We start from the raw sequence: 441,930 nt of genomic DNA on the forward strand, positions 1-441,930 counted from the left end.
TCTTTGAAGCAGACTCCCCACTGAGTGTGGAGCCCCACCCGGGGCTTCATCCCATGACCCTGAGATCATGACCTGAGCCAAAATCAAGAGTTGGACACTTAACCGACGGAGCTACCCATGCGCCCCTTGAATTACTTTAAAAATCTCTGTTACCTCTATTTCTTCCTTTTCGTGTGTTTTATTGCTCCATTCTCTCTTTTTTCTTTTATCACTGCTGACAGGTTTATCCATTTTATTATCAAAGTAATCAGATTTTGGTTTTTTAATCACCTCTAGTGACTTTTGCCCTCTTCTGTTCTTTCTTATTTCCTCATTTTATTATTTTTTTTTTTTTTACATTTACTCTCTAGTTCTTTGTCAAAAACTTTAGCTAAATGGTTAACTTTTTCAGTCACAGTTCTATCATGGAGATACTAAAACAGCCTTGGACCACAGACATTGAGATTGAGAATTATAGTCCTCACACTGGGGTTTTAAAGAGTATTAAAATCAGTGGATTCTCTCTAAATTAATCTGCACTTTGAATGCATTTTCACTCACTATCTCAGGATAGGTGGGAACCTTGACAAAATAATTTTATATTTTTTTTGGAAGATTATAGGTCTATGAATAGCTAAGACCCTTTTGAAAAAATAATGAAGAGGAACTTACTTTATCAGATATTATTACATATTATAATGCTACTTTAATATAGTGTTACAAATAGACCAATGCATCATAATATAGACCAACAGAGACTCCTATTAATGGGAACTTGGAATGTGATTGAGATGACATCATTAGTCAGTGGGGGAAAAGATATTTAGTATATGATTTGAGAAAATTGGCTTACTATGTGGGAGAAAATAGAGTAGAATCCCTACTTCATACCGTATACAGAAATAACTTTCAAGAACCAAATGTATATGAAAATGGATCTCAAAGGTAAAACTATACAGCTGATAGAAGAAAATGTAAGAAAAAATATTGTGCCTTATGGTCGTGGATGCCTTCTTAAAAATACTACTCCCCCAAAGCACAACCATAGGGTGAAAAAGGATGTAATTACATCAAAATTAAGGATTTCTGGTAAATGAAGGACTCTAAAATATATAACAGACTATAAGAAGACAATCACAAGATAATTAACAAAAGATTAATATCTCAAAATATAAGGAAATTCCACAAATCAGCAGTAGAAAGAAAAAAAATCAATTGGAAAAATAAGTAAGGATCTAAGAAGTCAGTACAGGAGGTGAAACCCAAATAGCTAAATATGTATATGAAGAGAGTTGGAAATACTCACAAATTGCTGGTGAGTAGGTAAAATGGTACAGCATTCCAGATTGCAACCTAGCAGTACTTGTCAAATAAGTATGCATGTTTCTTATGGCCCAGTAATTCTGTTTTTAGATTAATAGCCCAGAGAAGTTTCTTGTAGAGACATGTACAAGGGTGCTCCCTGCAATACTATGGGAGGATAGAAATGAAAGCAACATAGGTGTCCATCATTAGGGAAATGGTTGACTAAAACATGGTCCATATATATAATACATCATAACAATAACTAGATTTACATTTGCACCGGAGAGAGACCTCAATAATAATATGGTTCCATGAAGAAAGGAAAAAATAGAATAAATGAATAGCACACAATGCTTTATGTAAATTAGATTTCTACTACTGCCCATAAGACAACACTGTATTTATATATTTTTTCAGGTGAACACATAATTCTATTATTTATTTATTTATTTATTTATATTTTTTTTTTATTAACATAATGTATTTTTTTTCAGGGGTACAGGTCTGTGATTCGTCAGTCTTACACAATTCACAGCGCTCACTATAGCACATACCCTCCCCAATGTCCATCACCCAGCCACCCCATCCCTCCCACCCCCCTCCACTCCAGCAACCCTCAGTTTGTTTCCTGAGATTAAGAGTCTCTTATGGTTTGTCTCCCTCTCTGGTTTTGTCTTGTTTCATTTTTCCCTCCCTTCCCCTATGATCCTCTGTCTTGTTTCTCAAATAATTCTAAATAGAAAGATGAGAGATTAATTGAAAGAAATTGAGAAAGAGATTGAGATTGAAATGACAATATTAATAAACTTGACTTAAGAAACAGATTATATAGTACTTTGTATCCTAAAAACTTAGAATACACATTCTTTTCAAATGCTTATGGAACAATCACAAAAATAGATGATGTATTTAAGTCACAAAGAAAAATTTCAATGAATTCTAAAACTCAGAAGTCGTTCAGAACACATAGTCTGACCATCATGTAGTAACATTAAAATTACTTTTAATTTGGAAGTTAAAAGAATTTGCAATGTTACTTTTAATTTGGAAATTAAAAGAATTTGGAATGAGAATATGGAAAAATGTTGCTTTTAAGACTAAAAACAAATGGTCTTCTAAGTAATTCTTTGATTGAAGAATAAATGAAACCTGAAAGTAAGAATTTTTAGAAATGATGACATTGAAAGCCTACATATCAAAACAATGTAAAGTGTGGCCAAAACAATCTTACAGGATATTTTATAGTATTAATGCTTTTATTAGAAAACAAGAAAGACAAACCATGAGAGACTCTGGACTCCGAGAAACAAACTGAGGGTTACAGAGGGGAGGGGGTGGGGGGATGAGGCAACCAGGTGATGGGTATTAAGGAGGGCACGTGTTGTGATGAGCACTGGGTGTTATATGCAACTATTGAATCGTTGAACACTATCAGAAACTAATGATGTACTATATGCTGGCTAAATGAACATAATAAAAAAAGAGAAAAGAAACATTGAAAATAATTTTTCTTAAATGTTCAACTCATGAAGCTTACCAGCAACATAACAAAACAGCAAAAACAATCCCCCCAAAAAGTACTAGTCAGGAGCTAATAAAGTTGAAGGTAGAAGTTAGTGAAATAGAACACACACACACACAAAAGAAATTATTCATGTAACCAAAACTTTGTTCTTTCAAAAGATTAATAGAGAATGCTTTAGGAAATATGATGAAGGGGAAAAAAATAGGACATAAAAAAGATCATCATAACTTGGATACAAAGGAGATTAAAATGTATAAATGAATAATAAAACTAAGCTAATAAAGCACCAAATCATTGGCATCTTATCAACAACACTGTCATTCTTTCCAAACATTTATGAAGACAGAAAGGGCTGCTTCCTCCCCCCTCACAATAATGGCACTGTTTTCTTTGGGATCATTTTGATATTTTGTTGTTTTTGTTTAGCTTCATGAGTTGAACTAATATAGTAAAATATTTCAGTATTTCTTGGTTTTTTTTTTAAGATTTTATTTATTTATTTGAGAGAGAGCGCGTAAGAGCACACAAGCGGGGGAGCAGCAGAGGGAGAGGGAGAAGCAGGCTCCCCGCTGAGCAGGGAGCTAGATGAGGAGCAGTGTTTCTTGTTTTCTAATATAAGCATTTAAACCTATAAATTATGTGGAGCTCTCAGTTTGGAGAATATTTCAGAGAGGCAAAACCCTCAAGACTGTGTTTTCAAGAAAATGAATACATTTCACCCAAATCAAGTTGTGAAGTGCTTATCTGGATAGACTGACCAACTAAATATCTTTACGTTTTGTCACTTCTCTATATAGAAATAGAAGATGCATCTAACATTGTTAATAGTGTCTTTGATGGGAAAGTTGAAATTAAAGACCTTTTATCTCCGTTGGAGAGCCTGGAGAAACTTTTAAGTAAAGAAAAACCTGAGGCGTTACTGAACTGTGCAACAGACGGTAAGTACTTGAGTTACCTCACAGGTTTCCTGTTTAGAGTATACATGTTCACACAAGCTAATTTTTTTTTAAGAATAATAATACTGTATGCTTAGGAAGGTTGTTATAGAAATAATGTTTATATATTGGTCACTGTGAACTGTTAGAACCTTTTTGGAAAATGTATGGATATTCTTTATTTGGAGGAGACGAATAGAAGCAAGTAGTCTTGTTATCCATGTTTCAAAACCAGATACTCCTTTATTAGATTATGATGGTCACAGTAATAAATATGATAGAACCCTGCTCTTCCAGTTCCCCAACCCTGGATTCCAGAGATAGGGTAATTCTTACAAACAGAGCTCCACCAATAAATGTAGTATTTACTGCGGTATTTTCATAAATGATGTTCACCAGACTGAAGAAATAGCCTTCTATTCCTTTCTTGCTAAAGGATTGAATTTATATTTATTTGGTTTATCATGAATTTCCCAAACAATTTTTATGCATCTGTTTAGATAGCTCATAGGAGTTTTTCTTGTAATCTATGAGTGTGGTGAATTATATTGAATTTTTAAATATTAAATGAAACTTAAAATTTTGGAAAAACCCATTTTGGTCATGATATATTATCCTTTTTACATATTGCTGGGTTCATTTTTCTAATACTTTGTTTACGATTTCTACATCTCTGTGAGTAAGACTAACCTGGTATTTTCTCATACTACTATTGTCAGGCTTCAGTGTCAGATTATCCTCATAATTTGAAAAGTATTTTCTCTTTTTTTCTAAATTTGGCATAGTTTGGGTAACATTGGAATTGCATATTCTTTTCATGTCTCATGGTATTCACCAACACAGTCGTTTGAGCCTTGATATTTCTTTTTGGGTAGGTTTTTGATTACTCATTCATCTTCTTTCATGCCATAGGATTACTTAGGTTTTCTGTTTATTTTATTTTTTTTTTTTAAGATTTTATTTATTTATTTGAGAGAGAGAATGAGAGACAGAGAGCACGAGAGGGAAGAGAGTCAGAGGGAGAAGCAGACCCCCCCGCGCCCAGCAGGGAGCCCGATACGGGACTCGATCCTGGGACTCCAGGATCATAACCCGAGCTGAAGGCAGTTGCTTAACCAACTGAGCCACCCAGGTGCCCTTCTGTTTATTCTTGAGTCAAATTTTGCTAAGTTTGTTTTTTCAAAGAGGTTGTCCTTTTCATATGAAAAATTATCGCTATAGTGCTATTAAGTTTTTAATAATAAGCGCTTAGTAGTTTTGTAATATTTGCAGCATCTGTGGTAATGCTCCCATCTTATTCCTCATATTGGTTCTTTTTTCTTTTTAGATCATGTATGCTAATGGTTTGTCAATTTTAATAACTCTTAATTAATTCTCAGCTTTCTGATCCTCTCTATTTTTGTTTTTATCTTAATCATTTTCTTCTCCACGATTTGTTTAAGCTTATTTTGTGACATTTTAATATATATTTCATATATATATTATGAAATGACCACAATAATAAGTCTAGTTAATATCTGTCACCATACATAGTTACAAAAATTTTTTTCTTGTGTTAAGAAATTTTAAGATTTGCTCTCTTAGCAATCTTCAAATATGCAATACAGTATTATTAACTATATTTTTTAGATATATATGTATTTTCCATTCTTTTGATTTCACTCTTCCTGTATTCTTATTCTTCTGAAGAAAAAAAAGATAAATTTGGAACCATGTGAGGGAAACTAAAATTTGAAAGAAACAGGACTTCTAGAAATTAAAAAAGTAGCAATTAAAATTAATTAGTGGACAATAATGTCAGCAGATTAAACATAGGTGAAGAAATGTGAACTGCAAAATAGTTTGAAGAAATGATACAAAATGTAGCATAGAAAGAGAAATAGAATACAAGAAAGAGGCTTAGAGGAAGGCAGAATGAAAAGGCTACTTATTGCAGTAATTGGTTTGAAATATATATGTATATCAGATTACAATGTTATATACTTTACACTTACATTATAATTAATATAATGTTATATGTGAATTATATCTCAGTAAAGCTAAAAAAAGAAAAAATGAAAAGACATGATATATATCCATTCAGGGGAGAAGAGACAGAATGGTTGCAGAGAAAATATTTGGAGAACTATAGCTGAGAATTTTCTAGAATGAGAAAGACCTAAACCTACCAATTCAAGAAGTCCAATGAATCCCACATAGGATGAAAGGAAATCCATCCATACATAGGTTTATCATGATGAAACTGCAGCCTACCAGAAGGAAAGAAAATCTTAAAGGTAGCTAGAGAGAAAAGTCAAATTATCTATAAAGGAGGAACTTTTTCTTATTCTTGATATTTTCTCTAGGTATTGAAATCTAGAGAAACATTTTTGTAAGTCGAGGATAAACCCCCCAGTTTGGGAGAAACCTAGGCTTTGTCTGACCTTTGAAAATACAAACTAAAGTTCATCCAATGTTGCTTTGTTTTTGTTTTGTCTTTGGCAAATACTCTGGGTGAAAAACTGTTGCGGTGTTTCTGGGTTACAGCCTTCCATTATTTGTTTGGCCTGGAAGTTTCTTACTTTCTTGGCAGCAGATTGATGGATTTAAGATCATTTTAAGGCAATAATTTTACTTAGAATTTTTAGTTGTTTTTAGTAGGAGGGTTGATCCAGATATCTAGGCTGGTTCATTGCTGGCACCCTCTCCCATTCCAAGGTCATACCATAATGTAGGAGATAGAGGAAGAGCTTTTAAAACTCCCTTGCATTGTGTTTCTACTGACACCTAGTGGATGGAGCCTGTGGTGATCCTGCATCTGTGGGGAAGGGATATGGGAAAGGGGTGCTCCCACAGGGCAATTCTCATTCTTTCCCATCAGACTTCCATTCTCTCTCTCCGTCAGCCCTCCCATTCCCTCCCTCTCTTTCTTTCTCTCTCTTTGCCTCAGGAGAAATTCTTCCTCTCTATTTAGGCATTTGGTATATTTTCTTCAACAACTCTAGGTTTCTGCACAAGCAGTCTCTACAAAAACTTTTAATCTACAAAAATCTCAGGAATGAGGAAATACTTAAGGCCAAACTAACTGCTTAGAACAGGAAAGATGGGGGACGCCTGGGTGGCTCAGTCGTTAAGCGTCTGCCTTCGGCTTAGGTCATGGTCTCAGGGTCCTGGGATTGAGTCCCTCATCGGGCTTCTTGCTCATCAGGGAACCTGCTTCTCCCTCTGCCTGCTCTGCCTACTACTCTCCCTGTTTGTATTTGTGCTCTCTCTCTCTCTGACAAATAAATAAATAAAATCTTAAAAAAAAAAAAAAAGAACAGGAAAGATGAGTCAAATTATCCACCACTTCAAGAGGTACAGTGCAATAGCTCCAATTTGCTCTTTAAACAAATTACAATAAGCTTCCAGAGAAGGGTAACTTTTGAAGCAGACCGGAGTCAGCTAACTCAAATATCTGCAGTAGCCAGGCACATAATGCAAATTAATAAAATGAATTGGGTATAAGACAAAAGGAAAGGATGTGGACTGTAGGGTAACTTGAGAGCACATATCCTATATTAAGATAGTTAAATTCAAATGAAAAGAAAACCCTAACACTCCCTAAGACAATGAACATGACTGAATCTCAGCTATATTCAGTCTGTGAGCCTGTGATCCCTGAAGCAGGCTTCTGTAGGAGTGGGGAAAAAATCTTTTCCTTCTACCCTTCTAGGTTCTCAGCTAGAGCTCTGTAACAAAAGACAGATTAACAAGAGAAAAGCATACAAATTTAATATAAACTTTACATGAAAGGGGAACATACATAAGGAAACGAAGACCCAAAGAAGTGGTTAAGTAGAAAATGGTGGAAAATGTGATAGGGCAAAATGATATGAGCTAAGGGTGGTAAACTGGGGGAAACTTAACAAGGCCTGTTCATTCAGTTTCCTCTGGGTGTCCCTCCAACCCTCAGTCTTCAGAGATAAGGATGCTCCTTTCCTATGGGTATAGCAGGGAATCTCTCACGTGAGAGTCTTATGACCTGCTTCAGGGAGGATGGGGAAGTCTGAATCCTAACTGCACCTTCCATTTCTCAAATTTCTTCAGCTTAAAGTATTCAATATGCTAGGTTGCAATGTTTTGGGGGTAGTATGTCCTGAACCCTGTCCTCCAAAGAATAAGAAATATTTATGTGTGATAGTATGGATAATTCAGAAGAAATTGAAATTCAGCTATTAGGTTTTGTAAGGGTTTTTACTTACTTGGAAAGATTAATAATTTTATATATTTTCTTTTATGCATAGTTTTTGCTTGTTCACTTCAGGGTTAAATAGGGAGTAGTGACAGTAAAAACAAGTTGAATTTCTCTTTTCTCACCAAACAGAACTTTCTTCCAAAGGAATTTTTTTTTAATTCTTTCTCTTCCTTTGCTGTCCTTGTATAAATCATCTCTGCAGGGAGTGGCTCTATGCATTCTCTCATACTCGTTATAGGTGTGTATATATTTTTGTACTATATAACCTGTGTGTAATTTTTTTAAACCATGGGTCACAATACTGGGTTGTGAAATAAATTTACTAAGTCCTGAATAGCATTTTAAAATGAAATGGAATAATGTGGAATTTGTTGGAAGATATCAGCATGCATCACATAGGATAAGGGTAAGTATTGTTTTATAAAACATTTATTTCTGTGTGTGTGAGTATTTGTGTGTGAGCACGCATGTTCACAATCTAAATGTTTTTCTTACTATGCGTTATAGTCATAGAAGTTTGAAAACTGAATGAAATTATATTAAAGCAATACCAGATCCCTGCCTTAATGAGGTTGAAATCTATTTAAACCCTATTTTATTTAACTTTGCAGAAAATAAAAAGATTGTAAAAGATATAATTGGTGTTTTCACTAATTCACCGAAACCATCAACACCATTCAACAGTAAGTATAGTAAAAGAATGAAAATTAAAGATAAATTTCTAAGATCATTCTGTGATATTCTACTTTTTCTAAAGTATAGTTTGTTTTGCCCTGTGTTTTTAATTCCTTAAGTTTTCTTTGCTTTATTGCGATGTTATAATCTGCTTTCTTATTCCTTATCATATTCAATCTGTACTTTGACTATAATGAATTATTTAGAATTACATTCCTAGTATATGCTTCCTTAAAGCAAACAGTTTGTCTCAGTATATGCTTCAGTGTAAGGTATCCCATGACTCTAATACAATTTTCTCTCACCTCTAATAAATTCCACTTGCTTCTTTATCTCACCTATAGTGAAATATTGTAAGAGAAAGTACAAAGAAAACAAGATCTAGCGCATCTAAAACTACTAGGTAGGCGGTAAGTAAGAGAGACTCTAATCCTAGGATAGGGTGCGACTACGTGTTTTTCAGGCTATAGCAGATTTATATTTTCATTTTTCTTTCTCCAACTACCTGCGTTCTGTTTCTGCTAGCTGACCTCATTCTAAGAGCCATTACCTAGCTGTGCTTGAAATGCTTACAGTCTATGAAAGATTGGAGCACGTAGTAGTTTTTACCTTTGAGGGGAAATAATAAATAAAAGCAAATTTTTACAAAAATTTTGCAGAAGTTCAACTTTTAGCTGGCAAGGGGTATGTTAAATTTTGCTTGTTGTTTAAGTGGCTTCTCAAAACAAAGCCCACTGATATGTTTGAAAGCCCTTTAACTCAGAATAACTTTTGTAATACACCTACTCTCTGCAGGTCAGGGTGTTAAGTCTAAGAAAGGGCTTTGCCCCAGCTTCCTCATTTGTTCTCTATTCTTCATGTATTTACAGATTTATTTAAAGAGATTACAACTCTTGATAAGATCAGAAATGATAAGATGCCTGCAAATGAACTGAGCTTCCAACTCTTGAGTGCAGGAATTCCATTAAGCAACAAGACATTCCAGGAGATTCTGGGTCAAGCATCTATTGATGGTGAGCCCTTTTTGAAAGAACAATCTATGTTGAGCTTAATGAAGTCCTTGTTCTACTGTGAGCTTGGGAAATCTGTTTTATATATGCATAGTTTAGATAAACTAGGTCTTAGAAACATAATGAGAACATAGGCATACTGAGAACTAATTAAAAATTAATATTTTTCTCTTGGAAATTTTATTTATTTATTTATTTATTCATTCATTCATTCATTTTTAAGTAGGCTCCACACCCAGTGTGGAGCCCAGTGCAAGGCTTGAACTCACGACCCTGAGATCAAGACCTGAGCTGAGATCAAGAGTCAGATGCTTGGGGCGCCTGGGTGGCTCAGATGGTTAAGTGTCTGCCTTCAGCTCAGGTCATGATCCCAGGGTCCTGGGATCGAGTCCCGCATCGGGCTCCCCGCTCTGCGGGAAGCCTGCTTCTCCCTCTCCCACTCCCTCTGCTTGTGTTCCCTCTTTTGCTGTGTCTCTCTCTGTCAAATAAATAAATAAAATCTTTAAAAAGAAAAAAAAAAAGAGTCAGATGCTTAACTGACTGGACCACCCAGGCACCCCTTCTCTTGGAAATATTTTGAAGAGGCACCCTCTGTTTATCTGGCATCATATTTGTAAAATGTATACATCAAAACTTAATTAAGACAAATAGTATAATTAGAAATTTTTTCTCATTTTAAGGGAACAGGTTCTTGGTAAAACTATTTTAAATTGATTAGTTTTTATCCAGCTAATTTTCAAAAATTAACAAAATTTGCCCATCCCCCCATTTCCTGTCATGGTTATTTTAATGGTTATAAACATTGACACTTTGCCATTTTATAATCCTTATACTTTACTTTTTAGAAAATAGTGAAGTAAGTCTCAAACAAATTTTGGAGGCTTTGAACACAAATAAGCCAGCTCCTGAATTTGAAGGTGGGTCAATCAATATTTCATTTTAAATATTTGTCATAGTTTCCATTACCTTTTGTCGTTATTATTTTTAAACAGTGTTGTGAGGTATAAATGATATACAAAAGCTGTATATTTTTGTAATTAAAGTGAACGGTTTGGTAAGTTTTGATATATACACACACCTATAAAACTACCATCATGATCAAGGTAATGAACACATCCCTCACCCCCAAAACTTCCTCATGCTCCTTTGTAATCTCTCCTGCCATTTCCTATCCTCTTCCTCATCCTCAGGCAACCCCTGGTCTGCTTTTTGTCAGTATAGATTCATTTGCATTTACCAGAATTTTACAAAATGGATATATTCTTTTTTTGCTGGATGTTTTCATTCAGCATAATTATTTTGAGATTCATCCATGTAGCATATATCAGTAAGTCATTCTTATTTATTACTGGATAGCACTCCATTTTATTGATATACCACAGTTTATCTATTACCTGGTGATACACATTAGGCTATTTCCAGTTTGGAGCTATTACAAATAAAACTGCTGTGAACAATTGTGTACGTCATTGTATGAACATAAGCTTTCATTTCTCTTGAGTAATTACCAAAGCTTGGCTGGCTCATATGGTGGGTGTATGTTTAACTTTTTAAGAAACTGCAAACTGGTTTCCAAAGTGGCCACACTATTTTACATTTACATTTCCACCAGCAGTGAATGAGAGTTCCAATTCCTCCAAATCCTTGCCAATACTTGGTATAGTCAGTCTTTCTAATTTTAATCATTCTAGTAAGTGTGGAGTGGTATCTCGTTGTGGTTTTAATTTGCATTTCCTTAATGACTAATGATGTTGAACATCTTCTCATGTGCTTATTTGTCATCTGTATATCTTCTTTGTAAAGTGTCAGTTCAGATCTTTTGCCCATTTTTAAAGTTGGGTTGTTTGTTTTTGTATTTCTGTATGTACATGTCCTTTATCAGAAATACACTTAGCAAAATATTTTCTCTGAGTCTTATACTGAGCAAAATTTTCTGAGTCTCTTCATTTTCTTAAGTGTCTTTAAAAGAGCATTAATTTTAATTTTGATGAAGTTTAATTAATCAATTTTTTTCTTTTTTGTATTGTGCTTTTGGTTTCACATGTATGAAATCTTTGCCTCCCCCAAAGTTACAAAGGTTTTATTGTATGTTTTCTTCTAAAAGTTTTATGGGTTTTGGTTTTACATTTTAGGTGTATGATCTATTTTGCTTTAATCTTTATATATAGAATAAAGTACAGATCAAAGTTCCTTTTTGTTTCGTTTTGTTTTGTATATGGACATTCATTTGTTCCAGCACGGTTGGTTGTTGAAAAGATTATACTTTCTCTATATTTTCTATACTGAATTTCCTTTGTACTTTTGTAGAAAATCATATGTATTTGTATATATATTTCCTGGATTCTCTATTCTGTTCCATTGATCTTTGTCAGTCTTTACACTGATACCACATTGTCTGATTACTGTAGCTTGATAATAAACATTGAAAGCACTCAGGTAGTATCGGTCCTCCAACTTTGTTCTACTTTAAAAAAAGTTGTTTTGGCTATTCTAGGTCTTTTCCATTGCCATGTGAATTTTAGAATCAGTGTAATTTCTACAAAAAGTCTGCTGGAATTTATTGGAGAAATTAAAGGCCCTCATGAATTAAGATCTGTTGGAAAATTTCTTGTCTAATAATGTCTTATTAAAAAGTACACCTTTTCTCTGCAATTCCTTTGTGTACCTCTACTTTGCCTCCTTTTAAATATTCCCCCAGATAAACTAGAGATTATAATCCAAACAGTGATCTTGAGTGTATGATGATTTGTGTAACTCATTGATAAATAGAGGCATGGCTCTAATCCTAAGGACCCCATTTAGAGGGGAGAACTCCTAGAGGTTTGGATAAGACCTGGGAAGAATACAGAGTGCTTCAGCCTGAAAGAACCTCCAACATTTTTATTTTCTTTGTAGAAAAACCCTTACATCTATTACCTCTAATCTTGAAACTCTTCAATTCATATTTCATCTACAGATTTTGTAGCATTTAGTTCTTGTACCTTTTAGGTTAAAAAGTAAAGGCCACTTCTATAGAGCTACCATATGATCCAGCAATTGCACTACTGGGTATTTACCCCAAAGATACAAAAGTAGGGACCCGAAAGGCTACATGCACCCCGATGTTTATAGCAGCAATGTCCACAATAGCCAAACTGTGGAAAGAGCCAAGATGTCCATCAACAGATGAATGGATAAAGAAGATGTGGTATATATATACAATGGAATATTATGCAGCCATCAAAAGGAATAAGATCTTACCATTTGCAACGACGTGGATGGAACTGGAGGGTATTATGCTGAGCGAAATAAGTCAAACAGAGAAAGACATGTATCATATGACCTCACTGATATGAGGAATTCTTAATCTCAGGAAACAAACTGAGGGTTGCTGGAGTGGGGGGTGGGGTGGGAGGGATGGGGTGACTGGGTGATGGACACTGGGGAGGGTATGTGTTCTGGTAAGCGCTGTGAATTGTGCAAGACTGTTGAATCTCAGATCTGTACCTCTGAAACAAATAATGCAATATATGTTAAGAAAGAAAAAAAGAAGAAGAAGAATGTAGCAGGAGGGGAAGAACGAAGGGGGGGAAATCGGAGGGGGAGAAGAACCATGAGAGACGATGGACTCTGAAAAACAAACTGAGGGTTCTAGAGGGGAGGGGGGTGGGAGGATGGGTTAGCCTGGTGATGGGTATTGAGGAGGGCACGTTCTGCATGGAGCACTGGGTGTTATGCACAAACAATGAATCATGGAACACTAAATCTAAAACTAATGATGTAATGTATGGGGATTAACATAACAATAAAAAAATTAAAAAAAAAAAAAAAAAAAAAAAAAAAGTAAAGGCCACTTCCACTTTCAGGCACAATATATTCCTGAAAACCTTAATCCTCCCATACTTCTGGGGGGACTTCTAATAATAGAGTAAAAGTTATGAGGAATAAGCAAAAAATGAAAGGAGCAGCAAAATATGTAAGTAGAAGAAAATTCAGGACTAATATTTTTATACTCTGAAATTTGGGCTGTTTCATATACACAGAGATAAGCCCCAAATTCCCTCTCACTGATACAAAATTAAACATTTCCCTAGGAGATGCAATAATGGCCTATTTTAACTTTAAAAAAACTGATAGTTTTATTCAGTTAAATAAAAAAACCTCAGTCATCCTAATTTTTTTTTACATTAAGACAAAAATAACTGAACATCTCAGGGAAATATGCCTGGAATAAAGGAATATTTGGCTTATTAATTTTGGAATCATAGAGATAATATTAGTTGAGATATATAACTTACAGAATCCTCATGTGTTTTCAGATTTATCTACTGCCCTCCAGACTGTTAACCTGATGGACTGCAACAAAATTCAAATTAACAACTTGCAAGATGCTTTTGATGACCTCAATGTTTCTGTAAAGCCGGAAGAATACCAGATGTTAGAGAAAACGCTTGATGTTGATGGTACATATAATAACTATAAGTTGGCTTTCCAAATAAAGTGACAGTAAATTTTCCATTCCCCTTCCCTGTCCTCCATTCATCGCTGCCCAACAATTTTTTTCTTTATTATCCTAATGGAAAAAACACTCTAACAGAGCAGTTCTATTGAGATCATAAATTTATCTTGATAGAAAAATCTTTGAATAAGATTAATAAGATTTTAAAACCCCCATCAAGTATTCTGTGTTGATTCTGTCAGAGTGTAATTTGTATGTATGTTTTTAGCATCTACTATGTAAATCAGGGAAGATGAAATAATTCTCTGTGAAGGTTGTGCTAAAGTAAAACTGCTTTTAGCCAGGAATAGACTAAGGGAAGACTTTCTTTAGCATCTACTATGTAAATTAGGGAAGATGAAATAATTCTCTGTGAAGGTTGTGCTAAAGTAAAACTGCTTTTAGCCAGGAATAGACTAAGGGAAGACTTTCTCCCCTTGGCGTGAGATATTTATGGCAGGAGATGGATTGAACGTGAATCCTAAGAGCTTTCAGAGAAAACAATATATAATTTTCCAAATTTTGCCAATTATTATGTGGTTTTTAAAAATTAATTTAAAATCAATTCCTAAAGGTATTTTCTTTTTTACAGTATTAAATGGGGCCACTGCACAGCACAACTTCTGGGGGCATGTTGTCATCTGTGTCAACGGCACCCTTTGACGTTAGGCAATGCATGGCCTGCATCGCTATGCAACAGACCTGATCCCAAGTGCCTGTTATATGTAAGGTGTCATGTAATATGTAATGTAATCAAATAAATACAAAGTATTCATATTTAGGAAACTTTCGGTCTAGTTGATGAGGCAAGCTATAAACAACAAGAGGGTATATAACAATATAGGAGATAAAAGCTCAGTGCATTTGCAATGTTACATCGCAGTGCTTTAATAACAGCCGGGGAAACAGTGATGTGATACTGTGATTTGTAATAAGAAATATATATTTGGTCTTCGACCCCATTCCTGGCATAGAGCTCCTAAAACACTTGTAAATTCTTAAGTGATGAGACCACTAGGGGTATCTTTTGTTCTAATAGGCAATTCTGGGTGGGCATCTTGTTCCTAGGTGGGGACTGGTCACCAAAAAGATAAGCCATGCTTAGAACCTTGGAGTTTTTAGCTCTACCCCCAGTCTCCACAGAGGGGAGAGGGGCTGGAAATGGAGTGAATCATTGATCATGCCTATGTGAGGAAGCCTCCATAAAATCCCAATAGTTCAGAGAGCTTCCAGGTTGGTGAACACATCCACATACTAGGAAAGTAACTCACCTCAACTCCACAGGGACAGAGCTGCTGTTCCTGGGACCCTCCCAGATCTCCCAGACCCTATGTATCTCTTCATCTGGTTGTTCATAAATATACTTTATCATATCCTTTAATAAACTGGTAAGCATTAAATGTTTCCCTGAGTTCTGTGAACTATTCTAGCAAATAATTGAATCCATAGGGGAGAAAGTCATGGAAACCTCCGATTTGTAGCCAAGTTGGACATAAATTGTGGGTAACCTGGGGACCTACTACTTGTGATTGGCATCTGAAGTGGGAAGAAGGACAGTCTCATGGGACTGATCCCTTAACTTGTGGGACCTGATGCCATCTACAGGTAGATAGTGTCAGAATTGAGTTAAATTATAGGATGCTCAGTTGGTGTTGCAAAGAATTGCTTGGTGGGGGAAAACAACCCCCCACATCTGGTGTCAGAGTGTTGTGAGTATGGTAGTAGAATGAGAGTAATGAGAGGAGAGCAATTTCATTCATTCAATGAAAGTTTATTAAGCACCTATTGCTTGTTAGGCACTAAATATATAAAGATAAAAGAGCTTACAGTCTGTTAGAGATGACAAGCAATGAGAATACCAATTGTTAAATATCGTGACAGAGGTAAACATAGAGTGTTATGGGAATGTATACAATAGGTACCTAACCCACAGAGGGTTGGATAGGGTAGTCAGAAGAGGCTTCTTGGAGGACATACTGTTGGAGTTGAGTTTTTTTTTTAATTTTTTTTTAAGATTTTATTTATTTATTTGAAAGACGGAGAGCAAGCATGAGAGAGAGAGCACGAGCAGAAGGAGAGGGCGAAGCAGGCTCCCCACTGAGCAGGGAGCCTGATGCGGGGCTCGATCCCAGGACCCTGGGATCATGACCTGAGCTGAAGGCAGACACTTAACTGACTGAGCCACCCAGGTGCCCCTGGAGGTGGGATTTAAAATATGAGTAGGAGCTACCCAAGAATTGGGAGTGTAGGGAAGACGACTGGAAGGAGTTAGGAAGGAATGTTCAGTATGTACAAAGTATAGAAGAACAAAGCTCAAGGAGAAGTCAAGGAACTCTTAAATAGTCCAGTAGGATGTACACCAGTGGATCTCAGACTGATTCACATCTGAACTACCTGGGGAATTTGTTAAAAACACAGATGCTTACATCTCTTGCTTCAGAATATCTGCATCATGGCCAAGGTGTGTGTGTGTGTGTGCATGTGTGTGTTTAACAAGCTTTACAGTTCATGTTGATGTGAATCAAAGTTTGATCATCGACTTGGTGGTGCATAGTGGCAGAAGGAGTGGGGAAGAAAGAATTAAGCGGCCGTATAGTCAAGAGCAGATCCACTAGGGTGTTTTTTTTTCCTCTGGGCAGCAGAGTTTGAATTTTATCCTGAAGGCTCTAGAGGGTCATTGAAGAATTCAAAGTTGAAAGATGACATGACTAATTTTGCACTTTATAATAGGCATTCTGATAGCAGCATTAAGAAAGGGCAGAGGAGGGCAAGATTGGAGGCAAAGAGACATTTTAGAAGGCATGCAGTAGTTCAGGTTAAAAGTAATGTTGAAGTAAGGCATTGGCTCTAGGGATGGGAAGAAGGGAACAGATATGAGTTCTAGGAGGCAGAACTTCATCATTGTTTGGTTAAGTTAGGGAGGGGAGAGGAATCGAGGATGACTAACAGATTTTTGGCTTGGGAGGCATTTCCTAGTGATGCCTTTTAATAAGCTGGGGAATACCGGAGGAGGATCAGGCTTTAGTGCAAGGATGAGTTCAGCTTAGGATATAGTGTGTTTGATGAAGGGCATGATGGAGGGAAGAGACTGAAATGAGAATAGATAAATCTAAATTCCTTCACAAATTACACAGGGCTTTTTTTTTTTTTTTTTAAATCTAGTTCCTGTTACCTGACCTGTTTAGATTAACCTTTTCCCACAAACTTTCTTACACATTTTTTGTAAGGTTTCAAGACACTTAATAAACACAATAGAATAATTTAAATCTAAAATTAAGAAACTACTTATAGTTCCCAGAACACATCATACTCACTTATATTTCTATATCTTTTCTTCATCAGTTTTTCTGTTAACCTTCAGATATACTGCCAAGTCAGTAAAAATGTGACTTCCTTGAAGATTTCTTTAACTCATTCAGCCAGATATGGAAGCTTTTTTCTTGCATTTCAATAACATGCCATATTTGCCATCATTGAGACAATTTTGCTTTATAACTGCTTGAGAAAAGTGATTATTTTGGAGAAATTTCCATGAGAGTTATGAGGAAAGGATATATTTTGAAAATCTGCAAATATAGGCATTTGGTTACTGATGAATGCTTAAACTGTAAGCAAATTTAAAGTATTCTGTTGGGAGAACAGGTTAAATATATAAAGTCACAATACAATGTGAGGTAGGTGGAAAGATCAAACAAGAAGCCTATGTTCTTGTTGGGTTTCCACTTCTTACATTGACCAAAGTCATATTATCTCACTTATTTTTCAGGTTCTTCCAGCTAATGGGAAAAATATAGGTGTTTGCATATTTCTGAATGCACAATATATGCATCTTTGCTTTAAAAAACTTATTAGCAACTACATTTACTGGATAGGTGGTCATTTATAAAGTTTGCCACCTAGATGCAATTTCAGGTTTCTTTTTTTAATTGTTTAAAAAGTAAGATGTTGTTAGACAAATATTCATTATCTCACATTAAAACTGATATTTCAAAAAACACTCAGATATTCTTTTAATCAATTAATGTGTGATAATTAATTCCTTTCAGAAATATTATATAAAACACAGAATAACAGTTTAAACTGAGATTTAGGGGGGTTTGATTTATAATAAATTAGATTTTGTTTTAAGAAGAAGATGTAAGTTAATCTAATTATTCCTTGTCTTAATTTTGCCTTATCTTAATTTTTCATTCTTTTATTTGAATTTTATGCTTTATTATTTTGTGTTTGACTCTTCTGTCTTCAATATAAAGCAATAAATCAGTAAAGAAAATTGTGAAAATAAATAAAAGAATGTCATAATGATTTGTAAAAATATTAGTCAATACTTTTATATATCAAATGCATCCAATTAATCCTAGTTCTTGTTTTTATACACCCATTGTGCAAGCTGACACTAGACACTTCAAACTAGGTTCATACTCAGAGTCCGTGAAAACTTGGAACAGTATTCATTAGAGAATGATGTAAACACAACTGTCAAAACCATAGAAAGTTGTCCTCTCTCTTTTCTTACAACTTTTTAAGATATGAAGGTAAAAGAAAATGCAATTAAAATAATCCACTAAGAGTTTTATTTGCCACCTGCCATTCTCTGAATTCTTGCTGATAAAAGTGAGTTTTTAACTTGCAGATTTTCCTTGATAGACTGGAATTAGGAAAGGTTCCTTCTAAAGTGAGTGCTCCAGCTGCCACATGGGGATAAATACAGAACCAATCAAATCAAAGTTTGGCAATATGGAAGTAAAAAATGTATTTGATCTGTCCCAAAGATTTGTTATTTGCATAGAAATAAAATCATTAACTCATTTGTGTTTTAAATCCCCCCCAAAAGGATAAATTGTGTTTGAGAGGCTTGTGGACATAGAGTTGAAGATGTGCAGTAGATAGTGGTCTAGCCTAGAAATAGAAACTTGAGAGTCATCAACATGCAGTTTGTAGTTACAGGAGAATTCAGGAATGGTTTATATAGTGTGATGAGAAGAGGGCCAAGGATAAAGCACTGGGGCATGCTAACATTTAAGTAATGGTAGAGAAAGAATAGTTCATAAGGACATTAAAAATTAGCTAGAATGGTGTGAGGGAAACCAAAAGAAAGCTATAGCAACAAAGCAAAGAGAAAAAAAGAGCTTGAAGGAGGAAAGTATTAAATAAGACCAAAAAATTAAAATGTGTTCATTAGTTTGGCAATAAATAGTTTTTGTTTTTTTTTTAAGATTTTATTTATTTATTTGAGAGAGCGAGAATGAGAGAGAGAGCACATGAGAGGGGGGAGGGTCAGAGGGAGAAGCAGACTCCCTGCTGAGCAGGGAGCCCGATGCGGGACTCAATCCCAGGACTCGATCCCAAGACTCCAGGATCATGACCTGAGCCGAAGGCAGTTGCTTAACCAACTGAGCCACCCAGGCGCCCCAGCAATAAATAGTTAATGGGTGAACTTGGTAAAAGCAGTTTCCAGGAAGTGGAAGACAGATTAGAGCAGTTTGAAGTGTGAATGAGGATGTGATGAATAAAAACATTTCTTTCCAGAAAATAGATTGTGAAGGAAAGGAAAAGGAAAGAGTAGCATTTAGCGGGGTATCGTAGAGGCGCAAGGGAAGGCTTTTTAGAAAACTAGACTTACAAGCTGATTTTGACATGAATAGGATTTATATAGGTAGAGTGTAGATTGCATTCTGGACAAAAGTTTACATAGCTAGAAAAATCATAAGATGCTTTAAGGGGACAGTAAGTGAACCAATCTAGCTCACAGTGGAAGTGCTTTATGTTTCTTGAATTTATTAATTTTTCTTTGTACTATTTTTGTCTTTACAGAAAAGGGAGATGTTTCCCTAAAGACTGCCCTTTTAGCACTGAAGAGCAATAAGCGTTTGCAAGATTTTAGAGGTGAGAATAATTAGGAAGTTTTATCCAAATTGAGAATATCGGAAATTTTTAGCTAGTTGTTGAAAAGTGATGGACCACTTACATAAAAGTATAACTCATATGCCACAAGATTAAATGAATGGTGTACATTTAGTATTTTAAGAGTTGAAATGAAGGTGAGCTTCCTATGTTCATGAAAGTCTAGTTTGTAGTTGAAGCAAATGATATGTCTTCTAACAAGAATGCCAAAAATACGTGACCCTAAAATGTTTTAATTATTAAATTTAAGTTTTTAAATTAGGTAATACATTCACACAGATCATAAATAAAAAAGTATTTAAAGATACACAGTGAAAATCTCCCTCCTATCTGGTCTCTCTATTCAATTCCTATTCCTTAGCCCCAGTAACTAACTAATAAGTAACTAGTTTCTTATGTAGGTAGTATTTAGAGCATTCAAGAAAATATGAATATATATATATGTGTAAATATATATATTCCCCCTCCACACACTTTTTACATAGGTGGAAGCATAATGTGTATGTTGTTCTGTCTCCTTTTTTTAACAATATATTTTGGATATTTATTCATATCAGAATATAAAGAGCTTTCTCATTCCTTTTTGTAATTGCATAGAGAATATGTGAATTTTCATCCTGATGAAAATATACACGTTTAACTTACTGGGATCAGTGATCCATCCAACTTGAATCTTTGTCTTTTCGATTGTGGTACCAAGAAACATTTTGTGGCATCACGTGATGGATATCCTCTGTGAAATATCTAACTTTTGACTAGAATTTATTTATTTTATTTATTTATTTTTATTATGTTATGTTAATCACCATACATTACATCATTAGTTTTTGATGTAGTGTTCTGTGATTCATTGTTTGCGTATAACACCCAGTGCTCCATGCAGTATGTGCCCTCTTTAATACCCATCACCTGGCTAACCCATCCTCCCACCCTCCTCCCCTCTAGAATCCTCAGTTTGTTTCTCAGAGTCCATAGTCTCTCATGGTTCGTTTTGACTAGAATTTTGAAAAGCTCTAACTCTATTTAAAAATGAGTTAATAGCCTAATGTTTTATGAACTTACCAAAACTCTTCTCCAACTCTTATTTTCAGTATAAAAAGTATCTTGAGGACAAAAGTGTGCGTAGTTTTATTTCATATTCTCTAAAGACATATTTTATTTTGTTTGGTTTCAAATAATATAATAGTTGGTTGGCAATAATAATACATTTGTATAGTGTTGATGTTTTACCGAGCACTTTCACATAATTTATTTCTTATCAACTATTCTTTATGACTCTCCTGTTAACTAGGAGTCTTATAATAAAGAATGAGAAAAGTGAAGTTTGAAAAAATTGTACCTTACCTAGAACCCCACAACAAGCAAGTGTTGGACTCTATGTGAAGATATATATTTTTTTTCTGTGTTATAGCTTAGTGGTTTAGTTTAAAAATTAACTTTATGCTATAACTTACAGGTTAATAGCATCATGATCAGCACACATATATTAAACACAAAAATATGCATAAGGTAGGCCATGAGAATCTTAAAATCTAGATGAAAAGATAGGCCATTTACATAAAAACATAACTAATATGCCATAAGATCAAATTAGTGAAACATATTCATTATTTTAAGAGTTCAGATGAAGATTAGATTCCTATGAAAAAAATGGAGGGAGGCTTTGAAGGAAGGGTAACATCTTGGTAGGTAGAGGGAAAGCAAGAAAACACTGAGACCTAGAGATTAGAAGGGAAAGAATGGAGACATAAGTAGGATTTGAAAGATGAGGAATGAGAGATAGTTGATAGGTCTACACTGAAGGGAGTATTAAATGTTAGCTCAAAATAGGTCTCAATATATTCTCTGGGCAAGAGAGTCAGGTGCTAAGCTGTCTCTAAAGATTGATTAACAGTGTATTGGATTAAGGAGCCACGAGAAGCAGGAAGATCATTTATTCAATCCATTCATTCAACAAACAAGTGGCACTGTGCTGGTAAGCAAGATAGGTAAATACTGGTCTCTGACCCCAGAGAACTCACTGAAGAAAGACAGATGAACAAATAAGTAACTACAAATTTTGCTAAATATTAGGGAGAGAATGTGCAAGGAGGAGGTAGAGCATTAAGGTACAGTGGCTTAATTTAGATACGATGACCAGGAAAGCATATTCTGAGATGTGACAGGCTGAAACCTACAGGAGGAGAAGGAATCAGCTACTGAAAGAGTTGGAAGAGTCTTCCAGATGGAAGGAAGAAGGTGTGAATGGTTCTAGGGTAGGAAATAACATATATGTTATTACCTATATTAGGCCACTATTAAAGTGTTTGTTATTAAATAAAGAGGAGACTGACATATGGGGGGGCAAAAGTCTCTCTTACATTAACATTCGTTTCCAATTATTTAAAAATTAATCATTCCAGGGGCGCCTGGGTAGCTCAGTCGTTAAGCGTCTGCCTTTAGCTCAGGTCATGATCCCAGAGTCCATCGGGCTCCGTGCTCAGCAGGAGGCCTGCTTCTCCTCTCCCACCCCCCCTGCTTGTGTTCCCTCTCTCGCTGTGTTTCTCTCTGTCAAATAAATAAATAAATAAATCTTTAAAAAAATTAATCATTCTGTTAGCAGCTTTATTAGCTGTTAGCATGTATACCAAGCTTCTGAACTGTAAGTAAAAGAGAGTCAGTATAAGACAAATTAAGTTTAATAAAGGAATGGAAAAAAGGCAAATTGAGGTGACAGTGACTGGGGAGCATCAGAGAGATCACTGGACACATACAGAAAGGATGTAGGAAACATGAGAAACAGATAGATGGACAAGAAGGAGACAGATATCAAGGTTTAATTTCTACTATGAGTTTGCTTTATATAACTGATCTATTTTATACGTATGAAATGAGAGTTAGATGCATATGTACCTCAAGAGAGTATTTAAGGTGAGTACTGTATCATCTTTTTAAAAAATGCTAGGTATTGGGACACCTGGGTGGCTCAGTCGTTAAGCGTCTACCTTCAGCTCAGATCATGATCCCAGAGTCCTGGGATTGAGCCCCACATCGGGCTCCTTGCTCAGCGGGAAGCCTGCTTCTCCCTCTCCCACTCCCCCTGCTTGTGTTCCCTCTTTTGCTGTCTCTCTCTCTCTGTCAAAAAATAAATAAAATCTTTTTTAAAAAATGCTAGGTATCTATACTAATTTTTTGAATTATGATTTAAGCTAATTATTTAGAATTTGTATCTAAACTGAAAATATTTTCTCCTGATAGAGGTTAATGAACTTGCAAATGCCTTAAACAAAGTCACCAGTGAAAAAGTTGATGTTGATGAAGTAAAATCTATACTGAAAGGCCTGGGGATTTATTTCCCAGAGGAAGAATTACAGGAGGTGCTTATATCCATTCCTCTTGATAGTAAGTATTCCTTTTCTGAGTCATTTATTACATATCAAACTTGTGTTTACTTTTACTCATAAATCCACAGAGTTGATCGATTAGGAATCAAATGTAATGAGTTCAGTAACATTAGATTTTCCCTATTAGGCTTGGATGAGAGTTTGTTTTGGATTATTCTAATATTGAATTTATCCTAGAGAAGTATGATCTTCCTCTCTTCTTTCCCTTTCTTTGCCTCCTGAGGTTTGAATCATACATTCTTATTGGACAGGGGCTATAAAGCTCTCTCAAGCCCATAAAGCACAGGGACAAGCCTTACTGTGGTGATATACACTACCAGTTTGGTTTCCCCAGAGTCCTCAAAGGGCTACACTGGTATTTTTGAAATCCTGCCAGTAGGATGTTTAGCTTACGTGCAAAGCCTTATGGTATTCTTTTTTCTTAAGTTCTCAGTATATGACTAATAAAAAGCAAAAAACTGCACATTTCCTTTATTAATATAGCTTTGCTTATAAGTATGTATAGTCTTCTTTAGGTATTATGGTTGAGTTTGGTTTATGGTACTTCTAGTGAATATCTTCTTGTCTTCCCTCAAAACATAAATGGTGGGGCACCTGGGTGGCTCAGTGGGTTGGGTGTCTGCCTTCAGTTCAGGTCATGATCCCGGGATCCTGGGATCAAGCCCTGTGTTGGCCTGCAGCAGGGAGCCTGCTTCTCCCTCTCCCCTCTTGTACTCTCTCCCTTTCTCTCGCTCTGTCTCTGTCTCTCTTCAAATAAATAAATACAATTTAAAAAAACACACAAAAAATAAATGGTTATAGTAGGACTTGTAATGCTGAAAAATTAAGAGAATGTCATATCAGAGAGGAAACATACAAAAAAATGGTCCCAGTTGGAAATAAGTGTAAAATCCATAAAATGCTCATTGGCTCTACAACAAAAAAGACCACAGGCGTCATATTATTATATTCCTCTTCATAGTCTGAGATGTGTTTAGGAGGATCAGAGTTAGAAAACAGGACTAACTTGGTTCTGAAGGTTTAGTAAGCATGCATATCTTGTGACCTCATTCTTTTGTATCTTTGGATCAAAGACCATTCATTTCTTTATGTTTCATTTTCAGATGAGGGGAAAATGGACTTAAAAGATTGTCTGACTCAGTTAATGAAAATGCCATATTTTACAAAAGTTTCAAGTAAGTGAGAATTTTTTAACAATAAAAATTTTGAGTGGAATTCTTTAGTTTTGATTATATGCATTTGTCCAGTTTTCTAATGCTAAAGCACATCATGTGTATAACAAATGTACTTTGGATGACAAATCAATAAGGGATCCTAGTCCTGACCTTTTCTCGAAATTATAGTATTTTTTTCATCACTCAAAAAGGATAAAAGTACAAAATCCATCTGGGTGATTCATCTTAGTGTCCAAGTTTGTGATCCAAGATGGCTGCCATCAGTTGCCAGTGTCTTGGACATTTTGAAATTCTGTGGGAATAAGATCAGTGTTCTCTTCTAATTCGAAAAGATATATGCACCCCTGTGTTTATTGAAGCATAATTTATAATAGCCAAGACATGGAAGCAAACTAAGTGTTAATAGATGAATGAATAAGGAAGATGTGGTATATTTATACAATGGAATATTATGCAACCATAAAAAGGATGAGATCATGCCATTTGAGACAACATAGATGGCCCTAGAGGGTATTATGCTAAGTGAAATAAGTCAGACAGAGAAAGACCAATACCATATGAGTCCACTCATAAGTAGAGTCTAAAAAAAGCCAAACAGGGGTGCCTGGCTGGCTCAGTCTATAGAGCATGTGACTCTTGATCTTGGGGTTGTAAGTTTGAGCCCTGCATTGGGTGCAGAGATTACTTGAAAATAAAAATATAAATAAATAAATAAGCCAAACAACAAATAAACAAAAAACAGAATCAAACCTATAAATACAGAGAACAAATTGATGATTGCCCAAAGGGAGGAGGTTTGAGGGTTGGGCAAAATGGGTGAAGGAGTGAGGGAGATAGAGGCCTCCAGTTATGGAATGAATAAGTCACAGGAATAAAAGGCACAGCATAAGGAATGCAATGATATTGTAATAGTGATATAATGGGACAGATGGTAGCTACACTTGTGGTAAACATAGCGTAATGTATAAACTTATCAAATCCTTAAGTTGTACACCGAACTAATGTAACATTGTATGTCAGCTATACTAAATTTTTTTTTTAAAAAATCAGTGTTTTCTTTTTTATCCTATTATCATTTTATTAAAATGGGATTTTATCATGAGAAGATTAACTACTGAAACATATAGGAACATGTTGAAACATATAGGCTTCCTCCATATTATGTAATAGGTTATTCTTCCCATTACTCCACTACCTTAACCATGAGACATTGAATATAATCTGGTTCTAATGTGTTCAGTTAACTGACTTTTCCAACAGTGAGATATCTGTGATGTCTGTGGAACCTCTGGGTCTCCTTGAAGCTTAGGCTAAATGAGCCTTGGTTAGTAAATCCACAGCTGTTTTGGATCCCTGGGTCTCCTCGGAGCAGCCCATATTCTTGAGATTAATTGAAATGGCTTAATTTCCTCTAAATTTTAATTTCCAAAATTAAACCTGAACTAAATTCAGAAGGCCTAATTTGGGTAGCTATAAGGGATGAAACTATTCACCAGAGCCAAGGTATTTAGGATGTAACCAAAATGGTGTTTTTTCAGTTGACAAAATATTTTGTCCTTAATCTTTGGTTTTCTAAATGGGGCCTATAAAACTCTGCCAGGTATGTGGCTTATAAGCAAATCTCTCACAGAGTTAATGTTTATGATGGGATAGGGTTTATGATAGTATAATATTTAAAATTTCTTTCTTACTTGAACCGTTCATACGTGGTACTTTCAGAAATGAACATTACCTTTCTTTGGTGTTGATACAGCCGTGCCCGTCTTTCCATTATTTGGGGGACATTTTTGTGTGTATGTGTTGGATACATCCAAGTAGCCACTGAATGAAAAAAATTAAGAATAGTCACATCAAACTATGGATGGTTATCTAATTTTTGGCAAGAAAATTACTTGTATGATTAGTTATCATAGCTTGAATGGAATTCCCAGCCTCAGATATGCTAGAGGTGAGTATAAGCAGATGTCCTGAGATTTCTTTTTATGTAATCATTCTTCAATCTCAAATTAAATATTTGCAATGATTTGTTTGGCTTAGTGGCTAAACATTCTGCCTATGAAATCAGACCTCACACTTGGCTTCACATTTAGTAACTGTGTATGCTTAGGCAGATTAGCTTCTCTAAGGCCAGGTTTCTTTATCTGTTAAATAAGGAATTTTTGTGGTATTAAATGAAATGGTGTATATAGAGCACTTAGCATAGTGCCCAGGAAGCTCAGACAGAATACTTAGTAAGTGATAGAAGTAGCAGTAGTACTACTACTAGAAGTAATTATTATTATTATTATCATCATCATCATCATCATCATCCAGGACCCACTACTGATATTTGAGTGTTTTTTTTAAAAGTTCATACATTGTATATTTTTTTGAATATAGAAAAAGAAGGCCCCCTGAAAGCTCTGGCTGCCATTAGGAAAAATGTGGTCACTCCTGATGACCTAGGCTCCATTATGAAATATATAGGCGTTCCATTACCTGAAGATGTGCTTCAAAGATCGCTGCCGAATGTGACTCTCACAGGTGAGTCATGTTTCTAGATATCCTTTATCTTGACATGCATCTGTTTGAACTTTTCAAGAATCCTTATGGGGTTTATCTGCTGCATGGATTATCCAAGGCTCTTTCCTACCTACTACCCTGTTGGGTTCTACTTATTTTCAATAGCATCATACAAAGGAGGATCTGTAGAGAATGAGTGTGTGTGTCTGAATGATACGCATGCGTCTGTCTTTCTGACTGAATATATATGTCTATATTTCAAGGCCAAATCTATAAACTCATTTTCAGTATAGCAGTTATGCTATAGTTGCCAGTCTCTGATCACATTCCCTGTTCCCTGACATGCATTTTTTTCTTTCAGAGGATGGGAAAGTGAATTTAGAAGAGTTTGTGGGCAATTTAATCAATTCAGGATTTTCACCTCTACCTGAAAGTAAGAATTTTCAGTTGAATAGAGATAGATAATATGTGGGTTGTGGATCTCTTGGGAAGACTGCAACTAGGGTTTTGAGATGGTCTTAAAATGATTTAACACTGGCTTAATTTTCTAGTGTCTTTATTCCATACATGTCAAATGCATAGCACAACTAAAAGAGAACATGCCCTTTAGAGAGTACTAGTTACGTCTTCTGCCTAGTCTGAGACCAGAGTCTTGACTGCCGTTATCTTTTCCACTAAGGGCCTTATGAAGAAAAAATAGTATTAGTTAAAATGACTAAAATAGCACTTGGAATTAGGCTGTTTGCAAGTTACTCTACTTTAACTAAAGTGTAATTGTACAAGACGTATTAACATGATAAATAGTGGGTTCCTGATACTAATTTATAATAACTCTTCATCAAGAAACTAGTGAAAACCTCTGTTACTATTAGGGGAATTTTTGTTTAGGTTTATTATTTTTCTTCTTTTGTTATTGGAACATGGTTTTCTTTGGTTATTTCTTTGTATTGGCTACCCCCACCCTTTTTTTCCCCAGTTTCTCTTTATACACTAATTCAAAGTTTAACTTTAGCACAAGGTTTGTCAATTATAATGTTAAGGATCATTTTCTTCTTTTGGTTTGCATAATATTTCCGTAATCTTAGGCCTCTGAGTTCCCTGATCGGCTGCCCTCTCCTGCCCCTCTGGTACTGAAAAGGAAGGAACGATTTATATTTTGCACATTTAAGTGAGAAGAATATTTCTGACACCAAGCCAACATTACATGCACATTCAAATCACTTCATATTGTCCATTTTTAAGCACCCTCTATGGTTGCAGAAGCTCAAGGTTTACTTCTTTGACTATCTCAACCTACTTTTGGGGAGGCACACATGTGTAGCTTTGACAAGTGAAAAATATTTATGAAGAGATATTTCATAGAAATGCCTCTTTTGAGGCAACTTCCTAATAATATATCTCAACTGGTTTTGAGAACTGGTGTTAAAAACAGCCATACCAGAAGTGTCACTGTGTCTCCTGAAGACATTTTCCATTATGTTATTTAGTAATGAATATGAAAAATGTCTTGAAATTTAATATCAGAAAAAAACTTTCTCTCTCCCAAAGACCAGTGTGCTTACTTTGTGTAGACAATAACCTGAGCTCCCCTTTATGCCTTAGCTTCCAGAAAGTTCAGATCTAAACTTATTATTTAATCATTATAACTGACTTTGAATCTACTTTACTTTTTTCCTAGCTTCTTAAGGTGAAACGTATGGTGACTGATTTTAGCTCTCTCTCATTTTCTAATATAAGCCTGAAGACCCATACCCTTCTTATTAAACACCGCTTTGGCTGCATTCAATAAATGTTGAAATGCTTTGTTTTCATTATAATTCAGTTTGAGATATGTTCTATTTTCTTTGTGATTTCTTCTCTTATCCATAGACTGTTTAGAAGTGTGTCATTTAATTTCTAAATATTTGGGGTTTTCTTAGTTATTTCATTGTTACTTGTAATTTAATTCCATTACCGTCAGAGAACATATCCTTTATGATTTCAGTTCTTTTTCATTTATTGGTACTTGTTTTATGGCCCAGCATATGGTCTATTTTGGTAAATGTACTATGTGCACTTGAAAATGTGTATTCTGCAGTTAAAGAGTATAGTATTTTATTAATATAAATTAAGTAAAGGTGGTTGATAGCTTCCTCAGATCATCTGTACTGGCTTTTTTGGTAGCTAGTCCATCAATTGTTGAAAGAGAGGTGCTAAAATTTCCAGTTATGATTGTTGTATTTTCTATTTCTCCCTTAAATTTTGTTTGTTTTGTTATGTATTCTTAGACTTAATTTGGTTCATCTGCATTTATGATTATTATATCTTCCTGATGAATTGACTGGCAGAGAATACCAAATATATCATTTTGTAAGAAAAATCACTTTTTCCTCTGAGTATAAGTTGAAAATTGATTCCCCATTCTATGGATGCATGACACTTTATTTACCACATGTTAAATATTGACCCCTAAGTGTTTGCTCAATATCAGCAAGTAACACTTCATGTCCAATATCATATGGGCTGTACTAGGTTAAATGTTCCTGTGCTTTATAGCCATATTCTCTGTAAAATAATCAAAAGAACATGCTTCCATTTCTGATATAATATCTTAAAGTGTGCATCTGAATACATGTCAAAAGCTTCTTCTTTTCATACTGAAATGGAATATAACTGTGAAGATAATAGGAAGTATTTTTTCTTAAATTGAAAATCATTAGCATTTCCCATTCTCATAGCTTTTATCATTTCTATTTTTCTCCTAGGAAGTAGGGTTGATGACAGCAACCTAGGCACTTTTCCAGGAAACATGAGGATGGAGATGTCAGGTAAAGAATTTTATAAGATTCTGAAGGTCCTGTCGGTTGAAGGTGACATATACATACACATGGTATGCAAGGTTCTGTGTTCTGAGAAGTCTTTTTATTAATGTCAACTTCTTATATATAAAATTTATATTTAGAACCGAAGGATATGTATTTGCTATGTTAGTACTTTAGATCTAAACTTATATTTATAGAAATACTTCAGCAGTCTTTCCTCTGTATCACTGATTCAAAAAGCATTAAGATCCCACAATGTTTTATGTATTGTGCTAAACACTGAGAATATAGAATTTAATGAGACATGATTTGGCCCTTCAGAAGATTATAATCCAGTAGGAAAGCAGATTGACCCTTCCATAGCCCTGCCAAGTATCCAGAAGACAGAACAGAGACATGCCAAAGTTCAGAGCAAGTCCAAAGACCCAGAGAACTGCTCCCTCAGGGTAGGGTCCTAAACGGCCACCATTACCAAGTAGACCCAGTCCAATAGGTCAAGAAAGGCCTGGCACACAACATTCTGTAACTTAGAATTTTTTTTTCAGTTTTTCCTCCCTTCCCCTTTTAAAGTGCTAGTCTGCACTTTGAAGATAAAATCAAGACATTAACAAAAATCAGCCTCTGAAGAAAAGCATTTCTAGAACAAATGTAGCTATATTTCACTGCCTTTATATAGCTCAAAGTAGGACAAAAATTTATGAAATACAAGTTCTCTTTACAATGTTAAAAAGCTGGATTTTCAACCTTATAAATAGAAGAAGCACTTTATGCATAGGGGTATGATGCCTTATTGTTATTTAAAGAAACAATGACAAATCCTTTAACTTGCAAATCTAATCAAAATATAATCTAAATGTTGAAAATAGTAGAACAACCCAACCACTAAGCGATTTGCCTACTGTTTTTATATGATTATAAAGTGTGAAAAAAAGTCCTTATCTTGTCCCCCCTTTTGGGGATGTGATCATACATGAGACAGGCAGGCACAAGGTTAACCAAGGGGGTTGAAGAGGGAGTGATGGGAACCACAGCTAGGACCAGACAACGTTCCACAGGCCAAGGGAGCGTGGGAGAGGAGAGGCCTAATTGACACCAACAGGGGACCAGATGTGAAGGAAATGGGACTAAATGCATCTGTGACAACAGAATCAGGGGAGATGGCTGCTTGTGTCCCTGACTCCTGAGTTTGCACAGGAGTGGGAATAGAGGTGAAGTGGTCCTAACAGACTTGATAGACCAGGACAGGTAGTAAAAGCATTCCTAATGGAAATGCTAATGTACGGGGGTATGCACACAGTCTGGTAGGACACAGAAAAGAGTATGAAGGAGCGGCTTCAGCCAGGTAGGTTACTGTACTTAAGGAGTCAAAACAGAGTCAAAGGAGTCAAAACATCATTATGATATGTCTGCTCTGATCCTCATTTATTTTTAAATCTTCATGCTGGCATTTGCTGACTGACCTCCCTTTGCACTTGGCATTTTATCTTGCCATCTGTACTGGCCCCTTCTTGCTGTGCACCTCAGCTCGACTCTCAGGTGCTTGGGGCTTTTGGCTCCTCTCACTAACCCCTGTTCCTTTCACTGGGTCACAAGAAATGTTTTGCTATTTGATGCTATGCTGGGACTGTGGAAAATTTGGTGGCTGTCGCAGACTCTTCTGCTGAGATGTCAGTGCTCCCATTTCTTCTCTACTTTCCCCCTTGCTGTAGTTTCTCAGCAAGGTCTATATGTCCTGCTGCCTTCCAGGGCTCCCAACAGACTCTCAATCACAGGCCCCATTTTTCTTGGTTGTTTTGCACAACTGGAAGAGGCAGCTCACTAAAATGAATGGCTTAAAAGTTTTGTTGGGTAACAAGGAAAAAAGATGGCATACCCCTATCTCCTTACATCAGCAGAATGAATGTCTTTTTTTTTTTTTTTTGAGAGGTAAAGGATTTTTATTTATTTATTTTTATTATAAAATTCTTTTATTATGTTCAGTTAGCTAATGATGTACTATATGCTGGTCTCTCTCTTTTTTTTAAGATCTTATTTTTAAGCAATCTCTATACCCAACATGGGGCTCGAACCCCTAACCCCGAGATACAGAGTCACACACTCCACCAACCCAGCCAGCCAGGCGCCTCAAATGCGTCTTCTTTTTCTCACTGCCTAAAAGGGAACTCATTCTGAGTTCTGAAAGATACTACAAAACTTGAATTCTGATTTTTTTTGTTTATTATATATTTTTCAAAGTGCCTTATTTTGTAACTGATTCATTATCTCTCAGAAACAAGAATCTTCACTGATTCTTGATAGCTTTCTTTTTTCCTATTCCTTATATTTATTTGGAATTAAATTAGATCGTATTTAGGTCAATAAATGCAACCTCCCTAAATTGCTGTGTTTACATTAATAATTTTATAACATTCACTATAATTATAAGTATTTACCTTTATGACCTAATTTCGTATTTTACAGCTGATAACAAAGTGAACAAGAAGAATGGGATAAAAGATAGGAGGTCATCTACTGGTGAGTGAAAAATTTGTTAATTAACTAATTCATTTATTTAACAGATATTTACTGAATAGGCGATGCTATGTTAAGTGCTAGAGATTTGAATAAGTATAATAAACTTTTTAAACTTACAGTACTATCTGTGGCAAATTCTTTTTGTATATTTTGTATATTTTGCCACTTTTTGAAAAACAATGTATATTAGATTGTTTCCAGTGAATTTAGTCAAGAAAAACTAAACCCAAAATTCAATGAAGAAAGCCAATTCGCCTTTATTAGTCAAAGTCAATTATTTATCTGGCCCCAAGGAAAACTTCTTGAAGAAAATATAGGAAAATAATTTTGTGACTTTAGGGTAGAAAAAGATTTCTTAGACAGGTGGCCAAGAGTCTTAAGCATGAAATTTTAAAAATGATTAAATTGGATCTCATCAAGATAAATAACTTCTTTTTCTGAAAGACACAGTTAAGAAAATAAAAGGCAAGACAGAGACGGGGGGAATATATTTGCAAAACGTATGTGACTAAGGACTGATATCCAGAATATCAAGAACAACTCAATCATAAGAAGACAAACCAATGAAACTGGGCAAAAGATTTGAGTGGACATTTCACAAAAGAAGATATATATCTTGGCTAATTGAATTTAAATTAAAAAAAATCCTGTGGAATTTTTATGTACACAACCAGATCGTGTAAAATGATGGGAAAAAAAGATATATAAATGGCCAATGACCACATGAAAGGGGGCTGAACATTATTTATCAGAGAAATGCAATTTAAATCATTAGTAGATACTGCTATTCATCCTTAGAATAACAAAAATTAAAAAGATCGACAAGACCAAGTATTAGCAATAATATGGAGTAACTGTAACTCATACAATTGCTAGAGGGTATTCTAACTACCATGGAGATCAGTATGGCAATTTCTTAAAAAGCTGAACATAAATTTACCATAAGACCCAGCAATCCCACTAGTAGGATAGTATCTTTCCAAGGTAAATGAATATATATGTTCACAAAAATATTTGTGTGTGAATATTCATAGCAGCTTTATTCATAATAGCTAAAAATTGGAAATAATCCTAATGTCCATCAGCCAATCCATGGAGGGATAAACAAAGTGTGGTGGTTGTTCTTAAAGTTGCATTTGATTAAAGGGGGAAAAGAAATATATAGGCAAAAAATATAAGTGAAATTTTGATTTGGAGTTTAGGGGTATCATATTAGAGAAGGTGCTTTCTGAGGACTAAGTGTGCTCATGGTTAGTTTTAAGAATATTAATGCAAGTGATTGTGCTGCTTTTAAATTCTACCCCAGCAGCCTGGTTGATTTGGTGGAATGGAGCAAGTGTTGATTTAGGAATCTGATAGCTACAGTTTTCTGTCTCGTACTAACTTTGTGACTTTAGGCAAATATCTTAACTTTTCTGAGGCTCAGTTTCTTTTTTTTTTTTTTTTAAGTCATAATAACTTTACAGAAGATTGAGATATAGTATATGAAAGCACCCATCCCACTACATGGCTTGGTAGACACTCATTAATTCAGTTTTCTTTCCTTCCCTGAGTGAGAGAGAGATTAGAGAGGTTAGGAGATCAGATCAAAATGATGGGTTTGCACAATTCACAGCGCTTACCAGAGCACAGATCTGTACCTCTGAAACAAATAATGCAATATATGTTAAGAAAAAAAAAAAAAAGAAGAAGATAGCAGGAGGGGAAGAATGAAGGGGGGAAATCGGAGGGGGAGACGAACCATGAGAGACGATGGACTCTGAAAAACAAACTGAGGGTTCTAGAGGGGAGAGGGGTGGGAGGATGGGTTAGCCTGGTGATGGGTATTAAGGAGGGCACGTTCTGCATGGAGCACTGGGTGTTATGCATAAACAATGAATCATGGAACACTACTTCTAAAACTAATGATGTAATGTATGGTGATTAACATCACAAAAAATTTTTTAAAAATGATGGATTTGGAGGAGAATACTTTTAAATCTTTAAGTTTCTGTTCTAATGCTGTCAGTAGAGTTTAACATCTGAGTACTCTAAAAGAGCATTGTACCATTTGAAGAGTACTCATTTTTTCATGTTTTTATGATGTGGGGAGGGAGGATAGAAATACAACTGTAATAAAAATCATGGGAAATTGTTGATTTCCTATGCTCTGTTTCACAATTAAGAATTTCATATTGTGAAATTCAACTGTTCTTGAATCTCATTGTGATCTCTGTAATTTGTACCTCGTTTTACAGCTGACGGAAATGTTGAACCTAATAAACTAATGAATAAGCGAAAGCTGTTACAGCTGTGAGAAGTTGATGTAAAACTGAGATACTATGCTTTCGAAACATATTTTTGCAACAGATTAATTTTGTGATGATAAAACCCATGCAAAATCTCAGAAAAAACTCTAGTTCTAGAGTAGGAACGAATCCTGTCTTCCATTTTCTGAATCCATATACAGTGCAAAGCCCTTGATTAGATTGATTCCAAGACCATCTTTCACATCTGGGAATGTTCAGAAAGCACAATTACAAGATGGAAAAGGAAATGAATGAAAGTGCACTGCATATCTTTTCCACATTTCCCATTCATTCCTGTATTCTGACACAGCCCCATAATACTACTGAAACTTCTCTCACGGCACCCGTAACTTGCCATTTGCCAGTTGCATTAGACATTATTCACTTTTTATTGGAGCTTTCTACTGTCTTTTATATTCGTGATACTACTGACCTTCTTGAAATTATGCTCTTTTGGCTTTTCTGTGTTGTTCCCTCTGACCTGGATCTGCTCATTCTCTGATTTTCATTTTACATACTCTCTCTGGATAATCTCATCTCTCTCTGTGGTTCAATCTATCATCTATATGCTTGTGACTGTACGTCTGTATTTCTTATATAGTCTTCAGACTGGTATATCAAATGCCTGCTAGACATTTCCACTTGGATATTCCACGGGAGGCTTCTTTTTTCTCAACACATTTAAAACTGAATTCACTATTTTCCCACCTAGTCTCCTGGTCCTATATTCTCAATCTCATTTGTGCTGTCACTGTCCATCTAGTTACCTAAGCTAGATATATGGGATTCATTTTTGATTCCCTCATTTCCTATCACCTACTGTCTGGGTTATCACCTAATTTTGTAAGTTTTACATTTATAGAAACCTAAATTTAAAAATCACCACATACAGTTGAGTAGATGGATGGATTTGTGACAAACCAAGTATAGTAAAATGTTAAATAGTAGAATCTAGATGGTGGACATAAGGGTGTTTATTGCACAATTCTTTCAACTTTGCTGTATGTTTACAAATTTTCATAATAAAACATTGAAAAAATCCCACATATAAATCCATCAATGTCTCTCTGTCCCTGCTACCACTGCCATATTTTAGGTCAATCTCAGAACACTAAGAATTATGCAATTAAAATGAGCCCAAATAATGATATGGAATAATGGAATTTAGCTTGTTTCTGGTTTATTGTTTTATAATTTTTTAAATGAATCTACTTTGTATCTCAATTATGCCTTATCTTATAGCTAAAGGGAAGACTGATCTGAAAACACTGATGGATACAGTACAAGATATTACAGGTCAGTGAGAAGTTACTATAAATATGAGATCCCAATTCTTTACACTAAACTATATTTTTTCTATGATAAGTATTTTACTGAAGTATGAAATACATTACTACTATATCATATAATCATGTGTGTCCAGCTTAAGAATTATTGCAAAGTGAACATATCTATTTAACTATTGCCTGGTTAAGAAATAAACATTATCAATAATCCAGAAGATCCCTGTATCACTTCACAGTCACTTCCTCCATACTCTCTGGAGGTAACTGCATCCTTTATTCTAGGACCACAGATTAGTTTCACCTGTTTTTGAAATTTGTGTAAATGGAACCATATGATTTGTGTTCCATGATATCTGACTTCTTTCCTTTAACATTATAGTACATGTTATTCTCTGAGATTCATCCATATTGTTGCATGTAGCAGCAGTTTGTTAATTTTCATTGCTTCATATTATAAAATGTATGAAATTATAGTCAAGGAGATCTTTAGAGAACCTTCCATAGTGGCTGAAATGATTTCTAACTAACTCATTGTACCTGAATACATTGCTGTGCAATATTCCACTGTATAAGTATACCGCAATATACCTTTCCAATCTACCATCACAGCACATTTCCGGGTTGGAGCAGTTATGAAGAATATATTGCTATGAATATTCTGTATATGCCTTTTGGTGAACATATATGCATAATTCTAGGCCTAATACCTAGAAATGAAATTGCTTTGTTATAGGATAGGATTGTGTATACTTTGTTAGATATTGTCAATCCATTTTCTGAAGTAGTTGTACCATTTTATACATCAACCAACAGTATATCAGAGTTTCAATTGCTTTACATCCTTGCTAATACTTCTCTCTTCTCCATTTTAGCCATTTTGGTGTGCATGCTGTAGAATCCCACTGTTAGAGTTTGCATATCCCTAGTGATTAATGATGTTGAGCACCTTTTTCATGTTTATTGGTTATTTGGATACTTCTTTTGTAAAGTTCCTTTCATGTCTGTTGCCTGTTTGTCTGCTTGGATGTCTGTGTTTTACATATTGAATTTTTAAAAATATTTATTTTTTAAATTCAAGTATAATTAGCATAAGGTGTTATATTAGTTTCAGGTGTACATGATAGTGGTTCAACACCTCTATACATTACTCACTGCTCATCATGCTAAGTGTACTCTTTAATCCCCATCTCCTATTTCACCCATCCCCCACCCACCTCCACTCTGGTAACCATCAGTTTGTTCTCTATAGTTAAGAGTCTGTTTCTTGGTTTACCTATCTCTCTTTTTTCTGTTTGTTCATTTGCTTTGTTTCTTAAATTCCACATATGAGTGAAAACATATGATATTTGTCTTTCTCTGACTGACTTATTTCACTTAGAATTATAGTCTCTCTCTCCATTCATGTTGTTGCAAATGGCAAGATTTCATTCTTTTTATGGCTGAATAATATTCCAGTGTGTGTGTGTGTGTGTGTGTGTGTGTGTGTATCACATTTTCTTTATCCATTCATCAGTTGATGGACCCATGGGCTGTTTCCATAATTTGGTTATTATAAATAATGCTGCAGTAAACATAGGGATGCATATATCCTTTTGAATTAGTGCTTTTGTATTCTTTGGGTAAATACCCAGTAGTGTGGTTACCGGATCATAGGGTAGTTCTATTTTTAATTTTTTGAGGAACCTCCGTAATGTTTTCCACAGTGGCTTCACCAGCTTGTATTCCCACCAACAGTGCGTAAGGGTTCCTTTCTCTCCACATCCTCGCTAACAAATGTTGTTTCTTGTGTTTTTGATTTTAGCCATTCTGACATGTGTGAGGTGATATCTCATTGTAGTTTTGATTTGCATTTCCCTGATGATGAGTGATATTGAGCATCTTTCCATGTGTTAGCCATCTGTATGTCTTCTTTGTAGAAATGTCTGTTCATGTCTTCTACCCATTCTTTAATTGGTTTATTTGGGGTTTTTTATTGTGGAGTTGTATAAGTTCTTTATATATTTTGGATACTAACCCTTTATTTGATACGTCATTTGCAAATATCTTCTCCCAGTCCGTAGGTTGCCGACTTCAATCCTCTTGAATTTGTTGAGACTTGTTTTGTGGCCTAATATGATCTATTCTGAAGAATGTTCCATATGCACTTGAAAAGAATGTGTGTTCCACTGTTTTTGGATGGAATGTTCTAAATATATCTTTTAGATCCATCTGGTCTAATGTGTCATTCAAAGCCACCGTTTCCTTGTTGATTTTCTGTCTGGATAATCTATCCATTGACGTAAGTGGGATGTAAAAGTCCCCTACTGTTACTGTATTACTATTGATTTCTTCCTTCATATCTATTAATAGTTGCTTTAGGTATTTGGGTGCTCCCACGTTAATGCCTAAATATTTACAATTATTTTACCTTCTTGTTGGATTGTTCCTTTTATCATTATGTAATGTCCTCGTTGTCCCTTGTTACAGCCTTTGTTTTAAAGTCTATTTTGTCTGATATAAGTATTTCTACCCCAGCTTTTTTTTTTCACTTCCATTTGCATGATAAATGTTTTTCCATACCTTCACTTTAAATCTGCGTATGTCTTTAGGTCTGGAATGAGTCTCTTGTACACAGCATATAAATAGGTCTTGCTTTTGTATCCATTTCATCACCCCATGTCTTTTGATTGAAGTTTTTAGTCCGTTTACATTCAAAGTAATTATTGATAGGTATGCACTTATGACCATTTTCTTACTTGTTTTATGATTGATTTTGTAGTTCTTCTTTGTTCCTTTCTTGCTCTGTTCCTTTGTGGTTTGATGGCCTTCTTCAGTGATATGCTTGAATATCTTTCTCTTTATTTTTTGCATTTCTATTACAGGTTTTTGATTTGTAGTTACCATTAGGTTTATATATAATATCTTATGCATATAGCAGTCTATATTAGGTTGCTGGTTGCTTAAGTTTGAACCCATTCTAAAAGCACTAAATTTGGGGCAGCTGGGTGGCTCAGTCGTTAAGCGTCTGCCTTCGGCTCAGGTCATGATCTCGGAGTCCTGGGATTGAGCTCCCTGCTCAGCTGGAGTCTGCTTCTCCCTCTGCCTCTGCTACTCCCCTATGCTCGTGCGAGAGCTCGTGCTCTCTCTCTTTCTCTCTCTCTGTCTCTCAGATACATAAATAAAATCTTTTAAAAAAACCCAAAAAACCAGTCGGTACATACTCAGATGGAAATTTGTTCATTGTGTAGAATATCAGAAGACACATTTTACCAACAGCACCATCACCCACAACAATGCACTTTGATTGTCTCCACTTTAAATATTTCAAGTTTGATGGTGACCTCAGCTTCTCTGCCAGGATGCTGGCAGCACTGAGCAGGGTCTCCGGTTGTATTTTATCTTCTGATGAACAAAAGTCTCTCTTTCACATGTAGTTGAATTAGTCAGTCTTTTCTTTTATAGTTAGAGTGTTTGGGGGCTTGTTTAAGAAATCCTTGCATACACTAGGGTCATGAAAACTTTTCCTATTTTATCTTCTGGGAGTTTTGTTATTTTCCTTTCACATTTAGATCTATAATCCACTCAGAATTGATTTTTCTATATGATACGAAATAAGGGTCACTATTTTCTTTTTTTTATATTCAGTTAGCAAACATATAGTACATCATTAGTTTTTGATGTAGTGTTCAATGATTCCTTAATTGTGTATAACACCCAGTGCTCATCACAACACGTGCCCTCCCTAATACCCATCACCTGGCTACCCCCTCCCCCCACCCTCCTCCCTTCTGTAACTGTCTGTTTCTAAATGGATATTCAGCACCATTTATTGACAAGATGGTCCTTTCCCTACTTTAATGTAAGGCCAACTAAATGTGTTGCATTTATCTGGGCTTTTCATTCTTTTTATTCTTTTTCTTTGGTCTATTTGTTGGTCCATAGCTTTAATATGTCTTGGTATCTGGGGTGCCTGGGTGGCTCAGTTGTTAAGCATCTGCCTTCGGCTCAGGTCATGATCCCAGGGTCCTGGGATCGAGTCCCACATCGGGCTCTGTGCTCGGCAGGAAGCCTGCTTCTCCCTCTCCCACTCCCCCTGCTTGTGTTCCTGCTCTCGCTATCTCTCTCTCTCTGTCAAATAAATAAATAAAATTAAAAAAATATATATGTCTTGGTATCTGAAGCGTAAATCCTCCAAATTTGTTTTATTTCCTTAGGCTTCTCTTGGCTATTCTTGGTGATGTCCTTTTTGTCATTAAAAATATCTGTTATTTGTGCTTTCTCTCCTTTTTTCCTTTGTCGGTCTTAATGCAGGCATTTAGCACTTTTGTTAGTCTTCCAAAACCCAACATTGGCTGTATTCATTTTATTTAAAGTTTGTTTTTCACTTCAGTAATTTCTGCTTTTGTCCTTATTATTTTTCTTCTCCTTTTGGGGGGTTTAATTTGCTGTTCTTTTCTAACTTCTTGAGATAGAACCTTGGGTTATTGATCTTTTCATCTTTTCTACTATATGCGTTTAAGGGTGTAAATTTCCCTCTGAGTACACCTTTGCAAGTTTTAATATGTAATATTATTATTGTTACTCAATTCAAAATATATTCTAACTTCCAGTGTGGTTTTTTTTTGACACATAATTTATTTAGAGAGGGATTCTTTAATTTCCAAACTTAGAGGATTTTTCTAGTATCTCTTGCTATTGATTTCTAGCTTAATCTCATACCCTATATTAAACAGTTTCTTTGTACCAATCATCTTTATTATTCTAATAATTTTTAAATTATATGAACCTTATTCAATTGTGAAATATTATTTTATAGCCATCATTATGGGAGCATCTCTTTTACCAATGTTAAAGAAATACTGTTCATTCTCTATGTCTGCCAATTGACTGCTTGTTGTTTAGCAGGTATCATTATGCCTTATTTCTCTTTAATAATTTGAAATTATGATATTTAAAAAATGTTATCTTTTTCTACTTCTTTTGTTTTGAAGGAGGAGAAGTTGACTTCAGTGAGCTGGATAATGTCCTGCAAAAAATGGGGATAGAGCCCTCACCTAAAGAACACTTGGAGCTAAATAAGTCACTTCCAGTTAATGGTGGGCATTTCAACTATCAGAATAGTCTTCAAGAGAGTTCATATTGCCTTCAAGAGAGTTAATATAGTCATAAAGGGAGTTTTTCAGAATTGCAAGTATCGGGTAGAATCTTCAGGGAATTAGGATTATATCCCTAAATTATTTTATTATCCAATACTCTGCTTATTTCAGATCATTTATAAGTTAGAGTTTAAAAATAGCCATAATTTTAAGGGTGATTATTTTTAATATATAGGAATACATAAATTTCCATTTAAAACATGCAAATCAAGAGGCTCATCAATCATAATTCTTGCCATTTGGAATAAGGAATATTAATAGTTATTTTTCATTCCATTGAGATGCCTTTGGTTAAGACCTCTAGGAAACAGGAGGAGGAGGAGGAGAGATGTAGAGCTATAATAGGAGAGGGAAAAAAAAGGTGGACTCAGAAAAAATACAACATATGGAAGTGTTTTGCTTTGGCATGATAGGTATTAATAATTGTCTCAGGTGCTAAAGAATTGATAGATTTACCATACATATTAAGAATTTTGTTTACACTTTTTATTATTTCTAGAAGATATTCAGTAAATTTTAGGAGCAAATTATTTTATGCTCTATATTTCTGAACTTGGATATTTGGTATTATTTTAGCATGTCTAGATATTTTCTCTGTGACCTAAATTATGTGTTTCTTCCATCTACAGCTAGTAGAAATGTATGTAAAAATAGATTGCAGACTTGTCCAGAAGATATAATAGGTGAGTGAGATGCAAATTGAGAAGTCAGATTGAGACTCTTGTGTTTTGCTTTTTTTCTTATTAAATATTGCTTCCTGCCATTCTCACATATATTCCCATAATTAGTTTTAATATATATGTTCATATTGATGAAATAATTTTGTTTTATATTTAAAAGATGTTCTAAATATTTAGGTTTACCTCAATTTTGGATGTGGAAATAATAAAATGTAGGCCTAGCTATAAAAGTTTAAGATAGTATATCTTGAAATACAGTGACCAAACTCAACTTGATTTGTATAGGTATTTATATTAAAAACTGTTAGATTTGCTGTTTTGCGGCCAAAATTAACCTGAATGGTTTCTTAGCCCTATTTCAATGTATTGTCATGCAAGCTTATCTTCAATATTAGATGTATCGGATATAAATGAATAGATTAATTTTAGTCCATTAATGACTCTCTTTAAACACTTAAATGTCCTTAACCTCTTTTTACAATGAAATTAATAACTACTATACATAGGAATTAATATTATATTTTGACTTTCATTTTAATTTCCTCATGTCTTTCTTTTTTATAGGGTTGCAGGTTGATGACCATGACCTTGACTCTATTCTTAAAAACATGGCAATCAAACTTACAGCTGAGGAACTTAATGATCTTACTCCAACTCTACCAGTTGATGGTGAGTGATTTAGGTATCATTGTACCTTCATGAAAATTTGGGTTTTGAGGCTGATATTTTTTATAGGACTTATGTAGCTGAAATAAGAATGATTTTTTCTCTTAATATAATAATCTAAAGTTGGTACTTTTTCACTATTCATTTATTTAGCAAATATTTACTGAGCACTATATATCAGGTGTTATGCTAAGCGCTAGAGATACAGTGATGAATAAAAATAAACATAGTCCTTGACCTAAGGAGCTTAATGTCTAGTATATCACAATTCTTAGTATTCTCGTTGAAGCTTAGAATGTTGCTTTCACAGGAACAAGGGCTACAGGGTTTCAGCCAATAATATGACATTTTTCCTAGTTATATATAGGCCGTATCCTTGGACCAGATTTCATGATTCAAGGTCAGAATTATAGGTATTAAAGAAAATATTAATTAAGATTGAAGTGTGGTGAATCACAGAGTAATCCCCACTTTAAATAAACTGAAATAGAATATGTTTAGCTGGGCACAATCCAGTGAGATCAAGAAATATCACCTAGAAACATTTTATTGAATACTGCCTCTTACATGTAAATATGTTTTTTTCATATGATTCAAATGCTATTTAGTTATATCTTTGCCATGGGTTTCATACCCTTCTAATAGGGTGAGGTTTTTTCCAAAAGATATTTTTTATTAAATCATTCCTTAATTTTCTAGTACTATTGTGTACCAATGAAAAACATGTAGTTAGTTTTTTATTTGCTTATTTTCTTTATGCTTTTAAGTTTTATTGGGATATCAGGAAAAGGTAATTAGGTGGAGCTATCAATAATTTCCAGATAAGGTAATTTTTAGCTTCTCACCTAGTTTAGTTAGTTTAGAAACTCACCTGGGGATGTCAGATAAAAGGCAGAGTAAGAGCCACCAAAAAACTCTCTCTTCCATAAAAGCAGTGAGAAAACTGGCAAAAATTATCAAAATTAACATTTTCAGGACTGGACATTAACCAAAGGTTTGCTGCAATCTGGGGAGCATTTTTTAAGAAAAAAAGACTGAATCTCTGTAAGAATAGTAGGCTCTGTGATGTTTTAACTTGCTCTATTCCCATCCCCTGTCTTACAGCTCCATAATAGTCTTGAAAAATAACATTCTATGTTTGCAGTGAAAACTAGTAGCCTGGAAGCCACTGGAGGGAACAGTGCGGGGGCTGGAGCTCTTTCAAAGCCTTATTCCCTAAGAATTGTCATTATCTGGTCTCTTTGGTGGTTCCTTGGAGTGAGGCTTTAAATCTGTCTCCCTTCATGTATGAATTAATGAATGGGGAATTAATGAGTGTGGAAAGATGAATCAAGAGATGAACTGAAATAAGCAGCAAAGAATAAGAAAAAAATAATTATTTGGAGTAATAAAGAACTAATAGCTATTGCTGCAATGGTAGAGTAATAATTAGTCACCAGCCATTCTGAAAGGGACACTGATTAAAGAGAAGAACAGAAAGTACATTAGTAAGGGGCGCCTGGGTGGCTCAGTTGGTTAAGCAACTGCCTTCGGCTCAGGTCATGATCCTGGAGTCCTGGGATCGAGTCCCGCATCGGGCTCCCCGCTCAGCGGGGAGTCTGCTTCTCCCTCTGACCCTCCCCCCTCTCATGCTCTCTCTATCTCATTCTCTCTCTCAAATAAATAAATAAAATCTTAAAAAAAAAAAAAAAAAAGAAAGTACATTAGTAAAAGATGTGAGATGAGAATTCTGGTCTTTACTTCTTTTTTTTTTTATGTTAATCACCATACATTACATCATTGGTTTTTGATGTAGTGTTCCATGATTCATTGTTTGCATATAACACCCAGTGCTCCATGCAGAACGAGCCCTCCTTAATACCCATTACCAGGCTAACACATTCCCCCACCCCCCTCCCCTCTAGAACCCTCAGTTTGTTTTTCAGAGTCCATCGTCTCTCATGGTTCGTCTCCCCCTCTGATTTCCCCCCCTTCATTCTTCCCCTCCTGCTATCTTCTTTTTTTTTTTTTTTTTAACATATAATGTATTATTTGTTTCAGAGGTACAGGTCTGTGATTCAACAGTCTTACACAATTCACAGCACTCACCATAGCATATACCCTCCCCAATGTCTATCACCCAGGCACCCCATCTCTCCCACCCCCCACCACTCCAGCAACTCTCAATTTGTTTCCTGAGATTAAGAATTCCTCATATCAGTGAGGTCATATGATAGATGTCTTTCTCTGATTGATTTATTTCGCTCAGTATAACACCCTCCAGTTCCATCCATGTCGTTGCAAATGGCAAGATTTCATTCTTTTTGGTCTTTACTTCTTTTACTCTTGGTACCTGCATGAGTTTTGTGTCCCTGCCAGAACTGAAAGTTTCCAGAAAAAACATGGACAGCATGAATTGTCCTAAGAGTTTATGAACTAGTGTGGCATCACAAAATGTTTTTCCTATACTCCCAGAGTCCATTTTGCTAATACAGACTGAATCCTAGGAAGCCTGAAATTAAGAATTGAAAATGTACTCAAATTAAATAGTGGAAATACTGGACTCTGCCTGGAGTTTTTTCACAGCATAGGTACTGTATGTTTTTATTCTAAAGCTCTGTCTTTTTCTGGATCCCAACTTAACCTTTTTTTTTTTTTTAACAGCTAATGGGAAGTTTGGTGTCAGTATCTTAACAGATGGAATGGATGGAGTAAAAGCTATTAGAGGTAACATCTTAGAATAACACCTAAGAGTAAGATGCTACTAAAAATCTGAGAACCAAATTATTTTCTTTTTTTTTTTTTTAATTTTATTATGTTATGTTAGTCATCATACAGTACATCATTGGTTTTTGATGTGGTGATCCACGATCCATTGTTTTCATATAACACCCAGTGCTCCATGCAGTACGTGCCCTCCTTAATACCCATCACCGGGCTAACCAATCCCCCCTCCCCCCTCCCCTCTAAAACCCTGTTTGTTTCTCAGGAGAACCAAATTATTTTCACTAAGTTATAATATAATGCTCTTTCCACATCATGATTATATGGACTTTAAAAATCTCTCCCTACACTTCTTTAAAAAAATGTTTATATATAAATGCCTACAGTTAGATAATGGACTATCAGAACTTTTAGCAATAAAACTTCAGTGCTCCTGTTGTTTCCAAAGTCATTATCTAGAGTCTTTGCCAATAATTAGCATATCTTCTTTCATGATGGGAAAGCTAAATTCCAGTTCAACACAGTAAACAGTGAAGGAAAGTTTTGGTAAAGTTAAAGGTAATCTCAAAATAAAGCAATAAAAGTGCTGATAAAACTATTTAGATCAGCAATCTGTATCATTCTAATTTCCTGCAAAGTTTATACTTGTAATTGCATGTTCTGTTGCCTTGCCTATCATTTGGAGATTATATTAGACTTAACAAGACAGTTTATCTGAAGGCCCAAAGGCCCATTTGTTAGGTTGGGTCTCTTTTCATCCAGCAGTTGGCTGTAATGCTGCAAAGACAATTTTTTTAATTATATGGAATCATGACATCATTCACAATAATGCCAGAAGTCTTCATTTCTTTTGCTTTGAAGGAAAGGTTGATGTTAATGACTTGAAAAAAGTTCCAGGAAACATGGGGAGAGAACTCAAAGATAAGAAACATGGGGAGTTGGTGAACAATCTGCCAATCAATGGTGAGAATTTCTATAACAATTCTATTTCCTATCTAAGTAAAAATGAAAGAATGTCCAAAAAAATCTTTTAGAAGGCGTTACTGTTTTATCTTAAGAAGAAATACCAACTGTGTCATCGCATTTTTAGTTTGTGAATCAGTTGGCTCTTGTCAGAAATCCTATGACCATGGATGAAAAATGCTGGCTATTATTCTTGAATCCACTGTGAGTCCTAAAGTTTAAAATGAGAATTAAGAGAAAAACGGAGGCATTGAAAAGTATTCAATGGAAATAAATGAGAAATCACAAAGAATAAACAAATGGGGAGTGTTCAGCTAGAGGCCCAGCAATAGAGGCCCATAATGAAGAGTGGCCTTATATTTTCCATTTCACATATTTTTTAAAATTATTGAGAGTACAGTTGTACTTTAGGGAGATATAAAGTCTGACTCTGAAATGATGGCTTCTCTATTGCCTTAATGAATCTTCATATCATTTTGGCGAGATTTTGATTTGTATCTTTCTTAAAGCTGATAGATCTATCAGAATAGGCTCATGGATGGCACGAAGGCCTTTTTTTTAGTTTCTTTATTTTTAATTGAAGTATAGTTGACATACAATATTAGTTTCAGGTATACAACATAGTGATTCAACAATTACATACATTATGAAATACTCACTGTGATAAGTGTAGATATCATCTGTCATCACACAAAGTTATTACAATATTATTGACTATATTCCCTATGCTATGCTCTTCATCCCTGTGACTTATTTTCTTTATAACTGGAAGCTTGTACCTCTTAATCTTCTTCACCTGTTTCACCTATCCTTCACCCACCTCTACTCTGGCAACCACCAGTTCTCTATATATTTGAGTCTGTTGTTATTTGTTTTGTTTTTTAGATTCCACATGTAAGCAAAATCATATGGTATTTGTATTTCTCTGTCTCACTTATTTCACTTAGTGTAATACCCTCCAGGTCCATCCATGTTGTCATTAATGACAAGATATCATTCTTTTTTTATGGCTCAGTAGTATTCCATCATGTATATATACCCCATCTTCTTTATGCATTCATCTACCAATGGACACTTAGTTTGCTTCCATACTTGGCTATTGTACAAAATCTGCAGTAAACATAGTACACATATATCTTTTCAAATTAGTGTTTTCATTTTTTTCTCATAAATACCCAGAAGTGGAATTACTAGATCATATAGTACTTCTATTTTTAGGTTTTTTTTATTATGTTGTGTTAATCACCATACATTACATCATTAATTTTTGATGTAGTGTTCCATGATTGATTGTTTGCGTATAATACCCAGTGCTCCATGCAGTACATGCCCTCTTTAATACCCATCACCTGGCTAACCCATCCCCCCACCCCCCTCCCCTCTAGAACCCTCAGTTTGTTTCTCAGAGTCCATAGTCTCTCATGGTTCGTCTCCCCCTCCAATTTCCCCCCCCTTCATTCTTCCCTTCCTGCTATCTTCTTCTTCTTCTTCTTTTTTTAAACATATAATGTATTATTTGTTTCAGAGGTACAGGTCTGTGATTCAACAGTCTTACACAATTCACAGCGCTCACCATAGCACATACCCTCCCCAATGTCTATTACCCAGCCACCCCATCCGTCCCACCCCCCACCACTCCAGCAACCCTCAATTTGTTTCCTGAGATTAAGAATTCCTCATATCAGTGAGGTCATATGATAGATGTCTTTCTCTGATTGACTTATTTCGCTCAGCATAACACCCTCCAGTTCCATCCACGCTGTTGCAAATGGCAAGATTTCATTCCTTTTGATGGCTGCATAATATTCCATTGTATATATATACCACATCTTCTTTATTCATTCATCTGTCAATGGACATCTTGGCTCTTTCCACAGTTTGGCTATTGTGGACATTGCTGCTATAAACATCAGGGTGCACGTACCCCTTGGGATCCCTACATTTGTATCTTTGGGGTAAATACCCAGAAGTGCAATTGCTGGATTGTATGGTAGCTCTATTTTCAACTTTTTGAGGAACCTCCATACTGTTTTCCAGAGTGGCTGCATCAATTTACATTCCCACCAATAGTACACAATGGTTCCCTTTTCTCCTCATCTTCACCAACACTTATTATTTCTTATCTTTTTGATACTAGCCATTCTGATGGTGTGAAGTAATACCTCATTTTGGTTTTGATTTGCATTTCCCTGACAATGAATGATGCTGAGCATCTTTTCATGTGTCTGTTGCCCATCTGTATGTCTTTTTTGGAAAAGTGTCTATTCAGGTCCTCTGCCCATTTTTAAATTAGATTATTTGCTTTTTTGGTATTCAGTTGTATGAGTTCTTTATATATTTTGGATTTTAACCCTTTACTAGATACATCATTTACTAATGTCTTCTCCCATTCATTAGGTTGTCTTCACGTTTTGTTGATAGTTTCTTTTGCTGTGCAATAAAGGTCTTTAGGAGAAGGAAGGGAAAAATGAAGCGGGGTGGGAATCAGAGGAAGAGATGAACCATGAGAGACTATGGACTCCAAGAAACAAACTGAGGATTTTAGGGGGGGTGTGGGGGGATGGGTTAGCCTGGTGATGGGTATTAAGGAGGGCACATACTGCATGGAGCACTGGGTGTTATGTGAAAACAATGAATCGTGGATCACTACATCAAAAACTAATGAAGTATGGTGACTAGCATAACATAATAAAATTAAATTAAATTTAAAAAATAAAGATAAAAAAGACATAAGATATTAAATTTTGATACTTGCCACCTTTCAAATATTTTGATAGCACATTTATGCTTCTTTTAATCCATCTGTACTTTTGTGGACAATCTACATTATATCTTGGGAGATGGAGTTCCATAATTTATAGAATGTTTACAATTTGTGGCAAAAAAGAAAATAAGTCTAGTCTGAAGAGTGTTAATAAACAAAAAATTAGGGTGCCTAGGTGGCTAAGTTGGTTAAGCATCTGCCTTTGGCTCAGGTCATGATCTCAGGGTCCTGGGATCAAGCCCCACATTGGGCTCCCTGCTCAGCTGGGAGTCTGCTTCTCCCTCTGCCTCTGCCCCTGCCTGCTCTCGTACTCTCTCTGTCTCACTCTGTCTCTCTCAAATAAATAAATAAAATCTTTTTAAAAAATAAAAAATAAACAAAAAATTAATAATGGTTAAGGAAATTTACTCAGAAAAAGAAAAATTTCCCTGGGTATCATCAACAACAACAAAAAATCACACTTATTAGATGGAAGTATGAAATTTGTTATCTCCACAACTGAATTTCACTGAGCAGTTCATCAATTTCCTTTAACGCTTTCTGCTGTATGGATTGATCAACGGAAGAGATTTTATTCTAACTCTATTATTGAACATCTTTTAAAAATCAAAGAATTTACTTAGCTATTGTCTTTATGCTAAAACTTATAACTATATTATACAGGAATTAATAGTTTGGGTCCCATTTAAGAGCCACTTAATTTTGGTCTTCTTCCTCTCAATTTCCTAAGGAAGTGGGGATGATTAATATCAACAAATTGTACACTTTTCTGGAAAACAGATTGAACCTCATAGAAAAGGAATTTAAAAATCTGAGACTGAACATGCAAATTAACACTGAGCATTTAATATAGCATTGAGCCACTCAGGAAGTCTTGGGTTTATGAAGTGATGGAAAGAATCTCTAAAGCTACTAATTTGGCACCAAGAAGACATTTTAAAAACTCACAGAAGAACACATCTCTAAAGAGAAATAAATGCTATCCTAAAACCTTATGTTAAAATTTATTATATCAGCAACTTCTTTTACTGTGAATTATAAGCAATGCTGAGGTTTCTAAAGGCTACAAAAGGCCAGAGAAAATTCAGGGAAAAGATAAAAGCTGAGGACAGGGAGAGTGGAAATAAAATGAAAAAATCTTAAATTGAGAAATCAAATAAATATAGGTCTACACAGCAAACATTGAAGTGAAGGATTAGCAGTTGCTCAGCAGAAATGATCTGGGAATTCAGGCAAATGAGAATTACTACTTGTTCTTGTTTGGAACAATGTGATCTGTGGTCCAACAGCTCTAGGTGCTAAACTATACCTTAGGCACATTTTGCTATCTCCAGTTGTCCTAAGATAAGGTAAAAGGAAATAGGTTCTAGTTTTACCCATCCTGTTAAATTTTTCTGAATAATTTGAAAAGTCAAATGACTCTTGATAGTCCTATTTAAAATGTTAAATGATAATACAAAGATATGAGTTATAGTTTCTCTTTTTTTAAATCATTAACACAGGCTAATTAAATTAATAATACAAAGGGGAATGTATTTTTAATATTTTGGAAACATTCCATTTTTCTCATTTTCCATCCCTATTGCTTTCCTAAGGAGGGAAGGTTAATGCGAGTAATTTGGAGAGCATTCTGGGGGAAATGAGGATTAAGCTCCCAGAAAAGGAACAGGAAAAACTGACAGAAAACCTGCTACTTAATGGTGAGTATTTAAGAAAGGACTGTGCCTTTGAGGGGAGGAGGGTGGGGGGATGGGTTAGCCCGGTGATGGTATTAAGGAGGGCACATACTGCATGGAGCACTGGGTGTTATACGAAAACAATGAATCGTGGATCACTACATAAAAAACTAATGATGTATGGTGACTAACATAACATAATAAAATAAATCAAAATAAAAATAAAAAAACAGAAAAAGAAAATGAAGGGAGTTTATGCTTGTGAACATGCATATAAGAATTTCTAAAACTAGTGACATTAGCACTCAGAAGATATTTTGTAGATCTTCAGGAAGGATTAATTCCTAATGTAAAAGTAAGTCCTATTTCTTCATTTTTATAAATCCCAGAGAGCAAAATGAAGTTCTGTCTTTGTTCATTGTTTCATTTAACACTCTCTCTAGAAAAACGTCTTTTCCCCCCACCATCCCTATATTCTGAAAATGTTCAGATTTATATCCTCAGATCAGTTTTCTCACTTAAATATTGAATTGTGTATTCAAATATCTTATATTCTATGACTGTCCCTCAGACATCATAAATTTTGTCAGAAACTGAGTTCGTAGTTTTCATTGCAGTACTTGACCAAAGTAGCCACATGGGGCCTTTAGAAATATGTTGGGGGTGTATTTGATTGTCACAAATGGTTGTCACCAAGTGATTGTAAGAGTGGGCACTGTTAGCATTAAATTCCTTGAGTATCAGGGGTACTAACTGCCATGCAATTTGTAAGACTTTTCAACATGATGAATAATTGTGCCTGAAGAAGATGCCAATGACACGTCCAGTAGTTGAGAAACTCTGGCTCCTGTTTTCATACTCTTTCACAATTTTGGTACCATCATCATTACCCTAGTAATATAAGCTAAAATCCTGAGAGGCAGCCTTTACTCAACTTGCTCTGACTTAACTGGTTGTATTACAAATGAGTACCCCTCTTCCCTTCTATAAAATGCAAGCTTCTTTTGGCAGACTATGCCTGATCCTTCAGTGTGCATCTTTATCCCTCCTCCAACAAAGTATCTTTTACATATTAGGTACATAATAAATATTTAATTAATGAATGGAATAAATGAAAGGAGTTTCTACCCCAAATGAGAGGTAGACTGGCAATGCTGGGTAGTGATAGTACACTATGGACAGATAGATGCCTCAAATATTTGCTGACTTTTGTACTTAATTAAACCCTTCATAGTATATAGTAATCTTATACCAATTGATAGTACCAGAAGCTCTCATAGTTATCCCACACGCAATCGTCTTCTGACCTTACAGGAAGTGCTGTTATCTTGTTTGCATTTAGGAACCCATGTTCTGAGGCAAGCCTGTAACCCACGCAGTCTATTCAATTCTCAACGACATGGTAGGAAGACAGTTTCATATACAGGACAGAGATAGACCGAAACTTGTTTTCTTACCTCCTTCCAATTTCTTCTTTGTCCCCATTTTACCCCCATGTCCTAGTCTGAGTCACTGGATGTCCCTTTTGGGGTTATAATTTACTTTATTGGGACTAATTACAATATCACTGTAGTTAGTAGAGTTATCAAAGGACTTTGTGAGTACCCAGATCAGCCCAGAAAAAAACCCCATTACCCTATATTTCTCACCCTTTTATTCTCCCCCACCACCCCACAAGCCCTAGGAAACTACTGATCTATTTTCCGTTTCTATAGACTTGCCTATTCTGGACATTTCATATAAATGGGATAGTATGTGGTCTTTGTGACTAGCTTCTTTCATTTAGTATAATGTTTTCAGGTTTATCCATATTGTAGCATGTATCAGGATTCCATTCTTTTTTATTTTCAATTTATTGTGGTAAAATATACAAAATATAAAATTTATTATCTTAACCATTGTTAAGTGTACAGTTCACTGGTATTAAGTACATTCACATTTTTGTGCAACCGTGCAACCACTACCACCATTCATTTCCAGAATTCTTTTCATTTTGTAAAATTACAACTATATATCATTAAACAAAAACCCATTCTCCCCTACCTCCAGCCCCTGGTAACCATTCTACTTTCTGTCTGGGTGATTTTGACTACTCTAAGTACCTTATATAAGTGGAATCATGTAGTATCTATTTCTATTTCTTTGTGACTAGTTTATTTTACTTAGCATAATGTCCTCAAGTTTCATCCATGTTGTAACATATGTCAAAATTTCCTTCTTTTTTAAGGCCAAATAATATTCTACTGTATGTATATACATTCATTCATCCATCAGTGGATACTTGAGTTGCTTCCACATTTTAGTTATTATAAATAATGCTGCTATGAACATGGGTGTACAACTTCATTCCTTTTTGTTGCCAAATAATATATTCTGTTGTATGTGTATATATTTTTTTTATCCACTATCAGCTGATGGGCATTTGGTTCTTTCCACCTTTTGGCTATGATGAGCATTTCCAAACATACACAAAAGTACAAAGAGTAATATAACGAACTCACATATACCTATCACCTAGATTCAACAATTACGAAGATTTGTTACACTTGCTTTTTTTTTAAATTTTTCTGACTGAAATAGTTCAAAGCAAATCCCATTTCATTTTGTCCCTACATATTTCAGTATGCACCCCTTAAAAATATGGACCATTTTTTACATAACTGCAAAACCATTATATAGTTTAATTTTAAATTTCCCTTATTATCTCTAAAATATTTTTTATAGTGCGCTTGTTCAAATAAAAAACCAAACAAGCTTACACACTGCATCTGTTATGACACATGAATCTCACGTAATCTGCAGCTGTTCCTCTACCCTCATTTTCTCTAGGCACTGATTTTTTTGAAGAAACTCTTGCCAAATGTCTTGTAGAATTTCCCACATACTAAATTTGTCTGTTTTCTCATCTATCTTATTCCTCTATCGTCTGTATTCCTTATAAACTAGGAGTCAGCTCAAATGGCTTAATTATTTTCAGTTTCAACATTTTTTTAATTTAAAAATTTTTTTTTAGTTTCAACATTTTTTGACAATACTTTGTAAGTAATACCATGTACTTCACATTGCATTCCATCAGGAAATACAGATCTAGTTTACCTTTTTGGAAATGGCTGTACAGTTGTCCAGAATCATTTACCTAAAAGTCTGTCACCACTCCCTTCAATTTGAGACACCATTCTAACTATATACTTGATTTCTATATGCACTTGTCTATTTGGGGAATTTACATTCTGTTCTATTGGTCTCTTTATTCATGTTCTGAATTGCTTAAATATAACAGCTTTATAATCTTTTAATATTGGTAGGTCTAACCTCACTCCCTAGCACGCTCAAACACACACACACACACGCACACACACAGAGCTCCTCAGCCCCACCCTCCTACCCTGCTTCTGACTATTCTTTATGGAAACATCTTTTTTGTGTGATTTTTTAATTGTAAGATCTTTGGTTTTTCTTTTTTTTTTTTTTTCCATCTTCCATTTGCTGTGTAACATATTTCCTAGTGAGAAGATTGATTTCTTCGGGTTTAGAAACCACTTAGGTTATCAGATGACTTATTACATGTACATGTTTATTATTGTCCCAAGTTAAAAATCCCAATATAATGAAGAAATATGAAGGCATATAGCACACTATTATTTCTTGTTTCCTTTGGTACAGAAATATTGACTATCCTTTCAAATTTAAATTTAACATCAAAATCTTCCACATTATAGAGCCGCATTATTCTGAGTCAAGATTAGACCATGTGGTGATGTGTCCTCTTGGCTCTGGCTCGGGTCTCCATGGGTGCAGATGATGCCAAATATGCTCAGTAGGTGTGCACCAGTAAGAGTGCCCCAGAGACATCCTGAGCCGCCCACCAAGAAGCTCAGGACAGTGAGACAGCTCTTGCACTTGCCTGCAGCCCTAGATTCACTAGTGGGTGGAAGACGAATTCCATGTGGTTCAGGATCCCCTTCATGTTCCCATACAGGTGCTTGTTTCCTTCCTCCCTCCTTCCTCCTCTTTCCCCCTTCTTTTCATTTCTAAATTGTTTTTTTCTTTTTCAGCTATATTGGGTCACTTTTTATTGCTTCCTGTTTCCTGCAGATACTTTCTAGCTTGTTTTCCATTGCTTTAAATATAGTAAGCATAATAGTTTTATAATTTGTGCCTGATAATTTCTAAATCTGAAGTTTTTGTGAGCATGTTGCAGCTGCTTATTATTTCTGCTTATTCTCTCTCTGGTAATTTGTTTCATTCTGTGTTTGATTGTGAGCTATTTTCCCTGGACAATTATTGAAAGAACGCTTTGAGGCTAAGGATGGAAGCACATTCCTAGGGAATACTTGCTTCTGCTGGGCATTTGGACAGAATCACCCACACTCCATGAGGCCATCATTACAGTTCAAATCCAGATGGAACAAATACCATTCAAGCAGAAGCAATAACAGTGTTCTGCTCACCTCCCTAGGTTCCTGCTTTTCATTAGATTTTGCAGTAGTAATTCCTTACTCTCTTATCAGCTTTTCAGTACTTTTGAGGAGATGCTTTTTACATTTTATCCAAGATTTCAGTTTCCAGCAGGAAGGTTGGTCTGAATAACATAGGCCTCCACATAAATGGAAACAGAACTTGATTACAGATTTTTGTCAGGAAGGAGTTGAAACATCTAATCTGGGAGTTCAGAAAAAAAAAAAAACCCTCAGTGTCAACCATATTTTGATTTTACCCTTTGGTGTAAAGGATTCAAAAATTGCCCAATCACCTGGAAGATTTCTATTCTAAGTCTGACATTCTTATTGACCCCTTTGATATATATGAATGGACTTTATTGAGTCTTGGTCTTTCTCATGAGGCTGATAATCATAATGCACCATATATAATATCAATGGTCACATTTTGGAGCCAATAAGTTTTTCTCATATTCTTTTCCTTTTCACAGGAGAGATTATTGATGTCAATAAAGCAGATGCTCCTTTGCAAAATATGGGGATGAGCCTTTCAGAAAAGGAAATTAATGATCTGAAACAAGATCTACCAGTTGATGGTGAGTGTTTAAGATATATTTGAATTGGTTAGTATGGGCTTCTATAAAAGAATCTCTGAAAACTTAGTTGGCATTAAGAAGATGGAAACATTAAAGATAACTCAGACTGTAAGTACACATGTTTTGCTCCTTGACATTTTCAGCAACTTTATTTCTGCTTGGAGTATGGCCAGGGCCACTATTAGACCTGGACAGAATTAGAGAATTAGTGCTGTGAGGGAATGGGAATGCATAAAATAGAAGAAACTTTAACACAGGAAAATGTTTTAAAAATTATAGAGCATAGCCCAAAGTGGGAAATTATTTTTAAATTTTTTAAAGCAAGCTCTAGTCCCAGTGTGGGCCTTGATCTCACCACCCTGAGATCAAGAGTCACATGCTCTACCAACTGAGTCAGCCAGGCGCCACAAGTGGTAAATTATTAAAATAGCATTTCTGTCCCCACCCCACCATCTTCAAAGACATTTAAAAAGGCAGAATAAAGAAGGAATGTGAAGTGTAGGCCCTATTTCCTACACCAAATGAACAGGACCAAATCTTCTAGATACCCTGGAAGGGAAAAGGATCATTAAGCACTCAGGCCTGAATGTGTGGAATGCCTGAATGCCCAGCATTACATCCCCACATTCCTGAGCCAGACTCCATGGTCCAAAGGCTGTCCAAAAGTTCTAATATTCTGAATGGGGGCTAAAGGAATTCTCAAACTAAATAAGCAAAAGTTAAATATTAGTCTGAGAACATAACAGAAGTATCTGTCTGGAACATTACCTGACTATCTTATAATCTTAGTTGAAACAATACTTGCTCATCCTATTAAGGTGCATTTAATTCCATCATTATGTAAGGTAGACAGTATTCCCTCAAGTATATTTTTGTTAATCTATTTAATTTATTCTCTAATTTTTACCACTGTTAGTGTACCAGAAAGAATATGTAAGTGATCTTCATTGTCTTATTTCTTTGCTTGCCATGTATCCATTAAGAAAAGTGAGACTAGATGTGGAACCCCAGTTTTCATAACAGAAAATTATTTTTTATGTATCTAGGGTTGATGGAATTTTTAAAATATTGCTAAAATAAGCAGAATTATGGGGTAAATATAATTATTATTTGGGACTATCTTTTAGTATTGCCATTGATTTCTGCTCCTCATTTTAAAATAATAATTTAAAATCAACCAAGACAATGAAAAACATTGTTAGATAAAAAAGTATACATGAAATAAAATGGACATGTTGAATGATCCATCCTTTTTTCTTTAAATCAGAGTTAGAATTTTTAAATTACTGCTTATTGGCGATCTGGTCACCTGGGGAGTTATCATCAGGATTGAGCTTAAAATGAAGTTTTCTGAAAGATTAAGGCTCAAGCGTAGAGCCCTAGTTATATCATTGGGGACAGATAGACCTTGAAATTCCCATTTAGGGCAAAGCTTTTCTCAAAATGTGTCTGTCAGGATGGAGATGTGAATTTACTGGAGAGGGCAAGATTTAGTGGAAATGTGACCCAAGGAAGCATATACTCAAATAGTGAGTTTTACACCTAGTAGGTGTTATCATCTTTGTTTCTGAGAATTTCCAGTGGCCCCATAAAACTGACACATATTTTCACGCTTTCCTGACCTAGCTAGCTGGTTTTACTATAGAAATAACTTTTGGAATGTCCTGCCTCAACAGATCCAGAAGAAAAAGAAGAAAGATTCTAGTTAGTCTAGTTTTAGCAATCATGTAAATAACTTATGTATATTTTTCCTGTTCTCTGTTCTAATACTTGTTATATGTATACCTATAAGTGTTACATGGCTTCTACTATAAGTCACTACATACTTCTAATACTTCAGTAAGTATTTGTTATCTAGGACCTTCATTTGTAAATTTTTCTTGGTATAGGGGTTTTTACACACTACATACTGTAATTTATCACTTAAAATTTGACAAAAATCAGGAATTTTTCAACTTACCAACAGTGACAATTTTTCACAAAATATGTATCCCCAAAATCATCTATTTGTGAGATAATTCTGTACTTTAATATGTTTCTACATTAAGTCTCTTTATTTTTTTTAAGATTTTATTTATTTGACAGAGAGAGACAGCGAGAGAGGGAACACAAGCAGGGGGAGTGGGAGAGGGGGAAGCAGGCTTCCCACTGAGCAGGGACCTAGGACCCTGGGATCATGACCTGAGCCGAAGGCAGACACTTAACGACTGAGCCACCCACGCGCCCCTACATTAAGTCTCTTTAAATATTAATTTTTATAAAATTCAATTGAGTATCTACAACACAAATTATGCAAATCCTTAGAGTTGGGAAATTAACATCAAAATGAATATTTTACTCAAGTAAATCATAAATCATGTAAATCAAGAGTAAACTGGTCTGCCCAAGTCAGTGGACATGAAAGCAAAATAGTAATTAGGATGTCAGTAAAGAAAAAAAATACTTTCACAAATCCAATTGAAACAGTGGTGAATAATAGGTTCTGATTTAAAATTTTGTTTTCTTTGGACTGATCAGAATCATATTTGGTTCTCCAATATCTAAAGCTAAAAATAAGTACCTATTAAAACGGTGACTTTTGAATCTCACACTTTAGAATTTGTTTTGCTGTTTGACAATGGATCAAAGCAGTTGTTAAAACAGGCACTTTTATAATAAGTAGAGTGATTATTTTCCTTGTAGTTGTGCTCATTGCGGAAAGGGTAGGATAAAATTCAGTAGCCAGTGAATGCTACTGTGTTTCCAGTTTGCATTTCCAAGTGAATGTCATGTATGTATTTGATTTACATTTTCTTATAGTTCATGGGAAGGTTGAAATGAAAAAGCATATGGATGGAATAAAACTTTTTACAGGTAAATAAGAGATTACCATTTTTGTGCTTGAAAATGTTTTACTGGGGGTGCCTGGGTGGCTCAGTCTGTTAAGCGTCTGCCTTCAGCTCAGGTCATGATCCTAGGGTTCTGGGATAGAGCCCCTTGTCCGGCTGGGAGCCTGCTTCTCCCTCTCCCTCTGCTTGTGCCGTCTCTTGCTATCTCTCTCTCTCCTTCTCAAATAAATAAATAAAATCTTTAAAAAAAGAAAGAAAGAAAATGTTTTACTGAGAGGGATGTGTGATCAAAAATAGTTTGTGGAGGAGGGTTAAAATGCCACAAAGCTCTCTTACTGTAAGTTGCCTTTTTCTTGATTCAGCTTTCACTTAGTTGATGTAAACCTTTGACTATTTTCCAGAGTTCTGACAAAGTTGATTCTGACAGTTTTTTGTTTGTTTGTTTAGTGTTTCAGTGGAGGTAGAGTTCCATGGAGCAACCTGCTCAGCTACTTTTGCTGACATCATTCAATCTCTCTATAAGAGAGTACTTTTAAATAGATCTAGAGGATACAGTGCTAAGTGAAATAAGTCAGTCAGAAAAAGACAAATACCGTTTGATTTCACTTATATGTGGAATTTAAGAAACAAAACAAATGAACAAAGAAAAAAAAGACACAAACCAGAAAAACAGACTCTTACCTATAGAGAACCAACAGATGGTTGCCAAAAGGAAGCGGGGGGGCAATGGGTGAAAGAGGTGAAGGGGATTAAGAGTACACTTGTCATGATGAGCACTGAGTAATGTATGGAGCTGTTGAATCATTATATTGTACATTGTACAATTATTTACAATTATATCATAAAGCTTTGATATGATCAAATTATTATGAAGAGAAAATCATTCAAATCACAAGATAATAAATACAATAAATGATAGCTGAATATATAAATTTTCCATCTGTTAATTTGCTCGCCAATTGTAGAATAAATTTGTTCTCTGCAGGGCAGACTTGTTCCCAGAAATAAGAGACCTCCCTTTTGTAAATATTAAGGAATTATATTCTATTTTGTGATTTCCCCATAATTCTGTGTAGTTAGACATGTTTCATTTTCCCCTTACATTTCCTCAAATAGGGGGAGATGCATTATAGCAAGAATGAATTTTTTACCATTTCATGAAATGATTATTCTCAGACATTAATGTTCTTGTATTTTCAAAGGAAAAAAGGTTCATGTCAGTGACCTGGAGAAAGTTCTGGGAAGCATGCGGATCGAGCTCACAGATGAGGAACTTAAAAAACTACGGGAAACTCTGCCAATTGATGGTGAGCTACATAGAAGCCACAGAGACTTTCTAGGGAACTTGGTTTTGTGGCCTGTGCGAACAATTTAAAATTTTTACCTGTTTAGGCCCTTCTGAAAATTACTGAAAATGATTATTAGGAAAAGGTGTTGTCATTTAGGTTGAGTCTGCAATTTACCAAATGTGTCAGCCACAGCATTGCCATCAGAATATCAGGTAATTCATTAGCCTAAATCCCAAGAAAAAAATGGAAGGAAACTGCAGAAGGCTAGTAAGAGAAATAAAAGGGGTAGTCAGAGGAAAAAGGAAGTTGAGTGATGTTTCACCATAATAGGGTTTCCCTCAGCTGTCAATCTCCTAGTTACCAAAAAATATATATATTTGTCACACTGAGACAATTTTCCTTTCCGTAACTTCTTTTTAAATTTAATAATGAGATAGAATACATTCCTCACTCAATTATAAATAGTTGTCTTATTGAAGTTATTAAATGAATATTCATACCATTTCCCTTCTGACATGAATTGTTCCTTTTCCTATAGCTGCTGGAAATGTATTTCAGAGCAGAATGTTGGATAATGTGAAATCCATTAAAGGTAAGTTAAAAGCCTGACAAGAAAGGCAGAAACATGTGAAATCTTCAAGATTCACATTTATCATTTAGATTTCAAGTCCTGTCTAGCTTCCTATGTATAGATTATTTACTCTCATCATCATATTTTATACTGTAATGTCTCAATACATCTTTCTAGAGAATTCATACACATAACCCCCAAAATTAATCATACACAGCAAATTGTAAAGAAAAGGATTACCAAATTTTCAGGGAGCTGTTTAAGGAGAGCTTATTATGTAGGAAGATTGTAGTCAAACCCATAGAAACAAGAAGATTAGTGGTTGCCAGGGGCTGTGTAGAGAGGGACTACTTAGTATTTTTGGGCTTTCCTTTGGGGATGATGAAAATGTTTTGGAACTAGAAGTGATAGTTGTACAACATCATGAATATGTACTAAATGCCACTGAAGTGTTTACTTTAAAATGATTAATTTTATGTGAATTTCACCCCCAAAAAAGTGCTAAGATTCTACTTGTTTTTAAAGTTATCTTATGATCTTCACTCTGTTATGATATAATATCAATAAATTAATTAATGAGGTCCCTAGCATCAAAACTCATTCCTATTCTCTCTAATATTGGTTATAATCAAATCTTGTAGCCTATCCCTTCATAACCTACTTATAGTACAGACTTCCACTCAAGGTTTAAAGGAAAAATTACTAATTCTGATTTTTCTAATGATAATGCTCTTAGACATGTTAAATGGGAGTTCATACAGAAAAGTAATAATCACATAAGTACATTTTCTCCTTTGTCTTTATTATAGTAATGGCAAAGTATATATATATTCAGGTAATAATTCACATGCAAAAATATACTTTTAATATTTTAAACTCATTTTTTTCATGTTTCATTCCTGTATGTTTCCTAAGGAGGAAAGGTTAAGGTGAATAACCTGGACACTGTCCTGGAAAACCTGGGAATCAAGCTCACACAAAAGGAACTTGAAGGTGTAACAGAAAATCTGCCACTTACTGGTTAGTGTTTCAAGTACTACTATATCTTAGAGGAGAGTTTTTGTACTTGTACAGGAGAATATCTACCATTAGTTTTACCTGGTATCAAAATAGAATTTTTGCAGAAGCTTAGAGAAAAAATTAGTCTTAATGTGAGTGCAAATTCTTTCCTTCATTTCTATAAGCCCCACACAGAACACAGACCTGTGTTCTGTTTGTGGTTTCCCTGTAATTCTGTGTAGTTGTATGTGTCTCATTTTACCTGTTCACTACTTCCAAGTTGAAGGTGATAATTTTGTCATTATTTGTCATAATATTTGTCATTATTTGGAATCATTAGATTCCAAATTGCCAAGCACTGATGTTCCTGTCTTTTGAAAGGAAAAAAGATTGATGCCAATGATCTGCTAGAAGTTCTGGGAAACATGGGGATCGAGCTCACTGAGAAAGACTTTGTGAAGCTGAAACAAACTGTACCAATTGACGGTGAGCCTTATAAGTGCCAAGGTAGCCTTTCTGGGGAGCTGGGTTCTGGGGGTCATTGTAGGCAGGTCTACAATATTGTCTCTTGAAAATGATTTTAAGAAAGGTAAGTTCACTGACATACAGATTCAATCTAGGAGTCACCAAGCTCTTCCACTGAGAATTTTGCCATCAGAGCTAATGCAGATTGCAATAATGCTACCAGTTCCCACTCCTGAGAGGCCTAAAGGATAGTAAGGGAAAGGAAGGAAACTGAGAGGATTGAGAGACTAGGGGGAAAAAGAAAGGAAAAGGGACACAGAGAACTAGTGATTTTTTTTTTTTTTGTACAGTAGTCTTCCCATCATTCTTCTTGGTCGCTGAACACTGTATACATTTTTGTCACCAAGACCATTTCTTTTTCCCAAAATAATTTTTATTTGTTGGAGAGATGGAACAGATTTCCCAAGGAAAGAGTAAAAAACTTTCCTACTGGAATTACCCAGTTGCCCAATAACTCTGTGACTGTCCATGTTCTTTTCCTTCAGATATTAACTGTGCCTTTTCTATTTTCTAATAGCTGCTGGAAAGGTGTATCAGAACAGATTGCTAGATGGTGTGAAGTCTATAAAAGGTACTTAAGAACCATGATTAGCAGGAAAGTCTGCTAAATATCAACACAAATACCAACACAGACATCTTTACCAGCAGGTTTTGAATCATGTCTACATTCCTATGTTTAGATCTTTTCTTTCATTACATTCATCACACAGTACTTTTACATAATCACCCATGTTATAGCATTGCAAGGAATCCATTCTCTCTTGAATGGATGTGAAATCTAACTTATACAACAAATAATATAGAGAACATCATAGGCAGTTTTTCTGGGGATTTGCCCAACAACAACAGTACAAAGGATTTTGGAGTGATCTTTAATATCATTTTATTGCATGAATCAAGTTATTTTCTATAAAACGTTCTTACCCAAAGACCAGTTAGCAACAACAAATGTAGAAGAGAAGCATGGTATTGTGGCCAAGATACTTTTTTCACTTCCTCTTCCTATCAGTCCTTAGAAGAAGAGATAAGAAGGGGAAGTAGGAAGGGAAAGAGGAAAGGTTACAGGTTTTGCTGCTTACTATTTGATGAGACAGTCTCCTGCAGGTGGCTGGTCTGCCATCCCAGGCCCTTGGAATAATGGCAGTCAGCAACATTCCTTGCAGAATTTTGTGGTGAATGTGTCGTCCATGACACTCTTCCCTCTAGAGCAAATGAATCCACTTTTATAACCTTTTAATCTTTAATACACTTTTGTGTATTGCAAGAGCAGAACATTGATGATCTGAAACTTGAACTATCACTCTCAGCTGATACCTCGACTTTGTTTTGGGGACAGACATGCACAGTATTCTCTCTGAATTCCCCATGGGGACAGTTCTACCATTGGTATTCTTTTGGCCTCTCTTTTAACAGATGACTATTACCCAATACTGCAAATAATACCTTTAAACACATAATCACTCCCGCCACCCAGTAATACTTCAGTGCTTTTAAGTAAGCTCAGTGCCCAATGTGGAACTTGAACTCATGACCCTGAGACCAAAAGTCACATAGTCTATTGACTGAGCCAGCCAGGCTCCCCCCAACCTCAGAACATTTTTATCTAAGTTGTTCTTGATCTCATTTTAGGTGATTGCTGAGCTAACCTTATACACCTGTAACCACTATAAATAAGTTGTATGTTTGTTTTTATTTTTTATTAAATTAATGCATGCGAGATAAAAAATTTACATATATATTAATCTTTTTAAATCATGTAATATTTTTTCTTCATGGTTCTTTCCTGTTTGTTTCTTAAGGAGGAATGGTTAAAGTCAATAACCTAGACAATGTTCTAGAAAACCTGGGAATTGAACTCACAGAAAAGGAATGTGAAGATCTGACAGAATATTTGCCACCCGATGGTGAGGATTGTAGATGATAATGAACCTTAGAGATGAGTTTACATTTATGAGCTGGTGTCAGAGAACCCACATAACTTAGTGATATTGGGTATACAAAAGAAAATAGAAGCATTTTGCAAAGATAGGGATTAACCAGTTCTAATTTAAGAACAGAGCATGTATTATTTAAGGTAAACTAAATTTTTATTTAAAAACATACTTGAGGGCACCTGGGTGACTCAGGCGGTTAAGCATCTGCCTTCAGCTCAGGTCATGATCCCAATGGAGTCCTTCATTGGGCTCACCGCTCAGCAGGGAGTCTGCTTCTCCCTCTCCCTCTGTCTCTCCACCCTGCTCATGCTCTCTTTTTCTCTCTCTTTCTCTCTCTCTCTCACTCTCTCAAATAAATAAAATATTTTAAAAAATAAAAAATAAATTAAAAAAACCTTGAAAGCGTGTCATGGTTAAACACAATAGAAATTTAATTCTCTTCTCCATGAAAGTCCTAGGTGAGAGTATTCTTGGTGGACGGGCAGTGGCTCATCTCCATTCAGTGATACAGGGATGCAGATTCCTTGCCTCTTGGGTTCCTTCTTAGATTCTTTTCATTGTTTATATCTAATTAATGGAATGGAAAAGAGAGCGTGAAGGAGAGAGATGTAGGACACATCATTTCCATAACCATTCTTTGTTGGGAACTAGTCACATGACTACCTCTATATGCAAGGGGGAGGTGGGGTGGGCAGTGGTAGGAATATAATATCTGGCTGAGCATCCACTTCCGTCTATAATTCTACACTATGAAAGGAAATAAGAGTTTTGGTAGATAGTTAGCTGTTTTTTTGTTTTGTTTTCATTAACAATTGCCTAATATATATGTGTACCATATGCTTTGAGGCCAAGTAGCACTTTCCTAAAAAGCCTCATGTGGCTAGAACTAAAGAAGATAAAATCAAACGAAATCAAAATAAATCAATAAAGGAGGACTGTTTCCCAGTCATCTGCATTGAAGTAGCAATATGTATCTCCAGGTAACATCCGAAAACCAGATTCAGCAGATAGTTTTGCTTTGTCCCCAGCTGAGAATTGTTCATTCTTAAAGGAGCCTGGCACCAGCCACAATTTAAACAAGCCTTAAATTCCACAGTGGGGAAACTGGCTCATATCCAGATTATTCTGGTATAATCTTAGGCTTCGTTCCTCCTCTTGCATATATTCAGCTTCTCTGTCACCTCCCCATTCCAGCGTCATGCTCTTTGAGTCCTAATCACTATTTACTATATTGTGATTCATTATCTTCTCATTATATTTAAAAACATCATTCAGAAACTTTAAGACGACTTGCGAACAGGAATTATGGATTATGCAGTTAGCTCTCCTCTTGAGTCTTTTGATTGTTAAATCTGTGGCACTACAGGCCTTCCTTTGATCTTGCTTTGGGTAATAACAGTGTATAACCAGTGCAGTTAGCAGGACAGAGCCCTGAGCCAAAAAGAGTGCCATGCTTGGGGTTTAATGCTCTGCTTTTGCCGTCATTGAGAGTCTTCATAACTTTATCTTTGAATTTGTGTTTCCTACTTGAAATCTGATGGCAAACTAGAACATGGCAGGGTCTTGGCACCCCAGCTCAGACATCTATTTCTTAATTTACCTCCTTTATCTTCTTATAACATTGCCACATCCTAATTATGATATTTCTTACAGCTAATGGGAAGATTGGTCTCAAAAAACTGATGGAAGCAGTGGAAACTATTACAGGTTAGTTAGAAGTTTCTATAAATCTAATGTCTTAATTCTTTATACTAATTTATATTTTTATATAGACCCATCATTTCTCCATTTCCTTCTTTATCCTACCCATTTTTTTCTATATTGATGAATATCTGTATTCAGTTGCCTAGAATTACACTTTAGAATATCTGCATTTTAGCACTAATTTTTCAGTGCAAAGTTCTAGTAGCAAATTTCTTTGTTTCTGGAATATTTGCCAAGAATAGTCACTATTCTTGATTTTGACTGCCAAATTTAAATCAGCACAGCAAATGATAGAGCAAACTTTCACAAAGATAAAATTCTCTTATCATTAGGAAATTAGGGGAGAAATAATATCCTTACAAAATAAATGGATCTTATGCCTACAGTGTCCTAATTTACATTATGTAAACTGCATCAGTCTGTCTGTTACTTTACTAAGAGTAAGGAAGAAATTCTATTTCTACCCCAATTAAAGACAGTGGTGAACAGTTAGCATATTTTTGTGTGTTTGCTCATTCAGCTATTGTAGTTGAAGGTGAAAAGGCATCAACATGTTTTTGGAGGTATTAGACCCTTCTCTATACTAATCTTTGCCCATTTTGTAATGTTGAAGGAGGAGAGGTTGATGTCAGTGATGTCGGAAATGTCCTGGAAAACATAGGAATAACTGTCACAGATAAGGAATGTGGAGAGCTGGTAAAAAATCTGCCAGTTAATGGTAAGCATTTAAAATGTTACTATGGTCTTGAAAGAAGCATACATTTCTTATTTCGTGAGAACTTCTATAAACTTTCTAATATGATAGCATAGGAAAAATACTTCCAACAATTACTTAGAATAAATGATTTCACTAATGTAACTATCCATCTATCTATCTATAGATACATAGATAGATAGATAGATAGATAATATAAAGATATATTCTATATTCTAGATTGTTTTTTTTTTTTAAAGATTTTATTTATTTATTTATTTGACAGAGAGAGAGAACACAAGCAGGGGGAGTGGGAGAGGGAGAAGCAGGCTCCCCGTGGAGCAGGGAGCCTGATGTGGGACTCGATCCCAGGACCCTGGGATCATGACCTGAGCCGAAGGCAGTCACTTAACCGACTGAGCCACCCAGACGCCCTATATTCTAGATTGTTAATGTGAGTTGTCTGGGGGCTTGTGGCTGGACCATAGACTTACAAGGGAAAGTAGAGAAAGGCATTTACACAAAAGAAAAACAAAGACTAGACTAAAAAAGTACAGCCATTATGATATGGTTCAATTTATTCACTTATGTAAACTTATATGTCTAATAGTCTAAATTTTTAAAGACAGTGAATGATCCAGTTTCACCTTAAAAGGATTCTATCAAATGGTAGAACATCAGTAACTGTTTGAGTTGAGTATATAGGAGGATTCATTGTTTCTATTCTACCTTTGTGTATGGTTGAAATTATTCATAATGAAAATATTTTAAGAGAAGATTTTTAAGAAGGAATTCTATCCATTACAGATTTTTATTTGGAAATCAGCCACTGCTTTATTCACAACCTGCCATCAAGGTTAAGAAATACCTTTTGTAGCCACGATTCCATAGACAGGGAATTCTAAAAGGTATACTGGGTACTAACTAGATGAAAGAGCAGAAAAGGAATTTTTTTCAAAAGCATGAAAGCATTGTAGATTGCCAGCATTAACATGCTTAGGTGCCAACAATTGAGTAGAGTGGATACATTGGTGGCCATTTCATTTTTTAAAATTTGAAAGTAATTTGGAAATTTTCTAGAGAAAAGTACAAATCCTCCTTACATTAAATTATGACTTGCTGCCTTGGTGAATCTCCACGTCACTTACTTGTGTATGATCTGATTTATGTTTCCTGTAGCTAATGGGAAAGTCTACAAGAATAGGTTGCTGGATGGTTTGAAGTCTCTTAATGGTAAGTGAGAAGCATAGTCAAAAGCCAGATGAATCTAAGAGGCACATACATACTACTTCCTAGATACCCAATTGTGACTTTCACTAACCTACTTAACTACTGATGTCATTCCTACCTTCTGATATAGACCTCTCTGTGAGCAAATTATCACCACATTGAATTTTTAAATAATGTTTTGCAGAAAAGAAACTAATATCTGTGTTGGAACAGAGAAACTAAAGGGAAACTATTTGGGGAATTTGGTTAAGAGTTGAGACAACTAATAAAGTAAATAAAAATGAGTCCACTTATGAGTGAGAAGATAAAATTACTTTTTTCACTTGTTTCATTCAAGTCCATTTAAGTTATTTGAATCCAAAAACTGTACAGCATGCTGATTGACTACAATAAAATGCATTCTGGGCAATGAGATTAAGATTTCAGATTTTTTATCCCCAACAGAGGGAAGTTTCTAAGAAGTAAAGTCCCCCAAACCAAAATTTTAGAAAAAGATCCCTTGCATGCAAAAGAAAAATATTTCTGACAGAAAACACCCTTAATATATTTCCACCTATACTTCAGTCTTGTGGGCCCCTAGGTTGTTTAAATATATAAACTGTATTTTTCTTTCATTTTGTTGTTTCTTGACCATTTTTCATTTCCAAGGAGGGATTGTTAATGTCAATAAACTTGATTCGGTTTTGAAAACCATGGGATGGAAACTCACAGAAGACGAAATTAAGGATCTCAAATGCAACCTGCCCACTGATGGTGAGCATGTAAAATATTTTTAAATTCTTTGGGAAAATCCTACCATAGTGATTAGAGTCCCAGCCCATTGTTCTTTATGGATCTTGGCTATGCCATTGAGGAAATCCTACCTTTTTTCATTTTTCTTCTTCCCACATCGGAAGAAGGCACTGAAGAATATCCCCTTCTTGTGGCTGAAGCAACTTTCTTAGTCTACTTCCTGTTTGTAAAGAGCAGGAGACCCAGTTATGGTCATGAACAGAGTATCTTTTAGTTTAGGTTTTATACTAAAATAGAGTTGACCTTTTATCTGATTGACTATGACTAGCTTTGTGTGGCAGTACTTATATCTACAATTCTTTTTTTTTTTTTAAAGAATTTATTTATTTATTTGACAGAGAGAGACACAGCGAGAGAGGGAACACAAGCAGGGAGAGTGGGAGAGGGAGAAGCAGGCTTCCCGCTGAGCAGGGAGCCTGATGCGGGGCTCCATCCCAGGACCCTGGGATTATGACCTGAGCCAAAGGCAGACGTTTAACGACTGAGCCACCCAGGCGCCCCTACAATTCTTTTTGAGACATGCTTCTCATTAGACTTAATTATAGATCCCTTGAGTTTTATCAGATGTCCTTGGAGAGAAGCACAACCTAAGATGCTTATTCCTGAACTGTTTTTTCAAACTTAGAGGATTTACTAGCCAGCCCATTAATCAAATCAGACATTTTAACAAAAGCAATAATGACCACACTTTTCATTTTGTCTTTGCCAGAAGCCTTACTTTTATTTATTTATTTATTTAAATTTTATGGTGTTATGTTAGTCACCATACAGTACATCATTAGTTTTTGATGTGGTGATCCACGATCCATTCTTTTCGTATAACACCCAGTGCTCCATGCAGTACGTGCCCTCCTTAATACCCATCACCGGGCTAACCAATCCCCCCTCCCCCTCCCCTCTAAAACCTTGTTTGTTTCTCAGAGTCCATAGTCTCTCATGGTTCGTCTCTCCCTCCAATTTCCCCGCCTTCATTTTTCCCTTCCTTCTCCTAATGTCCTTCATGTTATTCCTTATGTTCCACAAATAAGTGAAGCCATATGATAATTGACTTTCTCTGCTTGACTTATTTCACTTAGCATAATCTCCTCCAGTCCCATCCATGTTGATGTAAAAGTTGGGTATTCATCCTTTTGGATGGCTGAGTAATATTCCATTGCATATATGGACCACATCTTCTTTATCCATTCATCTGTTGAAGGGCATCTCAGCTCTTTCCACAGTTTGGCTATTGCGGACATTGCTGCTATGAACATTGGGGTGCATATGGCTCTTCTTTTCACTACATCTGTGTCTTTGGGGTAAATACCCAGGAGTGCAATTGCTGGGTCATAGGGTAGCTCTATTTTTAAATTTTTGAGGAACCTCCACACTGTTTTCCAAAGTGGCTGTACCAACTTGGATTCCCACCAACAGTGTAAGAGGGTTCCCCTTTCTCCACAACCTCTCCAACATTTGTTGTTTCTTTCCCTGTCCGTTTTTGCCATTCTAACTGGCGTAAGGTGGTATCTCAATGTGGTTTTGATTTGAATTTCCCTGATGGCTAATGATGATGAACATTTTTTCATGTGTCTGTTAGCCATTTGTATGTCTTCTTCAGAGAAGTGTCTTTTCATATCTTCTGCCCATTTTTTGACTTGATTATTTGTTTTTTGGGTGTTGAGTTTGAGAAGTTCTTTATAGATCTTGGATACTAGCCTTTTATCTGTAGTGTCATTTGCAAATATCTTCTCCCATTCTGTGGGTTGCCTCTTTGTTTTGTTGACTGTTTCCTTTGCTGTAGAGAAGCTTTTTATCTTGATGAAATCCCAAAAGTTCATTTTTGCTTTTGTTTCACTAGCCTTTGGAGATGTATCTTGAAAGAAGTTGCTGTGGCCGATGTCAAAGAGGTTACTGCCTATGTTCTCCTCTAGGATTTTGATGGATTCCTGTCTCACATTGAGGTCTTTCATCCATTTTGAGTTTATCTTTGTGTATGGTGTTAGAGAATGGTCAAGTTTCATTCAGAAGCCTTACTTTTAAATGCCCTTGGTCACTGAAAGAAATCCTTGGGGTTATCTTCTATTTATAGAAGATGAGAAATAGTTCATTTTTGTTTACCATGCAGGACCCAGAATTTCCAGATCTCTCTGTTCTCTTTAGTCCCTGCTTTCCAGGCAGTCCTTTGTTTCTGAGTTCATTTCTTTTTCTAGTTCTCCATGGCCACCAATATCAACCAGATACTCTAGTAACACTGTATTTCCTCGCCTCTTCTTTTAAGGCACAAGCATCTTCAGCACATTATCTGCCTTCTCAGTTGTTGAAATTGATAGACTTGCCAACACCATTGCAAGGCAGGAGTTCATTCATTCCAGCCTCCAGGAACAACTTCCTCACCCACCACTCCCAGCACCAGAGCCAGTACCACATATTTTCATTGTTTTTGCTATTGCTGTTGTTGTTGCTAAGACAGCACCACACTTGTGTTTCTAGTTTCTGTATCAGTTAACTATGGTGCAGTAGTAACAGACAACCCCCAAATCTCAGTGGCTTATGGCAACAGATTTTTTTACATGTCACTCAAAATTAGATACTGCCCATAGGTTGGCTGTCCCTCTGCTCTCTGTTATAGGGCACAGGCTGAAGGAGCAGTCCCTGTCTGGGTGATGTCACCTTTGTGACCGGGAAAAACAGAGATGATGCCACCATGTGGTAGTTCTTAAAGTTTCTGCTCAGAAGAGACACAAATATTTCATTAGGCAAAGCACCTTACATGATATCATTAGGAACAGAAATATCATCCTTCCATAAGGACAGGCTTGATAGAAAGGGGCAGAGAATATTTGAACAAACAATATACATTCTCTTAAAACAACATATCTGAAAATACAGGGAGAAGCAATTTATATCAATTTTAGTTCATTTTAAAACTGATTCCATAATTACAGAACATCTATTCAATGAAATATATAGAGTCATCAAAAGAACCAGATAGCTCTATATTTGTATACAAATATATGCATAGAATATCTCTAAAACAGAATAAAACATCAATGTTTGTTCCTTAGAGGGAAGAGAACTCTGATAGAGGATATGTTTATGAGAGAGATTTATTTTTCACTATATACGCATTGATAACATTTGAAGTTATGTAATTTATGCTTATGTTACCTATTCAGTAAATGAATTTAAAAACATATTACATGAAAAGTATGACCCATAAGGGGAAAAAATGGTTAAGTTAAACCTCATCAAAATGAAAAACTTTTGCTCTGTGAAAGCAATGTGGAGATGGTGAAAGACAACCTACAGTCTGGGAGAAAATACTTGCAAATGACACATCTGACAAAGGACTAATAGCTCTGATTCAAAGGATCCTCAAAACTCAGCAACATAAAATATAAACAGTCCACTTAGAAAATGGGGAAATTATGTGAAAATATATTTCACCATGGAGGATCTACCAGTATCAGATAAACACATGGAAAGATGCTTGACATCATTAGGCATCAAGGAAATGCAATTTAAAATTACAATGAGATATCACTGCATACCTATCCGAATAGCTAAAATTAAAAATGGTGACAACACCAAATGTTGATGAGGATGCTAGAGAATCTGGGTCACTCACCCTTGCTGGTGGAAACAAAGTGATATAATCACTAGAGAAAAAAAGTTCCAGTTTTTAAAAAAAAACTAAGCATAAAACTACCATAGGACCCAGTACTTACACCTCTGGGCATTGATCCCAGAGAAATAAAAACTTATGTTTGCACAAAAATCTGTACGTGAACATAAGAGCAAAATCTGGAATCAGCCCAGGTACCCTTCAACAGGTAGATGGCTAAACAAACTGTGGTCCATATGTATCATGGAATACTATTCATCAGTAAAAATAAAGTAACTATTTGATTCATGCAACAACTTGGATGAATTTCCAGATAATTATGCAGAGCCAAAGAAAGCCAAGCTCAGAGGTTACACACTGTACAATTCCATTTACATAAGATTTTGCAATAATAAAATTTTAGAAATGGAGGGCAATTAGTGCTTGCAGGATTTAGGGATAGGGGATTGGTGGAGACAGAGGGAGGTGGGGTGGTTACCAAAGGGTCCTTTTGGTGCAGTCAGGATCTTGACTACAGCAGTGCATACATGAACCTTCACACAGACACACAAATGAGTACAAGGAAAACTAAGGAAATCTAAATAACGGTGAATTGTATCAATGCCAACATCCTATTTTTTATATTATACTATGGTTTTGTAAGTCTTATCATTAGGGGAAGCTGGGCAAAAATGTACAAGGCATTGCTCTATATTTTTTCTAACAATTCCATATGAATCTACAATTATCCAAATAAAAATTCCAAAAAAATATTAAGTTGAAAATAAAAATCTATTAGTTTCTCAGTATGATAACCACCCTCCCCAACTGCTGATATAAAGGAATTATCTTCAAAGTGATTAATAATTGATCTTGTAATCCAAAAAGGAGGAACTAAATCTGTCTGTGCTTACCATCAGGGAATACTGGATGAGAACACATTACATGAGAAAATCATTGCTAAAACCCCAATTTCAACATTTTTGAATAGCATATACCAACTTGAAATCCTCTTGTAGGGGTCTGATATAAATAAGAAAGTTCTTCAAAATCTTAGAGCTCAAAAGTAGACCCTAGGCAATAGGTGTCTTTTGAATCTTACCCCTTGACTGTTACAGGTTTAATTTAAGAAGAATGAAATCACAGTTATGCTATTGAAGTTATATTTTTCATATGTCACTTCTTTACACTCCTTCTCAGGAAAAGGGTAAAAGTAGAGAACATTCTTGATATGTCAATGTTGCTGGAATGTTTTCATCTCAGATTATTTCTACGTATCACAGTCTGTTTCTTTTTATTATTTGCATTTCTTCTTACAGTATATGGAAGAGTTGCAATGAAAAAGTTGTTTGATGGATTAAAAGCTTCTACAGGTCAGTGGGAAGTTATATAAAACCAAGATCGGCAAGCTTTATGTAGTAGTAGAGTTTTAAATAATATTTTCTGTCATTCTCTTACTGATTTGTAAATTTTAGCTTTCAACCTTTTCTAATAAAACATTTGCTCCTGATGTCCCATAGTTTGCCTTTTTATATAATGATTAAAATTCTCTAACTTACTAACAACTTCTGAACTTTCTGGAGTTTTTACACTAACAATATTATTCACTTCAACGTTATTAATAGATTCCCAAATTAGGATATATCAAGCAAGATAAAGCTTTTTTATTGTATTTTAAGCAAATAACATTTCAGAAAAAATATTTAAAATACATTAATACTCCCTAGTAAGATATATAAATGATATTGATATCTTCATTAACCAGATAATTATTCAGATAAAATTTACTCTCTTCTATTCTGACTCCTTGTCAGATTGGGAAATCATACTTTTTAGTATCTTTATGTAAATTAGATATATGATCCTTCTTAATTCTGTATAGATGTCTATATCTTATTATATCTTTGAACTTCCACAAATTAGGAAGAAACATGTTTCACATTATTATTATTTGAAATAATTATTCTATAAAATTCTTGAACGGTCACATTTCATATTTTCAAAGGAAAAAAGATGAATGCGCAACATGTACCAGATTTTGTGAGCAATTTGGGTGTTGAGCTAACAGATAAAGAACAAAAGAGGCTGCTGAAGAAGCTTCCAGTTGATGGTGAGCCATAAAGATACCTTGGTTGCCTTCTGGAGTACTTAGCTTTATAGTACACTGAGAGAAGTTTTTAAAAGTTCTCTTTTAGCTTGAAATATATATATATAACATTTAAAGTGATTAGAAAAGGTAGGTCTTAAGTTCTATGGATACCCTTCTGTTCATTTTAACCCAGGCCATCAGGGGCAAAACAAATGTTTTATGTCATGACCTCCAGCCAATGACAAAACTACAAGAAAGAAAAGGAAGGAATGTGATCTGGGGAGAGACTTTTAGAAGAATTACACACAAGAGATCAAAGAAGAAAGAAAATGTAGAGTGCCTGTTAACAGTTTTTGTCAGGTCTTTCAAATTGCATAATTCTCACTGAAAGTTCTCTCATAATCTCCATTTTTTTTTTTTAAAGATTTTATTTATTTGAGAGAGAGAGCATGAGAGGAGGCAGGGTCACAGGGAGAAGCAGACTCCCTGCTGAGCAGGGAGCTCGATGCGGGACTCGATCCTGAGACTCCAGGATCATCTGAGCTGAAGGCAGTCGCTTAACCAGCTGAGCCACCCAGGAGCCCCTAGTCTCCATTTTTTTTTTTTAACTGGAGGATGAAATAAGAACATATTTATTCAGTAAATGAAAACTCTCCCTGAATTTATGGAATATATGTAGCATCTTTCTCACCATCGACATAGTATTTTATCTGACAAGGAGTATGCTTTGCATTGTAGCTTCCGGGAAGATCTATCAAAATATATTGCTGGATAATCTGAAGTCTTCCAAAGGTGAGTTAATGAGCAATTTGAGAGTTAACAATTTAATTTATCTCATTAGAGTTTTAACCAAGCCACCCTTCTATGAATTGATTTTTATTTTAATTTTTTAAAGATTTTATTTATTTATTTGACAGAGAGAGCACAAGCAGAGGGAGTGGCAGGCAGAGAGATAGGGAGAAGCAGGCTTCCCGCTGAGCAGGGAGCCCGATCCGGGGCTCCATCCCAGGACCCTGGGATCATGACCTGAGCCGAAGACAGACACTTAACAGACTGAGCCACCCAGGCGCCCCTAGAAACTGATTTTTAAATGTAGTTACTTTATTTTAAATGTGGTATTTTATGACAAAATTTTTTTAAATCTTTGTAGGTCCCACATTTTCTTATATTTTCCAAAACTTAATCTTGAAAGTATAAGTTGAATTCTAGGTAGATACAGCAAAACATGAAAAGGATGATAGGTAGCTAGTCTGAGGATTAGTTAAGCAAGCAAAGAAAACAAAAATAGTTTCTATTCTCAAAAAGATTGGGCATTGTTTCCTGATAGAATCAAAATCAAAATCATAAATAAATGTTCATTATAGTTCCTCTTAAAAGAATGTGTTTTTAGTGAGATTCAGTAAAAAACAAACAAACAAACAAGCAAAAACCTGTAGGCAAAGGCTGTGCCTAGGATTTGTTTTTGTTTTTGTTTTGCTTTCCCTCTTGCCAATGCTTAATCCAAAAGAAGAGAAGAGCATAAGGAGAATGAAGGAAAGACTTAGAAGCTCTGCCACTTGATCCCTATTGAGGAGTCTCCTGCCACAAGAAGAAAGCCTCTTGGCATTCCTAGGCCCTTTAGAAGAGTGGCAGCAGGATTATTTTTTCATTTAATGTGGATTTAACCATGCTGCCCATTTGATAACATCTTGCTGTGTGTCCTTAACAACTAAATCAAGTGTCACCTTAGAAATGGGATGATGATAGCCAGAAACTTGTATTGTCAGTCTCTCTGTAGTTCTGTTCACCCATCTAGCTATTCTTCTCCAGTCTCTAGGCCTCCTGTTTTACAACTTTAATGGTAAATTTTCCTTTCCATGCACTCCCAGCCTCAGCTCCTGCTTCAATTTCAGAACATTTTTTTTTAATTTTTTTTCTTTTTCTTTTCTTTTATTATGTTAATCACCATACATTACATCATTAGTTTTTGATGTAGTGTTCCATGATTCATTGTTTGCATATAACACCCAGTGCTCCATGCAGAACATTTTTAACTACAGTCCCCTCTGAGACCGTGCCAGGGAGTTTAAAAGATAATTACATATTCTTTTATACTAATACAAATAGTTTTCTGTCTTAACAAATTCACCAAAAAATCTGTGTTCATAAACTATTTTCACAGCATGGATTCACCAGGCTTAAGGGAATTGTCAAGTTCCAGTGGAAATCAGTACAAGTTTTCTGGCAACTGAGGCTTTTTTCAAAATCCTTCTCTATTATAAATTCCATGAGTTGTCTTTATCTTCAGTTGCAAAACCCCTTCATAAATTATTTCTTGTGTATAGTTTCATCATGGTAAAGCTTAAGGTTCTTTAACACAATGTTAAAATAAAGTTTGGTACTCATGTTTCAAAGCAATATTAATAGTACTGAAAAATGTATTCTATTTTCCTTACTCCTAGTTTTTTTTCATTTTAACATTAAAACATTTTTAATACAATAGTAACAGAGCACTGATATATGTCTAGTATTTTTTCTTTATTTTTCTTTATTTATTTTTAGAGTGAGAGAGCACATGGCAGGTGGGGGAGGCATAGGGAAAATGAGAGAGAGAATCTCGAGCAGGCTCCAAGCCCAGCTCAGAGCCCGACACAGGGCTTGATTTCACAACCCTGAGAACATGACTTGAGCCAAAAAAAGAGACACTTAACCAACTTAGCCACCCAGGCACCCCAATATTTCTAGTCTTTAATGTGCTTTCATATTTTGATGGTTTTTGTCACTGTTTCTGTCTCTTTCCTAAGGAGGGAAGGTTGAAAGAAGTAAAGTCAATACTGTTCTAGAAAACATGGGAATCGAGCTCACGGGAAAGGAGCTTCAAAGTCTAACAGATAACCTATCAGTTGATGGTGAGCACTGTAGTCATTACTCTGCCTTTCTGCAGAGCTTTACCTGTGAACGTGTACATCAGAATTTTGGAAATAGGATTATTTGTTGCTAAAAAGAAATGCCAATATCTTAGAGTTGAACCCATTCATAAAGTAAAAAGAAATACTGCCTCATTTTTTAAAATTTAAAGTTAGCAACATATTTTCTTATAGATAACAGAGGAGCCAGGATGTTTGTCTAAGGAATAGTTAGAATGTAGAATAAAAATTTTATGGATTAAGTTTAAAAGTGATCATATGCTTGCTAACTGGTTACTTCATTTCGTAGCTCCTCCAATATTGAAACATTTGCTTTTTTTATTTTACATGCTCTCCTTGAGTGATTTTATGAATTCCCACTTTTAACCATTTATTTGAACCATCAAATTTTTTTAAGATTTCATTTATATATTTGAGAGAGAGCAAGAGACAGAGCACGAGAGCAGAGGGGGAGGGGCAGAGGGAGAAGCAGACTCCCCGCTGAGCAAGGAGCCCAATGTGTGACTCAATCCCAGGACCCTGGGATCATGACCTGAGCCAAAGGCAGATGCTTAACTGACTGAGCCACCCAGGTGCCCCTGAACTATCAGATTTTATATTCTTTCCAGTCTTTTCCCCAATCTTAGAGCTATTTTATTCCAAATCTTGTAAGACATTTATATTTAGTCACCCGAAACAGCTGTTCAAACATAATTTTCTTAATCTTATATATATATAATCTTATATATTATATATATATAAGATATATAATCTTATATCTTCTTAAACTGATCCTTTTTTCTACCTCATTGACCCTGCCAGAAACATATCCACTTAAGTACTTTATGCTGCCTATTTAAACCACTAAATATTTCTTTTATGTTATGTTAATCACCATACATTACATCATTAGTTTTTGATGTAGTATTCCATGATTCATTATTTGCGTATAACACCCAGTGCTCCATTCAGTACGCGCCCTCTTTAATACCCATCACCAGGCTAACCCATCCCCCCACCCCTCTCCCCTCTAGAACCCTCAGTTTGTTTCTCAGAGTCCATAGTATCTCATGGTTTGTCTCCCCCTGCAATTTCCCCCCTTCATTTTTCCCTTCCTGCTATCTTCTTCTTTTTTTAACATATAATGTATTATTTGTTTCAGAGGTACAGGTCTGAGATTCAACAGTCTTACACAATTCACTGTGCTCACCATAGCACATACCCCCCCAATGTCTATCACCCAGCCACCCCATCCCTCCCACCCCCCACCACTCCAGCAACCCTCAGTTTGTTTCCTGAGATTAAGAATTGCTTCTATCAGTGAGATCATATGATACATGTCTTTCTCTGATTGACTTATTTCGCTCAGCATAATACCCTCCAGTTCCATCCACATCGTTGCAAATGGCAAGAGTTCATTCCTTTTGATGGCTGCATAATATTCCATTCTATATATATATACCACATCTTCTTTATCCATTCATCTGTCGATGGACATCTTGGCTCTTTCCATAGTTTGGCTATTGTGGACATTGCTGCTATCGGGGTGCATGTACCCCTTCAGATCATGACATTTGTCTCTTTGGGGTAAATACCCAGTAGTGCAATTGCTGGGTCATAGGGTAGCTCTATTTCCAACTTTTTGAGGAAACCTCCATACTGTTTCCAGAGTGGCTGCACCAGCTTGCATTCCCACCAACAGTGTAGGAGGGTTCCCCTTTCTCTGCATCCCTGCCAACATCTGTCGTTTCCTGACTTGTTAATGTTAGCCATTCTGACTGGTGTGAGGTGGTATCTCATTGAGGTTTTGATTTGGATTTCCCTGATGCTGAGCGATGTTGAGCACTTTTTCATGTGTCTGTTGGCCACCTGGATGTCTTCTTTGGAAAAATATCTATTCATGTCTTCTGCCCGTTTCTTGATTGGATCATTTGTTCTTTGGGTGTTGAGTTCGATAAGTTCTTTATGGATTTTGGATACTAGCCCTGTATCTGATATGCCATTTGCAAATATCTTCTCCCATTCTGTCGGTTGTCTTTTAGTTTTGTTGACTGTTTCTTTTGCTATGCAAATGCTTCTTATCTTCGTGAAGTCCCAATAATTCATTTTTGCCCTTGCTTCCCTTGCCTTTGGCAATGTTTCTAGGAAGAAGTTGCTGCGGCTGAGGTCAAAGAAGTTGTTGCCTGTGTTCTCCTTTAGGATTTTGATGGACTCCTGTCTCACATTTAGGTCTTTCGATCATTTTGAGTCTATTTTTGTGTGTGGTGTAAGGAAATGGTCCAGTTTCATTCTTCTCCATGTGGCTGTCCAATTTTCCCAACACCATTTGTTGAAGAGACTGTCTTTTTCCCATTGGACATTCTTTCCTGCTTTGTTGAAGATGAGTTGACCATAGAGTTGAGGGTCCATTTCTGGGCTCTCTATTCTGTTCCATTGAATCTGTGTGTCTGTTTTTGGAAACACCACTGATTTCTGTATGTTGATTTTGTATCCTACATCTTTACTGAATTCATTAATTAAATCTAACAGGTTTTTTTGTTTTTTTTTTTTTTTTGGTTGAGTCTCCAAGATTTTCTGTATATAAAATAATGTCATCTGCAAATAGAGACAATTTTACTCTTCCTTTCTGGTTCTGATGATTTTATTTCTTTTTCTTACCTAATTGTTCTGGCTAAGAATTACAGTACTATGTTGAATAGAAGTGGTGAGCATGAGCACCCTTGTCTTATTCCTGATTTTAGAGAAAAGTGTTTCAACCTTTCACTATTGAGTATGATGTTAGATGTGGGTTTGTCTGCAGATGGACAGAGCCAATGGCTGGGCTCTTCACTCAGGCACTGCTGCAAGAGGGACAGTCTCTGGAATGTTCTCAATAGGCTTCCTGGTCAGGCGGGACAGAGGGCTACCTCAGCAGTAGGCAGGAGCCATGAATTTGTTTCCTCACCTGGGTGAGGTGGCAGAACAGGCACCAAGGCCAGGATGGCTTATTGTCTGGGGACCCAAATCAGGCAGAGTTCCCTGGCAAGAGGGGCCACCAGCTTGGCTGTGCAGATGGGCAAAGCCATTGTCTAGGATATCTACTCAGGCACTGCTGCTAGGAAAAACACAGTCTGCCTAAGATCCAAGTGCTGGTTGCTATAAGCCATGCTCCTTTTCCCCATCTCAGTCTGATCTCCAATGGTCAAGTCCCACGGATTCCTCCCACAATACCTATGGGACAAGACCCAAGTGGGCCTTCCAGGAAGCAACCCACAACTCTGGAGGAGCTAGATGAACGCCTTGGGCTCTCTTTCTCCCACCAGAGAAACTATAGCTCTGGGAAGCCCTCTCAGTGCAGCACTGTATCAGCCTCAGAGAGGGGGAGTACAGTTAGAGTATAGCCAATTCTCTTACCCTTTTAAAGCAGTCCTTCTCAGTCTCTGTAGTTCAAGGAGGTGCTTCAGCCTCACCACCATATTCTGGGATTTTCATAATGGTGTCTTGTCTATGGATACTGGTAAGATGATCTTTTTGTGAGGGGGACTGAAGTTGGGAACAACCTATGTCACCATCTTGATGACATCACCCTATCTTTATTTCAATACAAATGTAATTTTGTAATAATAAAAGTAACTATAAAATTAAAGAATGTCAAAATGCAAATTAGTCCATATCATTCCTGAACTTATAACCCCACTATGATTCTATTAGCCCAGTAGATAAAGGCTAAGCTTCTTAAAATAGCTTACAAATCCCTCAATAATCTGAGCCCAACCTGCCTCTCTTATATAAACTTTCCTCTTCCAAATCCATACTTCATTCTTCATGCTGAACTGACTATGGTTCTCCATACATTGCTTATCTATACATGGTATATATTGTGCCTAGGTTTTTGGTGGGTTGTTTTGTTTTGTTTTGTTTACATTTCTCAGACTCTCTTCCATGTAGAAGGCTCTTTCTATGCATTCCCCTTTCCTTTAAGTTAAAGTCTGATATTTTAACTTGCTCATGCACTACATACTCCAGGATGCAATCATTTAACACCCCAGTTTGCATTAGTGGTTCCTATATGAGCTGTGGCACTCATGGCAACACCTGAAGGATTACCAGATAGCTAACCAATACCAATGATCCAGAAACACTGGAAAATGTACCTTTTTCTTTGTGCAAACTCCAATATCCAAGACATCTTTTTGCAAATATGTAGATCAGCTTAAATCCCTGTAGATCAGCTTAAATCCCTGAAATTCAGGGATTTAATGAAAGTTTGGGTAAAATTATGATATTAATGGAACTTATCTGGAATTTTCCATCAACATAAGTCCTTTATATATGTTTTTGGAGCTCATTACATTGATTACATGTCTCAATTATCCCTTTTCATAGCTAGTGGAAAAGTTGATCTGAGTAAAGTGATGGATGGAGTGAAAGCTGTTACAGGTGAGTGAGAAGTTAATGTAAACATAGGATCCTAATTTTTATGTAACTATTTTTCTTCGTGCCTTAATTGCTATGCTAATTCTATCATTTTTACCTCCTATTTGTTTAATGTTTTCATACCCAGTAGCCCAGAATATTTTCTGATGTGTTTTCCACTAATACACTTCATTTTCCTTATTTTAAGACAGCCAAAATCTATAATAAAAGGTGAAATGATCTTTGAAAAAGACCCTGGTAATCACTTAAAGAAGAGATGATATGTTCTTCATGTCAGTAGAATTATCAGGATACACTGTTTGCAGTTTACTAATTAACAAAAAAGATATATAATACCCATTTCTTGTCATTGTCATTTTGAGTATGTTAGTCCAAGTCTTCCAAGAAGCAGGATTAAATGTGAAGGACATTATTACAGGAAATGCCTGCCTAATAGAAAATAAGGAGGGAAAGTGAAAACACTGGGAGGCTGTCAGACTGCAATGCAAATATGACACCAAGTGAAGGAAAGAGGAAGAAAAGTTTGGGTGGAAGCATCCTAGATTGCCATGTAGTCTGAGGAAGGTCTGGCAATACTGCTTTCAAGAATCCTCTGGTCAGGGGCACCTGGATGGCTCAGTCAGTTAAACATCTGCCTTCGGCTCAGGTCATGATCTCAGGGTCCTGGGATCCAGCCCTGTGTCAGGCTCCCTGCTCAGCGGGGTGTCTGCTTCTCCCCCTCCCTTTGCTCCTCCACCCTGCTCATGCTCTGTCTCTCTCCCTCTCCCTCAAATAAATAAATAAAATTTGTAAAAAAAAAAAAAAAAAAAAATCCTCTGGTTAAAGTCATCATCCCATATCCCCCAGAAAGAGGGCTCCCTTAGGAGCTGCACCCAGCCCTTGACCACTGCCAATGGTAGGTATGGACTTAGTACAAAAAAACACAGATTAATTTCAAAGCAGAAGATGGGGCCCTTGGTTAATTATGTTCTCCATAGTTGGAAATCCTGCAGGTACCTTATCATGGTTACCAGTGAGATTACCCTCTCTTATTAGCCTTTAGAAAACCAATTATGTTTCTGTGAATGACATTACCTCTGTGTATTTGGTCAGAGCTCAGTGACCCTCACTTTCCCCAGCTCATACTCATTTTGTATGGGCATCATAATTTAGTTTTATTATTTGCAATCATTTGATTGTACTTAAATTCCATGGATGTCATTATTTTAATTTTTTTATTAAGGAGAAAAGTCTGATCTCAACGGTGTGAAAACTGTTCTGGAAAACATGGGGATAGAGCTCAAAGATAAAGAATGCTTGGACATGATGAAACATCTTCTTTCTAAGGGTAAGTGTTTTAAATACTGATGTAACCAAAGAGAGACTTGAGATTTCTGCGTCTGTGAGAATCTCTAAAATTATCTCCATTTCCTCAGTTCCAGGAAATAGAAAGTCCATCTCAAAAAAAAATTTTTTTAGAATGTCCATTTATACCTGAAATGAATCCCTATCTACAGTTTTACTTTTAGATTGGGAAACAGCATTTCCATTATGATGAGTGTTATTATCAAACATGAAAAAAAAAAGGCTTAATCTGGGATTTGTGGAAAGAGGAAAAGGATTGTTTAGAAGTGAATAAAGCAGAAATGGGGAGAAGAAAAGAGGTGTGTGTGTTGTAGAATGCTTGATGTGCTAAATTTCACCCAATTTTCTCTCAAATTTTATTATAAGAGAAATTTCTAGTGAAAACTCTTGAAAAGCCGTTTATCCTAAGAGTATGCTAGTGATTTTCTGCATTTCTCTGTGACTTAAATTCTCCCTTTTCTGACAAGATCTTTCAAAACAGGTTGCTAGAAGTTGTGAAGTCTCTAAAAGGTATGTGAGCAGCATAATGAAAATGCAGACAAATATGGCATCTTTGCATTTATACTGTTTCCAAGATATTAGTGGATGCTGCTATCTCTCATATACACTGATTGTAAATTTATGTTGCCACTGAAGATCAAGCTTCACTTTAGCTGCCAACATTTTACTTCATATCTAGGAAGAAAGTCTTACACTTTCTCAAGATTTTTCCAAACTTTTCAAGAAAACAAATATCAGATTTCAAGTCTGCATAGCAAAGTGTAACAGAAAAAATTAGCACTGACTCAGGGAATTTAATCAGCTGCCGATAAATACTAAACTGGGAGTTCGGTCATCAAATTAAATATTGTTTCTACTTTACTTCTGAACAAATAACAAAATATTGTTCAGAAGTAAAACATGTTTCCCTCCAGAACTAGAATTCACTTAGCATTTATTCAGGTGCTGTTTAAAACTTTGTGTTTTATAGTCTGGTCCCCAAGACAAGTCTCAAGAGAAGTGACCTTAATTCTAATGTCATAGTTGAGTTTCTCTATAGACATAAGGTCCTTAGTCTCTTGTTCTAAAATTGATGGTTTTTTTTTTCACACTTTACAACAAGCATTATTAACCCTACTACTGGGGGGGGGGGGTCTGTGAATAGGCTTTGAAGAATACATAACCCCCCCTGAAATTATACGCAATCTTTGTGAACACAGACATTTGGTTCACGAAATTCACAACAGGATATGTCTCTCTAAAAGGTTTAAGAACCTCTTTTTTAGAGTTATATAATTTTCTTCATGGACTGTCTCTTTCCTTAGATGGGAAAGTCAATGTCAATGACTTGAATGCTATACTGGATAATATGGGAATCAAGATCTCAGATAAGGAACTTAAAGTTCTGACTAGAAATCTCCCTGCTGATGGTGAGCAAGTTTTCAGATACCATAGTCACATGCTGGGAGAGCTTAAGTATAAGAACCATAGCCAGTGGTCCAAGGGAAAGGGGCCTTAGGAATGGTAATCTACCCTGATAGTAATCAGGAAGCTATAAATATGGGCAAAGCATGTAACCAGCATAAAAGCATGCAGTTACCAAAACCAACATGAAAACATTGCACTTTGTATGTATGTCTTTTATGTTCTTTACCCATATTATGGTCACTAGAAAACAGTCTTCCACATTTTGAATAGAAAAATGCAGGCAACTTAAATGATGGTACTTCTGAATTTCTTCCCATTACTAACACATAGGGGTTTGAAATATTATAGAACTTTAAGTAAAATTTATATTATTGAAATGGTATATTTTTATATTTAAGCTTTTCTTTCTAATATTAAGGAAGACAATAAAAATTGAAAAAATCAATAGCCTAGAAAAAATATTATTCAGTAAGTATTAATTAAGTAAGCATATGTAAGGCATTTAAGATAATGCCGGGCACAAAGTAAATGAAGATTTATTATCTTTACTCCCATGTTGTCTTTCACAGTATTTTGTGAGTCTTTTTTCAGTGTGAGTTTGATTTTCTCCTACAGTTGATAGGAGGATTTCACTAAAAAGACCAATGAATGAAGTGAAAGTTAATTTTACAGGTAAATGAGAAGTTAAAGTAAATCTAGGGTTTCAGTCCTTTATATTAGTTTTTTTTTTCAGTGGCATTTCTAGTATCTTATTAAATTCTGATGTTTCATTATTAAATACATGCTTCTAAGGTCCCTTGGATTGGCATTAGGAAGGCTTCTGCAATAGAATACAAGACTATATGTCAATTTTAAATCCTAAGTTTTCTGTTGCTTATGTAAGTAATATGCTTCATGTCACAAATGTTTAACTGAACATCACCTAGAAATGTATATGGTGAACCTTAGAAGTGATGGAGATAATGTATTCACTGAAATCATCAATAATTCTCACCAAAACAATCAAATTTTTTTTGAAGAATAATTTAGATAAGAATCTGCATGATCTTAATTCACTCATCAGATATTATTCTGGAAGTTGTCTTTCCCAACTTTAGAAAAACTCTTTTTAATTTATATTAAATATGGTATTTTATAAATACCATAAGTCATGCTCAATGGTTCTACAATTGAGAATATCTTTGCCTAACTCTTCCTCTTGAAACTGGGATATCATTAAGCTGCAGAGAGCATATTTTATAACTTGAGATAATATGAGAGTACCTAAAGCTCATACATGTACCATCCCCTCTCTTCAAAGGTGAGAAGATTGATTCTAGTGATCTGAAAAATTTCCTGGAAAGCCTGGGGATTGAGCTCACAGATAAGGAAAAAGAGAAGCTGCTGAAAACACTGCCAGTTGATGGTGAGCTATCATAGAGGTGCCATGGTCTTTTGTGGGTCTGTGTAAATATCTCCAACTTCGTTTCTGTTTATTTTCCTCCAAAAGTGCAAAAGAAAAAATACTAAATTAAGTTCTAAGTTATATAGCAACCTGTCTTAGAATTTATAATGGAAGTTAAGTAACCCTTCAGACAAGAGTTTACATTAACAACTAAACATGTTGTTACCTGTCAAGCCACTAATTTGTTTATATCATGAGAAGAGAAAAAAAAGAGAGAGAGAGAGATTGGAGATCCATGAAGAAAAAAATAAAGATAGGAAGCAGAAATAAAAAGAAAGGGGAGTTCTATATGATTTCACTCATGTGGAATTTAAGAAACAAAATAGATGGACATAGGGGAAGGGAAGGAAAAATAAGATAAGATAAAAACAGAGGAAGGCAAACCATAAGACACTCTTAACTATAAGAAACAAACTGAGGGTTGCTGGAGAGGCAGTGGTGGGGGGGATCAGGTAACTGGGTGATGGGCATTAAGCATTAAGGAGGGCACATGATGTCATGAGCACTGGGTGTTATATGCAACTGATGAATCACTAAATTCTACCCCTGAAACTAATAACACTGTATGTTAACTACGTTGAATTTAAATTTTAAAAATTGAAAGAAAAAAAAGGGAAGCTATACTCATGTTTGAGCAAGTAGACTCCCTCAGGAATAGGAAGGTTTGTCACCATGAGAGAAGTTTCTACTTCCAAACTTTGCTATATAAGATGAAATAAACTAAAAATTAGAGACAAGTCTTCTTAAAATGTTATTTCTGAAATTATTTAATTCATGCCATTTTTGTGATTCCATGTTAGTTTCACCATTAAATGAATTATGGATTTTCTTACAGCTGCTGGAAAGGTATATCAAAATGGGTTGCTGAAGGGTATGAAATCTCTCAAAGGTAAGTAAGAAACCCAGTTAAAAGTCATATTGTCTGACATTCCCCAACTTCACAACATTGAATTATGAATCCTGGCTCCTCACTTTGATATCATTCCATATTTATTATTCTTTCAGTCTATCCACATTTTAACCAATAATGGCATATATTTTATCTTGTAGGAAATTCCATATACTCTTGCATTTTTTTTCAACTTTGTACACCTCTACCCACAAAAATCAATCAAACCTAGGAAGCCACAGCATAAGTGAAGTGAAGGGTTAGCTTTATTCAAGGGATCTGGTCAACTCTATGGATAGCTAATATAGAAACTCAGGCAAAAAAATGTATTTATAGCCCCTATTTATTGCATACAAGTATTAGATTTGTTGTCTGCAGTTCCAATTGCTTAAACTGCTTAATTTGTTTTGTTATATAGGCTTGTTACTAAGACAAGCTCTAATTTTAACTATTTTCTTGACTTTGTATACTTGGACAAATCTATTTGGGATTTTGGCTTTGTTGAAAGGTAATATACAAAGACACAAAATACATTTTTCTTTTTTGTTCTGTTTTATTTTAATAGAATTTATGATTATTATATCCATTAGGGCTTGATTAGGGAAGCAAAATCACTATGAGTGACATGGAATAAGAGATTTATTGTAAGGATTAGATTTTATGCAATTGTGAGAGCTGGTGACGAAATCTGTGAAAGCTGTTGCCCCCGCTTTTGGTTGTGGGCCTAAAGTCCTGCCATCACTGTAGTCAGCAAGGCCAGCACTCAGGAGGAAAAACTGGTGACAGAGTTGGGGAGAACAAGAAAAAATGAGAACCCGTGAGGACAAACTGGAATCTTATTTCCCCCACCCTTAAGAATGTAAGTGACCTGAGAAAGAAACTGGCATCTGTCTCCAAGGAGATATACATGTGCTTAGCCAAGACTAGCTTCCACCCCATGCCAACAAGGCAGTCTAGAAGATTAAGAACAATATCATGAGCTATAATGGCACCTGGAACCCAACACTGACCTTTTTTTTTGTAATTTTTTTTTTGAGAGAGTAGAGAGCGCATGTGTGAGCTGGAGCAGGGATGGAGGTGTCGGGGGAGGGGGGGAGGAGCAGAGGGAGAGGCAGGGAATGTTAGGCTCGATCTCACAACCCTGAGATCATGACCTGAGCCGAAATCAAGAAGTCAGATGCTTAACCGACTAAGCCACCCAGAGACCCCCCTGACACTGACCTTTAGAGTGTAGGTACAGCTGCTTCACTTGTGCCTTCCAAATCTAATGCAACATTTTCTGGGGCAGGCCAGAACTCTATAGGGAAGGGAAGTCCTAGAAATATAATTACAGCTTAGCCAGTTTGACACAGTTAACAGTCTACCATCATCTTCCCCTTGACATCCATATATACATCTTTTAGCCTCTCTTATATTTCTAATAAAAACAATAATAACAATTTCTCATATAACCAAAACTATGCTAACTCTCTTCTCAGAAGATGTTACAAAATCCCAGCTATCCCTCTACCCATCTCTAGGTTATGTTTATTTTCTAATTGACTCACATTCTTCCCTGACATCCTATAACTTAAACAAGGATATATAAGGCTAACTACTATTCACAAATTTTATGTAGATGCAGGGAAATGGGGGAGGAGATTAAAAGAAAAGAATTGGTTAAAATATTCACAAATATATCTATATCAAAAAATATAGAGGCGCCTAGGTGGCTCAGTCAGTTAAGCATCTGCCTTCGGCTCGGGTCATGGTCCTGGGGTCCTGGGATCGAGCCCCTCTTTGGTCTCCCTGCTCCGCGGGAAGCCTGCTTCTCCCTCTCCCACTCCCCCTGCTTGTGTTCCCTCTCTCTCTGTGTCTCTCTCTGTCAAATAAATAAATAAAATCTTTTAAAAATATATATAGAAATACTCATAACTATTACAATCTTGTGCAGTCCGTTAGCAACTGGTCATGTGGTTGTAGCTACTATTTATCTTTCTTTTCCCACTGCCATTTCATATTGCTTTTTCTCTAACCAAGTACTTCAGCTGCTCCTACCTCCTTACCTGGTAGGTGATCCTAAATTTTGTTCCTGAAGGATAAGGGCCATTATCAGACCTGTCTGTATTGGATTGGATTGTTTAATTTACAATTAACTTTAATCACAAGGCAAGGAGATATCAGCAGGTGTCCTAGATTCTAGACATATTTATCTCTATCCCCACTGTCTAGTAGTGGCAGCCTGGTTTCCCCTGATGGTCAGAATAAATCACTCCAACCAGTAAAGTCATCCCTTTCTTTACTTGTAGATTCATAGCAACAGGAAGCCAAAGTGGCTCAGATTCAGTTTTTTTTTTTTCTTTCTCAGTCAGTTGGCCATAGGATACATAATTGACATATAATATGTAGGTTTAAAGTATATAGTGTGATGATTTGGTACTCTTAAATATTGAAAATGATTACCACATTCATCACCTCACCTTAAAAAAATGCAAAATTTTGGTATAATATGCTTTTTTTCATATTATATTCATAGTCCTACATTATCTCTTTCCTAAGGGGGAAAGGTTCATGCAAATGACCTGGACAACACTCTAAAAAAACTGGGAATTGAGCTCACAGAAGAGGAACTTACAAAGCTGTCAGAAAACCTACAAATTGACGGTGAGCACTACAGATATCTTCAGGGCATCTTTTATTTTGCTTTATAACTGATATGTTTAAAAATAGATTTATTTGACAGATACATGTTAGAAAGTTTGGAGGAGAGCCCAATTTTGTTTTTTTTAATGTAAGTTTTTTAAATTTTAATTCCAGTATAGTTAACATACATGTTATATGATTTCAGGTGTACAATATAGTAATTCAACAATTCTATACATTACTCAGTGCTCATCATGATAAGTGTACTCTTCAATCCCCATCACAAATTTCACCCATTCTCCCACCCACCTTCCCTCTGGTAACCACCAGTTTGTTCTCTATAATTAAGAGTCTGTTTCCTGGTTTGTCTCTCTCCCTCCTTTTTTTTTCTTCTTTGTTCATTTGTTTTTTTCTTAAATTCCACAGATGAGTGAAATCGTATGGTATTTGTCTTTCTCTGAGTGACTTATTTCACTTAGCATTATACTCTGTAGCTCCATCCATTTGTTGCAAATGGCAAGATTTCATCCTTTTTTATGGCTAAAAAATATTCCAGTGTGTGTGTGTGTCACATCTTCTTTATCCATTCATTTATCAATGGATACTTGGAGGAGAGCCTAATTTTAAAGTCAGAATAAATCTTGGGTCTTCATTATAATTAATCTAAAATAGCATCACCTTTCCCTATGTATACCAAGAATTGCAGAGGGTACTGTCAGGATTCTAATAGGTCTAGATAATAAGAAAGCATAATAATAATAATAAAAATAAAACATAATAATAATAGGGATATGAAAATCTATTTATAGAGAAGTCAACAGGCCCATTCTTCTATCTTTCTGTCTACTGAAATCTTCACTCTAAAATGAATTCAAAGATTCTTATCATAGTATACACTATGATAAGAATACCTTCAATCTCCATCTGCCTGTCTGGATATATCTTCTCTCATTTTCCTTCTGTTCAAGCCACGTTGAACTATTTGTAGTTTCATACACACATAGCATGATGCCCCTCTACTTTTCCCTTTTCTTAACTTCTCCATGTGAATTCTTTTCCATTCTTCCATATTTCAGATCAACCACTCTGATACATTAATGTAGTTCATGCATTATCTCCTGTAGGAAGCAATCTTAGAACATACCAAGCTAGATTAAGGGTCCCTTCTTCAGCTTTTTGTTGGTACATGAAGTAAAGTTCCCAGAGTACCTGGCCAAGATTCCAGTAGTATCTTCAACTATGGCTTATAATGGCATCCAAAACACTAGGAAGAACACACTTTTCCTGACCAAGTTTCTAAGCTATAAGAGACCTTTGTATTAATGGAGATCATTTTAACTCCCTGAGATCCAGGCATTTAATAAATGGTCTCAGGTAAAATGAAAATATAGGGAATTTTTCATGGAATTGTTTCCACAAAATACGTGTCTTAAATTTGTGTTCTGCGCTTATTTGCATTGTGCCGTTTCTTGTAGCTAATGGGATGGCTGGTCTGAAAGAGGTGATGGATGGAGTAAAAGCTACTACAGGTAAGTGAGAAATTATCAATCCAAGATATTTAGTATTTATAGTAACTATATTTTATCATTATCCCTCAATTGCCATTTAGTTATGACATTTATTTCCTTATTCATTAAGTTACTAGCAATTCATTTATTTTCTGGCATATTTTTTATTTATATGTTTTGTTCTTCTTTCTTTTAGAACAGCCAAATTCTATATTAGTAAAATAATATATAAAGTAAAATTTTAGTAAAGACTACAGAAAACTTACAAAAATGAGACTAAATAAGATCTTACCTTATTTGATACAATTATTTGAATAAGTAATTTATAATATTCTAATTGAATAGATAGATACATGATGTAAATTTCACTGGGTTCAGAGTTGCCTTGCCATGGTCAATATGATTGTGACTTCTTTTATTAGTATTTAGAGATCAAATTCTTTTTCTGTGAATGTCATAGTCGGTATACATGGAGAGGTCTCATTGGCCTTTGTTCTTTATTCTGTACATATTCAAGCTACGTAGCCATAGATTGATTTTTCCCTATTTGGAATCATTAGGTGATCCTTTAAATTCATGTATGTAATGATGTCTGCCTTTTTTAAGGAGGGGAGGTTGATGCCAAAGACGTGAAAACTATTCTGAAAAACATGGGAATAGAGTTCACAGATAAGGAACGTTTGAAGCTGATGAAAAATCTGCCTTTCAATGGTAAGCATTTCAAATATTGATGTGACCTTAAAGCGTTTTATTAAGCTTTTTAAAAAAAATTTTGTTTAAATTCCAGTTAACATACAGTGTAATACTAGTTTCAGGTGTAGAATTCAGTGATTCAACACTTCCATACATCACCCTGTGCTCATCACAAGTGCCCTCCTTAATCCCCATCACCTATTTCACCCATCCCCCCACCTACCTCCCATCTGGTGACCATCAGTTTGTTCTCTATAGTTAAGTCTGTTTCTTGGTTTGGCTCTCTTTTTTTCCCCTATGTTCATCTGTTTTGTTTCCTTTTGAGCTTTTTTTAAAACTCAAACTATCCCCATTTGCTGAGATGCAAAAATAAATAAACAAATAATGCCCATCTCAAAATAATTTAAATGTTCACTTATTCCTGAGGGAAATTTCCATCTATGCAGTTTAACTTTCAGTTTTGGAACAAGCATCCTGATCATGTTGACTCATACCATTGAGGGGAATACATTTCTGAGGCTACCCTTACCCTGTAGATAGCTACAGGCAATTGTGGGAAGTAAACAAGGGAAAGAGAGGTGTTAAACTGGGAGGTGATAAAAGGTGAGAGGTGCTATTACCAAAAACGTTGTGCATATTATAGGGTGCCTTGTGTGCTAAATTTTGGATAGATTTACTGTATTATAGACTTTCCCTAATTTTCTCTCAAAATTTATTTTAATGGGGGAAATTTCTAGAGTAAATCATGAAAATCTCAGTTTTACTGAAATAATTTTAGTGAAAAGCCACATCATTTCTCTATGACCTTAATTGTGCCCTTTTTTATAGATGATAACAAGGTGTTTAAGAACAGATTGCTAGAAGGTGTGAAGTCTCTTAAAGGTGAGTGAGAAACATAATGAGAATGCAAATGAATATGAGATCTTCATTTTATACTGTTTCTGAAATATGAATTTGCTGCCATCTGTCATATATACTGATTGCAAATGTATACTTTTTTAGAACTCAATCTTTATCTTAGAAGATAATCTCATCTTCTATCTCGGAAGTAAAGCACCACACTTTCTTGTCATTTTCCAAATTTTCAGGAGGAAAAATAACAAATTTCAAGTTTGCATAGCAAAAAAAATATAGAAATGATTAGCAGTGATTCAGGGAATTTAATAAATAGCAGAAAAAACTAAGTTTTTTGTTGTTTAGAACTAAAGAATGTTTACCTCCAGTACCAGAATTCCCTGAGCATTTATTAAACACCATTTATTTTTTTTCCACTAGAATTTTTTTTATTCACTAAGAAAATTGAGGCTAGCAAGAGTGATAGTCCTCAGCTTTCTATCCCCAAATTCCTACCTTTACAGGTATCTTTAAGCACACCCATCCTAGTATCAAAGGATGAGTGAGGAGTACCTCTTCCTCTTCAAGGCTTACAAAGATACCCTCGACTCCACCCTCTCCCACATCCATAAGACCTCACCCCTTTCGCCATTTTCAACCTCTTCCTCTACGGACAAGCCTTTCTTTCTAGCCCATGCACATGCTCAACATATTCCATCCTATAAAATAAGCAAACTAAAACTCTTCACACCCCTCTTTGGCCACAACTCCATCTCTTTTTTCCCTTTCTCATTCACTTCTTGAGAGACTTGTCCATACTCTGAGCCTCTATTTCTGTACCTTGCTCTCTTTCTCAAACTAATTTCAGAATTGAATGCCCTTTAAAACTTTGTGTTTGTGTAGGCTGGTCCCCAAGACAAGTCTCAAGGGAAGTAGCCTTAATTCTAACTTTGTAGTTGAGGACTTAAAATATTTGGCCTCTGTGCTAACATTGTTGAACATTATTTAATTTACTTTTTTCACTTTAGAGCAAATATTCTTTAGGTAAATTTTAGACTTTGAGGGAATCCTTGAATAGGCCTTAGTGAGTATATAACCTGTCTGAAACTGTGTGCAAATTTTATGAGTAATGATCTACTGCTTAACAATTCACAATCAGATATGTGTATCAAAAGAGTATAAGAACTTCTCTTTTGGAGTCATTTAATATTCTTTATGGACTGTTATTTTTCTTAGGCGGGAAGGTCAATATCGACAACCTGGACACCATTCTGAACAACCTGGGGATCAAGCTTGCAGATACAGAACTTAAAGATCTGGCTGAAAACATGCATGTTGGTGGTAAGCATGTTATCAGATACACTGGTTAACCCTGGAGAAAGTTTAATTAAAAGAACCTTTGAGGGAAGAAATGTTCTTTTCCATAAGGGGAAGGGAAGGCCCAAGAGCCATGTGGTGACACACCATAACTAAAACACAAAGAATGTCATTTGAGTTGATGAGTATCCAGTTAACAAAGTCAAAATTAAAACAGTTTTTTATATGTGTGATATGTGTGACTTTTATGCTGTCTACAAGTATCATTTATATGTGGGATATGTGTGACTTTTATGCTGTCTACAAGTATCATGGTTAGTAGTCTTTCCAGTTTTGAATATAAGAATGCAGATTCTTTCAACACACTCACTTCTGAATAACTTCCTCTTACTAACACAAATAAATTTGAGATGTTATAGGCCAAATTGCATCATTGCAATTGTATGGTTTTCATGTTTAGAATTTTCTTCTTATTCATGCTTGTCTTAAAATAAAAACTGGGGAGGGGCGCCTGGTGGCTCAGTCGTTAAGCGCCTGCCTTCGGCTCAGGTCATGGTCCCAGGGTCCTGGGATCAAGACCCACATCGGGCTCCCTGCTCGGTGGGAAGCCTGCTTCTCCCTCTCCCACTCCCCCTGCTTGTGTTCCCTCTCTCGCTGTGTCTCTCTCTGTCAAATAAATAAATAAAATCTTTTAAAAAAAATATTGGTTAAATAAATATATAAAACAATTAGGATGGGGCCTGACACATAGAAGTGCAACTATTGTAGTTGTTCCTCTGTTTTTCCACAAACTTTGGTATTGTATCTCATAATATAATATATGCGCTCTATATGATATATGAGATCTATACTATATGATATTTATAATATACTGTGATTTTGATCTTCTCCTATAGTTGATGAGAAAATTCCTCTAGAAACACTGATGGAAAACATCACAGATTTTACAGGTGAGTGAAAAGTTACCATAAAATTAGGATTCCAATTATCTACATTAAATTTTGTTTTTTCCTGATATTTTCTACTACTCCATCATTGACCTATAAATTCTGGTATTTCTCTATATTTATTAATGAACTATTTGTCTCTAGTGTTTCATGTATTGATATAAAATTATCTGTTTTTGTAATGAAATTACCATACTATTTCTTGCTTTCAAATTCTGCAATCTCTGTTGTTTATGTCAATAATATAATTCACTTCACCAGTGATTAATAACCACAGTATAGAATGACACAGCAAATAGAGAGTGGAGCCTAAAATTGATTGAGGTAATGTCTTCATTGTATTTATCATATAATTCTTATTTTTTAATTAAAATACTTTTTTCAAAGAAAAATTCATGTAAGCATCTATTTTTTAAATTAATAGATCAAATTTTATTCTGAAAGTAGTCTGCCCCTGATTTTAGAAGAAACTCTCATGTTCATATTAAGGAAATAAATTTGACCTAACACCTACATTGATTTTGTAGTTGAAAATGTTTCATTTTTACTTTATTCTTCAATCTGAAAATGAGGAGATGATATTAATTATCCTAAAATAATTTTTTCATTAGAAATAATTATTGCTATGTGAAATAAAGATGTATACCAAATTTCCTATTTTCAAAGGTGAGAAGATTGAGTCAAGTGATCTAAAAAATGTTCTGAGAAATCTCGGAATTGAGGTTGCAGATAAGGAACTAGAGAAGATGCTGAAAATACTGCCAATTGATGGTGAGTCATACAAGTGTCTGTGGGAGCTTCCAGGGAACTTGGATTTTTGTGGATCTGCATGAAAATTTTAATTTCTTCTGAAACATGATAGAACTTTTTTTTAAGATTTTATTTATTTATTTGACAGAGAGAGACACAGTGAGAGAGGAAACACAAGCAGGGGGAGTGGGAGAGGGAGAAGCAGGCTTCCCGCTGAGCAGGGAGCCCGATGTGGGGCTCGATCCCAGGACCCTGGGATCATGACCTGACTCTAAGGCAGATGCTTAACGACTGAGCCACCCAGGTGCCCCTAGAACATTTTTTAAAAACTAACATGTAAGCTACATATAAAAACTGTAAGTGTCATTTAGAGTTTATTTTGGAAGCCAAGCAATTCCTCAGATGTGAGTTGCCATCAGAGCTAACAAATGTCTACTGTTGCCCTTCAGGGCTTATACGATAAGAAGGAAAAAGAAAGAGGTAAGAGAGCAGTGGAAGAAATTAAAGATAAAAGTCAGAATTAAAAAGAAAGGGAAGATATATTTATACAGTATAGTAAGCCCACTCAAGGGGACAAATTTATCATATTGAAAAAGGCTTCTCTTCCTTAATTTCATTGTTATATAAAGATGAAAATTTGGGGTAAAACATTTTTAACAGAATTCCTGAGATATCATCCACATGCCATACAATTAACCCAATAAAGTATACAACTCGGTGAATTCTAATGTATTCACAAAATTGTGCATTCATCACCACAATCAATTTTAGAACATTTTTATTATCCCAGAAAGATACCCCATACCCATTGACCATCACCTCCCAATTTCTCCATTTCCCCTCAGCCCTGAGCAACCACTAATCTATTTTCTATCTCCATCAGTTTTCCTATTCTGAACGTTGCACATAAATAGAATCATACAATATGTGGTCCTTTGTGACTAGTTTCACTTAGCACAATGTTTTCAAGGCCCATCCCTATCCTGTTATGTATTAGTACAGTTGACCCTTGAACAACACAGGGGTTAGGAGCACTGACTCCCTGTGCAGATGAAAATCCATGTATAACTTTTGACTCTCCAAAAACTTAACTAATTGCCTACTGTTGACCAGAAGCCTGATAACATAAACAGTCCATTAATATATATTTTGTATGCTATATGTATTATATACTCTTACAATAGGTAAGCTAGAAAAAAGAAAGTATTGTTAAGAAAATCGTAAGGAGGGGCGCCTGGGGGCTCAGTCATTAATCATCTACCTTCGGCTCAGGTCATGATCCCAGGGTCCTGGAATCCAGCCCCACATTGGGCTCCCTGCTCAGCGGGAAGCCTGCTTCTCCCTCTCCGCCTGCTTGTGTTCCTGCTCTCAATGTCTCTCTCTCTGTCAAATAAATAAAATCTTTAAAAAAAAAAAGAAAAAATCGTAAGGAAGATGGGTGCCTGGGTGGCTCAGTCGGTTAAGCCTCCGACTCTTGATAACAGCTCAGGTCACAATCTCACAGTCCTGGGATGGAGCCTGGTATGCGGCTCCAGGCTCAGCACAGAGTCGGCTTGAGATTCTCTCCCTCCGCCTCTGCCCTTTTCCCCTCCCCCTGCTTGCACTCTCTCTCTTTCTCTCTCTAAATCGTAAGGAAGAGAAAATACATTTACAGCACTGTAAACACTCCATATTTAAGTGGACTTGCACAGTTCAAACTCCTGTTTTTCAAAGGTCAACCAACATTTTAGCTATTATGAATAATATTCCTCTGAACGTTCAAGTTTTTATGTGGATACATATTTTCTTTTGTCTTGGGTATATACCTTAAGAGTGAAATTGTTGGGTCATATGGTAACTCTATGTTAAACCACGCTGTTTTCCAGACTGGCTGCCCTACTTTACATTTCCACCAGCAGTGTACCAGAGTTCCAGTTTCTCCACATCCTAGTCAACACTTGTTATTATCTGTCCTTTGATTATATTGTAGTGAGTGTGAGGTGGTATCTTACTCTGGTTTTGATTTCCCTGATGGCTGATGATGTTAAGCATCTTTTCATGTGTATATTGGCTAAATGTATATCTCCTTTGGAGAAAAATCTTTTCATATCCCTTGTCCATTTTTAAATTTAGTTATCTTTTTATTATTGAATCAAAGTTCTGTATATATTCTAGATACAAGTCCCTTATATTTTCTAAATACAAGTTCCTTTTCAGATATATGATTGCAAGAGTTTTCTCCTGTTCTGTGAATTATCTTTTTACTTTCTTGATAGTGTTCCTTGATGCACAAAAGTTTTTAATTTTGTTGTCCAGATTATAATTTTTTTCTTTTGTTGCTTGTGCTTTGGGTGTCATATATAAAAAACTATTGCCTAATCTAAGGTTAAGAAAATTTACAGCTGTTTTCTTTTAACATTTTTATAGTTTTAGCCCTTATAGTTAGGTCTTTGATCCATCTTGAGTTAATTTTTATTTATTTATTTATTTATTTATTTATTTATTTATTTATTTATTTTTACAGAGAGAGAGTGTGAGCAGGGGCAGAGGGGGAGGGAGAGAGAATCCCAAGCAAGCTCCACACCCAGCACAGAGCCTTATGCGAGGCTTGATCTCATGACCCTGAGATCACAATCCAAACCAAAATCAAGAGTCAGATGCTTAACTTACTGAGCCACCCAGGTGCCCCATATTGAGTTAATTTTTGTATATGGTGTGAGATAGGGATCCAAAAGAATATTCTCTTTGCACATGAATATCCAGTTGTCCCAGCACCATTTGTTGAAGAGACTATTCTTTCTTCATTAAATGGTGCTGGTACCCTTGTCAAAAATCAATTGACCATGAATTGGAAGGCTTATTTCTGGATTCTAAATTCTATTCCATTGATCTATATATCTACTTTTATGCCAGTACCCCACTGTCTTGATTACTGTAGTTTTGTAGTTTTTAAAATGAAAAGTGTGTGGGGTGCCTAGATGGCTCATTCGGTTAAGTGTCCAAGTATTGGTTTCAGCTCAGGTCATGATCTCATGGGTTGTGGGATTGAGCCCAATATGGGGCTCTGTGCTCAGCAGGGAGCCTGCCTGAGATTCTCTCCCTCTGCCCCTGCCTGTCCCCCCATGCACACTTGCAAGTGAGCGTGCTCTCTCTCTCAAATAAATAAATAAATATTTAAAAAGAAAAGTGTGAGTCCCCCACTTCTGTTTCCTTTTCAAGATTATTTTTGCTATTTGGGGCCCCAGCTTTACCATATGAATATTAGGATCAGCTCATCAATTTCTGCAAACAAACCAGCTAGAAATTTCTATAAGATTGCATTGAATCCATGGATCAATTTGGGGAGTATTGCCATATTCACAATATTAAGTCTTCCAATCCACAAACATAGGATGTCTTTTCATTTACTTAGGTCTTCTTTAATTTCTTTCTACAATGTTTTATAGTTTCCAGAGTATAAATTTTGTACTCCTTTTGTTAAATTTATTCTTAAGCATTTTATTCTTTTTGATGCTCTTGTAAATGGAATTGCTTTCTTAGTTTCCTTTTGGGTTTGCTCATTACAACAGTATAGAAATACAGTTGTGGGCTCCTGGGTGGCTCAGTTGGTTAAGCGTCTGCCTTTGGCTCAGGTCATGATCTCAGGGTCCTGGGATCGAGTCCCACATCAGACTCCCGGCTCAGCAGGGAGCCTGCTTCTCCCTCTGACCCTCTCCCCTCTCATGCTGTTTCTCTCTCTCTCTGTGTCAAATAAATAAATAAATAAATAAAATCTTAAAAAAAAACCACAGTTGATTTTTATATATTGATAAAAGACTAGATTTTCTGTTTCCAAAATTATTCTATTCATGCTGTTTTTGTGAATCTCATATTCATTTTGCCATTACATGAATTATGACTTTTCTTTCAGCTAATGGAAAGTTATATCGTAATAGATTACTGAAGGCTATGAAGTCTCTCAATGGTAAGTAAGAAACAAAATTATAAGGCATATTATCTAGGTTCTCCAGATACATCATCCAAGCAAGAATCTTGGTCCTATATAAGTTTTTACTTAGGATTCTTTCAGCATAACTACATTCCATCTGCTGTTAATATACACTTTCTCTTGGCAGGAAGTCCAGTATCTTCCTAGATTTTTTTCGACTCTTTCTCAAAAAGAAAAATCAATTCTACTGAATACAAACAAAAAACCCTGGTCATTATTGAAGAGAATGGTCAGCTACAATGATAACTAATATGTTGAGTCAGTAAACAAAAATAACCCTACTTTTTGTGCCAAGTAATTAAGTTAGTGGTCTGCAGTTCTATTTGTTCAAGCCCCTTAACCCTGTTTTATTATGTAAGCTTGTCAACAAGAATAGACTAAAGGAAATATAATTCTAATTCTGACTCTCTTGACTTTCTCCTTGGGTCTTCAAGTGGACCAGTCTATTTGGGGTTTTAGTCTTGTTGAAATGTAATGATAACAAAGGCATGAAATATATTTTATGTTTTGTCTCTTTTGTTTTAATAATATGTGGTCATTAAAGTTAACAGTTTTACTAAAAAATTTTTTTAATTTTGCTATATATAACTTTTTTTTCAAATATTGCTTCACTGTCTCTTTCCTAAGATGGGAAGATGAAAAAGAATAAACTCCATACTAATTTGGAAAATATGGGAATGAGACTCACGGAAGAGGAATTTGCTGAATTGTCAGGACAACTACAAGTTGATGGTGAGCACTAGAGATGGCACTAGGGCATCTGTTGATCTTCTGTTTAAAGGTGTATCAATTAAAATTGGGATGTAAGTCAAATTCAGCTGGACTTTATTATACTAAATGAACAATTTATATCTTTTTCTAAGCTCATGTCGTTGATTATGTGTCTCTTTTGGGCTTATGTAGCGAATGGGAATGTTGATCTGCCCAACTTGATGGAAGCAGTGAAAGCTATTACAGGTGAGTACAAAGTCACTATAAACCTAGAATTCCTATTGGAACAGAACTATATTTTACTATTAACCTTAATTGCCATGTTGATTCTGTTACTGTACTCCTTATTGTAAATACTTGTCTAGAGTTGGACTTTGTGGTATCCATGTTTTGGTAATAAAATTTTAGTCTCATGTCTTGGTAGAAAGACCCGTCTTCTCTAGAAAATTTTAAACTTAAAAATAACATTTTTAGAGTCACTAAATTTTCCTCACAGGCCTTTCTCTTTCTGTTTAAGGGAAGGTTGACATCAAGAACCTGGAAACCGTTCTAGGCAACATGGGAATCAAGCTCACTGACAAGGAACTTGAAGATCTGAAACAAAACCTGCCTGTCAGTGGTGAGCATATGAGATATCATTAGATTTTGAGCTTTAGGTTTTATGTACCTTTAGCAATGAGAGGAATGGAACAAGGGAACTTTTTATGCAGAAGATGTCAAGATTGGAGATGAGACAACTTCTTTGTCAGTTGGGAATGTAGTATTTGGACACAGGTGGCACGGTCACTAGAAGAGTCTCCTCAATTCTGAGAACGAGAAAGCCACTTTGAATCCCATCTTTTCATCATCAAATTCAAGAGTTGATATTTTATGAAATAGAAAGTCAAATTTACATTTTTGAAATAAATATATTTTTAATATTTAAAATTTTTTCTTCTACTCCAGGCTCATAACATATTCTGAGTAAATATTTATTGAATGACTGTTTAAAATGCTTAATAAGATGCCCAGGACACTTAAGTGCTGTTACAATCTGAAGGGGAGGAGAGTGTTCTTTTGCTATTTTACATCATTTTATGAGCTTCAAGTTATGGTTTTTTGTTACAGTTGATAATAAAGTTGCTCTGAAAACTTTGAAGGATGAAGTGAAAGCTTTTACAGGTAAGATATAAATGATTTGCAATAAATCATGATTTACACTAAAATTTTAATAGCGTGTTCTCAAAATTGTATTAGTGGCTTATAAATTCACATATTTTCAGTATTCATTTTGATAAATATTTGCATCTACTGATCGACAGCTTAATCTAACATTATCTGGGTTTATAAGTAAAACAAAAGGATAATTTCTTCATAATAAGTCTTATATTCTTTGATGCTTTTTTTCAATGAAAGTATCTGGCTGGTACTTATAGACCCAAAAACTAGATGGACACAGTAAAAGCAGGGCGGAGCATTAAAAATAGTAAGTCCATTGCCAATAGCTAATCACATAACTTTAAGAAAATAAAGTAAAATATGTCATAGTTTGTTAATTGTGTATTGTATTAACCATATCTTGATTTTATTTCTGGATAATTATATGACCAGATTTGCTTCTGCACAATGTGATATTATTCTCAGTATTAGGAATACATCTTATTTACTATTTTTTTAAAGATTTTATTTATTTGAGAGAGAGCGAAAGAGCACAAACGGGGGGAGGGGCAGAAGGAGAGAGAGAAGCAGACTCCCAGCTGAGCACAGAGCCCGATGTGGGGCTCGATCTCAAGACCCTGGGATCATGACCTGAGCTGAAGACAGACACTTAACTGACTGAGCCACCCAGGTGTCCCTTCCTGTTTACTATTAAGGGACAAATTCTATTTTTTATTTACCATTTGACTCTTTTTATCAGGAAATCTTTCACTCTTCCTTTCCTTTTCATCCTGGTATTAGAGAAAAGACTAGAGCAGCAAAAGTATATATTTAGATGATCTTAAATAATTAGATTATCCTATCATATTTTAACCTATTACTATTCCATCTTTTCAAAGGAGAAAAGATTGATTCCAGTGACCTACAAAATATTCTGAAAGACATGGGGATTGAGCTTACAGATATGGAGCACAAGCATCTACTGAAAACACTGCCCATTGATGGTAAATAAATGCCACATGAATGCCAACATGCCTTCCAGGGAACTTGATTTTATGGGTCAATGTGAGCCATTCTCAATCTTTTAATAGTACAGTTTTGTCTTAAAAATGCCATAAATTAATAGAAAGTCACTTCTGACTTGAAAAGAAATTCTATCATTTCCTCTTCGAACACAATTGGAGAGTCATCACTACATTGCCATACAGTTGTCCAAGCGACTAATACTACCCCCTCAGATCAGCAATAGTTTTGCAATAAGAGCAATGAAAAGTAATGAAGGAGAAATAGGACATCAGTGGAATAAAAAAAAGAAATATTTTAATGTATTTTTTAGAATTGCACCATGAGAGAGTTTAATAAATGTTTCCTATTCCAAAGAATGGGTAAGTTTGTCACGGTGCAAAACACTTATATTTATAAATGTCCATATTGTATAACTATAAAATAGATTAATTTTTAAAGCAAATCATTGAAATGTATCTTTCTACAATCATAGAATTTATGTTTTGGTGACTCTTCATATCAATTTTGTAGAGGTCTGAACTGTACCTTTTCTTACAGCTCATGAAAAGGTGTTTCAAAACAGGTTGCTGAAGGATGTGAGATATAATAAAAGTGAGTAAGAAGCACAAAAAGGAAGCATATGAAATATCCTTAAGCATTAAATTTTTTAAATTTTATTTAAATTCAAGTTAGTTAACATATAGTATAGTATTGGTTTCAGGAATAGAATTTAGTGATTCATCACTTACATATAACACCCAGTGCTCAACCCAACAAGTGCCCTCCTTAATACCCATCACCCGTCAAGCCCATTCCCCCACCCACCTCCCTCCAGCAGCCCTCAGTTTGTTCTCTATAGTTAAGAGTCTCTTATGGTTTGCCTCCTCCTCTGTTTTTTCTTATTTTATTTTTCCTTCCCTTCCCCTATGTTCATCTGTTTTGTTTCTTCATTTCACATATGAGTAAAATCTTGTCTTTCTATGACTGACTTATTTCACTTAGCATAATACACTCTAGTTCCATCCACATCGTTGCAAATGGCAAGATTTCATTCTTTTTGATGCTGAGTAATATTCCTGTGTGTGTGTGTGTGTGTGTGTGTGTGTGTGTGTGTACACATCTTTATCCATTCATCAGTTGAAGGACATTTGGGGTCTCTCCATAGTTAGCATTAAATTTATATCAATAGATTATAACACGTTATTTGGCTGCTTGTACCACATCTGTGTTTTTCCTGGTATTAACCCTTACTTTATCTTAGATGAAATTCTCTACTGGATTGGGTTTTTCAAACTTTCTCTGAAGAAACATGAACAGAAATAAAGATGGAAGGAAAGAAAGGAGGGAAGAAAGGAAGCAAGGAAGGAAGGGGGGAGGAAGGAGGAAGGGGGGAAGGAGAGAGGAAGGTTTAGCATTTATTCCAAAATGTGAGCAGGAGCAGAGAAAACAATCTGAGAGTAAGAGTTTAGGAAACAAATACAATCTCTCTTTCTTTGTGGAGATTATTGATTAGTGCTCTTCAGCTACAATTGCATAGCACTGTCCCACCTAACTTTTTCCTGGGCCCATATGTTTAACATTTGAGGAAGGATGTTCTAATTCTAACTTTTAACTCTTCAAATTGTAACTCTGCTTGTACAGAGTTGTGCAAATCTATTGTAGTTTTGTTCTTTGCTTGAAAATTTTAGCAGTTATACTAGATTATGAAGTCATTCTCTTTTAGCAGTGTATATTCATGTAGCAGTAACAACTGTCTTAAAGAGATATTTGCACCCCCATGTTCATTGCAGCATTATTTACAGTACCCAAGACACAGAAACAATGTGTCTATGGACAGATGAATGAAAAAAAAAAGATAGGAGATATATACACACACACATACACACAAACACACACATACATACATATATAATAGTATATTATTATATAATATACTATATAATATACTGTAAAAAAGAAGGAAATCCTGCCATTTACAACAACATGGATGAATCTTGAGGACATTATGCTAAGTGAAATAAGTCAGACAGAAAAAAACAATATGATATGATACTATATGATATCACTTATATGTGGAATCTAAAAAAAACCAAACTCATAGAAACAGAACTGATTGGTAGTTGCCAGAGGCAGGAGGATGGGGAAGGGAACGGTGAATGTGATCAAAGGATACAAACTTCCAGCTGTAAGAGGAGTAAGTTCTGGGGAGATATAATGTACAACATGGTGACTATAGTTGACAATACTGATGAGGGATGTGTTAACTAACCTTATTGTGGTAATCATTTTGCAGTATACATATATTAAATCATTACATTGTACACCTTAAACTTATACAATGTTATATGTCAATTATATCTCAATAAAGCTGGGGAAAAACAGTAATGCCTGTTAGTTGAAGATAATATGTTTTTATGAATTTTCCTAAATATTTTATAATCATTCCATTTTTTCCTTTTCCTTTCATGTTTTCAAGGAGGGAAGGTTGATGTAAATAACCTGGATCCTGTTTTAGAAGCCATGGAGGTCAAGCTTACAGAACAGGAACTCAATCTGATAAAGGATCTTCTGAGTGGTGAGCACTGTGGAAAACACTGTGATTTTAAACAGATGTTGAGCTTGCAGGATTAATTGCGACTGTTTCAAGGGTTTAAATTATTTGTTGCCCGAAGCCATTTGAATAGTTTTCAGAAGAACTCAGGGGATAAAAAGGCTGTTCATTTTTTGTTGCTTTAAAACCTGTAATCTGGGCGCCTGGGTGGCTCAGTTGGTTGAGTGACTGCCTTCGGCTCAGGTCATGATCCTGGAGTCCCTGGATCGAGTCCCACATCGGGCTCCCTGCTCAGCAGGGAGTCTGCTTCTCCCTCTGACCCTCCCCCCTCTCATGCTCTCTCTATCTCATTCTCTCTCTCAAATAAATAAATAAAATCTTCAAAAAAAAAAAAAAGTTAAAACCTGTAATCTATTTCTTTATGCATCTTAGGGTAGGGACAGGTGCTAGTGAGAAGGGGAGGGATTATTGTTGCCTGGTTTTACAAAAATAGGATCTGCGATGTGTTTTTTCTCACTGATCCATGTATCACTGACATCAACCCAGGGCATAAACCAATCCATTCACCCATTCCTCATTTCTCTGTTCATGGATTTTGAGATGGCTTTCTTTTGTGGTCACTATAACAAGTTAACAGAATAATATGTATAGTATTATTAATTTTTAGAAGTATATATAGTATTCCTTTACAAACGTAAGAACAGCCTGGAAGTATATACACAAACTGTTAGTAATGGTGAGGAGTAGTCATGAAGCTGAGGAGAGGTAAAAGAAGGGACATTTACCTTTTCTTCATATGCTTGTATATTTTTAAATTTGTTACACAAAGTATGTTTTAAATTCTAACTTTTTAAACTCAATTTATTTTGTTTTTAAGATGAATGCAAATGGTATGGTAAAATGATAGGATTTGGGCTGTGTTCTTATCCACCAATTAAGTTTAGGGAATCACTAAAATTGACCACTCTCGGAATTAGCTCCTCTCTAACATCTCTCACGGCTTAACACAGCAATGCCCATGGCATCAACACGTGGTAACACAAGATAATACTCCTTACGAATGTTGAGAAAAATGCATCATTTCAAGAAGTAAGTGAGGTTGAAGGACTTCCCAAATCACACAAAGCCACTAACAAATGTGGACCTGGCAGAGTTAGAACATTTGATAATTGAAGAAAAAAATTCTATATGAATAATAATGAGATAGGACATTCAAGATACAACAATATGGATTTCAAAAGATGTAAAGGAACCCTTGGGAAAAAGTCAATCATTTTTGTAAAGGTTATTTTTATACATCTTGTTTCAAAGTTCAGAAGGATGCTGCAGTGTACAATAACCTCACTTTCTCGGAAAAAAACATTTCAACACACTTGAAAAGTCAATGTTGCTTCATTGCTTCTCCTAAGAATTATTCTATATCCTATAGAATAACTATTGGAATAGTTATAATTACAACCTGAATTTTCGTAAATATTAGATAAGATAAACTTATTTTTACAATTTTCATTTTTATTATTTAATACAATCTTTTAAGATCACTTTCATTCATTATTTACTATTGAATCTTGGTCCTCATTGTAAATGAATTTATTTTCCTTGGTCATCTTCTGGAACAATAAATCTTAGATAAAAAGGACTTCTTGTCCTATGTATCTTTTTTCTGAGTCCATGTTATTGTTTTTCTCTGATTAAACTTTGTCTTACAGGCTATAAGAAAGTTGATCTGAAAAACCTGATGGATAAGGTAGAAGCTGTTACAGGTGAGGAAGAAGTTACCAAATACAGATGATTCTGATTCTTTATACATATTTTATATTCTTTCCTGTTATTCCCTTTAAATTATGCTATTTTTAATAAACTGATTGTAGTTTGATTTCCTAAAGTTTAACTTCGGTTTGTCAATGTTTCAATAATAAAACATAGTGCCACATTTTGTTAGGCCCTATGATCTCATTTTTTCCAGATTAAGATATTTACTAAAAAGATGTTAGTGTAATAAAAAGAGACTAAAGTTTTATTACCTACTAGTAATCTCCCACAACAAAAAATTATGAAATGCATTATTATGTACTCTGTTATATTGCCTCTATTATTACTAAAGTTGTGGAAATAAACACTTCACTATTCTGCCATAACTATACTCAAACAGGACTCATTTAACTTTATTATGCATTGAGTAGTTGGGGTTAATACTTAAACAGTAATAGATTTCATCATTATTTAGAATAATTAGATGGTTCTTTAAAATCACACATTACCATTTCTGTCCTTTTGAAGGGGAGGAAGTTGATATCAACGACTTAGGAACAGTTCTAAGAAACATGGGAATAGAACTCACAGATAAAGAACTCTCACAACTGGTGAAAAATCTGCCAGTTGATAGTGAGTATTTCATAAAATATATCTTACTGATATTGCTGGATTCTTACTCTCTATGAAGCTCCACATTGTAAGTTTCTGTGATCTGAACAGTGTTTTCCTTACAGATGGAAAGGTCTACCAGAGAAGGTTGCTGGATGGTATAAAGTTTCTTAAAGGTGAGGAAGAAGCTTAATAAAACACAATCAATCTGAGATCATCATGTTTGGCATTTCTACTGATTCCTTGTGATTAAATTGTGAACCCTGACACCTAACACATTATTACATACTTTTGTTTCTTTTATAGATCAATGTGTTCTTTAGATCATTTCTTATGATGTACCTTGGAAAGAACTCCCATGCTCTCTTGGGATTTCTCAAATTTGACAGAAGAAGAAATTATCAGAGCCCAGGCTGCACAGCAAAAGTAAAGGGAAAATTAACACCTCTTCAGTTAGTTTATTCAGCAGCAAGAGACTACTAATCTGACATTTAGACCAAAAGAGAGAGAGAGAAGAAGGGAGCTCTAGAAAGCCTTCAAGATATTGAAGGAACATAGGACTGAATAGACAGACAGGAAGCAGGCCAGGAGGAAGGTCATGTCTAGGCAAGGTTCCCAATACCAGCTTCATGATATCTGCCAAATCCACACAGTATTTGTACTATTATTAATATTTTCATTTAAATTGATTTACTTTTAACTTGAATTTAAAAAATTTTTAAATGGCAACGGAGAACCAGCGTCCCTTAACATAACTAGAAGTTAACTGTAAAAACAAACACAGTGAAAGTGAGACAGTAGTCATTCGAAACACAGGAATTATTATCACCCTACTAGAATTCTCTGAGCAGTCATTACATCACCTTTCAGTTTTTATACTGGATATGCTTATATGAAGATTAAAATTAAAACAATAAGCTCTAACTCTTATTATTGACTCTGTCCTCTTGTAAAGATCTCATCAGGCTTTGGTCCTTTGGATGAACATAATAACCATAATCCTCAGGAAGGTGAGGGTTTATCCCACATTTTAGGGACATTAACTTCTACTTGTATAACTCTCTCTCTTTCCATAGGAGGGAAGATTGACTCCAGTAAAGTGGATGCAGTTTTGGGAAACATGGGCATGGACCTCACTGAAAAGGAGCTTAAAGACATAACACAAAACCTGCCAGTTGATGGTGAGCATTTTAGATACCACTGAACACTACAGAAAAACTACTTTTATGAGCCTATTTATAACAGTCATTAAAAATGCTTGTTTGTCCAAATGGCCAACAGACACATGAAAAAGTGCTCAACATCACTCGGCATCAGGGAAATACAAATCAAAACCTCGATGAGATACCACCTGACACCAGTCAGAATGGCTAAAATTAACAAGTCAGGAAACGACAGATGTTGGCGAGGATGTGGAGAGAGGGGAACCCTCCTACACTGTTGGTGGGAATGCAAGCTGGTGCAGCCACTCTGGAAAACAGTATGGAAGTTCCTCAAAAAGTTGAAAATAGAGCTACCCTACAACCCAGCAATTGCACTACTGGGTATTTACCCCAAAGATACAAATGTAGGGATCCAAAGGGGTACGTGCACCCCAATGTTTATAGCAGCAATGTCCACAATAGCCAAATGGTGGAAAGAGCCAAGATGTCCATCGACAGATGAATGGATAAAGAAGATGTGGTGTATATATATATATATAGACACACATATACACAATGGAATATTATGCAGCTATCAAAAAAGCGAAATCTTGCCATTTGCAATGATGTGGATAGAACTGTAGGGTATTATGCTAAGCGAAATAAGTCAATCAGAGAAAGACAAGTATCATATGATCTCACTGATATGAGGAATTCTTAATCTCAGGAAACAAACTGAGGGTTGCTGGAGTGGTGGGGGGGTGGGAGGGGTGGGGTGGCTGGGTGATGGACATTGGGGAGGGTGTGTGCTATGGTGAATGCTGTGAATTGTGAGACTGATGAATCACAGACCTGTACCTCTGAAACAAATAATACATTATATGTTAAAAAAAAAAAAGAAAGAAAAAGAAGATAGTAGGAAGGGTAAAATGAAGGGGGGGAAATCGGAGGGGGAGACGAACCATGAGAGACTATGGACTCTGAGAAACAAACTGAGGGTTTTAGAGGGGAGGGGCGTGGGGGATGGGTTAGCCTGGTGATGGGTATTAAAGAGGGCACGTATTGAATGGAGCACTGGGTGTTATAGGCAAACAATGAATCATGGAACACTACATCAAAAACTAATGATACAATGAATGGTGACTAACATAACAAAATAAAATTTAAAAAAAATAAATTTAAATTAAATTTAAATTAAAATTAAAAAAAAAGCTTGTTTGGCATCAAGAAGGCATTCTGAAAAGCTTAGGGAAAAAACTCAGGTCCAAAGAAAGAACACATCCTGTCTCTCGCTGGTTTTATGTTCAAAGTAGAGAAGGATTTCAAGATACCTCTGTTTTTTCACTAGCCTTACCTTTTTTTCCTTATGGAGTAGGGAGAATTGATAAGTATTGTGCAAATTCCACTTAAACTCCTTGGTCACATTTGCTAATACGTGACATCAGTATTTATAAAAAGGATACTTATTATAGGTATGGTGATCTTTAATGTTCTTTCTATTTTAATGTGGCTAGAGTATACCTGCTCTATGTGGCTGACATTCAGTATTTGTCTGCCTGTCTCTCACTTTCACCTGGGTCCTATGGAGAAAAGTCTATTGCAGGCCGCCTGGGTGGCTCAGTCTGTTGAGCTGCTACCTTCAGCTCAGGTCATGATCTCAGGGTCCTGGGATCGAGTCCTGCGTCGGGCTCCCTGCTCAGCGGGAAGCCTGCTTCTCCCTCTCCCACTCCCCCTGCTTGTGTTCCCTCTCTCGCTGTGTCTCTCTCTGTCAAATAAATAAATAAATAAATCTTAAAAAAAAAAAAAAAAGGAAAGTCTATTACAGACAATTTAGAACAGTTCTTCTCTGAATCTGTAACTAGGATGAAGTCACAGAGCACCATTTCCACCAAATGCTGTTATTGAAGCAATCACAAGACCCTGCCCAGATTCAGTCTAAGCTCTTGGTGGAAGTTGTATCAGTCACATTGTAATAAGGTCATGTGGGATGGGAAATATATAGCTCAGCCATCCTTGAAAAATATGTTTATCACTTCTACTATTATTGGGCCTATGCTTTTTCTAGCTTTTCACTATCATGAATAAAACTGCTATGAACATTCTTGTACGAGACTTTTTTTGTCTGAGATATTTTTGAACATGTGTTTACTATTCTTTTGGGTAGAAATGCTGCATCCTAGGGTAAATATGTCTTTGGTTTTATAAAAATCTGTTAGATACTTTTCCAAAGTGAATGTACCATCTTATACTCCCACCAACAATGTCTGAAGGTTCTCTTAGCTCAGCTCCTCACCAATATTTGTTATTATCGTTATTTTTAATTTTAGTCCTTCTGGTTAGTGTGTGGTGCTATCTCAATATGGCCTTGATTTACATTTCCCTGATGACTAATGATATTGAGTACTTTTTCAAGTGCTTATTAGCCATTTATACTTCTTTAATAAAGTATCTGTTCAAATTGTTTGCCCACTTTTTATCTGATTGTTTGTCCAACCACTTGGAGAATGGTTGTTTCTCTTTCATACCCGTCTGCTAGGAGTACTTAGTTTCTTTTTGTCTTTCTGCTTCATTATTAAATGAAGGAATTTAAGGCCATACATTTTCTTCTGAGTGCAGCTTCACTACGTCCTTTTGGTTTCGATATGAAGAGTTTTCCTGATCATTACTTTCTACCAACTTATAATTGATACAAAGATTATCTAGTATCTATAAGTATATCTCTTACTTTCTTTTTAAGTCTTTTAAGTTTTTATTATATATAAACTTTGGAGTTCTATCAGATAATGTGGCCACTGAGATGTTAAAAAGAATCTCTATTTTGTTAAAATTTTCATTATGGCCATGTACTTTACTAATTTTTGTAAATCTGTAGGCATATAAAAATAATTTATAGTCTCTAGAGAGGGCACATAGACTTCTATATATATATATATTACAAAATCAAGTTTATCAGTAGTATTATTCAATTCCTTTGTGTCTTTACCTCTATTTTGTCTACAAAATAGATCTTCTATTAAGAGGGTTAAGATCTCCTACTTTAATTGAATTTTTATAAGATTCTTCTTGGGGCACCTGGGTGGTCCAGTCGGTTGGGTGTCTGACTCTTGATTTCAGCTCAGGTCATGTTCTCAGGGTCCTGGGATCAAGCCCCACCTCAGGCTCCGTGCTCAGCAGGGAGTCTGCTTGAGATTCTCTCTCCCTCTGCCCCTCCCCGCCACTCTCTCAAATAAATAAATAAATCTTAAAAAAATTTTCTTAAATTACTAATAGTTTTGCTTTATAGGTTTATGACTGTTACAATATTCATAAACTATACCTTTTGATGTCCCTCTTTATCTACATCTCTTTGTTGATTTGACTCTTAAGTTTTACTTTGATATTAACAATTGCCAGTACTGGTTTCTTTTTGCTTGTATATGCCTCCTATATCTTTGCCCACTCCTTTATTTTCAATCTTCTTTATCATTTGGTGGGAAATATATTTTGTGAAATCATCATATAGCTGGGTTTTTAAGGAACCCATCTGATAATCTTTCTTCTTTCAATGAGAAATTTCAGTTTGTTCAGATTTGGTGTAATACTGGACATATGCATTTATTTTATCTCATTTTATATTTATTATTCATTTTCTACTGTTGTTTTCTCTTTTTTTCTTGTGCTTATTATTACTGGTTTAAGTTGTCATTCATTATATTTGTTTTCTTCCTAGGAGGGTCACATTTCATTAATTCTTGCATTTCTTTTCTTCTCATTCACTGTCATACTTACCTATAACTTAATTATTACTGGTAACAAAATACTGCTTTATTCTCCATCAAGATACTTTTACCCATCAGATATTTCATTTCAGCTTTATCCCTTCCTCCCACTCCGCACCCCCACAATCTCAATAAGCAGAAACTTTTAGAATACTCTTATTCCTCCCACCATTTCCCCTACTCCCCACCATGAGATCTTTGGAATGTCTTTACTTCCTCAACTATACATTTTCAATTCTCACAAACAACTCCTAAAATTTCTCTTACATAATTTCCCTTCTATTTCAAGATTCTTTATTTAGCACTTAATATTACATATTCCATAACATAACAGATCGTTTTCAAGCTTACAGAAAAGAAGGTAGCATCTGTTCTGGCATCTCTGTATTTTAACCACCTCAGGAAAAAAATGTTTCTGCCCACCTGTTTTATTCCTTCTTGGTCTTTTAGGAGTGAGGGGAATTGGAATGCCCCATACTGGCCTTGATTGAGCTTCATCAGGGTCTTCAGGATTCTAAATGCCAAGCATTTCCCACGATCTACTGCTTTCCAGTTCTGTTCCTGGGCTGTGACACCTCTCTGGTGCTTCCCTCATTGAGGGCGGAAAGAACCCCATGCCCATTCTTGGGCTCCAGGACACAACCAGAGCCCAAGTGTTGACATAGCCCCAGCAGCCTAGAAAAACCATCAACGTTTGAATTTCAAAAGGGAAACAGCTTTGAGATGGTAGTAAAAGGGACTGGAGCCATGCTCCGGTCTCCATGTTCACAAAAGCCTTTCTAAATGTTTATTAAAGTAAATGCAAAAGAGTAAGAATAACATTATAAGTAAAGGAAAATGATCAACTTTGGTTTAAACAAATTTCCCTTGTCACACAGATGTCTTAATTCCTACTAATAGATTCCTCCTCAGCTGAGATGAACTTGGAATATTTTAATGAAAGAGAACTCACCCCAGTTAGATGGCCTATGGCAGAGAGCCCTTTCATCTTGGGTCAGAATGATGTGATTCATATATACAATGGAATATTGCTCAGCCATCAGAAAGGATGAATACCCACCATTTGCATCAACATGGAGCTGGAGGGGATTATACTAAGTGAAATAAGTCAAGCAGAGAAAGACAGTTACCATACATTTGGTTTCACTCATATGTGGAACATAAGGAATAGTGAGGAGGACCACAGGGGAAGGGAGGGAAAACTGAATGGGAAGAAATCAGAGAAGGAGACAAACCATGAGAGACTTTGGAATCTGGGAACCAAACTGAGGGTTACAGAAGGGAGGGGGGTGGGGGGATGGGGTAACCAGGTGATGGGTATTAAGGAGGGCACGTGTGGTGATGAGCACAGGGTGTTATACGCAACTAACGAATCACTGAACACTACATCAAAAACTATATTTTGGCCAACTGAACATAATAAAAAAAACGGAAACTACAAAAAAAAAAAAAGAATTTTCCCAGGAATAAACCAGATGGACAAAGAAGAGGATGAACAGACAACCATGGCGACCCATGTACAAAGACAGGCCTAAAAATTCTAATCCCCTCCAAGGATCCCATCTCTTTTTCATGATAGACTTGGTCAACTAAAATAGTCCAGGTAAACCAACACACATTTTCCATTTTGCCCTGACCTGTAGTTGGTATCGAAGTTATTAATGGCCAGGAATACTTTAATAGACAAAGAATAAGGAAATTCTCACCACAGAATTAGCAACATTATTGGTAATTGATACACTTTTCTGGCCATTCTGCTGGTACTCAAAAACAGGTGTGTTGAATTTATGATTAACTACATTTTATACCATGTTTCCTAGATTATAGCTAGATTTTTCTCATCAACATGGAGTATTATTTTGCTGGGGGAGAAAAAGCACTTCTGTTTTCAGAAAGTAAATGATAAGAATTAGCCACTTTTCTTCCCTGAGCACAATACATTGGAAATGCTGGAATATTAATTGTATTCAGGAAATAATTATGCTTATTATCATTCAAGCTGTCATCCTTCTTCTACCTTCTTATGAAGGATGTAGCAAAAGGTTAAGTTTTCGTGTGTGTGTGTGTGTGTGTGTGTGTATGTGTATAGTATGAAACCAGCGTCTATTTTGTATATTGAGGTATAACTTTTTATATTGAGGTTATAACTGACATGGAACATTATATTAGTTCAGGTATATAACATAAATGATTCAGTATTTATATATACTGCAATATATATATGTATATATATATGTCTCTCAAAATGATCACCACAGTTAACACCCATCACTATACACAGTTACATTGTTGTGATGAGAACTTTTAAGACCTACTCTCTTTAGCAACTTTCAAATATTATTAACTATAGTCATCATACTGTATATTACATCCCCATGACTCACTTTATAACTGAAAGTATGTACCTGCAAAAGGTTAAATTTTTTAGAGCAAATAAATACTACTAAGTTTTTCTGCTCAGTGCAACATACTTTCTTGGTCTCATTGTTATGTTTCTATCCAATTTATTCCTTGTCTTACAGTTAAAGGTAAAGTTGATCTAGAAAAGCTGATGAATGAAGTAAAATCTTTTTCAGGTGAGTAAGACATTACTAAGACATTTTGAATTAAATTCTAACCCTATGTTAAATCTTGCATAGTGTTTTCCTGATATTATATCATAAATTTATTAATGTTGATATTTTACATATTTTTAATGAAATATTTATATTCAACTTTACTTCTGCCTTTGATTTTGAATTATCTAGGATTTGGCTATAAAAATCAGTAGTGAAGGGTGCCTAGGTGGCTCAGTCAGTTGAGCATCTGCCTTTAGCTCAGGTCATGATCCCGGGGTCCTGGGATGGAGCACCACATTGGGCTCCCTGCTCGGCAGGGAGTCTGCTTCTCCCTCTCCCTCTGCCCCTCCTCCCCACTCATGTTCTCTCGCTCTCACACACACTCTCTCTCTCAAGTAAATAAGTAAAATCTTCAAAAAAAGTAAATAAGTGGTGATGCTTAAGTAATAAATTATATTTTCTGTAGTTTCTGCCAGTATTATACTGATCTTAACCAGTGTTTAAATCAGAGGTTTAACAAATTGGCCACCCATGAATTGAGTCCAACCTGCAGTCAAGTTTTGTAAAATCTGGCAACACTGGCCCTATATTCCCTCACGACAGTAACTGGTGTATTTTCTCTTTGGACAAGGCATGTGCTGTCTAGTTCACCACAGCTAGTTTCACTCATTTCTTCTACCTCCAGGCTCCTACAAGCTTGAGTTAATAACTGCTGGCTTAAATAACCAAATGTAGGTAGGCAAAGAATATAGGAAGAGGAATATTTTTAGAAAATTAAGTTGATAGGATTGCTTTAAATAATAATCACATGATTCAGTATTAAAAAGTAAAAAAGACTAGATATCCTAAATTACTGGCCAATTATATATAAACTGATTTTCTTCTATGGTATCTTGCCATTAGTCTTAGGAGACCACTCTTTATGAAGAATCAAGGAATAGGTTCTGCCTCATTATCCTTAAACATTATTGGAATATGTGAGAGTAGGAAAGTTAGGATGGCATTCTTTAAACCAGATTTTTCATTATTTTGGATCATTATAATGTCCTAAAATTGCCATGTGTCAATAATTCATTTTTCTTTCAAAGGAGGTAAAGTTGATGCTAATAAACTTGAAAGTATTTTGGAAAACTTGGGGATTGAGCTCGCACCTAATGAACGTTTGAATTTAGTGAAGACACTGCCACTTAATGGTAAGTCTCATGGGTGCTATAAGCCTAGTTCTGTGAAACTATTTCCACATGTGAAAAATTACAAAATAGTTGCATTTTAACACCCAGTGCTCATTACAACAAGTGCCCTCCTTAATACCCATCTAATGGTGAGCGCTGTGAATTGTGTAAGACTGTTGAATCACAGACCTGTACCTCTGAAACAAACAATACATTATATGTTAAAAAAAAGAAGAAGAAGAAGATAGCAGGAGGGGAAGAATGAAGGGGGGGACATCGGAGGGGGAGACGAACCATGAGAGACGATGGACTCTGAGAAACAAACTGAGGGTTCTAAGAGGGGGGGGGATGGGTTAGCCTGGTGATGGGTATTAAAGAGGGCACATTCTGCATGGAGCACTGGGTGTTATGCACAAACAATGAATCATGGAACACTACATCAAAAACTAATGATGTAATGTATGGTGATTAACATAACATAATAAAAAAAAATCTAAGATTCTAAAGGATTAAACAAAAAAATACCCGTCTAATGAATCATTGAACACTACATCAATAACTAATGATGTACTATATGCTGGCTAACTGAACATAAAAAAAAAAAAGATACAAACATCAAAAATAAATGAAAAATTACAATCTTACATAAAACAACCCTATGTAAAAAAATAATTGCCAAGACTCATGTCAAGAAGCTATGTTTTCGGGGCGCCTGGGTGGCTCAGTCAGATGCTCAACCAACAGTGCTACCCACACACCCTGAGTTCAGCATTTTTAGATTCCATATGTAAGTGATATCATACAGTATTAGTCTTTCTCTCTCCAACTTATTTCACTTAGCATAATGCCCTGGTTTTAAATAAAACCAAAAAAATTATTAAAAATTCTTTTTAATCCCATAACCCAAAGATAGCCATTATTAGTATTTTGGTATACTTCCTTCTAGTGCTCAGCAGATGATAGATTGATAGATAATATTTATGTGTATATTAATTTACTTATAATTCTCATCTCTTCACAATGTTAACATGCATATTTATCATAGAAACCTTGATAATGCAAATAAGTGAAAATAAAACTATATTCCCAACATAAAGCAATAACTACTATGAGAATTTTGATGTATATTCTTCTAGTTCTCCATGTATGAATATATATCCTTTTTTATTTGGCAACCTTGTGGATAAATCTTTGCAAATATTCTAAAATTTTTTGAGATTAAATTCCTTTAAGTAGAGTTGTAAAATGGAAGATATTTTGTTTTTCTCACATTTTCTTCCAGAATATTGTAATTTGAACTCCCACAAACAGTATGTGAGGATGTTATTTTCTCTACATTCTCAATACAGAAAAAAAAAGAGCATCTCATGATTATGATTTGCAATTCACTCCTTTACCACTGAGAGAGAACAATTTCATATATTTATCTATTTGCATTTGAAATGTTCCTGATGCAAAGATTTCTAAATTCTTTCTTTCTGAAATTAAAAGATGTGTACTACCTTTCTGACTCCATTTTAAATATCTATTTTTTATAGCTGATGGAAAAGTGTATCAAAAAAGGTTGATGAAGGGCATAAAGTCTCTCAAACGTGAGTAAGAAGCACAGTGAAAAGACTGAATCCGAAACCTTTATTTGTGTTGTTAAAATATGAATCATCCTTTCCTATGTAATTGTATTTATTTATGCTTTCTTAAGTAGATCTGCATTTTACCAAGTAAACCAAGTAGTTTCCTGTACTAAAATTTGGCAGAAAGTGTTAAACTTTCTCGGATTTTCCTAACTCAGCCCCAAAGAAACAAAATAAAAACACAAAGCAAAAGGTAAAGAATGAACATTGTCAGATAAAGGTTTCAGTCAAAAGTGGAGGCAAATAATTTGAAAGTACAGACAATAAAAACAACTCCTGTTTTATAGAATATTATGTCAGTCATCTCTAGCTCTCACCTTTCAAAATCCTAACATAAAATTGAGAGGAATTTTTATTCTCTTATTAACTGAACAAAACTGGGTTTTTGGTATTCGTCTTGAAAATCTTAATAATACTAAGAAATATGTGAGTTTTTTTATTGTAATATAATACATGCTTGATAAAGAGGAATAATAACACAGCAGAGTGAATTCATGGTCCAGTTTTAGAAACATTCAATTTTACTATATTCCTTTCCTCCTCCTTACTTAGAAGGCAATGTTGATGTCAACAAGCTGGACACTCTTTTAGAAAACATGGGAATCAGCATCAAAGAAAAAGAATTCATGGATCTGATAGAAAGACTGCCAGATGCTGGTAAGCACATAATCACCCTTGTACTTTTTTTTTTTTTAAAGATTTTATTTATTTATTTGAGAGAGAGAATGAGATAGAGAGAGCATGAGACGGGGGAGGGTCAGAGGGAGAAGCAGACTCCCTGCTGAGCAGGGAGCCCGATGCGGGACTCGATCCCGGGACTCCAGGATCATGACCTGAGCTGAAGGCAGTCGCTTAACCAACTGAGCCACCCAGGTGCCCCAACCCTTGTACTTTTTAAGGGGTACTTATTGTTTTCATCTTTACTGAGATATAATTGACATATAACATTGTGTAAGTTTAAGGCATACAACTGTTGATTTGATAAACTTGTATATTGCAAAATGATTACCGCCATAGCTAACACCTCTGTGACATCACATAATTTTTTTTTTTTTATAGTGAAAACATTTAAGATCTACTCTTAGGAACTTTCAAGTATATAATACAGTGTTGTTAACCATAATCACCATTCTGTATTATATTCTCAGAATTTATTCACATTAGAAATCGGAGTTTATACCCTTTACCTAACATCTCTCTATTTCCCCACCTCCTCCCTCAGCCCCTGATAATGACAATTCTGCTCTGTTTCTATGAGCTCAACATTTTTGTTTTTGTTCTTTTTTTAAAGTTTTATTTATTTGAGAGCAGGGAAGTGCAGAAAGGGAAAGAGAGAGAGTCTTAAGCAGACTCCACACTGAGCTCGATCCCATGACCCTAAGATCATGACCTGAGCCAAAATCAAGAATCAGATGCTCAACCAACAGTGCTACCCACACACCCTGAGTTCAGCACTTTTAGATTCCACATATAAGTGATATCATACAGTATTAGTCTTTCTCTGTCCAATTTATTTCACTTAGCATAACGCCCTCAAAGTTTATCCATGTTGTCACAAATGGCAAGATTTCCTTCTTTCTTGGGGCTGAGTAATTTTCTATTGTATATAATATACCACATCTTCTTTACCCAGTCATCCACTGACAGACATATATCTTGGCTATTGTGATTAATGTTCCAATGAACATGGGAGTGCAGATATCTTTCTGAAATCCTATTTCAAAGTGGGATTTTGAATTAGGTGCTATGATGTGGGATTAATGGATCATATAGTAGTTCTATTTTTAATTTCTTAAGGAACCTCTATTCTGTTTTCTACAATGACTGTACCAACTTATATTCCCACCAACAGTGAGCAAGGGTTTCCTCTTCTCCACATCCCCACCAGCATTTGTTATCTCTTATCTTTTTGATGATAACTATTCTAACAAGTGTGAAGTGATATCTCATTGTGGTTTTAATTTGCATTTCCCTGATGATGAGTGATATTGAACACCTTTTCATGTACCTGTTGGCCACTTGTGTATGTTCTTTGGAAAGATGGCTATTCAGTTCCTCTGCCTATGTTTTAGTTGGATGTTGGGGGGTTTTGCTATTGAGTGTATGAGGTCCTTTTATATTTTGAATATTAGTCCCTTATCAGATACATGGTTTGCAAATATTTTCTTCCATTCTGTAAGTTGCCCTTTCATTTTGTTGATTGTTTCTACTGCTTTGCAGAAGCCTTTTAGTTTGGTATAGTCCCACTTACTAATTTTTTCTTTTGTTGCTTGTGCTTTTGGTGTCATAACTAAAAAAATAATTGCCAAGACTCATGTCAAGAAGCTATGTTTTCAGGGCGCCTGGGTGGCTCAGTCGTTAAGTGTCTGCCTTTGGCTCAGGTCATGATCCCAGGGTCCTGGGATCAAGGCCCACATCGGGCTCCCTGTTCTGCAGGAAGCCTGCTTCTCCCTCTCCTGCTCCCTCTGCTTGTGTTCCCTCTCTTGCTGTGTCTCTGTCAAATAAATAAATAAAATCTTAAAAAAAAAAAAAGCTATGTTTTTTCTGGAAGTTTTATTGTTTTGGGTCCTACATTTAAGTCTTTAATTCATTTCAAGTTCATGTTTTTGAGTGGTATAAGATAGTGGTACAATTTAATTATTTTGCCTATGGTTATCCAGTTTTCCCAACACCATTTATTGAAGAGATTGTCCTTTCCCTATTGAGTATTCTTGGCTGCCTTGTTGATAGTTGACTGTATATGTGAGGTTTTATTTCTGGGCTCTTGATTCTGTTCTGTTGGTCCATGTATCTATTTTTATGCTGTGCCATACTGTTAGATTAGCTTTGTAGTACAGTTTGAGGGGGAGGAGTTAAGATGGTAGAGGATTAGGGAGGCCCTAAGCATGTCTCATCCCTCAAATACAGCTAGATAGTTATCAGATCATTCTGAACATCCAAGAAATCAATCGGAGGTCTAAGAGAACAAAAACTACAAGTCTACAAGCAGAAAAGTGACCACCTTTGGAAGATTCTTTAACAAGCAGACCAAAACACATGCAGAATCTAGTTTTGTTGCTGTTGTTGTTGTTATTGTTGGACTTTTTATTTTGTCTTTTTCTTTCTTCTTTTCTTTTCTGGACAAAATGATGAGATGGAGAAATTCACCCCACAAGAAAGAACAGGAGATAGTACAACCAGGGATTTAATCAATATAGATATAAGTAAGATGTCTGAGCCAGAATTTAAAACAATTATAAGGATATTAGCTGGGCTTGAAAAAAGCATAGAAGACACTAGATAAACCCTTACTGCAGAGATAAAAGAACTAAAATCTAGCCAGGCTGAAATTAAAAATGCTATAACCAAGATGCAATCCCAAGTGGAGGTCATAAAAATGAGGATGGACAAAGCAGCGGGGCAAATCAGTAATGTAGAAGATAAAATTATAGGGAAAAATGAAGCTGAAAAGAGGAGGGAAAAAAAAGTAATGGACCACAAAGGTAGACTTAAGGAACTCAGTGACTTATTAAATGTAATGACATTCGTATCATAAGAGTCCCAGAAAATGAAGAGAGAGAAAAAGGGACAGAAGGTTTATTTGAACAAATTATCGCTGAAAAGTTCCCTAATCTGGGGAGGGACACAGACATCAAAATCCAAGAAGCACAGAGAACTCCCATTAAATTCAACAAAAGCCAGCCATCATCAAGGCATATCATAGTCAAATTCTCAAAATACACAGATAAGGAAAGACTCCTGAAAGCAGCAAGGGAAAAATGTCTTTAACCTACAAAGGAAGACAGAACCGGTTTGCAGCAAATCTGTCCACTGAAACCTGGCAGGCTAGAAAGGAGTGGAAGGAAATGTTCAACGTGCTGAATGGGGAAAATATGCAGCCAAGAATTCTTTATCCAGCAGGACTGTCATTCAGAATAGAAAGAGAGAGAAAGAGAGTTTCCCAGACAAACAAAAACTAAAGGAGTTTGTGACCACTAAACCAGCCCTACAAGCAATTTTAAGGGAGACTCTTTGGGTGGTGGGAAAAAAAAAAAAAAGACCAAAAGCAACAAAGACTAGAAAGGACCAGAGAACATCTCCAGAAACACCAACTCTGCAGGTAACACAATGGCACTGAATTCATATCTTTCAATAATCTCTCTGTAGTATCGTTTGAAATCAAGAAGGGTAATGCCTCCAGCTTTGTTCTTTCTCAGTATTGCTTTGGCTATTCAGGGTCTTTTGTGGTTCCGTATAAATTTAAGGATTTTTTTTCTATGTCTGTGAAAAAATACCATTGGAATTTTTATAGGAACTGGATTGAATCTATAGATGACTTTTGGTAGTACAGACATTTTAACAATACTAATTTTTCTGACCCATGAATGTGAGCTATATTTCCATTTGTTTTTGTCTTTTTCAATTGCTTTCATCATGGTTTTGTAGTTTTCATTGTATAGATCTTTCACCTTCTTATTTAAATTTATTTCCAAGTATTTTGTTGTTTTTTATGCTATTGTTAGTGGTATTGTTTTCTTTATTTCTTTTTCAGATATAAAGTATATGGAAATGCAACTGATTTCTGTATGTTGAGTTTGTATACTGCAACTTTACTGAATTCATTGATTAGTTCTGACAGTTTTTTGGTGGAGTCTTTAGGATTTTCTATATATAAGGTCATATCATCTGCAAACAAAGACAATTATGCTTCTTCCTTTCCTATTTGGATGCCCTTTTTTTTTTGCCTGATTGCTCTGGCTTAGACTTCTGGTACTATGTTGAATAGAAGTGGTAAGAAGGGGCACTCTTGTCTTGTTCGTAAGGCTCATTTTCTTATAGGCTTTTCTTTTTCCCTTCAAACTGGTGGGTTAACTGAATATTTTTTAATGAAACACTAAAGCTAGATATTGTTTCATGAGACTTCATGATCAATTTCTGTGTGTGTGTGTGTGTGTGTTTAGAGTTCTTAGTGTGGCTTACAATAAAAAAGTTTTGAAAATCACTGGCTTAAATGATAGTAATATAACAGTTCTATTTTCAGTCTATTGTTCTTTCCACACTCTTCCTGGCTGATTCCACTTAACCATATATATTTAAGATTTCAAATCTTTTATCTCAAACCTATATTTTTTTCATGCATTTCAGTCTAGGACAGTGAGGTCCTTTTATGTAGCATCATGGGGGCAAGTATTTGATTAGATACTCTAAAAATCCAGTTAGAGTAAGGAATAATAAAAATGATGTATATGTACCATACATATTTTATTTCCATAAAAAAAATGGGACTACATTTTAATTTTTTTTATGTTATGTTAATCCCCATACATTACATCATTAGTTTTTTTTTTTTTAAAGATTTTATTTGTTTATTTGACAGAGAGAGACACAGCGAGAGAGGGAACACAAGCAGGGGGAGTGGGAGAGGGAGAAGCAGGCTCCCCGCTGAGCAGGGAGCCCGATGCGAGGCTCGATCCCAGGACCCTGGGATCGTGACCTGAGCTGAAGGCAGACGCTTAATGACTGAGCCATCCAGGTGCCCTTACATCATTAGTTTTTGATGTAGTGTTCATGATTCATTGTTTGCATATAACATCCAGTGCTCCATGCAGAACGTGCCCTCTTTAATACCCATCACCAGGCTAACCCATCCTCCCACCCCCCTCCCCTCTAGAACCCTCAGTTTGTTTTTCAGAGTCCATAGTCTCTCATGGTTCGTCTTCCCTTCTGATTCCCCCCCCTTCATTCTTTCCCTCCTGCTATCTTCTTCTTCTTCTTTTTTTTTTTTTTTTTAACATATAATGTATTATTTGCTTCAGAGGTACAGATCTGTGAGACTACATTTTAATTTAATGTAGCCATACTCTTTGGAGATTTTTTGTGCAAAAATACCCATTTATCATCTATACTCCCATTTTCAGTTTCTCTTAAGTGGAGCAAAGTGCTTTTTTTAAAAGTTGAGCAGAAATTTCCATCAGAATCCATCTAGATTTTAATTCCTTCCCCAATCTTTTTACAGTTATTTATCTACACCAAATTCAGCTTTACATAAACTCCCAAAACATTCAAATTTGTTTTTATGGTAATAACTCCCTTTTCCATTTATAGTTTATCAGTTTATATAATGATTAAGTTATCAATTTAATAATAAGTACAACTCTTTATAAACAAACCTGGAAACAAGCTCAACAACTCAACCCATAGGAACACAAATGTGCTGGCTTACTAAAAGTGTAGCTTACTAGATATAAAGTTTAGCATGCCATCAACATCAGTATGAATGTTTTACAGTAGGAATGATGAATATAATTCAGGCCATCAGGGTAGTTAAATGGAGGTCAGTTAAGGGATATCCTATATCAACAAATCTCTTTTGAGACGTAGATTTCCCAGTGGAAATCCAAATTCAACATATAAAAAGTAAACTATTTTCCCTGTTAAATTCAGTCCTAATTTTTTTTTTCATTTCTCTGCCACTATCGTCCACCCACAACTACCCCTGAAATAACCCATGAATTATCTTTGACTTCTCATGTTCCTTCATTTTTTCCTCTTAAAAATATCCCCAATCTCTCTCTATCTTTGCTACCTACTCTTAATTCAAATCCTCATTATCCCTTGCTTACACTACTACAGAAGGCTCCTGACTAGTATAACAGCCGCTGGTCCCATTGCCTTCAATTCATTCTACACCCACTCACCAGATGACTTAACTAGAGTGAAAATCTGACCTTGTAATTCTTCCAATTAAAACCTTTCAATGACCTTCATAGCTTATATGCATTGAGTCTTACAATATGCCAGACACAGTGCTAAACATTTTTATGACAAATTAACTTATTCATTCATGTAACAATACCTATTGAACACCTAACACCTAGCAGTTTCTGTTTTGGCCTTAGGAATACAGCCATAAATAAAACAAATTAATGTAAATTTTGTGGAGCCAGGATTTTTATCTTCTTCTTTCACTGCTCTATTCCCAACTCCAGGCAGTCCAATGTCAAAGTCTAAACCATTAGCTCCAACCAATCTCTTTCAACTCATCTTTCCAACTCCCTATATGGCATTTTTCCCTCAAGCAAAATTTAAAAGCTTTAGTTTACCAGACACTGTGCTCTTCATTGCTCTTTTTCCCAGGATTCTTTGTCTTTCTCCAATGATAGAAAATAGCATAATACCATAAACAATGGTTTTAAATGTATATCAATCATGTGTTATCAGCCATTCCTAGAGAAACATGGAGTTAGAAATAGAATGAATCCAAAAGACTTGAGAGAACATTTTTCCTAAGATAGACTTTACGGTTCAAAGAATGATAGTGCCCCTGGCAGATAATGGAGCTATCCATTAAAATCCAAGAATTATAAATTTAAAAAGGACAAGATATAGTGAATAGCTTTCATCTAGGTTCTACTTCATAATTTAAGTATTTTATGCTTTATGCTTTTTTTCTGAGTTTGGATTACCAGTGTCTAAATTTTGTCTTAAAAAAAAAAAAAAAGAAATTTTGTCTTGACTTACAGATAAAGGGAAGATCAAACTAAATACGCTGATGGAAGAATTGAGTACTGCTTTAGGTAAGTGAAAAATAACTTAATTCTTTATACAGTTTTAATGATACATTCTACCATCCCTTTAGTCCCTTGTTAATTTCACCATTTTAACTCTTCATTAATTAAACATTTTCATTAATTAACATTAATTAAACATTTCTGCCTGCTTTGATAACCTATGATTTTTTTGATAATCTGTGCTTTTGCAACAGAGGTACTAGGTCTTTGCAATAAAACAAAAAATTTCAAAATTTAGATTATAACAGATACTATATATAGACATAATTACTTGAATAAGTCATCAACAATATAATTTCTTGGGCAATTATATTAGCCTTATATTATTATATGTAGTATTTTCCTCTAACATTATGAAGACATGCCTTTTATTATAAATAAGGGACAATGTTATATTTTTAAGTCTGATATTAACTCTGTATAATATAGCAGGTGACCTTAGGTCTTTGTTGTTCATCTAGCAATAGAAGATGGTACTGTACAAACACATTTTGTTTTGTTTTTCATAATTTATATTCATTTGATAATGTTCTATTATAGCCATGGCAACAGCCTTTTCTTAATAATGTGGGAATGTTTTTATTCCTAATTCCACCTTTTGATCCTCACTCAACCAAAAGCACAGGAGAGATCATCAAGAACTATTCAGACCTTCACTATTGTAGATTTTCCTTGAGAGGAGCTGACATCTGAATGTCAAGATAATTTCATCCTGGTTTTGTCTTTGAATCATTTGTTTAATTATTTGTTCATACAGTGGCTACACAGAAGCATTTAAGACTCTGAAAAGCAGACTTCAAACAGCTGTGAGACAAACAAAACTAGCTGAAGGTATTATAAGAAGGAAAGGGAAGCACTCTAGAATCATGGTCCAATATTTCTCAGGCCTGAAAGAAAACTAGTCCCAATAATAATTATGCCTTAAGTCTACTTTACATACCCAAGTTGTCTTTTCTTTTCTTAGATAAATTAGATCTGTAGTGTGAATCCAAGTACAATATGCATTATTAACAATGGTGCATATCCCCCTATAGTTGGGCAAAAGAAAATTCAAAGCAATTCTATCATTTATCTAGGAAATTTTAACTGGTTTATTGTACTGAATGATAGGGCATGAACTATATTATATGCTAAGTCAGTCACAATTTTTTTTATTACTATGGATCGAATACATTATACTTAGGAATCTCTTCCACCAGATATTATTTATTTCCCCAGAAAAGTTTCTATCCCCTTGGACTAAGAAGACAAGATCCACTGAGACCGCTGGAAAGTCATGCACAATTCATACACATAAATTTTCAGTTAGCCCTACAATAATTTTTTAAATTGGTTTGCTAGTAAAAGGCTGAGTTACAGAGTTAGGACTGTCCTAACTCTAGCAAAGTGGTTGTCTCTAGTAAAACTTAAACCTCAAGAAGTTATTGGTAGAAGCAAGGGAGATCATGATAGGCTAAGTCAGAAGTGTATAATACTCAATAATAAAAAGAAAAGATATGACAAAAATAATGAATAAAAATATGTGAAAAATACACAAAGCACTGACAAAATCAGTGTTTTCTTATTCTCATGGTCTTGGATGGAAGCTCTGTACTTCATGCAGTTTTCCACTTGATCTGAGGACCTTGGATCTTGGGTCAGCAGGTGACTTATACGAACCACCTGCTTCTTGGATACTCTAGAGAACCTCAATTTAAGTCTCTAATATAATTTTGCAATTCTGATAACGTCTCTTCCATTTTTCCAGAAGTTTTGGTGTTCAATACACAGTGAAGTTTCTAAATAATAGGCAAAACCTCTTGTATAATCATGAATAATTACCAAAATAAAGCATATTGCCCTATAATTGAATATATAAGATGGAATGCTCTAAGTAGGTAGCAGGATATCCAGAAGTTTGCTGGCCAGTATGAGTGCTATGGATTTTTGATGAGAGAGTGTTTCAACCCATCCAGAAAATAAACATAATATTATTAGTACATATTCATAACTCAGAGAGAAGCAAATATATAAAATCCATTTGGATATGCTCAAAGAGTTCCTTAAGATGTGGTTCTAATCCAGGGCTCAAAATTACAGATTTTCCATATTTATTTTTATTTCAGATGAGGCATGAATTGGTGATATCCTCTAATATAATACAAAATATCCTAATCAGTGTTTAATAATGTGGAGAATTTGTTCTTATAGTGATGGGTTGTTTTATGTAAGATTTTGGCAAATGTCAATTTGAAATATTATCTGATGCAACTAGGTAGCAGTCCTGGCTTTGCCAAATCTTATCCTCATGGATATTATAACCTAACCATTCCAATTATTTCTTTACAAAATTGAGGTCAAATTTTGTGCTTCTATAATGGAATCTTTGAATCTGATCCTACACGTGTTTTTTGTTTGTTTTTTTGTTTGGGTTTTTTTTTTTAAGATTTTACTTATTTGTCAGAGAGAGAGAGGAAGAAAGCACAAGCAGGGAGAGTGGCAGGCAGAGGGAGAAGCAGGCTCCCCGCTGACCAAGGAGCCCGATGAGGGACTTGATCCCAGGACCCTGGGATCATGACCCAAGCCGAAGGAAGATGCTTAACCGACTGAGCCACCCAGGTGTCCCTCTACACTTGTTTTTCTTATCTATAAGAGGTCCTTCAAAAAGAACTTTAATTTTAAAAAAAATGAAAAGATGAACCACAAACTGACAGGAAATATTTGCAAAACACATATCTGATAAGGGACTTATATCCAAAATATTCAAAGAATGCTTAAAACTCAACAGTAGGGAAACAACCTAATTAAAAAGTGAGCAGAAGATCTGAATATTAATCTCACCAAGGAAGATTTACAGATGGCAAATAAGGATATGAAAAGATGCTCAACATCATATGTCATTAGGGAATTGCAAATTAAAATACACACCTATTAGAATGGCAAGAAGAATGCAAAATGGTATAGTCACTTTGGAAGACAGTTTGGCAGTTTCTTACGAAGCTAAACTTAATCTTGTCATAAGATCTAATAATCACAAATTAGGTATTTACCCAAATGAGTTGAAAACATGTGAACACAAAGACTTGCACACAAATGTTTATAGCAGCTTTATTTATAATTGCCAAAACTTGCAAGCAAATAAGATGTCCTTGAATAGAAGAATGGATAAACAAACTGTGATACACCCATATAATGAAATATTATTCAATGATAAAAAGAAATGGGCTATCAATCTATGGAAAAACATGGAAAGATCAGTGGTTGCCAGGAGTTTAGGAGGGTGGCATAGGGAGGAGAAATGAATATAAGGGCCACAACAGAACTTTAGGTCAGTGAAACTCTGTATGTTACTGTAATGGTGAATACATGACATACTGCATTTGTCAAAATCCATAGTACTGTATGATACAAAGAGTGAACACCAAGGATATAATCTGGATCAGTAAGAAAAAAAAGATATAGGAAGCTTCTAGAAGAATCCATGTGCAGGCTTCCTATGCACTCCTTCTTATGAGGGGTCATACATAACATACCTTTCTTCCAGCAGCAAAAATGTAGTTACACATGTGTGCCCAGAGAAACCCATTAGAGACTCAGTGCCCAAGGTTTTTTATTTGGGGCTACTCACTTAGGTGCCCTCTGCCTATCAACCGTCAGTATCCCAGACTCCCAGAAGAAAAACAAGTATTCACCATAAATCACATTGTTTGCACAAGTTTAGGCACAGTGAACTAGCCTTTTCAATTCGTATTGGAGGGAGCATTCTGAAATCCAAGTTCCCAGATGCCAGCCAAGTACCAATAGCAAGCAGGCTCTTCTAAAGATAACAGCCTCAGGCCTGCTATGTTAACTTTTTTCTGCACAGTCTATTTAGTAAGATCTGCTAATGCATTTTCTCTAGTCTTTATACCATCTGTTTTTACTGTGGGCTTTTCTACCTTTAAGATAGCAATTTCTTTGAGCAACATCAAAACACCAAGTAATAATTACTATAAAAGTATATCGCCTATCATTTAGTTTTACCAATTTGAAATCTCTAGAAAAGGCCAATGTTCAGTCACTTGAACCAATCTTGTATCTGTTAAGGACTTAGATCTTTCAAGAGAAACTAAACTAATTATTGCATCTTTAACCTACTATGGTCCCTTTTCACTATTAAGACAAGACCCATCAACAAATAATATTAAGTCAGAGTGTGGTACTGAAATACCTAAAAGATCTGTTTAGTACATGGACACTTACTAAACTACAGAAATACAGTTACGGAAATTATAATTACAGAAGTAGAAAACTTCTTCATGGGGTAAAGGTAATAGAGTCACTGGATTGAGAGTGTTATACCAATGGATAGTAATATGGGGAGAGAGTAGCAATATTCCATAATTAGTAACCAACTAGTCAAAAAATATTGGATATTTTCAGTTAGCAATAAAGATTATAATTGCATATAGTACCATCAGATTTAAATATGATCTTAATATGAGATCGAAGATGCTTTGACTAGCAATTTAGAAACTCCAATTGCTCTGAAGCAAGAAGGATATAGTCAAGGCTACTGAATTAAGGGATAAGCTATAATAAGCAATGGGTCTTTTAGTGTACACTATTGATGTACTGTGTTAATGCTCCTGAAGCGTGGCCTAACCTCGTGCACTGATAATCTAGAATTAATCATTCTGACTCTCGTCTTGAAGGATACTCTTCTTCTCAGAACAAAGAATTCCACATAAAGAGCAGTTCATAGTTTAAAATTATTAAATATACAAGGAAATGAGACACTATGAGTAAGATACCCATCATGAACAGCATTTAGCAGAATCAGATCAGCGAAGATTTTAGATTTTGGAATTATCAGGCCAAAAATTATTAAATAAGCATGCTTAATATAATTTAATAATGAAAAGAGAGGCTTGAGTACATTTGAGTAAAGAGCAAGCAGATTTGATAAAGAACCAAATAGACTTCTGAGAAATTAAAATAGTAAAAATCTAAAACATTTGAAGATTTTAACAGTAATTTATAAACGGCTGAAGAAACAACTAAGCAACTTAACAAATTACAAGGTATATAGCACAAAAAGACAAAGAAATGAGAAATATGAAAGAGAGGTTAAGAGACACAGAGGATAGATAAGAAAATCTAACATATATCTAATTGGAATTCCAGGAAGAAAAGATAAAGAGAACAGGACAGAGGCAATATTTGAAAAGAATTTTCCAGAACAGATAAATAGTGCCAACCTAAAGAAGCCAAGTGACTCCTAAGCAGAATAAATAAAAAGAAATATCTATATTAGACATATACATTTGAAATATGCAACATATCTAATTTACTGATTAAAAGTTTAGGATTCTAGACAGTAAGCTTTCAGAGATTCACTTTCCACTGATTTAAACCAAAAGACTTAATTAAACCAAAATTGTTTTTCCTTTCTAAAGTTACAAAGTATAAAACTATTTACAATAATCAAAAGATTATTTACCATAAGAATAGTACAAAACAAAAATTATTGGGGAAGCCTAAGGCCCTCTTTTTGAAACATACTTCCTAATAAGCATCAACTATGTGCATTTTATGTATATTGTGTTCATATAAGCATATAATCTAGAAATCCTTTCTAGATTTATGTGCCTAACATTATACTGCTCCTAACATAATTATAATTTCAAACTATCAGGAAAACTACTTACATTTCTATTTTGTGTAGGAAAGACCCAAATTATTATTTGTTTTATTTTTTACATGTTTATATAATTAGTCAAGGTGATAATAAATTTTAATTTTTTGTTTGTTATAGAATACATGATTTTTAACTACCCATGAAATTATCTTAATGACACATGAGTGAAAATATTGCTAGTTAACAGCACTTGACTGTAATAACTCACTAATTTTGTGTTCTTCCCAAATTCTTCTTTGTCACAATTTCTGTCTTTTCTAGGAGAGCAGATCGATGTCAGTGATGTATATGATGCTCTGAAAGACATGAAAGTTGAGGTCACAGACAAAGAATACTTTAATTTAGTAAAAACTCTACCACTTGATGGTAAGGATTTAAAATATATATGTATACTTCATGGAGCTTTAGAGTACTTGACTGTAGCATTTTCTTCTCTTTTTAATTTTTTTTAATTAACATTATGTATTATTTGTTTCAGGGGTACAGGTCTGTGATTCATCAGTCTTACACAATTCACAGCGCTCACCATAGCACATACCCTCCCCAATGTCCATCACCCAGCCACCCCATCCCTCCCACCCCCCTCCACTCCAGCAACCCTCAGTTTGTTTCCTGAGATTAAGAGTCTCTTATGGTTTGTCTCCCCCTCTGGTTTCGTCTTGTTTCATCTTTCCCTCCCTTCCCCTATGATCTGTAGGATTTTCTTCTAAAATGATACCAGACTGTTACCAGGTTGTTTAATCATTTTTGAAAAAATTTTTTTTTAGAATGCAACTTTCTTTTTAATTATTTGATTTTTGCCAAAGAAAATTCGGGTCATTTAGTTTTTAGTATGGTAGGCAATAGCTATTTCACTTAATCCTGCCAATAACGTGTGTGTTTTGTTGTCCTTGGTTCCATTAATATTCCTGAGAGTAAGTGGAAAGATGTAAAAATGGAAGAATAAAGAGTGTAAGGAAAGAAATCAGAGATAAAAGTAAATCAAATGAGACATATATTTTATAAGTTTTAAGCCATAATCCTTGCCTTTCATGCAAGAGTGAATAAATTTGCCTCATTAAAATCTTTCTCCAAGCAAACTTTGTTATTATTTGAGAACAAATTAGGTAAATTTCAGAAAAATCATTAAAAAGTCTATCTTTTTGAAATTATGGAATTAGGGGAAGAATTGTAGAATATTTATTGTTTAGGTGAATGTCCCTTATTATTTTTCTCTCACCCGAATTATGCCTTTTCTTACAGCTGAAGGAAAGGTGTATCAAAAAAGGTTGCTGGATGGTGTGAAGACTCTTAAAAGTGAGTGAGAAGTATAATGAGAAAGCAGATAAATCTGAGATATTCTCTTATTTTTCATATACACTAGTTTATTTTTATTACATTAAAAATTTCATATATGTATTTTCCAATATTTATGGATATGTTATATATGCCATAAATCCCTGGAAAATTACCCAGCCCTTTTAGAACTTGCATTATGTTGATAATGAACAAAAGATATAGTCAAACAATGAGACTCTATATCTAGTTTTAAAGTTGACCCTGCTTGTATACTTGACTAGGTCTTACTGGACCTGAATGTCTTCATGAGTAAAGTGAGAACCATAATATACATGAATTAATAAGGAATTTTCCACATCTTGGTTGTTTTTATGATACTTTGTCTCTCCTAAGGAGGAAAGGTTGATATGAATAACCTGGACACATTTCTGGAAAATATGGGGATTAAGCTCTCACATAAAGAACTTGAAGATTTTTCACAAAACCTACCAGTTGATGGTGAGCATTGTACATAAAAATGTATTCCCTTTAGGACAGCTTGGGTTTGAAAGTATCGATAGACCAGTGATAGTGTTTATTTAGTATCAACAGGACATTTTTGAAAGATTTTATTTATTTGAGAGAGAGCACAAGCTGGGTGGGGAGGGGCAGCAGGAAGGGAAGAAGCAGGCTCCCTGCTAAGCAGGGAGCCTGAGGCAGAGCCCGAGGCAGGGCTGGATCCCAGGACCCTGGGATCATGACCTGAGCCGAAGGCAGCCGCTTAACTGACTGAGCCACCCAGACGCCCCTCAACAGAACATTTTTTAAAAGCACGTACTGAATGGAGCACTGGGTGTTATATGCAAACAATGAATCATGGAACACTACATCAAAAACTAATGATGTATGGTGATTAACGTAACATAATAAAAATTTTTAAAAAGCATGTAGCTGAATGCAGGTCTCAAATGAAAGCACATCCTGACTCTTCATTAACAGAGTGTTCTATGAATAATAAAAATTAGTGAGAGTTCTGACAAACCATTCTTAGGTCAAAGCATGAAGAAGAAAAGGAAAATAGAATGTGAAACATTTAAAAGAAACATTAAAGAGGTAAGTAAGAGAACAGCCTATGATGAGGAATGGTTAAATTTGCCTGTTCAGATATAGTCAGAAAGACTGGAAAGGGATAGAGAGAAACATGCTAAGAATTTTAAAAGAGATATAACTGTGTATATCGAGCATAATAATACTATTACAGTAAAGTATTATGTATAACATGAGATTAAGATGTTAAATATATTAAAAAATGAACATTTTTCCAAAGTAAAAGAAATAAATTACCAATATTGATCAAAGAAGAAGTGAAAAATATAGATAGACTAATAATGATAGTTGAAAAAAACTATCAAATAATTACATCTGTCAACTTTCCACCACCACCCATCACTCTAACAAAAGGTGACAGGCCCAGAGAGTTTTAAGAGTAAGTTCTTTCAAATCTTCAAGGAACTGTTTATTTTAATGCTTACCGATCCAGAGGACTCCAGTTTAAGATGATAAACCAAAATCTGTCTAGTTTTTCTTTCCTCCAATACCTAACAAAATGAACAATAAGAACAAAAAAGTAAAAAAATCAGCAAAGGAAATTCAGCACCAATCAAATAATAAAAGGAGGCCAACCTAATGCCATAAATGTTTAACGAGGACAACCAAGGAGATAAAAGATTTTTTGAGTAGAAACAGTACAGCACAACTAGACCCCTCTTAGCCTTTCTCCTCCCTCAGAAATTAAACTGGTGAAATCCTGAGATTTCTCACTAAAATGCCCAGATCTGGAGTGAAGCAAATTGGATAGATAACTTCCCCCCCCCCACACACACTCCACTTACTAGGAAGGAATAGCTGGGGAAAAATCAATAAAACAGGAGAAATGAACAATAGGAATCACTCATTAATGAAAGTAAAAGCTTCAGAGCCAGAAATGGAGGTCTGACGTGAAGCCCGAGAACACCATCCCATGCACAGATCTGTGGTTTGTGTAAATGTCTTTACCAGGGTTCATTCTACCTAATTAGAGCAATGAACCCTGTTGGGACATTTGACCAAACCTCAGATATGAGAGCAGGGCTCAAGTATAACAAAGGCCATGTAACACCTCATCACACCCTCAGATTACAATAGAAGTGGGTAGAACAGTTTTCCTCAAATGCATCTCACTGAAGAAAGCAAACTGGTCTCAGATGCTATAGAAAGAGCAACTAAAGGTTACATTAAATCTTGAGAATAAAATGAAGATCTGAACAGAGCTGTTGAAGCATATGCAAAATGAAAAGAAAGGACACGGCGACAATTCTACATTAACACAGCAAAGAAAAATAGTAAAAGGAAAATAAGAAAGAAAGAAAGAAGATAGAATGGAAGGAAGAGAACATGCGAAAAACAAATAACCCAGTCTAATAGTAGTATAATCAGTATAACCTAAGGAACAGCCAAAAAGAAATGCTTGACAATTAATTCTTATTACAGAGCAACTTTAATGGATTCAATAAAACTAGATCTCAAAAATGAGATGGTAACATAACATGATGATATTAAAAGGGAAATTGCCTAACTAAAAAAAAAACAAAGTGAGTACCAATCATTATAGAATTATTAAATAAATTATAAACATCAAAGTAAAAAATAGATATGGCTGAAAATCTTATTGACAGAGTAAGAGAACTTAAGATACCCACAATAAACACAGGGGCACCTGAGTGGCTCAGTCAGTTAAGCATCTGCCTTTGGCTGAAGTCATAATCTCAGGGTCCTGGATCAAGCCCTGCATTGGGCTCCCTGCTCAGAGGGGAGTCTGCTTCTCCCTCACCCTCTTCCTCTGCCCCTCCCCCCCCCCGCTCATGCTCTCTCTCAAATACATAAAATCTTTTTTTAAAAAAAGATACAGTAAATGCAGAGAAAAGATTAATGCTATCTGGAATTTAAATTAAAACTTAAAAAAAGATTAATGCTATCAAATATCTAGTAGATATGGATGATTCACAAAGTAACATAAAAATATCAAATATCTTTACAGAATATAGCAAGTAAAAAATTTTAAATCAAATCTAGTTTAAGGAAAAAAAGAAAAGTTTTCTAAAATGAAGGAGTGAATGCAGTCAAAAACACCACATCAGTTCCAGAAAATGTTGATCCAGAATATTCTGCAGTGAAATACTTTCTAGTTTACTTACTGAGGAAAAATGGGAATTCTTCAGATATAGAAATGTTAGAAAGCGCATAATAGATGGGGAGGAGAAGCAATAGGTCTCCAAAGCAACATTCAGTTCCAGAAAAGAATGGAGGAATGTCTACAAAATTGAAAAAGAAAGTGTGGCAAAGAAAATTATACACAGCTAAGATGTCATTCAAATATAAAGACAAGGGGCACCTGGGTGGCTCAGTCAGTTGAGCTGCTACCTTCAGCTCAGGTCATGATCCCAGGGTCCTGGAATCGAGCCCCGCATCGGGCTCCCTGCTCTGTGGGAAGCCTGCTTCTCCCTCTCCCACTCCCCCTGCTTGTGTTCCCTCTCTCGCTGTGTCTCTCTCTGTCAAATAAATAAAATCTTTAAAAATAAAATAAAATTCAAGATGATATCAACATTTTAGTTGAGGGACAGGTGTCATAGGTAGAGAAGGCAGTAGAAACAGTCTCATTTTTGGTCTGTGACTGCTCTTTGTCTTACAGTTGATGGGAAGGTTGATCTGGAAAATGTGACACTGAAAATGAAAGATTTTACAGGTGAGTTTCTATAACACTGAAACCCCAATGCTTTATAGTAAATTATATTTGAATGTTATCCCAGTAGTCTATTGTTCATATTAATTTTGCCATCTTACCCAATTATTGTAAAATATTTCTGCCTGATAAAATCCATTTGATCTTGGATTAAGATCAAATGGAAATAAACTACATCTTGGAAATAAACTACTGGACTTGTTTTTGATAACAAGTCCTATATACTGTAGAGATGTTTTTCTCATATATGTATATATGTCTTTTCCCACATGCAAACAGCTAAATTTTAGGTAAGCATATGAATAAATAAGGTAAAGTTTTGTAAAGCTCAAGATAATGTGGATTTTGTGAACAATCAATTACATAAGTCATAAAAGATCTCCTGCCATAATTCTTTCTTTTGGCGATTCATTATCCAGTTTGGTAACTAGATTTTATTCTGCACATTATCCCCCAAATTAAGAGAGACTTTCTTATATCAATAATTTAGGAACAAGTTTGCTTTGACTTCTAATGACACACTATTTCTACATCCCATTTTACCTTTGCTCTTTAATCCCAAATTGGGAATGATGCTGTATAAGCTATTTTAAGTATATTTTAAAATACATATCATATAGGTCAATAACATATTCTTATGAACTTTTTGAACCTCCATAACATTGCGTTATTAATTTCTAAAATTTTCACCTATAAACACTCTGTATTTTCAAAGGAGAAAAGATTGATGCCGCTAATCTGAAAAACATTCTTGGAGACATGGGGATAGAAGTCAATGATAAGGAATGTCTTGATCTACAAAAATCACTACCAATTGATGGTGAGCTGCATCTGCAAACTCCAGAGAGTTCAGTTTTCTGGTTCTACTTGTGATATTTATATTTTAAAGTGACACATGTTCAGGTGTTAACTGCACCCATCCTTCAGCTCTTGATTTCGTATGAACAGTCTACTACTCTATGCCAATTCAAGTACAGAATCCAACTGTCAAAAGAATCCTTTTCCACAAAATCAGTGTTGAGGAAAGATGTTACTGATGATTTTGAAAGGGAGAGGAAAGAGGGATGTACATCTTGTCTCTCTCAGTAACATTGCAGAAGTCCTTGTAAATTCCTGTTCTCTCCCAGAGTCACTTTTCCTTACATTGCCCCTGGAGATTCCCTTTTCCTAATCCTTATCCCTTCCAGAGCTAAACCCTGAAAACTCCTCCCTCTGTTAAGCTCAATTTCTTTTTTTTTTTATTAAGTTTTTATTTTAATTCCAGTGCAGCTAACATACAGTGTTATATTAGTTTCAGGTATACAATATAGTCATTCAACAATTCCAGACATCACCCAGTGTACTTCTATTTTTTTTAAGATTTTATTTATTTGAGAGAGAGAGAGAGCATAAGCAGGGAGAGGAGCAGAGGGAAAAGGACAAGCAGACTCCCTGCTGAGTAGGGAGCCCGACACAGGGCTCAATCCCAGGACTCCAAGATCATGACCTGAGCCTAAGTCCGATGCTTAACTGACTGAACCACCCAGGTGCCCACAAGTGTACTTCTTAATCCCCATCACCTATTTCACCCATCACCCCACCTACAGCAGTTTGTTCTCTATAGTTAAGAGTCTGTTTCGGGGCACCTGGGTGGCTCAGTTAGTTAAGCGACTGCGTTCGGCTCAGGTCATGATCCTGGAGTCCCAGGATCGAGTCTGGTGTCGGGCTCCCTGCTCAGCGGGGAGTCTGCTTCTCCCTCTGACCCTCCCCCCTCTCATGCTCTCTCTCTCTCTCTCATTCTCTCTCAAATAAATAAATAAATACATACATAAAATCTTTATTAAAAAAAGAGTCTTGTTTCTTGGTTTGTCTCTCTTTTTTTTTTTTCCCTTTGCTTGTTTGTTTTGGTTCTTAAATTCCACACGAGTGAGATCATATGGTATTTGTCTTTCTCTGACTGACTTATTTCACTTAGTATAATACTCTCTAGCTCCATCCATGTCATTGCAAATGGCAACATTTCATTCTTTTTTTATGGCTGAATAATATTCTGTTATATATATAATATGGTATCTATATGTATGATATGGTATACATACATACCACATCTTTATCCATTTATCTATCAATACAAACTTGGGCTGCTTCCATAATTTGGCTATTATAAACAATGCTGCTATAAACATAGTGGTGCATTATCCCTTTGAATTAGTGTTTTTGTATTTGGTGGTGGGGGGAGGTAGATACCCAGTAGTGTGATCAGTGGATCGATTACTGAATCTAGAAAAAATAGCAGCTAACGTTTGTTGAGCCCTAATGATGTGCCAAGTTCTGTTCTCACCACACACAATGAGGACATCTTATGCCCATTTTACAGTGGAGGAAACTGTGGTACACAAAGGCCACAGTTTGTTGCTTAAGGCCACAGAGCTAGGCAGCAGCAGAACAAGAATTTGAACCCAGGCTCTTTACCTCTATACCATATATCACTCTATACCATAGTGAGAACTTTTTCATTGCTTAACTTCATCATGATTTGAAGGTGAAAGTGGATAGATTTCTAAAGTTAGTCACGCAAAGGAGACTCTGACCCTTATATTCTGTTTGTGACTCATTCTCTGTCCTGAACTGTGCCTTTCCTTCCAGATGATCAGAAAGTTTTTCGGAATAGATTGCTATCAACTTTGAAGTCTTTCAAAGGTGGGTAAGAAATATAATGAGAAAGTATATAAAACTGAGATTTTTAATCTCTGTATTTGTATTTTTTTTCCTAGTTATTAGGTCATGATTCCTCTGCCATTCCTTCTATATATTAATCTTAAAGTCTTTTTTTTTTTTTTTTTTTTTTTGGTGCTGGACAGGCTTGATCCCCAGGGTCAGACTCAAAGGAATCAGTCCTAAGAATCTCCACAATTGTTTTTCTATGTACTTTTGGATAGGTCTAATTAGACTATTAGCCTTCACAGTGCTGAAAATAAGCATCATAATGCTCAGCTGTGAATTGTTAGTTTTCTTGTATTTTTCTTTTTTTTCTTTTTTGTTTTTGTTTTGTTTTGTTTTTTTTTTAGAGAGAGAGAGAGCCAGGGGGAGGGGCAGAAGGAGAGAGAGAGACAGAGAGAATCTTAAGCAGGCTCCATGCCCAGGATGGAGCCCAATGAGGGGCTCAATCTCATCACCCTGGGATCATGACCTGAGCGGAAATCAAGAGTCAGACGCTCAACCGACTGAGCCATCCAGGTGCCCCTCTTCTATTTTTTCAATATAAAAGTTGCCATATGCCTACTAAATATAAATTAAAGAAAAAATAATCATCCATAGTCCTACTATCCAATCATTACCATTCTTAATATTTTGAAGCTTAAACTAGCAATAATCTCATCAAGTCAAAAGTGCTCTGAAATTCCATTGGAAGACTCTATAAAAGACACCAGCATACTAGTCTTGATAAATCAAACATAGTCACTTTTTCTTGCAGTGGTGGAATACATTGTTATCCCTATAGTTAAGCAATTAGATAAAGTAGTTGGCTTACCTAACAGCCATAATATTAAAACTGCCTCCAAAACTAGAATCACACTGACTTAAGACAGTTATAATATGATAGGTTTAGGGGAAATGAATCCATGTGATGGAATAATAAATTGATGTTGTCCATCTGAGATTCACTCTATTTGTGTGCTTGCTGACTGCAGAATGTCAGAGAGAATCACATGCATTATTTACATTGTTCATTTTATGTATATTTTTACTGGGCATACAATTTTAAAGTTTTTTTTTTTTAAGCTTTTATTTATTTATTTGACAGAGAGAGAGAGAGAACAAGCAGGGGCAGCAGCCAGCAGCAGAGGGAGAGGGAGAAGCAGGCTCCCCGCTGAGCAGGGAGCCCGATGCAGGGCTCGATCCCAGGACCGTGGGATACAATTTTAATTCATATATGTTAAATGACTGCATGATACAACTTCACCCTATAAAATAACATTTTTTCCCTTTGGCAATCAACAGCTGTGGCTATGTAGTTTTCTGTGGAATGAAGATATAATGGTTCACTTACCAATACCCTATCATTAGAAATTTAAATTGTGGGTTCTTTTCTCTTTCTTTCTTTCTTTTTTCTTTTCTTTTTTCTTTCTTTCTTTCTTTCTTTTCCTTCCTTCCTTCCTTCCTTCCTTCCTTCCTTCCTTCCTTCCTTCCTTCCTTCCTTCTTTATTACAAGTAAGATTATAATGAAAATTTCCCTCTCCCCTTTGGCATAGCTTTTTCTGCATTCCCAAAAGTGGAATTAGTGGGCTAAGAGTTATGGCTAATACTTACCTGGCAGGGGAGATACCATGATCACGGAGTTATGAACATTTTAAAGAATCATGATAGTTGTTGCCAAACCACTTTCCAATAAAGTAATTCCAGTTAACACTCTAACCAGCATCCAGGCCTATTGAGAGTTGAATTAACTCATCAGCACAAGAAATTTTTTTCATATTGTGTCTTTTTTGTTTTTTTTCTTACATCTCCATCCCTTTCTAAGGAGGAAAGATTGATGTCAATAACCTGAACACAGTTCTGGGGAACATGGGGATCAAGCTCAAAAATAAGGAACTTAAAAGTGTGATACAAAATCAACCTATGGATGGTGAGCATTGTAAAGAACTGTTTTGCCTTTTGGGGGAGAGCTTAGAATCTTGGGATCATATGTAAGAATTTCTAAAACTAGATGGATTTGAGGAGTTTAAGATATTTTTAAGAATCATGGAGAAGAACTTGGTCTTAAAGTAAAAAGAAATCCTGTCTTTTTTCACCTCAATTCATCTGAAATTATCACCCTAGTAACAATGATTACTGCTGAGAGGATATTCACAGCTGATATCATGCCAGAGAATGGTAGAGAGAAACAGACATGGGAGGAGTGGGGGAAATGAATGAATGCCTAACCAAGAGAGCCTGAAATAATTGAGAGAAAAATATCCATAATAGGAACTAGTAGAACATCATTAATATTTCCTCAAATATCCAATAAGCCCATGTCACCACCATTTTGAGATAGAAACAGGAATTGAAACACTTGAGAAGAGCTTATTGTGAATAGATGGAAGATGTGAAGCCCCTTGCTTAGTATCTGTGCTAGATGTAAGGTTCACCAAAAACAAACAAAACAAAATGAATTGACCTTTATGGATGATATCTTTTGCCATGCTTATAAGAAAGTACTAAAGACCTAAGAACTGGAGATAATACATTTGTCATAGTCAGACCCTGTGTTCAAGGGACATGGGCCAAATGCCACTGTCCTTCTTACTAATAAAGAATCAAGCACTCAAACCAGGAAATATAGATTTAAGGTGAACACAAATTATTTAATAGAATATATGGACTTTCATTGGGCCTTACGTCACAACTTTCCTGTCTTGTGTCATTGTCTGAATTTTTTATGTTTTGTCTTACAGCTGATGGAAATGTTTCTCTGAAAAAAGTGATGAGTGACATGACAGCAGTTACAGGCAAGTTAAAAGTTATCAATAAGATTAAAATTCTAATTCTTAAATGACATTTTCCCATCTTGTCTTTTCAGTGAACACATAAATCCATAAGCATAGTACTAATTTCCATGACTCCCCCTCAACAAAATAACTAGAATAGGGCGCCTGGGTGGCTCAGTTGGTTAAGCGACTGCCTTCGGCTCAGGTCATGATCCTGGAGTCCCGGGATCGAGTCCCGCATCGGGCTCCCTGCTGAACAGGGAGCCTGCTTCTCCCTCTGACCCTGCCCCCTCTCATGCTCTCTCTATCTCATTCTCTCTCTCAAATAAATAAATAAAATCTTTAAAAAAAAAAAAAATAACTAGAATATTTCCAATATCATTGCATCAACACATGGTTGCTTCCCTATCCCTTTACCATGCCTCCCCACTTTTTGAGATAACACTCTCCTGAATTTTATATTGCCTATTCTTCTTCTAAAAAATTGTAATTTTATTACCTGTGTAACAGCATAATCTTTCATTTTGTTTCATTTGCCTCTATAAAAATGCTTTTGTAAGTGATGTGCAGTGTTCCCTAACCCTAATAGTGTGAGAAATATATTTAAAAAAGCAAGAAATCATTGTCCAAAAAGTCAGGATCATGATAACCTTCTAGAGAAAGATTGTGGATAGGGATTGGAAAAGACTATGAGAGACCCCCAGAGTGTTATCAGTGTTCTATTTCTCACCTAGATGTTGGTTACAAGGGTGTTGTTACAAGTGCCTGTGTCTAATTATCCAGAGTCAGTCTTTGGGTTACCTATATTAAAAATTTTTTCTCATTTCTCCATAGCAAGTCCTATATCCTCTAAAATACTTATCAATAATAATGCTTCTGATCTTCACCACTGAAAAAACTGAAAATCTGTATCAAGGATAAACAAACTACTGGCCACACACCAAATCTAGTCCTCTGCCCCTTTTAAAAAATAAAATTTTATTGGAACACAGTCATATTCTTCATTTATGTATTATTAACGGCTTCTTTTGTGCTGTAATAGCAGAGTTGAGTAGCTGCAACAGAGGATCTATGTCCTGCAAATTCTAAAATATTTACTATCTGGCTCTTTACAGAAAAAGTTTGCTAATCCTTGATCTAGATTACCACAATAATAGTTGAAGTAAAAATTAGGATATTGGCCAAATAATCTAATAATTTTAGGAAAAGCAGAGAGCAATATTAGGTTAATCTTTACATTCTAACTTACAAGACAATTGCCTAAATCCACAGTTTACTGAGAATTATGCTTTCTTAGCCCCAATGTTATGAAAGTGCATCTTTCCCTAGGGTCAGGGAATAAGTTCTAATTCTCCGTCTGCCCTTTACTCCACTGGCTCTTACTGTACCTTTGTCTTGTACCTAGCAGCCAGGGATGGTGATGTATAAATGTGGACAATTTTATTTCATATTTTTCATACTTCATATTTTTGAATACTTAGATAATTAGAATACTTGAATACTTAATAATACTTAGATACTTAAATAATATTATCAACTTTACTTGCCATTTCTCTTTTTTAAAGGAGAAAAAGTTAATGTCAAAGATCTGAAAAATATTTTGGAAGACATTGGGATAGAATTCACACCTAAAGAATACCTGGAACTGGTAAAAAATCTTCAAGTTGATGGTAAGCATTTCAAATACTATTAGAGCTTTCAAGGGAGGTTGGTCCTGTGTGTTTAAGACAACTTAAAAAAAAAAAGCTGTATTTATTACATATGCTAATTTTAAAACAACAACAAAAAGAATGTCTAAGAAATTTTAGCATGGCCTTGTTCTTCCTTTGGAAAGTGTAATTTGGTTCTTTCTTTGGGAATCAGCAACTATTTTCTTGAATCCTGCCTTTGGATATAAAATTTTCAGCTATATTGTTGTTGCCTTCAAAACTAGAAGTTAAGCTGAGAGATGTAAGAAAAAAGTAAGGGTGGGAGGAGTACAAAGGAGTGGGAGAAAGAAGGAAAAGTCAAAGAAAGTGAAAGAAAGATGTGTTCATATTCCATTATGTTATTTGCCACCAATTACTGGTTTTGCACTTGGCCAGACACAGCACTCTGAGGGTTTTCTCCATTCTGTGGTTTCAGATTCACTGAAGGGTAAAAATCAAAGTTATCTCTAAGACAAATCATTTAAAAGTATCTTTATGAAACTTTACATTTGTTCTGTCTCTTTAAATATCTATATCACTTTATCTGAGCTGTCAATTTTGCCTTTTCTTACAGATTATGGAAATGTATATAAAAATAGATTGCTAGATGGTGTGAAATCTTTCAATCGTAAGTAACATGATGAAAAGAAAGATAAATAAGATTCTCCTGCCTCGTATTTGTAGTATCATTTAGCTGTTCTCTTGTGGATCTTACCACCTCTTATCTGAACTGATGTTGCTATTTTGAATATAGCTGCCTTGTTCAAAATCTTTCATTTTGCTGCTTAGTAAGTTTGGTTTTTGTCAAATTTAGTTTAAGAGCAGATTTAAATCTGGGTCTACATAGAAAATGTGAGGTAAAGAATTGGCAGTTGTTCAGGGCATTTCAGTGACTTGAAGAATTAAACTGAGCATTTATGCCCCACCTACCAGAAAGAAATTTTCAGTTTGTGTCTCTACCATTGAAATTCACTGGAGAATGAATTTGTACTTTGTAGGATTGTCCTCAAGACCAAGGAAGAGGTTACAATTCTAATTTCATTTTGTCCACCTTCGTGGACACTTGAATGTGTTGTGTCATTGATATTTTTGCTGCTAGCCATGGTGCATGGGGATTCATTGAAATTTTCTCCTTCAGGAAAGTCATTAAATTTCTCTTGTGTGCCTGATTCTTTCTTTAGGTGGGAAGGTTGATGTCAGTAACCTGGAAGACATTTTAGAAAACATGAAAATCAAGCTCCCAGATGAGAAGCTTAAAGATTTGTCACAAAACCTACCAACTGATGGTGAGCATCATAGATATTAGAGACCTTTTAAGGGAGATTTAGATTTATAAGCTTATATCTGAGAATTCCTGGAACTAGATCTGTTTGGATGCTAATATGACTTCTTAAGTCTTTTTAACTCTTTAAACATAAAAGAGTATTGTGATTCAGTGTATTTTCATTAATCTCAGGGTGCATGGTACATGTGCTAGAGTGAGTTATAGGTGATAAATATTTACTTGAAAGAAGCTGAAAGAGGGCGTATTACCCGCAGAGAACAGGTTGCTAATTTCAGATTAACTACATGATTTAAATCATTTAAAAGTCTTGTCACCCAAATACCATATGATTTTACATATATGGAATTTAAGGAACAAAACAGATGAACATAGAGGAAAAAAAGAGAGGCAAACCATAAAACAGACTCTTAACTATAGAAAACAAACTGAGGGTTGATGGAGGGAAATGAACAGGGGGATGGGTTAAATGGGTGATGGGTATGAAGGAGGGCACTTGTTGTGATGAGCACTGGATGTTGTATTAAGGTAATGAATCACTAAATTCTACACCTGAAACTAGTATTATACAGTATGTTAACTACCTGGAATTTAAATAAAAACTTGAAAAAGATTAAAAAAAAAAAAAAGTCTTGTCACCCAACTATACATTCCTGTTGGGAGGAGGTAATCAAAAGGGTGTGACTACTGGTTGACCCTAGAGCCGGACCCAGGCAACCAGAGGCTCCTCACTTCCTCCCCTGTCCCTGGAATATATGTTCTCCCCACCATTCTTACAGTGGGAGCCATGTTCAAGGATGCAGTCTTGAGGGAACAATGCATTTTGAAGCCATCTGGACAGTATACAAGACTGAATCCAGTTAAGGCCTCTATAACTTTTAAGATTCAGGAGGGTAGATGCAGAGATCTACTCTTCGGCCGGCCACCCAGGAGAAGCTTTGTATGTAAGTTCCCTTGCTTCTTAAATCTGCCATCTACCAATCTGGAGTGCTCTGCCTCATTCTTTAGTCTCTCTCTGCCCTCTGTTTATGGGGCCAGTTTTAGATTGCATCCAGGAAGCTTTCAAGGTTGTGAACCAACAGTTCCTCTATGCGTTTGTGATATTCCAACTTCCTGATCCCTTCTCCCTGTGTTTTGGCACAGGCTTACGTTATTCCTTCCTGGTCTACCTTAGGAACTTTTAAACAGCAATGTTTTACGTTCTCTTTAAAATAGCCTTCTAGGGGCACCTGGGTGGCTCAGTCGTTAAGCGTCTGCCTTCAGCTCGGGTCATGATCCCGGAGTCCTGGGATCGAGCCCCGCTTCGGGCTCCCTGCTCGGCGGGAAGCCTGCTTCTCCCTCTCCCTCTCCCCCTGCTTGTGTTCCCTCTCTCGCTGTGTCTCTCTCTGTCAAATAAATAAAATCTTTTAAAAAATAATAATAAAATAAAATAAAAATAATAAATAAAATAGCCTTCTAGGAGGGGCACCTGGGTGGCTCAGATGGTTAAGCGTCTGCCTTCTGCTCAGGTCATGATCTCCAGGTCCTGAGGTCTAGCCCCACATCTGGCTCCCTGCTCAGCGGGGAGTCTGCCTCTCCCTCTCCCTCTGCCTTTCCCCTTGCTCATGCTCGCGCTCTCTCTCTGTCTCAAATGAATAAATAAAATCTTATATAAATAAATAAATAAATAAATAAATAAATAAATAAATAAATAAAATAGCTTTCTAGGAGTACCTGGCTGGCTCAGTCAAATGAGCATGCAATTCTTGATATCAGGGTTGTGAGTTTGAGCCCCACATTGGGTGTAGAGATTACATAACATATATTAAAAAATAGCCTTCTAGGGGTGCCTGGGTGGCTCAGCCAGTTAAGCATCCGACTCTTGGTTTTGGCTCAGGTCATGATCTCAGAGTCCTGGGATGGAGCCCCACATTGGAATCTGCACTGGGCACAGAGTATGCTTGTCCCTCTCCCTCCCCCTGCTTGAACTCTCTTTCTTTCTCTCTCTCTCAAGTAAATAAATAAGAACTTTTTAAAAAATAGCAATTCTAATTTTCTTACTCTAATTACCAAGACATATACTCCTCATATTCATCAAAAATACCAGTTCCTGCATTTCTACATTTTCTTTCCATACATAACTGTCTTTTAACTTTACTTCTTTCACTGTCCAACTACTCTCTCTGCCATACCTACTCTATAAAACTCCCAACATTTGATCATCTAAGTCATTCAGATCTTCACTTCTATTGCTGAGCCTTGCTAAAGAAAATCATGTAATCTTGCAGATTAGTGCCCCTCTAAATTCATTTTCTCCTGGATCGTACAAGGACCTAAGAACATATTAACTCCAGGGGCACCTGGGTGGTTCAGTGGGTTAAGTGTCTGACTTCAGCTCAGGTCATGATCTCGGGTCCTGGGTTTGAGCCCCGTGTGGGCTCCCTGCTCAGCAGGGAGTCTGCTTGTCCCTCTCTCTCTGCCCCTCCCCAACTCGTGCACATGCGCTCTCTCTCTCAAATAAATAAAATCTTTTTTTTTAAAAAAAAGAACATTTTAACTCCATTTTCCCCTTCCCTACATTAATGTTACTTCATATCTTTTAATACTATCTTGTATTCTTTTACCTCAGCAAAATATTATTAGAGGAATGTTTTAGAAAGCCAATATTCATTCAGATTTACCCACTTTTGCCTTTTCTTTGCTATTCATTCTTTCTTCTACTTCAGACCTTTCATCTGGGATAGCTTTTCTTCTGCTTGAAGTAATTTCCTTTATTTAGGATCTGCTAGTGACAAATAATGATTTGTGAGGGGTTTTTGGCATAAAAAAATTTTTTTTTATTTTACCCTTATTTTTGAAAGATATTTTCTCTGGGTTTAAAATTCTAGGTGGAGGTGGCGCCTGGGTGGCTCAGTCATTAAGCGTCTGCCTTCAGCTCAGGTCATGACCCCAGGGTCCTGGGATCAAGCCCCGCATCGGGCTCCCTGCTCCGCGGGAGACCTGCTTCTCCCTCTGCTGCTCCCCTTGCTTGTGTTCCCTCTCTCCCTGCCTCTCTCTCTGTCAAATAAATAAATAAAATCTTTAAATAAATAAATTAATTAAATTAAATTAAATTCTAGGTGGATAGTTATTTTTGTTCAGCTCCTTAAAGTTACCATTCCACTATTTTCTTCTTTATAACGTTGCTGATGAGAAGTCAGCTGTGAATCTATTGGTCTTTGGAGAATAATCTTTCTTTTCTTTTAAAACATTTCTCTTTAGTTCTGAAGTTTCACTATAATGTGGAAAATAGGAATGGACTTCTTTCCACTTATTCTCCCTGGGGTTCTTTGGGACTCTTGAGTCTGAGAATTGGACTCTTTCATCAGATCTGGAAAATTCTCAGCTGCTGTCTCTTCCAATATTGTCTCTATCCCATAGTCTTTTTTTTCTGTAGACTTCCAATTAAATGTATATTAAACCTTTTTCCTCCATCCTCTGTGACACTTAACCCCTCTTCAATATTTTCTGTATTTTTCTTCCTGTGGGTCATTCTGGATGGTTTTGCATGACCTAATTTCCAGTAAACTCACTCTTCAGCTGTGTCTTGTCTGCCATTGCATCTAGCTATTTACCTCTTGATTTCATTTCTTGTATTCCTGTTGTTTATATTCTTTTTTGTATTTTGTCATGTATTCTTTTGTTTTGTTTTTTATTCTCAATTTCCAGAAATTCAGCTTTGTTCTCTTTCAAATCTAGTGGCTCATGTTTTTTAGTTTTCTGCAGATATTTTCAAATTTACATAGATACCTTGTAATCTTGGTCTCATGATTCCAATTAATAAATTGTGGGTTTTTCTTTTCTCTCTGTTGTTTCTTCTGATTCTCACTTACAGTGTCCTTATTTCCCTGTATGTTTGGTTATTTACTATATGCTGTTCAATGTCACTGAAAAATTACTGTGAGAATTCTTTGATACCTGAAATGAAATGCATTCCTCCAGAAAGGATTTGCTTTACTTCCTATTCACTTGAGTTTACTACCTGTCAGAGACATTTCAATTATGACATTTCATTACTAACCCCTCATAAGTTTTCATGTTATAATTTCCTTTCCTCAGCTCTGCTAAATTAGTTACCACTACCTTACTTGCTTTCTAATTTCTAAATACTTGTGAAGTTTCTTGTTCACTGGTATCTCCTCTCCTATATTGTTGTTATTTTTTTGTGTGAGTGATTATATTTTTATGACTTTCCTTTCATTTTATTGAAGCTTCCAAGAAGAAGAGGAAATAAATACTTGTGGATAGTAAAATAAAAGGTTTTGAAACATTACCCTAGCCAACAAATTGATCAAACTATTATTTTTTCTGAGAAAAGAAACTGAATAACTGAAATCCAGACTGAGGTCTCCAATTAAAAATTGAGAGGTGAGAAGCTATTGGGCTTAATCCTCAGGCTAGAGGGTATTATGTACATATGGAGCAAAGATAAGCATTTATAAACCCAGATCAAATAAATAGTACTCTGCTTCCCTCAGTGATTCCCATTATCATTATATACATGATTAGCTATTATCCCCTTGCTGTTGATCCTGTGAAATCAGCACAAATTTTCCTTGCTATCTTAGAATAAAAAATAAAAGAGAGATTTCTGAAAATGTGTCCTGATAGAGAAGCTGAAAGAAAGATCAAAAGTGTCTTCTTACTTAGGCTTAGTGAAATAAGTAATAAATAAATGAAGGAGCCATGTCTGTGTTGCTCACTGCTGTATCCCCCAGTGCCTAGCACATGTATGCAGATATTTGATACTCTATAAATATTTGTTGAATGAATGAGAAATTGAATTAATATGTTTATTTAGCCACTATTCAAGGCTTTCAATGAGGACTTTCCAGTTATGGTAATCAATAGGTGTTAACTGATAGTTCACTGATAGTTTATATAAAATGACCTTGTGCTGTCCATGTAGCATGAGCTCCCAAGGGGCAAATCTGTAAACTCAGTGTATGGAGAGGGCATACTGGAAACTACCCCAAAGGAAAAATGGGATTCCATAGTAATAAATAGCATATTTTTTGGTAAGAAAGTGCTAATAATATGCATAGTTTCTAAGTTGGGGGTGTTGTCCTAAAATATACTGCATCTGCAATCCTGGAAAAATATCCTAATGTAAGAGCTTAATTCTGTTATTCTAACATGTTCCATTTCACTGTTTAATTTTAAAGTGTTTAATATTACTGTGTGCAAAGCATTATGCTACTTATTGGGCTAGGATGTCTAGGTGAGATACAGAATACATACATTCTTTTCATTTATTTTTTTTTAAAGATTTTTTATTTATTTATTTGACAGAGAGAGACACAGCAAGAGAGGGAACACAAGCAGGGGGAGTGGGAGAGGGAGAAGCAGGCTTCCCGCTGAGCAGGGATCCCGATGTGGGGCTCGATCCCAGGACCCTGGGATCACGACCCGAACCAAAGGCAGACGCTCAACAACTGAGCCACCCAGGCGCCCCCATTCTTTTCATTTAAAGGCACTCACAATCTTTGAGTATGTAATGAACATATCTAGTAGAAAAAAATTCAAAAAACTAAGCTAACTTGGCAGTGTCAGTATTGGAGAGTGTTAAATGGGGCAATAGCTAGACTTAGAATTCCAAGTGGAAGTTTTTGCTCTTGTTCTGGGGATCTGGTATAGTAGGTGGTAAAAAGTGAAGAGAACAAGCCTGAGGAGGGAGATGTTACGTGGTGTGTAGAGGCTGAGATATTAAAAGAAAACACAGAATAAATAATGAAATTAATAGTTAACATTTTTAGAGAGTAGTTTTCTGTTTCATGCTTATCTGCATATGTGTATTCAACAACAAATCATAAAGAAAAAATTATTTTGTTCTATTTAACAATCTTTCTCAATCAGTGCACAACTGCATCTATCTGAATTGTGGCTTATTTTTTAGCTTCCGGGATGGCTGATCTGCATAAACTGCTAAAAGAAATAAAGAAATTCACAGGTGAGCAAGATGTTTTGTGAAAAGATGTAAAACTAAAATGCAAATACTTCATATTCACATACATATTTAAGATTGTGTTTTCTTATTCTGTCATTGACCTTTAACTTCTACCTTTTTAATGATTAAAGTTTGATCCTAATGACATGAAGATTACATTGGATTATTTATGTTCTGGCAAAAATGTTGTGGTGCTCTCTCTATATAACAAGTTCTATATTCTCTGAAACTTCATTTTTATTTTGTGATTCAGTCCAACGGGCAACACACCTGTTCATTCATTTAAAATATTTAACTAGGGGCACCTGGGTGGCTCAGTCGGTTAAGTGTCTGCCTTCGGCTCAGGTCATGATCCCAGGGTCCTGGGATCGAGCCCCGCATCGGGCTCCCTGCTCAGCGGGAAGCCTGCTTCTCTCTCTCCCACTCCCCCTGCTTGTGTTCCCTCTCTCGCTGTGTCTCTCTCTGTCAAATAAATAAATAAAATCTTTAAAAAATAAATAAAATAAAATATTTAACTAACATTTACTGTAGCCCAGTAAATTTTAAGGTGAAATTTTGACAGGGATACAAATAATGTGGGCAGTGAAGATAATCAATCTCACAAGTCAGGCAGAGCGAAGAGTAACAGATTTTTGTGATGATAGTATAATTTAGATTAGGTAGCTGCCTATACATAACTTAGATCACTTTGCCTCCTATGTATTCCTTGACTATGATCTGGGTTAACTCCTCTGAGGTCATTAAGACCATTAGAAATAAGTATTTTATTTAGAACTCAAGAAATAACTTCTGATAACTGTAGATAACCCTGTGCAGGCTTAGACACTTCATCATTTGGGTTCAGTAGGCAATTCTCATCTGTTACCATTCCTATCTTTTAAAGGAGGAAAAGTTGAAGCCAAGGACATACACAAAACACTGGCAAACATGTGGATAGAGCTCACAGATAGAGAGCTCTGGGGGCTGTTGAAAACGTTGCCGATTACTGGTAGGTAATTTATATACCACTGTGTATGTATGGAGTATCTCTGTGCTAGTGTAAACTTCGATGTGAAAGCGTCTAAAGAATGGACGCATCTGGTCTAAAAAGCAAAAAGATCAACCTTTAGTTGTAAAGAAATTATGACTTTGACATTTAGGTTTATAGTTTTGAGAGCGTATGATATCTTCAAACCTCTGTCCTGCCATTAGGAGTATCATTACTCTGGGGCACCTGGCTGGCTCAGTTAGTAGACATGTGACTCTTGATCTCAGGGTTGTAATTTTGAGCCCCACATTGTGTGTAGAGATTACTTAAAAAATAAAGTCTTTTAAAAAAAAGTATCAGTACTCTGAGGTTAATGAAGCTTATTCAGGGCAAAGAGAAAAAGAAGGCTAAATTTTAGTAGGTAGTAGAGGACGGAAAAGGAAAAATCAGAGTGGGGAAAAAAGTATCTCTGTTTCAATGTAGAAGAATGGTCAGACTGTCCACATTAAGAATTTTCTCTTCGGGGCACCTGGGTGGCTCAGTCATTAAGTGTCTGCCTTCGGCTCAAGTCATGATCCCAGGGTCCTGGGATCGAGCCCCACATCGGGCTCCCTGCTCAGCAGGGAAGCCTGCTTCTACCTCTCCCACTCCCCCTGCTTGTGTTCCCTCTCTTGCTGTGTCTCTCTCTGTCAAATAAATAAATAAAATCTTAAAAAAAAAAAACAAAAAAAATTTTCTCTTCATCTTATTTTTTTTCTTATTTATGAAGAGGTGTATGGGCCTGGGAAATGTGGACATAGAACTTAAGAAGAAATTTTTAAAGTATGTATTTATGAAATTATGCTCTTCCTATTCTTTTTTTGACTGTCCATATAACCTTTTTTCTTACCTTAAATGTGTCTTATTTCACAGCTGATGGAAAGGTAGAGAAAAATACATTGCTCGATTACATAAAAGCTTTTCCTGGTAAGTGAGAATCTCAATAAAAAGGCAAGTAAAACTAAGATCTGCAGACTTTAGCTTAACTTTTAAAAGGCCTTATCATTATACAATAATTAATTTATTGATTTTATTATCCCATTAGCCTGTAGATCTACTTTAGATGCAACTACATCCAATGTGATAATTTATAGTTCTCTGACACTGAAAAGGTTTCAAAATCTATTTGCTATCCAGAGCTCTAATTATTGTCTAACATAATTAATGAGGTTCACCATACATATATTATATATGTAGTTCATAATATAAAAAGGTAGCATATGGAATTAATATATAAATACAGTTACATATAATTTATATAACATATGATTTTTTTCTAAATACATCTTTCCTGCAAACTGTATAAAGGACCCCTGAGATGAGAATGGCGGAATATATTCTATTCCTGGCTTCCACAGTAAATCTCTATTGTGGAATGTGTTGAACATGTCCCACATGTAGCCCTACACAGTTTGTTTTTTTTTAATTATTGTGCTGTGGCTTTGTTCCACTGGTGTGTGAATATAGCCAGTATTTTTCTTGGATATCAGTTCCTATATTTTATCCCTATTCCTTCTTCCCTGAGGTGGAAAGTGTCGCACCTCTAAAATAGAAAGCATCCTGGAAAACTTGGGTTATGAACTGGAGGATGAGGAACTTGAGGACCTGCGGAACCATCTGCCAACTGATGGTGAGCATGTTGTTGTGCCTTTAGGGAGAGTGAGCTCCTCTAATAAAACTCCCAGTATGGGAAAAGATACGAACTCAGATCATTAGTGTTTAAATCAGAAATCAGTAATCTGTTAAAATAGTGACTCTCCCCTGCAGGACTAAATTCCTAGATGCCAACTAGAAATTGACAGACCTAAGAAGCAGGTGGAGAAATGAAACAAAGGAAAGTTAAAGAAGAAATTTTACAATCAGTCAGGGGGGAAAAAAAAGAAAAAATCCCTTAAATCACCATAAATTTGAACTAGACTAAAAGAAGGAATATATAATGGCAGAAAAGACAAGTAATCACTTCCCCAAATCTTTACTTGTCTTGAAGAGTCTCTTCAAGAGGGAGATATTTTTCACTGGTCCTGTTTATTTCTGGGACTTTCTCTTAACATTGTTATGGATACGCCTGCTTTCCACTTCTTGCTCCCTCTTCTGGCAGAATTCTTAAGCGTGTATGTCTTCTCTGCTTCTTCTAACACATCAGGCTGGCTATTGAAAGAAAACCTCTCTTGTTTTCCAAAAGGTGGAGCTACAGCTCAAGTTTGTGGTTTCTCCCTTGCCCACAGACCCTGGAGTGTTTTCTGAGGGCACTCTCTGTTTACTCTCACCACCACATTCACGAGCATGCACAGGGAGCTTGCTGCAGAGTTGAGGGCAGGTGGGGGTTTAGCACTATGGGTGTTGGAGGTGCCGATAGGCCAATAGGCCAGGTGTGGAGTTCTTCAAATGAGGTTCTTCCAGCAGTTCATGGACAAGCTTCCCTACTGAGTCCTGAAGGCCATCAGCAGAAACCACATTGTTTAATGCTCTTTAATATTATCTGCCTATTCCTGATCTCGTCCTTTTCCCCAGTCACAGAGGTCCCACCTCAACACTTTGGATGCTGCAGGAGAAAAATTGGCTTCTCAGCAGTATTATGCACAGCTGGGGTAACTAGGAAATCCCTCACAGCTCTCCCCCCCCACCCCTGATCCTGGGGAGAGGTTGCCACCAGCTAGTGTAGCCCTGCACTGTGTTGCGTTGGGGGGGGAGGGTGGGCAGCACTGGCAGGATTCCTTTTACCCTCTCCAGTACATCGAAACTCATATTGTTTTGCTCCAATGGAGTGCTGGAATCTCTCCTCAGGAAAGCTGGACCTCCACAAAGCCCTCCCATTGTGGGTGTCATCACTCTCCTAGATTTCCCAACCACAGCTGAGAGGGGCTGCAGCTGGTTCTGCAGCCCTACAGTACAGTCTGTCTCCTTGTTACCTAATACCCATGTGGGCAAATTCCTACCAGGTTCCTTGGCATATGGTGCTGGATCCCACAATGCCCACAGAGATACTTTTCTTCATGGATGGATGCTGAATTTAGTTGTTAAAAAGGTGGACAAAAAGGAGGGATGTCTCATGCTGCCATAATGCTGACATCATTCCTCAATAATTATGAAGTATTAAATGCCTACTATATACCACAAACAATATTTGGCACTCGAAATATGTTATCAGTAGTCCTCACAACAACTCTGAAAAGTAGATTGTTATCCTAGTTTCCCTGACGTGGAAATTGAGGGTCAATCACAGAAGTTAATTGACTTGCTCAAATCCACATGGCTGCGAAGTGGCAGAGTGCAGATGTCGGCCCTAAAGAAGCCTATATAGGTTTATATAATTTCAAACGTTTGCCCTTTCTACTAAATAATACTGCCTCGTATAAGAGAGGTAAGCAGGGCTTCAAAGACTATGATATGAATGATACCCTCAGGGGGCTGGGTGGTACGGCCCTAGAAATGAGGACTTTCAACCAGTAATTACACAAATTAAATGAGGGATTCAGAAAAGATTAGAAATCTTGATGGCTGTGGAATTGGAAGCATGAAGAATGTGCTGAGTAAAGGTTGCACATGAAAGTAGCCACCTGCGATATTTTAGGTAGGTGAACACATTGATATTACAGTATATATTGCTTTTAAATCCTGTGATAATAAGGTGGCCAAACATCATAATACTCCTGGATTCTAAAGTAGAACAAGCCAAATGGAAAGCAGGTCCAGCAATGCTTTTAAAACTTCCTAGCACTGCTTGGGGCGCCTGGGTGGCTCAGTCGGTTAAGCGGCTGCCTTTGGCTCGGGTCATGATCCTGGGGTCCTGGGATCGAGCCCCACGTCCGGCTCCCTGCTCAGCGGAGAGCCTGCTTCTCCCTCTCCCTCTGCCTGCCACTCTGCCTACTTGTGTTCTTTCTCTATCTGTCAAATAAATAAATAAAATCTTTAAAAAAAAAAAAAACAACTTCCTAGCACTGCTGGTATTTACCCAAAGAATACAAAAACACTCATTTGAAGGGATACATGCACTGCCATATTTATTGCAGCATCATCAACAGCCAAATTATGAAAAGAGCCCAAATGTCCATCGACTGATGAATGGATAAAGAAGATGAGGTATATAAATACAATGGAATATTACTCAGCCATAAAAAAGAATAAAATCTTGCCATTTGCAACGACATGGATGGAGCTAGAGAGAATTTTGCTAAGCGAAATAAATCAGTCAGAGAAAGACCAATACCATATGATTTCACTCATGTGCAACTGTAGAAATAAACAATCATGGGGGAAGAAAGGAGAGAGGAAAACCAAGAAACTCTTAAGTATAGAGAACAAACTGATGGTCACCAGAGGGGAGGTGGGTGGGGAGATGGATGAAATAGGTGATGAGGATGAAGGAGGGCACTTGTGATGAGTACTGGATGATGTATGAAAGTGTTGAATCAATAAATTTTATACCTGAAACTAAAAAACAAACAAACAATAACTTCCTAGCACTGTTATGTATAGAATTTGGTATTTTATACTACAGCTTCTTCTTCTGTGTTATATATTTATCATATTTAGAATTTGATTCTTCAATTCCATGCTTATCTGGGATACATTTATAGAACAAATTGGGATAAGTTTCTAAATTTCAGTGTTTCGTTCTACAATATAAAGTCTTTATGATGTTTTCTGGATCTGAGTCATTATGGCTGGGTCTCATTTGTACATTATCTTACAGATGAAAAGGTTAAACTGAATACGCTCATGAAAAATGTAGAGCCATTCAGAGGTGAGTGAAAGCTTATAGGAAAAAGTCATTATAAATAGCAATATTCTGATGCTTTTTTGTTATACTTTTAAACACTTTATTCCTATAATACTTACATTATTATTCTTCTTGGTATATTAATGGTGTCTTTTATACAATGATCCAGATTGGTTTTGGGCTATATGCTTTTTGAGCAAAACTACTGAATTTTTATGTCTTAGTAAAATATCCTGTATTCTCTGGAATTTTTTTCAGTAATGCATATCACTTTCCATTGTTTGAACAGCCAAAATATCTATGTTACCACAATAATTGGCATGATAAAACATTGGTATAAATCTTTTTTCTGAATAACTCATCACATAGGCAGAAAGTAATATAGATGCCATCTTTTAGAATTATTTATATAGTCATTTATATAAGTGGTTCTGGTCTCTTATACAGCTCCCATTTCAGAGTGTTGATTTATCCCACTTTTATTAGAGCATTCAAAAAGTATTTTTTTCCTCTCTAGAATTATGAGATTTAGTTCTGTTTTTGACATGTCCTTAGAGTCTTGACTCAGCACTTTTATCAACCCTGGTCTCAATTCTGCAATTAAAACTAGATGAAATTCATAATTTAGAATAATTCATAACTCTTAAGTTTTTCATCAGTCATAATTTCTATCTTTTCAAAGGAATCAAGATTCATTTTGATGAAGTAGGTGATGTTTTGAAAAACATAGGGATAGAACTCACACCTAAGGAACTCTGGAAGCTGCTAAAAACTCTGCCAATTACTTGTGAGCATTTCTGATACTGCTGTGGCCTTTAGGAGAATGTAGTTTGAGTGTAATATATTGTTGGGGCAGGTGGGGAATCATTAAACATTAAGTATATATTTATAGTCAATATATTTATTGAGCTCTTCTTAGGTTATGAGATTAAAGACAAAAATCCTTGCCCTCATGGAGGCTGTTATAGGGGATGGAGCTAACTCTATTAGGATTTAGCTTGAGAACTTCATAAAGAAATTAAGATTTTTAAATTGATCAATTTTAGTTTAAGATATTGACTTTGAAATGTCTGACAGTCCTAACGCATAGAGAGAAAGAAGTAGGGGGGAAAGAGGAAGTCATGTAAAAAGTGTCAAATCAAAAAGATGTTTCAGAACAGTAAAATAGATAAATATAAAACCTTACTCTATTCCTTCCCTTTATTCTTAAAACCAAGGAAGAGAAGGATGTGTGGATAAGAAATTAGATAAATTTGTAAGACCAATCATGTGACATTATTTTCTTTATGAAATAGTCTGGGAGCATCTGGGTGGTTCAGTTGGTTAAGTGTCTGACTTGGTTTCGGCTAGGGTCATGATCTTGGGGTCCTGGCATAGAGCCCAGTGTGGGGCTCCATGCTCAGGGGGGAGTCTGCTTCCTCCCCCCTCTGCCCCTACCCCCACTCATGCACTCTCTCTCTTTCTAAAATAAATAAATAAATCTTAAAAAAAAAAAGAAAGAAATAGTCTGTACTCTTGTTATGAATTTCTGTGTCGCTTTCTCCATGACATCAATTATGACTTCTCTTACAGCTGATGGAAAGGTGTATTGCAGTCGGTTGCTAGATGGTTTAAAGACTTTCCAAGGTGAGTGATAAGCATAATAAGAAGCCAAGTAAAAATGAGATCTTTAAGTTTTGTGTTTCCTTTTGGAAATCCCTTTTTTTTTTTTTTACATTTATTTTTTTAATTTAATTTAATTTTATTATGTGATGTTAGTCACCATACAATACATCTTCAGTTTTTGATGTAGGAAATCCCTTTAATTGCTTAATGATAACAATAGCTAATTTCTCTTGATTATAATGCCAGGCACTGTTCTAAATACATCTAGCAACCCATTTTAATTATCACAAAAGTCCTAAGGGGTACGTACTTATATTAGCACCACTTTACAGATGGGAGATATTGGCCCACTTGCCTAATAAGGTCACACAGTTTGAACACTGGAAGAGGATTTGAACCCATATTCCTAACCACTCTGTTATATTTAACAGTTAGGTTATTAACCTTTTTCATTCCCCTTTATAACTTACAACTCAAGTTCAATAACCAGTAAATTTGTAGAAGTAATTTACAGTTATAATGGCAGATTTCAAACTCAGAAGCCAGAATTATGGCTGTTATTTCTGACATATTCCTCCATTATGAATAATAAGTGAAGAACGAGTAATTGGCCTCACTTATTTTCTTTGCTTTAGATGTCTATAACAAGTTTTAACGGAGTGTCTTATAACATATGTAAGGGACATGTTCTTTTCTTCACATTCCCCAGCCCTGCCCCCTGCCACCTTAGTTTTGTGTTTTCCTTGAACATTTGCATTGCAACTTTGCTTTTCTCCTTCCCATTAGGGTTTGGTGCACAGACTTAACTAGAATTCTTTTAATTTTAGGCATAATTCCACATTTTTATTTCCTCTTTCTTTCTTAAGGTGGGAAAATTTTAGAGAATAAAATAGAAACCATTCTGGAAAACTTGAACTATGACCTTGAAAAGAAAGAAATCCAAGATCTACGCAATCATCTGAAAAGTGACAGTGAGTATTTCATTTACCACTTACACTTCCTGTCAGAAAAATCTTTGAAATCTTCTCATGAAATCTGAGTACTCTTATTCAGTTTCACTTAGAAAGTTAGAAGTACTTACAGAGTTTTAATCCTCGAGGATGAGAAATATGACTTCTGGTTATCATTCCCAGTATTGTCAGAGGACCAATAGGGCACTGGTAGATTTAAATTTAGCTAGGAAAAACAAAACAGCACTTCAGAGGAAAACAACAGGATTTATTGAAATAGATATCAGAAAAGGTCAGAAATGGACAAAACCAAATGAGGGGGTAGCAAAGGTTTAGAATTGTTTGATATGTAATGTACAACTAGAAGCGATCATATTCTCATTTAACAAATATGAATGTCATGTTGGGTTGAAATAGAGGCTCACCGATATCTCACTTTAGACCAATAATATGGCACCAAAAAGATATCTGTTAAGTGAAAAGGATCAAATGGAAAAGAATTAAAGAATTAAAGATCTAATTTAGTGTTTGTTAAAACACCCTCTTTAGAATTCTATAATGTGGTTGGATATAAAAGAAAATGTTTAAATCAACAAATTTCCTCTATGTAAGGAATGACGACTTAGAAAATTTCATGGAAAAAAAGAGATCCTATTCCCAATAGCAATACATATTTTGTTTACATATGATTTATGGTTTGTATTTCAGATAATGGAAAGATTTCGCTGAGCTCCTTTATGGGTACAGCAAATTTATTTTCTGGTGAGTGAGAAGTAATGATGAAAAGATGTAAAATCAAGATCCTTTGTTGTATGTACATACCATATTTTAATTGTATATCCCAGTATTCTAAAATTGTACACAAGCCTTATTTTACCAATATGCTGATGACATATTTGTTTTTAAGAATATAGATGGACTTTTTATTACCTGTGGTTTTAGAAGTATCATTTTTTTAAGAAGTGTATTTTATTATAGGCTGGTTGGCTTGTCTCTATATTTTTTAGAGCATTAAAAAAAGCATTCTTTTGACAAGGCTTAAGGGAAACATGTTATCTTTTAACCTCCTCTTGTGATGCAGTTAGATAGGCCTCATTGTGTCCTTGGTCTTCTGCAGTTACATCTCTAGCAAGTTGAGATACTGCTGTTTTATTACAATTATCTTAAAGTCGGATTGTTATATATGAAAATTCACATATCATATTTCCTATCTTTTTAAAGGTGGTAAAATTAATGCCAGTGACACACAACTTTATCTGGAAAATGTAGGAATTGAATTAACAAGGAAAGAAAGCCTGGATCTGCTGAACATATTGCCATTGGATGGTAAGCATTTCAGGCATTGCAGTGGATTTCAGAGAATATTGAGTTATTGTATAAAATTCTGGAAGTATAACTCTTTAAAGTGCTGTTAAAAATTTTAAAGGGAATGACATCAGCAACATGGCATGTAAGTTGTTCCTTTTTTAATCAATGAATTGGACACCCACACACAAACAAGAGTGCCTGTATGAGTGTTTTGGGAACTAGCACCTTACTCCAAGGGACCTGGGAGGAGCCTCGCTCACAAGTGCCAATGGTAAAAGACAGGCAACCTCTATACAGGGCTGCAGAACCAACACAGTCAGCAAAATCACCTACACCTCTCTCACTGCTGTCAGGAAAAGATCGGGTGAGTGCTGACCCAGGCATGAGAATTTGCAGAAGTCCAGCCTTCCTGGAGGGGGACTCCAGCCCACCATCAGAGAAAAAAGAAAGAAAGAAAAATAGGAGTTTGGCCACAGTGGAGGCAGTAAGAGAAACTTTCCCGGCACCACTCTCCCCCAAGGGAGGGATGCATAGACCACAGTGACCTCTCCCACAGGGGAAAGGAAAGCAGTGAGTAAGTGTTTGGCTACCCCAGCAGAGCAGGACCAGCTGGAAAAACCCATTTCTCTCCACCAGCACCCAGAGCACTAAGGTGGGAGCTCTCTGACAGGGAAAGAGGCAGAGATGAATTTCAATTGGCATTAAAGAGATTGCGCTCAGCAGGAAGCCGACCCATGAGCCTCTGGGAGTACCATACCTTGGGATCTCCCTGTACTTGTCAGGCATCCCCAATGTTCAGATGCTAAACCCACACCTCCCCCTACTCTGCGGCTAGCTCCTTGTGCAAGGGTCACAAGTGCATCCTCTAGAGCGAGCTACAGTTAGCATGCTTACAAAACAAGCTACCCAGAGTCTGGAGGGGGAAAACCATAAACTTAAGCTATAGCGCCACCTAGTGGAAAACAAAAGTTTTCAGTAGCCAACCTGGTGAATTCTAAGAACCAGAAAAAAATATAAAAGCTTGAAATTTTGCCACAAAGACATTGTGACAAGTATAAGGTAACATCTCCTTGTGGTTCTGATTTGCATTTCCCTGAGATATCACCTTACACCTGTCACAGTGGCTAGACTCAAAAAGACAAGAAATAACAAGTGTTGACAAGGATGTGGAGAAAAAGGAACCCTCGTGCGCTATTGGGAATGTAAATTGGTGCAGCCATGGTGGAAAACAGTATGGAGGTTTCTCAAAAAATTAAAGGTAGAAATACCATATGATCCAATAATTCCACCACTGGGTATTTACCCAAAGAAACAAAAACATGAATTTAAAAAGATATGTGCACCCTTATGTTTACTGCAGCATTATTTACAATAGTCAAGATATGGAAATAGCCCAAGATGGATAAAGAAGATGTGGTATATATACACAGTGGATTATTACTCAGCCATTAAAAAAAAAATGAGGTCTTTCCATTTGCAACAACATGGATGGACTTAAAGGGTATTATGCTAAGTGAAATAAGTCAGGCAGAGAAAGACAAATACCATTTGATTTCACTCATATGTGAATTTAAAAAAAAAAGATTAAACAAAAAACAGAATCAGACCTATAAATACAGAGAACTAACTGATGGTTGCCAGAAGGGGGAAGGGCAGTAATAGAAGAATGGAGAGATGTTGCTTATGCATACATACTTACTAGTAGATAAATGAGTCCTGGAGATGTGATACACAGTATGGTGATTACAGACAACAAAACCGTATTGTAAACATTAAAGTTGCTAAGTAGCCAGATCTTAATTGTTCCCAACACAAAAACAAATAATAATTATTTGACATGATAGAAGTATTAGCTAATGATACAATGGCAATCATATGACAATATAAATGTATCAAATCAATATACCTTAAACTTCACAATCTTTGTGTCAATCATAACTCAATGTTTAAAAATTAAGAGAAAAATAAATGTAGAAAGAGCCACTTCTGACATAAAATATTCTGTCCTTACCATTTAAATCTTAATTTGAGAATAGTGTTCTCTTTGGGGTATTGCTGTTATAAACATTTTTAAATGTTGGAACCAGCATCTATAATCAGTCTAAAGCCAAAGATAGGAAAAAGGTGATAAAACAGTTGTAGAAGAGACATTTTAGAAAAGAAGAAAAGAAAAAAATCTGTTTCAATGTGTTGGAGTTCCACCAATAGTACATCAGATGCCAGAGAATGAATAGTTACCTTGAGAATCTTAGTCATTTCTTTGCTTCCTTTGGATTATAACTAATAATAACTTATAAAATCTAAAAATAAGTATCACTCTCTTTCTCAATTCCACTTCTTGGTAAACTAAATTGACCCTTATGTTACAGATAATAGAAAGGTGTATAAGAATAGATTGATGGATGGAGTGAAGACATACAGAGGTGAGTGAGCAGCATGCTGGGGAAGAGAAAACATTTTCAAGCTTTTGCATTTACTTTTCTAAAATCTCTCTTATTTCTCAGTGATTAGATTGCTAATTATGTTACTCTTTTTTTTAATGAGCTGGCATTCTTAATTATATATAATCACATTTGGGGAAATTGCCTATGCTATTTTGTCATTGTTGCAAATTTGAAGTCTTACTTAATAGTAAGAAATTTGTGTATTGGTTGTCTCTTTCCTATAACTCACCTGTCTTGCCTGCTCTTCTCTTTCTTCTGGGTAAACTCACCCTAGAAATTGCTGTAGTAGTATTTTCTGGAAAACTGACAGGGAGAATTTTTCTACTTCTAATCCTTAACTAATTCTTTTGATCATTCCAAGACCTATATGGTGACATTGCTTCTTACTTCCTGTTTGTTGGTCAGTTTATATGACCAGACATTTTTTCCCTCTCTGGCACAAATACAAATTTATTTTATTCTTATCTCTTTCTTTCTTAAGGAGGAAAAGTTAATGTCAATAGACTAGATGATGCTCTTGAAAACATGGGATTCTCACTTGAGGAGGAAGAAATTGAGGAACTGTATACTCACTTGCCAATTGATGGTGAGCATTTCAAGTACACAGTGCCCTGTAAGGAAATTTTTGTTTTCCTGTGGAAACCTCTCAAACATACCTATTAATTTCATGGAAAAACCAGAAGTTTATAGAGATCCAATCCTAAAGAATGGAGATATATTGTCTCAATATTAATCTTAGATAAAATATCAGTAATTGCTCATATTGCTGCTTACAGACTTCCTATGCCAGAGAATACCAAAATGGAATGACAGTCAGTGTTGGGATCAAGTAAACATTAAAAAATAAAACAAAACAAAAAATTACATTTGAGGGATGGGAGAGAAAATTATATTTTTTGAGGAGTAAGAGAGAAAATTATAAAGGATTTCAGAGGGCAACAAAAAGAAATGGGGGGAAGAGTGCAGGAGACTTAAATGTCATTTGTACTTTTGCAAAATAAATATAATACATATCTAACAATTACACTAAATAAATTCAAAGGTATCAAGCTTTAAATTACACAGACATTACCCACCCCCTCAAGACTATGATCAAATAGGTCTTAGACAGAGCCCATGAATCTTAATTTTAAATAAGCAACCCCCACTACAGTTAATTTGTTGAAATAGCTAACCTTTGGGGTGCCTGGGTGGCTCAGTAGGTTAAGTGTCTGCCTCAGGCTCAGGTCATGATCCCAGGGTCCTGGGATTGAGCCCTGCACTGGGCTCCCTGCTCAGCAGAGAGCCTGCTTCTCCCTCTCCCTCTGCCCACCCCAACCCGCTTGTGTGCTCTCTTTCTCTCTGTGTCAAATAAATAAATAAAATCTTAAAAAAAATAGCTAACCTTTATCATACAAAGAAGAATATGTATTAGTAAATTTATGTGGGATTAGTACTTTTTTAAGATTTTTTTCTTTTTTTAAGATTGATATATTTATTTGAGAGAGAGAGAGAGCATGCACGATTGGGGGGAGGGGCAAAGGGAGAGGGAGAGGCAGACTCCCTACTGATCAGGGAGCCCCACAAGGGGTTCAATCCCAGGACCCTGAGATCATGACCTGAGCTGAAGGCAGACATTCAACCGACTGAGCTAACCAGGCGCCCCTGAATCTTTTTTTAAGTTTTATTTATTTAAGTAATCTCTACACCCAACATGGGGGCTCAAACTCACAACCCCGAGGTCAAGAATCACATGCTCTTCCGATTGAGCCAGCCAGGTGCCCCATAGACTTGAATCATAAGGTAACTTGAATCATAAGGTAACTATTTTTCCTTTAAATACTCAAAGATTTTATTTATTTGAGAGAGAGCAGGCGAGCAAGAGAGAGAGAGAGAGCATGAGAGCAGGGGAGAAGGGTAGACAGAGATGGAGAAGCAGACTCCCCACTGAGCAGGAAACCTGATGTGGGACTCGATCCCAGGACCCTGGGATCATGACCTGAGCTGAAGGCAGACACTTAACTGACGGAGCCACCCAGGCACCCCATGGGATTAGTACTTTTTGGCATGATTTTTAGCAACAGCATCTGATCAGAGCACTCTATATAACTCTTAGTATCTTAAGCATCTTAACATCTTTAGCATCTTGAAATGATTCTATAGACTGATTAATAGTTTGATAAGCATCCTAAAAGTATTGGTTTACCTAAGCTTATCTAATATGATCTGATGATGCTTGAAATCAAGACTTTCTGCTTGTCAAAAAAGTGGTCTCCTATTTATTTTCTAATTCTAACCCTTTTTTCATAACTCTGTAACACATGAGTCAAGCAAGACTATATAAAACTCCTGTTGGAATTAGAATATGGCCCCACCCTAAATTATCTAGAGGGCAATCTAGCTGAATGTCTCAAAATAAATATTATTGCCTCTGCTCAGTAAAGGTACCAAGAACTGAGTTTTAAAAATATAACCAAAGAAACCAAAGAGATCCAAGGAACAGAGAGAGATAGTAAAAGCACTTTAAATAAATTTCTGTTTTAATGCAATGCTCTATTGTTTGGCCTGAAATTATTCATAACCCAGTGGTTGCTTTGACATTAGTAATTGCTGCCACAGAAGCAGAGACTTCATGTTGTTTGCTTTGTATTGCCAGCACTGAAAATAGGGCCTGGCATATATGTAGGCATCCAGCAAATATGTGACAAGTTAAAAAATGAAAAAATCAGCCTACATCTAGGTGTTGACTGAGCTCCTCCATTTTGGAACACTGACAAGTCTTGGCACACCCTCAACTACTGGTAGCCACTGAAAACAAAGAAGGCAGTTTAGCTAATCAAAAAGGTTTGAGACAACCAGGAGCTCAGGCTAAGCTGAACAGTAAGGTTTATCTCCTACATGAGACCAGTCTAACAAGACATTGATTGATGAATGGATAAAGAAGATATATATATATATACACACACACATACACATATGTATATACACACATATATATACACACACACACATATATATATAATATATATATATGGAGCTAGAGAGTATTACGTAAGTGAAATAATTCAGAGAAAACAAATAGCACATGATTTCACTCATATATGGAATTTAAGAAACATAACAAACAGTAAAGGGAAAAAAATAAGGGAGAGAGAGAGAAAAAAAATTAAGAAACAGACTCTTATTATAGAGAACAAACTGATGGTCACCAGAGGAGAGGGGAGTGAGGGGACGGGTCAAATAGGTGATGGGGATGAAGGAGGGCACTTGTGATGAGCACAGGGTGATGTATGGAAGTACTGAATCACTATATTGTACATCTGAAACTAATATAACACTGTATGTTAACTAACTGGAATTCAAATAAAAACTTAAAATAAAAAAGCTTTTTTAAGAATAAAAGAGGTAGCTCTTTCGTGTAAGATACAGAAACCAGTAAAGAGTGTCAAGGAAAATGAAGAAGCAAAGGAATATGTTCCAAACAAAAGGACAAGAATAAATTCCAGAAACAGACCTTAATGAAGTGGAGATAAGTGATTTACCTGATAAAGAGTTCAAAATAATGATCATAAAAATGATGTTCACTGAGGTCAAGAGAACAATGCATGAACAAAGTGAGAATTTCAACAGATAGAAAACATAAGAAAGTACCAAACAGAAATCCCAGAGCTGAAGAATAAAATAACTGAACTAAAAAATTCAGTAGAGGGGTCCAACAGCAGACTAGATCAGTGGAAGAAAGAATTAGCAAACTCAAATACAGGCAGTGGAATTTATCCAAACAGAGGAGCAAAAAGAAAAAGAATGACAAAGAGTGAAGATAGCTTATGGGATTTATGGGCTACCAGGAGATGAACCAATATTCACACTTCACAATATCTCCCAGAAGGAGAAGAGAGAGAGAAAAGAACAGGAAAACTTACCTAACATGAGGAAAGAAACAGACATGAAGATCCAGGAAGTTCCAGATAAGATGAAACAAAGCTAGCCACACTAAGATACATTAAAATTAAATTGTTAAAAGTTAAAGGCAAGGAGGAAATCTTAAATGTAGAAAGAAAAAAAAGTGTTATATACAAGGAAACCCCCATAAGACTATCAGCAGATTTTTCAGGAGAAATTTTGCAAGCCAGAGAGGAGTGGCATTTTATATTCAAAGTGTGAGAAGAAAAAAACTGCCAACCAAGGATACTCTACTTGGCAAAGTTGTCCTTCAGAATTGAAAGAGAGATAAAGAGTTTTCCAGGGGTGCCTGGGCGGCTCAGTCAGTTAAGCTCCTGACTCGATTTTGGCTCAGGTCATGATCTCAGGGTTGTGAGATCGAGCCCCATGTCAGGCTTCTCAGTGTGGACTCTGTTTGTCCCTCTCCCTCTGCTCCTCCCCAGCTCACTCTCTCTCTTTCTCTCTCTCTCTCATAAAGGAATAAATAAATAAATATGGGCACCTGGGTGGCTCAGACGGTTAAGCGTCTGCCTTTGGCTCAGGTCATGATCCCAGGGTCCTGGGATTGAGTCCCGCATCGGGCTCCCTGCTCCTTGGGAGCCTGCTTCTCCCTCTGCTTCTCTCTCTGTCTCTGTCTCTCATGAATAAATAAATAAAATCTTTAAAAAATAAATAAATAAATAAATAAAATCTTTTTTTTTTTTAAAGAGTTTTCCAGACAAGCAGAAGCTGAAGGAGTCCATCACTCCTTCAGGAGTGAGGCTACTAGAGTAGCCATGCAAGAAATGTTAAAGGAGGGTGCCTGAGTGGATCAGTCGTTAAGCGTCTGCCTTCGGCTCAGGTCATGATCCCAAGGTCCTGGGATTGAGCCCCAAATCAGGCTCCCTGCTCCACGGGAAGCCTGCTTCTCCCTCTACCAGTCCCCCGCTTGTGTTCCCTCTCTCACTATGTCTCTGTCAAATAAATAAATAAAATCTTAAAAAAAAAAAAAAAAAGAAGTGTTGAACTGCTTCAAATTTGAACAAAAGGATGCTAATTAGTAACAGGAAAACATATGAAAATATAAATTCCACTACTAAAGGTAAATATACAGTTAATTTCAGAATATTCTAATGTAATAGTAGGGGATAAATCACTAATCTAGTATGAATATTAAAAGACAAAAGTATTAAAAATAACTATAACTACATTAATTTGTTAGTGGATACACAGGTAAAAGATGTTAAGTTGTGAGAACAAAAACTTTATAAAATGGGGAGAGAGTAAAAATGTATACCTTTGGTATGCATTAAGTTCTTATAAGCTTAAAGTAGACTGTTATAAATATGTTTTACATAAACCTCATAGTGACCACAAAGCAAAAACCTATAGTGGATACACAAAATATAAAGAGAATGGAATCTAAGCATACCACTAAGAAAATAATCAAATTACAAAGGAAGAGACCAAGAGAAGAAAGGATCAAAGGAATTATGAAACAGCCAGAAAACGATTATGAACAAAATGGCAATAGGACACAAACTCTCAGCTATAAGATGAGTAAGGTCAGAGGACCTAATGTAAAACATGGTTGATAACACTATATCATATAATTGAAATTTGCTAAGAGAGTAGAAAATTTAAATGTTCTCACACACACAAAAAGATAAATATGTGAGATGATAGATGTGTTAGTTAACTAGATGGGGGATTCCTTTCAGGTATACGTATATCAAATCATCATGATGTACACTTTAAATATATTACAATTTTATTGGCTAATTATACCTCAATAAAGCTGATATTTTTTTCATTTTATTTTTATTTATTTTTATTTTTATTTTTTATTATTATGTTAATCACCATACATTACATCATTAGTTTTTGATGTAGTGTTCCATGATTCATTGTTTGCGTATAACACCCAGTGCTCCATGCAGAATGTACCCTCTTTAATACCCATCACCAGGCTAACCCATCCCCCCACCCCCATCCCCTCTAGAACCCTCAGTTTGTTTCTCAGAGTCCATAGTCTCTCATGGTTCGTCTCCCCCTCCGATTTACCCCCCTTCATCCTTCCCCTCCTTGCCCCTTCCCATCCTTCCCCCCTTCATCCTTCCCCTCCCCCATCCTTCCCTTCTTGCCATTTGCAACAACGTGGATGGAACTGGAGGGTATTATGCTGAGCGAAATAAGTCAATCAGAGAAAGACATCTATCATATGACCTCACTGGTATGAGGAATTCTTAATCTCAGGAAACAAACTGAGGGTTGCTGGAGTGGTGGGGGGTGGGAGGGATGGGGTGGCTGGGTGATAGACATTGGGGAGGGTATGTGCTATGGTGAGAGCTGTGAATTGTGTAAGACTGTTGAATCACAGACCTGTACCTCTGGAACAAATAATACATTATCTGTTAAAAAAAAAGAAGAAGAAGAAGATAATAAAGATGATATTTAAAAAACAAAAAAATGAAAATAAATTCTCTTCTTCCATTCTGATGAATGAGGAACACAAAAAGAAAAAGTTGAATGAATAGAGTAGATGTATCTACCATATTTAGATTTTTTTTTCAACCTTGTGCTTATATAGTGTGAAAATAAAATAATCTAATTGGGGGGGGAACTTTGGGCAACTGGTAAATCCTTATACTTTACTCCACAGTTTAAGAATTTTATGTAATGGGGACCTGTATTAGTCCACTCAGGCTACCATAACAAAATACCGTAGTCTGTGACTTACGCAACAGAAATTTATTTTCTCACAGTTCTGGATACAGGGAAATCCAAGATCAAGGTACCAGCTGATTCAGTTTCTGATGGGGATTCTCTTCCATGCTTGCAGAGCCTGTCTTCTCACTGTGTCTTCACATAGCAGGGAATAGAAAAGATGGAGAGAGACAGGGAGAGACACAGGGGGAGATACAGAGGGACAGAGAGAAAGGGGTATCTTCCTCTTCTTTTAAGGTCACAGTCCTATCAGATTAGGGTTTCACCCTTATGACCTCACAACCTTAATTACCTCCTAAAGACCTTATCCCCAAATAGTCATATCAGAGGTTAGGGCTGGGGCACCTGGGTGGCTCAGATGGTTGGGCTTCTGCCTTCAGCTCAGGTCATGATCTCCAGGTCCTGGGATCGAGCCCCACATCAGGCTCCTGGCTGGCTCAGCGGGGAGACTGCTTCTCCCTCTGCCTCTCCCCCTCCTTGTGTGCTCTTTCTGTCTCTCTCTCAAATGAATAAATAAAATCTTCTAAAAAAAAAAAAAAAGAGGTTAGGGCTTCAAAATATGAATTTGAGGGGACACAATTCAGTCCCTAGCAGGACTACATCTAAATTTTGTCTTGCCTTGTAGAGGAGAGAAGAGTTAAACTGGATAAACTTCTGGATGAAGTGCATGAACTTCTAGGTGAGTGAGAAGAAATTATGATAAGGCATAATAAAAATAATCTCTTAAGGGGCGCCTGGGTGGCTCAGTCGTTAGGCGTCTGCCTTCGGCTCAGGTCACGATCCCAGAGTCCTGGGATCGAGTCCCGCATCGGGCTCCCTGCTCCGCGGGAAGCTTGCTTCTCCCTCTGCCGCTCCCTGCCACTCTGCCTGCTTGTGATTCCTCTCTCTCTCTCTGTGTCAAATAAATAAATAAAATCTTTAAAAAAAAAAAAAAAAAAAAAATAATCTCTTAATATGTAACAAAAGAAGTTATTTTTAAAGTATTTTCTGTTATCTATTCATGATATATTAATCCTGTCATTATATCTCTTTTAACTGGTAATGTATATATAACTAAAGAAACAACCTTATAAATTAAGTGTTAGTCAATATTATATTCAGTTGTTACCTACGTCTTATTCAAAAGGCCACAGTGTAATGCATAAATAACAACGCCTATGTTCTTTGGAGTTTTTCAGTAATATAATTTTATTTTCTACTGTTCAAATAGCAAAATGCTAAGGCAAATTACACATACAGGTAATATGACCATGTGAACAAACTCATAATTTAGGCAAAAATAAAACAATAGAGCAAATATTACATACTGGCAGAATTATTTACACCAGTTAATTTAGTGGGCTGTTAAAAAACTGAACTTTCTGCACCCTGTACCTTGTTCCCAACATTGATGAACCCCCTTTTACCAAAAAGAAGTTCTATTTCTGAATCTCCTTTCTCATTTTCTGTAATTAGACAACACTTAATGTTTCCATTGCTTTTTATCCTATATTTGAGAATGATGCTACACAAAAATAGTTGATACGATGATGATGATGATTTAAAGTTTGAAATCTGACCTTTTACCATTATTTTCTTTTTTAAGGGGAAGAAGTTACCTCTGAAGACCTGGAAAATACTCTGAAAAACATAGGGTTAAGACTCAAACTGAAGGAGAACACTGTCTTGATGAAAAGTTTGCCACTTGATGGTGAGTGTTTAATTTGCCAGTGAGGTATTCATCCACCCAGTAAGTTAATTGGTTGCCATCATACTAGACATAATACTAGGCTCTGAGTTACAAAGATGAATGAGACAAAGTCCAGGTCCTAAAAGCACTCAGTGTAGAGATGGACAGCACATACAAAACAAAAACAAATGCTATGCACTATGTATGTGCTGTAATATTAATGAATATCTATACTGCTATGAAAGTACAAAGGAGATATTGACCAACTATACCTGGATTCTCTAAGGCTTCACAGAGTGGTTATTACTTCAAACAGGCCTGGAAAGTTTGATGGTAGGAGGTGCCAAGAACTAAAAATAAAAGCACTGAAAAAGGCAAAGAGACATACCTGATCATGGCAAGTTTGGGGAACCATGTATAATTTCATGTTGATCTAATACAGATTACACATTCACATTATGTGGAGAAATACTTTATTAACTTGACTCAATCTGATCAATAATTCAGATATAATCTATCTGTGAAATAGGATAATAACAATGCCTATCTATGATGATGGTGAGGATAAACAAAATGAAGGCTATGGAAATATGAGAAATTTTTTAAATATTTAAAATATAAAATAAAGATATTAGTTATTAGATTTTCTATTTCAAAAATCCAGTAATTTTATTAAATAATTTCTATATTTAAGTCATTTTTCTAGCTTCAGGAGCTTTGAAGATATATGCCAGAATCTTACTGCTCAAAATAAAACAGTCTTTGCACTTAAAAAGTTCATAATCTAGTTGAGTAGATAAGACAGAGATACATATTTTGAGCTTCTGGATAAACACTGCACTTTTTTAATATTTGCATTTATCTTTACCACTTCCTAAAATACTAAAAAGATGTAAAAGAAATTAAAAAGCCATAATCCACAAAGACTAAGAGAAGAGTAGAGAACATTATAGCAGATAAGAGGTGTCAGTTAAATTTCAAAAACCAGAAGGTGGATGAAAGAACATAAATGGTGAAAACTGAGCCTGAAAGGGGAAGCAAACAAGAAGGCCACTTCAAGGGCACTCGGTGGCTCAGTCAGTAGAGCATTTGACTTTTGATCTCAGGTTGTGAGTTTGAACCCCATGTTGGGTGTAGAGATTACTTAAAAATAAAATCTTTAAAAAAAAAGAAGAAGAAGAAGAAGGCAGCCACTTTGTGTCACAAAACTATAAAAGGCTCAGGAAATGGAGGCACCAGTTACCTCCAAAGTCAGGAATGTGAGTACAGCTGAAAGTAGAAGAATTGGTAGAAAGTCTTTATTTTTTTTTAATTTTATTTTATTATGTTATGTCAGTCACCATATAATACATCATTAGTTTTTGATGTAGTGATCCATGATTCATTGTTTTCGTATAACACCCAGTGCTCCATGCAGTACGTGCCGTCCTTAATACCCATCACGGGGCTAACCCATCCCCCCACCCCCCTCCCTCTAAAACCCTCAGTTTGTTTCTCAGAGTCCATAGCCTCTCATGGTTCATCTCTCCCTCCAATTTCCCCCCCTTCATTTTTCCCTTCCTTCTCCTAATGTCCTCCATGCTATTCCTTATGTTCCACCAATGAGTGAAACCATATGATAATTGACTTTCTCTGCTTGACTTATTTCACTTAGCATAATCTCCTCCAGTCCCATCCATGTTGATGTAAAAGTTGGGTATTCATCCTTTCTGATGGCTGAGTAAGTAGAAAGTCTTTAAAAAGAGCAATGTGATCTACGGATCCCCTTCCTCACTGCACAGCTAGGCAAGTATTTCTTATCCATGCCACATAGAGATTTACTCTCCGGAGAGGTTAAACTAGAAAGATTCTGGGACATCAGACACAGCCAAGGTTGGGAGTGAATTTTCTACTGAAACAGGGAGATTAAGTGAAAGTCAACATAATGCATGGTGAAATCCTCCAAGTCATCTTCTCCCACTGGCCTCCCTAGATGCTGGCAGTGAATTCCAATATTCTTTATTCGGATACTGACGTCTCCAGCCTGCAATGAAAAGACATTTGTGCTACTAAAACAAAAACACCTCGGCCTTAAACATAAATAATCAAGAATCATATGACGTATAATAAAAGTCTGTTACATGAAAGACAGACAAGACAGCAAAGAAGGAACTTGGAGGAAATACAGTAATCCCCCTCTATGCTTGGGGGAAATGTTCCAAAACCCCCAGTGGATGCCTGAAACCATGGATAATACCAAACTCTATGTTTTTCCTTATACATACATACCTGTGATAAAGTTTAATGTATAAATTAGGCACAGTAGGAGATTAACAATAATAACTAATAATAAAATAAAACAATTATAATAATATACTATAATAAAAGTTACATGCATGTGACCTCTTTCTCTGTCTCTCTCAGTATCTTATTGTACTTTACTCACCCTTCTTCTTGTGATGATGTGAGATGATAAAATGCCTACGTGATGAGATGAGGTGAGATGAATTATGTAGGCATTGTGATGTAGCGTTAGGCTACTATTGACCTTCTGATGATACATCGGAAGGAAGGTCATCAGCTTCCAGAACGCAGTTGACACAGGTAACTGAAACCAGGGAAAGCAAAACTGCAGATAAGCAGGGAATACTGTAGTCAAAGGAAAAAGCAGAAAAATAATTCAAAACAATTTTAACTAATATCTTCAGAAAGATGAGAAAATCCCTAGTTATGAAACAAGAAAAGGGGGCTATGCAACAAGATAAGAGGCATTGTGGAAAAGGAGAACTTAAAAAAAAATTTTTTTTAAAGCTCTTTGGGAAAAAAGCAGTAGAAATTTAGAAATTCATTGGGTGGAAGGGCTAGAAGATGAATTTGAATATTGGAACAAAAAGACAAAAGAGATGGAAAATAGGAGAAAAAAGATGATAAAATCAATCCTAGAAATCCAACAACTGATAATAGGAAAATTCCCAAAAAGAGAAAACAAAGAAAATAGAGGAAGAAATTGTAAAATAAATCATATTTTAAGAAGTCTCCAAATCTGAAAGAATGTGACTCCAGATTGAAGGGGCTCACCAAGTACTTACCACAAGGAGTAGAAAAAGACTCACACCAGAGTATGTTGTGAAATATCAGAACACCAGAAATAAAGGGATTATAAAAGTTTCCAAAGAGAAAGAAGCAGGTCACATACAAAGTTTGGGGTATGTGAATGGTACTAGACTTCACAACTCCTGAAGATGAAAGACAATTGTATAATACCTTCAAAATTATTAGAAAATTTTTCCAACCTGGAATTCTATATCCCACTAATACATCAATCAAGTGTGAGAATAAAATTCATATTTCAAAATAAGACACTTTCTGAGAAAAGGTTCAGAAAAAAATTTTCTATGTAAATATCATTTCTTAAGAAACTACTCTGGGGGGAGAGATGTCACCAAGATGGCAGAGTAGGAGACCCTAGCCTCCTTCCCCCAACAAAGATCAACAGTTAGACAGTTATCCACAGGGGAGCCTGGGTGGCTCAGTCCGTTAAGCGTCTGCCTTCAGCTCAGGTCATGATGCCAGAGTCCTGGGATCGAGCCCCGCATCGGTCTCCCCACTCATCAGAAAGTCTGCTTCCTCTCCCTCTGCCCCTGTCTCTGCTCTGCTCTCTCTCTCACATAAATAAATAAAATATTTTTTAAAAAATGAAAATAGCTCTGGGAGAGCTCAGGAATCCACTTAAAAACCTTAAGTAAAAAAATAAAAAAATAAATGTAGGGGAGAGAGGTGATTAAAACACTATGTGCTAATTAAAAAAAAAAAAAAAACCTTAAGCAACACAGTGGAGCAAAAAAACAAACAAACAAAAACACCCTGAGAATAACCACAAAAAAAGGGTAAAAAGAACAGTTTTGTTTTACCTACATCATCCCATCCCCTTACACCAGCACTTCTCACTGCCAAGAGGGAACTCCCCAGCCCAAAAAAGTTCCCCTCACAAGAAAAGGAGAGTGAGCTGCATGACCAGCTTCCCCAACCTTTTGGGGCACTACACAAAGGACCTGCTTAGGTTTCACTTCACCCAGTGACCAGCAAAAGTGAGACATCTAGAGATGACTAAGAACAAGGAAAAAGGGAAGGGGATACCAGTATGAGCCACATAGTGAGAGCAACCATAGTTCCCAGTGGTCTCATCTGCAAATGACCCCATCTGCAAATAACCCCACCTGCAGATGACCCTATCTGCAAATGACCCCATCTGCAAATGACGTCCACAGTTTTTGCTGCTGAGAACCTCAACAGCCCTTGCAAACACTAAAAATACCCCCCAGTTTTCATCACTGAGGACCTCATTACAGACCCCAACAGACTGCTCCACAGAGGATCCCAACAGCTTTTACTGCTGAAGAAACCAACTGTCAAAACAGCCGCTGCAGACTTCCTGCAGATTTTGCCACTGAAGTTTTCACTCCACAGGTTTTTGTGTTCACAGAAGCCAGCCACCCTCGTCACTAGGAGTGTATCTGCAGCCAGCCCCTGCTGTTATAGATGCACTTGCTGCCAGCCCCCACAGCTGAGCATGTGCAAACCACTGGCTCCAGCCACCACTACCACCTTCCCTGTTCCCTAACCACTGGACCTGGGTGGGTGCTGCCAAGGACCCCAAAAGCCCTTGAAGCCACTGTGGATCTCTCACAGCTCTCACCAAGGAACATGCAGTTTTTGATGTCGTGGACCCCAGAAACATGAGCAGACAAGACACCACATACCCCCAGACCTGGAGCCACCACACATCCCCACTCTTGGCACCACACACCACTAGACCTAGAGTCACAACTCCAGTGTATCCTTATAGACAAGTGAAGGTCTTTTCTTACCAAAAATAGTCCATAAAGTCTGGAAGAGGAGACTGCTTCTTTACATGCACAGACACACACATAAACCTGCAGGGATCATGAAGAATTAGGGAAACATGACACCACAAAAGGAACACAGTAAACTTCCAGTAACTGACCCCGAAGAAATGGAGATACACAAATTGCCTAACAAAGAATTCAAAATAATTGTTCTAAAGGTTCTCAGATATAAGAGAACTCAGAAAAACAATTTAAATAATGAAAACAATACAAGAACAAAATGAGAAGTTCGACAAAGAGATGGAAAATGTAAAAATGAATTAAACAAACTTTGGAGCTGAAAAATACAATTACTGACCTGAAGAATTCAATAAAGAGCTTAAAAACCCAGCTGAACCAAGCAGAAGAAAGAATCAGTGAACCTGAAGAAAGATCATTTGAAATTATCCAATTAGAGGAGCAAAAAGGATGGAGAATGAAAAGGAATAAAGAAAGCCTATGGGACTTATAGGACACCATTAAGAGAAGTAATTTACATATAATTAGAGTACCAGAAGGAGAAAAGAGGCAGAAAGGAACAGAAAGCTTATCTTTTTAACTGGCTAATAACTCCCCAAATCTGGGGAGAGATTTGAACACCCAAGTCCATGAAGCTCATAGTTTTCAATAAAAATTCAACCCAAAGAGACCTTTGCTAAGACATAATATAATAAAGCTATCAAAAATCAAAGATGAAGAGAGAATCTTGAAAGCAATAAGAAAAGAAGCTTGTCACTTACCAAGGAACCTCCATTAGGATATCAGCAAATTTCTGAGCAGAGACCTTGCAGGCCAGGAGAGAGTGAGATAATGTATTTAAAGTGCTAAAAGAAAAACCTGTCAACCAAAAATACATTAAAGTCCAGCAAAATTGTCCGTCAGCAATGAAGAAGAGATATTTCCAGACAAGAGCTGAGGAAGTTTATTATCACTTGGCATGCCTTACAAGAAATGCCTCAAGGAGTCCTAATGAGTAACATGAAAACATACGAAAGTGTACAGCACACTGGTAAAAGTAAGTACATAGAATAGAATCCTCTAATGTGTAACATTGTCATGTGTTAACCACTTAACTCTAGTATAAAGGTTAAAGGACAAAAGTATTTAAAATAGCTATAGCTACAATACTTTGTTAATGGATACACAATATAAAAAATGCAAATTGTGCCATCAAAAACATAAAATGTGAGGAGGGATTAAACAGGTAGAATTTTTGTATGCAATTGAAGTTAAGCTGTTAGCTGCTTAAAATAGACTTAAAAAGAAGGGAGTCAAACTATATCACTAACAGAAAATCATCAGTTCACAAAGGAAGCCAGCAACAGAGGAAAAAAGGGACGAAAGAACTACAGAATAGCCACAAACTAATTAGCAAAATGACACTAGGTCCAGTGGCTAGGGAACATTATTTGAGAGAAAGAGAGTGGGAGCAGGGGGAGGGACAGATGGAGAGGGAGAGAATCTCAAGCAGACTCCCCACTCAGTGGGGAGCCCAACACAGGATTTGATTCCACAACCCTGAGATCATAAACTAAGCAGACATCAAGAGTCCAGAGGCTTAACCAACTGAGCTACCCGGGTGCCCCTGTATCATGCTTATTTTAAATTTCTGGCCCTTTTATTCCAATAATTCTTATTCAAAAAGCATATGTTATTCAGTTTATTTGTTTGTTATTTGTATTTGAAGTAGTTGTATTCCTCAGGTGACTAGTTACTTTAGTCCTATGAGCCTTTGTTCTCTTGCAGCATCATTACTGTGTTTGGAAATGTGCTTTAGGTAAAGGTGTAAAGTCAGTCTCCACTCCACACCAGCCTGTTGGGCTTAAGAAGAAGGGAGGTGATGAGCCCCAGGGCAGAGAGACCCAAATACTGTTGATCATTTTCCTGATTTGAAACTGTTCCAGGCACCACCTCTGGTCAGAGTTTCACCTTTAAACTCAGAGAGAAGTAGGGTTGGAAGAAGGCAACCTATAATATAGATTGTAATCCAACAGCTCTAAAGATTGAGAGATGGAGGATAAAATACCTGAGGCAGGGGCGCCTGGGTGGCTCAGTTGGTTAAGCATCTGCCTTCGGCTCAGGTCATGATCCCAGAGTCCTGGGATCGAGTCCCACATCAGGCTCCCAGCTCAGCGGGGAGCCTGCTTCTCCCTCTGACCCTCTCCCCTCTCATGCTGTTTCTCTCTCTCTCACTAATAAATAAATAAATAAAATCTTAAAAAAAAAAATACCTGAGGCAGCTTGTCAGTCTTCACCTGTTGACATCCAGTCCTCTCTCCAGAAGGGTTTATATGCTGCCCTGATAATCACCTTCCACTTGCACTAGTGGTCTAGGTTTTTGCTGCTACTTTCTGTAGGGAAAAAAGGGGTGGGCAATGGTAATCTCAGAGTCATAGTACAGAGAGGTGAGGGCAGAAGTTTTTTTTAATATTTCCCCAATTGGTCCTTTCACCGCACTGCTAATAAGCCCTCCACTCTAGGCTGTCAGGACATACACTCACACTGGGACAGCTTTCCATCGCCCACTGGTGTCGCTGTGGCTTTTCACTTCATTCCTGGAACCCAGGTTTCTACTCAGACTTCAGTTTCTTCAGGGTTGATTTCTGGGGAAGGAGCCAGGAATTCATGCTAGTGCATCATCTACATAGGGATAGAAATCTATATTTGAATTTTTGTAAAATATGAAGCCTGTGATGGCGACAGATGAGATCTCACTAAGGGATTACCTTGTGGAATTTATTTTCATGGGCTTGTCAATGAAAATATCTAAAACAATATCCATTTGATATCATGTGAAAAGCATGTAGAAATGTTCAGTACTAATATTCAAAGATGTCCTATTATGGTTGTGAGGCCGTTTAGCTCAAAAATCATCTATCTCTTCACTCATGAGTCCCACTATATGTACAGTTATCCTTGGGAGCATTAATATGTGTGATCTTATGCAAAAGAGTAGAAAATGAGAGTTAGATGAAAAGAGAGATATGAAAAAAGTATGGCAAGACACCATCAATAATTGTTTCAACTGTCAAATAAAAAAGTGAGTAGATTTACTATCTGGAGAGCTTTCTGCCATTGGTTTAACTCTTAAGTTGGGATATAAACAGAAAAAAAAATGAGTAAAATTTTAAGAATTGTCCTTTCTGAAATTGCTAGGTTTTGAATTATTACAACAGGTCCCCTAACCAATTACTGTATTGTGCCCTATCCTACAGCTGCTGGAAAATTGTATAAGCATAGACTGCTGGATGGCGTAAGGTCTCTCAAAGGTAAGTGAGCAATCAGGTAAAACTGAGACTCCTTATGTTTTGCATTTACATTTTAAAAGACACATTTATTTTTGGTGATGACAAATTTGTCAACCTAACCTGTTTATTTATTAAGTATTCTTGTCTCATCATGTACTACTTTTAACATAACTACCTTCAAAGGAATTATTTTTGTCTATCATTTCATTTCAAGTTCTATTTTCGGAGTAGAATTATAAAGGCAGTGTGTTACCAGAATTCACCAGACTTGCCTAATCCTTTCATTTTCTCCTTATAAATGTCTCATGAGAGCTATAGTCAAATCCTCTCGACAAAAATGAGGAGCAGGTTCTGTTCTTCATTCCCATGATAACTCTTTTCATTTAAAAAAATTTATTGTTTCTTTGATTGTACTCCCTCTAATTAATGCACAGACGTGTCTAGCATTTTTTACTTTATCATTATCGTTTGCTTTTCTCACTCCCTTCCTTTTTTTCCCTAAGGAGTGGAGCTTAATGTTAATAAGTTAGGACCTTTCATGAAAAATATGGGCTTTAACCTGGAAAAAGAAGAATACCTTGACCTGCTTAGCAACCTGGCTGCTGATGGTAAGCTGCTCCTACAGTGAAACTTTGCCGGCGTATATGAGAATTTCTGTACATATATACTTATGTACATATATTTAGAGTGTGCAGAAACATTAAAAAACAGAAAGATAACGGCCCAGTTCTCAAGAACTCATCAATTCCTGCAGTGGACTTTATTGAGTGCCTAATATACATAGCTATTAGAAATATAAAAATGAGGATGACAGGTTCTCTATCCTCTAGGAGTTCACAGTCTGGTAAGGAGGCTTATATGCTGACAGGTCATCATAACACTTTGTGGTTATGCTATAATACTAAAAATGCACTTAGTAAGATCCTAAAGGAGGGAAAAGCTAAGTTGGCCAGGTAGGGAATTGGAGAAAAACTTGTCAGAAGATACAAAGAAATTCTCCAGTAAAAAAAAAAAAAAAAAGGCATTCCATGGGGATTAAGGAGTGCACTTGTTGTGATGAGCACTGGCTAATGTATAGAATTGTTGAATCACTATATTGTACACCTGAAACTAATATAACACTGTATGTTAACTATACTGGAATTAAAATTTAAAAAAAAAAAAAAAGCTGGGACAACCCCCAGAAACTCCAGCAGGCTACATATACAGTGCACATGGAACCTATTCTTGCAAATGCTTACTTACACCCAGACACCCCAGGATGTATATATTTTTTGTTATCACATTTCCCAGGTATCTTGAAAGTTTACTGGAATGCCACAACAGTGATTTTGGTTGTGGAAGTATCAGCCATCTCCCTAAGTACTACTTTTCAGGTCAACGAGCCAACTGGAAATAGCATTAGAGACCTGTTTCAGACTATCATAAGTCTTCTATGGGACCAATTGAAATACATGAGAATGGATGAGACATTTTCCTGTGAGGCACTAACAATCTATCAGGTTGTTCCTACGAAATTCCCCCATTTAAGAGGAAAATACAAAATAAAGATCTAAAAAATACAAAATTTAAAAAAAATTATTAAAGTTCAATTAAATTGATCAAAGCTTTTTAAATATATAATGAGTGTGGGTAGTAGAAGAACACAGCTAAGTGTCACCTGTCATTCCAGTACAGGAATAGGCATTATTAATGCTCTAAGTCAGATCTTTCCTGTTGGAGCATTTGCCTCTTTTAAGATGCTTGTCAGCATCATAATAAATAAAATGGAGTTCTTCCTTATCTGAAAACAGAGAGGGCTACTTTTTAAATATCAGCCCAGCACTCTACTATGTGGAGCGTATCTTAATAGAATAAAAACTGAGGTTAGAAGTGTGAAATTAAGTATCTTTTTTTATAATCAGAGCTTTGTCTTTCCACATTTTCCATTTGATAAGAAAATAGGATAAAATTCTAGAGCAAATCATTAAAATTTGCTGAATTTTGTGTTGTACTTCAGGGTATGACTTTTGTGTCTTCTATTTCTATTATTTTTTATGCATAAAATTCTGTCTTCTCTTACAGATGAGGGGAAGATTGAAGTGAATGTGGTAATGGATGAAGGAAATCTTTTTACAGGTGGGTTAAATCTTTATTACCTCATTATTCAATATCTATAAATACCAAGTGTGAATCAACAAAAACCAACCTTCCAGGAGCTTATTTAGCTGGGTCAAGAAAAAACATATAAATACATATAAATAAAAGCAATAAAATGTTATCAGTGCTATGTCAAAAACCTATACAAAGTAAAGAAGGGGCAGAATGGTCACTTGCACCTGAGGAAGAGAAATTGGGAAATGCTTTAATAGAATGGGCAACACATGAGCTGATCCTTAAACTATAAGTCAGTTTTGGCAGAAAGAGTAGGATAGGCATTCCTGATAGAGAAAAAATAATAATAAAAGGCACCAAAATGAGAAACTGTATGATGCTTTACGGAACTAGAAAAAATCTGGGGTAGCTAAAGCATAAATGCTGTCAGGAGTTTGGCTAGGAATAAACTTAGAGAGTAAGAAGTGGGATGTGGTAGGCCGAGTAATGGCTCCCAAAGATAGCCAGGTCCTAATCCCCAGAACTTGTGAATGTTACCTGATATAGCCAAAGGGATCATGGAGATGTGATTACAGATCCTGAGATGGGGAGGTTCTCCTTGATTATCCAGTTGAGTGCTAAATATAATCACAAGTGTCCTTAGAAGAGGGAAGCAAGGTGATAGTTGATGACAGAAAGAGTAGAGGGCAATGTGACAACAGAAGCAAGATGCTACACTGCTGGCTTTGAAGATAGAAGAAGGGGAGTAAGTTAAGGAGGGTAAGTAGCCTCTAGAAATAAAATAGGCAAGGGAACAGATTCCTCCTGAGAGTCTCCTAAAGGAACCAGCCCAGCTAACACCTTGACTTTAGCTCAGTGAAACTAATTTGGGGCTTCTGACCTCCAGAACTATAAGAGAGAAAAATCTGTATTGTTTTACACCACCATGTTTTTGGTAATTTGTTACAGCAATAGGAAACTAATATAAGGGACAAATCACGGAGAGCCCTGAACACCTAGTAAAGTAGTATGAATTTCATCCTGCAGAGAATGGGGAGTCATTCCAGGATTTTAAGCAGGAGTCTGTGTGATTAGCTTTGCAAATTAGAAACCTTGCTCTAGCAGAAGTATAAAGGATGGATGGAGGTATATGTACAAGATAGAGTCAAGGAAACTAGTTAGAGAGCATATTGTAATTGTCCAGGCAAAAAACAATAAAGGGCAGAAATAAATCATTCTCCGTCAGACTTGAGAGGAAGGGACATATAGAAGAGATGTTACGGATGTAGAATCTGTAGAATTTGGTTACTGATCAGGTATAGAGACAGAGTGAAAGGATGGAATGGAGGATGACACCTCAGTTTCTGAGCTGGGTAGTTGGGTGGGTGACAGTGACATTGACCAAAGTAAGGAAATTCAGTAAAATAAATTTAGAAGTAAAGATATAGTTTCCATTTTGGTCATATCGGGTTTGAGCTTCCTGTAAGACATCTAAGGGAGACTGAACCCTAAGCAGTTAAATATGTAAGAATCTGAGACCACCTCTTTTTCTGAGACAAGCAGACTTCAAGCCAGGAAGGATACAGATATCGAGAATCTATATACATGTGGGAGTAAAATTAAGAGGATTTTACCTAAAAGCTTCAATTTTCTCTGTATAGTAGGAAACAGAATCATCTATGAAAAGAAAGGGCCCAGTGGTGGGGTAGAGGACTTTAAAGAAAGTGTTTATAATTTGGGATAACTCTGATAGAGAATAGGAACTAGAGTTGATGAGGAATATATGAAAGCCTTGCTGAGAAGTGCCAAGAGTCTAACCACAGTCAGATGTCATAAATAAATAATGGCAATACCTGGGTCGTAGGGTAGTTCTATTTTTAACTTTTTGAGGAACCTCCATACTGTTTTCCAGAGTGGCTGTACCAGCTTGCATTACCACCAGCAGTGTAAGAGGGTTCCCCTTTCTCCGCATCCTCTCAAGGGGATGGGGTAACTGGGTGATGGGCACTGAGAAGGGGACATGATATAATGAGCACTGGGTGTTATAAACAACTGATGAATCACTGAACTCTACCTCTGAAACCAATAATACACTCTATGTTAATTAACTGATTTTAATTTAATTTAATTTAAAAAATAAAAAATAAAAAAATAAGTAATGGCAATTTTCACATGATTGTGATATTCTTCAGTTGCACCAAAATCAAAGATCCTTAAGTCTGATGTGCCAAAAGAATGAAAGCATAAAGACATAGAAAGGTGTAGTCAAGAGAGTGGTCAAGTGGTCTAGAGTGGATAAGAAAAGTGAAGTTATGATGGAAATTATGAACTTGGAGAAAAGTGAGAGAGGAGGGAATGAAAGTCTCTGTAGAAATGATAATGGGTGTGGTAGGAGTAAGGAAGTAAAAGAAGTGGAAGAATATGAGGTTCTGGCCAAAAATAGTTTTGTTAGAATTTAAGATTTTAGAGGCAAAGCATTTCCAGGTGATGACAAAGTTCAGGATATCCATGATGGTTAACTAGTATAGAATTTAGGAGACAGTCATTGAGGATAAGGAGCTCAAGAAATCTGGAGGCCAGGTTGTGGAATGAACTATCCATATAAAGACTGGTATTCCGTATAGTGATGCCAGGAATTTGGGTGCAGAGGAAGACTGTGAGTTAATGGGACAAGCTCCTTAAGTGACCAAAAAAATCAGTGACAATAAAAAGAAATCCAAATACCATAATTCTCACAAGAGGAGAGGTTTGAGTATGGCCAAAAAAACAGCAATCAGGATCTAGGAGATTGCACGCCCTAAGGCAAATGGGATATAGAAAAAAGAGCAGCTTTCTCTCAAAGGAAAAAAAAAGAAATGGGAAATATCAGGAACAGGCAAAGTTCAGTTAGGAAAGAAGATAAGAGTCTGTAAAGAGACTGAAGATATAAAGAAATTCATATTTAATAAAATATGAGTCTGAGAGGGCACTATGGGAAGGTGAAAACAAAGCTAACAATGGAAAGAAAAATCAGAGCGGTAGAACACAGAATACATTAGAGAGGATATAAAATTTTGTGGGCTTACATTTTGAAGATTGGGAATGATACAGATAAAAGGTGTGGTTAGACTGATAATCTTGAGGCAGAAGGCTCATTTCTGGCAAAACGTGATCAAGGTAGCAGACTAGGAAATTGCTCTGTTGCGTCTGAAAAGTCATTCCCTTGGCTGGTTACCAGGGGCGGGGCGGGGGGGCGGGCGGTGGGAGACGGGATATCAGAAGCTCCACTAGTCCAAGGCATCACAGAAGAAGTCTGAAGCAGTTGGGTGAGAACAACCGTTGTGCAGGTTTCCTCCCAGGCACTTGTGCAGAAGACTGGCTAATTCCCCAGATATTATCCTCCCCATGGAAGCACTGCAGTATGGTTCCAGAGGACTAAAAGCAAGAGTTCTCTTTTTTCTGGAATTGGAAATGATTAGGAGGTCCAAACTGCCTACCTAAATAGCATCTTCCCCCCCCCCCAGCTTTATTGAGATATAATTGATATATAACATTGTGTAAGTTTAAGGTATACAACGTGATGATTTGATATACATATGTATTTCAGAATGTTTACCACAATAGGGTTAGTTAATACATTCTTCACCTCACATAATTACCATTTTGTTGTTTTTGTTGCTAAACCGCATCTTCAAGCTAGAGGGAAGAGGCATCGTGAAGGAAAGTTTCACACAGCCATCCCGCAAGCAGATTGGGAAATGGCAGGGGGCAAGGATAAGTGGTGATTCCCACCCTTCTAACCAGGAACTAAAACCAAGTCCATTACCAGACAAAACTTGTTAGCTTTGTGTCTTACCCATTTTGGGGATAGTCTGGTGTTCCCTTGTCTGTCTCACTGTAGCACTTTATATTATAGCCCTAAGAATAAAAATATCTGTGTGCTAGTTTTCCTGGGACACTGAAAAGAAGTGAGCTTGGAAGACTGCATCTAATTTCATAGCCACCCTTAGGGAAGCCCAAAAAGTATACTGGGTGGTAGTAGCTGCCAAGAAGAGAAGAAACTAAACCCACCAAATCCCTGAGGCAGGACAGAGAGCCAGTCTGGGTTAAGAAAGAAGCCCCTGGAGAAAAGCCCTGTATGGTTCCATGATATATAATTAAAAAGACTCTGCAAAACCAAGATTTTAGTGTTTGCACAAAATTATATTTCAACAGCATTATTTTCCTTATAGATTGTTCTCTCACTCTACCTATATACTGGTGAATGTTTGCATCTACTGACTCCCAGCTTAAATTTGATCATCACTGTTTTAGCCAAAAAGCTCTAAGGTTATGTCTTAGCTGGCATTCTTGTCAGGTTTACTTCATTATTTAATCAACAAATGCCATATGGGCATTTTTTGTAATATAGGATCATCATTCTTCAGATTTTCAACCATTACCATCTTTTACTTTTTAAAGGTGAGAAGATTGATATGAGTAACCTGGAAACTTTTCTGGGAAATATGGGGATGACGCTCACAGAAGATAAAGGCATGGAACTACAAAACAAGCTTCCAGTCGATGGTAAGCATTAAAAATCTCACAGTGGGGGGAAAAAATCACAGTGGCCTTTAAGGAAAGTTAAGTATGTGGACTTTTGTAACTAATACTCCCTATTTAAGGACTGTTTCATCCCCCCCACCCTGGCCCCCATCACCAAAATGATTTCACCAAATTGAGAGTTGTTTCCACTCTTAAGTTTTATTCTTGGAAGTGAAATAATATACATTTTTAGAATAAAACATTTAAAAGTCTATGTTTCTGAACTTATGCATGTTTCATTTAAATATCAATACTACTGCCTGAAACTTGCATTTTTCCCTTTCTTACAGACAAAGGAAAGATGTATGTGAACAGATTGATGAAAGAGTTAAGGTCTCTTGAAGGTGAGTAAGAAGCATGATGAAAAGGCAGGTAAAACAGGTCATCAAGCTTTGCTTTTATTTTAAAAAACTCATCCTATTTTACAATTTTCAGGTTATTAATCCAACTGTCCCAACTATCTGTTAAGTCAGTGTTTATTCTTTATATGTTATATATGTATTCTTATATATTCTTTATATCTATAGATATTCTATATATAGGCATACTGCAGTCACTAAAATGGTTTAAATACAGTAACCCAAAAGCAGTGGTTCCCAAATAAAGCTGTACACCAGAATCACAAGGGGGAAAAATAAAGCATTCAAATCACTAGGCCCCTTCCCAGTCATATCGATCTTGAATTTCCAGAGATAGTATCTAGAAACATATGTTCTTAAATGTTTCCCAGAGGATTATGATAAAGTAAATTCCATGGATTGGTTGTCTGTCTGGCTCAACGGATGGCTGGCTGAATGGATTGGTGGTTGGTTGGATGGATGGATGGATTTATAATTCTCCATTAATTTAGCAAGTTTTGAATTCTTCTGTGCAAACACATGTATAAAGGCTGATTTTAGTCTTTGCCATGACTTACAAATACCCTTAACTACTCACTTTCTTCTCTTAAATGTTTTCCTAAAAGTCCTAACAGAATCCCACAGATCAGGGTTTAGGAATTCCTGACTTAGATACCAAAACCACATTTGCTTGAATGGTTTAATTGTTCTTTGCTCTTCATTGTCTATGTAGTACTGATACCTAGGCATGATCTATAATGACCCACTCTTACAAATATTTTTCATATCCTATCCCTTTCTTTCCTAAGGGGTGAAGGTGTCTCCAAATAAGGTGGACACTTTCTTGAAAAACATGGGAATTGATCTCAAGGAGAAAGAAATCCAGGAACTGAAGGACTGCCTACCAGTTGATGGTGAGAGTTTTGAGTGTCAATAGATCCTTTAGCCAAACTTTGGACTTGAGGCTAGTCTCAGACCTAGAATGACTGAAGATAGGATGTATATGAAAAAAAGAAAAAGAAAGAGTGAGGCCTTTAGCATAGCTATCAAACTGGGCCCAGTGGCTATCACTGGGGAAGGATCACCAAGTATGCTGCCCCGTAGACATGGCAAGAGTCCCTCTTCACAGGAAATGCCAGGGTCTAACAGAGAATACTCGGATTTTAATCTTTGAGTCCCTACTGCTAACCCAGCATTAAATAGCAATGACCAGCACTACATGGTCCTGACACGTGCAAGGCGCTGTTTTAAGCACTTTACATATATTGTCTTATTTAATCTTGCAAACAACTCTACAAGGCAGGTTCTATTTTTACTCCCATTTTACATATAAGGAAACTAAGGCACAGAGAAGTCAAGTAGTGTGCCTGAAGTCAGAGAGCTAGTAAGTGGTGGACAGGCAATCAGGCTCCAGAAACTGTCTCTTAGCCACTCTGCTATACTGCCATCAACTACCAGAACTAATAAATTTAAGAAGATATATAGCAGTACTTAATGTAATTAATTAAACTTGGCATATATTAGACTCATGCTAGTAGAACTGAGGAAAATTCATGAGGAAATTTTAAGAGACACCTGTCCCCTTGAGGAAGTAGTAAAGATACAAGATTGATCCAAGTCAATGAATATGGGCTTTTCTAAATCAGTAGTACCTTCCATTCTTTTATACCATAAACTTTAACTGAATGCTTATGATGTGTCAGGCACTGTTCTAGACTCTCGGATCCTTTGCATTAAAAAGAAGTAAGCGGATTTTCCAGAAATGACTTTTTCTTTGTTTTTTTTAATCCCTTTCATAGCTCTTTTAATCTACCAGCAGTTCAATAAATGCAGATATTTGTCATTGCCTTGTTTTTCTAAGTATTCTGAAACATGAGAAAAGATACCAGCACAATGATTTAAAGTGTGAGACTAATTCTAATATAATTCTTGTGGACTACCTTGTATATCTGTGGAATCATTTGAGATAGAATGCAAAACTGTTTCAGGGGCCCAGTGGGCCTCAGTGGAGCTGATTAGAGACATACAAAGTAAATGACATGAGGGGATCTGTCCTTTACAGGCACAGAATATTCTCCACTAATGGTTCTTCCTTATCCTGTTTAAAATTCATAATATAATGGTATTCATATTAATAATAACAATAATAATAATAATAAATGCTATAAAATTATAATAGGATACCAATAAAAGGTTATCATAATTGAAAAGACATAAAAAAGAACAAGCAAGGAAAAATTCCATATCTGGGAACCTGGAATATGTGTACTGGTTTTAAAGCTAATTCATTCTTTATAATATATTTGCATTTTACTGGAACTTAATTATTAAGTAAACATTTATGGATCATCAATTTTGTGCAGACCCTTAAACCAATGCTGAGGTAATAGCAGGAGTACAAAGTGATTCTTGATTTCTCACCCTTTGGGGGAATTTACAATCTTAGGATTATTATTACACATAAAATAAGAGTGTGAACATGTTTGAGAAGTGATGGACTGGCACCCTTGACCAAGTTGTAAATGGAGAATGAGTATGTCCGTAGGCAGCTTAAGGTTCCAAACAGAATCTTGCCTATTAGAGCAATAGCATCTTTTAACTACTATCTTAACACTGCAATCCAGTGTTTCTCAAACTTGCAATTTTACAAACTACTAAAAATGTATCCATTGACTTCTAATAACTTCAGACTTTGAGAAATAGACTAAAGAAATTAAGTGCATCATCTATGAAAAAAGTCTCTCAATTGAGAATAGGTGCTGCAAAACAAAAGTTTTGTCATAATACCTGGGAATTTAACTGAATATATCAACATGATGATTATCATGTTGGCAACCTAAGAGCAGCCAGGCATGCGTACCAGCACTCTGTCCTTTAAAAGAATCACTTGGTGCTAAGGTGATCATAAGCCCAAAGGTAAAGTCAGCACTGACAAAATGGAAACATCATTTTTAAACAAAATTTTTAAACTCTCAAAACATTTCAGACCCATGCCTGAAAAGAGTAGCCTAATAAATAGTAGATTGTCTTGAAGGAAAGGAGAATGTTTTAAACCTTACTCATGTATTATGCTGTATGGATTTTGATAGCATAAAATGCAGGAGCTATATTAACTTAAACTTCTAGGAAAAGTGTTTTTAAATGGTTGAATTTTGGGTTTCTATTTCACAATTTTTCTAAAAACCTTTTTGGCGCTTTTTTATCTTAAAGCCAATGGGAAGATTGACTTAAATGTGTTGGTGGATGAAGTTAAAAATATCACAGGTGAGTGAGATGTTGAAATGAGTATTATATTATGTGGTCTTAAAGTTTTATATGGAACTATATTTTTAACAAATAGTGTTTCCTCCCTCCTTTATTCATTTAACAACTGTTTCCTCAGCACTTACTACATGCCAGGCATTGTTCTAGACAGGATACATCAGCAAACAGAATAAAGATCATTGCTCCCCTGGAGCTTACATGCTAGCAAGGGAAATAAGCAATAAACATAATAAATAAGTCATTATAAAGTATGTTAGAAAGTGATAGATGCTATAGAAAACAATGAAAAGTAGACTAAAGGAGATTGGGAGGGGAAAGAGGCACTTGAGGCTTTAAACAGATAATCAGGCCTCCTTGAGAAGGTGACATTTGAGCAAATACTTGAAGGAGGTGAGGGTTTTGTCCATATGGAGACTTCTAGAAAAAGAGTTGTAGGCAGAGGGGACACGGACTAAGACCCAAAGGCAGGAGCATGCCTGGACTACTCAAGGAACAGCAAGAAGGCTAATGTAGCTGAGGTTGAATAAGGAAGGAAAAAGGTAATAGGAGATCAGGAGAGAGAAGTGATGGATGCAAGATTAGTCAGGACTGTGAAAGCTCTGCCAGGACTTGGGCTTTTTTCTGACAGAAATGGAAAGCCATTGCAGGTTTTAGACCAGAGGCATGATATGATCTGACCTGTTTTCATTAGATTTTCTTGGATTCTGTGTGGAGAACAGACTCAGGGAGGGGGAGGAGTAGGGAGTAGAGCCCTAAATGGGTTTTTAAAGTAATCCATGTGAGAAATGATGGTGATTCATACCAGGGCAAAGCAATGAAGATGATAAAAAGTAGCTGGACTCTGGGTATATTTTTAAAGGAGTTATTGTGGTGATGGATTTCACTAGACTTATTGTGGTGATCATTTCATAATTTAAACCAATACCAAACCATTATGTTGTACACCTGAAACTAATGTTACATGTCAATTATATCTCAATTTAAAAAAATAATAAAAAGAGTCAACAGGGTTTCCTCATGGAAACTAGATAAAGGGAGAAGTCAGAAATGACCCTTGAGATTTTTGTCTTGAACAACTGAAAGGATGGACTTGCCATTGGAGTCTAGAGAAAGTTGCTAGAAATACAAGTTTAGATGGAAGAAAATTGGGAGTTCAGTTTGAGATATTTTAAGATATCAATAGAAATAGAGATAGAGATATCAGCTAAAAAGTTACCAGACAGTCACAACTTCAAGAAAGATATCTTAGCTAAAAATATAAAATTGAAAGCCATAGGCATATAGATGGTATTTAAAGCCGTGAGATTGAATGAATTCACCCAAGGGGTGAATATATATGGAGAAGGAAAGAGAACTAAGAAGTAATACTGGAGGACTTCAACATTAAATGTTAAAGCAAAAGAGACCAAGAAGAAGTGACCAGTAAAGTAGGTAGAAAACCAAGAGAACATGGTGTCCTGAAAGCCAAATAAGTATATTAGGTTGGTTTCCCCCAGACACAAACCCTGAGACAAGGAGCATGTATACATAGGAGGTGAGCCCAGGAAACACAGATAGGGGAGTAGAGAAGTGAGACAGGAATGAAGGCAGCAAATAAAGTATGTGTTTATCAGGCAAGTTACAAAGAAGGTAACTGAAACTTAATCCCATTGGAGAATATCTGGGAAATGATAGAGAACACAACCTCGGGGGAGTGGGAGAGCTAGGTTATTTTTACACCAACCCCTATCAGTCATTGGTTGAGAAGTGCTCAAGGGGAGGGAGGCAATATTACTCCACTGGCATTTCCAGCCATTGAGCATTAGCAGAGTGAACTCTGGCAACCGAAGAAATCCCTCAGACAAAGAGATGCCAGCAATTAAAACTTGGGCTAGCATGCATCGAACTGGTAAGGGTTGAAGAGATATGATCAGGGCATCTATAGTATCTGCTACAAGTATCAGCCAGGAGGGCAAATCAACAGTCAAACAAATCAATAGGTCAACTAAGATAAGACCTGAGAAGTGACCATTGCATATAGCCACATTAGTGATCTCAAATCACAAAATACCATTAGTGATATCAAAAAGAGAAGTTTCAGGTGATGAAGGTAGAAAGAAGCCTGACTGTAGTGAGTTTAAGAGAAAATGGGAAGGGAAATACAAACCAAAACCACAATGAGATACCACCTCACACCAGTCAGAATGGCTAAAATGAACAACTAAGGAAACAACAGATGTCGGCAAGGATGTGGAGGAAGGGGAATCCTCTTATACTCTTGGTGGGGATGTAAACTGGTGCAGCCACCCTGGAAAACAGTATTCAGGTTCCTCAAAAAGTTAAAAATAGAGCTACCCTACAACGCAGCAATTGCATTACTAGCTATTTATCCAAAGGATACAAACATAGTGATTCAGAGGGGCACCTGCACTCCAATGTTTATAGCAGCAATGTCCACAATAGCCAAAATATGGAAAATATGGAAAGAGCCCAGATGTCCATTGTATGGATAAAGAAGATCTGATGTGTACACACACACACACACACACACACACACACACACACACACACACACAATGGAATATTACTCAGCCATCAAAAAGAATGAAATCTTGCCATTTGCAACAATGTGGATGGAACCAGAGGGTATTATGCTAAGCGAAATAAGTCAGAGAAAGATAAATACCATATTGTTTCACTCATATGTGGAATTTAAGAAACAAAACAGATGAACATAGGGGAAAGAAAGGAAAAATCAAATAGGATAAAAACAGAGAGGGAGGCAAACCATAAAAGACTTTAACTCTAGGGAACAAACAGGGTTGCTGGAGGGGAGGTGGGGGATGGGGTAACTGGTTGATGGGCATTGGGAGGGAACTTGGTGTAATGAGCACTGGGTGTTATATGCAACTGATGAATCACTAAATTCTACCCCTAAAACTAATAATACAGTATATGTTAACTAAATGGAATTTAAATGAATTTTTTTTTTAAAAAAGAGAAAATGGGAAGACAGGATTTAGAAACAGTGAATATCTGAGAAATTTTGCTGCAAAGGGGATCAAAGAAGTAGAACAAAGAGGCAAGTAAACTGGTGAAAGTTGTCAAGAGAAGGCTTTGTTTTTTTTAATTAAAGAGATAAACGAATTTTTGATCAAATGGAAGAGGAGGAAGTGGTGGTTTGAAAAAAAAAAAAAGAAGAAGTGAAGTAGTCAGCAAGAAGAGCAGGAAAGTTAATACATCAGCAAAATGTAGTGTGGTTGCCCAAAAGAATCAAGGACTCACCTGAGGTTCACGATCATCCATTTAAAATGAGAACAGTCAGCACAAAACACTTCAACTCTAGTTCAGCTGCCTGGCTGCAGGCACAGAGTAAGCACAAACTTGTATTTAAACAGGAATGAGCTTTTGCCAAGTGAGTATATTGAAAGCAAGGGCAGAGCAATTTCAATCCAATCTTTCGCAAAACTTAAATACACTTACCACTCTCTGTGTTCACCATTGCTTTTTACTTTTACTCTTTTTTGGGTTCAGTTTCATTCTTCTTGAAGTACATCCTTCTTGGTCATTTCAACAAGGGTTAGTCTTTGAGAATATCTTTATTTTACACTCAGCCTTGAGTCATTCTTTGACTATGTCTGCACTTGTAGATTATCATTCTACCTTAGAACTCTGAAGGCTGCTGCTAGTATCTCTGAAGAGTGTAATGACACTGGTTCCACAAGGTTGAAAAACTGAAACTGGATTCATCTATTGCTACGGGAAGGAACTTCATCTGACAACATTTCAGTCTCTCTCTCTCCCCCCTCCCACTACCCACCCACTGGCAGAGTTTAATATGGAACCAGCTATCCAAAGAGAAATGTGGTCTAGAGTCCTGGCCTCAGCATCACAAAGCAGAGTTTACTATGGTGGAATTGGAGCTGAGAGGTAATCATTAAATCACTGAAATAGTTTACCTTCTTGGCTACTCCGCTGTGGACCCTTCTGCACATATTTGAACTTAACTTCCATGTAACAACAAAACAACTCCGTGTTCCCTTCATACAAATGAAGATGTCCTCTTTCTCTCCCCAGAATGAGGAGAAGCAAAGTTCCAACAGTCTATCTGTGGGAGACAGTCATACTATCTCTGGGCTATGTTAGTTCTCAAATTTAGTTACAGTCCCATCTGGATATTCTGTAACCTGAAGACCAACTTGTAAGGTTAACCTATAATAAACTTGTAATTAAATTTAAAAGGGGAAAAAAGGGGAAAGAAGAAAATACACACGAATATAGATAGACAGAAAGATGATAGATTCATATACGCACTGTTTTCTGGCCTCTCTTTTTGCTGTTAAAAGTCAGCTATAAGTCTTCATTGTTTATTTAGAGTTACTCTCTTTTTCTCTTGTTACTCTTAAGATTATCTCTATCTTTGAAATTCTCATTCTCATGTGGCCAAGTGTAGATTGTTTCCATTTTTCCTGCTTGGAACTTGTGATTCCTGAAACTGAACATTTATGCCTCTCACCAAGTTTTGGAAACTCTGAGACCTCATGTTTCAACTATTGCCTTTTCTCTTTTTTTCTCTTTTCTCACTTTTGGAAACTCCTAGTTCATGTATGTTGAACCTTATTCTGCTCTTCATATCTTTCTTTTCATATTTTCCCTATTTTTATGTTTTTGTCTTTTCTTAAACCTCTCTTCCAGTTCACTGTCTCTACAACTGTGTCTTGTACTATTTGTCCATTGGGATTTTAATTTCAATAACTATATTTTTATTTCTAGATACTGTTTTTAATTCTTTTCCAGATTAGCCCATTCTTTTCCCTGATTTCTTGTTCTTATGGTTTCTATACTTTCTTTTCAGCAGATTTTTAAAAATGTGATTTCAAATCTATCCCCTGATATGCCCAGCTTACAGTGTAAATCATGTAAATACTAATTTACTCAAGGTGAGAATTTTTACAGAGAGCCAGCTTTTATTATCATTTTTAAAACTAGTCCCATAATTCAGGTAAAAGAAGAAGAGGAAGGGGAAGGGGGCAGGGAGGCCCAGAGGAAGGGAATAAGAAGAGGGAAGAAGAAGAAGAGGAAAAAAAGAAAGAAAAGAATACAGATGTTATATTTGTGGTTGAATTGTTATCCATTAAACACAGCTAAATTACTAAGAAATTATATAATCCCTGCTTTACTTATTATATATGGTATCATCTTATCATTGAAGATATCCTCTTAGGTTAAAAGAAGAATTTCTGACTCCCCCCCCACCTTGATTCTGAATAGCTAAACAAGGCTTCATTATGCCTAGTTCATCCTCACAACCCTACCTGGGAAGGATGTTTCCTTATGTATATGTATTTCTTTCTAAAGGAGAGAAGATTCCTACTGAGGACCTGAAAAATGTTCTGAAAGACATGGGAATAAAGATCACAGACAAGGAACATAAAAAGCTTCTGAAAACTTTGCCAGTTTCTGGTAAGCATTGAAGTTCTACTTCACCGATATCTAAAAGCTTACTCATTTGACATTTATTAAAGATCTGTTGTGTGCATGGCACTATCCTAAATTCTGGGAGAACAGGGACCATGTCTGCAGTGACCATGTCTCCTCAAGTCCTCAAAACTACACAGAAGGTTTGTTTTCAGGTTTTGTATTAGAAATTCTAGGGCCCCTGTGTGGCTCAGTCATTAAGTGTCTGCCTTCAGCTCAGGTCATGATCTCAGGGTGCTGGGATTGAGGCCCGCATCAGGCTCCCTGCTCCACAGAAAGCCTGCTTCTCCCTCTCCCACTCCCCCTGCTTGTGTTCCCTCTCTCGCCGTGTCTCTCTCTGTCAAATAAATAAATAAAATCTTTATTAAAAAAAAGAAAGAAAGAAAAAAGAAATTCTACTGTTTAGGGCATCTGAGTGGCTCAGTCAGTTAAGCAGCCGACTCTTGGTTTCAGCTCAGGTCATGATCTTGGGGTCCTGCGATCAAGCCCCAAGTTAGGCTCCACACTCAGAGGGGAATCTGCTTGAGGATTCTCTTTCTCCCTCTCCCCCTCCCCCTACTCATGTGCTCTCTCTCTCTCTAAAATAAATAAATCTTACTTTAAAAAAAAAAGAAATTCTACTGTTTGAAACATTTTATGTCAATTTAAAATATTTTTTTAAAAGACTCAATCCTAGCATTTTTTTAAACGTTTTATTTATTTATTCATGAGAGTCAGAGAGAGAGAGAGAGAGAGGCAGAGGCAGAGGGAGAAGCAGGCTCCCCACCTAGCAGGGAGCCCGATGCGGGACTCGATCCCAGAACCCTGGGATCATGACCTGAGCCAAAGGCAGACGCTTAACCATCTGAGCCACCCTGGCGCCCCCAATCCTAGCATTTTAAAAAATCCTGTTCTTATCGTTTAAATTTTGGTCTAGGGAGCTGGGACCTCTTCAGTCAGAGGTCACATCATAGGACAATTTCTTTTGTCCCTTTCAGGGAAATCTAAGGTCTAAGCTAGAAGAAGATGAAAGGGCAGAAGGGCAGGAAAGCTGAACAAAGAAAAGATGAAGTAAAACTGGGAAGGAGAAAATGAGAAAAAAAAGAAAGAAGAAGAAGATAGCAGGAGGGGAAGAATGAAGGGGGGGAATCGGAGGGGGAGACGAAACATGAGAGATGATGGACTCTGAAAAACAAACTGAGGGTTCTAGAGGGGAGGGGGGTGGGAGGATGGGTTAGCTTGGTGATGGGTATTAAAGAGGGCACGTTCTGCATGGAGCACTGGGTGTTATACGCAAACAATGAATCATGGAACACTACATCAAAAACTAATGATGTAATGTATGGTGATTAACATAACATAATAATAAAAAAAAAGAAAAAGAAAAAGCTGTGTGTATTTCAGCAAACCAGCCACTAACAATAGCCTTTTATTCTGTCCAGGGATAGTCACTACACTGAGTTTTCTAAATACTTCGCATTTCATTGAGAATGAATTGTGATAAATTTCTAAATTTCCCCTTTCTGAAAGTAAACACTTTAATTTCTATGAATTGTCAAAAACTCAATAATGTTTTATCTTACAGTTGATAAAAAGGTGTTTGAGAAAGCATTACTGGAGGGTGTGAAATCTTTCAAAGGTGAGTGAGAAAAAGAATAAGGACAATAAAATCTGAGATTGCTGTAACTGTTTTTTCTGATTATATAAATAATCAGGAAATTACGTATGCATTTATTCAACAAATATCCAAGTCTCTACTGTGTGTTGGGTATTTGAGAAAAATCTGGAATATATAAAGTAGCATACAGAAAAAAAAAAATGCAATTACCCATAATCCCAGGTAACATTACCTTTTTTTATTATAGTTCTCTGTATTCTTTTTTTCTGTGTATATGTGTATATAGATAATTAAACTCTTACTGTATATTTTATGTATCCTATACTTAATCCTAAAATTTTAGTGTAAGAATTCCACCACGTCATTCTTTGTAAACACCATTTTTAATGACTTATCAGGTTGTATTTATAGTTTATTTAGTCATTCCTTTCTTATTGAACACTTAGCTAGTCTCCAATGTTTTGCTCTTGTGTATCTGTGATCTTTGTCCGACTTTAAGCCATTTTCTTTGGATAGATTCTTCTGGTAAATCCAGTAAATCTTAACATGTTTAAGGCTGTGATATATATATATAAGTGGATAAAAGTACTGGTTCCCATTATGCCCTGGCCACAATAAATTATTTTCACATTTTTTGATCCTTGCCAATTTGATAAATGAAAAATGGAATCTAATTAATGTTGAATTTTTTGTTATCAATGAAGTTAAAACTATTTTTATATCATTGTCTTTCAGTCTTTTATTTGTTCCTGCCTTTTGCCTATTATCCTATCAGAATCCAAGCTTTTTCCTATTAATCTGAATGACCTCTTTATAAATTAAAGATATTAACACAATTGTCATAGCTACAGAAAATATTTTCCCAGTTGGTTATTTGCATTTTTACTTTATTATGTTGTATTTTTTACAACAGTTTATTGAAATGTAATTTACATACCATGCAATTCACCCATTTAAAGTGTACTGGTTTTTAGTATATTAACAGAGTTGCATAACCATCATCACAACCAATTTAGAACATTTTCATCACCCCAAAAAGATACTGTACCCATTAGCCATCACTCCCCATTCCCATACAACTTGCTGTAAAGAACTTCTTTGTACTTTCATTTCTAGGTAGGGTTGATGGCCTGCATTTTTCATCTGTGACATCCTTATTTATTTTTTCTTGTTTTTATTAAGGAGGAAGGGTTAGTGTCAGTGACCTAAAAAATGTTCTACGGAATACTGGGTTCAGACTTGAAGAAAAGGAAATCCAGGACCTGCAGAGCCACCTACCAGTTACTGGTGAGCATTTTAAGATTCCTTTATCCTGGGACATCTGGGTGCCTTAGTCAATAGAACATGCAACTCTTGATCTCAGGGTCACGAGTTCAAGCCCCATGTTGGGTGTGGAGCCTAATAGAGATAGATAGATAGATAGATAGATAGATAGATAGATAGATAGAGATAGGTACCTTTATCCTATAGACAATGACTAGTCTACTCTGAAAGCACTGAGGAAACACATGCTGAGGAGAGAAAAACCAGGGGCAGAGATACAATTTAGAGGCTGCTGCTAAGGTCCAGATGATAAGGGTCTTTATTAAGGAACTGCACTGGTGATAAAGGGGGAGGGCTGATGGGATGTGGTTGGTGAAAGGGAGAGAGATGCTAGAAGTGTGAAGCAGAGGTTCATAGTTTGTATGATTGACACACACACACACACAGGTGAGGGTGGGGGAGAAACAAAAAGGAGCAGAATGAAAACAAAAATGTTTAGAACAGAGGCGCCTGGGTGGCTCAGTCACTTAAGCGTCTGACTCTTGGTTTCAGCTCAGGTCATGATCTCAGGGTCCTGGGATCAAGCCCCACAGCAGGCTCCCTGCTCAGCAGGAAGTCTGCTTCTCCCTCTCCCTCTGACCCTCCCACCTCTTGCTCTCTCTCTCTCTCAAATGAATAACTTTTATTTTTTAATTTTTTTCCTTTTTTTTTTTTAAAGATTTTATTTATTTAACAGAGACAAAGCGAGAGAGGGAACACAAGCAGGGGGAGTGGGAGAGGGAGAAGCAGGCTTCCCGGGGAGCAGGGAGCCCGATGCAGGGCTCGATCCCAGGACCCTGGGATCATGACCTGAGCCGAAGGCAGACACTTAACGACTGAGCCACCCAGGCGCCCCAATTTTTTTCCTTTTTTTAACTTACTTTTTTAAATATTTTTTATTTAAACTCAAATAATTAACATATAATGTATTATTGGTTTCAGAGGTAGAGGTCAGTGATTCATCAGTCTTATATAATACCCAACGCTCATTATATCACGTGCCCACCTTAATGTCTATCACCTAATTACCCTATCCCCCCATATCCCTCCACTCCAGCAAACCTCAGTATGTTTTCTGTGATTAAGAGTCTCTTATGGGGGGGCAGAGCAAGATGGCGAAGGAGTAGGAGACCTGGATTTCGTCTGGTCCCAGGAATTCAGCTGGATAGGGATCAAACCATTCTGAACACCTACAAACTCAACAAGAGATCGAAGAAAAGAATAGCAACAACTCTCTGAACAGAAAAGCAACCACTTTCTAGAAGGTAGGACGTGCAGAGAAGTGAATCCGAGGTGATATTCGGGAGGATAGATGGCGGGGGAGGGGGCCTCCATCCGCTGCTTCTGGCAAGTGATAGAGCAGCAGAGCACAAAATCGGAACTTTTACAAGTCTGCTCAGCTGAGGGACGTTGCTCCAGTGGCTAAGCGGGGGGTGGAACCCTCACTGGCACAGTGTGGTCTCAGGACCCTCGGGGTCACAGAAAGACCGGGGGCGCCTGAGTGCGGCAGAGCTCCCAGGTATCGGAGCAGGGAAGCTGGCTGCAGAGACGGAGCCGAGGCGCGGGCTCTCAGCTCAGGGTTGCCATAAACCGTGATCCGCGGCACAGTCAGACCACTGCTCCTCCAGCAGGGACCCAACAAGCGGCAGATCCAGGGAGACTCACCTTCTTCCCCCGGGAGGAGCGGCACGGGAGCGCACCGCAGGGATCTGCTGGGTTTGAAGACTCCACACGGGGTCAGGTGCCAGAGATAGAAACGCGCAGTCACAGGCCGGGTGAGCACGGAGTGCGGCCGGAGACTGGGGAGACGGGAGTGACTGACTGCTTTTCTCTGGGGGCACACTGAGGAGCAGGGCCCCAAGTTCACAGCTCCTCCGGGGCGGAGATTGGGAGGCCACCATTTTCACTCTCGTCCTCCAAAGCTGTACGGAAAGCTTGCAGGGAACAAGGGCTACAGAGAGCAAACCCGAGCAGATTACTTAGCCTGGACCGGCAAGGGCGGGGCAATTCCGCCTCCGGCAAAGACATTTGGGAACCACGGCAACAGGCCCCTCCCCCAGAAGATCAGCAAGAACCGCCAGCCAAGACCAAGTTTACCGATCAACGAGAACGGCAGAACTCCAGCGCTAGGGGAATACTGCACATAGAATTCATGGCTTTTTTTTTTTTTTTAATTTTTTATTGTTATGTTAATCCCCATACATTACATCATTAGTTTTTGATGTAGTGTTCCATGATTCATTGTTTGTGCATAACACCCAGTGCTCCATGCAGAACGTGCCCTCCTCAATACCCATCACCAGGCTAACCCATCCTCCCACCCCCCTCCCCTCTAGAACCCTCAGTTTGTTTTTCAGAGTCCATCGTCTCTCATGGTTCTTCTCCCCCTCCGATTCCCCCCCTTCATTCTTCCCCTCCTGCTACATTCTTCTTCTTCTTTTTTTCTTTCTTAACATATATTGCATTATTTGTTTCAGAGGTACAGATCTGAGATTCAACAGTCTTGCACAATTCACAGCGCTTACCAGAGCACATACCCTCCCCAGTGTCCATCACCCAGTCACCCCATCCCTCCCACCCCACCCCCCACTCCAGCAACCCTCAGTTTGTTTCCTGAGATTAAGAATTCCTCATATCAGTGAGGTCATATGGAATGCATGGCTTTTTAACCATGACTCTTTAGTCTTTCAAAGTTAATTTTTTTTTTAATGTCTTTTCCTTTTTTTTTTTTTGAATTTTTCTTTTTCCATTTTTCAACCAACATCTTATCAGTCCCTTTTTTAAAAAATATTTTTTATTTTTCATTTTTAGTGTCATATTCTGTCCCTTCATAGTAGTTACCCTTATTTTTGGTATATATATATAAGTTGTTCTCTCTTTAAAATTTTGAGATACAGTTTCTTCTAACATCAAAATATACCCTAAATCTCCAGTGTATGGCTTTGTTCTAGTCTCCTGCCTGATCACATTCTCTCCCTTTTTTTTTAATCCTCTTCTTTCTTTTTTCAACCAACTTCTTATCAATTCCCTTTTATAAAATCTTTTATAATTTTCATCTTTACAGTCATATTCCATCCGTTCATCGTATTAACCCTTATTTTTGTACATATATAAGTTTTTCTTTCTTTAAAATTTAGGGAGGCACTTTCTTCTAACAGACCAAAATACACCCAAAATCTGCTGTGTGGCACTGATCTATGCACCAGTCTGATCATATTTGATCATATTCTGTTTTTTTTGTTTTCTTTTTGTTTTTATCTTTATCTTTTTCTTTTTTTTTTTTTTCTTTCTCTTTTTTCTTTCTTTCCCTTTCTTTTCCCCTGGTTTCAGGTCTTTTCTGATTTGTTTAGTGTATATTTTCTGGGGACGTTGTTACCCTGTTAGTATTTTGTTCTCTCATTCATCTATTCTCCTCTGAACAAAATGACAAGACAGAAAAAATCAACTCAACAAAAAGAACAAGAGGCAGTACCGACTGCCAGGGACCTAATCAATACAGACATTAGTACGATGTCGGAACTAGAATTCAGAATGATGATTTTAAAGATACTGGCTGGGCTTGAAAAAAGCATGGAAGTTATTAGAGAAACACTTTCTGGAGAAATAAAAGAACTAAAATCTAACCAAGTCGAAATCAAAAAGGCTATTAATGAGGTGCAATCAAAAATGGAGGCTCTAACTGCTAGGATAAATGAGGCAGAAGAGAGAATTAGTGATATAGAAGACCAAATAATGGAAAATAAAGAAGCTGAGAAAAAGAGAGATAAACAACCACTGGATCATGAGGGCAGAATTCGAGAGATAAGCAATACCATAAGACGAAACAACATTAGAATAATTGGGATCCCAGAAGAGGAAGAAAGAGAGAGAGGGGCAGAAGGTATATTGGAGCACATTATAGCGAGAACTTCCCTAATTTGGGGAAGGAAACAGGCATCAAAATCCAGGAGGCACAGAGAACCCCCCCTCAAAATAAATAAAAATAGGTCAACACCCGACATCTAATAGTAAAACTTAAAAGTCTCAGAGACGAAGAGAAAATCCTGAAAGCAGCTTGGGAGAAGAGATCTGTAACCTACAATGGTAGAAACATTAGATTGGTGCAGACCTATCCACAGAGACCAGCAGGCCAGAAAGGACTGGCATGATATATTCAGAGCACTAAATGAGAAAATATGCAGCCAAGAATACTATATCCAGCTAGACTGTCATTGAAAATAGAAGGAGAGATAAAAAGCTTCCAGAACAAACAAAAACTAAAGGAATTTGCAAGCACGAAACCAGCCCTACAGGAAATATTGAAAGGGGTTCTCTAAGCAAAGAGAGAGCCTAAAAGCAACATAGACCAGAAAGGAACACAGACAATATACAGTAACAGTCACCTTACAGGAAATACAATGGAACTAAATTCATCTCTTTCAATAGTTACCCTGAATGTAAATGGGCTAAATGCCCCAATCAAAAGACACAGGCTATCAGATTGGATAAAAAAACAAGACCCATTGATATGCTGTCTGCAAGAGACTCATTTTAGACCCAAAGACACCCCCAGATTGAAAGTGAAGGGGTGGAAAACCATTTACCATGCTAATGGACACCAAAAGAAAGCTCGGGTGGCAATCCTTATATCAGACAAATTAGATTTTAAACCAAAGACTGTAATAAGAGATGAGGAAGGACACTATATCCTACTTAAAGGGTCTAACCAACAAGAAGATCTAACAATTGTAAATATCTATGCCCCTAACATGGGAGCAGCCAATTATATAAGGCAATTAATAACAAAAGCAAAGAAACACATCGACAACAATACAATAATAGTGGGGGACTTTAACACCCCCCTCACTGAAATGGACAGATCATCTAAGCAAAAGATCAGAAGGAAGTAAAGACTTTAAATGACACACTGGACCAAATGGACTTCACAGATATATTCAAAACATTCCATCCCAAAGCAATGGAATACACATTCTTCTCTAGTGCCCATGGAACATTCTCCAGAATAGATCACATCCTAGGTCACAAATCAGGTCTCAACCAGTACCAAAAGATTGGGATCATTCCCTGCATATGTTCAGACCACAATGCTTTGAAACTAGAACTCCATCACAAGAGGAAAGTCGGAAAGAACTCAAATACATGGAGGCTAAAGAGCATCCTACTAAAGAATGAATGGGTCAACCAGGAAATTAAAGAAGAATTTAAAAAATTCATGGAAACCAATGAAAATGAAAACACAACTGTTCAAAACCTTTGGAATGCAACAAAGGCAGTCCTAAGAGGAAAGTATATAGCAATACAAGCGTTTCTCAAGAAACAAGAAAGGTCTCAAATACACAACCTAACCCTACACCTAAAGGAGCTGGAGAAAAAAACAGCAAATAAAGCCTAAACCCAACAGAAGAGAAATAATAAAGGTCAGAGCAGAAATCAATGAAATAGAAACCAAAAGAACAGTAGTACAGATCAACGAAGCTAGGAGCTGGTTCTTTGAAAGAATTAACAAGATTGATAACCCCCTGGCCAGACTTATCAAAAAGAAAAGAGAAAGGACCCAAATCAACAAAATCATGAATGAAAGAGGAGAGATCACAACCAACACCTAAAAAATACAAACAATTATAAGAACATATTATGAGCAACTATATGCCAGCAAATTAGATAATCTGGAAGAAATGGATGCATTCCTAGAGATGTATCAACTACCAAAACTGAACCAGGAAAAAACAGAAAACCTGAACAGACCTATAACCACTAAGGAAATTGAAGCAGTCATCAAAAATCTCCCAACAAACAAAAGCCCAGGGCCAGATGGCTTCCCAGGGGAATTCTACCAAACATTTAAAGAAAAGTTAATACCTATTCTTCTGAAACTGTTCCAAAAAATAGAAATGGAAGGAAAACTTCCAAACTCGTTTTATGAGGCCACCATTACCTTGATCCCCAAACCAGACAAAGACCCCATCAAAAAGGAGAATTACAGACCAATATCCTTGATGAACATGGATGCAAAAATTCTCATGAAAATACTAGCCAATAGGATCCAACAGTACATTAAAAGGATTATTCACGACAACCAAGTGGGATTTATCCCTGGGCTGCAAGGTTGGTTCAACATCGCATATCAATCAATGTGATACAATACATGAATAAAAGAAAGAACAAGAACCATATGGTCCTCTCAATAGATGCAGAAAAAGCATTTGATAAAGTACAGCATCCTTTCTTGATCAAAACTCTTCAGGGATAGAGGGTACATATCTCAATATCATAAAAGCCATCTATGAAAAACCCACAGTGAATATCCTCCTCAATGGGGAAAAACTGAGAGCTTTCCCCCTAAGGTCAGGAACCTGGCAGGGATGTCCACTATCACCACTGCTATTCAATATAGTATTAGAAGTCCTAGCCACAGCAACCAGACAACAAAAAGAAATAAAAGGCATCCGAATCAGCAAAGAAGAAGTCAAACTGTCACTCTTTGCAGATGATATGATACTTTATGTGGAAAACCCAAAAGACTCCACCCCAAAACTGCTAGAACTCATACAGGAATTCAGTAAAGTGGCAGGATATAAAATCAATGCACAGAAATCAGTGGCATTCCTATAGACCAACAACAAGACAGAAGAAAGAGAAATTAAGGAGTCGATCCCATTTACAATTGCACCCAAAACCATAAGATACCTAGGAATAAATCCAACCAAAGAGGCAAAGAATCTGTACTCAGAAAATTATAAAATACTCATGAAAGAAATTGAGGAAGACACAAAGAAATGGAAAAACGTTCCATGTTCATGGATTGGAAGAACAAATATTGTGAAGATGTCAATGCTACCTAGAGCAATCACACATTTAATGCAGTCCCTATCAAAATACCATCCACTTTTTTCAAAGAAATGGAACAAATAATCCTAAGATTTGTATGGAACCAGAAAAGACCCCAAATAGCCAGAGGAATGTTGAAAAAGAAAAGCAAAGCTGGCAGCATCACAATTCCGGACTTCCAGCTCTATTACAAAGCTGTCATCATCAAGACAGTAGGTACTGGCACAAAAACAGACACATAGATCAATGGAACAGAATAGAGAGCCCAGAAATGGAACCTCAACTCTACAGTCAACTAATCTTCGACAAAGCAGGAAAGAATGTCCAATGGAAAAAAGACAGTCTCTTCAACAAATGCTGTTGGGAAAATTGGACAGCCACATGCAGAAGAACGAAACTGGACCATTTCCTTACACCACACACAAAAATAGACTCCAAATGGTTGAAAGACCTCAATGTGAGACAGGAGTCCATCAAAATCCTAAAGGAGAACACAGGCAGCAACCTCTTTGACCTCAGCCGCTGCAACTTCTTCCTAGAAACATCACCAAAGGCAAGGGAAGCAAGGGCAAAAATGAACAATTGGGACTTCATCAAGATAAAGAGCTTTTGCACAGCAAAAGAAACAGTCCACAAAACCAAAAGACAACCGACAGAATGGGAGAAGATATTTGCAAATGGCATATCCGATAAAAGGCTAGTATCCAAAATCTATAAAGAACTTATCAAACTCAACACCCAAAGAACAAATGATCCAATCACAAAATGGGCAGAAGACATGAACAGACATTTTTCCAAAGAAGACATCCAGGTGGCCAACAGACACATGAAAAAGTGCTCAACATCGCTTGGCATCAGGGAAATCCAAATCAAAATCTCAATGAGATATCACCTCACACCAGTCAGAATGGCTAAAATTAACAAGTCAGGAAACGACAGATGTTGGCGGGGATGCGGGGAAAGGGGAACCCTCCTACACTGTTGGTGGGAATGCAAGCTTGCAGCCACTCTGGAAAACAGTATGGATGTTCTTCAAAAAGTTGAAAATAGAGCTACCATATGATCCAGCATTTACACTACTGGGTATTTACCCCAAAGAGACAAATGTAGGGATCCGAAGGGGTACGTGCACCCCGATGTTTATAGCAGCAATGTCCACAATAGCCAAACTGTGGAAAGAGCCAAGATGTCCATCGACAGATGAATGGATAAAGAAGATGTGGTATATATATACAATGGACTATTATGCAGCCATCAAAAGGAATGAGATCTTGCCATTTGCAACGACGTGGATGGAACTGGAGGGTATTATGCTGAGCGAAATAAGTCAATCAGAGAAAGACATGTATCATAATACCTCACTGATATGAGGAATTCTTAATCTCAGGAAACAAACTGAGGGTTGCTGGAGTGGTGGGGGGTGGGAGGAATGGGGCGGCTGGGTGATAGACATTGGGGAGGGTATGTGCTATGGTGAGTGCTATGAATTGTGCAAGACTGTTGAATCACAGATCTGTACCTCTGAAACAAATAATACATTATATGTTTAAAAAAAAAAAAGAAGAAGAAGAAGAAGATAGCAGGAGGGGAAGAATGAAGGGGAGGAAATCAGAGGGGGAGATGAACCATGAAAGACAATGGACTCTGAAAAACAAACTGAGGGTTCTAGAGGGGAGGGGGGTGGGAGGATGGGTTGGCCTGGTGATGGGTATTAAGGAGGGCACGTTCTGCATGGAGTACTGGGTGTTATACGCTAATAATGAATCATGGAACACTACATCAAAAATTAATGATGTAATGTATGGTGATTAACATAACATAATAATAAAAAAAGATATTAATAAAATTAAAATATAGAGGAAAAAAAAGATTCTCTTATGGTTTGTCTCCCTCTCTGGTTTCATCTTTTATTTTTTCTTCTCTTTCCCTATGATCCTCTGTTTTGTTTCTTAAATTCCATATATCAGTGAGATCATATGATAATTGTCTTTATCTGATTGACTTACTTCTCTTAGCATAATACCCTCTAGTTCATCCACCTCATTACAAATGGTAAGATTTCATTCTTTTGATGGCTGCATAATATTCCATTGTGTATGTATACACCAGATCCCCTTTATCCATTCATCTGTCAAAGATGAATGGATCTGGGCTCTTTCCTTAGTTTGGGTATTGTGGATATTGCTGCTATAAACATTGGGGTGCACGTGCCCCTTTGGATCACAACATTTGTATCTTTGGGGTAAATAGTAGTGCAATTGCTGGGTTGTAGGGCAGCTCTATTTTCAACCTTTTGAGGAACCTCCATACTGTTTTCCAGAGTGAGAGTGGCTGCACCAGCAAGCATTCCCACCAACAGTGTGGTAGGGTTCCCCTTTCTCCACATCCCGCCAACATCTGTCGTTTCCTGACTTGTTAATTTTAGCCATTCTGACTGGTGTGAGGTGATATCTCATTGAGGTTTTGATTTGGATTTCCCAGATGCTGAGTGATGTTGAGCACTTTTTCATGTGTGTGTTGGCCATCTGGATGTCTTCTTTGGAAAAATGTCTGTTCATGTCTTCTGCCCATTTCTTGATTGGATTCTTTGTTCTTTGGGTGTTGAGTTTGATAAGTTCTTTATAGATTTTGGATACTAGCCATTTATCTGATGTGTCACTTGCAAATATCTTCTCCCATTCTGTCGGTTGTCTTTTGGTTTTGTTGACTGTTTCCTTTGCTGTGCAAAAGCTTTTTATCTTGATGAACTCCCAATAGTTCATTTGCCTTTGTTTCCCTTACCTTTGCAGACGTGTCTAGCAAGAAGTTGCTGTGGCCGAGGTCGAAGAAGTTGCTGCCTGTGTTCTCCCCTAGAACTTTGATGGATTCTTGTCTCGCATCTAGGTCTTTCATCCATTTTGAGTCTATTTTTGTGTATGGTGTAAGGAAATGGTCCAGTTTCGTTCTTCTGCATGTGGCTGTCCAATTTTCCCAACAGCATTTGTTAAAGAGACTGTCTTCTTTCCATTGGATACTCTTTACTGCTTTGTCAAAGATTAGTTGACCATAGAGTTGAGGGTCCATTTCTGGGTTCTCTATTCTAGTCCATTGTTCTATGTGTGTGTTTTTGTGCCAGTACCTATTGTCTTGATGATTACAGCTTTGTAGTAGAGCTTAAAGTCTGGAATTGTGACGTCACCAGTTCTGGTATTCTTTTTAAACATTCCTTTGGCCATTCAGGGTCTTTTATGTTTTCATACAAATTTTAGGATTATTTGTTCCATTTCTTTGAAAAAAGTAGATGGTATTTTGATAGGGATTGCATTGAATGTGTAGATTGCTCGAGGTAGCATAGACATTTTAACAATATTTGTTCTTCCGATCCATGAGCATGGAACATTTTTCCATTTCTTTGTGCCTTCCTCAATTTCTTTCATGAGTGTTCCATAGTTTTCTGACTATGGATCATTTGCCTCTTTGGTTAAATTTATTCCTGGGTATCTTATGGTTTTGGGTGCAATTGTAAATGGGATTGACTCTATTTCTCTTTCTTCTGTCTCCTTGTTAGTGTATAGGAATGCCACTGATTTCTGTGCATTGATTTTATATCCTGCCATTTTGCTGAATTCCTGTAAGAGTTCTAGCAATTTTGGGGTGGAGTCTTTTGAGTTTTCCACATAGAGTATCGTGTCATCTGCAAAGAGTGAGAGTTTGACTTCTTTACTGATTCGGATGCCTTTTATTTCTTTTTGTTGTCTGATTGCTGAGGCTAGGACATATAGTACTATGTTGAACAGCGGTGGGGATAGTGGAAATCTCTGCTGCATTCCTGACCTTTGAGGAAAAGCTCTCAGTTTTTCCCCATTGAGAATGATATTCGCTGTGGGCTTATCATATATGCTTTTGTGATATTTTGAGGTATGTTCCCTCTATCCCTACACTGTGAAGAGTTTTAATCAAGAAAAGATGCTTTACTTTCCCAAATGCTTTTTCTGCATCTACAGAGAAGATCAATCATATGGTTCTTGTCCCTTCTTTTATTTATGTAGTATATCACATTGATTTGTGGGTGTTGAGCCAATCTTGCAGCCCAGGAATAAATCCCATTTGGTCGTGGTGAATAATCCTTTTAATGTACTGTTGGATCCTATTGGCTAGTATTTTGGTGAGAATTTTTGCATCCATGTTCATCAAGGATATTGGTCTGTAATTCTCCTTTTTGATGGGGTCTTTGTCTGGATCTGGGATCAAGGTAATGCTGGCCTCATAGAAAGAGTTTGGAAGTTTTCCTTCCATTTCTATTTTTTGAAACTGCTTCAGAAGAATAGGAATTATTTCTTCTTTAAATGTTTTGTAGAATTCCCCTGGGAAACCATCCAGTCCTGGACTCTTGTTTGTTAGGAGATTTTTGATTACTGCTTCAATTTCCTTGCTGGTTATGGGTCTGTTCAGGTTTTCTATTTCTTCCTGGTTCAGTTTTGGCAGTTTATACATCTCTAGGAATGCATCCATTTCTTCCAGATTGCCTAAATGCCAAAGTGGCATTTAGTTGCTCATAATATGTTCTTATAATTGTATTTCTTTGGTGTTGGTTGTGATCTCTCCTCTTTCATTCATGATTTTATTTATTTGGGTCCTTTCTCTTTTCTTTTTGATAAGTCTGGCCAGGGGTTTATCAATCTTATTAATTCTTTCAAAGAACCAGCTCCTAGTTTCGTTGATAAGTTCTACTGTTCTTTTGGTTTCTATTTCACTGATTTCTGCTCTGATCTTTATTATTTCTCTTCTCCTGCTGGGTTTAGGCTTTATTTGCTGTTCTACCTCCAGTTCCTTTAGGTGTAAGGTTAGGTTGTGTAGTTGAGACCTTTCTTGTTTCTTGAAAAAGGCTTGTATTGCTATATAATTTCCTCTTAGGACTGCCTTTGCTGCATCCCAAAGGTTTTGAACACTTCTGTTTTCAATTTTCGTTTGTTTCCATGAATTTTTTAAAATTCTTCTTTAATTTCCTGGTTGACCCATTCATTCTTTAGTAGGATGCTCTTTAGCCTCCATGTATTTGAGTTCTTTCCAATTTTCCTCTTGTGATTGAGTTCCAGTTTCAAAGCATTGTGGTCCAAAAATATGCAAGGAATTATCCTAATCTTTTAGTACCCATTGAGACAGGATATGTGGCCCCATATGTGATCTATTCTGGAGAATGTTCCATGTGCACTAGAGAAGAACATGTGTTCTGTTGCTTTAGGATGGAATGTTCTGAATATATCTGTGAAGTCCATCTGGTCCAGTGTGTCATTCAAAACCCTTATTTCCTTGTTGATATTCTGCTTAGATGATCTGCCCATTGCAGTGAGGGGGGTGTTAAAGTACCCTACTATTATTGTATTATCATCAATGTGTTTCTTTGATTTTGTTATTAACTGGCTTATATATTTGGCTGCTTCCATGTTAGGGTCATAAATATTTACAATTGTTAGATCTTGTTGGACAAACCCTTTAATTATGATATAGTGTCCTTCCTCATCTCTTATTATAGTCTTTGGTTTAAAATCTAATTTGTCTCTGGGCGCCTGGGTGGCTCAGTTGGTTAAGCGACTGCCTTCGGCTCAGGTCATGATCCTGGAGTCCCTGGATCGAGTCCCGCATCAGGCTCCCTGCTCGGCAGGGAGTCTGCTTCTCCCTCTGACCCTCCCCCCTCTCATGTGCTCTCTCTCTCATTCTCTCTCTCTCAAATAAATAAATAAAATCTTTAAAAAAAATAAAAATAAAAAATAAAATCTAATTTGTCTGATATAAGGTTTGCTACCCTAGCTTTCTTTTGATGTCCTCTAGCATGATAAATGGTTTTCCACCCCCTCACTTTCAATCTGGAGGTATCTTTGGATCTAAAATGAGTCTCTTACAGGCAGCATATAGATGGGTCTTGCTTTTTTATCCAATCTGATACCCTCTGTCTTTTGATTGGGGCATTTAGCCCATTTACATTCAAAGTAACTATTGAAAGATATGAATTTAGTGCCATTATATTACATGTAAAGTCACTGTTTCTGTATATTGTCTCTGTTCCTTTCCAGTCTATGCTACTTTTGGGCTCTCTCTTTGCTTAAAGGATCCCTTTTAATATTTCTTGTAGGACTGGTTTGGTGGTCACAAATTCTTTTAGTTTCCATTTGTCCTGGAAGAATTCTTCCAGGATTCACTCCTTCCATTTTGAATGACATCCTAGCTGGATAAAGTATTCTTGGCTGCATATTTTTCTCATTTAGCACCCTGAATGTATCATGCCAGTCCTTTCTGGCCTGCCAGGTCCCTGTTGATCGGTCTGCTGCCAGTCTAATGTTTCTAGCCTTGTAGGTTATGTACCTCTTGTCCTGAACTACTTTCACGATTTTCTCTTTGTCTCTGAGATTTGTAACTTTCACTATTATATGTCGAGGTGTTGACCTATTTTTATTGATTTTGAGGGGGGTTCCTGTGCCATTTTGATGCCCCTTTCCTTCTCCAGATTAGGGAAGTTCTCTGTTATAATTTGCTCCAATATACCTTCTGCCCCTCTCTCTTTTTCCTCTTCTTCTAGGATCCCAATTATTCTAACATTGTTTCACTTTATGATATCACTTATCTCTCAAATTTTCCCCTCATGATCCAGTAGTTATCTCTCTTTTTCTCAGCTTCTTTATTTTCCATCATTTGGTCTTCTATATCACTGATTCTCTCTTCTGCCTCATTTATCCTAGCAGTTAGAGCCTCTATTTTTTATTGCATCTCATTAGTAGCCTTTTTGATTTCGACTTGGTTAGATTTTAGTTCTTTTATTTTTCCAGAAAGGGATTCTCTAGTGTCTTCTATACTTTTTTCAAGTCCAGCTAGTATCTTTATAATCATTAATCTGGGGGTGCCTGGGTGGCTCAGTCAGTTAAGCGTCTGCCTTTGGCTCAGGTCATGATCCCAGGGTCCTGGGATCAAGTCCCACATCAGGCTCCCTGCTCAGTGGGTAGCATGCCTCTCCCTCTGCCTGCCACGCCCCCTCCTTGTGTGCTCTCTTACTCTCTCTCTCTCTCTCTGACGAATATATAAATAAAATATTTAAAAATAATAATGATAATCATTCTGAACTCTAGTCCAACATCTTACTTATGTCCATACTGATTAGGTCCCTGGCAGTCAGTACTGCCTCTTGTTCTCTTTTTTGAGGTGAGTTTTTCCATCTTGTAATTCTGTCCAGAGAAGACTAGATGAATGAGAGAATAAAATACTAAAATGGCAACAACAACCCCAGAGAAATGTACACTAAACAAATCAGAAGAGAGTCAAAACCGAAAAAAAAAAAAAAGAATGTAATCAGAATAGAGCAATACACTGGATCCTGTGTGTATTTTGGTCTGTTTGTTAGAAAACTAGATCCCAAAATTGTAAAGAAAGAAAAACTTATATATGTACAAAAATAAAATTAAATACATTGAAAGGACAAAATATATCTGTCAAAATGAAAATTAAAAGACAAAAAACAAAGAGAAAAAAAAAGGAAGGGATTTAAACAGACAGGTGAACACAACAGAGCAATACACTATATCCTGAGTGTATTTTGGCCGGTTTGTTAGAAGAAACTATATCTCAAAATTGTAAAGAAAGAAAAACTTACAGGGAGCCTGGGTGGCTCAGTCATTAGGCATCTGCCTTCGGCTCAGGTCATGATCCCAGGGTCCTGGGATCGAACCCCACATCGGGCTCCCTGCTCGTGGGAAGCCTCCTTCTCCCTCTCCCACTCCCCCTACTTGTGTTCCCTCTCTCGCTGAGTCTCTCTCTGTCAAAATAAATAAATAAAATCTTTAAAAAAAAAGAAAAACTTAACATATATACAAAAATAAAATTAAATATATTGAAAAGATAGAATGTAACTGTAAAGATGAAAATTTAAAAAGACTTTAACCAAAAAAAAAGGAAGAAGGAAAAAAAAGAGAGAATATGATCAGATAGGTGAATAGGACAAAGCCATACGCTAGAGTTTGGGTGTACTTTGGTCTGTTAGAAGAAACTGCATCCCAAAATTGTAAAGAAAGAAAAACTTATATATATAGAAAAATAAAATTAAATACAATGAAGGGATAGAATGTAACTCTAAAAATGAAAATTTAAAAAGATTTAAAAAAAGAATTGCTAAAATAAGAAATTGGTTGAAAAAGAAAGGGGAAATTTTTTTTTTTTTTATTTAAATTGAAAGACTAAACAATCATGGGGGAAAAGCCATGGATTCTATGTGCTGTATTCCCCTAGCGCTTTAGTTTTGCAGTTCTCATTGATTAGTAAACTTGGTCTTGGCTGGATGTTTTTGCTGATCTTCTGGAGGAGGGGCTGGTTGCTTCGATTCTCAAGTGTCTTTGCCCCAGGCAGAATTGTACTGCCCTTGCCAGGGGCCAGGCTAAGTAATCTGCTCGGGTTTGTTCTCTATGGCTTTTGTTCCCTGAAGGCTTTCCACGCAGCTTTAGAGGATGAGAATGAAAATGGTGGCCTCCCAATCTCCAGCATGGCCCAGAGCTGAAAGCTTAGGGCCCCACTCCTCAGTGAGCCCTCAGAGAAAAGCAGTCAATCACTCCTGTCTCTCTGGTCTCCAGCCATACTCCATGCTCACCCAGCCTGTGACCAAGCATTTTATCACAGGCACACGACCCCGTTTGGAGTCTCCAAGCCCTGCAGACTCCTGCATCTTGCTCCCACACTGCTCCTCCCTGGGGAGGAAGGGGGGTCTCACTGGTTCTGCTGCTTGTTGGGCCCCTGCTCGGAGAGCAGTCACCCAGCTATGCTGCAGTTTGAAGTTTATGGCAACCCGGAGCTGAGAGCCCACTCCTGGGCTTGTTGATTTCAGCCGGCTTCCCCACTCTGATGCCTGAGAACTCTGCCGCACTCAGGCACCCCTGGTGTTTCTGTGACCCCAGGGATCCTGAGACCACACTGTCCCTGCTTAGCTGCCTACAGACTTTTCAGGCCAGGAAGTCCCTTACTGGAGCAGACTTCTAAAAGTTCCAATTTTGTACTTGGCTGCTGTATCACTTTCCTGTAGCTAGCTTTCAGAGGCTTTCTCCCCCTGCGGTTTATCTTCCCATATATTGCCTTGTATTCACTTCTCTGGACCTCCTACCTCACAGAAAGTGGTCGCTTTTCTATTTGTGGAGTTGCAGCTGTTCTTTTCTTAGATCTCCGTTTGAGTTTGCAGGTGTTCAGAATGATTTGATAGCTATCTAGCTGAATTCCTGGGACCAGACGAAACTAAGGTCTCCTAATCCTCTGCCATCTTGGACTTTCTTTCTCAAATAAATAAATTTTTAAAAATCATATTTGTTAATATCACCACCAATTTTATTTAAAAAATGTTTAAATATTGAGAACCTATCAAGTCATGATGTGGATATAAGTTTTTCTAAATTTAAATTTTTGTTTGAAAACTTGAACTCTACCATTAAAACATCTATTGTCAATTGTTTTCTTAAGATAACAGTCTCACGGTGGCGCCTGAGTGGCTCAGTCATTAAGCGTCTGCCTTTGGCTCAGGTCATGATCCCAGAGTCCTGGGATTGAGCCCCGCATCAGGCTCCCTGCTCCACGGGAAGCCTCCTTCTCCCTCTCCCACTCCCCCTGCTTGTGTTCCCTCTCTCACTGTGTCTCTCTCTGTCAAATAAATAAAATCTTTAAAAAAAAAAAAAATAATAGTCTCACTTTGTTCATTTTCAAGAAGATGCTTCCCAAATACCAAACTCTGAATAACTAGATTTTGTCCATTTTTGCAAGTGAAAATGGTATTCATGAAAAAGCAGCTAGTTTGCTTAACTCAAACAATCATACAAGTTCTTTTCCTCAAGAAACCATTGTATTTTCATATGCAACTGACATGCTTTATACAAACTTCTCAATTCATTATACAGAATATTAAAAAGGTGTGTTCTCAAGGGTTAAGATTTAATAAAATCAATACCTTTTGCTGCTTTTTTTTAGCAGAACACTCTTTTTTTTTTTTTAAAGATTTTATTTATTTATTTGACAGCAAGAGAGGGAACACAAGCAGGGGGAGTGGGAGAGGGAGAAGCAGGCTTCCCGCGGAGCAGGGAGCCCGATGCGGGGCTCGATCCCAGGACCCTGGGATCATGACCTGAGCCGAAGTCAGACACTTAACGACTGAGCCACCCAGGGTGCCCCTATCAAGAACATTCTTAAATGAAACTGACATTCTTTTACTACAAGTATGTACAATGAAGAACACAGTGACTGCTAGTACATTTGTTGCCATGGCCTTGATTCATGCGAAGATGCCTGCAGTTTCACCCACCCCTGCTTTTGAACCACCAGTGCAGACATCAAAAGTGTAAAAGGCAAAGGATATTGGGTGACTCCAGACGTCCCTGGACCACACTTTGAGAACTGTGGCTCTAACCCATCTCAACCTTCTACTCAGTGCAAGAGAACTAGGTCTGAAAGAAGGAAACCTGACCTCTAGGATGGAGCTGACTTCAAACAAACAAAACATTCCATTCACCATAACACTCTAAAGATTTTTAATAGCTCGGGGCACCTTTGTGGCTCAGTCGGTTAAGCGTCTGCCTTCAGCTCAGGTCATGATCTCAGGGTCCTGGGATCGAGCCCCATATCGGGTTCCCCACTCCGTGGGGAGTCTGCTTCTCCCTCTCCATTTGCCCCTCCCCCCTGTTCATGCTCACTCTCTCCCTCTCTCTCCTCAAAATAAATAAATAAAATCTTTAAAAAATATATTTTTAATAGCTTATGAAATAAAAAAGAAGTTATATCAGTTGAATGGATATATACTTAAAGCTCGGAATTTTTTGTTATATGTTCCTGTAGATTGAAAATATAATAAAAATTTTAGAATAAAACATGAAAATTATTGGGATTCCATACACCAAATCTTTGTTTAGGAATTTTATACAGGGACCCTTGGCTGGCTCAGTCAGTAGAGCATGCAACTCTTGATCTCAGGGTTATGAGTTCAAACCCCACATTGGTTGTAGAGATTACTTAAAAATTTTTTTTAAATCTTCAAAAAAATAGAATTTTATTTAACTTTTCAAGTCTCATTATCTTCATCTGAATCTAAATTCTGAATTTTCCTACAGAAGATGAAAAGATTGATTTGGATACGTTGATGGAAGCAGCTAGTGCTTTTACAGGTGAGTGAGAACTTGTATAAGACATCATAAAATTGAGATTTTTTTTTAAGATTTTATTTATTTGACTGAAAGAGACACAGTGAGAGAGGGAACACAAGTAGAGGGAGTGGGAGAGGGAGAAGCAGGCTTCCTCCTGAGCAGGGAGCCCGATGCTGGACTCGATCCCAGGACCCTGGGATCATGACCTGAGCCGAAGGCAGACGCTTAATGACTGAGCCACCCAGGTGCCCCATAAAATTGAGATCTTGATGCCTTATAGAGAAATACCTTTTTGGGGCGCCTGGGTGGCTCAGTCGTTAAGCGTCTGCCTTCGGCTCAGGTCATGGTCCCAGGGTCCTGGGATCGAGCCCCACATCGGGCTCCCCGCTCAGCGGGAAGCCTGCTTCTCTCTCTCCCACTCCCCCTGATTGTGTTCCCTCTCTCGCTGTGTCTCTATCAAATAAATAAATAAAATCTTTAAAAAAAAAAAGAAATACCTTTTTAAAGCAGTCGTTTACCCCCTCCAGCCATCATTAATAAGTTTGCTTTGCTCTTTTACCTATTTATTGATGATTTTGTCTTATTGACAATAATTTAGATCATTAGAGATTTAGAAGTGTGGGCACTCTCAAATATTTTGGCCAGTAATGTGTTCATTTCTCTAGTGTTCAAAGAATCAAAATATAGGTGAACACAGTGGATTTCAATGTGAAGTTTTTGCATCAGGAAATATGGTCACTATGAACGGTCAGTCCCATAATTCAGGTCATGAAGCAGTAACAGAGATATTACTTACCAGTACAACTATGTATATTCTATATACCAACATAAGTCATTGGGCAGTTATACTCCATGCTATATCGACCCATATACAGAATAGGAGTATTAGCTTCTTATTTTGATTAAAGAAACTTTTCAGGTACTGAATTTTACAATAACTCTGTGTAAGTGAAGTCAGCTCATGTATTTCAACTTCATCCTGCAGTTAGAAATAATGCTGTGCTGGATTATGTTTTTCATAGTTTAGAATAATTATATTTTTTAATATTGTCACCTGAAATGATTCCCATCTATTCAAAGGAGAAAAGGTTGAAGCCAATGACTTAAAAAATGTGCTGAGAAATATGGGAATTGAGACCACTGAAAAAGAACAGTTGATGCTGTTGAAAACTCTGCCAATCTCTAGTGAGTGTTTAACATGCCATCATGGTGCTCAGGGAAATGTGGTACTGTGGGCTTCCGGGTGAGAATTGTCTAATACCCTAAGAAACCCCCTAAGGAAAATGCAGTCCAGACGTAAGAAACCCCATTCTTGTCACTTGTGTTTTAGTTTGGAAGTGAGAAACTTGTAAGTGAGAAATTCCTCTCTTTTCCATTCAGTCAATGGGCCCTTTGCTAAATATTTCAAATGCTACACAGCTAAATTCTTCTGTAGCCCCCTGAATGTGCCCCACATCATCAGTGCTAGCCCTGATAGCCCTCCCATCTCCCCATAATCCAGCAACTAAAAGATAAACACCTGAGAGCAGGGGACCACCAGGACCATGTGCTTAAACTGTCAGTATTTGATTCTGATTGGTCAGTGATCCAACCAGTCCGTCCCTCAAAAATTCCACCTCCTGGGCACCTGCATATGCTCGCCCCCAGAGAACCTAGAGGCCAGCCTAGGCTTCACCTGTGCCTCCTGCCCAGTCTCAGGGACCTCCATGGAGACATCCTTCCCCACACCCTATAGAACCTGTCCCCACTTGTCCCCCGAACGAGAGCAAGCCCACACATCATGGTGGGTGCTTGTACCCCAGATGGCAGAAGCAGCAGCCCAGGGAGCAAATGCTCAATACCCACCCAAATTCCCCTCACATATACCTAAGGCTGTGGCCACTCACTATGTCTAGCATTCCCCCAGATTGCTTTCAAGGGGCCAGTTATGAGAACTGCAGCATGCTTAGGATATTGGCTCTGAGGGAACAGGGTAGAGATGCACAAAGAAGCAGATGGACTATCATGGAGACAGCCGCATCCACATGCCAGGCACTGAGGGTTCTGTCAACACTGTAGACACTCACTCCTTCCACGGGAAGGGGCCCTCTGGGACAGACAGCTCCTGTGGCGATGGATTGGGCTGGTAGATGTCCCTTGTTCTCTGCCCCTGTTGAATTTCCCCTCCATTTATGAAAACAGTTTGTTAGAGAGCAAAATTTATTTAAATATTGTTTTATACTACTGTTTGGGTTGATAACTATTTTAAATAAAATCCCTTTATAGACTACGTTCAGGCTAAGCCTATAGGAATACTTTTATGGGCCTAGAGCACAGGCAAGAAAAAGAGAAAGACAGAGGGGACGAAGTGCAGTTAAAGAAGGGAAAACTAAGAAGAAAGAAGCACATATGTGGGTGTATTTGTAGCCTGCATGAGCTACTGCCATGTGTTCCAACTAGGAAATAGATTGACCACATTGTTGGCATTCCTTTTATTATTATTTGAGGGTGTGGCCGAATAAATTTCCAGAGGAATTATATAAAATACCTTATAAAATTATAGAGTTCCTTATCCTTTTTCTTTTGACTTGAATTTTACCCTATCTCACAGGAGATGGAAAGGTGTATAAGAAGAGATTACTGAATAGTGTGAAGTCTCTCAAAGGTAAGAATCATGAGAACAGCAACTAAAATTTATTATGCTTTGCACTTGCTTTTTTAGATTTCTGATTAGAATCATGCCATGCCATTATTCTACTAGTACAGTGACACTGAACTTATGCCTAATAACCTACCACCCTTCTTTCAGTATAACTACATTTGAGGAAGTTATTCTTAGTAATATGCAGCAAGTTTGAGATTTTGATTTCATTTACGTTGGTTATCTTTATCAATTCATCGGACTTATCTAATTCTTCTTTTTCATCCATGATTAGTTCAATTAAAAGTCATAGCACAATGTTGAGGGAGAATTTTCTCCTCTCAACTCCAACATTGACTATCTGGGTTCATTTAAATGGCCAGTGTTTCACTGCACTTACGGTGGATGCGTACTCAAGGCTAGCATCTTCTACTTCCTGGACTTACTTGAATTATTTACATCCTCTTCTTTCCTAAGGGAAAAAAGTCAGTGTCAAGAACCTGAACACCCTTGCAAAGAACATGGGGATTCAGCTTGAGAAAGAGGACTTTCAGGACTTACTGAACCACCTGCCCATTGATGGTAAGTATTTCAGATACCACTGTACCTCAGGGCAAATCTTAGATTTTCTATCTGAGGCCTTCTGAAAGTAAAGCTATTTTTTAATATCTTTGAAAAACTTACGAAATATTTCAAACATCTATCAAAACAGAAAACAAACACTGTAACAAACACTTGTGTATCCACCGGCTGGAATCAATAAATGTTACCGTTTTGCCATATTTCTTTCATATATCTTCCTTCCTTCCTTCCCTTCCTTGTACACTTTTTTTTAAATAAGATAAAGTTTCATTAATGACTGAATAAGACCAATTTAGCTGGATAAAAATGTCACAGAGGCAAAGATAGTAGAATTCATTAGAAAGGATTTGCTAAGGGGTGAGCCCCAGGCTAAAAGTTCCTGAATTAGAGGGTTCATAGATTCAAATGCAGAGCCAGTGGCTTCCCATTAAAAACTTGGTGCAAGGGGCGCCTGGGTGGCTCAGTCGGTTAAGCGTCTGCTCAGGTCATGATTTCGAGGTCCTGGGTTGGAACCCCGCTTCAGGCTCCCTGCTCAGTGGGGAGTCTGCTTCTCCCTCTGCCTCTCCCCCTGCTCATGCTCTCTCTCACTCTCTCTCTCTCTCAAATAAATAAATAAAATCTTTAAAAAAAAAAACTTGACGAAAAACAACTTGTAAGAGAGCCAGACAGCACATCTTTCCGCACAGCCTGCACATGCCAAACCAAAATAAACAAATTGTCCTTCTTCCCTAATTCGGGGTATCTATTCTCAACTAATAGGAAGTGGGCAGGTGTGGCTAAGGCAGGCAGGCCACTGTGGCCCACACACGTCTGCGGCCCCTACCTGTCGCTGCTGAATTGCAACCCTTTGTATTACAACTTAAATTTTTCGTATCATTTTTCTAAGTCTAAGATTTGATCTCTTTGCCTGAATTGTCTTCTCTTACAGAGAATAAAATGGTTGATTTGAATGTGGTGATGGATGACGCAAAAGCTTTTACAGGTAAGAAGTTGTGGTAAACACGGAATTCATTATTAACTGAGACCTTAATGCTTTATAGAAAAAAAAAAAGATGTTGTTAAATAGTAGTTTTCTCTTCAGGCTATTACTGACATGCTAAGTTGTACCCCTACACATTTAATGGTTAAATGTTTGTTTTATAATCTTACTGTTTAATTTGGTATTTTTCCTGTATAGACCTATATTATGTGGAGTTTGGGCCAATAATGTTTTCTACTTCACCACTGTTTAAACAACCAAAATATAGGTGAACTCTGTTGAATCTCAAGGTGAAGCTTTTGTAGGACAGCCAGGAAATATGGTCACTGTGTCAAAAGACCCCATAATTCAGGAAATATATTGGTATTTGACTTATATCTGGGATTATATATGCTTTTCTTTTGCTTGAATTAAAAGTGTAAATTCTATTTCTGACATGATCTATACACCCAGATGTACTCAGAATCTATATAGGTTAACAAGTTTCATTGTCAATTTGCACTTCTAATTAAGCCTATTCCACTTAGGTCATCTTTTTCACCATTTGAAATCCTTCATCCGTTTCTAAAATTTTTATACGTTAACAATTTCCATCTTTCCAAAGGAGAGAAAGTTAATGTCAATAATCTGAGCAATGTGATGAGGAAAATGGGGCTAGTACTCACTGACGAGGAGAAGCAGCAGCTGCTAAAAACTCTACCCATTCATGGTGAGTATTTAGCACATCTTTGAAACCCAGATTTATGGGCTTGTGTATGAAAACTGCTGAAATTATATATGTGTATGTCCAGTAAAACCCATTTAGAAAGCACAGTTTCACAAAAGAAGAAATTCTGTCCTTGTCACTTACATTTTAATATTGAAAATTGGCAACATCTTTCACTGGTCCCCATCATCAAGGCTAAATTATCCTGTCGCCCTGGAGCATCACCTCACCTAAGTCATGACCAAGGGAAAAAGAAAAACCAGGAGAGTAAGAGTAGGAAGGAAAAGGGGAGAAATAGGGAGATAAAGAATTTTTAATTCAATGATAGGTAGGTTTATATCAGTGAAAGCTTTCTTTATCTTTGGTTTCATTCTTACTTGAGGGTAAAATAAAATAAAATCCTAAACAAATCTGAAGGGTTTTTTTCCCCCTGAAATTATGGATGTTGTATTGTCTTTTTGCTGTCTTTGTTAATCTTCCCTTCATTAACCTCTATTCTTAATTGTGCTTGTCTTACAGCTGATGGAAAAGTATATAAAAATAGATTGCTAAAAGGTGTGAAGGCCCTCAGTGGTGAGTGAGAAACACAGTGAAAGAGCAAATAAAAATAAAATCCTCATGTTTACCGTTTGCTTTGAAATGTTCCAACTTTGCTTCTTGCCAATTTTTTTTTAAGATTTTATTTATTTAGAAAGCGAGCATGTGTGTCTGCGTGAGTGGGAGGAGGGGCAGAGGGAGAGGGAAAGAGAATCTCAAGCCGACTCTGCTGAGCACAGAGCCCGATGCAGGGATCAATCTCACGATTTGGAGATCATGACCTGAGCCGAAATCAAGAGTCAGATGCTTAACCAACTGAGCCACCCAGGTGCCCCTGCTTCTTGCCAATTTTTTGATCCATTGTTATGGACTCAACTTACCATTTTTCTTTGGGTACGTTGACATTTTGTGATATAAGGAAAGTATCATCTTACTGTAAGAAGTTCTAACACTGTTTTCTAGTAAACACCCAGAACTGTACAACTGGTTGTTGTTTCAACCACAGGTAGATGTGCCAATTCTCCCTGTTCACCTCTCATGGAAAACTGAAGGGTGTCTGGGTGGCTCAACTGGTTGAGCGTTTGCCTTCAGCTCAGGTCATGATCCCAGGGTCCTGGGTTCAAGCCCTGCATCAGGCTCCCTGCTCAGCGGGGACCCTGTTCTCCCTCTCCCTCTGCTTGCAGCTCCCTTTGCTTGTGCTCTCTCTTCTTCTTTTCTCTTTCTCTGTCAAATAAATAAATAAAATCTTAAAAAAAAAAAAAACTGAAGCAAAGTCCCCTGGATGGGTATTAAGGAAAATATCCTATCTCTACTCCTTATACTAATTCTGTTGTAAACAATTATATTTTTTATTTTTAATTGGAAAAATATTTTTAAAACAGCAACTACTACAAGAAAACTATCCAATTCTACCACTTGGAAAACTGATAAAAGAAGTGTAAATCAAGTCATGGGGATCTAATGTAAAGCATGGTGACTATGGTTAATGATACCGTGTTGTATATTTGAAAGTATAAGAGAGTAGATTTTAAAAGTTCTCACCACAAGAAGAAAAAACTTGTAACTTTGTGTGGTGATGGATGTTAACAAGAATTATTGTGGTGATCACATTATAATATATACAAATACTAAATCATTAAAACTGATATGATATTTATATGTCAATTATATCTCAATTTTTTTAAAAGTGAGAGTCCCCCTACCTCCCACCAATCTCATACCTCCCCATAAAGGTAAATACTGTTTACTGTTTACCTTTTTCTCAATGGTTATCTTTCTCAATTTTTTCCTACTTTCAATAAACATATCTAAATCTGGGGGATAAATATATTAATAGTTTCTTTGTGTCCTTGTGGTTTACCCTCTAGTTGGGATTTATGATGCATGACCATGATTAGCATTTTTCACCCTTAAGCACCAATATTCATGTTCTTATTCCATGCCCTTCTTTCCTAAGGACCAAGGGTCAAACTCAGAAAAGTTAAATCTGTCATGGAAAACATGGGGATTAAACTCAAGGATGAGGAACTTGAGGAACTAATGGCCCAACTGTCAACTGATGGTGAGTGTTACGGGCATCATTTTGCTCTTCAAAGAAATAGTGAACACTTCTATCAGGACTGCTGAAAGTAGCCTGCCTTTGTAGTATTTAATGAAGTAAATGTAAATAGAAAAACTTAATCCTGACTTATTAGGAAATACTATCTCCAAAAATGCTTTTTAAAAGATCTGTTAGGGATACTACTTGCAAAACTCAGCCATGCCTGGGAATGCCACACATATAAGTCGCTGAAAGAAAAGTGACATTTTTTTTACCTCATGTATAAAGGAACTTGTTCATAAGGGAACGTTTAAGAGAAAAATTAACAAAGTCAGAAATCAAATGATGAATTAGGAGAAAATGGTTGTAAGGCAAAGAGCTCGTACCCCAAAGGTAGAAAAAGCCTTCACACATTGATAAAAAAAAAACATACTGAGAGTAGAAAAATAGGCAAATATACAAATAGATAATTCATGAAAGAGGAATGTAAATGCCCAGTAACATGTGAAAAGATGTCTAACCTCATCAATAATCATGAAAATATAAATAAAACAAAATAACAGTATTATTTTCACTCATTGGACGGGCAAAAATTAGCAAGACTGATAACGTCTACTTCTGGTGAGGGTATGAGGAAAGGGACTCCCTGACATATTTCAGGTGAGAGTTACCATTGCTATATATCTTCTTGGAAAAGTCATTTGGCATTATCAATGGGGGAAAAAATTCCCTTTTCCCTGGTGAATCCAGGCTACATGCCTCATCTATTGTATTAGCATTTCTTTGTACTGAGGCCTGGTCTTTGTTCTGCCACTAAATTGCTGGCAAATAATTTAACCCTACCAAATGTTAGTTAGTGTCTTCGTATGTTAAATGGGAAGCTGAACTAAATGATTCTCTATGGTCACTTCTTGCTCTGAAATCAATATAGATAATACATGTTAAGTACTTCAGGCAGTGTCTAGAATACTCAGTAAATGTTTGTCATGATGATGGTGGTAGTGGTGAAGATAATGGAGAAGATGGAGAAGATGTTGAAGAAGAACAAAAGGAAGAAGAAATGGAAATTCTGTGACCTATAAATTAGTTTTGGCAGTTATAAAAAATATAAGTCCTAATAGAATAAATATTTGTTTACTAATTATGACCTTTATATAAATAAATAGGTAAGATGCAACTAGAGCGTTTTACAAGAAATCACTGGGCTCACTGGCTCCCTCCTCCAATACTGCTGTTCTTATTCTTGGCAACTTCAATATCTTCCATATAAATTAGGGCTTTTGACTTTACTGTGCAATAGACCCCTTTGACGGTATGATGAATGGATCACTTCTGAGTATAATATTTTTAAATGCATAAAACAAAATACATAAGATTACAAAGGAACTAATTATATTAAAATACAATGTATCAAAACATTAAAGATATCAATTATTAACACTTATTAACACATTTAACAAGTTCTAGTAGTAGATCTAATAATTATTAGAATTTTAAAGTAGTGATGAGCCTAAACAACTTTTCAACACATTCGCAACAACTACCATATAATATGAAAGTGTCAGTGATTTGTATTACTAACAAAGTCATAGGTTTTGCTACTACTACACTAATAATAATTGAAGAAAATGCTAAATTTAAGTTAGTTATTAGTGAAAATAAAGATATACAGTTGCCCCTTGGACAATGTGGGAGTTAGGGGCACCAGCCCACTGTGCAGTTGGAAATCTGCATGTAATTATTTTTTTTAAGATTTTATTTATTTATTTGAGAGAGAGAGAGATCACGAGCAGGGGGGAGGGGTAGAGGGAGAAGCAGACTCCCTGCTGAGCAGGGAGCCCGATGTGGGGCTCAATCCCAGGACCCTGGGACCATGACCTGAGCTGAAGGCAGATGTTTGACCAACTGAGCCACCCAGGCACCCTGCATATAACTTTTGACTCCCCAAAAACTTAATTACTAATAGCCTACTGTTGACTGAATGCCTTAACAGTAGCATAAGTCAATCAACACATATGTTATATGTATTATATACTATATTCTTTTTTTTTAATTTAATTTAATTTTATTATGTTAGTCACCATACAGTATGAGGGGGAGACGAACTGTGAGAGACTATAGACTCCAAGAAACAAACTGAGGGTTTTGGGGGGGGTTGGGTTAGCCCAGTGACGGGTATTAAGGAGGACACATATTGCATGGACCACTGGCTGTTATGCGAAAACAATGAATCATGGAACACTACTATATTCTTACAATAAAGTAAGCTAGAGAAAATAAGATGTTATTAAGAAAATCATAAGGAAGAGGGGCGCCTGGGTGGCTCAGTCATTAAGCGTCTGCCTTCAGCTCAGATCATGATCCCAGGGTCCTGGGATCGAGCCCCGCTTCGGGCTCCCTGTTCCGTGGGAAGCCTGCTTCTCCCTCTCCCACTCCCCCTGCTTGTGTTCCCTCTCTCGCTGTGTCTCTCTCTGTCAAATAAATAAATAAAATCTTAAAAAAAAAAAAATCATAAGGAAGAAAAAATACATTTACAGAACTGTACTGTATTTATCAAAAAAGTCCACGTAAAAGTGGTCCCGTATAGTTCAAACCCATGTCATTCAAGGGTCAACTGTATTTTTTCCCCATTCAAACTCAAGGATTCCCTGAATTCTATCATTAGAGGGTCCATAGACCCCAGGTTAAGAAATCCTGATTAAATCCTAATTAACGCCTGATATAAGTCATTCATCCAACACCCTGGCTTCCTGTTCCTTGACCTCTCTAATTTCAATCATCTTTTACTCCCATCCCCTTAATTGCTCCTCACATGGTGAGGACCTAGACCTTATCCTCACTTAATACTTCATCACCCCCAAAATCTCTATTTCATCTACCCACTCTCTGACCTTTATCCTTCCAGTTTATTTACTATGCAAACATCTCTGCCGTAGCACAATGTAAGAATGCCTGAAAAACCTCCCTTTCTGTAAAATTAAAATTGCCCACTAAAGTGAGCTTATGGGGAAAATTGGAGAAGCCCGTTCAAAATGTATACCACTTTGTAACCAGAACACTAACAAAAACAGCAATTGATACCGTGTGAGGAAGCTTAGACAGCCCAGGTAAAAAGCTCAGAGTAGCTGGAGACTATTAAAAAAATATACACACACACCCACAAGGAAAGAGTCGAAAAGCTAGCTTGCAGCTCTGAAATAATGTAGATGGAAGTAGAACCCTGAGCCAGTGAACCTGGGTCCCCTTCCTATATTACAGGCACTTATTTTTAAAAATTTTATTAAAATAGAACTGAAAAGCCCCCTGCCATAGCCAACCCAGAATTTTTCTTTTCCTTCTGACATTCTTAATTCTAATTCTTTCACTTAAGAAAAAATGTGTGTGAATGAACACTGTCCACATTGCTCTGACATTATTCCATTCAGCGACTGAATGTGATGAATTGGTGCTACTGAGCAGGTGCTGTAGCAGAACAGAGTGCAGAATTCCAGCTCTAGCTCCTCACCAGCCACATGGCAATCTCAGCTCCCATGGTGGGCTGGCCCTTCCACTTGTGCCCTGCATCTCTTTCCCACCTGCTTTCTCAAAGACTGAACTCCTGCAGTTTCCCACCTTTCTCTCCTGTGCCAACACTTTCTCCCTCTCTACTGTATCTCTCTAGAGATGCCACTGACTTGCAGATAATGCTTTCGTCTTCCCCTCATCCCCTGCTGCTACCACTCCACCTCTTAGTCCCTCTTCCCAGCAGAACCTCTCAAAACATTGTCATTACTTAGCCACACTTGTGGTGAACACAGCATAATGTATAAACTTGTCAAATCACTATGTTGTACACCTGAAACTAATGTAACATTGTGTGTCAAGTATACTTCAGAAAAAGAAACCCTAAACTTGTGGTTACTTTTTGTCTCTACTTCTTCACTCCCATTCACTCTTTTTTTTTTATGTTATGTTAATCACCATACATCACATCATTAGTTTTTGATGTAGTGCTCCACGATCCATTGCTTGCACTCAACACCCGGTGCTCCATGCAGAACGTGCCCTCCACAATACCCATCACCAGGCTAACACATCCCCCCACCCCCTCCTCTCTAGAACCCTCAGTTTGTTTTTCAGGGTCCATAGTCTCTCATGGTTCGACTCCCCCTCCGATTTCCCCCCCTTCATTCTTCCCCTCCTGCTATCTTCTTTTTTTTTTTTTAAACATATAATGTATTATTTGTTTCAGAGGTACAGATCTGTGATTCAACAGTCTTACACAATTCACAGTGCTCACCATAGCACATACCCTCCCCAATGTCTATCATCCAGGCACCCCATCCCTCCCAACCCCCACCACTCTAGCAACCCTCAGTTTGTTTCCTGAGATTAAGAATTCCTCATATCAGTGAGGTCATATGATACATGTCTTTCTCTGTTTGACTTATTTCGCTCAGCATAATACCCTCCAGTTCCATCCACGCCGTTGCAAATGGCAAGATCTCATTCCTTTTGATGGCTGCATAATATTCCATTCTAGATATATACCACATCTTCTTTATCCATTCATCCGTCAATGGACATCTTGGCTCTTTCCACCGTTTGGCTATTGTGGACATTGCTGCTATAAACATCGGGGTGCACGTACCCCTTCAGATCCCTACGTTTGTCTCTTTGGGGTAAATACCCAGAAGTGCAATTGCTGGATCGTATGGTAGTTCTATTTTCAACTTTTGGGAGGAACCTCCATACTGTTTTCCAGAGTGGCTGCACCAGCTTGCATTCCCACCAACAGTGTAGGAGGGTTCCCCTTTCTCCGCATCCCCACTAACATCTGTCATTTCCTGACTTGTTAATTTTAGCCATTCTGACTGGTGTGAGGTGGTATCTCATTGAGGTTTTGATTTGGATTTCCCTGATGCCGAGCGATGTTGAGCACTTTTTCATGTGTCTGTTGGCCATTTGGATGTCTTCTTTGGAAAAATGTCTGTTCATGTCTTCTATCCATTTCTTGATTGGATGATTTGTTCTTTGGGTGTTGAGTTTGATAAGTTCTTTATACATTTTGGATACTAGCCCTATATCTGATATGTCATTTGCAAATATCTTCTCCCATTCTGTCGGTTGTCTTTTGGTTTTGTGGACTGTTTCTTTTGCTGTGCAAAAGCTCTTTATCTTGATGAAGTCCCAATAGTTCATTTTTGCCCTTGCTTCCCTTGCCTTTGGCGATGTTTCTAGGAAGAAGTTGCTGCGGCTGAGGTCGAAGAGGTTGCTGCCTGTGTTCTCCTTTAGGATTTTGATGGACTCCTGTCTCACATTGAGGTCTTTCAACCATTTGGAGTCTATTTTTGTGTGTGGTGTAAGGAAATGGTCCAGTTTTGTTCTTCTGCATGTGGCTGTCCAGTTTTCCCAACAGCATTTGTTGAAGAGACTGTCTTTTTTCTATTGGACAGTCTTTCCTGCTTTGTCAAAGATTAGTTGACCATAAAGTTGAGGGTCCATTTCTGGGCTCTCTATTCTGTTCCATTGATCTATGTGTCTGTTTTTGTGCCAGTACCATACTGTCTTGATGATGACAGCTTTGTAATAGAGCTTGAAGTCCGGAATTGTGATGCCGCCAGCTTTGCTTTTCTTTTCAACATTCCTCTGGCTATTTGGGGTCTTTTCTGGTTCCATACAAATCTTAGGATTATTTGTTCCATTTCTTTGAAAAAAGTGGATGGTATTTTGATGGGGATTGCATTGAATGTGTAGATTGCTCTAGGTAGCATTGACATCTTCACAATATTTATTCTTCCAGTCCATGAGCATGGAACGTTTTTCCATTTCTTTGTGTCTTCCTCAATTTCTTTCATGAGTATTTTATAGTTTTCTGAGTACAGATTCTTTGCCTCTTTGGTTAGATTTATTCCTAGGTATCTTATGGTTTTGGTTGCAATTGTAAATGGGATCGACTCCTTAATTTCTCTTTCTTCTGTCTTGTTGTTGGTGTATAGGAATGCCACTGATTTCTGTGCACTGATTTTATATCCTGCCACTTGACTGAATTCCTGTATGAGTTCTAGCAGTTTTGGGGTGGAGTCTTTTGGGTTTTCCACATAAAGTATCATATCATCTGCAAAGAGTGACAGTTTGACTTCTTCTTTGCTGATTTGGATGCCTTTTATTTCTTTTTGTTGTCTGATTGCTGTGGCTAGGACTTCTAATACTATGTTGAATAGCAGTGGTGATAGTGGACATCCCTGCCAGGTTCCTGACCTTAGGGGGAAAGCTCTCAGTTTTTCCCCATTGAGAAGGATATTTGCTGTGGGTTTTTCATAGATGGCTTTTATGATATTGAGGTATGTACCCTCTATCCCTATACTCTGAAGAGTTTTCATCAAGAGAGGATGCTGTACTTTGTCAAATGCTTTTTCTGCATCAATTGAGAGGATCATATAGTTCTTGTTCTTTCTTTTATTCATGTATTGTATCACATTGATTGATTTGCAGATGCTGAACCAACCTTGCAGCCCAGGGATAAATCCCACTTGGTTGTCGTGAATAATCCTTTTAATGTACTGTTGGATCCTATTGGCTAGTATTTTGGTGAGAATTTTTGCATCCATGTTCATCAAGGATATTGGTCTGTAATTCTCCTTTTTGATGGGGTCTTTGTCTGGTTTGGGGATCAAGGTAGTGGTGGCCTCATAAAACGAGTTTGGAAGTTTTCCTTCCATTTCTATTTTTTGGAACAGTTTCAGAAGAATAGGTATTAATTCTTCTTTAAATGTTTGGTAGGATTCCCCTGGGAAGCCATCTGGCCCTGGGCTTTTGTTTGTTGGGAGATTTTTGATGACTCCTTCAATTTCCTTAGTGGTTATAGGTCTGTTCAGGTTTTCTATTTCTTCCTGGTTCAGTTTTGGTAGTTGATACATCTCTAGGAATGCATCCATTTCTTCCAGATTATCTAATTTGCTGGCATATAGTTGCTCATAATATGTTCTTATAATTGTTTGTATTTCTTTGGTGTTGGTTGTGATCTCTCCTCTTTCATTCATGATTTTGTTGATTTGGGTCCTTTCTCTTTTCTTTTGGATAAGTCTGGCCAGGGGGTTATCAATCTTGTTAATTCTTTCAAAGAACCAGCTCCTAGTTTTGTTGATCTGTTCTACTGTTTTTTGGTTTCTGTTTCATTGATTTCTGCTCTGATCTTTATTATTTCTCTTCTCCTGCTGGGTTTAGGCTTTATTTGCTGTTTTTTTTCTCCAGCTCCTTTAGGTGTAGGGTTAGGTTGTGTATTTGAGACCTTTCTTGTTTCTTGAGAAAGGCTTGTATTGCTATATACTTTCCTCTTAGGATCGCCTTTGCTGCATCCCAAAGATTTTGAACAGTTGTGTTTTCATTTTCATTGGTTTCCATGAATTTTTTAAATTCTTCTTTAATTTCCTGGTTGACCCATTCATTCTTTAGTAGGATGCTCTTTAGCCTCCATGTATTTGAGTTCTTTCCAACTTTCCTCTTGTGATGGAGTTCTAGTTTCAAAGCATTGTGGTCTGAACATATGCAGGGAATGATCCCAATCTTTTGGTACTGGTTGAGACCTGATTTGTGACCTAGGATGTGATCTATTCTGGAGAATGTTCCATGGGCACTAGAGAAGAATGTGTATTCCATTGCTTTGGGATGGAATGTTTTGAATATATCTGTGAAGTCCATTTGGTCCAGTGTGTCATTTAAAGTCTTTACTTCCTTCTGATCTTTTGCTTAGATGATCTGTCCATTTCAGTGAGGGGGGTGTTAAAGTCCCCCACTATTATTGTATTGTTGTCGATGTGTTTCTTTGCTTTTGTTATTAATTGGCTTATATAATTGGCTGCTCCCATGTTAGAGGCATAGATATTTACAATTGTTAGATCTTCTTGTTGGTTAGACCCTTTAAGTAGGATATAGTGTCCTTCCTCATCTCTTATTACAGTCTTTGGTTTAAAATCTAATTTGTCTGATATAAGGATTGCCACCCGAGCTTTCTTTTGGTGTCCATTAGCATGGTAAATGGTTTTCCACCCCTTCACTTTCAATCTGGGGGTGTCTTTGGGTCTAAAATGAGTCTCTTGCAGACAGCATATTGATGGGTCTTGTTTTTTTATCCAATCTGATAGCCTGTGTCTTTTGATTGGAACATTTAGCCCATTTACATTCAGGGTAACTATTGAAAGAGATGAATTTAGTGCCATTGTATTGCCTGTAAGGTGACTGTTACTGTATATTGTCTGTGTTCCTTTCTGGTCTATGTTACTTTTAGGCTCTCTCTTTGCTTAGAGGACCCCTTTCAATATTTCTTGTAGGGCTGGTTTTGTGTTTGCAAATTCCTTTAGTTTTTGTTTGTTCTGGAAGCTTTTTATCTCTCCTTCTATTTTCAATGACAGTCTAGCTGGATATAGTATTCTTGGCTGCATATTTTTCTCATTTAGTGCTCTGAATATATCATGCCATTCCTTTCTGGCCTGCCAGGTCTCTGTGGATAGGTCTGTTGCCATTCTAATGTTTCTACCATTGTAGGTTACATATCTCTTCTCCCGAGCTGCTTTCAGGATTTTCTCTTTGTCTCTGAGACTCGTAAGTTTTACTATTAGATGTCGGGGTGTTGACCTATTTTTATTGATTTTGAGAGGGGTTCTCTGTGCCTCCTGGATTTTGATGCCTGTTTCCTTCCCCAAATTAGGGAAGTTCTCTGCTATAATTTGCTGCAATATACTTTCTGCCCCTCTCTCTCTTTCTTCTTCTGGGATCCCAATTATTCTAATGTTGTTTTGTCTTATGGTATCACTTAACTCTCGAATTCTGCCCTCATGATCCAGTAGTTGTTTATCTCTCTTTTTCTCAGCTTCTTTATTTTCCATCATTTGGTCTTCTATATCACTAATTTTTCTCTTCTGCCTCATTTATCCTAGCAGTGAGAGCCTCCATTTTTGATTGCACCTTCCCATTCACTCTTTAGCACTCGTTCCCTGACCTGGAACTGAACAAGCCCTCAGTCATCAGTGACCTCTATCTCTTCCCAAGATTCATGGTCAAGTCTCTGTTCTTATTTTACTTGATATCTCAGCGGCATTTGACATAGTGACTAACCCCTCTTTATTGAGACATTTTTTTTCCTCCAGACTTTTAAAGCCCCATACTCACCTGGTTTTCTTCTTTCCTCACTGAGAGCTTCTTAGTTTCCTTTTCAGTTTCTGACTTTTTCCTCTGCAAGATTTCTAGATAATGAAGTGTCCAGGACTAGACTCTTGGCTGTCTTTTTTATCTACATCTTCTTCCTAGGAGATTGCATTCAGTCTCATTGGGTCAGATACCTTCTTTAAGCTGATAAAAGCAAATATATATCTCTAGCTCAACGTCCCTAAGTCAGGAATGGTATCTCAAACTATCTATTTGATATCTCCACTTAGATGTCCAAAAGGCATCACGAATTTAATGGAATAGTAATTAATTCCCTTAAAAAGCCTTAAGCCCTCCCCATCTCAGTAATGGCATCCCTTCTACCCTGCTGAGTGAGAAGGTGGGGGGTTAAGGAAGATGAGTAGTTTTCTCCCTTGATTTCTCCTTTCCCTTATATCCCACATTTAAATCTAAGCTCTACCTGAATATGTCCTAAATCCATTTATCACTGCCTCTACTGCTGCAGCCATAGCCCAAGACACCAATATCTCTTTCCTGGGCCACTGAAACCATCTCCTATCTAGTCCCCATTCCCCCGGTTTCCCCATCCTGCACACATCAGCCAGAGTGATCTTTTGAAAGCTGAAATCAGGTTAAATTACTCCCCTTCTTCATGGCCTCCAATGACATTCTGTTGCAACCAGACCAAAATTCCAACTTTATCGTCAGGAGCCAACAGTGCCCTTCATGATCTGGCCTGTGTCACACCAGCCTTTTCTCTGCCCCTCAATCATAACGAAAAGCAGCAATTGATACTATGTGAGGAAGCTTAGACAGCCCAGGTAAATAGCTCAAATTCATCCCCATCTTAAGGCTGTCACATGTACTGTTTTTCTAGTTGGAATGTTCCTCCCCTAGTTCTTTACATGACCATCCTCTTCTCATCATTCAGGCCTCAACCCAAATAGACCCTCCTCAGAAAGGCCTTCCCTGATTTCCCTGTCTAAAGCAGCCTACCATTACTGTTTATTATATAACCCTATTTTATTTTGATAACTTCTTAACAGTACCTCAAATGATCCTTTTTGTTTTGTTTACATGTTAATTGTCTGTTTCCCTCTGCTAGATGTACACTCCTTGACAGCAAGAACTCTGCAAGCTGGTTTACTTTTGTATCCCCAAAGCCTAGCAAAGTGCCTGGCACATAGAAGCTACCCCCTAAATATTTGTTGATTAACTGACTACATAAAAAAAAAATACTCAGGGTCAGGTTCATTTGTCCTCTCTCCCTATACTTACTGTAATGAATCACTTCTTAATTTAATGTTACTCTGGTGGTCTCTAAAGCAAAGGAAAAAGGGAGATACAAGAATGATTCATTATAGATCGAAACTTTCTTCATTTCTAAGATAGCACTATTATCTCTGAGGATAAGTCTGTAAAATTCTAAGGAAATTTTGGGGAAAAATTGCTGAATTCTTCTGGTCTTCATAGTTTCAGGGTCTCAGTAATATCAGCTTATCTGATTCTGAAGTTTATTTCCCTTGCCTTACAGATGATAGAACAGTTGGTCTGAATGATTTGATGGATACTGTCAGTTGCATCAAGGGTAAGTTGCAAGCTATGATGAAATGATATTATACATAACATCTGAATATTTTGCAATTGGTGGAGAAAAATATTTCCCCTTCATATATGTTTAAATTCTTTCATATGTGTTCCGTTTTTATGGATGCTTCCGAACTTGGGTAAACAATAATTAATGTGTGTTTATATATCAATGCCCATGACATTCTCTGAAATTTTCCCCAAAAGAGTTTTTCAACATAGTACTAGGTATCAAGAGCCAAAGAACTATTCCTTTTCCCCCACGAACCCTACTCCCAGGAATTTATCCTCTGGAAATAATTAAGCTGAATAAAAGAAAAAAAATCTCTGCCTAAAGCCTTTCAGAGAAATTTGAAACAGCCTAAACATCTAACAGTATGGGAATTACTACATACACCATGGCCTGCTAGGCTAGTGGGATATCATGTGTTGAAATGTTAACTGTAAAGATTATATGGCAATTTGGAAATATGTTAATGATGTAATATTAGGTCAGAAAAGCAAAATACAGAATTGTGTGTATATTAGATTTCCACACAATGAAAGTATAGCCTTATTGTCAAAGGCCAGAAATGGAATATGAAAAACTACAATGGTTTTTGTGGTAGGATAGTAGAATTATATTTTTCCCCTTTATTAATCTTTAATGTTGTTGCATTGTTTTTATGGTAAATGAGAAAAAATTACTTCTGTGTTGAGATGAATAAAAATCTTGGAATGCATAATGATCAGAGAAGCAAACTCCAAGCAAATATTTTTAAATAAAAATAAAATCTTAAAAGCTGGTCTATAGAAAAACACTGAATTTTCAAGTAGAGTAGGAGGAAGAGTAAAAATAAAACCAAATCCCTGTATGCAGCTTGATTTGCTATGGATTTTGCAGTAAGTCACCAGTCAATTCCTAACCCATGGTGTACTTTCTTTTTTGTAGCCACCAGAATTAAAGACACAGAACTTTTTTTCTTTTTTTTTTAAATTTATTCATTCATTTTATTTATTTATTTATTTTAATTTTATTTTATTATGTTATGTTAGTCACCAAACAATACATCATTAGTTCTTGATGTGGTGATCCACGATTCATTGTTTTCGTATAACACCCAGTGCTCCATGCAGTACGTGCCGTCCTTAATACCCATCACTGGGCTAACCTATCCCCCACCCCCCTCCCCTCTAAAACCCTCAGTTTGTTTCTCAGAGTCCATAGTCTCTCATAGTTCATCTCTCCCTCCAATTGCCCCCCCTTCATTTTTCCCTTCCTTCTCCTAATGTCCTCCATGCTATTCCTTATGTTCCACAAATAAGTGAAACCATATGATAATTGACTTTCTCTGCTTGACTTATTCATTCATTTTAGAGAGAGAGAGCTCAAGCAGGAGGGGCAGGGAGAGAAGAGAGAATCTCAAGCAGGCTCCGGGTGCAGACCCTGCACTGAGCACGGAGCCTGCCTGACACAGGGCTCTATCTCAGGACCCTGAGATCAGGACCTGAGCCAAAACTGAGTTGGATGCTTAACCAACTGTGCCACCAGGCACCCCAACACAAGACTGTTTTCTGACCCTCCTGTGAATCCTGAGCATATGTGAGCAATCATATATATAAGTACAGATAACATTTTTCATCCTTTATAGATAGTTCTATAATATTTCTACAATTTATTTCTTAATTTTTCTAAGGAGAGGTGATTGATATCCAGGACTTAGACAAATTTCTAGCAAATGAGGGGATCGAGCTCACAGAAGAAGACATGAAGGAGCTGATGTCTCATTTGACTGTTAATGGTGAGGTTTTTAAAAATTCTCTTGTCTTCCCAGAAGTGTGTCTTTGTTATCCTGTATGTAAGATCCTCAGAAATGATCCTTGTCTTTTTTTTAAAGATTTTATTTATTTATTTGAGAGAGAGAAAGCATGAGAGGAGGGAGGGTCAGAGGGAGAAGCAGACTCCCCACTGAGCGGGGAGCCCAATGCAGGGCTCGATCTTGGACTCCAGGGTCATGACCTGAGCCAAGGGCAGACGCTTAACTGACTGAGCCACCCAGGCACCTGATCCTTGTCTTTTTATCACCTACAACAATGCTTCTCAGACTTGAACATGCATATGAATCACCTGGGCATTTATTAAAATGGAAATTGTTATTTGGGTCTGGGTTGGAGCCTGAAAAATTCTACATTTCTAACAAGTTCCCAATGGTGCCAATGCTACTGGTCTATGGACCACACTTTGCCTATAAAGGTCCTAAAAGATGAAGAAATGATACATTAAGATTGTGCCCAGACTTTCATTTCTTTTTTTTTTTTTAAGATTTTATTTATTTATTTGACAGAGAGAGACACAGTGAGAGAGGGAACACAAGCAGGGGGAGTGGGAGAGGAAGAAGCAGGCTTCCCACGGAGCGGGGAGCCCGATGCGGTGCTTGATCCCAGGACCCTGGGATCATGACCTGAGCCAAAAGCAGATGCCTAATGACTGAGCCACCCAGGCACCCCCTGGCCTTTCATTTCTTAAGTCACAAGTACAAGCAATATGTTAATTTGTGCCTGAGAGCAGGATTCCAGCCCAAAAATAAGAAGGGAAAATATTAGGGTAATTAAAATTAAAAAATAAAAATGAGGGAGAAATACACAAGAGGAAGCAGGGGCATTAAGGGTTAACTTATTTCATTTATGCTTGCTCTTTTGTTTGCTTGTTGAGATTTTTTTTTTTTTTTTAAAGATTTTATTTATTTATCTGACAGAGAGAGAGAGAGAGACAGGAGAGAGGGAACACAAGTAGGGGGAGTGGGAGAGGGAGAAGCAGGCTTCCCGCCGAGCAGGGAGCCCGATGCAGGGCTCGATCCCAGGACCCTGGGATCATGACCTGAGCCGAAGGCAGCCGCTTAACCGACTGAGCCACCCAGGCGCCCCGCTTGTTGAGATTTTTATTATTGTTTATTGAATCTGGCTACATGACTTATCTGCTGACTCTTCTGTTCTATAGTTACTTTAGTCTTTTTTTGTTTCTACTACTTTCTTTGTTGTTCTGATTTTTTAAAAAAGTGATCTGGGAGCATTTGGGGAGTAGCATTTCTTACCATAGTGCTTCAGTGATGTTGCTGTACTCCTCTGACCTTGAATGTTTAAGATTGTATATTGATTTATTCAACCAACAAGTATGTATTGATCACTGAATATGTGCAGGCACTATACTAGGTACGAGGAATATAAGAATGAAGCAGAGAGTACAGACTTGGTTTTCTCCGCTAAGCCTAACTGGAAGTAGGAAGTAAAGCACTGAACCAATATGTTTCTCAAATCCCAGTTTTAAAGCAATAAATTTGAACCTATTCATTGCAAACATCATCTTCTGTTCTCTCCAGTTTATTGTTTCTTCTTATTCACCTAGACTTTCTTCCTCTCCTCTCTCCAATGGAGAAAAGTCTCCTTTCAACACCTCCAATCCATTGCTCTTGACCTGATCATCTCCCACTTTGTCAAAAATTATTTTTTAAATTGAGATATAATTGACATATAACATTATATTATATTTCAGGTGTACAATATATGATTCAATATTTTTATAAAAAATCATTTCTTCCATAATTCCTTCCCAACACTTTCAATTTCATCTCTTTCTCTCTACTCTGCCTATGAAGAGGCACATAGTCCCCCACTCCTTTTAAAAACTAACCTTCAGCTGGTTCTTCTACCTCATAATTATGATCATTCATCCCTCATTCCTTTCTCAGTCTGCTTTTTTATTGTCTATAGGAGCCACTTCTGCTTCCTCGCTTCACATTCTCTTTGAATCCTTACAATTGGCTTCCCCAGTCACATAGCCTGCAACTCTACTGAAATAACCCTCAGAATCTGAAATCATGAATAATTTACTTTGCCAGCCTCACTTATTCTAGCTTCCGAACATGGGAACAAACGAGGGTTTATTTCTCAGTCTTCTCAGTTTTAATTCCTTCCCTCCCTTGATTATATCAGTCCTTGATTGTTGCTTCATTATCAACTCTCTATGGTAGCAGTTCTCAAATCAACATCTAGGGGCACCCCATCTTTTGGAAGGTCCATGAGATTGAAACTATTTTTAAAATAACACTAAGACAGTATTTACCTTTATCATTCTCATTCACTCACAAGTGTACAATAGCTTTTCTAATAAGCTACATGACATATCCACACATGATATATCTGAAAAACCTATTAAAATATTTCTTTTCTGGGTGACTGGGTGACTCAGTCAGTTGAGCATCAGACTCATGATTTCGGCTGTTTCAGGTCATGATCTCAGGATCCACTAGGTGTGGAGTCTGCTTGAGATTCTCTCTCTCTCCCTCTGCCCCTCCGCCCACCTCATACACTCTCTCTCTCTCTCTCTCAAAATAAATAAATAAATAAATAAATAAATAAATAAATAAAATAATAAAATATTTCTTTTCTGACTACATAACTCTATAAGGCCAGATTTTCTCCAACCAAGAAAACATATCACAGCAAACTAAATGCAGAAACAGACTGAGAATCCCAGCTGTCTTCTATTAAGCCAGACATTAAAGAGATTTGCAAAAATGTAAAACAATGTTATTTTAGCTTAAGCTGCTATAACAAGAATACCATACACTGTGTGGCTTATAAACAATAGAAATTTATTTCTCACAGTTCTGGGGCCAGAAGTCCTGAGATCAGGGAGCCAGCAAGGTTGAGTTCTGGTGAGAACCCTCTTCTGGGCTACAGATTGTCACCTTCTCGTGGTATCCTCACATGGCGGAGAGCACAAAGCAGCAGGCTCTCTCCTGATCCATAGGGGCACTAATCCCATTCATGAGGGTCTCATTTCAGGATCTCATCCTATCCTAATCACCTGCCCAAAACCCTGCCTTCTCATACCACCATATTGGAGACAGAATTTTAATATATGAATCTGGGGGGACACAAATGTTCAATCAGTAACACTACCTTTCCCACTAAATTTTAATGCCTTAATTTTTTCATTTTTCAATTGATACATATTTTTCACTAAAAAGTATGTTAATATGTACTGGATTTATTATTGCTATCTTAAAATATTTTTTAAATTTCTCAGTTTTAATATCTAATATGGTAATTAAACCCACATAATAGCTGTAACTCACATAAACCTCTTAGAGGTCCTCAAAAATTGTTAAGAATATAAAGAAGTCCTGAGACCAAAATGTTTGAAAGCCTTTGTTCTCTGGATTATTTTTTGTCACCACTGTGTTTACAGCTGCCTGCTGAATATTTCTTCCTTTTTGTCCCACTGGCACCTTAAGCTTTTTTTGTGGAGGAAGAGTGGACTTTTCCTTAAACACCAGATGCATACAGTTGAGCTAATCAAACTCCTCAGTTATGGCACACTATCATCATTGATCCATGCAAGGACCCCTTGTGTTTTGTTTTATTATTTTCTCCTTTACCTCCTACTTCTGTTCCTATTTCCTTCCCCCCATCATAGGTACATTCTCTATTATATCTAATGTATGCTCTTCCAATCTACCTTCCTCATGTTTATTTTAGATATGTGTGTATCCCTTTAAAAATTCAATGTGTGTGGTATTTAATTTCCTTAAATGGTATCGTGCTATAAAACTCATTCTATTTCTTTTTTTCAATCAACATTTTTAACAGCCTTATTGAGATAGAGCTCACATACCAAACAATTTAGCCATTAAAGTATATAATTGGATGGTTTTTAGTTCTCACAGATATGGGCAACTATCACCACAGTCATTCTAGAACATTTTCATCCCCTAAAAAAGGTGCTATGTATATGCAGAAGGTACTAAGGGAGCATCTAGCCAAGACCAGGGTTTTCTGGAAAAGACCCTAAGCTGAACAAGTATGGGAAGATCATTCCAGCCAGAGAAACATACTCTGTAATCTCAAGAGTGATAAATACAGCACCTCAAATGTGTTGGTTCTCAAGAAATCCTTGTTGGAAGAAAACACAGAGCAGGTCCTTCTCTACCTATTCCAACTCTAAGCAATTGGCCAACATAGTCTCTTCATATCTTTTGTTTGTTTTAATGTCATCTGAGTTTGGAAAAGATGCTGCCAGATTTGAGCCCTGGTTCTTCTTGTAATATCCCTTCTCCACGTATAACCTTTGGAGTGTCATATCTTGAAACACAGAAAAGAGGAATTGTATTGAAGAAGTAGAGAGATTTGTCTCGCTAAAGATTTATCCTTTCTTCCATCATACTCACCTGAGGGGAAAAATGAATCCAATTCCCAAGCAAACCAGTTTCTCTAATTCTTCTGTCTCATGGGAGAAGTTCCAGCCTGCCATGGCATTTTAATAATTTCACAACTTTTATCAGTTTTTATGAGTTTTTTATTTAAATTCAATTAATTAACATATAGTATATTACTAGTTTCAGAGGGAGAGTTCAGTGATTCATCAGCTCATATAACACCCAGTGCTCATTATATCACATGTCCTCCTTAATGCCCATCACCCAGTTACCCCATCCCCCCCACTCGCCTCCCCTCCAGCAACCTTCAGTTTGTTTCCTAGAGTTAAGAGTCTCTTATGGTTTGTCTTCCTCTCTGATTTCATCTTATTTCATTTTTCCCTCCCTTCCCCTATGATCCTCTGTCTTGTTTCTTAAATTCCATATATGATAACTGTCTTTGACTGACTTAATTTCGATTAGCATAATACCCTCTATCTAGTTCCATCCATGTTGGATGCAGAGAAGGGAACTCTCTTACACTGCTGGTGGGAAAGCAAGCTGGTACAGCCACTCTGGGAAACAGTATGGAGGTTCCTGAAAAAATTAAAAATAGAACTACTGTACAACACAGCAATTGCACTACTAGGTATTTACCCAAAGGATACAAACATAGTGATCCAAAGGGGAACCATCTGCACCCCAATGTTTACAGCAGCAATGCCCACAATAGCCAAAACATGGAAAGAGCCCAGATGTCCATTGACAGATGAATGGATAAAGAAGATATAGTATATATATACAATGGAATATTACTCAGTTTTTATGAGTTTTTATGTGACTTCCTCTGTGTCTGATTCAAATGTTTTACAGGAAATGGGAAGGTTAGAGTGGATTCAATAATGGAGAGCCTAAAGAAGTTTAAATGTAAGTGGAAATTCATGATTCACTTTATAAAAATGGATAATCTGGTGCTATAAGTTTATTTTTACATATGTTTTCTTGGTTATAAAAGTAATACATATTCATTATAGAAAATTTCTATATTCAAAAAATGAAAGAATGCAAAAGGAAAATTTTAATAATTCTTAATTCTATCACCCAATGATAATCTATAATTTTTCTCAGCCCTAATTTTTTCCTTATACAAACACAATTTTTGTGCATTTAGCTTTAAAGTCCCACTTTCAAACTACTTTTCCATTTTCTTATTAAAACTAAAATTTTACCTATTGATAGGTATGTCTGATGACCTAAAGTTCCTTTTTGGATGCCTGTGAAATTTAACACATAACCTCAGTACTTTCTGTTTGCAGGCCTCTTAGCATATTTATTTCTAAAATAAGTTTCCCAGTGCCAAACGCCACCATCTGTACTTACTTAAAAAGAATGAATGGGAGGTTTGAAAATGATGCTGTGATTATGGTGCTGTGAATTGTTTAAGACTGATGAATCCCAGACCTGTACCTCTAAAACAAACAATACATTATATGTTAAAAAAAAAAAATTAGTAGGAAGGGAAAAATGAAGGGGGGGAATCGGAGAGGGAGATGAACCATGAGAGACTGTGGACTCTGAGAAACAAACTGAGGGTTCTAGAGGGGAGGGGGTGGGGGATGGGTTAGCCCGGTGATGAGTATTAAAGAGGGCACGTTCTGCATGGAGCACTGGGTGTTATGCACAAACAATGAATCATGGAACACTACATCAAAAACTAATGATGTAATGTATGGTGACTAACATAACATAATAAAATAAAATTTAAAAAAAAATGATGCTGTGAAACTCGTCAGGAGAGGCAAGTTAAAACTTGTCTTCTGCCCTCCTGCCCCCCCCAAAACCTTAATCTGTACTTCATTCTCCAATAATTTTGATTTGCTTTCTGCACCAGCATTTTTCAACAAGAATGATTTTTTTTTTAATTGATGTGTCTCTGAAAGCCTGATTGTGTTTCAAAAAGAATTTAAGAATAAGTTAAGGTGCTTTATGTAAGTATCTACAAAATGAATCTTAATAAGAGAAGATAAATTTAAATTCTGGGCACCCACACTTAACATTTCCAAATGAGTCTTGTTATATTTTATTATTTGCAAAAGAAAAAAGATTTCTTTGAATAGGTCCCATTCTATCCCATATATTGCTGCTTCTGTCACTGGTGCCAGAAAACTTTCAAAAATGTCTGCTTGGTAGCTTTTAACTCCAGCATTTAAAATCGTGATGCTGAATTTAGGGATATTGAAGCAATCCTCTGTGATCATGTATAAGATCAGTGTTCATCAATAAACACTTATTGAGTACCCAAGCACTGTGAAAAAGAAAGTTCAGCAATGAAAAAGGGACAAGCAAAGTTCCTGCTCTCAGCAAGCCTGTTTTTGAGTAGATAGTATGTGCCCAATAAATGCTTGTCGATTGACTAATAGAGGTTCTAGTCTCCTGCTTTCAGATAATGGAAGATTCACTAACCCAAGCAGCTGTATCGAGGTTGTTCTCATAACAACCCTCCCAATCTGGGCCACTCAGAAGAAAGAGTTATGTAACACTATGTAAAACCCCAGGGCGTGTAAGTGAGCCACCCAAATCAGAGTCGATGGTTAAAACCCTTCTACAAAGCCGAGAGAGCACGGCCTCCCAGTCCCGTCTGCTTACTTTTCCGTCCTTCTTCTTTTTCCAGGTTTTTCTTCTCTTCTTCCTGTCTCTATTAATAGATTATTTTTCTCTCACTCCTGCTGCCACTTGTTTTCCTAGTAGTGTTGCCTTTTTCTCTTTTCTTTCCAGTCTCTGTCAAACGTATACTGTTCACATGCCTACCCTGCTCTCCCACTTGCTTTCTGCACTGTGTAAGCCCATTCCACTTGCTGCCACCAAAATATATGTTATTCTGTGAAGTCCACAGTACACTAAAGAAAATGTAGACATTGAAAAGTATGTTTCATAATTTTAGAAACTTCTAACAGCAGTGTCTACTCCTCAAATTCATCAAATACTACTCAGTGTCCACTTACTAAGTTTTCTTTATAGATACAGGTATTAAGGGAACAGATTTTATTTCTGAATACTATATACTGTATTGACTTTTTTTGTACATTCAAACACATCCTACCTATGATTTAAGTTTTCACTCTCAACTTTTGATGACTAGACATACTCATTTTTTAGACAATGGCATTTTTTATACTTATCTTTTTTTCTCCAATCCCCATTTCACCATTTCTATTTTTCTAAGGAATAAAAGTAAATTTCAGTTACCTAAGCATAATAACATGAAAATGACACTTTATATGAACAACTTCAAGCCCTGCTAATATTTCATGTCATTTGATGGTGAACATTCAAAATTCCACTCTGGCCTGCAATGTTGTAGGTTGTAGGGTTCTGTATGAGAATTTCTAAAACCATACTTATTAGGGCTATAAAGAAACTCTAAATACATCTAGAAAAAAGCCTACTGTGTAAAAATAAAGTCTGCCTCTTGTCAGAAACAGAAATCTTCCAAGTCCCATTCCCAACCAGAGTGGTGCCACATGCAGCATCCTAGAATGGCATAGGATGCCTCTAGCAAACTAATGTCTAGGCAGGGAGAAGAACCAAGCAGTAGAGAAGAAGAGAAGAATGAGAGGGAAGGGAGGGAATAAAGGTGTTTGATAGGTGCTTCTTAATCATACAAATCATGTGTTTTATGTTAGTATTAATCTCTCCCTTTGCATAAGGAAAATACACCTACTTTATGTGTACTGCCCTCTGCATGACGTATTACCCTCCACAGCCTTCACAGCCTAAAGGTACCACCAGAACTTTTCTGTGTTTCCATAACCTGCAACTGACCTTTCTTGATATCAAAATAGCATTATTGGCTTTATCTGGTCAAACTAAACCAAACTTAGGGAATTGAACTATTATACCCAGCACTTTTCTCCTGAGTTAATCTCCTTGTGCATAGAAAACCAAACTACCCAACATTTTGAGAGGAAGAAAAGAATTGAATCAGTACTATTAAAGTACTTGTTTCATTGTTGTTGTTCTGGCCACAGGGTAGAGTAGGGCAAGGCGGAGAGATTTTTAGTCAATATTATAATGAATATTGTATGTACACACTTCACAGGAGAATTCACTAGAAAGAAATATCTGTACCACTAAAAGGCATATAACTCGTCAACAGTTCATAACCAAAGCACTAATGAAAATGAAATGGATAGCAGGTTGTCCTCCTTGTTGACAGTCAACAAGTTTTCAAAGTCACTTCACTTCTTTTCATCCTAAAAGATGATAAGTGAATAGTCTTGCCTTCAATGTTGACTCTATTTTTTGTTTCAAAAACAATTTTTTGGAGCTTGACACATTAAGGCACCAAAAGAGGCAACATGAATTAAGAGGTATATCACTAACTGGGGATGAAAGAATGCACTTGTCGTGATGAGCGCCAGTGTTGTATGCAAGTGTTGAATCACTATATTGTACACCTGAAACTAATATTACAGTGAATGTTACCTAGCTGGAATTTAAATAAAAACTCTAAAAAAAAAAAAAAAGAGGTATGTCACATATAACTGACATTTTCTCTTCACTTTCCCACTCATTGGAGGAAAAAATAAAAGAAAATTATAATTTGCTCCTGTTCTACTTTTCAAAACTTCGTAAATGTATATAATTTTGACTCTTAATCTTCTCTTTAAGCAAAAGGGATGGTGCCACTACATAAGTGGATGAAAACTGGACATGATACTAAAGGTGAGTCTGTTCCTAGCAGATAGTAGGGTATCTGCTGAAGGGATGAATGGATGCATGTATGCATTCATTTAAACAGTCGGTTAGTGTCTACCATGTGCCAAGCCTTATTCGACATGTTTAGGACAAAAATCCTTACCCTCATGGCACTTACACTCTAGTGAAGAGATATATGCAACAAAAAGAATAAGATAATAGTATGACAGAGATTACAGAGATTAAAATAAAGCAAAGGTACTTTTCCAAAGAAGACATCCAGATGGCTAACAGACACATGAAAAGATGCTCAACATCACTCATCATCAGGGAAATACAAATCAAAACCACAATGAGATACCACCTTACACCTGTCAGAATGGTGTTGGCAAGGATGTGGAAAAAGGGGAACCCTCTTGCATTGCTGCTGGGAATGCAAACTGGTGCAGCCACTCTGGAGAACAGTATGGAGGTTCCTCAAAAGTTAAAATTAGAACTACCCTATGATCCAGCAATTGCCCTACTAGGTATTTATCCAAAGGATACAAACATAGTGATTTGAAGGGGTACATGCACCCCAATGTTTATAGCGCATTATCACCAATAGCCAAATTCTGGAGAGAGCCCAAATGTCTATCAACTGATGAATGGATAAAGAAGATGTGGTATATATATACAATGGAATATTACTCAGCCATCAAAAAAATGAAATCTTGCCATTTGTAACAACGTGGATGGAGCTAGAGTGTATTATGCTAAGTGAAATAAGTCAGTCAGAGAAAGACAAATACCATACGATTTCACCCATATGTGAAATTTAAGAAAGAAAACAGAAAACAGATGAACATATGGGAAGGGGGGGAAAAAAGGAGAGAGGGAAACAAGCCATAAAAGACTTTTTTTAAAAGATTTTATTTATTTATTTCGAGAGAGAGTGCAAGCAGGGGGAGGAACAAAGGGGATGGGAGAGGGAGGGGAAAGAATCTCAAGCAGACTCTGTGCTGAGCACAGAGCCTGACATGGGCTCGATTTAACACCCCCGAGACCATGACCCGAGCTGAAACCAAGAGAGTGTTGCTCAGTAGACTGAGCCACCCAAGCGCCCTGAGACTCTTGACAGTAGAGAACAACCTGAGGGTTGACGGGGGGAAGAGGTTAGGGGATGGGCTAGATGGGTGATGGGTATGAAGGAGGGCACTTGTTATAAGGAGCACTGGGTATTGTATGTAAGTGATGAATCACTGAATTCTACTCCGGAAACCAATATTGCACAGTGTGTTAACTACCTAAAATGTAAATATAAAAGGTGAATAAATAAATAAAGCAAGGAAAAGGGAGTGTAGGGAATTCTGCAAGTGAGGGAAGGTAATCAAGAAAGGCCTTGCTGATAAAGGACACTTAAGCAAAAAGATAAAGAGGTAAGGGAGTGAGCCATAAATAATCTGAGGCAAGAGCACTCCATGCAGAGGGCAGAGCAAGTGTAAATGCCTTTATACAAGAGCATGCTTGCAGTATTTGAGAAAAAGCTAATTGACCATTCTGGCTAGAACAGAGTGAACAAGGGCAATGTAGGAAGAGATAAGGTCATAGAACTAGGTGACAGGACCATCACATTCGGTCACATAGTCTATGCAATGCGCAATTCCAGGGTTGTACAATATGATGTCCCAATAAGGAGGTGATGCAGGTGCAGCCAGGAACAGATCATATAAGCCTTGAAGGCTATTATAAAGGTTGGATTTTACTATCACTCGATAAACTTTGCTTTGCTGCTCACAAAAATAAATAAATAAATAAAGGTTGGATTTTTACCCTGAGTGACAGGAAAATACCGGACGATTTGAACAGAGACATGACATGATCTGACTTAAGTTTTGAAAGGATTATCCTGGCTTCTATGTGTAGGATAGATTGGCAGGTAGTGGATAAGGCAAGAGCAGAAGCAGGGAGACCAGTTAGACCAGAACAACAGGTAGAGGTGGAGATGGTGGAAAGTAATTTGATTACATATATATTTTGAAGATGGAATCAACAATATTTCTGGCTAGATGTATTCCCTGATGTATCCCAGGGCCTAGAACAAAATAGGCACTAAAAAATATTTACGGAATGAATGGATTGGATTAGATGGGTGGCTCAGTCCGTTAAGCATCTGCATTCTGCTCAGGTCATGATCCCAGGGTCCTAGGATCGGCCCCACATCAGTCTCCCTGCTCAGCAGGGAGCCTGCTTCTCACTCTGCCTGCCGCTCCCCCTGCTTGTGATCTCTCTCTCTCTCTGACAAATAAATAACAATAAAAAAAAAAACTTAAAAAAAATACTAAACCGGGGCACCTGGGTGGCTAAGTGGTTAAGCATCTGCCTTGGGCTTGGGTCATGATCCCAGGATCCTGGGATCGAGCCCCACATCGGGCTCCCTGCTCAGCAGGAAGCCTGCTTCTCCCTCTCCCACTCCCCCTGTTTGTATTCCCTCTCTCGCTGTGTCTCCCTCTGTCAAATAAATAAATAAAATCTTTAAAAAAAGATACTAAACTGTATGCTTAAAATGGTTAAGATCATAAATTTTCTTTTTTTACCACAATTTGAAATAATAATAATTAAAATAATAATATTAATATATTTCTCAACAATCCCATCCAATAGGAACTGCCATTATTCCCATTTTAATCTTGGTAGGCCCTAACATAGTAGGCCCTTATTAAATACTTGTTTAATTAATTTGTAAATTAAACCATCCCTTTCTTTCCCTTTGTATCCCAAAGCAGAATAGGAGGCAATGTACCAAGTTCAGAAAGACTAGGGAAATGTCAAATTATGCCCACAATAAACAAACTCTGAGAGCAGGAATAGAAAGCCTCTAGAACTGCAGCTACTAAGCGAGGCCTGAAATAATTTGGGGGGCTCAAGCTAAACATTGGGTGCCAAAGGTATCTGTGCTTGGCCATGATGAAGACTAAAGACATGCCTAACTCCTGTCCTAGATGATTTACAATGCCATGAGACATGTGAGATCTTGAATATTAAGGTTTCTAATTAAAACAATCATAATCTTTTTGTAATTGTTCTTTTTAAATCACTCTTTCCAATAATACTATAGTCTACAAACCTATGAGAGTTTGGGATACTTTTGTCCTTCCTGGGCTTAAGCAATTAATGAAATGGTACTTAATCACCATTCAATCAAGGCATTTAGGTAAAATTTTTCATTTGAACAACTTCCAACTGACTAATGTTTAACATGAAACTATAGTAATACAGAATTAAAACAAAAAAACCCAAAAAACCAAAAAACTTCCCCTTCCCTGAAATCTCCACAGTGTCAAAATGTTCTCACTCTGTAATTGACACCCACACATCCCCAAGGATGCTAAACAGACCACATTGAAAACATGGTTGCTCTAAACCTGGAAGGAGCTTGTAGGTCATTCTCACCTGGGCCTGAGCCTGAGAAGTGAATGAGGTCACAGTTGTATGATGGAACAAACCCTTTATTGGATTCTTGATCTGATTGAAGCCCAGAAGTGGTAGGTAGCATGGCTTAAAAGTAGGCAAATATCTGGATTTTGTAGGAATCTATGCTGAGTCCTTTTTTTTTTTTTTAATCTCTCATCTCTATGAGAGATTGAAGGTAGTTTTTTTAAAGTAATGATTATTTTGCGCCATGAGGATGATTTCACAGCCCCTTTCAAGTGCCTAAATTATTGAGCCTCTCCGGAGTTCCCAGCTCTGTGGTAGGTTTCCAGATTTTGAACACGTGTAATTGAGTTGTTTAGAAACAACTGGCTTTCCAGGCTCTGAGGTGAAGACTTAGGAAAATGGACCAAACTGTAATTACACATTCAAAGACTTTCTTTGTGGTTTCATAGTATTTGTCTATCATTCCTAAATCAGCAACCCAGTATTCTTTAATACAGTCTACACTTTGAAAATTGCAATGGGAGAGGTAAAACCACCAATAGAAGGGGGAAGCCCTACCAACCCAGCTCCTGGTCCATAGGCCCTGATACCCAAACTGCTGAAGTGGAAAGGCAGGACCAGGGAGGCTCTAGTGGTTAAAAGTCCATTCAGGAGGGTCTAGGGTGGTGAAAGAGCATTGTATCCCACCTCTGCTCCTACATTTGGGTTCCCATACAGTGGGTTCATAAGAACTGACAGGGCAGGGATGGACCTCCCAGAAGGAAATCCTAGAAAATATTTATTACCAGGCAGGTATCCAAGATATAAACAATTAGGTAAATATTTTAGAAATGCTGTAACATTTTATTCTCTGTCAATTATAATATGAAATGTTCTGATTTAAAAAATAAATTTTGTCTTTATTTAAAGTTATTTAAATAACTTTTTGCACATATTTCCAGGATGCTTTATCTATGTCACATGGTATTACTTATTTTTATATATGATTAGAATGATACCATTGGGGGGGAGACAAGGATAAGACATTTTGCTTAGAGATCTTGGGACAGTGAAGAGATCCTTCCACATGGCCTTCCAACTTTGCACATACCTCTAACTTGAATTTGCACATATTACCATTCCTCAAGGCCCTGGACTTCAAAATCTAGGTCTTGAGCTAGGAAAGTTGCAAAAGAAAATAGAGGAATTAATCTGTGATTTGATCCTATTTGTATCTTCTGAATTCCAGACAGAGTTATTGGCCCCATGGCAGTTTCTGACATTAAATCAAAATTTAAGCTAAATCCTCTAACAAAAGTACCCAGCTCCCATGGCAAGAGGTAAGTAATGAATATATTCGGGTGATAGATTAAGGTAAAGAATTATTTTTTTTAAGATTTTACTTATTTACTTATTTAGGTGGCTCAGTCAATTAAGTATCTGCCTTCAGCTCAGGTCATGATCCCAAGGTCCTGGCATTGAGTCCCACGTTGAGCTCCTTGTTCAGCAGGGAGCCTGCTTCTCCCTCTGCCTGCCGCTCCCCCTGCTTGTGCTCACTCTCTCTCTCTCTCTAACAAATAAATAAAATCTTTTACTTATTTAGAGAGAGAGAGAGAGCACGTGCATGCATGAGCAGGGGGAGGGGCAGAGGGAGAGGAAAGAGAGAATTTCAAGCCAACTCTGCTCCAAGCACAGAGCCCGACTCAGAGCTTGATCTCATGACCCTGAGATCATGACCTGAGCCGAAATCAAGAGTTGAACACCCAACCAACTGAGCCACCCAGGCGCCCCGAATAGATTAAGGTGAAGAATTATTAAGGTGATAAATATTATAAATAACCATAAAGGTTGTGAGGAAACAAGTTAGAAGGCTCTTCAAGTACCTTGTGATAAATTTGGTTATAAAACCAAATATATGAATTGAAGAGAAAGGTTTTTTATGAAAAGAAAAAAATATATATCCTTTTAGATTGGAGAAACAAAAAGTCCTCTTTCCTGTTCCCCCAAATGAGAGGGAATTTTTGTGTGGGGGGTCAGAATACTCTAGAGGGCTTAAGAAGTTGTCAGTAATACATTAAGATATTTTGAGTGCCAGTTTAAAGGAGAATAATGTTAGAGGATCAGAAAGAAGACCTAATCCCCTAAGCAAGTCAATATAGTCTATAGCTCAAATATGGCCAGTGAAATGAAATCTGGGTAAATTAGTCGTGACTAACCTTGAGCTAAAATTGGGAAGGGAGATTTGCCTGTGACATTAACAATAGCTTTTTTTCTCAGTCTGGTAATTACAAATTCCAATAAACCTCAGCCACTAATGACTGCAAGTAAGAGCCTGATCTATATTTTATCAGAGTGTAAGAAGAAAAGCCTCTCTTCTCTCTCAAACCATCCATTTTCTGTGCCACTTTGAGAGTATTTCCCCTAGTGCCCTTGACTATACTGTGCTACAAGAATAGATTACTGACCTTTTTTAGAAGCATGTGGGTAAGACAGCCTTACAGCTGCCAAATCCCTTGATCTCATGGTTCCCTTACCCTGCATTACAAGCTGTCTCTGGAACAAGTGACATGCTTGAAAGTAGTCAAGCAAAGACTTAACAATACCACACATGGAGGGAATTCCTACATGAGATGAGAGGCCAGACTGAGCTCATTCCAAAGCTAAGGTACTTCAAACCTTTGAAACGTTATAATTTAAAAAGACTGTTTCTCATGTGTGAGCCAAGATAAGATTTGAAATTCTGCCAAGAGTATCCTTTTTTTAATGTAGCTAGTAAAGACTTCATACTGCCTGGCCTTCTACTTTCCTCTCGCTTCCTGAGAACTCCTTATTTCTCCAACTACTGCATCTTTTATGTCATGCAAAAGAAATTCGTTTATATTTAGAAATACAACAAATATAAAATAACATATCTGCGTGAGGGCCAACTTGAGTTTTCAGAAGTTCAAATAGGTGATAGAACAGAAACACCAGAAGAAGAAATCGGTGTTAGTAAAAGCAGAGAAAATAAGACTAATTAGGTAAAATTCCATGTCAAAAAAGGAAGGGTGCATTTTGAGACCTTATCACCTTTGTTTTTATTAGGTCCGTCTTTGAAAATGAGTTGAACCTACTAGATACTATAGAGGATGCTAAATTCATAAACCATCACTTTTTAAATTTAGCGTGTTTAGTATTTCTTCCCGTTTCACTTTTTTAACTGCTTCTTGTAAAAACAAAAACTAAGAGATTCCATATTAAAACTTTGTTTGGTTTCAAAGCTAAATATATTTTAAATAAAATTAACTTATAAAATCATGATTATTTAAGTCTACTTTTAAATGACCATATTATAAGCAAACCCAGTTTTGCATAATATATTTTTTATATTCCTAAACTAATAACCTCCTGCAGATCTATATAAAATATCCCCAAAGTATTAATATGTTTTCTCTTTTTCCAGATTTTATTTTTCTGAGAAAATGAAAAGTCACCCAGGGTTCCAGACTTTCCAGAAGCGCTTTCTGTCTCAGATGATTTGATAGATAGATAGATAGATAGATGATAGGTAGATAGATAGATATTGATAGATATATAGTTGATACACCTATAGATGATATATAAGTATAGATGTAGTTATATCTACCTCTATCTACTATGCTGGTAAAAATACAGTTTGGCAGTTAAAGTCGTAAGATAACTATGGTTACAAAGCTTTCAATATAAGGATATTCACCATAAGATTATTTATACCACTTAAAAATTTGAAACAACTTCTATTTCTAGCAATAAGAATAGTGTAGGGCTTATATCCTTGAGCATTGGAGTCAGATAAACCTGAATTTGTATCCCATGACTTTCACCTATTATCTGTGCAATTTGGGACAAGTTATTTAATCCCTCTGAGCCTCAGTTTCCTCTTTTGTAAAATGGAGAAAATCAGATTTTTTTAAGGGTGTAAGGGTGATGGGCAGGTATAGGCCAGATGTGGACCTCAGTGGCCAGCATTTTCTCACTGTCCATCCTGTAACTATTGGTGAGTGACAGTAACAGGTCCCTTAGGAGGTGAGACTCTGGATATATTGTGATGCTTGCAGTCGTTCCAGTCAGCAAAAACTGATGAATGGAACTAATATTTGCTGGTTTCATATATGTATTAAATCTTTTCATGTCTTTTGTCAGGGATAAAGATTTACCAGGATCTCTCCCCTGCCAAAGCAAAGCAAAGAAGCTGAATGCTTCACAAATGCAAGGTAATGACAATAAGCCCTCAAATGAAAGCACCAACTAAGGCCCCTTGATAAATCTGATCATTTTCTTCTCTAAGAGAGATCTGCAATTTCAAGAGTTGTCTGTAGTACTCTGCTTTTTGAGAGCAAAATTTCTAATTCAATGTCTAATTTGTGGGAAGGAAGAGGGATTACTTTCAAACAGACATCTTCCTAGAATTTGGACAGTCCTGGACAAATAACTTTATTCAAATAAGAACTTGTGAGTATACAGAAAACAAATGCAAAGTCAAATAGAAATCAAGTAACGGAGCAGAGTATAAATAGCTATACTGGCTATTGTTTATTAGTCCAAACAGGAAATATTCATGTAAAGCCCACAGTATACTAAGCATGGGAAACATAACAAGTAACGAGTCAGACATGGTCACTGCCCTGATAGGAAGTCCTTCAGGGAGGTCAGACCATTAAACCATGCATTTTCGACGGAAACATTTAAATCACAATATGATACAAGTTATGATGGGGAAGTATAAAGTGTTTTGGGAGCATAAAAGAAAGTCTCCTCGATGGACTCTGAAAAACAAACTGAGGGTTCTAGAGGGGAGGGGGGTGGGAGGATGGGTTAGCCTGGTGATGGGTATTAAAGAGGGCACGTTCTGCATGGAGCACTGGGTGTTATGCACAAACAATGAATCATGGAACACTACATCAAAAACTAATGATGTAATGTATGGTGATTAACATAACAATAAAAAGTCCAAAAAAAAAAAGAAAGAACGTTCTGGGAAGGCTAAGGCTCCAAGTTTGGAACCGATTGAAAACAAAACAGAAATCAAAGTTGTTAAGCGTCTGCCTTCGGCTCAGGTCATGATCCCAGAGTCCTGGGATCGAGCCCCACATCGGGCTCCCTGCTCAGCGGGAAGCCTGCTTCTCCCTCTCCCACTCCCCCTGCTTGTGTTCCTGCTCTCGCTGTCTCTGTCTCTGTCAAATAAATAAATAAAATCTTTAAAAAAAAAAAAAAATAACCGACTAGGTGGCTCAGTCGGTTAAGTGGCTGCCTTCGGCTCAGGTGATGATCTTGGGGTCCTGGGATCAAGCCCCGCATCGAGCTGCCTGCTCAGTGTGGAGTCTGCTTCTCCCTCTGCTCCCCTCCCCCACTTGTGCTCTGTGCTCGCTCTCTGTCTCTCAAATAAATAAATAAAAATCTTTTAAAAAAATAAATAATAAATAATATAAAATAAAATCTAAAACTGTAAAACATTACCACGCGCACACACACACATTACGTTTCTGACCTCTCCTGTTCTTCTGTTGCTCACTCTGCTCCAGCCACACTAGCTTCTTTGGTGTTCCCGGGATATGCCAGGCCCATTCCCCTTGGCACCCTTGCTCTAGCTCTTCCCTCTGTCTGGTCCTCTCCTCTCCCAGAGATCCACTCCCTCACCCCCGTCAAATCTTTGCTCACATCTCAGCTATTTAATACAAGCAACCTATCCCTCAATCCCTGGAACTCCGAATCCCCCCCCAACCTGCATTACTTTCTCTTTTTCCCAGAGCACTTACATCTTCTAACCTTCTAACATGCTATCCAACTTACCTATTCATTACATTTATATAAGGGCAAAGATCTCTGTTTAGGGCACTAATGTATCCTAGGCGCCTGGCAGATAGAAGGCATGCCTACTAACATGCTAGAAATACTGGGAGAAATTAGAAACAAGTCAGAGATGACTCCAGCCCTAGAGAAGCCTGCCTTCAACCAAGGGAGAAAGATGTTACCCACTCACACAATTATAAGGCAGGTACCATTATATCTCTATAGGATGAATGACTCTCATACGTGCAGATGCTAACACTTGAATGTGACTTCACATAAGTTTTATTCTGGTGCCATTTGAGATATACTTTGTTCTGGGTTTATTTCTTCATTCACTAATGTTAGAAAATACGTGTCTAATTTCAGCTCCAGTTAACACCCTGAGTATGTCTTTGAGTCTATTCAAAACATTCACATGCATATAATTTGGGTCCATTTTGGTGCATCAGGTTTCTCTTGCTGCCATAACAAATTGCCACAAACTTAGCAGCTTAAAACAACACAAATTTATTATCTCACAGTTCTGTGAACCAGAAGTCCAGATGGGCTTGGCTAGTTCCTCTTCTCCGGGTCTTTCAAGGTCAAAATGAAGGAGTTGGCCACCCTGGCTTCTAATCAAGAGCCGCTGAAGGGGGACACCTGGGTGGCTCAGGCGGTTAAGTGTCTGTCTTTGGCTCAGGTCATGATCCCAGGGTCCTGGGATCGAGTCCCGCATTGGGCTCCTTGCTCAGCGGGGAGCCTACTTCTCCCTCTGCCTCTGCCTGCCCCTGCCCCATGCTTGTGTGCACACTCTTTCTCTCTCTCTCTCTGATAAATAAATAAAATCTTTAAAAAAAAAAAAAAGAGGCTCTGAAGGAAAATCTTCTTCCAAGCTTATTCAGGTTCTTGGTGGAACCTAGTTCCTTGTGGTTCTAGGGTTAAGTCTCACTTCCTTACTGGCTGTCAGCCAGAAGCCTCTCTCAGCCCCTGACAGCGGTCTGTGTCCCACATCACATTGCCCCTTCTGTCTTTGAACCAGCAAGAGTCCTTCTCATGCTTTGAATCTCTCTGATCCCTTCTGCTACATTTCTCTTGCTTCTAGCTGCCTAGGGGACCCTGTGATTAGATTGGGCCCACTCAGTAATCCAGAGTAATTTATCTTAATTATATCTGCAAAGTCCCTTTCGTCGTATAAGTAATACATTCACAGATTCCAGAAATTAAGGTATGGACTGCTTTCAAAGGCCATTTTACCAACATATTTGGTTTTCCACAAACTAGTTTATTCCAATTCAAATCTCATGGAAGGACATTGTCCTTTATATGAAATGTCTATTAAGTACCCATTTTTCTCTCAATACTTTTTCAGAACATGATGTCCAATCAACTATATAGTCAGTCCTAGTTCCATTAGAATATGTACTTATTCTTGAATAACTGCCTGACTAACTTAATTACATTTCCTCAGCCTTTCAAGATGCCTACAACTTCTTTAACAAGGATAAAACTGGCTGTATTGATTTACATGGAATGATGTGCACTTTAGCTAAGTTGGGAATGAATCTAACCAAGCATGATGTCTATAATGAATTAAGATGTGCTGATATTGATCGTGAGTACTTTGACTTGTAATTATTTTTCTCATAAAAGGTTTTTATAAATATATATTTTTCTTTCAGTGATTATATAAACAAATATACCTCATTATCAAAAGTACATATATGTGTTTCTCTTTAAGGATATCAGTAAGGTATCTGTACAAGTTACAAAATCAAATTAATGCAAAAAAATCAAATTAATGCTACAAAATGGACTATTCTTTGAAAAATCCTGTATGGAAACTAAAAGTGACTATCACATTTCAATATTAAATTCAGATTACCTATCATGATATACATTTTGGAGGGTGCCTTGAAATAACAGATACAAAGGCATTGACAATTTCAAAAATGACACATTACCAAGAAAATCCAAGCCCTTTGTTTCCATTTGAATCATATTAGTACAAATCTTCCTTTGATCCTTAGAGCCCACCTATATTGAATTTTAAATGCCACAGCATTTTTGTTGATATTTTTAAAGCTTTTAGATAATATTTCCTTTGAATATACTGACCTAGTGAAGATAGCCCAAGCCGATATGTTGTATGGAATATATAGTTAGCAAATTACCTCCTCTCACCTCTCCCCACCCAACTGCCAGTGCCCCATTCAATTAGCATAAGCTCCACGTATGAATCAGCGTCACCAGTTAATTAAGGTGTCACTTGTTTCCACTAACTGCCCAGTTTTCCTGTTCTTGCATCAAAACACACACATATGTCTCTAATAACACTATCCTATAAGAGGAGACTGGGTACAATTTGGGGGTGTTAGAATAATAGAAATATCAGAGGTGGGTATGGAGTGGGAAAGCAGGAATGGATTCCTTGCAAAAATGGCAAGTCTCTCAGAAAGGAGTGAGTGGGTAGGACTGCAGGGACTGGGAGCCCCTGGTTTGATGTTTATACCCCACCATTGCTTCTAGCGGCTGTGGGTGATTCGCGTAACGGTGCCAAAACCACTTCAAGAAGACCAGTGCTTCCCTGAGCGCATCTCCAGCCTTAACATGCTGTCTGATTTTTTTTTAAGATTTTATTTATTTATTTGACAGAGACACAGCAAGAGAGGGAACACAAGCAGGGAGAGTGGGAGAGGGAGAAGCAGGCTTCCCGCTGAGCAGGGAGCCCGATGCGGGGCTCGATCCCAGGACCTTGGGATCATGACCTGAGCCACAGACGTTTAACAACTGAGCCACCCAGGCGCCCCCCATGCTGTCTGATTTTAAGTATTGAATAGTCCAAGGTGTTTTCATTTTATATTTAGTATGTAATCTGATGACTAAAATGCGTCTTATATCCTTGTTCTGAGCCTTAGATTTCTGTTGCAGGAGATGGGAAGGTGAATTTCTCAGACTTTATCAAGGTGCTAACAGATAAGAACCGCTTCCTTAAGGCTGTGGGTGAGTAGAGATATTGCTGAACATGGCTGTTGGGTGGCTGTGATTCGCTGCATAGTAACCATTATTCATTTAGGCCTCCGAGCAGGAGACAAGTGAGGAAGGTGTACTCTGGCATGAGATTTACTGTCGTACTACTTCTCCGAAACAATATTTGCTAAGCAAATTGATACAATTTTAGAATTTTAACTTAAATGCATCAAGTCCTTCTGCAGGAGACACTGCTTTTTGGTCTCCAGTGAGGAACACTTGGAATAGTGTAGAAAAATTCCGTCACCTCTTATAATATTCTTTACCAAGTGCATGTGCTACTTTGGAAGGTACTCCCTTTACAAATGAAAAATTCTTTAGAAAAAGACAAATGCTCTCTTTCATGCAAACTGGGGGATATCAATAATTCACTATTCCCAAAAGATTTCTTCCTCACCCTGATGAAGTCTGCCCTTGGTGGGAGGATGGGAGAGTTGGCTGGAGGCTAAAGAGCATGTTCTCACACAAGTTTGTAAGTGATGTGGAGGTGTCCTTGACATACTGTTATTTAAGTCCTCTGATGGTTTATGAGTTTTACAGTCTGCCTTGGAAAAACTAATCACAATTTGTGCCATGTTTTCTGGGATAAATACATACCAAATTCCAAATACTGTGTATAGTTTTGAAAATACATTCATTCATAGGCAGTGAACTGTCCTTAGAAGAGACAGAAGCTGCTGTTTCAAGTACTACTGTAGTAACGAGGGTTTGCCTGCAAGCCTGAGATACATTGATCAGCAATTCCTTTACCCAGAAGAACAAGACAATAGTCCTTAATACATAAATCATGTTTATGTTAAATGTATTAACTTACAAGTCAATATTTACTTAGAAGTCATGGAACTAAAAGCATTTTTTTAATGATTATTGTGTCTGTTCAATAATCAAAATGACCTTTCTACCAAACAGAACAGATTTTGAATGTTTTTCTATAATTCTCTAGTACCTGGCTCAGTATTAATATTGTAAATAGACTAAAAAGACTGTCGGCTTATTACTTTCTTTGATAGATGTTTTTTTCATAAGGCATTTTGAATTTTTTTTCCCCTTCATAGTTCCAGAAAAGGAGAAATATTTAGATTCAGCTGGCAACCCAGGGATCCTGTTGTTTGAAATCCTATCAAAGCTTGTAGAGACTTCAGCTTTACCCAGAAAGGCTATAATGGAAATAGTAAGGTAAGTGGCAAAGAAGGGTAAAATTGGCCTTCTTAGAAGCACTTATGAGGCTATTTACATCCTACTCCACAGGGTCTGCTCCAAAGGAGAAGGAGTCTGTGGCAAAGCTCACATGCCACATGGGACCTTATTCCTTCATCCCAACTGTGCTAACTCTGAAATTGCAAGACTGACCTCAGACCATCTCAGGGCCCACTGAGGGCCTAAGATAGCCAAGAAGGTTCAGACTCTTCTACCCTAAGCTAGAGAATCCCAGAAGAGTAAAACTTTTCCAGGGATGACTTCGGGTGGGCTTGGAAATCTAGTTTGGAAGACACTCCCATTCATGCTGGAACTACCAGGGGCTCTTTTGACTCTGGGATGATGTAGAGCAATTTCAGACCTCCCAAAGTAGCCTTTGGACTGGAGCTGAGCCAGAACTGAATTTGAGAATAGAGGATGAAGAAACATCCTCACACCCAAATGTGTTTTATTCCGGCAAATACCACTAAAGATAAATTTCCTCAAACTATTTATATCATTGTATTATAGATATTGAATATTGCTGTTATCAATCCTTTTAGCTCATATTCTTTCAAAGCATTCTGTTTTCCCTTTTAGACTTAAAAATACAGAATGTTTTCAGAATCCTCAATGGATAATCATCTCTCTATGCTCTCCTATATTTGTCAGATGTGGAACCAGAGGGTACACAAAATTCTACTCTTCATTCCATTTCAAAGGCATTTATTAAATGCCTGTTGTTGGTACACAAATTTGACACATTGCTTAATTTCTCAGCCTTGGTTTCCTCACCTATAAAATGGGAACAACAATAATAATACCTACCTTAAAATAATAATGATAATAATACTTACTTTCTAGGGCAGTTGTGGGGATAATATCTGATAATGCAGGTGCAGTGGTTCAATAAATATTCCTGGAGCTAGGGGTGCCTGGGTGGTTCAGTCGGTTAAGTGTCTGCCTTCGGCTCAGGTCATGATCTTCAGGGTCCTGGGATCAAGCCCCACATTGGGCTCCCTGCTCAGCTGGGAGCCTGCTTCTTCCTCTCCCACTCCCCCTGCTGGTGCTCTCTCTCTCTCTCTCTCTCTCTCTCTCTCTCTCTCAAATAAATAAAATCTTAAAAAAAAAAAAAATTCCTGGAGCTCAATATATATTATTATTATGTGGAAGTAGCTGGAATAGTCATAAAGCATATATATTATCTGTTTTAATACTCACTTTCTTTTTTTTTTAAGATTTCATTTATTTATTCATGAGAGAGAGAGAGAGAGAGGCAGAGGGAGAAGCAGGCTCCCAAGGAGCAGGGAGCCCAATGCGGGACTCGATCCCAGGACCCTGAGATCATGACCTGAGCCGAAGGTAGACGCTTAACCATCTGAGCCACCCAGGCGCCCTTAATCCTCACTTTCTTAATGGGTACTATTATCCTCATTTTACAGATGAAAAACCTGAAGTACAGGTATTAAGTAACTCACCCAAGGGGCAGTGGTGCCTAGATTTTAACACAAACAGTCTGATTCTAGAACCCATGCTCCTATCTACCCCCCTAGACTGCCTCTCAGGAAATCTTAGCTGATAGTGTTTTTATTATGATGATGATTATGGTCGTTGCTCTTCATACACCTGGTTTCTAAGGAGATCAAGTGTTTAATACGTAGCATTTGCATTTAAGGAACTTAAAATATAAATTGAGTGAAAAAGCCATAAGTATGTAGATTACTAAATATACAAAAGTGAAATGACACAAAATATATCACATAATTAACTGTCAGATGAGTGGCAAAGATCATTCATTTAGTTTCTGAGAAAGCTGGTCTCGAGCTGGATAATGGTAGAATTTGATAGGTATTCCTGTAGTTGACTATAGCATTTATTGAGCATTACGTGCAGAGTTCTGAGTGTGCACTTTACATGCATGAGCTTTTTCCTGGATCACTGGCTCCTAACTGGTCCCTGCTTGCACTTTTGACTCCCACCCCACGACTTGCCGGCTCCACAGTCTATTCTCAACACTCCCTCTGCCTAGCTGATGCCTTGACGCCTACAGCACCAAATGGTCCCTTTAGCACAGTGTCGGATCACGTCACTCCTCTGCTCCGAACCTTCAGAACCCTCCCATTTCCCTCAGAGTACAAGCCTCACACTTCACATGACTTACTGGCCCTCCAGGTGATCTGCACCCACCTCTGACCTCTTTGGCTTTGCCCCCTGTTACTCCGCTCAGTCCGTGCTGGCCTCCTTGAGGCCAGGCTGCTCCGTCACTCCCCACATCCCGCTAATCACCAAGTCCCACCCGTTTGACCTCCTAAACCTGCTTCAGAGCCGCGCACTTCTCCCTAGCCCCATGCTGGGGAGGGGGCGGGGAAAGAAGCAAAGGACTGAGGACAGAACCACAAGGAATTCCCATACTTGGGGAATGGAAAGAAACAGACGGGTCAGCAAAGGAAACATTAGTCATCAAGAAGGGAACCAGGACGGTGTGAAGTCGGAAGCCAGGGCCACAGACAAATCTAAACCAGGACAGACCTTCCCCCAATATTAAATGCTAAAGTGAGGCCAAGTGAAGTCAGGATTGAAGGGGTAGAGTTAGATTTCATGGTTAAGATGGTAGTTAAGAAATCATAAGGGGGGCACCTGGGTGGCTCAGTCATTAAGCATTTGCCTTCAGCTCAGGTCATGATCCTGGAGTCTCGGGATCGAGTCCCACGTCTGGCTCCCCGGAGTGGGGAGCCTGCTTCTCCCTCTGACCCTACCCCCTGCTCATGCTGTTTCTCTCTCTCTCTCTCTCTTCTCTCACTTTCTCAAATGAATAAATAAGATCTTTATAAAAAGAATTAATTTAATTAATGTATTCAGCATATAACTTGCAACTAGACTTTTTTTTCTTTTTGTCCAATAAGACACCTTTTCAGCAGGACTATATAGCACTTTCTATTCTTTTTTTGGATTACTTTTTTTTTTTTTTTTTAGCTATTTCCGAAGAAAATTCCAAGATACCACATCAGGAATGTCGTGGAGTCCCTACACTGTGGGTTATGGGAAAAGGAGATTTAAACCAGACATATGCACACCTCCAAGCTCAAGCACAGCTGCCTTTGCTAATGCTGCCCGAATCACAATAATGCAAGAAAAGGATTTACTTAAATTTCTTGAAGAGCTCAAGAGTAAGAACCATTTGTCCTCTCCCTCTTGTTGTAAAGGATTTATTTGTATATTACTGGTCAGAAATAAATAGTAGAGGCCAAATGCTAAAGAAGCAGGACCACAGCCTATTCTGAGTGACTGGTCTCTGTCACACAGATATCATTTGAAAGCAAATCCACATCTTCACCTGAATCCTCCTGATACAGGTGAAACCTGGAGTCTGGATGAAGCCTAGACTCTATGTATGGGCAGGGAGGTGAGGAGAGTGAAAAGGAGGGTCATGGCCATTGAGAAGACTAGAAAAAAGCAAAATAGGCACCACGTGTATGTCTTTTATGCGAATTTCTTCTTACACTGTTCATAATACCATTTTTGGTATTTTGTTTTTATCTTTTTGTTTTGTTTTGTTTTTATCTTTTAAGGGTGCAGTCCTCCTTCAGATAGCCCATATTCAAAAACACCCATCTTTCCATTGTTTCCTAATATGGATGGGGTGGTGATGGGAAAGCCATTCAAAGACATACAGAAATTAGAAATGCTAAGGAGAAGGGAGCCTCTGGATTTCTTTGAGAACTACTTTTTCCATAAAAGAGACTGGAAGACACAGGTAAGATTTTGGTTATGTCACATTAGTTAATTTAAATACTTAGGTTTTCAAGTTCTAACTTAACAGAACTGATACTTTTTTAATGACAAACATTTTCAGTCATTATATTTCAAACCAGATTCCATAGCCATGTTCCTAAATTTAAGCCCAGGTATAAATATTTCATTTAATTTCAACAAATAGTTAAACTTACTGAAAAATACAACCTTAGGCTTGGGGTTAGAGGTGGAGAGTATAAGAATAACAATAAAAAGGCCCTCAGATCCTACCTACACCTGCTCTCCCTTCAACCTAGTGACCAGAAGCTGCATTTTGGGCTCCCTCAACTAGCTCTAGATCTTGGTTGGGCCAGATATGATGGGATGAGAGGACCAGGTCCACAACTCAGTGGCGCAATCTGTGATGGAGTGGCCATCCTGCTCTTGGACTAGACCCCTAATTATAGTCCTGGCTACACCTTCTGGCCTACTTCAAGCTCTGAATGTTAAAGTCTCAGGCAGCCATGCCTTGGTTTCTGAGTATTCTCTGAGGAAGCTCTGGCCTCACTCCTGGCTTATGACAGGCCTCCCAGCCTGCAGAACATCAAGATTTCACTGGAGGGGCACCTGGGTGGCTCAGTCGGCTAAGCATCTGCCTTCAGCTCAGGTCATGATCCCAGGATCCTGGGATGGAGCCCCACATCAGGCTCCCTGCTCAGTGGGGAGCCTGCTTCTCCCTCTCCTACTCCTTCTGCTTGTCCTCTCTCTCTCTCTCTCTCTCTGTCGAATAAATAAATAAAATCTGTAAAAAAAAAAAAAAGGGGGGCGCCTGGGTGGCTCAGTCGTTAAGCGTCTGCCTTCGGCTCAGGTCATGATCCCAGGGTCCTGGGATCGAGCCCCACATCGGGCTCCCTGCTCAGTGGAGGGCCTGCTTCTCCCTCTCCCACTCCCCCTGCTTGAGTTCTCTCTCTCGCTGTGTCTCTCTCTGTCAGATAAATAAATAAAATCTTTCAAAAAAAAAAAAAAAAAAGAGGGCGCCTGGGTGGCTCAGTTGGTTAAGCAACTGCCTTCGGCTCAGGTCATGATCCCGGAGTCCCGGGATCGAGTCCCACATCGGGCTCCCTGCTCGGCGGGGAGTCTGCTTCTCCCTCTAACCCTACCCCCTCTTGCGCTCTCTCTCTCTCAAATAAATAAAATCTTTAAAAAAAAAAAAAAAAAAGATTTGATTGGAGACCAGTGAGGCATCTCTGGGTTCCAGAAATCCATGTGGTGTTCACATCACTATGAAACCTCTTAGAAGTCCCTCCAGGCATAGAGTTTAAGGGTCCCCGAGGCTGGGGGCAGGGGTTAATGGGGAGCTGCTAACCAATGGGCATACAGTCTCAATTATGCAAGATGAGTAATTCTAGAGATATGCTGTGCAACACTGTGCCTATAGTTAACAAAACATATTGTACACCAAAAATGTGTTAAGAGCATAGATCTCATGTTAAGTGTTCTTACCACAATAAAATAAAAATTGTTTTTTAAAGATTTTATTTATTTATTTGAGAGAGAGAGAGCATGGGAGTGGGGTGAGGGGCACAGGAAGAAGCAGACTCCCCAGTGAGCAGGGAGACCAATGCGGGACTCGATCCTGGGACTCCAGGATCATGACGGAGCAGAAGGCAGATGCTTAACCGACTGAGCCACCCAAATAAAAAATTTTTAAAGATTCTAGGGGAAAACAGGTGCTGGCAAGGATGTAGAGAAAGGGGAACCCTCTTGTACTGTTGGTGGGAATGCAAACTGGTGTAGCCACTCTGGAAAACAGTATGGAGGTTCCTCAAAAAGTTAAAAATAGAACTACCCTATGACCCAGCAGTTGCACTATGAGGTATTTACCCAAAGAACACAAAAATACTAATTTGAAGAAATACATGCACCCCAATGCTTATAGCAGCATTATCTACAATAGCCAAATTATGGAAACAGCCCAAATGTCCATTGATACATGAATGGATAAAGAAGAGGTGGTGTGTGTGTGTGTGTGTATAGATATATACATCTTTTTTATGACTGAGCAATATTCCATTGTGCATAAAGAATGAAATCTTGCCATTTGCAACAATGTGGATGGAACTAGAGAATATTATGCTAAAGGAAATAAGTCAGTCAGAGAAAGATAAATACTGTATGATTTCACTTACATGTGGAATTTAAGAAACAAAACAAACAAGCAAAGGGGAAACAAAGAGAAAGAGAGAGAAGCAAGAAACAGACTCTTAACTATAGAGAACAGATAGTACCCAGAAGGGGGGGTGGGTAAGGGGGTGGGTTAAATAGGTGATGGGGATTAAGGATGCACTTGTTGTGATGAGCACCAGGTGTTGTATGCAAGTGTTAAATCACTATATGAAACACCTGAAACTATTATTACACTGTATGTTAACTAACCAGAATTTGAATAAAAACTTAAAAAAAAATAGACTCTGGAGGAGTATCACAGTCACAAATGACCTTAAGTTCAGACTTTGAATTTATCTCTCCAGATGAAGTCATACCCAAAGGCAGATATCACCAACAAGTTGGAAATAAGGGGAACTTTATTCCCCTTTAAATTTATTTCCCAACACTAAGTCCTCCACCTGTGATCATTATCTGTTTACTGTCAATCTCTCCAACCAGAATATAAGGTTCATGTAGGCAAGGACTTTATTTCTTTCACTAAAGGATCCCTATCACCTAGAACAGAAACTGGTCTATAGGAGACTCAGTATCTTTTGGATGAAAGGAAATTATAATACAAAGCCTTTATTTATTGAGAGCAAGATTGTCTCTAATCATATCAGCAGAGATAGTGTCCACAGCTTCCTAAATGGTCCGCTTCTATCTTTGTCCTCTGCAGTCTATTCTCAACACAGCAACCAAAGTGGCTCTGCTAAAATCAGCTCAAAACTTGCCAATGGTTTTTCACATCACTCAAAGTGAAAGCCAAAATCCTTACTGTAACACTCAGGGTCCTACACAATCTAAACCTGAGTCTTCCAATAATGGTAGCCACAGTGGCTATTTAAATTTACATTTAAAGGTCACCTGGATGGCCCAGGAGGTTAAGCATCCAACTCTTGATTTCGGCTCAGGTCATGATCTCAGAGTCCTGGGATGGATCCCCGCATATGGCTCCCCACTCAGCAAGGAGTCTGCTCCCTTTCCATCTGCCCCTCTCCACCCTACACGCGAACTCTCTCTCTCTCAAATAAATAAATAAATCATTTTTTTAAGATTTTATTTATTTAGGGGTGCCTGGGTGGCTCAGTCATTAAGCATCTGCCTTCAGCTCAGGTCATGATCCCAGGGTCCTGGATCGAGGCCTACATAGGGCTCCCTGCTCTGCAGGGAGCCTGCTTCTCCCTCTCCCACTCTCCCTGCTTGTGCTCCCTCTCCCACTGTGTCTCTCTCTGTCAAATAAATTTAAAAAAAAATTTTTTTTAAATAAAAATAATTTAAAAAATAAAGATTTTATTTATTCATGAGAGACAGAGAGAGGCATAAGCGGGCTCCCCGTGGAGCAGGGAGCCCGATGCTGGGACCTGGGATCATGACCTGAGCCGAAGACAGACACTTAAGCGACTGAGCCACCCAGGCATCCCAATAAATTAATCTTTTATAAAAAAAGAAAAGACCTGGTGATGGGTATTAAAGAGGGCACGTATTGAATGGAGCACTGGGTGTTATAGGCAAACAATGAATCATGGAACACTACATCAAAAACTAATGATGTAATGTATGGTGATTAACATAACATAATAAAATAAAATTAAAAAAAAGAAAAGAAGAATTACTGGTTTGGGGAGTACTAATCAACAAGAACTAAAATACTATACACCACAGTGACACAGGAGATGAGGAGGCTGGTACTCAGAATTAAAGCTTCCTATATTTTGTTAAATTTATAATGAGTGTTAAAAATGTGAGGATAATCACTAAAATGAATCATGAATAATTTAATGAATAATCATTATAATGAATAACTGTTGAATAGAAGGGGGAAGGAACAAGAAAAAAGAGAAAACATGGAAAAATAGAAAGTACAAAATAAAATAGGCAGAAAAATCCAAATATATCAATAATCACAATAAAAGATTAAAACATACTAGTTTAAAAAGTATTAAAAAGAAAAAATAGACAATGGTTCATCTTTCAAGTCTAAAAAAAGGATACTGAGACTGATTTTTAATAATTTTCAGATATCTGTTCTTTAAAGGAGACACATCTGAAATACAACACAAAGTTTGAAAGTAAAAGGACAGGAAAAGATACATCAGGCAAATACAAATCAGTGAGCTGGTATCAATATATTAGTATGGGGAAAGTAAAATTTAAGGAAAACATAACTAAAGATAAAGATGCTATTTAATTATTTTTTTAAATTGTCAGGAAGATATATCTATCTTGAACCTGTATGCACCTAGCAAGTTGACAGATAAGGTGACAATTCACAGAATTGTAAGGATTAACTTTAGACGTTTTAAAAGCATGCATGCTAAAAAAGTGAATACACAAATCCATAATCACAGTGGGAGATATTTATCATGTATCTCTAGAAACTAATGAAGCAGACCAAAGGGGGGGGGAGAGGAAATCAGCTCATTTTACAAAAAAACTGTACCTGTTAAGGAAGAGAGACATGGAACATGAAGAATCAGAATCTAGAAAAAGTTGTTTCGGGACCGGGGAACTTGAGCACATTAGTAGCCAGGAGGAAGGGCCCTTAGAGCTGTGGTTCTCAATCCAGGCTGCACAACAGAACCACCAAGGAGAGCTTTTAACCACCCTGTGTCCAGGCCACAACCCTATCCAATTAAATCAGATATTGAGATGGGGCTTAGGCTTTGGTGTTTTTAAAAGTTCCAACATGCAGCCAAAGCGGACAACCCACTGGCCAAGGAAGAGAAACTGAAGGTGTAGGAGAGAGGCAGGACTGGCTATGTAATTGTGGAGCCAAGGGCAAAATGGAAATGTAGGGCCCCTTGTCCAAAAATTACTAAGAATTTAAAGACTGCAACAGCAGAGCAATAAACCAAATTCAGGGCCCTTCTGGTCCTATGGGATTGCACAAGTCTCACACCCATGAAGCCAGCCATGGAACAAGGAAAATCAAAGGGAAATGGTCCAGGAGGGGAATTAATAAAGATACAGGGGGGAGACTTTGGTCTTGGAAATCAGAAAGAAACTCTCACATAGAAGAGGCAAAGAGGAAAAATCAGGCTACACAATGGAGAGAAATCCTAAGGTGGAGAGAAGACTGAAAAGAATTCATGTTAGCTAGTCCTGGAGAGGTAATCATCAGCTGAGGGAGTGTGCAGATCTGGTTTTCCAGCAGCCACTAAGAAGACAGCTATGAGGGCGCCTGGGTGGCTCAGTTGGTTAAGCGACTGCCTTCGGCTCAGGTCATGATCCTGGAGTCCCAGGATCGAGTCCTGCATCGGGCTCCCTGCTCGGCAGGGAGTCTGCTTCTCCCTCTGACCCTCCTCCCTCTCATGCTCTCTGTCTCTCATTCTCTCTCTCTCAAATAAATAAATAAAATCTTTAAAAAAAAAAAAAGAAGACAGCTATGAGATCTGTAAGAGAATTAACAGCATCTAATGAAGGAAAGTAGGGTCAAGCAGTACTAATAGCCTGGACGAGACTGGGTACTACACATTTTCAAAGAAAGCAATCCACATATTTACGTGATTTCCATCAGCATTGTTCAGCAGCCCAGGAACAGGGAAAATAGACAGCTGGTTCCCCAGTGGAAGTTTGGAAGAAATACAGGTTGTATTCCGTGGAGGGCACCTTCTTCACTTTTCAGTGCTTGCTGATGGCTTGGAAAATTTGGTGAGGATAGAGTCGGCTCTTCTCTACCCTCCATATCCATTCCATACATAAACCATCTTCTGGTCTGAGTAGGCTTCATCATTATAAAAGAGGATTCTCTAAATGCTCAGTTGCACATGGTGCTATACCGGGTGCCCCAAAACAATGGACAAGTGGCTTAGCAATAACCTTATAAATCACATACAAACCCCTTCCTCATACGACATATTCCTGTTTATTATGTCTTTGTTGTATATTTAACCCAAAATATATCACTAACCTTCTTTGTGTGTGTGTGTGTGCAAAAAGGCAGCAAATATAAAGCCTATCAACCCAGTCTCAGGCTATCCAAGTGACATCCTAGCCATTGACCAAACACTCAAGAAGAAGCAGAACTGGACAGTGACGGATGCAGCTGCTATTAAACAGCACGTGAGTATTCACTGTTGCATGCCTTCCCAGAACGCGTTGACCAGAATATTTTCTACTTCAATACTACAACCATCCCAAAGATATTTTTTCTGCTCTATGTCTTTAAAATAAGACAAGATCATTTCTCATTTTTACCCATTGTAATGACGCTTCTTGCTCTGTGATCAAATGGATTCAAATGTTAATTGTTATAATTCATCCTGCTAATCACCCATGGAACCATACCCAGCATCATTTCTGGGACCTTCGTTTGTGTCATGCTGGAAATAGCAACTAATTAAGGCAGCAAACCAGCAGTCACAGTGAGCAGGTGTACTAAGGGAATCATAATGAGTGAAAGCATCTTGATTATAGCAGCTAAAAGAAGAAGAAGAGTTTGAGTGCACTTCCTAGATGCCAGGTACGGTACTCTAGAAGTACTCTACAAGTACTCTACAGACATTAATTAATTTACCTATCACAACAGTCCTTCCGGATAGGTGCTGTTATCATTGTCATTTTACAAATATGCAAGGGAGGTTGACTTGTCTAAAGGCAGAAGTAATAGAACCAGAATTATAAACATGAGGAGCTTGGCTCTGGAATCCACACTTTTGTGCCCTGACGTCTTAGCAACTTTTGTACTCCACAGAGACAGACTGAGGTGTATGTATTTCATGCTGCCTCCCTTCTGCATTTGACACTAGTGATCAAACTCTCCTTGGCATTTTCTCCTTCCTCGGCCTTTATAAATACTACATCTTGCAGCTCTGTGTCCCTTCCTCTCGCTTCACTTTCCTGAATGTTCACCCCTTAAGTCTTGATATTTCCTTGTTTTCTAGTCCCATCCTACTGCTCTTCCCATTATATGCACTCATCCATTCATTTTTTTAGTAAATATTTATACATTATTAATAAAGTTCTAGGATTAGGGGATGCCACGGGGGGCACATAGCTCCTGCCCTCCATGATCTTGAGCTTGGAGTGAGGGTGGAAGAGAAGGAAATACGCAGTAGTAATATATGGGAATAAATGAAACTGTAGGTCGTCAGTACTGCATGCCACAGAGGAGTGGGCTCCCAACCTCTGTCTCATCATGGCACATATTCATGCTGGAGTAAATGGAGGCTGCTTATAGCCAGAGACCTCCAGTCTACAGCAGCAGCTGCCCCAAGGGCTAAGAAGCTTGAGAAGATCAGTAAGGTGGCGTACCTGTAACCCAGCAGAACATTGGGAATCTCTGTGTTAAGTGAAGGAACAACTAGGGCAAGTACTCTTCAGATGATCTCAGTCTACCCTCCTTGTTTCAGCTGCCACCTATACCCTGATTTGTCACTCGTGTAGACTTCTCTCCAGTATTTTTGACTTATCTCACTGCCTGATGAATATTTTTACCTCACTGTCTCAGCACATCAAATTCTACATGTCCAAACCAAACTCATCATCTGCATCAAACTGGCTCTTCCCTTGGGGGATTCTTCTTGACATCAGGTGTTGATACCACTATCTACCCCGTCGATGAAACTAGAAGGCGAGGAATCATCCTAATTTATATATTGTCCTCACTCCTCACATCCACCTATGACCAACTGTGGCTACTCTTGTTCTCCTGAAGATTTTTCAAATCTATCCCCTTCATCCTACCACTACTGCCTTAACTGAGGCCCTCATTCGGTCTTGCCTGGACAACACCCTCCAACCTCCTATCCCTGCCTCACAGCTGCTCCCCTCCACCCATTCTCCACGCAGCTGCTAATGATCTATTGTGAAGGTGTAGCTATATCCCTGTCCTGCTTGCAAATGAATCTTTCCCTCTCAACAATGGCAGGATTTCTCAACTATATTTTCTGCTCCACACACTGAGATTTGTCTCACTTCCATCAGAAATAGTGGCTTACAGGGGTGCCTGAGCGGCTCAGATGGTTAAGCCTCTGCCTTTGGCTCAGGTCATGATCCCAGGGTCCTGGGATCGAGCCCTGCATTGGGCTCCTGGCTCAGTGGGGAGCCTGCTTCTCCCTCTCTCTCTGCTCTCCCCCTGCTCATTCTCTCTCTCTCTCCTTCTGTATCTCTGTGTCTCAGATGAATAAATAAAATCTTAAAAAAAATAAATAAATAAAAAAGAATGCTTTAAAAAAAAGAAAGAAAGAAAGAAAAGAAGTAGCGACTTACTACAGCTTGATTTTCACTGAGAAAAGGGCTCTCTCAGCCTCACTGAGATCGAGTCTAAGGGCCCCTACAGCAGACAACATTTTGCCTGCCTTACCTGCATCATTCCTTCCCTCTCACTTTCAAAGCTCGACATTTTAGCACTACCAACATGCTTGTGCCTCCTACCAACTCCAGAGGCTTATTACCTTTGCCTCTGTTTATGCTCTCTCCTTTTCCTGCAACACCTTCCCATTACCACTGACTCCCTCAATCCGGTTAAATCCTCAAAGAACTACTCAGCATCTTCTCCCTCCCTGCCCTAGGCTGGATTGAGTGCCATCCTTGGCACTCCTTTTATCTCCAGAGACTATCTCCATCCCACATTTCCTCCTTGGTTTAGTTTATTGTGTTTTTAATATTGTCATAAATGTCTTACCTCATTATTCCCAAATCATACATTTTGATTGTCCATCAACTCCTAACTCACATGACCTCTAGAGGTTCCACCCAATGGATAAACTCGGTGATTTTCACCTAGCCTGGGAATGTAACTCTTGGGATGTCTAGAATTGTGGTTCATAAGTCAAAGATATATTAAGCTAACTACTGCAAATGTCTGTTCTCTCACTGCAGGTGAAGAGAGCTACTGATGCCTATAACTTGGGAATTGCCCTTGAGCACCGGAAAGACATGCTAAACCTCTGGCGGAAGATCCGAGGGGATCTGATTGGAATAGACACTAAAAATGAGTCCTTTTATGACACCTTTTCTACCTATACATGGTCCTGGAATGTTTGCCAAGAATTACTTTCGCCGAAGGACTTAAGGTTATATGATGCCTACATGAATAGGAATACCTTCCACAACCCTGTATTCTCTTCTTCCTCGGATATCAGTGAGTGTGACACAGAGACAGGAAGAAAAAGAAAACGGAAAGGTTTCAAAGGGTTTCGACAATGAAATTTCTACATTTTCTAAATAGCTCATTGCAAACTACTTTTTCATAGATATCAAAATTATGGTTTCTTGCTTTTGTCTAGTACATTCTTAGCAGCTGGAAATGTTGACATCTTTTGGATTCTGACCAGTAAAAAAGTTTAAGTCATAATGTGGTTTCCCTTTCCTAATTCTGAACGAGTAACTAGAGGCCATGTGGTTATCTTCCCAGCAAATGGCTGCGCTCTGCTGCCCCCACCTGGCTCAAAAGTGCCTGGGCAGAAGGAGAAAAGCTGCACGTGGGCACTTACCTCAACACAGGGATGCCCCTCTGAGCCCCTAAGGGCTCTCTCAGCAATAAGCATCTGAGTTTATGAGTTTAAGTGACATTGGGTTTTTGATTATTTGCAAAAGAGGCCAGAGGCAGCAGATGACAATGATCTTTCAGTTCCAGGGAATAATATCACCATCTCCCAGGGAATCTTGATTAAATTTGGGTGTTCCTAAGGCTCCTTAGTCACACATCATAGGGCTGACGTCTTGAATCCCTCTTAAAAATAGTTGATCTCCCCATTACACTTGTTGCTGTTGTTCTTTAGTGTATTTAATAAAGATACGCAGGGCGCCTGGGTGGCTCAGATGGTTAAGCGTCTGCCTTTGGCTCAGGTCGTGATCCCAGGGTCCTGGAATCAAGTCCCGCATCAGGCTCCCTGCTCCTTGGGAGCCTGCTTCTCTCTCTCTCTCTCTCTCTCTCTCTCTCTTTCTGTCTCTGTCTCTCATGAATAAATACATAAAATCTTAAAAAAAAAAAAAATAAAGATGCTCATGTATAACTGTATTACAAGTTTGGGAGGTGTACTTTTTTATGGTGGGAAAATACGCATAAAATTTACTATTTTAATCCTGTTTAGGGATTATCATCCATTACATTTTTTTTTCCTGTTAGAAAAAGGAAAAGAGATGTTCCATATTGATGGAGACAGTGGCTTATAATATAAAATCGTACCATGCCAGAAAAAAGTAATGATAATAGTGAAGGCTCCTAAAACTATTTAATGAAATGGAATTGAAGTAAATTTGTGTTAACCTTGAATGTTCAAAAATGTCTAAATATATTTGCCGTTCTTTACAATATTATGATGTTGAGAAAGAGAACCTTGGGGCACCTGGGTGGCTCAGTCAGTTAAGCGTCTGCCTTCAGCTCAGGTCGTGATCCCGGGGTTCTGGCACTGAGCCCCATGTCAGGCTCCCTGATCAGCGGGGAGTCTGCTTCTCCCTCTGCCTCTGCCCCTCCCCCTGTTTGTGCTTTCTCTTGCTCACTCTCTCTTGCTCACTCTGTCTCTCTCAAATAAACAAGATCTTGGGATGCCTGGGTGGCTGAGTCGTTAAGCGTCTGCCTTTGGCTCAGGTCATGATCCCAGGGTCCTGGGATCGAGCCCCGCATTGGGCTCCTTGCTCAGCAGGGAGCCTGCTTCTCCCTCTGCCTGCAGCTCCCCCTGCTTGTGCTCTCTCTCTCCCCCTCGCCGCCCTGTCAAATAAATAACTAAAATCTTTTCCAAAATAAATAAATAAAATCTTAAAAAAAAAAAAGTATCTTATACACATGACCACTCTTCCTACCCAAAAAACAAGATTTACGGTTTGACAGATTTTTTTTGGTATGGCTATGACTGTAATAGGCAATCTAAGAAATGTAATTTGGATGCCAAAATATTAAAATTCCTGGGATATTTTCTTGGATCAATGGGATAACAAGACAGAATATTTTTAAGTATATCTGTTCTGGAAAATCTAAAATGTATAGTAATACAGTCTATCAATCTGTCCCACACTGTGGTTGACAGTAGAAACTGGCATCTTGCAGATGAAATACAGTATAGCAACAGGTATTCAGCCATTCATTCAACAATTATTTATTGAGTTGCATAATGTGTGCTGGCCCGGGTTCTAGGACTTGGATATATAACAGTGAATGAACAGTAAAATGCCCTGACCTCACAGCTGAGTAATGCAGCTAATTATAGCCACTGACTCAGTACTTCCACTTCTAGAAATTATTTCTAAAGAAGTAATCATGAATATACAAATGATTTAGTTATAAAGATGATTATCATGTTGGATTTTTAATAGTAAGAAACTTAAAGTAGCCTAAATGTCCAGAAAATCATGATACAGCTCTATAAAACAATACCAGGTTCATTAAAACAATGTTAGAAAAGAACATTCAAGCAGAAGAATGATATTCACAAACTATTATCAACTTATAAAACAGGCTACAACTGCTCAGAGCCATGAGAAAACTTTACGGAGTTGTTCTAGAACCTAATTTTGATGGTAGTTGCACAAATATAGATTTTTATGAAAATGTATCAAACTGTACACTTAAGATGGATGAATTTAATTGTATGTAAACTGAACCTCAATGAAGCTGTGAAAAATAGGGAATAACGCAGTTCTGAAACTATTTTAATGTAAAGGTTACTTCTATAAGTCAATTAGAAAAAAAGCCTGGAAAGATATAAACCAAAGTGTTTAATGGATTAAATTAAGGATGGAATGGGGTGGTTTCTTTTTTTCTTTTGTCTAAATGTTCTACAATAAACACATATTTATTTTGCAATAGGAAAAAAACCACAAAGTCTGTTTAAAGTTGTTAAACCAGCATATTCAATCCTCTAGGGCTGCTGCATGTTCCGTGAAACAAATTAGGACACCCTTCCCGCACCTTTCAGTTCCAGAGCACATGCTTACACAGACCAGAATTTCCACTGATCAGAACTGAAAGAAAGGCATGAAATAATTAACTACCCATGTCCCAGGTTGACACCCAAGGCAATAATCCAGGCTGAGAGTTAACTTTTCCAGGCTTTGAACCCATGCCACCCAGCTAGAAAAGCTCTTGAGGCTCACCAGCAGAGGGACCCTTAGGTCCCCTGAAAAGTATTGCTGAAGCTACAGCCCAGTATATAGTCTGATACTACAAAGGACTCACAGCCATGTCTTCCAAATTTCTTCAGAAAAATGATTTTAGGTGCTTCAGAAGATGAAGAAAAATGAGTTGTACAGGTCAACCAAAGATAATTGTATAGAAATTAAGTTTAGGATACTTTTATCACATTTCATCAAAAGGGACCAAGTTGTTTGACATTTTCAATGACTAATTATTGGAACTAATATAATAAGTGACTTCAGGGGAAAACAGAGAGTGAGCTCTATGCAAGGAAATATGCGGTAGGACTGCTGATTAGGAGCGTTAATAGTTTTTGGTGTGGGGAGAAAAAAGCATGTGCAAGAGAGAACAAGATGCCAAGAATAAATATAAACCAACCACTATATCAAACAACTGGCCTTGAGAAAAGATAAAAATCCTTGTACTTGTTTTTTGGAAAGGAGGTTTTGTTCAAAATGTTTCAAAAGACTGTGAGAATGGCAAACATGTTTTCGAATAAAGTACAAGTTCTTTATTATCTTATTTTTTCGATTCACTCACGTATTTTTCTTTGTGATTAGGGAAGGTTTAAGGCTTGTTCCCATTTCTTTTCTGAGGAAGATACAGAATCTCTCATAGCTCCCTTCAGTTTTGCCTATGGAAAGAATGTTCAATGAAGTAAATGATCACTAGTTACCAGTGGGCTATCTAGCACTGCACCACTTAAATAACTAATTAACCGTTACCTTAACTTCTTCCAAATGGTAGTCCTTACTCGCCTGGAACTCTTCTCAACTAAACCTTATATCAACAGGATACTTTCTTCTAGATTATTTTGAGAATCAGTTTATAGTAATTATCGAAACAGAAATGTAAGGCTGAAAATGTATTACTATAACAAACTTAATGTGTTGTATTACAGTCCTGATTGTGTGAACAAGCTCGGGTATGGATAATTCCAAAAAGTAGGTGGTTATAAATTATGTAATTATAGGGGCACCTGGGTGGCTCAGTGCCTTAAGCATCTGCCTTCCGATCAGTAGGATCAAGCGGACTAGAGCTCCCTGCTCGGTGGGGAGCCTGCTTCTCCCTCTGCTGCTCCCCCTGCTTGTCTGCTCTCTGACAAAATCTTAAAAAAAAAAAACATAGTTTAAAAATTATATAATTATATAAATTAACCTCATGTTCTCAGAATTCATTCCATATCCCCCTCCCCAGAAAAACAGTATTCTTTTATTCTTTTTCATAGCTTTTCACACTACGAAAAGCCCACTACAGAAGCTGGAAAACTGCTTATTTACTCAGCCAGCTTGCTATCTTCCTCAAATTCTTCTGCCATCAGGTCTAAATGGAACTAGGCACCCTTAATTCTCAAAGTGATTCAAGATTTTTCCTGTCTTAAAACTTGAGGGAAACTGGGAAACCTGTTAGAGGACCCCAGCATAGAAAGGAGACTCAATCGTAATGTCTCCCACTTTTTTTTTAAGATTAAAAAAATATATATTCATTTGAGACAGAGAGATACAGAAAGAGAGCATGAGCAGGGAGAGAGGCAGAAGCAGGCTCCCTGCTGAGCCAGGAGCCCGATCCCAGGACCCCAGCATCATGACCTGAGCCGAAGGCAGATGCTTAACCATCTGAGCTGCCCAGGCGCCCCTTAAGATTTTATTTACTTATTTGTGAGAAAGAGAGCACGAGCACAAGCAAGAGGGAGAGCAGCAGGCAGAAGCAGGCTCCCCCCTGAGCAGGGAGCTCCATGTGGGACTCGATCCCAGGACCCTGGGATCATGACCTGAGCCGAAGGCAGACGCTTAACTCACTGAGCCACCCAGGGATCCCTATCTCCCACTTTCCTGCGGGCCTGCACCGCCACCGACCCCTTTTCCCGGGAGAGGAAAAGCCAGCTCAGAGAAATTCTGTGGGCGAGCTCTCCTTACACCGAGAGCGCTTCCCCAACTTAGGGCCCGCCCCCATAGGGCGGAGCTCCAGCTCCAACCCAGACCGGGGCTTCAGAACTGCCCCGCCCCTTCTTGCTCTTTTCCCGCCCAGACCCCGCGACTTCCGGAAGGGGGAGTGGCCCCACAGGAAGTTTTCGCGTGTCGGAAAGGTAGGCATATCCGGCTCCGGTGTCATGGCCGGCCCGTATCCTGAGCGCGCTCCGGCTGTGGTCGGCGCGAAGAGGCAGCAGTTTGGAAGCAGGTTCCTGAACGATCCGGCGCGCGTCTTCCACCATAATGCCTGGTAACTGCCCTACCCTTCGTCCGGCCTGCGGCTTGTCCTCTGTCCCGCAGCCCCGTGCGCTCTGAGAAGCCCCTGACCGCCGGCCACGAATCGCGCTGCCCTGCTCGAGGCGCTCTCCTTCCACGGGAGAGGCGCTGCGTGGCCAGCGACGCAGCCTGCCCGCAGCTGGGACGTGAGGCCCCTAAGCTGCCCGTTTGATTTTCCCAGGGACAATGTGGAGTGGTCGGAGGAGCAGGCCGCCGCAGCGGAGAGGAAAGTCCGGGAGAACAGTACCCAGCGGGTGTGCCAGGAGAAGCAAGGTGCGCCTAGGTGGGCCCTCTGGTATCAGCAGCCAGCGTACTACTAGACGCGCTCTCCCGGAGAGGCCGGAGAACCTAGACCGCCGAGAGCCTTTGTTACTGGACTGATCCCGAACTCCGGGGTAGAACGGGAGGGGAGGGGCTGAGTTAGGATGGAAAAGGGCTTCCCCCTAAAATCTTGTTAGGGCGAAGAGGGAGTTTGGGTGTTGGCTTTATTTGAGAGGGAGTAACAGTATCTTGATATATTTCCTAGGGATTAATTTTTAGTACGTCGACTAGACCCATATTAATATGACTGGCCTATGGTAACCGTTTGGTCGCGTGATCGACTTGGATGCTGTGCCTCGTCTATATGATTACCCTAGCTGAGAAAATGTCATTGAAGCTAGATTCTAGCGATCAGATTCTAAATATTGGGGGGGGGGGGAAGCTAATGACTGGTGAATTTTGTATCTTTTCCTTGTGTGATGGCCGTGAGGATTTTAGGGCTTCTGCCAAGGAAAGCTGGGTGAAGAGGAGTGCAGGTAAGTCTGGCCAAAGAAAAAGAGACCTCTTCTGGAGAGGTGGATGATTTTACTGCAAAATATCGCTAGATACTAATACTAGGACTAGCTGAGCCTATGTGCTAGATGACAATTGAAAGTAGGACTAGAAATTGGGAGAGTAGTATCCCACAGTTCACTATAACAGTAAGAAGATTCCAGTTACAAAGTATTCACCTTACATAGTTTGACAGAGACTAGATCAAAGCAAGTTAGAGTTGAAAGGGATTTTGAAAATCATATAGTCCAATATCCTCTTTTTACAGTTAAAGAAACTTGAACCACAGGACATTAAGTGCCTTACCCAGAGGTAAGCAGTTAGTTAGTAGTAGGAATGGTGGAACTAAAATCCAATTTCTTAGATTTTTTTTTTCTTTTCTACTACACTAGTCGAGGTCCTGTATTGGCAAAGAGCAGAAAACTGTAGTCTAGTACTGCCCACTGCCTTGATCACCTTAAACTATAGTGGAAACAGTCTACCCTTCTTAAGTCTCTCCTGTCCTCTCTCATCAAAACTCTTCTCATCTGAAGACATTTTTCCCTCTTGTCAGCATTTCTCCTTTCCCGCCTTTGTCCCGTTTTTAGGATCTTTTAGTAGTATTGAATTCTTTCTTTGCTCCACATTCAATAAAAAACCACAGACAGAGGAGTATATTTAAAGAAGAGCTGTATGTGTCATTAACCATTGAGTTCACATAAGGAATGACTGAAGAACCTGGGACATTTCACCTGTAAAAGAGAAGATTTAGAGGGGAAAATAACTGCCTTTAAATACAAAAGAATTGTTCTGTATGGCCCTAAGAAATAGTAGGACTTTTTGACCAGAAGACAGATTTTTTTTACTTAATGTTAGAATTTTTTTTTTCCTTAATGTTAGAATTTTCTAATTAGGTAAGAGCCACCTGAAGATGTAGGTGGAGAATTGGTAATAAGTTCCTTGGTAGAAGTTCCTCCCTAGAAGGATAAGACACAGAGGGAATTCAGGTAGGGTAGGTGGTAGGACTGCCAGATTTCCAGCTCTACTTGAGGATACTTTTAGTATAAAGTGACATTTGGTGAAGCAGGATGACATTTGACATTAGGGACACATAAAATATTGAGAGATTGAGAGTTTTCTTCTTTTTTTTTTTTTTTTTAAAGATTTTATTTATTTATTTGAGACAGAGAGAATGAGAGAGAGAGCACATGAGAAGGGGGAGGGTCAGAGGGAGAAGCAGGCTCCCTGCCGAGCAGGGAGCCCGATGCGGGACTCGATCCAGGGACTCCAGGATCATGACCTGAGCCGAAGGCAGTCGCTTAACCAACTGAGCCACCCAGGCGCCCGAGAGATTGAGAGTTTTCTTAATTCTTTAATATTTACAGTTGATTATGAAGTCAATGCCCACAAATACTGGAATGAGTTCTACAAAATCCACGAAAACAGGTTTTTCAAGGATAGACATTGGCTTTTCACTGAATTCCCAGAGTTGGCACCTAGCCTGGACCAAAATGACTTTAATGATTGGCTCTCAGAGAACAAGAGGAGTGAAGTACCTGAAGGTAGGAGCAAGGAGGACGGACCTGGTTTAAAGATAGAAGAACAGCACATGTGTTCTTCAGATAGCCTTGGACATAAAACACAGATGCCTCCTGTGGAAGGAGATGTAACTCAGAAACTCAACCGCCTGGAAATCTGTGCTGATGAGTTCCCTGGATCCTCGGCCACCTACAGAATACTCGAGGTAACCCCCCTCTGTTGTCCTGAGAGTGGGGTTAACGGGGCTGTTTTACTATACACATGGGTGGCACCGAGAGGCTGACCGCAGAAGTGATTATGTCTGAAGAAGCTGACTAGACTTGACTCTTATGTTGGCCTAGAAAACCTCCATTTTTGAACTAATGACATGTCCTAAATTCAGACCAGATAATCTGGTGGTCGTGGCAAAGAAAGAGAGATCACCTGAGGTGCTACCTGGGGACATCCTATTGCCTCTGCACATTGTAGGATCTGCTGTACCTGCCACCTGCAAGAGTCCCAAGTCACAAGACAAATTCTTTTACTTCCCTTGTAACATTAGATGGGGGTGGGGTGGGGGGAAGTCAGTCGCCATGGTGCCTGCTTCTCAGGCATGGGAGAGTTCTTGTCTTCCTAGTTTGGGTGGTGTTGCGGAGGCAAGACTACCCCCGGAAACGTGTCTAGGTGGGTACTGTAATGCAGATTTAGAAGCGGTGACTATACACTCCACTGGAAGCTGATTAGCCTTGGGGTTGAGTCCTCCAGCCTGACCTTGTTACTAGTCCCTTCCCCTCCCCAAGCAGAGGGGGACTTCTGCCTCTCTGTCTGCCTCATGGTAGTTATGAGAATGACATATATTGAGATAACGATGTAAAATGGCTAAAAACAGTGCCTGGCATGTAGCAAGCCCTTAGTAAATGGTCACTGTCTTTTTTGGGTTTGGGGATTTTTTTTATTTTGTTTTTAAGGATTTCATTTATTATTTTAGGGAGGGCGTGCATGTGAGAGCAGGGGGAGGAGCAGAGGGATAGGGAAAGGGAGGTAAGCTCTAGCAGACTCTGCACTGAGCACAGAGCCTGACGCAGAGCTCGATCCCTTGACCCCGAGATCATGACCTGAGCCGAAACCAAGAGTCAGACGCCCAACCCCAAAGGGTCACTGTTATTAGCACACCCAGCACCATGTTTAGGACAGTGTAATCCATGGTCCCCTTTTCATGAATTTTTCTGCTTAATCTGAGAAACAGGTTTCCAATAATGATATAGTGCAGTTCAGTAAGAGAATATTTCATCTGCCCTGTCTTCTCTGCACAGGAGCAGCTCTCCTGCCACAGCCCCTCATACCCTGAAAATGTACACCTGTGCAGAGTTCGTCTCCACCCCCTTCTTGGTCAGGAGCACCTCTCAGCTGTTGAACCGATCACTGCAGCGGTGCTAAAACCACCGGAGACATGACAGATGAGAGCCTCTGCAGCTTGGCAGCCCCACGTCCCCTCACCTCACTTATTACTAGCTGCAGCTTCCAAACCAGTCCCATTTCAAGGGATATCGACACAGCCAAGTTCATTGGGGCTGGGGCTGCCGCGGTCGGTGTGGCTGGCTCTGGGGCTGGAATTGGGACTATGTTTGGGAGCCTCATCACTGGTCATGCCAGGAATCCCCCCTCTCTGAAGCAACAACTCTTCTACGCCATTCTGGGCTTTGCTCTCTCAGAGGCCATGGGGCTCTTTTGGCTGATGGTGGCCTTTCTCATCCTCTTTGTCATGGGCAGGAGCTGTCTCCACCTCCCATAGGTCTTTCTCCCATGTCTCATCTGCCCTGTATGTTCCTTTTCCTATACCTCCTCAGGCAGCCTAGGGAAAGGGGTTGGCTCAGGGTTTGACAGAGGGAAGACAAATAAGTACTGTATTAATGAGAAAAAAAATATTTCATCTATAGGACCATTTGCTAAAACTCAAAAAGTAAAAGCTATCCATGCCCTTTTTTCCACACCAGCTCCCTTCTGCTGTCGAGAGCCCATGCTCTTGTCTTTTATGGCTACCTCTTTTAGACTTCCTGAGGTCAAGGTTGGGGAATGTCGTGGCTACTATTTAGCTCTGGTCACTGCACCTTCCCTACTAATACAATTAAGCAAGATTATTGTTGATTATTTATCTAGCTCTAGGGAATTGATTCCTTGAAAGTCCTGTAACTAAAAGTTCTTTTCTGTCCGCAGGTTGGTTGTGGTGTGGGAAACACAGTCTTTCCGATTTTACAAACTAACAAGTAAGTGTGTTGTAAACTTTAACTATAGGATAGCAAAGAGGAGAAAGGGGTGTGTTGTTTCTCAAAACTTACTTCAATAAACTGGTAATAATGGTTATTGGGAACCATGGGTGACAAGATGTCGATTTCTATGTTATCTTTGTCATCAGGAAAATTGGTGAGCTTCAAAACCTGTTCCACTGCCAATATATGGGACCTTTGATATTTTAAGTTTGCTACACAGGAAAGAGAACAGACATAATTCAGTTTACAGTCTTAATTGTTCTACTGTTTTTTCTGCCCATTTCAGTGATCCGGGACTTTTTGTTTACTGTTGTGATTTTTCTTCCACAGCTGTAGAACTGGTCCAGGTAAGTGCATTGGGTCCTATCTGTAATTTTCACTGATTAAAGGGGAAAGGGTCTCCTAAAAATCAAGGTCTCTAGCAAATTTCTATTATTCTTATGTGGTCTGAAAGTAAAAGACTTGCTGGAACAGCCTGAGTAGAGGAAAGAACCGAGCATGAACGTGGAACCTGTCACTGGCCAGTTGTGGAACTTTGGGCAGGTCTCCTGACCTCTCCAAACGTAGGTTTTAAGGATTAAAATGAGAAGATTGTTTCTAGTCGGGGTTCTTTGAGTTACAAGTCACAGACACACCCAGACAAACTCATTCAGTGAAAGAAGGTCATAGAACCCAAGGGCATAAAGTGTAGCCAAGGCACTCAGCCCCGAAAAGGTGGCAGATGCCAAGGCCACTTGGCTCCTGGTGAGCCGTTTCCACTCCTTCCTCTTCCTGTCACAGTACTTCCCTCAAGCTCATGGTTTCCTATCTCGCATAGCCCAGAGCCGTTTGCCCTTTGTTTTCCTCTTTACCAGTTTTCTTTAATAGGTTTGTCACATGACACCAACGTGCTTGCCCCCTTACATGTCCACCCTGTTCAGGCATTCTCAGAACCTCACCAGAATGACTTGTCCTGATTCCAAAGTCCCCAGAAAGAGTCTGGTTGACCCGGCCCAGCTGATAATCTACTTGCTGTGTTTGAATTAGCTGTGGCCAATGAGGAACAAAGTCACATTTTTGGAAAAGAGAGATACAGAAAGAGAAATTACCCTAAAATGTGTTGGTTACAGTCATGTCTAATGCTCCTAGCATAGGAGGTCTGGAATTGGCAATTCGTGTCTTTCTGGAGTGTTACTTTTATGGATGTAGACCAGGTGAATATTGAGCTTTTCTTTAGTTAATTTTATTTATTTTTTTCTTTGGTTAATTTTATGACAATAAAATATAAAGTTAAATTTTCCACATTTAATACATTTTCCTGGAGAATTCTGTGATCGGTGTAATATGCTATAGTTGGGTTGGGAGTTGTTTTAAATCATGATTTTAAATGTCAGTATGTTTTCTCTCTCTCCTGATGAGATTTTTCTTTTTGCTTGTGGTCATTTACCTTCCTGATCACTTTCCAGTCCTCAAATCTAACTTTATGCATCAGAGTAAAGAATAAAAGTAGAAGAATCAAGAACATTCCTTTTTTTTTTTTTTTCTAAGAGAGGGCGAGTGTGAGTGTGAGAGGGGGGCTGTGGGGGGCGGGGGGGCAAAGGAAGAGAGAGAGAATCCTAAGCAGGCACCGTGCCCGGCATGCAGCCCAACGCAGGGTCGATCTCACAGTGCTGAGGTAATGACCTGAGCTGAAATCAAGAGTCAGATGTTTAACTAACTGAGCCACCCAGGCGCCCCCCAACATTCATTTTATCTTTAAAAAAATTTTTTTTAATTTTTTAATTTTTTTTTTTTAATTTAAGTAAGCTCTACCCTCAACATGGGGCTTGTACTCACGACCCTGAGATCAAGAGTCACATGCTCTACCGACTGAGCCAGCCGGCACCTTCAAAACAGTCCGTTTTAAAAGTACCAGCTGGGGGGTCGCCTAGGTGGCTCAGTGGGTTAAGCGTCTGCCTTTGGCTCAGGTCACGATCCCAGGGTCCCGGGCTTGAGCTCCACGGCAGGGTCCCTGCTCAGCGGGGAGTCTGCTTCTCCTTCTCCCTCTACCCCTCTTCCCTGCTCATGCTCTCTCTCTCGCGTGCGCTCTCTCTCTCTCTCTCAAATAAATGAATAAAATCTTTAAAAAAAAAAAAAAAAAGGTTAAAAAATAAATAAATAAAAATACCAGTTGGATTCCGCAGGCTTGTCCCTGGAATTGTTGGACGTTCTTAGGCTTTGAGTAAGAAGGCGTGCATCCTGATTAGAGCGATAGCCCTCAGCAGCCGGAGCAGCGGTTACACTTAAAGCAGGATTAGCTTTCCTCCAGGCTGTGTGAACATTTTCTAACCTATGTGTCTCAACTGTCTGCAGACAAATTCAGCATACGATCCTTGTCGGTGCTTTGCCTTTGTCCACGATCTGTGTGATGAAGATATGAGTTACCCAGTGCCCGGGGAGAGCCTCGACATCATCATCCTCATATTTGTTCTTTCGGCCGTTGTTCCAGACAAGTAAGTTTTAGGTCCCCTAGCCAGTAGTGTCACAGAACAAAGCTTGGGTCAGGGACCTTGATACCAGGGTTGGACCCTAAGTAAGCAGGATGATCTGAAAGGCCGGGAAAAGCCATTCTGTCAAAGTGATACAAGTGTCTCAACCCTTTTCCTAAACATTTTTGCCTCTAAACCTCTGTCTGTTGGCTGCAGCGGTTGGTTCTTCTTCTCGGTGCTATGGTTGAGCATCCCCAGGGGATGGGAGAGCAGCGTTACTGGGTGTGGGGGGGAACCCCTGCTGATAATCGCAGCCTGCTGTTTTAGAACCCCAGCTGTTAGTACCCGCCCCCTCATTGGGCTTTTTAGTTTACTTTAAGATGTTATTTTTAAGGGACACCTGGGTGGCTCAGTCTTTTAAGCATCTGCCTTCGGCTCAGGTCATGATCCCGGGGTCCTAGGATCGAGCCCCACATCGGGCTCCCTGCTCAGCGGGGAGTCTGCTTCTCCCTCTGCCTCCCCCCTCCCCCGCCCCACCCCTGCTTGTGCTGTCTCTCTCGCTCACACTCTCTCTCAAATAAATAAAATCTTTAAAAAATAAATAAATAAATCTCTAAGATGTTATTTTTAAGTAATCTGTACGCCCAACGTAGGGCTCAAACCCACAACCCTGAGATCAAGAGCCACACGCTCTCCCAACTGAGCCAGCGAGGCGCCCCTCATTGGGCTTTTTAAATGCTTTCGGTAAACCAGGCTTATTAACAACAGAATTTATAGTGAAGCTTAACACGGGTGTTCCTTTATGTTTAAGTTCTTTGGAAAACTGCAGTACAGGGGAATTCCATAAAATCCATAAAATTCCATAAAATCCGGTTTAGGTGTCGAACCCTGCGAGATACTGGTAAGGTTCTTAGAGTGGGCAGCCAGCTGTCCTGATGAGATACTGTCCTCAGGAAGTAGCGTCAGCTAGAGACCCAGAGGAGCGAGTGATTGTCTCTGTCCCACATTTCCTTGAAGAGAGCACTGAGTCATCTGACCTGACAGGGATATTGTGAGCGTGCAGAAAGGCAGGTGCAAGACAGCCCAAAAAGCCAGGCATGGTTCTAAACATTCATAACTGCAGAAGTCTCGGGGTACCTGGTTGGTTCAGTCAGTAGACCATGTGACTCTTGATCTCAGGGTTGTGAGTTCAAGCCCCGCGTTGGGGGTAAGAGTTTGATAGATAAAATATCAGTGGAAGTTTAAATGCTACAAACTTAAAAACTGACGTGGACTGAAATAAAACACTAAAATTAAAAACTCTCGGGGCGCCTGGGTGGCTCAGTCGTTAAACGTCTGCCTTCGGCTCAGGTCATGATCCCAGGGTCCTCGGATCAAGCCCCGCATCACGCTCCCTGCTCCGCAGGAAGCCTGCTTCTCCCTCTCCCACTCCCCCTGCTTGTGTTTCCTCTCTCGCTGTGTCTCTCTCTGTCAAATAAATAAATAAAACCTTAAAAATAAATGAATTAAATTAAATTAAATTAAAAACTATCAGTATTCAAGTAGACTTTGTAGCATTGATACTTCCAAGGTTAGTACAGGCGAAACCGGCACTAAGCCTGCGTGTGGGAAGTGCAGTCAGAAGGTAAAGCGCTCTGCCAGGGGCACCCATTTGCATTCTGACTCACCGTGTAAACTGTAAGTGCTGGAGGTTTCGTCTTCATTTAACAAATGGAAAGGTACAGTCTCTGCCTTTGGAGCTCTCAGGCCTGGGGGCAGGCGGATGAGTCAGCTAACTAGTAGTCCTCACCGCAGGTTTTCAGGGCTGTGCTCCGAGAGCCCCAGAAGCACAGGACGGTGGCTTCCCCATGAGGCCATCCCAGGAGGAGTAGGAAGTAAGCCAGACGCAGAGTATTTAAGTGGAGCCCTCCGGCAGAAGCGGATTATCCTCAGGCCTCTTCCTGGTGGAGGGAGTGGGTCAAAGCCACGGTCACGAGCAGACAGCAGAAGCACCTGAGAAGCTTGGGTATGTGCTCCCGTTCTCACTGAAGCAAGAGCAGAGGAGCTGAGATGTCGGGGTTCGTTTGTCAAGGTTAGGAAGTCCACTGGCTTTTCCAGGCATGCTACAAGGAAAAGGAATCCTGTCCTTAAGGAGACCTGATCTTCATTCTGTGTTGCCCCGCAGGATGCAGAAGGCCATCAACGGGCTGAGCAGGCTTCTGAAGCCCGGAGGGATGATGCTTCTGCGAGATTATGGCCGCTATGACATGGCTCAGCTTCGGTTTAAAAAAGGTATTTTGCTACTATTACCAAAGCAACAGTTTTGCCATCAGAATAGACCTAGAAGTCAGTGAAATCAAATAGAAACTCTAGAATTGTAGCTCCATATATAAAGCTACTTAATACATGACAAGGGTGGTATGTTTTTGAAGATTTGTATAATCTAGGTATTTGGGAGATCTTTTAACCAAGACAGCAACTTTTAGAATAGCTACCTTGGTGGGGCACCTGGGTGGCTCAGTCGTTAAGCGTCTGCCTTCGGCTCAGGTCATGATCGAGCCCCGTATCGGGCTCCCTGCTCAGCAGGAAGCCTGCTTCTCCCTCTCCCATTCCCCCTGCTTGTGTTCCCTCTCTCACTGTGTCTCTCTCTGTCAAATAAATAAATAAAATCTTTAAAAAAAAAAAAAAAAGAATAGCTACCTTTGGAAAAAGATTTGATTACATAAGTAATTTTAAATGTGGCATGGCAAAAGATGCCATTAAAAATTTGAAAGACAAATAATTTCGGTGCCTAGAACAGATAAAGACTCAATTATTATCTCTGCTCTTCAAGGGCCTGTTGGTAAATTGATAAGGAGATCAGCAACCCACCCAAAAAACAGGGAAGGAAAATTTTAGAGTTGATTCACAGAAGGGCAAATCCAAATGGCCAAAAACAAACCTCAAGGTAACAAAACTTAGAGTGAGATAACCACTTCTTAAACCTACCACTGGCCATTTCAAAGAAGGAGATACACTTCTCCATTACTGGTAGAAATAACAACTTGTTAATGGTGTTTGGGTTGTTTTGGGTTGTTTTTTTTTTTTTAAACACACTGGTGTTATCTACTCAGTCTAACAGTCCTTTGGGGAATTACTCAAGAACTAGCATGTAATGTGTATGTAGGCAAAATCTTCAAAACAAAGTGAATGCCTCTGGAGAGGGGAGCATTGTGCCTGCCGCATGAGGTGGGCCCCACACCGGCAGTCCTGGCGGGGTTTCCATTCTGCATTCCCAGATGAGAAAAGCAGTGTGCAGGTGACTGTTTTAAACTTGATCGTACATACAAGAGTGGCTGGGGAGAAATAAGCAAAGTAAAGCAAGTAAGATTATATTGACATTCCAAAGGTGCAGAATCACCTACCAGGTTAGTAAATTGACATTAGGTCAGAGGGCTTGGCAGCTGAGGGGAGAGCGTCCATGATAAAAACAGCACGCGGGTTGTATTTGTGAGTGTGTGTGGATGCGTGGAGAGACGTGGGAAGTGGTCCCAGTGGCTCAAGTTTTCTTCCCTTCAGCGTAGCTAAAGTCCCTGTCTTTTGTTTATTTATTTTTGTTTTACAAAGAGTATGTGGTATTTATTGAATGAGGGAGGAGGGAAACACTGTTTGCAACAGGAAACAGCTCTAGAACAGAAGGCTGAGGATCGCCCGTGTGATCAAACGCTGCGGTTGATGGCGCCCCCAGGGCTGCTCGCTCCAAAGCACCGTTCCTTCATAGCAGCGAAACTGCCAATTCCTGCAAGGTGCCCAGAGTAACCAAGAAAGGCTTCTGTTCTCTGCCCAAGAAATCGGTATCACAATGCACATTTGATTGGCAGTGAAATTCAAAGAAGTACTTTAAAGTTTCTCTGATTTTTATCACATCGCTCCACAGGTCAGTGTCTGTCTGAAAATTTCTACGTGAGAGGTGACGGTACTAGAGTTTACTTCTTCACACAAGGTATGAAAACGCTCATCTTTGCGTACGCCAGTAGTCCCCCAAACACCAGCTCAGACGTTGCTCCGTGTGCTCTCAGAAGTAAGACTGTTGGGCGCTCCCACCTGTGGGGGCCTTCGCCACCCTGCGCTCAGCTGCCCGGAACCCGTTCGCTGTTCTGCAGACAGGCTCCACTTACAGGAGCCTTCAGCCCTCCGCATGGCCCTCCTGCGGTCTGCTCTTCCTCCCAGTCCCTTTGTCCAAAACAGGAGACCTGCCCCATTTTGCGGGACTTCAGTGCGACTGGTGTCACCCTGAAGGCTGGGTCACCCCGTAGGGGCCCCGGAGCCAGGCCCGTGCTCCCTGGCTCCGGCTGTAACCCAGGATGGCTCTCCTCTGCGGCCGGCCCTGCCCACGTGCCCACTGCCATTCCTGGGTCCTTTATTCTGTCACATACTTTTCTGAGCCTCTGGTGAAAGTGGAGGAACCTCTCCCCTAAAAAAGTGGCTTTGACGTTACATTTATGTAGATTTTTGCATGTAATCTTAAGGTGTCCGTGAAGCCCTTCTTGAAAATTCCTCCCCGTCAGCCAACTCTTCGGCTCTCCCTCGGGATACCAAGCTGCCCTTCCCAGACGGTTCGGCTTCCCCCATTTAAATGTGAACTTGCTGTTACCAAACTGTTACCGCACTTATAAATAAACAGCACGGCTCAAGCCACTTAAAATATATAAATAAAAACAGTCTCACGGAGCCCCATTAAACGTAGGAAGTGGTAGATAATGTTTTTTCTTCAGCGGAAAATATATAAACATCTCTTTTCCAAACCAGAGGAGCTGGATACACTTTTCACTACTGCTGGACTGGAAAAGGTTCAAAACCTGGTGGATCGCCGATTGCAAGTGAACCGGGGGAAACAGCTGACAATGTACCGGGTTTGGATTCAGTGCAAATATCGCAAGCCTCTTCTGTCTGGTGCTGGCTGAGAGGCACCTGCTCCTGACATGATAGGAGTTCATTGGAGTTTTTTAAAAAAGAACATATGCAAATGGTGTCTTGATCTTGCAAAGTTCAAGGATTCAGACTTGAACCTTGAACCTAGGACAGATTGCTTTTTATCAAGATTTTAATAATTGTCCTTCATATTTGTGAAGGCCTTTAATACATACTTTCCTCAAGTTTGTTTTGTTTCTTGTTTTGTTTTGTTTGTTTTTCTTTTTTTTAAGTAGGCTCCATGCCCAGCATGCAGCCCAATGCCGGGCTTGAACTCAATGACTCTGAGATTAAGACCTCAGCTGAGTTCAAGAGTTGAATGCTTAACCACTGAACCACCTAGGCGCCCCTTCCTCTGGTTTCTTTCCTTGAGATCTCAAAGGATCTTTCTTGCCATTTTGTAATTTATCATAACTGAAATGGTCATAGGAATCATGAATTTAAAGGCATCAAGAATTTGTTATATATGAATGTAAGAAATCAAGAAAAGTATTATATATGTTAAAGTGTCATTTGAGTTGCATTAAATTATTTCAGAGTTCAAATACCTAGGCTAGGCAGTTGATACATACAAAGGTGAATACAAATTTTGTTCAGCAAGAAGCACATCAAGAAGAATCCTCTTTCTTTGGATGTTTACCTGATTCAAAAACACTGCTTTAAAGAGCATCAGAACGAGTCCTTGTTATGTATTTATTTGGTCATGGTCTCCACTTAACTTTAGTTCTGTGGAATTTTAAGCACTGTTTCCCCTCTAAGTAACCTCTTTCTAAAAAATTAAAAGGATCTTGACTTTTAGCAAAATCGTTTCATTTTCTTTTTTTATTGTACCCTTAAATGTTTGACACAAAAGAAATTGAGAGAACTTTAAGAATTGAGAGAGAGAACAGGGGTGAGGGGGCTGGGGGAGGGGCAGAGGGAGAGAGAATCTCAAGCAGACTCCCTGCTGAGCTCAGAGCCCAACGTGGGGCTGGATCTTAAAACCCTGAGATCATGATCCGAGCCGAAATCAAGAGTCAGATGCTTAACTGACTGAGCTGCCCAGGTGCCCCTAATAATTTCAAATTTAAAGGAAAGTACCAATTACCAAGAATATTGCAAGAATAGTCCATTTTTTTCTGAATACTTTTTAAGAATAGGTTGCAAGGTGATGTCCCAACACTCCTGCATATTTTAATGCATAATTCCTATAACTGAAGCTGTTCTATATCACCAAATAAATCCATCAGAAATAAAAATTAACCTGAAAACACTACCATCCACAGATAACCAAATTTTCCCAGTGACCCCAATAATAATCTTCTATCAGCAGAAAAAAGTTGCACTTAGTAGTCCTGTCTCTATCTCCTGTAGTCTGGAACAATCCAGGTTGGTTTTAATGACCTTGACATTTGAAGATTACAGGCTGTTTTGCAGACTGTCCCTCAATTTGGGTTTGTTGATGCTTTCTCATGGTTGGATTCCAGGTCACACATTTCTGGCAGGAGTGTCAAGTGATGCTGTGCTCTTCCCATCCTGTCGGGATAACGTGATTTTGAGTCACCCTGTTAGTGGTGATGTTAACCTTGATGGCTTAATGGAGGTGGTATCTGCTGGGTTTCTCCACTGAAAAGTTACTAATAAGCATCTTGTGGGGTTGTGCTTTGAAATCGGGTAAATAACCCATTCCTCATCAAACTAGTTTGGCATCTGTGTTGCAGTTTCTTGGCTGAATTACTATGATGGTAGCCTGTGAGTGTCTCCTAATCCTGCCATTCTTTCTACATTTATTGGTTGGCATTTTTTAAGGAAAGCTTGCTTTCTTTTTTTTTTTTGCCTCAAAAAGTGACATTTATTCAAGAAAAAAAAAAATGACAAGATGTCCATCCCTTGGCTCCCTTCCCTCCCCGCCCCTGCTCCTCTTCAGCCCGCCCCCAGACAACCCGGGGTAGGGCTAGGTAGCAGGACAGCCCCGCAGATGAGGTTAGCGACATCGAGGGGTGTCTCCTCAATGGGGGTGTTGTAGAAGGTCTTGATGTCTCAAAGAATCCTCTTGGCTTCTGTCATCATGTTAATAGCCACACCCTTATGGCCAAATCATCCCCCACGACCGATTCTGTGGATATAGTGTTCCCTGTTGGTGGGAAGGTCATAATTGACTAAAATAACCTGCTGCACATCAGTGTCTCTGGCCTAGGTCAGGGGAGGGGACAGAGTCTATGCAGAAGGGATTGAAGTGCGTGTAGGCAGCCAAAGGAAGACAAAGGAAAACAGACATCCCCTCTCCCCCAGCAACCTCAGGCATGCCAGATTTTATTCCAAGCTGCTACTACGAAAGCTTTCTTTTTTCTGTTCCTTTTCTTAATAGGGACTCATTTCTGTTTTATTAAATGATCATTATATATACTCTCATTCTTTTGGTACTCATGTTACCCCAGATTTGGCCAGTGGGGGCCCCTTCAGAGCTTCTGTGACCTTGTGACTCCCCGATGTTCTTTGAGCACTTCAAGCACAAGTTCCAGGCTCATCTTCCCATTTCTCTGCCCCAGTTTGAATTTCCCCCAAGGAGTTCTGGTTTCTTTTAATGCAGAAAGGTGTTTAGAAACCAAGCTAAGTGTGCTCATTGCTTTTGGGGTGTTCCTGTTCCCAACCCCCCTCAGTGGACGGAGCTCAGGGATATTTGCACATATGTACACACACGCATATTTGCATCTATATTTTTATACTTAAACATGTATATTGAAAACCATCCGTTCAGATTAATGCCTTCAGTGCATCGCACCACAAGATTTCTTCTAGTTGTTATTCTCTGTACTTGTAGATTCTTCTTCCAACGATCCCAAACTCCCATGACCCTCAATACGTTGGGCCAATGCCCTCATATATAACATTCCCCCTTTTGTCACCACTCACACATGGAGGGCCGCCTCACCTCTCAGGTTCTGACACCCCACTCCAAGTTACTATCGCCACAGCTCCCTGCCTCGCAGACACCTCCTCACCCTGCCCTGGGTCCAACACCCCCCCACACACACCACCCTCCCACCCTTGCACTAACAGCCACCTTGCTTAGCTTCATCAGTGAGTTGTAAAGGATGGGAGGGAGCTAGCTCCCCATCTCTTCCATTACACGGAATCTACCTAAGACTGTAAAAGATTGAGTCACTGGAACGGTATTTCATGTATCTTTTGGAAGGAAGAACAGATCTATTAAATGATCCACTAAAGACCTTCCTTTGGCATCTCTGAGGCATTTCAAAGTAACAGGAAGAGGTTTTACTCCATCTTCGGGCCACCTGGCTTGAGCTTTGGGCTTTAAGTGTAAGAAATGAGCGTCTTCCCTCCTGCTGCTCTCCTTGATCTTCTCTGTCATCTGCTACGCTCTCTTCCCTTGCTCTCTGACTTTTTAATCTGTCAAGCTACCTTAAATTCCGTAAGGGACTTGGCATGATTTTTTAGCCTTGGAATCACTAGTAATGGTCAGAGGACAATTAAACATGGTCAGGGTAGATGAAAGTAGGACGTTGGTGCCACTCAGAAACAGACTGTCTGGACTATGGGTCTGACTCCTAACAGTATCTCTTGGTATTCGTTTTTGGTTTTTGTTTTTTTTCTTTTTTTTTGAAATAGAGTCAACACACAACGTTACGTTAATTCCAGGTGTACAGCGTAGTGACTCAACAGCTCTACGTTACGCTGTGTTCCCTGCATGCAGAGCTACGCTGGTCGCCACACACTATTCTAGTCCCATGGACTATATTCCCAGTGCAGTGCCTTTCATCCCTGTGACTTCTTCATTCCATCGCTGGAAGGCTGTAGCTCCCAGTCCCCTTCACCCATTTTGTCCTTCCTCTCTGGCAACCACCAGTTTGTACTTTGTATTTTCAGGTCTGATCTCTTGACATTCTTGGTGCAAGAAAAGTGCTGCGTTGGCTGGGAAGGTAGCTCCACGTGTGAAGCTGCTCAGGAAGTTACGTGGTTTAGATTCAGGTCTAATGGAGAAGTTTCCGAAACCGACTGCTCTGCCTAAGTAGTCGTAATTCGGCTGAGGAGAGAAATTCGACGGTGTTTGGACCACCACCACCCGGTGGTGGGCCAGGGCACTGGAACCACTGGGGTAAAGCCATGTTGGGGAAGGTAGTGCCCAGGGTCAGGGTGTCACACGTGGAGAGTGTGGGCTCTTGCACTGCGAACCCATTCATTGTCTGAGATTCGTCTCCTGGTCTGTATGCTTCATCCTGAGCCCGGCCTCTGCTAATGCTGTCAAACCTATGCTTTGCATTGGCTCCATGACCTGCCTCCATGTCAGTTCACTCTCTTGGGCTCCGGCTGGCAAATTAGGGCCTTGAAAACTTAATAGGAAAAGGAAAACCTAATGTATTAAGAATTCTACTTTCCTCCCAATTGATTCCTATCTTTGCCTCAAGATGTTACTTCAGTAATCGTGGGGAGTTGTATCCGTGCCTTAAAAGATGAGCCCAGGACAAACAGCTTCTTTCACTCTGTTCACAAAGGTCTGTTCTCTGGTTTGTGGTTTGGGCTGCTATTTTCAGAGCCCGGCTGCATCGATGCGTTACAAGCTCTTTTATATGCTTCTTAATTTGGCGTGCAGGTTGGTTTGGAGAAGTGCTGGCAGTGAGTTTCACGGGTAAAAACACTAAAATGGTGCAGCGCCGCCACCTCACATTATTTCAGGGAATTTCTCGGTCCAAGATTGGACGCTGTCTCCCATGTAGTCAGTGGAACATAGTGTATGATCAAGTCACCGAGCAAATAGCCACAGTCAGATCCCATGCTGGGGGGGCGGGGGGAGTCTCCGAGACACGGAGGCCAGTGGCCTCGACGAAGGCGCAAACATGGCATCTTCACCCTGAGGTGAGCCCCAAATTGCATTCAGTCCTTCATTCCCCACCTCCCTTTCTCTGAGTTTGGATTTCTCCCTTAAAACTTAAAATATCCTGGGGCACCTGGGTGGCTCAGTGTGTTAAAAGTCCAGCTGGGCGTGGAGCCTGCTTAAGATTCTCTCTCTCCCTCTCCTTCTGCCCCTCCCCCACAAAATAATAATAAAAATAAAATAACTTACATTCTTAAATTTAAGTAAGCCGCTTAAATCACTGAGCCATCCAGAGGCACCAACAGAAGATATTTTTAAAAATAAATACAGTGAGGGGCACCTGGATGGCACAGTGGGTTAAGCATCCGACTCTTGGTTTTGGCTCAGGTCTTGACCTCAGGGTTGTGAGATCAAGCCCCATGTTGGGCTCCACACTTGGTGCAGAGTCTGCTTGGATTCTCTCCCCCTCTCCCTCTGCCTCTCCCCACCCCTTGCTCTCTCTATCTCTCTCTAAAAAATAAATCTTTTAAATAAATAAATACAGTGAAAACAAAAGAACCTTGTAAGTGCTAGCTGGATCCCGTTGCTGCCCAAGGCTGTGAATCCTAAGCCTAGAAGCACCACAGCAAACAGTCACAGCTCTCCTGGAGCTCACATTTGGTGGCAGAGATTCCAAAGAAGCCCATAGGACATGAATCAGGTGGGCATGTGCCAGGAAGAATTGAGCCGGGTAAACAGGGAGAGGCGGGAGTGGAGGAAAGAGCCCTCTGAGATGGGGTCTCCTGGAGGAGATGGCTTCCCTCCTGCGTGTCTGAGCGAAGAGCCTTCTAGGCAGAAGGAACAGCCACCGCACAGGCAGGAGGATTGTGGAAGACTCCCACGTTCTCCACCCCACAGCATCGGGAGCGTTGCATTGCCCACTCTTGTCATAAATGCATCTGCCTTTAAGCACATTTTAATGAGAGTGTTACTCAAGTGCACTATGTACTAAGAAAATGAGTAAGAATGATTACCTGTTCCCTACTGACCCTCAGGTCCAAGGTCTGGATTCTTCTCGGTTCATCTAGGGACAATTAAAATTACGAAGCCAGCCCAACTCACAAGAATGTGGCACATAAGCCAGGATTATTGATCTGTGATCTCAAACATAACTGAAAGGCAAGGGGATTCCCCCCCCAGGAAAGGAAGCTACTCGAGAAACTGAAGATCAGAAGTTGATTGTTAAGAATACACTAGAGCCTGGGAGTCAGGTGGCCCCAACGTTTCTGTCAAGCCGCGGCTGAAGCAAGGTCCCCCATCTGCCCCGATGAAGCTGCTGCTGAGCAGATCTGCGGGAACATTAACTGGCATTTGTTTAGACCTTAATACTCTTTAAAAAGCGTTTCATATAATTTAATCCTCACAGCACCCCTGTGAAATATAAAATGATCTCCATTTTACAGATGAGGAACTCTGATGTTCAGGGGGGATACATGGTTTACTAAGGTCAGACGACTAGTGTTAATCGTAAGGTAATTAGCCTAAGATTAAGGAGGGGTATTTTGATATAAATGGTATTTGACATAATGCATGGGCTTAAACATTCTTGGCTCCAACCAACTGGGCCTGTCTGGAAAATGCTACACCTGCTCAGAGGTCAGCCCTGCGGCCTGCCATGTGGGGGTGGAGGGAGGAGAAAGGGCACTGGCCCCGCCTCCACCCACCAGCCACCCCAGCCTTCCCAAGAAAAAAGAAAACACCGCAACTCTCAGAAGTGTCGAACAATTAGAGAGTCCCCGAAATCAGCTACATAAATTGTGTTGGTTTGGCAACATTGTACAATTTGCAACATTTTCATCCAAAGAGAACAATGTAATCCACCACCTTGACACTGTGCTCCAGTCCTGTCTGTGAGCCCCCTGCAGTGCAGGGAGGACCTGCGCCTCATCTTCCTGGGAGGGGCTCCACGCGGCCCGGGGTGGCATCAGGGGCGCGTCCTGTTCTGTGGCACCGCCAGGCACTCAGAGGGGCCTAGTGAGGCTCGATGTTCTTGCTGCTGCCATCTGGGAATTCTTGGTACGTTTTAACAAAGGGCCAGGCAAATTGTGTACCATCTTGCGGCTGCTTCCTTCTTGCTCCTTCTTCCTCCCTCTTTCTCCTTCCTTAGGAAAGAGTGGTGTTCTCTTTTTTTTTAGATTTTTTTTTAAGATTTTTTTTAAGATTTTATTGATTTATTTGACAGGGGGAGACACAGCAAGAGAGGGAACACAAGCAGGGGGAGAGGGAGAGGGAGAGGCAGGCTTCCCACTGAGCAGGGAGCCCGATGCGGGGCTCGATCCCAGGACCCTGGGATCATGACCTGAGCCGAAGGCAGAGATTAACGACTGAGCCACCCAGGCGCCCCAGGAGTGGTGTTCTCTTGACTTACTTTTCCCTTCCCACCAGTCAGCTGATCCTTGGCTGCCCTGGGTGGGGCCTTCTTGCCCAGGGCAGGACCCCTTGCCCACCCTCGGCTCTTCCTGCCTTTCCAAGCCCCTTCTCCATTCTCCTGCCAGGCGGGCTTTCCAGACAGGCCATGCCCGGACCCCGCAGGACTTGCTGCTCCTGACCTCAGTGCCCTGCATGTACCCCACCTTCCCATGACTTGTGGTTTCTCCTCATCCAGGTTTCAACTCGGATGTCCCCTGACTTATGAGAGTCTTTGCTGATGCCCTTGACCAGTGTCACCACCACCCCCTAGAGCCTTCTCCCTGCCTCCCTCCCCGTCCCCATCATACCACATCATGCGGCCTTATCTTCCTCATGACATACAGCATTGTTCTTAATGTTTTATTATCTGCCTCCTGCCTCTATACTATGATATGAGCTCTTTAGGGTCAGGGATTTTGTCTACTTCGATCACAATTGTATCCTCAGTACCTACAATGATGTCTGGTACATAGTAGGTGCTCAATAACTATTTCTCAGGTGGATGAGTACATAGAATGTCACCCAGGAACTGGGTCCCTAGAGCATTTCAGACAATGAAGTGAAGAAAGTCAAATTCTGTCATCTCATCCAGTGAGGAGTAGTGGGTCTGGAGACGGAAGCCCCGAGCCTGTGGATGGAAGGTGCCCCCTAAACTTTTCTCAGAAACCAGCCATCCCTGCAAAAGATTAGGGAGGAAGAGCCACCAAAGGAGCAAGGCTGCCCAGCTCCCAAGAGGAGGACCAGTCAGGATGGTTTAAAGGTGCAGAAACAGGGGCTCCTGGGTGGCTCAGTCAGTTAAGCATCCAGCTCTTGGTTGCTCCTCAGGTCATGATCTCAGGGTCCTGAGATGGAGCCCCGTGTCAGGCTCCCTGCTCAGCAGGGAGTCTGCCTGAGATTTCTCTCCCTTTCCCTTTCCCTCTGCTCCTCCCCCCATGCATGCGTGCTCTCTCTCTCTAAAAATAAATAAATAAATCGTAAAAAAAAAAAAAAGGTGCAGAAACAGGACTAGGGAAACTGGCTGACTGGCCCGGTGACACAGAGAAACCAACACAGTGAACAAGATGATCCACTTTGAATTGCCAAAGGCCACCAATACTTGGATAATTCCCTAATCTGTGTCATGAGTTAAGGCTCTCACTTGAGCCTTGAGCTAGTTTATCTAAATACCTCCTAGACCTCTCTCTCCAGTGGAAGGCCTTTGGGCACCTCAAACTCAAACTGTTCAGAACAACTTATAAGAGCACACACTGAGGTTGAAATCCTGGAGTCACCCTTTCGTCTGTTCTCTGTGCCATCTTGGCCCAGTTACTGGATTCCTCTAATTCTCAGTTTCCTCAACAGTAATTTGGATAGAAGTAAGAGAATACACATAATCTGGCAGCCCTAGTGGCCCCCATAACACAAGCCTAACTCACAGAGAACGGCGTTGAATGCCAACTGCAGTGGGCTGTTCTGTATTTATAAGACTCCTTTGTATAAGATACACGTCATTATATGTTGTGTATTTAGCAGTTATATCAATGGTTTATCCCTTGGCCTGGAGAGAATAAACGTGTTATTGTGTGAGTGTATATGAGATTGTAGCAGAGAGCACTAATCTACGTTTCTTCTCTAAGGTCCCAAAGAGCTGTGAAGAAGAGGAGGTAAGACCTCCGGGCTTTCAACAAATTTCAGGTATTTCCCCTTAGTCAAGGTCAGCTTCCCCATTAGGTACAGAGCACATTCTCTAGGGCACAGTGCCTCAGGCCCGTGGTACTTCAGGAGCCCTGGGAAATGTTTTCATTTTTTTTTTAAAGATTTATTTATTTATTTGAGAGAGCGGAAAGAGAGAGAGTGTGCGCGTGTGCACACACAGCGGGGTGGGGGCCAGGGGGAGAGGATATCTCAAGCAGACTCTGCGCTGAGTGCAGAGCCCATTGTGGGGCTGGATCTCACAATCCTGAGATCCTGACCTGAGCTGAACCAAGAGTTGGACACTTAACCAACTGCGCCCCTTCATTATCACTTATTTTATTTTATTTTTTTTTATTTATTTTATTTTTTTAAAGATTTTATTTATTTATTTGACAGAGAGAGAGATAGCGAGAGCAGGAACACAAGCAGGGGGAATGGGAGAGGGAGAAGCAGGCTTCTTGCCGAGCAGGGAGCCCGATGTGGGACTTGATCCCAGGACCCTTGGGATCATGACCTGAGCCGAAGGCAGATGCTTAATGACTGAGCCACCCAGGCGCCCATTATCACTTATTTTAAAACCAGAAAATAAAGAATGAATATAACACTAATGAATATATGATCATGAAGGCAGCCTTATGTTTGTTTTTGTATCAACATGTATGTGTGATACAGTTAAAAAAATATATTTTTTTTGAAGGGAGGAAAGGACCCGTGAACGCAGAAATGCTCAGGACCCATGTGAGTCCCGGTGGGATGCTGCTGGCTTCAGCCTCCCAGATGCAGGGGCCGAGTTGATAGACGTAAGTGTGGGTGAGCCTCTCCCTCCGCCTTGCCTCTCTGTCCAACTCACACTGCCTCAGGGAAACATTATCTGTGGACAGGAGCGTTGTGGGAAGTATTTAGCATTTATATATGCACATGCGGGGGGCGGGTCCTAACTGGGAGCAGGATCTGTGGATGAGGGGTTTGGTGTGGCAGCACCCAGGGCATCAAGGAACAAAATCTAGCCTTTTGCATTTATTCTTACAGAAATGATTTCTATTTATACATTTCTTGCTATAAATTCCATTTTCCCAGAGCACAGAAAAGCAGGACTTTTCTCAGGGAGGATGTCACAAGCAGGTAACCCTCAGGCAGCATTTGGAGGGTGAAGTTGTTTTTTGTTTTTTTTTTTAAGATTTATTTATTTTAGAGAGAGAGGGTGCGTGTGCGCACGTGTGAGCTGGGGGGAGGGGCACAGTGAGAGGGAGAGAGAGAATCTCAAGCAGATTCCCCACTGAGTGGGGAGCCCGACATGGGGCTCAATCCCAGGACCCTTAGATCATGACCTGAGCCAAGATCAAGAGTTGGCTGCTTAACCAACTGAGCCACCCAGGTGCCCTGGGGGTGAAATTTTTCCTGGTGGATGGGGATGAGGTGATGGTGTCTGATCAAAGGAAGGGAATTTCACATAGACCCATTTATGGGGAGGAGCCACAAGTGGACAGGGTTGTGGCGGTTCAGGAGGACAGAGCATGGCGCAGGTCTTGGAGCGTCTCCTGGGAATTACAAATGTCTTCCAGTCAGTTCCTCCCAGATTGTGGGAGCCTCAGATACCATGCTGAGGAGTTGGGGCTTAATCCTGTGGGCAGCAGAGGGCCACTGGAGACACTAAAAGGAGGACAACAGAATAATTACAGGGACATTCAAGAAAATTACCTTTGGTCACAATTCAGAGAGATAATCACGGGATGAAAGGGTGTGTGTGTGGGGTGGGGGGGGGGGTGATGCAGGGGCAGGGGAGACTAGAGCCAGGGAGGTCAGGAAGAAGATTCCACGAGTTACAGCAAGATGGGATGAACCAATGCTTGGAAGTGAGAGCAGAAAAGCAAGAACGGGGCCCACCACATTTAACCAGTACAATGGATAGGATTGGTGAAGAGTATGAGGTGAGGGAGGCAGGGAGTGAGAGAAACTGAGAATAACCTGGAAGTTTCTGGCTTTAACCATGGGAGGAATGTTGATACCATAATTAGGGTTTCAGTCAAGAGAGGAAGAGATGTGAGGATATGGAGGGAGTGTGACGAGCCTATAGTCTGAGCCACCCACAGGCATCTCATGGACTTGCCAGGTCCAACAGACAGATACAAATTTGTACCTAAGAAATAGGCAGGAGAGGATTTAATGATGGAATCACCAGCACAAAGGTGGTGGTTCGAAGCCACCACACGGGATGAGTGAGAATTAGAAAAAAATGGGGTTAAGAATCAGAACTGGGGGTGCCTGGTTGACTCAGTAGGTTAAGCATCCGACTCTTGATTTCAGCTCAGGTCATGATCTCAGAGTTGTGAGATGGAACCCTGGGCTCCAAGCTAGGCATGGAGCCAGCTTAAGATCCTCACTGCCCCTCCCCCACCCTAAAAAAAAAAAAAGAAAGGAAGAATCGGAACTAAGGGTCGTCTGAGTGGCTCAGTCCTTTAAGCCTCTGACTCCTGATCTCGGTCAGGTCTTGATCTCAGGGTCTTGAGGTCAGGCCCTGCTTGGGGGCAGAGCCTCCTTAACAAAAATAAATAAAGGGGGTGGTGCCTGGGTGGCTCAGCCAGTTAAGCCTCTGCTTTCCACTCAGGTCATGATCCCAGAGCCTGGGATCCAGCCCCACCTCAGGCTCCCTGCTCAGCGGGGAGTCAGCTTTTCCCTCTCCCTCTGCCCCTCCCCCTGCTCATGGTCTCTCTCTCTCTCTCTTTCTCTCCCTGCCCCCCATCCCCCGCCCCACTGCTCTCTCTCTCTCTCTCTCTCTCTCTTGCAAATAAATAAATAAATAAAAATCTTTAAATAAATAAATAATCAGAACTGCACTCTGAGGAAGCTGCGAGGAGAGCGGCCCTTCGGGTTCATGGCTGGCAATTGTCCAGAGGACAACAGAGCCAGAGGAGGTTAACAGTGGTTGTCATCAGCTGGTAGAAATCTGGGGTCTCTTTCCCCATTATTTTCTGTATTTTTGAACTTTTTTATCAGTAACTATATATTGCCCTTTTTTTGGTTAAAACAACCTTTCATTGGACAAATAAAAGGGGCAGTCCCCAGTAGGTTAAGCGCTGCTGACCGGCCCCGTGCACTGAAGACTGAGCAGAGGTAGAAAAGGCAAACTGCAGCTCATCACACAACCCCCTTCTCCAGGAACGTCCCCCCTCCCAGTCCTCCAACCCCAGAGGAACCAGGGCGCCATGGCAGCCATGTTTCCACCCAATGACCTCTCTGGCCACAGATGATTGGACGGGGTGTGCATGTGACACTGGCTAAGCCAATCAGAGCCCTTCCCAGGACGTTGATGTGAGAGGGCCGCTGACGCTGGTGGCCGGATCCATGCGGTGTGAGCTTGGGGGCAGTTGAAGGCCGAGAGCCCGGCAGCCATTGAGAGCCCGGGTGAGAGCACAGCAGGCAGAGGCAGACGACCATACAAACAAAAACCCCGAGGGAGGCCAGGGTTGGGTCACCAGAAACAATGGTGGAGGAGGTGGGGAAAGAGGCGGGGCTCATAAGACCACCAAGTGCCTCATAAACCCTGCTGAGTTGGAATGTTTTCTCATTACAATGAGAAGTTGTTGGAGAGGTTTAAGAGAGGGAGTGGCCCGACCTGGATTACATTTTAAAAGATTAACACAGCTGGAAAATGTCTTGTGGGGGTGGGGCAAGGGTGGAGAGCAGTTTGGAAGCTAGCCCCCAACCGCCCCCCGCCCCGGGGTGTTCCGGCCGCTAAGGGTGGACCAGACTTTTGTGGTAGTGCAGAAGATGGAGGCAGCGTGAGTTGAGACAGGATCCAGTGCGGGGGGGGGGGGGGGGGGGGGGAAGGGCAGGGAGGGGGCGTGGCTGGGGAGGAAAGGGTGGATTCGGGACCAGGTGGTAGGTGATGGTGATGCTGTTACTGCGATGGGGAAGAAGGGAAACATGGAGGCTTCCATTTGGACATTGCAGGTTGGAGGTGATGGTGGCATGTCCCAGGGGAGAGGCTGAGAAGAAGGCAGTGGGGTACATCAGTCTGGAGTTGGGGAGATGGGTTCGACCGGGTTGGCCCTGGATGCTGGAAATGTGGGTGGCATCCGTCTGCAGCCGGTGCTAAAGCCATGGGCCTAGATGAGAGCATCTGGGAGCTGGACAGGAGAGCCCAGTACAGAGGCCTGGAGAGGACAGAGGGAGGACTGGGAGAAGGGAAGGAGCAGGAAAGAGGGAGTAAAGGACTGTGTGCTGACCTGGAAGTCCAGAGGAGACTGCCCTGGCTGAGACCCCATTGAGGCCAGAGAAAAAGCCTTTAGGTTTGGTAATGAAGTTACCTGACCTTGGAAGGTCTGGGTGGAGGTTTAATCTGGCAGTTAAATTGGGGTGGGCCTCATCATTCACTGGAATCTGGATTAAAAAATCATTATGAAGGACATTTTTGGTGCAAATGGAGAAATCTGAAAACGGACTTTATGTTAAATAATATTGTACTAGCATTCAATTTCTTGTAATAATGGTCTGTGGTTAAGTAAGTAAGAGTATCCTGGCTCTTATGAGACACACATTGTAGTATTTATTGTAGTATTGAGGGGTGAAGGAGTAGGATCCCTGCAACTTTCCAGTGATTTAACAATAACAACAAAACTAAACATACCCACCTATATATACTTATATACATAATTTATATATACTCATTTATGCATCTGTTACCTATATATAAATTATGTACTATATATAGGTGTATTATCTCCTAGAGAAAAGGAAAGCAAATGTGGCAAAATGCTAATTGGGGAAAATCTAGGCCGAGGGTACTTTAATACTTTTCAACTTTGCTGTAGGCTTATGTTTTTCCTAGAAAAAAAAACTGGTGGGGGGGGGGCGCCTGGGTGGCTCAAGCATCTGTCTTCGGCTCAGGTCATGATCTCAGGGTCCTGGGATCGAGCCCCGCATTGGGCTCCCTGCTCAGCGGAGAGCCTGCCGCTCCCCCTACTTGTGCTCTCTCTCTAATAAAAAAACAAAACAAAACAAAATCTTTAAAAAAAAAAAAAAAAAGAAAAAAAAACTGGGAAAAAAGCAACTTAGAAAAAGTGAGCGGCAGGTGATGAGGAAAGGGAAACTGCAGAATTTTGAAGGAGAGAAATGGTACAGCTGGAGGAGGATGCGAGGTCAAGGCAGGATTTTATACACAATTTTTAAAAATGAAAAAAAATTTTTTTTAAATGAGAGCATGTGCGTATGTCGAGAGGAATGATCCCATGGAAAGGTAAATTGGTAAAGTAAGAACGGGGTGAGAGGTGTGGGACAAGGTCCTTGGGTAGGCAGGTGGCGGAGGGCCACCAGCACACGGAGGGCAGCCTGTGGCCCCGGGGGGACACTGTTCCGTGCTGGGCTGGGCCACGGGGTCACTGGTGGTAGATGTTCCTGTCTGATGGCTTCCATTTTCCTCAGCAAGTAGGATCTGGGGCTGGCAGCTGGCTGACAGGACCCCGAGGGCAAGTGGGAGGTTCAAGCAGATTGGGGCGCAGGGCCAAGAAAAAACTGGCAAATGTGTTGTTTTGTGTTTAAGATCTGAATGAAGGTTATTCATTGGCTTAAGGAAGGAGCCAAGAGAGGAGAGATTCAAGTCCTTACACCTCAGTTTTTCCATCTGTAACGTGAGGGGGTCATACTGGGAGATCTCAAAGGACCCTCCAAACTCCAGTATGCTCAGAGTCCCTTTGTGACAGGCACCTGCTGGGGAGCTTTTACTGAATAGCATGTGTTTGCATTGTTTAAGAATTAGAGATAGCTAGTAAAAACTGGACGCTTGCCTAAAAGATTTCTAATTGAGGGTAAAAACTAATATATACAGAGAGACACTTGAAAGGCAGACTGTGTAAGGCTTCGGGGCTCCCCTGGGGGGTGCGGGGGTGGCCCAGAGGTTTCTGGGCCTCTGAGATGCCTTGACGAGGCGCCGTTTGGGTGAACACAGCACGAAGCCCTTTGAGAGTAAATTCTGCTCTCCTGGCTCTCACTGAAGTTGGCATCACACAGCGTGAAATGAAACAGCAGATTAATGTGATTAACACTGAATAAACCTCTGCGTGCTAGCTAATATAGCATGAAGTGGGTTCGGGAATTTTAAAATATCTATTATTAAAGACAGCCCGCAGGGCTGCGGTGGCACGGATGACAAAGCCACAGGCTGTCCTGGAACTCAGTATTCCCACAGGCCCTTCCCCAGCAAGGCGCTAATGCTCTTTCCAGATCCTCTCGGGGGATCACCACCTCTGCCCCATTTTAGAGATGAAGAAACTAAGAGCAGTCACCAGTCGCTTCCAGGATCATTGAGGGCAGAGACCGGGGATGTCATCACCGGCTCCCTGTGACCGGCTGAGCCCCACCCCCTACCCCCGCCAGAGCCGGCCGGCGAGCCAAGGGCGCCGTACTGGGAAGTGCATTTCTGGCGTGCTTGCTGGGTGCCCAGCTCTGTGCCGAATGCTTTGTGCAGATGGTCTCACTTAGTCTTGATGACAACCCTTGGCGGTTGGTATTATTAACCCCAAGAGGAAACCAAGGGCAGAGAGGTTAAATAACTTGCCAAAGGCCACCTGGCAGAATTCAGGATTCAAGTTCAGATGTGTCTGCACCGAAGCTTGTGTGCTCGACGGCCTGGCCAGCGGCTGTGTTCCGGGAGAGCGCAGTGTGGACGCTGGAGCTCCTGTAGCCCTTTCCTCGAAAGCCTTCGCACAGCACTGGGCGCAGGTAACAGGGCGCTTGACAAGTACCGGCCTGTTGACAGAGGGACTGACAGTCTGAACGGATGAATGAATGAGTGGGGATGTGACTGCCTGCCTTGTGGGGTCTTTCTCTTCAAACTGAAGATTTCCCCATAGCTTATGAACGCTCAATCTAATTAAGGCAAAGAGGCATCCGAGAATTGCGGGGCCTTTCCTTTATTAACTGTCAAGTCCAATCTGCAGGCTGTTTATGTGCCAAGGTCAGAGATCAGTCTTAGCTGCTCTCCTTTGATTCATTCTGCAAAGCCCTGAACATAAAGTTTATTGATGCAAAACGGATTGGCAGGCAGAGGTAACGAGGTGGCAGGGACAGGGCCGAGCAGAAGGAGTCTCAGCCACGCTGGGGTCAGTCGTGCTCCTTTGCCATGGGGACTTCCCGTGCTCCGGCTTACTGGGTCCTCGCTGAGCACACTACAGTCCAGAGGGGCAGCAAATGTTGTCTGGACCTTGGGCGGTGTTCAGGGAGCCCATCGAGATGGGGAGGGGAAGGAGTCCTGACTCCTGGCTTTGTCTATTAATTTGGAAAGGAGAGAGTAAGGGACAGAACTTAGGTAGGGATGGTGTTGAAACTTCACAGACCAAAGAAAATCCTGTGTAAGCCTCCCTCAGACAGGCCTGGGAATCGGAAGGAGGGAGGTTATTGTCACATCTGCTGTTTGCAGCCAGCCCAGGACTAGGATTATCCCCGTTACCCCACTGTTCAGCCCTATCTCTGCGGAGCTCCTGCCAGTACGTCCTCCGCAAAGGGGGGAGGGGCAAGCGCGCTCCCTTCCACGCCTGCCTCTTGCAGAGGTCCTTGGGGTAAAAACCAGGAGGGAGGCAGTGAGTTCCAGGAGAGGGAGGTGGAGCCAGGAGTTGCTGAAACTCGAGCTACTCAAGATATGGAAAGGTCTCTAATATTATTCCTTTTTATCAAGACCAAACTTGATTCTGTCCGATCTGAGAAAAAGCCGTGGCTGCAGTTCGTTTTAAATGCCTTCTTAGTGTAACTCAGAAATAGTGGTTTTCCACAGCAAACACCCATCTGGATGTAACCCTGGCCCCCTTACAAATTAAACAGTCCATTTAGAAGCAAAATAATGATGATGATGATCATAATAACAAAATTAAGCAAACCAACCCCCACCCTCCCTTGTTTTATTTCCTTAGGAAATAGTCCAGGTTCAAGGTCTAGCCTGAGCAGGGAATGTCTCCTTTCCTGGTCTGTTTCTGGACAGGCAGCGAGACAAAGTCCCTTTTCCTCTTCTCTGTGGCAGGGCAGGGCCAGGCTGCGCAGAGCTCCAGACAGAAATGTCCACCAAGGAGCAGGGAGGGACCTGGGGCTTCAATGGCTGTGACCCTCTCTTGAATTCACTAAATGATCAGCAGCTGCTATTGTCAGGCACTAGAATAGGAAGGTGATTAAGGAAAGATCCCAGAGGAGCCCCGGGCTGGCTCAGTCGGTAATATGTTTGCTCTCCTGGTCATGAGTTCAAGCCCCACGTTGGGTGTAGAGCTTACTTAAAAATTTTAAAAAAAAGGGTGGGAGGATGGGTTAGCCTGGTGATGGGTATTGAGGAGGGCACGTTCTGCATGGAGCACTGGGTGTTATGCACAAACAATGAATCATGGAACACTATATCTAAAACTAATGATGTAATGTATGGGGATTAACATAACAATAAAAAATTTAAAAAAAAAAAGGATCCTGGAGACCCCCACACTGACCACTAACCATAATATAACATAATAAATGCTATATTCGCAGCAGGAATAAAGTGTTTTAGGTGCACAGAGAAGAAGGGGAGTGTGGGAGCGGCTATGGTGGTTCTCAGAGTGGTTCCCAGACCGGCAGCACCAGCCTCACCTGGGCAATTAGAAATGCAAATGACAGGCTCCACTGCAGACCCACTGAATCAGAAACTCTGGAGGTGGGGCCCAGGGATCAGGTTTGAAGCAGCCCCCAGGTGATTCTAAAGCAGCTTATTTTGGCAAACAGTTTAACTGGAAAAAGCCATAGTCCTTCACTTACATATCATCTGTAGCTATTTTCCTGCTAGCGCGTAGAGTTAGGTAGTTGCAACAGGGACGGTAGCCTGAAATATTTACTATATGTGACCCTTTACAGAAAAAGTTTGCTGCCTCCCAAGGAGTGGGGGTGAGGAGAGGCTGGTCCCCTGGTCCCCCTCCCCCCCCATGGCTGGTGCCACAAGGGCCTCTGGCAGGTCACACTTTAGGCAGCTAGTGCTGGGACTCAGCTCTAGTTTGGAGACTTCGTGAAAACTCTATAAACAAAGTCAATTTTATGTTATAAATACGAATTGATCAACACAATTAGGAAGGTGGTTTTTTAAAAAGTCAAATGAGCAAAAAGAAGTCCTCATTCCAGGAAGCCCCATGTTTACGCCTGCCTGTTTGGCCAAGCACTGTGCTTGATGCTTTAGGTATACCCTTCTGGATGGGTATTGTGTCCCCATTTTACAGATGAGGAAGTTGAGGCTCGGAAGCCAAAGTAACCAGAGCTCGGCAGAATAGAGCTTGGACCGGATCCTGGGTCAGCCTTGCTCCCAGGTCAGGCTCTAAGACAGCGCCCCCAGTGGACAAAGGGACACGCCAGAGGAATCTGTTAACAACACACACACTTTTCATACTTTTTCTAGTGGAAGAGACAAGTCAGCAGGTGCTGGAGAACCAAACGCAGGCCTACTTCTTGGGGGTGGGGTGTGCTCTGCGGAGCACAGGGAGGGGAGGGGAAGAGATGGAGGGCCCACGAGGGCACAGGACCAGCTCCCCACTGCACCAGCCCCATGGGGCGGCACGCAAATGCTGCATCAGTGCCAGGCGTGAGTCCGGCTTTCAGGCAATGTGAACACCCGAGACCTCCCAGCGCCCTTCCCGTTCCTAAGTACCAGTACGGCAGGCGGCAGCGCCTCTGCCCAGCTCCTGGTCGTCAGCGCGGGGATATGTATAAGGGCACCCCAGGGAAGAAGGACCTGTCGGTCAGGTGAGTCTTGTGTCTGTGTGAGAGGAGAAAAGAACCTACCAGGGTGTTTCCTGCTCTGATACAGGAGTGGAATGGATGGGCTGGTCAATGAGATGCCAGGTTTGCAATCAGAGTGGGGAACCTGTTACCATGTGATATCCCTGCAACAGTGATGCTGGACACTGAACAGCCAAACAAAAGTAAAATCCTGCTACCCCTTAAGCAGCCTGGTGGCAAAAGCAGTGACTAAGGAAGTCCCCCCTCTTTTTTTTTTTTTAAGATTTTATTTATTTATTCATGAGAGAGAGGGGCAGAGGGATCCCGAAGCGGGACTCGATCCTAGGACTCCGGGATCATGACCCGAGCTGAAGGCAGACGCTTAACCGACTGAGCCACCCAGGTGCCTGGAAATAACCCCTCCTGTACACAGTTATCTGTTTTGGCTTCCAAATATTTTGTTAGGTTAGGAAGACAACATTCTTTTTTGTGTTTTCGACAAAAAAACATTCTTAAACAAAAGAGCTTGGGATGTCAGGCAAAAGTTAAAACCTCAGAAGACAGCAAATGTTTTGAGGAGACTAATGATAAACTGCTTTCTCTCATCAAATCAGTGGCTGTGACCAGACATTTTTATTGTTAATATTTTTTTAAAATTTTGTATTATTTTTTTATTTTTTAAAGATTTTAGGGCGCCTGGGTGGCTCAGTTGGTTGGGCGACTGCCTTCGGCTCAGGTCATGATCCTGGAGTCTGGGATCGAATCCCGCATCAGGCTCCCTGCTCAACAGGGAGTCTGCTTCTCCCTCTGACCCTCCCCCCTCTCATGCTCTCTCTATCTCATTCTCTCTCTCAAATAAATAAATAAGATCTTTAAAAAAAAAGATTTTATTTATTTGACAAAGAGAGACACACAGAGAGAGGAAACACAAGCAGGGGGAGTGGGAGAGGGAGAAGCAGGCTTCCGGCCGAGCAGGGAGCCCGACTCGGGGCTCGATCCCAGGACTCTGGGATCATGACCTGAGCTGAAGGCAGACGCTTAACGACTGAGCCACCCAGGTGCCCCTATTGTTAATATTTTTAAAGATATTTTATTTATTTGAGAGAGAGAGAGGGAGTGCTCTTATGGGGTGTGGAGGGGCTCCATCCCATGACCCCAAGATCATGACTTGAGCTGAAATCAGGAGTCAGACGCTTAATTGACTAAGCCACCAAGGTGCCCCTGACATTCCTATTTTAAACAAGCTTCTTTGAAAAAAATAAATAAGCATCTTCGGGGTGTCTTCTACATGCTAGCCTTCATGCTAGTCTCTCTCAACCTAGGTTACCACATCCCAGCCTCCCAGCAACTCTGAGGGGCCCCTTAACAGATGGGTGGTCGGGGCTCAGTCAGGGGAATGACACTGGACTGGGCCTCACTGACAGGGAAGCAGAGCTGAGTTTTGAACCAGGTCTTAGGACTCTGAGTCTTATATTTCTTTCACAGCATCACATTTACTCTGCACTCTGGATTTGGGAAAGAATAATGGGAGACCAGGCAAACAATATCTCTAGTCTGTGGATGGCTTCAAATCAAGAGGGCACATGGGTGGCTCCCACAGTTAAGCATCTGACTCTTGATTTCGGCTCAGGTCATGATCTCAGGGTCCTGGGATCGAGCCCCACATTGGGTTCCACGCTCAGCAGGGAGTCTGCTTGACAATTCTCTCTCCCTCTGCCCCTCCCCCCACTCACATGTTCTCTCTCTAAAATAACTTAATCTTTTTTTTTTTTTAAGATTTTATTTATTTATTCATGAGAGACAGAGAGAGAGAGAGAGGCAGGCTCCCAAGGAGCAGGGAACCCGATGTGGGACTCGATCCCAGGACCCTGGGATCATGACCTGAGCCGAAGGCAGACGCTTAACCATCTGAGCCACCCAGGCGCCCTAAAATAACTTAATCTTAAAAAAATTATCAAGGGACGCCTGAGTGGCTCAGTCGGTTGGACGTCTGCCTTCGGCTCAGGTCATGGTCCTGGGGTCCTGGGCTTGAGCCCCGCGTCGGGCTCCCTGCTCGGCGGGAGGCCTGCTTCTCCCTCTCCCATTCCCCCTGCTTGTGTTCCTGCTCTGTGTCTCTCTCTGTCAAATAAATGAATAAAATCTTTAAAAAAAAAAAAATTATCAAGATACTGAAGGATATTTCAGGGGGATGGTTCTTGGACCAGATGGAACCACACTCCTATCAATAATGGACCGTGGGCTCCTGGGTAGACCGTATAGACTAGATTGTGTGCAGATTTCTGGGGCCAGCTGTGACGTCAGCTTCTCTTTCCCTGTTGCAACTATTGTTTCAGGGAGATCTTGCCGTGAAAAATTATTTCATTTTGCATTTACATGATCCTTTTCTTTTTTTTCCCCAAATCTCAAAAAGCTTTATTGTGTTAACAGGCTTCATCCTTAGAGCAAGCTCGGGAGGAGGACAGGTGTTAGCCGTCAGCATGATAGATGAGGAAATTGAAGTAACTTTCCTAAAGTCTTATGCTAATAAATGTTAAAGCAGAACCTAAAACCAGAGGCCTCACCAAGATACCTGCAAAACCCCGAGAACAAGACTTGGAAGACTCAACAAGTGTAGGATGAGATCAGCCACCTACAAAGAAGCAGAGTTGGCTAAAAATGGGTGATCCAAATGTCTAAGAAAACGTAAGCCTCTACATTGCTTGTGGTTTCCGAAGAGCTGTGATCTGCCCACCCAGCGTCTAAGAGAGGAGTCTAAAAGGCAGGGCTTTGGTGTTATTCCACAACAGGGACAGACCAACACCGGGGCTTTTTAGAAGATAGTGTCCTGTTTCGAGGAATTGGGAACTGCAGGTGAACTTAGCTTGCCACGGTGAGCCAGTAAGATTCGCCCACTCATCCCCCTGGCTTGCAGAGGAACCTCATGGTGTGGTTTGCCTTCCTGAGTAGCTTTTCTGTGAGGAAAGTCAGCTGGTCAAATGTCGCTGCTTGGCGGTCAAGTTCTCCTTTTAAAATGAGTGAATTGACATCATGGGTGTGTACCATTCTCTCCGTATTTTGATTACATTCTTCCTGAGTTAGATGAACTCTGAAGCAAGAGACCTGCAGAACCGAAAACCGAGTTCTGGGTGATGGTGAATTTGATAAGAGTCTTACCTAAGTAACTACCCAACCGCCCATGTGTAAACCTTCACAGGAAGTGAAAGCTAGCTGCCAGATAGGAAAGATGCGGAGCACAATAAATACGGGGTCATGAAACAAGACACCAGAACGAGGTGGAGGAAAGTTAGAGTTAATTGAACCGAAGTAAAAAAGCAGGTGGAACCTGGGACAAGCCAGGAGGGGCAGAACAGAGCACTTGGGCAGCCTGATACAGCCTAGACCTAAACCCGGCGGCGGGGGTGGGGGGTGGGGGGGGTTCTGGAGTTCTCTGGCAGAATTCCCCTTCAGCTGCCTATGAGCTGGCTGGGGACCTCATACCTCTTCGGCACTTTCTCCTCCTCATCTGTATGGTGGGCCTCCCTCAAGGTTGAAAGGATTAAATGTGATAATGAACATGCTGTCATTCTAGTGCCTGCCCTATAAATGCTCAGTAAGTGCTTCCTGTTCTAATCCCTATCCTTTGGGATTAGACGTTATACACAGGCTCAAAACTGTTGAGACGCACTACAGCATTCATTAAGTACCCCGTTAGACCAGAACCGGACCGCAGTTATGGTCCACCTGTGTTCTCTGCTCTGCGGCAGGCATCCTTCTATCACGCACAGCCCAGAAGGCCCAGAAACACACTTTGACAACATCGGCCTGCAAGTTCTGGGCCCAGGGCATTTTCATTCACTGTTCTCTCTTCCTGGAAGGCCCTTCCCTAGACAGTGACAGGGTTTGCACCTTCATTTCATTTAGGCACCTGCTAAGATGGCACATTATGGGAGAAAAGCTATGCTTGACTTACCTCCCTATAGAAAGCATCTACACTGCTCCCAGGGCCTAGGGCTCTATTCATGTTTCCTGCTCGCTTTCTCCGAACACACTCATTACCCTTGACATACAGTCACGTGTTTATTGTCTGTTTCTCTAAGTGGCATGCACAGGAGAGCAAGCATTTGATTTGGGGCTGTGCTCTTCTCCCTCCTCACTTCCTTCTACTCAGAAGCTTAGAATGGTTGTCCCTTGAAAGGTGGGAAGCTCTTCACTATCGTGGAAGGGCAGCTATTTGCCAGTTCCATGTCATTATCATATGTACACAGAAGATAGGATGCACTTCATGTGATGTAAAAACCTGCAGCCGATGCCAGTTACGTATCTGATGGAGAGCATTGCAGGTAAAGGGATAGTAAGTGCAAAGGCCCTGAGGTGGGAGCAGAGAGTGAGGCTGGAGTGGAGGAGCTGGGGGTAAAAGTAGAAGAGGATAATTCCAAGGTTTCAGGTCTAGATCATGAAAGAATGGAATTGACATTTGCTAAAATGAGTCAGCTCGGGGGAGGAGCAGGTCTGGGGTATCTGAAGTTTTGAGATGCAGGTTTGGAAGCACCTGCCACAAATCCAGAGGCTTTACATACTTTATCTCCATCACACAGGTAGGAAAATTGAGGCACCAGAACTCGCCCCTAGGTGTCAGAACACGTTAGAAGGGCTAGGATTTGAACCCTGGATGTTTCTCCAAGTGTTGGTCACTCTGAGAAGCGCTGGTCCCTGAAGGAAGAGCTGAGAGAGGGGACTTGCCTCAAATTGGAAAAATCAAGAATAATTTGGGTAAGGTGAACTCAGAAAGGTCTTTCTGGGGCCAGAATGGAAAGTTTACGGCAAATACAAGGGAGCCTCACATCCCAGAAGTGTTGGGGCTGCAATCCCTTTGGCCTCAGCAAGGTTGCCGGCAAATCCATTTCCTCAGCCATCAGGCCGTCACATGATGCAAAACAATGGGATGAAGCGTGGAAAATCTGTTTGAGGTTATTATCCTGGGTTACACTCCAAGTTTTCATATTTTCTAAGATTTGCTTACTTGGAAATCATTCACAAAAATTAACATAAGACGGACAAGCCTTTCAAGGCCTTGATACTCAGTACGGTGTGCAGACCAGCAGCAAGAGCGTCACCGCGGAGCTGCTGGAAATGCAGAGTCTCGGGCCCCATCCCAGACTTATTAAGTCCGAACCTGCATTTAGCAAGATGCCTGAGGGTTATATACGCTTATTACAATTTGAGAAGTCCTTGGCCCGCAGCCAAGGTGGACTAACTTTTTCTGTAAAGGACCAGATGGTAAATATTTCAGGTCTTCCTGGCCTGTCACAATTACTGTTTTGTTTTTGTGGTGCAAAAAGCAGCCACAGACCGCATGCAAAGGATGAGTGTGGCTGTGTTCTAATGGAACTTTATTTATGGATGCCAAAATTAGAATTTTATGTAATTTTCATGTGCCATACTATTCCTCCTCTTATTTTCTTTCAACCATTTACAAATGTAAAGCTCATTCTTAGCTCAGAGGCTGTGTAAGAAGGCGCTCATCTTCTGACTTGCCTTTTGGGGCTGGCCATCCCCAAGCCTCCTGCCCCTCACTGGGTGATCCCCTTTTTTCCTCTCTATGGGCATGGGGCTCGGGCTCCCTTTCCCTCATGACCGTGTCACTATGTCAGAAGGTTGATGACTGAAGCCTAATATAAAAAGCCAACAGAAGGGGGGCGCCTGGCGGGCTCCGTCAGTGGCACATCTGACTCTTGATCTTGGGGTCGTGAGTTTGAGCCCCACGTGGGTCGTGAGTTTGAGTAGAGATTACTAAAAAAAATTATAAATAAACTTTAAAGACACGTATTTTTTTTTAAAGCCAAAAGAAGAACCGAGACTTTAAAAATACACTTTTGCCAGTTTCCACAAATATCATGTTTGCTGTTGTTTCCTATTGAAGTTATCTTTCTGAGCACGACCAGTACGACCAGTACGTGGGATTGAGTAGCTAAGGGGAGGGGACTTGTTACATTTAAGTGCATTTACTCTCTTTTGCTCTCTTTGTCTATCTTGCATTGCAGCTGCTGGGAAGAAGGAACACACAATGCAGGGAAAAAACATTTATTAAAAAATAACTTGCGGGGAGGGAGTTGGAAGAGGATATTAGAGAAGGGAGGTACTCTCCAGGAGAATAAGATTGTTGCACCATCAGTGGGCTGTGGGGAAGAATGCGTGACTTGATAAGTAAAGCAAACGGTGTCAAGGGCACTTGCTCAAGAGGAGTTTGTGAAGCAAGCTCAGCGGTGGGAGGAGGCTACGCCAGAGATGGGAGAGTGACCGGCGGAGAGTCTGACGAAGGCTGGGATCTGAATTTTTATAAAATCTGTAGTGCAGGCAACCAACCACTTTTCCCTTTTGTTAGGAATGGGGAGAAGAAGGGAAATAACATTGACTCAACACCTACTGTAGGTCAGGCATGGTTACAAACCGGTTCCCATCACTGTTTCAATTTTAATTAAAGCAACTCCTGGAATTAGGGGTGCTGGCTGGTTTTCAGACGGAGACCCCGAGAGGTGAAGAGTCAGGACTGGAACCTCATTCTGTCCGGTCATAAATACTTTAGGATTCTACACTGTCCTGTCTAGCGCAATTTATAGTGGAAATATTGCCTTCACGAAATTCCTTATTTATTCATACGGTGAGAAACCCTCAAAACCCTCAATTCTCGGGGCTGGGGGAAGAAGAGCATAAAGAGACCAGGCAGGCGACCTGTTTTTCTCTACTCCCCACACCCCTCCCCCCCAACAAATGTAATGCTTTCATTAAGACATCAAGTCCTTTTTCTTTGTTTTTTTGGTCCCTTTTCTGTGATGAAGAAAAACACCTAAACAACTCAGACATTGGCAGCCTGACTTCCATAGGCTTCCAAAGTTAAACTGTGTGCCCTTAAACCAGTCTAATGACAAATGTACATAAACCCTTTGCAGAAATGTGGAGTTTGGGGACCACAGATTCAGGGATTACTCTATTATATATATATCTATTATGAGATATATATATATATATATATATATATATATATATATATATATATAAAATCTCGTTTAATCCTCCAACAGTCTGGGGAGATTTTAACACCATTTTGTGGATAAAGAAACTGAGGCACGGAGAACTTAAATATCTTGCTTAAGACTACACAGCCGATAAGAGGCAGGACGGATTAAAATCAAGGACACTGCCTAGTAAGTTTGTCCTCTTAAGCCACCACATTGCAGGCTCCTTTTAGAAAAGGTGCAATCACACTAAGACTCACTGTCAACCTGCTCAGTATCATATGCCAGGATCTTTTTGCTTGCAGATGGTGGATATTATGAAACATTCAAGGAGATGCTGGACAATCATTAGTGTGGTACAGGTTAAAAAGCAAAAGGTTAAACCAGTTTCCCCCAGTGTCTTTCTCAGAACACCTTTTCCATGACTACACTCAACCAACCAGCCAGTCAACCAACCAAAACCAGAGTAGTGGTTCCAAAATTAAATGGAAAAGTACTGAAAACCTCCATCTCCCGCACACCCCCCCCCCCCCCGGATTGCCATATGCCTATTACACATTTTGGGCTCCAAGTAGTACGGAAATAACTGATTCCATTTCGCTTTAACCAAGAGTTTCCCAAGGACCAATGTATGGATACTCCCTTTAAAGGGTATTAACCTACCGAGGCTTGCAGAGCACACCTTGGGGAACACCAGGACTAGTCTGAGGCATGTCCAGCCAGCTCCGTGGTCTTCCCTGTGACTATGAACATGAACCTGGTTGGATCCGTGTTTGAGCCTTCCACAGCTAATGGGAATTGAGTCTTTGCATGGGGCATGTCACCATTTGCCAGTCTATGACAAGCTGAGTCTGACCAAGTTGCCATGTGAGCAAACACACTTTAAACAAGCTGATTCATGAACCCAAGGTTCAGTCACATTGTGAGAGGAACCATCTGACAAGAGAATTTATTTTGAAATTACCCATCTTTCTCTGAGAAAGGGTAAGGTTCTTTTCCCTTGCTCTTGATATTTAATATCTTCATTTCTACAACACTTATAAATAGAAGCACCCAATCTTTGTGGTAAGCAAATTCATTAAATTCCTACAAGCAATTCTTTCTAGGATGAGTGTTAAATCTAGAGTGGGGCTGTGAAGAGACCTACGACATTGTAACTTTGACATGCTGAGAAAAAACACACTAGAAAAAGTGAAACTAAAAATATCACCTTTCCCTGTATGCCACTGATTATTCGAAATAATTACCTCCTAAAATGGAATCATAGCCTTTTGGACCTGGAAAGGACTTTGTAAATCTAGTCCAAACCGTTCCTTCACAGATGAGGTTGAAAGCTTGAAAAGGTTGGGTAACAAACAGGTCCATGCAGCTTGTCTGTGGGACAGCTGGACTGGAGCTCAGCTCTCACTCTCTGTCCAGTGCTCCTCTTAAAACTCTTTTCTCCCGACATTCCAGCGTCGCTTTAAGGAGTTGCTTTCTTGATTATTCACTATAATGCAAGAGCTTGCCTCATTTGCTGGTCTTTTGTGTTGGAGGGGAAGGCAAGTCCTATGTATACTGTCTGCCCCTTGGTTCTCCGGCTCTCTTGATAGCCCTCCACCTTGACCTTTTTTCCTACACTCTGCCCCTAACTAACTGGCTCTCCCCCTCCCCTTCAAACACTGTTACCTTTGGAAATATGTGTGTGCACTTTCCAACCTGGCTGGGATCTGGGGCAAGGTGACTCCTGGTTTAATGGATTTTTTTTTTCCCCACAGTGCCTGAACTGGTCCAAGGGTATGGAAGGTCGGACAACGAACAGTAAACTGCCATCCTCTGCCCTTTCAGCAAGTCTGTGTTCTGTTAATATAACACGAATTAAAAAATAAGCAAGAGAAAAAGGCACAAACTCCACTTGGAAGTACTCGCCTACCCCCTGGAAAAGTTCAAGGCTGTTTGTTGTTCATTGTCTGAATTTTCCCCTTGTGAATCACTTGTATTCCTTAAATCATCTTTAGACGTCTGATCAAGGAGGCGTCAGAGCAAAATACAAAGTTGAGCATTTGCATTGAAGTCTGTGTCCCGGCTCCTAGGAGTCGGTTAGAATGGGTTTTTTTTTTTTTCTCCTTTGGTGCTGCTGGGTGATCAGAGTGGGCGCCTCTTCCCATGCAGGAGGCCCTCCTTGCCGCAGGGGCTAGTGCGCACAAGAGCTCATCCCTTCCTATTTCTCATTCCTCAGCAGCCGTCCTGGGAGGGGCAGGCCTGTATTTTCCATTCCAGTACTTACCCGCAGGTCCCGCTAAGTACCTAGGAGGGCCGTGGTGTTTTTTATCAGAGATGGAAATGGAACCTCCCCCCTGGGTGCCCGGGGTGTCCCTTTGGGGTAGCGCCCCCCCTTCCGGAGGGCAGCATCCCGGCGGGGGTGGGGGCTCAGCTTTGATCCCAGGGCACCTTTTGTCCCTAGAGGCGCCCTCTGCCAGCCAGGTATGTGGAGGGAAAGTGGCTGTCCGCTTTCCAGGGCGGCCGGCGTGGGTTTGGGGAGCCGGACGGTCCCTGTGGAGAGTGGCGGGGCGTGCGAGAAGCCAACGCGGTGGGCACCGCGAACTCACTAACTGGGCGTCTCCGAGGAAGTTCGGGCGGGGTCCGCCGGCTCACGGGCTTTCTTCCTCTAAAATCCATCCCTGGGCAGAGCAAGCCCACTTCTCACCCAAACTCGTGGAGACGAGGGACTAGGCGGGCGCGGGGTTCGGCGAGGCGGATCGGGGAGCGCCCGGCCCAGGCGGCGAGGCCCCTCCAGCGCCGGTCCGCGGCCCAGGGCGCCGGCTCAACCGCCTTGGCCGGGCCGGTCCCGCGGGCGGGGGCCGCTTACACACGGACGGCGGCGGGGGCTCCGGGACTCGGGCCCGGGTCGGGCTCGGGGCGGCCCGTCGCCGGCGCCGCCCGGCGAGGCGGCGGCCTCCTCCGCCGGCGCGGGGTCCCCTGGTTAACCCCTGCCCGCCAGCCTGGCCGCTGATTGGAGGAGGCGGGGCGCCGGGGCAGCGGGGACCCCCCCACCTTCCTCGTCCCCTCCCCCTCCTCCCCCACTGTCGGCTCTTCCCCCACCCCCCCAGGACCCCCCCTGCCTCCCAGCCGTGCAAATCTCGCGAGGAAACACGCGGTTTCACTAGTGTGTTTACACCGATCACTACTAATCCGGACCGAACCGATCCGGATTAAGGGGCCGGAGGCGGGTCCTGGGCACCAGCGGTTCCGACCCCCCCCCCCGCCCTCCGCGCCGCACCCGAGTGGCCCCCAGCCGAGCGGGCCCCCACCTCCCGGCCCGGCCTGGGCCCTCCTGCGCCTCCCTTGGCCTTTGTCCGGCGCCAGGAGGCCGGTCCCGCGCCCCCCGCGGCCGCCCCGGCCCGGGCCCGCGTCAGGCGCCTGGCTCTGTACGCGAGCCCGGGGATCTGCGGCCTCCGCGGCCCCCCTCCCCCGCCCGCCCTCTCGTGGAGCCCGGCGCCGGCGGCGGCTGCCCGGGCGGGGGGTTGCGGCGCTCAGGAGAGGCCCCGGCTCCGCCCCGGGCCTGCCCAGGGGGAGAGCGGAGCGGTCCGCGACCGGGTCGGGTCGGGGCCCCTCCCGGGAGGAGCGTGGAGCGGCGGCGGCGGCGGCAGGTGAGAGGCTGAGCTCCGGGCGGGGGAGGGCGCCGGGCCTGGGGCATTAACCGTCCGGGGGACCCCCTCAGCTGAGGAGGCTGCGGCCCGGGCCCACCCGGGGACCGGCTCCGGGCCGCAGCTCCTCGGCGCTGAGGCGGGAGGGGCTCCCCGAGGGCTGCGGGTCGCCGAGGGGCCGGGCTGAAGATGGGGGAGGCCCAGGCGGCCCCGGCCTGGGAGTGGGGCCGGCGGCCGCCAGGGCGAAGGGGACGCCCCGGCAGCTGGAGGCCCCGGCAGCCTCCCGGGCGCCCCCGAGAGCCGGCCCGCCCTCCCTCCGTGACAGGTGGGCCTGGAGTTGGGGAAAGTTTGGAGCCGGCGGGAGGCGAGGGGCGCCGGGACCAGGCCCCATCGGTTCTGCTTCCCGGCTGTAGGGAGGGCTGCAGGGAGGATCCCAGCCCAAGGCCCCGCTGGAATGAGACAGAGTGGAGATTTCCTTAACATGAGTTGACATTAAATGGAATAACCGCTGGGGCGTCATTTTCCGGCCCAGGCCTGGGGATGGAGGTTTAGGAAATGGTCCGAGAGACCCTTGGGTGTGAGGGAGGCTGCAACCTCTGCCATTCCGGCCTTGATTAGGGCAGGGCGAGACGCGAGGAAGGCCACTTAGGAGAAGCACTCTCTCTCAATCGCCTTTTTCCTTTCTTTTTCTTTTTTAAGATGCCTTTCTGCTTTTTCGAGAATTTCCTTATTCCCTCGCTAACCTGCACTTGTTTGTGTGGGTGAAACTTTAATTTGTCACCCTTTCATTCCCCTTTGCCCCAGGCTCTCAATCCAGGAAGGGAAATGAAACTGGAGGACTGGTAGAGGTTGTTACAGTTAATGTGGAGTTGTTAGATTGCAGAGGAGAATGTTTAATTCATGTTCTCAGTGAACTTTTAAATCATGCCAATCGTTCCAATAGCTGTTTAATAATATGCTCAAAAGGGTTCTGTGTAATGGTGTATGCTCCTATTCCACTTTTAATATTAGAGAGGTTTCCAATGGATTCTGCAGGAGTTGATCTCTTGCAGTGGATGGACATATTTGCTGAAAGTAGCCTGTGCATTTATTGGTCGTGGAAGGAGTTTAAAAATGGTGTCCTCCTGCCCTTCCCTGCTTGAAAGGAGTGCTCAGAGCAGATGTCTAGAGAAACCTACTGCTCCAGGGAGTGGTCAGAAAAAGATTTTGTGAAGGGATGGTTATGGAGCTCTACTGATTTCCTGAGTGAATGCTGGTTGATGGTTTTACCATGGGTTCTCTATTAAATTTAAAATAATTAATTCCTTTTTTCATGAGCTACTGTGAGCTCTTCAGAGAAAGGAGCTATATAATAAGAGTTATTTGAAGTTATTTGTAGCTTCTGATTCATGCTACATTATTTTTAAGTTATTATTAACGATTCATATTTTTAGTTTAAGAACTAGTTCCCATGGGTTTGGGAAACAAATATCCAAAAGTACTTAGTTAAATTTAAAGGTTGATAGAAGGATTTTGTTGTTGTTGTTGTTTTGCAAGTTAGTCCTTGCTCAACTTTTACTGAGATTATATGAAGGGTTGGAGGTTTTTTGCTGTTAAAATCAGACCAGAACTAGACAAGGGTAAGTAGCCCTCGGAAGAGGACTTCTGAGCCATTTTTGACTTTAAGTGTGTTGCTGTTTGAGGTAGCACATTGTAGTTTATCACTTGTATGCTGTGTTTACTTGAGGTTTACCTGTGTGTGACCATTCAGTGAAATAATTACTGCATTTTGTTGTATCTAAAAATTGGTACCTCCTGTTTTAGCTTTTATGGTCTTACAACTTACTTTGTCTTTTTCAGTAGAAATGATGGAAGAATTGCATAGCCTGGACCCTCGACGGCAGGAATTATTAGAGGCCAGGTTTACAGGAGTTGGTGTTAGTAAGGTGAGTAAAATGCTGATAGTGAACACTGTTCATAGACTAATTGAAACACATTTAGAAAACAATTAAGATCAGTTTGGGTGGGCCATGCTGATAGATTGCAGGGGAGATCAGCTCATGGTTCCAGTGAACTTTTCTTAGGTCCTACCAGTCACTCCCCTAACTTAACAGTATTGAAGGGATTCTGAGTGGGAGTATATGCTTCTCTTTCCCCTCTAATGTGGGAGAGGTTTCCCATGGGTCTTGTTGCAAGGATACTGATGGGGTGTATATCTGGATTTTGTGCCATATTTTGTCAAAACTCCTCAGTTATTCAAAAAAAAAAAAAGCTGTTAACAAAAAGATATTGGCATAGACTCATTACATGGCTTTTTTTTTGGATAGTTACATGCTAGAGTTTTGAAAAATCTGCTTCTGTTAAGTTTGTCATTCTCCCAGTCTGCAGTTCAACAGATTCCTCCTGGTTGCACCCCCCAGACTGCCTTCTCTCTCCTCCTGTTTTTCCTTTTTACTCACTCTTCATTTTTGTTCTGGGAGCATAAAGTAAGATCAAGCCCCCATTAATGGTCAGGTGGTTAAGTTAAGCAACGTTATGGCTTCCTATGCGTCCTCATGTAGTTCACCCCTCTGCTTTCATAAGATGGTTTTAGTGCAATGTATTTATGATTTTAACACAACATGTAAAACATATTTGTGATGTCTTATTTAAAAGCTTCACCAATCCGAGATTGTTGCATTACTTGGGCTTGAGACTTGTGAATTTTTGATCTTTGACTTCATGCGATACATTTCTTTCTGTGCTATTTCTTACGGTGACCTAAATGTTAGTCTCAGGCTTTGGTTAGTAGCTTCTTAAAGGTGAAGGTGTTGGCAAGGTTTAGTGGGAAAAACTGGCTGCTTTGAGGGGTCTCATAGTTTTGGTGAGCTGAATAGCTTGATAGTTTTTTTGTTCATTCAACAGCTGTTAAGGGCCTGCTCTGTAGGAGGCCTTGTGCAGGGTGTCAGGAGTGACAGCTCAGTGCCTCCAAGCCTCCGTTGTGGAGAACGTGAGAGGGAGATGATACTTTGGTGAGATTTGTATTAGAACTGTGACAAGGTGCTGTGGGAACACAGGATTCGTTACATATTTTGTAGTTCTTGGTTTCTTTGGCCACTTTTATTAAATGATTGACTTGTGGCACTTTGGAGTGGCTATACCGACTGCCGATATATATTAAAGATACTATACGTATAAATATGAGTTCTCTGATCTAGGAGAAGTAGCTTCAGCTGGAAGTGAGTAGTTTATTTGAGTATTAAATTGATCTCTGATTCAGTTGATTACCTAATAATGTCCTTTGACATGTCTTTTAATTTGGGAATTCAGCAGAAGGTTCATATCCAAATCTTCTGTCTGTTCAAGTGGGCACCTAAGGAATAAAAGTAAGTTTGTATTCACATTGTATGTTGTTTAAATTCATTGGGTTTTGTTGTTAGCATGCCTTTCTTTTCTTCAGTTTTTAAGGTCATGATAGCTATATCCAAGTATACTTTTGATGGAGTAGGGCATAAGTGATGGGGATAATTGACATTGTGAATCTTGCTGCCCAGGCCCAACTTAAAATCATGTAATTAAGGTGTCAGAAAACTTAATCTGCCTGTTTAATAGGAAGTTCTTCCTTTTATATATGAAGAAGTTTATTTATATCTAAATGTTTTAATGTCACTGATTGTATGTTATTTTGATGTTTTTAGTCATAGTAAGTATACTGATTACAGTAAATGTTGTTCAAGGACCAGCAAGCGATTGATTTTTTCCCATAGCAAAGAAACGTGGCGGGGGTGGGGGGAAGCAAGTAAATTTTTCTGTAGTTTGGAGTTAGGAAGAAGAAAAAAATCTCCATTTTGTATGACTTCTTTTGCTTGCAAAATATGGTATCCCTCAGACCACTGATTTGAAATAGGACTGGGGAGGAGGAGGCCATGCTACTGGGAGGGAAGGTGCTTTGAGAAAAACTCCTCCTTCCAGCTTTGAATTCCTCATTATGGGTCATAATTTCCCAACGAGGATGTCATTGAATTGGTAGTTTTCAGTTTTGCAAAGATCAAGAGAGCTTTCAGCCCTTGCGCCAAATGGGAGAACCGAGTGCCTTTCCTGTGATAGTGCCATCTAGTGGGACTGGTGTAGCCCTCAGGGGCTGTCTCTTGAGTCTCTCCTAACTATTCATATCATTTTCAGTACTTTTTGATGTCCATAGAAGGAAGAAAGTTAGTGCCACTGTGGATTCTTTCCTAGTGGACAAGAGTGTTTTAAGTAGCTGCAGTGTTTGAACTTCTGGTTGCTAATAGATCTTCTGTCATCTTGCTTCAAGTTTTTTACACCTGCAAATTAGATAACTGCATGACAAAACTTAGGCGAAAACAAAATGGTAAAGCCACCACATTTATCATTGATGTTTCATTTGCTCTTCACTGATGTATAGGATTTTAATTCACAAGTTTTAAATTTTCTTGCATATTGCATTTATATACATTCAGTTTCTGTTAGTGTATTTAATTTATAATTGGTTAACCAAAAGTTTGTGCCTTGGGATGCACTGCATGGATTTTTTTTGAGATTGGTGTTTTCTGTCACTAGTGAGTTAATGATAGAGGAAAGTAGCCTAATGTGCACTGAGAAAATACAGCTGGTTTTCCATCTCTGTCTAGTGCCACTTTTTAGGAGGACATGTAACCATCCTCTTAGCATTTTTGAGGTGAGGAGGTTAAATTGGGTTGTGAACCTACTTTTTCATTTCTTGTTGACCTGATATGTGAGCTAGCCTACTTCTTTTTTTAAGATCTCCTCCCTTAAGTACTGGATAATCCACTTGTAGTTATGTGAAACTGACTCTGCCTTATATTCGTGTTTTCAGTGAGGACCTATTGCAGTTTCTATTCCCTACTCTGTTCTCTCTTTTTTTTAACATTTTATTTTTTTAAGTAATCTCTGTACTCAACGTGGGGCTCGAACTCACAACCCCAAGACCAAAAGTAGCATTCCCCACCGACTGAGCCAGCCAGGAACCCCATTTTGACAATTTAAGTACAGGTTGTCTCTGTGACTCCAGGGGCTGTGTAAAGTAGGTAGAATTCCACCGTTGCATGCACTATATCTGTAGCTAGTTTAGGGTTTTTTTTGTTTTTGTTTTTTAAAGATTTATTTATTTATTTAGAGAGCATGTGAGAGTCGGAAGAGGGGCGGAGGGAGAGAATCTTCAAGCAGACTCCCTGCTAAGCATAGAGCCTGATGCCGGGCTCGATATCAAGACCCTGAGATTATGACCTGAGCTGAAACCAAGAGCTGGATGCTTAACTGACAGCCATCCAGGCCCCCCTAGTTTTTTGGGGTTTTTTTTGTTTTTTTTTTAAGTTTGTGTATTTATTTATTTATTTAAATAATCTCTATACCCAGTGTGGGGCTCAAACTCATGAGATCAGGAGTCGCATGCTCTTCCTATTGAGCCAGCCAGGCACCCCTGTAGCTAGTTTAGTTTTAACGCTAATATAGTAGCAGATACTTAGATAGTACTTCCTAGGTGCCAGGTACTGTTCCCAGTACAATAGAAGCGGTAAGAAGTGATTTTAAGTCTTTTGTAACAGGGATGCTAGTCTTAATAAATTGTGTTCTCTTTTTGTAAGACATACTGTTGCCCATTGGTTGGATCACATTATGACAACTTGCACTTGTAATATAATTATATAATTTAATATAAAATTTTGTAAGCCAAAGAAAAGTAACTAAAATGTAAGAATTGTTGATTCTGTGAAAACTAAGTTAACTGCCTTGGAAAGACTATAAGGTGAGCCAATAAGGAGATACCTATAGATGTTTACAAATTTTTGTTTTTTTGTAATCTGGAAGAATTCTTCATTTAGATCCTTGGCAAGTATTTTTAAGTCTTGCTTCACTTTTAAAGAAATTGAAACTAGAAATTGTGGACGATGCATTATGGGTGTGGTTTGTGTGAGACTGGAACTATAGTCAGTGGATCTATAACTCAAAAGGCCTGCATCAGAAGACTGGCAACAGAGTATACATTTATAGGTTTGAAGTTCAAAGAAAATGTTTAAGGTGTAATTTTTTTTTTTTTAGATTCCCCTTTGCAATCTACTGTTTTGATTAATATCATTAGTTTCAGTTGTATTGAATAAAAAGGATTATGTAGTATGTGATGGTATTGAAAAGAACAACAAAATGACAAGCCATGGAAGTGGGACGGTCTGTTCTAACACAAGAACCTTCACTTTGTAGAGCCTGAAGTAAGACCAAAGATTTTTAAGTAGTATCACATAGTAGATTTTTGATGTCTTAAAGAAAAATGATCTATTTTTCTACCTTGTATAAATTTGTGTTACATGATCACCTTTTTTTTTTTAAGATTTTGCCTATTTTGAGAGAGCGTGTGCACGTGAGCAGCAGGAGGGGCAGAGGCAGAGGGAGAGAGAGAATCTCAAGCAGACTACATGCTGAGCGCAGGGCCCCCTATTGGGCTCAGTCTCATGACCCTGAGATCACAACCTGAGCCGAAATCAAGAGTCAGATGTTTAACTGACTGAGCCACCCAGGCGCCCCATGATCACCTTATTTAAAAATTTTATTTTTATTTTTTTCTGATACATGATCATTTTAAATGATCAAATTTGACTTTTTTTTTAATCAAATTTGTCTTCTGAAAAGATGTTTAACCAACTTACACTTTTTCTCCTGTCATTTAGTTAATTGCATCAATTAGAAGGTGCAGTTATGGGGGCTCCTGGGTGTCTCAGTTGGTAAAGTGCCTGATTTTTAATTTCGGCTTGGGTCATGAGATTGAGCCTGGTGTTATGCTCTGCACTGGGCGTGGAGCCTGCTTAAGATTCTCCCTCTCAGGGCGCCTGGGTGGCTCAGTCGATTAAGCATCTGCCTTCAGCTCAGGGCGTGATCCCGGGGTCCTGGGATTGAGCCCCACATCGGGCTCTCTGCTTAGTGGGGCGTCTGCTGCTCCCTCTCCGTCTGCCCTGCCCCACCCCCCCATGCTCGTGCGTGCGCCCTCTCTCTCTAAAAAAAATAAATAAAATCTAAAAAAAAAAATTCTCCCTCTGCCCCTCCCTTAAAAAAAGGTGTTAGTTATGGATATCTAGTGTTAGTTATTTTACATACCAATCCAGTAATTTAAAAAAATGTATGTTTTGGTGTTTTGCATTTATTTATTTATTTATTTATTTATTAAAGTTTTTTATTTATTTGACAGAGAGAGACACAGCGATAGAGGGAACACAAGCAGGGGGAGTAGGAGAGGGAGAAGCAGGCTTCCCGCTGAGCAGGGAGCCTGATGCGGGGCTCGATCCCAGGATCCTGAGATCATGACCTGAGCCGAAGGCAGACGCTTAACGACTGAGCCACCCAGGCGCCCCGGTGTTTTGCATTTAATTCATAGTTAGACAGTGCTCAATAAGCATAAATTCAGAGAAATAGCCTACACTTACACCATTGAATTTTAAAGCACTGTTAAATTTATTATTATGTTTGGCTTTATGTTGTCTTCTCCCTTTCATTTACTTAGTATTTGTTTAATTTTCCTCTCATTTCACATGTAGTCAAGTATCAACTCATGTCTCTTCTTTCTCTGAAATTTCTCAAGCAGTTGTCTGTCCTGACTGCTTTCTCAGTCCTTCCTCATTCATAACTATAGTAGCCAGTCTCTCCTGCCCCATTTATCTTTCCGTGAACTGTCCCCAGTTAGATTTCTAAACATAGGGGTGCCTGGGTGGCTCAGTAGGTTGGGTGTCTAACTCTTGGTTTTGGCTCAGGTCATGACCTCATGGGTGGTAGGATTGAGCCTTGCATGGAGCTCCATGCTCAACGGCAAGTGTGCTTGAGGATTCTTTCCCTCTGCCCCTCCCCCCACCCACTTGTTCTCTCTCTCTCTCAAATAAAAAAATGTATATTTCTAAAAATACCAGCATTATTGTTTTACTCCCTTGTTTAAAGGCTCCCATTGCCTGTTGGACAGAGCTAAAACTCCTATCCTAATTTTTCTACTTCATTGACAGTTGTATTCTCTCCCTCTGCTATATTCTGCTCCCTTAAACTATGACTGATCTCCTAACCTGTAATGTTAGCAAACAGACTCATACTTTCTCTTTACCTTTCCTTTTTTATTTGCCTGATGAACTTTCAGCTTGTTCTTCAAAGTGTAATCTAGATATGTCATCTTTATAGCTTTTCCAGATACCTGCACTATTCTAGTTGCATTATTTTATTAGCATTTGAAAACCTTTTATTATAACATATTATTTGTTTCCCTTATTAGTCTCCTTGGGAACATGTATGATATCTTTATCTCTGACTGTGAAATGCTCAGCATGTTGTGTACATTGAATGGAAAAGAGTATTGAGAAGATCAAAGTAGAGTTAGTTGTCATCCATATAGGCATGGTCTGCTCTAGCTTATTGTTTTACTCCACTCTCAAAATTCTTTTTTTTTTTTTTAAAGATTTTATTTATTTATTTGACACAGCGAGAGAGAGACAGAGAGACAGAGAGCAAGCACAAGCAGGGGGAGTGGCAGGCAGGGGAGAAGCAGGCTGCCCGCTGAAAAGGAGCCCGATGCGGGGCTCGATCCCAGGACCCCGGGATCATGACCTGAGCTGAAGGCAGCCGCTTAATCGACTGAGCCACCCAGGCGCCCCTCCAATCTCAAAATTCTTGTCTTTCAATTAGAAGATTTAGTTCATTTACATTTAATGCGATGACATATTTAGGCTTAAATCTTCCTGGTGTTTCTTTTTAAATCTTTCTTATGCCTTTTTTACCTTCTTTTGAAATGATTTTTTTTCATTTATTAATTTTCTACTATGAAAGTTAGAGAAATAAGCACTTCCTACTTTTTCTTTCCCCTATCTTCAAATTTTTGTCAGTTATCTTATTATTTATTTTTAACATGCCATTTTTCCATCTTCTAGTTTGAAAGTTATGCACCCTTTAATCGGTTACCACAGAAATTACAAAATGTTATCAACTGTCAAAGATTAATGTTAATCAGCACCTTTGTCCTGTTCTTTGTCAATACAAGGGGCTTGAAGATTTAACTCCATTATTCCTCTTCCAATTCACATGCTATTCCATATTTAATTATACATATATTTTTAATTAATAAACTTTATTTTTTAGAACAGTTTTAGGTTTATAGAAAATTGAGCAGATAGTGCCAAGTTTTCATATACTTCCTCCCTGCCTCTCTAGTTTCTGCCCACTTTTTTTTTTTTTTTTTTTTTTTTTTAAAGTAAGCTCCATGCCCAACCTGGGCTTGAACTCATGACCCTGAGATTAAGAGTTACATGCTCTATGGACTGAGCCAGCCAGGCACCCCTAGTTTTCCCCACTATTAATACTTTATATTAGTGTGGTAGATTTGTTACAACCTGATGAACCAATATTGTTACGTTATTATTAACCAAAGTCTATAGTTTAACATTAGGGTTTACACTTTGTGTTGCACAGTTTTTTGGATTTTGATAATTGCAAGAAATGTCATGTACCCACTATTTGTATATATATATATATTTTTTTTTTTTAAAGATTTTTTTTAAATTTATTTATTTGACAGAGAGGTAGCACAAGTAGGCAAAGCGGCAGGCAGAGGGAAAGGGAGAAGCAGGCTCTCTGCTGAGCAGGGAGCCCGATGCGGGGCTCAATCCCAGGACCCTGGGATCATGACCTGAGCCGAAGGCAGCTGCTTAACCGACTGAGCCACCCAGGCGCCCCTGTATATATATATTTTTAAGACTCACATTATTATTGAATTTGTTTATGTAGTCATTGTTATTTTAGCCTAACCTACATAGGTAAACCTGTGTTTACCACTTTGTTCTTCATTCCTTTTTGTGTCTCTGACATTTTATCTGGAACACTTTTTCTTCTAAGATATTATAAGTATTTACATATAAATATAATTTCTAAAATATGTCCTTTGGAACTAGTGTGGGTCTACCAGTGATTGTCTCCCCATTTCATCTGCTTTAAAATATCTGGGTTTTTTGCTTCATTCTTTTTTTTAATGGGGAGGGAGGGGGGAGGAAGAGAGAGGGAATCTTAAGCAGGCTCCACGCCCAGTGTGGAGTACAACGCTGGGCTCTGTCTCACAACCCTGAGATCATGACCTGAGCCGAAATCAAGAGTTGGGCGCTTAACTGACTGAGCCACCCAGTTGCCCCTTTACTTTATTCTTTAATGGTATTTTTGTTAAGTTTGAAATTCTAGGTTGGCTATTGTTTTCTTTCAGTACATTGTTCACTGTTGTCTACTGGCTTCCATTATACCCTTTTTATTTTTAGTCTCATTGCTGTCCTGTTGAAGGTAATCTATCTTTTCCTTGCCCATTTTTGAGATTTTCTCTTTGTCTTTGATTTTCTGTATTATAAAGTGGGAATGGGTGATATGTATAGGCTGGATTACTTTTTTTCCTTTATTATTTTTCCATGCTTTATTTACATTTGAATACTTTTTGGGAACCTGAGCATACACTTAAAAAAATAGATTTTACTTTTTTTTTTTTTTTAAAGATTTTATTTATTTATTTGAAAGAGTGAGAATGAGAGAGACCACATGAGAGGGCAGAGGGTCAGAGGGAGAAGCAGACTCCCCGCCGAGCAGGGAGCCCGATGCGGGACTCGATCCAGGGACTCCAGGATCATGACCTGAGCCGAAGGCAGTCGCCCAACCAACTGAGCCACCCAGGTGCCCTAGATTTTACTTTTTAGAGGAGTTTTAGGCTTAGGGCAAAATTGAGTGGAAAGTGCCTAGATTTTTCATATACTCTTTGACCCACACATGCATCGCCTCCCACAGTATCAACTTCTCCCACGAGAGTGGTACATTTGTCACAATTGATGAATCTATATTGACACATCATTATCACCCAAAGTCCATAGTTTACATTAGGGTTCAGTCTTGGTGTCATACAGTCTATGGATTTGGTCAAATGTATAAGGATCTTTCTCTATTATAGTATCATACACAGTAGTTCTACTGCCCTAAAAATCCTCTGTGTTTCCTTCCTTCCCCTAAGCCTTGGCAACCACTGATCTTTTTACTGTCGCCGTAGTTTTATCATTTATGGAATGTCATATAGTTGGAATCACACAGTATGTAGTCTTTCATACTGGCTTCTTTCACTTCGTAATATTTAAGTTTACTCCATGGCTTTTCATAACTTGTTAGCCCATTTCTTTTTAGCGCTGAATAATATTCCGTCTGGATGTACCACAGTTTATTATCCATCCAGCTACTGAAGGGTATCTTGGTTGTGTTCAAGTTTTAGCAATTATGAAGAAAGCTGCTGTAAACATCTATGTGTAGATTTTTGTGAATGGTTGAATTACTTTTATTTATTCTGTTGGGATTCATTGGGATTCTTGAATCTGTGGATTGCTGGTTTTAATCAGTTCTAGAATATTCTCAGCCATTGTCTCCTCATATATTGCCTCTGCCTTATTCTCTGTCTTCTCCTTCTTGCCCTCTGTTTAAACATATTAGACCTTCTTACTGTATTTTCTCTGCCTCCTAATCTGTTTTCTGGATTGCTGGTCTTTATTTCCCAGGGCTGTACGCTGGGTAGTTTCTTCTGACCTACCTTCCACTTCTTTATTTTTTTTAATTTGTCTAATCTGCATAAACCTATCCACTGAGTTTCCATGAAGGCTGGTTTGTTTCTGGGTCACTCTTGTCCTGTAAAGGTAGCCCTGTGGTCCTTGTTTAAAATATGGGGTGGATTTCCTAGACTCCCCTCATTGGGAATGGCCCAGGCTTTGAACTTCATTCTCTCCCCACAGCCCTGGGCATCCTAAAGTTACAGCTCAGTTCAGTTTTACTTTGGAATTAAATCAGCAAATGACCTCAAATGGAAATAAATTTTTTTTGAGTGCTGAGCTTACCTTTCTGAGTTTTTGTCTTCTCATGGATTTTGGTACAGTAATTCCTCATTTCACTTTTTTTACAGTCAGTAATACAAACCTATTTAACACTTATAAAGTGTGCATGGACTCTTTCTTGTGCCATAGCGGGTAAGAATCCATACCTAGGTTTCTCCCTTGTGAGTTTTCACTTCTCATCTGCTTCCTTACTTCCTAGGTGAGGTATTGTCATTGTCATCACTCCTGGCCATTAGAGTCATTTTGCTATTTCTTATTCTCTGTTTACTTTTAGTTAAAAATAAAGCTGAATTGAAATATTCCCTAAAACTGTTTTTAAAAAGGCAAGGTGAAGGGGAATATATATTATCAGTGATTTTGTATTTCATCCCTGAGTCTAGGGATGATTTGGCTTGGTCAGTCTTGTTCTTCTTTCTCTACCTTGTCTGGGTCTCAAATTGCTAGGTCCCTCTTGGTGGTAGGTTTCACTTGGCCCTCACTACTACTAGATGTGATGGGATTGGATTAGTGTAGAATCTGCTTCCTACTGTGTTAGCCATGTTAAGTGCTTCCTGGGCTATTCTCTTTGACTTTTTTACAGTGCAGTTGCCCAGTTTCCCTAGCCCAGAAAGAAACTTTACTTTTTCTAGTCCCAGATAATCCTTCCTTAGACTTAAGACATACTAAAAATAAAATCATTCCTGGAGTATTTGGTGACTTTGCCCTACAGAGTGGTTTGCCTTCCCATCTCTCTGTTCTCTTTGGTTCATTTGAGGGTAGTCTTTTGGCTTAGTGTGGGACCACAGAGGTTCTATTGTAGGGTTATTTGTCTTAGCACCTGCCTGCCCCCAGTCAGCTTTTTTGCCCTTACAGAGACTTTCATAGGAAATCTTGTTTCATAACTTGGACTGTTCTTTTTTTTTTTAATTTTTAATTTTAATTCCACCATAGTTAACAGTGTTACATTAGTTTCAGGTGTATAATATAGCGATTCAACAATTCTCCACATTACTCAGTGCTCATCATAAGTGTACTTTTTTTTTCTTTTTAAAGTAAATTCTGCCCCCAATGTGGGGCTCAAACTCATGACCCCAAGATCAGGAGTCGAATGCTCTACCAACTGAGCCAGCCACGCACCCCATGATAAGTGTACTCTTCATGGACTGTTCTTGCGTTCTGCCCAAGGAACACTCCTTTGCAGATTAGAGCAGTCTAGAGGATCTGGAGTACCAGTGGGAGCTCTTCTCCATTTGGCTTATGAGTTTTGCCCGTTTTCCAAGGTTCTCATGACTATATCAGCCTTTTTGCTTTCCTAAATTTCTTGGTCATTAAACTTTTTTTCTTATTGTGGTAAATGCACATAACAAAATTTACCATTCTGATCATTCTTGAACGTATAGTTAACATTAAGTATATTCACTTTTTTGTGCAGCCATCACTACCATCTCTCTCAAGAACCTTTTCATCTTACAAAAATAAAACTCTGTACTCATTGAACAATAACTCCCCATTTATCCCTCCCCTCAATCCCTGGCAGCTACTATTCTGTTTTCTGTTTCTATGAATCTGACTACTTTTTTTTTTTCTTAAGACTTTATTTGAGACAGATACAGTAAGCATGAGCAGGGAGGGGGTGGTAGGGGCAGAGGGAGAAGCGGACTCCCTGTTGAGCAGGGAGCCTGATGCAGGGCTCGATCCCAGGACCGTGAGATCATGAGCTGAAGGCAGACGCTTAACCGACTGAGCCACCCAGGCGCCCCTGAATTTGACTACTTTAGAAATCTCATCTAAGCAGATTCAAAAAGTATTTGTCTTTTTGTGATTGGCTTATTTCACTTAGTATAGTATCCTCAAGGTTCATCCATGTTGTACCATGTGTCAGAATTTCGTTCCTTTTTTAAAGTTGAATAATACTCCATTATATGTACCACATTTTATTTGTGTTTATCTGTCATTGGACACTTGGGTTGCTTCTTCCTTTTGGCTAGTGTGAATACTGCTGCTGTGAACATGGGTGCACAGATGTCTGTTTGATTCCCTGCTTTCATCTCTTTTGGGTACATATGCAGAAGTGGAATGGCTGGATCATATTAAACTTCATTATTTTGTTGGAATTTGACCCCCTCAGCCCTTATAATCGACAAAGGGCAGACAAAAATGGTGATTCTTTTTCTTTTAGTTCACATCCAGCAAAAGCCTTCAAAGTCTTAGCAATTTCATTAACATCTGTAGAAGAACTAGTAATAATACTCAAACTGCCATTTTTGCAAATCGTACTATTGGCCTGGGAAATGGAAGAACTAAGCTGTCATGTAATTTGGTGAGTTATATAGGATAGCCTTTTATTTGAACCAATTTTATTTTATTTTATTTATTTTTTAAAAGATTTTATTTTATTTATTTGTCAGAGAGCACAAGCAGGGGGAGTGGCAGGCAGTGGGAGAGGGAGAAGCAGGCTCCCTGCGGAGCAGGGAGCCCGATGCAGGTCTCAATCCCAGGATCCTGGGATCATGACCTGAGCCGAAGGCAGACGCTTAACCGACTGAGCCACCCAGGCGTCCCTATTTTAGCCAGTTATAGAAAGATAATAGCAAGCTATCCAAATTTGGCGTTCTCAGTTTTATTTTAACCAGTATTGCCTTAAGTATTAAGTCCTATGAAGACTGTTAATGTTGCCCACATAAAGATAACAAGATGTTGGCGTCTGCTGTAATGGATGCGACCTGTATGACTGATAACTGCTTCTCTGAAGAATAAATATGTGACTTATCCCATAAACTGCTGCCAGAGTTGGTGTTAATTTAGTTCCTGTTTTGCCTGACTCCAGAGGAATACTAAGGATTAATTGTGGAATTAAAATGTAATCTGAAGGGCCGCTGATCTCAGGAGATGGTGCCTCCAGTTCAGGATATCTTCTGTTAATTAACTCTAATAGACAGACTTAATGTTCAAATTTAGCAGAAGCTACTAGCATCAAGCCAAAACTAACCTATCCCGTCTGCGTTACATTACCAATTGACCAGCTAGAACCAAGACACAAAATATTCCATCAATATCTTATGAACCATTTGAACCACTTGTATGCTAATCTGGATAAGATGAAGGAAAAGAGACATAATAGCTATAGTGAAATTTTAATATTCATATTTTTCAGCGACTGAGTTCAACCAACTTTTATTGAGTCTGTACTATGTCTAGGTGTTACTGAGGATTTAAAAAAAAAAAAAAGCAAGATGCACTGTATTCTCTTGAGGCATTTATTTTTTTTGTTTGTTTTTTTTGGTTTTTTTTTTTTTAAAGATTTTATTTATTTGACAGAGAGAGTGAGAGAGCACAAGCAGGGAGAAGCAGTAGAAGGAGAGGGAGAAGCAGGCTTCCCGCAGAGCAGTGAGCCTGATGTGGGGCTCGATCCCAGGATCCTGGGATCATGACCTGAGCCGAAGGCAGACGCTTAACGACTGAGCCACCCAGGCGCCCCTCTCTTGAGGCACTTATAATCAGGCAGACATGGACCCAGACATATAGGGCACACAGCTGAGGGTGGATATAGAGATGCGAAAAGTACCGTGAGCCTAAAAGAAGGGAGTGTAATTTGCTCAGGAGTCAGATTGTGTGTGGAGAAGGTGAGACTTTTTCTGTGTTGCTCAAAAAGGTCACGTAGGATACACTATAAATAAACAACCTAAGAAACATTCTGATAAAATATCATTACAGAACAAGTCACAGAATGATGGTACAGATCAGCTTGGTTTTATTTTTATTTATTTATTTCTTTTAAAGATCTTATCTATTTATTCGACAGAGAGAGGGAACACAAGGAGGGAGAGTGGGAGAGGGAGAAGCGGGCTTCCCGCTGAACAGGGAGCCCGACGCTCGGGGCTCAATCCCAGGACCCTGGGATCATGACCCGAGCCGAAAGCAGGTGCTTAATGACTGAGCCACCCAGGCACCCCTAGATCAGCTTGGTTTTTTTTTTTTTTTTTAATATTTTTTATTTATTTATTTGACAGAGAGAGAGACAGCGAGAGGGAACACAAGCAGGGGGAGTGGGAGAGGGAGAAGCAGGCTTCCCGCTGAGCAGAGAGCCCAATGTGGGGCTCCATCCCAGGACCCTGGGATCATGACCTGAGCCGAAGGCAGACGCTTAACGACTGAGCCACCCAGGCGCCCCGATCAGCTTGGTTTTGAAGCTTAACAAAACTGCTTAGCGTCCAGGGTAGAGGTTCTTTTTTAAATAATTAATTTAGATTAAGCAATATATTCAGTTAATACAAAATTCAAAAGATTTCAGAGATGCACAGTGAAACATCTCTTTGACCCCTTTCCCATGTCCATCTGGTTTCCCTCCCTAGAGACAGCGATTAGTAGCAGTTTCTTTTATTTATATGTGTGATGATATATGTGATACAAATCATATATATTTGACGTATATGTGCGTGCGTGCACGCAAATACATTGGTATATTAGTCCCCTCCGTTTTTAAAAAACACAGTGACAAGTATATTATATACAGTATTGTATGTTTTGCTTTTTGTGCTTAAAATCTTAGAAATTGTTTTATAGTAGTATATGTAGAGCTTCCTTGTCCTTTTATCCAAAGGCTGCTTAATATTCCATTGTACAGCTGAACCATAATATAACCAATTTCCTTTTGATGGACACCTAAATGGAAAACAGGATTTTGTTGATATAAGCAGTGCTGTAGTGAATAGCCTTGTGCACGATGACATTTTACACATGTTCATATATGTTTACAGGATACATCTCTAGAAGTGGAATTGCTGGGTCAAGGGATGAGAGCATTTGTAATTTTGGTAGTTATAGGCACATTCCTCTCCATAGAGAGGAGGAATATATTTTTATTATCTGTCCATCAATCAGTCAATCCGAGTATGTATCAGTGAATGAAAACATTGGTTTCTTCATGGTCAGTTAATGGCAAGGGAGTCCATGGACAGGTGTTAAGGTTTTTGATTCTCATAAAATGGTAGGCAAGGGGTGCTTGGGAGGCTCAGCCGGTTAAGCGTCTGCCTTGAGCTCAGGTCATGGTCCCAGGGTCCTGGGATCGAGCCCTGCATTGGGCTCCCTGCTCAGCAGGAAGCCTGCTTCTCCCTCTCCCGCTCCCCCTGCTTGTATTTCCTCTCTCGCTGTACCTCTCTCTGTCAAATAAATAAATAAATAAATAACAAATCTTAAAAAAAAAAATGGCAGGTAAAATTTGTATATACTTATGGATGTATCTTAGGTAAAATTTAAATGTATTTACTGATGTATCTCTTTTGGGAGGTAAGAGTTCCATGGTTTTCATACATTCTTAAACAGTTTTGTGACTCACAATAGGGTTAAAAAATACTATCTAGCATTTAGTTACCTCAAATTAGAACACATATTTGTCTTTTACAGGAAGTATTTGAGCATGTGTAGTTATTAGAGATGTTGTATGTGGAGTTACTGTACAGGAGACCTGCCTCTAATTCCCAACCTTTTATTAGTCTTCCCTTTGCTCCCAGGGAGACCATGTTTTAAAAGGTCTTTTTTTCTTTTAAACTGTGTTTATTAAGCAATATTTTGTTTCCTTAATTTTATTAATCAGTGCTTTTGAGAAGTATGTGATGAGTTTTACTGCAAGGATTTGAAATTCATCTGTATGGAGTTGATAAAATTTTAGCTAATGTCAAGTCAATTTGGCATTTCATTTATTTATTTGTAAAAGATTTTATTTATATATTCGAGAGAAAGAGTGCACATGAGCAGGGGGGAGGAGGAGAAGTGGACTCCCCTCTGAGTGGGGGGCCCCCGATGCTGGTAGGTCCCAGGACCCTGAGATCATGACCTGAGCTGAAGTCAGATGCTCAACTGATTGAGCCACCCAGGCGCCTCTCAATTTGGCATTTTATTTTTTTATTTTTTATTTTTAAATTAAATTAAATTAATTTATTTGAGAGAGCGAGAACGCACAAGCAGGGGGAGGGGCAGGCAGAGGGAGAGGGAGAAGCAGACTCCCTGCTGAGCAGGGAGCCTGATGCAGTGCTTGATCCCAGGATCCTGGGATCATGACCTGAGCCAAAGGCAGACGCTCAACTGACTGAGCCACCCAGGCATCCCAATTTGGCCTTTTAAATAGACTGTGTAGGTAGATGGTAGTTCAGAGACCCTGTTGGGGAATCTAAGGAACAGGCCTCTACCAGATAACCTCCAAGGCTCTTAGGAGTTCTGTGTGTATATGTGTCAATAATATGTATTTTGTGATTTATTTTTATTTTTAAAGATTTTATTTGTTTATTTGATAGAGCAAAAGCAGGGGGAGCAGCAGGCAGAGGGAGAAGGAGTGGGAGAAGCAGGCTCCCTGCTCAGGGAGCCCGATGTGGGGCTCCATCCCAGGGTCCTAGGATCATGACCTGAGCCAAAGGCAGACACTCAACTGACTGAGCCACCCAGGCACCCCTATTCTGTGGTTTAGATGAGGACCCATATTAATTTCTGCTGCAAGCACTATTACAGATAAACTCTCACCATAACAAATTCTATAGTGCTTTCATGGTTTGGGATAATGGAATTAATTGGTGATATACATAGTATTGCAAGTCATAATTCTGTAAGTCCTGGAGAAAAAACAGAAGCTCCATGTAATGAATTAGAAAGTTAAGAGATTTTATTTATTTAAAGTAGGCTCCATACCCAGTTAAGTAGGGCTAGAACTCATGACCCTGAGATCAAGAGTTGGATGCTTTACTGACTGAGCCATCCAGGTGCCCTGAGATTTAATTTATTTAGACATAGTTGATGGTGTTATATAAAAGCTCTCCTTTTTAATACTGCATTGTTATTTGGTGGGTAATCTTGAAAGAGGATTTTTCTAGAGATGATTTGGAATATTTTATGTGGGGAAAAGTGAGGTGAGCATGTATGTCATGCTAGATACTGGAGCAAAATTAAAAGGTCTTAGCTGTTAATAGAACTCAGTAAGGAAAATTTTTAAAAATTGTGACGTATTCTGGAACAGAACTGATGGAACATTTGTTATACAGAATTATTTGTGGTAGATAACTTATTTTTATTTTTTAAAAAGATTTATTTGAGAGAGCGAGCGGGAGTGGGGGGAGCAGAGGAAGAGGGACAAGCAGACTTTGTGCTGAGAATGGAGCCAGAGCCCCGATGTGGGGCTTGATCCCATGACCCTGAGATCATGATCTGAGCCAAAACCAAAGAATCGGGCGCTCAACCGACTGAGCCACCCAGGTGCCATGGTAGATAAGTTGTTTTAACTAGTTCTCCAAAGTTTTATTTATTTCTGAAATATAAGCTTAGAACAAAATTCTTATTATGGGGTATCCTTGTAGAACTTTTTTTTTTTTTAAGTTTTTTATTTAAGTAATGTCTGCACCGAGCATGGGGTTCAAATGCACAACCCTGAGATCAAGAGTCACATGCTTTTCCAACTGAGCCAGCCAGGTGTCCCCTAAAACTTTTTATAGTGACATTTGCTATAATGGGATTCTGCTTTTACTACCAAACCTTTGATTACAGTGAATTCCTCCTTCCCTCCCTTCCTTCCTTTCGTTTTTTTTTGAAGATTTTATTTATTTGAGAGAGTGAGTGAGCAAGAGAGAGAGCACGAGTCGGGGCAGAGGGAGAGGGAGAAGCAGACTCCCTTGCTGAGCCGGGAGCCTGACATGGAGCTTGATCCCAGGACCTTGAGATCATGACCTGAGCTGAAGGCAGATGTTTAACCAGCTGAGCCACCTAGGGCCCCTACAGTGAATTTCTAAGATCTGGTCTATGTTATTAATTTCAGATAATATTATTTCTGGTTATTTGAACGTAAACTATGATAAGTTAAATACCACTAAAAAAGATAATGCAACAAAGAGGTAATAGCTAATAATCCCTCAGTGGAGATAAAATGGAATACTTGAAGAATACACCTCAGTCTTAAGGAAGGTAGAGAGGGAAAAGAAACAAGAAGATGTGACAAATAAGGAGAAAATTAGCAATATGGCAGATTTAAATCCAAATATATTGATATTAAATAAATTGTTAATGGTCTAGCACTGCATTTAGAAGGGAGTGTCAGGTTAGGTTACTGTTATATGACCCATCTGTATGCTGTCTACAAGAAAGTCACTTTATTATCAGACAAATTAGATTTTAAACCAAAGACTATAATAAGAGATGAGGAAGGGCACTACATTATACTTAAAGGGTCTATCCAATAAGATCTAACAGATCTAACATATGCCCCTAACATGGGAGCAGCCAATTATATAAGCCAGTTAATAACAAAATCAAAGGAACACATTGACAACAATACAATAATAGTAGGCGACTTTAACACGCCTCTCCATCAAATGGACAGATTATCTAAGCAAAAGATCAGCAAGGAAATAAAGGCTTTAAATGACACACTGGACCAGATGGACTTCACAGATATATTCAGAACATTCCATCCCAAAGCAACAGAATACACATTCTTTTTTTTAAATTTTTTTTTTAAAGATTTTTACTTATTTGACAGAGAGAGACACAGCGAGAGAGGGAACACAAGCAGGGGGAGTGGGAGAGGGAGAAGCAGGCTTCCTGCGGAGCAGAGAACCTGATGCGGGGCTCAATCCCAGGACCCTGGGATCATGACCTGAGCTGAAGGCAGACGCTTAACGACTGAGCCACCCAGGCGCCCCAGAATACACATTCTTCTCGAGTGCGCATGGAACATTCTCCAGAATAGATTACATCCTGGGTCACAAATCAGGTCTCAACCAGTACCAAAAGATTGGGATCATTCCCTGCATACTTTCGGACCACAATGCTTTGAAACTAGAACTTAATCACAAGAGGAAAGTTGGAAAGAACTCAAATACATGGAGGCTAAAAAGCATCCTACTAAAGAATGAATGGGTCAATTTATTAATTCTTAAAGAAGAATTAAAAAAATTCATGGAAACAAATGAAAATGAAAACACACCTGTTCAAAATCTTTGAGATGCAGCAAAGATGGTCCTAAGAGGAAAGTATATAGCAATACAAGCCTTTCTCAAGAAACAGGAAGGGTCTCAAATACACAACCTAACCCTATACCTAAAGGAGCTGGAGAAAGAACAGCAAATAAAGCCTAAACCCAGCAGGAGAAGAGAAATAATAAAGATCAGAGCGGAAATCAATGAAATAGAAACCAAAAGAACAGTGGTACAGATCAACGAAACTAGGAGCTGGTTCTTTGAAAGAATTAATAAGATTGATAACCCCCTGTCCAGACTTATCAGAAAGAAAAGAGAAAGAACCTAAATAAATAAAATCGTGAATGAAAGTGGAGAGATCACAACCAACACCAAAGAAATACAAAGTTATAAGAACATATTATGAGCAACTATATGCCAGCAAATTAGATAATCTGGAAGAAATGGATGCATTCCGAGAGATGTATAAACTACCAAAACGAACCAGGAAGAAATAGAAAACCTGAACAGACCTATAACCACTAAGGAAATCAAAGCAGTAATCAAAAATCTCCCAACAAACAAAAGCCCAGGGCTAGATGGCTTCCCAGGGGAATTCTACCAAACATTTAAAGAAGAATTAATACCTATTCTTCTGAAACTGTTCCAAAAAATAGAAATGGAAGGAAAACTTCCAAACTCATTTTATGAGGCCAGCATTACCTTGATCCCCAAACCAGACAAAGACCCCATCAAAAAGGAGAGCTACAGACCAATATCCCTGATGGAACATGGATGCAAAAATTCTCACCAAAATACTAGCCAATAGGATCCAACAGTACATTAAAAGGATTATTCACGACGACCAAGTGGGATTTATCCCTGGGCTGCAAGGTTGGTTCAGCATCCGCAAATCAATCAATGTGATACAATACATGAATGAAAGAAAGAACAAGAACCATATGATCCTCTCAATAGATGGAGAAAAAGCATTTGACAAAGTACAGCATCCTTTCTTGATCAAAAGTCTTCAGGGATAGAGGGTACATACCTCAATATCATAAAAGCCATCTATGAAAAACCCACAGCGAATATCCTTCTCAATGGGGAAAAACGGAGAGCTTTTCCCCTAAGGGCAGGAACACGGCAGGGATGTCCACTATCCCCATTGTTGTTCATCATAGTACTAGAAGTCCCAGCCACAACAATCAGACAACAAAAAGAAATGAAAGGCATCCAAATCGGCAAAGAAGAAGTCAAACTGTCACTCTTTGCAGATGATATGATACTTTATGTGGAAAACCCAAAAGACTCCACCCCAAAACTGCTAGAACTCATACAGGAGTTCAGTAAAGTGGCAGGATATAAAATCAATGCACAGAAATCAGTTGCATTTCTATATACCAATAACAAGACAGAAGAAAGAGAAATTAAGGAGTCGATCCCATTTACAATTGCACCCAAAACCATAAGATACCTAGGAATAAATCTAACCAAAGAGGCAAAGGATCTCCTACTCAGAAAACTATAGAATACTCCTGAAAGAAATTGAGGAAGACACAAAGAAATGGAAAAACGTTCCATGCTCATGGACTGGAAGAACAAATATTGTGAAGATGTCAATGCTACCTAGAGCAGTCTACACATTTAATGCAATCCCTATCAAAGTACCATCAACTTTTTTCAAAGAAATGGAACAAATAATCCTAAGATTTGTATGGAACCAGAAAAGACCCCGAATAGCCAGAGGAATGTTGAAAAGAAAAGCAAAGCTGGCGGCATCACAATTCTGGACTTCAAGCTCTATTACAAAGCTGTAATCATCAAGACAGTATCCTGCTGGCACAAAAACAGACACATAGATCAGTGGAACAGAGTAGAGAGCCCAGAAATGGACCCTCAACTTTATGGTCAACTAATCTTCGACAAAGCAGGAAAGAATGTCTAGTGGAAAAAAGACAGTCTCTTCAACAAATGGTGTTGCGCAAATGGACAGCCACATGCAGGAGAATGAAACTGGACCATTTCCTTACACCATACACAAAAATAGGCTGAAAATGGATGAAAGACCTAAATGTGAGACAGGAATCCATCAAAATCCTTGAGGAGAACACAGGCAGCAACCTCTTCGACCTCAGCTGCAGCAACTTCTTCTTAGAAACGTTGCCAAAGTCAAGGGAAGCAAGGGCAAAAATGAACTCTTAGGACTTCATCAAGATAAAAAGCTTTTACACAGCAAAAGAAACAGTCAACAAAACCAAAAGACAACCGACAGAACGGGAGAAGATATTTGCAAATGACATATCAGATAAAGGGCTAGTATCCAAAATCTATAAAGAACTTATGAAACTCAACACCCAAAGAACAAATAATCCAATCAAGAAGTGGGCAGAAGACATGAACAGGCATTTCTGCAAAGACGACATCCAGATGGCCAACAGACACATGAAAAAGTGCTCAACATGACTTGGCATCAGGGAAATGTAAGTCAAAACCACAATGAGATAGCACCTCACACCAGTCAGAATGGCTAAAATTAACAAGTCAGGGAATGACAGATGTTGGCGGGGATGTGGAGAAAAGGGAACCCTCCTACACTGTTGGTTGGAATGCAAGCTGGTACAGCCACTCTGGAAAACAGTATGGAGGATCCTCAAAAAGTTGAAAATAGAGCTACCCTACAACCCAGCAATTGCACTACTGGGTATTTATCCCAAAGATGTAAATGTTGTGATCCAAAGGGGCACATGCACCCCAATGTTTATAGCAGCAATGTCCACAATAGCCAAACTATGGAAAGAGTCTAGATGTCCATCAACAGATGAATGGATAAAGAAGATATGGTGTATATATACAATGGAATATTATGCAGCTCTCAAAAAAAAAATGAAATCTTGCCATTTGCAACAATGTGGTTGGAACTAGAGGATATTATGCTAAGCGAAATAAGTCAGAGAAAGACAAGTATGATATGATCTCAATGATACAAGGAATTTGAGAAACAAGACAGAGGATCATAGGGGAAGGGAGGGTAAATGAAACAAGATGAAACCGGAGAGGGAAACAAACCATAAGAGCCTCTTAAGCTCAGGACACAAACTGAGGGTTGCTGGAATGGAGGGGGGTCGGAGGGATGGGTGGCTGGGTGATGGACATTGGGGAGTGTAGGTACTATGGTGAGTGCTGGGAACTTTGTAAGACTGATGAATCACAGACCTGTACCCCTGAAACAAACAATACATTATATGTTAATGAAAAAATTTTTAAAAAAGGGGCTCCTGGGTGGCTCAGTCAGTTGAGCATCTGCCTTCGGCTCGGGTCATGATCCCGGGGTCCTGGGATCGAGCCCCGCATCGGTCTCTCCTCGGTGGGAGGCCTGCTTCTCCCTCTCCCACTCCCCTGCTGTGTTCCCTCTCTCGCTCGCTCTCTGTCAAGTAAATAAATAAAATGTTTTTTAAAACAATTAAAAAAAGAAACTCACTTTATTTTTAACCTGTATCTTTGTAATTAAAAGTATGGGAAAAGGTACTATATAAACACTGAGAAGGCTGGAGTGACTATGTATTAGATAAAGGAGACTTCAGAACAAGGAAAATATTACAAGGGATAAGAAAGTACATTTTATAATGAAAAAAGGATCAATTCATTGGGAAGACCCAGCAATCCTGAATGTGTGTTCATCCAATGCTAGAGCAAAACAAAAACTGACAGCTGAAAGGAGCAATAGACAAATCCATAATGGTAGTTGGAAATTGCAACAGTCTCTTTAAATAACTGAAAGAACAAGCAAGCAAAAAAATCAGCGGACATGACTGTCAATGGACTGTACCTAATTGACATTTATAGAATACCATGCCCATATTCCTTTCAAGTGCGCAAGTAACATTTATCAAAATGGGCTATATGCTGGGCTATAAAACGTTTCAACAAATTTAAAAGGATTTAAATTATAAGGAGTACTTTGACTAAAATGGAATTAAATAAAAAGAAAGAAATCTGGAAAATTGCTGAATATTTGAAAGTTAAATAACATACTTCTAAATAAACGTAGGTCAAAGATGAATTCATAAGGGAAAAAAAGGAATTCACAAGGGAAATTAGGAAATATTTTGAACTAAATGAAAATGAAAACACAGTATATCAAAATTTGTGGGATGCAGCTAAAGCAGTGTTTTAGAGGGAAAGCTTAAAGCTTCAAAAGAAAGCTCTAGGGCACCTGGGTGGCTCAGTTGGTTAAGCATCTGCCTTCGGCTCAGGTCATGATCCCAGGGTCTTGGGATCGAGCCCCACATCAGGCTCCCTGCTCAGTGGGGAGTCTGGTTCTCCTACCCACCATGCCCCCCCACCCCCCACTCATGTGTGCTTTCCCTCTCTTTCTGTGTCAAATAAATAAAATCTTAAAAAAAAAAAAAGGACTAAAATCAATTACCCAAAGTCTGCCTTTAGAAACTAGAAAAAGATCACACTAAGTAGAAGGAGAGAAATAAAAAGCTGGGATGAAATAGCAAATCTGAGTAACCCTGTATTTATTTTTTTAAATTGGATTTATAGTTAAAAGCCTTTCCGCAAAGAAAAGTCTAGACTCACATGGCTTTATTGGTGAATTCTATTGAACATTTAAGGAAGAAATAGTAACAAAATTTTCACAAATTTCAGAAAATTTACGAGGACAACATTATCTTGATTTCAAACCAGGCAAAGACATGAGGAAAAAAGAAAGTATAGCTCAGTATCCCTCATGAATATATACTCAGAATCATTAAAAATTATTAGCAAATTGAATCTACACACACACACACGATAATACATCATGACTAATTGGTTTAATCCCAATTGCAAGGTTGATTTAACATTAAAGTCAGTGTAATTCACCATATTAATAAAGCAGAAAAGCCAAATGACCTTGTAACAGATGCATGAAAAGCATTTAAACAAAGTTTACTAATTTGTGATAAAAGCTCTCAGTTAACTAGGAATAGAAGGAAACTTCCTCAGTCTGATAAAGGGAACTTCCTCAATCTGATAAAAGGCATCTGTGAAGAACCTATGGGTGAACCTCATGCTTAATGGTAAAGATTGGATGCTTTCAATTTAATGTCTAGAACAAGTCAAAGATATTTCACAACTTCTGTTTAACCTGTTCTGAAGATCCTAGCTGATGTATTAAGGCAAATAAAAGGGATAAGCTCACAGAAAGGAAAAGTAAAATTATGTTTATTTTTTAGATGTCTTATAAATGACATGATTGCACATGTAGAAAGTTCTACTTCTAAGCTGCATCCCGCAAATTTTGATAAAAAAAGCTACTAGAGTTTAAGTTTAGCTAGGATACAAGATCAGTTTATGAAAACCTGTTGTATTTCTGTATACTAACAATACACAGTTGGCAGTTGAAATTTGAAAAGCAATACCATTTGTAGTAGCATCAAGTAATATAAAAACATTCCCCAAGAACAGAAGAGTGAGAATATTTGTTAGAATTCCTTGTGTTTTTTCCCACTTTATTTTTTATTTTTTTAATGTTTTAAATTTAAATTCAATTAATTAACATATAATGTATTATTTGTTTCAGGGGTACAGGTCTGTGATTCATTGGTCCTACATAATACCCAGTGCTCATTACAACATATACCCTCCCCAATGTCCATCATCCAGTTACCCCATCCCTCTACCCACCCCACCCCCAGCAACCCTCAGTTTGTAAAAATATGGAACACTTCATGAATTTGCTTGTCATCCTTGTGCAGGGGCCATGCTAATCTTCTCTGTATTGTTCCAATTTTAGTATATGTCCAATTTTATTATATGTGCTGCCGAAGTGAGCACTAGAACTCTTTGTAATAGAAGTTACCTTGTATTCTCATTTCATTGATGAGGGCTTTGGAGTACAAAGGATTATAGAACATTCATTTGTTTAAGTAATCTTGATACCCAACCTGTGGCTCAAACTCACAACCCCAAGATCAAGAGTTGCATGCTCTGCTCACTGAGCCAGCCAGGGCCCCTGGTTTAGCATTTCTAAATTAAACTCTACACCCAATGTGGGGCTTGAGCTCATGACCCCGAGATCAAGAGTCATATGCTTTACCAACTGAGCCAGGCAGGCACCCTGCATTTTTAATTTAGGTGAATGGTTCAAAGTCTTTACCTTTTAGTTATATCTGAAATATTGCAACTTGCTGAATAATCTGACCTCTGTGTGAGGCAAACCATTTTATTGTAATACAGGCTTGACAGTTTAAAGGGTGATTAAAACTGGAATGCAATTGGTCATTGTGGAAAAGAGTATGAAGGTTCCTCAAAAAATTAAAACTAGAACTACCCTGTGATCCAGGAATTGCACTACTGGGTATTTACCTGAAAAATAAAAAAACATGAATTCAAAGGGATACATGCACCCCTGTGTTTATTGCAGCATTATTTACAATAGCCAGTCTATGGAAGTATCCCAAGTATCCATCAGTAGATGAATGGATAAAGAAGATATGGTGTATAGATATAATGGAATTCAGTCATAAAAAAGAATGAAATCTTGCCATTTGCAACAACATGGATGGAGCTAGAGAGTATAATGCTAAGCGAAATAAGTCAGTCAGAGAAAGACAAATACCACATGCTTTCACTCATGTGGAATTTAAGAAACAGAACAAATGAGCAAAGGAAAAAAAGAGGGAGAGAGAGATAAACCAAAAAACAGACTCTTGACTATGGAGAACAAACTGATGGTTACCAGAGGGGAGGTGGGTTAACAGGTGGGGGAAATAGAGAATAGAGATTAAAGAGTACACATATCATGATTTTAAAAAAAGGAGGGGCGCCTGGGTGGCTCAGGCATTAAGTGTCTGCCTTCGGCTCAGGTCATGATCCCAGGGTCCTGGGATCGAGCCCCACATCTGGCTCCCTGCTCCGCGGGAAGCCGGCTTCTCCCTCTCCCACTTCCCCTGCTTGTGTTCCCTCTCTAACTGTGTCTCTCTCTGCCAAATAAATAAATAAATAAATCTTAAAAAAAAAATTTTAAAAAAGGATGTACACCTTTGTCCTAGCGATGAGTCCTTTTTACAGTGCTACTGGGATAGACATTAAGTTGTGCAAAACTGATAGCAATGTGAAAAAAAAAAAACAACACAAAACTGGTTGGTTTAGTTGGCTAAAGTTTCATGTTAAAGATGTACCTTAAATATCCTCCTGAACTCCCAGAGAGGGGGAAAGCAATAACTAATCTTCATCGAGTACCACCTATATTTCAGGCATTGTTTTCCTCCCTCCCCAATATATAGTATTATTTTATTTAATCCTTGCAGTATCCCTAAGGTGGGTCTTCTTTTTTATCACAGTTGAGAAGACCAGAGCTCATATGTCATAGAGTGATTTGCCTTGTTTCATACAGTGACTCAGTGATTCAGTCCCACACCTATCTGATTTTAAACTGTTGGTATCAGCTGTTCTCAATAATTTTTCTATTGCTCACGCTCCTGGGCCATCCCATTCTTTCCCATTCAGGAAATGCAAGTAAGTGAGATTAATTTTTCCAGTGCTAACTTTGAATTCCTTATTTTAACAGTAAATCACAGTAAATCACTCAGAAAAAAAAGTCAGGGATGTAATTTGTGATACTCCTCACAGCTGATATGTCAAGACATTAGTTTGTTGGTTTTTTTTTTAAAGTTTTTATTTATTTATTTGACAGAGAGAGACCAGCGAGAGAGGGAACACAAGCAGGGGGAGTGGGAGAGGGAGAAGCAGGCTTCCCGCTGAGCAGGGAGCCCGATGCGGGGCTCGATCCCAGGACCCTGGGATCGTGACCTGAGCAGAAGGCAGACGCTTAACGACTGAGCCACCCAGGTGCCCTGTTTTTTGTTTTAAGTAAGCTCCACACCCAGTGTGGAGCCCAGTGCGGGACTTAAACTCATGACCCTGAGATTGAGACCTGAGCTGAGATCAAGAGTTGGACGCTTAACCACATGAGCCACCCAGGTACCCCAAGACACCAGTTTTATATTTTTTAATTGCTGTGCTTAACTCTGAGCTATGAGCCATCATGTGCCTTAGGAAATAATGTGCTTTAGGGGTATAAGTAACAGTGACCTAGCTAAGAGTATTTACATGGATTATACCAAATGTACCTACCATCTTGATGATAGGTTAGTAGTGTAATTTTTGGAATTGGAGGGTGAGTAAATGAGATTGCCACGCCTTAGTGGAAAATCTCTGAATTATCTTTTCCCAGACTAGATAGGTAGAAACTGGGAATGGCTAAGATGTATATGTAGGAGGTAGAGTCATGGATTATATAAACTTAAAAAATTACTGTGTTAAATTCTAGCTTTTGAAGGGGCAGAGAGGTGCATTAGGGTTATCTGCCTGGCTTTTGTTTTGTTTTGTTTTTGGTCTGCCTGGCTTTTTACAGATGAGTAAATTGAGGCTCAGAGAGAGCAGTTGACTTGCTAAAGGTTGTGCCACAATCAGTATACCAATATATTGGGCTCTGCAATGGAAATTTTGTTATAGTTTCCTCCAGGAGATGGTAGTAGGTTTGTTTCTTACAGATTAATTAATGATCTCTTCAAAACAGTAAAAGCCAGGAACTTAAACTTACTGATCATCAAACTTTCTTCAGGGTTATATACTTCTTGGATATTTGAAATCTGGATTATAGTGATCTTTATATTTTTGTTCTTATGACCATTTCTTCTGTGTTGTCTTTACTATGAATGTGCCCCCAGGATTTTCTACAGAACTTCTCCTTTCTGTCTAAATATTGAATTTGTAGTTTTTATTTCTTAATTTTTTAAAGATTTTATTTATTTGAGAGAGAGAGAGAGAGCACGAGCCGGGCAGAGGGAGAGGGACAAGCAGACTCCCCACTGAGCAGGGAGCCTGATGTGGGACTCAGTCCCGGGACCCTGGGATCATGACCAGGGCCAAAGGCAGACACTTAACCGACTGAGCCACCCAGGCGCCCCTGAACTTGTATTTTTTTTTTTTTTTAAAGATATATTTATTTCTTTGACAGAGACACAGCGAGAGAGGGAACACAAGCAGGGGGAGTGGGAGAGGGAGAAGCAGGCCTCCCGCGGAGCAGGGAGCCCGATGCGGGGCTCGATCCCAGGACCTTGGGGTCATGACCTGAGCCGAAGGCAGAGGCTTAACGACTGAGCCACCCAGGCGCCCCTGAACTTGTAGTTTTTAATGTATAAAGGATTTTCCAAGCATAAGGAGAAAGGCTGAAGCTAAATTGCAAGCTTTATAATGAAATACATAGTAGTCCATATGATTGTTGCTTCTACATATGTTGAAGTCATATTCCTTTCCCTTATATTTAGTTTTTTAATGATTAATTTTTAGTTATATAAGGAATGCATGCATACTTTTGTAATAATGAGAACTGTAATTGCTCTGAGAAGTTTGAGATGTATCTAGATTTTTTTAAATACTGTATTTATCCACTTGCATACATATTTATGCATAGAAAACATTACTGATTTTTGTGTGTAATTTTTACAGAAATTGAATCATACTGTTATTGTTCTGCAACTTGTTTATTTTTCATGCAACAGGTGATTTTGAGATCTACCATTTAGGTGTGGCTACATGTTCTTTAAACAGTCATCCTATAAACACATATGTTAGGACAGTGCTTTGTCCCTTATTTAAAGAAATATGAGGGGGCGTCTGGCTGATTCAGCCAGTGGAGCATGGGACTCTTGATCTCAGGGTCATGAGTTCAAGCCCCACACTGGGCATGGAGCCTACAAAAAAAAAAAAAAAATAGGGGCACCTGGGTGGCTCAGTGGGTTCGGTGTCTGACTCTTGGTTTCTGCTCAGGTCAGGTCATGATCTCACAGTCATTAGATTGAGTGGGGAGTCTGCTTGCAAAGAGTCTCTCTCCCTCTGCCCCTGCCCCTGCTTGCCCGTACCCTCTCTCTCTGGAATAAATAAATAAATCTTTTTAAAAAATTTAAAAATATATGAAATGAGATAAAGGATTTGAAAATTAGAGGGAGAAAACCTAATCCTTTCCATAGATGATCAGGAAGCTCTGGAGGGCAGGATTATGTTTGATGCTCTTCTCTGTCCACCATAGTCGCGGTACCTCCCATGGTTGTAAGTACTTCCTATATCTAGCAGAATTGCACTGGATCTTTTTTTTTTTTTTTTTAACATCCTTATAGAGATACGATTCACACAACATACACTTCATCAGTTAAAGTGTACAATTCAGGGCGCCTGGGTGGCTCAGTCGGTAAACGTCTGCCTTCGGCTCAGGTTGTGATCTCAGGATCCTGGGATCAAGTCCTCCCGAATCGGGCTCCCTGCTCAGCGGGGAGCCTGCTTCTCCCTCTGCTCATGTGCTCTCTTTCTCTCTCTCTCAAATAAATAAATAAAATATTAAAAAAATAAAAAATAAAAATAAAGCGTACAATTCAGTGGGTCAGTATATTTACAAAATTGTGCAACCATTACCACAATCAGTTTTAAAACATTTTATCACCTCGAAGAGAAACCTTTATGCCTTAGATGTCACCCTCAAAACCCCCATCCCTCTCAACTCTAGTCAACCACCAGTCCATTTTTTGTCTCTATTTGCATATTCTGAGCATTTCACGTAAATGGAATCATACAGTATGTGGCCCTTTGTGAGTGGCTTCTTTCATTTAGCATCATTTTCCGTTTCCAAGGTTCATTCATGTTATAGCATGTATCAGTAATTTGTCTTTTTATTGCCAAATAATACTTCACTGTATGGATATGCCATGTATTTTTTTTTTTTACCCATTCTTCAGTTTGATGGACATTTGGGTTTTTTCCCATTTTTTGGCTATTATGAATAATGATGCTGTGAATATTCATGTATGTATTTCTGGGTGCACATATGTTTTCATTTCTCTTGGCTGTATTCCTAGGGGTGGAATTGCAGGATCTTATGGTTAAGAGATACTCTGTTAAAGGCTGGAGCTAATGTAAAACTTTAAGGATCTTTTTTTTCAGTTATTAATTTAACCAATTTAAGAGCTGCCAGACTTTTCCATTGTGGCTGCACCATTTTATATCCCCACCAGCAGTGCATGAGAGAGATCCTTGCTGACACGTTATTATCTGTTTTTTTTTTCTTTTTGTTATATGCATCAGATCTGGAGTGAATTGTGCAGACTTTTATAAGGAGGTTTCCAGGAGAGAAGACTGTTAAAGGATTTTTTGTTTTTCTTCTTACTGTTGAGCTTGCTTGTTGTCTGGAAATGGATATTATTAAATTACATGATAAGGATTTGGCATGACTAAATATTACTAAAAATCATTAATATTAATTAAGGATTTTCTTGACAGTGTATTGTAATATTTTTGTTTCCTTACTAAAACATAATTATTATTTAAAATAACTTTTTTGGGGGGGGTTAAAGGCTCCCTTTGTTGTTTTGACCTGGTATATTCACTATAAATTTCAGTTAATCTGATTTTTTGTTCATTTGGGAGGAGGTTGGTTTTTTTTTTATTAAGTTTTTAATTCCACAATATAGTTAACATAGTGTTATATTAATTTCAGGTGTACAATTAGTGATTCAACAGTTCTGTATATTACTCAGTGTTCATCATAAGTGTACGCTTAATGAAGGCTTTTTTTAATGAGTTGTAATTGACATACAACATTATATTAGTTTCGGCTATACAATAAAATCACCCCACTTTGGTCATAATTAAATGGAAGTAAAAAATGAACGTCATTGTACTTATGCTACCCAAGTATGTTTGCTACAGTTATTATTAGAGTTAAGCCAGTTGATTCACTTGAACATTTTTTTCTGGTTTTCTAGATTAGATAGCTTCACTTGGAATTGAGATTGATTATTATAGTAAAGGAGCTACCTCAGTTTCCTCGGCTTATAGTTATAAAAGTTATATTGGAATAGATTGAAATGGTGCCGCCAGTTTTTAAATACATAAAATTGATTTTGTTCTTTAAAAAATTTTTCTTGAGAGTGTTGCTGAAGATAATAAGTTAAAACGGTACAGTGCTCCCTGCTAAATTGGGAACATTCTGGAAGTAATGGGATTCTGCCAGTTGCTGAGTATGTTTATTCTAATTATGCATTCTCAACCTGGGGAAATAACCATATCAGTGTTCATGACCCACTGTTAGGTGGACCTGAACTAAGATTCCACTTATCAGCTGACATCTATAAGCCCCTCTTCTGACTGGTGGACCACAGTGATGTTTTGGGTCTTCTGGAATTAGTGTCTGTTCAGAGCCAGAGCCAGTGTCTCGTAATGCTCAAAGAGTCTTTCGATTATTTCATTTTCCCCCATGCAGAATCACCTTGGTAAATGGCAGTGGTAGTCCTTTTGGGGAAAGCTTTCAGGGAGAAAGATTAAGGTGTAAAATTGTGGTGGTATAGTGGGATCCTTCCTCAAGGAGACCCCTTCATTCACTGGTTCTGGGTCTATAAAGTGACTCAAATATTGGGATTGATTTAGGGGCCCTGGCTCTGTGTTTTTAATGGATTGAAGTTATGCTTTTGTTCACTTGACTTAGACTCTCCTGCTTACACCGATCAGGTAAGAATTTAGCAGACTTCCCATCTATTTAACTGCTAGGAACACTGATCAACTAGTCAGTGCCCGAGGTCTCTGGGAGTCTGACTGTTCAGATTGCTGCCTTGACTCTGCTATGGTATGAAAAGGTGGTGCTACTAATGACTAAAAAAAGTATGGAGACCCTTAGTTTTTATTTTTTCCTTCCAAGTTTTTATTTAAATTCAGATTAGTTAATATATAGTGTAGTATTGGTTGCAGGAGTAGAATTTAGCGATTTGGCACTTACATATAACACCCAGTGCTCATTGCAACAAGTGTACTCCTTAATGCCCATCACCCATTTAGCCCATCCCCCTTCCCCCGCCCCCACCATCTTCCAATAACCCTCAGCTTGTTCCCTGTGGGTGAGAGTCTCTTATGGGGCCCCTGGGTGGCTTAGTCGGTTAAGTGTCTGACTTCAGCTCGGGTCATGATCCTGGGGTCCTGGGATCAAGCCCTATGTCTGGCTCCCTGCTCAGTGGGGAACCTGCTTCTCCAACTCCCTCCTACTCTCCCTGCTTGTGCTCTCTCTGTCAAATAAATAAATAAAATCTTTTTTTAAAAAGTCTCTTATGGTTTGCCTCCCTCTCTGTTAATTTTATTTTTCTTTCCCTTCCCCTGTGTTCATCTGTTTTGTTTCTTAAATTCCACATGAGTGAAATCATATGGTATTTGTCTTTCTCTGACTTATTTCACTTAGCATAATACATAATACACTCTAGTTCCATCCACATAGTTGCAAATGGCAAGATTTCATTCTTTTTGATGGCTGAGTAGTATTTGTGTGTGTGTGTGTGTGTGTGTGTGTGTGTACACACACACATCTTCTTTATCCATTCATCAGTTGATGGACACTTGGGTTCTTTACATAGTTTGGCTATTGTTGATAATGCTACTAAAAACATTGGGGTGCATGTACCCCTTCAAATCTGTATTTTTGTATCCTTTGGGTAAATACCTAGTAGTGCAACTGCCACGTGGTAGGGTAGTTCCATTTCTGACTTTTTGAGGAATTTCCAGAGTGGCTCACCAGTTTGCATTCCCACCAACCGTGCAAGAGGGTTCCCCTTTGGAGACCCTTAGTTTTAATTTCCATTAGGTATAGTCTTTAATGGATTATCTTTACTACCTCAGGTAGTTTGACCCTTTCGTCAGCTGTGTTCCTCTATACTTAATCAAGTTTAACTTTTGTCTGCTGTTCTCAATTCCTAATTCCTTTTAACATGCCAGTTTAGTCCAAGGAGGAAATGAGAACTTTAGAAACTCAACAAATGTTGACATTTTAAATTTTTACTGGAGTGAAAAGATTAACCTTTGGTCCCTACTTCTACAAGTTTTTCTTAGTTTACATGGGCTTTATTCATGTGCTAAAAGCTGATTGTCAATATTTGTATCTTAATCTCAATTTTCATGGTTTTATAATTTAAAAACAAATTTTTTTTTAGGTTTGTAACTAAAGTATTTTTTTTTTTTTTTTAAAGATTTTATTTATTTATTTGACAGAGAGACACACACACCGAGAGAGGGAACACAGGCAGGGGAAGTGGGAGAGGGAGAAGCAGGCTTCCCGCCGAGCAGGGAGCCCGATGCGGGGCTCGATCCCAGCACCCTGGGATCATGACCCGAGCCGAAGGCAGATGCTTAACGACTGAGCCACCCAGGTGCCCCGTAACTAAAGTATTTTTTAAGCCCCCCAAAAGTACATTTTAAGTATGTTAGAAATGAGTTTTATTTTGTTTTTGGAAACCATACTTTTTTTAAAACAAGAAAATTGTCTATTTTTTAAAACTTCCATTTGGTTTTTTACTTTGAAAAAAGGATTAGTAGCAGGGCACAGGGGTAAATAGTTTAAATGTTGGCATAGAAAATGGGGCTTTTGCTAAGGAGTCTTATTATCATACATTATTAAAAAAAATTATTTCTAGGGGCGCCTGGGTGGCTCAGTTGTTAAGCGTCTGCCTTCGGCTCAGGTCATGATCCCAGGGTCCTGGGATCGAGCCCCGCATCGGGCTCCCTGCTCAGTGGAGAGCCTGCTTCTCCCTTTCCCACTCCCCCTGCTTGTGTTCCCTCTCTCGCTGTGTCTCTCTGTGTCAAATAAATAAATTAAAAAAAAAAATTATTTCTAGCTTCTCTTTGAGCCTGAGATGACTCTTTGGACAGTTTTCCCTCCCCAGTGACTTGGATGTTAGTAAGTGTTCTTCTCAGCTATTGTATATCAAATATCAAGTGACAGACTGTTTTACTTAGAAAATAAGTGAAAAATATGATGTAGTTATTAAACTTACCTAATGTGGATGAAAACATACTTAACATACAAGAGTATGAGTTTACCTTTAGAATTTAACGTTTCAGAAAAATTTTAAAAAAGAAACAGAGAACAAAATAATAAAAATACAAGAAGAAATAAATATATTCCAAAACAGAAGACTAGGAATTAATCCAGAGTTGGAAAATTGGGGAACAGCCGGAAAAATTGAGGGTAAAATTGGGTATAACAAAAGATACCTACTAAGTGAGGACCTACAAAGTGAAAAAACTGGATATGGATACGTTATATCCTATTAATATGAAAGTCTCAGCAGAGTAAATAATTTCATTCAGAGTAGGAATTCATGTTGACAAAATAAGATGTAAAAATCAGGATAGATTCCGGGCGCCTGGGTGGCTCGGTTGGTTAAGTGGCTGCCTTCGGCTCAGGTCATGATCCTGGGGTCCTGGGATCGAGCTCCACATTGGGTTCCCTGCTCAGCAGAGAGCCTGCTCCTCCCGCTCCCTCTGCCTGCCTCTCTGCCTACTTGTGCTCTCTGTCTCTCTCTCTGTCAAATAAATAAATAAAATCTTTAAAAAAAAAATGAGGATAGATTCCTATAACCAAGGAAAAATCAAGATTATAAAATGATTTTTTCCTCCCTGTCCTATTCTTTGAAGTAGGGCAAAAATCCACTACCTAGTTATTGGTGGTCTATCCTATTCTATCCTATCCTAGCCTAGATAGTTTTCATGTTAAATAATAACATAGAAGTAATAAACTCCAGTAGCAAAATCTGACAAATATGAGGAATTAAAAGTATAGCCTAATCTCATTTATGAATATATAGATGTTTAAATTCAAATAAAACTTGGGGCGCCTGGGTGGCTCAGTTGGTTAAGCGACTGCCTTCGGCTCAGGTCATGATCCTGGAGATCCAGGATCGAGTCCCGCATCGGGCTCCCTGCTCAGCAGGGAGTCTGTTTCTCCCTCTGACCCTCCCCCCTCTCATGTGCTCTCTCTCTCTCATTCTCTCTCTCAAATAAATAAATAAAATCTTAAAAAAACAAAAACAAACAAACAAAAAAACTACTAGCACATGGCTAGGAGATAATTCCTTTTTTTTATGTTTCAGGTAGTTTATCCTAAAAATGCCGGACAGGTTCGTTATTTTAAAAATTGATTAATATGCTAGAGTTAATATAGCTCAAAGACTGGTAGTACATATTTTGAAGCCACATTGCTTAGGTCTAGATCCTGGCTCTGCTTTTTTTATTTTATTTTTTAAAGATTTTATTTACTTGATTGAGAAAGAGAGAGAGCATGAGTAAGGGGAGGGGAAGAGGGAGACGCAGATTCCCCCTGAGCACGGAGTCCGACATGGGGCTCTATCCCAGGACCCTGGGATCATGACCTGAGCCGAAGTCAGATGCTTAACCGACTGAGCCACCCAGGCGCCCCTCCTGTCTCTGCTTCTTACCAGCTGTGTGATATTGGGGAATTCACTAAGTTTTCTTACAGTTTTTTCATCTATAAATAAGAGTAATTATAGCAGCTATCTTACAAGGTTGTGCATTAGTTTGCTAGGACTGCCCTAATGGACTGGGTGGTTTAAAAAACAGAAAATTATTTTTCACTATTCTGGAGGCTAGAAGTCCAAGATCAAGGTTTTAGCTGGGCTGGGTTGTTTTTTTGTTTTGTTTTGTTTTGTTTTTTTGAGACTTTCCCTCCTTGGCTTACAGATGGCCACCTTTTCACTGTGTCCTCAATATGAGCTTTCCTCGATGTGTTTGCATGTCTGGTGTCTGTGTGTCCTATCAGTTATATTGGATTAGGGCCCCCCCTAACAATCCTATTTTAACCTAATTACTTCTTTAAAGGCCCTATTCTCCAAATACATTCTGATGTACTGGGGGTTAGGGCTTCAACAGAAATTTGAGGTGGACACAGTTGAGCCCATAACAGGTTGTTACCAGGATTAAATGTGCTACAGAATGCTTTGCCTATGTAGCAATTGTTAGCTAAGTATCGTTTATCATTATTACTTAACTATAGCAAGTAAATAATACATAAAAAATAAAAACTCATAAAAACTTTTTATTTCAAAATAATTACAGATACAAAGGGAATTGCAAAAATTGTACAGGGAGGTTTCATGTATTCTTCTTCCGCCAGTGTAACCATCTTGCATAATTATGGTACGGTACCAAAACCAGGAAATTGACATTGGTAAAATCCACACAACTCATTCAGATTTCACATTATACACCCACCATTTGTGTATGTGAATGTGCACATCTATGTACTTTTATCATTTGTGTAGCTTCTTGTAACCACAATCAAGGTGCAGAACTGTTCCATCACAAGGCTCTCTTGCTACTCCTTTGTATTCACCCCCACCTACTCTTCCTTGAAATCCTAACTCCTGACAACCACTAATCTGTTTCCATCCCTATAAATTCATTATTTCAGGAAGTACATATATGTATATGTATAATATAAAATATAAAAATGGAATCATAAAGTATATATTCTTTGGAGATCGTTTTTTTTTTTAAGATTTTATTTATTTGAGAGAGCGAGCAAGAGAGAACATGAGTGGGGGAGGGAGAGGGAGAAGCAGACTCCTCTACTGAGCAGGGAGCCCAACATGGGGCTCAATGCCAGGACCCTGGGACCGTGACCTTAGCCAAAGGCAGACGCTTAACCAACTGAGCCACCCAGGTGCCCCAGAGGGATTGGCTTTTTTTTACTTGGCATAATTTCCTTGAAGTCCATCTAAGTTGTTGCGTGTACAAATAGTTCATTCCTTTTTATTGCTGAGTAGTATTCCATGGTGTGGACATACCACAATTGTTTAACCATTTACCCATTGAAGGGCATTTGGTTTCTTTCCAGGTTTTGGTTATTACGGGTGTTGGTTTTATAAGTTCTTTGTAGATTTGGTTACTAACCCTTTATCTAATATGTCATTTGCAAATATCTTCTCTCCTCCTGCCCATTTCTTAACTGATTATTTGGTTTTTGGGTGTTGAGTTTGATGAGTTCTTTATAGATTTTGAGGTTTTAGCTATTAAGAATAAAATCATTATGAACATTTGTGTACAGGCTTTTACATCAACATTATTTCTCTGGAACAAATGTCCAGTAGTATGCAGTTCCTGGGATATGATATGTACATTTTATGTTTTAGTACCTTTTTTGTTTTAAAAGAAACTAGCAAATAATTTTCCAATTGACTGTACCTTTTTACATTTTCACCAGCAGTGTATGAGTGATTCAGTTTTTCTGTGTACTTGCCAGCATTTAGTCTTGTCACTATATTTTATTTTAGTATTCTGATAGGTGTATAAAAAATTTAATTGTGGTTTGAATTTGTATATCCCTAGTGGCTAATGATGTTGAACATCTTTCTCATGCTTATTAGCCCACCTTTATATGTTTGTTAGTGAAATGGCTGTTCATGTCTTTTGCCCGTTTTCTAATTGGATTAAAAATTTATTGAGTTTTGAGTTTTTTATATAGTCTAATTTTAAGCCCTTTGCCTGATATGTGGTCAGGAAATACTTTCTTTTAGTCTATGATTTTTCTCTTTGTCCTACAAGGTCTTTTGCTGCGTAAAAGTTTTTCATTTTGAGGAGGCTCCATATATTAACTTTTCCTTTTATAGATCGAGATTTTGGTGTCAAATCTAAGACCTTTTCACCTAGTCCTGTGTTGTGAAGGTTTTCTCCCATTTTTTCCCCTAAACATTTTATGATTTTGTTTTACATATAAGTTCTTTTTTTAAAGTTTTATTTATTTTTATTTGTTTTTAAGATTTTATTTATTTACTTGACAGAGAGAGACACAGTGAGAGAGGGAACACAAGCAGAGGGAGCGGGAGAGGGAGAAGCAGGCTCCCTGCTGAGCAGGGAGCCTGATGCGGGACTCGATCCCAGGGCCCTGGGATCATGACCTGAGCCAAAGGCAGATGCTTAACTGACTGAGCCACCCACATGGCCCTACATTTAAGTTCTTGATCCCGTTTGAGTTAATTTTTTCAATAAGTTATGAGGTTTAAGTTGAGGTTCATATTTTTGTCTGTGTATGGCTGATTGCTCCAGCACCAGTTTGTTGAAAAGTCTATCAAACTGTTTATGTGCTTTTGTCAAAAATTTGTTGGGCATATTTGTGTGGGTCTGTTTTTATCAGTCATGAGAATTAAATGTGCTAATATAGAATGCCCAGCCCCTACAAGTGCTGTGTAAGTGTTGGCTATTACTATTCTTACAATGACAAATAAGTAATAACTCTTAAAAAAGCATTTGGATAAACTCAGTAACCATCCCAACTTTCTAATTTAAAAAACAATACGGTTTTTTAAAAAGATTTATTTATTTATTAGAGAGAGAACGTGAGTCCACATGCACATGAGCTGGGGTAGGGGCAGAGGGAGAGAGAATCTCGTGCAGGCTCTGTGCTCGATCCCACGACCCTGAGATCATGAGCTGGGCTGAAACCAAGAATCAGACACTTAACCAGCTGAGCCACCCAGGCGTCCTAATGCAGTGTTTTAAAACAGTTTTAATTGTGGTAAAATACATCTAAAATTTACCATTTTACATTCTAACTAAGAGTGCACAAAGGTTCCAATTTATCCACATCCTTGCTAGCACTCATTACTTTCCTTTTTTTTGGATAGTAGCCATCCTAATGGGTGCATGGTGGTATGGTATTTCGTTGTAATTTTGATTTGCATTTCCCTAATGATTAGTGGCATCTCTTCATGTGCTTGTTGGCCCTTTTGTGTATCTTTGGAGAAATGTCTATTCAAGTCCTTTGTCCTTTTCTTTATTTTTTAAGTAAATTCTATCCCCAACATGGGGCTAGAACTCACGACCCTAAGATCAAGAGTAGCAAGCTCTACCAACTGAGCCAGCAGGTGCCCCTGCCCAGTTTTTAATCACATTGTTGTGTTCTTATTGATTGGTAGGAATTCTTTGTCTGTTCTGGGTATTAACCCCTTATCATAGGCTATATGATTTGCAAATATTTTCTCCCATTCTGTGGGTTACCTCTTTACTCTGTTGATCATGTTCTTTGATGCACAGAGGTTTTTAATTTTGGTATAGTCCAATTTGTCTGTTTTTTGGTGGTGTTGCCTGTGCTTTTGGGGTCCTCAATTTTGAGTTAATTTCTGTATGTGGTATAAGGTAAGGGTCCAGCTTCATTCTTTTGCATGTGGATATCCAGTTTTCCTAACACCATTTGTTGAGAAGATTGTCCTTTCACCGTTGAATGGTCTTGGCACCCTTGTTGAAAATCATCTTATATCAAGTCATTATGCATTACACCTTAAATTTACACATAGCTGTGTATCAATTATATCTCAGTAAAAGTGAAAAAAAAATCCGCAAAGAAAAAATTGGGCGAGGGGGAACCATTTGACCATATATGCAAGGGTTTGTTTCGGGGCTTTCAGTTTTATTCCATTTGTCTGTCTGTCTTTTTTTTTTTTTTTTTTTAAGATTTTATTTATTTATTTGACAGAGAGAGACACAGCGAGAGAGGGAACACAAGCGGAGGGAGTGGGAGAGGGAGAAGCAGGCTTCCTGCCAAGCAGGGAGCCTGATGTGGGGCTCGATCCCAGGACCCTGGGATCATGACCTGAGCCGAAGGCAGATGCTTAATGACTGAGCCACCCAGGCGCCCCTGTATGTCTGTCTTTATGCCAGTGCCATCTTGTTTTGATTATTACAGTTTTATAGTAAGTTTTGAAATCAGAAAGTGGGAGACCTCTACCTTTGTTCTTTTACAGGATTATTTTGGCTATCAGAGAGGTCTTAATACAGCTTTTAATGGTGTAAAGCACTAGCGGAGTTACGTTGAAAAAGAACAAAACAATATTCTTTATGCTTATTATTTCTGTTGTTTTATTCGGTTCAGTAAAATGTGAAACAAGATATATAAATTGTGGAAAGGAAGATACAAACTTACTATTTTTAAATGCTGTGATTTTATATCTAGACAACTAAATCAAAAGGAACAAACTTAACGGATGATTAGAAAGAATAATAATTCAGTGAAGTGACTGATTGAATGAAATACGTGAAAATTATATAATTCCTGAATGTCAGCAGTATAAGAAAAATCAGAAAAATTGAGTCCCAGTTATTATAGCTTCATATATATGACGATGTTACAGTGGTGGAATGGGAGTTAAACTTGATGGTACGTAAGCTTTTATGCCTTGGGGTTTAATTTACCCCTGGGGATGGTAATTGAGGCCAAAGGCCTGAACTGGATCTGTGTAAAAGCTGGGAATTGGGAAGGGGTAAGCTTTGCCTATGAACTAGGACTGGTAAAACTGCCCACTGGCCCAGGATGTAGGACAGAAGTGAGCCACTTATATTTGGATTGTTGTTAAAGCCACCTGCAGGAAATGGGGTGCTTGACTGGCTCACTTGGTAGAACATGTGACTCTTGATCTCAGGGTCATGAGTTCGAGTCCCATATTGGGTGTAGAGAATACTTTAAAAAGAAAGAGAAGGGGCGCCTGGGTGGCTCAGTCGTTGAGCGTCTGAATTTGACTCGGGTCATGGTCCCAGGGTCCTGGGATCGAGCCCTGCATCAGGCTCCCTGCTCGGTGGGAGGCCTGCTTCTCCCTCTCCCATTCCCCCTGCTTGTGTTCCTGTTCTCGCTCACTCTCTCTCTCTGTCAAATAAATAAATAAAATCTTAAAAAAAAAAATAAAAAAAAGAAAGAGAAAAAATTTAAAAGCCACCTGCAAGAAATGGAAAACTTCAACCTTGTGTGGAAATCTTGGGTAAGGCAACTAATGTATAAATGTTTTGGGAACTAATGAATGTTATAGGCCACTGGCAGAGGCAGACATTAAACTGCTTTTGGGACTGCTCCTTAACCCCTGAAATGTGGAAGACTCTCCCAAAGCTGAGCATGAACTCATACAAAACTTACAAAGCACCTTATTACAAAGATGCATCAAATGGGAAAATTAACAGTTGAGGAACTGATACTAATAGACCAGTTTGTAAAAGCATTTGATTAATATATAGTCCATATTCAGTTTCTGCCTTTGTCCCAGTAATGTCCTTTATAGCTGTTTGGTTTTGCCTTGTTTTGATATTCAGGGTCAAATCAAAGGTCATTCATTTTAATTTAGACATACCTTTATCCTGTTTTAACTTAGTTGAGTTTCCCCTGCCATTTTTGTTTGTTTTTTAGTGAGAGTGACATTTTTGAAAGATAACATTCAGTTTGCCTAAAACCTTTTGGTTAGCTCTCTTACTAGACAGTAAGCTGTTTTAGAACAGGGAATATTTGTCATTTATCCCTGCTAATTAAATTTAATCTAAAGATTTTATGATAATTTGGGATGCTGTGCTTCAGAAAAGGACAGTAAAAGGGAGGACTCAGTAATTCTTAATCCTTTTTTCTTTTTTTTTTTTAAAGATTTTATTTATTTATTTGAGAGAGAGAATGAGAGACAGAGAGCACGAGAGGGAAGAGAGTCAGAGGGAGAAGCAGACCCCCCCCCCCCCATAGCAGGGAGCCCGATATGGGACTTGATCCCGGGACTCCAGGATCATAACCTGAGCTGAAGGCAGTCGCTTAACCAACTGAGCCACCCAGGCGCCCCTTAATCCTTTTTTCTTTCGGTTAGACAGACATACCCAAGGAACCATAAGGATCCTTGGGCCTCTTGTGTGACATTTCAGATAATACCGTGTCCATCGCTGTTATGGGCACTTTATAGTTTTTCATTATCAGTAATTGTGAGTAAAACACTAGGTTCTTCAGTTCTGTCTTGTTTGTGGAGTTAAAATATAGTATATGGTTTTATTACTATCCAAGGGGAAAAATGGTTCATAATGGTTACAATAAAGGTAATTCATGAACAGAATATTTTTAAAATTTGGGCGTAGGAATATTCAATTTAAATTATTGTAGAATTCTTATGCAAATAAAACTTTTCTCATTCAAAACATCGTGGAACTCTGTATCATTATAGGATTAAGACTTTTGTTGAGTCATCACTGGGAATCACATGATTTCTTCTCCCTAGTTTCACTTTATTAATTTTCTTTTTTCTTTTTTTAAAAAGATTTTATTTATTTGGCAGAGAGCACAAGCAGGGGAAGTGGCAGAGGGAGAGGGAGAAGCAGGCTCCCCACTAAGCAGGGAGCCAGATGCGGGGCTTAATCCCAGGACCCTGAGATTATGACCTGAGCCGAAGGCAGATGCTTAACCAACTGAGCCACCCAGGTGCCCCTCACTTTATTATTCTTTGCAGCTTCACAAGTATCTCACTATGAAGCTCTCTGTTACTGTGTGTAAATTATACTTTAAAAGTAGCGCTTTAAGAATATGGTGAAAGGAATACTTAATACACACTAGTAGGAATGCAAACTGTTTCTGAACTAAGCCTAGTAACTTTTTTAACAGCTTTATTGAGATATAATTCGTTTACTGTGCAATTTACCCCTTTAAAAATGTGCAGTTCATTGTGCTTTTTTTTTAGTATATTCATGGATACATACAACCATCAGCACAGTTGTAGAACATTTTTTATCACCTCAAAAAAACCCCGATATTCTTTAGCTGTCACCCCCATTCCCCTCTCCCCCCCAACCAACCCTAAGCAACCACTAATTTACTTTGTCTTAGCTTTCCCTAGTCTAGATTTTCATATGAATGGAATCATTTGATATGTGCTCTGTTGTGACTTTTTTTACTTAGCAAATGTTTTCAAGCTTCATCTATACTGTAGCATGTATCAATGCTTGATTCTTTTTTATGGCCAAGTAATATTCCATTGTATGGATATACCACATTTTGTTTATCCATTTATCATTTGGATATTTGGGTTGTTTCTACCTTTTGGCTTTTGTGAATAATGCTGCTATACATTACTGTGTCCAAGTTTTTGTGTATATTCATTTTTCTACATTATATACCAAGGAGTAGTGTTCTGGGTCATATACTAATTGTGTGTAATTGTTTGAGGAACTGCTTGTTTTTGAAAGCAACTGCACCATTTTATGTTCTCACCAGCAGTATATGAGGGTTCTGATTTCTCCACTTTCTTGCCATCACTTTTTTAAAAAATCAGGTATAATTAACACAGTGTTATATTGGTTTCAGGTATATAATGATTCAGCAATTCTGAAATTTCTCAGTGCTCATTGCCAGCACGTTCTTCTGTCTTTGTTAATATAGCCATCCTAGTAGGTGTGAAGTGGTGTCTCATTTTGGTTCTGATTTGTATTTCCCCATTAGCTAATGATGTTGAACTTCTTTTCATGTGCTTATTGACCATTTGTGTATATAGTCTTTGAAGAAATGTCTGTTCAGATCTTTTGTCCATTTTTAAATTATTTTTGCTCAGAAGTCAGCTGTTAATCTTATTGGGATTCCCTTGTAAGTGATGCGTTATATTTCTGCTTTCAAGATTTTCTCCTGTCTTTTTGCCTTTGAGCAGTTTTCCTGTGATGTGTCTGTTTGTGGGTCTCTTTGTGTTTATCCTGCTTGGAATTCATTAAGCTTCCTGGATGAGTAAGTTATTGCTTTGAATAAATTTGAGGAGTTTTCAGCCATTATTTCTTTGAATATTTTTTTTTTCTGCTCCTTTCCTGCTCTCCTCTCTCTCTGGTACCCCAATTATGTGCATGGTGATGTACTTAACAGTTTCCCACATTTCTCTGAAGCTGTTTATTTTTTCTTCCATTTTCTCTCTGGTTTTCAGCTTGCATAAATTCTGTTGGTTTGTCTTCAGATTTGCTAATTATTTCTTCTGACAACTTCACTTCTACTCTTGAGCCTCTCTAGTGCATTTTTTAAAAAATTTATTTATTTATTTATTTGAGATAGAGAGAGAGAGAGAGAGAGAGAATGCCCGTATGTGCCCATGAGCGGGAGGGGCAGAGGGAAAGGGAGAGAGAATCCCAAGTAAACTCCCAAGTAAACTGGCTCGATCCCAGGATCCCAATACAGGGCTTGATCGCAGGTTCCTCAGATCACAACTTGAGCCAAAACAAAGAGGCAGACGCCCAACCGACTGCACCACCCAGGCGGCCCCATTTTTTATTTCGGTTATTGTGGTTTTCAACTCCAGAATTCCTTTTTTAAAATATATATGATTTCTGTCTTTCTATTGATATTCTCTATTTGATGCAACATTGTCATTCACACCTTTCTTACTGCTTTAATTATGGTTTCCTTTGGCTCTGTGAACATATTTATAATGGCTATTTTGAAATATTTTTCTGTTAAATTCAACCTCTGGTCACTCTCAGGCAGTTTCTTTTGCCTGCTTTTTTCTTTTTCCTGGTATGTGGGTCATACATTTCTATTTCTTTGCACGCCTCATGATTTTTTGTTGGAAACTGGTCATTTTAGATCATATATTGTACCAACTCTGGATACTGATTTTTCATCACAGTCTTGGGACTTGTTACTGCTGTTTGCTTGTTTATTTGTTTAGTGACTGACTGGATTATTTTAGTGAAGTCTGTTCTTTCTTTCCATTCCTCCAGCATCAAGCCTCTGGTGGTGGCTTTAAGGGAGACACAGCTTTAAGTCTGTAGTCACCCTGGGATGGCTGGTACTAATAGGGCTTTCTTTCCCTGACCAACCCAGCTGTTAAATTCCACTAATTGCCCAGATTGCTCTATTGTTTTCAACAATACCCTGAGGCTTAAATTCCTCCACAAACTAATCAGATCAAATTGGGGCTCCTTGGAAGGAAGAGTTTCTGAGGTCAGTGTTTGCTATTTTGTTCTGACCCCAGGAGGACTTCTCCCAAATGTCTTACTCTTGGGTTCTCTTCTGCAAACTAGCTGGCTTGCAGTATAAGCTGTATGTTCATTACCTCCACAAATCTTCTAATTGCCTTTTATCACAACTTCCACTGTTCTTGAGAATACCTTAGAGTTAAACTTATCCCTGCTCTTTTGGGAATATGAAGTCAAGTCTTTTGGGAGGAGATTTGGTAGCATGTGTTCTTGCCTTTTTCCTGAGGCAAAATATGAGTCAGGGTTCTGGAGCTGGGGATGGGGACAATGGCAATCTTTTCTGAGTGACATTCTGGATCTGGGAGCTGAGTGCTGGAGGGGGTGGGGGGATGGGAGTAGGGTGGGAATGAGGTGCATGCAGCAGCTTGCTTCTGGTGTGGAACTACCATCGTCTCATAAGCTGGGCAGAAGAGCTGTTTGGGGCCCCGCTGTTCTCAGTGTGCCACACTTGAGGTATAGCTTGTGTTCCACAAGTGGGGGTTGTACACGGGGGAGCCCCTGCTTTTGATGTACTTGCCTGGGACTTAGTACGGGGCTGGGGACAGTCCTGCTCCTTGCAGGAAGAAAGCTCTTGGACTGAGAGTTGGGGGAAGAGGGAGCCATGTGTTCTTGGCCACAGCAAGAACTGGAACCTTGCTGATATGGGAGAGGGGAGGAGTGAGAGTGGTCTTGGTTCAAATACCATAGACTTTGACCTTTCAGTCTGAATTTTCATAGATTTTTATTGAATAGTTGTTTTCTTCATTTACTGTTTCCCCTCAGGGACCATTTTCAGAGGCTTTGAATGGTTGTTTTTTAAAATAATTTTCATCAATTTCACTGAGGAGCGGGGCCAGAGAGCTCCTTGTACTGTGAGACTAGGAGTCAATCTCTTGTAATTTTGTTTTTTTGAGCTAGTGGTCATGTCTCCTTAAAGCATGACTCAGAAAAGCATTTCCTTCATTATGATCCCTGACCACTCTTCATAAGAAACCCTTAACATGCTCCTGAACATACCAACTTTCAGATGATGCCTGTATGATACAGGAGACCGAGAGAATTTATTTCCCCTGCTGTTTTCCTTAAAAAATGAATTCACTACATGTGGAAGTACTCTAGAAGGGAAAATTTGCACATGACTACAGAGTTGGTGAAGGAAAGGAAAATAGTAGTAACTAGAGAATTTTCTTTTTTAAGATTTTATTTTTTACACTTCTTTTTTTTTTTTTAAGATTTATTTATTTTTTTTGGCAGAGAGAGACAGAGAGCACATGAGCAGGAGGAGGGACAGAGGGAGAGGGAGAGGGAGAAGCAGACTCACTGCTGAGCAGGGAGCCCAACTCAGGGCTCGATCCCAGGATCCCAAGATCATGACCTGAGCTGAAGGCAGATGCTTAACCAACTGAGCCACCCAGGCGCCCATTTAGGATTTTATTCTTAAGTAATCTCTACACCCACCATGGGGCTTGAACCTACAGCCCTAAGATCAAGAGTCGCATGCTCTACCCACTGAGCCTAGAGAATTTTAACGTGAGGGCACCATAGTATAGTTGATTGAGTTCTTTTCAAGTTGACTTGCAGGTGTTACAGTTAATTCTTGATTTCTTTGACCTGACTTACACATCATAACCAGCAGGCCCTTCCTCAGTTTTGCTGTCATCTTAAATTAGTTTCTTTTCATTCCCTTTTTTTTTTTTTCCTTTCCAGGGGCCACTCAATAGTGAGTCTTCCAACCAGAGCTTGTGCAGCGTGGGGTCCTTGAGTGATAAAGAAGTAGAGGTAAGAGGCCACATCCACTGTGAGACTTTACATATTCCCACACTTCCAGTCTGGGTTGAAAGACGGCACTGCGTAACTCCAGGACACACTGATTTAGGATTTGTCTGTGCCTTATATTGCCTTTTAAGTTCAATATTTTGTACATACTCTCTAATTTTCATAATGTGAAAAATTTAACAAAATGCTAATTGTGATGTATATGGTATTTAACAGACTCCTGAGAAAAAACAGAATGACCAGCGAAACCGGAAAAGAAAAGCTGAACCATATGAAACTAGCCAAGGTAGTAATAATTTCACACCAATAAAAATATTAAATTCTTATGTACTTAGAATTTTCCGACTCACAGTAAATAATTAGTTCAGATACAGGGATTCCTAACAAAGGAGATTTGTGTACCTTAAGGGAATACCAGGCTGTTTATTATAGACTTGCCATTTGATATACACCTGACAAAAGTGTCAGTTCTCTGGGGACTCTCGTTTTCCCTGTTGTAAGTTAACGATCTTCTCACCACAGGTTTTTCTTCAGACTAAGCATGCATTATACAGAAAAGAGGTTACATTGGCATTTTAACTATATCTTGCATTAGCTCACTGATTTGTTAATAATAGGTAACCAGAAATGGTTTTATTTACATGGCTGTCTCTACCTCTTCTTCTTCTGTGGCAATTATTTAGTTGAACATTGGCACCCAGTGGGATAAATCTGTAAATATGATGGTTCTGATGCCAAATATCCATATATAATTGAGGGAATAAGTGGTTTGCTTCATCCACCCCTCTGAGGAATGGAAGTCGTAGTCTTTTTTTTTGCATTTTTCTTGTTTTTTTAATCTACAAATTATTTTTATTTTTGAGAAAAAATTCTCCCAAAGTGACATAGTCACAGAGTTTTTTGTGATACAGAGTAAACCCTCTAGTTCTGATGAGTTTGTTTTGAATTCTGTGTTCTCTTAATTGAGGGCATGGACTATAAATTAGTGTTATTTTGATTCACAGTTGTAGCATAGGTTTTGTTAGTGTATTATAAAAGAAAGATTAGCAAATCTTAAAAGAAGGCAATCTCAGAAAAAGTCTTCTTTTCACTGCTTATTAAGTCTTTTATTAGATGAGGAAACTGTCTCTGTTCTTACGATACAGGTAATTTGGCTTACTTGTTAAAAGTGAAGCCAACACTTGAATCTATGATAACGTATGCAGTTACTGAATACATAGTACATTTTAGTGAATGATGGTTTACATATGTTATTGGAAAAACTATACTTACTTTGGTTTCATTTTCAGGGAAAGGCACTCCTAGGGGACATAAAATTAGTGATTACTTTGAGGTAAGTTAAATTTTTGGAAAAAAAAAATCTATAGTGATTTTTACAAAACTAAATCCTTGCGTTCATTTAAGGCTTTAGAAAGCAATATTTTGTCTTTACTGTGCTCTCCTTCCCTTCCTCCCCATCTTCATCAATCTGATGTTGCCCCATCTCTCTATTAAGAGGAAACTGCTGCTGACTTCCTAAATTTAAATTTGTTTATGATGTGTCTTGTCTGTGATGATATAAAAATTCACAAATGAGGTGATTTTTTCTCTCGGCTAGACTAGGTTTCGGGTCTTACAAAGATTGAAATGGAGTGACTTGGACTCTTCTTTTGTCCTCTTCCCTTTAGTGCAGTGGGACACGTAGCGAGCTCACTGACCCATCGTTAGTGGTTCCTAAAGAAGACACTAACATCCACTATACCACTGTATTCCTGCTTTCGGGTATTTTGAGACAAGAAGGGAAAACATTCTTCTCTGATGTCCTTTCAAAACCATGTGTACCTTCAGCTTTCTAGCCATGTTTTCTTTTTATCTTGGTACATTTCTGCTGGAGCTCCTTCTTAAAATCTCATTGAAAAGATAGCAAAATTTGACTTACATGGCATTTTCTCTTTAGCATAAGATGTATTGACTTATTAAAGGGGCCATATAATTAAGACCTGTTTGTGTGTTAATCTTTTACTCTCCTTATCTGAAGCATAGTACTGTTTTGAATTATTCATATCCATTTCTCCCTGTTGGCCAGTTTGCTGGGGGAAGCGGGCCAGGAACCAGCCCTGGCAGAAGTGTTCCACCAGTTGCACGATCCTCACCGCAACATTCCTTATCCAATCCCTTACCGGTAAGCATTCACCTGGAGAAATTTGACACCTGTTGTAGGAGACGAGAAGCCCAGGAACACTCAAGCAGTTTCTCTTCCTAATCACCCAAGGGGAATGAGGCATTAAGGAGAAACATTCATAGTATTACCTGTGAACCACTTAGATTCAAGTCTGTATCTATAAATTTATGTTTTACAAGAGCTAACCCTGTTTCTCAGTATAATAAGTTATCTCTAAGCCTACAGCTTAGGGTCCTGTCAAGGAAATAATTGCCAGTTCAAATACTAGGTTTTTATCCTTGCCAAGCTTATATAGTCCTATAATTCTGTTTTTAAAAAAATTTGGTCAGCTCCTGGCATTTGATTGATTTTTCAAGGCTTTCTCAGTGATGTGGTAGAGAAGCTAATGTTAACACAAATATGAGATAGGTTTGTTTCCTTTTTTTTTTTTTTAAGATTTTTTATTTTTAAATAATCTCTACACCCAACGTGGGGCTTGAAGTCCCAACCCTGAGATCAAGAGTCGCAGGCCCTACCAAATGAGCCAGCCAGCCCCCTCCCCCTCCCACCCCATTTTCCTTCCATTAAGTGAGAGTTGAGTCCTAAAAAACATTTTAGCCAGGTTAGTGGTTCTCAACTGGGGGTAGTTTTGCCTCTCAGGGGACGTGGGGCAATGTTGGAGTAATTTTTGATCACAACTAGAGGATCGAAGGAGGGAGCTGTGGGCATCTAGTAGGCAGAGGCCAGAGATGCTGGTAAACATCTTAAAAGGTATACAACAGGCCTCACAATACAGTTACCTGCTCCAGATGTCACTGGTGCCAAGGTTGCGCCTCCCTGAGCTAGCTAGCGCATACGGGATTTTGTGTCTTGGGATAATTTGTTGATACCATACAAGATCTTTGTACTCAAGAGTATGTTCTGGCCACTGATGCCTCAGGTATTGCTTTGGGATCTTGGAGAAAAGGGGTCTCCCTGAGATCAGTTTCTTTTTAGGAACATTGTTGGACTCTGCTGCCTCAGCAGAGTTGGGTAATAGTGCTCTTTCCCTAAGTGAGTCTTCTGCGTTAAAGTATTGAGCATGCACTTCTTCCCCTCTTCTGTCTCATAAAGTCATGCATTCATTAGGATGACTACAATTATTAAAGCACTTAGGAAAATGTATTCAACTTGAAAATTTGGCTATTTTGTCATCCTTGTCATATTTAAACATGTTAGAAATATTTGATGTGCAGAACTGTTTGGTTAGATTGAGGTTTTTTTGGTAACTGTCAAGAAGGCTTGTGTCTTTATTTTTCTTAATATATGTTTATTTATATAATTAAAAAAAATTTTTTAAGTAATCTCTACACCCAACGTGGGGCTCAAATTTACGACCCCAGAGATCAAGAGTTCCATGCTCCACTGACTGAGCCAGCCAGGCGCCCCTATTTTTCTTAACTTTAAAACCAGTTAAAGTGTTTAAAATATTCCAACACAAAAAGGAAATGTTACCAGCTCCCCCTCCCCAAACCCCCTTATGCTCCCTGCCAGTTATTAGCCCCCTCCCTGCCATTGAGGACAGGCACTATCCTGACTTCTAATAGCATAGATGTTTTTTTTCTGTTTTTGTACTTTGTATGAAAGGAATCATACAATATGTAATCTTACCTCTGGCTGCTCTCATTCAACATTTCTTCTATGAGATGCATCCATATTGTATGTTGTTGTAGATCATTCACTGTCGTTGGTGTGTGGTACAATTTTAATATTTTTATTTAATAACAATATATTTTAATCTTTAACTATATGGTTAATCTGTTGCCCATCTTCTTCCACTAGACTGTTAATCCCTTGAGAGCAGGGACTTTGCTTTGTTGTTTATTGCTGTTTCCATCTCTCAGTATTTATTATATAAAGGTATACTTTTTTTTTTTTTCTATTTCTTCGACTTGACATGACGAGATAATATCTTGTTCAATTTTCAATCTCTGACACCCAAAAGAGTGCTTGGCACAAATGGTAGACGTTCAGAACTATTGAAAGGAAAAATTGATGGATAAAGAATTACTTTATCTTTTTTTCCCCTAAGTGGTTCTTTTGTATTTTTTGTTGAAAACACAAAAGGACCTAGACATGAGCCTTTTAATGCAGGAGTTTGGTAAACTACAGCCCACAGCTGGCAAGCTAAAAATGACTTTTAGATTTTTCAAGAGTTGTAGAGACAAAGAAGAATATATCGCAGACATGATATGTGGCCTAAAAAGCCTGAAATATTTGTCTGGCCCTTCACAAAAAAACGTTTCCAGGAAATCATTATAAAGTTAACTCCATGTAATCATTACTTAGGTCAAGAAGTAAAATATTTCCAGTACCCTGGAAACCTGTGTGCTCTTCTGATTATAACTCTCTCCCTCTACCCTGGAAACAACCAACCACTGTTCTAATTTTTGTGATTATAATTTGTTATTTCTTACCATTTGACCATGTATGCATCCCTAAACAAAATAGTTTCATTTTGTCATTAAGTCAATTTTGTTAATTGTGGCGTTTAATCACAGTGTTTAAATTTTCTATATTCTGATTTTGGGCTGTTTGTTCTAGCAATTACCAAGAGAGGTATATTCATATCTCTCATGGTTGTGGGAGTTGTTTGTTTCTTCCTGTATTTATATTTTTGCTTTGTGCTTTATTAAGTGACTCTCTTCATTTCTTGTGATACTTTTTGCTCTAAATGCATTATATCTGATATTCAGTATATCCAAATCATTGTATGGTATAGGTATTTCCATTTTTATACTATGAACTTTTCATTATTATTTCATTATGTTTCAATATACCTGAAAAAAAATAGTTGAATTTTTTGTTTTTTTCAGTCAAAATTATTTTTTTAACTTTAGCATTTATTTTATTTACTATATTGGGTTTAAATATACCATCTTTTAATGTGTTTTCTACTTAACCCTGCATGTTCTCTGTTCCTTTTTCTTTCATTTCTTGCTTTTATTTGGGTCAGGTTTTTTGGGGGGTGGTGGGAATCATTTCATATTCTCATCCTCCGCTAGTAGCTAGGTCCTATCCTGTGTTTCTCTTAGAAATTACCACATGTATCTTCAGTCTGCCTAGGTTTGATGTTAATAGTATCTTTATCCTCCTCTCAAAGAAAGAATGATGTCAGGACATTAACTCCATTTACTTGCAGCTAACTTGGTGGTGGTGGTATATGTTTGTATTTTTTGTTTTTAGCCTCATACAACATTATTTTATGCTGTCAGTGTTCATTTACCTCTTTCTTTGTACTTCTTTCCTTTTTGTATCTTAGACCTTCCACCTAGGGTCACTTTCCCTCTGCTTGAAGTACTCCTTTAGTATTCTTTTATATGTATCTGCTGGGGAGTTAACTCTCTAGGTTTTTGTTTGTTTAAATAACTTTATTTTGCTTTTATCCTTGAAAGATATTTTTTGCTGTGTATATTAGTTTGGCATTTTTATTTCTCTTAACGATTGAATGTATTATTACCATCTTCTGGCTCCCATTGTTACTATCGAGAAAACAGTTTTCATTTACTTCTTTTTTTTTTTTTTAAAGATTTTATTTATTTATTTGACAGAGAGAGAGAGAGAACAAGTAGGCAGAGAGGCAGGCAGAGGGAGGGGGAGAAGCAGGCTCCCCGCCGAGCAGGGAGCCCAACGCGGGGCTCCATCCCAGGACCCTGGGATCATGACCTGAGCCGAAGGCAGCCGCCCAACCAACCGAGCCACCCAGGCGCCCCTTTCATTTACTTCTTATTTCTATGAAAGTATCTGTTCTTTTTTTCTCCTGGCTGCTTTAAAAATCTTTATCCGTGGTGTTCTGTAGTTTCACTATGATGCGTCCTTTTATTTCTCTTGCTTGTGATTTGTTGGGCTTCTTTGTTGGGTCTTGTACCAGTTCTGGATAATTATTTAGCCATTGTCTCTTCAGATATTATTTCTGCCCTGTTCTCTTTTTCTTCTTCCTATGAAATTCCAATTAATTGTATGTTAGACCGTCTCACCTTAATCATCTTGCTTTTTAACATTTTTTTTCTATTTTCTTTTTGTCGCCATTTGCTCCATTCTGGATAGTTTCTTGCCTTCCAGTTCCAGATTCTCTGTTTTGTTGTATCTAATTTGCTGTTAACTCCACTGAATTCTTAATTTTTGTTATTTTATGTTCCCTGCTGATATTTTCAAGCTTGTCTTCTCTTATTATTTTTTTGTAACCTGGTAGACCTTGTTTTATAATGTGTATTTGATAATTCTGGCATTTGAAGTTTTTGTGAATCTGTTTGTTGTCTCTTTTATGAATCTGTTTGTTTTTCCTAGCTGTTGCTCCAGGCTTTATTTCTTTTATGCTTCGTATTATTTTTTGACTGTGTGCTGTTCATTGTTCCTGAAATATTGTTTGTGAAATTTCTTTGAGATCTAAGACAAAGATGTATTCCTCCAGGGAAAATTTTTATTTGCTTCTTCCAAGTGCCTAGAGATTTCACCCATCCAGTACTACTTTCAGCTACTGAATTTGTGGCTTTTATTTTGTTTGTTTGTTTCATCCACCCATTCAGTATTGATCTGGATTGTGTTAACATTTCTCAGGGGAGCTCCTGCCTCCTGCATTGCCAAGGCAACTTCCTTGTAGTTCCCTGAGGGTGGAGGAAATTTTTCTTCTGGTTTTCATTTTCCCTGAGAGTGTAACCTTTGGGAAGCCCTGGAAGCTTGATGTGTGAAGGGTTTCCTGTTGAACCCCTGCCCCCAGTGGACTTTGTTTGGCTAGTGATTATCTGCTTGGCACCATGTGCCCTGGAAATAGAGATTCAAGATCTGCAGGTACCCTTTGGGCAGATGTGACTTTGGTACTTCATTTATGTGTCTTGTGTTCCTATTTCCCTTAGTTTTGCCCTGGCAGATCCCTACTATCCCCTATTATCAACTCTTCAGTGCTTTTAGTATCTTTTTTTTCCTATTTTGCCCTATTTTTATGATTATCTTATCCTAGCCTGCTGTATTTCCAGAAATACTCAAAAATCTTTCGGCCGGCCCTTGGCAAATACTTATTGAGTACATAACAGAATGATTAATTTTAGTATCGCGGCTTCAGAGATACAATCTCCCAAGTAGTGCAAATATCGTTGTGACTGGGTATCATGAATGCTCTGGAGCCTGAATTTAAATAATTGCATTTGGTTGGGGTAGGAGTGTTGGTCTCAAGGAGGTGGATTCTGCTTACAGATTAAAAAACTAAATTCCTTTGTCAGGATTATTTTGGTTAGTTTATTTTACTTTTATTTTCTAAAAGGAAAATGTTAAGAAGTTTTCCTGATGAAGGGATACATGTTGACTATGAAAGTCCAACTCAGAAGTGGTAAAATAGAAAGTCTCCTCCAGAAGAACTATTATTAAAGAGTTTACTGGGCATAAACATACACATGTATGTTCTCATATAATGGATTTTCTCATTTCTGTTGTTTATTTATTTAACCAATATCATGTAAACACTTTTGTGTCCTATAAATAGTGCTGTAATGAATGTCCTTGTATATATATCTGTACTTAGGCATTTCTTTTCCTTTGGATAAATTTCCGAACTATAATTCCCGAGTCAAAGAATATGCTTACTTTAAAATGTCATCATTTAATTGCTAGCGGATTATCAGCAGTTTGTGGGTCCCAGTTTCTGCGTACCCTCCTCTAATAGTAAAGCTTAGCTTTGTAGTCTTTGTCAGTGAGAAGAATACCTTATTTTACCTGCATTTCTTCATTAGTGATATTAAACATCTTAAGTTTAATGGCCTTTTGGATTTCTCTTTTAATGCTTATTTAGGCTCTTTGCCATTTATTTATTGGAGTATTTGTTTTTTTCTTCCTGATGAGTAGGAACACATTATTTTTTAAGATTGTTAACTCATTGTCATTTATATGGTAAAAAAAAAATTTTTGCCTGTTTGAGTTTTATCTTTTAACTTTATGTTGACTTTTGCCATTTGGGTAAAAAAATTTGGAGTCAAATTTATCAGTGTTTTTCGTTTATGTCTTAGTGGTTTTGTGTTATTCTAAGATGGTCCTATATGGTTTATATTTTTAATGTCATGCCTAAAAAGTCCTTCACCACTAGAAAGTCATAAAAGTATTTGTTTATATTTTCTTGTAATTTTTATGTATAAGGAAGCAGTCTACTTTTCCCTTTTTTCTAATACCTACACAAATATCCTACCATCTTTTTAATAAGTTCCCACTAATCTGAAATACACTTTAATCGGAAATTATATATCCGTATTATAGGGGTCTGCTTCTGAGTTTTTTATTCTGTGCCACTGATTGATGGGTCTGCTCATGTACCAGTATTATACCGATATAGTTATGTTGTTTTGTAGTATGTTTTAATAACTAGTCAGGTTTCCCTGCTATTCTTTATCAAAACTTATATTGCTAATCATGACTATTTTTCCAAGTGAACCTCAATTACTGTGTGAAATTCCACAAAAACAACCCCCTAAAAGAAAGCAAGAGAACCTCTGTGATCGCTACACCACCATAACACTCTCTCCTGCAGAAATAAAAAAAGTGAACAAAAAGCCTTAAGCATTGGCTTTTAGAAAAATTTGACATTTATAAAATTTGAATGCAGGAGCATAGTATCATTATGTAGGTCATGTTTTACATCTGTCAGTGAAGCTGTGGTTTTTCTTTATAGGTAACCCCCATATTTCTTAAGTTCTAAACTTATTTCTATTTTATAGATTTTTAAAAATTTTGAATCTGCTTTTTCTTCCATTACATATTCTGATAATAATAAATTATTTGTATATAGGGTAGCTATTGATTTTTGTATGTTTACTTTATATTCAGCCATCTTACCGAACTCTTATTTGTTGTTTTTCAGTTGATTTGCTTAGTTTCCTTTGTGAATAGTTATATCATCCAAAAATGACACTTTTTAATCTTTTTAATATTTTCCAGTGTTTATACCTCATTTTCCCACCCTTATCATATTGGCTAAAACTTCTGTAATAATGTTGAGATGATTGTGATATTAATATGTTATCCCCTGTCTAGTTTTCCTAACTCTGATGAAAGTGTCTCTGGTATGGCACCATTGATTTATGTTGATTTCTGAAAAAATACTCTGTTGTATTAAAGATGGATAATTTCCAGTGTTTTTTGTTTTTGTTTTTTAAGAGTTGCCCAACAATGCGCAAATCCTTTTTGACATCTAAAGGGAAGAATCTTGATTCCCCTTCCCCCACCATTAATGTACTGAATTAATCAGTAGATTTGCTAATAATGAACTATTTTCACATGTCTGAAATAAACCATACATAATTGTGTTATATTATTTTTTTAGTGTTCTTTGGAACTTGTTTTGGTTGTATTTATTTTCAATTTTTGCATCTAAGTATAGTATGGTGAGGATAGAATTGAGAGTGAAGTAAATTCTGCCTGTAAATTTGGGGACAAATGTCTTAATCTTCATTTACCTACAGGGAAGAAATAACATTTCTTTTGTAGGTTTGAGGCTATTTTGAAGTTGATTTGTTGAACTCTACAAAGTAAACTGCAAATGCAGTTATGCAAATGTAGAACAATGAAGATACAATTTTACAGAACTCGAGTAAGATATTAACTCAGATTTATAGATAGGTTATAATCCATGATGCTGTTGTTATGCTTTCCACATTTGTTTTCAGAAAAGGTGTTTTTCAGAAATACCCTTATTTTCAATAACCGTGTTTTAATCTGTTAGACGTTTTGGCAAGTTTCAGGTTTTCCTTCTCACGTACTGTGTGTGTTTTCCAGCGGCGAGTAGAACAGCCCCTGTACGGCTTGGATGGAGCTGCAAAGGAGGTGCCAGAGGAGCAGTCCGCGCTGCCCACGCTCATGTCGGTGATGCTAGCAAAACCGCGGCTTGACACCGAGCAGTTGGCACAGAGGGGCGCCGGCCTCTGCTTCACGTTCGTTTCAGTGAGTACCGAGGCTGAGTTGCTTGCAGATCCTTGTTGCCCTGGAGCTCCTTGATGAAGTTTGAGTAATTATTTTGGTGAAGAGATGATGACGTTTCTAACTATGTGACTTCTAAAGGTAGTGTGGTTTTACTCCGTCTCCCTTGGTACGAGGGGGCTGAGAGAGACTGCTTTCCTTCAGTCTGAGCACATCAGGGGCGCCTGGGTGGCTCAGTCGGTTGGGCGTCTGACTCCGGTTTCGGCTCAGGTCATGATCTCAGGGTCGTGGGATCGAGCCCCATGTTGGGCTTCGCACTCAGGGCTCAGCCTGCTTGCCCCTCTTTCTCCTCCCTACAGGTGCTCGCTCGCTCTCTCAGATAAATAAATAAAATCTTTTTTTTTTTTCTTTTTAAAGAAGCAGATAAACCTTTAGAAAAAAAAAAGTCTGAGCACATCAAGGGAAAGAAAATATGGTTTTAGGTTGACAGAGAAGTAAAGGAAGTACAGAACAAATTCCATTACAGCCGAAGTATGTGTCTAATTAAAAAAAAAATCTCCAAACTCCAGGCATCACTTATTTGAAGCAGTATTCAGGTCAGTAAAATTTTAGCACGTAGGCAGGCATTCTGTAGCATGTTTGCCAGTCATTTCCCCTCTATGGTATTTGGGTGACCTGTATGCTTGCTTTTTCTCACCTCTTCACAGTTACTTTTTCCAGGAATATTTGGTTACCCGTTGGCTGCTTTCATCTTGCTTCTTTCTCTCTCCTTGAAGAACCAAGAATTTGAGTATTATGAAAATTTGACCCCATCTGTATTTGCCAAATTATAATGCAGTTTGACTCAAAAGTTTTTTGTTTCTTGTTTTTTTTTGGTTTCTGTGCCCAACTATGGATGGTGTAAGCCAAAAGAAAGCCCCATTGCCCTGTTCTTCCATTCAGAGCTTCCATTATGTGCCCTTGCCCATTCTTCCATTCAGAGCTGACATCACCACTGATCCAAACTCTTTCTCTTCTGCTGGTTCATTTTCTCCACTTACAACCTAAATTTCCTCTTATTTGCTTTGTGGACTCTGAGTCATTAATCCACATGCAGTTGTGTATTCAAAAAGGCCATGAGAACAGTGAGTGCCTTAAGGAAAGGAAATAAAAATTATGAAATAATTAGATAGGGAGCCATTGTGTACCATTTGGAATACTTTCCTACAGTTACTGCTTTTCCTCAAGAAAGAAATATTACAAGTTTTAAACTTACAGAATTTTTTAATTATCAAAAGAATGGAGAGACTTCTTGCGTGAAGGCAGTAAAATTTATCTGTGGGTGGCAAAAGAAACACAACATAAAATGGGAGAATTGACCAGTATAATCCTGTGGGTGGGCCTCAGCAGTATGCCATAGTTTGTATGAGAATGTCGTGCTTCTCTGTGGTATTGTTCTAGAGAATGTGTCTGTCTGTGTGTATATATAAATTACATTGTGTGTTTACTATTCACTGACTATTAAATCATCTTAGATCTAACTTTCTCAGGCAAAACTTGGATAATCAGAGGTTTATTTGTCCTTACGTTCTTTTATTGCCTTAAAAGCTACCTCCATTTCCCCTGAGGGGAGTTCCCTTTATTCATTGCACAAATACTTACTGAATGCCCACTATGTGACAGGCATATAATTAAGTACACAGGAGGGGCGCCTGGGTGGCTCAGTCAGTTAAGTGTCTGCCTTTGGCTCAGGTCATGATCTCGGGGTCCTGGGATTGAGCCCCACATTGGCCTCCCTGCTCAGCGAGGAGTCTGCTTCTCCCTCAGCCTCTGCCTTTCCCCACCGCTTGTGTTCTCTCTCTTCCTTTCTCTCACTCTCTCTTGCTCTCTCAAATAAATAAATAAAATGTTTAAGAAAAAGAAGTACGCAGGATTTTGATCAGCAAAACTCCGTCCCCTAATGTGAGCGAGCCTTCCATAAAAGGTATGGGCATGCAGGCTTGGGATGGGTGCACATGGATAACCACCTGCTCAGTCCTATCAGCTAGTACACTCAGGCTGTCAGAGGAGTTGCAGATGCTATAGCCAGATTGTTCTCATGTAGAAGAGAGATGGCAGAGAATAGTAAGAAAATGAACATGTCCGTAGAAGGAACAGGGAGATAGTATGAAAAGCAAAGGCCTAAATGGTTTGGTACAGTTCTGAATCTCTTTGCTTCTCTGTAGTTCCAGCCAGGATATAAGCTTAGTAATATAGAGAAAGAAGAAAGCAAAAGAGTTAACATTAATGTATAAGAAATGCTTTGAATCAATAAAGATAAGCAGTTTCCCAAAAAATAGGCAAAGGCTTTGAGCAGACAGTTTTACAGGGGGGATATAGGACAAATGATGAATAACATGAAAAATGCTTAACTTTAGCCATGGAGAAATGCAAAATATAACAAGGTAACACTTTTGACCTATCAAAAGTGTCAAGGATTGTTTCATTTGATAATTCTCAGTGTAGGTTATAGTTTAGACACACATGCAAGTTTCATACTGACCCTGAGTTGGTACAGTCACTTGGACAAGTTGGTAATGTAGCTGAGTGTTAAATTTACATATCCTGGAGTCCAGAAACTGTATTCCCATAAAACTATACAAAGATGTTTATTGTATTGTTTATAATTGCAGAAATCGGAAGCATTTTCCCTTCACTGGTGTTTCAAAGGAACTTGGAACGAGGGTATCTGTGACCTCCACACTGCTAACCCCAGTGATCATTCTCAGAACTTACTGTCTAGCATGATTCATAAGCCACAGTTGATGACTCCCTTCTCCAAGCACATGCTCTTCTCTTGGCTTCCATTCTTTTGGTTCTTCCTCATTTCCCAGACCACTAAACAGTGGAGTGCCCCTGAGCTCCGTCTTCAGACTTTTGTCTACCTTTATTCTCTATGTAATCTCATTTAGTTTCTTTGCTCTAATTATCACCCATGTGCAGAGCATTTCCAAGTTTGTATCTCCAGCCCAGAGCCCTGCCCTGAATTCCAAACCTATATAGTCAGTTGGCACTAGTCTTCTCTTTATGTCTTTTTTTTTTTTTTTTTTTAAGATTTCATTTATTTATTTGACAGAGAGAGCGGGCACACGAGCAGGGAGATCAGCAGAGGGAGAGGGAGAAGCAGGCTCCCCGCTGAACAGAGAGCCCAATGTGGGGCTTGATCCCAGGACCCTGGGATCATGACCTGAGCCAAAGGCAGACTCTTAACCAACTGAGCCACCCAGGCACCCCTCTTTATGTCTAATAAGCATATCAGATCTAATATGTCCAAAACTGAATTCTTCATTTTGTCCCCTTGCTCTAAACCCATTTCTTCCATAGTCTACCACATCTCAGTAACTGTCAACTCTCCTTCTAATTGTTTAAAAACCATGGAGTCATTCTTGTCTCTTCTATTTATTTTATATCTCAATTACAAATCCATCAGCAAATCTTCCTGTTGAGAATATGTCCAGAATCCTACCGCTTCTAACCCCTTCACTACTACTTGAACTAAACCATGTTCTCCCACTGAAGTTACGGTACTAGCCTCTCAGCTGGATTCTTTTCTCCAACTTTTGTTTCCTTTTAATTTGTTCTCAACAGATCAGAGTGATGCAGTCATGCCTGCTCAAAGGTGCTGAAAATGGCACATAAAGCCTTGCATGGCCTGTTTCTCCCCATTGTGCCATCTTTTACTGCCCTCTCCCTTCCCTACTGGATTCCATCTACACTGGCTACCTTGCCTCCTCAAATGCTACCTGGCATGTTCTCACCTCAGGGCCTTTGCACTTGGTGTTGCCTATGCCTTAACATTCTTCTCCCACATAGTAAGTAACCATGCCCTGTTCCCTCAGTTCTCTAGTCTCTGCTTCAGTTTACCCTGTTAGAGAGGCATACCCTAACTATACTGTAGAAAAGAGCAACTCCTCCCTGCCCACCCCACACAGTGTCTAGCTCCTGTGTCCTACTGTTTCTCCTTAGTCTTATCTCCAGCTGACCTGCTATAATTTACTTCTTTGTCTGACTCCTCCCTACCCCCCCACCCCCATGTAAACTCATCAGGTCAAGGACTTTGCTTTGTTCACTTTTGTATCTCCAACAGATCTTCTCTAACAGAAACCCGGGGCAATTCTATGTTGCATGAATTGATAAGACATCCTTCACGTATGTCTAGTGGAATGCTACACAGTTGACAGAAGAAGTGAGATAGGTATATATAGTTTTTTTTTTTTAAGGTTTTATTTATTTAAGAGAGAGTGCGTTCCCATGAGTGGGGCAGGGCACGTAGAATAAGAGAGTGAGGGAGAAGCAGACTCCCCACCGAGCAGGAAGCCTGATACAGGGCTCAATCCCAGAACCCAGAGATCATGACCTAAGCCAAAGGCAGATCCTTAACCAACTGAGCCACCCAGGCGCCCCCTAGGTATATATAGCTGACCCTTGAACGACACGGGGTTAGGGCACCAATACCCCCCATGCAGTCAAAAATCATGCAGTATAATTTTTGACTTCCTAAAACTTAACTCCCAAAACTTTACTAATAGCCTACTGTTGACCAGAAGCCTTACTGATAACATAAACAGCTGGTCAACACATATTTTGTATGTTAATTATATTATATATGGTATTCTAAAAGTAAGCTAGAGAAAAAATGTTACTGAGAAAATCATAGGAGAGGTCACTTTGGGTGGCTCAGTCGGTTAAGTGTCTGCCTTTGGCTCAGGTCATGATCCCAGGGTCCTGGGATCGAGCCCACTATCAGGATCCCTGCTCATCGGGGTGTCTGCTTCTCCCTCTCCCTCTGCCCCTACCCCCCACTTGTGCTCTCTCTCTCTCTCAAATAAATAAAAATAAAATCTTCAAAAAAAATCATAGGAGAGGGGTGCCTGGGTGGCTCAGTCAGTGAAGCGTCTGACTTCAGCTCAAGTCATGATTGCATGGTCTTCGGATTGAGCTCAGCTTCCGTCTCTGCGCTCAGCTGGGAATCTGCTTGTCCCTGTCCCTCTTGCTCTGCCCCTCCCCCTGCTCATGCTCTCTCTCTTTCAAATAAATAAAATCTTAAAAAAAAAAATCATAGGAGAAAATACATTTGCATTACTGTACTTATCAAAAAAATCCACATGTAAGTGGACCTGTGCAGTTCAAAGCCCTGTTATTCCAGGGTCAACTGTATATGCTAACAATGAAAGATGTCTCCATGTGTGTTGATAGATAAAAATAGCAGGTGGCAGAATATTGAGTTTGATTCTTTAAATGTTTAAAATTACATTGCTAACATAATTATATGTGGTTTTTTATGAGGGCGAGGAGGGGCAGAGGGAGAATCTTGAGCAGGCTCCATGCCCAGCGTGAGCCCAGTGCAGGGCTTGATCTCATGACCTGAGCTGAAATCAAGAGTTGGTCGCTTAACCAACTGAGCCACCCACGTGCCCCAGTTTTGTATGTTTTAACATAGGAAATTTGATTTCTTTTTCTTTTTTTATTGAAGTATACTTAACATACAGGAAGTTTGATTTTTTTAAATTAAAAGTTAATTTTCTAAATTGTAAAATAGTACATAGATATGGCCCACAAAAAATTAAAGTGATGGAGAAGAGTGAAAGGGAAAGTCTTTTCCTTTGCACCTGTCAGAGATGTAACCACTGTCCACAGTTTTAGATTTTCTACTGATTTACCATTTTAACTTCAAATAATGTAACTCTTATTTAATTAACTTTAAACAAGATCTCTCTGCTCCCCATTATAGGAGATGAGTTTAACATATTCAAACTATCACCCAGCTGCTTTCTCATCTTTCAGTTTTTTAGTTATTGTCACACTATATGTGTGTGATATTGGGTTTTTTCCTTTTAACTGTATATTTTATTTTAGCTAATTTTCTGTTTTATAAATTATTCTAAAACTTGAAAACACGTAAGGAACATTTATAATACTATGGTGGTTTCATTATTAGGCAAAGCAAAACCAAGTGATCTTACTGGATTCACAAAAAAAACCATCCTCGTTGTTGATTAAATTTGATCCATTGAGACAATTCTAGTTGTCAGGGGCTTTTGGATCTTCTTCTTTTTTTTTTTTTTAATGTCAGGTTTATTATTTCCTTGAAAGCTACATCTTTTAACATTATATATGTTCTTAAAAGCTTTGATTTTTAAAAATGTACTTTTGTATTGAGTATTTTAAAGTACATTTCAGAAATCCTGACCCTGCTATCTCTGAATAACTTAACAGGCATTTTCTAAGAAATATTAACATTTTCCTAGATTGTTGAATTAACGTTATCACATTTACCTTTTATTGGTGTCTGTTCTTATGTAAAATAGAACTTTCCTCTCATCATCTGGCCCTATTTGGCTACACTGACATAGAGTTCCTCTAGAAAGGCAGGTTAAATGCTTAGTTCTTACCTTTTAATTACCAATTTTAATTTTTTGAATAAAATTTTAGGTTTTTTTTTTTTTTAGATTTTATTTATTTGAGAGAGAGAGAGCATGAGAGGGGGGAGGGTCAGAGGGAGAAGCAGACTCCCCGCTGAGCAGGGAGCCCGATGGGGGACACTATCCTGGGACTCCAGGATCATGACCTGAGCCGAAGGCAGTCGCTTAACCAACTGAGCCACCCAGGCGCCCCTAAATAAAATTTTAATTTTTAAAGAAAGGAGTAGTAGCTGTATGAAATGGTGACAAATAACTTCCTCTTCTTTGATTATTATTCCGGCCTCGTGGGTTTTCATGGGTGTGTATCCAAAGGTATAATCAGTCCTCCTGGTGTTCAGTGGGTCACAGCCTTTTTTACCCTTTCATCAGTTGATGAACGTTTGTGTTGTTTCCACTTTTTGGCTATTATGAATAATACTGCTGTGAACATTCATGTCCAAGTTTTTGTATAGGCATATATTGTCATTCTTTTAGGTATATACTGAAGAGTGGGGTTGTTGGGTCATATGGTAACTATTTCTGAGGAACTGCCAAACTGTTTTTCAGAGCGGGTGTACCATTTTACACACCCAGCAGCAGTGTGTCACGTCCTTGTCAATGCTTGTTGTTGTCTGTTGTTTCGATTCTAGCCATCCTAGTCGGTGTGAAGTGACATCTCATTGTGGTTTTGATTTGCATTTCCTGAATACTAACGATATTGAGCATTTTTTTCATTTGCTTATGGCCATGTGTATATCTTCTTTGGAAAAATGTCTATATAAATCCTTTGCCCATTTTTAAATTGGGTTGTCTTTCATTGTTGAGTTGTAAGGGTTTGATTTTAATTTTGAAGAAGTCCAGTTTATCTATTTTTTCTTTTGTTACTTACGCTTTTAGTGTTGTAGCTAAGAAGGCTTTACCTAACATAAGGTCATGAAACTCTCCTCCTGTACTCTCTTCTCAATGTCCTTTTAGCCCTTATATTTAGGTCTGTGATCCATTTTGTATTACTTTTTTATGTATGGTATCAGGAGTGGGGTCCAACTTTATTCTTTTGCATGTGGATATCCAGTTGTCCCAGCACCATTGGTGTGAAAAGACTCTTCTTTCTCCATTGAATTGTCTTGGCACCCTTGTCAGAAATCAGTTGACCATAAATGTAAGGGGTTTATTTCTGGACTCTCAGTTCTCCTCTATCGATCTGTAAGCCTATGCTTATTATGTCAATATCTCGTAGCTTTGTAGTAATTAAGTTTTGAAATCAGGCAATGTAATTCCTTCAACTTTGTTCTTTTTCAGGATTGTTTTGGCTGTGGGATCTCTTGCATTTCCGTAAGAATTTTAGGATCAGCTTTTCAGTTTCTACAAACAAACCACCTGGGATTTATAGCAGTTATGCTGAATCTATTGATCAATTTCGGGAGTATTGCCCTCTTAAGTCTTTCATCCCATGAACATGAGATAACTGTCCATTTATTTAGGTCCCTTTGTTTTCTTTTAATAATGTTTGCAGTTCTCAGTGTATAGATGTTACCCTTTTGTTAAAATTATTTCTAAGTATTTATTCTTTTTGATGCTATTGCAAATACAAGTTTTCTTAAATTTATTATATTTTCAGATTGCCCATTGCTAGAGAAATAGAGTTAATTTTTATATATTGGTCTTACATCCTGCAATCTTGTTGAGCTTGTGTTTTAGTTCTAATAATTTTAATGTAGGATTTTCTGTATATAGCATGATGTCTTCTGCAAGTAGAGATAGTTTTACTTCTTCTTTTCCAATCTGGATGACTTTTATTTTCTTGCCTCATTGCCCTCTAATACAATGTTGAATAGAAGTGGTTCAAGTGGACATCCTGTCTTGTCTTGTTCTTGATCGTAGGGGGAAAGCACATGATCTTTGACAGTGTTATGTTAGCTGTATGTTTTTTCAGAGATGCCTTTTTGGGGGTTGAAAAAGTTCCCTTCTATTCTGAGTTTGTTGAGTATCTTTATCATTAAAGAGTGCTGGATCAGGGAAATACAAATCAAAACCACAATGAGATACCACCTCACACCAGTCAGAATGGCTAAAATTAACAAGTCAGGAAATGATAGATATTGGCGAGGATGTGGAGAAAGGGGAACCATCTTGCACTGTTGGTGGGAATGCAAGCTGGGACAGCCACTCTGGAAAACAGTATGGAGGTTCCTCAAAAAGTTGAAAAAAGAGCTACCCAATGACCCAGCAATTACACTACTAGGGATTTACCCCAAAGATACAAATGTAGTGATCTGAAGGGGCTCCTGCACCCCAGTGTTTATAGCAACAATGTGCACAATAGCCAAACTATGGAAAGAGCCCAGATGTCCATTGAGAGATGAATGGATTAAGAAAATGTGGTGCGTGTGTGTGTGTGTGTGTGTGTGTATAGATGTGGTATATATACATACACATACAAACATACAATGGAATATTACTCAGCCATCAAAAAAAAAAGAAATCTTGCCATTTGCAAGGACGTGGATGGAACTAGAAGGTATTATACTGAGCAAAATAAGAGAAAAACAATTATATGATTTCACTCATACGGAATTTAAGAAACAAAACAGAGGAGCATAGGGGAAGGGAGAGAAAAATAAAACAAGATGAAATCAGAGAGGGAGACAAACCATAAGAGACTCTTAATCATAGGAAATAAACTGAGGGTTGCTGGAGGGGAACGGGTTGGGGGAATGGGGTAACTGGGTGATGGACATTAAGGAGGGCACGAGATGTAATGAGCACTGGGTGTTATATAAGACTGATGAATCACTGAACTCTGCCTCTGAAACTAATAATATACTATGTGTCAATTGAATTTAAATTTAAAAAAATGAGAGTGTGCTGGGTGCTTTTTCTGTATCAGTTGAGATAATCATGTGGTATCTTTTTGTTCTTGAAGTCTCTCCACTACTTTTTTCTCCATTAATGCTGCTTGTTCTGTAGTAGGCTTTTTTACTCTTAAAACATACCTTTTTACCTCAGAAATTTTTATTTTACTGTTCCTTGATTATTTCTTTCTTTGTTCTTTTCCTCTGGAAAGTCTAATAGATTGTTTTGGAACCTCTGTGTTGTTCATGTTTCTTTTCTTTCCTGCTTTGACTTTCTGTTTTATCTTCTGAGAGATTTTCTTGACATTGTCTTCCAGATGACTGATTCTGTATTCAACTATGTTCATTTTATTATTTAGCTAATCTATTCAGTTTTCAAATTTTTGATAATCTATTTTGTTAAGTTTATTTTTCATGTTCTTTGCTGTTTTATCATTTTTATAGCTGTAGTATCCTTTGGCCCTCTTTGAACTTTTTAGTTTTAAAGTTGTTTTTATTGAATTATCTGTTTTCTCTTGGATCTTTTATCTTTTCATTGTTGGATCTTCCCTTTTGTGCTGTTGGTTTCTTGAAAATGTGTGTTTGGGGACGCCTGGGTGGCTCAGTCAGTTAAGCGTCTGCCTTCAGCTCAGGTCATGATCCCAGGGTCCTGGGATTGAGTCCTGCATTGGGCTCCTTGCTCAGCGGGGAGCCTGCTTCTTCCTCTCCCTCTGCCTGCTACTCTGCCTGCTTGTGCTTTCTCTCTCTCTCTCTGACAAATAAATAAAATCTTTTTTAAAAAAAGAAAATGTGTGTTTGGCTTTAGTTGAATGAATTAGGGTGGTTAATAGAGGTTGTTGGCATGTCTTTTCCTGTCCAAGTGGCATAGTGCTGCTTCCCAAGTAGTGGGAGGGCTGACTGTGAGCTCTGAGTGTCCGGTAAACTTTGGGCAGAAAGACCAGCTCTTCTACAAATGTCAAAATAAGGAGGGCTTTGTTTTGATGAGTAAACTCTTTTACTCTTTAAGTACATTCCATTTCTTTCTCCATTGTATCAGTTGTGGAAGGTGGGGGTACTGTACTTTCTTTGCTTTTTTCCTCAAGCCACAGTATTCATACCAGGAGTCATCCCTCCCACTTTTGTTTCATTTTTAAATATTTACTTTTTTTTTTCAGCTTTATTTAAGACATCTGTTCTTGTGCTTTGTCCTGGGGTCAGAAGTGGTAGTATCCATGCCCCTCAGTATGCAAGGGGGGATCAAGGGGACCTTTACTGGACCTTATAGGTTTTAAATTGTGTGGTAATTGTCACATATGTACTCCTGATTTTTGCAAATGTAAGTCTCAGTATAAAAGCTTTTCAGGAACTCCCTTGAAAAGGCCCAGCCTGTTTCACTGTTGATGTTTTGAGCTATGAATTTCTTTATTTCACTTTTTCTGTCAATTTGAAGCCAACTACTTTTGAATGTTTCTTAAAATTTTAAATTTTAAAATATTTCTGATCCATGACTCTGTCTTGTTTCTTAGTGCTATTATGATTTCATTTTAAAAATATCTTTGCAGGGGCACCTGGGTAGCTCAGTCGTTAAGCGTCTGCCTTCGGCTCAGGTCATAATCCCAGGGTCCTGGGATTATGAGTTGGATCATCAAGAGTTGGATGCTTGACGGACTGAGCCACCCAGGTGCCCCAGTCATGTGCTTATTGGCTCTTATTATAATTATAGTTCTAACAGTCATATTTGTTTAGAAATACACTTTAAAAGAAGAGGATTGTAAGAGCAATCTAATGATAACTGAAGGAGATAATGCTCCTATACTTCAGTATAACACTTGAGGTTCATAATGATGACCCTTATTAACTATTAAGAGAAAAAAAAAAAAAGCTTGGGGCACCTGGGTGGCTCAGTTGGTGAAGCGTCTGCCTTCGGCTCAGGTCATGATCCCAGGGTCCTGGGATCGAGCCCCTCATCAGGCTCCCTGCTCCGCGGGAAGCCTGCTTCTCCCTCTCCCACTCCCCCTGCTTGTGTTCCCTCTCTCGCTGTGTCTCTCTCTGTCAAATAAAGAAATAAAATCTTAAAAAAAAAAAAAAAGCTTTGCTGCATCATAGGAAGAGTGAAGAACATTTTCAGTTATTTGGACTTCGCTGCAGCTCTAATCACAGCTCTAGCACTTACAGGCTGTGCATGTTGCTCGACCTCTTTGAGACTGATTTCACATTTTTTACTTCTTTGACACCCACATCAGTCTTCTCCCTTCCCCTTGTGTTCACCTATGTATTCTCTCCCAGGAATGATCTGATCATCTGCTCTCCTGGACTGCTTATTTCCTTCAAATCTTAACCCTGATACCACTTTCCCAAGGAATTCATCCCTGACTCTAGATTAGATTATGTGCCCTGTTGTATACTTTTATAGCACTTATCCCAGTTGGAATTTTGTGTTTATTATATGATTATTTAACAGCTTCTTTCAATAAATATTTACTGAGTGCTTAATAAATCTTTTCCAGGGGGTGCCTGTGTGGCTCAGTTTGTTAAGCGACTGCCTTCAGCTCGGGTCATGATCCTGGAGTCCCTGGATCAAGTCCCACATTGGGCTCCCTGCTCGGCAGGGAGTCTGCTTCTCCCTCTGACCCTAACCCCTCTCATGTGCTCTCTCATTCTCTCTCAAATAAATAAATAAAATCTTAAAAAAAAAAAAATCTTTTCCAGGATTGTAAGCTTTATTAAGGCAGAATAATGACTGGGCCTGTGGGTTTTATGTCTGTTTTACTTGGTCATTGTGTCCCTAACACCCAACATAGCGCTCAGACATAGGGAGTGAGCAGTTGTTGAATGAATAAATACAGATGGAGATAATACTGCCTACCCTACTTACAAGGCTGTTGTGAGCCTTCAGAATGATTATGTGTATGAAGTGCTTATTAGCTTGCTTGTGGCCTGGTTGGGACAGTATCCCTAATTGTTAATGGGAGCTAGTCGGTCTGCTGTGGCTCGTGGGAGTGGTTCTTGTGGATACAGGTAGCCCTTAATTCATGCTCTCCCATTTACTAGCTCTCTGACCCTGCAGAGGTGCTTAATATCTCTGATTTGCATTTTCTTTATAAATGGAAATAATAATAACTTTTATAGGGTTTTGTAAGGATTGGCCTGTGACCATCACAGTGAAGCAGTTAGCGGACAGTAGTTACTCAGTAGGTAGTGGGCATAGCATTGGTCCAATGTTAATGAATAAGAGAAATAGGGCACCTGGGTGGCTCAGTTGGTTAAGCGACTGCCTTCGGTTCGGGTCGTGGTCCCGGAGTCCTGGGATCAAGTCCCACATCGGGCTCCCAGCTCAGCGGGGAGCCTGCTTCTCCCTCTGACCCTCTACCCCTCATGCTGTTTCTCACTCTCTCTCTCTCTCTCAAATAAATAAATAAATAAAATCTTTTTAAAAAAATAAGAGAAATAGTTAAGGAATATATAGAAAGTATCAGAAAATTCACATATGTGGAAACACTACATTCTCTGATAGATGGTAACAGTAGATGTATTGCCATTAGCCCATAATCCTCAGAATATCCAGTATTTCCTAATTATGTCTGTGATGGGTTGTATCATGTTAAGTTTAGTCTTGTTTTTAAGAGGACTTTGGGGGTGGTACGCCTGGGTGGAACAGTCAGTTAAGTGTCTGACGTCGGCTCAGGTCATGATCTTGGGGTCCTGGGATCAAGCCCCACATCTGGTTCTGCATTCAGCAGGGAGTCTGCTTGTCCCTCTCCCTCTCCCTCTGCCCCGTGCACCGCCCCCCCCCCCGCCATCATTCTCTCTCTCTCAAATAAAATCTTAAAAAAGTAAAAGAACTTTTGGGAGTATGATTATATATTCCTAAATAGTTGAATTCTTTTGAGACTGAAGCCTTCCAAATTTTAAGATGCCTTAGAATGCCCTATCACTTGTGTATAAAAGTTATGATCATCCAAGTGACAGTGTTGGAAATCATCCTGGATTTTTGGACGACTGTGTGTTCATGGATAATGTGTGTGGATTTAGAAGATTATTCTGAATAGTAGTTCACAGTTCTTTCTGCCCAGAGTCCCAGGCATCCCCTGGGCATTGGATGCTTCACCAGCCTTTTCTGACAAAGGCATGTTGCCATATAAGTGAAAAAGACATGTTATTACAGGAATAACTTTTAATTTTCTTTAATTTACATATTTAAAAATTCGTTTGGGCACACTTGATACTTCAGACTATTTACAGGGACATGATCCATGCTATCATGTTAAACCTTGCTTCTCATTTAAATTGTTTTACTTTCATCTTGGCTATATGGCCCTGACTTCTGACTTTCATCAGAAGGAGTTTGTTTTATATAATTGTTTGCATTCATACAAGCGTTTGTGGAGGGGGATGCTTGGCTGGCTCAGTTGGTGGAACATGTGACTCTTGATCCCAGGTTTGTGAGTTTGAGCCCCACATTGGGTATAGAGATTACTTTAAAAAAAAATAAAAAATCTAAAAAACAAAGTGAAACAGCAAATGTCTATGGAGAAAGATGCAAAACTTTCTAGTGATTGGTTGATATACCTTTATTACAGGCTCAGCAAAACAGTCCCTCCTCTACGGGATCTGGCAACACAGAGCATTCCGGCAGCTCCCAAAAACAGATCTCCATCCAGCACAGACAGACCCAGGTAGGTTGGTGACCAATATACAGAGGAAAAGATGTGCTTAGGAATAAATGCTAACCACATATAAAATCTGTGAGTCCTCTCTTTGTCTTTCCTTTATTTCTCCGACCTTACCTGATTATTTGTGTGTATTTTACTCAGAACTTGTATTTTGAGTATTAAAGTCTTTTGGAAGGTGCTTTAACTTTTTGAGGTGTTTCTTTACCATTCTGGTGTGTTGCAGAGAAATGCTTATACTGTAGCATGGTATTGAAAAAGCACTTACTTTGGAGACCTCTAGGCCTGGGTTCAAATCCTGGCTCTACAACTTACACTATCTTTTTGGGCCTCAGTTCTTGAATACAAAACATCTGTAAAATGTGGTTGATTCTAGTTCTCTCAGACAATGTATGCAAAATGCTTATTAGGGCAAGCCTTTTAATACACTTCAGTGAATGTTAATTCCCTACTTTATGAAAGTAGTTAATTTATTCCTTGTACCTGCTTATTTGACAAGACCTAACTAGACTCCTTTAACATGTGGCACACGAACATAATTTCCTCCGTAAAGAGTTTTCAGAAACTCTTTTTAATTTAGGGAATGTTGTGAACGTTCAAAGTTAGTATCTGAAAAGGATAGTGGATACATCCTCCATTCTGTAGTGTTGAGCTAGCCAAATAAGTACACTGTGTTTTCTTGAAGCCTCTTGGCAGTGTGTTACCTTCAAGACAAGATGCTTGGCAATTTAAGAGAATTTCTTAAATCTTAAGAGCTATACAGTCTTCAGGAGTAGATTTTAATTTTATTTGAATGAGCAGCTTTTGGACAGTTGAACCAGACTTTTGATTCAGAAAACTTCATTTCTCCCCTTCTGATTGTTCTTTGTTTCCACTAGGTGGCATGTTAGTTCTTTAGAGATTTAGGTCCTCTCTCCTCTGAACTCCTTTTCTATTCACAGTTAGTTTCATTTCTAGAGTAGTATGTTTCTGTATTGCTCAATGCACAATCATTTGAGAATTCATATATTTGATACCAGAGTTAACATGTGTTTGAAGTGCAGGTGTAGCAAAATATAAGGCTTAAAGAATGGGTTGAGAAAAGCAGATTTAATTTCTTTAGCCATGTGATTCCAGGCTGTGTTAGCAAGTGCTTTTTTTCCCCAGAAAAGTAATGAGAAAAGTATGATGACATGTAATATTTTGAGACTCATCTTAATTTGTTTTCTCTTTGTATAGTCTGACCTCACAATAGAAAAAATATCTGCACTAGAAAACAGTAAGAATTCTGACTTAGAAAAGAAGGAGGGAAGAATAGATGATTTGTTAAGAGTAAGTATTAAAATGTGGTAAGAGATTTTATAACAAGCACTGATTGATACTATGTATATTTGGATTATGCACATATCATAATTACTGTCAACCAAACAACAAATAATAAACATTTGGATATTTTCCTTTAATCTGAGGGAATCTTAGTAGGAACTAGGATCAAACCTATATTCTAAGCTTTATCTTTAAATTGGAAATCTTATGTTGTAGGATTTTAATATTTAAATATATACTAGAGAAATAGATACATGGAGTATGTGTTTCATCTGGAACTGTGAGAAACAACATAAAATACTGTTTCTATTCCAGAGAAGTTTTTGTAATTTAAAACTATTTCATAGGTACTTTTCAGCCCTGCTTTTGCATTTTGTGTCTTTTTTTTTTTTTTAAGATTTTATTTATTTATTTGACAGAGACAACAGCGAGAGAGAAAACACAAGCAGGGGGAGGGGGAGAGGGAGAAGCAGGCTTCCCGCTGAGCAGGGAGCCCGATGTGGGGCTTGATTCCAGGACCCTGGGATCATGACCTGAGCTGAAGGCAGCCGCTTAACGACTGAGCCACCCAGGCACCCCAGCATTTTGTGTCTTTTATATCAGTATTCGTCTAAAGGTTTTTGTGCTTACAAGAGAAACTTCAAAAATACCTAATCTGGAATTTAAAAGATACTTTTAGGAAATACACCGTGATATTTTAAAAAGATATTTTTCATATGCAATTTAGCATATTGACTGACCCCTTCTTTAAAAAACTTTGTTGGGGCGCCTGGGTGGCTCAGTTGTTAAGCGTCTTCCTTCGGCTCAGGTCACGATCCCAGGGTCCTGGGATCGAGCCCCGCATCGGGCTCCCTGCTCAGCGGGAAGCCTGCTTCTCCCTCTCCCACTCCCCCTGCTTGTGTTCCCTCTCTCGCTGTGTCTCTCTCTGTAAAATAAATAAAATCTTTAAAAAAAAAATTTAAAAATAAAAAACCTTTTTTTTATTATAAAAGCAGTATATGCTCTTTATAAATTTAGAGAATACTGAAAAATATGACACCCATAATTCCATTAACCAAGTAAAACATTTGGTACATTTCCTTCAGTAATTTTGAGCCATTTGTAGTGTGTGTATATATACACATATATAAATGCATATATAAATAAGTCTTACTGATGTATAAATAAAATTGATTAATAATTTTATCTTCTCCAGTGATTTAGAAGGTGTAGGTTTGATCATCATTTGTACGAATGCAGTAGTTTTCCAGCTGGCTCCATGGGGCCCTGAAGGTTCTGTTGGAGGAACCTCCAGGGCTCCCATGACACAGATGGGTGGGGATCTGCAGTTTTTCTTTATTATTGGGTAAGATGGTTTGAAGAAAGGGTTTTGTTTATTAACAATAATAGTAATGTTTATTAATAAAGATAATAAAAGTTACTGTGATTATCTCCCTCCAGAAGATTTTACCTCTAGTCTGTAATTATCAAAATCAAAATCAAAAAGTAGTGTATTTGACTCCCTCCTGTATAAAACCTGGAATTGAGCACATATCTAAACCATAAGCCCGGGGGTGCCTGGGTGGCTCAGTCGTTAAGTGTCTGCCATCGGCTCAGGTCATGATCCCAGGGTCCTAGGATCAAGCCCCGCTTCGGGCTCCCTGCTCAGCGGGAGGCCTACTTCTCCCTCTCCGACTCCCCCTGCTTGTGTTCCCTCTCTAGCTGTCTCTCTCTCTGTCAAATAAATAAAATCTTTAAAAAAATAAAAATAAACCATAAGCCCTATCTGAATAACATCTGATGTTTTTAGGCTATTATTACTAAATTATTTTAACATTTTATATAAGAATAATTCTTATATTATAAGCAGATTTATGACCTAATTTACAATAATTAGTTACACATGTTTGTTAAACTCATTGGCAGTATATTTTTTAAATCATAGTTTTTGTCTTCTTTTAGTTGACTGGAATACATTTTAAGTAATTAGTTTTCAAGAAGGATATTTCAGTGTTAAGTTTTTTGTTTCCTTGTAGATCTGAGAATTCTCTCTCTTGCCTTCCCATATAAAAGGTATTTTGTGTCGTAACCTGTTAGCCTTCTCCTTTCACCGCCTTATTGTAAGACACACATACATACATGTGTGTGCACCTTTTACTTTTTTTTTTTTTTTTTAGCATTTACTATTTCTGAGAAGACCGTGACCAAAGGAACAAACACTGTAATCTGTTTTTTGTGTTGATGATAGGTACTCTCTCCCCTTATTTTTGTATTTCAAAAAATTTTGCCAGGGTACATCTGTACATGGGTCTCTAAATTTTTATTCTGGAAGTGTGTGGTTATGCTTAATTTTTGCCTCTTTCTGTCTTACGTTGGCCTCTTCCTTGGTTTCTAGCTTGAACCCCTGATCTCTTCCCCTTATTTCTATCACTTCAAGTCTTATTTAATAAGATTGACCTTCTTTTCTCTATCTCATTAAACATTAATTTATCTTATATTTTCTGCTGTTTACTGTATCTTTTGTCAGTTTTGATTCTGTTATTTACATTTTTAGTTTACTTTTTCCCCTTATCTAATTCACTTTCTTAGTCTTTATGGTTTTTGGCTCTGATTTCATAGACACCATGTCTTTTTGTGTTTTATGGAATATGACAAGCTGTATTCTAAAATGTTCTTTTGATTCTTTAGGGAGATCATTTTCATCATTCTCAAGCTGATGTTCTTTTCCTTACTCAGAAATATTTTTACTTAGGTCTGTGTTTTGGTTGTTTCCTTTGCTCCATCTTTCAGCGAGGAGAGGCATATTTAGACTCAGCACCTACCTTCCGTCTTCCCTCGTTAGCACATGTGTTTGCTTGAGGTTGCTCTTATGCCTGTTTTTGTTCATATGGGTGCTGCTTGAATTGCCAGGGTTTTAATTAGGTAGACTGGGGGTTTAAAAAGCTCCTAGCCCAATTTCAGGACTGACAGGGTTTTGTCCAGAGAAGCTCTGCTGGACTGAAAAAGGATCATGGGCTCATCTCTTTTCTTCAGCCGACTTTTAAGATGGAGAAGATGGGGCGCCTGGGTGGCTCAGTTGGTTAAGCGACTGCCTTCGGCTCAGGTCATGATCCTGGAGTCCCGGGATCGAGTCCCGCATCGGGCTCCCTGCTCGGCGGGGAGTCTGCTTCGTCCTCTGACCCTAACCCCTCTCATGTGTTCTCTCTCTCTCAAATAAATAAATAAAATCTTTAAAAAAAAAAAAAAAGATGGAGAAGATGGAGTATATGAAAAACTTGAATCCTGACTTAGTACTCTTTTTGAATTTTAAAAAAATGACTGCTTTCATTTTCTAGGAAACAGTATGTTCCCTTTACTCACCATTACCCGCCTTTTTCTCCCTTGTTTTCTGAAGGTTGTAGTCTTTTCTTTGGCTGTAGAACAATACCAAAGAAATGGAGGCGTCAAAAAGGAAGACACCAAAAGCAGCTGCCACATTTTCCAAGTTGATTAGCATTTGTGTTTCTGATCTGGAGGGGCAGGGAATGAGCGCTCCTTACGTCTCCTTTCAGGCAGGCATGGTTGGTTCGTTGGGTTTTTCCATTTTGGTGAGATTTTGGATAAGGCTGCATCAGGAGGCTGTAGGCAGGGGCTGTTTTAAACCTGAATACAAAGTTGTTCGTGCTGGAAAACCACAAAAATTTAGAGTTGCTAAAATTTTATTGTATTTTGGTACATCTGGGTGGCTCAGTCAGTTAAGTGTCTGCCTTCGGCTCAGGTCTTGATCTCAGGGTTCTGGGATTGGGTCCCGCATTGGGCGCTCTACTCAGCGGGGAGTCTGCTTCTCCCCCTCACTTTCGCTCTGTGCTCTCCCTCTCCCTCCCTCTCTCTATCAAATTTATTTTATTGTATTTTATTTTGTTATTTATTTATTGAAGTCTTTATTTATTTAAGAGAGAGAGAGCTTGCACAGGAGTATGTGTGCACACAAGCAGAGGTGGGGGGGCGGGGTGGGTAGAGGGAAAGGGAGGGAGAGAGAGAATCTTAAGCAGGCTCCATGCCCAGTGCGGAGCCTGACACGGGACTTAATCTCACAACCCTGAGATCATGACGTGAGCTGAAATCAGGAGTCAGACCCTCAACCGACTGAGCCAACCAGTTGCCCCTTAAAATTTAATTTTTTTTTTTTAAAGTAAGCTCTGCACCCAACGTGGGGCTTGAATTCACGTCCCCAAGATCAAGAGTTGTCGCGTGCTCTACCGACTGAGCCAGCCAGGCTCCCCTGGAGTTCTTAAAAGTTTAAATAAGCTGCCAGAGTTTGGTTCCATACATTTGATTATAGATTTTAAGGGAATCCTCACCTTCCAAAAGGAGATTGAATTTTATGTAAACATTACATAGTCTTTGTCTTACAGATTCTTTTTTTTTTTTTTTTTTTAAAGATTTTATTTTTAAGTGATCTCTACACCCAACATGGGGCTCGAACTCACAACCCTGAGAGCAGGCATCGCAGGCTCTACCAAACTGAGCCAGCCAGGGACCCTGTAGATTCTTTATTATGAATTAGTCACATCTACCCAAATGTACTTGCACTTTGCCTTTGATAGAGTGGTCCATAGAACTCTGTAAGAACGGATAGAAATTATACATATGAGTAGAAATTGGAGCTGGAAGCTGTTGTACATGGGCCACTTTAAAAATGAGGCTGTAAAGTCTCAGAAATTGCGTGTGCTGTAATATCTTCCATTTGTGCTTTTTAGTGTTTCAGAAACACTTATATCATTTGATTGGGAAATGCCAGATCTTTTTTCACAACTCAAGCACATTATTATAAAGTAGCATTTATTTCCTGAAAGAGTAGAGATCTTTTGTTAATACAAGAATAAGTTTAAAAATTGCAAGTCAAAATTGACCTTGGGTTAGTGGTTCTTCCCTTCTCTGTTATTGTAGGAGGTTTGACTTTTTCAAAGTATTTAGCCCATTCTCCTGACCACAGCTAAATTAACTCTGTATTTACATTCTGGCATTCTTGAGAACCGGGACCTCGTATTCATCTTGTTTGTTAGTTCTGTCTTATGCGGGCATGGGTGTGCCTGGCTTCTCTGGTAAGAAACATTTATGTAAATTCATGTCTCTTTTTCTTTGGAAACAAGAATAGAAAAACAAAAACAATTGAACATAAGAACATTATGTGGTTTTTAAAAAAATTCTGTAATTTTTTTATGTTTAATTATCCTTTGTAAGTATTTTGTGAGTGCTATAAAGTGCTTAATCACCTTTTGAATGTATTTTAAACATCTCATTAATTGTAGGTTTTTTTATTTTGCGACAGTTTAGGTATATGTGATGTACTAGATTTACCTGTAACTGCCTTTTGAGAGGAGTAAAATATGATCAGTAGAAAAACGTGCCCACTTGTAGAAACAATTCATCTTTACTAAATAGATAAGTTTATGAAGAGAGACTAAAGGAATGAAGTATTTGTTTTTTAAATCTGGTTACTCTTAGCTCTTTGAACCTTAATTTTGCTTTTGATTGAGCAATAAGAAATTATGTTTGGACTCCCTAAAAGCTGCTGATGTATTAATCTGTCTTCCTTGGAGCTAATTTAAAAAATGTTTTCCCCTTGAAGGCCAACTGTGATTTGAGGCGGCAGATTGATGAGCAGCAAAAGATGCTAGAAAAGTACAAAGAACGATTAAATCGATGTGTGACAATGAGCAAGAAACTCCTTATAGAAAAGGTGAGTGTTGGGGTGGCCTGAACCCTGCGTCCCTGGACGCTCAGGGTGTGGCATTGCTGTAGCTCCCCACTCCTTACCTGAGATGAAAATATTTTAAAGTAGGGCTTTTTAGGAGAAGACTCCTTATGATTTGACAATTAGAATTCTTTCTTACATGGACACTGGCCCAAGCATCCAGAGTGATAATTTGGGGCATTGTTTTTGGTTGTGCCTTGCTTGGAATGGAATGTTGATTGGACAGGGACAGCTTGGCCTAGTTGAATTTATTTGCAGTGTCGCTCTCCCCCATTCGTACATTCATCCGATCATTTGAAGTGCATATCCTGTTACTATTGCAAACCTTTAGTAATAGTTACTCTTCCATTTTAGAGATGGTAATTGGAGTAACTTACATATATAATAATGTGATAATTTGTGCCTTAAAAAAGTTAAGTTGACATACACTTGCATGCAACTGCTTTAATTGGCTGTTGTTTCCTTTATTAGAGTAATTGATTAGCTGTGACTTGACTTTAATAGTTATTAGTAACTATTTCTTGAAAATTTTTTTTATTATATCCCTAGTATATTTATAGTCTATTGAAAGATATCAGTACTGCTAATGAAATAAATTATTACAAACTAGAGGTTTCTAACAGATTGGTGATTGCTTCTGCTGAAGTCTTTGGAATGCTGTTAAAAAGACAGGGAGCACTGACAAAAGGGAAGTAGGTTATTTTATTGATGTCAAAGATACTGAGGAGAATGTTGTTTTAGCTTTTAATTCATTAATTTTATAGAAAGGAAACCACTTTTTTCCATTAATACAGAGAATTTATTTAAAGTTTTAGGGTACTTCCTGAAGACCATGTAGAGTCAGCCAGTTACTAAACTTTGATCAGTATAGTGCGGAAAGTAAACACCATGCTATATCTGAGTTCTCATCAGAGAATAAAGTTCTTTTCTATTTGTCCTTTCCCCTAAGTCAAAACAAGAAAAGATGGCGTGTAGAGATAAGAGCATGCAAGACCGCTTGAGATTGGGCCACTTTACCACCGTTCGACATGGGGCTTCTTTTACTGAACAATGGACAGATGGTTATGCTTTCCAGAACCTTATCAAGTAAGTGAACTGCAGTGATTAAATTGCAGTTGAAAAGTTGCTTTAAGGGGCGCCTGGGTGGCTTGGTCGGTTAAGCGACTGCCTTCAGCTCAGGTCATGATCCCACGGTCCTGGGATCGAGTCCCACATCAGGCTCCTTGCTCCGCGGGGAGCCTGCTTCTCCCTCTCCCACTCCCCCTGCTTGTGTTCCCTCTCTCGCTATGTCTCTCTCTGTCAAATAAATAAATAAAATCTTTAAAAAAAAAAAAAAAGTTGCTTTAAGTTTTCTGTAATTGTAGTAATTAAAAATTCTAGCCATGGTAGTCCTCTTTTCATTCAGCTTTAGTCCCTACATGTGTAAAGAAACGTAGGGAATGAGGTGAAGTCCTAGAAAAAATGACAAAAGTAATCAGAGAAATAGTAAATGTTCTACATTAAAGTTTAAAAGAATCAGAATTTGGGGCACCTGGGTGGCTCAGTCAGTGAAAGGTCTGTCTTTGGCTCAAGTCATGACCCTGGAGTCCTGGGATCGAGCCCCGCATCAGGCTCCCTGCTCAGCGGGGAGTCTGCTTCCCTCCCTTCCTCTGTCCCTCCCTCCCTCCCTCCCTCTCTCTCAAATAAATCAATAAATTAAATCTTAAAAAAAAAAAAAATCAATTGCTGAAGTTAAGGAAGAAAAATCGAGAACTTGACTTATCTTTTTAATTATGTAATGAATTTTCACGAGGAGTCAGCATGTTGATTCTGGGTCCATAGAAAAATGAAATGGGCAAGGACCTAAGGAGGAACGTCCTGAGTTAGGTATAAAACAAAATAAAACCCTAGAAGAACCTTACAGGATATGCCCCTGAGGCCCTTTAAGGAGACGGTGTCCAGTCATTAGAGAGTGGCTCCCTTAAAGGTAGGGGCTCAGGCTGGGGGCCAGCCACAGTGTGTATCTGTCAGCAACTTGGAATCTTAAGCACTCTTTCACTTTATCATAACTTTGGTTTGAAACATTCAAGTATTTACTTCAAGGAGGAAATTAACATTTAAAATCCTAAAATTCCAACTATGTAAATAGCTAAGATTAGCTCTGGACTTAAAAAATATATATATCTTTAGGTTATAGTATCTTTTGGTATATCTTATTTCTTTGTCTTTATTTGTTAGATTATTTTCATCTGAGACTGGGGGGAAGGGCATTGTGTTTTTAACTGTGGGCTCTCAGACATTTGATCTATAGGTCACCATGAGTTGGAGGGTTCCATAGACTGCTTTTCCTTTTTTCGTTCCTGAAGTAACTTACTGAGCAGTAATTGGAGAGTGTGGGACTCCTTTAATAGTAATGAAACATAAAGAAATAACAAATTTATAACTGAAATAAAGTACAGATACTGATCTTATTAATAATACTAACCCTGGATTGCACGTTAGCAGTCACTTTTATACGTGATACATTACCTTCCATTTGGCTTAGGTATGTCTTTGCCTCACACATGTACCTTGAGTGTGTGTAATTTGGTGTGATAAGAGGTTAGCTGTTGAGTCAAAGACGCATTACCCAGGAAGACAAACAAAGCCTTTTGAGTTAGGGCAGGTGCCGAGGCTCAGAACAACATCCACTCCGAGCGCTAAGCATAGGTGGCTGGGGAGAGCAGAAGCGCACCAGGGCAGTGGACATGGCTGTACACCAAGGCCTGACACCCTGACCGGGGCCTGCAAATTGCCCTGAAAGTGGAACACCAGTTTCATTAGAATGAGGGGACCGGAAGCTATATCCCCAATACTGGCCAAAGCCACCTAGTGCTCACACTGAGTCCTAGATGTGATGGTGACTCCTGACAGTGGTTACTCTTTAGATGGCTGTCTCTAAAATGTCTAAAGACTTTGACTGAAAATAATAGTGTGTTTGTATAGAGATACAAAATGTAATTAATTTTTTTTTGAGAAGTGCTCACAGTTTTAGTTGATAGCAGTATTTTATCTTTTTACTTTGTAAACAGCCGCCCCGAGGCCCAGAAGGTTCTGGAAATCTTTCATAGAGTACAAAATGGTGACTTTGTGTAGAGCCATCAGAGCAGTTAGGACTGTCTAAATTAGATCCTTAACTAGGGATTGTTCCTCCTAGGTGGATAGCATTTTTTCATGGTTTTAGGTCATATAAATGACAGAATATCCATCTCTTTTCTTGGGCAACTGTTTCTGGCTGTTGTCTACTAATTACAGGTATTTTATTTTCTAGTTTCACTTTAATAAATTAATTCCCTTTCAGTTTTAATGCAGAAATTGAGATTCTTCATTTGTAAAGGCTATATTTGATATCCTCATAAATGATTATTCTCTGTATATAAGAAACTCCATGATACATAATTTGGTTAAAATGATGTCTAAAAATATGTGCATTTGTTTTTTAATACCTCTGTTACTGGTTATGTATAGTATGGTTGGAGTCTGGAATACAGTTTTACCGTTGAAGGTGCCTGTATTCATTTCCTAGGGCTACTGTAACAAAATGCCATAAATTAGGTGGTTTGAAACAACATAAGTTTATTCTCTCACAGTCCAGGCCAGAAATCCCAACCCAAGGTGTTAACAGACCATACTTCCTCTGAAGCCTCTAGGGAGGATCATTCTTTGGCATTCTGTGGCTTGAGGCAGCATGGCTTCAATCTCTGCCTCCATCTTCACACGGTGTTCCCCCTGTGTGTCTCTGTGTCTTCTCTCCCTTTGTAAGGGCACCAGTCATACTGAATTAAGGGCCTACCCTACTCCAGTATGACCTCATTTTAACTAATGACATCTTCGATGACCCTATCTCCAAAGGTTATAATCTGAAGTCCTGGGGGTTAGAACTTTAACATATCTTTTTAGGTGACCTACTTCAGCCTGTAATGGGGCCTAAGGCTGATTGTCTTTTGTTTTCTTTTAGAGGTAATGGCTTTTTAAATAGGGTTATTTAGATTGGAGTGAGACAGATTTATCAGATCATCAATACCTCTGTAAAAGATAGTGGAAGTACTCTCTTTCTATGGGTGATAAATGGCAATCATTCTCTAAAATTGATGCAGTGCAAGGATTTAAGGATCAACTCTAAAAGGCACTGTCATATGTGTTGGAGGTATAAGGCTTGATAAGACATGGTTCTTTTCTAAGAGAAGTTACCGTTTACTGATGTAATTCCCAACTTTACTCCCAAAATAAACCTAAATGAAGTATCACTGATGGGACTATCTTTAGATGATTTTTATTTGCAAGTATAAATAGCTAAATCATTTCAAGAATATCAAGAATTAATGTAGGAATCATTTTTATATATAATCGTGATCTCTGGTGCATCCTTTTTTATGTTCAAGCAGGTGTTCTCATTCTCAGAATATGCAGTTTAAGATTTCCCCAAGTTTTTAGCATCATTGTCCCCTGTCTTTATGCTTTATATATATGATGGTTATGGGGCCCCTTTCTTGGTGAGTCTCTGCAGATCAAATTTTTGGATTCTTACTAGAAACAATAGTAAATTAGTTTTATTTTATGCTTAATAAAGGTGATTGCTAAAAATCTATCTTCCAAAGCAACTGATCTTCAAAGACAAAACACTATGGCACTCCGCTAGCCCACTATAGTTTATAGCTTAAACTATATGTTGTATGGTTATCTCCAGAGAGCTCATTGTGCTTTGCACTCACATGGTCCGTGAAAGGATAGAAAAGGAGCCAAAGATATTTTACCAGTTTTTTGATTGGGAAACTCCTCTTGAGAGACAGTTCTGAGACATTGTTTTCCTTGAAGCATTCACTGAGTCAGAAAGAGGATTGTGATTTTACCTAAGGATTCTAGTCTCAATCCAGAATTCTTTCAAGCCATATACATGTATTTTGGTGGGGAGGCATATCTTTAATGATAGTTAAGAGGTTTTTTTCAGACAAAAACTCTTTTGAGTTATGATTCCATTCTGCTGTTAAATTGACATTAGTGACCAGCTTATCCTGATCCCAGTGGGATTGTATTATCAGATGAATGGTTTTTTATTTACAATGCTTTGATTAGGTTAATCTTGCTCACAGTATTGTCCTTACAGATACGGGAGCATAAACTATGGGCATCTACCTTGGAATTTTTTTGGTTGCCGTTCTTCCAAGAAAAATACACTGAGTGTAGGGAAGGTCAAGAGACTGACTACTGCAGTGTTCGTTCAGGAAAGAGGGTTGAATAGATCTCATTTGAAAACAGGTTAACAACTTAGATTCCATTATTCCGGGGCGCCTGGGTGGCTCAATCGTTGGGTGTCTGCCTTCGGCTCGGGTCATGATCCTAGGGTCCTGGGATCGGGCCCCACATCGGGCTCCCTGCTCGGCGGGAAGCCTGCTTCTCCCTCTCCCACTCCCCCTGCTTGTGTTCCTGCTCTCGCTATCTCTCTCTCTGTCAAATAAATAAATAAAATCTTTAAAAAAAAAAAAAACTTAGATTCCATTATTCTGCAGAAATGAAGATGGGATCAATAAAGGAGGTAGGAGAAGCATGGTAGAGAGAGAAGGAGAAGGGAGCTAGCATTTGATTCTCAACTAGGGTAGGTGATTTAAAGATTTTAATCTTTTAAATGGTTAATCCCAAATCTTGGTATATTTTTAATATGCCAGCTCTCCAAACCCTAATATCTGTTAGGCATACATGAGAGAAAGTGGTTTTCTTATATTGATATTTTTACTGACTCCTAATTTGCAAATGGGTTTATTATAGAAAGTTCAGACGTCTTATTAGGAAATCCTCTAATGGTGATGGTGTTAGATATCTGAAGAATCTTTATATAGGTTTTTTGTGAATTCATTTTATGTCCCATACCCTAAGGAGTTTTTACGAGTTGCAAGGCCTCATTGTGCTTTCTCTGAACGTACTTGTTTTTGAAAACCTTAGTTTAGGGGTGCCTGGGTGGCTCAGTTGGTTAAGGGTCCTGGGATCGAGTCCCGCATCAGGCTTCTTGCTCATTGGGGAGCCTACTTCTCCTTCTCCCTCTGTAGCTCCCCCTGCTTGTGCTCTCTTGCTCTCTCTCTCTCTGACAAATAAATCTTTAAAAGGAAGTAAGAGAGAGAGAGAGAAAAAAATTCTTCCTTGAGTCAGAAAATAAGGTCACAGTGAAAATTGGATATTGTTCCTGCCTACTTTCCTGGTCTGAGAATAATCATAACTACTGTCTTAAAGCACAGACTCATTCCAAAAAAAAATCTTTCTGTTGTCGGTTATTTGACTCTTCCAACCTGAAGTTAAAATCAAATCTTTACTTGATTTAAAGGGGCTTATTTTTTTGAAGTTTATCAAAATCTGTGGGTACCAAGATATTTGTGTGTATTCCGCAGCTGTCTTACAATTTTTTTGACCTTCTGTGCAACATCTTTTATATCTCCAGGCAGCAGGAAAGGATAAATTCACAGAGGGAAGAGATAGAAAGACAACGGAAAATGTTAGCGAAGCGGAAACCTCCTGCCATGGGACAGGCCCCTCCAGCAACCAATGAGCAGAAACAGAGGAAAAGCAAGACCAACGGAGCTGAAAATGAAACGTATGTTCTTTATTCACGTGAACTGTGAGGTACCACACTCTCCCCCAAAATACTGATATCCTGTTAAGTGCCACTGGACAAAATGATAAATTATGGGGATTTCTAGAGCATTAGCTTTCTTTTTAGTTACATTAATGGATTTACTCACAACTTATATATAAAAACCATGTAAAATTAATTCATTTTCTTAGTCCTGATCTTATTTAGGTATTTTCGAATGAGTGGGAGAAATAATTCACTTAACTTGACGTCATGGTCTTTGCCCACTCTTGTAACAAATGTAATGTCATCATGGTAGTCAAATGACATAGTTGCTTATGTGTGGTTCTGGGTTATGGTGCATTGGTACCATCTTGTGGGAATTACCTATATATTACTATATATTACTTACTTAAAATACGTCTTTTGCCTTTATGTTTTCATATCAGTTCTCAAAAACATATTAACCCATAATCCACCTCAAGTATAATGGTATTTGTACTATATCATTAAAAGCCCATGACATCCCATTCCAGTGAGAAGGATGGCTTAACTTAATGCCAGTACTCACTCCATACATACCTGATGTGTTGGGGAGCCTTTTCCTTGACATTCATTTAATAAATCTGTGTTAAATGCTTATTATACACTTGGCCCTGTTCTGGAGACTGGGGATACAGAGCTAAAGGATACAGCCCCAGCCTTAGGAGCTCACAGTTTATTTAGGGGAAATGAACAGATGAATAAACTAATAATTACATTGAGTGTAGTGATAAAAATACACACAGTGAATAAGCTTGGGAAACATCTTCATTCTTATAAATAAATATTTTAAAACTAGATTCTAAATTTGAAATACTTCCTTTCAGAAAGTCCAAGTAGGAGCCCAGATTTGAAAGAGTTTCTGGGCACATGTTGTACACATTAATCTGATCATTGTCTTCTTTTGCTATCACTCCCATATTTATTTTGTGAAGGGACTCTCCCTCCAGTATTACTTGAAAATTATCAAATGCTAGTGCTTAAGACCATTGGCTTAGGAGTAGTAGAAGGCAGAGGCTGTTTCCTAGCCAGAGAACAATAATTAGAATTCAGTCCAGGCCAGTCGTGTGTCAGTAAGCAGTTGCCATCTGGAGTCCTGTGTCACATCCAAGCTGGAAGGCTTTCAGTCCAGTTTTTAATTAGAGTATCTGTAACTTGGCTCATTCCTTTGGCCAGAAGCCAGAAACATTCCTCTGGAGCCTTAGAGTGAGTCACATTATCATTCCTGGTATTGAACCTATTTTAGGCAGGGAGAGTCCCTAGCTATGATTTTTCATTTCTCCCTTTTTTACTGGTGTGATATGGATTAATGGATGTAAGTATGTCTGCCACTGTGAAGAGACAGGTGTAACAGCCCTAGTGGATACATTTCTTCTTGTTATTCTTTTTATTTTATTTTAGTCAGACCTCAGAGACTATTTTGTAGCCCTACCTGGTTGATAGGATAGCTGTTTCTTCTTTCTCCTGCTATTTAGAGTATATCTAAATAATGACATCTGAAACTTAGAAGTATATGTGTGTACTTCTAGAGTATGAAGAGAGTGAAGTTGGAGGAGTAAGCTGTCACTTCTTAAAGGCTCATTCTTTTTTTTTTTTTTTTAAGATTTTATTTATTTATCTGAGAGAGAGATTGGGAGAGAGCATGAGAGGGGGGAAGGTCAGAGGGAGAAGCAGACTCCCCGGTGAGCTGGGAGCCCAATGTGGGACTTGATCCCGGGACTCCAGAATCATGACCTGAGCCGAAGGCAGTTGCTTAACCAACTGAGCCATCTAGGCACCCTTAAAGGCTCATTCTTACGATGTAAGGGTTCAGTTGGGGTAGGTAGAACACAGAATAAGTGATCAGCCATCAAGTCAGCCCTTTGAGAATTGTGTTTAAATACCTTTTTACAATTTATGGATTATTTCACATTCTCATTTAATAGGCACAGCAGCTTTGTTAGATGGGGATCATTGCTTGCTGCATTTTTAAGAAACTAAGACTTAAGTTAAAGTTAATTGTCCAAGGTCCCATGGCCAGTGGCCTGAGTTGCACTTTGAACCCTAGACCTCAGACTCCAAATCCTGGACTCTTCCACTATGTCATTCTTCTCCTTGTTATTATAGTATTATGCAGAGTCTAAGAGTTATCAAATAATCAAATCCATTGGCTTACTATTTTCCCTTCAAAAAAAAAAACAAACCTAGGCATATAACTTTTGGCTACCTCTCCCAATGGATTTTCATCTGAGATTGTATGGACAAAACTCATTTCATAAATAACATAAAAATATAGCTCATTTATTTTCTCATTTTTTACAAATTAGTCTTCTGGCTTTGCAGTCCTTTCTTCATGTCATATCTGATAAATCAAGTTTTCTCTTGTCAAAGGATTGCAAGCTAATCTGTCTTAGTTACTTTAACAGAGAGACTGAATATACTGTACAGCATGCTTTGGCATTTGTCTTTTCATAGGCACACTACGATTTCAAATAATTTACTGGGATTTCAACCATTATCTTCTAGGTTAACATTAGCAGAATACCATGAACAAGAAGAAATCTTCAAACTTAGATTAGGTCATCTTAAAAAGGTAAGTGTAATGAGAAAAATATGTCTGGAGAAATTAGTTTACATGTGGTATTGGAGCAGATGTCATGGTTTGACATACCTGCAGAAATCTTGAGTAGTTGTGCTCACTATCACATCTTGTATTTAATTTTTTTTGAGATTTTATTTGTTTCAGAGAGAGTGCATGCACAAGCAGGGGGGAGGAGCCGAAAGAGAGAGAATCTCAGGGAGACTCCCTGCTGAGCATAGAGCCCGACTCAGGGCTCAATCTCAGGATCCTGAGATCATGACCTGAGCTGAAATCAAGAGGCAGAGGCTCAACCGGCTAAGCCACCCAGGCACCCCGCCCCTTTTGTATTTCTAATGATGAAATGTCTTTCAATTTTTGAGTCAACTCCAGCCACCCAGTGGGAGCACTTTTTTTTTTTTTTTTTTTTTTAAAGATTTTATTTATTCATCTGAGACACAGAGATACAGAGAGAGAGCATGAGCAGGGAGAGAGGCAGGGGGAGAAGGAGAAGCAGGCTCCCCGCTGAGCCAGGAGCCCAATGTGGGGCTCGATCCCAGGACCCTGGGATCATGACCTGAGCCGAAAGCAGATGCTTAACCATCCGAGCCACCCAGGCGCCCCGGGAGCACTTTTTCAACCAATGATATACCAATAGATAATTCTGGTATATGTCATAAAGCTTCATAAGTAGTTATCCTTATAGTAAAAATTAAATACAATATGAGTAGGTGGTTCAGATTTGTCATAAAGCTTCATAAAGCTTCACAAGTAGTTATCCTTATAGTAAAAATTGTCATATATGTATATGTCATAAAGCTTCATAAGTAGTTATCCTTATAGTAAAAATTAAATACAATATGAGTAGGTGGTTCAGATTTGATATGAAAACTCTTAGGATATTTTATTTTATTTATTTATTTATTTTAAAGATTTTATTTATTTGAGAGAGTGCATGTGCGCATGCACACGCGCGCGCGCGCGCGAGAGAGAGGGAGAGAGAGCACAAGCAGGGGGAGCGGGAGAAGGAGAAGCAGACTCCCCGCTGAGCAGGGAGCCTGACACGGGACTCAATCCCAGGACCCTGGGATCATGACCTGAGCCGAAGGCAGACACTTAACCAACTGAGGCACCCAGGCGCCCAAAAACCCTTAGGATATTTTAAATCACATAGTAGCTCTTATCTCTTGCCTAAACTGGCTAAGAAGAGAAGGTCTTGTACAAGCCATATTGTAACACAAAGGCACCCACATAAAAATTGTTGACAGTGTTCACAGAGGCATCTTGGATGTAGTTGTTCATCTCCTAAATTTAACAGCCCATACATTTTTGGTAGATGCCACTTACGGTGATGATGGTCAATAAGCATTTAATAAACTGCTGTTGGTGTGTGTTTGTTTTTCCCCACTGGGTTCTCAGATCTTGTTAAATCAGTGGAACTTAAGGCACCAAGCATGATCCATACTTACAGAGCAGAACCAGATAGAGAATCTGATTTTTGTTTAAAGAAAAATGTGTGTGCCTATATGTAAAAACAGAGAACATTTCTGGAAATTTACACAAGACACTTAAAAGCAGTTACATACAGGGAATGGGCATAATAGAGAGGAGGACTTGGGAGCAGAGGGCTTTTTTCTTACTTGTGTACTCCTTTGTATGGTTTGAATTTTTTTATTATTTGCTGTGGGCTTGTTTTTTATGATTATCTTAAAAACTTTTTCAATTTGAAAGAAACATTTTCCTTTAGTTTTTCAAAAGAGAAATGTCTGCTGTTTTTGAAATGAGATTCTGAAAAGGTGGTGTCCTGTGTTCTGAGCTATTTCTTTCCTTTTCACTTTAGGAAGAAGCAGAGATCCAGGCAGAGCTGGAAAGGCTAGAAAGGGTTAGAAATCTACATATCAGGGAACTAAAAAGGATACATAATGAAGATAATTCACAGTAAGCAACTTGGGGGTATGTTGGGTTGGAGATTGCTGAACACTTTCTGACATGAATGGTCAAGAATGATGTTTCTGCATATTATAAATTGGGTAAATGATTCCACAGTGTATTTAGCTCTGTTGCAAGGTTATAATAAAGGTTTGTGAACACAACTATGATGTGCTTTAGTTTAAATATATGTAAATATATTAGATTTATATGTTAATATCTATACATGTATTATAGCACTTTTACACAAGTAGAGGTCACTAAAACAATATAGCTTTGCAGTTGTACATAGTTGGGATACACTGTATATTCAGATTCCTGCAGAACCTTGCTAAATGGAAGCATGGGTGACAGTGTGGTGTCGTGGAATGATACCGGGTTGAGATGGCACTGGTTTTGCAATGACCTTTAAGGGCCATTTGGGTGTTGAGATTTTAAACAAGACTCTCTTAAGTTCAGTGCATTAATTGTAGATGAATGCCCACCTTTGTTTATAAGTCATTTAAAGGATTGCAACTGAAAAGTAGATTAAAGTGGGAAGTAGCTTCAGTCCAGAATCTGTTCCTTCCCTTCTCTTGTTTTTCTGACTCTGAACCATCAATTTTTTGGGCATAGCTGTAGCTTGTGTATATTTGTTTGGCCAGTGTGAGCCATGGGCTTTCCTTTCTGTGAAGTGTCAGGCCCCACAGTTCCCATGACTGAGCTCTCCGTGTGTGTCCGACACAGTGCCTCGTGCCCTGTTGCTGTCAGCTCATCTTCGCAGTAGCCCAGTGAAACTCAAGTCAGCCTGACCAGGGACCCGTACCCGTGCGACTGAACAGCTCCAGAGCTGACCGCCCCACGGTCATGTCGCCTCTCTCTGCAGGCATGTCAGTGTCTCAAAATGAAAGTAATTTCAGGATTAATAGTGGGGCTATTTAAGATCTGGAATTAGGTAGAAATATTTATGAAGTTACTTTTGTCAGCATCTCTCCTTTCTTTGTCTTATTGTTAGAAAACAACACAAGGTGGAATCCTCTGTGGGGAAAACAGTTATATCATGAAACTGTCTTAAAGAGAGAACATGAATGCACATAGAACATGTGACTTCCTTAATAAATCCATTTTTAAGGCCCTGGGAAATATCTTGGAACTTTATTATATTAGTTTGGGAATGGTGGGAATACTTTGGAGGAAATGGGTAGCACAGTTTGAAAATCCCTGATCTGGTAGAGTCTGTACCCCCCTCACCTTAGAGCAGGTGGATAGTGTTGGGAGTTGCACAGCTACCTTTCAGAAGGGGAGGAAGGTCAACAAAGGTTACAGGTCCACTTGTGGCTACGCTGAGGCTGGCACCTCTGGCTTACGGTTCTCTACGGCCAGTGCTGTTCACTGTCATTAGGCGGTCTCCTTGAACCGTAGAGCTTACTGCATGTTCACAGCTGGCCGTGTCGGTGTTGTGACCAAACTAGCAGCAGCAGCTATAATCGTGTGTATAGCATGTGAGGTGTTCTGGGAATTTTGCCAGCATGGAAGATTGTGTAGTCCTTAAACTCAGGATGTTCTGTATTTTCTGTTTCCACAGATTTAAAGATCATCCAACGCTAAATGACAGATATTTGTTGTTACATCTTTTGGGTAGAGGAGGTTTCAGTGAAGTTTACAAGGTAAGTGTAAGAAACTGGGTACGAAGACTAAGCGTTGAATTCTTGGTTATTACCAACTTGGAGAACATTAAGAATAGTGATAATTGTGGGTTGATATCTATTTGTTGAAATTCAGAAACTCTAAGAACCTGTATCTTTAGAAGAACTGCTTCCAGTAAACCTAAGTGACTAAGGCAGGATACAGTAGTTTGCCGTATTTTCAAGTTTGAAAAATAAAAAAACAGGAAGGAAAAACACTTCTTTCTGGGTAGTGAAATTGCAGTGATTTTTATTCTGGTTCTATACTTTCTGCCTCACTTACATTTGTTAGAAATGAGTATGTGTTACTTTTATTTTTATAAAATTTTTTAGCAAAATAGATGTGTTAAAGTTAATTCTTACTTGAAAACTTGCTTTTTGTTTTAAAATGTTCTTGTCTTCTGAGTCTGAGTGTTTAGTAACTCTGGCGTTCCGAAGAAGCATCCTGGCTTCGGCCGGGCCAGTGAAGTTCAAGTTCAGAGCACTGTGCCTCCAGGTGGTCAGTTGTACTAAATGAGAAATTCAGCTGGTTTTCAGGATAACTGCAGATCCAATAACATGTTCACCGGTCACCACCTCCTTCAGTTTCTAGGTGTTTCTAGCACCAGGCTTTTACATGCAGAATCCGTTTATTAAATGGTCTTTACTACATGGCCCTGTGAAGTCCCTCTTCCTGAGGTGCAGCCTTCACTGTTGGGATTTACGTTATGCCCTATGAATTTATATATGGGAAATCTTTTGGACAAAATAATTAGTTTTCATTTCAGGTAAAACTGGTTCTATCCCCCATCTTTTTTTTTTTTTTTAATATATTTTTTTAAGATTTTATTTATTTATCAGAGAGAGAGAGAGACAGAGGCAGGCAGAGGGAGAAGCAGGCTCCTTGCTGAGCAAGGAACCCGATGTGGGACTCGATCCCAGGACCCTGGGATCATGACCTGAGCCGAAGGCAGAGGCTTAACCAACTGAGCCACCCAGGTGTCCCTTTTTTTTTTTTTTTTTAAGATTTTATTTATTTGAGAGAGAGAGCACAAGCAGGGGCAGAGGCAGAGGTAGAAGCAGACTCCCCGCTGAGCAGGGATTCTGATAGTCGGCTTGATCCCAGGACCCTGAGATCATGACCTGAACCAAGGTCTTAACTGACTGAGCAACCTAGGCGCCCCATCCCCCACCTTTTATTGTTATAAAAAATAACTATTTTCCAAAACCATTAGTGCCTGTGTGTGTGTGTATGTGTGTGTATTTTTTAATCGAAGTGTAGTTGGCACACGATGTTATATTAGTTTCAGGTGTACAACATAATGATTCAACAGTTTTCCTTTTTTTAATGTTAATTTTTTACTGTGGTGATATATACATAAAATTTGCCATTTTAGCCATTTTAAGTGTACAGTTCAGTTGCATTAAGTATATTCATAATGTGCAGCTACCATCACAATCCACTTCCAGAACTAGAATATTATTTTTATTTATTTTTAATTTTTATTGTTATATGTTAATCACCATACATTACATCATTAGTTTTTGATGTAGTGTTCCATGATTCATTGTTTGTGCATAACACCCAGTGCTCCGTGCAGAACATGCCCACTTTAATACACATCACCAGGCTAACCCATCCTCCCACCCCCCTCCCCTCTAGAACCCTCAGTTTGTTTTTCAGAGTCCATCATCTCTCATGGTTCGTCTCCCCCTCCGATTTCACCCCCCTTCATTCTTTTTAATGTACTGTTGGGCTTGATTTTCTAGTTTATTGTATTTTGTTACCTATGTTTGTAAGTGGGACTGGCCCATAGTTATCTTTTGTGTATAGGCAGCATTGTCTAGCTTCTGTGTCCTAGCTTATCCAGAATAAGTTGTGCCTACGTATATATTTTTCCCCCATGCCCTGGAATGCATTGTATAGGAATTGTTGGCTCCTTGAAAGTTAGAGCAGACTCAGAATCCTATGGGGGGATATCATTATACAGGAAAACTTTGTGACCACCTTTTTAAAGTTCCTTCTACAACTATTGATTTATTCACATTTTCTCTCTTCTTCTTCTCCCTCTTTTGATAATTTAATTTTTCTGGAAAATCTTCTATTTCACCTTGATTTAAAAATATCCATACCTTAGTCATTTCTCTTTTTTTTTAATGAAATGTTTATTTTTGTATCTCGACTGATAGGTCAGAGAGGTTAGTCAGTGGGGTTTTTTTTTCCCCTCTAAGAATCAACTTTTTATCTTATTGATCAAGTCTACTGTTTAATTTGGGTTTTTCTTTTCATTAACTTTTGCTTTTAGTCTTTCCTTCCTTTTACTTTCTTGGTTTTTATTTTCATTCTTGAATCATACACTTGGTTTATTTTTTATTTTTGATAAACTTTTTCAGTTGTGGTAAAAAAAAAAAAACAAAATTTACCATCATTAACCATTTTTAAATGTACAGTTCAGTAGCATTAGGTATGTTTATGTTGTTGTGAAACAGATCTCCAGAACTTTCTCATCTTAGAAAACTGAAACTTTACCCATTAATCAACAGCTCTCCCGTTGCCCTCCCACAGCCCCTGCGAACCACTGTTCTGCTTTCCGTTTCTGTGAATTAGACTGCTGTCAGATACCTGTATAAGTGCAATCACAATAGTCTCCTAGTGATGGCTCAGTCCACTTAGCATAATGTTCTCAGAGTTCATCCGTGTTGAAGCTTGTGATAGGATTTCCTTCTTTTAAGGCTGAATAACATTCCATTGTATGCACATGCTTCATTTGCTTTATCCATTTATCTGGCAGTGGACATTGGGGCTGCTTCCTCTTCTTGTCTGTTGTGAATAGCGCTGCTTTGAACATGTGTGTGCAGAGATCTCTTGGAGACCTTGCTTTTAATTCTTTTGGCTATAAACCCACAAGTGAGACAACTCCTTCTTTAAAACATCAAAATTTGTTCTTGGTGCTTCCCAGTTGCTAGTTAGTGATTTCTTCATCCTGTTTTTTTTTTCCTAGTGTGTTCCTTAAACCTTTTAACATTCCTGAAATGTAGGTACTTCCTCCAGTGTTGTGTGCATTCCATGTAGTTCTTCTTTTGCTTTTCTCCACTCCCCAGAGGCCCTTCTTAAAATCAGTGGTGGATCATAGTGTCTTGGATTCAGAAATACAGTATGGTAGGTGGAGAAAAAGACACTTGTATATCATTAGTACTCTTATAAATTAGGTGCTATTTGATCTGGCTTTTAATGGCTTGGAATGGTTCTCTGCTGTAAAGCCAAGATGGTATACAAGCTTGCAGGTAGACTTCAGAGTCTGTAAGAATTTCCATTTCTGTGAAATAAGATATTCTGTTTGAATTGTGTGGTTTCTATATTTTAAAAACTACTGGTTTAAATTTAGTATAAATTGGAAGTTTCTTTTATAAGCAGCCCTCTCTTGCATTTAGTGCTTTCCTGAGGTAGCTTACAGTTTAAAAAATCCATTGAACAGTAATCATCACTATTCATGGACTCTTCCTGTGCCTGTTACCTTCATCTGTTCATACAGTTGTGGAAACTGGCAGATGGCTGGTAATAGTGTTGGAACTCAGGTATTAAGTTTCTCATCTGAACTTTAAAGACTAAGAAAAACTATTCATTCCAAAAGAATTCCTCAGTAAATTCTTTTGTATAAGAGAAATTTCCTATTATATTAAAATACTACTCACTTTATCAAATTGTGATTTACACCCAGCATCCTCAAAAACCCACCTGTTTCCCTTCTTCCCTCTATGACACAGCACTACCTAAGCTGATGGAGGACTTGGCCAGTAGTGGTGGTCTTTGGGGAAAGTCTGTCCCTTTCTTTGGACAGTGTTAGAGGAGTGACCTGGTGTGACTAACTTTAGACATTGCTGGGATCAAAAACTGCTTTTTACCATCATATATGGATAGGACTGTTTTTTGTTTCTGTTTGTGTTTTAATAAACACAGTATAACAAATTACGAGGTTATTTTCTAACAAACATAGTGAAAAGGAATATCTGGAGGGGTTATTTCTCACGGAGCAGGTAGTCTGTGTCCCCAGCATTTCAAAAGCGGCAGGACTTGCTAGGGAAGCATATGCCAAGTCCCAGTGTCAGCAGAGGGGTGAGATACAGCCCAGGGGAGCAGGTCCCCAGAGAGGGCGGGTGGTGTCCACCGAGAAACTGCTTGGAAGGGACTGGTAAGGCACAGGCCGACTTGCTGCTTGTGGTGTGTGCTGGGTTGTTCTCTAAGCCCCTTGGTGCCAGTGCATCTGGAGACTTCTAAATTATCTGGTCACAAGTTTTAAGAAGATGGTTGTAACTCTGAAACAAGTACGTGATGTGTTGTCCTCCATGGCTGTTTGTATTTAATAATGCATTTTGGGTTTTGACTACATCCATGTGTTAAATAGAAGCTTCAAATCCGTTACTTGCCTGTAATTCTTGTTAGCTTTTATCAAGAATATAACTTATTCCTTTTCTTTGTAGGCATTTGATCTAACAGAACAAAGATATGTAGCTGTGAAAATTCACCAGTTAAATAAAAACTGGAGAGATGAGAAAAAGGAGAATTACCACAAGTAAGTGACGCCAGAGTGTGTGATTTGTCAGAATTCAGTAGTGGTGGCTGTAACGTGAGCCTGTGTTACCAGCAGTACGTGTCTTGCTGTGGGGATGTCCTTTACTCCTCCTCACTGTCCTAGCAGAGTGAGTAACTGTTCCATCTTACTGATGAGCAAACTGAAACTGAACAGAATTCAAGTCATAGTTAAAAAATGGCTGAGCTGGTATTTAAATCTAGACTTCCCTCAATCCAAAACCCATGCTCTTTAACCTCCCTTTCCATTGTGTGTCTAACATTAGCTACAATAAACGGCAAAGACTCAGAAACCATCTTGCTTGTCTGTAGAGAGCAGATGATAGTGCCCTGGGGATCCCGGGGAGCTTGGGGAGGGACTTTTTTCTGCTGTTTCAGTCATTTCATCCTGAAGGAGACGGTGGGGGTACGTGGGATGCGTCAGTGGTGCTTGTTTGACTTCTTCAGCTCCTCAGTGCTTCGCTCACCTCGCCCTCACGGTTTCCCCTCTGAGAATTCTCCGTGTTCGGTGTCCTGCTTACTGTGCTTGCCCGTCTTCTGCAAGCCGCTAGTGGCGGTCCTCCGCCGTATTTAGGGAGGGGGGTGGGAGAGTGACGACTTTAGAAGGAATGATTATTACATGTACGGGTGTGAATTTCTTAGATCCACTAATATCAGGTTTTCCTTGTTTCCCCCACCCTGAGCTTCAGAACGTGGGAATTCGTGGCTCATTTGGTTTGGAAGCCACGCATACTTAATTTGCTTTTAGGATCCCTCTGTGGGCTTAGTATTGTTTCCTTGTTATAGGTACAAGCCCTGAGTTAGAAATGCCCTAACCCTGAAGGGAGAAGACAGCCCCCCACCCTTTTTTTTTTTTTTTTTTTTTTAAGATTTTGTTTATTTGACAGAGAGTGAGTGAGAGAGCACAAGCAGGGGGAGCGGCAGGCAGAGGGAGAGGGAGAAGCAGCTCCCCACTGAGCAGGGAGCCCGAACGCGGGACTCGGTCCCAGGACCCTGGGATCATGACCTGAGCCAAAGGCAGACCTTCCCAAGACAGCCCTTTTTGATATAAACAACCCACCTCCTTTCTATAAAAGCAGTTTTGTTTTTTTTTCTTATAAATAATAGTACTTTGGAGGGGAAAAAAGCAGTGGACTTTGAAGTAACCATTTTTTAATTGGCTGCTAAATCTCATTTCTACATCATCAACTGGTTCTTGGGGCATGGACCAGGGCATCTCTTACTGTACCCCTGTTACTTACGGGGGGTCCAGGAACTCTTCCTTTCCGTGCAGATTGGCAGTGGCACTCAGCCCTGGAGAAGTGGGGGTTCCTCTGCATTAAGGGAAGTAGGGCTTAGCAGAGGTAGGCAAAGGGATGATGTGTGGTTTATGCATGGCACCCTGCGTGTGTATCCTATGTGACAGGCAGCTGCAGTCCAGATGCTTCTGAGGAGCAGTTACATTATTAGAAGTGCATTCCAGTGACTTGGCGTGCGGGGACGAATGGCATGCCACAGTGAACGCCAGGAGCACTGCAGAGAAGGAAACCACATGTTGTTCTGACCAGTTATAAATGAGAAATGTCCCCATTACATTGAGACTCTCAGTACATAAGGGTGTTAGAACTATACATGCTTCTCTTTAAAAATGCTCTTCAGCTCTCCTTGGAGGCTGTTCTCCATCTTATGTGTGCATTGACCACTCTAAACCACTTGACTTCACAAGGGGCCAGCCTTGGTCAACCTTGAGAAGATGGTTCCTGTGTTGGGACTGACGCATACTTTGCCTGGTCTCAGTGTCCAGCTTTTAGGCTGGCCCGAAAGAGAACTCTGGAAGGAACACTGTGGTAACTGTAGGAGGGGTGCTGCTTGCCTTAGCCTTTTGCAACAGTGAGGGATTGAAGCCGGGACTGTATGCCTCCGCGACACATTTGGCAAGCTGTTTCAAGTGCTAGCGGGTAGAGATTGGGGATCTGTCTCACATTTCTCTACCAGGCGGAGTCATAGCGCAAGTGAAGGGGGTTGTCTCATTTTTCTAAGCTCTCGACTGGTCCAGCTGCAGTCTCACAGTGGTGCCTTCCTACCTCTGTTTCCTCACCGGAGGTGGGAATCATGGCAACCAAGTACCTTCTATGGAGCTGTCTCTGCAGGGGCCATTTCCTGGCCAAAAAACACATGGGGGAGGGAGTGTGCAGAGTTCTTGTGACTTCCATTCACGCCTGGGGAGAAATTCATAAGCACTCCACCTTGCTTTGAAAGATTTTACTTGATATGAAATTATACTGATGAATACAGGCTATATAGATAATAGTGAATTAACAAAATGTCATTAATGCCTTTGAACTTAAAGAAGGCTTATATCAAGCTCATAACAGATTTTAGAAGGTGCTTTAAAAATTCAGTATTAAACTAAAAAGTGGTTCACTTCAGTGTTGTGGTAACATTATAAAATATGAAAATGCTGCTATTCTTCTGCATAGTAGTGTCTTTGCTTTTCCTGTCATGGGAGTGACTTCCCAGTCCCATCTGGAATCAAGACATTTATTTGGGTAAAAAGGAAGGAAGAACTCAAAATTAAAGGTGGTTGTTTTGTTTAATTTTGAGTTCTCTTCTGCACCTCCTTTCCTCTCCTTCCCCCACAAACAAAAAGCAAATTGTTTTACTTTTGCATTATTAAAGCATTAGTATCACAGGATTTCTTTAACTCCCCCAAACAACATATTAAAAACTCCACAGTAGGAAGCATTTCATATAAAGCTGTCCACAGAAATAATTGTATCTGAATTAGTTAGTATACTCTTGTGTATGATACTCTTCTAATTTTTTAGGACAGAATCATTTTGGAAGCCTAAATATACATCCATTTACAGGAGGGTAAAAAACTAACACGTTAGTGGATACATTTCTTCCAGTTTCTAATTACAGTTTCTGTATTTGTAGTGCATTAATCCCTCGGATGCTAAATTACAAGTTGAACATAGGAGGGATGTGGCAGAGCTCCTGGCTTGCCTGATGAAGCACGAGAAGCGGGCTTAGGGCCTGACATGATGTTGAGGGAGGGCTTTCAGTGTTCACAGCAAATGCCCTTGGTTGACAAGGACTTTGAATGACCCTCCCTTTGGTTTTTAATGTTTGCCTCCTTTAGTTCCCTCTATTTTCTGTACCTTGATAGAGAAATTGGTCTCTGTTCTGAAACGTACGACAAAATCAAAAAGTTTAAACAGAATGGCAGAGAACTATACATTTGTAGCGTGCTAGCGTAAGAAATGACTTGAATGGTTATCTAGTTAGTCCCTAGCTTTCTAAACTTGGTTTTTGTGAACAGCGTCACCTTAATTTTACTGAATGAAATATTACACGGAATCTTGATATTTGAAAAAGACAGGTGTGACGCTGCTTAGGTGGGATGTGGGGTTGGGCCACAGTTATATTTGCTCAGCATCTGCACAGGGGGCCCCAGAGGCCTGGATCTCCAGGAAGCGTCCTTTGAAACCTCCAGTCCTGTGCAGCCATGGGGAAGCCCCGAAAAGCGATGTCACAGAGCTGGGACTCGGGGCCAGGTTTCCAGGTCCCAGTGTAGTGGGTGTCCTAACACTGCTCTGCCTAAGTGCTGGCAAGTCTTTTCTTTTCAGAAAGACATAAAGATGATGAAATGAAGTATTAGAAGAAGCAAAAAAAACTGTAGAAAGTGGCAGCTTGAAAAAATAAGCTTAGTCAAACACAGTTTCTATCCGGGAAAAACGTGTTTAATTAATTTTAGATTCCTATTCCTCTCTCCTCCTTGTCCTGCTTGTTTCCTCAGCTTTTCTTTAGTTGAGTACTTTCTGTGTATCTTTGACATACTGGAATACACCAGTTTCAGAAAGCATCATCTTAGTTTTATTTTACCATACTCTGGAAAGTTTCTCTTTTCTGACTCTTTGCCTTATAAGAATATGCCCCAAACTAAATGGTGGTAGCTTACTTAAAATAGAAAAATTTTCTGTTGCTCTCTTCGTAAATAAGAACTAAATACTTCAAAAATTATTGGTAATTATATTGAATAAATTTGTTCTGTAATTCTTTTAAAATTCAATGAATATGTGAAATTACATAATTTGTTTTGTTCCTAATCTTATTAAATGACTTTAAATTGGAAAAGCCCTAAAAAAAAAGATGTTAATATGTATATGTAAACTCTCATTCCAAGAAAACTAGGGTTCAGTAATTTTCTTTTTTTTAAAGATTTGTTTATTTGAGAGAGAGAGAGTGCACGCACATGCACACACATGCATGCACGCACATGCCGAGAGGGAGGGGCAGAGGGAGAGAGAATCCCAAGCCGACTCCTCGCTGTGCGTGGCTTGATCTCACTACCCTGAGATCATGATCTGAGCTGAAATCAAGAGTTGGACCCTTAACGGACTGAGCCACCTAGGCCCCAGGTTCCATAATTTTTTTTATCGGTTTCATATTTTCTTAGAAGAAAGTAAAGCTGATAGCCCTTTAAATTCTTTTTGTAAGGAGAATTCTAGAACAAACAAATACAAAGCACTGCTAATTGCCTTATATAATCTGTAATCCTTTTACCCAAGCAGTTTATTGCCAAAATTGATCTCCTTGATGTAGCCCCAGGATATAAACATTTATAGATATGAAGTATCAGCTTTTGAAGGGAGAGAAAAAACTGTCTTTATAATTTTTAAAGCTTTGCTATTTGGGTGTAAATATCAAAGAGGAGAGATTGTGATAGAATGAACTTGAAAGGGATAAAAGGTTGGCATCTAGTCATTCAACAAATATTTGAGCACCTGCTATTTTCTCAACAGCTTGGTAGACACCAGTAGTAAAAATAGGATGAGGAAAGATAGGGGGGCCAGCCGACCTGAATGGAATGCATAGGCAGAAATAAGGAGCAATGAGAGAATATGTAGGCGTATCCTTGAAGAGGTCTGAAAGACCGTCCAAAATACGAAATGTTAATTTTCCACTTTGTTTACAGGCATGCATGTAGGGAATACCGGATTCACAAAGAACTGGATCATCCCAGGATAGTTAAGCTGTATGATTACTTTTCACTGGACACTGACTCGTAAGTGCTGTGCTGTTTTAGCTTAGCAGTTGATACTGGTCTCTTGCAGTGTGTTGACTACTCATGGATTAGAGTTTCAATCTGGGTCGAGGAAATAACCTCTGAGGGAACCAAGTGCATTTATTTCTGGGCAGATGATCCTGTGTGAATTCACATTTGGGCCAGCAATACATCTCTTAGCCACAGGATGTGTGTAATGGTGTGCTGGTAAATGTTTAACAACCAGCTCAGTGGGGAGGGGATAGGGCTAATTCATAGTATTCAACAGTTTCTGTGATAATGAATTTCTCAACACGTCTGGTTTCATGCTACTAACTTAAAAAAAAAAATATCCAGCTTTATTGAGGTATAATTTATATACCATATAGTTCACCCATTTAAAGTATACAATTCAAGGCTTGTAGTATATTCACAGATATGTGCAGTCATCGCCATAGTCATTTTTAGAACGTTTTCACTACCTCAGAAAGAAACCCCATATTTTTTGCTGTCACTCCCCTATTCTCCCCCTGCCCTGACCCCAGCCCTAAGCAGCCACTAATTTTTTTTTTTTTTTTTTGCCTCTATAGATTTCCTATTCTGGACTTTCATATGAATGACTCATAGTATATGGACTTTTATGACTGGCTTCTTTCATTTAACAAGATGTGTTTTCAAGGTTCATCCTTACTGTAGCATGTTACCAGTACTTCATTCCTTTTTAGGACCAAATATATTCCATTGTATGACTATACCACCTTTTGTTTGTCCATTCATCCTACCAGTGGCTTAGTGATTTAACTGTTGGCTCTTGGTAACTGTCACAAGGTGGTGCCAGCTACCTGTGACACTCACCAGTGAGTGTGGACTATACAAGAGTCTCTGCCCCAGCTGGAGATTCTGATGAACAGTGATGGATCTTTCAAGGAAGGACCAGCAATGTGATTTTATCATAGCACAAATGAAGGCGTAACCCAGTGCTGCCCATGAAATCGAGCCTCACAGGCATGTAGGAGGTTAGAGGTGGGAGGGATCTCAGTTCAGCCTTCCCACCGTAGAGATGGAAATTTGTGGACCAGGGAAGTTGAAGGACTTGCTTGAGATCTTTAGTACTCTTAGGCATTGTTGTATTTCATTACCTGGTATAAGTGAGCTCTGTCACCTTTGGGTTTATCCAGGGGTTTAGAAATATTTCAGCATTTGGAAACGTTTTCTCTGTAGGAGTCTGAGCTGAGGAGAACATACTGTAGGGTCTGGCCAGCAGGTGTTTCTCTTCGCCTTGCAGGGTGATTCTAGGCGTTTTGGCCTATTCCAGACAGCAGCTGTCTCAGAGATTGCTCTGCCGAGAACTTTCCCACATTTAGAAATGTTTCCAAAAGGGGGAGACCTTAACTCCCTTTGGAAATGTGAACAATCCCTTCTTCCACCTGCTCAGGGATGTACCCTTTCCAGAAGGGTGGTCCTCAAACCTGGCATAGTCAGTGTGTGGTTAGCATGGATGGGGTTCAGATGAATATCTAGGTACAGAACAGGTCTTCACAGGGTGGTCTTACCTTTTTGCTTTGAGTAAATTCCTTGAATACTAAGTAGACTGCCCCCCCCCGCCACCACCACCCCTCAAAATGTAAGTACAAAAAAAATCTCAAAAATAAATATGACTTGGATTATTTGCAGTTTTGAATTGTGTATACACTTTTAACTAATCTGAGGAATTGACTTGGTTGTGTGCTATTCTTGAGTTTATTTTGTTCCTCCTGTTGTGTGTATGGTGAATTTTCACCATCATTTTAGAAAATCTTCTGAGAGTTGTTTGGGTGTTAAAGTGAGATTTTATTTTAAGCTTGCACTTGGGCCAAAGAATACATCAACTAAGCACGAGAGTCTGTCTCAGATCAGAGAATCTATAAGTTTTTGATATTTATCCTCAAATAGGGTGCTAGCATGCCCTTGTATGTTTCATAAGAAACATAAGCTGTTCAGTTCAGGGATCCCACAGAACTATGTATGTGCACCTTTCATTGCGGTGCTTTTTGAAGGCCTCAAATTGCCCAGGGGCCATAGTGCTAGTCCCGAGCCTGTTTGCTCTCAGGTCTGCTCCTCACCCTTCCCCTGCTCTGCATCTTAGGTGAGTTGACCCTTGTCATCTGTTTGACCAGGCTCCTGTGTCAGTTGTTGTTCAGCTGGGGTCAGCCACTGCGGAGACAGAGATAGTGGGAGGTAGACACACACACACACACCCGCCCCCACTGTGATTCCAGTCTCTCTCGGTGACCCTCCATTCTGGTTGCACCATCTCCGTCATCTGGCCCTCTGGCCCTAGGGTGCTAATGGCTTCCTGTCTAGATGATCTCTGGGGTGCCTCACTGGCCAGTTTACCCTCTCAGCTCTTCCATCATCCATGTGATCAGTGCCCTGAATTAAAACCTCTCTGTTTTAAATACTCAGGTGGTTTTTATTTCCTGACTAGACCCTGAGTGATAACACCCACATTGTCACAGCTTAGGATAGTTTAAAAGGTCTTCATCTCTCAGGAATACTCAAACAATTCACGAAGCCTTACTTTGGTTTATAACTGCCTTGGAAGCTAGATGCATGACCCTTAATGCTACAAATGGTATGTAGTTTTAAATTTGGGTCTGTATATGTATTGATAAAAGTGGAGGAAAAAACTCATACTATGTAATAACACATTTGTTAGAACCACAGATACTGTGCTTTTATTTATTTTTTTAAAGATTTTATTCATTTATTTGACAGGGAGAGAGAGAGTACACAAGCAGGGGGAGCAGCAAGCAGAGGGAAGGGGGGAAGCAGGCTCCCCACTGAGCAGAGAGCCCAACTCGGGGCTCGATCCCAGGACCCTGGGGTCATGACCTGAGCCGAAGGCAGATGCTTAACCGACTGAGCCACCCAGGCGTCCCGATACTGTGCTTTTAGAAGTTCTTTTACACCTTATATTTAGCAAGGAGAGATTATAGTACAGTATTGTGCCAAATTGCCATGAGATATGACATGAAACCAATTCTTGGGACCTGAGCAAACCCTAGATTCTTTCTTACTGTCAGCACTCGGGGTAATATGAAATGTTTGCATTGAGAATTGTGTACTTGACCACAATATGCTTGTTTAGAACTGGAGCACGGCATGTGTGGGAGACCCTTCTGAAAAGATCCCTAGCTTAGGTACATTACAGTTCTTGTCTGTATTCGTATAGTCTGGAATGTCATGGGTACATTGTAGCACAGCAGATTCTGGTGTGGAGGGTGTGAAGGCTCTTCACCAGGGGAGAATGCAGTTTCCTTCCCGTCAACCACTCAGGTAGCTACTACTGAATAAAGAATAGAACACTACTTTAAGGAATGAAGAAGAACAGAGCAAGAAGCTAATTACCTGAAGTTTTCACTGGGGCTGGTTTAAGAAGTCTTAATCTGCTTGCTCTTTCCCACGGTCAAATGTCGTTTTATTTGTCTTTAGGTTTTGTACAGTATTAGAATACTGTGAGGGGAATGATCTGGACTTCTACCTGAAACAGCACAAATTAATGTCGGAGAAAGAGGCCCGATCCATTATCATGCAGATTGTGAATGCTTTAAAGTACTTAAATGAAATAAAACCTCCCATCATACACTATGACCTCAAACCAGGTATGTCTGACTTCTAGGTGACGGTATTGATGGCTTTTCTCTGATCTCTGGAGGGACTTGTAATTTTACAAAGTTAGAGGATGTGAGGGAGCCTGGAAGCCTGGTAGTGTCTGGCTCTGCCCGGGCAGGTGTGGGAACAGAGTCCTGGCCCCACAGTGCTGGGCTTGAGAAGGGGAGTCGGATTAAATACTCAGGAGAAACAATGCCCTTGTCTTTAGAGCCAGGGCAGTTCATGATGTCAGCCGATTTAGAAAGAACTGCTCTGGCAGGCTCAGCTTTGTTTTTTTCCCATTACTCACACTGCGTAGCCGTTCCTCTCCTCCAGGTCTCTTTGATAAGTGCCCCCAGATGAACAAGTTATTTTGTAGGTACACCTCCCGTTTGATTGAATCCCAATAGTTTTTCATCTTTTTGTATGGTTACTATGTAAACTTCAGTAGACCTTAGCGAACAGTAGAGGGCGGTTAAACTTCTTTTTTGTTGTCGTCATCGTGGGCTGGTTTTCCAGAAGTCTGTGTATGTTCTCTGTAGATAGCTGGCACCAGCTTGGCTGGGGTGTTCGGAAGATGGTTCCCACTTACCGCCTGGTGGGCGCAGTTGTTAACTCTGCTTTCCTCTCCTGGTAGCTGCATATTAAATCTCACTATTTATACTATTCTTTAATGTTCCAATGCAGTTCAAATGACTAAAAAATTCATTACAACAAAGTGATTTTTAAAACGATGGCCATTGTGTGATTGGGTTTTCCATCGCTGAATCCAGGACATTTTCCTGGTGTAGGAGCTGTAGGTGGCACTGTGGTACTAGCTTTGATTCCCTTGTATATTTTTGTGTTTTTTGTTTTTGGGGTTTTTTGGTTTTTGTTGGTTTTTTTTTGTCCTGAAACGACTGTTCTAAACAGGGTGGTTTGGAGAGCGTTACTGAAAGTTCAGATGAAACTTTCCCACCATTTTTAACCAACTGTCCAAGTGATATTTTACTTTGGCGAGTTACTATTTTTTTCCCACTGCTCATAGTGATGGTTTTGGCACATCTAGCAGGTGATTCTTGGAAAATGGAAGTTTGCAGCCAGACACTGAGGACTCTCCTCCAGCATCCAGAGTCCAGATCATTTTATTCCAGGAATTTAGATGTTTGCTATTATGTGCAAGAGTTTGAGTTCAGTTGTCCCCTTCTTGTCTGTTATTACCTTGAACTTTTCTCTTAATTAGTAAGTCTCTTTTTATTCATGAAGGTTTTCATCTTTTTAGGTAATATTCTTTTAGTAAATGGTACAGCATGTGGAGAGATAAAAATCACAGATTTTGGTCTTTCCAAGATCATGGATGATGATAGCTACAATTCAGTGGATGGCATGGAGCTAACATCACAAGGTGCTGGTACTTATTGGTAGGTATTTGGGAGATCTGCCAGGTTGGCTGGTGGAGATAAGGCTGTGCTATACGGAAATATTGGTAATTGATAATTAATATCTACATCCTGTCTTAGGCAAAAATGCTGTAAACCAAAGTAGACTCTCCTCCCCAAATATTACTGTCTTTCTGGCAGTTCGACTCTGTATTTAATTAATTTTTCTTTCCTTTTTTGGAAACCACTGAGAGAGGTTATATATGGCCAGGCGTTGGAGTTGTGTGTTTCTTCCTAGGGCTTGCCTTATGGAGTAGGAAGAGAATGAGATTGCTCATGTGTATTTAAAGAATGGCCCTAAATTATTTTCAATACAAATGCAGCTCTCTCTCTCTCTCTCTCTTTTTTCCCAAAAGAGGGGGAGAGAGGGAGAGAAAGAGAGAGAATCTTAAGCGGCTCCATACCCTGCGCGGAGCCTGATGCGCGGGCTCAGTCCCACGACCCTGAGATCACGACCTGAGCTGAAATCAAGAGTTGGACGCTTAACCGACTGAGCCATCCAGGTGCCCCATTGCAGGTCTCTTCCTATGCCTCAGTGGGATGAGGGATTAATCTCTAGAGTTGCCTGAGGATGGTGGACTGTCGAGAACTAAGGAGTTGTGAAAGATCAATATGTAAAGTAACCACAGCATCCCTTGAAATCTAAACAGGAAAAAAGTACAGTTTGCCAGGAAAATTATCCATCTCCTCAGCCATGCTCTAAACGGTTTTGGGCCACCTATCTTCCATCTGTTATCACTCATCTCCCTGCAACCACCCTACCCCAGCTAGCTCTATGACCTCTCCTACTTCTGCCTAGTATTCCTTTCGACAGCGAGAACCGTAAAAGATACTTGCAGCCCAAGCATTTAACTTCATGATTGTAAAGGCGTGTTAACAGAGCTTCCGGTGTGTTAACAGAGCTTCCTTTTCACTTCTGAGGTGGTAACACAAAGCTACATATTGGACATGTGATTCCAACATGGAGAAAGCCTCCAGCAGCACTCAGGGAGGGGTTATACATGCTGTTAAACCCCAGGGTCTGTTGGTCAGTCTCTTATCTTTGAGACTGGAGGGCCCTGGGCTTTAGCAGAATAGTGACTGCCTGGGAATGAGGGTGTGGGTTGGAAGCAGACAGAGAAGGGGGAGTTCGTTCACAACCCACAAGATGAGCTCTTTGCTCATCGGTCTGATCATATGTAAGTTATGTATGTTAGAGAAACCGTCACATCCTAAGAAAAACACCATGTGCACAAAATTTCTACTTTTCATTGCCCCTTATTTTTTGTGGCGATGGTACCTATAGTGAAAATCAGTCCCTAAATTAAAACTTTGAGATTCTAGGTTTAAAATAGAAGCTACACTTACAGTGTTTATTTACTATGGTGGTTATTGTGGGTTAGTGTTCCTGTCTCTAAATGATACAAAAATCTCTGTTGTTGGAAATTCTGGAAACAGGTCTATACCTCTGCTATATAAATTCACTAGAACTTAGATTTTAGCTTTTTTTTTTTGTTCTTTTTAAAAAGTGAAGCTAAATAACGTTTAAATTAGTTTTCTCATTGCCACCTATTGCTATATTTGCTAAGCTATTAAAAATTTAGTATTTGAAATTTAAACAAAAATTGTGTTTGGGATTTGCTTCAAAGTAATGTTTGGTGGGGGAGGGGCACATGAACAAAGATTGGCCCCATGTTGATACTTACTGAAACTGGGTGATGGTTACTTGGGTGTTAGTTTTACTGTCTACTTCAGATTATATTTGAAGATTGGTTTCATAATAAAAGGTGTGGTAGAGAGGGAGGCTACTGAGAAAATTTAATTCCATGGGTTCCTATGAAGGTTTACAGAGTCTCCGTGTTGGTAGAAGCATTGTCATAATTACCCTCCTCATATGTCATCCTCTTGTGATGTCTGCAGAGATATAAACAGGATGGGAAGACAACAAAGTCTAGGTGACTGCAGTATTTTGGTTGTTGCAGTATTTGGTAGAATTCTTCTACATTGAATACTACTTTTCAGATTTTATTTTTAAGTAATCTCTACACCCAACATGGGAATCGAATGTATGCCCCTGAGATCAAGAGTCACGTGCTCTGTGACGCCTGGGTGGCTCAGTTGATTAAGCGGCCTACTCTTGATCTCAGCTCAGGTCTTGATCTCAGGGTTGTGAGTTCAAGCCCCACATCAGGCTCCACACTTAAAAAAAAAAAACAAAGTCGCATGCTCCACCGACTGAGCCAGTCAGGCACCCTGAATACTACTAAATAAATGACCTGTAGACTAGACCTTGAGAATCTTCCCTATGACGATTTTATCATGATGGAATATGCAGCTTGTTTTTTAAACACAATTTAGTGCAATGTCATAGAACTGTCTTTTCTCTCCTGAAGTCCTCGATAGGGAATTAGAGCGCTTATTATTTTCAGTATTATTTGGATGAAGAACTAGTTTATTTCTCCATTTACACATGGGAAAACTGAGACCTAGAAAGTGATTTTCCAGATTTGTACTATCCAGTGGCAGTGTCTTTTTTTTTTTTTTTTTTTTATCAATGTCTTTTGTACTCTGAATATTTGGGTAAATTATTACTCAGCATTTGGATAAGTTCAACAATTTCTGTCCTTCCCTAACACCTCCACAAAAGAGTTGTAAATACTAAATGATCATTTTGGAATCAAGTTTCTATTTTTATTTATCCAACATCATATTTAAATTATGTATGTTGAAGAATCAAGAACTATGAAAAGTCGGGTTCAGGGAGGTTTTAGTGGCATTTGGGAGAGCTGTTCTTTTTATTCTTTTTCCTTTATTTTTATTTCTTTGCTTTTTTTTCCCTCTTCATAAGTTCAGTGTGTGTTTTGGCTAACAGTTTTCATTGTGAAACAATAATGTAGGTCAGTGGTCTTAATCATCCCAAAATGTCTGTTAAAAATAATAAATAAGAAACAACATGAGACTAAACTTCTTTAAAAAAAGAAAAAAGCCCATCATCAAATATTTTCTTCCTCTCAACTCTGTGGCCCCCTTCAAGTTGTAAGTTTAGATTTTTATACCAGAAGCACAGCAGGGTCTAAAATAATTTTTTCACAGAATTGATTTTACCAGCATGAAATCTGTAGAAATCAATCTGTTAGCTTCAGAATGCTGCCTTCCAGCTGCGCCATGGCTAAGACCCCAGGCAATGAGTGGAAGCATATTTGTTGGGTTTCCTAAATGCAAAGAGGCCCTTACCTTCCACACTATACAATTTGGTGTGGTTGGCTGCCCAGCTAGTCTTTTTCAGAGGCCAGGGGTGGGTGGGGAGGGAAGGAATTCAGATGAGGATTGAGTTGTGCTAACTACTAGTTTGTTTGGCTTTTTCTCCCCTATTTGTTAGACTTCCAGTAAGCCCCTGATCGTCCTTCGAGTGGGAAATGTAAAATACCTTTGATAATTTGGACTGTAATATCACCATTTATTATAGGTTGTAGGTACTCCCAGTCTAGAGTTTGCAAAGAGGCTACTTTAAGAAGGCAGACAGCCGGTCCTCTCAGAGATTTATACGGGGTCCTGAATTCATTCGGACTTTGAAGATAGTTATTTTAGAGAGTCATCTTTTTTAGCCAACATGAAAGCAAACCCACACCACTTCGAATTCTATTTGGATGTTTGTTGCTGCAGCTCATAAAAGTTGGAATGCGCTTCTTTTGTGTTGTCCTTCCGTTTTGGAACTTGTTGAATGACACTTATATTAGGGCACAACCCTGGGAAAGGATGCTGGGGTGGGTGAAGCAGGGACTAGGGGGAATATTTGCCCCTCTCAGTGAATTGAGAAGTGTATTTTAAGGCTTTTAGGACATGACTGCCTCCTTAAGTTAGAGTATCTTCTTGCTGACTTTACCCAGCTAGGCCCAGTTGCTTTTTTGGCAAAATTTCAGTTAAAATTCAGATAGTTTTTATTTCCCATAAGGTCTCCTACTTTGCCTTTTTGTACATGTCCTAGATTTATACAGTCATTTTTCTAAGAATTTTTATTTTCCTTTTGTCCCAGGTATTTACCACCAGAGTGTTTTGTGGTTGGGAAAGAGCCACCAAAGATCTCAAATAAAGTTGACGTCTGGTCAGTGGGTGTGATCTTCTACCAGTGTCTTTATGGAAGGAAGGTAAGGAAGAAGGTCAGATGTGGTGGCTTGACGTCTGTCTTGGGCTGCATGTACACACTGGCATGGTGTCGATTATTCTCTTGGAATTAATCATTTGGTTATACAGAATGGAATCCTGAAAGTTGTGGTTTGAAGAAAATACAGACAATAATAAAAGCTTTATGCATAAGCAGAACTTTTCAACCCTAGAGTACTTAATGAATTCCACTGGGCTATTGAAAACATGCGTTTTTGCTGTTTTCAATTAGATCCAGGGTATGTTTTGTTTCTGATAATATATACAAGGAATTATATGAAATAGTTTATTTAAAGTATACAGTCATTCCAGGAGCCATTCTTTAAGGTCCCAAGAACTGAAACTTGAAATATCTACAGGGCTCTTTATTCCCAGCCATCCCATTAGTTAAAGCTATTATTAATAAAAGCAAGCTTTCTATTTTCTGTACTAGGGAGGTGTAGTGTTAGAAAGTATTCACTGTCTGTTACCTCTGGATCAAGGTGATAGATCATTTGGACACATAATAACCTAGGTAATAAACTATACCTAATGAATTTTCACGTTTGTGTTTTCCTTATGAGCCTACTACCTTATAAATAAACATACATACTGGGATCCGGTGTGTGTATACGCAAATTCTTGCTGTCAGTGTGTTATAAATAATTGAAGTTTGTCGGTGGTCCCGACAGTGTAGGTTGTGGGTATAAGCCATTTGGGAGTTCTGCAACTCCCTTGGACTCTTAATATTTTTATTACAGTCCCCAGACCAAGCTCTTCGTTCAGATTTCATCTTCCTCTTTAACTTCTCCTTGGTCTTTGTTTCTTTATCTTACCTCTCTAATATGGGGAAACGATTCAGAACCAGCCATAGGGGTTAATTATTATTATTTTTAAGTAATCCCTACACTCAGTATGGGGCTCGAACGCACAACCCTGAGATCTAGTTGCGTGCTCTACTGACTGAGCCAGGGAGGCGCCCCCGGAGGAGTTAATTATTACTTATTCTCTGATAATGTGGAAGTGCTGCTGATAATGTTGGTAGGGGTTATGTACAAGCACTGTAGAGATGACACTAGGCTTGAACTTGTATTTTAAGACTTTATTAGAAAATTGGGGTTCCCGGGTGGCACAGTCGGTTAAGCATCTGATTCTTGATTTTGGCTCAGGTCATGATCTCAGCGTCGTGAGATGGATCCCCCCCATCAGGCTCTTCGCTCAGCGAGGAATCTGCTGAAGATTCCCCACCCCCCACCCCCACACGCTCATAAAATCTTTGGGGGGCAAAAGAAAAGAAAACGGCACATTGGGGTACAGATGAAGCCATTAAATAGCCCCAGACCCCCCCTTTGTACTTACTCCTTCTCTTTTACTTCCTTTTCCATCTCTCTTTACCTGTGTCTTGGGTCTGCCAGTGGCATGCATATGTATTACTTAAGCCTACGGGTATCACTCAGGGGAGAAGAGGTTGCTGGTTCCTTCTGGAATGTTCTTTTTCTTGGCTGTAAGCAAAGCTGAACAGAGGTGTCGTGATATGACAGATGCTGCTTCCCGTCCCAGTTCTGCCTTAACCTTGATGTTGTCCTGTGAGCATGTTATTAAGTTCTGAGCCTTTCTACCCCTCACCTATAAAAAGAGAGAGTTAGAGGAGACCATCTCCAAAGTTCTTTCTTTTTTTTTTTTAAAGATTTTATTTATTTATTTGAGAAAGAGAGAATGAGAGACAGAGAGCACGAGAGGGAAGAGGGTCAGAGGGAGAAGCAGACCCCCCGCTGAGCAGGGAGCCCGATGTGGGACTCGATCCCGAGACTCCAGGATCATGACCTGAGCCGAAGGCAGTCGCTTAACCAACTGAGCCACCCAGGCGCCCCTCCAAAGTTCTTTCTAGCAGTTCTCACTGAGGCATGCTTTCTTTCCCTTCCCTATGGTTTTGAATTGTGTTCTCTTTAATTTTAACCAGAGGCCCACCTTTGTTTTGTTTTTGTATGATAGCCTTTTGGCCACAACCAGTCCCAGCAAGACATTCTACAAGAAAATACTATTCTTAAAGCTACTGAAGTGCAGTTCCCGCCAAAGCCAGTAGTAACACCAGAAGCAAAGGTAAGTTGTGACCCATTGGCCAGCAGGAAATGACTGTATTATTTCTCTGGGTAATAGTGGATGGATTATCAGTATAGTATAAAAGTCAGGAGTCATTCAAAACCTCCTCATTCTGAATCCTGTTCTCCCCTCTCCTCCTACAATAACTGCTTCGGGTGCCTGGTGAGAACTAGGCCCCATCTAGGTGGCAGAGAGGGAACAATGGCAAGTGTGTAGCAATGAACTACAGATGGGGTCCCTGCCTGTTAGGAGTTTCTGTTCCAGCAGGTGAGACAAACAATAACTAGCAACAGATCCATCTCAGATGGTAAAAAATAAATGCAAGTAAGAAGATGGAGGGGCCGGAACTCCTTTTATGATGGCCTGGTCAGGGACGGCCTCAGTGGTGAAGCGACCAGTGAGCAATCTTGAGTGATGTGAAGGTGGGAGCCATGTGTAGATTTGGAAGAATAGTCCAAGCAGAGAAGTGCATGCAGCTGAGATGTAAGTGCAAGCTTAGCAGATCCACAGAGCAGAGAGCGGAGGGGAGGGTGGTCAGTGGGAGAGGCAGCAGGACAGATGGGAAACACTCAAAGGTTTTACTCAGGGCAGCTGTGTGATCTGATCCCTGTTTCAAAAGCCTGCCCTGGCGGCTGTGTGGAGAGAAAATTCAAGGTGGAATTATTTGACCAGTAACTATGCTGTCCAACTCGAGGTAACCCATTTAACTCCCGTGTCATATCTCACTAAGAAACGTTCGTTTTTAAAGGCCAAGGATTATTAAGTTTATTTTTGTGAGTTTGTTTTTATCTTCCAAATACTTTAATCAGGCAGCTACCTATAGATGTGTTTGATTTTGGAAAACCAGGATTGTTGCTGTACTTTTGGTTTTTATTAATTAAACATGGAAAAAGAAAATCATTACATCTTTTTTTAGGTGTTTTGTGGGTTTTTTTTTTTTAACAGACTTTGTTAGACTATATTTTTATTTTATTTTTTTAAAGATTGGTTTTTTTTTTTAAGATTTTATTTATTTATTTGACAGACAAGAGACACAGCGAGAGAGGGAACACAAGTGAGGGAGAGGGAGAAGCAGGTTTCCCGCGGAGCAGGGAGCCCGATGTGAGGCTCGATCCCAGGACCCCAGGATCATGACCTGAGCCAAAGGCAGATGCTTATCGACTGAGCCACCCAGGCGCCCCTGGGCTATATTTTTTAGAGCAGTTTTAGACTCACAGCAACATTTAACAGAAAGTAGAGAGTTTCCATGTATTCCCCGTTCCTGCACATGCACAGTCTCCTGCACCAGAGTGGGACATTTGTTAGAATCGATGGACCTACATTGCGACATTATCATCACCCAAATGTAAAGTATGGCCTGAGGGTGATAATGACATTTTAGATTTTTAAAAATCAATTTATTTATTTAAATAATTACATTACAAGACTCTGATTAATAGGTCTGGTTAAAAAATAGGAAAAGATAGATCATCTGTTTAAGGGCCTTTGTGATAAGAATTGTAGAAACAGCCTGTGTAGCCCTTCATACCTAGCACAAAGGAAACTTCCATGGTGGTAGTACATTAGGATTCTGAATGAAACCCAACTCAACAGTATGATTCTATGTCTGCAGTACTCTTGGGGAGACACGTCCTGTTCAGGTTTTCCTTTACTACTTAGCAGTGTGCCTGATCATTGCAAGGAAGAATGAGATACATGGGAAGCATTTACCAATCTGTGACACACTGTAGTGTTAGTAAGTGTGGGTCTCCTCACCCTGCCTATGGTGGTGGCCTGTCATTGCAGTTTTCACTTCCTCAGGAAGTAGAAAGTTCATGTGAGGCCATGGTTTGTACACGCAGGACCGTGAAGATAGACGTGCCCGGGTAAACCGGCCAAGGCAGAGAGAGAGTGGTTTTTGTGTTGGTCTTTGTGCTCTGGGGGCAGAGGTATTTAGAGGTCGGGTCATGCCCCATTCCCCCTCAGGAATGGCTTGGCCGCCTCCTTCGGGGAAGTAGTCCGTGGCCAGAGAGAGGTGCGGCTGCCCACGTGTCTCCTTGCCTGGTCCTTTCTGGGTGTGCTCGGGGATTTCTGGGAAGGGCCCTGAGCCCCTTCTCTGTAGAAGACATTTGCTCCGGGGCTGGGCCTTGGCAGCCACTGCAGAGCCTCAGGGTTCCCTCTGGGGGCACCAGGATGATCTGCCTCAGGCTTCTTCAAGAACCTTTCCTTTCAGGCATTTATTCGACGATGCTTAGCCTACCGAAAGGAGGACCGCATCGATGTCCAGCAGCTGGCCTGTGACCCCTACTTGCTGCCTCACATCCGAAAGTCAGTCTCCACGAGTAGCCCTGCTGGAGCTGCTATTGCATCGACCTCGGGGGCGTCCAATAACAGTTCTTCGAATTGAGACCCACTCCTAGGCCGCGAACTGTTCAGCACACACAAAGTGGACAAATGGCATTCAGCAGCGGGTTTGGGACATAGCGAATCCGAATGGATCTCATGAAACCTGTACCAGGTGCTTTTATTTTCTTGCTTTTTTCCCATCCATAGAGCATGACAGCATCGATTCTCATTGAGGAGAAACCTTGGGCAGCTCTGGCCAGGCCTCGTAGGAAAAGGCCCCGCCCGAGGTTCCGGCGTCAACGGCCACTGCGTGTGGCTGCTCTGAGTGAGGAAAAAATTAAAAAGAAAAACTGGTTCCATGTACTGTGAACTTGAAAACATGCAGACTCAGGGGGGGTCCCTGATGCAGTGCTTCAGATGAAGAATGTGGACTTGAAAATACAGACTGGGCTAGTCCAGTGTCTATATTTAAACTTGTTCTTTTCTTTTAATAAAGTTTAGGTAACATCTCCTGAAAAGCTTGTAGCACAAAGGCTCAGCTGGGGATGGTGTTTGACTTCGGAGGAAAAAAGTTGCTATTGCCCGTTAAAGGCACTAGAGTTAGTGTTTTATCCCTAAATAATTTCAATTTTTAAAAACATGCAGCTTCCCTCCCCCCATTTTTTATTTTTGAAAGAATACATTTGGTCATAAAGTGAAACCCGTATTAGCAAGTACGTGGCAATGTTCATTCCAGTCAGATGCAGCTTTCTCCTCCGTCTGGTCTCCTGTTTGCAATCGCTTCCCTCATCTCAGCAGGGAAGGTGTCAAGTGGGAGGACTGAGGTGTGTGGGGCTTTGCCGTCGGACAAAGAACGAGGTTAGAAGCCCGCAGCTTGGAGTCTCTAGGTTTTCAACTCTTTCTTCACAATTTGAACACTTGACGGTTGTCCCTTTTAATTTATTTGAAGTGCTATTTTTTTAAATAAAGGTTCATCTGTCCATGCAGTCCTCTTGGATTCTCTGAATGTAGTAACTATCAAAAACTGTTCCAGAGGTAGGCAGAAAATAGGCCGGGGAGCCAAATGCTCTAGGGATCGGAAGGTCCTCCCCGTGGTCTCTGTGTGCTTGCTAAATGGTGTATCTTTCTTGTTAACCGCGATATTAAAACTTGATCAGCTCATAAGCTTTCCTCTGTTAGATCTTTTGGCAGGAAACAACCTCCAGCCCTCTACATTTTGTGGGTGTGTGCTGGTGTGTGTGTGTGTGTGTGTGCATGTGCACACACGCTTTGTCTAACTCACTTCAATAGATTGATCGAGTGGAGTTAAAAAAAATCCCAGGGAGATAGGCATTTCGAATATGAACATTCTTTCGGAACTCTTTTTTTTCCCCCTTACATTTGGTTGTTTCTGAGATGTGTGATCAACTGAAGACGGAGCTGAAATGGGAGATGCGTGGCCCCACCATGCCCTTGAAGCAGCAGAGCACTCGACAGTAGAGAGGGGAGGAGGCCAGAGCCTGAGCATGTGGTAGCCAGCTTGGAATGTTACTGACATATGTGGCAAGAGGGCTGAGCCAGAAATATTTAAAGATGCAGCATCCAGGCATGTGAGTCCCCTGGGCAGGGGGAGGGAAGTCAGGAAGGCTAGAGAGCTCTCACAGAACTCAGAGTCTTTCTTTCACGCGTGAAACATGTCACCGGGGACACTTCTGCTGGCACCTGTGTTGGTTTTGTGCCCCCGCCCTGCCCTACTCCCCTCGGTACCAGGTGCTCTTAGGGGAAGATGTAGTTGGATCCCAGTTGGAGAGCTGATGGTGGGGAGGTACCGTCTTGCGGAACTCTGAATGGAAGGAAGTCAGCCTGGGAGCCGTCGGTGCGCCCAGCTTTCCAAGTTGTTACAGATAAATTTTTTCTTCCAGATTTCCATTTTATCGCAAGTGTTTATACACGCGTTAACACGTGACATACGTGTGTATGTATGTGTATGGTACCTTTTCTAACCATGACTTTCAGGCTAGGAAGCAGAGAGTCCCTATGGGTCTCAAAGGTTGAGCGCCCTGGAAGGATGGTGTGTGGCATGCGTGAAGAGATGGATGAGTCGAGACTGACTCGGAGTATTAAGTTCTATTCCTTGTTTTCTCTCTTCATTCAGTGATCTTGCAAGACCTTTTTTTTTTTTTCCCCCAACTTTTCTTTTTTTAAGGTTGAAAGAATGCTGCATCTTTAAGCCTTCCCTCTAACTTCCTGCCTCCTCCCCCTGGGCTTGTAAGTGGAGCTGCAGAACTTTATTTGTTGATCTACCTTCTCTGCCCTCCTGAAGAAGGGATGCCCTCTCTCCTCGCTTCCCTTGGGTCTAGGACCTGGTTGGAGCTGACTGGACTTGCTTTAGTCTGGGCAAGGCCTCCTTCCACTACATGGACTAGCCCCAGAGAATATACAGAATGCTGACTTTTTCTAGATTTTTAAATAGCCAATGAAATCACTAAGTGGGGTTCTTCCATGACATATTTTGTTAATATGGGTTTCACTTTTTCCAAGGATAATCCCTTATTGCCACAATTGATTTACTTTAAACAATGACAAAAAATGTGTATTAATTTGTAATTGAACCCAGCCAGACTGTTTTCAACTTTCCCAACTTGGGGTGGGGGGCGGGGAGGATATTAAAATAAGTTTTAAGAAGTGAATCTCCCAGCCTCTTGATTTTACTGTAGTTCTTCAGCTTCAGATAGGGCTCTGAGCATCTAGGGGGCGGGTAGGTAGGGAAATCCTGCCGCTGACTGAGTCCCAGCGGACACTGCAGGCATGTCGGCAACGTGCCGATTCATACAACACCTTTTGTACCTCCGATGTGCTGATAACTAATGCTTGGTGTGAAGACAGCAGTGAGCAGGATAGGGAAGGCCCAGCCGTCGGCTCACAGTCCAGGGGTGAAGGCTCTGGGCCCCAGGAAGGGAAGGGAAGGAATTAGGCTCTGACTTCTCCATCCGAAGATGGGCAGCTTTACATGGAGACTTGCTCTTGAGAACCCGTGTGCACCCCATTTCTGTGGCTGACCCGGGCACCCCTGAGCACTGCCTTACGAGGGTTTGCTGCCCGCCTTCCTCTAGCGCTGTGAGGACAGGTTTTCCTTCAGCTGAGAAGATGAGCAGACAAGGAGCACCTGTGTTTCTTAATTTAGAAAATAATTCTCTTTAAAAGTAGTCATCTCTTAGAATCCTAGAGCTAGAAGTAAGCATCGGGTCCAGCTCCTCGCTTCTGAGAAGGTGAAGTTTACAACTAGCTTGACCCACCTTGGTGAGTTCTGCTTTCTGAGAATCTCTGCCCCTCCCCCCTCCCACTTACTCATCATTCTACTTGCCCAAGCTAGCTCTGTCTGTAATTAAAATCAGCCCCAGGGTAAGTGGGGGAGAGACATGGTACACACACTAGTTGAGGTATGGGGAGTCTCTGCTTCCTAAAATTAGCTGTTCTGGTGTCATTTCTTAAGGCAGAATCACCTGGAGGTTAAGAGCCTGGGCTTTAGAAGTAGGTCTGGTTCAGATCCTACCTCTGCAAGTTTCAGGGATAGCTCCTTGCATGGTTGTAAGGAGTGGAAATAGTAGGTACAGTAAAGTGCCTCGCACACGAGAGGGGAGACAAAAAGTGCTTTACCGAAAGATCACAAGATCCAGTAAGTAGGACGGCTGGGCCTGGGCCTGGGCCTGGACCTCCCCCCGCCCCGTGTGCTGGTGGCGATTCAGAGCACTTCTACTTGCCAGGTGGTCAGGAGATCCTTTGGCCTGGGGGAAGTGATGCAAACCTCTCAGGAGCCTTCCCCTTTGATTTGAGATTCCCTATCAACCTTTGTCCTATGAGGTCAGCGGTCTCCTCTTACCCGGATCCACGACTGCTTCTGGCTGAATCTGGGAGGAACATCTTATAGGCCAGTGTAGCTCCCAGGCCTGGGGCATCAGCATCACCTGGAACCTGTTCCCCTCCCCCAGTCCGTCTCCCAGGTGGCTTGAGCCCTGAGCAACACAAGTCAGCTGCAGCAATAAGGGTAGGGCAGTTGGAGGGGGGTGGCCAGCCGTAGGGCCTTGTCTAAAACTTAGCGAGCTGAAAACAGAGAGGAGTCGGTTTTATTTTCTGTGTTAGAGATAAAAATCTATCTTAAGCTCTGGCCTGTCCTAGGACCAGTGTCATGCGTAGGTTCCTGTATGGGGAGCCTCAGGAGCGCCCGTACAACATATCCCTTATACTGGTGCCTTGGGACCTAACAATACATTCAGTAGTCATTCACTCCTTTGGGCAAAGCTTCTCACCCTTGGCCTTCTTTAAAATACATTATCAACCCACTGGTACCTTATTGTGAATTGACTTAGCACATTTTTTTTTTTACCTGAAGGGTCCAGGGCTGCTGGAGAGAGCTGCGACCTGGGTCGGACCTGGGTGGGCTTGAGAATACAGCCAGGCACTCTGAGTCAGGGGTGAGGGGAGCCTGGGACTGAGCTCTTCGGAAGGGGTGAGGGTGGAGAGAGCGGATGGATTGCAAGGAGAAGAGGGTTAAGGAGGGAGTGGTGAGGAACTCTGGCTGCTGTGGAGCTCTGCGGGTGGGTTGGGGGAACCTGCCAGAGGCTGGGACCTGGTAGGGGTAGGGAATACAAGAGCCCTATTGTGCTGGGGTTGCTCAGCAGGGGCCCGAGACAGGCTGGAGTCAGCAAAGGGGTGTGTGTGTGTGTGTCATTGGGCAGGAGACCCCCATGGTGTGAAGGGGTCAGAACAGCTGGCTGGTCTAGAGGGAAGTGCTTAGCTAGAGAACTGGGGTAACCCCAGCCCTCAGTAGCTTCTGGACACCTACAGTTGGGGGGCACAGGGCACAGTGTCAGAGTGAAGGGAAGGGCTCTAGCACTGGTGCTTTATAGGGAAGTTGCGGCTGTGTTGCTTCACAGCTTCGGGGTAGACAAGGTAGGAGTATCTCACTGATTCTGCAGATGAGGAGACTGAGTCCCAGAGAGATTTGGTAACTGGTAGTAGGTGGAGCAGGATTGAATGGGGAGGGACTATAAGCTTGAAAATTTTGTGGAGTCTCTGAGTGCAGTCCTTGGGCAGCCTGCTGTGGTTGAGGCTGCGCCTTGGTTCCCAGTTGGAAGCTACCTTGCAGTAGTCTAGGGCTCCGCTCTCCCAGACTCCCTCACGGCCAGCCTTAGAAGTCTAGAGACCCAGCGGGAGACCCAGCTGGCCTGGGCCGCAGCCCTGCTTCTGCAGTCCTGGGCCAGGACTGAACTTAGGTAGGGAAGTGGGGTCATGGCTTCACAGAACAGTCATTCCTCAGCTCCCTGCACAGTCTGATCGTGCCATCTTCTTTACAGATGAGGAAATGAAAATCCTGCCCTACCCCAGCCGTGGCCATCTCTGTCTTCCTGTCCCACAGTGTCCTAATGGGCAGGCAGGAATGGCCCCCTCTGCCTTGACCGCCTCAAGTTGCTATAAGGCTTGGAGAGTTGGGAGACGTGAAGGTGTTTCTGGCAACTGAAAAAAAGTAAAAGGCAGAGGGTGTTGCTAGATGCTGCCTCCATGTCACAGGTTCCCCAGTAAGGGCCTTGGCCTATTCTAGAAGGAACCTATTCCAGAGCCAGGCCTGAGCCCTTCAGCCCTTCCCAGCAGCCACTGGGAAACATGGGAAGGAAGGTCTTTCCCTACAAATTAATTTCAGGAGCCATTGGTTCTTGACATCTACAGACTCTTTCAGAGCCCTGCTCACAACGTTAACACTAACCCTGCTCCTCATCTCCACGTTAACTAGACAGAACTGTATCCAGAACAAGGTAACAGGAGAGCCGCAAGTGCAGACTGTGTTTGAGGTCGTAACTCTGAACATGCTGCGTGGTTAGCGGTTAGGCTGGGTGCTCACACTCTGAGCTACGATCGGTTCTGTAAGCTTCATGCACCTACTCAAAACACACTGAGAGCCTTCTGTTTAGAATATGCTGGGCTAGGTGCTGTGGCAGGTAAAGAGGTACATCAGACTCGGCTCCTGCTTTAAGGAAGGTTATAATTGAGAAGCTAAATGTAATAAATGAAAGCTGGGAGCTGGTAAATTCTGTAAGAGCAAGATGGGGTCTCTGAGGAGTGGGGAAATGAAGCTGAGATGGGCTTTGGAAGCTGGCAGAATTAAAGAGAATGAGAAGGGGTGGGGGTTTGCCACACAGGGTCCTTCACACTTCCTGGGCTCTCCCATAGAGCATGTTTGCCCCTCCAGCACCTCTCCCCCCACCCCCATGCTCTCTCACACCTCCAGGCCTTTGCAGATACTGTTCACTTGCCTCGGCTGTCTGACCCTCTTTGAAAACTCAGCTCAGGTGTCCCCTGCAGCCTGCCTGTCTCTGGACTGTCACCTCACTTTGTACACGTCTCCCTTATCTCCTGCCTCGTCGCGTGTGTGTGCTCAGTTGGCATCATGAGAACCGGCCCCTCAGTGAGCCTAGGGCCTGTTGAAAGAACAAGTAGTTTGGTCTGTTGAAGCATGGGGCCCAGGAGGGGAAGGGGTAGGGCTGCACTGGTGGTGGTGAGGGACCTCAGATGTGAGACCCTAGGAAGAAGTTGGGGCTGGTCCGGGAGTGAGCAGATCAGAGCTGGGCAGGGGCAGCCGGGGAGCCTATGTAGCCAGCCAGGCACCCCAAATATTTTTGTTTGATGGCAACCCACAGTAAGAAACCCTTAACATCTCAACCCAGTACATATTTCACAGAATAGAAGTTAGCTCATGTGCAGTATACTCTGATATTTTCTGTTTAATTTCATTTTTAAAATGCTGGTCACCACCCATTGGAGCCCTAGTCCCCTTATTGCTATGTCACTTGGGGCTCTGGAAGTTCAGGCTATCCTCTTGGAGCTGGGGTGGGATGGTGGGTCGGCTGGATGCAGCCGCCTGGCTTCTTTTCTGGTCAGCGGCTCTCTTCCACCAGGGCCTCGGGTGGAAAGGATGGATTGGGGAGGTTCCGCATCTGCAGAGCCACCTCCCACCTGTTCTGCTTCCAGGCCAGAATCAGCGAAAGCCACAGAAGGCTGTTGGCTGGGACTGGGCCCCATCTTGCTTTTGGAGGGTCCAGTCTGACACTAGAGAAAACCTCTGCCTGTCCTTCCTGAGTTGGGGAGAGGGAGTTAGGGACCAGGAAACAGCATCAGATGACATCTTGAAGAGGGAGATGCAGAAGCCAGAGCCCTGGACCAGGGTAGGCCTCACTGGCTCAGTCCCACCCTCAGTGCAAGGCTAGGCTCAGAGGAACTGCACCTTCAGGTTGGGAGAGGCCCCTGAGAGCAGACAGCAAGATGTGGCATCCTTCTCCCCCTGGCTCTGGCACCAGCCGGGTAAGGCAGCAGAGGCTTCTGGGAACTAGATCCCATCCAATTGCAGCTGGTTCTTCAGTGCCGGCCCCACTTCCTTGTGGTCCCTCAGTCTCACCTCTGCTCCTCTCTGGACCCCCTTGGCCAGCTTGCTCCTGACCTGCTAAAGCCTCCCAAGTCGAGACCAGAGCCAGCGAGGATCCTAGAGACATTGGATTTGTGGCCTGGGCTGCAGCCCACAACCTGGACTCGGTTCAGTCCTGAGCTCGCCTGCTCTGAGCTTAGTCCAATGCCCTGCTGACGGCTGCGGGCCTTCCGTGGTAACTCCACCCGGGAGTCCACAGCTCCTGGCGAGGGAGTCTGCACAGCCTGCTTCTCTGGAGGGGTCATGAGGTGATTGTCTCTGACCCCTCAAGGAAGGAAAGGCTGGGACTTGGAGTCCTTTTAAAGGAACGGTCTCTTCTGATACAGGTGTTGGCCTGAAAGCAAGTGGATTCAAACTCAGTGGCCCTCCGGGGAGCAGGGGGGCCCTCCTTGGTGTTCTCCAACAGAAGGAACCAAACCTTGAACCTTGGGTCTGTCTGAATCCCAAGCCTGCCTTCTTCCTTCCCTCTTCAGCCCATTCCCTTCTGAGATCTTCTGTGCTGCGGACAAGCGGGTAGCTTGTCTTAAAGGACTCAAAGGGCGGATTGCCCGAGTGGAGACCCAAGAGTTTGAGCTGCGGGCGGAGCCCAGGGAGAGGGGAGAGGTGGTGGGAACAGCAGAGATCAGCCCCTGGCTTGGAAAGGCTCAGGGTGAGGAAAATCTCAGATGCCCCTATGGGTTCACACCCCCTTCTCTAGGTCAGGACTGACCACATCTTTCTATCCTCCTATCCTACATGGCCATCCAATTGCATTCTTCTTGTCTTGTGTTCTCCTTTCGTAAGTTTTCTTTGTAGGCGTGGCCTGCTGGGGGTGTCCACAGCCTCCACCCCCCTGGGTGCCCTCCGGCTGCAGAGGCTGCTGAGCCCCAGAATCAGGGAAGAGGAGACTAAAGCAAGAGGAGCCTGAAGCACAGTGAGTAATGACACCAAAACGTGCAAATCCTGGGGCTCCAGGCCTCCGAAGGGAAGTGACTTGCTCAGGGACACGTAGTGAGAAATGACAACGGGAATTCCAATCCAGCTGCAGCCCCCAGGCCTGGACTCATCCCCATCACTCCATGCTTGGCCGTTTATGGGCATGCATTTATGAGCCGGCCTGAGTAAGCACTGAGCTGCTTCTATCTGGATTGGTTAAACTCCAGAATACCAATTTTGTATATCATTGAATATGAGATGTTCAGACAGGGAGGAAGGTTGTATTGTTCTCTCCGGCAAAGGAAAGCACCCAGTGTTGCAGTCCTGATCAAACTGACGTATGCACCTCTCATGGACAGTGGGGTACTGGGCAAGTAGAGGGGCAGGCAGGCTGGGGGGATAAGAAGTAAGGGAGAGACAGCCTGATGTTCGAGTGGCGAAGGAAGGTGGGAAGCAGGGAGGGGATGAACAGTCCCTGAGCATCTTTATCCAGGGGCTGTGCCATCCCTTTATACATAACATTTAATTCTCAGAACAAGGTAGGAATTGTTGCCCTAAACTGGTTGTGAGGAACCCCGCAAACCCACAGTGCCTCTTGCTGGCTGACAGGGTCTGAAGGAGAGCCATTCCTCAGTATCGACTCCACCACAGCAGCTACCAGCCTGGCAAAACTCTCCCGGACCAGGTCACAGACCGTACCAGCTCCCGGCCCCTAGCCTGATGCCTGGCTGTTCAGCTGAGCTTTAACAGGAATGGTGAGGAAGCTGTAGGCACAGAGGACACTTGCACTCTGTGGAAGTAGATGAGGGCATGCGTGCTAGTGAAGGGTCCCTCCGAAAGCCCCAGCCCTCTCAGGACACCCACCACTCCCGCAGACTGGGACCATGTCCCCTTGACAGCTGCTGGTGTGCAGGACCTTTAAGCAGTGGGGGAATGACTGGACTCTCCAGGGAGAATGGCCCAGACATGGCCCAGCTCTCTGCCCTGCGAGCTCAAGATCTAAGACAGATGGTGGCCGCAGATGTGGGCCCGACAGTCAGCAGAAGGCTGTGTAACCCTGACATGCTGGAGCAGGAAGTCTCACGCTCGGCAGAGACTAGGCTAGGGCCTCAGGGACTTGGACAGACATCTGTCCCTGAGAGTGCAATGCACTTGCGCTCCTCAGCCCGAGGGGCCATCTTCTCTGCCTGGAATATGGCAAAAATTGGGTCAGATTTTCCCCACTACATAAAACTCTTCCAGGGCTATGAGTGTTTGCTCACTTTGTTTCCCCAGCAGCTAGCACAGGGCTAGCCATCAGTGGTTGCTGAGTGGGTGAACGAAGAAATGAGAGAGCACCTCCTGTGTACTGGGGGCTCTGTGTACTGTGTAGACCACACAGTAGTGGACTCTGGACCCACGTGATTCACTGGTGATGTCAGGTAGTTGGCTTCTGCCCTGCCGGTGGGAGGAAATAGTGGGGAAGGGAGATCCAATCCTGTTTCAGAACCTGGAGGGCTCCTTGGGTATCTTGCCTGAGTTCCCTTTCAGAGGAAAGGGGGCCCCTTGGTGAGGACGGTGGCCAGCACATCCAGAGATAAGTGAGCAGAGGGAAGCCTATAAGATGACTTTGAGAAGCATCATCCTGTGATTTGGGCTCTCAAGACGGCAAAAGAGCACTTAGTGAAGCTGGCCAGTTCTCAAACTCTGTAGATAACAGGACTGTGAGAAAGGAGAGGCCAAGAGGATGGTCTGCGAGCCCATCCAGCACGGCCAGTCACCCGCAGAGCACTGGGATCCTGGGACATGCCACACCAAGATGTGTCCCATAGGGCAGTGAAGCCACAGTGAGTCACCAGAAGGGACTTGGTTCTGTCAGACTGGCCCGAGCCAGCTGTGCAGTGCCAGGGGCTTCCATGGCCTGGCTCCTAACCATTTTTTAGGGCCAAAGTATGGATAGTAGGGATCTTTTCCAGGGGTGGACTGTAGGAGATTACAGTGGGTGCTCACTGCAGCGCCCTGCAGCCTCTGGACTGACATTTGCCAAGAATCTCAGCCCAGTAAAGACAGATAGAGCTAAATGAGCATCTCAGGCCCCCGTACCCTTTTTTTTTTTTTTTTTTTACATTTTATTTATTTATTTGACAGAGACACAGCGAGATAGGGAACACAAGCAGGGGAGGTGGGAGAGGGAGACGCCGGCTTCCTGCACCTTCCGATGTGGGGTTCTATGCAGGGCTGGGCTAGATGCGGGGCTCGATCCCAGGACCCTGGGGTCATGACCTGAGCGGAAGGCAGACTCTTAACAATTGAGCCACTCAGGTGCCCCTCAGGCCCCTGTACTCTTATTGCAGAGATGGGGAAAAGATTTATCCAAGGCAAGGGTCGTTACAAAGGAGGGGAAAAAATTGAGTTTGTTATTTCCAAAAATAACACCGAGGGGGACAGCACAGGAAACAATAAAAGTTGTATTACCGTTTCACAGTGTTTTTTATTTGATTACTCGTGGTGGGAGAACGTGAATCT

General features: G+C 39.0%; 4 protein-coding genes, 5 long non-coding RNA genes, 1 other non-coding gene and 2 pseudogenes across 26 annotated transcripts; 9 read left to right on the forward strand and 3 right to left on the reverse strand.

The window, feature by feature from the left end:
- The first annotated feature begins 8,092 nt into the window (after positions 1-8,092).
- LOC144381027 (uncharacterized) lies at positions 8,093-9,642 on the forward strand. The gene is made up of 3 exons (XR_013445431.1): positions 8,093-8,366; positions 8,572-8,643; positions 9,505-9,642. It is a non-coding gene; the product is annotated as an uncharacterized LOC144381027 (long non-coding RNA).
- Positions 9,643-88,757: 79,115 nt separating this feature from the next.
- On the forward strand, positions 88,758-91,061 carry LOC144381028 (uncharacterized). Its single transcript, XR_013445432.1, has 3 exons — positions 88,758-88,863; positions 90,318-90,371; positions 90,957-91,061. It is a non-coding gene; the product is annotated as an uncharacterized LOC144381028 (long non-coding RNA).
- A 52,395-nt stretch (positions 91,062-143,456) lies between these two features.
- Positions 143,457-150,504, forward strand: LOC144381029 (uncharacterized). Its single transcript, XR_013445433.1, has 3 exons — positions 143,457-143,555; positions 149,466-149,519; positions 150,400-150,504. It is a non-coding gene; the product is annotated as an uncharacterized LOC144381029 (long non-coding RNA).
- A 35,234-nt stretch (positions 150,505-185,738) lies between these two features.
- LOC144381030 (uncharacterized) lies at positions 185,739-193,594 on the forward strand. Its single transcript, XR_013445434.1, has 3 exons — positions 185,739-185,846; positions 188,143-188,196; positions 193,534-193,594. It is a non-coding gene; the product is annotated as an uncharacterized LOC144381030 (long non-coding RNA).
- A 1,607-nt stretch (positions 193,595-195,201) lies between these two features.
- On the forward strand, positions 195,202-219,977 carry LOC144380929 (uncharacterized). Its single transcript, XM_078066390.1, has 9 exons — positions 195,202-195,271; positions 196,433-196,537; positions 214,477-214,530; positions 215,590-215,694; positions 217,100-217,153; positions 217,607-217,711; positions 218,640-218,693; positions 219,295-219,399; positions 219,916-219,977. Exons 1-9 carry the CDS (start codon positions 195,202-195,204, stop codon positions 219,975-219,977), a joined length of 714 nt encoding a protein of 237 aa, XP_077922516.1.
- Positions 219,978-233,880: 13,903 nt separating this feature from the next.
- EFCAB3 (EF-hand calcium binding domain 3) lies at positions 233,881-269,700 on the forward strand. The gene is made up of 12 exons (XM_078066474.1): positions 233,881-233,985; positions 239,254-239,307; positions 243,052-243,105; positions 247,724-247,814; positions 250,636-250,706; positions 253,730-253,873; positions 255,190-255,261; positions 256,344-256,464; positions 259,438-259,631; positions 260,034-260,218; positions 266,347-266,469; positions 269,230-269,700. The coding sequence occupies exons 1-12, from the start codon at positions 233,952-233,954 to the stop codon at positions 269,554-269,556; spliced, it is 1,470 nt and encodes a 489-aa protein (XP_077922600.1). The 5' UTR covers positions 233,881-233,951; the 3' UTR covers positions 269,557-269,700.
- Positions 269,701-274,548: 4,848 nt separating this feature from the next.
- On the forward strand, positions 274,549-314,362 carry METTL2A (methyltransferase 2A, tRNA N3-cytidine). 10 transcript variants are annotated; one of them, XR_013445148.1, is made up of 11 exons: positions 274,549-274,702; positions 274,910-275,001; positions 276,906-277,264; positions 279,253-279,302; positions 279,592-279,652; positions 281,637-281,776; positions 283,917-284,023; positions 296,314-296,416; positions 307,755-308,009; positions 309,902-310,076; positions 314,077-314,362. XR_013445148.1 is itself a non-coding variant. In XM_036116237.2 (9 exons), exons 1-8 carry the CDS (start codon positions 274,593-274,595, stop codon positions 296,409-296,411), a joined length of 1,017 nt encoding a protein of 338 aa, XP_035972130.2. In that variant the 5' UTR covers positions 274,549-274,592; the 3' UTR covers positions 296,412-296,416; positions 314,077-314,362. The 10 variants fall into 10 exon arrangements, 6 of the variants coding, with proteins under 6 accessions (XP_035972130.2, XP_077922016.1, XP_035972129.2 ...); XR_013445147.1 differs by lacking the exon at positions 309,902-310,076; XR_013445150.1 differs by lacking the exons at positions 307,755-308,009; positions 309,902-310,076 and adding an exon at positions 295,559-295,616 and having other exon boundaries at positions 314,077-314,117.
- Positions 278,352-279,246, forward strand: LOC118550852 (ATP synthase F(0) complex subunit C2, mitochondrial pseudogene; annotated as a pseudogene).
- LOC118550874 (small nucleolar RNA SNORA67) lies at positions 288,899-289,043 on the reverse strand. Its single transcript, XR_004924773.2, has one exon. It is a non-coding gene; the product is annotated as a small nucleolar RNA SNORA67 (small nucleolar RNA).
- LOC118550853 (uncharacterized) lies at positions 308,351-314,084 on the reverse strand. The gene is made up of 2 exons (XR_013445151.1): positions 312,983-314,084; positions 308,351-308,426 (listed from the first exon to the last, which is right to left on the reverse strand). It is a non-coding gene; the product is annotated as an uncharacterized LOC118550853 (long non-coding RNA).
- A 339-nt stretch (positions 314,363-314,701) lies between the features above and the next one.
- TLK2 (tousled like kinase 2) lies at positions 314,702-432,221 on the forward strand. Of its 8 annotated transcripts, none has more exons than XM_078065887.1 (22): positions 314,702-314,782; positions 317,785-317,870; positions 364,013-364,084; positions 364,298-364,367; positions 365,371-365,414; positions 366,147-366,242; positions 374,016-374,180; positions 387,987-388,082; positions 389,295-389,387; positions 394,972-395,082; positions 396,047-396,183; positions 401,543-401,695; positions 404,222-404,288; positions 406,114-406,211; positions 407,767-407,848; positions 412,325-412,416; positions 417,394-417,483; positions 420,937-421,106; positions 422,357-422,495; positions 426,526-426,637; positions 428,625-428,732; positions 430,945-432,221. In XM_078065887.1, exons 2-22 carry the CDS (start codon positions 317,790-317,792, stop codon positions 431,116-431,118), a joined length of 2,250 nt encoding a protein of 749 aa, XP_077922013.1. In that variant the 5' UTR covers positions 314,702-314,782; positions 317,785-317,789; the 3' UTR covers positions 431,119-432,221. The 8 variants fall into 8 exon arrangements, with proteins under 8 accessions (XP_077922013.1, XP_077922014.1, XP_077922011.1 ...); XM_078065888.1 differs by having other exon boundaries at positions 314,761-314,782; positions 317,788-317,870; XM_078065885.1 differs by lacking the exon at positions 314,702-314,782 and adding an exon at positions 315,584-315,948.
- LOC118550873 (U6 spliceosomal RNA) lies at positions 342,415-342,523 on the reverse strand (annotated as a pseudogene).
- Positions 432,222-441,930: the final 9,709 nt, after the last annotated feature.

This window comes from Halichoerus grypus, chromosome 2 (genome assembly GCF_964656455.1).
Source record: "Halichoerus grypus chromosome 2, mHalGry1.hap1.1, whole genome shotgun sequence".
In the NCBI taxonomy this organism is placed as follows: Eukaryota; Metazoa; Chordata; class Mammalia; order Carnivora; family Phocidae; genus Halichoerus; species Halichoerus grypus.

What these genes read in the sequence shown, in the direction of transcription:
- LOC144380929 (XM_078066390.1), top strand. Translation starts at nt 195,202, where the DNA reads ATGTTTTATCTTACAGTTGATAAAAAGGTGTTTGAGAAAGCATTACTG. An exon ending in GGGTGTGAAATCTTTCAAAG is followed by an intron (nt 195,272 to 196,432) that starts GTGAGTGAGAAA and finishes GTTTTTATTAAG; the next exon opens with GAGGAAGGGTTAGTGTCAGT. An exon ending in GAAAACTCTGCCAATCTCTA is followed by an intron (nt 215,695 to 217,099) that starts GTGAGTGTTTAA and finishes CCTATCTCACAG; the next exon opens with GAGATGGAAAGGTGTATAAG.
- EFCAB3 (XM_078066474.1), top strand. Translation starts at nt 233,952, where the DNA reads ATGAAGGAGCTGATGTCTCATTTGACTGTTAATG. An exon ending in CCCAGCTCCCATGGCAAGAG is followed by an intron (nt 247,815 to 250,635) that starts GTAAGTAATGAA and finishes GTCTTTTGTCAG; the next exon opens with GGATAAAGATTTACCAGGAT. An exon ending in CAGCTGCTATTAAACAGCAC is followed by an intron (nt 266,470 to 269,229) that starts GTGAGTATTCAC and finishes CTCTCACTGCAG; the next exon opens with GTGAAGAGAGCTACTGATGC.
- METTL2A (XM_036116233.2), top strand. Translation starts at nt 274,593, where the DNA reads ATGGCCGGCCCGTATCCTGAGCGCGCTCCGGCTGTGGTCGGCGCGAAG. An exon ending in CCACCTACAGAATACTCGAG is followed by an intron (nt 277,265 to 279,252) that starts GTAACCCCCCTC and finishes TTCTGTCCGCAG; the next exon opens with GTTGGTTGTGGTGTGGGAAA. An exon ending in TCGGCCGTTGTTCCAGACAA is followed by an intron (nt 281,777 to 283,916) that starts GTAAGTTTTAGG and finishes GTTGCCCCGCAG; the next exon opens with GATGCAGAAGGCCATCAACG.
- TLK2 (XM_078065880.1), top strand. Translation starts at nt 316,135, where the DNA reads ATGGGGGAGGCCCAGGCGGCCCCGGCCTGGGAGTGGGGCCGGCGGCCG. An exon ending in AAATTAGTGATTACTTTGAG is followed by an intron (nt 365,415 to 366,146) that starts GTAAGTTAAATT and finishes CCTGTTGGCCAG; the next exon opens with TTTGCTGGGGGAAGCGGGCC. An exon ending in AGTGTCTTTATGGAAGGAAG is followed by an intron (nt 426,638 to 428,624) that starts GTAAGGAAGAAG and finishes TTTGTATGATAG; the next exon opens with CCTTTTGGCCACAACCAGTC.